Source organism: Dromaius novaehollandiae, chromosome 3, assembly GCF_036370855.1.
Source record: "Dromaius novaehollandiae isolate bDroNov1 chromosome 3, bDroNov1.hap1, whole genome shotgun sequence".
Taxonomy (NCBI): Eukaryota; Metazoa; Chordata; class Aves; order Casuariiformes; family Dromaiidae; genus Dromaius; species Dromaius novaehollandiae.
Window position 1 is genome coordinate 112,388,524 of NC_088100.1, and position 554,426 is coordinate 112,942,949.

Genomic DNA, 554,426 nt, shown 5'->3' on the forward strand with positions numbered 1-554,426 from the left:
GAGGAGCCGCTGCCGGCCCTGCCACTGGGCCAGGCAAGGCCCGCAAGGGCTTCCGACTCACACAGGACTGCACAAGACAGAAAGGAGGGCAAATGGGGTCAAAAAGGAGAGTCGCACCTCAGCTGTCTGGCCTTCCGCGAATGTCCTTGCAGCAAAACATGGAATAAGAGTGAAATTGCAAGTGCCCAGAGCAAAACCCGTTACCCTTACCAGTGCTGAGCTGGTGACATTTTACAGGCTAAATACTTGCAACCGGTTGATAAGAATGTGCTGTTAATGCTGAACTAACTTTCGAAAAGTAGCGATTTGGAGGAAGTCAGAGCCTCTAATGAGTGCCTATACCCTCTGCCAGCACCCGGGTTGTTCTGGGGAGCTGCTACTCATTGCACTGCGTAGCTGCTGGTGATTCGAGGAAGTGGATAATAAAAAGCAAAACTCCGTAGGATCCTTTACTCGTGCATCCCAGGCACCCCTGCCTGTCGCCCTGCAGCTGGGCTGGGATCTGTTGGACGGACAAGAAGGGATAAGGTTTCTGGTTACCTCCCGAGACTCCAGACAGCCTTCCCTTTTCTGGGCTGGTGACCGTGTGCTGTCGCCGAAGCCCACACGAGGGAGCACTCACAAAGCCTTCAAACTCACCTCGTAACCTCCCAGTCTGAAAATCTGGCCAGCAGCTCTGGAGGATCAGCGGAGGAAAAATGCTAGTTACAAATGAATATTACTAAGCTGCTCAGAAATGGCACAAGGCAGATGCTTCTGCAGATACAGTCCTGCAGCATTCCCTGTTCTGGAGCCTGACCTAGGCCCCTCCATGGACACCTTGCAGCACCATCTTTGCAACCCCCCAGAATGCATGCCTGGCAGCCAGCTTCCAATCCTGAAAAAGCCAAGAAAAAAGCCAAAATAATCTCATTTTATTCCTCTTTCCCTTTCCTCATCCCTTCATCCATGACTGGTTTAGGAGAGTGCTTAAGTCTAGCACTGTATGTATAGCTCTGTGAGAAGATGTAAATGTGCCAGGGAGGGTTGCAGCCTAGAAAAATTAAAGCAAGGTTGTGGAAGTACTTGCTGCACATACCAGGGCTCTGTGCAGGGGCTCCTTCCTGCAATCACAAAGGCTGAACAGCGACTTCTATGTTAGCAATTCCTCTTGACAGAGCGATGTCGAAGGGATCTCCTGCCTGGGAGAATCCAGTTATTGTGGCTGATGAACGCAGCCTCTGTGTGGCAGATCCCGCAGGGCCGTGGCCTCCCTTGCAGAGGGAAGGTCATGCCAGCCAGGCTGTGGTGCTGTCCCTGAGATGGCTGCTAAGTCTGACATGAGCAGCCTCAGTGCGTCAGCAGAGAGCAGAGAGCAAGCTGCAGCCATTGGCATGATTCAGGGCTCTTCTGTGGTGCTGTTGTGACCAGTCGCAGCCTGAGACTGCGCTGGCAGGAGCCATGGTTGTGTTTGGCCGCCTCTAATCTCAGGCTGGATAAAATCTGAAGCAAAGACAAGAATGATGTTTTGCACTATTCCTATTGCTGCCACAACCACAATGACGTATGGAGGACAGTGGGCACTTTCCTGTTAGGCCCAGCGCAGGCAGCTAAGAGGCAGCATCCCTGCCCCAAGGAGTCTCTAACTGCCCCAGCCCCTACTCCACCCTGCTTACAGATCTGGCTGTTGTGGCCATCAGGAGGAGCTTAGTCTTGGGCAGGCCCCTGCAGTCACTGTCATCTGTCAGCACCTCCCTTCTTTTGGCCTCCTCCAGGCCCTCATCCTCACCCATTAACCTGAGCAGTGAGGGCATTTCTTAGCCCCGACGTACATGGCTTGACCCTGCAGTGACTTCCCACCACATGAAACGTGCAGCAGGTCGGTAGCCCGCCCTGTGAGTCCCCTCTCACAGCAGGAGGTAAGAGCAGGAAGCTCACCAGGCTGGGCTCACTCAGTTCTCCACACCCTCCATGGGGAAGGGGGCTGTGGCATTTCCCATTGCTGCAGTAATGTTGCGCTCATGACAGTGACACACTCGCTCTAACATGCCTGCGTCCAGAGTGAAGTGAAGAGCCAGGCCATCTGCACATGGGCAGGGCAAAAAAAAAAAAAAAAGGACATCCAGTGCCAGCACGGCACAGCCCAAATAAAGGGTTTGCAAATGCTTCTCAGGCAGGATTAGGTCTCCAATGTGCTAAGTCTCGGCTCTTGCAGAGCGTAATTGCTGCTGCAATAAGCCCTGGCTCGTCCTTTCCTGAACCATGCTCCCCACACACCCCAGTCATATGGTTTTTCTGCCACAAAGCTTGTGTTTTCCATGTACACGTTTCCCTGCCCAGGGGAAGGGCAGAGAAAGGCAGGAAATCTGCAGGTGCTGCTTCTTTTGCTCTGCTGCTCCCAGCTAACCTCCCAACTGCTCTTCCCCTCCTGCAGAGCACAAAGTGCATCTGTGCATGCACAAGTAGCTGCCATCAGGCCCAGCAGCAAAGGCAGGGACAGGTAGCAGCATTGTTACATGGCCATGCATGCACTGAGCTGTTTTAGGAACCTTTCCAAATTGGAATTACTCAGATTTTAATAAAACCTTTTTAATCATTTCTTATTATGTTTTGGCCAGCAGATAAAACTGGAGGTGTTCCAGGATGGCTGTCACAGTGTGCACATGTGCCAGTTCAGCACAGTAGTGAGGACAAGGACCAGTGGCCATCAGAATTCATGCAGGCAGTTGGGTGGTCACTGTGCCCTCAGATGGGTCTGAGTCACTGGGGATGGTCATGTGGCTGGGCCCGCAGGGCTGCTGGGGGCTGTCCCCCTCTCTGTGTGCTGCCAGGGAGACAGAGGTGTCCCCAGCAATACCTCTCATGCTGCATTTGCCTAGCCCAAGGGAGCAGCCTTAAACTCACCCTTAAATTATATAAGGGAGGCTTTTCAACAGCCCTTGGGAGAGGAGAACAACTTTTTCCCAGTGACTTCCCCTAGGAATTGGCCAACTGCTCTGTTCAGGACTGTTTCCTAACCCATCAACAGTAGCTTGGACCTTTGAAGTGGCACAAATCAGTCAATCACCTTCTGGCATGTGGAGGACACTGGACTAGATCTCAACTGTGGGGAGATGCATGAGGGCTTTGTTTTGCCTGCCCCCCCCCTCCCCCCAGAACTGTTTTGCCCCAGCAGAACACTGGAGCCCAGTGCAGGTATGAGTCTGTACAGGATCTGCCCAAAGCTAGCAATACGCATGATGTGTGCCAAAGCAAAGGGGAGGGGAAGGAATCAATGCAGAACATGAAAACCAAAGATACACCACAATTTTATTTATGGATGTGTAATAAATAAGTGATGGACAAAACAGGAAGAGCTACATTCAGAAAAAAAAAAGACTAAAGTGCTTTTAGACATAAATAAGACCACCAAGAAATGGCTCTGACATTACACTTTTACAGACACTTACAAAATAGTCTGCTATGTCAATTCACAAAATTGTTTAATTGTTCCAGGGTACTATGGCTTGGTTTTCAAAAAGGTCTGTTCTATTATGCATAGTATGGCAGAAAACATTCAAGCGTGTACAAAAATCATTGCATAAATAAAAGTGTCTTTACCCCTTCCCCCAAATGAGAGTTAAGGAAGCTACACAGTGTAAATCCAGTGATAAGACTGCATTGGCAGGCCAAATCCTCGGCAGATATGAACTGACATATCTGTCAGCTTATACCAGCTGGAAGATGGACTCTACCATGTTTAAAAACCCTGCTGCTCCTTGAGGTGGAAGAGTTGCATGTTCCAAGCGGAGGAAGCTGCCACATGGGTGCTGTGTAGGGATGGAAGTACTCAAAAAAGGCGCCTGTAAACTCCTACACCCTTTGCACCCATGCGCTTGGGCAGGGATCATCTCCCATTGCATTGCTGCTCTTCATGCTTCCAGACGGCCGGGGAAGCATTCACATCCCGGGGGGAAAGGGAAGCTCTTTCCAAGAGACTGTCCGTGCTGCCCAAAACATAGTATTGTTTTCACACCGCTTTTGGCTATGTTTGGACTCCTCTCCCACCCTCCACCCTGGCTTCATCTTTGCTCTGCTGAGAAGTGAACAGCTGAGAAGTGAGGGGACGGAGGGGGGGGGTGTCAGTTTTAGAATGCCCTGAATTCAGATAAAAGTTCAATTATTTGAGGAAAAAAAATATATCAATAAATATTCTTATCTTCTCAGGGAGCTGAAAGGCTTGGGCTCCCCAGGGGCAGTCCAAGCTCAGTGGTCCCTGTCCTCCTGCTCCATGGGGGGGTCCGCATTGATGCACTGCCTCAGCACGCTCCTCTTCTCGCGTCTGGCTGTCCTGGAAAGGTCAATGGCCGTGTCCTCCGAATTGTTTGCAGGGCCAAGCTTGTCAGAGCTCCTCTGGGAACTGGCCTGCTTCCCTTTGCAGTCCTCCTCAGTCTGCTCCTCTTGCCAGCCATCTGCTGGCTTCTCCTGGCTCTCCACCTTCCTGCTCACCTCCATGGACTTTTTGTGCATGCCTTGCCGAGGGGAAAGAGTAAAGCAGAGGGCACGGGTTGCTTATGTCTGCCACATACTGTTCAGCATCATCTCCCCAGCCGAGGGAAGCGCTCTGCTCTGCCCTTCTACTGCTTCCTACAGTTATATCCAGAGGAAAACTCCTGCTAACTCCCACTCTTCCCCAGCCCACATGCTTGCTGACTGCTCTCTGCATTCCAAGAGGATGGTTTGCAGCAGAATTTGTCTGTACCTTTCACTCCCAGGCAGCAGGAAAGACTTACAGGGAGAGGGGTGCTGTGAAGGGCCCATCCCAGCCTGGATTTCCCATGCCTCAGTGCAAGGCTATGTTCAAGTGTATCAGGTAGCCCTGATATAGCATTCACATTATCTTCAGTTTTGTATGGGATGTGATCGCCTCCCAGACACCCACACTCACTGCTAGCACAAATGCAGGAGCTTGTTTGACAGTGGTGAAATGGTCTCTCTTCCTCAGCTGTTCTTTAAAGGAGGGAGTGAAAGAGCCAAGATACTTCACAGCCTATTTAAACCTTGTGTCTGAGGCCCTGCTCTGGCCTGGGAAAATGTGAGTGTGGCCATACAAAAGAGGTGGCAATTAGCTCACTTAGCTCCACGGCTGCTCCCATCCGTCCCTGTCCCCCCTGCCACACCATGCTCCAGCTTACCCAGCAGCCACGGGGCGCAGGATCCCACCAGCCCACTCTTGGCGGAGTTGATGATTGACTCAGGCAAAGGGATGGAGTGTCTCACCATGGCCCCATAGAGGCCATACTCAGCCATCACACTGCTCCGGCCCCAGCACTTCTCCCTCTTCCGCCACTTGGCTCTTCGGTTCTGAAACCAAACCTTCAGGGGTAACAGCCAGGAGAGCATGGAGGGGTGGGAGAGGGGAGGAGATGGCACCCATGGCCAGGCATGCAGGGCCCATCGCGCATGGAGGAGTGCGTGTTCAGGGCAAAGGGATTGCCACATGTGCACGTGCGGAGGTTTGGGTTTGAGAGTGTGGCATGTGAATGTGGTTTCAGCAGTGGAAAGGGGGGCCAAAGCAGTGCGTGAGGAGGGGGATCCAGGGAGGGCACACACGTGGGTGTTAGTGACAGAGGAGAGGAAGGAGGGGAAAGGGAGCATACGTTACATGAGGTTGATCACGACATGGGAAGGCGTTCCCAGCCAAAGTAACTAAGAGGGGCCCCTATGCTCTGCCTGCTTGCAGAGCCCCTGCACAAAATCACCTACATCTCCAGAACAAGGGGTCCACCATGCAGGTGCTGATGCTGACAGAGGGTGCTCATGCTCCTCTCCCCCACCTTCCTGCAATGTGGACACAATCCGACTGCTGCCCAATCTATCCCATCCTTAGCCAAGCCAGTGAGCTGCTCCACAATGTGATGGGCAGGGTCAGGGCCTAAAATGCCATGTGTCCCTCAAAAGATATGTGAGCAAGCTAAAGGGAAGACAGCTTGGCCCAGCAGCTCTCAAATCACTCGCAGTTCCTGCCGCAGCTGGGTCTCTGGAAGACAGAGCCGAGCTACCTGCAATGAACAGAGCTATCGGGGCTGAAGGAGCGCTGTACCCCTGGTTTTGGGTTTCCACGTGTAGCCTGTCAGTGTGTGGGAGGAATGAGCGGCCAGCGCAGGTGCCCTGTAGCATCCCGGTGCCACCACACTCCCACTGCCTGCGCTCACTTGCCACACAGCAGAAGGGACAGCCAGGTGCCAGCAGCCTCTGCAGGGAGGGAAGAGGTCCCACACAGCCACCTACCTGTATCCTGTCCTCCGGCAGCTCCGTTTTCACAGCCAGCATCTCCCTGGCATAGACGTCCGGGTAGTGAGCTTCATTGAAAGCCTTCTCCAGCTCCTCCAGCTGGTGAGCTGTGAACACTGTCCTGCAGAAAGCACAGAGCGTCTTGTCACACAGTCCAGACCCTTGCAGCAAGCAGCAGGGATAACATCACCCAGCTGGCAGCCCCCTTCCTGCTAGTCTTTTCTTCCCCAAAATCTCTGCTCCCCCGCTGCAGCTAATTTCTTTCCACTTTGCTGCCTTGGGGCCATCTGCCTGCCCCAGCCCAGGGACAGGAGGCCGTGTGCCAGCGCAAGGAGGTAAGGACAGTGTCATCTCCGCTCTCAGGCTCTACCTGTGCCGCCGTTTCTTCCTCTTGATCTGTGAGGTTGATGTCTTCAGCTCGCTCGTGTCCCCGGACAGGCTGTCCTCATCTGGCAGCGTGCGGAGGGGGAAGAAGCACGCTGGGGTTGCGGGCAGGGGAATCAAGCCCTGTTTCAGAGGCGCAGCTTCAGCTGCTTGAGGGGGAGCTGGGCCCGGCAATGGGTCCATCCCTGCAGCACTTGGTGGCTCCGGGGGCCCAGCCAAGGCTGGAGCAATGCTCAGCACGGACCTCTGCCAGGGCAGGAGGGATAGACCCATAGGGGCTTGGGGGGCTGGAGGTGGCCCAGCAGAGCATGAGCGCACCGCTGTTGCCTGGAGATGCTCCAGGCCGCGGGTGTGAGGCATCCTGGGGCTGGGGCTGTAGAGTCTGGTGGTCGTCGTCCCTTCTGCGCCCCCCCCGGCTCCCCCAGCGTCCCCCCGAGCGCCACTTCCCGCGATCCCGGCGCTCTCCGTCACCCGCCCGGGGTCGCCCCGGCTGGGGGCCGCCGCTGCCCGCCCGGTCCCGCGCCCCGGTTACCGGAGAGGTGCTCCCTGCGGCGGCGGGCCGCGGGCGGCGGCGGGCCGCGGGCGGGCAGCAGCGGCAGCGGCGCGGGCAGCAGGCACGGCCCGCCGGGTGCCGCCAAGCCGCACAGCAGCCCCAGCCCCAGCCCCAGCGCCGCGCCGCCCTCGTAGCCGGCGGCGACGGCGGCGGCGGGGCCGGGGCCAGCGGGGCCGTGGGGAGGCTGCAACTCGGCCTCCAGACCCAGCAGGTCGGTGATGGCGAAGCCCTTGGCCCGCAGCCCCGCGCCGCCCGGCCGCGCCGCGCGCTCGGGGAGGGCGCTGCGCACCGGCACTGGCACTGGGACCGGGACGGGCACCGCCGCCGCGCGGCCCCCCGACGGCTCCGCCCGGCCCGGCATCGCCGCCGCTGCTGCTGCTGCTGCCGCCGCCGCCTGGCCTGGCCCAGACGGGCACCGGCGCCCGCCGCTGCTTTTATCCGCCCGCCACCGGCCCCGGCTCCAATCACACCCTGGGGCCGCCGGGGGGGCGCTCCCAATCCCCGGATTAGCGGCCAGCAGCCCCCCTGCCGGTCCCCTCCCCCAGGTCCCCTCGGCCACCTCCCTTGGGCCCCCCGGTCCCCTCCCCCGGGTCCCTCCAGTCCCTCCCCCAGGTCCTCCCCGGCCCCTCCCACGGGTCCCCTGTGCTCCCTCCGGGGTCCCCTCACCGGTCCCCTTTGGTATCCTTGGTGCCCTTCTCCAGGTCCCGTTCAATCCCCCCCAGCTGGAACCCAGCTTCCCCTTCATGTCCCCCTTCACATTGCCCTGAGTCCCCTCCCAGGACCCTTCCCTGCGTCCCATTTGGTCCCCCTTGGTGCCCTCCCCAGGCACCCTGGTGACCCCCATCCCATCCATTAGCCCCACACCTAGACGGGGCATCCCGCCTGGCTGCTCCGGCAGCCTGGGGACAGGGATGGTGGGGTGCATGGGGCAGGACCCCTCCAACCCAGGCTGTCTCGCCGCCCCAGCTGCCCCACCCTGGTCCCAGGGGCCAGGGCCAACACTGGGGCCATTTGGAGGTGCCTGGCCTCCTTGCTCCTTTTTGCTCCCAGATTCTTGCACCTGGGCTGCAATTTTTTTCCCTCTTCCCTTCATCTGTTTATGGAAACGGTTTACAACAGGCTTACATGGGCTGCCTGATCCTGGCCTTCCCGCTGCACAGTCAGATTAAATGGGGGTCCTTCTGATAAAGATAATTACAAGGGGACTCCGCATTAACTTTGCATTATTAAAGAAAGACCCAAATCTCCCCTCGCAAGCTGTTCCCGGGATTAGCAGAACAATAACTTTCATTTAGGATAATTGCCATGGCCGGTGCTGGGGGCTTGGGAGGGGGAGTCACTTGGGGCACAGAGAAAAGCAAATGGGTGCCGGGGGGGGACGGAGGTGGGAAGGGGGGGTCGCACCCTGAAAGCCACTGGGAAATTCGGGGGGGCCTCACGCACCCAGGATGTGGGGCTGCCTGGGGCATGCTGCACATGGGGCTGCCCTGGCATGGGGAGGGCGGGGGGACAGGGCACCCCGGGGTCCCCTTAGGCACCTTCACTTTTTCTGAGTATTTTTGCTGCAGCGGTGCTGGAATCAGAGACTTTCACTGCTAGCCGGGGAGGATCTGTCACAGTAATTAGAAGCCCTAATCCAGCCACCACCCACAACAAATTTCCTGCCCAAGCAGATATTAGTGGATAAAACCCTAATTTTTGACGTTGTCCCAGAATCAGCTTGATTTCAGCAGTTTACGTTAAGGCTTAGCTGTTGGGAGAGATGATGAAGCCTTAAATATGCATATGGCCTAGTCATTTGGAAAGTTTGGGGATAAAGCATACATAATTGCTCCTAATCAGTTTATGAAACATAAAAGCTCAAACCCAAGAGAAAGCCGATAGATGCAGGAATGGAAATAGCTGTTAAATCTGCCCCGCGCTGGTGAGCTGGCCTGGATATGGTGGCATCGTCCAGGGCTGGGGGATGCCGTTGGGGACTGGGGATGCTCCAGTCCCTGGGACAAAGCTCCGGGAGCAGGAACAGGACCAGAACAGGATGTGTGTGCTGCCACCCGCCAGCTTCCCCAACCATGACAGAGATGGGCATCTCCACCGGTCTTTTGGACAATAAATCAGTTAAAGGATACCTTGATATATGCTCATCAGATAGGATTATCTGGGATTAGACTAATCAGTAAATGTTTCTCTGCTCATTATTTTCCAGGGAAGATTTTCCACTGATTCTCCAACGCCAAAAGATTATTAATCGCTTAAAGAGCAGAACATCAAACATCAGCCCCTGCTCTAATTTCCCCAGGGTCCCTCCCCTTGCAGGCAGGGCTCACACGTGTGCCTAGCCTAGGACCTGGAGGGCAGCCCCAGCACCCAGCCTCTCTGCAAGGGCCCCCAGCAAAGGCTGTGCTCACCCTGGCCTGGGTACACATCTATCCCAGGGGGAAGGTGCCTCTCCAGCCCCACACTCTTCTACCCACTAGGCTTTGTGGGACCAGGAGCACAGTGAGGTAGGACAGTCCCTGAGGTGTCCCCCCTCCCCCTCCCTGGAAAGGGCAGACATGCCTGATCCTCGGCAGCTCCCTTACAAAGTCAGACAGCCCGCCAGGCCCAGCAGCAGCTTGTGGGGTGGTGGTGTGAGGGCGTGCAGTTCGAGACAGGTGTGGGGAGCTGGAGGAGGGAGCCCTGCCAAGTCTCTGCAGGATTATGGATGCACGTGACGTTTTGCCTGACCCTCATCAGCTGTCGGTAACTCCCGAGCCTGCAACTGAGGGGTTTTGGAGGCCTCTGTCTTTGCAGGGATACAAACCTCAGGGGCAACCCCAGGCTCGCCTTGGAACCACCTTCTGTAGAGATAAGGAGGGAGAATGACTGAGAAGGTATTGCAGGGTCTGGTTTAGGGGATTAGTAATGGGATAAGGCAGCTTTCACCTCCCAGACCCTGCTTTAGATATGAATCAGGTCAATCATAAAGGAAAGTCAGCACCATCTGACAGTTTCTGGCTGCTTGGGGTGGAAGACACTCCCAGTGCTCCACACCAGACAGAGAGCAAACCTCCGAAAGCCCAGCTCCCGCTGCACACCCATCTGTGGGAGCTGGCAAATGCAGCGGGGCTCTTCCCCTCGGCCCTTGTGCCACACACCTGCACACACACATGGCTTTTCTTCCCCCTCCTCTGTGTTCTGCTGGGAGCATGGGTGAATGTCAGCTGCTGGGAAAATGCTGTCTTTTAGCACACAAAGAAAAAGGAACTGAGAAATAACCCATTGCTAGAAGGCAGCAAAGAGGGGAGAACTGCTACGAGCACTTATGTATTTCACGTGGCCAAATCATTCATCTCCGAGAGCTACAAGTGGGTTTCCTCCCAACGGGGAGGTGAAGCCAGAGATGGGACATTTCTCAGGCTGCAGCTGGGATTGAAGTCTCTGCTCCCAGCACTGCTTGTGCTGTGGAAAGTGGTTCATTTCCAGCTCGCGTTTACACCACCAAAGCGAAGCATTCACAGCACGTGCACAGCCACATCTGGCCATGCAGCACTGTAGCATAGTGAACCGAGCTGGCTACACATGCACCAGCAGCTCTAATTCGGCACCACAGGGGGGGTCCCCTTCCCATGTCCTGCTCCGCATGCCCCAGAGACATCCCTGCTAATTCCTCCACATAGATTTCTTCCTTAAGACATTTGCCTCTGATTAAAAACAGAAGAGCAGTCGTGGTTTAAGAGCAAATGGTGCATGGAGGCACAGGGCTCGCACATCTGGAGTGTCGCAGATTTAATCAAACTGCCGGGAAGTGCCACGTGCAGACAGCTGTCACAGCAGCCTGGGCCGATCTCCTAATTAATTCCTAGCCAAGCACAGGGCAAACAAATGACCATCAGGGTGCTGCACCTCCAGCCATGGCAGGAGGCAGTGTGCGGGCAGTGAGTGGTGCACAAGGGGACCTCACCTCTCATGGACTATCCATGAGATGCCCCCAGCGGTGCCTACCTTGGGGCTCAGCCCCATCATGCTGCCGCCAGGCGCAGGCACAGCTGCATTTTGTATCCCTTGGGAAGCAGCTGAGGCCATAGAGGTGCAGCCGCCATAGCTGTGATTTCTTACTGCTCCTTTAGGGACTTTGGTGGGTGTTTTTCACTTCCTCTCCACTTTGCTGTTGTTTTCTGGTCCCAATTCCGTGCTTATCTCACATCCCCATGGACAACCCCCTTCCAGCCTTGATTCCCTTTGGTGCTCATTTACAGCTTGTTAAAGGTAATTGAAATGACTGCCAGAGCTGGGTCTATGTGGGTGCTTAGAGGTCCCGGACACACGGCACAGCGAGGCTGGGAATATCCAACTGTGAGCAGCCCCGCACTAGCAGACCGACTGTCCACTCCAATTAACCCCACAAAGCAGCTATTATTCCCTTGCACTATGCTTGTCCGATTACTTTATCATATTATTTTTTGATCATTCCTCCAAAATGTGCTAATTAAACAGGAATTATCAAGTCAATTAGCAAAACTCTCATTAAAGCTGAAAAGAAAAGAAAAGATAAGCAGAAGAACTGCGGCAGGGAGGCTCCCAAGCACACACAATACCTGCCACATTCATTAAATCAGCATCTCCCAAAAGAGGGGTATACATCGTCCCACTCCAGTACAGGCCAGGGAAATGAAACTTCCTGAGCAAGGGAGTCAAATTTATTTTTTTCTTTTAATGGAAAAAAATTGAGCATTTCATCACCTTCTCAGGTGTCTTTTACACGTGGGAAACCAGAGATTTTTTTGGTTTTGGAAGATTTGATCCAAGGATGATGAAACCAGCAGAAAGATTTTTACTGACCTCAGTGAGTTTTGAACTGAACTGAGATTCTTCCCTCCCAATCGGGAAGATTTTAAGCCAGTTTCTTCATTTAGACTATTGGCCTTTAATTAGATAATGGCACGAACTTAAAATAAATCAAACCCCAGCAAGGTCCATCAAAATATCTCAAATGACAGCAATAGTTTTCACATTTGCCATCTAGAAAGGGAGGCTTAGGGGAGCTTGGAGCCCTTTAGCCTGAACAATGTCCATGGTGGTAACTGCTCTGGAGTCGACAGGAAACGAGCAGGGGAAGGAAAACACATGCAGGGAAGCAACTTGCACATGGCCGGACAGTAGGACAGTAGCAGGGCTGGGAGCCAAATCTCGCTGCGTTCTAGTAATGTCTCTGTGGGGGTATGGAAAGGCAGATTTAGTTTATTCTGACCCCAAAGGGGAGGAAAGTCCAGCTGAGAGCTGGGTGAAGGTGTCGCCTGGCCCTTTGCATTTCCGAGCCAGCTCAGCTGTGCCTAATTGTAGGCGCTGTGCTGTGAGACCTGACAGAATTACTTCTCCTTTAATTAATCTCCAAGTTTTCTATCTGAGTGCCATGCCATATGGTATTGATTTTCCAGCTCTGTGTAACAGCCCTGGCCATGAAAGAAGCTAACCTAATTATGGAGGGGGACATGATGCACACGGGTGGCTACTCTCACTCTTCCCTTTAATGCTGCTTGTCTACATCGGCTCCCCCGAATGCAAACAGGTGCTGAAACTCGGAGGCTGAGGACACAAATCTCTGCTTGTAGGGGTGAAATCAGAGGGCTTGCTCCCGCCCTCATTGCTAGCCTGGGTTTGCAATGCCAAATTTAAGGACTGGACTTAAAATTAAGACCCCTCCCAGGGTCTTTCCATTAAAGAGACTGGCGTACAGCTGTTACATAGATCCCACCGGACTTCAAACAAGCAGCGGCCACCTTTACTGAAATGCTTCTGTCCTGAAGAAACCAGCTGAAGAACCTATAGAAATAACAGAGAAATAACATCAAATATATCCCCCTGCATGACTACTCCTTCTCTGAATTGTCCCCAACCTCACAAGCTGCTCAGGGAGAGTCCGGCCCTACACCACTTGCCCATCATCCTTGCATTGCCCTGCAACGCTGCAGTGGCCTGTGCACAGAGCTAAGTACACATGCGAGGCTTTGCAGGATGGGGACATAACTGGGTGATAGGATTTTGAAAGCTACATGTTCCCTTGAGCTTGTTTGCATCAGAGAAAATGCAAAATTTGGACACCCAAACAGTCAGTTTGCAGGTTCCCAGCTTTCCTACCAGCTTCCAGGGTTTGCTTTTCATGTGACTTCTGCAACATAATCCAGGTAGACCTCTGCCACAGTGCCAAAAACAAACATATCCCAAATGAACAGATCAAACAATGCTGACAGTGAAGAGTTACTTAAACACTTCAATCGGGCACTTGAATTATTGGTGTCACTGTCACACTTTGGGAAAGAGGAGGAGGAAAAGGATTAAGAGGAAGAAATAAGAAACATCTCCCTTGTAGGACTATGGTCTGTGGTCTTCTTTTTTACCTTGGGGCTTTGCTGGAATTTGAAGATGGAAAAAATACATTTTATTCCTGTTTGGGAATGGCAGTGAAGGCTCTTGTTTCCTTTTGCTCAGTACCTAGAGTGGTTTCCATCTTATCATGGGAGAGAAGTCTGGTTGTGTGCTTGCTTTAGCATCACTCTGCTCACTCTCCTTTGCTATTCCTGCCATGTTTAACCAGCCAAAGCACATGCTGACAACCTGGGAGGTGAACACACCACAACAGCAGCAGAAACCCTGGGAAATACTGTTCGCTTCGCTCTTACCTTCTTATCTTCTTGTTCGTGTGTTTGGCAAAGGGGATGCTCAGGCTGGGGGAAGTGCTGGGACAGCTCTGAGCGTGCGCTCAGTGTGAACTGTGCCCAGCGTGAACTGTGCCACAGGCTGCTGGGCTGCCAGGAAGACGTCCCCAGAGGCAACCCATGCAAAGAGGCAATGAGCCAACCCCTTGCCCGTGCAGCAGGAGCAGTTTGAGGGGAAAGAAAAGCCAAGCCCTGGTGGTAATGACATTTTTCCACATGGGTAAATGCATTTATCCATGAGTGACAATACCAAGCTCTGCCTCTGCGGTGCAGAGGAGGAGGGATGAGAGAGACCTTCCCCTGTGCAAGATTTTTGAGGGCAGAAGTTTCCCAGCTTCCCTACGCTAAGCAAGAGGCTGGCACATGTGGCGGATGTGGTGCCAAGGATTTGCTCCCAGTTCCTGCCAAAACCATAGCTCAGGTCTCTCCCGGGGACAGGCTTCCCCATGGGTGTCCTAAGTCCCTCCTTAAAGGTGTGTGCAATGCAGGTGAGCATCATGCACACTCCTACACCCACATCCTCCTCTCTCCCACTTGCCGTTGGCCAAATCCCAGCACAGACCCCTTGGCTGGAGCCAAGGAAGGAGAAGAGCAGGTAGGACAGCCCTTGCTCCTCTGGCCACAGGGCTGGATGCTTGCAGGGCAAGACTCATCATCCAGCTCCCTCTGCCTTTCTGAAACAGGGCAAAAGGCACTGCTTGACTGTAAGGCAAAGGAGAATGGATAAACCCACTTATATCAACAGGAACAAGGCAGGGCTCTCCAAAAAAAGTACTGTGGAGCAGAAAAGCAGAATACTTGGGGGAAGCCTCACTGCTTATTACCTTGCACCATGATAACAAAAGCTACCCTGGAGTAAAACAGTCATTCACTGAGATTAAAACAGCAACATCCTCCTCTGTCCCTGGCTGACAGTCCCTCCATATCCTAACTCTTCACTGTAGACTTAGTTGCCTCTTACCTGTGATCCTGTGCTTGTAGAGCATCTAACATAGGAGAGCCTTTTGGTAACATGCAAACCAATGCTGGGGCTGTGGTGTCTCTCCCAAGGGAATTTGTCTTGGAAAAAGTCAAGACATGTAAAAAACAAACTCTGGCAGACCTGCTGTGTTTGGAGCCATGCCTCCTATTTCCACCCTTCTGAAAACAGCCAGGAGATTGCATACAAATACTGCAATTCAGACAGCAGTGATGGGATGCCCCCAGTAACACCACTTACCCTAGGGCCTGAGCATCAAACATGTCTGAAAAGAAGCATATAGGGGTATATTATTACTGTCTTGTCATCGAGTGGACAAAGTGGTTTAGGAGAGCACAAGGCAAGGCACACATCCTGCCCAAAGAGCTTAACTTCTAGGCTTTAATAAGAAGAATTAGGGCTTTGGCTTTAATTTAATCAGAATGAATAACAGAGGTGGTCATGCCATTTCTTGGGCAGGATGCTATCTGCCTTGGGGCACTCCCTCCTGCGTAGGGTTCCCAGGCAGCACCCTGAGGTGACAATAGTTTGGCCCCCAGTGACAGGAGCCATTCTGGTGTCTGTGGCTGAGGTCTGAGTGCACCAGGCAGGATGAGAGGCCTTTCAGCTCCAGAGGAAGTTGCTAGGGCTGGCTTTGCCCCCCCCAGAGGAGGCTTTGCTCTCCACGTGCTCCAATCAGGCTGTCCAAGATCCCAGCTACCTGGAAACATGTGCAGGTATCTGATGGTGACTCCAGCACGTCTCTTCCATCGTTGTCTCACTCATCACTCTCCTTTGGGCTGGAGCCATCAGAAATGGCCCCTGATGGCCATTTATTGCCAGCTGGACCATAGCCAGGGATGTGGTTTAGCCCAGCTTCCAGCAGGTCTCTTCCAGTATCCATGCAATCACATAGCTCTGCCATGGACACAAACAGAGCAGGAATGTGTCTCCTAGCAGAAACAGCAGGAGTAAGTTTTGTCCCCTTCATGCAAACCTCCCTTGACACAGGGAGCCTGGATACTTTGCCAGGGCTACAGTATTGCGACTTGATCCATGCACAGCAGAAGGACTGCACTGGTCCTCACCTGCCACTGCAGCACCATCATGGGATTGCTTTTCTTTCCTTTTTAACTGCAAAATGGTACTTCACAGGGCAACATTTCACCTGGAAAACTCTGATTTGTATCAAGCCAAGGAGTCCCAAACCTGGTTGAAGCGACCGGTCAAAGCGACTGGTCGAAGTGAGCAGCGCTATCCTGATTCAAGCTCCAGCCTTTGGAGAGCTTTCATCACTCACTCCTTTCCATGTTATTTTTTGACACTTTCTTGCTTGCTCAGATTTTTCAGAGGAGCAAAAGCAACCCTCACCACGAAACCGGACCCCAGCTCCCTGGGATGCATTGCCACCCTGTCCTTCTCCTCCCTGGCCATTGCATATGATACCCTCTATGGCAGTAGGGAAACACTGAACACGTGCACTGGATGTGACCCTCTTCCCAGGGATTCTTGCTCCTCCTTGCTGCTTTTCCAGCCCACAGGAGTGTGGAAGTGGCTTTGTTTTTTCTGAGCAAAATCTAATCAGGCCTATGTAAAAAAATAGAGGGGGGAAGAAAAGCCCCAACCATATTTTTAAATAACACCAAAAAGCTGTAAGTATTTGGTTGGCCTGCCTGTTCTTACTGCTTGGGATCAGCCCGATTATTCAGGGATTCATTTTTATTTCTGAGTTTTATTTTTTCTCATTTAACAGCTGCACATTAATAAAAACTCCATTTATTGGAGGATTTGGCTGGGATTGCTATAATAAAATAGAAGGATTTGTGCTGGGCACTAAAAGAACTCTCTGCAAAAAGTAGTGTTTTTCCAGTGATTAGGAGTGCCAGAACATATTGTTTTGCTGTGTAGCCCCATCACTGCTGAGGACGGTGACAGATGTCTCGTGTTAATGTTGAATGATTAAATGTCATTTCTGAAGCCACTCCCTGGCTGTGGAGCACGGTGCTGCTTCACCCACACAATCTGCCTTCAATCTGTTCCCTTTGCTGAGAACATCCCATGGTGCTTGTTGTCAAGAAACTCTCATCGTAACCTGGTCTGCAGGCCACGACCCATGGCAACCTAAGACCAGGCAATGTCTGGACATTGGTTTTGGTGGGATGGGCATTTGAAGCACATCTGCAGGGCTTGGAAAGCAGAGGCCCTCTTGGAAAGCAAATGAAATTGCAATGATTGCAGTTCATCACGTTAGCAATAATCTCGGGGTGCTGCAGCACAGTGGTCCCCAGCTGAGCTACGATGCAGGAGCTGCATAACAGAAGGGGCTGGAGCCATCTAGCAAGCACCAGACAGACCCTTTTTGCAATGCAAAGGTGGAGCAAGTGACGGATGGAAGCAGAGAGATAAATAACACCCAGCAGCTGGGCTTCTGATTCTGTCATGGTTTCCTTCATGTGCCTCACTCGTGAGACTAAGTTTGGTGGGAAACGTGAGACCAGCCCAAGACTTAACTGTTTCCTGCTCCATCCACGGCTCTATTAAAACTGATGATGCCTCACCACAGACTTGCCTCTCTCATATCCATAAGCCACTGTTTGTTGCACCAGGCACTTCCCTGATCTGATTTTTAAACCTCACCCTTGCATAGGGCAGCGACCATCCCAGTCATGAGTATCTACGTTGCCACACCAGCCGTACCTGGGGCTCCACAAGCCTTCTAGCACTGACTAATTTGCTTTCTGGTGTCCCCGACCTGTTTCCTTTCGTTCTCTCATTCTGCTCAGCCCACAAGCTACATCCTGGTCTACCCAAACCCAGGCAGATAAGTCCACTCTGGGTGTAGAACGCTGGAAAAAAAGAGCTGTTGCCCAGGAGGAGAGCATGGGCAGGCTGGCAGCGAGGTGAGAATGATGCCACCAGCTGCTTGCTTCTGTCCACCTGAAAGGTTACCAAGCAGCCATGCGCCTCTTCTGAAAGGCATCTCTAGCCTCAGCAACCACATGCAGAGCCATGGTCACAACATCTGTATCCTCCTGAAGTACACTGTCTTCGCAAAACTCTGATCTGCTTGGCATCTGTTGCAATGACCTACTCCAATGACAAGTACATGCACAGCACTTCTGACACACACGCACAAACATTCATACACACACACATCTCAGTCCAAACACAGCACAGAGGACAAATAAGGTTGTTTCTGCAAATAAAGCCGATGTTGGGGGGGGGGGGGGGGAGGGAGGAGCAGGCTGGTGCAAATCTGGCAGTTCACATGCTTTTGCACATGTCACTACACGTCCTGTCAATCAAGGAGAAAATATGGTAGGGGGCACTTAGGCGAGCTGGAAAGCGCAGAGAGATGGAAGAATGGCGATGCTCCCTTAAGAAGCCAAGCCCGCATGACTGCACCCATTTATAGTCTCTGCAGACAGCACCCTTCTGCCCACCTCTGCTCCCCTGCTGGGGAGGTGCATCCCTCTCCATGCACCCCCAGATTTGGTGCAACCTCTCTCACCCTAAGAATAAGTGTTCCTGAAGACGTCTCCCCCGACACTGCAGCCATCTGGCCGTGCAAAGCGCAGGCTGCTGCAAAGCACAGAGGAGCTGCTCCCACCCCAGCAGTTAAAACAACTGGGCTGTGGCTACCTGGGAGGGTGAGACTGTGGCAAACAGCAATAGGCTAAAATTGACTTATTTATATGGCCTCTTTAAAAAAAATACGAAACCTGTTGTCATTCATTAATCCATCAGCCTGACAGGTCAAGTAAAAGCAGGTTACCCCCTTGCTTTCACTTCTCCCCCAACTTAATCTGTGTGCTAAATTACAAGTTGATAATGGGTTCCCATTAATTATTGATTTTTCAGATAATACTTGTTAAAGTAGAATTAACGCTATTGTTTCTGAACAAATACTGCCCAAATACTGTGTTTAGCGGCCTTGTAATCAGCTTTACCCACTTCTCCTCTAATCTGATTGAAACAGATTTCCTACCAAATCTTTTTTATCATTTTGTTGATATTAAAAGGTCACATATTTGTGCCTGCCCAAAAGTTTAATTTAAGTTACTGCAATTGATTATCGTTATGTGTTCCTGCACAAACAGCAGCATGCTGATGAATGTAACTGTAATTTAGCCTGAAAATGAAGAAGAGAGGAAAACAAAGAAGTATGCTTTTCATGGCATTCAGGCAGCGATGTTAGGCATTGTACATTTTAGCTTATTTTCCCAAGCCTTATATTATGATTCTGTTCATCATAATGCCTTTTGACCCACTGCATTTACTCCATCATAATTATCCTTTAATACTCTTATAAATGAACTTTTAGCTTATCTTCCATTAATTCTCAGAACAAGCAAAGCACTAACGTAACAAACAAAGCTATCTAAATAAAGTGTTTAACCCTTGTGGTGACTTTCCCCGATTATTCAAAGGTGGGCTGCGCATTTAAGAGGTAGATGGCGGAATTGTGCTCCCTGTCAGGAGATCCAGGGCGTGTGATGGTGTTTCAGCCCCTCTCCAAGTCAAGCCCCATCATACAACTCTGTGAAAAGCAAAACCGATGAATTAAAACCAGAGCAGAACTAGCTGGTGAGAGTATCGCAGAGCAGTCTGGGATTTCACTGGCGCTGAGCAGCAGCCCAAGGGCTGAACGGCACACAGCTCGCAAGATGAGCTGGTTAGAAAATGAAAAGGGAGGCAAGTTGTCTCAAAGACTCGCAAGACTTCAATTTCCAGCTTGGCCACAAATTCTCGGTGAACGCTTGGGTAACTCAACCCTCTCTGAAATGGAGGGAATGCCCCTGCCTGGCCTGCTCTGGACCCCTGCACCTTGGCACAGAGACCTCATTTCACAATACAGCGGTCAAAAAACTTAGAAGTATCACAGTTCCAAAAATAAAATAATCTTCTGCCTTGTTTCTCCTCCACATTCATGCTCAAGCCATACTAGAAAATGGGGAAGTTCCAGCTTGTTCTGGTTACTGTGTTTCAGAGTTTGGCATGTAATCACATCTCAGCTATGATCTCAGCAACGGTTTCTATAAATACAAATATCCCAGCAATATGATAGCTCAGAAGCACACAGACAAACACTGATTTGCACGTGTAGATGGGTTCAGGCGAGACACTACAGGATGGATTGGAGACACAACCTGCCCGCAGAGTCCTCCTTGGCCTTCATAAGCCAAAGGGGCAAGAGTCTCCAATAGACCCAGTGCCTCGCACACCAGCCACTGACTCCACATGTCAGATTTGCGCAAGCTCTTCTGCAGACAGCAAACATGCAAATCATCTCTGCTATGACCTGATTTCCCTGGTCCACCTTGCAACGAAGCACGAGGTAGGTCCACCTTGCAACAAAGCATGAGGTAGCTGGCCGTGGGAAGAAGTCCTTGTCTCAGACGTACTCCACCACTCGGGAGAGCCCTGCTGCCCACAAATGTCTCAACTTTCCAAGAGAAGAAAAGAGCTCGGAGGGATCTGTGCTGCAATGAGGGGTCACTTCCTTAGTGGAAGATGCCTGCTGCTGCTAATTCTTAAGATTTCCTTTTATAGATCAGGTAAATTGCAGCTTGCCAGTGGGAGTCAAACAGATTTTCACAGAAATTTGGTGACATTCAATGAAAAGATATTAGTGTGTGTAATGAGAAAATACCTAATTCTCCCAAAGAAGGTTTTATGCCCACAAGTGCATCTAGAATAACCTGGAAGGATTAGATTATAGCTAGTAATGCCATACAGGACTTTAAAGGAGATTAACTCAGGAGTTTTGTTATTAAAGGTGTACTGTTCATGATTCTAACCCCACTATAGTAATAGATACTAAATAGTAATAAAAAAGGTTCACAGCCTTGAGCTGCACTATAAGACAAGTTGGACACATTGGTGGATGTTCCAATAAAAAAGGTCTCGATAAATGACAGACGAAATAGCCTTCTTCTTCAGTCCCCAGCCCACCTTATTTGCTCTCTAATATTATTTGCCCTCACAAAATCCTGTTATTGTCTTTCCCCTAGTTTTGATAGCAAAATGATGATTCTTTCCAAGCAACAAGGCTGAATCCTCATCTCTTGTGAACTGACCCAGCTTTGTCAGCTAATGGGACTACACTGGCTTACATCAGCTGCGAATCTCGTTGCCCCCATGCTTCACGTGGAACAGACTCCTAAAGATTATCATTTAGCTTTAAGACTGTCATGTTTTCATTGTAGAGAAATCACCCTAAAAGCATTTTTTCCTGTGCAGTTTTTAAGAATCCAATCCTCCCTTGTAGCTTAAGAACAAACAATTCCCTGATTACCACCAACTGAGTCAAGGCCAACGTGAGAAATTTGTATTTACTTCCTGATAACATAATCCATATTCCACAGTATTTGCCATGTCAAATATACTCCCATGTAATACAGCGGTGTTAATGGTGCAGAGTAAAATCACAAGCTGGTTCGAAATGCAGAGATTTTGGAGGAAATCATGCCAAATCACATAATGCAGCTCCATAATCATTTGACAAAAAGGGATCTGTTGATCCGATTATTATTTTGGTTGCATGTCCTTAACAAAATGCAGCAGTTACCAGTTCTTCCAAAGCATTTGGGCCACAGATGTGACCACAGAGAGGTGGCCTTTATTGGGAAAGCTTCTTCGTTACCCCGTGCACAGCCTGAACTCCTCAGATGTTGGGACTAGCAATGGGATGAGACATAGGATCAGTCTTCATCTGCTCTAAACTGCAGTAGCTTCACTGAAATCATTGCAACAATGATTACAAACTAGCAGGTAGGAAATGGAGAGCTCTGATACAGGAATATAAATGTATCATTGAAAAAGACTGTGACCAATAAAGTCAAAGAAAGTAAGAAGGAAGTCTGTATTATTTACCAAGATCAAACACAAATATTCCTTATCAGTTAGCTTTAGTGCAATATATTATTTGTTAAACTGCCGTTCATGGTTCAGAATATGGGGGGTTTTTTACTTGGTAAACTTTTGCAGTTTTAAACCAGGAAAGAAGCAGTGGTCACATCTTATGGTGGCAACTTCAGGAAACTACCAGCTCCTTAAATTTCCAAGGGGAAATCCTGAAATACTAATATAGAATTTAATTTGTAAAGAATTCTCGAAAGCTAACATAGCACCAGGGAAATCTTGCTTAGCATGGTCTTAAAAAAAACAATCCCTTTTCATGAGATTGCAAGTTGGCTCAAAGAATGTAACTGTATTGATAAAATAATATAACTTCTCGACGGAATTTGATTTCATCCTGTGAAGCAGTCTAGTACAGAAAGAAATGAGTGTTATACAACATTGATGGTGCCCATATGAACCAGGCTTTAATCTATTTAACTGCTAAATCCTCAAATCAACACCAAATGATTCAGCAGTTCCAGCCTGATCTCAGCCCAGTACTACTGGATTAACCAATGAGGTGAAGAAAAATATTAAATCACTGACAACAACATTTGCAGAAGACTCAAAAATGAGCTGAGTACTAAATAGCACAGGGGTCAGGTCAGATATGCAGACAAATTTATGCAGCTCCAGAACTAGATTTGTTTAAAGTATTGGTTTAAAAAGAAAGCTACAGCCAAATGCAAGTTTACACCTTTGTGAAAAAAAGACTGGGAGGCAACACTTTGAGATGTTACCTAAAATAGCTAAAGAAAAGGTTGAATAAAATGCCACAGTTGGAACACGTTCTCTCTCTGAAGTGAGATCAATTTGGATAAGGAAGAAGGGGCACATTTTTCACCATGTGTTCCCCAACATAATTTACAGCAGCCAAAATAATGTGCTCCTCTTGATTATAACAGCTATTAACAGCCAAGGCATCCAATATGACCACTGGGAAGCACTGCACAGTACAGAAGCTGTAGCCTTGTCTTCTCTGCCCACAGGCTTCTGGATCACTCACAAGCCACCCGGAGGTCCTAGTGATGATGATAACTTGATTTGTGCATTGATGACAACTTCCTCACTTCAATAGGTGACTGAGGAGCCAAGGAGGAGAGGATCTCTGCTGTATGTCATACCTACAAACAAGGAAGAACTGGTTGGACATGTGAAAGTCCAGGGCAGCCTTGGCCGCAGTGACTGCAAGATGGTGGAGTTCAGGAACCTGCAAGGAGGGAGCAGGGCAAAAAGCAGGATCACAACCCTGGACTTCAGGAGAGCAGACTTTAGACTGTTCACAGACCTGCTTGGAAGAATCCCATGGGTTACAGCCCTGGAGAGAAGAGGGGTCCAAGAGAGCTGGCTGATATTCAAGGATCATTTTCTCCAAGCTCAAGAATGGTCCATCCCAGCAAGCAGAAAACCAAGCAAAGGTGGCAAGAGATCTGCATGGATGAACAAGGAGCTCCTAACTAAACTCAAACATAAAAGGCAAGTGTACAGGAGATGGAAGCAGGGACAGGTGACCCCAGAGGAATATAGAGATACTGTCTGAGCGTGCAGGGAGTACACAGGGAAAATCTGGAGTAATGAAGACTTACCCTCAGAGGAAGAGAATCAGGCTAGGGAACACTTAAACAAACTGGATACACACAGTCCCATGGAACCTGATGGGATGCACCCACAAGTGCTGAGGAAGCTGGCTGATGTCATTGCAAAGCCACTCTTGATTATCTTTGAAAGGTCATGGTGATCAGGAGAGGTGCCTGAGGACTGGAAGAAAGCAAATGTCACACCTCTCTTCAAGAAGGAGGATCTGTGGAACTGCAGGCTGGTCAGTAAGGGAAGGTAATGGAGCAACTAATCCTGGATACTATTTCCAGACATGTAAGGGACAGGAAGGTTATGGGGAGTAGTCAGTATGGATTTACAAATGGGAAATAGTGCTAAACCAACCTGATAGCCTCGTATGATGAGATGACTACCTTGGCGGATGAGGGGAGAGCAGTGGATGCTGTCTACCTTGACTTTAGTAAGGCTTTCAACACTGTCCATGACATCCTCATAGATAAGCTGATGAAGTGAAGGCTAGATAAATGGACAGTGGGGTGGACTGAAAATTGGCTTAAGTGTCAGGCTCAGAGGGTTGTGATCAGCTGCACAAAGTCCAGCTGGAGAGCAGTCACTAGTGCTGTCCCCAAGGGGTCGATAATGGGGCCAATACTGTTAAACACTTTCATTAACAACTTGGATGATGGGACCGAATATACCCTCAGCAAATTTGCAGATCATAAAAAACTGGGAGGAGTGGCCGATACACCAGAGGGCTGTGCTGCCATTCAGAGGGACCTCCACAGGCTGGAGAGTTGGGCAGAGAGGAACCTCATCAAGTTCAACAACAGGAAGTGCGGAGTCCTGCATCTAGGGAGGAATAACCCCACACACCAATATGGGCTGGGGGCTGACCTGCTGGAAAGCAGCTCTGTGGAGAAGGACCTGGGAGTCCTGGTGGACAAGTTCACCATGAGCCAGCAACCTGCCCTTGTGTCCAAGAAGGCCAGTGGTATCTTGGGTTGCATTAGGAAGAGCGTTGCCAGCAGGTTGAGGCAGGTGATCCTTTCCCTCTACTCAGCACTGGTGAGGCCATATATGGAGCACTGTGCCCAATTCTGGGCTCCCCAGTACAAGACAGACATGGATTTACTGGAGCAAGTCCAGTGAAAGGCCACAAAGATTGATGAAGGGACTGGAGTATCTTTCATGAGAGAGCTGGGACAGTTCAGGCTGGAGAAAAGGGTCAGGGTAGGTCTTATCAATGTTTATAAATATCTGAAGGGAAGGTGTAAAGAGGATGGGGCCAGACTCTTGTCAGTAGTGCCCAGTGACAGGATGAGGGGCAACAGGCACAAATGGAAACACAGGAAGTTCTACTTGAACATGAGAAAACACCTCTTTACTGTGAGGATAACAGAGAACTGGAAGAGGTTGCCCAGAGAGCTTGTGGAGTCACCATCCTTGGAGATATTCCACACCCGACTGGACACAGTCCTGGACGACAACCTGCTGTAGGTGACCCTGCTTGAGCAGGGGGGTGTCGACCAGATGATCTCCAGAGGTCCCTTCCAACCCCAACTATTCTGTGACTCTGTGACTCAACAGGTGGCAGTGACATACTCAGTTTTTAGGCACAGATCCAGAGGGGAGCAGAAGAGGGGTAAGCCATGAAATGTGTGTCTGCAATAAAAAGGGAATTATTTTAGCGGAGGCCCATTCTTCAGTACATGACCAGGGTGAGCTGCAATGCAGTGTCTCACCAGTTTCGTGCCTCACAGGAAGACTGCCAAATGCTGGGCCTTGTGGCATGACACAATACAAAGCGGACCCTGACCTTTTCCAGGTCATACATTTAACTCAGCGCACAAAAGCCTTTGGCTACAATAAAATTATTAACCCCACAGAAAATCTATTATTGGAAACCAGGGCTCAAAGATATGAGGTACAGATGGATTTTTGTTTGGCTGCTTGTTTTGTGAACCCTGAGGGCTGAGCAACAGAGAAGCAGAGGGGGATTTACCATAGGTAACTCACCTTATCAGTGCACGAGAAAATACATGTTGAAATTCTGGTGGAGAAGATCAGGAAAGATACAATTTCTTTTGCCTTCAAAACCTCAACAGTTGAAAAGGAAAAGTCCTTGAAATTTGCCATCCACATAGTCTAGCAAAAAAAAGTAAAACTACAAAATTGATAAAGACACATAGGAATCATATTGTCCTGGTTATACCCTGCCAGCCTTGCTCAGCGAGGCGCTGGCTATTTGGGATAGCAATATACAGTAACCTGGGATGTTTTGCTGTTAACAGGAACTACAGCTGCACGAAACTGTAATTACAGAAATATTACACACGGGTCTGATTTTCAAATGTGTCCCATTCTGCTCAATTCCTACGGAAATCTATAAGCATTGCAGGCTCACAGCCCCTCAGAAAATCAGGCACTGTGTATCCATCCAGCAACACCTGCATTTTTTAATATTTTTTTCTTGTAATAAAGATGCATAGCAATGACGAACGCAGCAAAGGAAGACGCAAAGGAGCAAAATTATGTGTTGGAGAACAAGTCACCATAGCCAGACAAGGCAGGAATGAAGTAGCTGAGGCACCTGCTGAGCTTATCAGAGGCAGTAAGAACATGAACCCTTTATTAGGCATATACAGATTAAGTTAAATGTCTAACCAAAATGCCCAAGTATGACAGACTAACCTATACCTCATTTATACTCTTCTTCTGCTGATTCAGTAAGTGAGCTGCAGTTTGGGTTTTTGAATTGGGGAACTTAAATGCTATGTGAAAAATGAACAAGACTGTCCATTCAGTGAGGCTGCGTTCATTCTGACACAACTCTCCACCAACACCAGCAAATTCAGACTGGAATAAAACTGATGTCATGAAATCAGACCAAATGTATTTTGCCTAGCAACTGAATGGCACAGACTGGTGATACTTCTTAATTCTTTGGCTGCTGAAATTCCAGTGTGGAATTTCTTTAGAAATTAATGAACAGTTTGGTTGCAGGATTGGGGCCACTTCAGAAAACACAGAGCATGTGCATTGGTAGTGCAGTACAAGCTGGCAGCTGTAATATATTTTCTCTCACTGGAAAAAATATGCTATTAAATGATCAAAAAATTTTGTACAACACACGTCACCATTATATCAGTATCTATCCAGAGGCTTAAAAACACACAGACAACATCACTGGGAACCATTCTTCTCCATGCAAGGACTCTTTCCATTATGTTTTCCCTTCCTCGGGGAGGTAAGAACTACATGTTGGGAGAAGGACGTTTGACCAAATTACCCTATTTATTCATGGCCCTTCCTTAATAACAATGATAATAATAAATCCTGTGGGAGCAACACAACTAATTCATGTGCAGATCTGCAAACAGGCAATTTGCAAACTAATTGCGCTTCCCCCCCCCCCACCTCCGCAATATGCTGCGCAGACGGGTTGGCCGAACACTGGCTCCACATACTTTTTGTCCGTGAGGGCTGCGATAAGAGGCAGTTGAAATGCTTTTTGGGCAGACAATGGGCTTGCTCAAGTGTGCGACTATTTCGGAGGGAAGCTATCCCGCCCACCCCGGGTGGTGAAGGTTTGTTCTGCCTGCGTCCAGCTGCTGTACCCTGCCAGGAAAATGCAGAGGCCATGTGCGGGACAAAACAGTTTTGCCTTATTGCTTCTCCAGCTCAGTAGGACGCAAAAAATGGCAGCACCATATGGGCCTCAGGGGATTTCAGTGATTTAACAAACATTAGATTCTCCATAACAGAACGGCAATATTTTGGTACGTAGATCACCCATGTAACGAAATTAAATTCCCTAGATGGTGAGGGCCGGTATGCTAATTGGCTTGCCCTGTGGCTTTTCTATGCAGCTCCTCGAGAAACAGATTGGCCCATTTTTCAGGCAACTGACTGTTAATTGGACTAACGAATAGCAGGCTGGTGGGGCTGATCATCTCGCTTGGTAAATGCAAACCCTGGTTATTCATGAAGACAAGTGAGAGGTGAAGTGGCTTTTGCAGGAGGCGGGCAGACGGGCAGGTGCTGGGTCAAGCGAAACTCGTTTTTCATCCCCTTACGTTGGGACCACAAGTGAAGGTTTAGCATCCGATTCAGCTGCCTGGCTGGGATGCTGTGCTCTCCAAATGGCTGAATCTCCTGTGAGAAGGGCTTCCCTCAGGGATGCAGAAGGCCAGCCAGTACCTTTATTAAGCAGGCAGCTGCAGATCTGATTCTCTGGCTTTTTGGTCCCTAACCCAGGCAACCTCTGCTGTCTTTGGGAAAGTCATTTTGAGCATGGCTTGGCTGTGCTTTGCTTCCCTGATGGGCTGGAGAGAACAGCTCAAGGGGCAGGTGGTGGCTGCTAGAGGCCAGGTCAAACTATTCACCAAAGCTATGCTCAGAAAAATTTACGTACGGGTCCCTTTAGGGTACTTCAATTACACTTCTGCAACTGATGAGCTCTCTGAGTTCATTAGCTGAACCAAAAAATAACACTTATAAATTGACAGTTATCCAGAACTTTTCAAGCTTTATATTATTTTAGCAACGAACATATCTTTTTAATACACTACCTTTCTGATCAATCATAGTTATAAACTCCTCTAAAATGTAGAAATTTTTTCAGTTTCTTATTCTCCAACAAAGTGCATAGCTTTAGTTTCAAGTTGCGCACAAATGTGGCTGAAACCAGCACATGGGTGCCTCACGTCAAAAGTAATTTCTGAAAATCTCAGTTACAGCATAATCCTTCTGTGTCGTGATATTAAAATAACTGAGCCCAGATGAGAGACTAATGTAACTAGGAAGTTTAAACAACCACATTTTATTAAAGAAATCAGGCTGTATAGTTGTAAGATTATATTTTGCCAGCATACACTTATTTTCATCACAGGATAATAGATTATGTTAGAAGATAGGGAGGTAGCTCCATTTACTGAGAAAAATGTGATGCAGAAGAGAATACAGTCTGTATTCAAAAGCAATTAATGATTTTTGGTGTCCACACTTCCAGACACCCAACCTGGGTGCTCCCAAAGGCCCAGTGCTCAAAGGGCAGAGAGAATGTTTTTGGAAAAAGAGGTCTTTTAAAGTGCGTCAGATTGAATAAGAAGAGATTTCTGGTGTTTGCTTCTCTGAACCGATTATAACTATTCATCTAGGTAGCTCTGCGTTCACTCTACAATCTGAGCACTTTATAACCAGCAGCCTATTTATCACTGGGGCATCAGGAAATATATTCATTTCATAGAAACTACAACACTGTAATTTAGTTTGCTTGTCCAAGAAAGCTTAGAAATCCTGGAGAACATTCCTTCTCCAGCTCCTGAGGCATAAATGACTGAAGGTCAACAACAGGCTGTCACTAATATATATTCATCAGTAGCTGGCCCAAGATGTGAAAAAATAATTGAAAAGATTCCCTTTCTGTCAAGGTGCATGATGTTTATTTCATACCTAAATTTTTGGTATCTCCTAACAAATGAGTGATTCATCATTTTTCAGAGAGGAAAAGTGACTTTCTGGATCATTCCCCTGTATGAGACTCTAAGCATTCATCACTGCTATGCAGAGTCATGCAAAATCATATGGAGAAGCAGGAGCAGAATGTGCAGTGACCTCCTCCTCAAGAGGCACTGGGACACAGAGGTACCCCGAAGATGGCTCACAGGCCACGAGGAGTGGCATTCATCCAAGAAGGGAAAAATATTGCACTCAAATCTAATACAGATGTTTAAATTGAGCATAGCTCTCTGGATACAATGCTGTATTTTTTAAGCTACCCTAAATTAAAATCGGTGTTTCTCTGATGTTTTCCTCTGCAGCTCTGATCAGCAGCTGAGATAAATACAATGACAGCAGCTGTGGGCAGCTATTTAAGTCTCCTTCCTTAAAGCTTAATTAAGGTCAGAGCTAAGAGTGTTAAAAGTTAAAAAGCCAAGGTCTGGCTGATATGACAGCTTCATAGAGCAAACCCACAACACCATGTCTGACTCTTCAGTTGCTTCAGCTCCTCTTGTTCCTTGAGCAAGGCACTGTCGAGCAAAGGCTGTGCCCCAGCACTTGTGCGGTACTGTCAAATTGAAAAGGGCCACTAAGGGTAACGTTTGCTCTTTAATCTGACCCAGTTGCATTTCTGCCTATGAAGAATGAATGTGCATGTAGCTCTTTGGGTCAGATTTAATTTTAAGATTTGATCCTTTGGAGTTTGCATTAGAGAGGAGCCTGAAGCCAGTTTTATTTCCATGTTTCCACTTCTACAAACATCCAGCAATAGAACATTATTAATAGTACAGAAAGACAGACACCTTCAGTTTTTTATTCTTCATTGTTTTAAATCACTCACAGTATGCTTCATATAATAAAATGGAAAATATGAGACACATACGCACAAAATTGATCATGAAATAAAAGCATGAAGACAAATAATCACATGAAAAAGCCAAATAATCATGCAAAACCCACAAATAATCACACAAAAAAACCATAACCAGTATCTACAATCCTCAGGCTAACTGGAAGCTGATTACTAATGGTGTGTCTCACGGGTCAATACTGCCTAAGTCTTCACTGACGACCTGGAAGATGGGATGGAGTGTACTCTCAGCCAGTTTGCAGTCTACAGAGAACTGGCAGGAAGCAGTCAACATGCTGGAGGGAAACTGGGCTGGTTCAGCTTAGAGAAGGGAAGGCAAAAGGGAGACCTTATTGCTGTCTGCCACTACCTAATGCAGCAAATAAATACAGAGTCAGACTCTTCTCAAACACATTCAGCATAAGGAGTGATGGGCGCTAGCTGGAATACAGGAATTTCCTATTAGGTAGCAGGCAAAATATATCACCCTAAGGGTGGTTCAGTCCTGGGACAGGGCCCAGAGCATCTCCGTCCTTGGAGATCCTGAAAACTCAACTCGACCAAGCCTGGAGCAACCTGAGAGAACTCCAAATCTGGCTGCTGCTTTGAGCAGGGGATCCTCAAGAGGTCAGTTAACCTAAATTATTCTACAATTCAAATACAATGCACAAAATGTTTTCTAGAGCCACACTGCTTTTTTTCACCTTTCTGTCATATTTTCCATAATAGCTCTCAAAAGCCTTAAAGAAGAGGTTGGAGTCGTTTTACTGCAGAGGAAGCCGAACAATAAGGCGAGCAAGCACTTTCCCCTCAACTCCGGATGTTCACTGTTGACTCCTCAATTATAACAAGTGCACGTGTAAAAACCTTTATTAACAACAGCCTGGTTAAGGTACAGGCTGTCTATTCAGTTAGACAAACCATGGCCACTAGTTAAGGTAATTACATACATACCTGGACAAACACTTTGCCCACATGCTGGTAAAGCACACATTTTCAACTGCCTAGAAACCCGTCCTTAAAGTGAGACATGAGAGCAATTCCTGAAAGCATGAACAATTCAAAATGATAGCAGATTGTTTTTTCTTTACTTTTCCTCCTCACCCCAGCTCACTTTTTCATTAAAATAAGCTTCCAGGAGCAATATATTGATATCAGATATTCAGCTCAGTGCTATGTGACAGGCCACATGCAAATGCATTTCTCATGAAATTCAGAAAACAATCTATTTATAAAGTGAAAAACACACTGATAACACAGACATGGGAAAAAAAGGGGGAATTTTCCTTAATTAGGTGATATTCTGTGTCCTGTCTATATGAATGAGGACAGAGCAGTGGGAACTGTCTGACAGCAGTGTTGGTGTAACCAGTAGGGTTTGTAGTAGCAGATATTGGGTTTTGAGCCCTGCTCCAAACCTACTCCCCAAGGCCATTCTGCCGGGCTTTGCACCTCATTCTAAAGCATAAAAAGCCAAATACATACTTGCTGGGAGCAGGTGCAATTCCATTAAACTCAGAGGGTTTTTTTTGTTTTTTGTTTTTTGTTTTTAACTCAGTCATTCACCAAATTTCACCATCAGCCTAGATTTCAAGCAATATCTTCTGGACTGAATAACTGCAATGGGGCAGATGTGCAAGGAGAAATAAACCCATTCATAAGACAATGTTTAAATACCAGTGGGGCATGGTAATGCTGTTTCCCAATGCTGGGGCCTAGAAGTATGCCTCAGTTCAGAGCAACTGAAATGCAAAGCACACCAGACTCCTACTCACTGCCCAACTGGTCAAGGGCTTGAATACCTTGCTGTATTTTCTCCCTCATGCTTTTCTTTCTACTGTTACCTGTCTTGCATACCAACATGTATGTGGATGTATCTCCCCGCCTGGAAAAGCAGTAACAACAATTTTACTTTTCTTCGAAAGCAGAATCAGCTCAAGTTTTACTGAAATAGTCCAAGGCATAGGTCAAACACGGAAGGGGCAAAGGGGGAAAATCCAGAAATGGTCCTCCCTTACATCACTGCAGACAACAGGCACACACCTCAGTATAAATAAATAACTACTAAGCCATTTCCATCTATGTTTCTAGTTAGTGCAACCTGTTTAACATATAGACACTTAATATAGGTCAACTATACAGGTCATGAAAAATTTGTGGAGAACTTCAGCCTGCAGGGCATCAAAAAGACCACGTTGAGGCAGCATTTGCAAAGTTACAACTCATTTCTGTGCCTGGCTTGCAAATACCAGGGAGCACCAACAGAGTCCTGCTTGACTTTTCTTATTTTGTGGTACTACAGCTGCTAATGAAAATATTAAAGGCATCCTCCAGGAGATACCCTCCAAGATGCAGTCACAAAACACAGTAGAGCTCATCCAGTAATATCTATTATGCCCTACTATAGCCAGCCTGCAGAGTGAGAACAGAATATCCTCACTTGGTAGAATTCTAGAGCGCATCAGAGTTCAAATTTATTGCCAGGCAATATCTCTAGCTTGAAAAAAGAAGCCTAGAAGACAAAAAGACATATAACTTCAGGCCATAAAAACTGGCAAGTATCATTAGAAAAAAAGAGAGAGCTAAAAAGGCAAAGCAGTTGGTGGGGGAATAAACTGCCAATATGCCAAATGCATGGTTTGATCCTGATTTCTTAAGGAAAGAAGGCTTACGAGATTGGTTTGTCTGCCTGCTGCCCCTCAGAAACTTTTAAACCTGTTACTAGTTCTGCTTACTTACAAACCACAGTATGCACTAAGTCCTGCCTGGCTAGAAGTGTTAGGGGGAAGAAATGGGGAACCACAGTGGAGGGCATCAGAGGAACGGCTGGTGCTACGTGAGGTTTAACACAAATGACAGATCCTTGGCAAAACAAGCTTCATTTCCACTACTCCATGAACAACACAGACTTTTCTGTTGGAAGTTAGCACTAACATAGTTTGTTCTTTGAGATAAAGGGAGAAAATGGATCTTGGACTGGAACCTGAGCTACAGCTTTAATTGTTGTTACCTTTCTTTAGTATTTCCAGAATATTTTTCTTATTAGGTAATACCTACTCCACCTGCCATGGGACATGATTTCCTGGACTGCTGTACATACTTTGTATGTACAATTATGTACAATGTATGCAAATCAACTCCAAAATCTTTAAGCAAAGTATCTCAGTGAGTTACTGTTTTGTAACTTCGATGTGCAATAGTATTAATAATAATATTAGTTAAGTGGGTGGGGAGCATCTGGGATCCAGGACACAGCTGGGGGACTGAGACGAAGAGCAACAGCAGCTGGTAGTAGAGCAACAGGAGCTCTCAGCAGGCAGATGTTCAAAACTGCACAGGTGCAGCCAGGTCCACATAATGCAGCCATGTGCCAAAATAAACACCCGGAGATACATTGTCAGTGGCTTTTTTTTTTCTGCATGCAGATACTGTAACCGCAGGCTGACTATCACCAGCCACACATCAGCTGGTTCAACTTCTGCATGCCTCAGCAATGCTGTAAGGAGACAGAGCACATCACATAATTTGGCATATTTGTATGTCATTACCCAGCTTGCACAACAAATCATACCAATCATGTACAGTTCACAGGTACCCCATGCCAAAACCCTTGCTTTATGTTTACAGCTACAACAGAATCTTGTTACTGTTTGCAATAGTCATGACTGAATTGGTGAAATAACCTTTTTCGTTATACAGTTTCTCAGATTTGTACAATTTATCTTTGATCCCTATTTATTAATTCTCATCTAGCCATTCAAAACACTTTGGTCCTTATAACACTGGAGTGACAAGGATCATTTCTCAAGTAACTAGTTACGAATAAACTGCATTCTGACGCATGATAATATATAATATGCTGAGCTATGAATTTAAACAGACACTATATTGAAAATTGGTTCCAAACCTCAGACTATATGGCTGAGCTAATCCTAGCAAAGGAGTGCAGCACTGTGTGTGTGTATAAGCCACAAGAACAAATGCAAAACCTTTTAAAATATCCATACTCCTTCCCAAAGCCCCTGATGAGGCAAGTTTTTTTGTTTTTTTTTTCCCCAAGAACAGACCAAGGACTGTTCTCCATGCATGTAAATGATGCTTTTCACAGAAGCAAGAGAGTATTACACTTTTTTGGCATCTCTGATACTACCTGCAGCGCAGTTAAAGTACTGTGAGCTGGGTTTATGGACATGTCTATACATAAGGTGCTTCAAATATCAACTATATTGTACCGGTTTGCTCTGGCCCTGGAGCACTCCTTCCTGACCAAATGCTGCTCTCTGCCGGCCACGCCTGCTGCTCCCAGGGCCTCCCTTTCTGCAATCTTTTGCTTAGGATGAAGGGGGGAAAAAATTGCTGAAGAAAACAGTCCTGATATCACACAAGAAAACCTTTTGTCTTTCAGAAAAGTAGTATTTAACTCCCCAGAAGTATTTATGCTTCATTGGAAGAGAAACAGGCTCTTCACAGAAAACACTCCACGTTTTAATGAACTCACCCATGGGTGTATTTTTAAAAGCAAAGGATGAAACTCCTCCAGCACTCTGAGCATCGGGCAACTCACTCCTCGGCGGGGATTTTCAGGGCAGCCCCGAATGGCGGGATTCGGGACGGGGCGGATGCAGCAATAATCGTGAAACTGGGCGGTTTTCACCCGCCGGCGCCTCAGCCTGGGGCGGAGTAAGCCGATGTCGGGGGGCAACTTCGCCGAGACCCTTCCCAAAAGGGGCCCGGCCGGGGGGCTGCTGGGCCGGGGCGGGGGGCTCGGCGGGGGAGGGGCGGGGCTCGGCGGGGGAGGGGCGGGGCCCGGGTCCGGGCCCGGGCCCGGCCCGAGGCGCCTGCGCAGTGGGAGCGCGGCCGCCTGCCAGGTGGGAGGAGCCGCGTCGCCATGGTGGGGCCGGCGGTGGCGTGAGTGCGGGGCGGGCAGAGACGGAGGGGGGTCGGTTGGGCGGGGGGGGGTTTCGCTGGTCAACGGCCGTGTGTGCGGGTGCGCCGTGGTGCCTTGCGGCAGCCTCGCCGGCGGGAGCGGGCCTGCCCCGGCTTCCTGCCTGCACAGCCTGCTGTCGTCGTGCCGCACGCCGTCCTCTCCAGCCCCGTCCCTTCCTGCAGCGCTTCCGCAGCCTCGCGGTGAGGAAGCGACCTCCATTTCTGTCCTGTTGCGCCTTGTCCGTTTTGGGCGATGCGCCGGAATCACCTTGAATTCAAATTCTGCCCTATCTTGGCCTCTCTGCGCCTCCGGGAAATGGTATCGGCAAAAGATTTCATGTGTCAAAAAAAAGCCTTGCTTAGGTCAACGCTGTCAATTTGATTCCTTCGCCTTCCTCATTCCACTCTCAGAAAAGGAACGATATAGCACTATTCTCTTCTCCTCAGTCCCTGCTGCCTGAGTCACCCGGTTGTCTTCACGGGTTCTTGCAGATTTGTTGTGCAGTGCTTTGCTGTGGTTTCTTTCCTGGTGTTGAAGGTAGGGGACTCTATAATTCTCTGGGTCTTTCTTCTTTCTTTTTCCCTGGTGATTTAAAATTAACCTGCTGCAGTCTCCTGGGACCTCCAACACGATCCAGGAACTGGCAAAGATAACTGCAGGCGGTTCGCAGGTTGCTTCCTCCACTTCTCTAGCATGTCCTGGCGTGGGTTTCTTGGTCCCTTTTGAGATCAGTAAAGAGATTGCCCAGAGAGGTTGTGGGATCTCCGATCTCTGACCTTAGTGGTTTTCAAGACACAGTTGGATGAAGCCCTGAGCAAGCTGGTGGGTCTCCACAGCTGCCCCTGCTTTGAGCAGGAGGTTGGACTAGAGACCTCCTGAGGCCCCTTCCTACCTTAGTTATCATATTTAGCTTCTCTGAACTCTCTTTGCTCTCTTCCTTCTTAGGCATCATTAGCAGCGGGGAAAAAAATTATGCAATTTCATCTCTTAAAACTAGTTGTAGATCTCACTGATGTGCTGAGAGCTGCTTCCTGAAGGAGGATGGATATGTTCCTCCTGAACCATTAGGAAGATGGTGTGCAATGGCCAGCATCCAGCCATGGAGACATTTCATCGGTAGGCCAAGTAACATGGGAGAGAAGGATTTTGTTGATAGGTCCAGGTTTGGAAGGGATTCATAGAATAATCCCAGCGTTTTGAATGCAGGGGTCTGCCTTATCCTACTGGAATACATTTAAGCACCTGACTGCAAATTTCCCTGGATCAATCAAGATAGATTTGAACAGTGAAAGTAGTGGCTGATCTCTCAGTCTTATTCCAGATGCTGAGAGAGCTGCAGGCAGAAATCCTTTTCCTTGCAAGCTGTGGTCTGTCGCTCCCTGTGTAAGGCTTTCTACCTGGCTCTTTGTTGCAGTTGTATACCGTGACTGTCATGCCAAGCTTTCTTATCACAGATCTAGCTCAAATAGTAAATCAACTAGCAGTTAAATAATTCACTAATGCTCAAGTCAAGTTTACTGCTGTTAAGTCCCTCATCAAACAACCAACATGCTCTTGGATCCTTCTTTTCAGAATGCCTTCTGCAGGTTTAGGAAGTAAAACACATCTTTCTTTTCTGTCAGTTGCAGGAGTGATGTGGGAACCACCTGTTCTGTGTGAAAGAGAAGGGATGAACCATCTGATAAAGAGAAGAAACAAAACGCCTGGTAAATGGAAGCCATGAAGATATCAAAGCGGTTCTTTGCTTTTGGGATTTTGGCATGCATAGCTATTTATGTTGCATACATAAAATGGCACTTGGACTCCAAACCGGTCTTAGGAGCAACAGAAGGAATTGCTGAAAGCAGGAGAGACAGATTGAACCATCAGGCAGTGACAGCAGATCTCTCAGTCTTTTATGGGATTATGTTTGATGCAGGAAGCACTGGAACTCGCATACATATTTTTAAATTTACGCAGCAGCCAAAAGGTATGGCATACTGATGCATGATAGACAGATTCTTCCATAAAGAATGGAGCAGATTATTGATACCTCTTTCCTAGGGATTACTTGTGCAGATGTGCTCCAACTCTTCCTAGAGAGCCATCAGGAGATATATTATGGTTCAAGTATGTGGGTTTGGATGAAATCCATTATGAAAATATTCTACAGGGGGGAAAAGGCTGTAACGCCAGAAGGCTAACTAAATAGCAGCTGTATCCTTAGAGCAGTGTCCTGAGGAAGAGCAGTGTGCCATCACACTGCTTGGAAGAGAGGAGTAAGTTTGAAGTGCCTTATTCCCTGAAGTTTTCACCACAAGGCTGTTGGCTGTCTCTAGTTTCTGGCAGGGAGTTGCTTCTCCCTGCGTTGTCTGGTTTAGTGCAGCCTTGCCTTCAGTGGGACTTCAGCACTTGATTAAAGTTGTTCTGAGTTGCGTTGGGACAGAAAGTATCACTGAGACGCAAGACATCAGTCGACAAAAAAGCTCTGGTTTTCCACTGGAGTGTTGCAAGCTTCACTTGTTTATGTATTGTCAGCTCCTGTCTGTGAAACTCTTAAAGATGAAAGAAGAGAACTTGCAACTATCTGGTGATTTGTCTGATGAGCATAAGAAATACCTGCCTACTGGGCACCAGCACCTGGAAAATAATCATGATTTAAAAAAATGCTTTTGCAGGGGGCTAATTCCAGAGCAAGGCCTGTATTTTAAAGGTAGGGTGGCCTTTGATAGTTCTTTAGGCAGAAGCTTCAGATGACTGCCATTAGTGTATAATGATGTAACTTGTAATTTTTTTGTGTGTGTGAATGCAAAATGATTTGTACTGTTACTTATTTTGGAATACTGCTTTTGAACAGAGACTCCCAAGTTAACCCATGAGACATTTAAAGCACTGAAGCCAGGTCTGTCTGCATATGCTGATGATGTTGAGAAGGTAATTTCATGTCTCTTACTGTAAAAGTATGTGCCCAAAACCTCCTATTCTTAATATGTCCTGCAAACCACACCTCACTGTGGTACAGTTCACTGAGCTGTCTCAATGCAGGAAGCTCCAAGAAGGTATCCAAATGATACCAGCCCACAGAATAAGTTGCTCAGTACTGAGAAGATCAAGAAGCAGAGCGTATCTAGTTCTGCTAGGTGATTACTAGGTGAGGCTGTAAATTAAGCACAGCAGATGATTTTCCGATCTCTGCCTTAAGATTTGCTATGCACTTAAGAACAGGACAAAAAGAAGAGCCATGCTGGATTGGAGCAGGGCCTTCTCTGAGTGCAACCAGAACTAGATTCTTGGGGAGAGATTCAAAAAAACAGGTCAAGTGTTAAATGACTTCTCTCTTGTCTGCCTTACTTTCCAGCTGGCAGGGATCTGGGACTTCCTGAGCCAAAGCTTGCACCCGGTTCATAGTGTTTTACTGGCCTTGAGGACCTTTTCTTCCATGGATTTGTCTCATAGCTTTTTGAGCCTTTAGTAGCCAAAACATTTAGTGGCAAAGAGTTCCATGGCACCATTCGAAAAAGTGGCTCTTTCTGTTTGTTTTTTGACTTGTTTCTGAATAATCCCAGTTGTATCTGCCAGTCATTATGCTGTGGGAGATAGTGACTTGTCCTTCCCTATTGACCTTCTCTGGCTTCCTTGTGATGTTCAGTTGTCCGTGTTCCACGTTTGCAGTGAATCATACCTTTGATCACCCTTTTGCCCTCCTAAAGAACTCTTCAGAATTTCTAAGATGCATTTTTTGTTCTTTCCCTGCTCACAGAGTGGCCAGGGAATAAAAGAGCTCCTGGAAGTAGCAAAGAGTGAAGTTCCCATGGAGTTGTGGAAGTCCACTCCTCTGGTCCTGAAAGCAACAGCTGGCTTACGGTTGCTTCCAGGAGAGAAGGCTCAGAAGTTGCTGGATAAGGTACTGTTTCATTTCTTTCACTTTGCTTTCCTCAAATTTTATAGCAAAATTTGCCCCTGTGAGTGTAAGGTACATACATTCCTTTATGTTAATGTACATGAGTCATTGCTATCATTTAAACCTGCAAGCAATGCAAAGCCACTTGAGGTCAGATGGGGTGAGAAATTGTATGAGTACAAGCACAGAGGAATGATGACAGCTCCAGATAAGCCTGGAGATGGCTGTAAACATTAGTTTCCCTGTGAACACAAGTGTGATGAGACATTTCTGACAGTTGTCACAGTCTTGTTCCTACTGTTAGCAGCTTGATGCTGGAAGATTGCTCTGTTTCAGATTGATTAAAAATAATGTATATTGTATTTTAGGTATATAAAATATGTTTTATTTTTAAAAATAATATAAAAAGAAATAAAATATTATGTCCTAGACCTTAAAGCTGTGGTAGAAGTTCATTAGGTGTGCACCAGCTGTAGTGTTTTTCCTCTGTTTTTCATTGTACTCTCAATGACTGTGGAAGGAAGAAATCTGATGCGTTTACTCTGTAGCGTAATGAAAATGTTTTCAGTGTTGATCAGGGAAACCAATGTCTATCTTGTTCTTTGTTGCCTGCAAACTGTTCCATTCTTTTCCACACTGAATTTCAGTTGGAGCTGCTGCAGGTTTCTTCAGATGTTGCTTTAGAAGAACATGGAAACCTAGCGCTTTGCTGCCTCATCTAGAGTGTAGTGTAGAAGGCCTCTAACAGCCTACATGTTCACATGAAAAATGTCATCCACTGGGGCATTCCTGAAAGGTGCCCATCTCCTGCCTCTCCTTGGCTCTCTTACTGAAAAAAGACTTCTCTGAGTGTACCTTTTATTTGAATTACAGGTGAAGGAGATTTTTCAAGCTTCCCCCTTCTTTGTGAGGGACAACTGTGTGTCCATAATGAATGGAACTGATGAAGGTAGGTCAGCTTCTGGAGACCTTTCTGAAATCTTGCATTCCTGCCGTGCTGTGACAAACCCCCGCTGATTCTTGTGGGAACCCACATGTGATCGTTTCTGTGCTGCCTCGGGCAGTGCTTGCCAAAGAGATTTTGTGCTACATTTTCCAGTGTGAAGTCTAGAACTCTAGCCTGATTTTTAAAGCGATGAGTGCCTGGCAACTCCTTTGGGATCACTGGGAAGCTACTACACAATCAGCACTTCTGGAAAGGTTTCTGAATCTCTACATGTTGGGATAGTCTTCAACACCTGGTTTTGCACACCATGCCCTTGACAATGCATATCTGAGTTCTCTGGATGGAATTGGTCATAATGTTAATTATGACTGATCTAATGAGTATGAATGTGAATTGAACATGAAAAAGAGGTTCTCTAGAGAAGAAAACATATGTTGAATTAAATTGCCATTCAAAAAAATGCTGAGGACAGAACCTAGAATCAGTCTTGCCTTAAAAGAATTTGGAGAAACATGTCAAAATTCTAAGTAACTGAGTGTTGAAATGTGTTTTTAATCTGCTTAGAAACCAGACTTCAATACAGCTACTATTTTGGAGCTGTTTATGGGTTTATTTTTATTATTCAATAGAAAAAATACATTGTAGGATTTTTTTGTTTTAAGTTCATTAATAATTAAGTCTATGTGACAGCTTTGGTTCAGCCAAGGATTGAACTGGAGCTTGTTCGCTGGCAGGCCTTGAGTTTTAACAAAATGGATAAATATTTTGATTTGTTAATATAAGGCCCATTAATTCACCTTATTTATGGGGAAAAGGCTTATAAAATAAGAAAAGGACAGAAACAGTGCTGTTCACAAAAATGCTGGAAAGAAAACAGGAAAAATTAAAACACCTAACAAATGAAAATTCCTAGTATTCAAAAGGAAAAACAAGTGCCTTACAATGAACAGAACTCCACTGGCCAGACATCCTTCAGAGATTTTGCATTAGTATTAGTCCATTTATGAAAGGGGAAGAAGGGAGCTTGTGACAGGCAGTTTCTGGTGTCCTTTTCTGTGTTTGGATGATAGGCTCTGATTTGCTGTTTTTTTATTTATATGGTCCAGTTAAGCTGTTCAAGAAACCTTAAAAATGCCTCCAGCCAAACATATCGTAAAACAGGAAGACCTTTTAATATGGCTTGTCTTCTGATACTGTTGACAGATAAAATGAAATGACATGATCTAACAGTGCATCTTCTGATTCTTTTCCTAAATAGGTGTTTCAGCCTGGATCACAATAAATTTTTTAACAGGTATGGTTACATGAGCATGTGCATAGAAGTATGCCTGATTCTGTGAGATTTATGCTGTTTTCTGCCTCAATATGGAATTTGCTTATTGTTTTGGGTGGAATGGGAGAAAAAAGGGTCTGGGAAGGAAGCAATCATTTTTTGGCCTAGTCCATTTAAGCCATTAGGATTTTGGCCATTTACTTTACAGGGTGAAGAATTCAATCCGTTTTCCTAGCTGTTTATGTAATCTTTCTTTCAATTAATTCCCTGTGTGTAGTCTTTCTTTCAATTTTCCCTGGAAGGTACTAGAACACTTCACTCCTTTTTAGAGTCTGCCACTTGCTCTGGGTAAATTTTTAATGCAGATGTTCTAGATTGGCTTGATAGGTGCACAGAATGGAAGAAAGTGCTGTGATACTTCCTTATAGTGTTTGCACACAAAGTGTGCTGAATACTGTGCAAGTGCTGTAAAGCTTTTTATGATCAAAGGAAGTATGAGAAAGGTCAGAGATCTTTAAACACCAGCTCTAATGAGGTGTACGGAGGTACTTGACATAAGTCAATCTTGTCAGAAAGGTGATACTTGAAGGATCTGAGAAGAACTGGATTTAAATGAGAAGAGAGTTCTGGGCTGACAGAAGCAAGAATTCCAAGAGCTGAATATCTTAGGCCAGCTTTTTTGGGTTGCTCATTTCCTGAGCTCTAGGAATCTGCAAAGTATTGCTAAAGGATCAGAAGAGGTGGCCAAGAAAAGCACATTCCTCTGTGTTACAGAGCGGTTACCAGATGTGAAAGGACCCTTATATCCATTGAAAAACATTTAGGAGTCCGCTGATCAAAGCTACTGTGATTGGGGCATGAACAGTCACCACAGAAGTAAGAGAAACTCTGTCACTGGGAAGGTTTTCAGGTCACCCTGATTATAATCTAGTACTGGCAGGAAGCTGATGGATGGAGTCAGACTGGTCTTTGCACTGTTAAAATTTTATTCCTTTCCAGTTTTCTAATTCTCGCAGTGCCCACCATGTTTTTCTCTGTTCTGTCCCACATTTCAGGCAGCTTAAATGATCCACAGAAGAGAAGTGTAGGAATGCTAGATTTAGGTGGTGGATCAACACAGATCACCTTCCTTCCACACGCTGAGGTAATGTGAACATGCTCATTGTAGTGAAACACCGGTGCGAAGTCAGTAAGTGCTCTGATTTGTTTCTCTTGGAAGTGGACCAAAGTGTTTTTCATTGCAACGTGAAGCCACGCTTCTGACGGAAAAGCCCAGGTCACTTTGTCACATTTGCCTTGGTGCAGTCCCAGAGGCATTCACAACTCTGTCAGTACTCCTGCTCCAACTCTATGGTTTGGTCCATGTGGTGCATCTGCCAGGGCTGCTTTACTTTGGGGGAAAGTACAGTGTCTTTCTGAGCATCTTAACCATTGGCTCTCAGTTTGTGCTGTTAATTATTAAGACTTCAGAGGGAATGCTGTTAATGAGTCCAAGTCCAACATTTGGTCTCTGCCATATTTTAAGAACAGAGAATAAGATTCCTTTTCAGCTCTTGTTTATGGCTTTCCTGGGTTCACTCAGTTGCAAACAAACCTTTCTAAGGAGTGACTCTTTTTATGCAATAAAAACACATGCCAATGTTTGTCATTTCAGCTTCCAAGGTGCAGCATTTTATAGGTGTTCTGTGAGCAGGAAATCCTGTAGATACGGATCTTCCACAGTAAGGCCCTGGCCTGAGTAGAGATCCTGTCTGCAGTAAAGCTGCACAAAGGCAGAGGATAGGGGCACGATCTTAATGTTCTGACCTGGTCAGACCATTGTGCTCTTACAGCAGAATGGCAGGGGATGTGAAAAGTCCTGCATGTGGAAATTTTGGAGTGACGGATAACAGATGTTAACATGTGAGTAGTTAGGCAAGAACAGCAGCGTGGCCTGCGCTTTGTTCCCGTGAGCACATCAGTGGTGGTGGTACACTTGGGAAGAGGCCGCACAGTGCCTTAGATTATTACCTTCTTGTTTCCTCAGACTGCAGGCTGGTTCTCACCCTGTGCCTTGGCAAGCACAGTGAGGTGCTTTTCCTCTGGCTTGTAAAAGATCACAGCTGAGTTCACCTGAGTAGCACGTTAATGCACGCCTGCGTCTCTTAGTATTTTGCACACAGTTTTCTGTTGCAGAGATCATGTGACAAGGCAGTTTCTGTAGCCTTTGACAAAAGCAGTTAAGAGCTGAAATAAGGATTCCTTTTTAATTAGTTTGGTGTGGACACAAGTAGAAATGTAACCAGTTTAGACTCCATCATGTGAAGTTACTATTTCAGCTCCTGTTTTTTTGGTCATGTCATATGTATCTGTGGTCAAATCCAAACATTTGTAAATGCATCATTCCTCTCTGGACCATGCTAGGATTGTTTCAGGGATTTCCTAATGTTTTGGAGGATTGTGCTGTTGCTGTTTGCTTTTGTTGGCAGAAACCTTGCACTAGTGTCTTTTTCTCCGTCCAGGCAACTCTCCAGGCATCACCAGCTGGCCATACAACTTCATTTCAGATGTTCAACAACACCTATAAGCTGTATTCATACAGGTTAGTTTTGGGAAAGAGAGCATGCTGGAAACATAAAAGCGAAGCCAGTGAGATCCAGCTGTTTCGCTGAAGTGGGGTTCTTGTGAGCGAGTCCTTAGAAGAAACGGAGAGATTCGAGCCTAATAACCATCTGCACAAGCTGAGTATGGGGAGATTGTGCAGAACAACAGGCAGGCAGGCAGTCTGATAGCTAAGAAAGTAGAAGGCTGTAATGCTGCCTGTGTGCCAGTGTTTTGGGCAGAGGGAAGCAGTTTCTTCCCACCCAAGTTTACCATGGGGCACGTCGGGACTCAAGAGGGGTCAACACTGTGTGCTAGAAGCTGCACTGCCTTTGAGAGGGCTAGGAAAAGGGTGGAACACGCTCAGCATTCCTAGTCTTAAAGAGCTAGTTTATAGTTGATGGCTTATTCCCTGTGCTTTGCTCGAAGAGAGATTATTCTGTTGGCCTATAAGCCTTTGCCAGAGATGGGCTAATATGACAGTGGGTTTTCACAATGTTCCCCTTATGTGTGCTAGCTGCCAACTCAAGCCATCTTGCTGGGATCACATAGAGGAGACAGGCATGTCGCAGCCAAGTTGGCAATGGAGTATCACAGGGAGGATGTTGTTCATGGAGGCTTTTCTCCTTCGCAGTTACCTGGGACTTGGGCTGATGTCAGCAAGGCTCGCAATTTTGGGAGGAGTTGAGGGAAAACCTTGTAAGTGATGGGCACTCCTGCAGACTTGTCTCTGAGCTCATGTGTTTTGGGGGCTGGCTGGGGATAGGGTGTGTTGCACTGTTGTGGAGCTCAAGCTGCCAGCATGGTATGGGGACTCCTGTCACCACACCTGGACACGTTTGAGATGGATGCAGAAGGTGACTGCTAGATCCTGGGAGGGAAGGATTCCTGCCAGCTTTTTGAGCCAGGATTGGGGCTTGGAGGCACATTGCTGAGGATGTGGGAAAGTGTGGAGGAGGGCTGGGGAGTGGAGGGATCTAAAACTAACTTCCTAGTTTGTTTTTCTAATGCTGCTTCCTCTTACTTGTGCAGTAGGGGAAGGTCAGGAGCTGATCAGCCCTTGTTTATCACCTGGTTTCAAATCTGAATGGGAACATGCTGAGATAGTGTACAAAATTAAAGGACAGAAGGCAGGTATAGTGCCTTATCACCTCTCTCTCCCTTGCGAGGCCAGTGTGCTTATTGCAGAGTAAAGTAAATGCACTCTCAGGCTTTTGGAAAGACACTAGATTCTCTGTGTGTCATTCCGTATGACTCTTTCTCCTGAGGCTTGTCCTGTTAAAGAAAATGTGCAGCTCTTTTCTGCTCTGTGTCCTGGCATGTCTGTCCAGTCCGTAAAGCTGTTAGCAGTAGTACAGCAGGAGTTGAGCATTCCCTGAACAGATGTTTTAAAATCCTCCCGTCTCAAATGGTGTTGTCAATCCCTGATGTGTCCATACTTACTCCCAGTCTGAAGATGGTGAATGTTGCCACTGGAAAGAGACGCAGACCTGTTGTTTCAGATCTCTGTGAAGAGCCTGTAAGAATTCAGGGAGTGCTGTAGTGCAAAAGGGAGTGCGTCTCCTTGCAGAGTCTGAAGAAATTGTGCATATGTTTAATTGCCTGTCTATAACCTGCTGGGTTTCATTGCCTTCTTTTAGGTGAACCTCTGTATGAGTCTTGTTCTAGCAAAGTGGCAAAGATGCTCTACAAAAAAGTGCATAAAACCGAGGAAGTGAAGAATTTGGATTTTTATGCTTTCTCCTATTACTATGACTGTGCAGCAGAGGTTGGTCTCATAGGTATGTTTGCTCCTGTTTTCATTTCATTTTAAATGGCAAGTAATGGAAGAAATGATAGCACTGACATATATCACAGTACTTTGCTAAGCTGTTGAGGAACTGAGTCCTGTGTTATACCAGTGTGTAGCATTGGTCTCATCTGGATATTGAATGCTATTATATTCCTTTAGGGAAAAAACTGGGAGTTGTGAAATAGGATTTGCAACTTCTTTTAATTTTTTTTTTTTTAATAAACGAGAAATCACTGGTGTCTGATTAATACTATGATCTAAAATAGAAAAAAGACCCCATAGAGATGAACAGATCTCCCCCTGGGTGATAAAGCACATCAAACCTGCGCTCCTGGGTTGTGTATTTTGCTTCACTGGCTTTTTAAGTTGCATAAAGATTTTCAGGTATTTCCACATGTATTTAGAATGCATACCATCTCTTTTCCTGTGGTATACTGGTCTGTCATGTTCAGTGGTAGAAAGCAGGTCATAGGATCTCAAGTTACTATGGGTGAACTTACCCTTCCTCAGTCACTTTGTTTTGCAAATAATTTCAGATTTAATATCTTCCAGAGTGCCATTGTCCTGTCAGATCTGGTCAAAAATGATTACTGTGTTCAGGCATCACAGGACAGGACAGCACAGACATGGCGACAAGGCAAGAGAGTTTGTAAACTTTGGGTTTTTCTAGGAAACTAGGGAAATTCTGCTTAAGATGAGGCTTTTCAATGCACGTTAGGGCTCTGAAATCAAGGATCTTGTACCTTAAAGAAAGTGTGAGTTCTGTCATTGATTTCAGTGGCTCGAGGCTTGATTTCCAGTGTTTTTACAACCCACATCTACAATTGCTTTTATGCACAAGCCACAAAACAGATCCTGATTTTCTTTTTTTTTTTTTTTTTTTATTTAGATAAAAAAAAGGGAGGAAGCCTAACTGTCAGTGACTTTGAAATTGCAGCTAAATATGGTGAGTAAAGAATAAAATCAAACAGGACTGGTAATTATATGTGAATTCATATCCAGGTGGCAAATGTGTGACATGGTAAGAAGCCGGATTTTTTCTGTTTTGTTTTACTGAGCACCCATCTTCTGGAGGTCACCTGTCTGCACAGCATCTCAACCAACATTTCTGGGTATTTCTGAAAATCTTAACTATTATTTCTATTAATTCTTCTTTTTGCAGCCTGTATAAGACATCTTATAATACTGACATTTTAAAAAAATCTCTCAGGGATTACTAATAATAAACTTGCCAATTAATAGTTGTTGCGAAATCATGCTTTCAAGAGGGATGTGGCATTCTCATCATAATAAACTGTTCTAATATGGTTTAGTTTTTCTTTTTGTCTCAAGTTTTGTTCATATGCTTGATCATTAATCAGAAAGAGGGAAAAACTGATTCATGGTCTTTTTTGCTTCATCAGCTGTAGAGAGAACTGCCTTCTCAGATTTACAAATATAAACGCATTTCTTTTTAATACTGCAAACTCAGGCTTTGATCAGAGCTATACGGGCTTTTTTTTTAGTAAACTTTGAGTGACTAAGCAACTTTGGGGGTTCTAATTACTGGACTACCATTTCTGTGATCCATGCTGAGAGAGGAAGGGAGTTTTATTCTCTTTAAGTCTTTGTTTTTGGCAACCTCTATTGAATGCATATGCTTGAGAAACATTCTGGTGAGAAGAGCTGCTCTTGCATAACTAACTGCTCAGCATTCAAGCTGTATCAGGACAGGGCTGAGATTTTTTTGCAATTCTTGTTTTTCCAAGCTTCTTAACATCATTTTTTTTCCCCCACCAAAAGAAGATGTGGGCACACCTGAAATTCCTTAGATTTTAAAGGTTTAAAGTAGGTAGAAAAAAAGTTGCAGGCCACTTCTGTCTTTCCCTGAGCAGTAAAAGGAACTCAGTGTCTTATGGGAGAGACAGAGTATCTTTGTCTTTCACTGTGCCGGAGCTTTACTGCTTTTGCTAACACATCTATGTCATTTTAACGCCTCAAAGAAGAAAAAACAGGATAAATAGGTTCCATCACTGTGGAACCCAGCTGATGAGAGATGTTTTAACAGTTTGAGGTTTTGCAAAGCTGGGTCGATGCTAGGCTTGAGCCCATAGTATGCACTCAGATACTCTGTTTTCATTCTCCTCAGTATGTAAGACCATGGAAATCAGCCCAGGAAGCAGCCCTTTTCTCTGCATGGACCTCACATACATCACCTGGCTTCTGCAAGAACTAGGCTTTGTGAAGAGCCAAGTCTTCAAGGTGATGCACAAAATGGATTGCTTGGGAGAGTGGGCAGGATGCCAAGATGGCTTTAGCCACCCAGTCCCTAATTTCCCTTCCTGCTACAGCACATGCCCTGTGATTAGGGGTAGGGGGGACAGCCCACCATGGTGATAACCAGTGCAATAATGCTTAGGGCAATGTTCACCTTGCATGTGTCTGCTTCTCCCAGAAAATTGTGTTTTAACTTCTCTTTTTTTTTTTTTTTTTTGGGGGGGGGGGGTGTTTTTGTTTTTGTTCTTTTTTCCAGCTTGCCCGGAAAATTGACAACGTTGAAACGAGCTGGGCTCTGGGAGCCACTTTTCATTACATCAACTCACTCAACAGACTGCAGTATTAAAGCTCCTTGAAGGTGACTTATGAGAATCTCAGCTTTTGGAAGCCCAACACAGGAGGATCTGGTAAAGGGCCTGCTTTTGGCTTCCTGAGTTCTTTGGGAGGTTATCATAAGCTAGGACCCTTTCTTTCCCTCCCCCCCACCAAGTCCCCTTCTTCACTAGCTCTCTTTTACAGTGCAGAGTGCAGTATCTAAAGAATAAGCATTGATTGTATGGCATCTGCAGTCAACTTGATGTAAACCCAGATCATCTTTGAAGGAAAGCTAGGACTCTCTGCAAGACATCTATGATCTCTATGAGAAAAAATGCATCTATGTGGAATATACCTGTAATATTTGCCTGTGATGTGCTGAAGCTGGTGTAGGAAATGGTCACTCCAGAGAGAACACTTCACTGTCCTGATTTCCTTTTGGGGTGTTTCTTTTCTTTTTGTCAGCAGTTTTCAGTGATGATTATTTTTATTTTACTACTTACATTGTTTGAAAATGAACTTAGGTGTGCATGTGAAGACAGTGCATTGATGCAGATGTGTGGCTGAAACTGTGTGGAAGTCTCAGCTCTGCTTTTCACTTGCCGAACTAGCAGCACTCAGGAGCACCCTGGAAACTGTGGGTATGCATTTACAGGCGTGAATCAGAACCGATCGGCCATGGAGCATAAAAGCATGCGAGGCTCTGGCTATTGGGATAAGGATGGTGGATATGGATGGTGGAAGACAACATCAGATTTGCTGAATCTCAAAGAGACAAAAGACCTGGGAGTTTGGTATGGGGCTAAGCATGGGTTTGGCAATGCTGGCTCGGTGTAAGATCCACGAACACGATGCAGCCACCAAAATAAACCCTAAGGGCAGCTTATTGGACCTCACAGACATTTGTGCCTTGGCAAGGTGTATGCAGGGCCTGGGACGAATGCGTTGACAGGGCATTGTGAGTGCTACCTCCTGCAGAAGCACCTCATATGGATACATGAATGTATTTGTTGCTGCGTGGAGCTGTGGCAGGGCACCTGCAAGGCACCACGCGGACCTCCAGTGTGCCGGCTGGGAGCAATCTTGGACATGCTAGGCTAGTCATAATCAACCTGTGCAATTGTGTGGTATTTATGTGGGTATTTAGAGTAGATCTGAGCAGTGTTTTGGGGGTGTAAGGGAGCCATGCATTTGGGGGGAGTAAGCACCTTGATGTGCGAGCACCGCACTGGGGCCACACAGACCCAGCTGTGCCCTTCGCTGGGGGCAGCAGGAGGCAGCTTGTGGCCGCGAGCGTGCAAGGGCTGCCCAAACCCCTGACGGTAAAACCCAAATTGTTTCACTGACAATAAAACTCTGATGAAAAATGAGGACGAGGCCATGGTGTCGTGGCTTTAAGCTCCGCAGAGCTTGCCAGGGTCCCCGGCGCCATCTTGTCCCCCTCAGGCCATCCCAGCCCCGCCACGCCGCCCCCCTCCTGGTCCCCCTAGCAGCGTCCCGGTCTCCCCGCACCGACCCAGCCCACTCCCCCCTCCTCCAGGCTTCCGCTACGGGCGCGGCACGGCGCGGGGGCGCCGCTCCCTCACAGCGGCCGCCCGGCGCGGCGGCGCCTCAGCGCGCAGGCGCCGCGGGGCCGGTGCCGGCGCCGGCTGCGGCGGAGCCGGGTGGACGGCGGGGCCGGGACCGATTCGGCCATGGCGGCGCCGCGGAGCGACGGCGAGCGGCGGAAGCAGATCAGCGTGCGGGGCCTGGCGGGGCTGGGCGACGTGGCCGAGGTGCGCAAGAGCTTCAACCGCCACCTCCACTTCACCCTGGTCAAGGATCGCAACGTGGCCACCCCCCGCGATTACTACTTCGCCCTGGCTCACGCGGTGCGCGACCACCTGGTGGGGCGCTGGATCCGCACCCAGCAGCACTACTACGAGAAGGACCCCAAGGTGAGCGGTCCCCCGCCCGGGCGTTGCCCCGGCCGTGTCCTCCCTCGGGCATCGCACCGGCCGTGTCTCCCTGGGCATCGCCGTGCCCCATCGCCGCACGGCCGAGCTTTTGCCAATCCTTCTGAATTAAGACCCCAGCGGACCCTCACCGGCGCGATCCGGGCGGCAGGTGCGTGCTAGAGAAGGGGGGCAGCTTTGCAGCACGCAGGCAGCTCTTCTCCTGGCGATACGAATATACTGCCTTGACGCAGAAACCAAACCGCGTTTAACTGAAGCACGCTCGTGCCATTATAACAGGCATGCACCGGGGGCTATGCCTGTGCGTGTGGGGCTCTCCCTTTTATCCTCCTGTACGTTAAAAACGCCCTCATCGGTGTTGCTGCGCTAACCGAAGGTATTGTGCAGCTCTGGGGAAGGCTTGGGCTGGATTTGCTTTGATTTCCCCCGCACTGAGATTTTCACCAGGAACGTGCCCCCACGGGAGACTGCTGTGAGCAGGGGGCATTTACACAGCCGCATGATGCTTTCAGTCTTTCCACTGAGTCCCGAGGAATGAGTGAGAGCAGACAGACCCTTTAATTTGTGCAGTGGGGTAATCTTTCTGCCTAGCATGTCCCAAAACTAGGATGGGCATCCCTACTACAGAGGAAAGAGATTCAAATGGAAGAAGGATTTAAAGCCAGACTGTGGCTCTGTTGAAAATCACACTGATGAAAGTATATATAGCAATGGAAAAATCTGAGCAAGGGCAAAAGTTTTGTATTTCTTGCTTCCCTGATATATGTCCTACAAACAAGCTTTCATTAGCATTCGTGACACAGGCTTAGCTCCTCTGAAACTTGGAAGGCCACCACAGACCGGTCTCTCTGCTTGGTTGTGCTGGGAACTCCGCCACCTCTGGGACAGTTTATTTGTCCAACAAAGTGAGGTGTGTGTGTGAGGCTCGCTGAGAGGAGAATACAAGGAAATCTGATCCCATATTGCCTTAGGGCTCCAGCCACTAATGGGCTTAGGTGGGTTTGAAGCATCCGTGTCTAAAGTTGCCAGCCTCCAAGACATCCTATTTGTTGCTGACTAACTCTGAGATTGCCTAAAATCATTAAGTGCCACCCTTGTGCCTCTCCAACCCCCCTTGGTTGCTAAAAGCATTGTCAGTTGTATCAGACCCTAGTTGCTATCCCCAGACTTGAGTATCTCCTTCTGCAGAGTGCCTCCCTCGGAGCTCCTCAGCAGAGAGACAGAGGCCTTTGCCCACATCCAGCCAGAAGAGAAAACTCTCAGCCCTCGGTGCTGAAAATGGCCTGGGAAATGTTAAGCTGGAATGCCGAAATGCCCAGCCCTGCATTCTCCCTTCCCTTGCCTCCTCCTGCAGTTCTGCCATGGGTGACCTGACTCATTTATCTTCAAACAGCTCAAGAAGTGTGATAGGAGTGTTGGAAAATCATTAGCAGGAAGAGGCCTGGCCTGAAGCCTGGCCAAGTATGCAAGGGGCGGGAGGCTCTGTCTCGCTTTCAGCTGGCTCGGGATCAGCTTGAGCTGCATGGGAGAAAATATTAAAAGCCCAGTGTAAGCATCACTTCAACCAAGCACCCCAGCAGCTTGACCATGTTTAAATGTGCCGTTTGGCATCCTAGATAATTCTTGCCCTAAGTTAATTAGGGAAACACTTAACAGGCAACAAGATTTTCCTATAGAAGGCTGTTGGCAGGGAGATGTGCAGCAAAGAGCTGGCCAGCATCCCATGCAACCATCCTACCGACAAACAAGCTGTGGTGCGTGTTGTTCAGGAACAGGCGCTAAGGGCCCGTTTAGGAAGACATCCCTATTCAGGAAAGCTCTTAAGTCTGCTTTTATTTATTTTTTAATTTGAAGTGACTTTAGTGACACTATTTGGTGCAGCAAGCGATGAGCAGACCTCCTACGAGTGAATGAAATGAATGGTGTGTAATTTGCTGCTGTTTTGCTTTGCCTCCCCAGCGTATTTATTACCTGTCCCTGGAGTTCTACATGGGACGCACCCTGCAGAACACAATGGTGAACCTGGGCTTGCAAAACGCTTGTGACGAAGCCATTTACCAGGTGAAGTCTTATCCTGGGCCCCTCCTGAAGATTTAGGCAGACTTTTCCATGTGAAGGGCTGGGTGTCTTTATTTCTCAGGGCTTCCTCCTAACAATGTTTTATTCTGACTAAACAAAACAAAACTTGGCTCTCTGTCAGTGTTTTTCATCTCCCAAAAGAGAGCATGGGGGAACCTCAGGGTGCCTCGAAAGTTGGAGTATAGTTTTCTCAAGCCACAGTTTTCCTATAGTGGCTGGGTTCCACATCCGGAAAGCAATTCCTAATGTCCAACAAGACTAGGGGAATCCCAAGGTGCAGACAGCTTTCCATCACTATGAGGAGAGATGACGGCTCATCTCTGAAGATGTAGTCTGATGAGGGAGGCTGAGCAAGAAAGGAAAACTGGAGCACAAAGACACCAAACTACAATTCATGCACGTAGGTACACAGGGCACTGCAGCAGCACTGGCAGATAAAAATATATCACTAGGAAGGAAGAAAGGGGAAAATTGTTTCCTTAAATTAAAATGTCATTGGGTGAGTTCAAACTGGAAAAGCTGCAGCCACTGTTGAGTAGCACCAAGTCAATCGGAAATGCAAGGCCATGTTTACTTAGGCTTGCAGCCATCTCTGCAGCAGGACAGCAATCTTTGTGACAGACTACGTTGGGGCTTTCTTACCCAAAATCTTTGCCCCCCACCTCCCGTCTTGATCCACATTACGCTTTCTAGCGAAGTTGGGCTGTGTCACCATTTCTCAAAATGACATGCTGCGATTGCCGATGAAGTGTCTTGGCTGGTACTTCCCTTGCCAAGGTATACAAAGGGTTTTCCAAGGGAGGACCCAACACTTCTCTCTCTGAGGTATCACGCCTCAGAGCAGACACTGGTTTCATTCAGGGAGGATCTTCAAGTCCCCTCATGAGGCATTTTCAATGTGCTGATTTGGCCAGAGCTGTCAATGAAGGCTTCCCTCACTATAGTCTCTGACACGTGGAGCTCATGATGGCCAGTGGCCAGCTCAGATGGGAGGTCTTACATCCAGTATGACCTAGTGACTGAGAGAATTCGCCTCGACTTTAGCAATCCCTGTCACTCTGTATGAGGCTTTCCTGGCCCATGGTTGAACACAGCTGCAGCACTGGGAGAGAGGTTTGGGGAGCAACTGTGGCATCTGCCCAACTCCCCATTGTTCACCCTCATGCCAAGGTGAGAAACTGCTATCCTCTAAGAGGTAGCATCCCTTGACTCCTGAGAACTTGCTGCTGGCACGCAGCCTCGAAGTGGATGCAGCCTCCAAAGAGGCTGCCAGCAGTTGGGTTGGGGTACAGGTTGCCCTAGAGATACAGGAGATGAGATAACCACATTGATCCATGAATTCCAGTCAAGGAACTCTGCTGCAGAGTGGTTGCAGTGTGGGAAGACATAGAGTGTAACAGCGATAGCTGCAAGAAGAAGCTGCAAACATGGCTGTAACGTTCCTCAAGGCTAGGTGGATGTAAAGAGAAGAGTGGTGCACAGAAGCAGGCAGGATTCTGCAATCCCTTTTGTGCTGACTGGCCATTTGCCATCCTTTTTCCAATCCAAGTTCAGTGGATGGGCCTCACAGCTTGAAGGACTGCCAGAAGACAAGTGTTTTGTTTGATGTCTCTAAGGAAACCTCCCAGTTCGAGAGAAGGTGACGTTTGATGATGAGCTAACTCATTTTCCAAGTAATTAGGCTGCCCAGTGATGGGAAACTGGTAAGATGTGGAGGAGTGGGGGCAGAGAGAGGCCCACGTGTGTTTTTATTTTATGTGGGATGGGTTGTTTTGGGATTTGGGTTTGCCCTCCTCAGAGAGCAGCCTCATAGCATGGGAGGGGTGAGATACTGACAGTGTGTTCTGCTGTGGTTATTTCCCAAATAGCTGGGTTTGGACTTGGAGGAACTGGAGGAAATAGAAGAAGATGCTGGGCTGGGAAACGGAGGCCTGGGCCGCTTGGCAGGTAATACGGGGAGAGGGGAGCCCTGTCCTCAGGCCAACTGCACAAGGACCAAGGGCGGCCTGGCAGGAAGGCTCTGTAGTTATGCCCTCCCTGTGAGCGTGTCGCTTGTTCATTCCAACCCCCTGACCACCCTCTGCTCCATGACTCACTCCCTGCACCAGGGACTGCCTGCCGTAGCAGGACAACGTGTAGGCAGTAACCCACACCCATCTCAGCCAATGTCCGCCTCACAGCCCTACAGCGTGGTGTCTTCTGCATGCTCCCAGCTAGCCAGAAATTATCCCCCCTCTCTAAAGGCTAAATGAGAGCATCCAGGAGGTGCATCCATGCCTAACTGAAGCATGGCAAGCTGGGATGTGGCTGAAAAAGGCTCTCTGAAGCCTCTGTCCCCACCTCTCTGTAAAATCTCTCACTTCCCTGAGGTACCCAAACAGCTCTCATGTAGACAAGATGTTGGCTGCTATTTTCATTTGCCACATAGGTGGAACAAGGAAAACAAGGGAGCAAGGCCTCTCTGACACAGTGGAAATGCCATTTACTAGAACTGCCCTAGAATGATGGTTGGAAAGACTTGCTTTGAAAGAGATAATACTAAAGTGGTGGTACAGTCAGTCAGGTTCAGAAGCCCTGCTTTATCTGACGTGCAGACTTAGATCAAGGTGTGGGTTTCTCAGATAAATTTTGAAGAACTCTCACTGCAGCAAGGCTGCTTTTGCATCCATTTCAGTCATGCTTGGCTTGAGTTGTTGATAACCCTGCAGCTGTTCTGGTCTCCACTACGTGCAGGCCCTGCTGTCCACAACTGCTTGCACAGGGAAGGCTGTCACACCTGCACCTTCATCACCCAGGGCTGTGGGTGCTCTTTGTGTCACCCCCCTCCCCCCAAAAACTCCCCTGGTGTCGGCCTGGTGCTAATCCCCCCCCTGCAACTGCCTGCAGGAGTCCCATCCTTGTCACTGAAAACTTCGAGGTGTTCATGGCAGCTCAGAATGACATGCACTGGGGCCATACTGCAGGCCGACCCTTCCTGCACACAGATTTCCTCTGAGTAATAAAAGTTTTCAGCAGCATCGGTTATGGTGGCTCCTCACCCCTATGCACAGCATGCTGTAGAGGTGCAGTGAGCTGGGCATGAGGTTTCTCACATTGTGATCATGCTCTGCTCTTCCAGCTTGCTTCCTGGACTCCATGGCAACATTGGGGCTGGCAGCGTACGGTTACGGCATCCGCTATGAATTTGGTATCTTCAATCAGAAGATTGTCAATGGCTGGCAGGTATGCTGGCAAACCAGAGTCACCCCTTCTCTTTCCATTCCGTGCTGTGATGGTCACCTCTGCCTGTGGACAAGGCCTGGCCACAAAAACTGGCTTGGCAGCACTGTGGTGACTTGGGCTGTTTATAAACTGGTCGTTTTAGCCCATCACCTGCAGTGCCAAACAGGCTGTTTGTTACTTCTTACCTCCTGTGCTGACCCCAGGGCTCTAACTGCCTCAGCGAACGGAAATGCTGAGGGCTTCTGGGGCACTTGTGCAGCAGGCCCACACCCAGGGGCACACGCAGCCCCTGGCCCACACACAGCTGACCACCCCAGCAAAGTGGTGTGTGAGCTATGCCTGCGTGGCACAGCCGGAACCCAAATCCCCCTGCCCAAGACTCCACAGCATGGATGCAACAACTTGAGAGTCTCATCTGACCTGGGTGTGAGTGTGCAAGGAGTCAGGGTAACGATGGCAACATGGCTGAACAGCTATTGAAGGTGTCTGGACTGAGGATGAATGGAAACGTGATGGGATAAATGAAAGTGCCTGGGGTGCTGCTGCTCCTGTATATTCCCCAGGAGACTAGCAGCAGGGGCTTAAACAGGGACTGTGCTGTAGCACAGTCATAGTGTTTGGTAAGTGAAATTAGGATAAATAGCTGCCCCAAATGACAGCTATCCATAGTGTATGTCTGGAAATAGTTTCCCTTAGGAGACCTGTGTTGCTTATGTACATAAAAGACTCTTTTTCCCCTTAAAATAGCACTGCATAAATCAGTGCAGGTGGGGGGTTTCTGGTTTGTTTTTTCTTCCTTCCCCACAAAGAAGCTGCAATGCTGGGCTCTATAAACAGTGAAAACAGAGGGGGAAAGCAGCCACTGCAGTTGGCTTGATGTTACTTTAAAAAGAACATGGGTGGTAATGCTGGGTTATATCTCAGGTCTGCCTCATTTCTGTCAGAAAAACGCCTGTGGATGCAGAGCATTCTTTTCGAGTGCCTCAGCCCCTCTAGTTTCTGATGCATATCAGCCTTGATTGCACTGCTGAATTCCATTTTTGCTCCTCTTAGTGCTGTTATAGACAGAGAGGATAAATCCTCCCTGGCAGAGGACAGAGCAGTTAGCAAGACCTCGATTGCAGGGGATGGTTTGTGGCCAGGAACAGCACTGCTGGGCTTCCAGGGAACCACATCCCACATATCTCGCTGTCACCATCAAACTGGATGCAAAGCCCTTGAGACACACTGAGTGTAGGCGTCCATGCAGTTCGTGGGGATAGTTTAAACCAGTGCAGCTCTGCAAAGCCAATGTAAGAGGCTGATTTGTATAGTCATCCATGTTTCAGAAAGCCCAGCTGTCTTCTAGAGGCCTGTGCATCTTCATTTCCAAAGTCAACTTACTAAGGCTTTGCTTTTAAGCTGGGACTCTCTTTAGAAAGGCCTTCACTTGGAGATATAAGCCTTCACTTGAACCATGCTTGCCTCTTTCAGGTGGAGGAGGCTGATGACTGGTTGCGCTATGGCAATCCCTGGGAGAAAGCTCGCCCAGAATACATGCTCCCTGTGCACTTCTACGGCCGAGTGGATCACACCCCTGACGGTGTGAAGTGGATCAATACTCAGGTACAAAGACCACACTTAGTGTTGGGCTTGGGGAGGACAGGACAGGACAGGATAGTGTGGAGAGGGAGAGTCTCCCCCCATGCTAATTGGCGTCAAACTCTGCTTTTCTCCCAGTTTGGCGAGACTAACTCTGCTCCATTTGTGATTTCATGTTTGTCGACTATAGCTGCAGCAGAATCTGAGGAAAAAGAAGGAAATATTTAGTCACAGCTGTGACTTCAGATCAGTCAGAGCCTGATTCTCTACCAATTTCCAGGGTGCAATCCCACATCCTTGGGTGGAATTAAAACCTGATTTACACTGGCAGAGAACTGTATCCCTGGCAGCTGCGTTAGGCACCTTCCACACTGCTCCTGGCTACCCCTTGCTCAAACCCGGTAATTTTGCAGGTCGCTCTGCTGCTGCTGCTGTGGGTAGAGATTCATATCTTGGGCTAGCCGTGGAGCAAACTGTTGGGTGCTTAACTCCTGTCACTGGAGCAAGTTCCTCTCTTTCCTAGAGCAGCCTGATTGGTGGAGTGCTGACAGGGGACGATCGCAACATAGGTTCTAGTTTCCAGTCTGTCTGGAGGCCTTGTTTTGTGCCAGTGTGGAGAGCAAACACTTCACTGCATAATAAATGTATTCCAGTCTTACAGCTGAGGAAGGCAAGCTTTAAATAGGCACAGATTTGCTAAGAGGACTGAAGATGTGTTGTCCTCTCCTCTCTAACCACTGCATAGGGGAAGGAAGGACTTTATGGATTTCCCTGAGATTTAGGGACATGGCCCAGCCTTGTTCCCACGTTGACCAAGGGTCTCTCAGCCTGCTGAGCCAGTTTTGTCCATCTGAGGAATGCACAGTCATAAAGCCAAGCCAGTCTTTTCAGTGCCAACAGCTCTCCCAAGAGCTGAGCCCAGTTACAGAGCCACCTGGGCCTGTTCAGAAGAGAAAGAAACCAGATCTATTTCCAGGGACCCTGCTTGTCAAGGGCAGCTTGGTGACCTAGACCAGTCTCAGGACATGCATAGTACCGGCACGTTAGTGGGGTTCAACACCACAGCCCTGTAAATGGCACGGGGCACTGTGCCAGAGGCCTCTGGAGAAACAGCCATCCACATGGGGAATGAGTGCCTTTGCCTCCCAGGCTTCAGGGATTCCAAGCTGTGCACTGAAAAACACTGCTTCCTACAAGAAAGGGAGTTTTCAGCCAGTGCCGTTGTCGGAAACAAGCTGGAAGGGCTCAAAAAAAGCCAAAGAAACAATGTCCAAATATAGCATCGTTCTGTTTATGTGATATGTGCCCCAGGCCTGTGGCTCAGATGGGGCGGGCTTGCATTCCTTCCACGTTCAGAGCTGGTAATATTAGCTTTCAGAGCCTGAGCTCTTGCTGATTTTCCCCTGTGGGGAGGTGTTGATGCCAGCACAAAAAGGCTGTTTGGGGCTGATGTGCTGGTCTGCCCAGATTTTCTCTGCCCCATAAGCACAAGTCCCTCTGTTCTCTGATGCCTCTCATGTCATTACCTGGGGAAAGCCTGTGGCTGCATGGCAGTCATGGCAATACATACTGACTTGTTCAGGAGGAGCTAGCTCCTGTTGCCTGTGTCAGCTCAGACTTTGTGTGCATAAGCCCTCAGCCCCTTTCTTCTGGGCTGAGGTCAGGGCAGCTTGCCTTGCTGCCCAGCAGGTTTGGAGGCAAGTGAATATTGACACAGGAGCAAACTGGAGCATGCAAGCTTGGAAGCACACCCTTGCCTTGCCTGGCTAATACAATCAGAGCTGGGCATCCAGCTGTTATTCTCAGTAGCAGTAAGCCATCCATGTCAGTCAGGGATTAAGCATCAGCTACAGACTGCACCAGTGGTTTTGCACTCGTGTTCAGTTCAGACCATGCTGGAGGTCTTGGTGGATTTACTCAGTCAGGTTCATCACATGTTTAATGGAGTTCTTGGGTGAATCGCTCTGGGAGTGGTGCTGGGGCAGTAGGGTTTAGTTCTGAGAGGCTGCAGAGGGCTAATGGGTAGGATTCAACCTGCAGGGTCTATCCTGGATGGAAACACAAAGGTTACAGCTGTCCTGTGACTTTGGCCCTACCCCAGTATAGACAGAATCGCAATGGCCAATTAAGGATGTTTGCAATTCTCTGATGAATAATTAAGAGGTAGTCCAATTGGTATAGGGAGGTCAGCTTGCCTCCAACTCTGCTATGCTTTGTTGATGGGCTCTTAACTCCTGTTTGTCAGTAAAGCTCCAAACAGCTCTGGTCCTTCTATTAACCCTTTGCCAGCAGATGCTAGAAGTGCCCATGATAGCAAGCAGTCCGTGAACCTCAGCCGGTGTGTTTTAGTGCAGATGGGATCTTTACTGCAGCCAGGAATTGCCTGTTCTCTGGCTTCCTCCATGCTTTGAGTTGCTTTCCTACCTTCTCTGACTATGAGGCCACCACATTGCTTATCAGAGGACAATATTGTCTTTTTGCAGGTTGTCCTTGCTATGCCTTATGACACACCGGTGCCAGGATACAAGAACAACACTGTGAACACCATGAGGCTGTGGTCTGCGAAAGCACCTAATGACTTCAACCTCCAGGAGTGTAAGTGCTATCTCTCTGCTGCCTCTCTTCTGGCCAGTGGACTTCTGGGCTGTGGCATGGTTGCTTCTGTGTGCACAGCACCTAGCACAGCACTTCCCATCTGGCCTGCTTCTTCCATAACACCTGGATACCGCCAAAACACAGCACTGTGCGTGCATCCATGGATCACACCACCTCCAAAGCCCCCATGCACCAGGACACCCCTCTGCCCTCTTTCCATCCCTATCATGCCTTCCTCACCCTTGAAACCTGCCCTGTGCCTTCCCTAAGTGCCAGACCACCTGCCAGTGTGTTCTCCATATAACCAAGTGAGCTGCAAACCCACAATTGCCATAGAGGGTTTTTTCCATATAGCATCGTCCCTTGGTGCTGAAGGAAGATGGCAGCACAGCTCACCTTGCTCTCTCTCACTGCTGGTTTCCTTTGAGTCCATGTGTGAGCCACTCTGTGGACTGCAGAGCATTTCTCAGGCTCTAACTGTAGTAATGAAGAGCAGGTGCAGGGCAACTAACATAAAGCTCAATGCTAGCCATTACTGAAGGGGAAGGTTTTAGAAAAAACTGATTTGAGTCATTGTTTTATACTTGCAAGCACCAAGATATGTGTGTTGAAGCAGCCCTACCAAGAGAACTTGTTTGGGACACTTAGGACAAGGGATGCTGGCTTTCAAATCCTCATAATGCCTCCTCAGTTCCTCACTGATGACTGTGAGCTGAGTTTTGGGTGGGCCTTATGTACTCTTCAGGAACTGACAGTGATTCTAGTCTTTTTGCTTCTTTGCCCTATCACATGTACATTCCCATTCATACTTCATTAATACTAGCTTTAATGTTCCTGCTAAAAATCTCTGCAGTCATGGCTAGGAGGATGTGAGGGCCCTTGGCTCAGGAACTGTACAAGAGGGAAAAGCATACAGTGTCTGGTACCTGCCTGAATGTCTATAGCTGTTGCAGTCCTGTGTGTACTTCTCCCATGCTGCAGTCAATGTGGGTGACTACATCCAGGCGGTGTTGGACAGAAACCTGGCAGAAAACATCTCCAGAGTCCTGTACCCAAATGACAACGTGAGTGACTGCTTTCTTGCCTCTCTTCCCTGCTGCTTGGGATCTTCTTCACTGTCATTTTATTGCTAGTGTGCCTGGACACCACACTGACTACTGAGGGGAGTCCAAAAGCCTTGGTCCAAAAATCCTGCAAGGGGTCTTGCAGAAAGGGAGGTAGCTGTGCTTGGTCTGTGTGAGTTGCAGCAATGTGGTGGGTTCTCTTGCCGTCTGGAGGCACCTGAGACCAGACAGCTACATCTTGGATGAGCAGTGTCATCTCCTGGAGCTGTGCTGCTCCTGGCCCATGTTTGGGATTTCAAGCCCCTGCCCCTCATCCAGTCCCTACAGCTGCTGCCCCCATGAGATGCAGCACGAGGAACATACACAGTAGCCCTGATGAGGCACTGAACATGTAAGGCTTAGTGGGAAGCCTATCAGAGTGGGCAGGAGGTTGGCTGCCAACTGGGGATGGCAGCTGCAGCACTGATGGCTGTACATCCTCCACATGCAGTTCTTCGAAGGCAAGGAGCTGCGGCTGAAACAGGAGTACTTCGTGGTGGCTGCTACCCTCCAGGACATCATCCGCCGCTTCAAGTCTTCCAAATTTGGTTGCCGAGATCCTGTAAGAACATGCTTTGAAACCTTCCCGGATAAGGTGAGTTTGTGGGCCAAGACAGGCTGGGGACTTGGGCCAGACCTGCCTATCATTAGGAAGAACAGGATGCTCAGGGCCAGGCAGCATCAGGTATACAAAGATCCTGGTAATTTGGGTTGGAAAACAGGTGATCTCTGGGTCCCTCTTCCCAGGGGAAAATTTGCAATTTGTAGCAAAACTGGTAAAGGTTGAATAGCTCCATTCCTGAGAGCTCTTTCTGTTGCTAGGATAGATGGTGAGTTTGTGAGCCATGAGAACAGACGTGGGGCTGACTCCCACCCTGTGGGAGTAGGGATGCTGCGCTAGGACACTGTCAGAGTCTCGTTACTGCCAGATCTAAACTTGGCATGTCTGTGTTGCAGGTAGCTATTCAGTTAAACGACACCCACCCAGCCCTGGCCATCCCAGAGCTCATGCGGATCCTGGTGGACGTGGAGAAAGTGGATTGGGACAAGGTAAGCAGAATTGTGAGATGCACCCCAGACCTTCCGGAGTAAGAGCTGCCACCCTGTACTCACACAGGGTTTCCTTTCCCCTCCTGAGCTGGGCGCACATGTTAATCTGCTCTCTGTACGCAGGCCTGGGAAATCACAAAACGGACCTGTGCGTACACCAACCACACCGTGCTGCCTGAAGCCCTGGAGCGCTGGCCAGTCTCCATGTTCGAAAAGCTGCTGCCACGTCACCTACAGATCATTTATGCTCTCAACCAAAGGCATCTGGACGTAAGGGCCTGGACTGGTCACAGTGTGTGGGGAGTCAGGGGGCTGCTGTAGCTGTCCTTGGGACAGGAATGTTCCCAGGCCCTGCATCTGGGTCACTAATGTCCCTTTCTCTCTTTCTGCATCCCGGCAGCATGTGGCAGCTCTCTATCCGGGTGACATTGACCGTCTCAGAAGGATGTCAGTGATCGAGGAAGGGGACTGCAAGCGCATCAACATGGCGCACCTCTGTGTGATCGGCTCCCATGCTGTCAACGGCGTGGCTTGTATCCACTCTGACATTGTAAAGAATTCAGTGTGAGTCGGGGGATGCTCAAGGCGTGCACAAACCTCTCCTCTGCACTCAGTGAGCTTTGCCTGCTAGTCTAGGGGTCTGGCCAGGGTGATTAGGTATCAAGGTCTGCTTTGGTTGTCTTGCTGTGCATGACAGGCTGGGGACACTGACTCATTTGAGTGCATGCAAGGTCTAACTCCTCTCCTTTTAGAGTTTGTGAAACCCCAGTCCTTATGGCTGGGGTGGGAGTTGAGAGGCAACATTGGGAGTTCAGGGTGGTATAGAGAGATCAGCAGAGATTGCCCTGAGCCAGGAGCACATGTAGGGGAAGCTGGGCACAGCTGAAGTCCTGGGTTGTAGAGAGGCATGGTTCAGAGTGGCTCCTGCTCCCTGGTGTTCCAGATTCAAGGATTTCCACGAGCTGGAGCCAGAGAAGTTCCAGAACAAGACAAATGGGATCACACCGAGGCGCTGGCTCCTGCTCTGCAACCCAGGACTAGCCGAAGTTATTGCTGAGGTGAGTTGCAAGCATTGGCACTTCCTGCTGTTTGCTTCTGCTTGCCTCTTCACATCGGTCTGAGCAGAGCCCAAGACTAAGTCCTGGCAGCTGTGAGTCAGCACAGACTGGTAGGAGCAGGCCTATTGCACATGTTGGTGTAAGACTGTCTGAGCTTTAATGTCAATGATGAAGAATTGGCCAAAGAATTGCAGAAATTTGGGCCTGTTTCCAACCCCTCACGGTGTCTACAAACAACCTGTCAGGCAGTATCACATTCTCTGGAAGCGGGTGTCCACAAAAGCATCTGACTTCACAGACAAAAGGGGGCTCCCTCAGAACTCCAACTCCAGCCTTGTCTCCTTTGTGAACCAGGCCCTGGAGGACCAGCTTTTGCTTCATACTGAGACATGCAATGGCTGAATAACATCCTGCAATTAAAAGTATTTTTAAGCTCTGCCCTTCAGGTCCTCCAGCTGCCAGGAAGCCCTGGTACATGTGCAAACATCTTCCCTCTAAAGCTCTTTGAGAAAGAGAAACTTCTTTTGGTTTTTGCATGTGTCCTTTTTTGCCTGTACCTTTGAGCTCCCAGATGACACAGAGCAGTAGCCTCACCGAAAGAAGCTGTGCTCCTTTTCCTATCCAGAGTGTCTCTTCATCCACTTCCCAGTGGGATCATGGCCTCTCTGTCAGGGAAGCACAGTTGTGGACTGGGTGAGAAGACTTACAGGTGGGACATTCCTGTCTTGGTTTGTTCCTTTAGAAAATCGGAGACGGCTTTATCACGGATCTGAGCCAACTGAAGAAGCTACTGAATTTCGTCAATAATGAGGCTTTTATCAGGGATGTGGCAAAAGTCAAACAGGTAACATGGTTTGGGGGGTGGGGAGAAAGGTAAAGATACCATGTTCCCAGGAGCATCCCAGCAGTGAACACTTGTGTCTGGTACAATGCCTAGGAGCCCATGCCTGCTTCTCATCAGGTTTCCTTGGCAGGAGAACAAGCTGAAGTTCTCAGCCTACTTGGAGGAGCAGTACAAGGTCAAGATCAACCCTTCCTCCATGTTCGATGTTCAGGTGAAGCGAATCCATGAGTACAAGCGGCAACTGCTGAACTGCCTGCATGCTATCACCCTCTACAACCGTAAGTCCTGCCTGAGGCTGCTTGGCCAAGGGACGCTCCCTGCCAATCCCTCACTGCCAGGGTGATGCCACGCTGTATGCCAGCTGGTGGTGCAGAGGGGTACATCTCCAGCTAAGGGCTCTTGAGCCTGGCTCTGTTCTGTCGTGAGGGGCTTCTCTCCAAGAGGAAGAGAGTGTACCTGAAAGGTCGCACAGAGCTCTAAAGAAAAGCTCTCAGCTCCGATGAGAGCAGTAAGCTTTGCCCAGTTTATCATCACTTCAGTAGCATGAATCTCTGCTCTTTCAGGCATCAGAAGTGACCCATCGAAATCCTTTGTACCCAGGACTATCATGATTGGAGGAAAGGTAAAAATGTGTCCCAGACTCGGTGCATACGTGGCTCAGTGGGGATGTGGGGAAGGTGCTGTCCCACTCCTGGAGCTTTGCTGGGCTCACTGTGGGTTAGCCAGCATGTTCTGTGCTGGGTGGCTCTTCAGGAAACACCTTCATGGACTAATTGGACCAAACAAGGCCCCATTGTTCCCTCCCTGTGGCTCAGGACTTCTCCTCCCATTAGGGTTTTTTTTGCTGACTCACATGAACAGCAGAGGTGAGGCCCAGATTCTCCCTGCAGTGAGGACCTGCACTGGCACCTCTCATGTTCTCCCTTCCCTAAAAGCCTTCACATTTTCCGGGCTGCTCTTCTTCAGGCGGCCCCTGGCTACCACATGGCCAAGATGATCATCAAACTCATCACATCCATTGGTGAGGTCGTCAACAGTGATCCCTACGTGGGGGACAGGCTCAAGGTCATCTTCCTGGAGAACTATCGGGTATCCTTGGCTGAGAAAGGTACATCTGGTCTCGTGTAAGCACACATCAGGAGCTGAGCATGTCCTGGCTGGGCCCAAAAGCTGGCTGGCCTGAGAGGCTGTCATTGCGGGTCACCTGGCCCTCCCCAGGAAGGGCCTGAGGGCTGTAGTATGCTGCACAGGGCAGGAACCTAGCTTCACACGGAGGGGATGGCAGCTGCATGGAGTTGTGGCAGAGCCGGGCCTGGGTTTGTGTCTAGCTCTGTGAGCTGTGTGGGCTGAAGCTGAGGAGTTAGCGGGGCCCCGCCAGAGCTGTTTTGCTGACCCCCTGGGGCCCAGGTTGTGGAAAACTGCGGTGTGCTGAGGGCTAACTCCCACCTCTCCTGCACCTTGCAGCGATCCCGGCAGCTGATCTCTCCCAGCAGATCTCCACAGCTGGCACAGAGGCCTCAGGCACTGGCAACATGAAGTTCATGCTGAACGGGGCCCTCACCATCGGCACCATGGATGGGGCCAACGTGGAGATGGCCGAGGAGGCAGGCGAAGAAAACCTCTTCATCTTTGGCATGCGGGTGGAGGATGTGGAGGCCCTGGATCACTGCGGGTTGGTGCTGGGGAGAGTGCAACATGTGCCAGGGCCTGTCAGATGGGGATGCAGGGCTGAGCTCTGCCAGGGTGAGCCGCAGGCTCTGGAAGGAACTCCCCTGGAGTGTGGAGAAGCAGGAGACTGATCTGCGCTGGGTTGTTTTGTGGACATCCCATCAAGGATCCAGTCCAGGTGGCTCAGCCAGAGCACAGTGGGTATGAGTGGGACATGAACCTGGGCGCAGAGTGTTTCTGGCACTGTGACAGGTCTTGGAGCAGTTAGCGGAGTGCTCTGATGGACACAGGCCCTCAGGAATGCGATCCCTCGTGCATGGACTGTGTGGCAACCTTTCATGCCCTCCCGGCCCTAGCAGAGACACGTGTGCCCACAGGCGCTGCTCTCTGTGGGTGCTGGGCCCCAGGGCAGAGGATACATCCCTGCATCCTGTCTCTGCCTCCTCTGGGCACAGGTACAATGCGCAGGAGTACTACAACCGCCTGCCAGAGCTGCGGCAGGCCATTGACCAGATCAGCAGCGGCTTCTTCTCCCCTCGAGACCCTGGTTGCTTCAGGGACGTTGTCAACATGCTCATGTACCACGACAGGTAAGTCCTGGCAAGCAGCCACCCTGGGGGGGGGCTGCTCTCAGCCTGCCCCAGCCACCTTCCCTATTGGCCTGGGGCCCACCTGCGCACAGCCTAGGCCCTGCCGGTCCGTGGGAAGATGTCTGTGCTGCCCTGTCCTGGCAGCCTGGCATCCTACAGCAGGCAAACACACAGCCTTACTCTGTCTGTTGGGTTTCAGGTTTAAGGTGTTTGCTGACTACGAAGCCTACATTAAATGCCAAGGCCAAGTGGACCAGCTGTTCATGGTAAGAGCTCCAGGTGTGGAGTCCTGGGCTGGGGAGGAGCTGGGCTGAGCTTGCTCTGGTGGAGCCCGCCTTGCAGACACTGCAGCAGCAGCTGGGCATGGGGCACAGCAAGGCAGGGTTTTTTTTGACTCTTTGGTACCCCTGTGCCCCCGCATTTAAAACAGCCAAATGTGCAGGGCTAGTGCCCTGCAAGGCTGAGAGCCCGGGCAGAGCTGGGGGCAGGACTGATTGCTGACATTCCCTCTCCTCTTCCTAGGATCCCCGGGAGTGGACTAAGAAAGTCATCAGAAATATCGCGTGCTCGGGCAAGTTCTCCAGTGACAGGACCATCACAGAGTACGCCCGCGAGATCTGGGGCGTGGAGCCATCTGCCACCCAAATGCCCCCACCCAACCTGCCCCGGGAGTGATGGCTTTGCAGAGGGAAGGATGGAGGGAAGGGCTCCCAGCCTGGGAGGCCTCACTGGTGTTTCACTGCCATAGACTTGGCTCTGCAGACATAAGGCCTTTGGGGGGGGTGGGGGGGTGGAAATAGGACAGCTTTCTCAGGAGGGGCCCTGGCTGTGAGGAATGGGAGCAGGGCAGTAGGAGAAAGGACCTTGTATTTAAACCCATATAGCCAGCCTGCATGTGCTGCATATCGCTTTTAGTGAGCTGACCACTCCAAGTCTTCCTGCAGCTGTGCTCCATGCTTGACAAGGGATCTCCAGCTAAGTCCTCCCCTTGCCCCCTACATGCAGCCTGGGCTCTTTGACCCTGCCCCGCAAGCAGATTTAGGCAAGGGGGACTGTGTCTTGTATCTGCCTCTGAGCACAGGGTGCTAGCCCCAAGGCTTGGGGGGGGATGGGGGGGAGACAGAGACAGACACAATGGTGGCTCCCCTTCTCCATTAACACCTAGTGCAAGTGGGGTTCTCTGAGCAGCCAGCTGCAGTGTGGGAGCCCATTGCAAAAGCTGCTGTCCAAAGCAGAGGGAGCACAGGCCTGGGATCAGTGACTTCCTCACTGCAGCGCTCATTGTAGTAGGAGATGGTGGGGCTAAACTCATCCAGGCAGCTGAGAGGAACCCTGACTGCGCTCTGTTCCCTCCCCCTCCAACACACACGCACACACACACACACACACACACCCTCACCCTACTGCTTGCAGTTGTCCAATACCACCTCAATGGTGTCAGAAGGGATGGGAAGGGGGGGATACGGAGCACTTCCTTTTTAAGCCAAGCAAGGCACAAGCAGCTCTTATGCTTGCTCTCTGTGGCCACCTAGGCCCACACACCAGTGTGGTGAATGCAGCAGTCATGCAAAGCAGTCAATACTTGAATGAAACAAGCCAGGCTGCTCCAGAGGGTGTTTTAGCATTTAGGTGCATCAGCATAATGGAAACTAGCTCATGCACTGGCACAGCTGCATGCCAGGAGCCCAATAAAGTCACGGCCTAGTTGTCACAGGCATTGTTCCTCTAGCCAGCACAGTCCCTTCAGAAGGAACCTGGCCCATTTCTTCCTCCCACACCTACTTAATTTTTTTAAAAAAATTAATTAAAAGCCCAGGGGACAAACCACCCTGGGTTTTTTTGTTTATTTTAGCATCCATAGATGCATGCAGTGGGTTGGTTGCTTCTGCTAGTCACACACTATCCCCTTGTGTAGTTGACCCTGTGAGACCGTCATCCAGGCAGAGCTGGGTGCCTCAGTGCAGTGACTGCATGTCGTGTCCCTCCATGGCTGGGTCATGCCATTACTTGTGTTGGCCTCGTGCTAGGGCCAGCATTTAACACCCATAGTGCTGTGTAGTGCACCAGTACGCCCCTGTGTGACAGCAACTCATTAAAACAACTACAACATGCATTGCTTTGGTTTCAACTGGGCTGACTTCTGCCTACCTTGCGCCTGTGGGTTCAGGTGTAGCTGCAACACCCAACACTGTGCTGGGCTTTTCCTGCTCTAGCTTCATGGGGGGGCACAGTCCCATGCAGCTGGCACTGTGCTGACACCAGCATGGGGGCAGCCCCTCCATGGCAGAGAGACCAGTCCTGCCCATGTGCATTGGGTCCTGGCAGCTGTGCTGTGGCAGCTGTGCTGTGCTTATGGGGTCAGCTTTGCCCTGCCAAGGACATAGGGCCTCCCATGCTCAAAACCCTACATGCAGCTCCTCTTCCTAAGGGGGGGGGGGGGGGGGGGAAGGCCCCCAAAAAACCTCAGGCAAAACAGGTGAAGCCATAATAAGCAGCAGTCAATGCTTTTAATAAAACTACACCACTTTTAAGATAAACATTTCAGTTTAATTTTCCAAGCATATCACTGGCCGAGTAACTGGAATGGACGTGTTGGGATCACGAACACCAGCAGTTCACACACTAGCCCCTCAGCTCTGTCCTGCGGGAGGAAGGCAGCCAGCCTCTGCCTCAGGCTGTGCTTCTCTCCAGGCCAGGAGCTGGAAGCAGCATCAGCTGGAACATGCAGGTTACGCCCCAGAGCCAAATAAGTGTTTCTGTTCCGTGAGTGCAATAAATATCAGTGCATCAAACATAATTTAAGTGGCACAGTTAGCTTATAAGTATCATAGGTCAGAAACTTCAGGGATAACCACACTATGGCAGAAGAATCTCAGTACAAGAACAAGCTACTGTCTGCTTTGCAACTAGTATGAGCCTACAGCTATAACTTGGATGCAAGCTGAGCAGCTTCTACTACATTGTACACCCCTGCATTAGTGAACAGCCCCTTCAGGCAGTACAATCCACTTCTGTGCACTAGCAGCTAAGCCTACAGCACCTGGTATTGCCTGTATAGACTGACGGGGGTCAGGGCCAAGTCCCCAGCCAGACACTGTGGAGTCAGTACATGACCCTCTCCCATCTCAGCACAGAGTTCACCAGTGGCATAAAACAGCCCCTGCTCTACTCAAAAGCCTGGCAAGGACATCACCAGAGCCTCTCACTGCAAAAGAGGGCTCTTTTCCACTCCTGCCTCCTGGACATGTTCTGAACACAGGAGCAAGATGGTCTGAGAAAGTGGCTATTAGAAGTGCCCCAGATGGCCAAGCCCTTGCTCAGAGCACAGAAACAAATGGAGGGAGAGCAGAGGGGAAAGAAAGAAAAAACATTCCTCCCCCAAAAGAGCAGGCCTCCCCCCCCCCCGCTCCAATCAAGAACTGCATTCCACTGCCTGCTTTTAGCTACACAGAAACAGCATAGCCACCAGGAACAGGAAAACCTGACATAAGGAATTAAAAGGCAGATGAGGGAGGGGGAAACAAATAGGCCCTTTCCCACCCAAAGGAAGCCTGTGCCTGTGTGCACACATGCAGGGAGAATGGAAGACGACCGTTCCCATACGCTGCGCCCACTGTTCATGGAGAGGGGAGATCAGGCAAAAAGCAATCTCATACTCTCCGGCTTAAACTCCCAAGCTTGCAATTTATCTACAGAAGTCACTTCAGTCCTAATCAAGACGTGTATGTGAAGAGGAGGAAGAGCTTCCCAGAGGACAAACGGGTGGGAACAGGAATGACTTCAGAAAGAAAAGTATACAGAAAAGATAACAGCATTAATCTTTTCCATTAAATACATGTTTGAAAAGGAAGAACAAATAAGAAAAACACCTTTCATTTTATTTCCAAATGTGTGCAATTAGCCCAACACTTGCAACACACTGACCGAAGAGCTAAATAAAAATATCACTCACCACCTGGATCTTCAGTGCGTTGTGATTACAGCCACTTAGCAAAAAGGAAAGGCTAAACATGTATTCCCTAGAAAGAATAAGCAAGACAGCTGTGGTACAGACATGGAAAGAGCCATCGGCCTACAACAAATGAGTTCACGTGATCCAAAAACAGCAGCAGTGTTTAAAGGTGAAACACCCTTGGTCCTGACACATGCGTCCTAGGAATGTCTGTCCTCAGCAGCACCATGCCAGATTGACAAGGCTCTGTTGTGCTCACATTTTCTGCTTGGTTGGTACCAGCTCCTGGATTGCTTTTACTCCTCCATCTATATCAAAACAGAAGCCCGTAACTTCTCTTCTTTCTTCTACCACCACTGATGCTGGGAGTCGGGGTTGCCAAAAGGTGCACACCAGGACCAGTGTGGAAATCCCTGGCTTCCTTAGTGCCAGAGGATGGAAGAATGGCAGACCAACCCACGGGGAGGAGGGGAAAGAAAAGGAGGGAGAGGGAAGAGAAAGAAAGGAAAACCTCTATGCTGCCAAGCAGCCAGTCTTCAGTGATGATGCTCATGTTCAGATTTTCCCAGGAATTCCCTAGAAAAGGACACAGGACACAGCAGTGACTCGCAGGGTCTGAGCACTCACAGCTACAGGGAACAAAAGGGTTTGAGCTTTGCTCTCACCCAGTGGCTCCCACCAGGAGAGGGAAATGCAAGCAGCAGAAGTAGCTGCCCCGCAAACCCCCCTTCCAGAGCACCCAGCTCACTGCAGAAATGAGCCGGAGAGGGGAAGCGCTCCCAGCTTCCCATGGTTTCCCTTCCCCCTGCTTTGCAAGGAGCAGGAGCACTCCACTAAAACCAGCGTGAGTAGCCCACCCACCCTGGAGGTCAAAGGGGTTTGCAGAAGACCTGCTCAGTATAGGTGCCTGCTGCACATCTCTCTCAGTCCCAGCTGCATGCCACAGTGCTGCCCTAAAGCCACAAGCACCGGTCCCACCCTGCGCTGGAAGAGACCCCACCACCTGGGCAGTTACCGCAGTATTCGAGGTAGCTCTGGACTCCTGTAGATGTACTTGTGCCGGTAGCCAAGGTCTGTGTGGAATGGGACGAACTGCACCTTGTAGTCTCGGAAACTCCGCGACGTCGCGGCAATGTTGTAAAGCTGAGTCCAGGTGGAGGAGGCAGGGGAGGGGCACACGTCACTCCAAACCAGTAAACTCCCCTCAACCAGCACCTTGCTTACAACTGGGTTATGGGCCCTGGCTTGACCAGGCTTGTTGGCTCTAGCTTCGTTGCACTACGATTTGCCACCCCAGCACCACAGAATTTGTGGTCCCTTTGAGCTATACATCTCTGTGCATGTCTTCTGTTGGCTGCCTTTTTGTCTGGCTATATACAACATGCCTGGGATGTTGTTCTATCCACAATCGATCCCTCCCACCAGATCAGTTTGCAGAGCCACACATGTACCTTCTTTCCCAGATGAAATGGTACCACGGGGTCATCCTCAGCATGAAGGATAAGCAGGGAGCAGGAAATATATTTCACACTGTAAAACAGACAACACCACCACCAAAGCTTAGAAGAACCATTTTGCCAGGCCTCACAAACCAGAGCATTCAGGTTAGCTTTCTGGAGTGAGAAATGCAGAGCTGGTCTCTCTCAGATGGCTGCATGCGAGTGATTTTAACTGTGGGACTTAATTAGAAATAGAAGGAACTGTTATTTAGGTAAGCCTTAAATTCCTCCCCTTCTCTGGCTATCTGGAAGCAGCTACAACCTACAAACCCCTGGCTGCTTTCCCAACCCCATATCAGCTCCACTGAGTGGCACTGGAGCTCAGGCAGTCAGCAGCATTTGGATGCATTTTCCTCCCTTCCCAAAATGACCTCTGCCACAAAGAGTTCCGTACTGATGTCAAAGCTAGTTAAAAGAAATGGCATGCAAACAACTGCAAGGTTTCAAAACAGCACACCATGCTATGAAGGGTGGGCTGACCCTCAGTGAGCTCCCAGGACTCTAACACCAACACACTTGGATTTTCAAAGAAACTGCAATGACAAACATCTTGCAGGTCATTAACTGCAGTTTAGATCTCAAATGCTATTACCCAGGCACCGTTAGCTTGATCTATAGAAAATTAACTGGTGAGGAACATCCTTGGAAGAATTCTTTGCTGTTCAGACCAGGGAGAAGTGGCTCACCCCACTGCAGAGCAAGGTCCCCAGACATTGTTTGGTTTTGGTACGGGAAACCAAACCCAAAAATGCTCAGGCTCTTGAATGAAAGCCTCAGTGAAAGCACACAATGTTACTATGCACAGGGTGTGCATAGTATGTACATTAATAGTTATGTAAATGCACAACAGACAGATCTTCCCAAACCTTCAACGTCCCGATGCTGCTGCTTCATGTGTAACGTACATTTGAAAGGCGAAGGTATGAGACCACAGATTGCATTAGCATATCCCAGAGCAGTTTCTATGCTCTCCTTTGCATCTCTCCTCATTAAAAAACAATTAAAACAGTCAAAAAAATCACAGTAAGAGAAAGAGCTCCACTGTGCAAAGCCATGCTGCACCCATGACTACTAGAGCTGCTGAAATCCCTTCAGGAAGTTTATTGCTTCAACAGCAAAGGAGTGGAACGTGCAGTCCCATGTATATCCTCCTTGGTGTATGCCCTGGCTCACTGCAGCCGTGACTGAAATCCCACAAACAGGGAACTCACTTCTCATCATTTGCAAATTTAATTCCACTTGTTGTGATGGGGTCAAGGAAGAACCAGTCAAACCCAGGGAAGTATCTGTATATCTGAGAAAAAGAGTTTGTGTTAGTGGCAGGCATCAGCAGGACGGTTACACAAACAGCAGTATTTGGGCAGGGCAGCACCGTCCCAGAAACATCCCTTGACTGCTGGCTGGGCTCTCTGCAGTGAGACGACATGCGCTTCCACCAACACCTTTTTTCCTTTCTTTTTTCAGACCCATTTTATCAGCCTGCTTGTGACCAGGTTCTCCAGGTGCTTGTATGGCCAAGGCCTCTAGGTATCATGCAGCTGCTGGGAGCAAGCCAGCTTTATCCCAAGGCCTCTCCAGCCTGGCCACATCCAATGGGAGTTTGCTCAGTTCAGAGCTGACTTGCAGCCAGGTTGAATGGAGGAGATGGCCATGGCCATGTCAAAATCAATTCATTAGTGCCTCTGGGCAGATGCAAAAAGGCCATGCTATGATGGGGCTGTCAAGGGAAGACCAACTTTGCAATCGCTTTTCTCACAGCCCATGAGACAACTTCCTGCAGCAGGAAGGCTACAGCATGGACCAGGCTGTATGCTGCTGAGAGCCAATCTCTCTTCTGCTCCCTCCTCTTACTGCCCTTTCTAGTCCCACCTTCTGTCTTATTTTGCCAGCCTCCACACATGGCTCTGGTACTGGTTATTGCACTGAAAGACCCTCATAGCCCCAGGTCTTCCCAGCAGCCGCCTTGAAGTGTGGCTCTTTACTCCTGACTCTTACCAATACCACGGCTGCCCCACAGGGCAAGCAGCCAGTTCAGCTGTGTCTCTGACGAAGGTTAATTTCTAGGGGTACAATTACAAGCCATTAGCACAAGAGCCGCTGTGTACTTGCCACAGAAAAGGGGTGACTTCGTGCCTCCTCGCGTATGTTGGTGAACGGAGATTCCAGTATCAGGGCATCTGGGGGGGTTTCTGAAAAGCCAAAGGCAACGTGAAGTGCAATGGTGCAGACGGCCAGCACGGTCAGGGTCTAGCGCACAAAAGTGGCTGCCGCCATGGCACACCAAGGGCAGCCTCGTCATGACCGCAAAGCTGAACGGAAACCTGGGACTGAAGAGCATCTGGCCTCCACACTTACCTCTCTCGCAGAGGCGCCTCACAAGATTTGTTGCAACCCTGGGAAGAAGAACAACAGGCATTTATCTGGTGCAGATCCTTTGCAAAAAAACAAAGCCTGGCACCTGCTGCTCCCCAAAGATGTACAGCTTGACTGCCGAAACATCGGCATCTCATACTGTTTGAGGTCTGGCAGCCAGCTGCACAATGACTTGGGTCCCCATAGGTCCTGTACTGTCTACAATACCCGATTGCCTCAAATGGCATTGGGTACCTGCATTTAGGCAAGCGAACAAGCCCGAGGAAGCGGCACAGCACATAGTCGCTTGAAAAAATATGCCATGAGGAAGCTCTGGCCCAGGAAGGGATGATCCTGAACATGGGGAAAATACAGATGAAGAGCAGAAGCGCGAGGCTTTGCCATCATGCTAAACATCCTGCTTTGTTTGAGAGGAGGCAATGAAGAGACACTGTCCTGCAATACCTCCCTGCCCCAGCAACATGTTCATCTGACAGGAAGGTGAGCCACAGCAATCTCAAATGGTCACCTGCGGAGCGCTACACTCACAGTAATTCTTGCGTTTGCTCTCTGCTCCTCCCCAAATCAAGGGGATAAAAGTGCATGCTGCCTGCTGAGCATTGTCTACCTCCAGACAGCAATGGAAGGGGAGGAAGGGGGAAAGGAAAGTTAAAAACATACAGGTAAAAGCATTTTGGACTGCAGATTGTCTTTGAAAGACACATACAGGCATAGGTTCACCACAGGAAAAGACCAGTGCAGTCCCACTTTTTTTCTCCACTTGCTTAAACAGAATCATATTATTCCAAGTGTAGCCCACTAGGCAATGAAGGCTCAAGATCAGTTCCTGCATAATCTTTCACTATCACCCTTTCCACTCTGAGGAGTGCAAAGGAGAAGCTACTCGGCAGCAGTTAGGCCACAGACTCCCAGTCAGTCTGGGGATTATGGCGACCAGCACCTTTGTCCGAGGTCAGCACTCAGTGTTTTTCAGGAGTTGTTAAGTCCCCCTGGGCCTAGATGCTTACCCTGTGCCCAAGGAGTGTCCCCATATATAGACAGGGTTGTCTCCACTTCTTGCTTTTATCCAGTCAAAGACATGAAGGGCATCGTAGGTCATTCCCCTCTCGGACGGGCTACCTATTGAGTCGCCCCAGCCTGAAACACAAATAGTCCCTCTAAGAATTGCACACACTGCCCAGCAAAACCAGCCAGCTCTTCCCATCGTGGGTTTAGTCAATGAAATCAACAGCTGGATCTCCAACACTGCCATGCTGCATTCCTGCACCTCCCCACCTGTGACAGCCCAGCTCCCAAACCTTAGCTGCTTTTGCAGGCGTATAACCAATTTGTAAGTGGATTCTCTAACAGCTGAAGAATAGGATGCTAGGTTCAAAAACCCAAACATTTCACAAGGCATCTACGTCAGCTTGTCCACACTGTTCAGTCAATGCCCCCCAGGCAATTTTCCACCCTCCTGATTGCTTTGGCTCTACCTCTCCCCCTACTGCAGTGTGTCCTACACATCTTTTGCTGAGCAGCAAGCATGCCAAATCCTTTCTGCTATCTAATAAGCAGCCACAGAAGCTGTGCAGCTTTCAGGACTGAAAAAAACCTTGCATGGCAAGCTCCCACAAAGAAACTTCTCTTGAATTCTTGATAAAGACACGATGGGTGAATTTCTTTCCTGTATGATCAGTGGAATTAAACTGCAGCCATGGTTTAAATATTAAGAAGGAAAAAGCAGCAGATGCTCAACGCCTAAGGGCACAGAGCTGCAAAATGGTCGTAGCTTCTGCTGAGGATGATAGCAATACTTCAGCTTTGCAAGAACTTAAGACTAGCCCACCACCTCTGGGAGACCAAATGGAACAATAATAAATAGGATTTCTATTAAAAGTACACATATTTGTGGAGCAGAAATAGCACTATACAAACAATCTTGACAATTTCATTTCAACTCTTGTGGGTTTTTTTAAGCTTTGGAATCATTTTAGTAAGGAGATTCACGATTTCTGCAAATGGCTTACAAATCAGAAATGTCTTCTGAAACAGCTAGTACAACTTCTCTGAATTGTCAATACCCCACAGCACATGGTTGCGCCTCAAGGCAGAACAGCCTTGACTCATTTGTGTGATTTAAAGGGAAAAAAGACTGACTTAAAATTAATTGTGCCCTGATCCTTTTTGCACTATTTTGTCCTCTTTTACAAGCAGCCGATACAATTCATATTCCTCCTGTGCATAGTTACAGACATTCCATCATATGCAGGAATAAACTTTGAGGGACCATTTACTCTATGTCTTGTTATCTCATCCATCAGTTCTAAAAAAGAAATGCAAGTTCAATTCCCTGTGTGACCTCAGAAAAGTCAATTAAATCATGCCTGTAAGGCTACATCTACGTGGGCTTACTAGTCTCCAGGTGTGCACCTCAAGGATGCCTTGACTGCATGCTGTAACGGCATGCAGACCAGGATCACCCTCTGCTCCTTAGCTCCCAAAACAAGGAGCCCTGGGTACAAGGACAGGCAAGAGCCATAGTCTCGGAAGATGGACATTCAGGTCGCAGGGCCTAATGCTATGCCACAGCCAGAACCCTGGCAGCCTAGTTGCACACATTTTCCAAGCTGCACACTTAGCCTCCATCTGCCAAGAAGGAATGAGCATGCTACCTCTTTTCACAGCAGCAGTTAAAGACTGAGGGCCCTCAGACACAACAGTAACGGCAGCAAAGATGGACAGTGTCTTGGATATCTTTTCAGCAACAGAAAAAATAAGAAAGACCTCAATGCTATGCAAGTGCTATGCAGAAGAAAGCATGGGCACTGGAAAGACATTTCTCCAAGCTCTTCAAAGCTCCATAGGGAAAAGAAAATAAAAAAAACCCACCCACATCCAATTAGCTGGCAGCAAGTGTTTATAAAACAACATTTTGCCAAGAACAAAGTAGTTGCTTCCACATAAAGAGAGCACTAAAAGTTTTTCATAATTAAAAAACAAACAAAAAAACCCCAAACCACACCACACCCTACATACCTCGATAATCAAATGTGACTACGTGGTAACCAAGAGAGCTGAGAACCTGGAGGGGAGAGAAAGATGCAGAAACCCATCACAAACCCATCCGTAGCAGGCACGCGCTTGCCTCAGGCCAAGATGCAGGGATCTAATTTTTAATATTATCAGCCCAAAATAGTGAAGTGGCAACTTTCAGCTTTTCAGTGTAGCAGGCACAGGGCTTTCAGTACTAATCACCTCAGGCTGCTGGTTTTACTCCATTTGTTTCCTGGTCCTCAAGACAGACTACACTGGATGTCAGCATTATATTAGATGTATCTTCGCCCTTTAACAGTTTTGCCTTTAAGATTTGCACATATCTTGTGTCCATTTCCCATACACACACTTTCAGGTTTTCCAGTGAAACAGTACAACAGGGGCTTCATTTAGATTATTCAAATTTGCAGTTGGACACTACCCAGGTGAATATATGAATGCATAAATATTAGCATTCCATATAGGAGGCTGTTTCAGGTTTCAAAAGGCTTAAATGCATGCATGCAAAACATGCAATTGCTTTACATGAAGATTTGTTTCACAACCAATGGTAACCCCAACAAAATCTGTTAAAAGCATGTAAAAATACCCATGTTAGATCAACTTGCTTGAAAAAAGCCTCAGTAAAAATGATGCTAGCATTCCAAAGTACCATTGCATGGTACAAATCTAATAGATCTACAGTGGATCCAAAAAAAAAAAAAAAGTCAAAAAGATTAAAGTGTTTTTGCTCTCATGGCCTCAGTATGGTAAAAAAAAAATCTTAGTATTACATTATACTCAATCTTCTAATAAACAAAGGGAAACACATCTGATGTAATACCAAGAATTCATTTTTAGCATAACTGAAATCTTTACAGTCTAGGTTATTGTTATTAGCTCAGATCTAATTAGTGCAGACGAATGAAAGAGGACAATACAGAAAAGAGAGGGGTTTAGGTAAGTTGTCAGCATTCCCAAGTCCTTTGCTGGGAGGACTACAATGCTGATGGTTTCTTGCTCCTCACTCTAGGGCCAATTTGGAGCTAATTTCCATACATTTCTGACATACTCTGCACCTTATGCTCTCATCACTGATCTGCGACTCCCATGTTACATACCAGATTAGCTTACACAGTGTTTTTCACATATGTTGAGCACTTGTTCTCTTTGTTACCCCTAAAACCAGTTTTGCCCAGGTCCCAGGTCTGCACGTCTCTAGCTGACTGCTGGAGTCAGAGCCCTGGGGTCTCCAGGGCCAGCCTGTGCCCCCCACAGCTGCACTCCTACGTTGTCATTTGCAAGGTCTCTGCTGTCGTACCAGGCCTGTACTCCCCTATGCTGCATCACTATGCTGGGTCATTAGTACTTCATTTGATACAGTAACTATATCTGTAACTTCTATTACATAAAAACCCATTACTATTAATCATTACAGTGATTTTCTCTATATACGCTCTCTGTGTGAAAACTGTCACTGTTTATATTAAAAATTACAGCTATAGAACATGATTATACAAAGCTCAGTAGAAGGAAAACCAAATAGCCAGCAGCCACCTGGTCATTAGACAGTTGCTGTTATGGCTAAACCAGCTCAAACAGTGCTCCAGGAAGCTTCAAGACAATTTCAGAAAAGGCCTGACAAGCCTCAGCCCTGTTACTAGCAGTGACAATACTATATTCACTGGGCTACAAGGCTGCAATCTCTTTTTGACAGCCTACCAACTGCACTGTCACTGAAGTCCAGCCAGGATATTGCAAACCCTCCTGTTGCTCAAAGCACCAGGACTGAACAATGGATTTTCTTGGAGGCGTTCAACCTTTCCTACCTCATCGTGCCTCATGATGACCTGCAGAGGACTGAGGGCAGTGCACAGCTCTTCACTGTGATGTATAGCCATTATGAGGTTGCCAAGAGTTTGATTTTATAGCCCAGTGAATAAAATCACCAAAATGATTAAGATGACACCTACATGATGCAAAGCCAACTTCACAACTCCTGTAGCTGCAGGAGACCATTCTCAGAGGGACTGCAGCCAGGTGCAGTGCTCTGTAGTGTGGACTACAACCTTAAGGGCTCATAACTTAAAACTAACAGTTGGATGATCTAGTATTAGTTATTTTTGTCTAAGAACCATCCCTAATGGTACTGGGACTATCACAGTTTACAACTAGAATTAGATCTGTCAGCTGAGTGTTCCTTCTATGGGTACAGTGTGACTTTAACCTTAAGAGGGGTTACATTACATATAAACATATTATCAGGTAGAATTATACATAATCAGATTAATTTACAATGATGTGTGGACATACAGTATGCACACAAATACAACTGGATGTTATGCAGACAATTAGAGACTGATTGGAAATGGAGAGGACAATTCCATAGTCCCAGCAGAATCTGAATGGTCACCCAAAGACGGAGAACCGGTATCTTCACACATACCTCACATACTTTGCCCTGCTGCTTGCATCAAGCTCACCCTTCCTCCAACTGTCTGTGTTACTTCTCGGCGCTACCCACTGGGTTACGTTATTCTGCTACCCCTCTTCTGATATCATTTCCCCCACTAAGGGATATTTGGAATTTATAGTAGTAGTATAGTAGTAACTGCAACAGCTCCCAAGTCACTCCTTTGCTCAAAATTCCTTTGCTTTTTGCTATTGAACAATACTACCAATGAAGATTGAACTGTTTCTTTCCTGTTGATACATTTTATATTGCCTCTGCAATCTGCCGGACCATACCTCTGTCCCCTTAAGTTTTTATAACAGTTTTGGTAATTAAATTAAAATTGTAAATACACAGTCTATCAGTCTCTCTGGCTATCCTGGAGAGTTCTCCTTGCAAGGGGAAATTTGGGGGGTAGAGAACTGCATTCTTCTAGACCTTCCTGGCACAATTACCATCCTCCAGCCTGGCTGGGTCCAGATCATCCCTTGTGTTTCTATATGAACTCTCTTTATCAGGGCTCTCCTTACAAGCTGCTACAATCCCCTTTTCAGCTTTGCATCCATGCTGTCAGGGCTGGTCCCTACCTCACTGTGTGAGATCAGCCCCTGCAGGAGGATAGCATTATTGTTCATCCCAGGTTACTGTTCCCACGGCAGCTCTGCCTTCCTCCATCTGAATATGCAATTTCACCCTCTGTCTGTTCTTCCTGCAAACACCCCTTTGGCTTTCTCCCTGCATTTACCTTCTCAGAGCATTGGCCTGACCTGCACCAACCACCACTTGTACCTCATAGCTGGCTCTGGCTGCCACAGAGTGTTCAGAGCCATTCATCAACACCAGACAAGTACTCTGGCTGTCAGACCAGAGCAGAGCTACAGGCTCCCTCAATGGAAGCAGCTTTGGGAGAAAGGAAAGTTTCAAACCCAGCACTGAGCCCTTGGAAGGGTGCCCCAACATCAAGAGGATCAGACTAGTCCTTCTCTCCATGCTGGTGACCAGAATGGGCAGCAGACATCTAGCCAGAGCACCATCCATCCCACCAGCCTTTCCCCCAAACTTCCTACCTGCTGGCTTACAGCCAACACAGCATCCATCCCCCATTTTCCTCTACCTCTGTAAGGCTTATGAGCAGGTTAGTTTGGCCAACACCACTAGCTGCCTCCTTCATCGTCCTCCTTCCCATTGCCCTCCCCATGGCATTTTAGCCAGGCGAGATGGGATGCCAATGGGAGCTGCAGCATAGTTGCAAGGTGATGGCCATGCTGTAGGCCCCAAAACACAGGCAGTGGACCCCGCTTTCAGACTCACACGATAAGAAGTTTGGAGCAGCCTAAACCATTTCCAGGTGGGCAGAAATAGCACTCACATCTGTTTGCACTGCAAGACACGTGGCCACCAAGCTCTCTCTCCAGAGCTTAGGGACAGCACAGCCAGGCTGACAGGCTGATGTCAGCCCAATTGCCCCTGGAAGACTCCTGCTGCTGACTGCTCCAGTGGCCTGAGAAGCACAGGGAGAGAGCGAGACAGTGGATGCCCAGGGTAGAGCCCATACTTCCCTGCAAAGGGCAGAAGAGAAGCCACCCCAAAAGGGACTGATAAGGGAGCTTGTGGGGATTGCTTCCCAGGGAACTATGACAGGTAGAGCAAAGGAACCAGGTGGGAAGACAAACTTCCACAAGATCATGTTTCTCCAGTCCTTTTGACACTTGCTATAACTGGTGGAGTGAAAGAAGCTAGATGTGCAATGCCACAGCCAGAGGCACGAGGAAGGGACAGCACTACTCACAGTGAAGAGGTGGGCAGCCAGCCTGGCTGTGCAGCCACTGTGTCAGACCTGCCAATCCTAACAGCATCCTCCTGGGCAAGGAGAGATTTCCCAGGGCCCAGGGAGCACAAAGACCAGGAGGATAAGTCTGCACACCTCTTACCAGAGGTCTTGCAGGGGTACCAGTATCACCCAAGCAGAAAACAGGATCAGGCAAATGAACTGAACAAACATCCAGGCAGCAGGAGAGGGCCAGGAACAGATGCCAGTTGCATGGAACCACACAGGAGACATTCCAAAGCCTTTGTGGGGCTCCCTGCACTCAGCAAGCTCAGCTTTGGCTTCAGCACATCACACTCAAGTTGGTCCTCCAGCTTTCCCCAACCCCAACATGAGTCTGAAGTACCAGCACTGTCCTGCCTCTGACTCCTGCTGCTCAGCACAGCCAAGAGCAGCAAGGAAGCATCCAAGACAGCAGCCACACCTGGAAAGAGCAAAGAGTTCCCTAAAAACAGACGGGCATGGTGCGATGCACCTCCAGCCAAGCTCTTCTCTTGGTGGTGAGCTGGAGGGCTGGATGCCACAAGGCTACGCTAAGCAAACATGCTCAGTGGAAAATAGGAGATGCAGCAACTTGAATCTGTCTGGCACCTCTCCCAGCCAGCTGCTCCTACCAAAAGCAGTAGCCCTCTTATAGCAGCCAGCAAACAACAGGGCTGCCCTCAGGACAACCCTAGGCGCAGGCAAGAGCAATCTGCACACTCGCCCAAACCGAGGCTGGCCATGCTCAGGCTCCCTGACCACCAAGACTAGCCTCAGAATCACAGAAGGGTTGAGATTGGAAGGGACCTTGAGATTATCTAGTCCAACTCCCCTGCTCAAGCAGGGTCACCTACAGCAGGTTGTCGTCCAGGACTGTGTCCAGTCGGGTGTGGAATATCTCCAAGGATGGTGACTCCACAAGCTCTCTGGGCAACCTCTTCCAGTTCTCTGTTATCCTCACAGTAAAGAGGTGTTTTCTCATGTTCAAGTAGAACTTCCTGTGTTTCCATTTGTGCCTGTTGCCCCTCATCCTGTCACTGGGCACTACTGACAAGAGTCTGGCCCCATCCTCTTTACACCTTCCCTTCAGATATTTATAAACATTGATAAGACCTACCCTGACCCTTTTCTCCAGCCTGAACTGTCCCAGCTCTCTCATGAAAGATACTCCAGTCCCTTCATCAATCTTTGTGGCCTTTCACTGGACTTGCTCCAGTAAATCCATGTCTGTCTTGTACTGGGGAGCCCAGAATTGGGCACAGTGCTCCATATATGGCCTCACCAGTGCTGAGTAGAGGGAAAGGATCACCTGCCTCAACCTGCTGGCAACGCTCTTCCTAATGCAACCCAAGATACCACTGGCCTTCTTGGACACAAGGGCAGGTTGCTGGCTCATGGTGAACTTGTCCACCAGGACTCCCAGGTCCTTCTCCACAGAGCTGCTTTCCAGCAGGTCAGCCCCCAGCCCATATTGGTGTGTGGGGTTATTCCTCCCTAGATGCAGGACTCCACACTTCCTGTTGTTGAACTTGATGAGGTTCCTCTCTGCCCAACTCTCCAGCCTGCGGAGGTCCCTCTGAATGGCAGCACAGCCCTCTGGTGTATCAGCCACTTGTCCCAGGTTTTTAGCATCAGCAAGCTTGCTGAGGGTGCACTCTGTCCCTTCATCCAGGTCACGGACGAGTAAGTTGAGCAGGATTGGAGCCAGTACGGACCCCTGGGCTACACTGCTAGCTACAGGCCTCCAACTAGACACTGCGCCACTGACCACAGAGCCCTCTGAACTCTGCCATTCAGCCAGTTTCCAATTCACCTCACTCTGCTCATCTGGCCTGTCAGCTTGCCTATGAGGATGTTACAAGAGACAGTGTCAAAAGCCTTCAGGGTTAAGGCAAACAACATCCACTGCTCTCCCCTCATCTACCCAGCCAGTCATTCCAGGCTATCAGGTTGCCTCCTCACAGCACATCACTGTTCAGTGGCACAGCTCGTATACTCAGGTCTCCTTTCCCTAGCAGAGGGCAGCCACAGAGGCTAAGAGCAGGGGCAAAGATGAAGGTCACCTCATAACTTTACCAAAGGGAAGAGCTGATGGAGCATTCCCACTCCTGCACCCATTTGACTCAAAGCCGAAATGCAGTCAAGCCACTTACAGAGGCCAATACATCCAAGGACCTGCTGAGCCCCAACCACAGGCACTGTCCTGCTGTTTAGCTCCAGAGGCACCTTTCTCCCTCAGCGAGGAGGAGGGATAAGCAGAAAAAGCAGCAGCAACTGCCACTACCCACCCTCACAGCCTCCAGAGCTGGAAGGTGTCCACCTCAATCCTGCAATTAGGGCACAGCTCTGCTGCCCATAGGGCAAACGGGCCAATCACCCCTTCACATGAGACCATATCATGTCTCCCTTCCTACCTTGACACTAGGCAGCTGCATTTTCTGAGAACCCACTTCCCAAGTGGGAAAACAGACATGCAAAGCAAGACCAAGGTATCACAACAGACACACAAGAGGAAGAACAACCTCCACCACCAATTCCTCCTGGTGAAGGACCTACACAGCTGATGACCAGCTGTAACATCCCTGCCTGAAGCCAATGACCCTGGGAGCATCCCAATCCTGTGCCCTGCATTAACAGCCTCTTCTGTTTAATTTTTTTTTATATCAGTATTTTACTATTTCTTGTCTTGTTTTGCACCCTCAGAATTAGTTCAGAAAGAGTCTCAGATGAAGCTGGTAAGATTTCAATTAGCTTTGCAGATAAGGTGTATTTCCTTTGGCCCATAAGAGGATTCTTACTGTAACAATGCCAGATGTTCACATTTTGTACGTAGCAATTATTGAAGTCCTTATAACAATGTCCTACTGCCTCATGTGCTACCATAGAGCTCACTAACCTCATGCAATGGGCAACAGAGGTCCGCATCAGCTCTCCACTATCACAGCACATCAGGGTAACAAAAAACAACAGCCTCGATGCCAAAGTCTCGATATTTGTAAGAATGGTTTGCAGAAGAGCTTGCTGTAGTCTGTTACTGACAGTCAAGGTAGCTAGGAGAATGAGATTCTCGTTGGTTTTAAAAGGTTTTGACTTACAGTATTCAAAGCATAAGTAATGTGTATCAGCACAATGATCCTGGATATATTAGGAACTATGATATCTGGACAACAGGGCTTGGGCAAAGAATAACTGGACATGCGTTCAGACTAGAGGAAAGCATGCCACTCAAAAGCTTGCAGCTGGTCACTGCAGCATTACTGCTTCTCCCGTTGGCTTCCTCCCTGCTGCCACTTCTAGTTACTGTCTTCAGACAAAAACCCACTCAGGCAAGAACCATTTCAGACACCTGCTGCTCACAGACTCTGTGCAGCAGTGACCCAGTCTCAATTCAGTGCTGCTGCCTAGAAAAACTGCTCACACAAATCGGTCCCTGGGGGAAGAGTGCTGGGAAGAAAGGACAGACCTCTTGTGTTATTCCTTTCCTTCTGAGCCTCTTCTACAGGAGTTCCCTCTGCTGTTTTCAGCATACAAGCAGCACTGGCAAAAAGGACAGCCTTCCAGCCTATTTCACTCTGCTGCAATAAGCACTTATCCGGCATGATCCTGGCAAGCACAAGAAGTGTGTGCGTATGCAACTGACTGAAAAAGACAAACTATGCAACTTGTCTATGTTCAAAGAAGCAAGAGTACCAGGCCCAGGATCAGAAACCTTGGGTTCTGGTAAATGTGTTTTCTCTGTGTGTGTGCACATACACACATGTGTGCTCACAGTCTTTGAGTACTTTGAGGTACTACTTTTCTTCAGACAAAATCTGAAGTAATTCTCTGCCTGTCTCAGGCAGCACAAAATGCATTGCAGCACATGCTCATCCCCAGAAAAATGACTATCTAGGTCACCATATATATGACATTCTCCTCAACCGTCAGGTGCCAACTTCCTGCAGTTTAGCAGGTCCTGTGTTCTTAGGGGAAAAGAAACAGCCACCTGCCTCCCTGGGGCTGCCAAACAGCATTGCCTAAGTGACCTGAATTAAAAAAAAACTTTGCTGCAGGAGATCTTGCATAAGAAGTTGTATTGCAATAAAGCTTTTCAAGTGCCAACATTGACACAAGTCATAAGGAGAAAGGAATGACATCTAAATCCATAGGAAAAACAGACTCAACCAGTCCGAAATGAGCTGACAAAAATCATTATAGCTCTTTTATAAACATGTGATATGCGACCAAGAAATTATGTGCAAGAACTTCAGCTGACATAAGAGGGTTTAATAAAATAAATGACCACAAAAGTCATTAGGCAAAACACTAAGAGCAGCCAAAGTAGTCTGTTCTCATGTAACAGGTCACAGTGCTATACCTGGAAAACTGTTTGTTTTTTTTTGTCAATCTGGAAGATGTAGGACTTTTTTCAATGTGGCAGCTGCATGGGAATACTTGTGTTGGCACAAGGGTAGGAAGACTCAGCCTGGGTTTCCCCCTTTTCCCATGGCACGGTGTGTCTGTACAAGGGCTGCCATCTCAAGAGCCAAATATTTCACATGAAAAACAGACTGGGCATGAGAGGAAACTGCTGAAGATCCTGCTGCTGAATTAGATCCTTTCCAGAAACCATCTCTGTTACCTCTGGCAAAAGGCACCAATATACATCAAATGTAAGACGACTTCCCAGCGCTTGACAGCAAGTAACAGCAAGTAAAAGACCTTTCAATTACCCTTTAATGGAGGGAAGTGTGTGATGAGAGATACTCACTGCTTACAGATCCCTTTTCCCATGCACTCTTCAGATCTAGAGAGCAGGCAGAAAGCCTCAGGCTATCTGCCTGTTGGCAGTGAGCTGCAATGGGCAGTCTACTTAAGTCTGCACATTTCTGACGCATTCACACAGCCACTTGGACAGCACATGCAGCTACTTACCTTGTAAAGCTCCACACGGTGATCCCCTCCTCTGGCAAAAGCGATTCATGAAGACAAGAGAAAGAAAGAAAGAAAAAAAAAAAAAAAGAAAAAAGTGAACATTTAAGCTTCCAGAGATAGACTTTCCCATTGCCCCAGGCCTCTAGTTAAACACAAATAGGCAAGACAAACAATGTAATTACTAATCAGTCTTAACTCCCATCATCTTCCTTGTTACTCCCCACCTGCCCTCCCAAACAGGAAAACAAAGCCAGAAGACAAAAAAAAGGCCCATCTAATTCCATCCAGACCAATTTTAATGTCAACTTACCCCTATAAATCTTTTTTCACTGCAGGTAAAGATGCCTTTTCCAACCAATCTGCCTTTACGAAAGCCTGCAACACATCCACAACAGTCTGCCCCTGTTGGCTTTGCAGACCCTGTGCTCCTGCCACCAGCACTGCCACAGCAGGTAACCTCTCTGAGGCAAAATGCTCCCAAGAGACCTCACCATGTTAACCCAAGCAGCTGGCCCTTGGATTGGAGCTTGCCTTCTCACCTGCCTCTGAGCATTGGGACAGAAAGGACACACACGTGCAAAAAACTGAGCAGAGACAACTGTTCAGAGTTGAACACTGGAAATAAGTCCAGAGGAAGATTCAGTCTTCATTTTTTTTTCCTCCATAAATTGAAATCTAGATGCAATGCGACATGGCTAATCCACACTCAAACTTCAGTCTAGTATTGCAAAACATGAAGTGTGTAAGCAGTCCATAGGTCAACAATTTGTAACACATAGGGGAGCCAAGAAATAAATCTAATCAATACACATGTAACAAAGGTGCTGGTCCCAATCTACCACCATTACAGCTGCAGAATAGCTTCCATGAGTATCATTTGCTACACCCAATAAAGGCAAGAAAAATAAACCAAGCAGTATTTGAAAAATAATGCAACCATTCAATTCAACCTTGTAATACATCAGCACAAGACAACAAGGCCAGTCTCCAAAGCCCAGTCCGCTCATGCATTTCGTGACTCACAGTGTGCATCTTCCAGGTTGTGTCTGTTGTACCAAAGAACACTACTGCTAAAGCAAGAATTTAGGCGAAAAAGGGCGAAGTTCCTGTGATGTAAAGGCTAGCAAATGTTCACTACCAGCAGAGCTAAAACGGAGTCTCTTTGCTTTACATCAGAGACTGTAGCGTAAAAAGGATGTGAGAGTATTTCAGCAATACTTCAGCAGCTATACTCTTGCATAGTATCTACAAAAGGATATCAGCTTCAAAAGAACACTGCAACAGCACTCAAAACTCAGGAAGGGGCCAATACTCTTGAAAGATGCATATTAGTAAAGAAAAAGACCACACACTAATAGCTAAACTAAAGCACTGCATCACGCAGAGATGTGACAATAAGAACATGATTTTGAGAAACATCCAGGAGTTTTTACACTGTGCTAATAGTTTTTAGCACCTGGAAACAAAACATACAGAACCTGCTTCTCTAGTTGATACCCATGGTTATTTATAAAATGTTCCTCTTCCAGATAAATGTCTTGCACATACACAACGATAAAACAAATCCAGCACATCACCCTCCTCTTTTCTTCTCATTTTCCTTCCTCAAAATGCCTTAACTACTAAAATAAGCTCATGAAAGCAAGCGGAAAGTTTATTCAGTGCATGTAAACCACACATAGGGAAGCACTACCACCTTTCCACATATTGATTCAGAAATGATTATACTGAAAAGAAGTACTTCTCCCTACTTGATCCAGTGAGTGTCACAGCCTCCTGCCAATCTGGCAGACAGAGGATGCAGGAAGGAAGAAAAAAAAAAGAGAGAGAGGAAAAAAAGAAAATATAGCAGTAATACATTAGCAAATCCCACAGCTCTGATAACTGCAATAAATCTATTCTCACATTCACTAAATGCAGGAAGTTTCCATTTCTTAAAACATACTTTTCTCTTAAAAGACAGGAGGAACACCAAGCTGCTTTAAGATTATTTTATCAATGTGCTGAAGCTGTGGCAAGCCAGGAAGTGACAGCCCATAACAAAGCCATCACTGTTTGTGCCTCACCTTGTTCCTGCGTTGCCATGCAAGTAAAGGATTACAGGATGGCTGGAACCCAAAGCATCTTCAAACCACAACTGGTCCTTCCCTCGTGCGTTCTTCCATAAGGCTGCAGGGACTGTGTGCCTACATACAGAAGGAAAAAACTGTATTGCCTTGTTGTTACTCAGTGTTTCCCACTCAAATTTTTAGTTTTTCTGGTCAGCTCATTAACTCAGAATTACAAAGCTCTCACAAACTCTCCTCAAAAAAGCCCATGCTTAGCCAACAAATGGACAATTTTTAAAAGCCAGTGGCTCAGGATATTTCTACATTTCCACCTCCATCACTGTTACCTTCTAACCTCTGAGCTTTTTAAGTGAGCAGATACCAAACTTCACAGGCAAACCCAAAGCAAAATTACTAAACTTCCTGCTGTTTTGGAGAAAAAAATCTCAATTCTTTCACCTTTAATCCTCAAGGTCATCCTCAGTTTTTAACAGCACTTAATTACTTCAGCTGATAGACCTGCACACCATAAACAATTTTCACAGCTACGTCAGCAGATGTTCAGAATGATCACCTAAGTCAGTTGGTTTTGAAAGGACTTTTGGTGAGCAAGAGACATGGCTGACTACAGCAATTTGAGGAAAAAGTGATGATAGCCTCATGCATTTTATTTTCAGACAGCAAGTTCTTGAAGGTATAACATTTCCACTAGAAAAAATTAGAATCTAGAAGAGCCAGAAATGTTTAATTCACAATTGTTCCTCTGTAGAGTATATACCTGGGCAACCTGTTAAAAATAGTTCAACATTTGTGGAATGGAAAGAGAGAAACAACAGACTAACGAGAATACAGGAATTCAAATCAGGTAGTTACTCTAGAAGACAGACACTGAGAGCAAGTACATCCCCACAACCTCAAATTGTTGAGAAGGGGGCAGCTTACAGCTGTCAGAAATACCTGAAGTACCTATATGACTTTCTTCTAGGAAGGAAGACAAACCCCATCTACCATAGCACCTTCCTCCCAGACTTAAAGTTCAGAGGACAAATCACTACAGGGAAGAACATGCATGGAAAGGCTACTTGGGTGCATGCAGCCAGTAGACATGGAGTTTGAAGAGGAAAAAATCCCCAGTAGCTGTGGGACTCACAACTTCACTAAATGATCTGCCTCAAAAATTTTGCAAGCTTAAATAGGACAAAACAAGCTGATGACTTTGTTACAGAAGTATGGTGAATATAAAACCCAACAATGGCCTATTAAGGCGAACTCCAAGCTTTTATAAAAACCTCTCTAATAAGTATCAAGAAAAAGGAACTCTGAATTGCCACCAAAGGCAGGAAGGCCTGTTTTGGTAAAGGTACACAGTATACACACGTAGAGGAAGCAAAATAAAAATCAAGGTTTGCAATCTAAAATTATTCAACAGCTTAGCAGATAAAACTGTCATTGCCCAAGTGAAAATATAGGCCATGATTTACCAGTCTATCCTGGAAAGACCGAAGTTCCAGCTTCTAAAAATGTCCTTCCCCGAAATTCACTTATAGGGAGGAACTGTTTTTATGTTGCAGGCTACCACTGTCCCATTCAAAAGGTCATGTAGCCCTCAAGTCAGGACTGAAAACCTCCACTGCATTACTGAACACAGACAGCTACATGCATGTAATCACAAACTCCAAATTCCCATTGCTCACACATCTAACTTCACTGGCTGTATTAAGGAGCAGCTTCTTTCCGTCCACACCTGACAGGCTGTCTAGCCTTTTTTTCAGTTGTTCGCTGCTCTTACATATATCTTGACACTGCAGGCACCTTCTCTTCAAAGGCAGCAGGAACTTTTCATGGTTTAAAAACTCCTGGTGTTGAGATAAAGTAGAAAGCGATTGCCAGAAAAAGATGCAGAAGCCAGTTTGAACTGGCCTAGTAATACTGAAAGTGCTGAAAGCAGAGAAAGAACCTGTCATCTGAGCTGTAGATCCTGGTAACAAGGAGCTAAAATGAACTACTCTTGCCTGGGACCAGAAATTCTTCTTTGTGAGGCATGAATAACAAGCACGGCTCTAACACTGTCACTTGTTTGTTAAAGAGAGCAAATGGAGCATTCCTTTCTCACCCACTCTCCAGAACCTTGCATATGTTTTATACACAGAATATTCTTCCTCCTACACTGAACACTTTGATCCTGTTTTCCCATCTTCCCACACATTTGTTTTGCAAAACGGAGTACGAAGAGCAGTTGAATGACAAAACTCTTAATTCATTTGGTCTACTCTGATCTGGAAGCATGATCTTTTTAGCAATTAAGAGCGGTAACGGTAACCGTTGCCATTCCAAACTATGACATTTCTCTGAATGTACAGGTTTTCGAATTGCATTTTATGTGCCAGTGGTTTGAGTTCAAGCAAGCTCCAGAGATCTGCATACCTTTCAACATCAACTGTGTCACTTGGCAGAGAAAAATATAGACATCCACAAATAAGAGCAAGCAATGGCTGTCACCATGCTTGATCATGCAAGAGCAGATATGCAGGCGACCGTGAGAGCAAAGAGGATAATAAGGTGCATGGCACATGCTGCGTAGAACAGGTTTTCTTACCAGACTCCAACAGTCACATCCTCCTCTGGCTGCAGATAATAATTACAGGTGTGGTTTAAACCTTGATCCTGTGGTCTTTTCAAGTCAATGAAATATGGGACCCTTACTGGAAAAAAAGAAAAAAAAAAAAAAACACACACACAAAGAAACAAACAGAAGATAAAACATTGTAATTTTTACCTTTATTTTCTTACAAAACAGCTTTACCAAGGCACTGGAAAGCTCTACAAACTGGTCCACTCTACTGGAAAGATCTTTCTCTTTCTGTGTGAAAGGATAAACAAGCAACAGCTATGACTAAAACATAAACCTCCAAGAAAGCAAGGTAAGAAGACAGAAGCAACCAGCACAAAAACAAGGAGTAGGCTAAAATTAAGGTGAGAGGAAGACAAAGTTTCCTGTGACACATGTTTAACCATCTCTGCCCTGTTTGCTTTGTGCAACTTCCAGACATGAGTCAGTCACTCCTGCTGCATTAGGGGGATAGGTTAATTGATTCAACAAACCTTTTACTGTTTGCATCAGAGCTGTAATGCAAATTAGTGATGTGACAAACTCACTTGGGACAAAGAATACAGCCCAGAGTTGTAATGTGTTTGAAGATGACAAGTGGTTTTACAGCCTCTGTAATACTACAAACTAAAGGAAATAATACATTGCAGTAGCAGGCACCACATTGTTATTGGCATGTAAGAGTAAGATAAACAGTGTCAAATACTGCCCTCCTGAGCCTTCGAGGAAGAGATGCAGCTTGTTATCCCACTCTCCAGAGACTCTCAAATAATTGCCCATCTTGCAGACATCACAGCATTTAAAAGAGGTCATGTTATGCCAGAAACTTCATCTCTTTGGGAAGAGATCCCAGAAAACAAGATGAGTCCAGCTCAGTTCACTCTTCCAAATGTTTTATTTTCCCAACACACAGCTGCTCATTGCGTGTTACGTTCAATGACCGATACATGAGCAGCATCAGGAAAGTCAAACATCTGTTTTAAGTTTTCAGCATTTTGTTTCCCATTGCTCAGTTCACAAGCCACATCTTACAGATATTGCGTGATATGCTAAATGAAGGCTTAATCTAAATGCCTGCTTTTTCATCATCATTGCTGTACTGCCTTTCTAGGCAGCCTTTGACACATGCAGGTAACGAAAGAGATGCCAGAGACACCTACTGACAGGACTAAGCAGTTTTAAGGACTCTGGTTTCCCACTTATCTAGACTTTTCCCACAAAATAGAGGCCCACTTCAGCAGAACCAAAAAGTTTGACTCCTTGAAATGTAGTGGAATAATAATTAACATGCCAAGTCTTGATGCTACTGACAGCAGCAGTCAAATCTCACTTCACTTCCTCAGAAACATTGCTAAACATTCCATAAACGTGAAAACCAGGCAGTCCACTCAACAAATCTGGCCCCTTAGGCAGATCTAGATTTCTTGTCTAAGTTTGCTTTGTTGGTATGCAAAAGCATTAATTTTTTTAAAGGTATGTGTAGATCATCTTGACTGCAAAAGACATGAACATGAAAGAGTCCAAAACAAAGCGTGCACGTTGCCACAGACCCGCCAGCTCGCTGTGCTGTCACAGCAGATCTTGGTGGCGCTCTCACAGGGGTGGCAGATCCTCCAAGAGGAAGATAAAGTCTGCAGCTGAGGTCTGGACAGACACACAAGTCACTTCTAGCAGTGCTCTGGGAAAAGTATTCAACTTCTCTGTTTCTTGATTTTCCCATCTGCAACATCTGTTAAGACTTTCTTGCCAGATAGACATATTACAAAGATTCAAATGTGAGCATACCAATGTTACAGTGATGGAGGCCAGCTAAGCATCCATATTAAGGCAAGAGAAAGACATAGAAATACAGGCAATTTTTATATACGGCATTTGTCACTGGGATGGTCCACGTATTCTACACAAACACACAAACATGAAAACAGATCACTGTATGGGTAAGTATCACATGGACGGTTACTCTAGTAGCATGTTTCTGAGCTATTTCATACCACTTGTAACACACATCACACCACACAAAACACAGTTTATTAGTCATACCGATACACTGAAACTGATCTGTTCTGTATTTGTGTTTCTATTAAGTCCCAGCTTTCTGAAGACTTTCAGCAGTCACCACAAGAGACAGTTTGCGATCTCTTGCAATGTGTGCCTGTGTATCATATAAACTGGAATAAGAGCCTCTACAGTGTCCACAAGAACAAATCTAGACACTGGTTCAGTTGCTAGCAGCAGGAGCTTGAATATTGATTCATCCTTGGATGTCTCAAGAAAAAATGGAAGTGCTTTCCTGAAGCTCTATACTACTGTTTTGGAAACAAATCCCAAACCACATGAAAGGGGGAGGAAAAAGATGGCTGAAGAGTTTGGATTTGTACTCAGGAGGTCAAAAAACAATATGGCAAGACTAAAGGAGAAGTGCCACTCTCCAGTCAAGCAGAATTACTCAAACATGCCAGTGTGCTTCTAGTAAGTGTGCTTCCTAGGAAACTGTTAAGGCAAAGAGTTTGTCATGGAAGGAAAGCACAATACTGTCACAAGAAAAAAAGCTGACTGCCATTATACAAAAGAGCGGGGACAGTGCTGGAGTGGTAGTGGTGCAAGGACCACTGAGAGAGCATTACAGGACAACTGTGTGGTCACTCAGGAATAAAGAGAGGTTGGAACTTCAGAGGGACTCAACAAAGCTATGCAAGGACAAATTAAAATCCTTACTTACAAAAGCAAGATGATGAAAATGGAAGCAACCTGCACACATTATCTAGTTGTCAGCTCTGACAACCAAGGCACAAGAGCTGGAACCATCCAAAAAGTATACACGCACACTTCACAGTGGCCATGAAAAAGTGTTAGAATATACAGAGAACGCAACCAAAATGATGCAAGTGATATAAAAGCAAACATATCTACTTGGTCCTCCTAGCCCAACCTTAACAATCCAAGGATGAGATTTTCCAAGACTTCATTAAAAAACGGGAGTAAGGTTGAAAAGACAAATTTAGATTGCAAAGAAGTGTCCCTCGTACACTGATGTTCCCTCATTTTCCATCCTGGGAATGTTCAGGCCTTCTTGGGAGCTGAGGTTCACCCTCTGAACCAGCACACCAGATCGACTGCACAGATGGTTTGACCGAATATAAATGCTAAACAGGAAAACACTAAACCTGACTGTGAGTGGACTACTTAGGATTTGCTTCTGCCTCAGCCAGAATATTCTCCTAAAATGCTTTCAGGTGAAGAATCACTGTCTAGAAAAACAATGCATTGGATTTAGTTTCACTTGCTTGCTCTCTATTCACACATCTTTGTTAAACCCTTCAGAAAAATGCATTTGACACATTGCACAGCTTTCTGAAGGAGACCCTTCCAGCTGAAAGTTACCTGCAGTTTAGTGACTTATTTAGGCCAAAGACATACTATAAAAATTATCAGGGCCACAGAAAACAATATGCAGCCCATTATTTGGGGAACTTGCAACCTGTGAAAGTTCCCATTCTTCAAAAGCTGTAAACATGCAGGGGAAAAGAGCCACAGCAAATGAAAGATTAAAACACTCCTCCCCTCACCCTTCACCCATCCCAACATACTCAGTCACTTACCAAAGTTTAGGAAGACCAGCTTTGCCTGAATAGCAGGGCAAAGTTTTACTAGAAATGGGATGGCTACGTACACTCCCAACAACCAGATTAACAGCCTTCGCAAGCGGAACCATAATCCGTAACGCCTGTATAAAAGGAAAAAAAAAATCTCAATACAGCAGGAGTGTTATGAAGCAATTTGCACAATGATCGGTGTGCTTGGTGCATTTGAAAACCTGGTCATTTCATTTATTCTTTAAACAAAACTAATTTTCAAACTGTTTACGTAGCCTCAGCTATTTGAGAGAAGCAGAAGCAACCAAACTGTCAGCTGATGATATGTAGCCTAGAAAAAGGGAACAGACACTCTCCACTGATATTTTAAAACACTTTGTAACAGCTTTTTTTCTGCTGATCTCACAGACTGCAGGATCTCTGGGAAAATGTATCACACAGTGAAGACCTAAGCTTTGTCTTCAAAAAGAAGTCTGACTACATTTCCCATTTAAATCACTATAACTAAGATTTTAAGTTAGACCTACATAAATTTGGATGAACTACTTGTACTGAGACTGCCTGATCCCAGGCTGCTAAAATTACACATGACCTCACGTACAGATTGGAAAAGAGGTTATACCTTGTCCAACTAGAAGGATTCCTACCTTTTGATGCCTTGGAAAGCAAGCCTTTCTAAGTAATAAAACACCAAAAGATTTCTTATCTGTGGCGTAATTCGCTAAGAGTCTAGACTGAGTTTGGTACAATTCCTCGAAAACTTCATTTCTCTCTTCTCCTAAGTATTCTGACTGGGAAGAGTAAGCTACAAAAAATGATCGAAGCATCACACAGCAGAAGCTAAGCAACTTCTCTCAAAATACACATTATTGTTGCAGAATAATTACCATATACACACACACACATATATATATTCATGTATATATGAAGCTGTACTTCTAAGGATTTAGTTGATCAACATGCTGTGGGCAGAAACACTGAGGCCCTCAACTGTGATTTCAGTCAAGAACTAAAACCCGTATAAATACTTCAGGCAACATGATTTCCTTTGCTCTCCAGCTGACAGTCTCAAGCAGGAATGACAGCAAGCCATGCTCCATGCCAGTGGACAACCAGTTCTCTGCATCTGGAACCGCTGGCAGCCAAGAGCAGAGATCAGTTTTTCTAAGAGGCATGAAATCATTAATCTGCCATTTGGTGATTTTAGGAACCAACACATTTAACTTGCTCCAAAGCAGTGCTAAAAAGGCTTGAACACTGTCAGCTACTGCAAAGAATCAAATAGAGGGCCTGTAGATGTCTCTTGTAAGCATTTCTCCAAGGAGTAAGAGTGCACAGCCAGAGCAGGGATAGAAAGAGCTTCATCATGTACCAAAATACTCCAGATCGCAACAGCTTTTGTACTCCTGGGCTAAGGCCAAGGCTTTCAGCAGCTTTTCTACATAGTGCCAAAGGAGAAAACCTCCCTTCCCAACCCAGTATAAGGTTATAGCATGACTGCTGGGGTACTCACTGGGCTAGGTTACTTTCCTACACATCTGAAAACTGGATCCACTCCACTACTGCCTACCCACAAGTACCTGTCTGTCCCCTCTTGCCCAGGAATCATATTCTGGACTTCAGAGATCCCTGCCATCCAGATGGATGCATTTTTTTGACAAGCTAAAGGAATCATCATTTTCCAAGAGGAAAAAAATGTGTTATCAGGACACTGCTGACCAGCTCCGGCTGCAACAAGCCCATGCTGAAAGGTTCAACGGACTTCAGCGCTTCCCATGGAAAACCTGGTAATGACAATGTGAAAAAAAGCCAGTAAAAGGCTTCCAGTGACGTTCCTGCATCTCAAGTCCAGTTTCCATAAGTATTAAGGAAAGCAGAAACAAAGGATTGTCAGGGGAAACAGTGCAAAACAGGGTCTTTCGGAAGAAAGTTAGTGAGTACCAAAGCCTTAGACTGACGCACCTCTGCCTCCAAGGACAGCAGCTTGGACACTGAGCTCCCAAGTGCCCAGGCATCTTTGAGGGGCCCATTAAACATACCCACCTCATGTTCAGCACCTCTAAAGCCCTGGTCTGGAAAGCAATCTGCTGTGAAACACTGCCAGGTCAGCTAAATATGCATGCCCACCCCCACAGGTTTGGCAAAAACCACACTATGTCACACTTGGGCTAATCACAACTGCAGTGCTCTTCTCTCTCAAATTCAAACCAGCTATCCACAAGCACCCACACATTTACACATACCACATTTTCATGGAGGGTACGAGATTTACGGAACAGAAGGGGAGGAGAAATCACCTGAGGGCAACTCATATTTAGTGTCAGAGCTCTCAGAGCATATTTTAGCTCTCTTCAATGAGAGGAGCGTCTTTTTTTTTTGTTAAATTTTCTTTTCCCCTTGTTTGGCTGGTTATTCAGCCTTCTTGTGTCCTCCCACCTCCCACCCAAGATGCCACTCTGCCCTCACCACCTAAAATGGGTTTGCACTAAGCAGGGAAAACAGCTGCTTCTAGCAAGCTGTTCTAGGGCCCAGTGCACCTGTGCAGGAGGACTTATACACGGGCCAGGAATTTAGTCCTACAGTTGTGTGTCAAGGCTGACGGACAGAAAAAAACCTTGCAAACTGTTCAGAACAGCACCAGAATCAGCTCTGACCCCTCCAGGCACAATCAGAGCTCACCAAAACATAGGTTTTGAGAATGTTCGGGTGGCAAAAACACTTAGCATGACCCAGACACGGGGTTTATGAAAATCAAGAACAGAAAATGCTGATGAAGACTACATTCTCTGAGTAATACTGTCAGAACTTAGGAATGATTTTAGTTTCCTCTTTCTCTTTAGAAGACTCAATTAACTCCGTCCTTAACTCATGCCAAATGCTAACCAGTAATGTGACATTTACACCTCATCACTACAGAGATGTCTGTTTAAAATGCAACCAGAACAGACTCCCTATCCATCAATAAACAGCTTCTCTTCTGCTGATAAATCCAAGATAATGTACCAAAGTGCAGATGTAAAATTATCAGGTAAGTCTTTAGCAAGCAATTTAACTAAATGAAATTGTTCTTGCTCTGCAGAAAAATCTACTTCATAAAATAAATGCCCTGCACAGGGATTTTCTGGTGTGTTCAAACAGAAGCAATACACGCCTCATGCCCCTCCCCCCCCAAAAAAAAACCCTTAAGTTGATCTTAGAGGAAAATACACACAAGTTAGAAAATTTCACTACAACTAGGGCACTCGAACTGGCATATTCCAGGTCTGCCCTGTTTAAACTGAGCAATTTAGCAATAGCTCATAGATTAACTTAAAGCCCATTTAACAGAGTAGTCGCATTGTCCTTTTACTAAGCAGCTGCAAACTGAAGACATTTAATATATCATGAGCCATGATAAAGGCAACTTAAAAACAACAACAACACAAAACCAAAAAAACAAAAAAAACCCCATAGCAACTGGCATTGCATTTTCTTGGGCTTTTGCCCAACTTCTGGTTCTGTCCAAACGCATACAAAATCTGAAGCAGTTTTTGCCTAATGCAAGTTTCCAAAGTGGATGCAAAAAGTATGTTCCCTCTCCAGTCTTACTTAAATATGCAAGAAGAAAATCTTTCCTGAGAGTGTGACATCTGAATTTGAAAACTTTCCTGGTAGCTTATAGGACAGGCCTAGGGACAATCAGGAGACTAATACTAGCTGAGCTTTAGTCAAGCAAGAACAGGACAAAATTTATCAGGAACACACATGCGTTGGGCTTGCAGTCCCAAAAGGACAGACAGAAATACACATACGGTCCACATGGCCTTTGTAATCCAGCAGGCTCAACATTAAAACAAAGTGCTCACAGACTCCTGATTATGGGACTCTACTTTGGTTTCAGTGCATTCTGTTTCTCTGATTTGCTCCAGTGTCCCTCAAATCGACAGCTGCAAACTGGCAGTACTACCATGGCAGAAATTCAGAGCACAGGACACAGAAGCCAAGACCATTTTCATTCTTGACCATGCAAGGTACCTCCTGATCGCTTGGTGGAAAAAGTGACTTTAAAGGTGATGGAGGAAGAAGTACATAACATGAATAATAGCATAACAAGAATGTGTTCCCCTACTTGTCTAACAGAAAATGGCATCTGATCTGCCCAAGTAGATTAATCTGTTGTTTTATTCCACTTGGTTCCTGCCAAAAAAAAGAAAACCCCAACAAGGCGTCCAACTGTGTGAAAGCACATTTGGAGGTAGCCTCCCACCTCCTGAATGTGTGTTCACACACAGGGAACGGGTCTGAGCTCCACTCTGAAGTGTTACAGCAAGTTCTGGGGAGCTTGCGTGATTACACACAACAAAGCAGTTTTCCACTACAGGATTAACTTGGTTCATCTTCTCCTTCAGTTTGCTGCAAAGCTGCTCTGTTTATGGTCAAAGCCAAATTGAAAAGATGCTAACGTCAAAGGGTTAGTCCTCTCCTGATTTCTGTGGGCAACGAACAAAGTTGCACAGGCAATTGTGCGATTCTTTTCTTTCAGGCTTAATGACACAAAATGTTTCTCAACAAAAAATCTTCAGCCAAGCCTTATTTCTGCTTCAGTAGAGTCACTGTATAGAGAGCGGGGAGGCTGAATTATTGAAAATTCACCCAATCTTGAAAACAGATCTTACCCTCAAATTCAACATAGCCAGTGGGGACACAACAGTACATGCTATAACTTTTAACATCTGAGCAACTGACCTCTCCCTTTGGCATTAAGACCCATTTAAACAGCATCACTTCACTGCAAAAGAACTCAAAAATCAAAAGCAAAGGCCTCAAACTCATCTTGCTACATCTGGGATTAAGCAATCATCTAAGTAAGTCATAAACAAAGTCACAGTCCTGGAAACAAGACATAAATTCAAAGGCACTGCACTTGTTCTCATAAGCATTTTTCATAAAACTAAACAAAAAAATCCAAAATCACAGACAGAAGCTGTCTTGTATCTGCATCTTCAGAGTTCTGTTTCTTTATTTAATTCCTAAAAATCTTTGCTCTTTTTAAAATCTGAAATGCAAGAAAATTAACAGTCTACCAGATTCCTTTGCTGCTGCTTAATAAAAATAATCTTGAACTTTTTGCACTTTCTGAGGAAATATTCCACTGCTGCTCTCTCTGCCCCTTTCAAAAACTGAACCACGGTATCGTCACTCTTGCACACATTTCTATGGACAATGTGAATTTTGAAGGTTTTAAACTCTTGAAAAAAAGAATGAAGATACTACATTGTGAACAGGCATGCAGAGCATATATTGAAAAATGGCTTAACAATTTGTCAAGCATTCAAACACCGCTCTGTTCCTATGAATTGTTTAATCAGAGGTTCCCTTCTGGAACAAGGAAACTGATACACACACACACAAAAAAAAAAAAAAACCCAAACCTGCAATCCACTGGCTAACATTGTAGCATATTATATTACCATCTTCTTTGCACCAGAAACAACCAGCTAGCAACGAAAAAGCAAGCCATAACTGAAGTCAGACGAAGAATAAATTGTAACTGACACATGCTATGTGCGTGAAGGACATGATACGCTGAAAAGGAACATTACTGACTTTGCAGAAGACAACTAAACATTTCAGCTATTAAGAAGATCTAAAAAAGGCTGGTCTTGTTTGTTGACTGCCTCTCCAATACAAGTATAAATTTATCTCCATGTAAAACCAAGTATTATCAGTGCAAGTTGTTAGATCGGTTACCACAAAGCATCAGCTAATTAATACAAGGTAAATTTCCATTCTCTGCCATCAAGGGTACTGAAGGTGCAACAGACAAATTCATGTCTGATCCTATGGCTTTCATCACTGCAGCATCCCAAATGCTCACCAACTGATTTAAGAAAAAGCATCTGAAATCAGAGACTATTTCTATTTTAGGAACACAGTAAAGAGATTAACAGAAAAGAGGTTATAAGAAATCCTAAAGAGTCACTCAGCCTATTTCCGCACCCCCAAAAAAGATCAACCCTACTCAAAGCAGTCACTTGCTTAATTCGTCTCACCAAATCCTGACAAAGTGCAATGGCTCACGCTTCACAAGCTTCCCTTTGGTGATGCAGAGCTGAGCTAGACAGGCTGAAGTTTGCCCAAGGCCATACACCAAATCAGACTAGCTCCTTTCTCACTGAACAGTGATTTTTTCTTAGGAGACAACAAGTACATGAAACTTCTTTAAAAGTTGAATAAAGCTATACCGAGTAGGCAGAGATAGCAAAATATATCCAAATCTCACAACCAGTGATGGTCCTATTTACACCAGTCGGGAAGGGGGGGGCAGGGGCAGAGGAGGGCAATAAAATGCCAAGCACACCTTATAAATACTGGCCTCAAAATGTTAGGATGGAGCAAGGTATTCAAGCCTTCATCTTCAAAGGCCCAGCACACAAAAGGCTACCTGCCCATCACATCATGAACTGTACTCCAGTCTCCAGCAGCCTACTTCATTTGATTTTATCCAAAAGCAAACTGTTGGGATATTCTGCCATTTCTCTTTTATTTAAAAGACAAATGATCAGGAATAACGGCCTTAATAAGGCAATGGAAAGACAACTAATTTAAAACCTGCAGGCTTTCATAAAGAAAAGGACAGAAAAGATAAGAAGTTTTTTTTGAGCATGTTTTCAAACATGCAAGACCCATTTTTAATTCTTCAGAGTATATGATACCTTATTTTTTATACAGAGACATCACCAACAGCGATAGAAGGCAAAGGTGTCCCAATGGAGGCAAAAGCGCAAATGAGCATTGACCAGGAGACGTTAGCACACCCATAAAAAAAAGTTAGTGTTTGGCAAGAAATTCAGGTTGTTCCAATCACAAGAAAATATTGCCAGCTACTGTACTCTTTGTTTCGCTGCTATTATAGTGTATTTAAAAAAAAAAAACTTTTTTTTTTGCTAAAACTGTATGTTGTATTTCTAAAGCACAGCAGGAAGCCATTGTAAGCACTAACTTATTTCTCTGTTCACAGCGGTATCACAGAAAGACTGAATGAAAGCTGCATACACAGCTCCGGAGAAATGCTGCATGTCAGCAAACAGAAACCAGAATATTTTGTCTATATACTAACCAGCACTTTCCATATCCCCCTTATTTTTGTTAACCACGTCCCATGTAACATCAGTCAAATGCTTACTGACACTAGCTTCAGTTAGACCTAGTGGATTTCTTCCATCTTAAAAAGAAATCCCTCCATATCACATTTAAATCAGAGAAGTTAACTAAACTCATTTGGTAAGTTCTACTTTGGTAAACCATGCAGCATTTACCTGATTTTCCATTCACTCCCATAACTATGCACAGCCTGAAGTTTTTGTCACACATTCATGTGGCCACAGAAAGAAATTCATCATGGCAAAGACCTGAACTGTATCTCAGTGGATGCACACATACATAAATACAAAATCAGCTTTTCACATAGATGAGCTTTTCAAGTTGATTTAGCAGTAGTGGTCCAAATGTCCGTGCTGAGAAGCTGCCTCTAAGACCTTTTCTTTTGGCAGTGGCGTTGGCTTGCAGAGACCATGCACTGTGGCCTAAAACATGCTCCTCTTCAGCAACATCCTTTCCCTGAAATGCCTCCATTCACGGCAAAGGCTCCACTTAATCCCAAGCTCTTCTTAGAGGTTTTTTGACCCCTTTCAGCCCCCAAACAAGCTGTGGCCTACAAGGCATCTCCTTTTGGCTGGGGTAAGGGCTTCAGGCAGTGCTGCTCCATGAACACAGACGAAGTTTGAAACTTCTTTAAGCTCCCAAACTCTCCAGTCCAGCTGACGTCATTATCGAGCTCCCCTCTTACAGCCTAGACACTCCCTTAGACTGCTTCTGAGCCTCCTTCAGTATTAAGTGATTAAACATTAACTCAAAATGATCAGCAGCAAGGAGGAGGTCATCTAGCTAGCTATTTACAGGAAATTGGCATCCACCTACCCAAGAGGTACAACTACAAAAGCAGGAGGGTGCCTCAGTAAATTGGGGTTATTCAGAAGGGGCAAGCGAGCTCCAGCTATTGAGACCTTAATAACACTAGCTCAATTTATGGGAGAGAGAATGATCTTGGGTAGGACCTGCAAGAATCAAGATCCTGGTGCAGCAAGAAGGAGAAATGAGGCAATGGCACTCAGGATTAGGGGAACAGAAAGCCACTGCTGATCAGCTGACAGCAACACAAGGCCAGGGAGGGTCATGCAAGGAATTCAGAGTGCAGTAGAAGAGGAGCAAAAAAAGTCCATAAGGTGATAGAAGGCTATATTAGTGTACAACATGAATGAGCAGAAGCAACGGAGCAGCCTGCAGGCGTGATACAGGCCTTTGGCAAGGAAACAGGTCTGCAAAAAGCAGAGCAAATGATGCAAGGTAGGGAGAGATTCACCCAAGCATTTACACACCCTGAAGGACAGGGCTATGCAAGCTACATCTCACTTCCCTCCCTTGAGCACCCTCCCCTTGTGCCTCCAGTCCTGGTCTTCCCAACCTCTGCCTAAGCCGACTCCCTTGCAAGACAATAACAGCACAGCTCATCTAATTAAATCACTCTAAATATTGGAACCTTCTTCAAAGGAGAGGAGTTTTCAACTTTAGTCTCACATATAACATACTCTAATTCTGTGAGGCCTACGTATTTGTTAGAGTGGGAGACAGGAATGAACTGAACATTCAGCAATACAGTACTGATTTACTTAAGATGCTTATACTCTGCTGTCAGTATACAACAGCTATGTTATTACTCAGTACTCAGGTAAACTGGTATTAGCATGAACTCTATGCAACTACACTAACCCAAACGCTATGTTTGAGGAGGAAAGACACAGATGCTTCTGTTATTTTAAGTACTTAGAAAACAATGAATAATTACACCCTAGACAATTGGACAACTGACTTTGGGGACAGAAAAGCAGGCTTGGGGATTGGGATTTTAAGGTTGTTGACTGGCTCTGAATGCAGATTTTGCAACAGCAGTTTTGTTTATGCCAGAACTTTTCCAGAATAAAACATTTGTTTAAAGTCTAAGAATACGCTTTCTCCAAAACTTCCCAGCAGTATCTTCTAGCTGACACTTATCAAATCAGGTATCACCCACACTAGACTGTTGTCAAGCTTGGCACTGAGATACTGCTGTGGGGCAGCATGCTAATAAGTACACTTGCTCCAGGGTTTACTGAAATCAAGTTTTCCATTTATTTCACAGCTGACAGCTCTTTTATATTAAAGGCACAGCCCCCTCACTAGCCCACGAGCTGGGGAAACACAAGGCTGTCTGCAAATGAAAGAGGAAAAAACAGAACATAAATGAGAAAAGACCAGAAGTACAAAACAGGAGCTTGAGATCAGCCAAGTTGGGTTTTTATTGAAGCAGTACAGTTTCTCTCTGCCACACTTTTGGAGGAAGAATAGCAGGCTGCAAAAGTGTTGCTTCAAGAGCAAAGTCAGTTCAGAAACATCATACTTCAGAGTTTCTACCTGCAGTTTAATATAGAGCTGCTTGCCTGTTGAATGCATGCCATAACTGAAAAGCATGCAATACAGCCAAGGCAGCTCCCCCCTACCGTCACTTACACTCACTGTTAACATGCTGTAAGCCTGCCAGACTTGCCTGCCTATGTTAACCCTGCAGCAATAACAGGAAATCATTGAGACTTTATTACTATGGATACAGATGTATGAACAGGTCCATATTATCAAGTTGCAAACATGAAACCTTTTCACGTAATAGTCGCAAGAGTTGGGGGGATAGCCACCAAACCGCAACTTGAGAACTACCACTACTGGCAGGCACTGGCTGTCTTAAGCACTCAAGCAGAAGTCCCATTTGTTTACTGTAGACCTTTTTCCTTTCAAATGCATGAAGATGGTCTTCTTATATATCTCCAACTAAGGCACCTCTGCCTTCACTGGGAGAGATCAGAAGCCACTCCTCCTTGAAACCCAATTAAAAAAGAAAAAAGAAAAAGAAAAAGAAAAAAAAGCTTTGTATTAGCTGTGATACTGCCACCTTTTAGATGCAGAACACATCACTAGTAAACCATTTTGATTACAATGAATGAACAGTTCCCTTTTAGGGGCATACAAGCAAGCAAGAACGTTGAACTGCCAAAACATTACATATGCTGACCATCAGCTGATCACAGTTACATTTAGCTGGCAGTCACCGATGCCCTTTGCAATTGTGACCTGTTTAAAAGAAGCTTAACAAACAGCACACAGCCCATAAAGTGACAGCACCAATTAAAGAACAGATGTATCAACAGATACAGAGCAGGGGGTTATTCCAGAAAGATTAATGCATTCCTGCTTTCATCTATGCTTTATTCAAGGATTCTGGCTTTAGGTATCAGCTTGTTGAAGAGGTAACTCCTAAATCAAGCAGAAGGCTTGAAGCATTAAGCTGACAATTAGAACCAGAGCCTTTGCTCACACTGCAAAGGTCTGAAGAGCCATGCCAGAACAAGCACACTCCAGGAAAGTGAAAAGCAGGTGCTGGAGTTCCTACTTGGCTGCTGCATGGAAACTGGACATTTTCTAGCACTATACATCAATCTGCCATGAAGCTCAAAGCGTATGTGGTCCCTACACTGGTACCTAAAGGGGGGGAAAAAAGAACACTTTACTACAGAGGCAACACAAAACTATTACAGACTGAAAGAAAATGTTAGTCACTGCTTTATTCCTGGCTTTGCAAGGACTATGGAACAGATATTTCCAACAAGTGTGTCCCATTCAGATTTTTCATACCCAGCAGCATAAAATTTGTATTTTCAGCTTTGTTCCTGCTTCCTAAAGCTGCAGCATAAAATTTGTATTTTCAGCTTTGTTCCTGCTTCCTAAAGCTGCTCTGAAACCAATCACAACTTTACAACAAGTGAGGCAGGACCACCAGACTGTTTTAGGGGAGAAAGACAGACTTCCCTACCTGGGGAATGCCAAGCAAAAAACCACTCAAGCATCTTAAACACCTTGCTCATGCTTTCACCCACAAACACAAGATGCTGCAAGCTGGAAGCACTGACTTCAAAACTTCATTTATGTCACTCAGTTGTGTGGGCATCTATCTCAAATTACCTCAAGCAAAGGTCTGCTACCAGCAAATGGCAAAGCAATCTCTAGACAGCATAAATGCATTTACTGTTCTCTGCTCTGAGCTTCAATGTATTCAACCAAAAACACAAATTTTCTTCCAAGCATTTTTCTTCAGTTATAGCACAAGTCCTTTTACTGCACACCTTTAGTGACAGGAAGAGGTCAGGTTCCATATGACCCCATTTCAATAGTATTCAACACCAGCCTCTTCTGCAAGAGGTATTAAGCTGCATTTTCAGCTGGTCAGTCCTGATTTTAATGCTATTACCCAAGTTCAGAACAACAGAAGAGATATGCAGGGTATTTGAAACTTTGAATATTTGTATTTGCTCTGCTTGATGGACAAAAAGTGTATTACAACTGAAAGGGAAAGGCCCACAGTTTGGCCTGCAGATTAGTTGTTCTCTCCAGAGAGGCCTGGAAGAAACACCAATTCTTGCTATTGAAGCACCACTCCTAGTAAAACAGGAGGAAGGTAACTGAAGAACACCGTTTCTTCTTCCCAACTGTGATATAAGACAACAACTCTGGGCTTGAAAGGAGTTATTAGCAGAGGAATACTATACTGTGACGTGTGCTTAGAACAGTTTTGTGTCCATTCACATATGGAAGTTACTTACTGAAAAAGTGAGACTGGTCATTCCAAAGGAATAATTTTTTTAAATAAATTCCACAAAGATTAAAGTACTTACACAATGCAATCTTATGTGCCCTCCTTTGGAAGAGGTTTTGCTTCAGATATTTGCTATTTTCAGGGGAAGAAAATGTCAATGTCCAAGTTTTTCCATGCTCTTCTTTCAATTTCTAAAATTCTCTTTCTGAGATTTGATAGGTTGTTTCAAACAAGATTGGAGAAGAGAGGGCAGCTGTGGGACTCAGCTTTTTAGAAAATGAACATTTGAAAATATTTAGTTTTCTTGTTTAATCTTTTCTATTGGTGTAGTATTCAATACGAGTTCTAATGCTACTTTGCAGGGAAATAAGTCTGGGTTAAACAGTTTGATTTGAAAAGTAAACACAGCCATCCTTCCTGTTAGCTCAGTTCAATAATCACAGATTTAAATGATCAAGGCACTTTAAGTCTAATATTAGAAAACATTTCTTGCAAGTTTAAATTGCCTTCATTAAGGAAGGGACAAATTTCCAAAGCTCAGTGTTATGTTGTTTTGCCAACACTTGACTGCTTTGAGATAGAAAGAAACATACTGGCAAGGCAAAAGTGCAAAGGCTAGATGATAGCTTTATTTCCAGGTATGGAGCTCATACAAGGCCTGTGTGTTAGGACACACTGACAGCTTGCAGAGTGATTAGAGTGATTTCACATATTACCTCTGTTTCTACACGATCCCCACCCTACTGTTACAACCTTTACACCCTCCTTGACTGTACTGCCTTGCCTCCAGCTATGTTTAACCTCTGTTCCCCTGAACTTTTCACCAGCTGATGCAGCTCCCTGAACTGCCCTATCTATTACCTCATCAACCCTCTGCTCCCCACAGTTTTACCAGCAGCAACTGTGTATCTACCATTCTGATAAGACAAAATTACTTACCACTGAACCAAAAAACAGTCTCAAGAGAACTTCCCAGTTGTTTATCTCTCCATTAGCTCTCAAGACCTGCCACTGAGCCAGTTTTCAATACAGCTAATATGTAGTCCATTAACAATGCAAGCCCTCTTAATAAAAGGATGCAGTAGGAAGTCAAATGCTTTGGAGAAACAATTTTACCACTGGTGCTTTCATCAGCCTGGCCATAATCTTGATAAACCAGTCACATATTTACAGAGACCCCACCTTTCCACAGGGCAATCTACTTTCATTTATATATATTTAGCTGCTAAAGCTTCTCCCATTGAATCCCAAATTGACTCTTACCACTAAAATTGCATAGATGACACTTCAGGCTTGAATTCAGTTTCCTAGGTCCCCAACTACCCTTTTAAAATACCAGAAAGTACATTCTTATAATCCTCCTGTGGTACTGATTCAGCCACAGTGTTCTCACACTAGGAAAGGAAGAGTTACTGAGTAGGGCTGTATAATCACTTGCTCTTGATGTCAGAAGCTGTCCACTACTGTAACACCAGTGGTCTGATATTTACAGTACAGTGATTGAGCTCCCAGACTGCATTACCTACTGAATTTTCAAAACACAGAGTTTCCTAGGGGAACTGCAGTGGAAATGTGTTCACTAATATCACATCCTGATATGTTCACCAAAATAATCTGACTTGCCCTATAGGCCTGGAAGACTAAAGCAAATTAGTTGTAGCCTCCTAAGAAGATATCATGGTAGTATACATGGTGCCTTCCAAACAAAACTGGACGCAGAAGGCAGGCTCTTCATCCATGGCAGGAATCCTGCTTAGAAGGTGTAGCAGGCCTCTTGCAGGTATCACGGCAGCAGATTCTGGAGAGGAAATGATGCTGCCATTGTTAGTTTTCATTAAAACGACATCATGGTGCTTTCACCAAAGAGAAATACATATTACTGCATCCTGGAAGAAACTATGGACTCGCACCTATGTCCTGTGACTCATTTTGCAGAGAACTTATTTGCAGCAAACCAAGCTGCTTGGACAACAACATGCCATATATAGCATGAAAGCAAGTCACCTTCAAAATTGAACTTGTCATGAGTAGGTCACGGATACTCTGTAAAAGCAAGAACAGCTTGGAAATAGAACAGGGGTTCAGAAAATACTGCAGCACTGAGAAGATCCTGGTCCCAACAAAGACATCTTCCTTCCACAGGTGACTGGAAAGTCCATCTTGGTCCCAGGAGTTCCCCAGAACTGCCCACATTGGGAAGTTTAGGTATGCTGAAACAAGAACAGGTCTGCAATTCATGCAGTTCCTAAGCAGAAGAGGACTCTTATAGGAACTAAAAAGTAGCAACTGTTAATAATAATGCAGTAATTAATAATTCAAGCATAAGGCATCAAAGCAGAGCAACTGAATCCATGTGGGATTTCAGAAGTATGACATTGCAATGAAACAAGGAGTTCAAGGAGACCAACACAAAACTCAATTACAGAGAGCAAATTGTCTTCAGAATCCATAGCAAGCGTCTTCAAAGTTCTCCATGAGAAATACAGGGAACTTGAGACAACTGCTCAGGGACTGTAGGATGTCATAGCACAGAGCAGATGCAGCAGAAAAACACTTTGTTCTATTACAGAAATTACAGAGAAGCTCACAGGAAAATTGGACCCGAGGAAAGAAACTTTAGATCACAAAGATATCTGCAGGAAGATACCAGAAGTTTCGAGAGATGGCTGAAACAGTAAACCACACTAAAACAAAAAAAAATTCCAATGAACAACACGGTGAAAGAAGACATGTTTGAACAGTAGCATACTGATGCACAGAATTATTGTCAGGTACACACCAACAAGATGTCCTCACAAATTATTGAGGCTTTAAAAAAAAAATCTCTAGCAAAGACAAAAAGACACAAAATTCACCTAATAACTCCTCAAATTGCAGGCAGTCTTGCTATTTGAGCTAAATGAGTTCTACATCTAAGAGAAGGAGTGGGGGGGGGGAAAGAGGAGATGAGCATGAGAAAAGAATTACAGTGGCTCCAATGGCTATTTAAATTGGGAAGATAATGCAGAGACTGAACACTTAACCACCAAAACTGAGTAAGTTACAAGCAGAAGTAACAGAGACACTCACCTAGGCATAAGCTGTCAAAACAATTGACTGCACAAGACAGACCAGGATTTAGACATAGCCACTAAGTTCCCATTCATAAAACAAATCAAGACAAAGAGAGCAAACAAAAAAACTACATATACATGTTTGGAAGTAATTACACAATCGCATTTTGACAGATCCTAGAAAATATATATATATAATGTTACTGTGCATCCTCTTGGAAAGCTGTAACCAAAAAAAATACAGAACAAGCTTTTAAATTCAAGTGAGAAATAGTGATTTAATTTGTAGTTATTGTGTAAGAATACACTGGCCAGTGACTGGAAACTTTCACAACTCCTTCATGAACTTCACTTAGGTAATCATGAGCAATTGGGATAGCTGAGGCTACCCAGCAGGTAGGTGGAATCAGTAGAAGGAAGAAGGAGAAAAAAAAAAAAGTAAATAGAAACCTACATGGCTGATAAAACATCCCTATACAAGCAGTACCTCCTTGAATGGCACTAGCAAAGTAACTGGTTCAACTTGAAGGCAGCAACTGAAGAGAGATAGTGGCACAAAAATCTCACATGGAAAAAAAATCTTAAGGAAGACATAGAGGAAAGCTTGCAGGACAGCAATTAAAAAAATTGTCATCTCTGCTACAGTGACCAGACTGAATAGTCCTAAAAGGCAGTGCAAATGCTGCTATACAAGATAAGAGCATGAAGAGAGAGGTTAGGCCTAGAGATACAATAAAAAAGACAGATAGAGCTGACCAAGCTTCCTGGCAGAGGAGGGATTCCTGCTCAAATCCAAAGAGACACAGTCAGGGAACACCTGGCTACCGGGGCAGTGGAATAACAAGGGACACCCCACATTGTGTTTCACAGGCCTGGGCACATTTGCTGCCCCAGCCAAATTCAAACATATCAGTGGGGAAGATGCAATCAGGAAGTTCTGACAGACTGTCATCATCTCTGGTCTATAACATCTCACTGTATTTTCATAAGATAACCAGAAAAAGGTATCATAAGAAGCCTTCTGCCTTTGAAGGGAAACACTTGAGAAAGCTGCACATGACTAGCAAGAAGGCAAATGAGGGGAATTACAGTCAACTGCATTATAACAGAGTGTAACATTTTCAGACAAAAGAGTTCTAGCTCATGGAATACATGGGTTTGATGGCCAGAGGAAGGCTGCCAAAAAAAAAAAAAAAGAACTTTGCAGGAACCTGTGCCAGGAATAAGGGGTTGCTAACAGTGAAGACAGCGAAGATAACTGAAGAGACAGGCCACGGGACTGCAGGCTTCTGCAGAAAGACAAATATCTAGGTGTACACTTACACACCTTGTGTCCGCAGTTCTTCACGGTATGGAGAAAGAGAGAAATAAGCTTTATCTTTTGCAAACAAGTGTTTGCAGGAGAGTAAGGAATGGCAAAATTAATACTCAGTTCTTCAGGTCTAAGGTCTGACTATTGATTGGGGCTAATAAAGCCTAGATAAGGACCAGGTCACAGAATAGAAGGGTAATTATTATGTGTCCATTTGCTACAGCGACCAGGTTTCAGCAAAAGTGAGAGAAGCAAATCTGCATTGACAGCAAAGCTAATAGTAAGCTTACTGTTTTCTTTATTCTTTGTCTGCTCAAGTCAAGACCCAAGTCTGCTCAAATGCATTTCCTCAAAACATCCCAGCCACTTGTCACAAAACTGACTTACAGCAGCAACCATACAACCACTCTTCAAACATTAACTGGCTATGACTACTGTGCACAAAATGCACTGCTACCTTGATAACCATCTAGCACTTAGTTTAAACACTGTCACATGGAAAATGCATCATAACTCAACCGTTACAGGAATGGCCATCAACACAAAACATACCAGGAAATCCATTTTTGCACCACATGCTGCTTTAATACCGCAATATTGTATTTAACAGTTTCAAACAAGATATCTGTGAATGATTTGGTTTTCAGAGGAACTGAGAATTTCAAAGTAACCACTGGTAAGCATCTCAGCCACCACATCCTATTTTATTGCTACCTATGGAAGAAAGGCACAAGTAGAGGTATTTGTTTCTTTTGGTTTATAAGCCGCTTAAGAAAAGCCATACAGATATCCATGTCCATTATATGTACATATGCACATGCACAGTTTATGTAACAGAGCAGTTCAATTGCACAACCACCTCTTCAGAATGAATTTCAGTTCTTGGATGAGCGAGCCTTGGGTAATATGACTGAACCAGAACTAAGGGACAGATACGATGCTGTTAAACTTCAAAAATACTGCTGGAAGAATAAGCTCCTGCTGTAAGTCAATATGTATTCTGTAAACATTGCTTACATTTGCAATTACAGTGCTGTTTAACCTTTGCTGAGGAACTGCATGTGAACACAAAGAGCCCTGCTGGGGAAGTGCACACACAAGCCCTGCTACTACTTTAAATCCCTTGTCACCATTGCAAAAGACATTGTTGTCACCGCCTCTACAGCCCTCCCCTGCACTCCCAAACCATGAAATCAGCCATGCGATCAGCCCTGGGCCGCAGAAGTGCCCAGCCACTTTAGGCTACTGCAGAGCTGGCTTGCCCCCTCCCCCTTTTTTTAAGCTAGTGATCTATATCCTTTCCTAAAAGAGATGGAAAACCACATACTGAAGTCAAACATGTGCTCTTTTCCCAAGCCTGCAAAGAGACTCAACAACACCAGCAAGGAATGCTGACAGTCCCACTTCCCCAGAATGGGGAACTCACAGCCACCAGAAGTGCTGACTTTAACTATTTCGCCAACAAGCATGTTGCTAGAAATAGTTTGCTTTGGGTACTAATCCTCATTTCCAGATATTACACCTCCTCCACTATTCCAGCAACCTTGCAGCTGCCAGAGTTTTTGCCTCCTTCCAGTTTCTGGAAGCATACCAACCTGGAAAGTAAGAGTAATGTATGTAACACATTGAAAGTTTAACAACAGACTCAAATACTAATTTGATATCCAGTGGAATAAGAAATATTGCAATAACAGCACTACTTGACATGTTAAAATATGAGAATCCAAGCTTTGGCACAGGAAGCTGCTGGCCGCAGATTGTTGTAAGGCTGTCCCAAGGGAGCACATACCTGCCCTCCTCAAGCTCTTCCTGAAGTACGGCTATTATCCACTGCCAAAGGCAGGATACAAGGCAGACAGCAGTCCGACTTGACTCAGGGTGGCTGATCTGGGCAGCACCCATACCTCCAGGCATCACATGTTCTTCCACTTGGACCTCCCATTCATGCATGCTAAGATTCACACTTCGGCAGCATATTTGTTATCATGCAGAAAACACACCAAGAGGGTACTGGCAGGCCCAGATGTCTTGCCTGCAGGCTGCTGTTTGACGGCTCACAGGGTGAGAGGCAAGCGAAGGAGGCCCACTAAAAGGCAGTAAGCGAGACATACCGAAATTCCCACCAGCTCAGGAAAGTAGAAAAACAACTAAAGTACATAAGCGAGAAAGTGTTCCATCTTGTGCTCTTTTTTGATTGACAACACACACCATTTTGGCGCAGGATGGTCCATAGGATTTTGGATGTGCGTGTTCTTTGGGGTGAGAGGGTTTTTGGTTTTTTGTTTGTTTTTTTTAAGTGTAGAAAAGGGAAAGTGGACTCCAACTAGATAAAGCATTCCTATAATGTCAAGAGTTTGAGAAGCACAGCTATATGGTATGCAGTGCCTGACAGAAAGCACCAAACACATGCAGGACTGTAGGGACTTCTGAAACAGGCTTCAAAGGCTCAATATGGAAGACAGTGAGGAAAATCGGCCTGCTAACCATTTAAGAGTGATGAAGGAGAAATAAATACAAGAAAGCTATTTTCACAGATAAGTAGTATGCTGAAAGCCAAACTAAAAGGTACAGCGAATACATCCTATCTAATACCTGTGCTGTGTTTGGTGATAGCTTTCATAAAATACCTGCCTGACAGACCAAGACAACAGCTTGACCTGTATGCTCTCAGGACCAATTCAACGCCCATGACTGAAGTAGCATTTCTGCATCAAAAAAAAAGCACTGAACTTTATTCATAAGGCTGAAGCAGTCAATAATCCATCATTTGAATATCCCTGGTCTTAGAAGTTACCGACTTCAACAAATGGAATAAATACACTAAATTCTTAGGTTTTTTATAGAAGCAGAACACTCACAGCATCTTCTCTATTGCAGTTATCAAACTCAAGATATCGACCCAGCATCATTTTCAATTATCAAAAGCCTATCATAACGCAAACAGAGTGCTGACGACATCCCAGAGGTTTACCTCCAGAGCATAAAATTGGATAATAACTATTACCCAGTCAGATAAGTAACAGCATCTCAAGAGATCTTTCTTTGAACATGTCAAAAAAAAATCTAAGTCATCAGGGGGAAGAGAGTTATTTTTAAATGTTAATTTTGTGCAACAACAGGAAGATTCTCAGAGAATCTACAAGACAAACAGCTATGTTGGCTCATTTTCTAGAAACCCACCAATAACCTTTAAATTTTTACAGGACGCTGTATTCCTGAAGGATAGCAATTTGGCTTCAGCTACCCAAACCACAGCGCTATTTCAGTCATTAAATATCCATCACACTTATGAAAACACAATCAAAGAAAAGCACTCCGGCGGCACAGGGTAACTGATGGTTGTGTCTTCCTCTCCCCGACACTCCTCTGAAACTGTCAGTCAGTCTCATATAACACATTACCTCCCTTTGAAGTCTTGCACCAATTAGGATCCTACTTGCAAGCATCTGCTGTCGTTGAAGATTTTTTTTGGGGGGGGGGGGGGGGTAAAGGAACACAAGCATTTTTCCTAGCATAAATATGTATAAAATGGTAAAAACATTAGCACGGCTTGCAAAAAGAGACGACTAACTTCTCACTTACAGAGCTGTATATGGCATAGGCTGGGAGCAACACAAGCTTCCACTACCGACACCTAAACTTGATTCATTTATTGGGAAGAAACCACTTTGACAGGCACCTGGGCTTTCCCCAAAACAAGCCGAGCCTAGCTGGCACATCTCCCTCCACTTACACCATGTGGCAGGATAGGAAATTCCGCTAGCTGCCATTTCCAGGCCCCAAAGCCTGACTCTACCGACAAGGGCTAGGCAGAAGCGAGGAGGCTCGCGGGGAAAATTAAGGTCACCAGGCCTAGCGCGGCGGCACCGTCAGCGGGGTCCCAGCGCCCCCAGCCGGCGCTGTCACGGGAGGGGGGTGCCGCGCCTAGCCCCCCCGGTACCGGCCGGCGCTCACCTGCCGAGCGGTCGCTTCATGCCCGCGGCGGCAGCGGGGGGCAGTCGTAGGCTGTGCCTCAGGCTGCAGCCCTTGTCGGGCGGCGCCGGCGCGGCGGCGCCGGCGCGCTCATGCTCCACAGTGACGGACTCGTTGCGCTTCCTCATGCCGGGGCGAGCGGAGCCGCGGCGGCGGAGACGGCGAGAGCGGAGCCAAGCGGAGCCGAGCCGAGCCGCGCGCGCCCGCGCCCGCGCCCGCGCCCGCCGCCGCTCGCCCTGCGCGGCGCTCGCGCCCCGCCCCCGCCGGCCCGCACCCACCGGAAAGGGCTCGGGACAAAGCTGCCGCTTGCCCACACTCAAGATGGACAGCCACCCCTCCCCCGCCCTGACACGGTGCGCTGGGGCGCCATCTTTATAACGGGCAAAAGTGCCTGCCGCCATTTTGTTGGCTACCTGAGGTGAGGCCTGGAAAGGGGAGCAGTGGGGAGGGGGTGGGGGTCCGCGGCCGGCACGCTCAGCCGCCGGCACGCTCAGCCTCCGGCCCCAAGTGCCTCTTTCCTTAGGGTAGGGTGACGGGAGTGGACAACCATGCGGGCTTGGTGGGGAGCCCTCAGCTCTTCTGGGGCTGCTATGGTAATGTACAAGGTGTAGTGTAGGCCAGTGCTGGCTGGACCCTGAGGTGCAGGCTGGGGGAGCCATGCTTGGCTCAGCCTAGGGAATCTGGGATAGATACCCCTTGGTGTCATGGAAAGGAAAAAAAGAAGAAGAAGAAGGACTGGAAATGTTCTGTTGGAAGGTATGCAGAGTGGAGCAAGCACTTGGAAGTGGGTGCCTGCTTACTGCATGGAGGGAAGAGGGTTGAATCTGGGGTTATTAAACAGCCTCTGCATGAAGAAATGCAGAAACGGGGCTGTTCCTGCAAGACTGATGGGACAGTTACAATTTAAGGCGCACTAGGTGGTTTGCACAGCCATGGAGGGGCCATGGGACTTTGCCAGGACTGGAGCATACACTGGAGTGTGGGGAAGCGTGCAGGTATGATACAAGGATGCAAAAGACAAAATTAGCAGTAACCGTGACTGTCAAACCCAGCAGTGAGGAAGGGGATGAAGTGCTGAGGTGACAGAGATAATCATAGTCTGGGTCCCTGAACAGCCAGAGGTGATCACCTTCCACTATATTTTGTCCTTCAGACCTTTCCCTGAAGCAGAAAGAAACCTTTTCAAAGTTTAGGATATGGTACTGCCCCCCCCCCCCCCCATTTGCTTTGTTGCCTTTTGGGAAGGTTACAATAACACTTTGGAAAATACATCCTCATCTGTTCACCTCCACAGATGCCTACTAGCAAGGCTACATTTCTACACAGCTTCCCTAGCAGAGTGGGAATTCTGCACTGGAAACAGGTGGAGGGAAATGGGGCATAATAAATAAATAAATAAATGGGGCATAATAAATAACAATGGGGCAGAATAAATAAAACATCACTTCCAATATCAGCAAAGGCTGAGGGATCATAATATCTATACCACTGGGGAGCAGGACAGCAAAGTACTGGAGAAAGCAGCTGTGGTCATGTGCTGTGTCTCCTACTGCCACTATTGCATTTAGAACACTGGATTGATCTAGCGTATGTCCTGTGTTCTTTGAAAGTAAAAAAGTGGAGAAATTATTAAAAAACATATTTCTTTCTTCAGACAGAAGTGATCTCAGCTCTCTTGCATCTATTTCTTCTTTGTCATGCTGCAAACTGCATGCTATACTTGATGGAACATGGAGATTCAAAATAAATGTAGCATTATGAATTAATCCCAGGAGCAAAGAAAAGATAGCAGACCAAAAAGGAGGATGCCATTGTTAAAATACAGTCCTTGACTATCTCAGCAATTATGAATAGCTAGCAGAAGGCACAGCCTAATGTACTGATACATGCTTTGCCATGTCCCTGGAAGCTTCTCCTAACGTTTGAGACCTTTTAGAGGTTTTCCCTCTGCCAAATCGTAATTCCTAAAATGTACAAGCAGGCCTTCAGAAATGTTGGTAGTTCTCTTCCACTCTCTTTGAACAGTGGAGAGAAGTTATTTTGTCCCTTTGATTTTGCTTCATTTCCTACATCTTATTGGAAAGACACGATGCTGCAGTTGGGGATTGTCAGCCCTCTGTTGGAGCTTGGCCTGGTGACAACATGAGTGGCAGTCACTCCAAGAGCTGGGCTCCTTGGGATTGAGAGCACAGTCCTTTGAGGAGAGTACTGCAGGCTGCCTAGCAAGCTTTGGTATGAAGGGAATGGTCCCGGGCATCATAAATTCTCTGAGATGCCTCCAGAGGAAGTTTATTTGCAAGAAGGACAGCTAAGCAAAGTTGCTTGAAAGTCCATCTTTATGGCATGGGTCCCAATACAGACTGGCTTTTTCTCTGATAAAAGGAAGACAAGCAAGTATTTTCTTGTGGTGACTTTAAGCCAGTTTCAGCATTTTTACAGGCTTTTCTTTCTTAACTCTGTAATAGTATAAACATGTATTTGTTTAGCCTCTCCCCTCATATCAGATTTTTAAGACTTATAAATCACCACATCATCATTTTAGTGTAATGTCTGCTGTACTGCTAGTACATAATTTATAGGATATAAGAGATTCTCCCATTCGGAATCAGTATGTGCGCTTCTTACTTACTGTAAGAGGTGAGTGCTGCATCAAAAATGTGCCCACTCAGAGAAATCAATGAACATCATCCATTCCTTATCCAAAATTAGCCCCAAATGTGATGCTTGAATTCTTTTGGACTTGATGGGAAGAATATGTCAAGGTGAGGGTCATCTATAAACCATTATCTTGCTTCTCCTAGCTCATAAAACTTTGTCTGTGGAACCTGACGCCCAGCATTACTCTTACATCAGTTCACTGTCCCTGTGGCAGGATCCCAGGCAGGAATGTAACTCCTTCCTAGATCCATTTGTCTGCAGCAGTTCAATGCTTCAGTAGTAATCCAAACCTTGAGCACGCTGGTTTTAGCTCATAGGACTCAGTGAAACTTCCCAGGTCACCAAGCCTGGGGCTTTGCTGTTATAGGGGAAGGAGGATGTACTTCTACCATCTGCCCTCACTGAATACATTATCTGAACAATGCAAAATAGCCCAGGGAATGTGCTGCCACAGGTTTTCATAGCAGCTAGTAACCCAGTGCAGTTATACAAAGAGAATGAGTACAGGAAGAACAGGAAAGTCCAGTCAAAGTAAAAGCTGTAAAATAAGATTCCTTAGCTCAAGGCATAAACCAAGATTATGGTAGAGCAAAAGTAGAAACTATCCCCATGGCCAAGGATACCTTCCTTAGGGTTTCTGCACATCTGAAATGATCTAGAAGAGGCCTGGAGACAGGCTGTGGGCAAGGACACTGCCTGATGAACTGCAGCAGTGGCAGTCTTCTTCCCACCATGTATTTTTCTCCACAGGCATCTACACCTGAACAGACTTGCCTTGCCTGGAGATGAGGAAGGTGGAAAGCAGAGGACAGAAGCTGAGCACAGATCCTAAGTTACCAAAGTAAACATGAGAGATGTGTTTGGCTGCGGATGAAGCTCTAACAATTCTCCATGAAGGACAAAACCGAGAGAAGGAGACACTGAAGGAACCCCAAAGAGCCAGGAGTCAGTACTGGTAAGAAAACCACTGGGAGGTAAGACTCTGGAGAGCACAAGAGTATTCAGAGCAATCAAAAAAGGCAGAGAGAGCAATCACCCCTGAGGAGGTGCTTGAAAAGGGGGCAGAAGCCAACAAGAGAGGAATCAAGGCAAAGCAGAGAGAGACTGTGCACCCTGCTGACGAAGGCGGGGAATGCAGAGACCTGCTGGGAGGACAGATACCCACGGCTTTGTATTTCTCAAACTGCACCTCTCTGACAGGACAAAGAGGGATAACCGATGCTACAAGCAAATAATGATTTTTTTCCTAAACATCAATCAAGACAAAAATTCTTTAGCTCGAGTTGGTTAAGCACGTTCATGCTTGATGGACAGTGCCAGGCTGTCCTGCGGATTGAGCACTCCTCTAGCTCCTGCCTTTGCAGCATAGCACCCGGCTCCCACTGCAAGCCCCTGAGAAACAACCCCCCCCCACCTCTATCACTGGCGTCTGAGACACTTCAGGAATTGCTATGCCGTCAGCAGGCACCAAGAGATTCTCTCTGTGCACTCCCAAATAGATGTGCTAGGCACAACTGACTTTGGGAACTCAGTTGTAAGGTACCAAAGTCGGATCATGGTTTAGATTTATTCAGTTGCCACTTTGGAATACTTCACATAGATTTGCTCCAGTTTCTGTAGTCTCACGCACTCCTTATATTGGGGGATAAGCTCCTTGATGAGTGTTTCTGATCCTTCATTGCAAAGACACAGTGTTGTGTGTGTTGACAAATGATCCTTGTGAGGAAATGAGAGGAAAATTGCAGTGAGAGCATAGCTCTCTCCTAAGCTGGTGTTCCCAAGCTATGCTACTGCCCATACAAACCCAAACCTAGAATAAACATCCAATAACTCTGGGTCTCTGGTATGGAGTACCTAGGGATCACAGTAGTTCCCTAGGCTGACTTACTGTCAGTTAGAACAGAAGGCAGTAGCAGATACAGTTAGATACTTCACACCAGCTGGAGACAGCTAACTAACAGCAACTGAGGATGTCCTAGCACAAATAACATCTACCTCTCAGAGTTAATAAGGCTGGCAGAGGAATCAAGACTGTGGCTGTGGGCTTCTCCATTTTGCTCACCCGGCTGTCCCCAGGTTTCACTGCATAGAGGAAACTGTGGAGAGCTAAGACTGAGGTAGCTGTGGAGCCATCCTTCCACACTGACTTCCTGAAGGCAGCAAAATCCAGATTACTGAGGGTAAAACTAGCACTGAAAAAGTTAATCACACAGTGCTCCTAACAACTCAAAGAAGAGTCACTTGCTGATATTCAGAAGTCAGCGCAAAATCCTGGCCACTACCTGCAAGTTTCCCTAGTCAACAGTAAATACACAGCTGGATGAAGACACAGGAGTTACACAAAGTCTCTAAGCATGGTGGTGCTGCATGGTCTGCTACACAGGGGGGTGAGCCAAGCCTCCCCAGCAATGCTGGTTTATTTAATCACTCTCCTGATACCTCCCTGGCTGTAGTTAAGCTGGTTTCTGAGAGCCCCAGGCTGAAATGAGAAATGCTTTTCAGATTGCAGATGCCAAACTAGGTCCTTTCTAACACATGGGCCAACTCAAACATCAGTCTTTTCTGGAACTAGGTTGGAGAGCCTGAAGTCTATAATGTATTTGACCAGTTTTCCCTGATTTTGGAGGTATAGTTGAATGAATATCAATCCTAGACATGCATGATGTCTCATCTGATGTCTCTCTCTCACCTTGTGCTTGTGCAGAGCCTCTGTGAGCCCAGGATGCATCTGCCCCCAAAGACTGGCATGGCAACCTGCACAGAGGCTTTACAATGTTTCCTATCACCCTGTACAGAAAGAGGTGCCTATTATAACTCTTCTTTTTGTCAAGAGGCTGTACTCCTGAGATTTCCATCCAGGAGATGGCAGTAGCACATCTCAGTGCTTGCACAGGGATTCACACCAGGTTAGCTGGCCCCTTCTGTCTCCCAGCTGCTCTGCTCCACAGTCACCACATGATCTCATACATGCAGGCTCATTAGGAATAAGCAACGGGCATTGCACAACTATATCCGAACAAACTCCTTCTCCTGCGTGGCAGCCACGGTCTCAAAGGATAAAAGGTGATACATGTGCCACACATGCCCTCCTCTTAGCTTTAAGGCATTTCTTAGTCAGGTTTGGGGGTAGATTCTGTGCTGCAGGTTTGAGACTCTGACTCCACTGTGGCCATCCACACCAGCAAAGTATGAGATATGGGTGCTTTGAGGTAGCAAACATTAATATAGACAGGCTAGGAAAGGCTGTTATCCAGAAGGGAAGACTGAATACATAGGTTTCCCTAATACCTTCCTCCTGAATCAGAGGGGAGGAAACACTGCGCTCTCAGTCCTCCTGCAAAGGGCCATAGGACCCTGTGGCCAAACATTTAAGTATTTATAAGAGTAAGCACTAAAAAAATTTTCATAACTTTTCCATCCTGGGAAGGTAGGGACAGAAAAGCAGTCCTGAACCACAACTTTGCCTAAGAGTGGCCAAACATTTCACCCTAAGGGCACCGCAATTCCGTAGCCTCTTCAGTAGAGCCAAGAGCTCTTTACAGGCACAACACATACTCCAGTTGTGCTACAGACAAGTGACCATGATCCCGCTGTAAACAAAGCTCTTGGAACAATGTTAATCTGAAAAGTAAATATAGCATTGGAATAATGTTTGACAGGGTTCCTTTAAAAATAGTGTTATATGACTTGCCAAGAGATTTATACTTTCCGGATGAGAGTTTGGTACCTGCTAGATTTCTCTTTTCCAAGTATCCATGTTCCCCATTGCTACAATTAGGATTTTCTCTGCTGATTAGGTGCAAGGGCTGATTAGCTAGAATTAAACTGAGCACCTCCAAGTGTCCATGCTTAAGTTCAGAGAGTACCCAGAGGTACTGGTCCCCCAGGATCCTTGTGAAATCAGTGGTTCTGAATTACTATTCAGCAAAGCAAAGTGTTACCTTTGAGGTAGACACCTACATGCAACCCAGTCAATGGCCTTGCTCAGGGACATGATCTGCAGTGTTACACAGGAAATGGCTGCCTGTTTGTGGACACTTTTAGATTACTCATTTACTGTTCAGTCTAGCTTTCTACACATTCTTAATTAAAACAAAACAAAACACAAAAGCACATTAATTGAGCAGTGTGGTTTTCAGTTCTCTGGCTCTGTCTAGAATCAGGCATGTTCAGTGAAAATTGCAATTAGAGTGTTTTTTCTTCAAAGATTCTGACTGAAAGTAGTGAGATGCTTAGAGCAAAACAGCAGGCTTCTTAACCAACTGATGTTACTAACAATGATCTATTCAATTTGGTCATAAAAGTTGCTTCCAGGAATAACATCGTTGCTCCTCTTAATGACCTACAATAATGAACAAACTTAATGCTTCAGTAACATGCCATCCAGTTGGCTTCTGATAGGCAATGCAGTCTGATTATGAACCTCCCTCCATTTTTCAGAACTTCCCCTGCTGTTCATAGGACAGAAAGCAATATCCATCCAGGTAGAAAGAAGAAATGAAATGGGGTGGAGGGGGAGTTTATTACTGCAAGGCACCTAAATCCATTCTCCAAGCAGGGGAAATGTCTCCCAGGGTTTGAGTTCACTGGCTGGGTCCAAATAAGAATTAAAAATAAACTCGAAGCACGGTGATCAAAGAGAAAGTAGTTCCTCCATTTTGCAGGCTGCCTGCCCCCAACATTTTTTTTTCACTTTTGACTTTTATAAAATCACATGGTCAAGTAGCAAGAAACCACATTCCATCCATATCAAAACCCAGCTTCTCATCTGGAAATGTGACACTGCTTCAGGGATACAAATAGTGTTATTCTGAGTTTTCTGGTCTTCTTGCTTAATAAAATGGTAGCTCTGTGCTTACAAAACATTTAGGCTCCTTGAGCTACTTTGTACAACTGATTATAAAATCAGCAAAGATAAAAGTATTATAGGAATTATGTTAATTTAAGTACTTAATTTACAATTTCAATTTGTTTAGCTTCATTGTAGAATAGTTGCATAGTTTCTGAGCAGTCCGTTAAAGATGAATGCTAAAATGCCAGTGTAACATATCAATACAAAATAAACTTTCCTCTGAAACAGGTATTTTCTTCCCAAAGTTGTGCTCAGGAGAGCTATAAAGAAACAGTCACAGAGGCTCAAGCAGTCACCAGCCCTGTCCACATGCCCCAGAGTATCACGCAGAGGTGAGAAGGACAACTAAAGCTCCACTGGCCATTTTTTACTTGTTGGCACAATCCGGTGCTTTGATGCACCAGAGAAAAATGGTTTTGATCTTAGTATTGACAGCAGATAGAATCATCACGATGACCTAACATGGTAAGGCAGCCAGTGCTGCACTGCAGTTACAAGCTGAAGGAGAACTTGTAGTCATTAAAGATCTGCAAAGAAAAGGCTGCAGAAGCAGCTTCTATGCTAAAATTTGAAGCCGCAGTTTTCTGCAAATCAGAGAGAGGAGCTGGGACTGCACCTTACAGCAACCACACACAAGGCCAAGTCTCCCCGGACCAGGGCCCGCGTGGAAACCAGGCACGTGGTGCGCTGGGCTGCTTGCCCCGCCCCCAAACCCTGGGGCCCCGCCCACTCCAGGGCTCTCTGACGGGAAATCTGCCTTCACCCTCCCCCCGGAATCCCCTTGGCATCTTATAGCGGTCACGGAGTCAAAGGGGACTTTTCCCCCTTAAGACATGGGCCATATTTTTATAGGCGTAGCCCGTTTAAGAGCCGCCATGGGTGGGGGTGGGGCTCTCGGGCGAAGTCAGCGGCGGGGCTGAACCATCGCCCGCGGAGGGGGTTGGACCGAACCACTGCCTGATGCACGGGAGTTGTCCATAGGCGGGGAGAGGGCTGAACCAGTCCGGTGGGGGGCGCACGGGCTGAACCACTGGTTGAGGGGGGCTGGGCTGGGGGGGGGGACAGGCTAAACCATCCCATGAATGGGGGGGTCACTGAAAAGGGGATGCATTTTGTAGGGCTCAGGTGGGCCCACAATAAAGGGGGAGGGCCCCTCTTGCAGGGCCCCCCATAACAGGGGTGTCCCAAGGGAAGAGGGAGCTGAAGGAGGGCTCAAGGCTTTTATTAGAGGTCCTCTGAAGCCAGGGAGAGTGGGTCCCCAAAACTGCAGCTGGAGGATTATGTCTCAGGGGCCTCTGTGGCAGAGGGCAGGTCCCCCAGGGGACCTGGGGGCAGGAAGCGAGAGACCCAGGGGGTCTGCAGGAGCTCCTGGGCTGAGAGGCGCTGCGAGGCCGGGCACAGCAGGCGCAGGATCACGTCCTGGGGGATGCAGTGGTGGGGGATGGCCTCGGGGCCTCTCCCAAGGCCTGGGGGGACCCCCGTCACCTGGGGAGCCCTGTCACCTCGGAGACCCCAGCGCCCCTGGTGCCCCAGCTGCCTCCACATGTCCCTTGGTTGTTCTCCAGCCACTGGCTGCTGATGTCCCTCAATACCCTCTATCTCCACTATTGCCCCTGCAGCCCCCACAGTGCCTTCCAGCTCCCTCCAAGTGCCCCTAGATGCCCCCAGCTTCTGTCAAGTGTCCTCCAAATGGCCCTCACCCCCCCCCCAATGCACCCAGCTCCCAGCTCAACACACCAGAGCCGCCCCCCATTCCCCTGCTTCCTCCCATCTTCTGCTGCCCCCCAATGCTCTCTAATGCCCCTTGGTGCTTCTGGCTGCCCCCCAGCCCCACCTTGCACTCCTGGGGCAGGGGCTGCCATGAGGGGAAGATGGGGGGCTGCTGGATCTGCTGCAGGAGGCGCCACAGGTTGGTGTCATCAAAGGGCAGGTGGCCCAGAAGCAAGGCATAGAGGATGACACCAGCACTCCAGGTGTCTGCCAGAAAGGGGTCATAGGCCTGAGCCTGCAGGATCCCAGGGCAGGCATAGGCGTAGGACCCGCAGAAGGTCTGGCTCAGCGCCCCCCTGGCAGGCGCCCCTGCAGCCATGGAAGCTCTCAGCAACTCCCCATTGGCATCCTCCGGGGCCACCTTCTGGGGGAAGCCGAAGATGGAGATCTTCACATTGTCCTGGCAGTCCAGGAGGAGGTTCTCCAGCTTCAAGTCCCTAGGGGAAACATGGTGGGGGGGGGGGGTGTCTATGGGACAGATGACAGTGTGGAGGGCAGATAGGGTGGACAGTAGAGGGTGCAGTGAGTCAGGTAGGAGGTGCGGGGGCAAATAGAGGCTTTGGAGGTCAGATACAGGGTGCATAGGGCAAGTAGGGTATACAGAGATGAGCTGTGGGGTAGATAGGGAAGTTTTGGGGTGGGTGGGGGTCAGATAGGTGGTGTGGGGGCAGATAAGGGGGCTGTAGGGCATGTAGGGGAACTATGGGGTAAATAGAGGCTGTGGAAGTCAGATATGGGCCATGTGGGGTCAACTGGACAGATATGGGGGTTATGGAGCAAATGGAGGTGTGGGAGGCAAGTAAGGGCTATAGGGCAATGGTGGTGTGGGAGCAAACAGGCAGTAGGTAGGGGACAGATAGGGAGTGTGGGGGCACCTGGAAGACCCAAGGGCCCTCCCCCTTGCCCATGAACCCCTTGCTGCATGGGGGACCTTCCCCCTGGCACTGCAGCAGAGACCCCATCACCCTGGTGCTCACCCACCGGTGGACGATGGCCCTGCTGTGGAGGTAGGCAAGGCAGAGGACCAGCTGGGAGAACCAGTGCCCCGCCAGGCTCTCAGGGCAGGGTCCCTGGCTCTGCACCCGCTGCAGGACGTTCCCCGATGCGGCCAGGTCCATGATGATGTAGTGCCGTGCCGTGGTCTCGATGGCCTGGTAGAGGGTGATGAGATGCTTGTGGTGCAGCCCCTTCAATACCTGCAGGCAGGGAGGGGTTAGCAGGAGACAGGCCTGCCCCAGAGAGCCTCCTGGATTGCTGCCACCCCCACAAAATGCTGCATCTCCTGCACCCAGTGCCACTGGCCCTGTTTAACTCCTTGATGCCCCACCAATGCCCACCGTGCCCAACAGCATTTCATAATGCCCCTGAGCCCCCTACCCCACCGACTCCCTCCAATGCCTCTGCAATGCCTCCTGCTCCCTGATGCTCCTCCGTCCCCCTGCCTGGATGTGATGGGGCAGGAGCTCTCTGAGATATTCCTCCGGTGTCTTTCTTTTGGAGATGACTTTGATGGCGACCTGTGCCCGCTGCTGGCAGGCCACAGCCTTGTACACCTTCCCGTAGGTGCTGTGGCCCAGCATCTGCTTCAGTTCGTAGCCGAACTGCTCCAGCACTGTGGGGGTAGCAGGGGGGGCCACCTCTGCCATGCCTGCAGGCAGTGAACCCGGTGGGTGGAACAGGGCCTCGGGGGTTCCCCCAGTGGGAACCAGCGCCCTGACCTCTATGCCCTCCCCGCCCCCCTTCTCCTCCCTCCAGCTGCTCCCCTCCAGCCACAGCCCTGGGGGTTCCCCCTGTTGGTGACATCACAACCTTGGGGATTCCCCCCACTGGTGACATCACAACCCCCAAGTCTTCCTTGTCCCCCCTACTGCCATGGAGATGGTAGATGGGGGGGCAGTTAGTTTTAGGGGTGCACTGAGCCCTGCGGGGGTTAATTGGGGCAGTGGCTTAATTTGCAGCCACTGGTCATTCATGCGGTAGAAGCCAGTGTGAGACCCTATGAGAGAGGATGGTGACGTCTATTTGCCAGATACTGAGACAGGTAGATTTTACACGTTCACACTTGCACATTGCCATGCCCGCAAGCATCCTGCTGGCTGTTCAGTCTCAGAGAACGGCTGAGGTTGGCATGCACCTCTGGAGATCATCTAGTCAAGCTGGGTCACCTAAAGCACGCTGCCCAGGAGCGCGTCCAGGCGGCTTATAAATGGCTCCCAGGACGCAGGCTCCACCGCCCAGCCATGGGCACAGGCCCGGCAAAGGAAGGAACAGCCCTGCGGCGAGCCTAGCCCCCGGAGCCCCGCCCCTTCCCATTTGGGGGTGTGGCCTCCGCCGCCGCAGCCCAATGCACGCCGCCACCGCTCGGCTTTCCCCGGCGGCTGGCGGCCAATGAGAAAAAAACCTGCCGCCGCCCAATGAGCAGCGGCGACGAAGGTTGTTGCTGGGCAGGCATGCGCGGTGCGCCCAATGGGAGCGGGGCGCTGCGGCCGGGCCCGGGCGCAGGCGGCGGCGGGCGCGGAGCGGAGCGGCTGGGCCCCGGCACTCACCATGCCGTACAAGCTCAAGAAGGAGAAGGTGGGGCGGACGGCGGCGCCGGGGGAGTGCCGCCCGCCGCCCTCAGGCCGGCCGGGGGCCTGCGGCGTGGCCTCCCGCCCGCTTCCTCCTTCCCTCCCGCGGCCTTCCCTTAGCGCGGCCGTTGGGCGGGGGCGCGCGCGGGGCTGCGGCCGGCAGGGGGCGGGGGCGCGCGCCGCGGGGCGGGCGGGGCGGGTGGTGCAGGAGGGCGACGGGGGCGCGCGCGGGCGTGTTGGATGGTGGGGGGCGCGCGCGGACGTGGGGGGCGGGAAGGCGGCCGCCTCCCCCCCATCCCCCCGTGCGGGCCTGACCCGACGTGTGCCGGGACACGGTGGGAGGTCGCCGGGCCCGCAGTGGGTGGGGGGGCCTTACCGGTACCTCAGGCCCTCTGTGGGGGGGGGGCGGCTGTGGCCTCGGCCCTGCCCCGGCCCCCGGGGCTCCGCGGCCCGGTGCTGCCTGCGGCCGTGCCACCTCCCCAAACGGAGGCCTGTGCCCGGTGCCTGCTGGCGTGGGGGTACCGGGGAGCCTGCAACCGGGCACATGTTGCTGCTGCGTAACTGTGCATAGCACTGGCCTGTGCTTATTTTGCCTGGTGTCTGGTGGCCTGGGTGGGACAGGCCAGTGCTGCTCTTGCATGTCCCCACAGTGAGGCAAAGGTGTGTGCGGCTCTGGGGGCCCTTCTGAGGAGGTGCTGCACAAAACACCACTTATTGCAGAGGCGGCGGGAGGAGGTCTGTGACAGAGCAAAGCTAAACGGTGTCCAGAGATGTGGAAATTGCTGCGCAAGGTGAAGCATTCTCTAAGCCTGCTTTCATCATTTCAGGAGTCTCCAAAGTCTGCAAAAAGCACCACAAAGCCCGGCAGTGGCAGTAGCGGAAAGGATGGTGGAGGAGAGAATTCAGAAGAGGTAAGGATTTCACTTTGGATGCAGCAGCGTGCATGTGCATCTTTGAGGAAGAATGACATCTTTCACTTCACCTACTCAAAGCTGATCTGTCAGATAAGATATCTCACCAGGATCTTACGGAATCGCAGAGAAGATGGTAGCAAAGATTAAAGCTAAGGTGGAGTTAGTCGGCTCAAAGGGAATGATAGCAGTGGAAGAGACAGGATGAGTCTGGTGCCCTATAGTCCTGCAAAAAAGAGACTTGGCACAATGCTAAAGGCAAGCACTGCTCATAGAGCTGGATACAGTGTGGTAAAGCTGGCTGCAGAGAGTGAAGAGCTGCCGTTATCAGGAAGGAAGAAGCCTAATGGACTGGAGCAGCTTACTTGCTCCTGTCAGGGCAAAGCAGAGTAAACTGGTCTTCCATTGTGGCAGAGCAGGAGAGTGATGAGAAGCAAGGAAAATGGAGCTTGTTCTTTTGAGGCATTTTCTGGGGAAGTGGGGCTAGGAAATAATTGGTACAGCATCTGAGATAACAGGAGTAAACTACCAGAGATGAAATGGTTCTCCTGTGGTATAACAGCCTTCCTGTTGCTCACAAAAAGGCAGGGTCTGCATTCCCAGCTGCACAGAGACCCTTCTGATCTCAGTTTTGATGCTGCCAAGCTACCTGCATCAGGGTTGCCTCAGCAGAAAGTGAGACTGTGATAAGCAGTGTTAAAGTTGGCAAAAATTCGGGTCAACTGGAGCTTTTCTGGTAGGCTTGAGTTTGTCTGGCATTCAAATGGTGTGGTTGTGGATTCTGAGACTTGGCTGCAGCAAAGTGCTGTATATGTGTCCAAGGAAGCTGCGCTTTTTTTTTTTTTTTTTTTTTTTTTTTTTTTTTTTTTAATACTGCAGTTTTGTGCTACTTTACATCTGTAGAAGCCTGTGTGGTCAAGTCTTATCTAGAACATATTGCACTTCTGATTTGGAGAACAAGGGATAGGAGACGTGTAAGGCTAATGAAGACTAGGGAGAAATCTGTAGTTCAGTGGGACAGCTGTAGTCAAATTAAGGTTGTTTGAGAGTCTCCTTGAAAGCATATACCTGTGCTGCAGAGTCTCAGATAATATCCGTACTACTAGCCACTCCATTTCAAGCTCTAAGCTGTGCTCATGCCTAACCTGCTGTGTAGCCAGAAGAGAGTCAGAAGCTGAGTTTGCTTGCCTTGGCACAAGCGGCAGTTTTGTAGGTTCTCTTACTATACTCCATCCTAGTCTTGGCCTCTGCCCATTTTATTCTGTGTGTACAGCTGAGAACTCCTTGCTGGAGGGCTGTCTGCTGGCTCTGAGGAAGTGAGGGAATTCCTGCTTTGCATCACAGGGTCAGACTTACCTTCTGTTTATTTAGCACTCTTTGTCCACTGAGTTCACAGCTCTGGGAAGAGGAAGGTAAGCCTGGGTCTTGCAACGCATTGGTGACAGACAGCCATCAAAGCAGAGCAGGCTGATGTCGCTGTCCAAATCAGCTGGGGCTGTGGTGCTGCTTTGCTAGTTACAAAATGTGCAATAGGAAAGGAAGAATAGTGCAGGCTGAGAACTTCCTTTCATGACCTGAAATGGCCTGTAATGTCTGATTGTTCCTGGGTGCAGATGGGTCTAACCTTCCCTCCCACAAATCATACCCCGCCACTTCCTCATACCCCAGACTGAATCCAGCCCTTCTTTAAGATGGAAGGCTGGGTCTCCTTTGATCGTAAGAACAGAGATCAGAAAGCAGACACCTCTGCAATGTGCTGCTGCCACCACAGGTCTCTTCTTTCTTTCCCTGCTGAGGTTGCAGTGAAGTTTGTTCTCCCTCAGTGCTTTCCTGTCTCTGGACTGCTCTGCTGCAGAATGGAAGAGAACTCTTTGCTTGATAAGAAGAAATGTATGCCAGTTTGAATGCAATTTTCCTGCTCTTCAGGAAGCACAGAAAGGTATTCTGACTTTCACTTTGGGGGACCATGAGGAATTAGATCTGTGTGCTGGGAGTGAGACTCCTGCCTTGTGTCAGAAGTCGGAGGGAGTTTGTGGGGGTTTTGCACCCTGTGAATTCCCTTGTGGGGGTTTGGTGCCCTTCCTCCACAGAGTTATGGTTGTTTGGCTGCCTTTCCTAGGATGAAAGTTGTGTGCCAAAGAGAATTTCCTTCTTTCTTCAGCTCTCATTAGAGGCTTAATGTGTTTGCGCAGGAGAAGAGCGTCTAGGCAGTCCTCTTCCAGTATGTGGCCCCCTCCCTTGTGTTATGCTCCAAGGAACAGAGGAAGACTCACAGCCCTAATTTATCCTGGTACCAGAAAGCTGTGAGTTGTTTTGCAAGCAAGCTGTCTGGCTGGCAGAATGAGTAAAGCTCTGCAAAGAGCAACTCTGGTTTGACAGACCTGAGCAAGTGCAGTGGACTAAGACCTCCTGTGGGGATCTTTGGTGGGGTGATGAAGAGGATAGGGGTCAGCCCAGAAACTCTTTAAGCATCAGTGCTCTGTTCTTTGCAGCAAGCAGCTCTTGGTGCAGCTGATCTGGAAGGGCAGATATGTTCAAAAGGAGTCTCAGATCCCCACAAGGGAATGGATATGTTTGGATTTGCTTGTGATTACTGGTGTAGTGCAGTGATGGGGGGAAATGAAAGGTGGTTTCCTGCACTGTCTTCATTTCTACTTGTTCTTGTGGCTGCTCAGCTTAGGGTGAAGCCATCTGAGATGAAGAGACAGCAGTGCCTGGCCAGCCCTTGGTTTTGGAGGGGCATGGTTTCCCTAGGAAAAGACAAGAGCAGTGGAGGGAACATAAGAGCAGGGAGTGGGAAAGAGGGTTTGTTTTTTGTTCTCCTCCTTCTTCCTTTCTCCCCCCTGACATGATGAGAATATGAGTGGAGAGAATTTCTGTGTAGCAATTTAAGGAGGAAAAAGGAAATAATGTCAAAGACCAGGTCAGTGTTAGATGGGAGGATGAGAAAGAGTTACTTCTAGCCAGAAAGACTGGGAGAGGCAGCTAGGTGGGGAAGAGTTAATGACCTGGAAGTAGGAGCAGGAATTAGCAGCAGTAAAGAGGAGAGAGGAGTTACTCTGCAGCCTCAAGGGCAGGTTGGAGCCTCACAGATGAGATTCGCAGCTGTGGGAGAGGGTGATTCTCCTCACTGAGCTGCTGTATTACATGTTTTGCAGATATCTCCATGGGGCTTGTTACTGCAGTACCTGGAGTTCATTAGTCAGAGACGGACTTTTCAATGTGTTGATGTTACTTCTGAAGCAGAGAGCTTGATTTTAATAAGGAAGCTGTATAACAACAGGCAAAGAGAAAGAGAGCAGGTACTGACTTGAGGGATGGGAAGGGAACAGTCATCGGAGGAGGAGCTGAGAGCAGATCTGGGCTGAGGAGCTTGGCAAGCATGGGATGCTCAAGGGACCAGCGAGGCAGAAGGGCTTTCTGAGTGGTGAGGCACCCAGCTGCAGCAGGAGTGCTTGCGGAGGTGAGGTTGTGGGTGGGTAGGAGAGCAGAGGAGAAGCTGATGGTGAGAGCTCAGGGTGGCTGGGGGAGAGAGTCTGTGTCCCAGGGAGCTCAGGGTGAAAAGAAATGGCATAGAGCAGGCCCAGGGCCTGGGGTTCATTGACTTGCACAGGCAAGTCCCTAGCAAGAAGGAGGGGTGGTGGGAACCAGAGGAGAGGAAGCACTGCAAAGCCAGAGAGCCTGTGCATGGGGGACCTCCAACATGGTTGCGATTGGGGCTGGTCTGTTTTGTCAGCATGAACGTCCTGCTCTGCCGCAGTAGGAGAGGTGGGGCTGCTGCACCGTGCTTGGATGTGCTGCTTTGTGCCATTCCCTTCAGCCTGGTCGTCTCAGCGCGTGCAGCCCGCACTGACAAACAGCATCTCCCAAGAAGCTGACTTTGCTGTGGTGGCGCAAGTCCTGCCTGGCAGGAAGAGGGCTGAGCCTGCTCAGGTAGGAGATGTGTGCCTGCAGCCACACAGTGGCCAGCTGGTGTTGATGTCAGGGAAACAGTTTGCAAGGTTGGTACCTGTGCGTTAAGAGAGGAGCTTTCAGCTTTAGCAGTCTGCTGTGTTTTCAAGGCTGGAAACTTCTGAGAAGAAAATATTTTCAAACTTAAAACAAGCCTCTTCTATCACAATTCATGTGACCAAGGCAGAAGAGGTTGAAGGCAGAAGAACAGCGAGCCTGCCATAGGAGTGCCTCATGAAAGCAAGCCTGATGCTAGAAAGTCCTTATAGAAACAATCCTTCCTAAAACCCTCCAAGCAGTGCAACATCAATGTCTGACCCTCCCCAATCCTCCAACGAAGCTGTCTGTTCAGACACTCACCTTAAGCAAAGGGATGGTCTGGATTTTATCTGTATTTCCTCCTTTTCTCTAGGAAACTTGTGTGTGTTTGCGCGCGTGACTTTTTTTTGTGCGTGTCTATTTCTTAAATAACTAGCAGTTAAACCTGAAGATGTGTTTTGTGTTTCTTCATGCTGTCTATTCAAGACAGTAGAAGCTAGTGAGAATGGCTTTTCCAGGCTCCTAATGAAGTGACTGTGGCTGTAACCTGTTAGCATGCCATATGCATACTGTGCTGGAGCATTTTCCTGCGCCATTTCTGAGCAGATGGGGAACGCACAGATATGTCCCATCAGCCCCAGATGTCTTTTAGGTGAATGTGTCCCGCTTCCTCCAGCGTCACCTGTGAGGCTGCTGATATGTCATTTGTTTCTTTCTGTGCCGTCTTTCCCCACCACTATGGAACAATGTTCAGATTCTGTTCTTCTCCCACATGGAGGAGAGTGATATAGCATACTGCCCAAAAGTGTTCGGCCAGCCTCTGAGTGGCTCAAGCTGCTCTGATACCCAAATATTAAGAGTGAGGAATGAAATTCTCCTTCCTGGAAGGTTTCCAGCAAGGATTCAGCCTGACTTAACTGTTGGTCCCTCTTCAGAGGAGAGGCCAGTGTTCAGGATTAATTACCTCCTATTTGTAGCCAGTCCTCCTTTTGCTGGCAGACAGCTGTTTTCATCGCAGGGCTCATCTTGCTCCCTCCTCTGACCATTGAGCAGTGCTGCTGTGTGCAAGGAATTGCATCAAATATGAACTGGAAAGAATTTAAATTTTGCTTTTTCCCCCAATCTTGGCTTGGACCTGAGTCTGAAACAGAACTGTTGCGTTTAAGACTTCCTTCAAGCAAGCCAGACCAGAACCAAAATACTTCTAATTTCTGCTTCAAAGTAATGTTTTGACAAAATAATTGGTGTCCCATGTTGGGCCCTGTTCTTCACAGAGAGTCATTGTACTTGCTAGGATCTACAGAGCAGTATTCCCTGGAGATGATCTTCCCCATTCCTCCCTTGCTGCCACCCCACATGCTGTGGGTGCCTTAGCTCTTGCTGTGGCACTGTGGTGCTATGCTGTGCTTCTGTGGAAACTGTTGGGACTTGGTTCAGGGTAAGGACTGTGTCTGTCGCAGGTAAGCTGCAGCTAAACCACTCCTCACAGGAAGAGACTGGCCATATCTCATTTGGAGGAGAGCTCTAGTTATCTTCTACACTGATGCTTTCCCCAGAAATCCTGCTGGTCAGTAGTTTGGGGACGTCTGCATTTGTGTGGCAGCTGGGAATCTATTCGGGAGGGAGGGGTGACCTCCAAGGATTTTGCCTTCCTCTGCTCCCCATCCGTGGCACTATCTCTGTACACCCTGCAGCTCCTTGGCTTCCTGTGCCAGCCCAAAGGAGCTGGGAGAGCCTGGGAATGGGAGCACTGTTGGGCTCATGCCACAGAGCTGGAGTAGGCTGAGTGCTTTTCTGCAGCTGAGCCCTCTGCTATAGGCTTGCTGGTGGGTTGTTGCTCTCCATTTTCCATGTTACATTTTCGAATGTGAAACAAGTTGAGCCAGTGTGGTGTTAGCTGTTGAGCTGTTAGGGCCTGCATGGGAACTGACCCAGCAGAGCTTCAGCCAGATCAGAACTGAGCTGAGAAAACACTGGCTTGATTTTTCTGGTTACCTACTAAAGAAGTAGGAAAGTGCCTCTCTAAGTGCTCTTTAACAAGCATGAAGTGGAGAGAGTGTGCCAATGCTCCCAGCTGGTCTCTGAGCAGCCTGCCTGAGTCTGCGTTCCCGTCAGCCGTGCAGTCTGTGCTGTTTGTCTCACAGAGCCAGCAGTCCATCCAGTGGCAATGAATGAACTGGGTCCCTGGAACTACTGAGGATAAGCATGCCTTACTCCATCAGCATGGCTGTTGTCCTTGCTGTGCAACATGCTCAAAATAACTGAGCACTGTGCACTTCTTAGCTGTGTTTATTGCTGAGGCCTTCTGTGTGGGTGAATGTTGATGACAGCTTATGGACTGGTTAAGTATAAGAGTGCATCCCTTATGGCTATAGGGTATCTCCTCCTCAGTTTCCAGATGTGCTGATGTACACCTTGGTGATATGGAAAGCAGTTGGCAGCAAGGTGTACATCCTACAAAGGTCATGGATGCCTGCGCTGGAGGAACGTGCAGGTGATGCGTGTGGAAGAGGTCATATGGCTGAAGGGAGTGAGGTGGAAAAAGCCAATAGACAGGAAAAGTTCAGAGAGCAGTGAGACTAGGACGAAGCGGGGCCAGGGGGCAGACAGGATGGGGCAGGAGAGCCCAGGGCCTGGGACGTGAGATTTGGGTGGGCACTGATATTGTATAGCTGTGAGGAGCAGGAAGGAGCAGAGCAAGGTGTGTCAAAAATGGTCCGTGTGGGTTGTAGACTGACCGCTCCTGGTCTATGGATGCAGCAAGGATTTTAGTGGTCTTCCCTATTGCCTTTTTTGGGCCATCATGTCCGATCTGTAATACCTACTGCTCTGCTTTCTCCCAGGTGGCTCCCTACAAATGCATAAGAAAGCAACTTGCTAGTTTTCAAAAATTCCCTTTGCTGCGTGTTGTACAAAGTACCATAACCAGATGGAGCATCAGGCTGAGATCTCTGGACCACAGAAAGTGCTGAGACAAACAAGTTGAAATAAGAAAATTTCTGTAACTTGTTGCAAGATGTGGCTTTGTTTTCTCTGTCTCTAGCATCCAGTGCGCTGTGGGGCTCTGATGCCTTCGTGGTACCTAGCGGAACTATGGGATATACATAAAACTGATGTTCGCTTTGCAGGTATGCTGCAAATGCAACAAACTGAACTAGAGCCCTGCAGAAGTATGTAAGATGCACTGAAATGCCAGTGCAACAGTGAAAAACTTACCCAGTTTCTCCAGTCCAGGAAGATGCTGACAGTATCTGATTGCTTGTGAGGCTTGTAGGTAAAAGATTACAGGTTGTTTTACTCTCTTCTCCCTCAGCAGCCACCACAGCAGCAGCAGCAGCCACCACAGCAGCAGCAGCAACAGACAACTTCAAATAAGCGCCCGAGTAACAGTGCCCCCCCGCCAACCCAGCTGAATAAGATCAAGTACTCAGGGGGACCCCAGATTGTGAAGAAGGAGCGTCGACACAGCTCTTCTCGCTTCAATCTGAGCAAAAACAGGGAATTGCAAAAGCTCCCAGCCCTTAAAGGTAAAGAGGCCCTGCCGTATGGTGACATGCCTGACGAGCTCTGCCTTCTCCAGACGGACACTGTGGTGTAAGGGCTCCTTCCACAGTGACCCTGACAGTGTCATGCTAACCTACTGCTGGTGGTGCCCCAGGGACAGCTCTGGGAAAGGTATCTGTCACAGACATGGCAGCATGCTGAAAACTAAAAGGTTGAGAGAGCCTAAAAGAAAAGGAGGGCACTCAGCAGGAACTGCATTACTCATCTTCCCATTTGAGCTGATTGAAACCCTGCTGTTTACATTTATTTGGGGTTACTTCAGACTCTTCAGCAGGCTAGGCAGGAAGGTGGCGAAGTGCAGAGACCTCAGTGCAAGAGTTAAAGCAGGCTGTTTTTTGTTCCTACAGCCACCGGTTCCTGGGGGAGGACCAGGCCTCCTCCTCCTTGTGTTTCCATTGCAAATTATGGTAGTGCTATTAAACTTGTCCATAGCAGGGCAGTTGTCCAGCGTTAGCAGTTAGTCTTCATAATGATGCAATTAAACATGGCTTAAGTGCAGATGAGGAGAAAGTGTTTTCAGCAGTCACTCAGCCAGACCCATTGCTGACACTGCTCAAAGCAACAGGCAGTTCTCTTGGGAAAGACAGCTGCCTCGCAGCTCAGCAGTTGTTCTGCATATCAGAGATACATTTGCTTGGTTCGCCTTAACAGTACATAGTTTCCAGTGGCAACATAGCAAAAGTAGAATACTGTTGATATTGGGCCTCTCTTCTGGGCTGCCCTCTCACAGGAGGGTTAGCCTACAATGCACTCTGCCTGTCTCCTCTGACTAGGGGGTGCAGGGCATGAGTGTCACTGGTCTGTGATGGGAGCCAGTTAAGCGAGTACCTATTCCAGGGCAATTTATACTGAGAAGGGATTAATGCTCATCAGATCAGAAACCCCTATCATGTTTGAAATGACCTCATGGAGTTGTTGCTCCAAAAGCCCTGAAATCCCCCTGCCTCTGTTGTCATGTCTCTGTAGTGGGGAAGTGCTGCCCCCCACTTTTCCTGCAGTAGCTGAAGGGGGACTGTGACTAGGGAGGGAAGGCAGGCCAGGGAATGGGGAGGGCCATGCAAACCAGATAGATGTTCTGTCTGTCTCTAAGGACAGATGTCCCTGCTTTCTCTGCCAGATGCTCCTCCACATGAACGAGAAGAGCTTTTCATCCAGAAGCTGCGGCAATGCTGTGTGCTTTTTGACTTCATCTCCGACCCCCTCAGTGACCTAAAGTTCAAGGAGGTGAAGCGAGCAGGTCTCAATGAGATGGTGGAATACATCACGCACAACCGTGATGTCGTCACTGAAGCAATCTATCCTGAAGCTGTCGTCATGGTAGGGCATGAAGCTGATACTTGTTTGTGTGCCACAGAAATGGGAATTTTTCAGGAGAATATGCATTCGTGTGTGTGTGGGGACAGGGATTTTTCAGGAAGGCGTGTGACCCCAGCAGTACCCATCTGTTGTTATCTGTCTCCCTGAAAGAGAAGAAGGTGAGAGGGGTGTGTGCATGTGCTTTGTCTGGAAGTGTCTGGTGTACAGAGAGCTGGAGGTTTTTGTTCCTGGCATAGACTGTGCTTGTGGAGTTTATGTGGAAACTAAATCTGTGACTTTGAGAGAGGGAGCTGTTTGTGGGCTTGGCTATGCCAAGCCATGATGTGCTGCTCTGCAGTGAGGGATTTGGAAGGTCCTTGCTACTGGGGAGGGTCATCACCAGGTGTAGGAATGTCATTGATACACTTTTTCTACTCACCTCAGTTTTCAGTGAACCTCTTCCGAACACTCCCACCATCATCCAATCCCACAGGAGCAGAGTTTGACCCTGAGGAAGATGAGCCTACGTTAGAGGCTGCCTGGCCACACCTTCAGGTGAGGAGGAGGAGGAAGAGGGGATACAGATATGACATATTTACCTCCAGGAAGTGGAGAGCCTGTGTAGTGCTGGAGCCTGCCAGCCTCCCCCCTGCCACCTGGCTGCCTCCTCAGGCAACTGAGGGTTGCTGCGTCCTGCGATGGGGCCTACTACCCATGGGTCTGAGGCCGTATGTAGGCAACACGGGCAGCAGGGACCATCTTGGAAACAGGCTGTAAGCTCTGTGCAACAATTCACCTGTAGATGGCCACAGTCCCTCGTCGCAGGCTGAAAGTGAATGCCTTACCAAATGTAGAGGGAGCTGTGCCAAATGTGATGTTATTTCCCCTCCTGAAGGCCCAGGAGCCTCTGGGCTCAGCAGCATTAGAGACTAGTACCCTTGTCTGCTTCAGCACTCCTCTCCTTGCCCTGCTGCCTGAGAGGCATGTGGAGGGAAGAGGACTGCTTGGTGCTGAAGAAAGCCTGTGCTGGCAGGCTCACCTGCTATTGTGTCTTACTTGCACTGAGTGTAATTCAGTTGCATTAACTGGCAGCAAACATAAGAGCTGAAAAAGTCAGGGAATGGGAGAGGAGGGAGGGAGAGGGTAAGAGGGCCAAGGATCTTTTAGCTAGGCTATGTGTCCTGGCAAGAAGACTTTATGACCAACCAGGTGAAAAGGGATGTGAAGGCAATAATAAATGTGGTTTAGCAGAGCTCAGAAGTGGAAATTGGGAAGTAAGCTTATGAGGGTCTTGCCAAGCACCTGCACAGAGACATTGTCAAGCAGACAAAGCCACAACAGGAGCCAATTGTGAAGTGAAACAAAAATACAGAAAGGAACTAGGGTGCAGTACTGCAGCAGTGCAAAGTGACTAACCACCACTGTGGTTGATGTAGGGATGTGAGCGCTGGTGGGAATGGCACATCCTTGGTACCAGGGTGTGGTGAATGCTAGGAAGGATTTATTTCTTGCAGAGTTAACTCAACAGCAGTCATCATAGACTCGTGGTAGGAGGTCCACTGCTGAGGTTTGATCATCACCTCACTGTTTCTGTGTTGCTGTCCTTGGCAGTTAGGCGCAGGCTGTGGGTGGGTGACCCTGTAACTCCTTCAGTTCCAAAGTTAGACCCTTGGGGTGCGGTGCTCTTGTCTGGCCTGGTGGTTTTCAGCAGTACCAGGCAGAGTCATCCTACAAGGGCTAGTCTGCTCCAGAGCTAACACTATAACCAGAAGTCACTGTTTCAACAACACTGACTGCCTTTTCAAAGTAAGCCAGCCTTTCATAGCCAAATGGCACACAGCGTGCAGTGTGTGTGGCTGAGTGGGGCCAAGCCAATCTTGTGGCAGTCCCCTGGAGTCAGAGGACCCAACCTGTTTTCCTAGGGCGCATCTTTTGTCTTTGCTTTTCTGTTCTTACTTGGTGCATCTCAAAGCCTCTGCCTGACCCTTTGCCTTCTCTTCTGGAGGTTTCTGTTCTCTGTAGAGACATGGGCTGAATGTGGGGGAAGAGTTTTTCAGGGCTGGTGTCTTCATCTGAGTAGGTGTCTGTTGTCTTTGGTAGGACCTGAGGTTATAAGATACCATTCAGACTTGGGCAGTTACCTGCCAATGGTGCTTCTGCCCATTAGAGCAGGAGCAGCTGAATTGATCCCAACAGGTGGTAGCACAGATTCCCATGTTTTCTGTGCCACTATTCAGGCCTCCCAGCCTTTCCCTGAACCCTTAAGGAGTAGAAGAACATGTAAAATATGAAGTAAAGACTGTGGGGGTGTTATTTCTTTTTAAGTGATCTCTCTTTCTTCCCCCACAGCTGGTGTACGAGTTCTTCCTCCGGTTCTTGGAATCGCCTGACTTTCAACCAAACGTAGCCAAGAAATACATTGACCAGAAGTTTGTACTATCTGTAAGTAGTTCTAGTCCCTGCCACGCTGCACTATCCTTACGAAGGACGTGCAGCAGACATTGGGCAAGGCATTATGTGGACAGTCTGGCTTTGTTGGCAGGTGCTAGATGTTGGATTTTGTTTGTTTGTTTTCTTCTCTCTCTCTTTTTCTCCTCCTGTGTAAGGCAAGAGTGTGTATGAGTTGTAGTCCATGAAACTCAGCACTCGATGTACAGGTGGAGAAGGGCACTGAGGGCCTATCAGGGGAAGCGCAGGAACACACAGCTTTGGAGGGTGTCGAGGCCATCACTGTGCTTCAGGAGATTGAATGGATGCTGATAGTTCCAGTTTGTGACTACAAGCCTGCATCTTTCAGGGAAGCAATCCCTGGGTGCTGGAGGCGTCAACTGGACTGGAAGAGCCACCTTTCCTGAGCAGGAACACTCTCCAGCATTGTCCATAACTTTGTCCAGGGGGCCAGTAAAAAAGCACTGACTGAATTCCTCTCCCCACAGCTGCTGGATCTCTTTGACAGTGAAGACCCCAGAGAGCGAGACTTCCTAAAGACCATTTTGCACAGGATTTATGGAAAGTTCCTGGGTCTGCGAGCGTATGTGAGGCGGCAGATCAACAATATATTTTACAGGTGAGATGTTTCCTAATGTTGCTGGCCCAGTAGGTGGGTGGGACAATCCAGTGAGACAGACTTGGGGCACAAGGCTGTGATTCTGTCTGTAATCTTGGCTGTGATTAGCCAAGTGACTCTGTCATGTCACGCTTTTGGTAGAGAGCATTCACCTGTGCTTAAGAGCAGTGAGGATTTGACGGTGCTGACTGTCTCCAGTGCACATAGCAAATGTTAGGACCTATGTGCATTAGCTTCTTCGGGGTGATGCTGCTCTGGGAGCCATGAATGGGATACTTCCTTCCACCTTGCCCTGTCTTTCTGGAGCTCTTTTACTTACTAGGAAACTCCCCATCTCTGTTGGCTTTCCTTCCTTTTGCTTATCAAACTGGATTCAGCAATTTGGCAATGATCGCTCATGTTCCTTCCTTTATTTTAGGTTTATCTATGAAACAGAGCACCACAATGGGATTGCAGAGCTGTTGGAGATCCTGGGGAGGTAAGGGTTCTTTTAGAAGCCCTGAAGGCCCCACAGTGTGTGAGACCTCCTAGCCCAATGTGCTGTGTGAGTTGGCAGTGCCTTCCCTCAGCTGTTCCTGCAGGAGCCACCTGTTCCGGGGGATCTCAGTCAGACAAAGCACACTCCGACCTACCCGTAGCTCCAACCTACCCATAAATGCAGGGTAGCATTCTCCCCCATTCCAGATTTGTCTACTGTTCTTTCAGGTCTGAGCCAGCCCTGATTGCTCTCTTACCTCAGCAGACAGAGAGAAGAGTAGTCCCACAGCTTCTCTGATGGGTTCACAGCACTGAAGCAGTTCTCCATAGCTTCAACTGCCCTTCTGTTGGCAGACCTGCTTATGCTGCTGTCCTCCTGTTTTGTAAAGCACAAACCTATGGGACTTGGCTGCCTCTGTGCTGGCCTTCCCAGAATCTCTGTTCAGTTATGTGATCTGGTGTGAGGAGTCCTGTGCTCAGCCTGGTGCGGGATACAGCAGAGCCCAGGCCCAATCAGAGGTGTTTCCTGGCTATGCTTGCTGAGGAAACATGCTCTCACTGAGCATGGTGTGCAGGGTTGAGCCCCAGTAACTGTACTCCTACTGCTGGGTGCTTTCTGGAGGTATGAATGAGAGCCAGGGCAAGGCCACTGATTCTTTGAGAGTGAGAGCTCTTGTATTTCTGCTGGCTAAAGACATTCATAAGACTCTCTTGTTTCTTCTCAGCATAATCAATGGGTTTGCTTTGCCTCTGAAGGAAGAGCACAAGATGTTCCTCATCAGGGTCTTGTTACCACTGCACAAGGTGAAGTCTCTAAGTGTCTACCACCCACAGGTGAGAAGCGTTTCAGATTTCCAGGGCAGAATGTGATTCTTTCAAAAGCAGATGTTTATGCTTGCTTGTAGCTATTCACTAGGCTGTATTATACAGAGTTCTTTCTGTGAGGTGTTTTGGGCTCTGCCCTAGTCTCTTGTGTAGTGATTTGTCCCTGTCTCGCGGTTCCTGGGCCTCTGTGTGTGTGCGTGTGTGTTTGTGTGCGTGTGTCTTATGCCACTGGCTGATAGGAGGGTATCCTCCTGTGTCCTGCTGACCTAGCTTTCCAGCCTGCTTTGTCTTTCGATGTTGGAAACTTGTATTTGGGCCCTACTGAAACCAGAGAGAAAAAATTCTGAGCTCCAGTCATCCACCTCTGTGGGTGGTGTAGGTGTCAACGGTTAGCAGTTGTTGAGATTTGCAGAGGAAATCAGTGTGCTGGGTATCTAGCCTGATATGGAGATTAATTTCTTGCCCTTTAGTAGTCAGAGGAGAGAATCAGGACTCAGCCCAGGAAGTAAAAAAAAAAGCATGGGTGCTGATCAGTGGTGCCTGCTCTCCTGACCTTGTTTTTATGGGATTGGGCTTTGAGATGATCCAGTTTGTTCCCACCCGTGCATGCAGCTGTGCTTGCATTTGAATGTGTTAGCTGCAGACTGCTCCAGGTGGTTCAAGTTTTACCCCTTTAAGCTGTGCACATGTCCTAAGCTTGGTTCCTGTTGACTTGGTCTTAGTGAACCTTCACTTGCCCTCAGAACTGGATTTCTTTGGAGCTGCAACTGTTCGCTCATCACACACATAGCAGAGGGCCTAATGTGGCTTCCAGGCAAGGGTGGTGGTGATTCAGTACACTTGAGGAAGCCCTAATCTTGCCATACTCTTTCCTACAGTTGGCCTACTGTGTTGTGCAGTTCTTGGAGAAAGACAGCAGCTTGACAGAGCCGGTGAGTAACCATCATTAATGTCCATATGTCAGTCATGTCCCCAAGACCCTCACAGCTTCCTTAGAGTGCAGCAAGGGCAAAAAGGGCCAGAGAGGCTGCGAGCCACCTGGATTGTTCACTAGACTTGCCCAGTGCCTTGCAGATGGGTGCTGGCCTGCTTTCCCAGCCCTAGGGTAGGAGGGACTGTGCTGCTCATGTGCAAGCCTTTTGCATTCTCTCCTGAAGGCTTCAGGAAGGTGGATTACAATGTTCCTTTGTGCTTTGGATCTTGGTGTAGCAGAAGGAAAACTATACAAAGCCATCCTATCAGGACAGGGCTTTCAACTCTTGACAGATTCTGAAGAGACAAAACACATGGCCATCTGACATCTGAGGGAACCAGCGTGAGCTATCGAGGACCCTGAAACGTTAAGAGTGCACCCCAGACTGCCAGAGTTGGCTGAAAAACTGTGGGGATGACGTTAGGAACCTGGGACCAGATGGTCCATTTGGGCAAGCCACTGTTCCTTGGTGAAAGTATTCCCCTTCCTGCTCTAGCATCAATACGTTATCTCTGTGGTGTTAAGTCACGATATAGACACGTTTGCCTTCAGGATGTAGCACTGTGAATCAACAAGTTGTTCTAAAATGTGTGAGTGGTGTAAATGGAGGCCTTGGCATATTCCACTTACTGGCTGCAGAGGCCTGCAGTGCTAGCCAGGCTATATTCTGGCTTGGCAGAGGGTGCAAGCAGGAGACGAATGTTTCTCCACCCACTGCAGGACAGGAAGATAAATGTGTCGGAAATGCCTTCTACAGAGTTAAGCTTTGTAGCCTCAAAACAGCAGATGGCCAAAGAACGTGTACTTGTGTCATTGTAGCAGGGAGCACCGGAAAGTGTTTGCATTTTAATGAGTAGCACTAGCTGAGGTCGTTCTGTTCTGTGGCTGAAATGCTTGCATTCGTGGTGAGCCTGACTGTGCTCGGTGGAAGCTGGTCAGCTGTTGTCAGCTTTCTGGCTTTGCAGCTCTGACATCAGCAGTGCTGAACCAGACCTCCTTGCTTTTCTCCTAGATTTGGGTCCTCCATTTCCTGTATTCTTAAAAGCCTGCTCTGAAGGAAATTGCAGAGAGTAGCTTCCTGATCATGCTGAGTACTTCCTGTGGCTGAAATCTAGCCCAGGGGCCTCCTACCAAAGCACTTACTGTGGGGTGAGGGATGGGAGAGAAATAGTGTCTGTCAGTGCTTCTGAGGTTCATTTTGTATCTTATTCAAGCAGCAGAGCTTCATAGCTCATGACTGCTTACTGGGTAATGGTTAATGACCTCCCTGGATTAGAGACCCAGGTCTGGTTTGGTGCTTGTGAATGCCAGTGGGATGACCCAATTTCATTACCTTCAGTAGCCGTCACATTAGGTCCCAACCAGACAGATCAAGGCAGTATTGCCACAGGTTGTGTCCTGTTGAAGTGGAAGCATCCTGCTGTGAAGGCTTTGAATAGACTCCTGATGTGGCTGAGGCTGTTGAAGTCTTGGAGAATTACAGGGCTTGCACATCAGCAAGGCTCTGACTGCACTAGGAGAAGTTGCCATCAGCTCTGGAAGGAGGCCAGATCGCTCGCTGGGTCCGAACCCACTTAGGGCGTGCCTCCCAGCAGCTTGCTCAGCAAGGCTCGACATGGTAGCTGTTGCACTACAGCGATCAGAATGATTGCCAGATGAGCGAGGCATCAGATGTGTTCAGAAACGACAAAGACAGACTCTACACAGCTTGCACCACCTTAGTGGTAGGAGAAATTGCCTCTGAGTCACTGAAGCTAACTCCTGCTTGAATGGCAGATCTGAATAATGACAAACACTGCAGATGCCAAACTGCTGGCTGCTCAAGCCTTGGGTCGATGGAGACATAATGCTCAGTTGTTCCTGATCTTTCTGTTGCTTTGCCCACTACTGTCCCTCCACTCTGAACTTCCACTCCAGTGCTGGCTTCAGGATCAGCTTGCTAAAGTATGCAGAGCTTGAGAGAGCAGCTCTTATCACCAGTTTTGTCTGCAGTTCACATGGACTGAACATTTCTGTGAATGCCGTATCAATGGCTCCAGCAGAGCAAAGGTCTGTGGAGTCTTGAATCCTGCCTTTGACAGTGCCTGGAAACAGATGGGTAGGGAAGGAAGGAGTATTTAAAAAAAAAAACAAAAAAAACAAGATCAAGTGAGTTATAGCCCTTCCTCTGGTAGATTCTTCAGTGTCTTTTAAGCAATAGTTTAAAGACTTCCTCAGCCAGAAGTTGCATTTGCACTGCCATGTTTAACCATCACCATTGGGTGTAGCCTCCACAAACTTGTGTAATCCTTTCTGGAGCCTGTTTGGACTTTGATTTTCCACCAAGTCTTGTGTGAATGAGTTTCATAATCCAGTTGCCTTTGTGTGAAATGTTATTTCCTTTTGCTTGTCTTGAACTTGTCACTGCATTATTTATTGGGTGCTCCCTAGTCTGAAGTATACTGGATAATGATTCTCTAGTCACCTTCCCTGTACAATTTCTGATTTTTGTTGGTCGATCTTCCTAAGCTTGACTGATTGCTGCTCTGCACTGTCCGTCAGCTCCTGCCCGCTTTGGCTTGGGAGCCTTCCTTGTTAGGCTGTGTTCGGAAGAAATTGCTTCTAGGCTTTGTGTTTGCAGCAAGTTGTCAAAACCATTATAGGCTGGGCTGTGTTGTACATGTAACTTGGCAGTGTCTTTGCTCTTCTCTGCTTTCTTCCCTGGGAACCTATGTTGGCTTTCTGAGAATGTTCTCTTTGCATCTGTTGCTTCCTCTCCTCTGCTGTTGTGACCAAACCTTTAAAAATCTTACTTCACAGCTGGTGTTAACTTTAAGCCTCTAATGTTGTATCTGTACCCCTCACGCTCAGGTGATTGTGGGCTTGCTGAAGTTCTGGCCGAAGACGCACAGTCCCAAGGAGGTGATGTTTTTGAATGAGCTAGAAGAGATCCTCGATGTGATTGAGCCCTCCGAGTTTGTGAAAGTTATGGAGCCCTTGTTCAGGCAGTTGGCCAAGTGTGTCTCCAGTCCTCACTTCCAGGTGGGTCCCAGCTCAGGAAGGGGGTGGGGCACTGACTTGCAGCTCACTTGGCATGTGAGGGTGAGACTACAGTTTTTCATCTTGTCTTGCGAGTCAGTGGCATGGGGAGGTGTGACCAGGGGTGAGTACTAGGGGTGACGTGGTGGGAGACAGCGAGATTCCCCCACCATATAAGAAGCTCATCCAAAGTGAAAACTAGGCTGATCTTGAGCTTTGAGTGGACTCCATCCTGCTGCGCTATGCTCTTTGGCACCATGTACTACAGCAGCCTGGAGCTGGAGCAGAGATGTTCTGCCACTTCCTGTTTTGGCTGGCGGATGCTGTATAGAGGAGATCCAGCCAGCATCACCATGTTGAAGTAAAAGAAAGCTGGCTGCAATATTGGAGTGAAGCCAGCCAAAGCTGGAATTAAAAGCAGAGAAGGTGTATTGATCTGGTATAGGTGATATCGAGTGAGGTACAGTGAAAGTGCTAGAAACTGCTTCTTCCTTGCTTCCACTGAGAGGAAGATGCCTGTAGTACCGAGCTAAAAGAATGTCTGTGGCTGGTAGTCTCACAGTTTAAAGTCTCCAGGGTGGTAGGACCTGCTAGCAGCTCCTAGAAGGTGTTCTTGGCCCACTGCTTTAGGTTGACATGAAGAGTGCTCTGGAAGAAGATACACTGCTTGCTGGTGAAGCACACGGCTGACCCAGGTATGGGTAGGGTATTAAATAGTGACATATCCCTTCCCCAAAGTGAGGTTGGCTGCACAGTGAGGCAGATTAGCTTCACACATGTGTTTTGATACAGCAAGGTGCACAGTCATTTGTTTAGAAGCCAAAAATGAGGTCACTCATTTTTGAAAAAGATCACTATTTCCTGGAAAGAGTAACTCTGGAAAGGATTTAGGGAGCTTGATAGAAACTAGCTGGGCATGGGTTCCTGGTGTGGTGCTGGGAACCAAAGGGCCAACATGACCTTTGGGTCTGGAAGTACAGTAGGAAACTAGGGACCTGGAATAGAAAAGAACAAAGGCTAGAGGAGAGAAATCCTGTACCTCATAGCAGTCCTTTTCTGCTGCCAACTCTTTCAAAACAAGACTGAAAAACCTGGGCAAGATGCAAACACTTCACAGCCTAAGGGAACAAACCCCAAAGGCTTGCTGTACAACGAGGCTGGACAGTCTCAGTGTCTGTAGCTTGACAGAGAGCAAAAATAGGAACTGACTTCTTGGTAAGCCTATGAGTGCCTTGATGGAGGAGAGGTTTCTGTGAGTCAGTTGCTTGTTAATCTAGCAGACACAGGCTTAACAAGATCTAATAGCTGGAAACTAAAGCTAGATAAGCTTGAACAGGAGGTGAATTTCACTTGATTTACTCATGTGGAATGGTGTGTTGAGGGGATGCAGTGAGTTCTCCATCAACTGAAATGTAAAACTGGGACTAGATGTCTCTCCTCCTAGGTTTTTGTTATGTCATCCTCAAGCTAAGGCTAAATGCAGAAATGTATCCACCAGTTTGCTGATCTGCATTACCTAGATTTCTGGTTAAATAGGAGGAATTGTGCTCGAATCTGTCACTATGTGGAAACCTGTTAGACTTGTTTGACTTGCTAAAGCAAGATGGCTGCTCCCAAGGTTTTCCATATTTTCACCTTGGCTGAAGAAGGTGTTTGGATTGTGGGCCTTGTGACAGAAGCATGCTCCAAAGCTTGGGGAGACAGTGTGATGTGGAGGAGTCCTGATAGGAATAGAATTCTACAGAGGCCAGTCTGAGGAAACAAAGAATGCTTGGAGCTAATCTTTACTACGATCTGAAGTGGATGAGAGTGTTGTGCTCAAGTGTTGTGCAAATGGTGTTGGAGTCATCAGTATGTCTTGACTTGCCTGGTCAAGAACATGACGTTTCCCCAGGAAAGCAAGACTTGTTTGGCAAAAAGGCCAAGGGGAAAAAAGTCTAGGCAGAGGGAATGAATGGCCGTGCCAAAGGTGAGATCAGCCCTGCTGCCTGAATTGCAGGGAAGCTGTTACTACTTAGCCAGGTGGTGGCAGGCTCTGGGCTCAGTACTGTGCACATTGTCTGGGTGTACCATGAAAATTCTTGGAAGAAGCCTCTCCAATGATGGGTTTCCCTCCAATTGCAGGTGGCAGAGCGAGCACTGTACTATTGGAACAACGAATATATCATGAGCCTGATAAGTGATAATGCAGCCAAAATTCTGCCGATCATGTTTCCAGCGCTCTACAAGAACTCCAAGAGTCACTGGAACAAGTAGGTCTTTCTGCATGCCCTGGCACTTGCTGTGCATGCAGGATTGCTTGGCCCACTGATGCTCTCGGGGCATGCTGCTACAGTGCGATGCTTGGTGCGGAGCCAGGGGGAATGTGACAAGTACCAACATGGGGGAGAGCAACAGCAGACCATAGTGGACAGCTGATGTGAGGCCCTCAGGGCTATTGGATCTACCCAGAGTTTGATATCTGCATATCTCTAGTGCTGCAGGTCTCTTGAGGTATGTTGTAGGTTCTCAAGCAGATTTCTGGCTGCTCACAAATTAATGGTCGCCCACATGTTCTCCATGAGCAGGGACCTTGGCTAGCGCAGTGCTTGGCTGCACTCAGGTACAGGAATTATGGAGAAAGCAGAACCAGTCAGGCAGGTGTCCCATACCAAACTGCCTCCTGTGTCTGCTCCCTCCATACTAGTCTGTTGTATGTTTTTTCCCATCGGCACCCTGCTAGCCTTTCTTCTGACTGCTTGTTCAGTTGATTCCTTACCTATTAAAGTTTTAAAAATCCCTTCCTTTTAATGAATTAGTTGGAAATAAGCAGCCTACAGCTGAGATCCTAAAATCTTCTAGCAAAAATACAGGAAGACACCCCCTTGCGATCCTGTATTCTAGAGGATGAAAAAAAAAAGGCAAAATAATTACATCTAGGGAGACTAGATCAGGAACTGAGAGTGTATTGTGGTAGCAAAGGCAGGGTTGTGGGGTGAAACTCATTTGCAGACAGCTTCCCACTGGTCTACTGTCTCAGTGCTTCCTTCCCTTCAGTATATCAGGAAGCACAAACTGGAGGTGCCCGTCGAGGATGCTCTAAAGAGTGGGGTGAATGTATTAACCTCTCCAAAGCAGAGCCCGTGTTCTGTCGTCTGTGCTCCCTCTTGCTCCCCAATTCTTTTTTGCTTTTGCTCTCTTGCTCCCCGACTCTTTATCTCCCCCCCGCTCTCTTTTTCTCTCACTTGCTGTCTGCCCTGCTGCCCGTCTCTTGCTCTTTTGCAGATGTTCCGCATGCGCATTTTCACCTGAGCACGCTTGCTTTCCCCCCCATGTGCTTTTGTGCCCGCGCACTCTCTGCCCACTCCTTTTCTCTCGCGCATGCTCCCTGCTGCTCCCTTTCTCTTGCACGTGTGCTCCCTCCAGCTCTTCCACGTGCATGCTTGCTCTCCCCATCGAGCGCTTTTGGGCCTACGCACTCTCCACCCACTCTTTTTCTCTTGCTCGCTCTCTTTTGTGCAGGTGTTCCCCCTGCTCTCTCTTTAATGCATGCTTGCTCTGCCCCCTCTGTGCACGCCCACTTGTGCTCTGCCCCCTCTGTGCACGCCCACTTGTGCTTCTCTCCCTTCTCCTTTGCATGTGCTTGCTCCATCCCCACATTTGCTCTCCCCCATGTGCCTTTGTGCTTGTGCTTTCCCACTGTGTGCTTTTGTGCTTGCATGCTCTCCCACTGCTCTTTTGCTCGCTCGCTTGCTCTCTCCCCTGCCCCCTTTTGCACCCTCCCTGCACCCTCTTTTGTACCTGCACTTCCCTGCTCACTCTCCCGTGTGCTTTTGTGGGAGTGCTTGCTCTCCCCTGTGCTCAGCTTTTGCGCTCGTGTGCTCTCCCGTGCTCCCTTTCTTGTGTATGCTCTCCCCTGCTCTCCGCATGTGCTGTCCTGCCTGCTTTTGTTTGCCCGTTCTCCCCCCTTGCACTCTCCATGCATGTGCACTCACTTTCACGCGTGCACTTGCTTTCCCCTGTTCTTTAGCACATGCACTCACTCTCTGTCTAATTTCTTTCTCACCCACTCTTCTGCATGTGGGCACACTCTTCCCTGCTCTTTTTTTGCTTGCTATCTCCCATTCTCTTTTTTGCTCAGTCTCTCCTGTGTGTGGGCTCGCTTGCTCTCCCTGTTCTTTTTCGCTTGCTCTCTTTTGGGCATGGACAGGCGTGCTCTCTCCCGCTTACACTGTTTCATGCGTGGGCTCACTCTTTCCCCCTTCCTCTCTTTTGCTAGTTCTCTTGCTCTCCCTCAACTCTTTTTGCTCCCTTGTTTTCCTGGGCTTATTCTTTCGCATGTGAGCTCACTTTTCACCTGTGGGTTCACTTTCTGAACTCTTTTTTTTTTTTTTTTTTTTTTTTTTTGCTCACTCACTCTCCGCTGCTCGCTCACTCTGCTTCTGCTCTCTTTCTTGCTCTCTCTCTTGGGGGTGCTCTTTCATGTGTGGGCTCACTCTACCATGCTCTTTTTCACTCCCTCACTCTCCCCCACCCATGTGCTTTTCTTCGCTTGCTTGTTCTCACTCTTGCTCTCCCTCCTCCTCCCCTGCTCTGTCCCGCTCGTGCTCCCTGTCCCCCTGCTCTTTTCCTCACTTGCTCCCTTCCCCTGCATGCTCTTGCTCTCACTCCCCCACTCACTCTCTCCCTGCTCTCTTTTTCTCTCTCTTTTTTGCATTGCCACTTGTGCGCTGTCGCTCCCCCACTCTGCAGCTTGTGCGCTGCCTGGCCCCTGCACTCTTGTGCTCTCCCTTCCTCATACTCCCTGCTCACGCTTTATCTTGCCCCCACACTTTCTCGCTCGCATACTTTCTTGCTCTTCCCTGCTCTCCCCTTCTCCCTGTGTTGTCTCGTGCTCTCATGCGTTCTCTCCTTTGCTGTGGCTCTTGCTTTCTCATGTGTGCTCTCTTGTGTACGCTCTTTCTTGTGCTTGCTTGCTCTTTTTCCCTCTCCCTCTCCCTTTTTTGCATTCACTTGCACATACTTTCTGTGTCACATGCTCTGTCATGTGCTTTCCCTTGCTCTCTTCCCTGCTGTCTTTCTCTCCCTTACAAGATTCCTGCATGCGCTTTCCCTCTCGTGCATGCACTCACTTGCTCTCTTGCACACTACCTCACATGTGTGCATTCTGTCGCTGTCTCTTTCACTTGTGCTCTGTCTCACTGGGCTCTTTGTCTTGCCTGGTCTTTCACTCTCTGTGGTGCTCGCTCCCTCTCCTTCCCTTTCTCTCTCTCTCGTGCACTTACTCTCGCTCTGTTTCACTTGGTCTAGTTCTCTTTCTCTCCATCTCCCCTGATCTTTCTCTCTCTCTCCCCCTTTCCCCTGCTCTTTTTCTTTCTCCCTCATGTGCATGCTCTTCCGCACTCTTTCTCATGCTCTCTCACTCTTTGTTACTTGCTTTTTCACTCTCTCCCAATCATGCTGTCTGCTCTGCTCTCTCCCTCCCCCGCTCTCTCCCCTGCTTTTTCCCTCCTTCTCTCATACCATCATGCTCGCTCATATACTTTATTATTCTCTTGCTCTCTTTTGCTCTCTTTCTCTCACTTGTGCACTCTTGCACTCTTTCTTGCTTGCTCTTATGCTCGCACTTTCTCTCCCCCCATCTCTCTTGCTCTCTCTCCCTGCCCCACACTGTTTTCCCCTCTCTCCCTCTCCAGGGATTGCTGATGTGAAGATGGCTTTTCTTTTGAGGTGCTCCTTGTGCTTGTTCCTATTTCTGCATGGCTATTGAGTACCTGTGTTCTGGATAACTTGGGGAGAAAGCTCACAAGTGAATGGTGTTGGGCAGCCCAACAAAGCCGTCATGTATCACTAGAGGAATGGTGTGGTGCCCTAAAGCTGGATGAGATAAAACCCTCTTCAGAACAGTCCTGAGCAGGTCCATAGTGTCCTTCCTTTCCAGTCTCCGACTGCAAGAAACAGTGTGAATGCCTGTTTTCTGACTGCAGCTATAAGGAGTGCAGAGAGAGCCATGCCCGTGGCTTGCTCTCTCCCCCATCTCTTCTTCCCTGTGCCATCATCTAAGGTCCTGGGTTTGTGGAGGGATGTTTGCATACTAAAAACTGGGAAGATGTGGAAGTCTTTGGTCATGTTGCTGTAGTATTCAAGTTGCTGTTGCTGCTAGCTCTTGTACTGAAGCTATCTGAGGGCTGAGAATCTGGCGGATACCACTGAGTTGTTCTCCTCTCCTGATCTCTTTGCAGGACAATCCATGGGCTGATCTACAATGCGCTGAAGCTGTTCATGGAGATGAACCAAAAGCTTTTTGATGACTGCACGCAACAATACAAGGCAGAGAAGCAGAAGTGAGTAAGAGATTCTTGCCAAGTGACTTAAGCTCATCCTGGAGTCTCCTTGGGATACAGTAACAGCTGGTAGATGCCAGCAGGCAGAGGGGAATTGGAAAGGCAGTGCAAATCACTGTCAAAAAGGACGATTCTTCTGAAATGAGTAGGTGTAGGGACGAGAAGTAAAATGTGGTATGAAGGTTAGATCGGATAATCTTTTCCGGAGAAGCAGGTAGCAGGGAAAGGGGTAGCTGAGTTTGCTGGGTTGCAAGGAAATAAATTGCAATATGGAGGATACACAGTTTTGCAGAGAAGCTTATGCTCTGCCTCAGAAATATTTACCAACTTGTGTATATCCTAGTGACCCCAGTGGAATTCCTGCTGCTTTATAAAGAGTCTTTGCTGAAGAGCTTTGCTGCAGTAGTCATAATACATCTTTCACCCCACAGGATGCCTTCAATTTTCCAGTAATAAAGGTGGAATAAGACCTAGAGTTTCAAAGAGAAAATGATGGGGATAAAATCTTAACTCAGCAAGTGCCTGTGCCATCATGATGCAAAGAGAAATAACCCTACTCATTCTGCTTCCTTGCATTCATTTTGGTGATCATATGACTTGTCTCAGTGAGTTGAATCAAGCATGAAGGAAATTCTTCACTTTCTTTCTGGGTCAGTTTTCTGCTGGCTGAGTGAACTGAAACACTGCTTCTCACATTCCTTAGTGAGCCAGGGCTGCCAAACGAGAGGAGGTGGGGAGAGCAGGACTACCCTGTTGGCAGTGGGGAGCTGCTAGAAATGTTCAGCCATTTTGTGAAAGAGCAATATATAGCAAAGCTGAGATGTGAATCAGAGCTCGAAAATGGGTAACCTGCATAAGGAGATGTTGTTACATCTAAATTGGCAGCAAGAAAGAACTTTTTTTTTCCCCCTTCTAGGACATTTATCAAGCCCACTTCTAGGTGTGCACATGTATTTTAAGTCAAAGTGATGTCACTATTTGCTATTATGTCTGACTGGTGTTTCCCATCAGGAGCCACCCTCTCCCCAGCTGCTTATACCTGTGCTGAGCTGTCGAGGATGAGACTGTTCCCAGGACTGTGTGGCTGATGTAGAATTGCTCTGGAAAAGCTCATCAAACCAGTTAGGTCTCTGAGAAATGGATGGGCAAGCTGTACCAGTTTGTCCTCTGGTTAAAAGATTACAATGATCTTTTTCTCTAGCGTCTCTGCCTTTTAGGCCTCAGAAAAACTTGTGTTGGGTTTCAGTCAAGGATATACCTTTTGCTGTCTTAGCCAGCGAAGTTTGTTAAAACATTAGTTGAAAGCCTTTTTCAGGGGAGTGGTGGGGGGGAGATACCTTTTAGCAGCTGATGGTCAAGAGGACTTTACCTACTGTGAGCATGATGGCTCTTCTTCAGCTGAGCAGGGTTTCCCTGCCCCAGCAACCCACCTGAGGAGGCCTTTATGGGCCTCTCTGCTAAGAGGGAAAACAAGGCTGGCATTAGCACCTCCTCACCATCTCTTTCTGGCTTGAGTAGTGTGAAAAGGTCTCGCTCTGAAGGGAGGCTAGAAGTGGAAGGGAAAGTAGGTTAGTAGGTTGCAGAAGGTCTGCGGGAGAGGTGGGGAGCCTGAGATAGAGGTTTGAGGGTGACAAGGGGGAGGAGACGAGGGCAGGCTAGGAAAAGATGAAAAAATGTAGTCAGGGAGTGGGAGGGAGCAGCTGGTTGGGGCAAGGAGTCAGAAAGGAGATGGAGACAGTGGGCTGAGGTACAGTGGGGAGGTGGATGTTCTTGTCAGTGAATAGTGGGAACAGGATAGGGCAAGGGAACAAATTAGAGGAGGAGGAAGAAGTGGGAGACCAGGGCTTTGTTGGGAAAGGGGCCTGGGACTGGATGAGATGTAGGACAATGATGGAGAAAAAGAAAATGCACTTGGGAGGATGGATAAAAACATGGGTTTACTAGAGCAATGTGTCTCCAAGTTCTTTGCTCAAATCCATTGTGGAAATGTTATCTCCCTCCATGTCTTTAAAACTTTTGCAATACATAAGCAAGCCTATGTGCACTGTATGTTCTAGAGTTTAACAGAAAAAATACTTCATTGCTAAGATGAAGGGGGTTAGAAAAAACACATTCCACAGGCAGGAGAAAATGGTGTTTAGTGGTGTCTCCCCTGTGGAAGGTGACAGTCTCATAGCTGAGGATCTGTCTTGGAGCTGGGGATGCCATTTCTGCACTTGCCCTAGCTGCCTGCTGTCAGCAGAGTGTTGCGACCTGTCCTGGCAAGAGCAGGCCCCATCGCCTCCCCGTGCTGCATCCACAGCTCATTTCAGCTGGTGCTCCAGTAGAGATCACCGTGAGCCACAGCCTGCTGCTGTGCTGTAGCATGATGTGGTGCTGTGGGTTTGCAGTAGATTGCTTTTTCCGAAGTAGTATTTATTTCTAATTAAAACCATTGAAGCGGTGAAGTTGAGTGTCTGAGTAGTAAAGCAGTGTTGCTAAGGCTGTGGGAACCTTGGCTGGATTGTTGTGATGCAGGATCAATCTTCAATTGCATGACATCCTGGTTTTTTTCCAGAGTACCTCTTCCTTAATCGGTGAGACTGAGAAGAGTTTGAAAAGCAGCAGCAGCCTCTTTAGTGTGGACAAAGAAGGAACAGAAGAGATTTATAAAAACCTTTAAGAGGTCATCCCAAGGGGCCACTGGAGATCTTGTGCTATGAACTAGAAAGTAGCAGCTTGCAAAGACTGCACATGTGCACAAAGCTAGTAAATGTGCAATGATGAAAAGGAAAGATCTTGTGGATGCAATTAGGCTTTGACCAGGTGTTAAGAGGCCTGCTCCGAAAAGGATTAGCCATGATTTTAATTACTTACCATGCCTCTGAGTGACATGCCAGCTCAAGCCTGCCATCACTGCTCCCCTTGATGTGTAGCCACAGCTGTTGGTGCAAGGCTGGGCATGGAGAGTCAGCCTGTTTCTCCAAGGTGTATGTGGAGGGTCTCTGTTGTCTAGTGCAGATGGACTGACTGCCTTTCACTAGTCACCCTGGAGGTTTTGAGGCTGTTTGAATTATCAGAGCCCTTTGGAAAATAGTAAGGAGGTCAGGGCAGATGATTAGTGTCTTCTGCTGAATGCGTTGACTGCCTGAATGGGAATCACTGGGCCTTGCTCTTTGAGAGGACAAATAATCCCTGCTCTTCTGTGAAAGGTGCTAGGGCCTTGAACACTGCCTTTCAATAAGTGTGTTGTCAGCATGCCCTGGGGCTCACCCTGACCTCTGTGACACCTCTCCATGGTGGCAGCCACCTTGTTTCCTTCTGTGTAGACCACAGCAGGGGGAGGGAGAAAAAAATACCTCCCAATAAAGTTCTTTTCCAAATGTCCTGCCAATATAGGGCCATAGTGGCTTCATCTTACTGCTTGTGATGGGATCAGGAATGAAAGGAGCTGATGAGGTGAACATCACCTAGAAAGCAGAGCTGGGAGGGCCTTAACTAGCTGCTCCCATGGACTTGGCACTGCCTCTGAGGCATTGCTGTTTGTAGTCTCTCTGGAGAAGCAGGGTGCTCCAAAAACTCATGTGGATAAGTGACATTCCTTCAGATAAACTGCAATGAAAGTGTCCTAGTGTAGGAGCTAAAGCCAGTCTGAGTTACGAGGTGGGGAGAAAATTTCTCCTACAGTGGGATGTTGGACAGCTGTAATAATACAGTTGAGCCAGTCAACGTTACATTAATCGAGATAAAGATGAAACTGTGTTTCATTCTTTGGAAATACCTGTTTGGCTGAAAAGGGTGATCAGACATGTAAAGCTTTCAGCTTTTTAAAAGCATTTCTCTTAGTAACACTGGGTATTCTCTTTGTAAGTTGAACTTTTACCATGTCAGCTGAGCACATGTGACAGGTTAACAATGAATAACCTAATGGTTCTCAAAGTACAATGAGGAATGGAGGGCTTCCCCTGATGCCATGCAGCATTGCTCTGATGATCTGGAAGGAAAGAGCTAGTGTCAGAGAAACACGCAGCTGAACAGACTGAGTGAGTGCCATTTGCTCCCTGTGTACCAAACTGATAATGTGAGATAGTCCAGCCAAGCAAAACCAGCTTTGTTGCAGCATTCCATGGCGGTAGATGTGATGCCGGCAAGACAGATACTACCTTGGAGGGCAGTGACTCTCACATTATGAGGCTGTTAGTAGATAAACATCTCAATCTGCGCTTCCAGTCACAAGACTGGAGTAATGCATGCACTTCTGTTTACCACACATTAAAAAGGGTGCTGGAGGAGATAGAAGGGCGCTAGAGAAGATGGATGCTAAGCCTTGGTTGCAGTCCCTCACAGAGACCTCCAGAGCTCTATCAGAAAATTAGGTGTGGTTTATTTATTTATTGTTTTTCCCCTCACTGTTCTCTGATGGAGCAGCCTGCTGCTTGAATGCTTGGCAGCTTCATTCTCGTTTCTAGCTGCCTTTCTTGCATATTTTTTCAGAGTATGAGGTGAGGTGATTACAGAGCATAAAAGCTGTCTCAGCATGGACACAAAGAGCAGTAGAGAGACCAGTAGCTGGGATGTAAGACAGAAATACAAATTGGAAATAAAGAAGAAATTTTAAAATGTAGAAGAAAATAATGAGGAGTGGTGGATATTCTCCTCTCTGTCTGCAGGTGGAGCTTGGATGCTTTTCTGGAGGATACCTTGTTTACATCAGTGGTTGTGGTATGCCAGGACTCTGGGGAGAAGTTCACTGCTGTGGGGTTTACAGGCAGTCACACTGAATGGTCTCTTAAGGCCTTAAAATCTGTGCCAAGCCCAAGAGTTGTGCCTGGGGGTTCGGGCAACTCTGGAATGCTATGTTATGGCCAGAGAGAGAAGGGAGGAACTGGGGGCGCTTGAGCCCCATCTCTGTTAGAAATGGCAATATGTACCTCTCTGCCTGTGTGGGGTATTGGGAAGGAGTATCTAAACTGGTGTCACTGCTTTACTCTAGAACCTGGATTCTCTGCTCTGCTCCTGAAGCAGAAAGTCAGGGAATGAGTACCTGTGCAGCCCCCTGCTGCCGCCCTGTGCTCTGAGGGGAGCAGGAATCATGCCCACCTGCCTCCCCCTGGGGCTAGTTGCAATGTGTCCCTTCCTCTCGCTGTACCCCACCTTTAGTTAGAATTAGGGCTCTGTAAAGGACAGAGTAGTTATTCCCCCTTGCCTGTGCCCTCCTGCTGTCCCCATGACTGTCCCTATTCCCATCTTCCACCAGTGAAAGGCACCCCTTTCCCCAGTTCATGCTTGTTTTCTCTCTCTCTCTCCTCACTTTCTCTCCTCGCTCGCGTGCACTCTCCATGTGCGCTCTCCTCTCACTTTGCTCTCGCTCTCTCCTCTCTCTCTCCAGGGGAAGGTTCAGGATGAAGGAACGAGAAGAGATGTGGCAGAAGATAGAGGAGCTGGCCCGGCTGAACCCCCAGGTGGGTAACCTAGGACAAATGAGATGAAAATATGCCAGAGGTCTAGCTTGTGAGAGCAGGCTGTAGCAGCCTAGTTCAGCCCTGTGCACACAGCTCCAGTGACAGTCTGTCCTTCCCAAGCCCCAGTGCCTTGAGGACACTGGCAGCATTTTACCAGCCTGGCCCTCGGCAGCATTAACTTCTAAGTAATGCCATATAGAAAACGCGTGTGTTTGTCGATCATGGATTCCTCTGCCAGCCATGAGTAAACATGCAGGGTGCTGTGGCTCAGTCAGAGGGCACCGGTAGGGATGGATAGAAGACAACACTCCTTTCCTGCCTGTGCACTGCTGCTGCCTTTGCAAGCAGCAGAGAGCGCAGTTGGAAGAAGCGTGCCAGGCTCTGTTAGGATGCTGGAGAGGGGGAAGGCTTGGTGTTGGGCAGCATGCTCACCCCCGGCTGTCTGTGTTGCCTGCAGTACCCCATGTATTACGCACCTCCACCACTGCCTCCTGTCTGCTGCATGGAAACAGAGACCCCAACTGCAGAGGACATCCAGCTACTGAAGAAGACAGTAGAGACAGAGGCTGTGCAGGTACGTAGGTGTCTCAGGTCCTTTCACAGTCCCTCTCAGACCAGTCAAGGCATCAGTGCAGTCAGTCTAGTGCCCAGTGGTCAGGACTTCCTGCTTCCAAGTGCTCTGAGGGTAAATGCCCCTACTCTGATCCTCTGATTAGAGATCAGGCTGTTGCCTGAAGAAGTGGGGTTTATCTGTCCTTCCCACTTAGGAAGAAATGCAAGCAGGGCTTTTCTCTCTGTCCAAGTGGTCTGTGTGTGTGGCTCCCAACCAGTTCTGCAGCATGTTCCTGCATAACTGAGAGCAGTTGGAGTCAGGCTGGGGAGACTCAGGCTGTGCAGGGCTGCAGAGATTTGTTGCTGGTCCCTGACTCCTTTGGTTTGTCTGTAGATGCTGAAAGACATAAAGAAGGAGAAGGTCTTGCTGCGCCGGAAATCAGAGCTTCCTCAGGACGTCTATACTATAAAAGCCCTGGAGGCCCACAAGAGAGCAGAAGAGTTCCTCACCTCAAGCCAGGAGGCACTCTGACCAGCTAGGAGCTGGCGCGGGAAGCTCTGCCCTATCCCTTCCCCCCAGGGGTCACAGAAATGCACTCGGTTCTCATATATAACTAAGGAATGAACATGGCGAGCTGTGCCTGTCCTCCACTCCATCTGCATCCCCCAGAGTAGATCTGGTTTTATGTTGTCCCTTTTATCTTACCACTGCCGTGTCCTCCTGCTTCTCCTCCTCCCTCTTGCTTCTCCACCTTTTGTGTGTGTGAAGGGAGCCTGCCTGGCCTGTGATTGTGTTAGCCCAGGTAGGAGTCACTTCACTTCCAGCCCCTGCCCAGTTCTTATTCTGCCCAGGGACTTGCTGCCCTGCAGGGAGGAGCTGCTCCCCTACCTCTCCTGGCAGGAGGGTGATCTAACACAGGCTGACGGGAGCTGTACTGGGCTACCTCTGTAATTGGCAGGGAGAACTGGGCCCCTCTGCAGCTCATCTCTGAGGGGTGCCTGAGCTAGGCAGAACCATGATGTGATTAATCTCACTGGCTGTGAAGAGCCTGGCTGCCCAACTCAGCCTGCCAGAGGTGGGTGGCACATATCCTGTCCTTGCTGCCTGGCCTGGGTGTGCTGGCCAGAGACAGCCGTGTGCGGCTCAGTGCACTGCTGCAAGCCCTGTGTGCACATCTCTGCCATGTGTTCCCCAGTGCTGCCTGTACAGCCAAGTCCTGCAAAGATCAGAGGTCAGGCTGGGTTCAGGGCAGGAATGTGTGGCAGAATGAGTTTGTGAGGGCTCTGCTTTCTCACCGCCCTGCCTTGGGATGGTGTTCTGCAGCTAGAGGGTCTCACCTACGGCAGAGATGTTCACTTCCACCTTTCTTTTGCCTCCAGCCCCCTGTTCTGTTCCCCTGTCTGTGGAGTGGGGGTTCAATGCTTCGCCACCCCTGGGGAAACTGGGTGTAAGCACTACATACTATTGCTTCCCTCCCCTTAGAGCATCCTTAGAAGCTCTTTTGTGGGAAAATGATTTCCTTCAGCTGTTTGTGTTGCTCCTTGCTGAGTTGTTTCCACCCCAGTATCTTGGGTAGTCATAGGCCCAGATTAACTTGACTTTTGCTTTCTTCTTCTACCTGCTCAATTCAAATACTCCTGCAGACCTCCCTTTGTCGCTGTGTCCCATCCATGCCTTAGCTCTGCAGTGGCTGGAGTTTCTAGGAAGCTTGTGCTGCTAAAGTCATTCTTGCAAGTTAGTGGAAGTAATGGATATGCGTTATGGGGCCAGGCTGAGTTTGTGAGTGTTCAGTCATCTCTTCTTTATGGTCAGTGGCTAGCTGCTACTAGTGAATTGCTTCTGCAGGTGCCCTGAGCAAAATTTGCCTTGCCCTATTACTTTGGCACCTGCTCTGTGGCTTAAGGCCCTTGTTAGTTATCGCATGGCACGCTGGGGACTTGCTGTGGTCATTTAGCCTTTAGAATGTACTTGCTGATAGCCCAGGGGCTTGTGCAGCACTTGGGTGCTACTGTGATCCAGCTCTCAAGCTTTGTCCCCTACCTTTTGCGGTGTAGATTTCAGCCCCAGGCCGAGGTGCCACCTCAGAGAGGCTGGCTTGCAAGAGAGAGAAGGGAGTCTTCCTTGCTTCTTACCTACTGTGGTCGCTTTCTTGACATGTAAGCTTGAGGGAATTTGCAGCAGGGTAGGGAGCCTTTGGGGCTGATGCTAGTCTGACCACTGCTATGCAGTATTGTGGGATGCTGCAGAAGGTCCTGGTGTATTTTCTCCTTGTCCTCACCAGCAAACTGCTTCCCAGGTTATAGATTCTTCCTCTGTGATCTTACCACTGGCGTGCAGCATATCTTTCCTTTCTTCAGCCCTGCTGCTCTTAGTTTTCCCCCAATCCAAATTAAGCTGTTTTTTCTCCTCTGTGTGTCCTGTACCCCTCCCCCCCCCCCCCCATAGCTCTTTTCAGTGGAGTGTCTTTCAGTCTGGCCTGTTAGACATGCCACCATCTCTTAGGAGCAGCTGGCAAGCATGAGTATGTGAGAAATCATACACATCACGCAAGACCCTGCCTCCCCTCTGCTGCATGCAATGGGCCAGTTCATCAGGAGATCTGTGAAACACCTCAGGGAGGTTACTGCTTATTTTGAACATTAGTCTGAGCTCATGGTCAGCTGCCAATCAATTACCTCATGCCTGGCACAGCATGTAGACATGTACTGGGTATTTCCAGACAACACACAGGCGTGGTAGGTGTCTCTAGGGCACAGTGGAGACAAAAGATCGCTGAGTGCTACCTGCAGCAGGGCTTGGGCTGGGGAGGATGTTTCTTCCCTTTGCAGTACAGAGTCTTTCCAACTTGTCTGCTTAGCATTGTGTTACAAGCTGCCACCTCATTTTTAAGAGTGCTGCAGCATTTATGTGCCCTCACTAGAGCCTGCTTGCTGCTAAGAGTGGCCACATTTCCCTGCTGTGGGCTGTTCTGCCTGCAGAAGGAACAGAGACTTCTGGTGCACAGAGGCTGTTGCTGTCCTTCAGATGGTCTGTCTCCACCTGCAGTCCCCTGCCAAATCCAGAGGAATAATGGTGAGACTGTGCCATGCACAGGGGCAGGATTGTAATGCATCACAACTACATGCTGTACAGCTTGGATGTTCTCATAGCTTTGTGTGTATTTTTCTGGGTGAGGGAACTTATGCTTAGTACCTTAACATTACTATTAGTTTGCTGCCTATTCATTCCAGTGTCCTGGACATCTAAGAAGGGGACCATGTGAGAAGGGAGGGGGAGTGGGTTAACCCTCTCTGCCACACGTACTGCTTGCATGCAGACCTGTGTCTGCCACACACTATGGCTGTCCCTTGCTCCACACTCAGTTTCTAGCATTAGTGCTCATTTCTGCCTATGCCTTTCCCCACGTCAGTCAAATGGACAGAACTGGAGCTGCCTCTTCACTTCACACGGCTCCCTCATGAGGGAACAAGCAAAACTACTGCATTCACCCCCTGGACACAAGTATTAAGCTGCTTACAGTTCATATGTACATACGGTGTACTTTATTTTCAGTAGAGCATTACATAGTATGAAAGTGTTGGATTTTGTACAGATGTCCCTGTATGTACAGAACTAAATAAAACCAATCTCTTGGAAAGACACATTGGACTCCACCTCTGATACGGCAAAATACAGCTGCTCGTCCTGCTAGGAGGGGCTTGAGCACGGAGGACTTCTCCAGCACTAACAGCACAAGGACAAATCCAGTGTTTGTCCCACATCAACCCGGGTGAAGCCAGTTTAACCCCCTCCCTCCACACACATACATGGGTAGTGAAACCAATCTAGTTACTCCAAGGTGGAGGACCGGGCAGCCAACACAAGGACACCACAGTGACTTACGTGCCAGCCAGAACCCAGAAAGAGGAGCAGGGAGGGAAGTTGGACAACATCAGTGGGAGAAACGGGAACATCAGTGCTGGCAAGTCCTATCACGGCCCAGTTCAGAAGAGGCAGCAGTCGCCTGCCTCACATGCATGACCAAGGGAGGGACGTGAGTGAGCAGCCCCAGCCCTGTGGCTTGGGCTTCACTTCAACTCAGGCCTGGGGGTGCTGAGGCTCTGCCGGGCCTGCAGCGTGCGCTGCACCATGTCCTTCCACTGCTCCTCGGAGATCTCGCTGGCCCACGCTGGGATGCCCAGGCTGGGGAGCTTCACGTTGGCCATCGTCCTCTTCACCAGTTCCACATGCTCTGGGGACAGAAGGGTGTGAGATGGGGAGCACCCCTAGGAGGCCAAGCCCTGCTGCCAACGGGGAGGTGGGACAGGCCAGGGGAGAGGCCACTACCTGGGTCCATGGGGATGGAGCTGCGGCTGCTCTGCGCGGCAGTGCCTTCCTCCTCCTCCTCGCTGTCTGTCGGGGGGTCGGGCAGGTGCAGCCTCAGCATCTGCAGCACGGAGGGAGACAGCGGGGTGGCCGCGGCCCTGGGACCTCCCGCCCGCCTGCCCGCCCGCGCAGGCCCCACGCCCTCCGCGGCGTTACCTGCAGCCGCTCCTGGAGGCCGGGGCCCGGCTCGACGCAGCTCGCTGGGGCGGCGGGCGGGCCCTGTTCGCCGGGGCCCTGCTCCGCTTCCTGGCTCAACGGCTGGTACAAGTAGCCGCCACCGCCGCCGCCTTCCTCTTCCTCCTCATCTTCCTCGTCGCCGCTCCAGCCCGCCGTGCCGTCGGGGGCCTCCGGCGGCCCCGGCTCCTCGGGGCACACCCGCTCCGGCCCCATGCTCCGCGCCACCTCCATGCACCGGGCGCGGCGCCGGACCGCCCCGCCGCCCGGAAGTGCCGCCACCGGGCATTGTGGGGGTTGTAGTCCCGCGGCGGCGGGGGGACTCGGGGAGCGAGAGTGGCCGGGGCTGGGTCAGCGCCGGGCGCCGCCACGTTGAGGCCCGCCTAGCAGCCCCGTTCCCGGCCACGGCGCCGCGGGCGCTGCGCAGAAGAACCCCACCTGGGCGGGGACGGGGAGCCTGCTGCCCCCGAGAGGCCCATGGCGCCCTGAGGAAGAGGGGGGGGACGTGGCGCCCCCGAGGGAAGTGCGGCGCCCCTGGGGGGACCCAGCCCCCGCTGCCCTGGCGGGAACGTGGCGCCCCGGGGGGACACGGCGGGCAGTGCTCCTCGGAGGGCGACACGACGCCCTGCGGGGGGGCTGCCCGTGGTGCCCGCAGCCCGCTGCGGGGACCCGCACAGGCAGGGCGGGGCGGGCGGCAGCGGGGCAGCGAGGACCCGGCGGGCGGCGGTTGGCGGCGGGCGGGGCGCAGCGGCGGTTGGCGGCCGTTGGGGCGGCCGCGCACTACAAGTCCCAGGGTGCCGCGGGCGCGGCCGTCGGAGCCAGGCTGCCGAGTCGCCTTCCCGCCGCCAGGTACCGGGCTCTGGGGCTGCGGGCGGGAGCGACCGGCCGCCGCGGCGGGGCGGAGCGGGGCCGGGCCGGGGTCGCCGCGGGGCCAGGGTCGCGGCTCCCCACTCCGGCCCTGGGGCGGAAGAGGCCGCCGGCGCGGGGGCAGCGGCGGAGACAAGGGGCGGCCGACGGGGCCTGCCGGGGGCAGCCGGGGCGCGTCCGCCTCCTCCCCGCGGGGCTGGCCGAGGCCCGCGCGTGGGGACGCGGAGTCCCCGCGCTGGAGTTCACCTGCCCCTCAGTGCGACCCACCCTAAAGACCTTGTCGTGCGATGCCCGGACGCCTTCCCACGCTTGTGCGGGTTTCCTCAATTTACGCTTTCACCTAGGCTTGGCTAAATTAATAGGTTTTTAACTTCCAGCCTGTTCCCTTTCTGGCCCCCACGAGGCACAGCCAAGGCTGGCATCCGTGAGTGCTGTGAGCGTGCCTGGGTGTTGCGACCACCCCAGAAATGCTCTGCCTGGAGGGTCCTGTTGTCAGTGTGATGTGAGGAGAAAGTGGTGGCACCTCACATACGGCAAGGGACATCATGCTAGCTGTCCTCCTGGCTTTCCTTGGTGGGCTCCTTTCTTGGGACTGCCTTCAGTGTTGCTGGATCAGCTTGACAGTAACCAGAGGCTGGGGAAAATTCTTGACAGGAGGGAGAGGCTGGGGCATGGGATAGCTTAGGTATACTTTGTAGGGAAACAGCAGTGGAGTTTGGGAGACAAGGTGAGGCAGGGGAGAAGGCTGTTCGATAACTGCAAAATCAGAGCTTGGCTTCTGGCAAAAATGAATGGAGGTAATGCTGCTATCTGCAGGTAGGGACATTGAGATAAATTTCTGCGCAAGCATTTGAGATTCCCAGTGTCTAAAACGAGACCTGTCTGTGTCTAAAAGGAGACCCATCTGTGTTAAGAAGCTCAGCGGCTGTTCTAGCACAGTCTAGTTGTCCTGGTGCTGAAATTGCATTGTGAGTGCCCAAGCTACTGAATGTGCAAGCTTGCAATTTCATCCTGCCTTAGCATAAATAGCCAAAGCATCAGATAAATGTCAAGCATGAGTGAAGAAATCGCGTTGTTCTCATGCTATCTCTAACAGTAAGTTGGATGTGCTTGAAATAGAACTGTCTATATGGACTGCTGTGAGCTGGCTAGGCTATTTTAAGAGCTACTAAACCTTGTGGCTTGCACCTTTTGGGAGACAGAGGGCTGAGACAGCCACACGGTAGGGATTTGCTCTCCTGCACAACTTTTACAGAGGCTGAAGGCTGCTGCACTTGGGGTGGTGCAGTAATTCCGGGGGTGACAAAGGTGTAGCCTTGGAAAATCCTGGCTGCTTCCTGTGGGGTTTCTCTGTCCTGCTCTGGGAATTGACTGAATTCTCTGTAGCAAGGCTAATCCCAATAGCTTTTAGAAATGGCTGAAGTTTCTTTTTCTGGGTGTAGGAGAGCAAGCCAGCCCAGTGAACTCCTTGCACAAAAGTGAGTTGAGACTGTGGTCTGGCTACAGTAGTTGAAGCTTGTCGACAGCCTCCTATTTTGAAATGTTTTTGTAGTTAATTTTAAGCCTTGAAAATAGCAAGTCTAAAGCAAATAGGCAGAAGAGCTGAAAAAGAGATCTCTGACTGGAAAAACTCTAACTACTCTTTTTTCTTCATCTATGCCACTTTGCTCCAGTGACCACAACAGATTTGGAAGGTATTCTTGTGAAAAATTATTGAATGAGTTTTCTGGTGGGTTTTAGGTGTCTGTATGCTGTATTGGTAGACTCTTGTGAAGTGCAAGCTGGGACAGTTTGAATGAGGGTTGTTCTGGGCATTACCTGTGGCTTCAGGCAACATTACTGCCAGAGATTTGGGAGGTTCTTTGGAGGTGCTGTATTTGAAGAACATAGAGCTGACTTAAAATCTAGTTGTCCTCTTGCTTAGCAGTGAAATGTCCTGGGTGAATTTCTGCATTCCTTTTGCTGGGTGTTGGCACTGATGAAGAACAAGGAAAGTGTTGAAGGACGTCCATGGTTGTTTTTCTGCTCACAGGCTGGGGAGGTTCTGCTTGTGGTTAGGTGCTATGTCTGACTGCAGTAGTGTAGCTGATAGCATCAACAGAGCCGTTGGTGGTCACAGCATGGCTGTCATTTCACAGAATGGCTGTCATTTCACTACCTACCTGTACCTGGCCTTGTGATACTGTGCACGGTAAATGGAGGGCTTCTTGTGTTTCTGTGAGACCATAGCAGCTTGTTTTGAGCACTGCCTGTGCTTAGTGGCACAGAAACAACTCTTTGCTATGTCCACTTAATTTCTAGCCATGGTCAGCATCAGGTACTTCAAAGGAAGAACTCTGCAATGGTAGGTGAGGTGTAACCTGCTTTTAGAAATGTTCTTACTGCTGGCAACTAGTGACAGGACCTACAGGCTTTCAACCCAAACATATCTGCATTCTGTGCTGGGCAGATGCATGTTAAACCAGGGAAAGGCAGGGTGTGAATATCATGTGATTGCTGTCCGCCTGAGTGCAAAATGAAATGAGAAGATCTGTTAGTTTTTGGAGATGTGGAGAGACAATAAGCACCTTGGTGAAAGCCAGCGGTGGCTCAAGCAGAAGCCCATGCAGTCCGCATGCGAGCTAGCGCATGCCTCTGCATGGCAAGCCCACTCAATGCATTGCCATCTCTTCTCCCTGCCCAGAATGGGAAGGGAAAGCTGGCGATTCCTGATTTATGGTGAGAGAGGGCGTGTCCAATTAACAGAACATGTGCAAGCATGGTTTCTTTGGTTTTGTTTAGTCTAGAAAAATCTTGCTTCCCATCCTGCAAGAAACCTGCACTTATTTTCATGGAGCTGCTTGGCCTCCCTGCAGGTATGTTGCCATAGTTTGTGGGGTCTTTGGGGTGCAATTCCAGCTGGACAGGCTCCATGGGTCCCAGGAAATTCCTTGGACCTTTAACCAGTGCTCTGAAGGAGATGCAGCTCCGTGTGCATGTGCTTGCACATGGAGGGGTGCGCTCAGCAGGGTTCAGTAAAGGGACATACGAGTAGCTTGGGCTCTGCCGGAGTCCCTGTAAAGGATAGCTCTCTTCTTCTTATCCTGCCAGCTCTTGGCAGTAGTGAGAGCTTCTGTGACTTAAATGATTCAAGCTTAATTTCTCTACTGTGTGAAAGCACTTCCTTTGATCCACCTCGAATGTCAGCTCTACTTTGCTTTGGGTTGTGGTGCAGGGTACAAAAGCACCTGGCTCATCTCGGCTGAGAGGCTTATTGCCTCCTGCAGCAGAGCTGTCTTCAGTTCTCTGATGCAATGTCTCTCATTTATGCTTCTGTGTTTTATAGGCTCAATCCCTGTTGCCAGAGGCTGAAGTGAGAAATTGCAGAATGTGTTTTGCAAAACTTAATTACATCAAGTTAGGAAAAACTGTTTGATATTGGTTTTATTGCCCCCCCCCCCCAATCTTCAGACTGTTCCCTAGATAATCTTTAAAGCTAAAGAACTCTAAGGTCCTCTGGCTTACGGGGGTGTATTGGTGCCTCCTGTTAGGAAGTCCTCATGGAAAAGAGGTTGGAAAAGGGCATTTTTATGTCCTCATTTAGATCCTATAAATTAATGTTGGGACTCAAATTCCTGAAATGAAATTTAACTACCTGCAGGGTTGTAGTGCAGGAAGTAAACAGTTTTCCCCCAAACTTTAACTCATGCTCGCAGGTAGTATGGAGGAATTAATAAATTCCCATGGAATCACAGGAGGAAAATAGTGAGTTTGGGACAGGAGGTGGCTCTAACGAATGATTTTAGAAAAGACAGGGTAGGAGGCAGGCTGAGGCTTGGTGAGCATGAAAGATGCAGAAAGCAGGATGCAGAGGAGGAGTGGAGGGTCTTGGTGGGAATGTGACCATGGGGTGGGCAAGGAGGAAAAGAGGGGAACCTGGGCATGACCAAGACAGGAAGGACAAGTGTCCCAGGCACTTGGCAAAGGCAGGAGGGTATAGTGACAATTGTGGCCTGTGGAAGAAGCAGTAAATGGAGTCTAGCTGGATGTTTTTATAAAACTGCTCTTAGTGGAAATGCAGTTCTGAGAGAAGAGCCCTGGGGTTTGAAGAAAGGAACTTTTCATGGCAGCTGGTTTAATCTTGTGTTTTGTTCTTTAATATATGATCCTGTAAAGATCATTTCATGTGTCTGACTTCTGATTATTTTATTTTATTTTCTTATAAAGCAAATAAGTTTTTAGGCATACCCTGGGTCTGATGAATCACAGTAAAATAAGTATCCTGATTAATCTTCCTGTTTATTATGAAGGTGGTATATTTGAAGTGTAGTCGCTGACCTAAATAACATGATCATCCCCACCATTGCCTCAGGTGTCTATAAAACTGTTTTGCTTTAAAGGTTGGTCATCTCTGGAAAAAGCTTTTGGAGTAAGTTAGGCCTTGTGTAAGAATATAATTGTAGCAAACAACATTGTGACATTGTTGCTACAGCATAAACATTGTTTACTACAGTGTGACAAACAGGAGCTTGAGCTTCAGTCTCAGTTGACCAGATTGATGACTTAGGATGTATAGCCTTAATTTTCTGCATTCATGTGACTAATCTTAATTATGATACTGTTCAGACAGGGAAGCCAACTCTTGCTGGTAACAATATATTACATGAAAGGAAGAATATCCTGATCTGGTAACGACTTATTCCTTGGGCAGACATCTCCAAATGAACTCCCAGGAGCGAAGAGTTTTCCAAGTCTTTCTGTCATAAAGGCAAGCTTCATAAAATGTCTGACTGCCCAACCATGCTATTATGCTCTTTTACCCCTGGAGGAACCAAGCAGAAAACTCGTTAACAATGTTAAATTCATGCTTTTAACCTTCCAGGATCAGGCTCTGTCTTAAAGATGTTGAGAATATTGACACTGAGCTAGTAAGTCCACTTAAGCTTCTTGAAGGGTCTCTTACAAAATCACTTAACAAAAAAGTGATTTTGTGGAAAGTTTTTTATTGTTGTTGTTGTTTTTTTTAGTTGATAACTCATGATTGAGGCAAGAAACAGACTTAAATGGCAATCTGTGAAGCTTTCACAACAGCCTAAAAGGTGACTTTTGTCTTCATGGAAGCTCATCTATTTTGTAGCTTTATGGAGGACTTATACAAGAGCTTCTGTCTGACTTAAAAAATAACAACAATAATAATAATTTAAAAAGAGAACTGCTAGAGCTGAAGTTTGGGGTGGCTCTAGACATACAGAGAAGTATCCCCCTGTAGCAAAGTGTGGCCGTTCCTGTGCTGTGCTGGAGAAAAGTTTGATGTGACCATGCAATGCCTTCTGCTCATACTTCCCTCTGGCTCCGTTCCCCAGCTGTAGAGTTGGTGGAAAGGGAGCGTGCAGATGGGCCAGAAAGCATGCAATGCTCAGATTGGTGATGGGTTGTACAGTTGCCTGGGTCGCGAGCTGTGGTTTTGCTTGGCTGGAGGGCTGGGGAAAGCCTGATTGCTCTGCGGCGTTTCTCCATGACTCCATGTGGAGCAGCTCCTTCCTGGTGTGCTAGCTGCTCTCCAGCTACTTCAGAAACTTTAGAAAGGAGGAAAGTTTGCGTTGCAAAAACTTACTACTTTCCAAATGGAAAAGGTCTTGAGAAAGCATGTAGGGAAGCATCATTTCATCATCATTCTAAGGCTTCCTCAAATTTCTTTGCATTCTGCAGATGTTAAGGTTGACAGGAAAGTTTACTGATAGGTTTAGTTTTGTTCTGCACTGAGAACTGACTGTTATAGTTTGGAAGCCCTTGAACATTTTTGAAAATTGGATGATTAGCTCTGTCTTCCAAAGCACTAGAACCAAGCAATTAAAGAGGGAATTTTCTTTAGGCTGGCTGAAACATTGACTTCTCTTTTAGTGGCTGTTTTTCAGCTGGGGGAAAACTGTTAAAGACTTAGACTGACATGCTTTTTCAGAGGTGTCTGAGCAGGACTGTGCTCCAGACCCAAAGGAGCACCTCCACAAAAATCAGCAGTGGTAACTTCTCCAAGAGCTGGCCTAAGCCATCCATTTGAAGTGTGAAGTTTATCCATTTCTAAACTGAGTTAATATATTACAAAATATTCATTGTTATGCCTGAATTTGCTGTGGGAGAAAGGAATTACTCTGATCCTTGCTGAAGAGCTTTCTCCCCAGACCAGGGGGTTTCTGTTCTCTCATGTTTAATTAAGCTGGACCCTAGTGCTCAAACCAATGAATGCTAGTACTGTAGTGCACCTTCATATCAAGTAGTCCTAGCCTTGTTTGGTTACAATGCCTTCTTTGTATTCCCTTCCCCAATGGAGAGTAAAACCTTCTGCAGTGGAGAAGTAGATGAGTGAGGATATAGCAATGAGACCTTTGTAGCTGGCATTCATGGTAGGAAGACCTGCAAGGTGGATGGTGTTATTTTAGTGTGTGTCTTTGTTACAGAGCTGGGTGACATCTGTGCAGCATGGTGGTGGCCTGAGAAGCATGAGGCTGTGGTGCTGGGGGCCCTGAAGGCCAGTGGGCTTGTGGGAAGGAATGCTACGGTGGGCAGTGCACTTGGAAGGCGGGCCCCGGAGGGTGAACCACGCTGCTGTGGCTGTCGGGCACAAGGTGTATTCCTTTGGCGGCTATTGCTCTGGAGAAGACTATGAGACTCTACGGCAGATTGATGTCCACGTTTTTAATGCAGGTAAGAGTGCTATGTCCTTTTGGTGCATGAGGGAATGGCTCTCTGGGCTCAGTTAGCAGCTTTTCTTGCCCACTGCTGCTGAACAGGGAGATGTTATGGTCTGTTGCGTGTGTGACTGTAATTTCCAAAACACTCATTCACGTTGATGGGAGCCTCTTCCTTTGTGCAGCCCTGTATTTTCAGCTTCAGGAGCAGGGCACAGAGGGGCTGTAGTTCAGGAGACTGCTATGGGAAAGGCTCACCAGAAGCAACCATATAGTCAGCAGCTTGTTTCATCCCTTTTCTCAGTGAATACAGGCTCAAAACTACAAAGGGAGGCTATGTTTAGTTTGATCAGTTCCCCTGTCCAGTTTGCAGAGTGACCATGCTCAGCTTCTCAGAATCACAGAATGGTTGAGGTGGGAAGGGACCTCTGGAGATCATCTAGTCCAACCACCCTGCTCAAGCAGAGTCACCTAGAGCACACTGCACAGGATAACATCCAGGCAGGTTTTGAATATCTCCAGAGGAGACTCCACACCCTCTCTGGGCAACCTGTTCCAGTGCTCTGTCACCCTCACATTAGAGAAGTTTTTCCTCATATTCAGATGGAACTTCCTGTGTTTCAGTTTGTGCCCATTGCCTCTTGTCCTCTTGCTGGGCACCACTGAAAATAGTTGAGCCCCATCCTCCCTTAAGATAGTTGTATACATTGATAAGATCCTCTTTCAGTCTTCTCTTCTCCAGCCTGAACAGACCCAGGTCTCTCAGACTTTCCTTATAGGAGAGGTGCTCCAGTCCCTTAATCATCTTCGTAGCCCTATGCTGGACTCTCTCCATTAGTTCCATGTCTCTCTTGTACTGGGGAGCCCAGAATTGGACACAGTACTCCAGATGTGGCCTCACCAGGACTGAGGAGAGGAGGAGGAGGATCACCTCCTTCGACCTGCTGGCAGCACTCTTCCTAATCCACCCCAGGATACCATTGGTCTTCTTGGCCACAAGGGCACGTTGCTGGCTGAAAACCTGACTAGCTCTTCCCTGTAACATAGAAGCGCCAGTATGCCAAGTTAAGTCTTCAGGTTTAAATTCCTGAGCTGTTTCCCTGTGGTGGCAGCTGACAACTGCTGCCAGCATACTGGAAGTGGCAGGACCATGTGGTTAGGATGGAAGCCTTCCGTTTTTGGTAGCGGCTAGCCGCTGGATATCATGAAGATTCAGTGTGGCTCAGTGAAGCAACTGGAGTTGGAGTTATTCTTGTAGGGTAACCAGTGAGTCAGGAACCAGTTGGAGTCACCTGTCCATGGAGCACTTCCCTGTAATTAGGCAGGTGGCTGAAAAACTGCACAGGTGCTTGGATGGGTCCAACTGAACAGATGAGAAGATGAACTTGAGGAGGGACAAAAGCAGAGAACCAGTAACTAGTTTTTCAGACTGGACAGCATGCCTGAACACTCTCCTAGCACTCGGGTGGGATGTAGATAAAATTACTTTGTCTGTAGGATGTAGTGAATTCACTGCTTTAAGTCTGACTTTTGGAGAAGATGGTGACTTGTGCAATAGTGGATAAGGTGGGTGGTTCGCACACAGCCTTTGAGATGATCAGCTCACAGTGCAGAGGAGAGCAACACTCAGGATCTCATGAATGAAGATATTCAGCTATGGACAGAGAGACTGGGTTCTCACAGACCAGACAGTTGAACAACATAGCTTGTAAGACATGCCAGTAAGGCACAGCTCTTAAGGTGAAAGCATAATTAGTGTGCCCAAAGGAATGCTTTTGCATCTTCCTCCCTTCTTACCGCTCCCAAACATTAAAGGGTCATGATGCTGCAGCCACTGCTGGGGAGGGATAGGGCTCTGGTCACACTGGCTTCCCAAACCCTTACTCAGCTAGCACTGTCAGGTTTCGGTACTAAAACCAAGATGCCATGCTTGATGATCCAAAGAGCAGGACTGTTACAGGTAGGGAACACACTGTCTAGCTTGACTTTAGCATGGCCGTGCTTCCTCAGTGTCCTTCCTGCCTCTGAGGTGCACACTCACCTTTTAAAATTCTTGATCCTTTCCCTTTTGCTGTATTGGTATTTCAGAGGAACTGCAGCCTAACTGTTTTGTGTTGTATTTTGTGTTATCTCCTGGTTGAAAACAAAACTGGAGGCAGTATGCATGGCCAAAGGATTGTGTCTGGGTGCTGTTATGTAATAGCCATGTAATACTTTTTGTGACTCTTGCACTGTCATTAAACCCAGTAATATGTGTTGACTGCTCTGGCTACTACTGAAAATGACATACAGGCTCCCAAGAAGTAGAACCTGTAATTACAAGAAACTCCTATTAGTAACACAAGATTAGCAGAGAGATGTCTGTAACACTGGAGGTGTGGGTGGGGGCAAGCGTCTAAAATTTGAAAAAAGAAGAAACAAACATAAATCCTTGTTCCTACCATGCTGCCGTGTTGCTTCACTCAGAATGCTACTGCAAGTCTGAATGATACCACCAAGTGTGTTCCCTTGCCTGCTGTAGTGAACTGCTCCTGGGCTACCTGTTTGTCTAGCTTTGAGTCTGTTCTTCAGAAATGTCACTAGCTTAAATTAGTTTCTGCATTCATTATCTTCTCTGTGCTTTTCTTTCCCTTTTGGATAGTTGTTTGGGGGGGGGGGGGGAAGTTGAATGTGCTATATCCTCTTACCTACTGTCTAGGATGAGCCAGAGTGGAAGTCTCTTCAGTGTAGCTGATGGAAAAAAAAAAAAAATTATGTTTCAGTCCAGTCCTTCACTCCTCGGGTGCTTCTTCTAGTCTCCTCTGTGACAGTGGACTTGTGGAAAGTTATGCTTCCATATTTCTTAGCTACCTGCTACTCAGGGTCAGGCACAGCTTTGTTTGCTTAGCCTTCTTCTGTACCTTGTTGTGGAGGAAAGAAGCTTTCTGCTTTTGTGAACACTCACTTGTCCAGGATGGCCTGTGACCTGTGAACACATGTAGCAGGCTGACATTTGACATGGGCTTGAACTTCTGCTTTCAGTGTCTCTGCGCTGGATCAAGCTGCCTCCAGTGTGGACAAACAGCCGAGACCATGTGAGAGAGGTGCCCTATATGAGGTATGGGCATTCAGCAGTGCTCATAGATGACACCATCTACATATGGGGTGGTCGCAACGACACTGAGGGAGCCTGCAACGTGCTCTATGCCTTTGATGTCAGTAAGTTCCAGCTTCTTGCCCTTCCTTGTCCCAGCTGCTCTTTTCTCTCTGCTCCGCTGCATTGCTCTCCAGTTTGCTGTCCTGTCACTCAGTGTCTCTGCAAAGTGGTAGTCTGGAGCAAATGGGGCAGGTGAGGAATCGGTGTGTTATCAAGAACATGAGAGGCATGGTATCTCTAGCTCATTCAGCAGGTTTGAAAGAGGATCAAGGTGGTCAGTGTATCTGGACACTTGACCCTTTAAAAGCCTTTGAACAGAAATGACTGAACTTGTCTCATAGTCAAATGGCTTTTAATTTTTCTATTGGCTTTGTGTGCTCTCTCTGATAGTAACTACAGCTGAAGCTATTCCTCTCTGTGATATGCTGTTCTTTAACTGTGGCCAAAGGTTGCAGCAAGAATTGGGTAGAGCTCTTGAGGACCATGGGTCTTCTCCAGGGTGACCCTTCTATCTGTCATAATGAAGCAGAGTGAGGAATAAAATACAGAAGCAGTCAGGGACAGGATGGAAAAACAAAGGCAAGCACGAGCCAAGTTAGATAAACCTGAAAGATAACTCCTTGAGTCTTTCTGTTGGCTTCTTCATTGCGCTGTTGAAACATCTGGGGAGAACAGGAACTGGGTGGACAGGAGTGTTGGGAAAGGGGGGGAAGGGTTATGTCTGGATTCTGAAGGCAAGTCCAACCTAAATACTGGCCAGGAATAGGCTGGTGCTTGGCCACAGGTTCCTTTCCTTGTCAAGAAAGATCTCGCTGCTTGGGAGCTGCTCTCTGGGCACAATGAATTGTTTGGATTTTTCTTTTTCCCCCACTGGCACATGCAGCTGGGAAGCCACCAGTAAACCTCTGTGTACACAAAGGCCTTGCAGTGGGAGCTGCCCTGATGTCCCTGCCAACTCAAGCACTTTAGCATTAAGTGAAAATTAGCTGAAAAGCCAGACTTCAGTCCTGGTCCAAACCCTGTGCAGCTGTCCGTACACACTGTGCCTGTCCCCTGCCAATCCTGGAAAGTGAGACTGGCAGTCCTCTGACTGTGATCGAAGCTCCGTTGTATGAGTTTCATCAGGGTCAAGGCTTGGCTCTAAAGTCCTGGCTGAGGGTATCTTTGTACTCTGGGGATGGAGGTGCGGATCACAAGCTGAGGTCTTTTCTATCTCTAATTTGACACATTGCACTTGGCTGAGCTCTTGCTGCTACCATGTGACTGGGCTTGGAAGCAGCCCTGTGAAGGATGGGAACTCGATAGCTGTCACCGCTTTCTTGCTTGCAAGCTGCCCAGGAATTTTGTTGACCTTGCAAGCCTCTTTGTGCAGTTCTAGCTGGGGCTTAGATGGATAACTGTGGCCAAAGGCCAATTCAGAGAAGTTATCCCCTCCCGGAGAATGTTGCTTTGGCTCCAATTTTGCCACTTTCTGAAATAAGCACTGCCGTTGGCTGTGTTTATGGCGGGGAGGCAGGGGGGAAATGTCTCCTGCTGTCCCAAGGCTTATCTGTGCCTCTCTGTGGGCTTCTGGGACGGGTGCCTGTTTATGCTTGGCAGTGAGTCACTGGCTTAGTTCCATGTTGCCCTGCATGGAGAACAGCTCTGGCTGGATTGAAAGTCCTCCCCTAAATCAAGCCAATTGCTAGAGCATGTAGGGTAAGGAGATGAACCTGGCTAGTGTGGACTCATGGGGAGCAGTGCCTGAGGGGCAGGCAAGTGGGAGTGGTGAAGGGTGGAGAGCAGGGAAGGCTCTCCTTGAAGAGGAAATGAAAATGTAACAAGAGGAGCAGATAAGATAGGGAGAGCTGAACTGCAGAGGTGAAGATGTGCACAGTAGCTCTGTTGACGTGAGCGGCTAAATGACCTCAGACTAGGTTTTAGAGTGCTGTTTTTCTCCGTCAGTTAGCTAGCATCTCCAAGCTGTGAGCTCACTTGGGCTGTTTGGCATCGTTGCTTCATTGTAAGTGAAACTCTAAATGCAGAGTTGATAAGTGAAACTCTAAATGCAGAGTTGATAAGTGAAACTCTAAATGCAGAGTTGATAAGTTGATAAGTAAGCTTTGCAAGAGATTCAATACAAATAACATTGCTCAAGCAGTGCTGTGCTAGTCACACTTAAAACTTGAGTTTATTGTGGGGTTTGGCAGAGTCACCAATCTTGCCCTGGGACTGAGGTCCTCTGTCACTGTGCGCCCTCTGAGGAGGCTTGGACAGGTGGCCTTGCTTCAAGAAGCTTGCAGTCTCTCTGCCTGGAGAAGCATGTGCTCTGCATGAAGGAGAAAAGGACTTTCTGTCTCAGAAATAGTATTTTCTTTGTCCCTGAAGAATGGTAGTAAAGAGCTACCCCATCCCCACATCTCTTGTGTTTTCTTAGCATTGCCTCCTGTTTTGTTTTAGACACACACAAATGGTTCACACCAAAGGTGTCTGGAATGGTCCCAGGAGCAAGAGATGGGCACTCAGCTTGTGTCCTGGCAAAGAGCATGTTTATCTTCGGAGGCTACGAGCAGCTGGTGAGTAGTCTCTGCGACAGTTATTTGGAGATCCCTGGGAAAAAGGGTCTTCCTATCCAGGACATGAGTAGAGGCAGGGTAAAAGGGTATGCTTGCCTTTATAGTTGCAATGTTATATATTTTATAACTCAGCAAAGTTATGGCATAAATTATCCAGGTTTAGGCTCCTGGTTTTGTGGAGAAGATGGTTGAAAAAGTAGGTCTACAAAGACTAGTGGTTTTATTGCTTTGGTTGCGGATTTTTTTCCAAAAACAATGTATTTTACTCTTAGAGGCAAAAGATGTTTGCCCATGTCTTGGCAAGTGTGCCACCTAAGAGGTTAGACGATGCTTTCTGTATCTGCCTGAGAGATTCTGGGGTTAAAAGTAGTTGTACTTTGCTGTTCTAGATTTTTATATAAATACTATATAATATATTTTCTGGCTCAGTTGTCAGCCAAATTAAAATAAAGATAAGTATAAAAATATATTGATATATCTACATTTATATATAAATATATACTTACATATTTTATACTTATTATAATTATACATATTTATTTTAATTTGGCTGAGAAATGAGCCAGAAAAATCCCTTTCCAATGTCTACAGTATTGCTCTGAGGTTTGGTCCTAATCTGGTCCATGTTCCCTGTGTTCTGTACCTATTCTCACATCTTGCTGAGCCCCTGCAGCAAATGCTTACTTGTCCTCCCACATAAGAGTACTTCGAGCTGAAGGTCACCCTACTCTAGCCGTCAGTGTGCTTAACACTTCTTGGAGCAAATCCTTATGCTCTGATCTTAACGAGTGAGTAAATATAATTTCAACCTATCACCAGGCTCCACAAAAAGCTGTGCAAACTCATCTCTGTCTATCTTGAAGGAAGCTGGGGTTCTGTTATGGCAGACCCTGGGCTATTCCCTTTCTTCCGAGCAGTATAGCAGTGACAAATCCATAATCTTGATTACAGCACCAGTACAAATGTGGTTTGTTTCTTAACCAAGACCAAACAAGCCCGTAGCCATCTTGGTGCTATCTCTTCTGCCCGGAGGAGCAGAAGGCTGTACAGTCTGTGTGAATGCAGGTCCTTCCACACTGCTAGCGGCAGATGAGTTTCGTGGGATCCTCAGAGCCCCAAGTGTATTTACTCCTAGATAATTAGCTTCCTAGAAATAATCTCGGTTCCCTTCTACCTCTCATTGTGTGGCCTTAGCAGAGTCAATTGTGACTGTCCAGTTACAGAGCTCCCTTCTTCTGTCCCTACATGGAATGGGGGCAGGTACTGCTGGGGATGCACATGTTGCACGTAGGACTCAGCCTTGGTTGTAACAAGTGAGTGTCGAATAAATTGGAAGGCTGTAGAGAGAGAAGGGGCAACTTTGAGGAGAAATGGGCTTCACCTCCCTCTTGTGAGGAGATGAGTGTGCTGCTTACCCTGACATTTTGGAGCCAGCGCCCTGTCTCTTTGGAAGTGCTGACCGCAAAGGGATGCTCCAGGTCTCTAGGAGAGTGTCATCTCCTGGGGCCAGGGGTGACCAGGCTGCCCAGTCCCTTGGTGACCAGGCTGCACTGCTGTTTTTCCAGGCTGACTGCTTTTCTAATGACATCCATAAATTGGACACCACAAGCATGATGTGGACCTTAATCTCTGCCAAGGTCAGTATCTGATTTCTCACTGTGATTTGTGGGGAAGTCTTGTCTCTGCCACCCTCTGGGGTAGCTGCCCGCCATTGTCTCACAGGTTGTCCTGCATGGCTGCGATCTGCAGGAGGAGAAGTTCTCCAAGATCAGGCAGCCACCCTAACTTCCTCATTGAGATGCATCCTCTCCCTAGGTAATCTGTCTGCTTTCTCTTGTTCTATTTTAATCTGTTTTTGCAGGGTACACCAGCTCGTTGGAGAGACTTCCATTCAGCTACCATCATTGGAACAAAGATGTATGTGTTTGGTGGCAGAGCTGATCGGTTTGGGCCATTTCATTCCAACAATGAGATCTACTGCAACCGGATTAAAGTGTTTGACACAGAAACAAACTCCTGGCTGGACTCCCCTCCAACTCCAGTGCTCCCTGAAGGCCGGCGGAGCCATTCAGCCTGTGAGTACAGAGCTGCTGAGGAAGGTGGACAGTGGAAGGGAATTCCCTTGCCACAGCAGAAGGGGTGTCTGGCCCGCTGGGTGGAGGTGTGGGATGGCAAAGAACATGCAGAGCCTGAGTGTTGTGGAAAGCTGCTGCCTCTTGCAAAGCCTTGCACCTCGCCCTGCATGCAAAGATGATGTAAACTAAGGGAGATAACCAGCACTCCTTTGCTTTACATTTGATGTTGGAACAGGGATCAGCTGGGCTCTGCACTGGGTGCCACACTGATGTCTATGCTTACTCCCCACAGTCAGCTACAATGGGGAGCTATATGTATTTGGTGGCTACAACGCGCGCCTGAACAGACACTTCCACGATCTCTGGAAATTCAATCCAGGTACTTACACTTTTACCTTGTTGTAATGATAGTGCTTGAGGCTCTCAAATGTGTAAGTGCTCAGATGCCTGTATACTCCAAGGGCCTAGAAGCCTGTTTGGGAGAAATGGCTCTTCTGACAGCATTGACAGGAACTTGCTGCAGTGCTTGAGACCCACCCTCTTCTTGCTCATGCTGTCTCCACATCTCAGTCAGAAAGCAGTAAAGGAAGTATTGCTGAAAGATGTCCCTAATCAAAAAGTGGTCTCATTCTTAAATATGCAGAAGTGTTAACAGAAAAGAAGGTACAGGGAAGCAATGGGGCTAGGGGACTCCAGAATCCACAGTTGCAGAAACCATTCAATTTGAGCTGCAGCATCCCCGCACCACACCGTCTTGGTACCAGGAGGTCAAACTGTGCAGAGGAAATGGTGGTTCTTGAGCTGATGCCCTGAATATCAGTGAGCTGTTTGGGGTCCCCCCCCATACTCAGGTACTTTTGGCAGTCCATGAAAATGATTTGTTTGCTAAGTGCTTTGTATAATGAAATCTTGTAAAAGTGTTACATGGTTATCTGAGAGCAGCCAATTTGCTGTTCCCCCAGCTGATCTGTGGGCTGGTGACTGAGCTCTTGGAGATTTCAGTGTTGCACAGTATAGCTTAATCACCCCTCAGTGTCCTTGCCATGGAGAGTGGCAAGGACAAAGACTTGGTGTCTACTCCACCTTGTCCAACTTCCCATACTCCCACAAGGCGGGGATGCTCTGCGTTTTCTATGGCTGCCAACAGATGGAGCTGGATCCCTGGGTCTCCCTGCAGAGCTGGGCGTGCTGGGAAGGGAGCCTGCCTGCCTGCTTATGTGCTTTGTTTAAATCCATAACCTGCCTATACCTGGGTCTTGGCCAGGCTCTTACGAGAAGCTGGTGTGTTTTTTTTCCCCTTAGTCTCTTTTTCTTGGAGGAGGATTGAGCCCAAGGGGAAAGGCCCATGTCCTCGACGCCGGCAGTGCTGCTGCAGAGTGGGGGACAAAATCATTCTCTTTGGAGGCACCAGGTGAGTTGTGTGAGCCCTGTGGGGTGGCTCTGTAAGAGGGTTTTCCATGCCCTTTGGTTCAGTTTCTCTCCATGCTCTGTCTCGTACTATAGTCAGCTTGACTTTAGAGCCACGTGGCAACTGTCTCTCCACCTTACAAGTATCCAGCAGAAATGACATAGATCAGGATTCCTCTGACAAAAATGGAAGACTGAAGATGTCCCATTAGCTTGTAAAGCACCTGGTGACAAGCCTTTTTTTTTTTTTTTTTTTTTTTTTTTTTTTTACAAGTAGGGGAAAAGTGTGTAACATCCTGTTCAGGAGGGGTTGTGCAATTCAGTGGCCAAGCTTTCTGTGAAAGAGGTTTGGAGGGGCAGAGGGGAAGCAACAGCTTGCTGTCAGAAGGACAGTGTGCTCTGCCACAGCAGACCTCAGATTGATTAACCTCCACTGCATGCTGCCTGGGCTTTTCCTACCACCATTTCTCTTCTTTTCCTGGCAGATGTGTCTACCAAGCTGCAGAGGGGTGTCAGCTCAGCTGGGAGCAGTTTAAGGAGCCCTTACACATACCAGGGCAGCCTTCCCTTCTGTGCCAGTTTTCCTTGGTGAAGTTTTCATTCACAGAGGAGACCTGGTGTTAAGGATTTAGCTGTCAAACACTGGAAGTGATATTGTCAGGATGCAGGAGAGCTGGATGTCCTGTTAAGGCCAAGAGCCTTAACAGCTGCTAAAAGAAAGGAAGGGGCCCATCTCCAGCACACACTCTCTGCTCTCTGTCTGGAATGACACATTACAGTTCTGGAGCACTGGTCTTTTTGCTGGCATCTGCCTCATGTAAACATCTGAATTGCTTTCAGGCCTCCAAATGGCTCGGAAAGCTTTGGGGGGAGGAGGGGGGGCCTTCCCTGAGACCCCAGTGGTGGCTTTTTGGAGACTTCTCTGAAGGCAGGCAGGGGGCAGAGGACAAGACAGGGCATGGCAGAGTTCCAATTAATAGACTGCCCACACCAGTGGATGATGGGATGAAGGGGCTTCAAGCCAAAGGAGTACTGGGAGGGGGGTGCAATAGTAGGAGGCTTGTGTAGTTCTGAGGCATGGGTGAGGTGTATTCGGAGGTGCAGAGTTTATCCAGTCTCCTCAACAGATACTGTGTGGTGCTCTGTACAGTAGAAGGCTTGGTAGGACTTGAAGGCAGCTCTGGATGCTCTTGGATGCTGCAGTCTTTGGTAGATAGTGCTGACTTTGTTATAGCAGCAGCTAAGCCCTGCTATTAAACCTAGGCACCCCTAAGAAATGCTAACAAACAATGGCAAATTCAAGACCAGCTATCTGGAGTGCTGTCTGCCTCTGCCAGGCAACACAGCAGTGTTTGTAGCGTCTTCTCCCCCCAAATGCTTCAGGATTCAACATGCTCTTTAACATCCAGGCTCAACTCTCGTGTATGGCAGTTCATCAGCACCAGCTTGGCCTAGGAAGAGCTGCTGGCAGCCAGGAAGGTGGCCTGCTTGGACTACAGGGAGAGTCTTGCAGGCTGGAGAAGGGGGAGGTGGGAGTGGGGGCTGTGCTCGCTTCCTGTAATGGTTATCAGGTGTGTTCTGGAGTGGCCTGGTAAGATAAGTAGTTTTCCAGGAAGTTGTTGAAATGGAGAACTCCCTGTGGTCTGCCTCATGACCTGCGTTCCCCCAGCCGGGGGTGGGGAGAGATTGCAGCGCAGGGGATTCAGCAGGATTCCTTGGTGGATAAGCCAGCAGGCGCAGCTCGCTAGGCAACTGCTCTGGGGGAAGGACAGGCAAAACCCTCTTGTATCCTGCCTTCTCTTACAGGATTTGTATACAGGGTAGACTGTCTGTTCAGAAGTGCTTTTGTAGCATCCAAATGCTTAGTTTCTTTTGTATTCCTGCCTAGAGCCCACTCTTTTTGTCCCATCTGTGGCCTCTCTAAATGAGGGGGACTAGCAGCAATCTTGTCACTTATGTCCTGTCTTAAGCATCCAGGAGATCATGTAGTGCTAAGCTCAGTGCTCCCATTAGCTATGTCCTCTTTTTTTTCCAAAACCCACCAGTACTTCAGTGTGCAGAGATCTTCCCCAAGGAAGAACCATGGGGAGATGGAGTACAGTAAAACAGAATTTAGCTGAGCACATTTTGATCCTGGTTTGGCCTGAGGTTTTGTGTTGCCTGATAATGCTTAGAAATGCCTGGCTCTGGTGAGGGGGCAGGGGCTCTCACTGGGTGCTCGGTGCAGGGCCTGAGATCCTTTACCAGCACTTCTGAGCTGCTGCTGAGCTGGAATGGGCAATTTGCTGGGCTATGGCTGGCAAAGGGGTGCCCAGCACCCTGCTGTGTTGGGACCTGCAGCTCTCCGGGTCTTGAAATCTAGGCCTTCCCTAGCTGCTTGCAGTTTGGTGATAACACTGCAGATGCGGTGCCTGCTGGCTTCCCCTCGAAAGATAAAGGATGCTGTAGGGACTGTGATGTGGATGTGAGAAGATGGGGTTGGGGCATGGTGAGCACACAAGGTAGAATTAAAAGGGCTCTTGCCTGTATTCAAGCAAATTGGACCCATCTGCAACAGGTCTTTTCTGCCAGCAGTGAGCTGTGCCCCATGGTTTGAAATGGTATTATGACATTCTGGTGAGATGTGAGGCTTGGAAAGCAAGTGACACTGGAGTGAGACGTCGCAGCACAAGCTCCCAGCTAAGCAGTAAAGACATGCTAAACTTCCTTGTTGCATACTGAAGCAGGACTTTAAATGGCTTTTCTTTCTGTCACACTCTTCAAACAACTGTCAGCCACAGGAGAGCTTTCCCTTGGGCCAAGCGCTGCTGTTCCAGCACAGGCTGGTCTGCCTGTGCTGGGGGAAGCAGTGATCAGGCTCCTGTGTGGCTTTGACTGCCCCCTCCCCCCAAGACTGCAAGGGCAAGGGACCTTAGAGATGAGGCTGCCTGTTCTTTGGGAATGCCTGAAATGACTGCTCCCCTCTGGCATCCCAGGACCAACATCAGATGAGAGCATCAGCAAACTGAGACTGGCTTAGAATGTCATGCAGATCAGGGCCTGATACTTGCTTAGTTAGTCTCCTGAAACAGCTGTCCAGCCTGGCTGAAACAGCTATCCAGCCATGCAGCATGGCATGTTGGTGCAACCAGGGAGCTGCGGCTGGAGTCTGCAGTGATTCCTGCAGTCAGGCTGAGAATGTCTGTTGCTTGCACTGCCACATGGATGCTTCCTAGCTGCTTTCTCCACATTTATCTCAATGGACAAACTGAAATAACTGCAGTAGATCTTAACCATGTGAAAACTGGAGTGATGAGTGCTGTGTGGCTGGGCAGAATCACTTTGATTCGAATGCTACACTGTTGGACTTGGCAAATGCCTTCCAACTTGTGCAGCAGAACCCAAAAGCAGTCTTGCTGCTGCGATAATTGGAGGAACACAAGTTAATAAAATAGGAAATGCTCCTGGCTGCAGGCTGCTAACCTGTGGGCTTTTGCTAGAGCATTTGTGTTAACACAATGGATATGTGCAGCTAGCGCAGACAAAGAGGGAAAGAGCTGCTGCTGAACCAGGAGGAGACCTCAGTGGATGCTGTCAGCTGCAGCTTTCACTCTTCTGCAGAAAATGTTGAGCTTCTGGAAAGCACCTTCCATACAGTCCCCAGAGAAAGGTGCTTGGCTTATCACATTCCAGCCCACTGTGGTGCTGGAGCAGTGTGGCAGTGTTTGCCGGCTCTGTCCGCAGAAGCATCAGTGCTCCCAAGAGCTTGCAGATAGGAGAATCTAGCTCACAGGTTTCCATGGCATTACTCACAAGTAACATGCCGCATGTGGCAGCCTGCGAATGTTGCACAGCCTTGGGAAGCTAGAGCTGAGGTGGGCAGGGAGAGCAGAGCAGTGTCACCTGCAGCATGTGGATGCTTTCATTGCTTCTTTGGGGACCGTAAGCTTGGATGGCTGGTGGCTACTCATTGGTGCTGCCAATATCTTTGGAGACAGGCCATGGCTCCCCTGCCCTCTGGCCCTGCAGCACAGCTGCAGAGCGCCTTGCAGAGAGGCCTTCTGCGGCCCTAGCTTATCGCAGCTGCTTCACTGTGGACGCCAGCATAGCTCTGAACTGTCTTGTGATGCCAGTGTCCGATGCTGCCTGCCATGGGGCAGCCAGTGGGCCCTGTTTATCACACACAGCAGGATGTTTGGATAGATGCTTGTGCAAGCATATCTGCACTCAGGAGCAGCTGCAGCATCCCTGTTCTAGCCTGCTCAGTCTTCCTCTCAGGGTTCCTGGGACTCAGCTTTGCCTCTCTGAGGGGAGCAGAGGCAGTTCTCTGGAGGTTCAGTTCTGCTGAAATCGCTGAGCAGATAGAGTCCTGTACCTGCACTCTTGCTGTAAACAAGCCCCAGCTCTGGTAGCTGCTGATACTCCAGCCTGGGGAAAGGGAGTGTTTGCCAGCACCCTCCTTGTGCCCAGAGGGTGGGTCCCGCAGGCCTAGGGGAGGCCTCAGGGCTGCTCAGCTGGTGGAGAGCAGTTCAGGAGGTAACTGGGGAAGGAGGAATGTGAAACAAGCTAGAGGCTGGCAAAGGTGCAAGCTGGGAAGAGGGATGTTCCTTGCAGAGTGGGAAGTGTGCCTGAAGGGTGGAAAAGCAACAGAGGCAGCTCTGAGCTGAGAGAGAAGCTGGCAGCTGGAGTCATTGGGTGCTTGCATGAGATGGAGATGGCTCCTCCATTCCCTGATGTGGCTTGGGGAAGAGAAGGTGTGTGTTTCTACCCAAATGCCAGAGCTGGCTAGCCAGGCACCCCTTGCTTTGCACAGTCCTGCCTATGCTGGGGGGTGCTGGGTGACTGATGGCTTTGGGTGCTGTTGGGGGGAGGAGAGGGGCAGGAGGGATCAGAGGGGCCCAGATGTGGGGTGGGCAGGCCAGGGGCAGTCCTGGACTTTCTCAGCCCTCGGGGAGCCCCTAGGGATGCAGCTAGGGTACGAGTGTTTCGGCACTGACTGACAAGCTTTGCTTGGCTTCTGCAGCCCATCTCCGGAGGAGGGAATGGGTGATGAATTTGACCTGATGGATCACTCGGATCTCTACATCCTCGACTTCAGTACGTGAGCACTCCCCCCACAGGTTGCACCTCCTGCCGTGAGGCATACTTGTGAGCAGGCCTCGTGATGAAGCATTGGGGATCCAGGGTGCCTGCCTTTCAGTGCCTGGGTCCCCCACAGTGCCTAGACAAGGACTGCCGCTGCTAACTGTGCCTTCTTTCCATAGGTCCCAGTCTAAAGACACTGTGTAAGCTGGCAGTGATTCAGTACAGCCTGGACCAGTCTTGCCTTCCCCATGACATCAGGTACTGGGGTACAAGTCACACTTGGGTGCTTCCTGTCCTTGAGGCATTGTGGCCCTGGAACCCTCCCTGGCACTGTGCTTCAGGGCAGCCTGGGCTGGGGAGCATGGCTGGGGTTGGGGTGCAGCAGAGCTGGATTTGTCCTTCCCCTTAGTGTGTCCCGTTGGTGTGTTACAGATGGGAACTCACAGCCATGACGACAAACAGCACCATCAGCCGCCCCATTGTCTCCTCACAGGGCTGAAGCTGGTTCATCCCTCTGCCTGCCACCCTACCCTCACCCCTCCACACACTGATCTCTTATTCCACTGCCTGCATGAATTTTTAGCTCCTTCAAGCAAGGAACATGCGTGAGCTCTGTTCGTCCTGCCCTCGCTGAACCTCCCTCTGCCCTTGTCACACCTCCGGCAGCGCTGATGTGCAGGCAGAGCAGGCCAGCAGGGAAGAAATCAACTGGCCCTGGCAGCACGATTGTGCACCCCTGTCCTCAGTGCTGGCTCCAGGGCCTCTCGCATTCCCTCCCCTTGCCTGGAGAACTGCGGCTGTGCTCCCCTGTTCCCTGCCACACTCAGAGGGCCTGAACAGACTCCTCGCACTGGCTGTAGCCCTGGGTTTGGCCCTCAGGCTACGAACCGCTCCTGCGCTGCCTCATGAGAGCAGGGGCTTCCCTGCCTACCCTGGCCGGCACTGAGCTGCTTCCTGGCACCAGACGGAGCCAAGCCCCTGCACCGATGTGAGGGCCTGCCCCAGCTGGCTCCTCTGCCTGGCTCCATGTGTAAAACAGCAGCTTGGGAGGGTTTTATAAACACTAAGGCCAGGCATGGATTTACGCTGCTCTGTGTGTCCTAGGGGGGAGCAGCCAGAGGTGGCTGTACTGGTAGGCTGAAGGGGTGAGACTGAGCCAGATGCTCTTACCCCACTGCACAGCCTGCAGCCACCAGGCTGAACTGTGGGCTACTGCTGCTGCCAATTGCAGCCCTGGTTGGGGTGGGAGAGGGGGCAGACTGGGCCTCTGGGTGAGCCTGGGCTGGCTGCAGGGCTACCCCCAGCACGTCTGCCTTCTGCCCCTGGCTGCACTGGCACTCAGGATGTGAGGCTGCCCTGCAAGAGGGGGCAGTGAAGAGGGATGGGAGGGTGAAAGCGTCTCCTGGACACTGGGTGCAAGAGAATGTGGGAGGAAGATGGTGCTTATGACCTGCAGTTCCCTGCAGAGAGGGAGGTGGTGGCTAATCTGGGGCAGCCCTGCTGGGCACCATGTTCCCAAGCTGCATCTGGGCCCTGTCCCACAAAGGTGAAGTGTCTGATGTGAAGAGAAGATCTGCTGGCAATGCAAGCAGAGCCAATGCAGGGAAAGCTAATGAAGTGCCCAGGGTGTTTACTGGGATGCTGAAGACATGGGGACAGTTGAGAGATGGCAGTGAATGTGTGCTGGGAGCGCGTGGCCAAGGGCCCAGGCCATCTCTCCTGCTCTGAAGACCAGCATGCAGCTGGGGTCAAATCCTGCTGGGCTCATCTAGCAGTATGAAATTGCAAGGGCAGACCGGCCCCTCAGCTGGTGCGTGGTGGTTGACATGGGTGCAACAGAGCAGCCTGAAGCAGGATGAGGGCTGTGAAAACCCCAGGGCAAGAGCTTGACTTTGGATGCTACAGGAGATGGTTCTTCATGTGCTGGCAGCATGTCGCTGTAGGCTGTGGCCAGTGCTGTGTGTCAATACAGGCTGGAGGCCTGAAGGGAGTTGGAGGGCACTGCTGGAACAGCTTCCCATGGGGGAGCATCCCAGGCTGGGCTCCCCCTTTGCAGCCCTTGGGCACCCACAGGTTACCCATGAGAGCAGCGGGCAGATGTTTTCCATGCATCGGCAGGCAGCTTCTGCTCCTTCTGCTCAGCCAGCTGCAGATGCTGGCCCCAAGCCATGCCATGAGCTGCTGGAGCTTTTTGCCTCCCCTTCCCCAAGACCAAAGGTGCTAAGTTTACTCTCTCTGTTGGAGGCTGGGGTGATGTGTGCCAGGAAACATCCCCCTGTCACCCAGGCTCACTGTGCTGGGCATTGCAGTGCTGAGCGCAGGCACTCCCGGCTCTGTGCATGCACAGCTGTCACCAGCCCTCTGGGGAGAAGAGGAGGCATGAGGGCTTGTTGGAGAGAGGGTCACAGCCTACGGGCTTGGGGGCACCAGGGCCCTGCGTATGCCATGGGTTTCTGACCCCTTCTGGACCTCGTCCTGGGCTGGGGGCCCGGAGCTGGACAGACGCATGCTCCACAGCAGGGTCCCTGCTGCCCTCGTCATCACCCCCTCCTGAGCTGCCAGGTTTGCTTTAAAGACCCCAGCTTCCTTTTATTGCTTCCCCTCTCAGATTGCAGCTGGCTGTGAGGGTTATTTTTAGCAGCCTGTCTTCTAAAAATAGCCCTGAGCTGTTTGGAGTTGCGTCACAAGAGGTGACCGTCCTCCGTGTGGCCAGGCTTGGCCCCTGCGCCCCAGCAGGGTACAAAAGGAAGCCGGCAGCGGCGGGGTCAGCGGGTTCAGAGGCAGCCAGAGGCGAAGGAGGCGAGAGGCGCTCTGCCAGCTTCGGACAGCCCCGCATCGGCACCATGACCATCTTCTGCAGCCACTGCCACAGGCCACTGCAGGCAGAGACGAGCTGCCTGCCCAGGAGGGCCAGGCAGGCGCCAAGTGTCTCAAAGCCGTTCAGGTGAGCTTCCTCCCACCTCTCACTCGCGGAGCGGCAATCACCTCCTAGCAAAGGAGAGCCCTGGGCCACTTTCTGTGGAGCCTGGTGGCCCTTGCAAGGGGCTACTGCCAGCTCGGGACACTGGGGGCTGGTGTGCGGGGAGGAGACAAAGGAGCTTGGAGAGGGCAGAGGAGTTTCAGGTGGCTGAGTGAAGACAGAGGCAAGTCCAACCCACAGACCAAATGGACTGGGGCTCACGTTCTGGCACTGGATGCAGTGTCCACCCTTGTGGGGTTTGGTCAAGTTTCTCAGGGTATCCCCAAGGCACAGGTTTTTGTCCCATCTGGCCTCTGCAGTGAGAGAGGGCACCGGACATGACAGCAATGTGTCCCCAGGCACCAGCTGGGTCACCACGCACACCGGTGTCCAGGAACAGTTCTCCAAAACAGGCCCCAGGGGTTTGCTTTCCTGGGGGGAGCTGGCATAGGGCACCAAGCCCATTGAGGGCCTGGCATCTCAGCCCGGTGTCCCAGAGCTTGCGAGTCTTCTGGTAGCAGGGCAATAGGGGATGCTGCACCTCTCTCCCTCCCTGGGCACGTCCCCCCAGACAACTGGCTTTGCAGGTCGACCAAGAGTGCCTCCAAGGCTCGTAGGGACCAGATCAACGTGGAGCTGCAGACACTGCGCTCCCTGCTGCCCATCTCCTCCCAGGAGAAGGAGCGGCTCTCCTACCTCAACACCATGGCCCTGGTATGCCTCCAGCTCCGCGGGGCTCATCTCTTCCCTCCAGGTAACTGTGGTGCTGCCACACATTCCCCACTGCCACACCAGCTCATCTCCATGTGGGGCGCTGTTCCTGCCCCTGTCTGAATGAGTGCTTCCAACTGCGCTTCTCCTGCAGACTCAGCTACTCTTACTACTCCTATGGGACCGGCCTTTGGCATGGAGTTGCTCTCCCTGCTGCCAGGGTTCTTCCTCATGCTCTTGGCTAATGGCAAGCTGGCCTACATCTCTGAGAACGTGGCTCAGGTCCTGGGCCTCTCCATGGTAATCCACAGATCTGCAGTCACTGTGTCCTTGCGCCTGTCCTTGCGCCTTTATTACGAGCCTGTTACACACAGCAAGCAGCTCCTACAAGACCTGCTGCTTTAGTGGGCTGTGAGCTCACTGCATGCTGGCACACAGCCCACCCAGGGGTATGCAAGGTCCATGCTAATGGCACGCTCTTTGTCAGGTGGAACTCCTTTCCCAGGGGGACACAGTCTTTGACATCCTGGATGGGACAGCACGGGAGGCCGTGCAAGAGAAGCTCTTCCTTGCCCAGGAGCAGCCAGGAACTGGTAAGGCTGAGGAGACCAGGAGAGTGCTCAGGGAGCTCTCTAGGCTCTGGCTTTTTAGGGCTGCAGTCAGGGACCTGCTGGGGCCAGCTGGCCCCACTGGGAGAGGAGCCAGGCCCCTTGGAGACTCCCTGACCTGCTCCAACTGTTTTGTTTCCCTGCAGAAGTCACGTTTGTCAGCGAGATGCGCACATCCAAAGCCTTCCGGCTGCAGCATGGAGGGAATCGAGCTGTGGCTGTGAGAGGGCGCTTCGTGGCCCTGCACAGGGCCGCCTCTCCCCCTGCTTCAGCGTTCATGGCTTTCTGCACACCAGTTGTGCAGCTGCCTGCAGACGGGGATGCCAGTTCGCAGGATGACCTCTTCCAGAGCGTGCATGCCCTGGACATGATGTTTACTGACATCACAGAGAGGTGAGGGGTACCTGCTCTCACCATGTTCTCAGCTGCATGTCTAGGACAGCCAGGAGCACTTCCCTTCACCAAGGCTAGCCAACACCCATGTGTGGAACCCAGGCTGGAGCCTGCATAAGCAGTGAGACTCTCCCAGACATTTCCCAAGCCTCTTCCCTCCTTTGTCTGCAACCTGTTCCTGCACTCCTGTTGCTTTGATCTCTCCCCATTGTGCAAAAGCTGTTTCTTGCTGGCATGGTGCCCTGCAGAGCACTCAGACAACACTCTCATTTTCTTCTGCAGTGTCGTCTACCACCTTGGCTACCGTCGGGAGGAGCTGATTGGCCGGTCATGGTACAGCCTCCTGCACCCTGAGGACACCCACCTAGCAGCTGCCCAGCACAGGGCTGTGGGTAAGTACCTGGGAACATGTGTGTGGCATGTGTTCTGTGGCATGGTCTGGCCACTCCTGAGATCCGACTGTCCAGGAGGGCAAATACAAGGTCCTGCCCTCCGTGGCTCCCTGCCCTGAAGGGGATGAAGCAGAGGATGGGTCATGTGCCCTATCTGCTGTCCATATGCAGTCTGTAAGGCCATGGGCAGATGCCAGCCTTGGGAAAACACAGGTGCCCTGCTCTGCCACAGTGCAAGAAGCAGTATCAGCCTTCCTGAACCCTTGCTTCCTGAGAGGGCAGGACGTGGCCTCAGTCCCACTGGGGTCAGAGCAGCAGGCTGCTGACAGGCCCCACTGCAGCCACGTGGCAGCCTGTGGGGGCCACAGCCAGCACCAGGCTCTGGGCTGGCAGCCCGAGCGGCTCGGCTCGCCTCAGACTGATGCAGCTACTTGTCCACAGCACTGGGGGCTGGGGCAGCGGTGGGAGCCGTGGTGCTGCGGGTGCTCCGCTCCGACCAGACCTGGGCCTGGCTCCACACAGCAGTGCGGCGGGACTGTGGAAGCTGCTCCATCACCTGCACCAGCCGCAGCCTCAGGTGAGTGGCCTGAGGCGGGCCCGGAGCCTGCCGCGGGGCCCAGTGCGCCCGGGCCACCCCTCATGCCCGTGTCTGCCACAGGGAGGAGGAGGCCGACCACTTGCGCAGCTGCCAGCGCGGCCAGCCACTGCAGCCGGCCCAGCCTGCTGCCGCCTCGCCGCCGCCCCGTGCCCTCGGCCTGCTGGCCGCGCAGCTCCGCGCCCTGGCCGACAGCCTTGCGCCGCCGCCGCCGTCCGCCGCTCCGGCCTGGGCCTGGGCCTGGCCCGGGCCCGGGCCCGGGGCCGCTGCCGAGGTCTCCCCGTCGGGCGACCCGGGCCCGGACTACGACGATGCCCTGGCCCGTCTCCTAGGCGACGCGCTCGGCGACGCGGGGCTGCCGGCCGCGCATGCGCACGCCGCGCTGTACCCGCTGCAATAAACGCCGCCGCGCTCCGTGTTGTCTCTGCCCGGTCGCGCATGCGCCTGCCTCGTCTCAGCGCTTCCGCCTGCCGCGGCGCGTGTGCGTCCGGGTGCCTCTCGGTGAACGGCTGCAGACTCCGGCCGCGCGCGCTGGGCCCCCGTTGCGGGGAGACGCGGGGGCCGAAGGTGAGCGCCGGGCCCGGCCGTCCGGCCTAGGGCAGCCGCGTCGGCGTCGGGTCTGCGGTGCGGGCTCGCACTGGGAGCGGCTGTCCGGGAGGTCCGGCGGGGCCGGGAGTGAGGAGAGTTCCTGGGAGCAGTGGCCCGCCGGGAGGCAGGAGAGTTCCCGAGAGCGGGGGCTCGAGGGGCCGGCGGGGCCGGTGCCGGGCAGTGAGGGTCGTGCCTCGCAGCTGGGCGCGGGTGGCGATGTGGCCGTGTCGGGCCGGCACCGAGGGGCCCCCTCGGAGGGGCGGCAGGGCCTGGAGGACGGCAAGCAGGAAGAGCGCAGCTGAGGAGGACGACAAGGCATCAGGGCCTGTGGAGCAGCTTCGGGGCAAGGAGAAGAGGCTGAAGGTGGTGGAGGAGGACGGTGAGAGCTTGGTTGATGACAGCGACAGCAGTGAGAGTCCCTCCGAAGATGAAGGCTCCAGCAGTGGCATCTCGGGCAGTGAGGCCGAGGAGGAGGTGGGGGCCGGCGGGAAGCCCACCACAAGCCCCATGCAGAGAGGTAAAGACTGTCCCTGACACCCTTCACTGCACCCAGCCTGGCTCCTCCGGCAGACCTCACTCATCTGCCGGAGTGCAGGGTGCAGGCCACCTTCTGGGAAACGGGTATGCTCACCTCTGGAGTTTCCTCTTTAATAAACCTGTCATGGCCTACCCAAAAGGTTACAGTGGCTTGTGTGAGACTTTGCAGGCTGGATGTTCAAGATATCAATGCAGCCTGTGTGACTTGAGTTTCTAAAAGCATCCAAATCTCTGAGCATCTCCCAAGAGGGTCCAGGTGTCTTGGCCACCCACTGGTTGGGGAATGAATTAGTACATGCTTTGGTCCACTGTTCCAGCTCCTTAATTCCCTCTCCTGGTTTTCTTCATGTATCTGCTCCACTCAAAAGTTGAACTGGGCATTAACAAGGAGGTTTCAGTTTTAGCTCTTGATAAGAGAGGTTTCTAGAATGAAGACTTACAAGAGCCTCTTTTTTTTTTTCCTCCTCACTTTAAATCCATGTGCAGAAGATCTCAGACATCTTCTCAAAGACAGTCGCTGTGGTTGTGGCACTGTGGTGTGCTAGCTTAGCTAATTGACTGGGCAAATGGGAAAAGTGTCAGAGCTCTGGGGTGATATATGCAGAGGAGAAATCAGCCTTCAGAAGGGAGTGAAATTCTGCCATTACCAGCTGTGTGTCTAACCTCAGCATAGGAAAATAAAGAAACTAATAGCAAAACAAAGAACAGAACTTTATAGTTCAGTCAGATACTGGCACCACATAATGTGTTCATCACTGCATGGTAAATCAAACTATTCAAAACTTTGGGTCCCCCCCCACGCGCACACTTAAAAACACTATACAACTTACAGATTATTTTGGTGTGAGGAGAGCCTGTTTTTACCCTAAATAAGGGTAAGCACAGTGAATTTTTTCCACCTAAATCAGAAGCATTTCTGGGATACTTGTTTGCTTGTTCTCTCAGTCATCTGATTGGGGAGTTAAAATTTACAAGTTTTTAAAATTTTGTAAAATACCTCTAGATTTTTCACAGGGGTGGAAATAAAGCTCATGGATGAAATTGTTCGTTGCTCTGAGACGGACAAGGAGGAATAAAGGACTGAAGGAAGGTGGAGGTAAATGGGAAAACGGGCAGAAGAAGGAAAGGCAAGGAATACACCTATTGGAACAGTGGTAAACTTGAGCAAATTTTCTTTATGAATGGTGATATCTCCAACAGTAAACTAGTTATGAATTAGGGCTCTTTAGTCATGCCAGGTCTATTTCCTTCATATTGCACAAGCTACCCATTGATGTGAAAAAGATCTGCTATTAAGAGAGCATGATGTATGCTCCTAATTGCCCCAGTGGGCACTTACACTTAACTTGGTCTGTTTTTCAAAATTGGCATGTTCATATCACCCAGTGCATATGAGAATTGAGAGAACACAGCAGCTGTGAGAATTTGTAAGGAACAAATGACATCAAAATCCTTATAGAAGTTTAGTAAGCTATTGGAAGTAGTACACGTGTGGGAGCTGATATTTTCAAAATACTCAAGAACCACATTTTCTGAAGTAACTGCTTGAATTTGAGAGTTTTGCCATACTTTCCTATGTCTGTCTGAACTCACAAATACAGAATTTGCACAGGCAAATCAAGCCCTTATAGAAATGCATAAAAGCTTATGGACATTATCTAGCATCTGTGCTCATCACATTGATCAGAAATGAGCTGATCTACTGCAGAAAAGGGTTAATCCCCATTAGCAACTTCATGGGTTTGGGAAGTGTCTAATGTAGAGCTCTACAGGTGCTAGAGTTAGCTTGTACAATGGCTTCCATGCTGAACGGGGAAGAGGGAGTCCAGTACACTAATGAACTCTGGAAGATGTTGAGATAGTAGTTGAGATGCAGTCATAAAGACTGAGGCAAACAATTTGCATAACCTGAGGGAGGTTAGAAAAATAGCCAAAACCAAATCTAGTTCAAGAAACACAGCTAATATAGCTATGTGAAAAACAGAGTATGGATGCTCTCATGCAGAGGCGTATTGGGGGAGCAAATGGGTAACAACAACAAAATCCATAGCCACAAGTCTCCTTTCAGCTGAATTAAACAGCTTGCTTCTTCTCAATGTTTAAATTAACCCACTAAAATCAACCTGGTAAAAGCCATTCAATACTGAAAGCCCTTCTTAAGCTGCAGTGGGGAGAAACAAATTTAGGTATCCTGTAATTTGAAAGGTACTTGATAGTACAGATGAATTAGGACAGCCAGGTGATGGATAGTTGTGGGAACAGTGAGAAAACCAGTGTGGTGCTTGCCTGCATAGGAAGGAGCACCATGTCTGATGTACTGAGTTAGTCATTCTTGTCCGCAGCAGCATATGCAATGTTGGTTTCTTTGTCTTAAAAAGATCAAGGTGAAAATAAGACTCTCTTGAGAAACGTGTCAAAGGCCCATTAAAAGAAGTGTGAGTGGGGTGGAAATCACTGTGAAATACTGTCCTGGCACTGCATGACATCTTGCAGGTGTGAGAAGGCTTTAGGATCTATTGAAGGAGGAATGTCCTTGGTGTGTTTGTGAGGGGACAGGGAGAGGTACATCTCAGCTAGAGGTAGAGCTGGACTTTCAGGAAGGGGGCTCCAGGGGTGAGTGAGGTCCTTCCACCCGTCTCTAAGCATTTCATTTTCCTCTCTTGATGGTGATCATTGCTAAAGTCAGAGAGAAGACCACTGAGAGTCACCCTTTCCTTCCAGCAGCTGGATGTGAGAGGGTATGTTATCTTGGCATTTACCTTCTGTCTGGATGCTATGTAATTTTGTTTTTTAACACAAAAGTAGCTACGTGGGAGTCCAGCACTAATGTCATCTCAGTGGGGAATGACAGGGCAGATGAAATGCTGAGGTTGCAAGCCATTTAGGCCATCTGTTTTTGCATTCTGGACTTTGGTGCGTTAAAGAGGTTGAGTAGTTCTTCACTGGTTGAGTGTAGTAGAGTCCATGTGCTGCAAGAATCAGTGGAAGGAGAGGAAACATGGACAGGCTGTGCTGTGAGCAGGAGATACCCATGTTATCAGCAGAGAACAGTGGTTTTACAATGGGTGGGGAGAAGAGGGAAGGATCCATAAACTACTAGACGAAAGGGAAGAAATGGCAGATGGAAGGATTAAATGAACGATAGAGACAGCATAGAAAAGGTAGGTCTTCCAAGGGGGCAAAAAGGAGGAGTGAGAAAAATTAGAAAATTAAAGGGTCAAGCAAGAATGCAAGAAACAAAGGAAGCAGGCTACTCCTGTTTTTTTTTAAAGCTATTTTGATGAAGAACCCTTCAGCACAGACTTCATGAGGAGTAAGAGCTCACCTTGTGCAGTGGCCATGGGCAGGCCTGGCCACTTTGGAGCAAGAAGCCAGCAACCTTTTCACATGCAATTTCTAAATCTGCTTCCCAGCAGGAATGCCTGCTGGGGCTGTTCACTTCTGTTCAAGTGATGGTGTCTTCCTGGTCTTTAGGAAATATTAGAGCAACTTCCACATCCTTCTTCATCTATTTTAATGCCGCCTTTGCCCTTTTGACTGTCCTCGTTGTGAGGCTTTTGTTTGTCCAGCGATGCCTGGATATTTTCCTTTTTAGTGATTAATTGCTATACACCCCAGCAACTTGCGTGATTAGCACAAATCACTATTCTTATAGTGCTGTAGTTTAAAGCTATCTGCACTGAATTTGAATCATGCGCTGCCAAATGTTCAATCTTACCTAATTCCTTCTAGAGTTCTGTTCTCAAGTCTATGTGAACCCAAATAATGGGATTACTTAAAATTGTTGAGCTGTTTAGCACTCAGGTAGTTCTTATGTGAACAGCAGGCTCAGTCTTTTGGTCTGCAGGTGATTTCATGTTCTGATCATGCAGATAGATCATAAGGGATGGCACAAGTCTGTCAAGGGGAAAGATGGGAAACCTGGGGGAGAGTAGAAGGAGAAGCGATCTAATCTTATCCCTAGAAGTGTGGGACTAGAACGCATGCAAGAGCCCAAGCAAGAGAGGATATCAAAGTGCAGTAAGATAAGTGGGAAAGGTGTTTCTGGGAGGCTAAGGAAATAGGGCTGTATTACCATTTTGTGAGTGCTGTGTGCTGAAAACTAGATATATGGTTTTCCTTTACCCCGCCTCAGAGGACTAATGAGCATAGTTCTTGGGTATTTGGGACACGCAAAGGAAAACCTGCTATAAGGTAGCACTTAGGTATGTTCATTACATTTTCTGCTGGAGGATGTGAACTGATGGTAGGGGCAAGAAGGAATTGAAGTGAATTTGCATTTACTCCCTTCTGAAGCAGAAAGTCGTGGTTATTGCCAAAGGCAGGGTAACTGTGATGATGGGTCTGTGCTCTGAACTGATGTGACTGATCTTGTGTTGCTTCCTGAACTTGGCAGCAATACTTGGGCTTTGCATGCAGAAACCTTGTGTCATGGGGCAGGCCATGATTGTTTTTGCTAGGCCACAGCTGGGATGTTTCATGTCAGATGCTTAGTATCACAAAGGATTAGGAAGACTGTGTGCCTAGCACTGTTGAGAGGTGCTTGTTGGGCAGGCAGGCATCACCCAGGTGTTTTACAGGGGTAAACCTGGAAAGAACTGTCTTGATTGCAGTTATAAGTAGGAGAATAATGATATGCTGTTGAGATAATAATCAGTGTTCTGAATGATATCTTATATGTTGCAGTTGTAAGATGTGTGTCACTGAGGGAGATCAAAGAAAAACTGCAACAGAAAATTCCATAAGAATAGCTTGTGCATTTGTCAGCATTTTGGATAGAACTAGTTTTGCAGTTTCTCCTCTTGTTTTACATTGATCTTCTACTTAGCCGTCAGAGGAGAAAAGTGTTATTTTATAAAATACAAGATGTAAATAACACTGTGGAAGCTCCCAGCACAACTAGAATATGAGACTGCTTTCTGGTGTTGTGGGCTTTTGATCTTCCCACATGAATCGGGTTAGAAGCTATTCCTATTGATAATGACGTAGTGGAGGTCAAATATCTGGATTTCACTGTAGCTTACTGGCCTCTGACGTGCTCTGCCGAGGGAATTGTTTTAGTGTAGATAGACTGAACAGGTCATGAGATTTTTTTGCACCTACTTACTGGCCTCATGGTATGAGGGATGTGATGATGTCCTTTTAAAGGAGATGAGACGGGAACGTTGTTACAGCGAGAGAGTCAGGACTGAGAGGTGACACATCAGAATTAGCGGTGTAGCTAAAATACATCACAATGCAGAGCTCATTCCACTCTCATACAGATAAAAACTCTGAACTGGTCTTCTGTGTGCAACCACATGGAGAGAGAGAGAGAAACTAGAATATGTTGGGGAGTGAGGGGAGACTATCCTGCTACAAGAGACTGTAGTGATTAATGAGAGGAAATCAAAGGCTAAAGGATGCAGTGGTTTCTTATGCAGTGGTTTCTTTCTTTGTGTTTGTATAGGGATGGCACCACTGTGCTCATGCCAGCATCTCTGAGATGTCCATGTGGAATTAGGGGGGAGGTGGAGTGCCTTGAGAAGCTGTTTGCTTCAGGTGCGTTCTTTTTGGCCTCTTCTAGATCTATCTCACGTGTCTTTCGAGGAACTACTGCGGATGCAGAACAGTATGGGAACAAGAGCATATCAGGAGACTGGTGGGAAGAAGACTGCAAATCCTACCAAACCCAGGATAAAGCAGCAACAGAGCAAAAAGGGGTAAATGCGGTGTTCTGTGATTAGCAAAAATGTGCATGTGTGCTCTCTTCATTCCAGAAGTTGTGTTGTGAGCTCCTCACAGTATTGCCTTTGCCTTGGAGCTGGCTTAGAGTTCCTTTAATGTGCCATGCAATAATGCCTTTCACCACAGTGTTTCATTTGGGAATGGTCTGTTGCTGTTTCAGAGTTCCCAATATCCTACGATATTCAAATCTGCAGTTGCCCCCTGCTATTTTACAGTTAAAACCAGTGTTTGATTCTTTTACACCCTCTGCTTTTAACCCATGGCATATATAATTCTCTTCTAAACCATATGATAGATTGTGCTTTACTTGAAAACTCTGGGCCCTGAGCTAGTTATCCTGCTGTCTTCTGAACCCCTTCCAGCTTATCAGCATCTTCTGCCCAGCTGGAGCTACAGAGTCAGCCAATTGTTCTGGAGTTTCATTCATTCTTTTGCTGTTGTCTCACATCTGTTGCTCTGTGTTGAGTTTCCTTTCTTTTCTCCCCTTCCACACTACTGGTCATCACAGACTCTTTTCTATCCTCAGTGGTTTTTACACCTCCTAACAGAATATTCTGTAGATGCTCTTTGTGTGGTGACTATCAAAGGTATTCAACAGAATAAAACCTATCAGATCTTTTTACAGCCCTCCAAGGGCCCCCATCTGCAGCAGTTGTCATATGTCCATATGTCAGCTGTTTTTCAGTCTTCAGAGTCATATCCAAGTGATTTGAACAGGCTTTCTCTGTTTCACTGGCACTGCCTAACCTGTTTCTGAATCTCTACTAAATACATGTTCCTCTTGCTTTAAACATTTGATCAGAATAATGTTTCTGCTTTACTTTCTACCCAGGAGTCTGGGGGGGCTTTGCATAGTGCAGCATTGTCACACGGTGTCGCTATTTCTGCCACAATGGGTTTGCATAATTATTTGTATTTAATTCCCCTTATCCTTTAAGCAATGCATCACTGGAAATCCCAGATGCTGCTTTTCCCATGTTTTTATTATGGAAGTGAACTTCTTAAAGACTTCAGGGAAATCCCAGGAAGCTCAGCAGTTTTCAGCAATGCTTCATAAAACGGATTCAAGAGCACTGCAGAGAGGCATAGCCACATCAGCTGATGCCAAAATACATGGAACTCTGTGCTCAGTGGGATTTGGAAATTTTATTTATGCCTGTGAGGGTGTTTGTGCTTCTTGCCTCAGTGTTACTGTGTTGCTGAATGCGGGTATAATGCCAGTTCTCTCAGTGGGTGGTTCACAGATTTTTTCATGTTTCCGAGAACTTATTTGTTGTACTGGCAAAATCACAGCACATGGCATCCAAGCAATGTGGGGAGATTAATACCTCTTTTCCCACCTCATGCCAGCTTCCTTATATACCTAAAACATCAAGCTCTAAAGGCCTATGTTGCGCATTTTCTCTTTCAGGCCAGTGGAGATGTCTGCCAAGAAACCTGTGTCTTTTCTGCGACAAGTGGTCCCTGTTACGAAGAAGGTGGGTGATCCCCCTCCCCAGGCTGGGAGCTGCCTTCCTTTGGCAACACTGAGGGGCACCGCATACATTTGGCACAGAGATGGTAAAGGGGCTGCTGAGGATGACAGAGTCCTGGCTGCTTCCAGAGGGCAAGGCTTATACCCACAGCCAGCTGAGGGAATGCAGGTAGCAGCATATCTCTGGGGAGAACAAGAGATTGGGTGTAGAGGGGCTGCTCTTTGTCTAACCTGCTGTTGTGCTTAATGCAAAACTTGTGGCATAACTTGAACATTTGAGAGCCAAGTGTTGCTAGAAGAACGGTTATCACCAATGGCAAGTACACTGCAACCTATGGTCATTGTTCAGTGCTAACTACATTGGAGGTTCAGATGTCCATCTAGGTTCTAATCTGAATTTAACTCTGATTTGCTATTTCTGGATCATCTGTTTATTTCATCAGTTGGAGATAGGTTTTCATCTTTCTTTTCTTGTATGATCTGACCTGGGTCATACTTTATCTGTGGGAATCTAAATAGATTTGAGTTTCCAAATCCATCAACCTGGCAACACATGTTCGGCCACCTTCAAGTCTGAGCTGCAGGTGTTTGGAGCAGCCTTCATGCCACCGTTCCTTGAATTGGCCATTCCTGGAAAATAGGCTGGCATACTGAAATACCTGTTGCTTTGTATACTGGACATAAACAGACATGATGGTCTTATGTGAGGGCGATTATTGGACTCAGTCTTTGACTGCAGATGTTCTTAATGGTGGGTGTATAATACTGCTGTACAAAAAAATGGAAAAACAAACAAACGAAAAAACAACCCCAAATCCTCTGATCCATGGGAGGGGAATGTACAGGCTGGTACCAGGGTAATCCTAGCTGTGACTCTTACTTCCACCTTTCCCTGCAGGTCCAGCGAGACCCTCGATTTGATGATCTGTCTGGAGAGTATAACCCTGAAATATTTCTGAAGACATACAGCTTCCTGGACAGCATCAAGAAGCAGGAGAAGGAGGTGATGCTGTGTGCCTTTCCTTGGCCAGGAAGATCTTGCCTAGCAGCGACAGCTTCCTCAAAGGCCTTTTGCGGTGGAGGTGGCAGGCACGCATTTATGCAGCTTTCTGCTCTCTCTTACAGATGATTCAGAAACAGCTGAAAAAATGCCGGAATGTGGAGCAGAAGGAGAAACTGCAGCAGCTCCTGAAGCGCGTGGTGAGATAGTCTCTGAGGCAGGCAGTGTTGGCTCGGTGCAGTGTGAGATGATGTATGAAAAGAGGTATGACCCGAGGTCTGCATAAATACTTGCTGACATGAGCTGTCCTTTCTGTACAGACACAGCAAGAAGAGGAGCAGAAAAAAAAGCAGAAATGGAGGGAGAGGGAGCTGTCTTTGAAGAGACAGCAGCGGGAACTGGCTCAGCAGGGGAAGAAACCCTTCTACTTAAAGAAATGTAAGTACCCAGTGTGAATGTACTGTAGGAAGATCCAGAAGGGGTAACTGCTGACAGATGCAGGGGTATAAAGCCTGTCCTCAGGACTCTGAGCACTGAAAGCGAGTCAACCGTAACCTCCCCTGGAGCTGTGGAGGGACTGTTTGAGTGCTGGCACTCAAGGGACATAGAGCCAGGGAGGGAGATGCTAGGAGGGGGTGGTCTGTAGAGATGTACTGGCTTGGGTTTAAAACCTTGCTCCTCTCTCTTCTGCAGCTGAGAAGCGGAAATTGGAGCTAGCAGAGAAGTATGCGGAGCTGAAGAGGAGTGGAAAGCTGGAGAGCTTCCTGAACAAGAGGAGGAAGAGGAATGCCATCAAAGACAAGTGCCGGCTGCCCTCACAGAAGAGCCTATGACTGCTGTTGTCTAGAGAGGGAATGCTGCCACTGGGATTTGCTCTGTCCTGACTGGATCTTGAGGACTGCCATCCCTCTTCCCCATATCTGCCTTTCACTTTACAGTGATGCTATTCACCAGCAGAGCAGAGGCTGGCTGAGCTGAAGAAAATGTGCTTTTGGAAACTGAAATACCCTCCTGGGGCTTACACCACATTCAGGTGGTGAGGAAGTCCATTGTGCAGATTCATGTGGAATTGACAGCTGACTCTGTTCTTGGACCTGCTTTTCTCCTTCTCTAAGAGAGCACAAGCCCTGAGCTGCATTGCTGACTCTTCAGCCACCAGCTAAAGTGGGAAGACACTGTGGGAGGGCTCTGGTCCAATACCTGCTCAGAGCAGGGCCAGCACTGAGTTCAGATCAAGTTGCTCAAGGCTTGCTCCAGTTGAGTCTGGAAACCTCCAAGGACAGAGAGGCTGCCACCTGTCTGGGCCCCTGATCTGCTGCTTCATATCCTCAGGGTGAAACTCTTCCCCTCCCCTTACCTCCAGTAGGAATTTGCCTGGTTTTGATTTATGATCACTGTCTCTTGTTCGCATAGAGTGCCTGGCTCTGTCTTCCCAATAACCTCTTCATAGGTGCAGGAAGGTCTCCCCCAAGCTGCCTCTTCCAGGCTGAACAAGTCCTGTTCCTTCAGCCTTTCCTCACAGGTCAAGTGTTCCAGCCCCTGACAGTTTTCATGTGCAGGTCAGATGCACAGATCAGCACCTTCTAAGGGCCCAGACTGGGTATAGTATCCAGAAGTAGTCTCAAGTGCTGAGTAAAGGGGGATAATTACATCCCTTGACCAGTGGGCTGCACTCTTGGCCACGCAGCCCATGCTGTGGCTGGCCTCCCTTGCTGCCAGGGTGTGCTGTTGATTGTGTTTAGCTACAGTTGCCCAGGATCTTTCCAGCAGAGTTGCCCCCCTTGTCAGCCTGGTCCCTATAGTGCTGTTAGTGCTTTTAGGTAACACTGATTCTGTGTAAAATAAAACTTAATTTTTCCTTTAATCCTGGTGTGGCCGCTGTTACCATCTTACGGAAGTCAATACCTCTCCCCAGCCTTGCATGTGACACTCAGCTTTCATCTCTCCTCACTCGATTGCCCTGTGGTTATGCTGGCGTGGAGGTGATACGGATGTGGCTTGTGTGTGAGATCCTGTGTGTCTGGGGAGGACCCCTCAGCTCTAGGGGGGCAGAGTCCTCCCCTGCCTGTCCAGACTACAAGTGGGTAGCTGGAGGAAAGGCCTTGCAATGAGCAAGAAATGGGAAGATGAGCAACTCCATCATGCTTGGCTATATTTGTTACTGAAGCATCTGCCTCTTTTGCAGTTCCTGTGGGCGATGTGAGTTCTGCACTGGTAACAGGGCTTAGTGTAACTGGGGGAAGGCAGGAGAAATGGGATGTGCCAGCTTGGTTAGGGACCATATGGAAATCCTCAGCTGTCTTTAGCCTACCTGTGGTTTGTTGAATTGCCTGTACATGGCCGCTTCCTCCTTTCCCTGCCTCGTGACATTGGATGCAGAAGCTGCAGCATCCCTGCGCTTTTGGAAGAGTTTTCCTGGGAGCAGTGTGACAGCACCAAACCCCAAGGAGACTGTGACTCTCTGTGTCAGTGCTCTGCTGTTTTGCACTCTGAATTTTTAATCTGCACAATCTCCCCTGGCAAAGTTGCAAGGCTTGGACAGGCTGGAGGTGGCTCAGCTGTGTGTGTTGCAGGGAGGGTCTCTGTTCCTGGGGCCTTGCTGAGGAGCTGGACCAAGAGCAGCATTCCCAGGTCCATATGTCCCCCTCCCCAGCCGCTGGTAAATACTGCCTTGTGGTGAGCAAGCCTGGTGCGTACCCGAAGTGGCTCTCCCTTATCCTCCTCCCTGCTGGAGCTGAATGAGCTCTTTCTGTCTGAGGCCTGAGGGCCTGGCTGGCAGAGAAAGGTGTCTTAGGCCATAGATTTCACCTGATTCTGTCCAGCACAGCAGGTCCTCTCTGCCAGGGCTGATCTGGAGGCCCTGCAGGTGGGCTTTTGGGACTTGATGTGGATGTCTCTGGGGCAGGCAGCTATGGGGCATGGCTTGCACTAGCTGATTTAACAGCAGCTGGTTGCACAAGCAGTGGTAGGTGGGTCACAACTGAATCCCCCAACACTGTGACAATCTTGGAGCCCACCAAGCTCCAAGGACCTGGCTCTCCTCTCCCACCCCCTGGCCAGGAAGGATGGCTTCGGACCTAGGGACAGCCACGAGCAGCACCAGGCATCAGCACTGGGTGCTCTCCCCAGGTCAGGATGGCCACTGGACAGGACCTCCCCCCTGTGCCCCCAAGTGCTCTTACAGACACAGCTGGATGTCCAGGCACATGAGACAGGAAACCCACCTGCAGTCAGAGACACAGAGAAGCAAGGAGGCTACAGGGTTCAGGTCTTCTTTTATTGCAAAGGAGAAAATATGAAAAAAGACGGTGACCCTCACTGAGCCCCCCCCAGCCTGTGGTTGTCTGGAAGGGATGGCCGGGGTGGGGATCAGGCCTTGCTCCTGCTGCCCCAGGGACCCTGGCTCTTGCAGCAGGGGCAGGCTGCAGTGAAGCAGTGAGCCAACCTGGAGCTGGGGCAAACAGCACAGGCAGAGCAGGCAATCCCCAGTGTCCCTGCACACCCTCCTCAGCCTCACCCTGGCCGGCTGGAGGGCAGTGCCATGTTGGGAGCAAGGACTGGGGGTGGGGGGGCCAGCAGGGGGGAGGGGCAGTGTCCATCCCCTACAGCGGATGGCTGCATGGCCCCAGGATGCCCCAGGGAGATATGGCACACTGTAGACAAACCTGACCACCTCATGCCATCAGATACCCATCTTGCCAGGTGGGGTGTTGAAGTCCTAAACTGCTCTGCAGCCTCATGGAGGCTGCCTCCCTGCCCCCATGCTCCCCTTGGGGACAGGAGCAGGGTCATTCCCCTCATCGTGGGAAATCGCATGATTTGCAACGATGGCCAAGCATAGCAATGCCCAGGCTGTGGCTCCTGCTGGTTGTCACGTGTTGTCCTGGGTCAGCTCCTCGGGGCAGGCAGGCCAGTCCCGAGACTTATGCAGCCCAGGAGAAGGAGGCTGGGCCTGGGAGCCATGCTGTGGGGCTGGGCCTGGCCCCAGTGTCGCATGGTGCCTGTGTCGCTGGTACTGCACAAACATGCAGATCTTCAGTCCAATAGCCAGCATGTTCTTGCCCATGAAGATGCTGGAGACACGGGTGTCCCTGAAGAAGACCATGTTGCTGCCTCGGATGAAGATGGTGGTGATGTTGACAGTGAGCATGCTTAGCATGGGGTACAGCATCATCCGATGTGGCATGATGCCAATCCCTTGCATGCTGATCTCGCAGAGGGATACACAGGGGAGAACCAGGAGCAAGATATAGCAGTAGAAGAACATGATGCCCTCAGCCCAGAGTGGCAGCCCCTTCTTCTGGGGCTCCCACAGGTTGGCCTGGATGTCCAGCACGTCCAGCATGTCCACAATGACCCAGAAGAGACGATTGCGGAGATCCTCTTTCTTCTTGAATGTCCTGACGTACTCCATGTGCTCTGTGGCCACCAACAACACGTAGAGGGCTGGGATGCAGATGGAGAGCAGCAAGGTCAGTGCTTTGCGGGCCATGAGGTCCAGGCTTTTCCGGTCAGCTTTATAGTTCTGGTAGACAAAATAGACTTTGATCTCCAGAACGAAGACATACAGGAACCAGAGGATCATGGCATAGCCCCGCTTGGCTGTCTTTACCTCCGCCCCGACCCAGATGGCCACGTAGCGGAGCACCAGCAGAAAGCACGCGTCACCCACTGCCACCATGACGCAGATGCCCAGCTTCCTGGAGCCCTGGCTCTGCTCCACCAGGTAAGCGTCCATAAGGACGAGGCTGCTCATGATGAGCACAGTGGAGAGGCACACATGGGGCTTGCTGACAGGTGGCGGGGGAACCATCCTGCACAGAGGAACAGGTGGGACTGTCAGGGAGTTGTTGGGTTTCCCCATCCCCCACCCGAGGGCCCCCTTCTGCCCGCCTCTCCCCCGAAACTTGGTGGGGGAAAGAAGAGGGTTTGCAGGGACTCCTCTCCCATTCTAGCCATCCGGTTTGTCCCAAACCCACAGACATAGCTGAAGTACTCCCATGGCTCCCAGTCAGGCCATGTCCTGACAGGAAGGGACTGGCTTTTCACTCACACAGGCAGCCCTGCCACACAAGGAGTGGGTGCCTCCAGACTGCCCCTCTGCCAGGGCAAGGGCTCAAGAACCCCAGCTCAGACCCTGGGGGCAACACGAACAGGTCCCTTACCCCAGTGCTGCATGGAAACCCAGCTCCTAGGCTGCACTTGGGAGAGCTGTGGGAGCGTGATGAGCAGCCTTCAAGCACTCAGGACACCACCACCTCATTCAGTAGTTCAATGTCCTGGTTAATCCCTCCCACTGTGAAGGGCACATGCCTTTTTTCCACTGATTTTTACCCAGCTGGTGGCACTGATTAATATTCTCCCCTGCAAGGAAGAGGAGCCCCAATCTGCGCTTTCAACCTGAGCAGATCCTTGACTGCAATGATCCAGGACCTCTGTCTTTTTAGCCTTCCTTATTTTCATGTACAGCATTAGGAGAAGGATTATTTTTAGCCTGGCTGTGCTGTGGAGGATGGGAGGGAAAGAATAAGCCCATCTTTAGTTTCCTTCAGCCTCACACTGCTCTATGGCTTTGCCTGTGGCTGTTTGCCTGTGCCTACCCCTCTCCAGTGGGCTAAACCAAAAGCAAAGCAGCACCAAGCCACTGCTTAGAGCACTACACCTCCATTTCCGCTTGGTGCTCAGCTTTCTGACACGATGGCAGAACCAAGCACAGCCCCACGAGCGTCCTGCCTGCCTTGGATGGCCCCAGGGCTGCCCGACTCCCTCCTCCTGGCCAAGCACAGCTGCAGGCAGCTAATGCCAGCGATGGCGGGAGTGTGGAGACAGCGCCCAGCCTGTCATGGCTCAGCAGCTGCTCTGGAGGAGAGCCAGCCACCAGGCTGAAATGGAGGAGGAGGGTAACCCACTCGCCACAAGGCCCAGCACTGCACGATGGCTGCCCGAGCAGAGACCATTGAGCCACGCTTGGGCCACACAGGGGCTCTGGGACACTGTGTCAGTCGCCAGCTGAGCATGGAAGAGATGGCACTTGACTGTGCTTGGGAGCAGGATGGAGGCTTTATGGTTAACAGTTAGCCCTATATACAGATGCTCTTGATGCTCTCTCTGACCCACAGGGCCATGGGCAGGTGAGGCTTTGAGACATTGGGAGAAATCCTTCTTTTCAGCCAAGGGACCAGACATCCTATGCAATCGTGCTTCCCCCAGAAGGAAAGCTCCAGGCCCAGGGGCACCCTGGCAGTGCATAAAGGCATTTTCAGGGATGCAGCGAAGCCTAAACCTGCCAGCCGCAGGTGACTCTACAGGAGAGGTATCGGAGGCTGGTGGGCATGAGAGCACATGTGGCACATCTGGAGTGCTACATGGCTTTGATCTCTCTGACGTTTAACCCCACAGCTCCATCAGGCCTTTGGAAGATGGGGAAATAGCTCAGGTCTGGGTCCAGCCACCACCACACAGCGCAGAGCCAAAAAAAGGGTTGAGTATGGGGCCACGCGAAGGCTCAGCTGACGGCCTGCAGGGTCGGCAAGTGGCTCTGGGCACCCATTGGACACCTTGCGGCCATTGGCTGCCCCATCTCTGCTCCCCTAGGGCCAGCTCTGGTCGGGCCATGCACACACATCCTGACCCTGGCAGCTGCCATGGGGCAGGGCCTGGGGGGAGCACACGGAGCTGAGAGGAGAGCCCTGGCTCTGGCCCCAAGGCTGCTAGACCAAAGGGTCAGCAACTCAGCTCAGCGGCAGAGCACGCTGCTTCTCCACCACAGGGCTGAGACACCCCCTGCCCTGGCTGCAACAGGGGAAAAGCCCCTGCTCCCTGCATTTGTGAAAATTAGCTGGGGGGGGGGGGCGGCCCTGGACACCTGAAAGCCCTTGATCCTGCATGTCCCATGACTTCAGCCAGGCTGCAGCAGCCAAGTGGCAAGGCGGCAGGAGCCGCCATGAGCGGGGTTAGGAAGCAGGGTGGGTGGAGGCAGCGGGAGGGGGGATTCGGGTCGGGCCCTCGCTGCCTGCTCGCAGCATTGCTGGTGGCCTGGAGTGAAGGGCAGGCAGTATCACTGCCAGTGATGGGGCCAGCGCCGGGCCACTGCGGGGGGCGAGGGAGACGGGAAAGGACGGGAAGGTGGGGGCACACAAAGTGGGACGGCGCTGTATCGGGGTTGGGGGGGGTGGGATCACGGGGGACCCTCACCCAGCGCCTGGGGGAACCCCAGGAGGCAGCCCGGCCCCCACTGAGCCCGGCACCGAGCAGGGGCCCAGCACCGGGGGGATGGCGCAGGCTGTGCCCCCAGCCGTCGGGGGTCCCATCCCGGGAAAGGGGCCCCGCAGCCTCTCGCTGGGGCCGCGCTTACCTCGGACGGCTCCCGGGGGCGCTGGCGCTGGCCCCGGGCCCGGCGCGGCATTGCCCGGCGCGCCTCGGTGGCGGCGGCGGCAGCGGCAGCGGCGGCTCTGCGGCGGCGGCGGCGGCGCTTGGCCCCTCCCGGCGGGGCGGGCGGAGACTGCGGCGGCTCCGGCCTCCCCGGCCCGGCCTCCCCGCCCCGAGTGCCGGTTCGGCGGCTCGCTGTGCGCCCCGGCCTGCCCGCTGCCCCCGCCGCTCCGTGGCGCTGGGGTGGCCGGAGTCCTGCCCACCCGCTGCCTGTACGGCTTTTCAGGCCGGCCCTCCCTGCTGCCCCTGGCAGTGCTACCCATGTGCGGCCCTGAGCTGCCCGGACACAGAGCTGCCCTGCTCTGTGGGGTAGCCCAGGTCCATAAAGCTGTGCTGGACAAAGCGAGGGACTTGTGAGCAGGTAAACCAGTCTGGGGAAGGCAAAGGGTTTCCCTTACCCCGGTAGAAGTTCCTCCCTGTGGCTGCTCTTCTATCAGTTTGAGCATCTTACTGCATTTAAGGCCAGGCTTTTTCCTAATTGACTTAGCTATATAGGGAAGGTTTTCCAGTACATATCCACTGTGACTTTGAAGTGCTCATTGTAAATATATATTTTGGGGAAGATGGGGATGCACTCAGGTCTCTAGAGTGGGGCTAAGAGCAAAATCATTCATAGACTTGAGTGAGAGGTCAGTTGCTAAACAGGCACTGTGAGCCAACAGAAGTGCTGGGCAGCCCACCTCACCTCCTGCTGCTTCCAGGCTGTCCAGCTGTCCGTAAGTCCTATGTTATATCTGCCAGCTCTTGGATGCCCCAGGACCCCTTGGACAGTACCAGGAACATCAGAATCCTGCCTGCAGTGTCCATGGGGACTGGAGCCCTGGAGTCTTTGTCCAGGGAGGTGCCCAGTTGGGTGACCGTAGAGGTACCTGTGTGAGGGAGGTAAGGGAGAGATGCTGGAGGTAGCTATCAAGCAGTGGGGCTAAGAGAAGCTCTGGGCTGGAGTCATAAAACCCCTGTCTTCACTAGAGGTTAGGACGGGAGTTAACAAAGTTTGTGGTGGAAGCAGTAAGGAGCTGCTTTAAGAAGGCACATAAAAATAAGCAACCAGAGGAAGAGCAGATACTTATGTGTGTCCCTAAACTACGATGCTGAAACCAGGGGGCCACAGTTCACATGTGGATGTGAAAGGTATCAGAGACAAAATGGAAAGGAACCAAAGAGGCCCCATGCCAGGCTTCCTAGTTCCTGGGATGACAGCCATTCCTGGAGCCTGCTGGTTCCAGACCTGGGAGGAAATCATCTCTGGCCTAGCTCTGTGCTGCCCAGGGCACCTGCATCCCAGTGTTAACACTGACAAGTCCTTCTTGGATGGTGCCCACAGCTTACTCAAGGGAACAGGCTGTCGGGAGAGAGCCAGAGAAATCCACATCAGTCATGCTGAATGGCCTTGAGGGGGGAATGCAGGAAAAGGGGGAGCTTGTCAGCAAGAAACTGCAAGTGGTAGCTGCAATGGGGAAAGGCTGGCCGTGGTGGCCTGGGGATGTGCTGAGAGTGCCGACTGCTCTGAAAGAGACTCATGGCCCCTCAGCACCTGCCATGGCCCAAAAGCAAAGGAGGAGAGGTGGCTAGAAGTGATGGACATTGTTCATGGAGACATTAAAAAAGAAAAAAAAAAAAAAAAAGAAAAAAAAAAGAAAGGGGAACACTTTTTGAGAAATGGATAACAGAGTATCTTTAACAAAGGCCTAACATGAGCAAGGTGCTGGAAACTGACATATGCATGGAGGAGCAAGGAATTGGGTTTGTCAAGTTGGAAAACAAATGAATGAACATGTAGAGTCAGTTCAGGTAACCATTTGCAAAAAATACAGACTGCAAGGGACAGAGCTAAGCAATGGTGACAATGTCCTCTGGGGTGTGAATTAGGCCTCTTGAGAAAATGGCATCTCTTGAACAACATTCATTGTAAACATAGTCACATATGGCATCAGGCACCTGAAAGTCAGCCTGTGGGATAGAGCTGCTATTTCAGCTAGCAGCAGCTTGGAGGAGTGAAAGGGCCATCATGGCAAACCGAGTGATGATGGGCACTCAGTGCAGTGCTGTGGCAGCAGCAGTTCCTGAGCATCCTGAGGCATCCAAGGGAAGGTAGGAACCAGTAATGCATGCAGTTCAGAAAGCCTTGACTCAAAACGATTTTGAAAATTGAGGCTTCTGGCATTGCATATGGAGCACATGCACCCCAAATGTCCTGCAGCCAGGGAAGGTGCCATCCCACCTCCTGGTAGCATTAGGTACCCAGAGTGGTGGAGCAGGGACCAGCAATCCAAGGAGCAGCAGTGATGTGGCACTGTCCTTGGGGCCAGGAGGCCGAGGCAGGATGTAGGGACATCGCAGGAGAAAGGCTGTTTGTGCCATAGCCACTGGGTGTCAGTGCAACCCTATGCAGCCTGCCTGGGACAAAGTCACCCTAGGCACTTGTCATGGGGCAGGCTGGCAAGCATCTGGCTGTCCCACCCAGGCCTAAGGACTAGAATCGCCCCCAGATGACTCCCATGCACCCCCCCAGCCCCAGGCGTGGTCAGAACACCCGCAGTATCTGTAGCGTGCGCTCATCTTGGCACTGTGTCACCCAGGGCATGGCCAAATGTGCCCCTGCTGGGCCTGGGAGCCTGAGAACAGGACCATCTCACAGCTCACCTCTGTGGTCACAGGAGAGAAAACCGGGCTTTGCTGTGATGTGATGAAAGACACTGTCACAACCAAAATAAGGACAGTCTGAGAGGGATATCTGTGTTGAAAATAAATGCTCTGCTCCAGAGCAACTGCCATGACTCACTGGATCTGAACTTTGTCCAGAGGCAAAGCCTAAGGTGACACATGCCTCATGCAGGTGTCCAGGGAAAAGCACTGGCCAAAAGGGTTCAGGTGCCCCATGTGGGCTTGACTTACACAGAGGCACACTGTGGTGCCTCATCTGCCAGGGGCAAAGTTCCCAGTGGTTATGAGGTCCCTCAACAGTGCTGAAGGTGTTGGAAAGGAGCTGGTGGGCAGGGTCCATTTGGATAGCAGTGATGCATGGAAAAGGAAAAGGAGTTTCCTGGAGGCACAATTTAAGCTGGTTGCTAGGAGGCTAAAGAGCAGAGCTCCTTGGCTGCTCTCCCCAGTATGCTCCAAGATCATATCCAGGGTAAAGCGAGTCTCAGATGGTCTGGCACACAGAAAGCTCTCAACTTAGAGGCTGGTAGGGAAGCAGCTGGATTAAATGATGACTGTACCAGGCCCTGTTTAAGTCAAAACATAACCAGACTCTGGCACTTATAATGAAAAAAATGTAGGAGAATTTTGACCCCAAAGACAGGGAAAAGCCAGTACATAGAAGAGCATGGCTCTGGGCAGTTCATCCTCTGGGCGCAAGGTCAGTATAACAGGAAGGCAGGAGAAAAAGAGTAGTCTGAGTAGCCAAATCGCCAAATAAACAAGGCATATTGAAAGACTGAGAACAAATACATAAATTCATCTGCAGAAAAGCCAAAAGGCCAAAATAAACAAGTGAGCTAGAATAAGGATAGAGGTACTCAAAGGGAACAGGCTGCAGGGAGAGAGCCAAAGAATTCTACCTCAATCATGCTGAACATTCTGAACATGCTGAACTGCAGGAAAAGAGTTCTTGTCAGCAAGAACCTGCACGTGGTGGCCAGAGCAAAAAGGCTGCTTGTGACCTGGGGACCACATGGGGCACTTCAACAGGTCCAGAAAAGCATTGCAGCCCCTAGAGCCTGGCACAGCTACAGAGCAGGGGGAGAGAGGCAAGTAGAAGTGATGGGCATCCTCCAGGAAGGCAGGAGAGAAGCAGCCCTGCCAGGCCAGAGTAGGTGGCCTGGAAGAACAGCACCACTGCCAGCATTCATGGCTGCCTGAAGGGCTATGGTCAGGGGCTGTTGCTTCACCAGGCTCCAGTGCTCTGAGATGCTGCTGACCTCCTGGAAGTGCCAGGGCACTGGCAAAAGTCTGGAGCACTGGATGCCATCACAGTACATGAGTAACTTGGAATGGTAACTAAGACCAAGAGGCAAATGGTTAAAGAAAAGTGCAGGAGAGGTGCTGCCCTATCTAGCAGGGTCCTGTGAAGCAGTCAGCTGCTTTTAGGGAGAGACAATGCTGATACCCAGCTGAAATCAAACTGCCATGGGTGGAAATGCTGAGATAAGGCCAGGCCAGCATGACTGACATATGACTCTATCCTGCTGCAAAACAAGGTTTTCACATTCATCTACAGAATGCTATGAGAATGCAACTCATCCCTGATCCAATTGAATTTCCACTAAAAGCTTCTGCTAAGATCCCTTAGCAAATGCTCTTAAAGAACCCAGGCTGTCAAGGATGAAAGGAAAGGTCCTCTCATGCATCAATGACTGCTTAAAGAAGGGAAAATGCATTGAAACAGTAAACAAGCTGTTTTGAGAACAAGACAGAAACTACACGACTGTGCTGGGACCTGTGCTGTTCATCAGATGCAGAAATGGGCAAGGAAAGGGAGCAGACAGCAAGGTGGAAAAGTTTACTGATGGTTCAAATGATTCCACTAGTCAAATTGAAAGCTGATGTGAATAGCTGCATAGCACTGAGAGACTCAGAACTCAATGGCAGATAAAATGTAAAACTGACAAATGCAAGGTAAAAGAAAAGGTCCCAGTGACAGACCATAAATTAGACATTAGTATTCAGGAAAGTGACCCTGAAATCCTCGTGGATAATGTTCTGAAAACATCAGCTCTGGAAGAGCTGACAAAAAGGCCAGCAGAACATTAGGCCTGATGAGGAAAAGAAAAGAGAGCAAAAGAAAAGCTCTACAGCAGAAACTGAGTGTTTTATGTTGCTTTGCAAACCTGTGTTGCTCCCCCTTCTCAAACCGTGGTCCCTCCACTTGCACGAGAAGACCCTCACAGTCTGCTTGGAATAGCGTTGCATCAACAGAAAACCTTGTCACAGCTGAAGATATTGAACAACACAGGTCTTGGCATAGTCCCTGCAGAAGCTGTTGGCTTCTCTCCATTGTGAGGACTGACCACTTATCGACTCATCCACTCTTTTTCTGGTCTTTGACTCAGTTGCTTCTCTCAGACAGTCTCAAACAAGAGCACCGCAGCTCCTGGTTCAGCTTGTTCATCCCTGCCTCTTTCCAGGACTCCATAGCCAGCACTATCCTGCTCTAATGATTTGGTACTGTTCCAGAGCCTCTGCAAGCATCAGCTCAGTTTTGATCCTCTGCTAAGGCCCTGCTAAAGAAGAAATCCTTTTTTTTTTTTTTTTTGCTGTAACAGCACCAAAATAAGGTATCTGTTTAGCTATCTGTAATGGCCTCGGTGCTCTCCAAGTTCTCCCTCTATACTGGCCTTGCAGAGTCTCTGATGGGTCCCTGCTCCCAGTGTATTTGAGGAAAGATTCAGTATGAGCTTTAATTCCTCTTGCATGGCCTGTTTTTAGCTTTAGCTTGCCAGATCCGTGGTTCTTTCTATTTTCTCTGTATAGACACAAGTCTGGCACTTGGAAGGATGCCTCCTTGTTTACAGGGACCTTCCTTGCCATGCTGTACACCTGTCCTGGCTTCCATTGACCTTTCTCAAGCCCATCCCAACAGCCTTTAGGCCACAGCCCACATTGCAGCTTGGCATGTTGTAGGTTGGCATCCTTCATTCCCCTTTATAGCTGCCGTAAGCACTTAATTGCCTTGGCTGACCCTTTTTGGCTTCTTTTTAAACAAACCTTTTCTTTCTGGTGTCAGTCCCCTTTTAAAAGTCAGATGTGGCTGCAGGGGGGGAGTTTTTGGTCTTTGTAACCTTTGAGGGGGTGCACTGAATGCCTGCAGCTCTTCCACAGCGAGCTTTTGAACCTAATCTCAGGGGCTGAAGAGGATACGAGCGTCGTCTTTGCCTCGTGCCGAACCCCCCTGCCCCGCGGCCGCCATGACAGGGCCCCTCCGCAGGACGGAGCGGCGGGTCCGAGGCCCCAGGCCCGGCCGGCCTGTCCTCCGCTCCCCGTTGCCATGGTTACTGCGCGAGCAGGCCTTGGCTCGGGGGCTACCGGCGGGGGGAGGGGGGCGTGCACGCACCCCCAACAGCTGGCGGGCGCGCGCTCAACCGCGCCCCTCGGCGGGCTCGCGCGAGCACCGGGGGGGGGGGGGGAGAAGTGTGGTGCCACGGCACTTTAAAGGGACCGCGACCACGCCCACCAACCTCGGGCCGCGACGCGTCTTCCATTGGCTGATCGCTCACCAGGCGTCGCATCTCTTTTCCTCTTCGATTGGCTACCTGGCGCTCCAGCCCCGCCTCCATCGGATCCCACTGGCTGTCTGCCAAACCCACCGGCCTCGCCCTTCCTCCACTCCGATTGGCTAATCGGCCCCCCGCAGGCCGCGCCCTGACCGGGCTCTGATTGGCCGAGAGCCGCCCCAGCCGCGCCCAGAGCCTTGCCGCGCTTCGGTTGGCCGCCGCAGGTCGTCTGGCCCCGCCCCGCCGCGCGAGGGAGCGGGCGCGCGCCGAGGCAGGGGCCGGCGCTGAGGCGAGGGGTCCGGGCCGCCCCCCATCGCCAGTGGCGGCGGCGGCGGCGGCGGGATGGCGGCGGCGGCGGCGGCGGCGGCGGCGGGCGGCGCATTGGGCTCAGGTCCCGCGGCGGGGCCACCGGCGGCGGCGGCGGGCGGGGCAGCAGCAGCAGCGGCGGCGGCGGCGGCGATGGCGGTGGCGGGCCCCGGGCCGGTCCCGGTGCCCATGAACCTCTTCGCGACGTGGGAGATCGACCGCTCGGCGCCGAGCTGCGTGCCCAGGTACGCCGGGGCCTCGCCCGGGGCCGCCGCGGGGTCCCTGCTCAGCCCGGGGCCGGGGATGGTGTGCGCGGGGAGGAGGGGCCCTCGGCCCGCCTCCTCGCCCCTCCGGGCTCGGCGGCTCCCGCAGCATCCCTGCCCCGCCGGGCCGTGCGCGGGGCCTGGGGCCGCCCTCCCTCGCTGGGGGCATAGCAGTGCCCCGGCCGGGGCCGGTGTGCGCGGGCCGCTCCGTTCCCTGTTCCCCGCCCCCCACCCCGTGCCGGTGTGCGTGCTTCCCCGTGGAAGCAGCCACACCAGGGACCGGCTGGTGTGGGTGGCCGGGGCTGGAGCGAGGCTGCGTGGCTCCACGGTGAGGCCTCTTGCTGTTCTCTGCCGTGATGGCTGGGAAAGGCCGCAGAGCAGGGCATCATCATGGCCATGCTGCCCTTTTGTACCCAAAAGGGGTGATGGCCTGAACTGCCAGTCTCTTGGAGCTTGGTGTGGGCTGCCTTACACCCACGGCTTGTTACGGTTACCTGCGTCTCCCCCACCCCAACTTGTAGGTAATAGTGAAAGGGATTCACTGCAGGTAACGGAGCTTGCAGTTGTGTCTCTGGCAGAGCAGGAAAAGAAGTTGGATGGTGTGAATGTCATTGCCAAATGGATGGATGAGGGTATGTCCAGGCTAGATGTACCTGACGGGAAGAATGCAAAGTCCTATGTCATTCTTGGAGTCAGGAAATGCTGGATGTGTTGGTGAACTAAGTGTCTTCGGGCTAATTCATCTTATCAAGTATTGATTGTGAAGTCTTTTCACAAGTGTTGAGATTTCTAAGTTGAGGGGCTGATTCAAGAAGTCATTCTGGATCCGTGTGTCTCTGAGCCGTGGTAAGGTGTTTGCAAGTGACATATCAAGTGCTGCACAAAAACTAGACGAGTAAAACTCAAGAGGGGAAAAATAACTCTTCCTGCGGGGGGGAAGAACACCAGCCTTTGTGAAAAGGTTTCAGAAGGCTGACATACTTATAGGGAGAAACCTAGTGATTGGGTTGGAGTAGAAATGTTCTGAAATATTTCCAGCTAGTATGGTAAAGCTGTGTGGCTGTGGGGCCCAAGGAGATCCTGGGCTGAGAAGGCAGGACATTGGAAGGAGTTTGCAATGTGATGTGTTTGTGAAAGGCCTGGGCAGCTTTGGGTGATGCACGCTGAGGCAGAGTTCTATAGAGCAGGAAGCAGTGATCCTTCTATAGCTTTGAAGTGTCTTGGGGTATTGTTTATTTGTGGGTAGATTACTTACAAACTGTATTCCAAAGAGCAGCGAAGGATTGTCAGATTGACTTTCTGCAGAAAGAGTAGAAGCTGCAGATGCAGGGAGCTGAATTTAGTGATGGTGAAGTGTGTGTACCTAGTCTTCACAAGTGGAAAAGCTACAAGTGTTAGAGGAGGAATTGCTTTGGGCAAGCCAAAGACAGAATAACTGGGAGACTGAATTTAGAAGTGGACTACGTGGATGGCAGGATGCAGGTGGGAAGTTTGTTAGTAGAAATGGTATGTCATCAATTTGAAAGCTGTAGGAAGAACTGCTCTTTGGCAGAATGAATTCTGTGCCTTTTCACAAGGACAATTTCCATTAGCGTTGTGTAGACTCCTGTTCTCTTGCAAGAACTTCTGTGTGTGCTGATTGCCATGGGGGGCAACCATCTGACACACCGGTTTGGAGGAAACCTCCATAGAATTAATCTGAAATTTCATCTCTGGAATTTCTTAAAATGCAACATTTGTTAACATGGGAAGTAGGTGACGGAAGCCGATTCTTCCTTCAGAGGTGTCTACTCTGACATGGTATGCTGCTATGCCTGCAGAATCAGCAGGTGGCTGGAGAACTCTGCCAGGCCAAGGTGACCGTTATGGGGATTGAGCTTTACTGTATGTTTCCTCGTGCTTCATCTAAGCCCATGTTCTCGTGGGTGAAATGGTCACAGGTGAGCACTTGTCAGGCAAGTATTTGTGTTCACTAAAACTAAAGGGGGATCAAGCCCCAAATCCAAGTTGTGTTGATGGTGTGTGTGTGTGCATTGTGCTTGCTTGTTCATGTTCTTCCTCTGCTGATATGCTTGTTTTAGAAATGACATTAGGTTTTTCACGGCAGAGACTCCTGCTGTACTGTCTCAGTGCCCAGCACAGGTGATTCCTAGTCTGTATTGTACTTGGGGAGTCAGTATGGTGGTGGCAAAATAATATCTATTCAAGTGTAGTAATTCTTTTCACTTGGGTCTTTCTGTCTCTTAATTCATGTGTAGTCTTAATTCCTCCAGCACTATGAGTTTCTAGGGAAAGGATAACTTTGCCCAGGTCCTAATGCTATAGAATTTGCTTTGCTTTTTCTAGACACTGTATCGTATGTCTCCGCTGTCCCTGCGCTCCTTCTTAGGCTTTTCATTTCTTTGGCTTCTGCAAGAGCAGGGCTGGACTAGATGGACCTTTGTGGTGTTGCTGCTCTGTGTTTGGATATTAATGTAGGACTGTTGAGAGCTAGTTGCCCAGGCCTTCAGAATTTCTGAGAGGCAATCTGGGCCAGTAAAAATAGACACTGTGAAGTATAAGCCCCAGTGTATGAAACAATTCTGTAATGTGGTTGTAAGACTTCTGATGCATTGTAGGAGACCTTGGTTTTAGAAGGTGAACTGTAGTGTATAATGGAAGTCTTTCCTGCTGAATCAGAAATACCTTATGCATCGCTGAACTAAGCCCATACGTAGTTTTGGAAATTGCTTTGCTCCCAGAACAGAGGTTTCATCCTTCCTGCTGGTTCTTTCTGGTTCCAGGGCCGAGGTGAGAGAGATCTGCAAACTCTTAATGCCCTTCCTATGAACTGAGCAAGCACAGCCTAGACCCAGCTGCCTTGGCTCCAAGGGCTCTCAGGGGAGGCAGAGTTGGATTTTCCGGGCAGTGGGCTATTAGGCAGAGAAGCAGAAAGAAGTAAGCACCTGGAAACCAAGCAAAGTGCTCTCTGCATCTTCAGTTAAGCTACCCGGTGGGATAGGGATGACTGGCTTCCTATCGTGGTGCCTCAGAAGTAAAGCAATCCTGGTTGATTCCCACTGTGGAGTTTGAAGCGTGCTTCTGCTAAAATAGTCAATCAGCCTTAACTTACACTTGCAGTTATCTTATTAAAAGTTTTCATGGAGGTGCTCTGGGGAGGGATGAAGAATCTTATTGTGATACTGTGCAAGTAAGTTCCCTTTTTACTGTATGGAGACTGCAAGCAATGAACTAGAGCTTTTCCAAAGAAAAATGTCTGTCTGCATTCAAGTAATGTTTTATTTTGTTTTCATTGTTTCATACACTGATCAGGCTGTACATTTGGAAAAAATACATGAAAGGACTTTGTGCAAATGTGCTTGGGGACTTGCTCTTTTCAAGTAGTGGTATTTCTCTACCTCTGTTAATACGACTGCTCTTCCTTTCTCTCCCTTTAACATCTGAGACTTCTTAATGAATTAGGAAACAGGATAAGATTGTGTGATTGTGTTCACTCTGCCCTTTTTCCATTACACAGCTCTTGTGTTCAGTATTACGTGGATGTTGTTTCACTGATAAGGCATCACGCTTCTAGTCAGAGGTAAGAGTTGTATTTTAGCTAATGTATCAGTTTAGATGAGCTGAAACTGCAAAGGCAGATTCTTCTACCTGTACAAATTGTGCTGTGAATGATGATACGTGGATGCAAATACACTGCATTTGGCCTGGAGTACCTCATATCTCGGTGTGATGCTTGAGCACAAAAACATTCCAAGTCTTGCTGCCACCCACACAGTGTGCTCGAACATAGTGTCCCATGCTTCTGGTAGCTAGAAATGCATTGTCTTGGAGAAATGCATACGATTTGGGCTGACTTTGTTTGTCAGACAGCGAATGTGCACCTTCAGGATATCACCTTTTAGAAGATGTTCTGAATTTGGTATTGTTAAAACTTCTAAATGTGTGTTTTGGAAAGTTACAGCATGATGAATACCTTCTTGGAAGGAGAGCCGTTGTTGCAAGTATAACTGGAGAGATCCTATAAGTGCTAGCTATAGTGGTCCTTAAAAGTGCCAGGAGGTGAACACTCTCATCTGTGCAGACCTCTTGTCCTATTTGGGCAGAGAGTATCTACTGCCCGTCACTTCATGAAGAAGAGGGTAAGATTTCCTTTTGCACAGCTGGTCACCCACTTTCCTTTGCTTGAAGTCCGGAAAGCCTTGAAGTGAGCAGAACATGGAAGAATGTGCTGTCCTCTGGCTCAGCTGCATTCGGCCAGGTTGGCTGTGGTCTTGCAGCCCTGTGGAGCTTGTCTGCTGTGAGCTGTGGTCTTAGGGGGCCTGTTTCCTTCTCTGCAAGTAGTGCAGGCTTGCTATTCTGCAGCTCCTGAGCGTTTCCCTTTCTGAAGCTGTCTTAGTGATGAAGAGCCTCTGAACTGGGTGTTCCTTTAAGAAACAATCTTATTCCGGCTGAAATAATGTGTATTTGTCTGTCCAAGATGTTCTTGAGCAGTTTCCTGGGTAAATCGGGGTTTTTCACTGTAAACTTTCAACCTCAGCAAAAGCTGCTCTGTTTGAGTAAGAGAGAGTTGCACCTCTGGGAATGTTAAATGATTCCAGATTGTTCCTTAAAAAAGCATTCTGATGCCATGGCAAATCAGAGTAGCTCCAGTCAGTGAGTGCTCCAGAGAGGCCATGGTTTCTTGTAAGGAAACAGTCTCTTATAACTGATGATATTTCCCATGTTTGGATTATGATTTCCTTTTAGTCCTATATAGAAAACAAAATGTTCTAAACAGTCATCTGATTGCATATTGTTCTTAATATTGTGGACTTGGCTGTGAGCCTGCAAAGTAACCCAGCTGATGTGTCGTCCACTCTCTCTCTGTGGCTTGTCTGTTGCAGAGGAGCACGTTTGGGATTTCTCCTCTAGCTCTGTTACGTTTTCCTTCTGAACAGATAATAATTGAATTGGTGCCTGTTATTCCATCTTTTTGCTCATTACTGGAACTCAGGACAAGTGTCCCCTGCCAGTGATTGATGGAAGGTGTGCTCCTTTCAGAAAATTAATAGTGACTTTGCTGAAAGCTTAATTTTATTTGAAGTCTCTGCAATGCTGCCTCTTAGACTTTCTCTCCAGTGTTTTATTCATTAACTAGGCTGTGTTAGCCCAGTTATCTGATGGCTTATCAAAAATGTTATGTTGTTCTTATTGTGCTAGTAAGCTATGAGTGCTGATACTGCTTTCTCTAGAGTATTCAGTTACTTGTAATTACTAAAAGCTGTGTAGTATGCGTATCGTGCACCCTTCTTTTCAATGAAGATCCTCTTACCTTTCTCTTGTGAAGGTTCTTTCCTGTCAGAGGAATAAATTGCTGGGCACCAGTATCCTAGGGAGTTCTTGTAGCAGATCTGTTCTTTACTGAAATCTGTGCTGCTGCTTTTGTGTAATTCTTTGCAATGTAGAATGATTCTAGATGGAACATGTGTCTCCAATTAACTTCAAAAGAAATTATTTCCAAAAAAGAACCAGAGGTTGAAGACATACTGCGTTTTATAGCATGTCAGATGAGCATCTGATCAAGGCTCTTTTCTAAATACCTTGTGTTCTCTTCCAGTCCCCAGCTTTCTGAACCCCAGATGATGGGGAGGCTGTGCTTCTGCTGGTTTTTAACTACATCAAAGCTGGTGGATGCTGTGGTTATTTTTCCTTCTGCCTAGCTTGCAATGGATGAGGTTAAAGAGTTTGGGAAAACAAGGAGTGAGTGTGTCTTTTTTGTGTGGGATGAGGCAGCAAGGACCTGTCTCTGCCTCCAGGGAAGCAGATAGCTTATGTGAGCTCAGTCTTGTAGCTAAAAATCTCTTAGATCTATTTCTGAAATGAGGGGAGATCACTCTTTGGGTCCTTTGACATACTCATTGCAGTGGACCCAAAGGAGAGATGTAGCATTTCAGGTACCTTAACATGTTGCAGCTGTGGTCATAGAGGCCACTCGCTGCTCTGCGGTGTGATCCAGCCTCTGTGTGCACAGCCCAAAATTACACTGGTATTTTCTACAGACCTGTTGCAATGCAATCACCTTTATAATTTATTGCCCACTGTCATCTCCTGTTTTTTCTGTTTCTCCTTTCTCATGTAGTTTAACCCAGTGAGGGATTCTGTTTAGCAAATGAAAACTGCTGTGGTATTTTGTCTGTTACTCTAGTTTTTCGGTCCTCCTTATTTTCCTGCTGATGCTGATATTTACTCCACTGTAAATCTTATCCTGTTTTTTTGTTCTTTAGTGCAAGCACACTTTAAGTAATATGAGACCCACAGCCATTGCTTATGGGGTCACCTCCTGGACAAAAATGTCCAGGCTCAGTGCACAGCTGTTTAGGGCTGCTGTGTATTTTTAGCTCTTCTTCTGTGCACATGATAACGAAAGCTTCTGTGCAGGCATTTTGGGATGATGACAGAACTTGTGTCTTCTGTTGTCCCTACCAGTTTAGTCTGTCTGGTCCGTTTTACAAAATTGAAGCATGCTGTCAGGTAGCTGTTGTTCTGTTGCAATGTTAACAGGGTTAGACTAACAGTAACTGTGTTGTAAAAGGTTCTGCCACCCTTCTCCCATTCTTTAATACATTTATCTACTAGGAATGAGGGTCATGTTCATTTAAAGCCTCTCATTGCTGCTTCTGCTATCTGATTTTTAATAATATATCAGGTAGTGTCTCTGAATCCATATTACTTAGATTGGCTTTTTAGGTTTAAATTATTTATATATTTTTGCAAGAGCTCCTTTGCATCTGTTCTGCATTTTTTTCTTGTATTCTTTTACCTGTCTTCTAGCAATCCATCCATTCTGTGCCTTATCAGTATGTCTACTTTCTTCTATTTCTACTTTCCCTCAAAGGCCCTGCACACTCCTGCTGATAATTTCGGCATTACTCTCACATTTTTTCCTTGCTTCTGTCATGCCTTGCAAACCTATAATTGAGTAATCTTCAGTTCTGAACCTTAGTTTTTCCTCTTCTCCATGTAGTTTGCTTTTATTCTCAGAATTTAGACGCTGTTTGTTGTGGATCACCATTGGCCACATTTTGTTCCTGTATGACGGCTTGTATTTTTCAGCTGGACCATGTTCCTGGTGTGCTTGGGATGTTTTTTAATGGCCTTGAGATTTTCTTTCTCTGTTAGTGGATATCATTTTTTTCCCTTTTGTCATACTTTCTGAATTTTCTTGTATGCACTTCCCTGAAATATAGTACTCCTAGACTGCATTTTCTTTCAGTCCTCTCTTACATTTGAGGCTGCTGGGTCCAAGCGTTCCTTCCTTTCTCATGTGCTCCTTTGTTAGGAGGAATCATGCTGATTCAGGATGTTCATTTGGATTTCACAGCATATGGTATATATGCATAATTGTCTCACTTTCTCCCTGATGTTTGTCAAGTCCCTTGACTTTTCTAGCTTGTGTTCTGCCTGCTATTTCCTTTAAGCTCCAGTCAGACCAAAGGACAACCTTTCTGTTACTCTGTATTTACACTTTGTTCATCTCACCTGTGTATTGGTGAAGTGTTCGTACTTACTTGGACATAACATTGTCTGTTGCAATACTGTTTTCTGGGAGTGTGACCAGGTCACCCCTTATTTCAGGGAGCTGCTCCTCCTGTGAGGATCTGAGCAAAGAACTGGATTGCATAGGTCCTGGTTATTAGCACCTTACATTGTAAGTGGATGAAAAGCCTAGGTACAAATTTGCCAGTTGTAGTGAGAATTATTCTCTTGAGTGAAGAATCTTAACCATGCAGCTCTTCAGAATTGAACTTAAAAAAATATATGAAAGTTTTTTTTCTTACGGTTACGAAGATGCTTTGAAATGGATGCCCAAGCTGGTTTATCACTATCTGTTCCACAGGCCTGTATTACTACTTTTGTCACTTAAGTCCCTCCCCTGTGCTCTCTTCCCAAATGTATTTTCCTATGGCACCATCTTCTTGTCAGCTTGCGTGGAGACCTCTACTAGGACAGACCGGACAGTGGAGGATGTCCATGTTCTAAGTCACTGTAGCAAGGTTTGCCAGACTGATGTCTGGGACCCGAAAAAATGCCTGCAGCAGAGAAATGAAAGAAGGTTGTTGTGGGTTGATGAACTAACCTTGACCTCATCTCACTGCTTTTGCCATCTTGGCTGCACTGGCACATCCCCAGTGGATTTGGAGGTGCTGAGGTATACCCCAGCAGGCTCTGCTAAGGTGATGAGGAGAATGTAGCCTGACCTGCACCCATGTGCATTTTGAAACCTTAATAAAATGTGCTTGTTAATGTATTGTGAGCACCCTTTTCTCCTCGTGTAGACAAGGCTGTTTTTTGTAGTCACTTGCTCCTTTGTGGCGGTTAATTCATTAACACATTTTATGTTAGCTTGGAGGCACAGTAAGTGAGCTGTTTAGCAACAGGGGTCACAGCAGACTGCTGTTGCTGTGGTTCTGTGGAGGTGTTGTGGATTTGCACCTTGCTGTGCTGTTAAAGCAGACTGGTATTTGGGGACAGCTGGTGTAGCGACTGTGCTGCATAGGTAGACAGAAAGTTCAAAACCTGTTAGGTTTGCAAAGAAAGTGCTGTGATGTTAGCTATACCTGTGTCAGCCTGGCTAAAATGAGAGAAGCTGGATGTGCTGCTGCAAACTTCTACTTTTTTTCTGTCCTGAGGCTGCTTTCAGGCAGAGTTCAGGAGTCAAGAGTTCGGGCAACTGAGCACTTGGAAGCTGCAAACACAGTGATCCTAAGTAAAGCAATGACCAGTTAAAGATGTAATTTGTTTCCCAAGTAATATATCCTTTCTGTTGCCTAAAAAAAAAATAAAATAAAATAAAAGTGTTTGCTGCAGCATGCAACCTTGCTACTGGCCTTTGGATTGTTTAGTAAGCTTTTTCTAATGTTTCTAGGGAGCCTGTTATGCAGCAGCAATGAATTTTGTCACATGCTTTTTGTTTAACAAGTGACTTGTTTGAAAATAGAGCAGAAAGACGACCTTGCAGTTTGGACAGTGAAGTGAGGCTTAAATTCAGATCCTGGATCTGAAGCTGCTCACTATTTTTCTAGTTCAAATAACCCTTTCTCTGCCCAAAACCCTAGCTGTGACTCATGTTCCTCTCCTCCCTGCTTTGTTCCCAGCAGCTTGTTTCCATGTTGCTGTGCTGCTGTTCCCTCGCTTGTGTGAGGGCAACTGTGTTGTAAAGCAGAAGCGATCTTGAGGTGCGGCAGTGTTGAGAGCATTGCTCCCAAAGCTGGTAATACTGTGCTAGTGCTCACGAAAGGAGAAACTTGTCCTTCTTGGGAAAGCAGAGTCTTGAAAGACTGATTATCATAATGCATATACAAAATGCATATGTGAGGGAGGGCCTTGTGCTGTGAAGTGCTGCACTTGCAAGGGACTGTGTTGCTGTACACAGGTGTAGCCTGTGGTGCTGGGTCCGTGTCTGCACATGCAGGACTCCGACTCAACCAGAAAGGGCCTGGAGATGAACTGATTCCCGTACAGATTAACGACAACCATATGATTCTAGTTTTATTTCCTTCAGAGGGTGTTTATTTTGATCTTCAAATCATGCAAAAAGTGGTGAGTTTTTCTTAATGTGTTTGATTTTTGCTTCTCTCAGTCCTTCATCTCCCTGCTGCTGTGCCTCTTGCAGCTGGCTGGAGCTCTGAAGCCAGTGCAGCTCAGCTGTGGCCTGATGAAGTGGATGAAAGAAGCAGTGCTGAGTGCCTGGGGGGCTCTCATGGGGCATGGCCCTTGGTGCCAAGAGATGCGGAGATGCTCGCAGATGTGTCTCCGTGAGCCAGAAAGACAAATCTGAAGGTAGAGGGAATGGCTAGCGATTGCTCCCTGACCTCTGTAGACTGTAGAGTTGGACTAGGAAGCCTGCGAGTGCTCAGAGAGGGGCAGCTGGAGAGGAACCATCTGGGAGCCACATCTCCAGAAGAGTTTTCCTTTCTGTCTGATCTGGATCCTGAGTACTGGGAATCTCCTGGCCAGGCTTAGAGGACTGCAGGAACTGGTTGTGTCTGGAAGAAGGTTTGGGGAGCAGTGTGTGGAAATTGGTGTGGGGGGGTTGGACTTTCTACTGAGCTTTTAAGGGATATTTACGCTGAGGAAAGACACTGCTGCAGGTAGGGGCAATTAATGTCTGAATATCTTGCAGCGAAGTGTGAGGGCGGCTAATGGCTGTGTGGGTGAGGAGTGTGCTGTGCATGCTAGGACAAGCTGGCTGGGCAGATCCTAATGCTCCCTCAGGAGATGCTTCTTGCCAATGTGCTTATTGTCTGGAAATCAGCTTGTGTGACAGGAGGCGCTGGGAGGCCATGGCGGAGACTTGGGTCCTGTTGGGGTAGGTGCTGCATGATGTGTTATTATAATGAGGCACTGCCTGTTCTGCAGGGGTCACACTCCCTGCTTTGGGTAGACATGGGTGGGGAAGAAGAGGGGTGAAGTGATTCGTCCAAGAGATAAAGCGTGGCAAAAATAGGAGTAAAATCTCCCCTCCTTGCCTGGAAATGGATCTTAACCCTAAATTGCTTCCTTCTGGAAAAGCGAAGTCTCACTGTAGCAGAGTCTGGGAATGTGGTTATATCGCCCCAGCTCTTCTGTGCACGTGGTGGAGCAACGGTGGTTTAGTCTGGCTTGTCCTCGATTAGTTTTCTTTTTTCTTCCCCTTCCCCAAATATTTGGGTGTTGTGAATAACCTAATAAATGACTCTTAGCCTCATGCAGGAGACTGCCAAGAAAATACAAAATGTAATGGTCATGATATCTGCCTGACACTTGTAACTTTTGATTTTGTCCTGGTTTGACGAGGACAAAGACCACGAAGGACCAAATTTCATAAAAATCAGTGGTTGGGGGAGGTTGGAGATCCTTTCTGGTCCCCTGTGATGGACAGGTGAGGGAGGCTCAGCTTTCTCCCAACCCCTGCTTGCAGGCTCATGTGCCTGTGTGTGTTGCTGCCAGTCAGCCAAAATAACTCTCAACCAGCCTCAAAGTTTGCTGTCTCTTTCCAATAGGATTGGGGTGGGGAAAGGAAGGGAGAAGATGACCTGGGAAAGAACTGATTAAACTGAAGGGAATGGGGTGGAAGGGAATGGTGCATTTTCAGGCTAAGTTGTTTCATGACTGGCAGTACTAGTTTAAGCAAAATCTGGGCTGTGATTTTTCCAGTGATGCATCTCTGTGTGTATTTAATGTACAGGATGCAGAGTGAAGGGAGAGTAATTTCAAAGCAACCTGTTTCATTGACCATCTGTGCAACAGGGTGCACTTGCTTGCTACATATGTAGCTAGATGAGCCTGTATAGCTGTGAGGGGAGAAGTGTCAGCTCTAAGTATGAGGCAAAATTATCAACCCTAAACATCACTCTTAAGCAGCTGGGGGAGGAAAGGTTTAATTCTCCTCTCCCCCCCTCCCCCCATTATTTCTGCATATTCAGAGCCTAACTGAGAGAAAGGGAATCTCTTAACCTTATTGTTGTTTGTGGATACAGTAAGCAATCCACTTACTGCCATTCCTTAATCCTGACACTGTTGGGTCCTAATTAGAACGGAGAAGGCTTGGTTTCATATCCTTGCAGGCAGGGATGTGGCATCTGTGAAGCAAATTACAGAGCCTTGACCATTACCTGAAGAAGCTGACTTGTGATAAGGATTTGCACTGATGACTTGGGGTTTGTCCAATGTGAATACAGTTGCCCCCAAGATTTGAGTCCTGTCCCTCTGTCTAGATAAGGAATGATTGCTTGGCTGTCATTTGCTTCTCCAGTCTCTCTTTTCAAGTGACTTGAACACTTCTTTCTTAGATCTAAGTGGCTTTGGGGGGAAGGTTGATGTTTTTAGCAGATCCTGATAGTTCTGTTCTCTTGAGAAGAGGAAACTTGAAAAAAGTGTTGCGAAGAACACTTCTGCCACTGTGGTCATGGTTATTTCTGCTCTGGGTAGCTAGCAGAGCTGTAGACTGTGGTAGCTTCTGCCCTTAACAGGGAAATGATAGTCTTTGGGAGAGATGCAGAAAAGCAAAAGTGATTGGAGATGGGACAGCAGAAGTGGTCAGCCTCACAGCTAAACAAATCTGTGAGCAGGAAGTAGAGCAGTTTGTTATTGGCTGCCTGAAGATCTTATATTCTCTTCTGAAAAGTGGTGAGGCACTTCCGAACCATCCAGTCCTGATCATAGTAGCAAGCAGCCCTGTTGATATGAATAGGCTTGGGGTCCCAAGTGACAAAAGTTTAATAATTCTACTTAATTACAACCTAATTTTTTTCTAATACTATGAGTGTAAATGACTTTTCAAGGAGAGCTGGCTGTGAGATGTGCAGGGGGTAGGAACTGTCTTTGGAAAGAATGCAACACTAAGTAGATCAAGGTTTAAAATTCAGGGTGGCTTTGATCAAGTGTTCTGTGTCAGTGAAATGGGAGAGAAGCTCACTGGTTTCTTTCTTCTGAGTACATGTTGTGATTTCAAGGCAAACAAACTTTCTGTCCACAGGTAAACAAGTTCACCACAGGCCTCCTCCAGGGTGGTTATAGCTTCAGTGCTGCAGATGGAGCTGGTTTTATAGAGCGCACGCACACACTCACACACCCCTGCCCACCTGAAAGATAGAGAAGTACCTCACTGACAAGCAGCCACCTTTGACAAGGATGCTTTGGAAATTGTTGCACTGCAAAAGACCTTTGAATTCCAACTCTGGTAACATGACTGCTCCTTGCTGCTTCTCTGTGTAGCTCTGGGCTCTGTTGGGACCACCAGCTCAGCGTGTTAGCTTCTGCGTCTATAAGATGATCACAGTGTTGCAAGTGACAGTTACTGCTTCTGGATGATGCCTGGTGATGAGAGGTGATGGGGGGAAGTATTTGAGATGCTACTGCCAAAGCACATGTCTGTGTTTGGCTAACGTGCTTGGCCTGCACTCCAGGATGCGTGCCTTGGACATCACACTTGCTCTGTGCTCTGCCTGGTGGGGCTTTGCCCCCTTTCTCCTGGGACAGAACTGCTCAGTCTTTTAGAATAGCCATAAATCCACTTAAAGCAAACCAGCTGCTAGCTGGTACTGTCCAACTCTCTGATATGGGTCTGGGGAGAAGGGGAGGAAAAGAAAGGAAGTTTGTCTTCTGTCCTATTGAATGCAAAGCTGTTTTATCACTAAAGCGCGGTAGGAATACTAGCTTGTAGTGTTTTCTTGGGATGTCTCTGGTACTCATTGTTCCCAAGCCTTCCTCTGTTTCCTACAACATTCAGATTGTATAGAGGAGCCAGGGAGGCTGGGTGAGAGCCAGCCTCACTTTGCACTCGTTAATTTTCTGCCCTTTGTTTTTTCAGGTATTGCACTGCCTTGAGATTTCCCATGTTTTGGTTATGTCACAGCTAATGGGATTAGATAAAAGGAATAGCAAGGGAAAGATTCTGTTTTATGCTTAGAGACCTTGTTCTTGCACATGGACAGCTTGCAGTGCTTGGGAGGAGAAGCAGCTACTGAACAAACTGTTCATTGAGTAGGTCTGCTAGCGACAGACGGTGTTGGGGGGCAACTGCTCGTAACCTGATAGTAAAATGAATAGGCTAGGGAAACAGGGTAGTGGAGGCTTTTTCAGGCTTAAGAATTTGTAAGAGGTTATGTATGACTGTGGTTCAGAAAAGCTTTTCAAGGAGTCTTAATGTTGCACTTAAAGCTGTAAATGTACAGCTGTTGCCAAGTTTGGATCTCCCAACTTTGCTTTTGACAGCCTGTTTTAAGATTTGCAGCCTGACACATGAGGATTTACTTCTTGTGCTGAGTTTCACCACACTCTTTGGCTAATATTTAATTGTCCCTGTGGAGGAAAACTTACAGTAAGTTCACTTAAGCTGAATGTTTCTCTTCCTCTGACTTAATGCCTGCTATACTTCAGGGAGTGAAGCTTGTAAGCTCTCTTACAGTTTGTATGCAGGTCCACAACAAGTACTCTCCAAATGTATCTACTCAGCCATGAATCTTTTTTTCTTCTCTAATGGAAGGACTTAGGGCATTGGGGACTAGGAAGAAGTCTTGCTCTTTCATTTGGATGTATCTGAGAACAAAAGTGTTTAGAGTTGCCCATGGCTCACAGGCAGCACTTTCTTGCCTATCTTTCTTTTCCACCCCCTCAAAATTTGATGTGTGCTTTCTGTTGCATTCAGAGTGGGAGGCTTCTTTAAAGCCTTGTGATTCTTAAGCCAGACATGGGTTTCTTCTTACTTTGCCTGCTGAGGTATGTTTTGGGGGCATGAATGTCAAGGCTAGCAGCATTCATTTACTTGAGAGTAAAGACCTGATTCTGAAGTCGTATGTGGCTTTTGCTGTGAGAGAAGGTGTCTAATGGACTCAGGGCTTTTCCATCAGGACAACCTGTATGTTTCCCAGTGGCTGCAGCTTCTAGGTGAAATGGGTGAGGTGCTCCTAAAACATATGTCACATCTAGAATCAAACCTGTCTCCACACTGCAAACTACTGGGCTACATCCAGCTGAAAAAATAAGTAAAATCCTGCGCCTGATCGCAGACAGCTCCTGAGTCCACAACTCCAGAATGTAACAAACTTGTTGAGTGCTTATTCTCCAAGCACCTCCTTTAAAGCAGATCTGAGAAATGTGACCTGTGAGGTGTGCAAGCCCTTGTCCTTTGGGATGCATTTCAAACTGTTTCTCAATGGCTGTTGGCAGGCTTCCAGTCTCTTTCTGCCTTGCTGAATCACCTGTAGTGTGAGTAGTTTAGTAACAAATGAGAATTACGGGAGGCGCAAGGTGGTGTGACTGTGGCGTGTGAAATCCATTGTTATGCCCTAGGAATGCAGATGGAAAAGCCTGCCTGAAAGTGGTGTTTGAGAGGACTTATTAGTATGAATCTGAGTGAAAACCCAGCACTAACTCCCAGCAGCTGATGCCCCTAGCAGGGAGCTTCAATAAGCTGATAGGAATTGTTTTCTTGCCAACCTAGAAGAGAGTGGAGCAACATGGCAGGGATGCTGGGAAGCAGCTGTCCCTGTAGTCATAGAGAGCATTGCCTCTGCTAGAGCTAGCAGCAGCTCTGCTTACAGGCAGAAAGTGGATTTGATGAAAATCTCTTCTGAAACATGGATGCTGGCGGCTACTGTCATTCCATTTTCTTCGTCTGGGGTAGCTAACTTCCACCTTCTCTTGTATGAACCTGGGTGGGATTAGTCAGCATGTTTCTGTTGGAGGAGAGACAAGCTGCCTGCTAAGGTTCAATCCTTTCTAAGGAAGTTTGTCACACAGTGGATGAAGGGACAAATGCTGCTTTCCAAGCAGTGGTTGCTGGGAGGGATGAACACTTCTCTCTAGCCTTTACTCTTTCCTCCCTAGAAACCTCCTTTCTAAGTGCACCTGCAAGTGTGCCCTCCTTTCTCCATTCCTGAAGTGATGGGAGGGGACATGCAATCTATTTGTGAAGTATCTTCTGGAGATACTGATCTCCTATTGATTGCTCTGCTTTTAGACAAAACAGGGGACTGGGTGGTTACGAATTCTATTTCTTGCCGTTTCTTCTTGGCTGCTTCTCCCTGGGCATGTGGAGAAAAAAAGAATCTGTCTACAGCACTTCCAGAAGTTGCCTGAGCTTTGGTTGACCATGGTGGGAAGCATCCTACAGATGCTCTGATGTCCTTTGTAGAGCTGTTGGTTCACATGCTTCGGGTGTTAGGGGTATGGCCTGGGAGTGCAGTGAGATAGAAAAGGCATTTATAATTCAAATATCTTGCATTTTAACTAGAAATGGGTATTTTCAAACCATGTAGCAGCTAATCTCAAAGGTGAGGTGCCAAGATGAAGTAACCACTCTGTGGGTTCAGGTAACAGAGCAGTGGTGCCCACCCTAGGGAGGAGAAGATAGGGAATGGTAAAACGCACCACATGACCAACGAGCCAAGCACTTATCTTGGGAACTGGCTGGAGGCAGCTGGTGCAGATGCTGGTGCGCAGTTAAGCTGTGTTGTTTGCTTGAGATGTTGTAGAATGTATTGGCAATGGTGTGCTGCACTCCAGGAGCCTGGGATTGCACCCTGCTGTGAGGTTGTGAGCATGAATAATGGTAGTTGTCCCCATTTCTAAAGAACATCTTGTACCTCCCTGGCTGCATGTCAGAGACTTGCAGGCCAGGAGTGTACTGTGGGGGAAGGGAAGCTGTTCCTACTGGTTAGCACTTTGTTTTGGGGAAAGGAAATGATTTCTGGGAAACAACTTGAGGGGCCTTCTCTGGATCACTGGAAGAAGCTTGGTAGAACAATTCAGGATGGGAATCAGACTTCTGCAAAAAAAAACATAGCTTTACTCCCAAGTTTAAAGATTTGGGTGCTGTTTAATGCAGCAGTGACGTTAAAGTCCTTGAGTTCCCTTACTGAAGCTTTCAGCTTTGCAAATGCTGGATTCAGTGCCTGTCAATGAGTATTGGAAACGGCACTGTTGGAGGAGTTACCCTGGAGGCAGGCTTTGTCCATCTGCTGAAAAGGGCAGGGTCACATTCTGTGTCCAAAGTGGTGGCGTTTGTTCAGCCTTGTAGCTTTTTCTTCTCTTGACATGCCTTACAAAAAGGACAGTAAACTTCAGAGAGGGCTTGACACTAATCCAAGTTATTTTGTTACTCATTGATAAATGATTGATCATTTTTCTATGGGTTTCTGGTGTGTAGCCATTTTCTGTTTGCTGGGGCAACCTTGGCCCTTGTGTATTCTCTGCAGGAGGTCAGGCCAGAGAGACCTTTAAGATGTCCCTCCTGGTCTTAAAAAGTATGGAAAATTACCCCAATGGGAGCTCTCATGTACTGATTCCTAGGAGTTGACGTGACAGATCCTGACACTGAATGGTTTTCTAATAAGTCTCTTCTCATCTCAAATACCAACATTACCTTTTTCTTTGAAGAATATATGTTGTTTGGCATCTTTCATCTTCTGCCATGCAAGTAGCTGGGACACCTGACCCAAAACTGTTGTGTGAGTTGTCATCACAGCACAGCCAGTGTTGTCAATAGAAGTCTCTGTAACAGATTGTGGGACTCAGCAAAGGACAAAACAGATTAAATTAAAATACTCAAACCAACCATACTGTCTTGGTGAAGCTGTGTTAGCATTAGGATATGCTGAGGGAGAATAAGGCGAGAGCCTATTGCCCCAAAGTGGCTAATTGCCCTTGTCTCTGCTTAGTTGGGAGCCTTGCTGAGTTGCCTGCCTTTCTCCTGGGGTGCTGGGCAATATGTAAAATTGGCATAAGAAATGATTCCCATGGGTGACTCAGGCATTGGGTTGCCTGAAAGGAATGTGGGAGAGCTTTATTCCTTTCTGAGGCAGAATTGCAAGCTTGCTGGGCCTATGCAAGGCATGCCACCTTGGATGGCAGAAGGTGGCAGACCCAGCCAGGCAGCTCAGGGCTAGCACTGCTTGGGAGCTGGTTGCAGTGCATGCCTGACTGCCTGGCAAGCCATCTCATTGCTGGCCTGGCAGGAAACAACTTGGTTGCTTTTTAGATTCTTTCTTTGCTGGATTAGCAGGTTGAGTCAGTTCATCATGTGCTCAAGCACACGGTGGTGGTGGGGAATCACGGGGAGCTGAGAACAAGGCACGGGCTTTTGGTAGCGGGGGCTGCTGGCTTGGCTCACCATCTCCTTTGCCTGTACCCTCTAAAAGGGATGTTGGTGTCCCCAAAGAAGTGGGGCGAGGCTTGATTTCTGTGAATGCCTCTTAGGAGGGTCTGAAATGAGTCTGGAGGTGAGCCAGTAAATCCGTTTGGACCCCTAGGGGCATCGTGGAGGAAGCTGGCTGTGAGCAGTAACATGTTCCTCCAGATATTTGCTGGATGCTGCCTGGGAGTTGTGCTCGCTAATGGGCACAATCTGCAGCATGAGGTGCTCAAAATGAAGCCCTCCTGCTTCCTCTGTCAGGGGGCAGCTGTGTAAGGAGAAGGGCTTTTTGATTTAACCCTGATGTAAATGGATTAAACCCTTCTTTTTGTTTCTTCAGTGATGTCTGTTTATAAACACTGGTAGCCCTGAAATTGTTGTGGATAAATAGTCCTCTTTGCATTGTGCTTTGGGCTGGCTTTAATGAAGGTGACTCATAGGATAGCTGGGTAGTAAGGTGTTCTTCTCTGAAGAGTGCCAGTTCTGTAAAGGATGAGTTAGCAAATGTCCTCTTGCCCTGGCACCTCTTCCAGGTGGCTCCTAGAATACAGAGACAGAGATGTCTAACTGGAAGAAAAGTTCTTCTGTAAGCACCAAGGCATGGTGGAGTCGCACTGAACCTTCAGGCTTCCTGAGGAGTGCTCCCGGGCAACCTGCTGTAGGTGACCCTGTTTGAGCAGGGGGTTTGGACTAGGTGGTCTCTAAAGGGCCCTTCCCACCTCAACCATTCTGTGATTAAAATAAGGAAGGGAAGATTGCATCAGTGTGTGCGTATGTAGGAATGCATCCTTTCGCATTAGGTTTAAGGCTGCTACAGAATTTTCAGGGTACGGAGGTATTTTAAGTCCAGTCCTGGCTGTAGGATATCTGGGGCAGCAAGCAAACGTATTCAGCAAAAGAGTAACAGGCATATTCACAGGGCTTTGAAATCTCATGCTAAAGACAGTTCAATTAGGAGTGTAGCTCCCAGTCAAGAAGTACGTGCCGGACCGATTGTTAGTAGTGCTCAGACATCAGCTTTATCAGAAACAGTGCAAAGGCAAGAATAACTGCCAGAAAACAGCAAACAAACCCTCTTAAAATACACATTTCCTGGCTTTGCAACTGAAGAGTCTTTCCTTTTAAACTTTTCTTTCTGCAGGGGAGAAAACTGAACTGGAGTCTGAAACCCAGCATTTCAGTGTCTGTGTGAACAGCTCCTCTTCATGCAGGATGCTCTAATAAAACTAGCCCATGGGAGGCTGTATTTTGAGGGTAGACAGCATTACTTTGGAGAGCTAGGGTGCTGGTTCATATACAGGATATGCACGCACACTCTGCATTTTTGGTTGGGCCTTTTCATTATACAGAGCTTGTTCATGGAGGGCCAGGAGCCTGTACCGTGTGCTTTGCAGAGCACAGAGACAACGTAGCTACGAAACCCAAAGGCAGAGATTGCTTTGATAGTGCAGGGGCTTGTCATAGCCCCATGCTGCATCCCAAGTCTGAGACCTTGGTTGTCACCTGTGTCTTCTGGATTTGTTCTTGATATTTCATTGCTGTTTGGGTTAAATCTCTTTTCTTGCAAGAAGAGTTAAGGCATGTATCTTACATCGGTTCTGTCAAAGAAATGTGCGCATGTGTGTGGGATGTATTGTCTTTTGCAAATATTCAGTTGCAGTTTTTGCATCCTGCAGCATTGTAAAAGGTAAGACTGGAGCTGGAGTTGCTGTTGAGTTGGGGTATTGCAGAAGGAGACAAAAGCTGGGCTGATAGAGATGCAAACTGTGGATGAGTCTCACCTTTCAGGTTATCTCTAGAACTGCTGGAGTAATTTGTACTTTCTATGTGGCAGTTGCAAGCAATCAGAGGGGCTGACAGGAGCAATCACATTAAGCCTACTAACTCTTGTTAATACTGCATGCTGGAGGAGTTGTAATGTTATTGTCTGACTGGGGCTTAAGCCAGGTATTTAGTGTCAGGTACTTAATTTCAAGCTTTGAAAGATCTTGTTAATAAGAGGGAAGGGAAAATGCTCAGTTTTATTTCTGGGATTTTGAAAAATGCTGGAAGATCACTGTTTCCTGAGCTGTTGTCAGCCCTTATAAAGTGGTTCCAAGGATTGGTCACTCCACTTCAGTAAGGCCAGTTTTATGGTTTTACTGCCTGTTGTGCTGAAGCACCCCAAACTACTTTTTAGCACAGAATGAGCTGTTCGTGTTGCACACAGTGCACATGCTGCTCTGAAACTGATGTGTGTGCAGCCTTCAAAGAGCTCAAATATGTCATTCCCCCAACAGGAAAAGTTGGTATCGGTTGTGACCGCAGTTCAAGGATCTGCCTTATGCTGCCTCCACAGCCTGGCTTTGCTGAATGCTGAGCCCATGACGGATGTCCCATCTGTTCTGGTGTCCCTTGTTGATCTCCCGTTCATAAGATTGAGCTGGGTTGGTCTTATTTAGGCTTTCAATGCTGTTGCCAGCAAGCAGGATAACTGGCTGTCTTCCAGGTGTTGAAGGGCTTTTGCTCTCTGAATTTTCTGAAATGGTGGTCTCTGGCGACATGGATTTGCAGAGTTGCTGTGGCAACCTCAAGAGGTTCCCTCAGGCCTCAGCTTGGATCCCAGCTTCCCAGTTAGCTTCCCTATTCATCCCGCTTTTGGGAGGGGGATCGGGGGCTGGGCCTCAGGGTAGCAGCCTCCGAAGGGGGCTCCAGCTGGGCTGGTTAGTCAGAGCTCCTGCCTCCCTGCAGGGCCCTGCCTTTGCTTGCCTACTCCCATGCTGGTTAAAGGATTTTGTAGTCTCCCGGATCTGGTGGATTTAAATCAGAGTGAGCTAAGCCACAATTTAAATCTAGCTTTTTGAAAGTAATTTGAAAATTTGCACTGTTTCCATTTTAGATTAAAAAAGCATTGGTAACTTAAGCAGAAATATGGCTTTTAAAGCAGTGCTTGCCGCAAGAAAGCTCTTTCCTCTGAGGCATGTGTGAGTGGAGTGTAGCTGAAACATAGCCTTGAGCTAAGCTCTTGAAGGCAGAATTTTTAAAGCCCTCGAAGTAATTTTGGACCTGATACTTTCCAGCTAGGGTCCTCCCTGGAGCATGCAGTCTGCACATATCCCTTCCCCTCACTCCTGCAAGTCACTCCCCATACTCACTTATCAAATGTTCTTTGCTTATGTGTTGGGCTTTATATGCAATTGAATATGCAGGTGGGTCATGATCGTAATGTTTCAGAGTTGAATGTGCAGGACTGTGGAGAGCAGAAAGTATCAGCTCCTCTGGGTGGCTCTAAGGAACTGCAAGTATCCAAATGCTGGAATCGTGCCCTTTTGTTCCCGCTGCACCTCTCAGGAATGCATGCCAGTGGCTGGAAGATGTAGGAAAACTCACGGAGTGGCCTTGGTCTTGGTTAATCAGCTGCGTGTAATGCCCAATGGGGCGTGCAGGGTTATTTTGTCTTGTCTATCTAGACAGATGATGATGGCGCAGCCAAATGTGATCGCAGACATTACAGAGTCTTTCCTTCAGCTTCTGAGAATGCAATAGCTTCAGCGTAATAGTGGCAGATCAATCTTTGTCTAGGAGGAAGGCCGTCCTTAGTATCCCTGCCTTCAGATTTGTGCCAGATCTTGACTCTTGCATGTTTGAAGTGTGCTGGTAAGCGGTGCTTTCTTATAATATAGCTATTTTTGTGAAATTTGATTGTTGCCAAATGAACATTTTTGTTATGCGAGGTCACTGCAGTAGTTGTTCCCTTTATGCCTTCCAAGCTGCTCCGTTCATATAAAGTGGCTTTTGACTTAGCTGTATTCCTGGCTTGAGCCTGGAGATGTTCTGGGCATCGCATGTGTATGATAAAAATAAGAGCAGCAAATATGTAATCAGGGCTCGAATTCTTGCAGAGCTGTTAGTGATCTCAGAAACCACAGGAGTGTAATGTTACTCCCCTTCCCAGATGGAGACGCCTTGTGCTGCCTGGGTGGAACATTCCAGCATGCTATAAACATGGAGCCTGGATGCTGCAGAGGCCGTATGTGGATAGAGAAGGGCTGCTTATTAAATGGTAGCACACGTTTGGCTCTTCCGTCTGGGCACGAGCCTGTGCATGCTGGTGTATGTGCAGTTTATGCTCTGTGCAAGGGGGTGCGTGCGCAGAGAGAATTCTTGCATACTTGAGTTGGGTTTGCAGTGTTTACCGTCCATCACATCTCCTGGGGATACCATGGATGTACCTGAGTGTCTGTTCCCAAACTCCCCTGGGAGTGATGAGACGTGTAATAGGCCTTGGGGCAGGGTGTGATACTGGGAGCACAGAGAGAGATGTTGGTACATGTTTCTATTTCTACTATTTTAGAAAGCCATCTTAAGTATTTGTGTTACATCTTACTGCATTCTGTTTCTTACTTGCCAAGGCTGGTTGCCTTAGACACCGGGTCTTTGGTAACTAGGACAACAAGATTAAGCAGGCAAAGGTAGAAATAATGGTAATAACTTTCTCAACTCTTTCTGAAATAGGCTTGAATGAACCAATAGCACACGTGTGGGCAACTGGCGTCAGCAGTCCGTTCTCTCTTTCTGCCTGACACATCTTCAGATCCCACTGGCAGCACCACCCTAGTGGAGCTGTGTGCCCTGCCCTCCTGCCGCTGGGAACAAGCCCGTCCAGCACAGGCAAATGTTGCTGACCTCCTCCTCCTCCTCCTCCACAAAGCATGGCAGCCTGCACTGGGGCTGGAGCAGGGTTTGAGGGGTGCCTAAGGCGAGCGTTTGGGAGCTCCAACTCGGCAGAGCCTCAGCAGAAGGTGCTGGGACAGGGCGTCTGCTGGGGTGGGGAGGACGGCTGATTTGTAGAGCAGAGAGTTGGCATGTTTCTTCAGTGCTGGAAGTAGCCAGTGGCTAGCTGGTAAAGCCATTTTTTTTCCTTAGGTGTTTTCCTCTCCAGGAATAGTTTGCTGGTTGGTGCGCTGTAGAGGGTCTTTGGACATTGTTTACATGGTGGGGATAGTTGGAGGTCAGCTTCTCATGCAGTTCTGCTTTGCCTTGAGGGCAGGTTGTTTCTGCAGCAGGCTATTTCTTTTCTTTCATGTAATCCTGAACCCAGACTTGGGAAGATGCAAAGATATTTCCTTACCCACCTTTGAAATGTGTTGTTCCTGTAAGGTCCCATGGATCTGCAGCCTGCTGTCCCTGTTCTCTGGTACTGACTCATGCCTTTTCTGCAGTAACAAACCAATGCCACGTTCTTTCCTCTAGAAAGCCCCCAGCCCCATGAATTTATGCTGACAAGGTGCTTGCTTAACATCCCTCACTGCTCTGTGCATTGGTTTTCTTCTCTACCTGGAATCTCCATCCTTGGATATATTCAAAAGCTGTCTGGACGGGGTCCTGAGCAACATGCTGTAGGTGACCCTGCTTGAGCAGGGGGGGGTTGGACTGGATGATCTCTAGAGGTCCCTGCCAACCTCAGCTGTTCTGTGATTCTGTAACCTCTTCACTCTGTTTTGTGTTCTCAAGGTACAGCAGCTTTGTTTGCACAGTGCCTTAAGCACTTCTGGCGTGCTCTTAAAAGCTCCCTTTTGGCATCACTTGCAGGCCAAGCGTTCTGAAGCCTGCTGTTAGCATTATGGAGTGGAGCCCTGCAGCAATGGTCTCGGTGTGGCAGGCCTCAACGGGTGCTGGGTGTCACTTCTCTTCCCTTAACCAGCGCTGGTGATACTGTCCTGCGGAGGCCTTCCATCTCCTTGCCTGCTATCGGCCAAGGCTGCAAGGGTTGTTGGTTTGTCTGTGCCCCTCTGTTCTCTGCTCTGGGACAGAGGTGCCATTCTTCTTCTTCGGGAGCTCTCAAAAGTTAGCTGTTTCAGTCTGTGCAGGGCAGGGGAAAGCTTTCTTACTGCTCACAAAAAGCTGGGAAGGGGGATGCTTTCAGGAGCTCTCAAATGCTGTGAGCAAGATATGTGTCGGGAGAGGCAAGGGGCTGTCCAAGGGCCGCAAGGGAGGGAGCTGGAGCAAGCATGCTGCAGAACAGGTGTCATTTTCCTCCTCCAAGGTGGAAAGCATGGCTGTTGCCACTGTGTGATTTTCAGATCCTAGAATCTATCTCTGTTTTTGCAGGCAGGGCTCAGAAACTGAAAGGAGGACAGTTTGGTGTTTTCTCTTGCTTGCTGAGGATGGACTGAAGAGTCTTATGGGAAGTCCGGGTTTTTCTTCAGCCCTTTTGCTTGGGTCCCCAGCCTTGAAGCTGCAGGTTGTAGGGAGCTGCAGCGAGTACAGTCAAGGGATTCCCCAGCAGCACTAGCCTGTTCTTTGTGGGCACCCAGTGCAGGCCTAATAGACTAACACTTTAAGACAAAGGCAATAAACATGCAGGGAGTGCAGCATGATCTTCTTTTGCCCAGCCACAAAAAGAAAAAAAAGAAAAAGAAAGGAAATAGTTTGGGCTGCTTTGCTCACCTGGAAAGGATTAAAAGAAATTCCACTACCTGCTGTGTTTAGTCAAAATGGTCCACAAGAAACCTGTTCCTGATGTCCCAGTTGGCTGTGACCACGTTTGCTTCTGGATCTGAGAGGCCAGGTCAAACCATAACGTTTTGCATGGCCATGGCCTGTCTCAGGGAGGGCGACCCATGCAGCCGGGCCTCCCTGATGGCTCTCTTGGGTGTGAGCCCCAACTGTGCGAGGGAGCAAGCGGAGGGTCTGTACTAACATGATGGGAGCGTTGTTGGCCTCTAAGCTTGCCAGAGGAGCACACATGTTTAGGGGTAGCAGACCAAATCATAGGTCAGAAGTGTCAGTGATGGAATAACTCTGAGGTATTTCTCTACTGGTCGTTGCGTCCAGTGAATGTCTGAGCCCTCTGCCTGCGATATCCATGCAGCTTATTGAAGAGCTCAAGTTAAAGATCTGAGTCTTAAAAATACCAGTTCTGATGGGATCCCGGGCACCCCTTTGACAAGCAGCACTAGACTAGGGCTGCAGAGGATGCTCCTGCTGTGGATACGGTATTCCAGTTTGAGCAAGTATTCCTGCGTCTAATTTTATGGCATGTTGAACATTGCCTTCTGGTTTTGAGAATCAGTTTTTTTTCCTGTAGTCTTAGCTGCTGTTTTTGTTTATCACTGCTCACCTTTGGGAGGCAGACCCTTAAGGTCCCCTTCTGCAGGCAGAAGGGCAAGCTGTAATGTTGAGGCCTTGACAGTACTCTTGAGCTTCTGGTAGTACCTGGATTTGTAGTTGTCAAGTGTGATTCAAGTCCAGTGGTGGTTATGTGCTGTCAAATGACTGCAAAGGCAATTGAATGCTAAGGGGCAGGATGCCAGACTGAAGATCATCTAGTCCAACTCCCATCTCAAGGGTCACCTCTAGAGCACGTTGCCCAGGACCCCATGCAGACAGCTTTTGAATGTGGATGCCCTCTGAGAGGTGACCGCGGATCCAGGGGTGCTCTTAGAGCATCATCCTAGATGTGGCTCTCCAGGGAGGATTCTGGAGAGCAGCATCGGAGAGGATGTCCCCCCACCTCTGTTACCAAGGAAAGAGTGGCTGCATTTTACAGGAGCCAGAGGCTTTCTCTTCCAGAGTAAAATATTAGCTTTCAGGCTACTGGAGCTGTATGTAGCCTCTTGGGCGCAAGCATGCCGATCCATTTGGTTGTGCCTGAGCTCTTGGATGGGTTGTGGCCTGAGACTCAGATGGGCACATGAATGTTCTGCCTCCTTGGATCTCTGTCAAGCAGCATTTTACATATCTCTGAGATGCTTAGGTTTCAGGCTGGCTGCAGCATTTCGAGAGGAGACTGGAAACAGATCTTGGAAGTTCATCTCCTCTGCTGAGCTCAGCTGGCTGTCCCTCCTCTACCTAGCTGCTCTTCCTCTGAGAGCCTGTTCCCTGGTTGTGCATGTTGTATGTATGTACAGAGGCCCATGACAGATTGCTCTGGTGAGGAACGGCAGCATTTGTCCATGGTGAGAGCCATGTGTGTTCCTGTAGTAGAGACATGGTTGGACGATATCTCACAGCAGTCTCTTTTATTGACCACAAATACTGCAGTGATCGGTTTGAAGAGATTCTCTGTGCTTTAACTGAGCTAGAGAGAGCTGTTGATTGGATTGTGTTTGATCCAAGATGTCTGGGGATTACCTTCTTGGGGTGTGGCTGTCTCCTCTGACTTGTACTGGGGGAACTGCAGTTGGGGGTTAGCAGCGTTGATAATGTTAGGGAGACTACAGATCAAAGAGCTGAGAAGTCCTTTGGGGCAACTTCTCTTTGGGACATCTTTTCCTGGTGCTTCTGTGCCTGATCTGTGCCTTCTTTGTTAAAATTTCCTCCTAGGGTGAATTGGCAGGCTGTTCTTTTTCTGATGCCTCCTTAAGGACCAAAGGAAAATGGGCCAAGCAACCATGGCTTGGCAGAGGGGTTGTTAGAGGTGTCCAATGACATAAGGCAAAGCATCATTTGAGGAAGAGTGGTCTTGTACTCTGTAAATGGCTGCAGGAAAGATGCTCCATTCTCAGGATTATGCCCCGTGCCTCCTGGGCACTGATGCCGCTGCTAATGCAGGTATTCTGTGGAGGCAGCTACCAGGTAGAAAACTGGCAAAAACACCTTCTCTGTTTCCTTGGTTGCTAGGGTAGCAGTGCTCAAGGGCTCTGCTGCGTCAATCTGTTTGTAGAGAGTAGCACCCAGGTTGTACCCTGCTGTAAGTACTTAGGCTAGGCCTGGGGAGTGGCAGTGTGGTACAGTGACACCTGTGGGATGGCTAGGTGCCTTTGAGAGGGGTGGTTCTTGTCTTTGTCCTCCTCTCTTGCCCAAGCAGCAGCAATGATGCTTGTCTCATGCCAGGGTGAGTTGGATCTGGGAGCTAAACCGAGAGGGCCGCAGTGCTTCAGACAGCAGCTTCCCTGGGCTCCTTCTGGGCCCTGCACCCGTTCAGCTGTCCTGGGAAGGTGGTTTGGGGAGACCGGCGGAGTCTCCTTGCACATTGGCAACTGAATGCGTGTGCTGAAACTCTGCCTTCATGGGGCTTAGGCATTTGGAAGCCTTCCTGGAGGAAGGAAGGAGAGGATGTATGGTGTAGCTGTGCATGTCCTGGGGAAGCTCTCTGCTGAAGAGTCTGTGTTAGTGTTACTTCCGCCTACGTTTCTGGGAGCTGTATAGGTTCAGTAGTATGTCTAACACTTTCCAGAGGCTGCCAAGCTCTGTTTGGTTTCGCTGTTAAGGCTAGAGAAATGGGAGGCTTCAAACAGAGTAACTTTGGTTAATTTACCGTCAGTGGCTATGTGTCTTTTGCTCATTCTTTCTGATGTGATGGGCTAGTTCATAGACTGAAGGTGCTCTTGGGGAAGGATTTTCCATTTGAGAACGAATTATTTTGAGAATCACTGTGACAAATCAAGATTGGTTGGCCTTCTCATCCCCTTGTTGCAAGACACAGCAACTTTGCTCTCTTTGTTCTGGTAGACAAGATGTTAATAGCAACTCGGGCTCACATAGACGTGTTGGACAATGTCTGGGCAGTGTTTTATCTTAACTCTGCTCCAGCAATGGAGGATTCTTTTATTCAGATAGGTTTATTTTTCTTGATTTAGAAGATGAAATTCCTTTTGCAAAAGGGGTTGGGCTGTTTCAGTGCAAGAAGAATGGACATATGAAACCACCGTTAGAGAAGTCTGAAACCAGAGTGTTAAAGAAGACATGGAGGCATGCTGGGAGGCAGCAAGGGAAAAGCTAAATGAGTACCTGTGCTCATCACATGAGTGCTGTCTGTTCTGTGCGCTGGCAGAAGTAACAGCCAGGCAAAGATCTTGCATATGGTCATGTAAATAAAACTTAATTATGCAAAAAAGAGGCTTAATGAAAGGTTCCCATGTAGCCTTACTGTAACTCTGATATCTCCTTAGCTTTGACTGTTTGAATCTATGAACTTTATTTTAAGGGAGTTTGAGACTGGGAGTCTTTAACAAAAAGGAAAAAAAAATCCAGATAAGCAGCTTGCTATGCAACATTATCTTGATATCTGTATGGTCTCTGCTTGGGTTAGTGCAGACCTACAAATATGAATATGGCTTGGACTAGAATTGCCTTAGCCTGAAGTCCTGACTGTGCCTGGCAGGATGTTTACAGGAAGAGTGAAAGAAAAAGGGCTAGCGCGGCCTCCCAGCCCTGACAGTGAATAGCCTGGCTGCTTTGTGGGCTGCAGCCCTTCCCTGCCTATTGGAAGAGCTTTTTCTAGTTTAAAGTGCTGGCAGAAGAACTTAGAGAACAAAGGAGGGAAGAAAGAGAGACAAGTTGCCCAGGCTAGATTCACCAGAACAATCTGAATGGATGCCAGAGTATGATAGCTGGACTACTGAGTGCAATACATAGCCTCTTTCTTCAGCTAACATCTTTCCCAGGGGCCTGGGAGTGGCTGATGGGAGGCTGCTGATGGGAGGCTGCCCTTTTTTAAATGGTTTTAAGGGAGATTTAAGAAACTGCTGACTAGCAGGCATCAAGCTGACTTCTTTAGCAGAAGCTAAAGAACAGAGGTAGTGGAGCACATGGCTGGATAGGATGTTGGATGTTGGTGTAGGGTCCCTTTTATAGAATGAGGGCCTGCCTTTCAGGTCCTGCCTCTCAGATATTTTGCAGTTGCTGAGGCATAAGGACTGTGGAGTCTAATTGATATGCTGCTCAGATTTCCAAAAGGCTTTTGGCAAGGTTTCCCAGCAGAGCTTCTTAAAAAAAAAAAAAAAAAAAAAGCTGCCATAGGACAAAGGGGAAAGTCCTCACAAGGATAAATAATTGGTCAAATAAATAGCAGGAATACATGGTCAGTTCTCATGGTGTAAAGCTCACCAGTGGAAATCTGGAGGGGTCTGTGCTCAGGTGCCTCTTCAGTATAATCCTAAGTAGAAATACTGCTTCTTGGAGACAATCGATATAACATCGAAGAACTACATATATATGCTGTCACTCTCTGCAGAGCTTTAGCTGCCTAAATTTTTAGGAAAAGTTTTTGATGCTGTGCTGAAGACTTGGATGTAGCTTAGATTTGTATTTAAGGAATGCAAGTGGAATTGTGCAGGCTCAATCTTATTTTTTTATTTCTGATTTGAGAGTGTTAAGAGCCTGACGTGTTTTTTCTTGGTAAAATATTGGTTTGGAGCCCTTGAAACTTTGCTGAGGTCAGCACAAGTGTTTGAAGTTGGTGTATTCCTTCATCTTTACTCTTTCCCTGAAGTGCTGAATGATATTGGACTTCTTCCTTTTCCTTGAAGAGGAGGAACATCAATGCTGAATGCTGAGGAATTGAGGCAACCTGATAGCCTTATCTGATGAGATGAGGGGGAGCATCAGATGTTGTTTACCTCAACTTTAGTAAGGCTTTTGACACTGTCTCCCATAACATCTTTGTAGACAAGTTGATGAAGTGTGGGCTAGATAAGTGGTCAGTGAGGTGAACTGAAAACTAGCCTGAACTGCCAGGCTCAGAGGGTTGTGATCAGTGGCACAAAGTCCAGCTGGAGACTAATCAGTAGTGGTGTACCACAGAGGTCAATTCTGGGCCACTGCTGTTTAATGTCTTCATTAATGACCCGGATGATGGGACTGAATGCACCCTCAGCAAGCTTGCACCTGACACAAACCTGTGAGAAGTGGCTGGTACACCAGGGGGCTGTGCTGCCATTCAGAAGGCCTCGATAGGTTGGAGAGATGGGCAGAGGGGAATGTCATGAAGTTCATTTCACGAAGGGAAGTGCAGAGCCCTGCACCAGTACAGACTGTGGGCCAACCAGCTGGAGAGCAGCTTTGCAGGGAAGAACCTGGGGTGTGCTGGTGGGCAACAAGCTGAACATGAGTCAGCAATGCATCTCCGTGGCCAAGAAGGCCAACAATATCCTGGGCTGCATTAGGAAGAGCATTGCCAGCAGGCCAAGGGTGGTGATCCTTCCCTTTTACTCAGCGCTGGTGAGGCTGTATCTGGAGCACTGTGTCCAGTTCTGGGCTCCCCAATACAAGAGAGACGTGGAGCGACTGGAGCAAGTCCAGCGGAGGGCTACTAAGATGATTGATGAAGGGCCTGGAGCATCTCTCACGTGAGGGAAGGCTGAGAGAGCTGTGACTGTTCAGGCTGGAGAGGGGAAGGCTCCCGGGGGGGGTCTTATTAATGTTTATAAATATCTGAAGAGAAGGTGTGAAGAGGATGGGGCCAGACTGTTCTCAGTGGTGCCCAGTGACAGGCTGAGAGGCAACGGGCACAAACTGGAACACAGGAAGTTCTACTGGAACATGAGGAAAAACTTTTTTACTGTGAGGGTGACAGATCACTGGAACGGGTTGCCCAGGGAGGCTGTGGAGTTCCCATCCTTGGAGATGCTCAGAAGCCGTCTGGATATGGTCCTAGGCAATGTGCTGTAGGTGACACTGCTTGAGCAGGGGGGTTGGAGTAGATGATCTCCAGAGGTCCCTGCCAACCTCAACCATTCTGTGGTTCTGTGATTCTGTGAAATCATCAAATATGGCTGAAAGAATATGCTTCAATCAGACACTAATAGAAGCTGCTGTGTGATACTCCCAGGCAGTTGGAGACAAGTGGTTGAACTTACTGTGGCAATGATCTGAACCAGTGGCAGGTTTTGATGAGCTCTGTTGCTTTATATTTGTGTCATATGCAGTAGCACAGTAGCAAGCGTTTTTTTTTGTACCTGTGCTCATAAGTTCCCAGTCCCTCGGCTGTTCAGGCATGTTTGTGTATAAGGTCTACCTGCCAGACCTCCTACACTCCTGTGTTATGAAGATGGCAGTGGTGATTTGTAGCATAGTGGAAAGGTGGGCAAGGCAAGGTGGAAATGACTGGAAACAAAATATGTCTTGCTCCAGACACAGGGAGAATGGAGCTTGCTCCTCAGGGCTCTGCTGTTCAGCACTAATCTGCGAGATGTGCAGGGCTCTCTCAAGCACACAGGGCTGGGCTGGTGCTCTTTTTGTGGCACAGGAGCTCTGGAGGCATACAAAACCAAGTGCTGAAGTCAGTCACATTTTAGACTCTGTTTTCCCTGATGCTTTGGCTGCCAGGGCTGTATGATGACCCTCTTGCACCACAAATGTTCATCTCTGCTCTGAGAAATGAGGACCTGGAAACTGGCAAGGTGAAAGCAGTGAACCCACAGTTTACCTTGGTGACCGCCACACCGAGCTGTTTGCTGTTGCCTTTTGGCAGTCGCCTCCTTTTGCCTGTGCAAGGATCCAGCCAATTCACAGAGAGGCTCTGAGAATTTGAGGAGGGGCAACATCATGACGTCTGCCAGAGGACTCGCAGAGGTGCATGAGCACTACTGGGCCTCTCCTCTGACCTCTATATGTGGAGATGTGCATGAACAGAATTGATTTAAAATTCTGTGGGGAAACCTAGATATCTGTTCATGCACAGAGCCCAGCTTGTATCAAACATTGCTAGCCATCCGATCTGTGTTTTTGCACTGCAGTATACCAAGCTGGTAGCTGGGCTCAGGGGGGCTTCTGATTCTCTTGTGGTGTAGCTGCTTCTCCTGGGAAGTGCTGGCTGCTTCCTCTCCTGCTCTTGAGGAACCGCTTGCTGGCTCATTGCAATTCAGGGACAGTAGCTGAGACTTTTCTTCTCCTGGAAAAGTAGGTCAGGGAAATCTGCCTGTCAGGAAAGTCAAGAGGGAGAAACAGGGATTTGACGAAAGTGATAACAGCCCCAGCACAGTCCACCTTTGTCAGTTTCTATTGAAGAGATTTGTTGCTTGAATGTGAATGATGAGGACTGCTGTAGAAATGCCAGTTTCTGCTAGAGTGGCACCTTATGACCTGAGCTGCAGATCCAAAGTGTGACGTTTGGTTCAGACTTCGCTGTGACCGTGGGCATCTCACATTGCCTCTCTATGCCCTGCCTCCTTGTTGAGGTATGATCAGGAGCTTGCTAAGTTGTACAGTGTGATGGAAGGATGAGGTGAATGCTCTGAACCCTAGTGATTCATTGAAGTAGCAAAAAGGAAGAGATGAGCGCAGACAGATGCGTTTTGGCTAGTTGTGTTTTAGCTGCAAGAGAGGGGGTTGCTCTCACTCCCCTTCCTCTACAGCAGTGAAAGGCCAAGGAAGCGTTGTTCTCCTCCTGGGGCACTGCTGGAATGGGTACAGGCCAGGCTTGCTGGGAGCTGAGCATTCCTGTCCAGCTTCTGGCAGCCTGGCTGGCTTGAGTAGTTCTTGTTCGCACCCCACATGCTCTTAATAGGCATGTTTTTAGACTGCTCCAAATGGGTGTTGTTTCTCTTAGCTGAGAGCTCTTCAAAGATGGGAGGTTGCTGCTGCAGGACCCCACTGTGATGGATGCTCTCACGGGAGGAACATTTGCCGCTGCACCCTGGTCTGCTTTCCCCTAGCAAAGGCACAACCTAGGCAAGCTGGCAGTAGAAATGGTTCACAGCAGAAGCTGGCCATGCTTCCCATACCCATCTTGCTTTCTTGGCTGTGTGTCGTGTGCTGGAGGCAAAGCAGTGCCTAGTAAAGGGCCTTTGGACATGCAGTGCTTGCAGTCTAGTAAGGGCAGGCAAAGAGTTGTGCTCTGCTGTGGGTAGGCTCTCATTTGCATATGCTGTATTTCTGCATTGCTATGCAAAGCAGCAGCTTGCAGGATGCACTTGCTTTCACTTGCCACAGCTGGAAGTGAAGTGTGGACATGGACAAGGGTGGGGGGCTGTGCCACTGGCCAGCACAGCAGCTTGCAGAAGATGTTGAACTAGTGACTGCAGGAGGGAAGTATGGCATAGTGGCCTGGCTGAGACTTTACTACCATAGAGTCAAGCTTTTTAAGAGCTTTCTGGACTTGCAGGGTATGGATTGACAAGTCCTGGAGGGCAGCAGTGTGTCCTAAGCTTGTACTGTACCCCACGTTCCTGTTTAACCATAAAATCACTTTCCGTTTGAGAATGACTCTCTACTTACAACAAATCAGTGCGTAGATAAGGCTGGACAGAGGAGAAATCTTGTGAACTAACAGCGGCATTTTCTGTTGCAATAGGTAGATCTGTCTTTGCATTGCCCAGGGCAAACAGAGTTTACATGGCTCTAACCTGTCCCTTCCCCCTAGCAAATGTGCATAGCTGGCAGCCAAATGGGTGCCAGGCTTTCTAGCTGCTTTAAATGTGGTAGAAATGTATTCAAAGTTGTTGCTTTCAATAGGTGCTGGTCTACTTCCCGAATACAAGAAACCAGTTTGGTTTACGTTAGTGAGGCAGGTCAGGTTTTTGTGAACCTCAATGGCTTAATGCTGTTCTCTGTGTATAGAATTGACTTTAGGTGAACTGATCAGGAGTTTTTCATGCTGCCAGTTCTTAGCCAAGGGATGACCCAGTAATTAGGCTTTGAATACGGGAGTAACATGTGCCAGGAAGACAGCCTGCCTCTCATGCTCTGCCAACACTTTGGGACCAAAGACCAAATTTAGACCAAACCCACCAGCTGTGGGTGTCTTAAAATGCTGGACTCAATTGAAGGTATAATTCCAACACCAAGTGCCTCACGAGTTTCTGTCATGAGGGCATGTCTCAGGGAGAGGGGTTTCCATCAGGAAATGTACCAGGCCTTATGCCAAAGAAATGGGCCCATGAAGAGAATCTCACCTGGACACAACTAGTGTGTCCTCACGTTCTGTTTTGCTAATTACTTTTGGCAAGGTGCCTTCACCTGTGACTTCTGCTAGTGCCCTCAGGCGTCTTTGACAGAGTCCAAGATGTGGATGCTGCTGATGGGAGTCCTCAGAGGCTTAAATGATAGTTGGCTCCCTCATCCCTTTTGGTGGTGAGAAGAGATGCACAAGGCTGTCAGATGACATAAACTTCCTCTCTCCAAAATGGGTGAGAGCTGGAGTACAAAGTGCTCCTAGTAATGTTGCTACCAGCAGACTCTCTGGGGCTTTGCTGCAGCCTTGTTTCTGCTTTTTTACTTTCTGGAGCATCTCAGCTATATGAAAAAAGCTTTAAGTAGCAGGTTGAAGTCAGTAATCCATCTCTGGGAAGTCCTTTGACGCTTAGTGAAGTGGCTCAGAGTGATCTCCAAAGAAAAATGTACCCAATCACATGCAAGCTCCCTCTGGCCTTTCCTCTTGGGAGCCCATAAAGGTTGTAGTTATTCAGCATATTCATTTTCAACTTCCTGTTTTAAAACATTTCATGTTTACAAGATTGAAAACTCACAAATAATTAATCTGCTTTTGGATGGGAATCCAGTTCAGTTAAAATCTCCAAAGTCAGTCTTGTGAAACTGGCTCAGTGAAACTACTTTAGATGTACTGGATTATAGGAACGTTCATCTAAACACATTTTGCCTAGAAAGCCCAGCTAATTGGACAGAGGAATATTATTCCTGATTAGCCAGAAACAAATGGATTCTCATCAATGCCCTTCCAGAGTCTGGAGCTAGCAGATCTTATCTTACCTATCCTCCTCTTTTACTTGGAGGTTCAAAGAACAAAATCAGCTTTCTGCTTTTTCACGCTCCCCATTGGTTTCCTCAACTGTGCAAGTTACCAGTGAACCAAAGTGTTTCATTTTGGTTTGCTTGCAGTATTCTCTCTGTGTACCCTGGGCAGGAAATGGCTGTCAGGGCTGGGGTTTACACTCAGCTAACTCTGGTTCCAGATTTCAGTCTGGTGAGTTCCTGCTGCTCGCCTGCTTGAATTCTTTAAAGTTATGAAGCATTTTTACTGCAAAAAGAATTTTTACTTTTTTATTAGCTGTAGAGTAGGCCTGGTTGTTATCATTTCAATGTACTTTTTATTTAAGTATACCTCTTTTTCCTCAAGATTTGAATAGATTACGTCAGTTTTTATGTCCACTCTGAGGAGTGCTTGCTTGGCTCTTATCTCTGGAGGAAGGCTGTTACAGAGGAGGTTAAATGAAGAGCTTTTTGCGGACATTCTTGCTGCACTGAGGCTCAAGTTTCACGAAACTCGAAGGGAGGCCCAAGACTGCTGAAGGATGAGGCTCTTGGCCTGGATGAGTAGCCACCATTTTGCAGGCCCCACAGAGTACACCTGCCTAAAAAGCAAGTTGTGCATCCGTGACTGGAGAACATAGCCTGGAATCTGGGCAGGACAACATGCACTTTATTAGCATGGTCCAGTTGAAATCCTGGCCTGGAGGACAGTGACCTGCAAGCTGCGGGTCCTGGGGAGGGGATTTTGAAGGGCAGGTGCTGTGCTGCCAGGACGTGCTATCTGACTCCTGTTCCTCCTTGCCTTTCCTGGAAGTGGCAGTTCTTGCCGACAGTGGTCTGGCTCTTGCCTCCTCTTCTACTGTAACCATTTTCCTTCCTTTGAGTGTGCTGTTCCTCTGTTCCCATCCTGTCTTCGCTGTCACCTTCCATCTCCTCTGATGTTGGAGATCATGGATGGATGCTTCCTAGGAAGTGCTTTGACACTGAGCATGACTTGGGTTGCTGGGGTCTGAGAGACACTTGGATACAACTGCAGGCAAATGAAACAAAAGGAGCCCCACAAAGGCTCACGAACACCCTGCTCCAGACAAGTCTGATTTCTACATGCAGAATTATTCGGTTTTGACTAGGCTGTGATCAGATGAATGCTTGTGACAGTGCTGGAAAGCTAGCTGCTTCTAAGTAGGTAGCTACTGTCCCATGGCTAAGACATGCCTTGGCCCTGTGCTGTGCCTGCTTTGGCTGTTGCAATGTACAGGGCAGCAGGATTGTGTATATGCTTGGTGGGGGCAGGGGTAACTTGGGTCCAATTTAAACAGGCCTGCCACTGCTTCTCTACTTACATGTTAATTTTAAGCAGGGATTATTCTTGTAAAGCTTTAATTAATTTAAATTATGCCAATGCAACTTCAGTGCATATTTTAAAAAGCTTAAGTAGTGCAGGCTTTGCATCCAGCCTTCAGCAGGTGGAAGCCCATTGTAAATAGTGTGCAATGTGTATAGATGAATCTACTCCTGGGGCTTAAAATCGCACTGTTTAGTCTAACATGAGTGTTGACAGACTAATTCTGCTCAGCATTAAATTCTCCCTGAACTAGGTCAGCTCCTGGACTGACTGCCTCACCCTCACTTTGTACAAGGCAAGACTGGCTGTGCTGCAGGTCTGTAAAGACCCATCCTGCTCTCTGCAGAGCTGCTAGTCACATCTGGTCCTTCCCTTTAAAACGGGTATCTGTAGGTGCACCCAGAGGACCTGAGTGGTGTTTGTTCCTAGGAGAGGACCAAACTATTCTCCTGTTCCCTAAACAGGTCAGTGCCTAGGATCCTCTTAACAGAGCTAGCCCCAGTGACACTGCAAAGTGGTTCTTTCAGACTGCATTGACAGGTTTGGAGTGGGTAAGAGGTTCTCTTAAGACTGGGTGGGACTTCTGTATGTCGTGACATTGGTCTGGGCTGTGCTGTGGTGGCTGAGTGCTTGTTGGCAGGGGAGCTGACAGGGCCTGGCTTCTTTCCCTGCTTCAGGACACACTGGGAATCTTGGGGGCACTGACCTGCTGCTCCAGTGCAGGAGTTGGGGTCAGACATCCCGTGTCTGTACTGACAACATAAAGCTGCTTCTCCTGTATCATGCTGGTCCAGAGAGCAGCTCTGGGTGTCCCTTGGCCAGCAGCAGACAGGACTGCTGCAGCTGTAGTTGGCATCTCTTGTTCTGTTGCTGTTGGAGATACGGCTCATATTTGTAAGGCTAAGTGCCCTGAGGATGTCTGATGGTGCTTGGGTCTGTGCAGCTTCCAGGAGTCTGGATAACTGCTAGGGCTCTGCGCGGTCTCAATCTTCATCTCCCTTGCCTCAGCCTCTGTGCCCGCATCCCCTCCATTGCATCTGGGCTGATCCTACCTCCTGCCACTCAGGATGTGGAGATTGTGATGTGGTGATAGGTGCCAAATCTCTCGTCCACCTTTTATATCTAGCCTGAAGGAAGAATAAGGCAATTGCACCCAAAGAACCAGGCTAACAAAAGGCTCTGGGCTTTCTTTTTACTTGGGAGAACAGCTTCCTCTGCCTCCTTTCAATACCTGACGATCCCAAGTGAGGAAGGACTTCACCTCTCCCCTTGAACTGGCAGGCTATTTACAGCTGCAAACTGAGCAGCAGGCCCCTGGGTTGGGCAAACCAACTTGTACTTCTGAGCCCCCTGAGGATGCCTCCCTAATGGCCAGCCTTTTGCTGGGAGAGCAGAAGGATGCCTACCTGCTCCTTGAAAGCGCACTGTTCTCTGGTAGTGAGGGTGAGTATAACATGCTACTGACACACTTATAACTGCTTTGGGGCCTTGGCCTTTCCAGGCTTGGGTTCTGTTTGTTTCTGCTTATTGCTGTGTGTGCCCTTAGTAATTTGACTTAGTTTCATCTCTTAGGTGCTTTCTTCTTGGCTCTGGGAACTGAAGATAGTGTGGTCTAGCCAGGCTGCTCTGCTGCCTCTCCCTTCAGCCATTGGAGTGGTTTGTCTGATGCCTTTACAGCGTTTCTTTTAAGGAACTGCCAAATTTTTCAGAACTAGCTTTTTCCTTCGAGTGTTATGCCACTGTGCCACTAGGATGCCCAGGTCCAGGGCTTTTAGTTAAGGCTATCATCACATTGTTGTCTCTTGTCTTTTGTCCTTAAAAATTGTAAATAGTTAGAATTTCACAGTCACTTGCAGTCATGTTGTTGCCTGCCCTTCTTAACCACTTCCTCTGTGCTGGATAGAATCGGATTCAGAGGTGTCTCACCCGGTTGTTTTCAAAACCTTTCAGTATTATTTTGGGCTGGGCTTGAATTAGCTTCTATTTATTTTATAGCTTTCTTCTACAGTTTGATCAATGAACCAAAAAATCTACGTTTTTGTCTATTCTGCTTCGGTTGACTGGTGCAGAGCTGCCTTTGGCTAGTCCCAAGGCGTATGCAGTGCCATACATTTTTTTTCTAGCAGGCCATGTGGAAAAGCAGGGGACAACTCACTTCAGAAACATTTAACCACCTCCTGTATGAAATTCAGAGTACTTGGAAAGAAAACAAGGGCACTGCGTCTGAACATGCAGGTTTGACTTGGTCAACACATGCCCAGATAAAGGATGTTGAAGAACACCTCTGTCATGCTGGGTAGCTTTGCATGCACCTATTGAGCAGGAGATTTATTACTTCAGCCACAAGTTCCTGTGGGCTTGTGGGAAGAATTGTATGATAAAGCATCTGTCCCTTGGTTTCCAGAGTTCTCCAGTCTGAATCTTGTGAACACTACAAAAATGTGCTCTAAAGAGAAAAAGTGGTTGGTAGGATGTTGAATTTTTTATATCCAATATGAATTCAAATAGTCTCATCCAGGGTTTCTTTGGACATCTGTGTGCGCCTGGTGTGGCTGTGGTCTGGATTGTAATGCAGGATGTGGTGAGGAGGTCCCCTTTCCTAGAAGATGTCTGTCACGATAGCCCCTGGCTTTGCTTGCAGCTTGATGATATGCTGGATGGACACAGTGATCTTGCTGGGTATCCTTGCAAAGGATGGCCTCTTCCCTCGGGACAGTGGCTGGGAGGGAGCAGCTCCAGATGCTGCGAGTGTCATCTGCTTAGTTTGCTGCTTGCTTGAGCTCCTGGAGCCCTGCCAGCCTGCAAGTAACCATCTGACCACCACCAAGCCTGAGCCGAAGCCACCTCTGAGAGCCAGGGCTGTGTCTGCCAGGCCTGGCCGCCTGCTGGGAAATCTTGTGGAAGAACCTCGAGGGGAAACTGCCCTTGCTCTGGCCCACTGGAGTCCAGGCTGCTCCCTGGATGCAGCCTCTCTGCTTCTGCAGGGCAGCTGGTCTGTGCTCCTTGATACCTGTTCCTGGAGAACCTGAAGTTACGGGGGTGGACCTGAACACAACAAACTGTTCTGTTGCTGGGGTTTTCTGCTAAATACCATGGTTCCCCTCAGCTGGGGATCCAGCTTGTGCCGTAGCATCATGTACGTTCTTCTTGCTGCCACTCCAGCTGCATGTGGCATCTCTGCCTCAGAAAAGTACATGCAATTGAGTAGGAACAGCCTAGCAGCCTTGGATTGCAATAGTGTGGCAAGATGGGCATCTCTGTCAGGAGATGATATTTCTGTAGCTGTTTGATGAAGAGAAGCAGGGTGTGCTAGAGGGTGTGCAAGCATCTCTGTGCTAAAAGCCAAGCTACCCTTTCTATAGGGCCAGGTGGGCTGCGGCTCCTTGCCATGCACTGGGTGAGACAGCTCTTGGATGTCTGTGGTGGTGCTGGGTTAGAGCGGCTGAAAGACTCTTTCTGGACAGACCTCAAGGTTTCCATCCTCTTTGATTTCTCGCTTGCTTTTGACACTGAATACGCCAAGTGATTGGTCTCCCTTGACTTGAACAACCATTCTTTCATAGCTGCCCCACTTTTCAGACAAGGGCCCTTGCACCATCTGTGCAGTGGGAAGCACAGTGGCCTCACTGGTCTAGGCCTGGTGTATCAAAGAAGTTAAAAATCTGTTGGAAACCTCCATGGAGTAAATCCAAGCTCAGTTTTAGTGAGCCTGGTTCCCTTTTCCCACCTCCTGGGAAGTAGTCCATGGACACCCAGAGGTCTGAGGTGGTGGGTGAAAAACAGTGTGCTCAGCAGTGCTGCTGTATGAAGTTTAATGCAGGTAGGTTGAAAATTTCAGACTGGCTTAAAGGAAAAGATTTAAAACAAGCCTAGAGGCTTTGAACAGAGGCTGAATACGTCTAGGGAGACAGCACAGCAACTTTGTTAAAATAGCAGTGTTCTTGCCCTGCCCAGATCTTGGGGATGCTAATATTAGCCCATGATGCTTTGGCAGGGCATTTTTGTGTTGCTGACTTTTTCTAGCATAGAGCAGTGTGACCAGATTGTAAAATGACTTTAGGAGGTGCCAAGTTTGTAGCTGATTTGGATCAGATGAAATGTTTACAAGAGAAGAATTTTGTTGTGAAACACAGAGTTCCCAGGGGTATTATGGTCTTTCCCCTTAGCTTTTGAACATGTTGGGCTGCTTCATTTAACATTTATGGAAGCTGGATGTGCAGAAGTCTGAAACTTGTCTCAGTGAACAGTGGTACCTGCCTTCACTCTCCGTAGGACCAGTTCCTGCTAGTTCATATGCTCTGTCAGGCAGAGCTTTGTATTGATTCCTGCTCAGGAGAAAAAGGGGACTTCAGCCTCATTAGGAAGGAGCAGAAGGAATAGCCTTGCCAATACTGACATGCTGCAGTGGGCTGTTCCCCTCGCCAAGCAGGCCTGCTGGGCTCTGTGAGGACCGTGTATGCAGGCAGGGCTCATCCTGCCTGGGAGTTAGTGGTGCTGGGAAAGCCTGGTGCCATGGTAGTGGCCGCCCTGCCCTCCAACAGCAAGGCTAGCGGCATTGGCAGAAATGACCCAAGAGGACAGGGCAGAGGACATGCATGCCTTGGGTGTGATGTGTTGCCCAGACTGTGAAAACATGTCAAATCTCTCAGCCCAAAGCAGGTTTGAGTCGGGAGCAGGCAATTCTCAGGTCAGGAGGAGGCATTCAGGTTAAACATTGGCTTTAGCTGTCTCCTTGTGTGCTTCATGCAGTGTCCCACTGAACCTTCCTGGATACGATCATAGCACTTGTGTCCTGGACAAGTCTGTAACACAAAGTAGGCCAGAGCGGCCCATTTCTTTTCAAGGAGCCTGGAAAGCGGAGGTCGTGCTTGGAGAAATCTGCTTTGGAATAGCTGTCCTAACTTGGGATGCAGTGACCGCAGTGATGGCACTGAAGCGGCTGGTCATCCCCATGTCCTCATGTCCTTGCCCAGCTGTTCAGCCATTCTTTAATTAGAAACACAGCATTAAGAGTAGATCATGTCTTTCTCCACGGGCATTACCTGCGTGTTAATGTTTTGGCAGCATAAAAGCACCTGAAAGCCTGTAGAAGGTGTAGTGCTCTGGAGAGAAAAGTACTGCTTGCCCTGAGCACAGCATTGCTGCTGGTCTCTCTACCTCTCCTCTTGTCACTTTTTATGTTTAGGACTGGGGTGTACTAGAATAATGTGTCTTGGCTGGTCTGTTTTAACGAGGATGTTTCAAAAGCATAACCTGTTAAAAACCCTTTGAAGGAAACATCACGACTAGTCAAAGAGGAGTTTTGGCTACAATCAGATACCAGCTTTGAAAGCCCTGAGGCAGAGAATGATTTTGCACATCATGTTAGGTATTTAGAAGAGGAACTTTATATTCTTCTAGATAGATCTAACAGATCTCTTCCGCAACTCTGAGCAAAGTTTGTGCCATCCAGAGAAGATCACGGAAGCCTTTGCCTGGCTGTGCTGGATCTGCCCTTGCGCCCAGCTGCTTTCACACAGGTAGCACACAGCTCCGATAGCTGTTGAAAATTGCTGCTGATGGAGACATCTGCATGGTCTGTGGATGTTCCTGTCCCTTCTCTGAGCCTCCTTTTCTTGTCAGTGCATCTGACCCTGTCTGGGATGTCTGCTATGTCTTGTCCTCGGTGCTGTATCTCTTTGGGATGAGATGTGCTCTTTTCTGCACGTGTTGTGAGTGGCTGTGCTGTCTCAGTGGTATTGCGCTATGAAATACATGTCTGGATATGGAGGAGTGCTAAGAGTTTGTGATGGGAGAACGGGCCCTCCTCGAGAGGCCTCCTGGTGGCAGTCAGGGCTCCCACGGGTGGTGCCTGCAGCAGAGAAGCAGTTTCTGAGCGTGCTTAGTAGAGTGACTACATGCAGCGAGCTCGAGGGCAAGTCACTGACCAAACCAAAACTGTTCTGAGTTCATCTGCCCTGAGATTAAAGAGCTAGGTCCTCTGCCAAGCCTGATTGAAGTGGGGCAAACCTTGGAAGACACTGCGTGAAGCAGTGACATTTAACGTGATTAGAAATAGACTGCCAAGGCAGACAAGAACAACTGGGGCTGTGCTGTCCTGTCAGAGTGGATTTTCCGATTTTCCTGTCCTCACAGGACAGGAAATAGTTCAACACAGTGCTGCAGAGGTCCTGCTTAATATGCTGCACTGGCAGGGACACTCTGGAAGGAGATCTTGCCTTAAATGGCTATCATAGGGGGATAACCAGGACACAAGGCCATAAGAGGGACTCTGCAGGGCTGGGGACAGCCGGTGACGAGGGCAAGGAAAGGTGACTGTATCTACTTGCAGGGCCCTGTTTTCTTCCCCTTTGCCTTCCCATTTGTCTTGACTGAGGATGCTCTTGGTAACGTATACACGGCTGGCACTGACATTCCCAGCTGTTCCTGGCATGCCTTTGCTCTCCGGCTTCCCCCAGCATAGCGTGGTCAGGAGCAGTGGATGGTCAGCTTGCCTGCCCCCTCCGGGGAGGAAGAATTTCTTCTCAGCATGGGCTTTATGTTCCTTTGCTGATACAACCCTGAGAGACACAGGCAAGAAGAGGGTCAGCTAGTCCTCCAAAATGTTTGAGCTTTGGCCTGGGATTAGCCCTCTGTAGAAGGACTTGGAAGGAAGCAGGAGGATGGAGCTGAGCAGGAATAGTTGCACAGGAAAAAGGGCTGGATTCCTTAAGGCAGGCAGAGCGGTAAGCTGCAAAATCCTTTACAGGAAATGAAGGGACCTAGCGACCTAGGGAGCTTTGTCCTCCTGCCCCTCATGCTTTGGGATTTCCTTTGGGACAGTCATCTAGGAGTTGGGATGAGTCCAACCTGCAGCAATTGGCAAAATTAGGGTGGCAGGGGCCAGTAGCAGGAGTCTCTACTGGAGCCAGCAACAGGGAAGAAATTTAAATCTCTAAACGCTTGTGCCATTTGTAGCAAGCTACTGTCAGCCAGATTGGCGAGTCTCTCTCCTCCTCTCCACATGCATTGGTGGCATCTCTTGTGCACTTGGCTGTGGAGGCAGCTCCTTCTTAGCTTGTTCCTGAGCTGTGCTCAGCATTTCAGAAAGACCCACTGGCACTGTCTTTGCGCAGATCTCATCAGAGGCTGGGGGTTGCCCAGCCCAGTGGTCTCTGTATCGCCGACTGCTCTCCAGCTATTCTGAACATGCTGAGCTGTCACAACTGGGATAAAAAGGCCAAAGGCAGCGTTGTCTCTTCCCAGCCCAAGTAGGGATCCATACTTGGGATCTCCAGCAGCCAGGTTACAGAAACTGCTAGACAGCTCAGAGCTAGGCCCTATCTCAGTGTAATTCCACAAGAGCTGAAGTCTGGCCAATGCCAGATGATGTGCCCTGCCTGCTGTTCTGCTGGCCCTAGTGCTTCTGTGACAGTGGGATGAACTGGTTCAGGGAGCTGAGCTACCTGGAAAGTACCTCCATGTAGCTTTGAACTAAATCATCATAAACTGTGATTATGGCCCTGTAAAGACACAGGAAGAACATGCATCTGGGGTATGTGAAATTCTGGTCCTCCCTCTTCCCTCCCATTTTAAACAGGCTAGAAGAGAACTGGAAAAGGTTCAGAGGAGAGCAAGAGGGATGATGGACCTTTAAACAGAATAGGACTGTCCAGGCTGGGAAGAGACAACTGTTGTAGGGATACAACAGAGGTCTGCAGAGTTGAGTGATGTTTGGGAAAGGGGATAAGCTTAATTTTTATTAGAGGTGACAGCAGACAGTACCTGAGGTTCATCGCATGAAGCTGATAGGTGAGACAACACAGTGTGATTGAGCTGTGGAGCTCTTTGCATCGGAGTGTCGTGATGCTAAAAGGTGATACAGCCCAGGAAGAGCAAGCTGGAGCCTGCACTTTGCCCGTAAGGCTGTCATATGAAGCAAGAGCAACAAGAAGGGAGAGGAAAGCAAGGCTGTAATTTCATGCAAGAAATAAACTACTGAGGGCTATTAAAAGCATGTTCATGTGTACACACACACGTGTGTGCATCTGTATCATTTCTGGTTTGGGAAGTACCTTGACTTCAAATGGCTGGGGCTGGGAGGACCTTCTGGGCAGTATCTTGCTGCTCATGCCTTGTTGCTGTGCTGCTGGCCACTGCCAGAGATGAGGTACGGCTGCACAAGCCTCTGGGCTGAATAAGTAAGGCTGCGTTTATGAACTGCTCTATGAGACCAGCCAGTCCCAGTGGCTGCGAGGCAGGCCCCAGGGCATCCCCCATGACCTGGGGTGCCTGGGCTATGGCTGGAGGCCTTTTGTCCTCTAGTGGGAAGGTTTGCAGAAAGTCAGCACTGCACAGCACTTGAGCACAGTTTGAGAAGTGTCCCATCTTTCGTGAACCCTGCTGCATGTCTTGCATCTCTCCAGCCTGCGAGGTAGATGTCACCCAGAAAGGCAAACCTGAGCTGGCAAAGTCAGGAGAAGCACTGGAGAGCTGCTAAACTGCTGCTGTTTAGGGCTCAGTCCATGGTTGTGCATCTAATAGGCATAATAGTGTCAGGGATGTGTACCTGGGAAGGGTGGATGTGCTCTGGTTAACATTTCTAGATGGCATGGGAGCTTCAGGCAAAACCCCGGGAGCCTGGCTAATGCTGCTGAGGAAGCCAGTGCAAATGTTCAGGAAAATAATACTTACTGCACCGAGATGGAAAAAGCTGTCATGTCTTAGTGGTCAGTAAGCCAAGCACTGAACAACCCAGGATACCAGTAGAGAAAATGTACCAAATTTACCCAAAGGGAGAGTGAGACCTGTCATTAAGGCTTTACATCACATTAGTGTCCCAACTTATCATTCAAAGAGCCTTCATCGCTGCCTGGCTTTGAACCCCAGCCTTCAACTTCAGTGTACGATCCCAGTCGCAGTGCTTCTTGGCACATATGTCTTCCTAGTGTCTGGCTCCTATGCAAGAAGAGATGTCCAAGGTTCCTTGTTTACATAAAGCTCAGGCTACTTCTCTACCAGGCACCCTTTGCAGTCCTTGCATAGGTTTTGAGTAGCTGTGCAGCTGCAGTTTTCCAGGCTGCTTCTAAAGCTGCCTCTCCCCTGCTGTGCATGGCATACTCAGATCTTCTTGCTGGGGCCACAAGTTGGTCAGCATTGCTTTCTTCTCCCTACCTATTCTCTCTGTGTATCCCATGCTTATGGGTGAAGTGCTGTGTGTGCCTTCCATTTTTCATCCCATTTTACTTCCCCTTCTACCAGCCTTCGGAACTGTAGCTCTGGCTCTGGTTTGTATTCTCCTGGCCCCAGAGGTTTTAGGGAGAACTGACATTCACTGAAATGCTAGCTTTAAAATGCAACAGCAAAAGTAGACACTGTGCATGTTGTCTGTGAGCACAGGTCACCTGTTATGACAGTGACGAGGAGGGATGAATTGTCAAAAAACAGCTGGAGCCCGTGCTCTGCTGATGAACTGAATTTCACAAAAAGCATGTGTATCAAGAGCTTCACCTTTCAAGATGAACTCACAAGCTGATTTGGGAACAATGTTAAGAATGTTTCATCAGACTTCTGAGCAAAAACTCCAAATAAACCATTTAACTAGAGAGGAGGGAATCAGCTGGGAAGCTGCAATACCTGGAGGGAAAAGAGAGGGGAAAAATGTATGTGGGGTAATGCTTTGAGAGCTTTTCAAAGTGTTACTTCAGTGCCTTCACTGTTTTGATATGCTAGAAAACTTCGCCCATGAGACTTTAATGCCATCAAATGGGAAACTTGGTGACTTTCTGAGTTTGCTCTTTTCTCTCTTTTTTTTCTGATCTCATCTTGATGTAATTGCTTGCAGTTCAACCTCTCAGCTTCGAAAGTCAGTGCCTGCTTAGCTAAGGTGGGTGCAAATGTGTGTCTGTGTGCGCATCTGTACATGCACATATATACTTCTTAGCTGAGGGTGGTGTGAATGAGGTGCACTCTTGCTTGGTACCAGCTCTAATAGGGAGAAAGAGCTGAGTAAGAAAAAAGTAGAAGCTGCTTTATCTTACGTTGCATGTCTAAAAAGCCATGATTGTACTATCAGGAAAGAGGATGTTTGGCTGATCCCAGCTAGTGGTGGAAAGAAGGCAGCAGTTTTGAAGATAACACTGAGAAGTGGTGAGTACCTCTCACCAGTAAATGACCAGTAATGAAGTGCAGGAGTACTGGCTTTCCGGAATACTGTCAGGACTGTCCTGTCAGAGCTCGAGTTCCTGTTGCCTTGTTGGTATGGGCATTACACAGTTCACCATAACTTGATACAGGTGAAGTCCTTGCAGTAGTTCCACAGCTCAAGAGCAGGTGTTCCTTCTTATGTTTAATTATATGATCAAGCAGACTCAGATTTATAATTGGTCTACCAAAAAACCTCCAAGTTCAATGACTTGGGGGATCATAGAGCAGTCGGTTCTGGACAAAACAACAGGGAAGTTTCCATGGGATTTGGCTGAAGTATTCAGAGAGGAATATCCTTCTGGTCATCATGGATCAATCCAGTCCTAGAGAGATCTGCAAGGGTTTGCAGGAGGCCCAGTGCCACCCAGTACTGGTGCTAAACACATAGAGGTACATAAATCTGGGTGATGTACAAATCGGTTAAGTAATAGGACAAAAGAGGACCACTGGAGCAAGCCAAGTTGCTAGGAGCACCCTTTAAAAAATGATGCATTTGAGTGCTGCAGATAAGTACATTTAGACTCCAGACGTGCATGCTAATACCTGTGGGATGGGAGATGGTATTTTAGAAAGCACTGTTTCAGAAAATGCAATGGAGTTGCAGGGTGTAAGCTATACCTGAGCTACTGAGATCTTTGAGTGCTGCAGAGGGGGAAGAGCAGAGGGTGGAAGGGGATGACTACCTTTTGGCATGTAGTGTGTGGGAAGGACCAGGAGCAGAGTACAGGGTCCCCCAGTATGTAGAAGAGATATTGAAACCGGAGAGGGATCAAAAGGAGGAGAGGAAAGGAGCTTTAAAGTGCCTTATCAGAGGTAGAAGAGAACAGCTGCCTGATGAACTTTTTATCTTTCAATATCCTCAAATTAAGACTTGATGTCTTTATGGAAGTTTTACTCTTTGGGGATAGCTTTGCTATGCAGGTGGCTACCACCACTAGATCAGTGCTGTAGGGAAGATTTGAGTAGATAATACTGTCCTTGCTTTGCACATTCAAGCCGCATTCCTCCCTGTGGCTCATCTAGACCAGGGGAAGCCAAGGCTGGCACTGATTAGTGAATGGTGTTAGCTAACCTTAGCCTCTCTGCAAGTTTTTCCCTTGTACAAGAACAGGTGAATTCTTTTAGTCTTTATTTTGATGATCCTGGCTGATAAGAAAGGGGAGAGAATAACAGTTACCTCCTCCTCATATCAATCAGTTATTTGTCACTTTACTGGGGGAGTAGGATAACTGATGCTTGAGAAATGAAGCAAACCGTTGGCCAAGAAAAAGTGCTTGGCAGGACAGGAGGGCTGTGTACACCGGCTAGCTGGTGGGAGCACCTGGAGTTCAGGCAGTGCCAACAGACAGATATGAGCCTGTGAAAGTGGAGGACAGGCTGTTTAATTCCTGGGCCATGTCTCTCATCCATGGCCATGCCATGCCACAGGCCCTTGCTCCCTGATGGCACTGGGGGCCGTTCGCCTCCCAGATCTGGGAGGGCATCTCACGACCACTGATTAGGAGATGGCTGCCCAGCAGAGCAGGTAAATCACTTCCCTGTTGCTGCCATTTTGTTACAATCCAGGTGTTACAGGAAAATGCCCCAAAATTGAATTGTCTGGTCTCAGAGCAGAGACTACTGGGGAAATTTTGCTGATAACTGGGTATCACTTCTCCTGGTAACTGGGTATCACTTTGCCTGGTAATTGCCAAGTGATAACTTGGCAATGGCCCTGATTTGCCACTTGATCTCTTAATGGTGTGCAAGGCGGCTTTTTTCTGTGGCTTACAGGGCATCCTGCACGTGTCGCACTTGTGGCAAGCCTCACCTCTGTTACTTGCTGCCTCTGCTCCACAGCTTTTACCTTTGGGGTCTGCACCTCTCAGCAACTGCTTCTGTTCCCTCTGTCAGGACGGACTCTCTGCCAGCAAGACAAAATCATCCATCTGGAGATGCCTCTTTATCCCTACTGCTCTCCCTTCCTTGGCTCTGATCTCAAATGCTTCACGTTAGGTAGGGAACCCACTCTGGCTTCATGCTAAGCGAACTGAGTCTTGGAGCTTCAGATGGTTGGGAAATGCTGTTTGCAGGTCCCTTTGCTGTGCTGGCAGGCTCAGCTCATGGGCAGTGAGATTCGCCTCCCAACAGCGCACTGCTGCAGTGCAGATAGGCTCAGAAAAACCCTTTTTCCCCTGCTCTGCAAGGGCAAAGCTGCCTGACAAGCCTGTCAGACCAAACGGGTCAGCTTTTTGCAGTGTGTGTTCAGCTGAGCCCTGCTCCAGTTCATTTGCACCCAGTGTGACACACCAGAGTTGAGTGGATTTGTGCTCATCCTTCACTCCTGGTAAGGTTTGTTTTGCTGCTGTTTGCCTTGTTACTGCCCAGCAGCATCACTTTCAAAGGTCAAGTCTCTTCAGGATTTAGCCGAGCAGCTTGTATCTGTCTTTTTCTTAAAGATGCTCAGAAACCATTAAAGCAGTGAGCATGCAAGTCAGGATTAATATGCAAATTTAATGCCTGGGCCCAGCAGCAAAAACTGCAACTGTAAAGGAGCCAACACCACTTGGAGGATGTCATTGCCCTCTGGCAACCTAGGCCAGTTGTTGTTGCTTCACTGCAATTGCAAGTGATCAGATTGGGTATTTGAAAATAAAGTCTTTGTTGTTGGACAAAGTTGTTGCTTGTCTGTAGTCTCCGCCGCCCTCACATCAGAGGCTGCATTCAAAGAGAGCTCCGTCTGAGGGCAGTCCTCCTAGGAACTGACTTGTGACTGGTGTCACTGTTGTCCCTGGTCTTTCTGGCAGGCACTCAGCCCTGTCCTCCCTGTCCTAGAGATGGCCTAGTTTTCTTTGGCCAGGCTTCCTGCGTCTTGCTCCTAACCATGCGGAGCCTGCTTTAGAAGATGGAGCTCCTCCCATCCTTCAGGCAGGGGCCCAGAGGGGAAAGGTGGACAGAGATGGGATTACTGAGTGCAGTGGTGGGGTGCAGGGGGCTAAATCTGGGCTTTGTCTTAAGGCATCCAACCTCTGTGGCAGAGAGACTGCTTGTGCTCCTGGCTCCCTGGCTTCTGATCCCTGCCATCTGAGCACGAATGGAGCAGCAGAGCTGCAGTCGCAGTCCAGCAAACCTCTGCAAGCTAAAATCATTCTGGATGGGAGGGCAGGGATGTGGTGGGAGGTGAGTCCTTGCAGAGCCCGTAAACCTGCCCTGCTGTACGGCTGCCAGTCCTTCCTTTCCCCAGGTCAAGTATTGTTCCACTTCTGGGCTGCTCTGCATTGTTGCTATATGCTAGCATGGCAAAAGCAGATTTTCTCCTGGGACAAAAAAAAGAATGGGGCCTGGTAGATTTGGCCCTCAGAGAGCACAATGTGTCAGGCAGGGGTATTCGTTTGTGGCCCACCTGTTTTCCACAAGGCGTGGCTGAAACCTTGGGTACAGCACACTTGTCAGCAGAAGGCTCTGACCTGCAGCGGTACAGACACCGAGCTGGGAGTGCTTGTGTGGCTTGCTGTAAAAGTGTGTCCAGCCTGTGCTTTAGGATGTGTCGGTCCTCCGAAATAGTCTCGGTGAGAATCCTGCTGCGAGCTCCTAGGCAGGAGGTCAGGGTGGCTGGCTGTCCCGGTGCTCGCAAGCACTGCCTTGCCCTTCGAGCAGCAAATGCAGCTCTTCTCATTATGCCTCCGGCTGCTTGGTGGGTTTTTCCTGGCCATGCTGCCCACTGCACCCAGCCTCCCAGACCTGCAGTTGCAGGATGCTTCCTGTGGGGCTGTCGCCTTCCAGCTCCTCCTGCCAGGTGCTGTGCAAGGGACGAGCTGAGTTATCATGTCTGCATGGGAACATTTGGCTTAACTAAGTCGCAGGATAAGAGTGGATTTAAGTGCTTTGGTTTATAAATAAACAGCACTTGTGACCAAGGTGGATTTAAGCAGAGCTGGCAACAGCCCTACTTGGGAAGGGATCTCTCTACCACATGGCCTGCTGTTGGACTTCCTGTTGTATGCTAATCCCTTAAGCCTGCTTTAGCTCTGTTAATTTTCCTTCTTTCCTTTTTTTTTCCCCAATGGGCTGCCTCAGTGGCGTGTGAATGCTAGCGTTGCTTGGCTGAGCTCGTGCCTGTGGCTGGGCTGAGCAGTCAGGCTGTCTTCTGAGTGCTGGGTACCATGTGGCAGGGCCCCAGGGATGGTGGTGCCTGAATGCGTCCCCTTCTCTCTCTCTTACAGGCTCTGCAGTCTGCGCCTGAAGAAGCTCACAGTGCTGAAAGAGCTGGACAAAGAGCTGAGCTCCGTGCTCATCGCTGTGAAGATTCAGGTAGGCTCCTCTCCTTGCCGCTGTCGCATAGCAGCAAGCCTATCTTTGTGCCCTCTGTGAAGATGTGCTGGCCTGTGCACACCTTGCCTTGTGCCAGTCCCTGTGTCAGCTGGCACCCTTGGCGGGGGATTGGGCTCCAAGGCAGGTGGGAGTCGTGCCTCAGGGCCAGCAACAGCTGCCTGGTGCTGGCTGGCAGCAGAGATGTCTGGTTAGGCCTCTGCTACAGGACAGAGTGCTCCCTGCTGCCCTGTGTGCCTCAGCCAGCTTCTGCCTCTGGAGCTGCTGCTGAGAGCTCAGCAGCCCCTACTCATCCTGCTCCTGACCCCTTGGCCAGGCTCAGCACCTGATGACTTCTGGCAGTGTCCTCTGTCTACATGCCCTTCCTAGGGAGCACATGGGTGAAGGGGGAAGCGGGGAGGGCGGCAGGGCTGGGCAAGGGATCAGGTGCCTCTGTGGGTGACTTCTGCTGACATTTGCACCCTGTGTGATCTTACTGTTGCCTTTGCTGTCCCCTCCCTTTCTCTGTGTGCCCTAGCATGGCAAGGCACATCCACTCTGTGCCGGGCAGAGGGGAGAGGAAAGAGCTTTGTCTCCAAGGGGAGAGGCTCTTTGTCCCCATCCTGCCCCCTCCCTCCCTGCCGCTGGCAGTGGGGAAGAGATGACCCCCAGGGGTACGGGCACGTCGTCTCCATCTGCTAGAGTACAGCAAGGAAGTGAGATGCCTCTTGAACGTGCTCTCCCTGCCATGTTTCCCCTTGCCCAGCTGGAATGCCAGTGCCCTTTCTTCGTTCTTGTCAGCTGGTGGAAAAGCTGCTGATCCCATTGAAAGCACGGTGGGGTGGGAGCTCAGCAGCTCTGTGCTCCTGCAGAGCTCTTTGTGCCACACACATTAGAAGCTAAATCCTGGATTAGCACTGGAAGCTGCTGTATTAATGGAGCTCTGGAAGCTGGCATTTGCCTTCATGGCAGACCTGGTTCGCTTGCCTAGGAGAGTCTGGAAGCAAAATGCGAAAAATGTGGGGCTTGGAGGGAAAGGAGAAGCAGGACCCTGTGGTCCACATGCTGCTGGTCAGGCCTTTCCATCGCTATGTATGGTGTCATTCAGGAGAGCTGAAAGCACTGGGCTGTGCCCCTCGAGACCCCTGCCCCTCTGACATAGGTATTACTGAGGAAACAATCTGGGCAGGAGAGAGCTGCCAACCCCTAGAAGCAAGGGAGCAATTGAGGCTGAGCTACAGGTGCTGACAGCCGAGGGTGGGGGCCAGAAAGCAGATGGGTGCTGGGTGGCTCCCATACAGACGGGAGGGCTGGGCTGCTTCTCTGTTCCTGTTACCTCCTGCACTAGCTGCTTAGGCTGTCTGTGCTCCCCTTCCTCCCCTGGGGCTCCTGTGCAGCCCCCTGTTATGCTGGGGCTGGCATATGCTGTGCATGTGTGTCCTCAGCTGCATCCTCCTTCATACACTGCAAATGTGAGACTGTGGAAGAGGCTGCTCAGCAGGACCCCAGCTCTTTCAGACAGATCCCCCCCGTTCCTGACATGGGCCCGACCCTGTATCCTGCTGGCACAGGAGGTTAACAGGCCTCAGCAGTGACTGTTTGAGACCACGTGGGCTCCTCCGTATGGGGCTGCTTTCCCTGCCAAGTAACCGAGGCTGCATTCAGATGAGGGCCTTGTCTCGAACATGCTCACCTGCTCTCTGTGTTGCCACGTGCCTACAGCCGCCTGCACACATAGGCTCCCTGCAAAGCTGAAGGAAACTGGAGAAGGCTTCTGCCCACACCACCCTGTGGCTTGACACTCATCGTGGTAGCAGGGTGGACTTGTGTGCCTCCGTGATCTGCTTCTGCCTGCCTCACTGGCTGCTTTGGCAGAGTTGGGGACTGCTGAGTTCTCCTGGAAGGCAGATGGGAGCTGTAGGCAGCATCAGCACAGCCTGCCTACAGAATGGCCTCAGATGGATCCATCCCTCTTGTGCCTCTCCTAGGTAACGAATGAGTCATGCTAGCAAGAAGTTGTTTGAAGGCTGCCTGGTGAGTGTTGCCATCTCCATCTTTTGGATAGAAACAGAAGATGCATGTAATTTGTGGAGGACCTGCAAGTTCCCAAGGAGGCAGCTAGGGTCTAGCAGAAAGGGCAGCTAGGTTTTCTCTTGTTTCAGTAGTGGCTTTGCTGGATTGAGGTAAGGCCAGTTGGGAAATTGCTGCTCTGAAGGGCAGATTGCATGGAAACAGAGCTCTGATCCTGCCTCATGGTAGAGCTTGCACGAGGGTGACAACTCTAGGGCTGGTGACGATCCACTAGATGAATGTACGCAACGCAAAGGATAGATAGTGTAAGTCTGTCTAGAATATCTACTCTCCTTCTCACAGCGATTGTGCCCTTCTGGTCTTAAAGGACAGCTTCCAAATGTTATATGTGCTGTGATCTGCTCCTTCATCCAAGAAGACCTCTGACAAAGGGTTAAGGGAAGATTTTTATGTCTACTGAATGTAGTTATTCATCAAGGAGAAAATTTCTTATATGCCTTGGTCCCATTTCCCAGAGGTAATTTGAATACTTAATGTCCTAAATCAGTGACTTCCAGTGAGATGAAGTCTAGACTACTGTGAAAAGAGAACTTACTCTCACATCCCTTGAGTGTTTTTTAAACCTTTATCCCTTGTTATTTGTTTTAACAGCTTGGAGATGTCATAGAGCATTTCCTACTGGGTACAGTTCAGCATGGTATTAAGAGACCCAGATGTGCCTGCTTCAGCTCCTTAAAGGTGCAGAAAACAGTTTAGTTGGCTGCTTAACTGTGTTTATGGTGTAAAGGGAAAAGTGGCCCTCCACTTGGCAGAGGGACTTCCTGTAATTCAGCAACACCTGATCTCGAGTCATGAATAGAGGAGACAAAGAAGGACAACTTATCCCAGTGCTCACAGAGCTTGCAGCTCCCATGATGGGTGCCATGGAAAGGATGCAGGCCCCCTGGCAGCTGCTTGCAGGGATGTGGCTGGTGGCTCAGGTTCAACCCTTGGCACAGCAGAGGAGGGATGATGCCAACAGCTCCTGTGTGGTGGACCAAAGCCCGTGCTACAAGATGGGCCAAGCCTTGGCTCCAGGCAGCTGAGAAGCTCACTTGCCTCCGCCAGGCCTGCCTTCTGCCCAGGCCCTATGCCCCAAAGGGAGTCAGGTTTTTCATTCCTTGCCATACTTGGAAAGTATTCTCAGGGTCTTCTGTTTACACCTCGCACATGCTTTGTTTCTAATCTTTCTGCAGCCACTTGCAGTATTTTTCACTCCTGCCTGAGCAATCCCAGCTACCCCCTAATTAACTAAATTTGCTGATGGTATTTAATGAGCTGTTTTCTCCCCAAATGCTCCTTTAGCTGAATTCTGGGCTGTGCTTTGCTGTCTGCCTCTGCCTGGTGTCTGGATGTGGAATTTAGAAGGAGCCTGTTCTTGCTTCAGCCCTGCATGCTGGGTCTGGCTTTTCTAACGGTCTCTGACGATGCTGCTGGTCTTGATCTAGCTTAGCCAGTGTCCTCTCAGCACCCATATCAGCCTGTGCCCAATATCAGTTTGGCAGTAACAGTCCTTCCCATCTCCTTTTCTAGTGCTGTTAGCTGGCCTGCAAGCAGGACTCACTACAGGGACATTTGCAGGGAGATGCCTGCTCCTCCCTGGGCTCCCCATCCACCAGGGGTCCAGGGCTTTGTGTGCCAGTCTTGCCTCCAGGTGTGGGGCAGCTGGGCATTTTCATTGGCCAGAGCACGGTCCTTCTGCAGCCGTACCCTGTCATGCAAACTGGGGCTTGGGAGTCATGGACCTGAGTGAAAGCCCATATACGTTTTCAGTTTATCAGGTAGTGAAGATCTGTGACCAGAACCTCTCCCTATTGCTTTTCACTTTCTTGACAGACAGTCTTTGTCATCTGTGATCTTCACTGTAACAGTCTGATACTTAAGTTTTCCTGTTGTATTAGTGGTGCTATTCAAGTGTTGTGCTGAGAAATCTGTTCTGCCTGACATTACTCAAACTGCAGAACAGCTGAGCTACATCCGGTGTTCAGGGCTGTGTCCAGTTGATGGTTGAATATCTCTAAGGATGGAGATCCCTCAGCATCTCTGGGTTCTGTCCCAGGGTTTGACTGCCCCCATGGTGGGGAAAAAAAAGCATTCCCAATATCTAATGGATATTTCCCATGTTCCAGTTTGTCCCCGTTGCCTCTCGCCCTGTCCCTGTGCACCTCTGAGAGGAGTCAGGTTCTGTCTTTGCACTCTCCTATAAGGCAGCTCACAGTAGGCAGCAATAAAATCCCCCTTTACCTTCTCTCTTTCCAGCTGAACAAACTCAACTCTATAAGCCTCTGCTTGTACATCCTGTGCTCCAGACCCTGGTGTCTTCTGTTGGACTTGCTCCAGTCTGTCAATGTCTTTCTTGTACTGGGGAGCCCAAACTAGTCCCAGTATCCAGCTGTGGTGTTGTCAGTGCTGAACAGAGGGGAGAAATCCCTTTCCTGTCCTGCTGCCCACATGCCTGTTAACACAGCCTGGGCTGTGGTTGGTGTCATTGCTGCAGCATGAAGGGCATGCTGCTACCATAGGGGCCACTTGCTGTCCTGCAGGATCCCCTAGTCCCTTTCTGCAGAGCTGTCCCTGAGCCTGTCCTGTTGCCTGGGGTTATTCTCTCCTGAGGCAGGACTTTGCTTTTGTCTTTGTTGAACTTTATGAGGTTTGTGTGAGCCCCACTAGAAACCCCATGTGGTTCTTTATTCCCCATTGCTGATAGCCAGGTAGCAGCCCCCAGGTGCTTATTTCTAATCTGTTTAATTGCAGCAAAACTAGTTTCTGCTGGGTGGTTGTTTGCTGCTCGAGGTGATCGCTGCTCCCTATCAGACATGTAAGTGCCACTTGTTTCATGAAATGTGGGGTCCCTTGCAGGCTGAGCATGAGTTTTAGGTAGTGGCTCTGTCTTGCTGAGCCTTGTGCATTTGCAGTGCAATATTCAGCTCCTTTTCTGCGCCATGTGCTCAGCACTATGCTCCAGGGTGCCCAAGGAGCTGGCCCTCTTACTGGGCTTTGATGTTATGATCTCTCTTTCTTTGTGTGACTGCACAGGCCTGGTATCTCACAGGACTCAGCCATGGTGCAGCATGCCAGGTCATTGCACCCATAAAGAACTGGCCCAGACCTAAAAAGTGCTGCAGTTTAGGGATCTCAAGGCTCCACTATTGTTCCCTTCTTCCCCCACTGTGATAATGAACCAGTCTTCGTCCCAGCCCTTGCAATGCCACGTGGGTGCGCATTGGTGTTTCACTGAAGGCCAAAGCCTCGGGATGGAGCTGGGTGTGTTACTCCTATGATGGCGAATGATGGTCACATGCAGGGTTGCAGCATTCGTGAAATCTTCATGCACTGGAGACACAACACAGGCTGTCTTCAGCCTTCCCTTGCTGTACTCTGTTCCCAGAAATAATATCTTTGGGAATAATAACTGCACCAGTACGTGTGGTTTGATGAAAGACCGAATCTTTGAATTTTGAATCTGCAACAAGCAGCAAATATTAAATGTGCCAGAGTAAATGGTTATTAATTATAGTAATGACCACCGATTATCTCTTACTAAAGAAGAGCTCAGGAATGAAGAGCCAGTGTGTTCTTGGCTTGGAAAGCTCACAGATGGTGATGGGGATCAGATCCCCTTCCTCTCTTCAGATTTAGGAAGCCCTTACATGGGGAAAGCCTCACTCCTGGGACAGTTGCTGGGGATGGTGTTGCAGATGGCTCAGACTGGTCCTTTGGGGAACCAAAGAGAGTTTCTTTAGAGCTTGTCTTTGCTACGGTATCGGTGAGAACTGTAGTGCTGCATCACTGCAGGATGGGTAGGCCTTTCTTGTCTCACCTCTGTAAGTTTTCTTCCTTGCTAGGCTGAGTAACACCAGCAATGGAGATGCAAGAAAGGCCTTCAGTGTGAGCCACCAGGGCTTGCTGGTCCCTGCTGAAGTACCCATCAGCAGAGCTTCCTGGATGCTTGCTGGGTGGGTGAAACATGCCTTTGCCCATTGCCTTCCTCCTTGCTTGCTACAGGAATATAACTGTGGTCTCTGTTCCTCTGCCACCTGCGACATGGCGTGGCTTCTTGTGCCACTCACAGAGGAGGCAAGAGGAGCTGGGGGCTCTGACTTCATGTTCATCTAGGTATCAGCTAAAGCCACTGGAGAGTTTCCGGTCACAGCTGACTTGGGATCCTGCTGGCCATGGCATCTGTCAGGATCTAGCTGGGAAGGGTGTGGGGATGCAGTGGGATCCTGGGAGACAGTTGGATATATGGGGAGGGATCCTGTTCCTTTGGACACCTGCATCTATTCACTTAGCTTTGAGACACCTGCTCACTTGCCCACAGCTTAAATTAAAGAGTGCTCAAAAAAGCAGTGATAACTGATTTGCAAGAACAGCTAAACTGGACTACCCCATGGCCCCCCTAGCCCAGTGCGTTGGCTTCCTGGCCCAGGCCTGGGGATGCAGGAGAGCGCTCCTTGTACTTGGAGCTGTTCCCACAGCTCTCCAGGGACACAGCTAGTGGTCCTGTGCCTTTTGATGAGTCCCTGAGTTGTGCTGTCTTGTGACCAAGAGGGTCTGGTGCACACAGACAGCATTCTTCATCCCCCAAATCATTGAGTTTCTCTGGATCAACAGCGCAGCCCTAGAGAGAGATAGTAAAGATGGGACAGAAGAAAAGGAAAAAGTATAAGGACAAGCCGTGTGGATAGAGTGCCTCCTGGGGGAGTGCCTTCCCCCAAGGCAGGGAAACTTTTGTGCATGTGGACAGCTAAGAACTCTTGCCTGAGGAAGAATAAACCTCATGAAGTTCAATAAAGGGAATTGCAGAGCCCTGCACCTGGGGAGGAATAACTCCATGCACCAATACAGACTGTGGGCCGGGCAGCTTTGCAGGGAAGAACCTGGGGTGTGCTGGTGGGCAACAAGCTGAACATGAGTCAGCAATGCATCTCCGTGGCCAAGAAGGCCAACAATATCCTGGGCTGCATTAGGAAGAGCATTGCCAGCAGGCCAAGGGTGGTGATCCTTCCCTTTTACTCAGCGCTGGTGAGGCTGTATCTGGAGCACTGTGTCCAGTTCTGGGCTCCCCAATACAAGAGAGACGTGGAGCGACTGGAGCAAGTCCAGCGGAGGGCTACTAAGATGATTGATGAAGGGCCTGGAGCATCTCTCACGTGAGGGAAGGCTGAGAGAGCTGTGACTGTTCAGGCTGGAGAGGGGAAGGCTCCCGGGGGGGGTCTTATTAATGTTTATAAATATCTGAAGGGAAGGTGTGAAGAGGATGGGGCCAGACTGTTCTCAGTGGTGCCCAGTGACAGGCTGAGAGGCAACGGGCACAAACTGGAACACAGGAAGTTCTACTGGAACATGAGGAAAAACTTTTTTACTGTGAGGGTGACAGATCACTGGAACGGGTTGCCCAGGGAGGCTGTGGAGTTCCCATCCTTGGAGATGCTCAGAAGCCGTCTGGATATGGTCCTAGGCAATGTGCTGTAGGTGACACTGCTTGAGCAGGGGGGTTGGAGTAGATGATCTCCAGAGGTCCCTGCCAACCTCAACCATTCTGTGATTCTGTGAAACTAGGAACAGTTTTCTGCAAGACCAGCTGGGCAAACGGGGTTGCCCAGTTACCCTAGGGCATCACACCCAGGGCCTGCAGTGCCATCCTGCCAGCTGCACTTGGGCCGGGGTCTGCACTGGGACAATTTGCTGTGGGGTGGGAGATGTGCTGCAAGAGCCATGCCTTTCCTGGCTGGGCTGTGTGTTAGCACCCTCTCCTTCCTCCACTGGCACTGTCCACTTGGCTCTGTCGATGCATTCTGGCCCCAGTGGTGTCCCTCTCAACAGCATCTGCATGTCCTGGGTATGAGGAGCTGGATGAAGCAGAGCAGACTTGGGACTAACAAGTGCTCCCTTGCAGATGGGTGGGGAGAAGAGGTCTTCAGCAGCTCAGCAGAAACCACAGGCTTTCGTGGAGCTGACTGGTGTGTGTAAGGTGGCTTCGCGAGACAAAACAGGGCCAAACCAAGGCACCAGCTCTTTCCTGTGGACTGTGAACACCATTTGCTTTATGTGTGCTGTGCAGCCGAGTCTGTGGCTGAGATGCTCTGGCTTAGCTGCATGCATCTCCCAATCTTGTCACAGGGTTCAAAGCGAGTTCTGAGATCCAATGAATACATCCTCCCACCGGGCGGCCTGATGGAGACTGAGCTGGAGCTGACGTTCTCCCTGCAGGTATCTTGCAATGCCCCATTCCCCTGGCTTGCTGGCATTGCTCAGATCATAACAGCGAAGAAACCTGCTGCTGGTCAGCTGCTGCAGGTGCTTTGGGGGGTTGTTGTGCTGGGCAACTTGGACTTGGAGGAGAATGCGGAGCGCTGGTGCCCTTTGAGGGGCACTTCAAGGTCAGCAGGTCAGACCCTACTGTCTGTCGACCCCAAGGAAGAGTCCCATGTGCTTCCATCTCCTTGTGCTTTCCTTCCGCAGTACCCACACTTCCTCAAGAGAGATGGCAATAAACTGCAGATCATGCTGCAGCGGAGGAAGAGGTACAAGAACCGCACGATTCTGGGCTACAAGACCCTTGCAGTAGGCATCATTAACATGGCTGAGGTAAGGGGCTTGGCATGGCCTCCCTGTGCCAGTGCTGGGAAGGGAGCTGGGCTGGCCAGGGGCTGCTGGGCTGGCAGGCACCCAGTGCTGTGAGTCCTCTGGCTTGTCAGCCAGCCATGAGGCTGAGGGGATGGGCTGCTAGCCACCACCGTGTCACCCTGGCAGAAGGCTTGTCTCTCTGCCCAGGTGATGCAGCACCCAACAGATGGAGGGCAGCTGCTTGGCCTCCACAGCAACATGAAAGACGTGAATATCCGGGTGGCTGAAATCAGCATCTACTCTTTGTCTAGCCAGCCTATTGACCATGAGGACGGGAGCGTCCCCTCAGGTCCTAAAATCAAAGCTTCAGGTGCGTTAATATTCATCACAGACCTGTGGGCAAGCATTTGGGGCAGGACATGGGTGCTGGAGTGTGTCTCCAAGCATCAAGCACCTGCCAGCAATGCTGAACATTTCTCTGGAGGCCAGTATCAGTCCAGAGAAATGCTACACTGTCTGTTTTCAGATCGCTCCCCAGACATTGATAACTACTCTGAAGAAGAAGATGACAGCTTCTCCTCAGAGCAGGAAGCCAGCGATGATGCTGTACAGGGCCAGGTAAAGGGGCCTGGCAGGGTGGCTCATGCCGTGGCCCCATCTCTGGGGCAGGGAGGGATTGAAGGTCTCCATCACTCTGAGCCCTCTCATCTCCCATGCGAATGTTTGTCATGGTTTCAGGAAACAGAAAACCACAATATCTAACAGTAGGAAAGACTGAGCTACTGTCAGACCCGTGGTGGGGCAGGAGGCTCTGGAGAGCAGTTGTGTACTTGGAAGGCCTTTAAGTCTTGCCCATGTGTCCTTGGGAGCGGTCTTGTCTGTAGCACAAAACCGCTGCTGAGCCCTCTCCACTTTGCACCACTGATTCTCTCTCCTGTCTCCCCCTGAGCACAGACCAGAGGTTGTCTTGAGCTGCCCTCTCTTGGAGAGAGAGCAGAGCTTTTAGGAAGAGGTACAAGCTGGGTCTGAAAATGGTCAGAGGTAGCAAACCCACCCCAGCCCTGTGATGAGTTGTGTCTGTGCAGTTTGCTGTCCTGTTGTGGTGCCTATAATGAAGGCCAAAAAAGCCTTGTGGTAGCGTATTAATCAGGCAGAGAGATGAAACCTGGTCTGTTCAGGGTCCTCTGCATTACCTGCCCCTTCAGACTGGGCTAGCTTGTCAGGGCCCCATGTCCTTGGGAGCTATGTGTGTCAGTGAGGCTGATCCCTGGAGGGACACTCTTATGTGACCCAGGTTTCTTATTTGACTTGGGCTGAGACCTTGGCTTCCCCTCCAGCCCCAAAGGCTTGTCTCTGCTGTTGCTGTGTGCAACAGAGAGTGCTGTGTTCTCTGAAGTAACCCTGGGAAGGGGAGACCGGGAGAACAACACAAGAGCTGTGGGGAGGCTGGCGAGTGGGTTAAGAGTTTTAGGTTATAGTAAGAATTGTGTGCAGAAGGCTGCTGCCTCTCCTGTGAGCCTTGGTGGCACATGTCTACCTGGAGGGGTCTGGGGACAAGAGTGCTAGGGAAGAAGGTTTTTGGTGGGAGGATACTAAGGAAGGGGAAGGAGGTGCTTGGAGAGAGCTGGGGGAAGTGAGCAGCAAGACCCTGGCAGCAGAGTGGGCCCCCAGCCTTTTCAGAATGGGGGACAAACATGATATGGGGGCTCCCAGGAATTGCTGCGCCCTGAACTCTGAGTGGCTCTGATGTGCTGCGGCCTCTCACCTGCAGGATCTGTTTGATGAAGAGGACGACTTGAGAAAAACCAAGAAGGCTAGGAGGAAAATGATCCGAACCACATCAATGACCAGAGTAACATCAGTGTTTCCAACATGATCAGAGAGATGGAAGGGATTGACTTCCTCCCCTTCTTGCAGGGAGTGCAGGGTGGAGTGGTGGCGGGGGATGCAGACTGCCAGCCCATTCCCACTTGGGGGGGAGCTCCCAAGGGTCTGAGCCCTCGCTTGTCCCACCAGGCACCAGAGCAGATTGGGGGCAGAGCTCTTGGCCCTCAGAAAAAGGGGCAAGCTTCCTGCCATTACTGAGTTAGCTGGTTGCTCACAGTCCTGCACATGCTTCAAGCCATGTCCCAGCTCATGGCCTGTACCGTGTTTAGTTTGACTTTGTGTAGATGATGCTCTGTGTGCAACAGTTTTGACTCACTGCTGTGACATAGTCTCTCCTCTTTCCCTCCCTGAGGAAGCGGAAGGCAGGCATGAGGAAGGCTGAACTAATGGTTCTGCCGACAGAAGGGGTGAGCTGCTCCACCAGCCCCCTGGTCTCTGAATACCTCCTTGTCCTCATCCCCCTCAGCCTTGTCCGTCCCTGGGCAGATTCTTTCTGAGTCCATTCCCAGCCTTTTCTTGCTTGTAGACAGCCTTCCTCACCCAGATGGTCTGTGGAGAAAGGGGATTTAAATGGAGAGAAAGTGGTATTCTAGACTGCAGCAGAGAGAGTGTGAGCCCCTGCACCCTCCCTCTTGCCCAGATACAGTGGCTTCCAGCAGAGCCTGGATTTAGTCCAACTCCTACAGCAAATTTAAGGAGCTAGGGAGATCATAGCTGACCTGGGGGCTGTGGACTCAGATAGGAGCCAGCAGGCTGTTAAAGAGCGCAGCTGTGGGTAGCGCATTAGTCATCCTGCAGCTAGATTTGATAGTTTTGATGATCTTTTTTCTCTTCTTTTTTTGTTTCAGCAACCAAACTTCAAACAGAAATTTGTGGCTTTGCTTAAGAGGTTTAAAGTGACGGAGGAGGTAAGAAGCAGGAACCCTGCCCCACCTGCCAGTATCACCTGCAGACGTGTAGGTGTTAGACACTGGTTTCAGCTCACTGGGAGTGCAGAGCAGGAACCGCAGGTGCTCAGGGATGCTTGAAAAAGGAGATGTGCTTGTCACCAAAGGTGATGTGAGACATGGCCCAGATTTGGCCTTTTCCAAAGGCCTTGAGAAGGCAGCTCTGAGCCTCTCTTTTGAACCAAAAACACCTTCCAAGAAAGCCTGCCTGGGAAGAGGGGCCCAGGGAGAAGGGATACTGGCTCTGCACTAGGGAGCTGGCATTGCAAGGGCCTCACTCATTCTGTTCACCACTGAAGATAGGTGTTAATGCAGGGGTAACTGGCCTTGGCTGGGAGCCTGCACTGAGTGGTAGCACAGCCAGCAGAGGTCCTCCCAGATGTCCTAACTCCAGTGAGTGTGGGTGCCTGATGCGTTGTGCTTATGGCATCCTTTGTCATAATGACAATGTCATCTGCTCCTTTCATAGGCTGGATTTGGCTTTCTGTGCGCTGGTGGGGGAAGCTGAGGTGGGAGCAGTGCCATGGTGCGCCTCACTGCTGGGAGGGAGTCTGTGCCTGCCTGGCCTGGGTTGCAGGGTGACTCCATCACTCTTCTTTTCCTCTGGGTTGGTACCACAGGTCCTGGACTCTGACCCTGTGGACCAGGCCCAAGAGGTAGAGGAAGACCTGGGCTTGCTCTATGACAGCCTGGAAGAATGCAACAACAGTGACAGCGGCCCGGAGATTGAGGACAATGAGAGCGTGCACAGCACGCCCAAGCCCACCCTGAGGTAAGTGTTGCAGTGAGCCACAGGCCAACCACACAGTCCAGAGAACCTGGAGAAATGTCCTGCAACACTTGTCTTTTGCTTGAGCTAATGCAGGCACTATCCCATCTCTGCTTCCATCCTCATCAGCAGTCCCATCCTCTGTTGACACCACTGAGCTCTTCATCTCAAGGCCACAGATCACTTGCATGTTCTGTTTAAAAAATTCAAAACTCCCCACTAAAATTAGGTTTCCTCATATTTAGTCTCATTTTATTTCCTCACAGTCCATCATCTGACACTCTTCCTGGTCTGCTGGAAGAGTATCTACTTGATCTAAGCAAGCTGATGTTCCAAGCTCTCACATCCCCTATCTGCTAACAGTCCTGGCCTTCTCAGGCTCTCCACACCAGAGCATCCCCATCTTCTGAGCACCTTGTCGCCTGACTGCTAGGGCTGGTCCCTGTGTCCCTGCAGGATCTGCATGCTGTGTACCCATCCTGTGTGGAGACACGCAACTATCAACAGTTGGTGATGTCCCCCATCACATTCCCAAGGTGCCCAGTGGCTTGACTTGCTCTGCCAAGCACTGCTACCTTGGCACAGAGGTCTCCAGTGGATACTGCAGTGAAACCAGGCTTTTCTCCCACATGACCTGAGTTTGCCTGGCCTCTCTGCTCATGGCTGTTCTGTTTCCATGCTGTCCTTTTGTGAGAAACTCACCAAAACTTTGTTTGAAAAGTCAAATGCATATCCCTTTATTGTCTCCTACTTGGCTGCCTCACAGTGCCCTGAGTCTCTTCTAGCCAAGCTAAGCTTCTTTGTCATTGTTTTTTTTTCTAGTTCAGTATTTAAGTACAATTTGGATCAGTCCGAATTCCTGCTGAAAGTGTGTGTGTGTGTGTGGGGGGGGGGAATAGCAGACTTGTTCTGCCCCAGGCAAACTGTTTGAAATGAAATCTGCTGGATTCGTGGACCCACAGGCCACTGGGAAAGAAACAGGAACCTAAAGAGAAATTGTGTCTCCCACAAACCCACAAATCGTTGTGAAGGAGACAGCAGGTGTGCATGCAAGGGAGAGCTGCTTAAGTGGTCCGCTTGGATCTCCAAAAGGAGTTTCACATGGTCTGTCACCAAAGGCTTTAAAAAAGCTAAGGTGCTGTGGAAGAAAGAGGAAGGTCTTTGTGTGGACAGATAATGGTTTTAAGCTCAGGATGCAAATGTTATAAGTGAGCTGTCATTTCCAGTAGAGGAGAGAGGTCAGCAGGGGAGCCCAAAGGGTTGTGTGTGAGGCCTTTCCTGTTCAGCACAGTTGTGTAGGAGCCAGGACAGCATGGGAGCAGGAAGGTGGCTGAGGTCACTGGTGGCTCTTCCAGCAGGAAGCCATGATGCTGAAGCACTGAAGCACAGGTGAAATTCAGTCTAGAAAAATATGACACAAATGCAGAGGGAGGAAAACTAGTCCTAGTTTTACATATGTGTACGGTGTAAAACTGTAAACTATAAGAAAGGTCTATTGAGAGTGTTTAAATATAAGACCCCCCCCCTCTGTTTCTGCAAGTCCCTACCAGCAAGTCATCACTGGGAGAACCTTCTAGAGAAGTGTTGATTCATGCTCACTCTGCCCTTAGGCCCTGGGCTGCTTTTCAGCCTGTTGACAAAGTGTCCCTAGCCTAGTTTGTTCTCTGTTGTCTGTTTCTGGCAGTGTTTTGTGTGTGTATCCCCTTGAATTCTCATTCATTGAGTCTGAACTTCCAGGTAGACATGGGAGCCAGGTGCCAAGTTCCTTAGCGTAGACTGCACAGTCCTGATATCCTGTGTAGCCTTCACACCCTGATTGCCTAAGGAAGCTGGTGTTGACTTTTCAACTTAGCCTGTAAATTCAAGATGTGTTCCTCACTTTGGATTTTTTATTGAGATAGACAGCCTTGCTAGACACCATGGAGCTCTCTGTGGAGTAAGGGCATTCAGGTAGTCCTTGAGGGTGAGCAGTGGCCAGTGCCCTGGGATGGGCCAGCAGCCTTCGGAGCAGAGAGCCATCCCTTCAAGTGGCCAGGGAGACTGTGCAGCTGTAGGCTGCTCCTGCAGCAGTGGCAAAGCTGGAGCCAGAACTGAGGCTGTTAGGTAAGACCTCAAAGATCAGGGCTTTTGATCAAAGACCAGAGGTCAGGGAGCAAATGTCTCTATTGGCAGCTGGGATAATGGGGTAGGGGAGAGGGGGTTAATTCACTGAGAGCAGAGGAAGCATTTAGAATAGAGGGAGGCTGTGCAGAAGGGCTAGGATTTACCTAAACCTGAACCTGCTGAGCCTCAGACTCAAATGCAACTATAGGAGAGCCTAAACTGCAGAACAGGGGGAGCTGAGAATTGTGGAAGGGCTCCAGGCTCAGCATGACACATGAAACACTCCAAATCGCAAGTGAGAGAGGGCAGAAATCAATACAGCTTCAGCAGGGCAAGGGGGAGACAGTACACATTCTTCTAGACACATCCAATGTCTAAGAAAATGGAGAGGATCAAGACACCTCCTTTCCAAGGTGCTGTTGGCACCAGGAGTATGTCATGTTCTGGTGGAATTGGTGAGGCAGTACAGAGGAGTGCAGGAGAGACACGGGGTGAGGGGTACTATATATTAAGGAAAAGTTAATATATTTTTCTGGTTTGACTCTCAAGTTTTTAACGTAGCCTGTATGGATTGAAATTGCTGTCTGGGAAAGGACAAGTGTAGAACAATGACTGTACAAGGTGGTGACAGTGCCTGAGATGCTCTAAAGGAGTTTGGAGAGGCAGAGAGAACAGAAATATGGTAAGAACAGGAGACCTCAGTTATCCCTGTGTGACCTGGGGAAAATGTCCAATCAGGGCGCAATGCTCACTCTAAATCTGTAATTTCTGTAAATAATTACATCATGAAGTAACTGGTTTTGGAGCCAGTGAGGGAAAAATCTTGCCCCAGCCAGTGCATAAACGCTGCTGCTGAAGAGCCACTCTGCAGTGGGGACCACCATTTACTGAGATGAAACGTCCTTGTAGGAGCAGTAAAAGCAGAGAGTCCAACAAACACTGTTGTGCCTGGCAGCACAGCATGCTATACAAATGAGGAAACGTTAAAAAGAAACTAAGAGGGGCAGCTAAGGTCTTCAGAAGTCTGTAGGCATCCTGCAGAAAGCTGAAAATATGTCCGGATGAAGAAACAGAGAAGTCCTAGTAGAAGAACTGCTCCATTTTGCACATTTGTGACTGTCCTGGGAAAGCTGCAACCCAGTAACCCCATCTGCACAGCAGGCAAATCAGGAGAAAATTTTCCTGGGAGTTAGTGTGTGAATGTGTAAGTACAGCTCGGGGGGAAGACAGTTCAACTCTGTCACAGGAAGTCACGTGTTGCAGACCTGCTGCAGTCACTGCAAAGAGTCCTGGGAGAGCTGACGGGCAAGCTGACAGAGCCTGCTTGGTTTCCCAAAACTGGTCTTTGAGCCACCCACAGGGTGTGAAAGGGGTCCTTGGGAAACAAATAATGGATGGAAAGAGGGGAAACAATGGTGGAAGCAGTCAGTTCTCACTGTGGTGGCAGAGGCGGTCCTGCTGCCCCAAGGGGGTTCCTGTGTTGACCATTGCGACTTGGGAGCAGGACCTTGGGGTTACTCTGTGCAGCTCTACCAAAACATCAGCTCAGAGAGCTTTAAAAAATGAAGGCAAATTTGAATGTTTGGGAACAAAACAGGACATTTCTGTGCTGCTGTGTTGCCTGAGGTGCAGCTCTGTCTGCAATACTGTGTGGCCTTCAGAGCTGCAGGAGAGGAGAGAGCAAAAAGGGAAGGTGATGCTACTGCTGGAAGCGTGCAGTGGCAGCAGTTGGAGGCAAGGAGCCTCCCCAGAAAAGGGGGAAGAGAGAGGAAGGCAGTGACAGTCTGCAGAAGCCATGGTGGCGTGGAGGGGGCAGAGAGGCTCAGCAGCATGTTCAAATTGTGGTGTTAACAGAGACCATACACCAGTGAGATGGGCAGCTACCTGGCTGGGACAGTGGTTCCTCAACCTGTTTTGCAGTGGCAAGGGATAACCTGAGAGGGCAACTGCTGCTGGCTCTGGGGCAGAGATCCTGCCTCCAGCTCCCCTGGGTCACTGCTTTAGCTGTGTTCGGCTGGTGTGACCCCATCCTGCCCCTGCACCCAGTACTACTGTGGTGGGCCATGGCGTGTGGGGCTGGCAGTCTGGCAGGAGGCCTCTTGCTGAGCTGTGGGTCACTCAGGCACTTGGGTGTCCATCCCCGTTTCCCTCGCAGGGCTGTGGTGGAGGGCCTCTCCATGGGGCTCTTTGCTTGGGACAGGCCAGCAGGGGACCTGCTGGGATCCCAGTGACTTCATTCCTCTCTTATTCCTGCCTTTTTCTCTCCCATCTGTCTGTCCGTTCGTCCGTCCGTCTGTCTGTTTCTCTGCAGGCGTTTCTTTGAGGGAGTCTCTCATTCTGGTTCCCAGACTGAGATCGGCAGTCTGCACAGCCAGAAAGGGCAGGAGCGAGAGTCGGGCAGCCCTGTGAGTTACACCACCACCGCCGCCGCCGCCTCTTGACCCCTTCCCTCCCTGTCCAGCCCAGCATCCCATAAGTGCCTGCAGCTCCTTCTGAGACCAGGCCTCTTGGCAGTGCCAGCCTGGGGCTGCTCCTTCTATTCTTTCCTCCTCTTTTTCCCAGCGCAGATAGGCAGGTAGCGATGGCCTTCTTGACAAGGCAGGGGGGCATCCTCCGGGGCCAACCTCGGGGGGCCACCAGGCTCTCCTGTGGGAGCATGCGTGCTGCGAGGCTGCGCCGGGTTCCTTGGCGGGTGCGGGTCCCCGGCAGCCACCCCACTCAGGGTTCATTGTCCTGCTCTGACCCTGCTCCCTGTCCCCCAGGGCGAGGCAGACAAGTGGAAGCCAGGAACACTGCGAGTGCAGGAGGAGCCGGGAATGGAGGTCCCTGCAGTGGTGAGTCCTGGCTGTGGGGCTCAGAGCATGGTTGGGACTTGCCCAGGCCCCACCTTGGCTTCTGGGGCACCAGCCTGGGGAGAGCTAGTCAGACAAGCGGACGGAGCAGGAGTGGGAGGAGGCATAATAGGGTCTGTGGGAGACACGGCCAAGCCTGCTCGAGGCCCTGCGGACTCAGCTCCTGGCAAGGCCACCAGACCTATCCTGGGCAGGGGCCCCCACAAGTGTAGGTGTGTGACGTGACTGTGTGTGGCCCTCAGGAGCTGGCCACAGAGGAGCCGTGTCCCCAGCTGGCCCCCCCAGAGGCTGCCACGCGGGAGGGCAGCGTGGAGAGGCTGGGCCCTGGAGCCAAAGCTGAGCTGCCCAGTGCCGTGTCGCCCAGGTAAGGGGGCTCTGCACTCCAGGTGTGGGCTGTGGGGGCAGAACTGCTTTTGCGGTAGCTCTCTGGGGTGGATGGGGGCTCGCAGGGATGGGCTGCCCCCCGCAGAGGGTCACCTCTCCCACTTCTCGCTCACAGCAAGACGGAGAGCAAGCAGCTATGGCGGCCCCGCAGCACCTCTGTGAAAGATCGACAGAGTTCAAAGGGACAGGGCGGCCGCACCAGCAGCCTGGACAGCGAGAGCTCTCCTGACTCATGGCACAGTGCCCAGGTCAGGCCCTGGCAGCCATCTTGCCCAGAGGTGCTTCTCTTGCAACTCCCCCAGGCCTTGTGCCTGGGCAGAGTGGCTGGGCAGCCTGCCAGGGCTCACCTTGGTGGTGGTGATGTCGTAGGTGCCCCGCAAGTCTGTTTACGATCAGCTGAACCAGATCCTGGTCTCGGATGAGCAGCTCCCAGAGAGCATCGTGCTGGTGAATGTCTCCGAGTGGCAAGGACAGGTGAGCAGGCACAGAGGGGGCTGGGGTGGGGGGGAGCTGTCAACAGCGTCCCATGAGGGACCAAGCTGCAGCAGGGTGTCCGGGGGATGGACCAGGCACCTGGTGGTGCCCTCCTCTCCCCATGTCTGGCCCTTCCTTGGGGGAGACAGTGGCTTTGCACAGTGCTGAGCTGTGTGCACAAGAGTTCAGCTGGCGCGTCTTCTCCATAGTCAAGACATCAGCAATGCTGACAGCAGGGGTTCCCCATCCACAAGGACATGTGAGGAGAGGAACAGGTTGCCACACACTACCATTGCTGGATCCTCTGAAGCGCATTGCCCCCAGCAGTCCCAGAAGAGCCAGCTGGGAAACCGCACCTTGTACCCCCACTGCTTGGTCTTGGCTCCCAGTGACCACGCTGCTCAGAGCTGTTGGATGTCCTGGCAGAGGCCCAAGACTGCCTCTGCTGGCACCAGGCCTCGGGAAGCAGAAGAGGTGCCACTTTGGGAGTGCACAGCCTGCCACTCCCACTGAGCACTAGCTGCATTGTCAGAGCAGGGGCCTCTGGGCCCCCTGCTCATGCTGATCACCATCATGGTCGCTTGAGGGGAAAAAACCCCAAAACTCCCAGCAAGCGCCTGCCTCCCCCATGCACGGAGGAGCTGACTGCTGAAAGTGAGCGGGACCATGTATGTGTGTGCAAGTGTGCAAATAGCAGTTTTATAAAGCACTGGTGAGACCCTACCCCCACCCCCACTTTGGGATCCTGCAGCCATGTTTGGCATCCAGAAACAATGCTGGAAAATCAAGGCAGGGTTTGTGAAAGAAGTAAAGGCTCCTCCTTGAATGGTGATGAAGTCCCTGCCCAAGCTGCAGAAGCCAGGGCAGCCATGGGCTGGCCCTGGCTGTCACAGCCGCACCCCGTGAGGGTGCCTGCGGCCCGGCTCATCCCCAGCTCTCTGTGTTGGCAGTACGTGAGTGAGCAGCTCCAGGCCCACAAGCAGCTGGTCATCTCCACCTGCTCCGTGGCAGACATCCAGGCAGCCTTCAACACCACTGTTGCCCGCATCCAGCGATAGTGAGTACAGCTTGGGCCCGGCCTGGTGGCTTCTTGTACTTGCAGGGAAGGGCTGGGAATGGGGGCGCTCCTGGCTGCAACCCTGGGGACTGTGGGCACAGCACTGTGAGGAGGGGAAGGCAGGAGACCCCTGGACTGGTTGTGGCCACCGTGGTGCTCAGCAAGCTGGAAATTGGCAGCAAGCGTGCTGCTGGGCTTTAGAGGGCACAGCCTCTGCCCTGTTGCTGCTGCGTGCCACACTAGGGCTCCCACTGGGCCATGGCAAGTCCTTCAGGGTCTCTCTCTCTCTCTCTCTCTCTCTCTCTCTCTCTCTCTCTCTCTCTCTCTCTCTCTCCCCCCTCCCTTGCTTTTTCTCCCTCCCTCTCTCTCTCCCTTTTGCAGCTGTAACTGTAACTCCCACATGCCTCCCCCAGTGAAGGTGGTCGTGGCAGGGGACCAGAGTTACCTGAGTGTCGTCCTCCGCTTCTTTGTGGAGCAGCTGGCCAGCAAGACGCCTGACTGGCTCAACTACCTCCGCTTCCTCCTTGTGCCACTAGGTCAGTGCCACTGCAAGCCTGGCCCCAGCATTGTCCTCTCCTCACTGCCCCGGGCTCCCTAGGCGAAAGCCAATGTGCCCCTTCTCACCTACAGGCTCTCATCCTCTTGCCAAGTACCTGGCCTCAGTAGATAACAAATACAGCACCCTATTCCTGGACACAGCCTGGCGGGAGCTGTTCAGCCGAGCTGAGCCACCCACTGCAGGTGAGGAGTGGGGCAGGCCAGAGCCAACAGTGCCCTCGGAGAAGCCTGGCTGCCAGCAGGCTCCTCACTGCGTTCTGTGCCCACAGACACGGTGGACATTGCGGGCCGCGTTGCCCAGTTCATCGCTGGAGCCAGTCTCTCACACCAGCTCCCCATCTCCGAGGCCATGCTGACATACAAGCAGAAGAGGTGAGCGTGGCCCGGGGGGGGCTCTTCCCCACCTTGCAGAGTGGGCAATGCGGACGAACAGACTGAGCAAAGCCCTGTGGTGCAGTCTGCCCCCCCCCCCCCCCCCGAGGGGTATGGCGCTGGGGGATGCACCCTAGCGCTGCCCCTGCCAGCACCCCCTTGGTGTATGCAGCTCCTCCAGCAGAGACTGAGCACCTGTGCTGGGCTGGGGATGGCAGGCTGGCACCTTGCCATGGATGGCAAGGAGGCTCGGGGGGACTCAGAGGGGAGGCAGGGGACACACATGTTCCAGCTGCACTCTTATCTCTCCCTTCTCTTGGTTTCTGGCACCCAAGGAAGAGAAGTCTCTATTTTGATTTTTATATCAGGTATTGGCTTGTGCTTGCTGTGCCGCTGCCTGGCCCCCCCTCCCTGCCCTTGTCCCAGTGTGCGTCCGTCTGTCTCGCTGTGCAGAGGAGCTGTGGCCCCAAAGTGGGGCTGGGCTGCACTCCTGCATGCAAGCCCGCTCCCAGCGTGGGGGGAGGGGAGCGGTGCGGCGCGGCAGCTCCTTGCCTCCTTGTGTAGTGTGCCCTGTGCTGCCATGTCAGGGACAGGGATGCCACATGGGAAGGCGGGCAGAGGTGAGGGGGCCACCAGCCCTGAGTCAGCATTGGTGCCTGCCAGTGTGTGGGGGGGTCTCTTGCTCCCCCCCCCCAGCACTCTCCCCCAGCACCTAACCTGCCTTTCTCCCTTCCACAGCCCTGACGAGGACTCCTGCCAGAAGTTTGTGCCCTTCGTGGGGGTGAGTGCATTGGGGAGCCAGCGGGTGCTGTGGGAAGGTAGGGGGACAGGGCAGGGAGGGAGTGCAGCTGGGCTAGGTTTGGTGGTGGGGCCTGGCTGACATGTCTCTCCCTGCAGGTGGTGAAGGTGGGCTTGGTGGAGCAGTCCTTCAGCGCCTCTGGTGAGTCCTGAAGAGCCTGCAGCCCGTGGCTCCCTTTGCTACTGCAGGGAGGCTCCTGTGGGTGCCCTCCCCACCTTGCCAGGGTCCCCCTGACCCCACCCCCACCCCCACTCTAACTCCCTAGTGGATTCGGATGACGCCATGATCTGCACCCCCTCCCTGCTGAGCTCAGCACCAGCCACCAGTGGAGCAGCCCCCTACAGCAAGGAGACCGTGGGCACCCCGCCGCCTTCCCCATCTGTCAGCAGCGGCCTCTCGGGTGCTGGGTAAGGGAGCCCCAGTCAGACCTGGGCAGTGGATGCCAGGGCAGGAGGGGTTGAGGTGGTCCCTGGCTGCGCTCCTGGGGTTATTGGGCCAGTGCATTCTGCTCCCAGGGCAGAGCACAGGGAGGGAGAGCAGCAAAGACTGGACCTGGTACCTGTGTGCTGCACAGTGCTGCCTGTCTCACTCAGGTCCCTGAGCCCCAGCGTGGAGGTGATGGGCCTGCAGGTGGACTACTGGACAACACAAGGGTCAGACAGGAAAAAAGAGGGTGAAAAGCGGGAGACAGGCATCAAGAACACGCTCAAGAGCAACTTCCGCTCACTCCAGGTCAGCCGCATCCCCAGCACAGGGGAGCTGCTGCCACCCAGCACCATGGCCATGACTGTGGTCACGAAGGAGAAGAACAAGAAAGGTAAACCCCCCCCCTCCCTCCCCAAACCCACTCCTGGGCACTCTGCAGCCCATGGGCCATGGTCTGGTATGGAAAGGGCTGGGGGAGCCCACAGGACAGGGCTGAGGACCAGCCCAGCAGGGCCAGTCAGTGCAGCCAGCCCTGGGGTGGGGGCTCCCACCTAGGGGCCTGGTGGGGACATCTCAGCACTGATCCCATCTGCCTTTGGCCCCTCCAGTGATGTTCCTGAGCAAAAAACCAAAAGAGAAGGACCTGGAGCCCAAAAGCCAAGTCATTGAAGGGATCACACGCCTCATCTGCACAGCCAAGCACCAGAACACCATGTTGCGAGGTGAGTGGAGGAAGAATCAGCCCCATGGGGCCATAGGTGCCAGGCCCGGCAGCACAGGCTGCCGCGCAGGGCCATGATTCACCATGCTGTGTCCTCTTAGTCTCCATAGATGGGGTGGAGTGGAATGACGTCAAGTTTTTCCAGCTGGCGGCGCAGTGGCCAACACATGTCAAGTACCTCCCTGTGGGCATCTTTGGCTACTCAAAGAGTGTGTGAGGTGCACAGCAGAGGGTTACAGGAGGAGGCGGAGAGATAGACATGCTCACGTCCCCTCTTTTTCTGCTGGGCAGCCCCTGTAGGGGGAGGGCTGCAGCCCAGCCCCTGCCTGCTATGGAGAGGGAAATACCACCACCACCACCACCCTGCACTGCTGCCCATGGAGCAAAACCCACAAAGGTGAAGCCAGTGAGACAAGGTCCAGGCACCCTCCGATGGCAGCCAGGGTGCCATGCCATCTCACTCCCATGACCCCCAAGAGCAGCCCAGGGCAAGGGCTGGCACCCACAAGGAGGGAATCTGGAAAGGGCTCAGGGCCCCCCTCACCCCAGTGGCACCTGCTGGGCCAGCTCCATAGCTGCCCAGGGCCCCAGCTGGGCTGGGCTCAGCCAGGTTCCCCAGCCCCAGAGCCAACATGGTTGCTCCTGGTGGGGCTGGAGGACAGACATGGAGCAGGCCCTGCACCCGGCTCCATCAAGGCAAGGCCCTCCCTCTGCACTGGCCCTGCACCAGCTCCCCTCCAACAGCCTCTCACTGCTGGATCCGGTCCTGCCCTGCCCCTGTGGGGCTGAGCCCTGGCAGCTTTTCTAGTCCTTCTGCTGCCCTCCCGCTTGGGCTGGCAAAGTGATGCTGGGGCTGTCCCCAGGCTGCCAGGGCCAGTGTTGTGGCATGGGGGCACCTGTTTTTTCTTTTTTGTTGTTTTTTTTTTAAAACAAGATTCTATTTTTTTTAAATTTATTGTATGGTTACTTTTCTGGATTAATTTTAATAAATTAATGCTGGTACCATTACAGCAGATGTGTGTGCCCCTCCATGGTTGGGAGCACAGCCCAGCACAGCGAAGTGAGACCAACAGAGCAGGGATGGTGTGGCTGCTGCCCCCCCCCCTCAAGTGCAGAGCTCAGGGGCACCTGGGGAGCAGGCATCACTGGTACTAGCCTTATGCTGCTCCTGGACATGAACTAGCCCCAGCACTCTCACAAACTATGAAACAGGACCAGGGCAGCTTGGCACATTTATTTAAAAATAAAACCCCAGCGTCCTCAAGAACGGGCTGGCTGGGCCTAGGCTGTGTCCTCCCTGCCCAGCCCAGCTCTTGTCTACCTGAACGTGGAAAAAGTCTGTCTCCTCTTGGCAGAGGCTGTGCTTGCTGCCATCTTTATCTCTACAGTCTGAAAGGCAACCAAAGGCTGGATTTGGGATGTGGGGGCTGGCAAGGGCTCAGTAGGGACATACTCCAGGACCTGGGGCCTCCCCTCCTGGCGCCGGAGATAGCCCTGGTTCAGCAGGTGCAGGATGCAGGACAGCACGTCCACGCTGTGGCAGCAGAAGCTCAGGAACTGCAACCCCGGTCCGAACTCGCCCTTCTGACAGGCGTCAATCACCTACAGCAGTGGGGGACCCTGCATTACACTGCGGCATGGCACCTGGGTGGCCCCTCTCTGTCTTCCTCCATGCCCTTGCCCTCCATACCCTGAACACCAAGTTGTCAATGTGGAGCTGCTTCTCCGCCTTGAGGATGCGGGTGATGAGGCAGCAGAGAACGTTCCTCTTCCTCTCCAAGGCACTGCCTTCAGCCATCTCTGCCCTCAGGTATGTCTGCTGGGGCAGCAGCCTCAGGCGCCGGCCAGAGGCCTGAGCCAGGGCCACTCGGTTCAGCCGCAGAGTACCTGGAGCTAGCACCCGGCCCAAGGTCAGCCGAGCCCTGAGCTGGGCCCCAAAGGAACCCCAAAACACACATGTGGCCAGTGCGCCTGACCCCGGGCCTCCCTTGGACCTTCCACTACTACTTCCACATGCATCACCCCAATCCCTGTCCCCACACACAGCTCTGAGCCCCAGCCACGCACACAACCTCCAGCCCTGATCCCACATCAACCTGATCCCCAACCACGCACATGGGCCCAAGCCCCAAAACTCATCCCCAAGCAGGGCCCTGAGCTGCAGCTTCACACACAGACCCAAGCCCTGAGCCCTAGTCCCACACATGACCCCAAGCACTAGCACAGACAGGCAGGCCCCCCCCAGCCCACTCCATCCCTCCACAAATGCCATACATCCTACCCCGGCACCCGCTGGGGGCTCTGCCCTTCCAGGCACCCACACCACCACCCTGCGGGTGCCCCAGCCCCACACTCACCCCCCTGCGTGCAGCTCTGCACCAGGACGCCCTCACCGTGGGTCAGCGGTGTCAGTGCATGGTGCACCAGGTCAACGGGGAGCCCAGTGGCCTGCAGCAGGGCATCCACAGCCACCTCCTGGCAGGAGGGGACATGAGAGGGCAATGGCGAGCTGCAAACACCCCCCTGCCACACCAGCCACAAGCCCCACCAAACAAGGGGGAGGGCTGGCCCCAAACACTGCTGGAGACCCCACCAGCAGGCAGGGCACCGCCCTGCTACACCCCAGCATCAGCTCCAACCCTCACCCCACCATGGCCCCCACTCCTACCTCCACACTGTTGAAGTGCAGCAGAATGTACATCTGCAGCGTGGACACGTGCAGGATGCAGTCTCCAAACTGCAGCTCAGCATGGCCCAGCCACGTCCACTGCAACCGCCGGGGCTTTGTGCACTCCCAGCCCAGCTGGCTCTGGCCTGCCAGAGATGGCATCAGCGCAGCAGCCAGGGTGCTCCTGGCATACCCCAGGGCTCCGGCCACCTCTGCCTGAACTGCTATGGAGGGCCTGGGTCCTGGGGAGACCCCACGCTCCCAGCGCCCCAGCACTCACTCTGCCTCCAGAAGTCAGCAAACTTGGCCAGGGGGGAGCTGAGGGCTGCCGAGAAAAACCTCCCGGGCTCATCCATGTAGCAGAACGGGGAAATGGGCCAGCAGCGCGGGGACAGGACCAGCACCTTCACCTCTGGCACCTCCGCCAGGGATGCCTCCCCCAGCACCTAGGCACAGAGGCACAAGGGTGGCTCAGGACAAGGCCTAGGACCTCCACAAGGAGCACAGGAGGCCCCTGGCCTCCCTGACCCACTGGGCCGCTCACCTCGTCCTCGGGGCTCTCCAGGCCCGTGTCCAGCTCCAGCAGCTGCTTGTCCTGCTCCTGCAGCTGGAAGAGGTAAAACCGCTGCTGGAGCTCCTCTGACTCGGCCAAGTTGCTCAGCATCTGCTGGGGGAAGCGACCGGGGAAGCACAACCCAAGCTGCTCCACGACGGCCCCTTCCAGCCACGAGGGCCCCTGCGCCAGGAGCCGGTCCCCCAGGTAGTACCTGCCATGGCCGCCAACATCAGGACAGGGCCAGCCCGAGCCCTGCTCCAGCCCCATGGCCCTCAGTCACCCGCCAGGAGCCAGCCCTGGCCTGTCCCTCCACCAAGGCGTGTGGACCCAGCAGCACCATTCTCCCTGCTCCCCGTCACCGACAGCGAACGTGGGCTCCGCAGGCCAGCAGAGCCCACAGCCTTTCCCTCTCCAACCCAGAGCCATACAAAGAGGGGGGGCACTGCTGCCACACCAGGGGCAGCCTGAGCCATGGCCTCGACGCCACCTGCGCCTCCTCTGTCATGCCACGCCATGCTGAGCCCTCAAGTCACACGGAGACACGGCACCCCTCACCGGTAGAAGTGCTCAAAGGTATGGGCGAGCTCCAGGCCACAGAAGACAACAAAGGGCTCCAGGATCTGCTGCAGCGGCCCCGTGCTGCCCACGACCCCATGCAGCTCCTGCATCTGCCTGTCGAGGTAGCGGGCGAACTGCTCACTCACCTGCAGAGGGACAGGGCTGGCTGCGGAGGGGGCTGCCTGGGGCACAGCAGGGCAGGGGCAACACCCCTGTGCTCCTACAGGGAGCAGGCACGGAGCCCTGAGGCCCTCACGCAGGGGTTGAGGGTGTCTCCAACATCAGCCCCGGGCAGGGAGCACCTGGGGAACGGGGCCAGGCAGCAATAAACATGCAGGCAAGCACAGGCAGCATCAAGGGCTGCAGTGGGGCTCCACGGCCCAGGATGGCATGCTGGGGCAGGGAGCACAGCGATTGCCCAGAGCACACCCCAAGGCTGCGGGCTAGGACAGCCGCTGCAGCCTGCACCCAGCCCAGCAACGGGAGGGCCCCCATGCTGGCACCACGCACCCCGGCCCTCTTCAGACTCACGTGCAGGGCAGTCAGGAAGGAAAGCTGCAGCAAGGCCCCTGCGAAGCCCTGTGCCAGGGCCAGCGCAAAAGCAGCCTGATGCCCAAAGAGCTCCACGGTGGCGCTGCGCAGGCACTGGTACAGCCTGCAGTATCTCTCCACAACGTCTGGCGCCTGCCATGCTGCCTCGAGAAACCGCTGCACCTGCGGGCATGGCGTGAGAGGGGTGAACCTGGAGCAGGGCCATCTCCATGGCCTGTGTGACTGCCCGCAGCCCCAACCCTCACTCTGCCCATACCAACCATGCAAGGCTCCAGCTGACCTGGCTGCAGCCCTGCTACAAACCCTGGTGGTGCCCCAGGCTACTGAGAGCTTGCAGAGGGGCAGGAGCACAGCCCTGAGAGCTGGGCAAGGCTGTGGATAGCAGGACAGAGAAATGCAGATGCAGCCCAGCAAGAAATAAGCAGCTACCAACCGCCCTGGCCTTCAGAATCACCCCAACTGTGGGGCCAGGCTGAGGGCTGGGAAGTGCCAGGAGAGTCAAACCTAGCATAAATGGAGGGATCCCAAACCGGGAGGGCAGCAGGGCCACAAGCACAGGGCTGACTGCCCCCACGTTCCTCCAGCCCCCACAGTGGCCAGGGACAGCCCAGGGCCCTCCCTGTGTGCCCAGGGCCCCCGCCAAGCCCTGCCTGACCTGCACCGGTGCAGGCTCCCAGGTACCCCTCCTAGCCCTACCTGCTGCTGCACCACACCACGCCAGCACTGCGAGATGCCCCACAGGCCACTCGGCTTCTTTGCCGCCACCTTTGCGGCCCCAGCTGGCACCTCCTTGTTCTTCCCGTCCTTCCCACCTGCCAGGGGACAAGCCCAGGGGTGAGCAGGGCTCCACAGGCAGGCCCCGCACGCTAACCGCCAGCAGCCTCCCCCTCTCCCTGCAAGGGCACGGGGAATGGGAGGCACAGCCACTGGGGGACATGGCCACATGCCACCCCCAGCTCGAGACCTCCCCTGCCCCAGGACCTTCCCCAGGGCTTCCCAGTGGCTGCCCCACAAGCGCAGCCAGGTCTCAACCACGGCCCCCCTGGCCCCACAGGAGAGAAGCCCCTTGCTCACCAGCTCTGCCAGGGGCTCTTGCCTCCTCCAGCTCTGCGCTGCTGGGGTCCACATGCACCAGGAGCTGGGTCAGGCACCGCACGCGGGAGCTGAAGACAGCATTGCAGCTCGTGGCACAGCGGGGCAGCTCCACACTCTCCAGATACTTGCTTAGCAGCCAGGCCAGGGGGCTGATGCCACTGGGGTCTGCAAGGCCAGAGACTCAGAGTGGGATGCCTTGCGCTGGCGCTTGGCAGGGGGGGGCCCGGGTGAGCGCAGGGTACCTGGGCTGGTGATACTCTGCACCAAGGGGTTCACCAAGGCCTCCCAGTAGGTCCTGCCCAGGGCCTGGGCCGCCTCGTCATCAGGAAGGAAGCGGTCGGCAAAGGCCTGCTCATGCCGCAGGGCCCGGTTCAGCCTGCAACAGGGACCAGGCAGGGCACAGCGTGGCCAGACACCTGGTGACTGCCAACGGGGACCTCCGCCAAGGAAGTGGGGCACACTGCTCGCTTCCTGCCCTGCCCTGCGCCAGCCAGGTGACTCAGCACCTCCTCACACCCCAGGAACCAGGGCCCCTTGCTGCCCCAGCCCAGGCCCTCAAGACCCTCACAGCTTTGCACACAGCCCTTGGGAGAAGCTGCGGGGCTGTGCAGTGCCCCCGGCCGGGAGATCTTGCCTAGGCCTCACCAACATGCCAGCCCCTACGGGACACTCCGTTGCAGACACAGGGCAGCTGGGCCCGCAAGCCCGGCTTGAATGCAGGGGACCCCATGGTGGGCCTGGCCCTCCAGCACCTCTAATGGCCAAGGACAGCGAGGGCCCCTCCCTGTCCATGCAGGACACCCAGCTGCTCCTCCTCTGGCCCTGCAGCCCCCCCAGGGCCACCAGCACCATCCCCCAGCCCTCGGCACACCAGGCACAGGGCAGGGCTGCCAGGAGAGACCTCACCTGCCAAAGAGCTGCAGCAAGCACCCCCGGTCCTGGCAAATCTCCTGGCACCACGCATGAGCCCTGGCAGTGCAGAAGAGGAACGTCCGCCGACATAGCTGCTCCTTGAAGATGGGCCAGAAAGTGGGCTTGGGACCCAGCACCTCGATGCCACGCACACGCGTGTCAATGCCGCCCTGGGGGAGAGCACAACTCTCAGCTCCTCACATGTGGCCCCGCTGCCCCAAGGCCAGCCCCACACAGCCGGGTCCCCCCAACTTCCCTACCTGCTGGCACCGCTTCACTCGGATCTGGATGATGGGCCAGAAGCGGGTCATGTTCTCCAGCAGGATCACTCTGCTGTCCGAGGGCAGGATGCTCACCTGCAGGCAGACAGCAAGCCCTCAGCACGCCAGGCAGCTAGCGCAAGCCACGTGCACACTCCTTCACCCACCCTCCATGCAAGGCCACAGCCTCTGTCACCCCCACTGGCCCTGGCACCCTGCACAGCCACAGGGCACCCCCCAGACACAGCTCTGCACTTTTGGCTCTCAGCCCCAGCACACCAGACTGCTGCAGGCTGGGGCACAGGGCTCCTCGCAGCCAAGTCCCAAAGTACCTTCAGCCTCCAACCAGCAGAAGGCTCCCCCAGCACAGCTCCTGCCATCCCAGCCTGTGCACGAGGCACCCCAAGAACTATTCACTTCCCAGGGCCCTGGTGGGAGATCCTCGCAGGGCGCAGCAGGCACCCAGCCAGCAGCTCCCACAGAGCAGCCACGGTCCAAGGAGCACGAGCCATACTCACCGCATTGAGCACAGTGTTGATGTTAGCAGGGCTGTCTCCCCCCAGCACCACAACACGGGCTGGCATGTAACTGGAGTCCTCGCTGGCCACCAGCATGCTCATCTCTCTGCAGTGGGGCAGCCGCATCACTGCCAGGCACAGCCCACCAGCCCTGCCCCTACAGCCCCTCACCCCCACGCCCTGGCTCCTGCTGGCCCCACGGGCCACTCCCCATGTCCAGCACCCCTCATCGCCACTGGGGCAGGGCTCACAGGACCTCCATACAGCCTCTGGCCTTCCCTGCCCCAGGGAGCCCCCAGCCCTCCAACTCCAGCCCCACCTGATCACCACGCCACACTGCATGTAGACAGTGATGGAGTGGGAGCCAGTGCTGCCGTTTGACTCCCAGTAGGTCTTGGGGTTCCTGTCTGTGAGCTTGCTGGCGCGGTGGGGATTGGAGGAGACCTGAACCTTCTCCCAACACTTGTCCTCCTTCACCTCCACGCTGGAGCCTGTGGGGAGAGGCCACAGAGCCTCCAGCTGCCAGACCAGCATGGACCAGGTGCGGGGCACCCCACTCCCACTGCCCACAGTCACCTCGGCACAGGTTGCGCAGAAAGACATCGAAGAAGGGGATGCTGATGGGTTGGTGGCTCCGGCGGTGCTCCTCAATCTGCCCCAGCACCAGCTGGGGGACAGGGGACAGGCCATTACTGGGGACCCCGGGCCCTCCTCCCCTTGCCTGCTGCAGGGCAGCGGCAGGCAGCTGCCCCTCTGTGCCGAGGACGGCCAGATGGCCCCAAACCCCAGCCCCCCAGCACAGCCAGGCCTCCCCAGTCTCCCCAGGCCCACCTGGATGCAGCCAGCCAAGATGCTGGTCGTCAGCTTCCTGTAGAGGCTGGCGTACTTCTCACAGTCGCTCACCAGGTCACGCAGGGCTGGCGCCAATGGCAGAGCCGCACTGTGCTTGTCCAGGGCTTTGCCCAAAGCCTCGTGGGTGCCCACACGGCACATCACCACCGCACAGTCCTTGCTGGCGGTGGCCAGGCGGTGCAGGAAGTGAACGACCTCCTGTACCACCTGCCGAGGAAGGGGCTGTGAGCGGCTGGGCTGGTGCTGGGAACCCGCAACAACCCAGCAGTGCCGTGCTGCAGCGCTTCATCCCCTCCACCCCGACACCACAACAGCACCTGTGAGAGCCAGGTCAGGCACAAGGCTGGGCACCCAGCCAGAGGGGTGCAGCCATGGCTGCGACAGCCACCTCTCACCTCTCCCGGTGTGTCTGCCCTGGCAAGGCAGGGGCTGATGCAGGCAGAGACCCGGCCCCACCAGCCCACTGCACAGCCAGCAAAGCCCTCCCTGCCTGCTGGGAGCCCAGGGCCCCCTCACCTCCTGGTCATTGCTGTGGGCACTCATGGAGGACAAACAGGGTTCAACACACTCGTGCCACGGCAGCAGGTCCTCCTGGTAACCGTCCAGGAACTTGTTCAGGATCCTAAGTGAGGGAGGAGATCCGCTAAGGCTGGGGTGCACAGACTGCATGTCAGAGACAGACCCATTTCCCTGCTCCACCTAGAAGGCTTGCACCCCACAGGGGCTGGGAGCCAGGGCTTCCCCAGGCACCCAGCACACCCCACCAGCACTCACACACATGCTGCGGTGCTCCCAAATGTCCCTACCAGCATCCACACGTATGCCATGGTGCCCCCATCTGCCCCTGCACCCCAGTCACCACTCGCACTTGTGCCGCAGTGCCCCAGGCCCCCATCCATGCCCCACAACATCCTCACTAGCACCCACAAACATGCCCCTGGCATCGCTGCACACCCCCCAACATCCCCACCAGCACACATTGCAGAGCCCCCGGACTCCCAGGACATCCCCACTGGCCACGCGGAACCACCTCCAGACCCACCTGAGGACGCTCAGGCTTGCAGCCTTCTCTGCCCCCAGCAGCTCGAAGCTGCGCAGCAGCAGCACGAAGCACTCGCGGTCCCACAGCAGCTGGCCTGCCTCGCCAGAGGGGATGGTGCCCTTGCCACAGAGATGCCGCTCCAGGGCCGCCACCGCCTCCCTGGAGAGGCCGCCCTCACACAGGCTGCCCACTAGCGTCCGCATGTTCACATCCCCCAGGTCCAGCGGGGCCTCGGCACCTGCCACAGCAGGGACAATGCATGGGGCCAGCCCCAGCGCTCACTGGGGAGGCGCCGGCAGGGCCCTTTCCCCAGGCAGCACAACCAGCCCTGCCCAGCAGTGCAGGTCACATGGTACCTGCCGTCTCCAGGCTCAGGGGCACCTCGTGCTCTGCCAGGCGGTTGATCACGCTCAGGGCTAGCGTCTTGCTGGCGCAGCCCGTGCTCTGCCCTTCCCACCAGCAGCTCCGCAGCACTGCGGGGAGATCGCAGCTCACCAGCTGCTCTGCCAGACCCTGGTGGCTGTCAATCAGCATGTTCACCACCAGCAAGCCATTCCGCACACCCGAGGAGCCCCTGTGGGGACAGAGTGATGTCGGCACCTTCCTCCTCATGCAGAGAGCCTCCCCTGCACCCAGGAGCTGCCTGCCTTCCCCGCTCAGCCACCCCTGCGCCTCCAGCACCAGACTCCATCCTCACCCTGCCACCCTCTGCATGGTGCTCATGGCAGCAGGGATGGCGCTCAGCAGGCTTGCTGAGCCCTCGCTGGAGGCAGAGCCGATGCTGGCAAAGATCTCCCGCATCATCTGCGCGTCGGCATGGTTCAGGGGCAAGGGCTTCCCACCGGCACCTCCCGGCTCGCTGCTCCCGGCTCCCACCAACACCTTCAGGGCCTGCAAGGCGACCAGCAGGTCACAAGGGCAGTGGGCAGCACCCAGGGCAAGCCTCTGCCCTGGCCCTCCCACCCACGGCAGCCCCTCCATCGCACTCACCGCCAGGCCAGCCTGCTGCACCACGGCAGAGGAGGCGTGCTGCTGCATGCAGGCCAGCACAGCCCGCACACCACCTTCTGTGGCAAACAGCACACGCCAGTCATACTTGACCATGAGCACAGCGAGCAGCCGCAGCGTCACCGTCACCAGCGCCTTCTCCGCCACCTCAGTGCTCAGCAGCTCCACTGCCATCTTCACCACCTTCTCTCTGCATGGAGAAGGGCACCTCAGCAGGGGCCTCCAGCACTGCCACTGGCACCCCAGGCCCTGCCAGCTACCTCTTCCCTGCCCACGCGGCTCTACCACGCTTAGGTCAGCCCCAGGAAGGAACCTGGCTGAGCCACACAGACACAGCATCCACCTCCCTTTTTGGCGCCCACGCTGCAACGTACCTGCCTTCACACCTCCACTTCCACTTCCCCACACTCCCAACTCTGCCACTGGCCCCCTTCCTGGGGACACAGCCCTTCTCCAGCCAGCAGAAGGAGCCTGCCAGCCCCAGCTGGGCAGCACCCCCACAGCTCATGCCACACACCTGGTCCCCAGCCCGCCCTGGGCTTTGCCAACTTGCCGCTCAAGCCCAGCCTCCTCCTCCAGCATCTTCAGGATGTGCTTGAGCCCAGCTAAGCGCAGGCCCACCTCGGAGCTGCTCCTCTGTATCACATCCACCACGTCCACAATCTTCGCCAGCAAGCCCCTCTTGCTGGCCCCCTTGGAGCTGCCAAACACTGGGAGGCGGGTGAGAGGCAGATACGCAGGCGTCAGCGCAGCAGTGACACTGCCAGTGCTTGCCAGCACCCCCAGCCCCAGGTCCCGCAGGCCCCTCCCCAGGCCACCTCCAGGTGCCCAGCCTCCTGCACCCAGCCCACAGCCTCCCTCCAGTGGGGCAACGGAGCCACCTGGCAGACAGTCCTCCAGCACCACGTGTGCCCCAGGGCCAGCCCAGCCCACAGCAGGCGCTTACATTTGCTTTGCTCCTCTGTCACCTCTGGCAAAAGCAGCCCTTCCCTCTGAAGGAGCTCGCTGAACAGCTGGGAATCTGACTTCTCCACTGTGGCGGGGGCTCGAGGTGGCAGCGCCACTGCAGGAAGGTCTTCCTCCGACGCCTCAGCCTTCACAGCTTCAGGGCTGGTGTTCCCGCAGCTGGAACCCTCCGAGGACACCATGGTGCTCCTCCTGCCATCCTGCTCAGTTCCCCTGCCGAGGAAGTACTTGGCATAGACGTGGGAGCCACGGAGGTCGCTCAGAGCGCTGCCCTCACACCGCTTCTCCAACGCCCGCAGCACTTTCTGGGCCAGCTCCGCAGACACCGACAGCTGGATCAGGCCTTCTTCATCCAGCTCCGACAGCTGGGCACATGGGGCCAAGTTAACCCTCACGGGGCCAAGTTAACCCTCACGGACCCACTGTGGACCCCACACCCGCTGCAATGGCCAGGGCCAAACCAGATGGCAAGGCTGCACAAGCTGGACACAAAGGGACCATTCCCCAGCCCCAACCTCCCCTAGCCCCAGCCCCTACTTCACACAACTAGCACCAGCCCAGCCCTCCCACCTGCATTCACCACCCAACAACCACCAGCAGAATCGCCCCACGGCTCCCCCTCACATGCCCCAACCTCGATGGACGCTGCCATTCCTCCGGCATCAGCAGAGACAGAGACTACGTTTCCTCCCCTCTGTCCTTACCCCTTTGCTGTGCCCATCCCTCCATGCTTTGGGCATTCCCCACTTGCTCTCCTAGTTCAGGCCCATTTCTCCCCTGCTCACGGTCTGCCTGCACGGCACACGCCTGCAGTCTCCTGTTTGCATCCCAGCCACTTCCCTAACGTCCTCCCTTGCTCCCTCCCTCCTGTCTCCCTGTTCTGCAGGCTCGGTCCCGTACCTGCTCTGCCTGCTCTTGTTGGACGAGGCAGGTGATCTCATCCTGCTCCTGCACTTCCAGTTTCCTCACAAAGAAGAGCAACTCCCACCACTCGGCACGGCTCAGGGTCTCTGTGGGGTCACTTGGCTGCTCCCCGAGGTAAGGCAGGGAGTACAGCCCCCCAAAGGGCTTGGAGAAGAGCGGCTGCGCAACTGCAGGAGAGCAAAGTGAGGGAGAGCACTGTCACTGAGCACTGCAATTCCCCCTCAGCAGAGCTCTCCTCAGCTGCAGACCCCCAGTCCCAGGGAGAGGTCATGTGGACTCTCTGGGCAGAGGAGGCTCCCAGCGCTCCCTAACCCACTGTAGGAAAGGGAGGTGCCAGGAGGGCAGCAAGAGAGAGGTGGATTAAGGTCCTCACTTGAACCCCCTTTTTGGGCTGCAGTGCTGGAAATGCACACAGCCAAAATGGGTACCTCCAGCTCACTGCTCCCCCAGCCTATTCCTGAAGTCCCTTGAAAGTTTTCTAGTGCCATCAGAGAAGGTGCCAGGGCAATGTACTTGGTCACGCAGTCCTGGCAGGAGCTGTGGTGCCAGCCCACAACTGTGGAAGAGCCATGGAGAAAAGCTGCAGGCCCAGCCAGCATGATGCACAGCTGGCCGCTGTGAATATTCACCTGCTGCCAGCTTGTGGTTGTGCGTCAGGGTGGACACCCTCTCCTGAGCCTCGCGCTCCTCTGGCCCTGAGGGGCCAATGATCTCCACCATATGCCAGTGAACCCAGTACGTACAGCCCAGGGCTTGCCAGTACACCTGGAGAGGAGAGCCCGACACATGCACACCTCAGGAAACACCGGCCTGACCAAACTGCTTTCACGAGAGGCCCTGTGTGCCCACCACATGGGCCACCAGGCCATACCGCAACCACAGTGCAGACAGGCCCCTCAGCAGCCCACCGGAGGGTACCTGGACAGGCGGGGTGCCATCATTGCTCTGGCGGAAGTCGCCCTCATCGCCTGCGCTGACCTGTTCATAATCCTCCAGCATACGCACCCGCATGCCGCGCACCAGCTTTGCCTGCACATACTCCACGTAGCTGCTGCGGCTTGGGAAGGCTGAGCGGGTCTTGAAGGCACTGGGCTCTTTTGGCGGGGTAGTGGGGGTTGCTTGAGCAGCAGGGAAGGCCGGAACCTTGGGCTGGAAGATGGAGCGAGCGGTGCGAGGCTGCATCCTCTGCGGGGACAGCAGCTCCGGCTTGTGCCTGTGGTCCCAGCCCATCACGTGCACCAGCTCCAAGATGAGATTTGCCATTGCCATGCTGAACTCAAACTCCTGCTTCGCACAGCTCCTCTCCCCACCGAGCAAGCTGGGTGCGGCACAATCCTGCGGCTCCCCTCCCTGCTCCGTGCCACTGCTGAGCTTGTCCACGAGAGAAGTGACACACAGGTAGCGCTTCACCAGGGCGAACAGCAGCTTCCCAGGGATCTGCAAGAGGCACAGCTGTCAGATCCCCAGCCACCACAGCACCTCTGGCTTGCTCCGAGCCACTAGCTTGTCCTCAGACAGGTTCCCAGGATAGCCTTGGATCAGCGGGCAGCAGCGCAACCCTCTCAGCCCGCCCTCACCTCTCTGCTCAGAGATGAGGGCTCTCCACCAGCTCACCACCTCACGCCAGGCCCAGACCCTTGGCCAGCTCTCCCAACACCTAGTCCTGCTCAGCTGCCCATCACCAACCACCCTCCCTTCCTCTTCTGTCCCCAGCAAGAAGGACAAGAGCCCCGGCACCCACTCTCCCCCCTCCTGACCCCCCCCCAAAGTCCTCAGGCCCGGGGCTCCCCATACCAGGGCTGACAGGCCCTGCTGCTACCTGGGGAAGGTGAATCCCTTCAAAGGACATGCAGTACTCTTCAGACGACGTCGTCTCAGCAAACAGCTCCAGCAAGGTGTAGCGGCTGTCAAAGCCCATATGCTGCTCGATGCCGTCCTGCTGGCTCAGGGACAGCAGAACATAGGCCCGGCTCCCTGCAGATGAGAGGCAACCGGCACAAACTGAAACACAGGAAGCTCTGTCTGAACATGAAGAAAAACAACTTTACTGGGAGGTTGACTGAGCACTGGAACAGGTTGCCCAGAGAGGTTGTGGAGTCTCCATCCTTGGAGATATTTAAAAGCCATCTGGACAGGGTCCTGGGCAACCTGCTCTCGGTGACCCTGCTTAAGCAGGGGAGTTGGACTAGACGATCTCCAGAGGTCCCTTCCAACCCCAACCCTTCTGTGATTCTGTGAAATAACTTTGCTGCTCAGTGTCATCCAGAACTGCATTTTGTCCTTTGATCTGGATTGGCAACATTTTGTTCCGCTAAATAAAACTGCATTTTTTCACCCCTAAAGCTCTGAGATTCCCTGAAAAACAGCAGCTCCAAATAACTGACTCTAGAACAGGGGTCCAGGTAAGAAAAACACTCAGTCTTAACCTGCATCAGTCCCCCATCTGCCCCACGAGCTTTGGCACTGCAGCAGGGAAAGCCACACAGCTCTTGCTAGACACACCACCACCTCCACTAGCCTACAGGCTCCTTCTGAGTGCACCTGAGCCACAGTAAGGACTTCTGAGCCTTGTCAGCTCCTCTCAAACGAGGTGAGTGGGTGAGAAGCAGCTGAGCCTGCTCCTACCCATCAGGGCCTGAGGAGAGGCTCCCGGCCAAGAACAGGGCAGAGCCTCTCCAGTTGACAGCATGCAGCAGAGACGTCCTGATGCTCTGCCACCCTCCTTGGACCAGCGGGCCACCTCCAAACAGCTCATCAGCATCCCAGCTCAGGAACTTGTCAAGGAAAAGAGCTCCCAAACCTGCCTTCTCTTAGAGCACCCCAGACGACTACACCCAAGGCAGCCACTTGCAGAGCACAGGCTTGTTCTCCCCCTTTTGCCAACCAGCCCCAAGAGGCTCCATTTCCTAGAAGTCCCAGGCCTACAAAAGGACCAGCACTGCTCAACAACCTGGCAGCACCCCCACCTGCATCATGCGAAGCCAGAGCCCTCAGCATCTTGCCAGCACTGCGGCGGATTTGCTTCTCCTTGTGGCACAGCATCTTCATCAGCAGGTCGAGGGCTCCCGTCTCCTTGAAGGCACCCGTCAGCGAGCCAATGCTGGCATACGCGCTCAGCACGTGGATAGTGTTGAGGATGGAGGACTCAGGAGCCCCGGTCCCAGCCATCTGCCGGACAGCTCGCTGCACCAGGCTCCTGACATCAGCCTTCATCTCCAGCAGCGACGCTTCGTCCAGCACGACATCGGCAGGGAACGGGCTGGGCGCCTTCTCCTCTTTTACCCACCGCCCGTCCAGCTTCCTCTTGCCCAGCAGCACTGGGCAGCTGGCGCAGACCTCTTCTGCTGACATCCACATCAGGATGTTCTCCGGCTTGGTTTCCGCACAAGAGCCACTGCTGCTGCCTGCTGCTCTCTCCTCCAAGCTAACGATGCTCCACCGGATCAGATACTCGGGGTGGCCATCGTGGCCTTGCCGCTGCCGCAGCAGCTCCTCCGGGTAGGCCTGCAGCTTGGGTCCCAGGTGCACAAGCAGGTTGCCATTACGCCTCTCGCTCACCATGACAGCAAACGTGTCTGCAGAGACAGAGGGAAAGGAGGAGTGAGTGCTGGGGGAAGGTGGCTGAGGCACAGGCTTGACTGCAGCCGGGACCCTGTGGTCCTGCAGGATGTGGTGCTTGAACACGGCCGTATAACATGCATAACACAACTGCTGTTTTACGGGTAGCACCAAGAGCAGTGCCGTAACTCCCTAACGCAGCAGAGCCACTGCACCCCAGCCACTCCAGTTGCTGCTGAGCCGTAGGTCAAACGTGGGCTCGGGGCATGACCGGGGGCTAGGTGCTCCCGCAGCTACCGCCCAGGCGAGGAACACGGCGCTATAACCACCTCGGGTTTCTCGTCGACGAGGTCCCCACTGAGAGCCTCCAGGGCGCCGATCGGTGCCGGTCCACCCGGGGCCGCGCCCACCGCCCCGAGCTGCCTCCGCGGGGTGCCGGGGCGGGGAAGGCCCGGGAGCACCCCGGGGGACCCCCCTAATGCCCCCGGACGCGCACGCCGGAGCCACCCGGAGCCGCGTTACCTCCGCGATCGCTCCCGCACCGCTTCCGGGTCCGCTTGCGTGAAGGGGCGCGGCTGCCCGCGCGAACGGCGGCCGCGCAGGGCCAAGCTTCACAAGCGAGCGGACGAGCTCCGAGTCCCTCCCCCTTCCCCGGCCGCCGACTGGTGGGGCAGGGCGGCACGCGCGGCCTGATGGAGGGGCAGCGATGGGCTGGGGGCCAGCGAGGAGCTGGCTGGAGCTGGCGGGGCCAGCGAGGGCTGGTGGGGGCCTGGCGCTGTGTACCGGCCTGCTCCTGGCACCGCCTCTCAGGCTGGCCTCAGTCGAGCCTGTCCCCCATCTCTCCCCGCTCATTGCAGGCACCGCGGTGGAGCCCCTGCAGGAACTCTTCCCTCCATCACTGGACCCTCCTCCCCCTGCCTGCTCGGTGGCTCCCTCACCCTCCTGCTGATGCAGGGCACTGCACGGATCCTCGCTGGCTGGCCGATACTGCAGTTACGGGGCACAAGGGGGCCGGCATCCCAAGTGGAGATAGGATAGGCATGGAGATGGGAGCACTGGGGCCTGGGAGAAGAGGGAGGGTTGAGATCACAGGACAATTCAGGCTGGATGGGATCTTTGGGCTCTAGTCCAACCTCCTGCTCACCACATGGGCAGTGCTGGAGTCCCACCAGGCTGCTCCGGGCTTGATTCAGTTGGGTTCAAAAGCCTCCAAGGGCAGAGAGAGCACAGCCTCTTGGGGCTCCTGCTCCATGGCCTGGCTAGCCTCATGGGTGGAAAGTTTTTCCTGATGTTCAGTCTGAACCACTCATTTCAACTTAGTCCTCTGGTCTCTCATCCTCCCACCATGCACTACTCTGAGGAGCCCCGCTTTGTGTTGATGACCTCCCCATACATCCTAGGGGCCTGTTAATTCCCCCTGAAGCCACACCTTCAGGCTGAACAAGCCCTGGTCCCTCAGCCTCTCCTTACAAGTGTAAGTGGTCCTGATTATCTTGGTGACCCTGCATTGAACACAGTTCAGTTTATTAACATCTTTCTTGTATTGAGGGACCCCAAAGAGTCTCTGTATGCCATGTAAGGAGTGCTGTGATGAGGGGGATAATTCCTTCCCTCAATCACCATGTTCATACAGCCCAGGGTGCTGGTGGCCCTCACTGCTGCACCATGCTCAGCTCGTACCCACCAGGCCCCCAGGGCCGTTCCCTGGCCAGTGTGGCCCCAGCCTGTCTCTTTGGCAGGAACTCTTCCTTCCCATCCACAGGACCTTGCATTTCTTGTTGAATTTCAGGTTTCTGTTGTCCCTTTCCTCCAGCCTGGCCAGGTCCCTCTGCATGACAGCCCTGCCCTCCAGCCATGCGGACTGCTCCCCCCAAATTGGGGTCATCTGCAAAGCATCCCATCACCTCCTCTAGGCCACCGATAGAGATATCAAACAGGACAGATCTCAGGCTGGAACCCTGCAGTACTCCACTTGTTACTGGCCTCCTTGTAGTCTCCATCCAAACCATAGCATCCTAACTTGGACACAAGAATATTGTGAGACAGTATCAAAAGCTTTGCTACAGTTGAGGTAAATGACATCCAATGCTCTCCCCGCATCCACAAATCCAGTTGTTCTATAATAAGAGGCACTCTTGCTGGTAAGGCAGGATTTACCCTTGGTCGATCCATTCTGACTGCTCCCCACCACCGTCTGCTCCTCCACGCGCTGGGAAGACAAAGGTTATCAGGTTATCTGGCTGTCCGCAACGCAATCTGCTCCCAAATTAACGGGTTGAGGAGGACATGTGGTGGGCTCACTGGGTTTGCTGGTGAGCTCAGGAAACTCCATTTCCAGACAGGTGCTTGCATTTTTGTACAAATTTCCCATTAAACATGGATTAATCGCTTGTTCCAGAGGCTGATATGTCTTGATATTGCCCAGTACCCTCCAGTAGCAGTTCAAGTGCCAGCTGGAAGTTAAATAACCCTGTTTACATCCATCCCTGGGGATCTGCTTGGAGGAGGTCTCTCCAGCCTCTTCCATCAGGGCCAAGCACTCTATTTTGTCTCTTTCTTTTTTTTTTTTTTATATTCGTGGAGCATTAGTGGAGCTCCAAGATGACAAGGTCTCTGCTTCCCCACTCCTTAAAGGCTCCCTTAGGCTGGTGACCACTTTCATGTTTTGAGCCCACATGGCTTTTCACTTGGCTGAGTGCAGCAGAAGGCTTCCTCCTCAGCTGCTTCATGAGCCAAAGGCAGAGCAGAGGAAGGGCCCGGCACAGAGCCACATGTGTGCCCAGCAGTCTGTCTCAGTCAGCCTTAGCATGATTTGAGCCCACCAACACTCCTGTCCACCCCAAGCCCCAGCCAAGACAGTCTACTGGCAGCTTGAGTCCAAACTTCTAGGCAGGAGCATCCCATCAGCCCCCATTCAGAACAGACAGCAGTAATGGGACAGCAGTAGGGTGAAGGATGCTTTATTGGCCTCCACATCACTCCTGCACCACAGCCCGGGAAAGGCTGACATAGCTCTTCATGGGTGGGAGAGGCTTGATCTTGCGCCCAGCCCAACCACCCTTACGATGCCACAAGCCTGTGTGCGGGCGCCTGCCCAGCCAGCGGTTCCGGCCTGCCTTCCCAATCACCCGCTTGTTGTGGTCGACATTGGACACACGGCCCACTGTGGCCACGCAGGTCTCCAGCACCTGGAGGACAAAGAAGGTCCATGAGCCTCCCTGCCAACACACGGCCACGCGCCCAGGCCGTCAGCCAGCGGCCAGGACTGGGACAGCACAGCTCCTTTACCTGCATGTGTCTTTTGGAGGGCAGCTGCACGATGGCCGTCCCATTCACTTTCCTCAGCAGCACCCCACAAGTCCCTGCAGTGGGCCAGAGGGAAAAAAGCAGCCTCCCTGAGCCACAGGAAGGAGTATCGCACCCCGCAGCCAGAACGTCCTCACATGGGCAAGCCGCCAAAGCCCCTGCCTCCACCCTTTGTGCAGCTGCTCTTCCCAAAGGCAGGACCTCGAGGCGCCACTAGGAAGGGATGTCCCCACCTGTCCCCACCTCCCTGGGGTGCCGTTTTGCACCCCAGCACTAGGAGAAGAGAGGACAGCAACTCCAAGCAGTGCCCCTCTGCCTTCCTCCCCAGCTCTGCTGAGCCAAGTGCAGGGCCCCCCTGCCCAGAGACGCACCAGCTGCCCGGATGTACTGCGCCCCCTTCCCAGGGTGGCTCTCCAGGTTGCAGATCAGCGTGCCCACAGGCAGAGCCCCCAGCGGATAGGCATCCCCTTCGTTGGCTGACACTGGAAGACAGTTGCTTGTGAGCATGGCATGGCACAGCATGGCTGTCGAACCCCCGCGCTGGGCCAGTGCAGGCCCTGGCAGGCACCTGCCATCCGGCCTATATGAGATGAATTCTTGATGATGTCCCCTGGCTGCATGTTCTCCGTGGCAATGATCCAGCGCTTCCGGTTGCCACCGGCCACCAGGGCGATGTCAGCTGACCTGCAGGGAAAGCCGAAGCAGGGGGAGGGTGGCGGCCGGGGGGGGGGGGGGGGGGTCTCACCGCAGGCACGGCAGCCCCTGCCCTCACCTGCACGGGTCGTAGCAGACGTTGATGACCTTCTCCTCGAAGGGTGCCGGCGGGGCCCCTTCCTCGTACCGCAGCCGCTGGAAGTCGATCATGCGGTACCGCCGCTTGTGCCCGCCGCCGATGCCCCGCACGCGGATGCGGCCTGCGGGGAAAGACAGCGGGTCCAGGCGGCGCCCCGGGCCGCCCCCGGCCCAGGCTCGAGCGGCGCTGCAGCCCTCGCACCTGTGTGGTCGCGGCCGCCCGTCTTCTTCATGCCCACGGGCCGCACCGTGTACTTGACGCGGCACTTCCACAGCGGGTCGGTGGTGCGGCGCGGCGCCGAGGCGCTCAGCCCCCTCCAGGGGCCGCCGGGCGGCGGGAGCCAGGGCACTGTGGCCGGAGGCGGGCCGCGCTGCGCCGTCAGGGCCGGGGCGCTCCGCGGCGCCGCCGCCGGCAGCAGCAGCGCCCCGAAGGCCCGGCACAACCGTGCGACCGCCATGACGCGCCACCGCCGCCGCCGCCGCGCCTGCGCACGCGCCGTAGCTCCCCCGGCAAAACGTGCGCCTGCCGCTGGGGAGCGGGCCGCTCCACGTGAAGCCAGGGGCCGCGCGCGCCGGCCGGGGCGGCCATGTTGGATTTAAAGGGGCTGCGCCCTGGGGGGGGGGAGGGTGGCGCTGTTGCTCGGGCCTCGCCCTCAGCCCGCCCCTCACCGCCGCCGCCCCGAGCAGGGACGGGACGCGACGCGTCGCGACGCGTAGAGGACAAGCGTGCTGTGAGCGGCGCCGCGGCCCTGCGCCGAGCAGGTAGGGCAGGCGGCGACAGCGACACTACCCTGGGGCCCGGCCACCTGCCCAGGCCGCCCCGGGGGGACTCGTACCGGGGGCGCTCGTACCGGGGGGCGAGTGGGGCTGCGGCCCGGGGGGCTAAGGGAGGCCCCGCTGCCCCCGGGGCCTGGGGGGGGGGGGCGAGGCCCCGCTTGCGCCGTGCGGTGCTGGCCGGGCCCAGGGCAGCAGGGGCTGTCCTGGTGGTTTGGGCTGCGGCCCGGGGGAGCCCGGGCTGGGTGGGGGCGAGCGGGCCGGGCCCGCCGGCCGTGCCAGCAGGGCGAGTTAATGTTTACCTGCCGCCTCAGTGCGCTCCTGCCCCTGGGTGATACGGGGGCCGCTCTCGCGGACTTTGGAACTGGCGAGGCGCCTCTCCTGCGGCGGAGGTAGGAGCGGGCTGGGCCCGGGGCGGTCGCGCTCCTCGGGGGAGGCCCGGAGCCAGCGGCCGCGGCTGGCCGTGCCCTTGCCCGCCGCGCTGGCAGCGGCCGGGCGCCTCTGGGAGGGAGGGTGCGCGTTTCTGGGAGCAGCGGCGCGGCCCCACAAGCCCCAGCCGTGACTGTCGCCAGGGTGCCGTGGGCACAGATTGCAGGAGCTGCTGCTCTATAATTAGGCTGTGTCCTCACTGCCAGGAGTGGCTTTTACTGTAAGATAAATAATACATGCTTGTGCTCCTGCTATAAAATCTCCACAGTTGTTTTTTATTTTTTCTAACCACACTGTGGCTGTGGGTACTGCATAACCAGCTCGCTTTGACCTCCAGAACTAGGAGATGAAGAACAATAAGATGCCTTGATGAAGAAATGTGTGCTGTGAGATGAGGCAAGAGGGAACCTGCCTGTGAACTCGGCTGGGCTCTTTCCTGGGACATCTGAAGTCCTTCTCCCCTCTGGGGCAGCTGGGGGGGAGGCAGGGACAGGGATCCCAAGAAACCACAGGCTGGGGCAGAAGTAGACAGTTGGAGACAGCATGCCTCTGGAGACTCAGGAAACGTTGCAGAGAGCACTGTGAAGGTTGCATGTTGTCATGGATGAGATGGTCCTGGTGAAAAGCTCTGTCAGACAAGGTCATATGCAGCAATGCTGCGGCATGTGTCATATCTTCGCATAAAGCGTGTAGAGTACTAATACTTCTCAGGCAGTACCTGGCTCAGCTCCGCACTGCGCAGTGCCAGCACAGGAGGACTCCCAGCAATCTCATTCTGTAACTGGCCATTTCTGCAGGCAGAGAAACAGCAATTGCACAGCTGGAGGGTTTCCTGCAGCTCCATGTGCTTGGAACAGGATCAGCAGCGGGGACACAAGTGAGGGTGATAACAAACAGGGAGGCAAAACCACAGGGTGAAATGTAGGATGGAGCTGGTCTGGCTGGATGCACTGTGGGGATGGCTTTAGCTATGGAGCTTGATGGTGATGGTGGAACAGAGCCTCTTGGGCAATGTGTGGCAGCAGTCTGGCTGCTCTGCCTAGCTCCTTGCTGCTCCTGTGGGAAAGACCCTGGAGGCGGGAGCCATGGGATTGGTGTGTGCAGTCAAGTGCTTTCTGTGCTCCTGGGAGAGTGATGGTAGTGTTTCGGAAGCTGGGCTGTATCCCCTCCCCTCCCCCTACTGCAGTGTGGTTGGCTGCTGAGCGCCTGGTGGCCGCATTTCTGCCGGGACCACAGGGCAGCGCGGCGGATGTCATTGGACCCGCGCGTTGCCACTGTCTGTGCTCCTCTGCTCGCCGCAGTGCTGGGGTGCCTGGGAGTGCCGATGCCAGATGCCAGACAAGCCGCTGCAGGCATCCAGGTACTGCTCCTTCGTGGCGCAGGGCGGGCAGAAGATTCCCATCCGGTGACTGAGATGGGCAGGGCACCCAGCCATCCTGTAACAAAGAGCTGCTTTGAGCCGTGATTCTGGGGAAGAGGTGATGAAAGCTTTGCTGCTGGGATGGCTGCAGTTAGACCAGTGGGCACTGAACTGCTCTACAGTGGCTCTAGGAAGGGGTTTCTCTGGCTTACTTGTCCCAAGGATATGCAGCGGGCATGCCTCATGCTGCCAGACAAAGCCAGAGAGGCGATAACAGAGGCAGCTCCTAGCGTACAGCAATGGCTCTCAAACTTTCAGGAGCCTTATTCCCGCCCCCCCCCCCCCCCCCGCAAACCTTCCTCCTGCTAATAAACTGCTTGCCCAGCTGATCCCAAGTGGAGGTACACCCTACAAAGGGAGGGGGCAATCACCAGTAAAGCTCTGGGAATGAGAAAGTGCGGCTGGGAGGAGGTGTCTGAAGCAGCATTGGGGGGGGTGGCATTGCAGCAGAGCGCTCTGGCCAGGCAGCCCAGAGAAATCTGCACAGTGATGAGGCAGCGACGTATTTCCAGCAGCCATGGGTCTCCCCTGCATCGTGTGTAGCTGACATCCGTCTCTCTCCTGTGTCTTTGCTCCAGCCATGCCAGGTCTCCTCTAGTGCCCTTGGTCTCCCCTCTCCTGCGCCACCTTTTCATGCTTGGAGAGATGGAAAGCACCTGTCCCCCTCTGTCTGAGGGGAATGAGGGTGGTGGTTAGCATGCCAGGGATCAAAGGTGTGGCCAGCCCAGGCACAGGGGAAATAAATGCATCTAAGCTTTGCTGTAGTTGGCAGAAGGAGCAGGAAGCACATATTCTCTCATCTGTTGCGGACGAGCATCCAGGTAGGCACAGCAGCATTAACCCCAAATACCAAAATGGGCCTCAGAGGGGCACAGTGGAGATGTGGCAAGACTTTGACCTTGCCAGAGCTGCTGGACAGAAGCTTGATTTGCTAGTAAAGAGCCACATAGCTCCTCAAAGAGCTACAGCTAGTTGGGGGAGCCAGAGCCAAACCAGGTCCTTTCCTTATCATGTGGGGGGGGGAGGGGGGGACTGTATGAATATGGCTGCCTCTTTATGGTTTGAGACCTGCTTGTTTCTGAAAGTAAAAGCCCACTCTCGCAGCCTGCAGTCAGCTGGTCTTTGCAGCTGCCCCAGGTATGCAGTCAAGGGACTGTCAGCTCTGCAGAGCCTTTCAGGGTACCCAGAGTAGCTCTGGAGTGGTTGCTGGGCCCAGCTGTATGCTGGCCATCTCCTGTGCTCCTGAAGCTCATCCAGTGCATAGCCCTCATATTAGACAGATGCTTGCAGAGGCACTGGCTCCTGAGAATTATTCTGCCTGCTTTAATACCACTTTGTGCTGTCAGGGCAAGGTAATGGCTCTCACTGTGTGTTTTATAGAGCAAGACTCCCAATCAGAGTCTGAAGCTGGGAAGAGATGCTTGTCCTGGCTTTGCTCCAGCTTGCTTAGCTCTTGTCTCCGCTAGCCTGGAAACACATTTTAATGGTGTTCCACTGTAGTTCCAGGCACAGCAGATGCAGAGTGGATTTGGCTAGCTGCTGCAGACATGACCAAGAGTTTAAAAACAAGGTCTTACCAGCTGATCTGGTGGTACTAGCACAAGCTTGCTGGTGGCTGCTGAAAGATGCATGTTTCCCAGGCCAGCTGGGTTTGTAGCTAGCAGGAACTGCTATAAGGAGTAAGCTGACTTTCTGCTAATGGCACATTTTTTTTTTCTTTTCCTCTCCTCCTTGTTGCCTTCAGTGTCTCTATTCTTTGATCAATAATGAATGAAAGGAGTAAGACCTTTCTGGTCCTGAGAGGAGTAACCGATCTGACACAAAGCCAGCTAGGGCAGCTTCTCTCTCTTCTTCAATGCAGCTATGCTATTGCCACTGGATCAGGCTTTGGTAACACAGGAATTGTTTGCTCTGGTCAATCGGAACAAGCCCTAGTAGCTTTTGACTTGACCTTTCCAGCTGTGGACTGGAGGCAGGAGGGGATGGGAAGTGCTGTTGTTCTTTCTGTAGTGACCTGAACCTAGGTCACTGTGGCCAAGTCCCAGGAAAGCCAGTAACAACCTTGCTCTAGGTTTCAGTAGGATCATGTTAGGGTGCATTTTCTGTTAGATGTTGGAGAGCTGAAGCCTCTGGGACAGAGAGAAATGTTTAGTGCTGAGGGGAAAGAGCAGGTAGGAAGTTTCCTATCTTTTTGTGGGACGGCACCTTCATGTGAGTTGCAAATCTATTTCCTTAGCCCTAGTTAAAAGCCCCAGGGGCTCTTGCAGCCTGCTGGTTTGCACAAACTTTCTCAACACAAGCCTTCTGGCATCTAGAAAAACCCCTGGAGCTTCACGCTCAGCTAGAGCAGGCATGTGTCAGCTGTTGCTGAAAGATGCAATCCTAGCTGCTGATGCCTGGTCCTCATCCCTGTCCAGGGAGGACTGCGCTGTTTTCAGCAGTGCAGTCAACTTGTGCTGAGTTACAAATGGCTGTAGAGCTTGGGGAAGCTGATTGGGTGAAGCCTTTCTGGGCTTGGAGATTGGCTTTAAAACTATTGGGGACAGTGGGGACAGCCCTGTACTAGAAGCATGGGAGAGTGCAGATGAGACAGCTCCCTGCTGACCTGCCTGCTCCTCTGCTGGAGGTGGATTGCATTGTCTTTTTCGTTCTGGGACAGGGAGATCCTGTCCCAGTGTGGCCGTGGTGAAAGGACATATGTACTGCATTCCCTTCCTTTGGGCTCAGGGTCTGTGTCTAGTGCTGTGATGCCTGGCCCCTTGGTCCTGAAGCAACGTTCAGCCAAGGCAAATGAGGTATTTATCCAATTGGACTTCAGATAAGGATTTCCCCACCACCACCACCGCGAGAGGATGGTCGAACTGTGGGACAGGGGTCTGGAGGAGTTGTGAGATCTCCATCTTGGGAGATACTCAAGCCTGGACTGGACACAGCCCTCAAACACCTGATCTGGATGGCCCTGCTTTGAGTGGGGGATGGACAAGAGACCTCTAGGCATCCCTTCCAAGTGATGCAAGAGCCATTGTAGACTCTTCTGTTGGGGTGCAAATTGCAGCACGTCGGTCTCTCTATCATACATGGGATCATCTGTGTGTCAGTCTGACTCTCAAGATTATCTGTAGTGCAAGAAAACTCCAGGCTGGAGGCTAGGTTTGGGGAAGACCCTGGGGCAGATGATGTGGCTCCTAGGAGCCACCTTTTTTGACAGCAGGATGGGGAGGCTCATGAGCCAGAGTCAAATGATGGTAGGAGGCCTCACCTGTGTCAGAGTTTGAGTGGCGTCTCCTGGCTTTGGGATCGCAGCTCAGAGATGTGCCTTTCTGTGCCGGGTATGAGTTCTCAGGATGCCGAAACCCATCTGACCTCCTGCCTGTTTGTTCTCCATGGCTCTGTGCAATGGTCATCCTTTCCCCTTGGAAAGGGAGCATGAGATGTACCAGGCGTTTTTGGCAGTGGTTATGAGCATCGTGCTGCACTGTTCCTGCCCCCATGCCATGCATGGCAGCCTTAGCAGGCATGTGTCCCAGCAGGGAGCCATATACTACAATTATTGCTGCTCCTTATTCTAGGAGTTCAGCATCTGTCCTTTAATTTCTGGCTCTTATTCCTAGCTGCAGCAGTTCTTAACATTACCCTGAAGCCGACTGTATGCCCATCTGTCTTTTCACTTGCAAAACATCCTTCTCTTGCCTTTGTTTCTGAAGCCTCAACATATGTATGTGCAGCTGCTTGGAGCTGTGAAATTCTTGGGCACCACACAGAGCTGATTACATTTCCTGTGTTCCCCGTATTGGAGCTGCTCTGGATACATCACCTGTTATGCGCGACTTGGCAGCACCAGAGTGTCTCTTTTCTGTGGCACTGTTGCAGGTCACCTGGGATGATGCCCCTGGGTGCAGCGATTCTACTGGCGGTGATGTGGTGATGCCTGGTGGTGTGAATGTGTCCTGGCTATGCAGCAGGAGCCTCCTAGGCTCTGCGTCTCGGTTTCTTTTCTGATGCCACAGTACAAAAAAACGGGAGAAAGCTTGTGCTTGTGACACAACCTCTGTGATGGTTGCTGTCCCAGGACTCTGTTTGCTTTTTACTGCTGTTTATTTTATTTTTGAATGTCTAAGGCATTAGGTGTGGGTGTTGTTTCAATGTCCCTTAGGAGTGGAGGCTCAGCGATTGCTGATTTTGGTCTTGGCTTAATTGGAATTTGGCTAGTCTTCACAGAGATCTTTTATTGTGTTTAACAGTAATGAGCTTGCAGAGGTGCAAAGGAAGAAACCCTCCCTGCTTCTATCAAGCTGTGGTCTGCTTCCCAAATACATCGATAGCTTTCCTCGTTCTTCTGGTAGCGGAGGCATGTCCCGCAGGACGCGACTGGAATGATTACTGTGAAATAAGACTTCAGGTCCCATGTTTCCATCTCTAAAATGTTATTGTTGCTATCTATCTCCCAAACTTGGTTTCTGGTTCTCACTAAGAATTGGTTTTATTCTTTCTCACAGGAAGGATTTTTTATTTCCTCCACCCGCCAGAACCCAGTTGTTTTTCCACTGCTACCATGTCCTTATATCATTTTCTCCCACAGAATAGTGTACTGCTAAAATTTCTGCTTTCTTCTATACAAAAAGGACAGGCAGGCCATACACAGTTTGAAGGAAGCTGCAATTACTGTCTTGACAGTGTTGCTTGTGCAAGCCTTGACACTTCCCTGTGTCTCATGCACACTTTGTCCATGGATATGTGGGGAGATGATGAAGGGGGCTGACTTTGTAGAGGTGTGCATAGAGGTACAGGTAATGACCACTTCTAGTTTCTGTTCTTATTGTAGTTGACTCCTGATTTTCCTGGGGATAATTTTGTTGCTCCCTGTGGTCTTCCAGCATTGGGCATCGTGATCTAAACTTTCAGATTCACTTGGACCTATTTAGTCTGGCATCCTAGTTTCTGATGTGGCAGCTGTTGTGGGTTTGAGACACAAGCAGTGAAGCTTCCAGCTCTTTTCTCTTAAAGCTCTTGCATGTGGAGAGTTTTCAGAGGCAGAAGAGTGGGCTGATGAAATTGTTGATGCTCAGTGATTGCCTGATTATGCACTTGAATCAAGGAGGAAGGTTTCTGCCTAGGAGCAAGGTTTCTGCCTAACAGGACGTGCTGCCTGGTGGATTCCTAGCTTGTTGCTGCGACTGCCAGAAAGCTCGGTGCACGCATGTTCCTCCCCTGTCCTCCTGCAGTGCTTCTCTGAAGGAGAGCAGGGGAGGGGAGGGGAGACGGGTGTTGTTGGAAAGCCCAACTGTTCCGGCAACTTACTGTGAATAGGAAAGATGTGCCAAGTAGAGCAGAAACATGCTGCTGGAGACCTGGGCCGCGGCACCTGCAGAGCTGTAGGGGAGCCAGCAGGAGAAGCTGGGAGCTGGGCACTCCAGCTCCCAAGGACACGTGTTGGAAAAGCACCCTTTCTTCCTATTCCCAAACTGCATAGCCTGAACCTCCCCCTTCCAAAGGCAAGGGTGGTGTCTCCCCTTCTCAGAGTCGATATTTTGCTTGGACAAAAGGCACTCCGTTCCCTCTACTGAGCGTGTGGGAGTGGGAAGAGTGCTTACACAGCAGCCTCAGCCTGCCTGACCTTAGTGTCGGTTGCCATAGAGCATGTTTGCTCTCTTGAGGGCTGTGCGCTGGGTGTAGACCTGATGGCACTGGGGAGAGCTAGAAATAAGGTGCTGTAAGGATGAACCCTCAGTTTTGAGGGATAATAAGCCATCTCTCACCAGCATTTGTGGGTTTTCTCTCCTGTGCAGGAGGTAGCAACATTTAAGTGACTCCTCTGCAGTCCTCTCTTTATCTCCTTGTCGGTACTTGGGAGAGGAATAGGACAGACTGAGTGCTGTTCCCTGGTCTTATGCCTTTATGGGGGAGTGTCCAGCCTGGACAATCCCCCTCCCCCTCTTGCATGGGAAGTCAGAGCTGGGCGCTAAGCTTGTTGGTACGTAGCAGAGCTATGTGTCTGGGGTACCAGAGTTTGCCCATCTCTTAAGTGAAAAAGGTGAGGGCTGCGTAGGTGTTTGCACAGCCAAAGAGATAAGAGATATTAGTACCGGGATTTCTTGAGGATCGTTATATGCAGTTTTGGGGTAGGTTAAGTCTGATGTGCCCTGGGTTAGGGCATCTTACTTATTTTCCCTTCTCAGATGCTCTGAAATGTCAAAAGTTCTGAAAAAAAGTTGATCATGGGGGACTGTGAAACGCTCTCAGCTTTTTCTGCTGGAAAGGCTGAAGGAGAGGATGTTGCTGGTGTAGAGATGCTGCTATTTTAACATGCAGTGTTCAGAGACTCCTCAGTTGAGTAATTCTGCGTGTGGTGGAATTAATGAGGCTGATTTCCTATGGATCTGGGTCTTGTCTGACTCTGTTATCTAGCAAGGTGCAGGCTCTGATGGTGGCTTTTTGTCATGATTCATAATGTGTGCCTCTCCCACATGTGTTTGTAGTGTGCTTATTAAAGATGGCAGCAAGAGCTCAGCCTCTCTGTAGGAGCATCCTTGGCACCTAATGCTTCCTTGAAAACTGTCAGTGTTTCACAGCTGACCCTGTACATGGAGGGACGGATGAAGAGGCACTTGCAGCTGCACTGCCTGCAAGAGCTCTGCCCTAAAGCTTAAATTTTGTTGTGTGCTGGGTATGAGGCAGCCCCTGGGGAGCTCCTCTGAGCATTAGTTCTGCTCCAGAAGACTCCTGTTTCCTGATTTCTCTGTTTTTGAGTCTGGGGCTGAGTTTCTTCCTGAGCTGAAGCCAGCGACAGGTCATTTTGTCCTTTGGCAGTTGTCACCTCGGCTTTGGTGGAAGCAGGTAGATAGGTGTCTGCCAAGCCTTTCTAGGAGGCTGTGTGGACCCCTTTCAGAGCAGGGCAGCAGTGGGATGCTGGATGCAGCAGCACTCACTTTCTCTGGGCCATTAGCTTGTATCCTGTCCCTGACTTCCTCTGGAGCTGGGAATCATTGCACGTCTCTTCCTGAATTGCACTCACAAGCAGAAGGCTTATTTTAGGGTTTTTTTCGTCTTGTTGTTTTAGCACACAATTGTTCCCCCAGATGTTTTACAAAGGTGGAGAAAAAGAGAAACTGGGGAATTATGGACCAGACAGATTCTCCAGGATCTGGCAGTTAAGCAATTTGGAAGAGATGATGTGAGTGGCAGCCAACTCCCAACAGACCTCTTTCTCCACCCCCTGCCCCCCAAGCAGTAGTCCATGACCTGTGTCTTGATTTTAGTGGGGTTTTCCATGCTGTTCTTATCATATGATGTTCTTCTATGCAAACAGGCAAATGTCACAAGCCAGATGAAACTTTTGAGAGTGAAGTGCAAAACAGTCAGGATGACTGCATGCAGGGAATGGCAGACACCCAAAAGGGAAGGATATGATGAGGTTCTGCATAGGGCTGGTGCTGCTGATGGATCATGAGGTAAATGTGAATTCAGTATTGTGGCTTTGTGTGAGAGGACAGTCAATTCCTGCTGAAAGGTATGAACAAGAACCCAGTCTTCAGGCAACATGAGGTGTTTCTTTCTGCCCTGCTGAGAGGTTTGGTAAGGGGTCTGCTGTGCATTGAGAACTCACTGTGCTTTGCAAGGGATGGAACAGAGACCATGGAGGAGGTGAGAGGAGACCTGAGGCCTGTAAAACAACTTGAGGAAGTTCTGGAGGAATGAGGCTAACCAAGAGGAGGCAGGTGGGGTGTAATGGGCTGCGTGTCCTCTCGGCATCTGCCCCAGCTCCATCCATCTTCTCTTCCCCTACTGCAGTGAGGAGGAAACTGGTCCTCTCTCATGCCCAGGGCTGCTCCTAAACAGGGCTGGTGGTAGCTGAGCTGGGGGATCATCCTGAGCCTGCCCAGGCAACGTGCGTGACTGGGGAGGAGAGGAGGCTTGACAAGGAGAGGAGCTCTGCTCTCCCTCTTACTGGGGATGGCATTTCTGCTCAGTCTGTAAACCCAGGCTGTTGCCAAAGAGCTCAAACCATGCAGAAGTGCATCCTGCAGGAGGACAAAGACGAATCTGCTGGCGGCTCCTCTGCCTGCCCCACTGCCATGCTGTTTAACCCCTGGGCAGTCTGCCAGCAGCATCCCAGGGTCCAGGGTGTTGGGGATGCACTGCCTACTGCCAGCTCTGGGCCTGCAGAAAGGTGTTACTGGGCAGGTGCTGCTGCCTGCTGAGGGGCATTGCTGTGTGAGGCACAGCTCTCCCTAGCTCCTGGGTTTACTATGCAGGGATCTTGCAGTCATGCTAACATTGTGGATTGTAGCACTTGGTGCCCCTGTGTAAAGGCAGTAGCTTGGTACTCTCTTGTTGTATAGATGGGGAGAATGAGGCAGGGAAGGAGTGCAGAGTCTTTGTGTCATCCTGAGGAGTCCTTGGGCTGGCAGCAGGGCAAATGAAGCTAGAAAAGCTGCCACTGTTTCACACTGACACCCACACAAGGGTTACAGTAGTATAACTCGAGCAGTTGGTGCATGTAAGCTTCCCCACACAGACGTGCTTCAGTTAATGGTGGCATTTTTGTGTCACTTATCACCACAAGGGCTGTTCTGTGCTGGGGGCTGAGATTTTCAGGGTCCACTTTTGGTCAGGGAATTTCTTGGCTGGTCTGGTATGTCCACAGTTGCCTCCCAGTCTGAGAGGTGCTCTTCCAGGGAATTTACTGTTGAGGAAGCAGAAAGCTTTGAGCTGGCAACCCTCCACTTTCTATTCCCTTTCTTCCGCAGTCAGAAGAGGCGTTGAGCTCTGACAGCCTCCTCGCATCGGTGATTTGTGGGCAGGAGGTGTATGTGTTGCAACCCCAGCTGCCGACTGCAGATCTCTGATCTTAAATGGAAGCTAAATCAGCTTTCCTTGCTGCCGGGGGTGTGGGGGTGTTGGAGGTCAGTGCTTGTTCTGGCCTTTTTGTCTTCTGTCTACGTGTGCCACCTGCACTGGCCACTGGTGCTCCATGCCACAGAAGCAGAGGCACATGCTCTGGGATCTGCCTGCTGCCTAAGGGGGAGGGGAAGATGAAGGGGAAGGACTTGGCATGGGTAACCAGTTCTACCCTGTCTCTGGCTGCCTGAAGGAGGATTACGCTTGTCTGATTGCAGCTGTCTGGAATATCATTGAGGCTCCTGGGTTTTTTCTCTCTCTGTGTAGGGCTGCAGGAGCAGGACTATGTCCACCATGGTGTACCCAAGGGAGGAGAAACTGGACAAGCTGAGCCAAGAGGAGATTATTTCCAACACCAAGCTGGTGATGCAGGGACTGGAGGCACTCAAGAATGAACACAACTCCATCCTGCACAGCTTGCTGGAGACTATCAAGTGCCTGAAGAAGGATGAAGAAGCCAACCTTGTGCATGAAAAATCCAACCTGCTCCGCAAGTCAGTGGAAATGATCGAACTGGGGCTTGGGGAAGCTCAGGTGAGAATGGCGAGCACCCTTGTAGGTGGTAGCCAGGACTCATGGGGAGGGCAGGCATTTGGCTGTTTTCTGTAAGCTGCAGGGGCAGTAAAGAGCTGAAAGTAGAAGGCCAGACTGGCATTGAGGGTGGGCCCAGAGCATGCGTGTTGTGGGGGGGGTACAGGATTGTGGTAGGTGCTGACTGACCACTGCTGACCGTGCTGCTGACTCTTGGCAAGGTGATGATGGCATTGTCCAACCATCTGAACGCTGTGGAGTCAGAGAAGCAGAAGCTGCGTGCTCAGGTGCGGAGACTGTGCCAGGAGAACCAGTGGCTGCGCGATGAGCTCGCCAACACCCAGCAGAAGCTACAGCGCAGTGAGCAGACTGTGGCTCAGCTGGAGGAGGAGAAGAAACACCTTGAATTCATGAACCAGTTGAAGAAGTATGATGAGGATGTCTCACCTTCGGTATGCCCTTGTCTGGGGGAACAGCTGCTTCTGTTGTGTGTGGGGCCGGGGGAGGGGGGACACTTGGGACCAGTGGGATTGCCTAGGTTTGATAGCCTTCTCCCTTGCCAGCTTCCTTGCATAGCAATGCTTGCAACCAAAGGGAGACTGCATGCGGCAGGGTCTCAGGCAGAACATGGTGCCAGGGTGCATTGGGGGATATTGCATTGGCTTCATTGGGCGGGAGGGGGAAGGTGGCAGAGACCACAGGGAAGCTGAGGGCCTTGGTGGGCTGCAGCGGGAAGGAGAGGTTGGCAGCAGATTTGGCCCAGGCTGCTACCATCTCTGAGAACCAACAGCATCATGATCCCCATTCTTTTAGGAGGAGAAGGAGGGCGACTCCACCAAGGACTCTCTGGATGATCTGTTTCCAAACGAGGAGGAGGAGCATGGTCCTGGATGTGAGTGTTTGTGCTCATGCAAGGTTGCTGACCACCTCTGTTCGAGCCTGTTGTGCCCAGTGTGCCCCCCATTTACTCATCTGTGCCCACAGTGCCCCACCAGCACAGCAGTGCAGTGGCAGCTGCCCAGCAGGGAGGCTATGAGATCCCCGCACGCTTGCGTACCCTCCACAACCTTGTCATCCAGTATGCCTCACAGGGACGCTACGAGGTGGCTGTGCCGCTCTGCAAGCAGGCGCTGGAGGACCTGGAGAAGACATCAGGCCATGATCACCCTGATGTGGCCACCATGCTCAACATCCTGGCACTGGTGTACAGGTGAGCATGGTGAGGAGGGCAGGACTGGGCCAGCAGAGCTTTCTGCCTCTCCCCTTTGCTAAGGCAGGACTTGTGGTGACAAGGGAGCTCCTCTAGCTTCCAGTGGTTTGCCTTTTGAAAAAGTTTTGGCATAGATGAAGGATTTGGACTGCTGAACTCCCAGTATAAATAGGGACTGGCTAAGGTAGGGATGAAGGGAGAAGTGGAAGGGCTGTGGGGGCTGGATGTGTGTGAAAGCAGGACTGTTGCTCCAGATGCTGCTTGCCATAGCCTGTGGTGTCCAAACACCTAAGAACTGATAGACTTTGTACTTCAGGGATCAGAATAAATACAAAGAGGCAGCACATCTCCTGAATGATGCTCTCTCCATCCGTGAGAAGACCCTGGGCAAAGACCACCCAGCGGTGAGTGTCTCCCTTCTCCTTTGGTTGCTTCCCTTATACAGTGGGTGCCAGTGGGGCTGGAACAGTGCCCTGCTTCCCTTTAGGGATGTCTGTGGCCAGGCTCCTTCGTGCTGGACTGCCAAGGAGAGCAGTGTGCCCTGTGGTGTGAAGGGTGCTACCCAGACAGTGTGGGACACTATTTTGCCTCTTTTGCCTCCTTCAGTATGGCCCGCCAGGGGTAATTGACTTCTCCTGGATCCTCTGATCTGAGCAGGGTAGCCTTCTGTCTCTGGAGCCCTTTCTCTCCAGCTGTACTGCAGGGATAAAGGAAATGGGATGGTTACCGGTGTTGCCACCCAGTCCCCTTGTTTGATCCTGTTGGGTCTACTTCGTTTAACAGAGAAGCTTATGTCTCTGCAGGTGGCAGCAACCTTGAACAATCTGGCTGTTCTCTATGGCAAGAGAGGGAAGTACAAAGAAGCAGAGCCACTATGTAAGCGAGCCCTGGAGATCCGTGAGAAGGTACCAGTCCCCCATGCTCTCCTTCCTTCCAGCTCTTTGTGAGGGTTTTCCATCAGTACCTCATTGCACCTGGGAGATCCAGGACCCGGTATTGCTTTAGAAAGAAGGATGGCTCTCTAGTCTGTCTAGGTGTTGATTCTGCCACCAACTTTCCTGTCTCTCCAGAGTTGTTTCTAGTATTAGAGGGCCTGGCAGGGGGTGGAAGACCTGATTTCTCCTCTTAGCTTCTGTTCTCCTTGGCTCCTGTCTCGCACAGGCACATCCTAGAGGGACTGCAGTGCCCGCTTACTCCCTTGCTGTCATTTCTAGTGTGCTGGACAGGGAATCAGCATGACAGAGCAATCTGGCTAGGGCCAGAGCTGCCTGGCTGTCCCCAGGAGCCTACTGCAGTGTTTGAGTGTTGTCTTTTGTGGCTTCTCTTTTCTGGCTTCCCTAGGTCCTAGGCAAAGACCATCCTGATGTGGCCAAGCAGCTGAACAACTTAGCCCTGCTGTGCCAGAACCAGGGCAAGTATGAGGAGGTGGAGTATTATTATTGCCGAGCACTGGAGATCTATGAGAGCCGCCTGGGTCCTGATGACCCCAATGTGGCCAAGACCAAGAACAACCTGGTGAGATCATGGGAAGAGGCAGTGTAGCAATGGAGAGTGGTGTGTGAGCCAAGCATTGCCTGGTGCTTGGAGGAAGCGGGGAGAAGGCAGGGAAGGGAGAAGGTTAATCTGCATGGCTGGAGGGCTGGTTAATCTGGCAGCAGGGCTGGAGCTGTTTTCTCGGTTGCAGGCCTCCTGTTACCTGAAGCAAGGCAAATATAAGGACGCGGAGGTGCTGTATAAGGAGATCCTCACCCGTGCTCACGTGAAGGAGTTTGGCTCTGTGGATGGTTTGTACAGCAGCTGTTGGAGCTGGGGAGGGATGTACAGTCTGGTTTCCTGGCTCTCAGCCTAGTCTTGGCTGGTTCTGATAACCCACTGGCGGAAGGATGGGGTGCCTTGTGAGATTTCTGCTTAGGGCAGCCCTTAAGATACCATCATTCTTGTCTTGTGCCCCTCCCTTTTCTCTGAGAAGGGGTATTAGAGAGCTCTGGCTCTCGGCTTTTGCTAGGTTGGGCACTCTTGTGGCTAAAAGAGGTAGTAGCAAGTGGCACAGCTATTCCCAGCATGGGCTGAGGTCTCTGTTGTACTCCTTGCACAGGTAGTCCCCCATAAAAGGACATGTTCCTTACTTCCCTTGCTCTTCTAGTGTCACTTGTCCTCCTTAGTACTCTGGCCAGTGGCTGGAAGGCCTGTCACCTCCTTCTGGTGAGCCACTGGTTTTGGGGGCAAGAGCTACTGGCTCTGGGGACAGAGCCCCAGAAGAAGCAGCAGAGTGGCAGGATGAGGTGGTGCATAGAGCTATCTTGTGTTCTTCCCTGCACAGACGAGCACAAGCCAATCTGGATGCATGCAGAAGAGAGAGAGGAAATGAGCAAGGTGAGTCCGAGCTGGTGCTGCAGCCTGTTGAGAGCGGCAAGAGCCCTGGGAAGGGAAGGAGGTCCTGGGGTTTTGCTCCTCTCTCCCATCACAAACAGACCCTCCTTCCTGCATTCTGAAGAGCTGCCATGGTGAGCTGCCATGGACAATGGCAAGGAAGGGTCCCTATGGCCCCACAAATGTTGGGAAAGGGCATGAACACTCCTTGGGGCAGCGGGAATGGGAGGTCCATCAGAGGGCTTGATCCTGTTCCTGAAGGAGGGCCCCTGCCTGCTGGTGCGCGCCTGCCCCCACCCGCCCCTCTTGTAGTTGAGCGCCCCCCCTCCTCACACGCCCCCCCCCCCCCCGCCCACTCTCCCTTGCTCCCGTGTGCTCTTGTGCGCTCGCTCTCTCACCCTCCTGCGTGGCTCCCTCTCCCCTGCCCCCTCTCTCGGGCGTATGCTCCCTCTCCCCTGCCCCCTCTCTCGGGCGTGTGCGCTCTCTTGCGCTCTCTCCCTGCCTCATGTGCGCATGCCCGCGCTCTCCCTTGTGTGCATTCGCGCGCTGTCTGGCACGCATGCTCTTGCGCTCTCTCTCTCCCCCTTGCGCATGCTCTCCCTCGCTCGCTCTCTCGCGTGCGCACTTCGTCTCCCTCTCTCCCTCGCGCGTGCACTCCCTCTGTCTCCCTCGTGCACGCACTCCCTCTGTCTCCCCCTCTGTCTCCCTCACTTGCGGGTGCATGCCCTCTCTCCCTTGCTCTTGTGTGTGCGCCCTCACGCTCCCCTCTCTCTCGTGCGGGTGCATGCACTCTTTCTCCCCTCTCACGGGTGCTCTCTCGTGGGCGTTCTGTCTTTCTCCCTCACCCGTGCACACGCACTCCCTCTCCCTCTCGCTGCACGCGCTCTCGTGTGCACTCCCTCTTATGCGCTCTCACTCTCACCTGCATGCTTTCTCTTTCTCTTGCGGGCGCTCACTCTCACACGCTCTCGCGCACGCTCTCCCTCTCGCTCCCCCTCTCGCGGGTGCTCCCTCCCTCTCTCGCGTCCTCCCTCCCTCCCTCGCTCCTGCTTACTCCCTCTCCCTCCCTCCCTCCCTCTCGCGGGCACTCGCTCCCTCTCCCTCCCTCTCCCTCTCTCATACGTGCTCCCACCCTCCCTCTTCCTCACTCTCGCGCGTGCCCTCTCTCTCCCTCTCGCCCTCCCTTTTGCACGCGCTTTCCCTCCCTCTCACGCGCCCGGCTCCTCACACGCATGCTCGCTCTCTCTCACATGCGCGTGCTCTCTCTCTCATGCGCTCTCTCGCAGGTGCTCTCTCTCTCTCGTGCATGCACTCTTTCTCCCCTCTTGTGCTCTCTCTCCCTCTCGCGTGCGCACTCTCTCCCCTCTTGCATGCTGGCACACGCTCTCCTGCTCGCGCGTGCGCACTCGCTCTCTCTCTCTCTCTCTCTCTGTCTCTCGTGCGCGCGCTCTCGCCCTCTCTCATGGGCACTCTCTCTTGTGCATGCTCTCGCATGCCTCTCTTGCGCGCTCTCCCTTGCTCATGCACGCTCTCTCTCCCACTCACGCACATTCTCGCTCTCGCGCGCTCTCTTGCATGCTCTCTCACTCGCGCGCACTCTCCCTCTCCTTCTCTCACATGCACGCTCTCCCTCTCGCGTGCGCATGCTCTCTCTCCCTCTCGCATGCACACACCCTCTCCCCTGTCACGCTTGCTCTCTCCCTCACGTATGCGCTCTCTCTTTTCTCTTGCGCGCCGGTGCGTGCTCTCACTCTCTCTGGTGTACGCGTGCTCTCGCTCTCTTTCGTGCGTGCGCGCGCTCTCTCTTGCTCTCGCTCTCTCACGTGCTCTCTCCTGCATAATCTTGCTCCCTCTCCTTCACGCGTGCTCTCTCGCGCACACGCGCTCTCCCTCCCCTTTCTCTCATGCGCTCTCCCTCCCTCTCCCTTCCTCTCTTGTGCGCTCTCCCTCACTCACGTGCTCTTCCTCCATCTCCCTCACTCATGCGCTATCCCTCTTGCGCTCGCTTGTGCGTTCTCTCTCACGCGCGCTCCCTCTCCCTCTCTCGTGTGCTCTCTCTCTCGTGCACGCTCTTGCGCTCTCTCACTCTCATGAGTGCTCTGTCTCACTCTCTCATGTGTGCTCTCCCCCCTCTTGTGCGCTCTCCCTCTCTCTCCCTTTCTCTCTCGCGCGCTGTCCCGCTCTCCCGCTCTCTCTCTCTTGCACACACGCGCGCTCTCGCACGCGCTCTCTCTCTCGAGTGTATGCTGCTCTCTTTCCCTCTCGCACGCGCTCCCTCTCGTGTGCACGCTCTCTCTCCCCTCTTGTGCGCCAGCGCACGCTCTCTCTCTGGCATGCACGCTCTTGCTCTCTCTCTCGCGTGCGCGCTCTCACTCTCTCTCGTGTGTGCTCTTGCTCCCTCTTACTCACATGCGCTCTCCCTCTCTCGTGCGTGCTCTTGTTCCCACACTCTCTCCTCCTCTCTCACGCTCGCACTCTCTCTCACGCTCTCGTGCTCCCTCTCTTGCATGCACTCCCTCTCTCGTGCATGCCTGCTCTCCGTCTCCTTCTCTCTCGTACGCATGCTCTCCTCTCTCGCAGGCACTCTCTTGCTCTCTTGTGCATGCTCTCTCACACGTGCCCTCGCGCTCTCTCGCGTGTGCGCTCTCCCTTGCTCACGCATGTGCATGCTCTCTTGTGCGGGCGCACTCTGTCTCTCTCTCGTGCGTGCTCTCTCGCACACGCGTGCACTTTCCCTCTTGCGCAGATGCTTTTTCTCTCATGTGCGTTTTCATGCTCTCTCTCTCTCGCGGGTGCTCTCTCTCGTGTGCGCATGCGCACTCTCTCTCTCTCTCACATGTTCTCTTTCCCTCTCTCACACTCGTGGGGCCTCTCTCTTGCACACACACTCTCACTCTCTTGCATGCAGGTGCTCTCTCTCCCTCTCTTGTGCACATGCTCTCTCTCATATGTGCGCTCTCTTGCTCTCATGTTCTCTCACTCTTGCGCACATGCGCTCTCTCGTACTCTCTTGCGCTCTGTGGCCCACATGCTCCCTCCCTCTCTCGGGCGATCTCTCTTGCCCCCCCTCACGTGCGCGATCTCTCTCCCTCTCACGCTCCCTCTTGCGCACGCGCCCTCGCGCTCTCGCTCTCCCTCACACGCGCTCTCCCTCTTTCTCCCTCACTTGCGCGCTCTCCCTCTTGTGTGCATGCTCTCTCGCGCGTGTGCTCTCTCTCTCTCTCTCTCTCTCTGTCTCGCTCTCCCTCTCGCATGCGCTCTCTTGCTCTCCCTCTCGCGCACGTGCTCACTTTCTCTCATGGGCACTCTGTCTCGCCCTCTCATGTATGCTCTCTCTCTCTCTCACTCGCGCGCGTGATCTCCCTTGATCACGCTTTCCTCTCTCCCGTGCTCTCCCTCTCTGTCCCGCGTGCTCTCTCTATCTCTCACTCTTGCTCGTGCTCTCTCGCTCATGAGCTCTCTCTCTCTCGCACATGCACGCTCTCCCTCTCTTGTGCACGCTCGCTCTCTCTCTCTCTCACGTGTGCTCTCTCTCTCCCCTCTTGCGCGCCGGTGTGCACTCTCTGGCGCACGCACTCTCTCTCTCTCGCGTGTGTGCGCTCTCTCTTGCTCTCTCCCTCTCTCTCGCGCACACTCTCCCTCTCTTGCGCGTGCTCTGTCACTCCCTCTCATGCGCACGTGCTCTCCCTTGCATGCACTCTCGTGCGCTCTCCCTCTCTCTTGCATGTGCATGCTCTCTCTCCCTCTCCCTCTCGCATGCGCGCTCTCCCTCTCTCTCACAGCTCTCTCTCACTCTCTTGTGCATGCTCTCTCTCTCATGCCCTCCCACTCTCTTGTGTGTGCTCTCTCTCTTGTGCTCTCTCTCTCTTCCTCTCTCATGCGCAGGGCCTCTCTCTTGCTCTCTCTCGCGTGCTCTCGCTCTCTCGTGTGCATGCTCTTGCGCATGCTCTCACGCACTCTCTCTCGTGTGCAGGCGCACTCTCTTGTGCGTGCACTGTCTCGCTCTCTCGCGTGCACTCTGTCTTGCTCTCTTGTGCCCGCCTCCTCCCTCCCTCCCTCCCTCTCGCCCGCCCGCCCTCCCTCTCGCCCGCTCCTGCTGTCTCGCGCGCGCTCTCTCTCTCTCGCATGCTGTCTCTCTCCCGCATGTGCTCTCTCGTTCTCTCTCTCATGCACTCTCTCATGCCGCATTCTTGCTCTCTCTCGCACATGCTCTCTCTCGCTCTTTCACACGCTCTCTCGCGCCCACTCTCTTGTGCGTGTGCTGTCTCTCACGCGCACGCTCTTTCTTTGCTTTAGCGATCCCTATAGGGCATGCAGACAGAATATGGCAGATGACAGTGCCACAGGGCCTTGGCACTCTGTCTCAGAGAGCTGCTGATACTAAGAGCAGTGCTCATAAAGCAGCTCTAAGGCTGCCTGGGAAAAAGGGAGACTAAGGAGACACTGCTGCCATCACCTTGCTTGGGAAACAGAGCCAAACTTCCTGAAACCCAGCTCTGGTCAGGGCAGGCCTTAACTGCACCACATTCTAGCTGGTCTCTGAACAAATGCAGACGTGCATTCTAATTGCCTTGAACTTGGCTGAGAGATGGAGCAGCCATTGCTCCTGTTGCCTCAGCACTGCTCTGTGCCACAGCTGACAAATGTAGCTGTGTTCTGCCTCTGCTTTCCCCAAGCCCAAGGCCTTTATGTACTTTTTGCCGGGAGAGTGAAGAAGCAGGATGAAGGTCTCTGGGCTATCTCTAGCTGCTGTGGGAGCAGACACTGGCTCCCTCCTTTTCCTTTGCCCTCAGAGCAGGCCTCATCCCTTCATGGGCTCAGCCAGCAGGCTCACAGGCCTGGCTCAGTGTTTTATCATTCTCATCCTGTGAGCTCTACAAACAAGGTCCTGGTAGCTGCCTCCTGCCAGTGTACTGCATCCTCCCATTGAACCACTCTGTGGGGTCCCAAGCACAGGGCTGTGGCAGGCTCAGCTCTGCCCTGTGAAGACTCTGCTGGAAAGAAATTGTACTGCTTCCTGCTATGGCACCATCCCACACAGAAGAAATCAAAAGCTGAGTTGGGACTTGGCTCCCCTTGCCCTCTCTAGGGTTGAGGTGCTTCTTATGGTATCTTCGGAGAAGTGGGAGGTCAAATGTAGATGTTTGCAGTGTGGAGTTGTGCTCCAGCTAGCTGGCTTTGCTGCAGGGATAAGAGAGCAGACTGCCTTTCAGGGGATACTTGGGGTAGAAGGGGAGAGGACCCAGGAATGATCTATTTGGGCCTGGTTTGGGCACCAGTTTTAGGAGGAGACAAGTGTTTCTTGGCAAGGGGAGCAAGCTCACAAGAGTGAGACTTATTTTGCAGCCTGGGGCAAGGACCGAGCCTCTTCTCATAGCCTTGGGGCTGCTGCTTCTGGGACTGCTGCCTCCAGGGCAGCTGTGCCCGAGTGGCATGGTTGGCATAGTCCTCCCAGTAGTGACCACAGACCTGCTCGTACTGCTGGCCCAGGGCCTGGTGCTTCTGCTCTCTGCCTTGTGCTGCATTTCCACATCTCCTATTAAAAAATATCAAACACCTCCTTGTAGAGCTTCACTTCTTTTTCTCTCACCCCCCCCCCCCTTTCCTCTCTGTTCTCAGTGGCACCAGGGGCAGGACAGCTTTCCTGCCAGTAGCAGGGCCTTGGGCACAGCTGGCAGCCCCAGTCTTGGGGACAGGCATTTAACACCTTTCCTCTTGGGTTCAGCCACCAGCTCATGGGATACCTATACATAAAGCGTTGATGTGTTTTGAATCTTGGGCTCTCTTGTCCCCTAGGGCTGCCCAGGCTGTGCAGGCTTTGGGGCAAAGAAACCCAAGTGTACTGTGTGGCTCAGGGAAGCTGCAGCACTTAGCCTAAAGCTCCTAGGAGTGTTGTGGGGCTGAGTAGGAGAAAAAGCCCCTGTAAGGACTACATCTTTGGGGCTAGAGCCCTTGCTGGAAGACCTGAAACCCCTGCTGCAGAGCAGTGGCCCCCAGCACCCACTGGAGCCTTGGTCCTTGGTGAGAGCAGCTCTGCTGTGCTTGGAGCTGAGCCAAGTGCTGCCTACCCAGCCTGTGTGTCCTGTGGGTGCAGAGTCAGGGGTGTGGATACCCCAGGGTGCATGGTGCGTGGGCAGGCAGCCCCGCTCCTACAGCAGCAGTGACTTCTGCCTGCAGGCATCACGGCTCATGCTGACCCAGGCAGTGCTGGCCAGGAGCCAGCACCCTGCACGCTGGGTCATCCCAGCCCTGGCTCTTTCTCCTTGGGTGTTAATGTCTATCTGGCAGCCTCTTTCCTCCTGGCCGGGGGTGGGGGGTGCAGCTGGCCGGCTCCGGTGTGCAAAGGCTGAGGGTGGCAAGGGGACAGCTAGTGAGGCAGAGCTGCTGGGGGCAGGCTTGACCCCTCAGGCAGAAGGTGGGGCTGTGGCTGGCTGATCCCTTTGCTAGCCCCGGCTGCGGGTTTTAGTGCCTGTGCTGCCTAGCCTGCCTCTGGGGTTTTCTGTCTCCTGTTGTGTGCTGGTGAGGAGTGGGAACAATGACACAGCCATGGCAGAGCTGGATGGATGGGCTGCATTGGCCCTGCCACTGCTGGCACTGTGGAAGGGGCAAGGAGATAGGAGCATGTTTATTGCTGGGGTGCAGATGTCACCTCTGCTTGCAGCCCAAATCTGCTGCAAGGAAAGTGGTTTTAGCTTCCCCTCTGGGAATCCCCTGTGCTTCATGACAGCGTTTGCATGATGTGTTTCCAAAAGCAGCACTGATGCTGGGGAACGCCCAGCATGGCCTGGGGGCTGCTTCTGGGTCCCTGCTGGAGAGCCCAGGCTGGAGGTCTGGTGTGGGGCTAATGACTCTCTTCTATCCTCACCCTACAGAGCAAGCACAGAGATAGTGCACCCTATGCCGAGTATGGTGGCTGGTACAAGGCCTGCAAGGTTAGCAGGTAAGAGGGGTTCACAGGCAGCTGCAGGCTCTGGCAGGAGATGGCTGCCGGGCTCACCCTGCATCTCTCTGTGCAGCCCAACCGTGAACACTACCCTGAGGAATCTGGGTGCACTGTACCGGCGCCAGGGCAAGCTAGAGGCAGCTGAGACCCTGGAAGAGTGTGCGGTTCGCTCTCGGCGGCAGGTAACCCTGGAGGGACCTTCCCCAGTGGGGTGGGGGGTACTGTGGCACTCAGCGGTGGCAGGTTTCAGCATGGCGTTTGGCTCAGTGTGTGGTGGTGGGCTCTCCTGTGCCTTACAGCCTCTAATGCCCTTAGGTTACATTCATGCAATGCTGGAACACCTTGGTGGTTGGCATTGCATTTGTGCAGGGGCATGCAGGTGCTTGCATGCACATGGGGGTGTGCAAGTGCATGCATGCATGGGAGGGATGTGTGTTGGGGCGTGTGTGTGCATAAGCATGGGGGAAGCAGGCGTGGCTCTCAGAGTGCAGAAGCGTGTAGCTATACCAGGATGGGGTCCTGTGCTTTTCCAGTAGCTGAGAAGATTTGCTCTGGGATCTTTTCCTGCTAGTTTCTAGTCCAGGGGACTCCCTAGAGATTTTCAGGAGTGCCTCCCACTCTAAATTCCTCTCAGTCCTCAAATAACAAAGCAGGAGCTGTTAGCGCCCAGCATAGGGACTGAGGGACAGCAGAAACCGTCATGTACTGGCACACAAAGAAACCGAGCTTGGTTGGCTTGGAGGGGGCTTCCTGAGCTGGAACCTGAACAGGGATCACTGAGAACTGAAGCGCACTTGGCTCTGTTCTTTCTGTGTAGGAGGGTTTTGGCTGTGATGGGAGGGGGTCAAGAGATGGGACCGGACCAGGCAGAGTGATTGCATGGCGGAGCACTGAAGAGAAGGCGTGTGGAAGGGCAAAGCCTCTAGCACTTCCTTGTTCCTTTCTGCTTGCAGGGCATTGACCCAATCAACCAGACCAAGGTGGTGGAGATCCTGAAGGAGGGCAATGGCACAGAGAGGCGGCGGAGCCTGGGAGGCAGTGTCAAGTATGAGAATGCCACAGACGGTAGCGAGGAAGTGAGTATGGGCGTGGAATGGAGCGGGGTAAGTACAAGACACCATCAAGAATGGCCTCGGCCGGCTGCCAGAGGCAGGGGACAGCCTAGCTCAGGGCTCTCCCCACGTGTCCTGTCGTGGCATCTTTGTCTGCCTCCATTTGTTCCCTGCACACTTCCCTCTCCTCTCTCTTGGCATGAGCCAGCAGGCCCACGGAGATGTGTGTCTGGGCCCGGCTTCTGGTTAACAGGCCAGGTAATCCCAACTGATGGCTCCTCCTTCTAAGGGGCTGTCAGGCCCTGGCAATACACAACACGAGGTGGTCCTGGCCTGCCCTTAATCTTAGCCCTGACACCCTTATTAACACCTCTCCCTGCTGCTCCCCTCTTGAGGACCCTGGCTGAGAGCATCGACCCCATCTCAGGCCCACGCAGCCACTGTGAGCAGCTTGGCTGACTGTCCTGTGCCATGCCACAGGCAGCTCTGAGTCTGGGGAGGGTTGGGCATGTGTGTGCCTGGTGCGTCTGTGCAACTGAGTGACTGCAGGGTACAGGGAATAGTCTGTAGCTAATGTCTTTGCTGTCCCCCTCTCCCGGTCTTGTGCCATCTGTGGGCTCTGGTCAAGCAGACATGATAAAAGGAAGGTTCTTGTGGGAAGCCAGGCCAGGCTGATCAGTGGTGGAGGAAGAGGCTGGTGTTAGCTGAGACTCAGGCAGGGTGATTTGAGGCTGCCTAGGCTTGCTCTGAAACTGAAAAGCACTTTGGTTGCTAGCTCTGAGTTCGGAGCGTAGTGGTCTGGGACTGAGACAAGTGATTTCCAGCCTCTGTAAGGAGGAGGATGGAGAAGCAGCAGCATGTGAGCATTGTGCTGGTGGGTGCTTGGCTCAAGGGCCGCAAGAGCTGTGAACACTGCCTGTGCCTCTGGCAGGCTCTAGCTGAGACCATAGCATAGCTAGCACCTAGCGGGGTGGTTGTGGCCCAACACAGGCAACGCACTGAGCACACGAGTTCTCTACTCCCTCGTCATGTCTGCTGTCACTAACTCTTCCCCCACGTGGCTCATCCTCCATCTTCACCCTGCATGAGCTCCCTCCTTTCCTCCTTCCTCTTCTCTGTTGCCATGACAGCCCCTCAGATCCAAAGCCTGAAGCCGCTGGCTCTCTTGATTGTGGATTGTACCCAGGAGGTGGCTAGGGGGGACCTTGGGGAGCGCAGCTGCAAAGGGGCCTGGAGGGTCCTCCAGATACAGGGCTGTACCCTGTCCCAGCCCTTGGGATCAGGCCCAAAGAGGGTCCTAGCCCTGGCAAGGCACCAACCCTGGGCCTTGTGCTCCCTGTCAGTAGAGGGGCTGGACAAGTGTGGAGGGAGGGCTGTGGGTTCAGGTTAGGGTCACTCAGTTCCTGTCCTGGCCAGTATCTCTGCAATTCCTCCTGGCTGTGGTGGTGGTTGATTGCTCTGTGCTGGTGGTGGTCTGAGAGACCTTCCTCGTGGCCTCTGAGCTGATCATGCCGAGGCAAGCGGGCACTGCCACCCCCCCCCCACAGCCCAGCCGAGGGGAATTGTGCCTTTGGGCTGTCCCTGCTCATGTGATCCTTCCCCGGGGCCTGCCAGGCCTGCCCTGGCCAGCCAGTTGTAGGGTTTGGGAGCTAGCTCAGCACGCTGGGGATATGGGCACTGCCACGTGTTCCTAGATGCCTTTCACAACGTGCTGCAGAAGTAGCCAGCTTACTCTCCCTAGCCAGCAGCCCTACGCTGGGCTGCAGCCACCCCAGAAAGGAGGCTGCAACAGGTCCCTCTGCTCCTGTCTGTCACAGCCAGTTTTTCCCCATGCTGGTCTGGAGACCTCAGGTATACTGCCCCAGGCCAGTTGCTACTGCCAGCCTTCAGCTGTTGGCTGCTGCAGGCAGGGCCACAGCAACCCTGAGGATGCCAGCAACCTCCATGCCCTGCTGCCCTGGGCAGCTCTGGGAGCACCTTGGGGCCTGGAGCAGCCTCTTGCTGCCCAGGTAATTGGGCTGAGAGACCCAGGGTCTGGGCTGTGAGGGGAGGGGTGTCACCAGCTTGGTGGTGCTGGGGTCTCTGGAGGCACCCTGTGGGTGCATGAGGCCCAAGAGCAGGGAGCACTTATACCATGGCACGATGGCTGTTCCTCCCTGAGCTAGCTGTTCCCACCAGTCTGCTAGAGTGTGCTGGCCAAGATGTGTTTCAGCCTCATAAGTCTCCTTCCTTGTCCAAACTGGCTTGCTGTCACTGTGGGCAGCCTGGGCATTGCCCTGCCTGCTGCCTGGGTTACCTGCATCCTCATGGCCTTGTAAATTGTGTCTTTCTCCTCTCTGTGCACTAGGCTTAAATGCCTCCCGAGACTCCCTCTTTCCCCTCCACCGCAATCACCTGGATGTTTGTGTTGTACCTTCCGACTTTTCCTCCACACCATCCCTTCTTCCTCGGCAAGATCTCCACGCCAGTCCCCCAACCCTCCCAGCACGTGAGGGCACCACAGCGCCTGCAGAGGAGTGCCTGGCCACATGGGTCCAGCTCCAGTCTTGTAGCCAGCAAGAGCAGGAAGAAGCTGCGTGGAGCTGGCTGCTCTCCCTGGCCAGGGCGAGGGACCGCCGTCCCCTTGCGTGCCACCACCCCCTCCCCAGCCTTCCCCTGCACATCCCCAGGGACCTGGGGACCAAGCCTGCGGGGGATTGTCTTCACTCCAGGCGCGCCGACTCCATCGTCATTAGACATCCTCAACCATCCTAGCTTGTTCCCTCCATCTCTGCAGAGACCGGGATGGAGGCGTGAAGATGAGGGACTGTTTTGGGATGCAGAGGCCTGGACTTGGCAGGGCTGTTGTGTGCATAGTTGCTTCCTTCCCTGTAGGCTTAGCTGATGTTAGTGCCCCACAGCAAACCTGCGCTGGCCACCAGTGTGCCAGGCTCTCCCTGCAGCACAGGGTAGTAGGTGTCCCTGTCCTGCCATCCTGTTCCTGGCTGAGCTCTGCAACCCAGGGGCAGGACGTAGACCTTTCTGCAGAGGCACAGGGATGGAGGGTGGTCCACAGCTACTGTGCAGCCAGGACAGGATGGGAGGTGGTGACAGCCAAAAGGCATGTGTGGAACAGGGACCTGCTAGGAGAAGTACATTTGGTTGTGGCTTCCTGATTTGACACAGTAACTCAGTCCCTTGGCTGCTGGCATTAAAGGGTGAATTGGCTCCCCTTTGGTCTGGGGTCTCCAGGCATTGCTTCTTGGGAGAGGGAGAGGCGAGGGTAGAGCTGTTTGCTGCTTCTTAAAGGCAAAAGGAGGAAGAGTAAGAGTAAAGCAGAGCCCTTCTGCATGGGGCCAGTTAGAGGTGGCTGAGATGGGGGAAGGGGTTGGCTTAGAGTATAGTGGTCTGGAAAAAAGTAGGTGCTAAGAAGGGTGTGAGGAGAGCGAGATGGGGCTTGGGCTGCTCCAAGCACGTGGGGGCAGATGGAGTGGCTGGAGGGATGTTTCTACAGGAGGAGAAAGCGATCCTGGGGAGAAGGGGCCATATTGCTGATGGAGGAGAGCAGTTCCCAGAGTGCCTGGCTTGCCCTTGCCTGGCCAGGCTTGGGCTCTGGGGCTGTGACTTGCTGTCTGGGCTGTGACCCTGGCCAAGTGCGTGGGAAAACCCTAACCTTGCCCTAGCGAGGGATGCAGTGCTGACCTCGGGCTTGTGTGAGGATGGCTCCATGCCTCTGCCAGGACTCCAGGCCTGCACAGGGTGCAGGACTGTTGGTCACTGCTGGGAAGGGGATCTTTTGTAGGGCCAGGCCACCACTGCCCTGAGACTTGCATCCTTGAGTGCCCACCCTTATCCCAGCTCCTGTGGGAGGTGGCCTTCCCCAGCTCTTCTGCCTGGGAAGGAGGCTGGGGAAGCTGCAGCTTGCAGGATAAAGGCTGGAGTCCAGCACAGTTTCCCCCCCACCCCCCCAGTATTTATTTAGTTAGATCATTTCTTCATTTCTCCCATGCTAGTCATCTGGCAGGCTGTGATGCTAAAGGTGCTTGCCTCTGTCTGGACCTGGTTCTCCTGCGGTGGCATGGAGGCCCTAGGTCATGCGCATACTGCTCCCCTGGGAGCTTGTGCTTGCTGGAAGGAGGTCTGTCCTCAGGGTCGTGGGGGCTGGAGCTCAGGACCCAAGCGCTCTTGGGCTGCCCCTTCTCTCCCAGTGCTGCACCATGCCCGCAGAGCAGGGTGAGTCCTCAGCGCGGGGTGACTGCAGGCCTCAGCACCGTCTGCCCCTGTGCTTTGCCCTGACATGGACCCGGTGCTGTAACAACCATACCTCCGATTAAAGGCAGACAGACCCAAACCGCTGCCCTGTGCTTATTTCCATGCTCTGCAGGCCAGTGCCGGTCAGCCCAGGAGTGGAGGGGTGGGCAGACATGTTGCTGGGAGCTGGCATGGTGGTATGCAGTGCCTGTGCGTGCACAGGAGGGTGTGCTGCCCCACGGGAGGGGTGGGGGCACCCTGTGCAGGCCAAGCAGTGGAGGTGATGGACCCAAGTCCACTCTGCCTCTCCTTGGCCTCCAAATTTCTCCAGGGCTTGGGTGTGCTCCCTTGCCTGGCTCAGTGACCACGTGGCAGGGCTGCCCCAGGGTGGCTGAGCTCTTCTCCAAGAGCTGTTCATGTGAGCCAGAGAATGCCCTGTGGTATCCTTGGGTGCGAAGTGCCATGTGTTGCTCTATCTTGCCTGAGCCTACTGCCTCCGTGAGCTGGACAGGGTGGGAGTACGTGGTGGAGAGTGGCTCAGTGCTGGGGCTGCCTCATGCTCTTTGAATGCTCTCAGCCTGGTGGGTGCAATGGGGTGGGGGCTCTGCAGTAAACTGAGCCCCATAAATGTTCCGGGTTAAAAATAACAATCGAGAAAAGGGAGTGGGGGGGAGCGGAGAGACTATTTTTAACCCAGTATGCAGCAGTGCCTGGTTCTGCCGTTGGTCTGCAGTCAGCCTGTATCATTGCACCTGGGGAAATGTGGCCCCCTCCTCCAGCCCTGACCCCAGAGCATCCTCCCTGGCCAGATTCTGCTGCCCCTGTGCCATGGTCATGCTTCACTGCCCCAGCACTGTGCCTTTCTCCTCCTCCAGCTGATGTGTGTCCTGGGAAGAGGAACAGCAGCCAGTACAACAGTACATTGCAAGGAGGGCAGCCATATGTTTCTTGCCTAGTGGGTGGGGAGGGCTCTTTTGCTCCCTCACATTCTCACTTGTGCCAGGTACCAAGGGCTGGCTCTTCCAAAACCTGCCCCACTGGCTGCTGAGCCCAGGGTGCCTGCTAGAGGAGCTGAATTGTTTGCTTTGCTAATATTTATAGTGCTCTCCACGTTCCTGGTGGCTGCGTCCCTTGCAGCAACAGTATGCAGTTCCTACTTTGGAAACCTTTCATCATGATGTGAAAGTGAAAAGTTGCAGTGTGCTTGGCTTATGCAGGAAGGAATGGGATTGGTTTCTGGTGGAAGAATTGCTGATAGGAAAATAAATGTTCAGCTAGTGGAGAAAGGTGCAGGGTTGGATCACTTTTGGACAGCTGGTGCAGGGAGATGTTGGAAAAGATTCCCCAGGCGCACAATGGGTCCTGGAAACTTTGGGTTCAGCACAAGGGCAGACTGCCTAAGCAGACCCTGCTCGTCTGCAGAGCTTAGCTGACAGTCCTAGAGCACTTGCTGCTGTCGGCCAGGGCCGCGGGGCCTTGTGTTTATGCAGAGCAGTATGAAGGGGCCTGAATACACACTCAAAAGGAGCAAAGGGCTTTCGTGGTCACCTGGGCTTCATTTCTTCAGCCTCAGTGTGCCAAGGAAGCAAGGGGCTTGGACCAGGGAGGACTGCCATCATTGCCAAGCCATCAAAGCAAAAGCACCCCCCCCTCCAGCAGTGACCCTGCAGTCTTGTGTAATGAGTCTGGCTGCAGGGGAGACTTTGGTGCTAAAGGCAGGAGATGGACTAGAGCCCATCGTGGACTGAGTGTGTGTTTCTTTGTAGCTGGGATTTTGTGGGTGCATGGGAGGAAGCAGGCTGGGGAACCAGGTTTGGGCCTGGTTTTGCCCCTTGGAAAATGCAGGCAGCAGCGAAAAAAGCCCTGTAAAGGGCCACCCATGAACAGTTAGTGGGATGGGTGCAGCTGAAGCTGGGGGCGCTGATGAGAGAGGTGCTGGCTTGGGCCATGCAGAGCATTGGCCCAGCCAAATATGTCCCAGATTGAGCTATGTGAATCGCTCAGTGGGCTCAAAGCTGATCATCTTGAGGGGTTTAGGGATGGGATGAGTGTCTGTGTGCATGCAGGTTTCACCTCGCATGAGTGAGCCCAGGGTGCCCCAGGCGAGATGTACACCAAGGCGAATGCTGAGCAGGAGAGGGGGAATGGCACAGGTGCAGTGGGGAAAGGGGAGGCTGGTCTCCAGCCAGCAGTAAATGGGCAGGGTCCTTGACAGGAAAAGGCTGCACGGCCTGGCCTGACCAAAGCTGCCTCCCAGACGGCAGGGGTGGGGGGGTGGTCCCAGTAGGGCTGGGTGCTCCCCTGGCCACCAGGAGCTCCCAGTGACTGCTGCCCGAGCCAGCCTGGGAGTCGGAGTTGCACCAGCTCCGAGTAGGGGCATGGGCTTGCACCGGACAGGTGGGAGCCCATGGGTCTGTCTGAGCCAGGCCGTGGCAGGGGTCCTGGGCTCTGTGGCCCATGTGTGCCCCAGAGGACCAGGGCGAATGATAGCTGGCTAGCAAGCAGTAGGCCTGCTCCGGGCCAGGCGTATATCCCCAGTGCAAGTGGGTGAGGGGGTGTTCAGAGCCAGGCCCAGTTCTCGCCGCCCATCCACGGCATGCTGGAGCCTGCTCGCTGCCGCTCAGCTGTCGCCCCCGCCTTATGTCCCCGTGTCCAGGATGGCAGTGGCACCCTCCAGCGCAGCAGCTCCTTGGGAAAGATCCGGGATGTGATACGGAGGAGCAGCGAGATGTTGGTCAAGAAACTGCAGGGCAATGGCCCCCTGGAGCCCAGGAACACCAGGTATGGCTTTGGCCGGGTGCCCCAGGCAGGGCCAGCAGTCCTGACACCCAGGGGGCTGGGGCCTGGCTGGGTGCAAGCTCACACGTGCTCTCCTGTGCTTTCTTGTAGCATGAAACGAGCTGCATCGTTAAACTACCTGCACAAGTCTAGCGATGCTTCGTTCGAGGTGAGTGCAGGACAGGTGGCAGGGCTGGTGCAGGAACAGGGGACTGGGGAAAGGGCCACACAGGACATGGCAGGCAAAGTGGGAAAAGCCCCTTTTTCTGGATGGGAGCATTGCCTCTCACATGTTCCCCCCCCCCCCCCCGGCAAATGTGCCAGCCAGGGAATGGGAGCAGGGAGGGCAGTACTGGCACCTAAAGGGGCTGAAATCACCCTAGGGGAGTCCTGGCTTGCACAGTGAGAAATGCAGGGGATTGCTAGACTGGCACAGGAGCAAGGTGGCTCCTGGCAGCCTCGGGGTGTGTGAGCGCGGTGTGGGTGGTCTGGCTCATGGGTGGTGTGTTTTTCAGGATACCCAAGGCCTCCGTGCAGAGAGCAGAGGCCTGAGTGCCAGCAGCATGGACCTGTCCTCCCACAGTTCCCTGCTGGCATCCAACTGAGTTGTCTGCGGGCGCCCACCACAGCTGGCCGCCCACCCACAGGCACACCCTGGCTTCGCGCAGCATGGGGCAGCCCCCAGCACCCTCCCCGCCTTGAGCACTCTGTTCTGCCCATCACTGGCCCTCACGCTGCTCCCTGCCAGCCCACCCTGGGCTTCCGGGGGCCTGCCAGGGACAGGAGGCCCTAGCTAGTTTGGGAAGCCCGGGCCCTGTGCATGCTCCTCTCCTGTGCACCCAGATACTTTGGTGGCAGCGTACCCCACACCCGGTGCAAATGTGAGCCAGGCGTGAGCAAGGCAGCCCTGTACGCACCAGGGGGGCAGCAGCCTCCCCTGGCCTGGAGCACCGCTGCGGCAGGGGTGCTGCCGGCAGCACCCAGCGTTGCTGGGCTGCACACGCCCGCTCTGGCCGGGAGAGCAGCATGCTGGGGAGCACTGGGGCCATGCCTGCCTGTGATTCACCCTTGTTGGATCGTTGTACTTTATTTTATTAAATAAAACCTGTCCTAGAAGCGATGGTGGTGAGAGGCTCCATTGCAGTGGAGACTGGGGGCATGGATAAGGTGGTGCCGCCTGGCCAAGGACGCCTGGCGAGGTGTGTGCGTAGGGGAGCCGCACACACAGGGGCTGGCACAGGGGTGTATGCATGGGGAGGGGGTACGTATGGGGATGTATGTATGGGGTGTGTATATATGGGGGAGATGTGCATCTGACAGGGTGTATGTATGGGTGGATGAATGTATGGGGGATGAGTGTACAGGGAGGTGTATGTATGGCAGCAAGTATATACGGGGGTGTATGTGTGGTGGGGTGTATATATGGGGGGGTATGTTTGTCGTGGCGCGGTCTGGCCCGGCGGTGGCTGGGCGGCAGCGGGAAGTGAGGGCAGCACGGAGCGCGGGAAAGGGCCACGAGTAGGCTGGGCTGCAACGTGCGCGCGCTGCCCGCGGAGGCGGGCTCGCGGCGGTGCGGGCTCGCGGCGGCTGCCGTGACGTCAGCGGTGACGGCACGGCGGGCTTTAGGGGCCATGGCGCGCATCACGCTGGAGGACCTGGACGGCCTGGGCGAAGAGGAGGAGGCGGAGGCGGAGGAGGAAGAAGAGGAAGGCGACGAGGAGGGGGAGGGGGCGCGGAGCCAGCTGTTCGCCCACTGGGAGGCCGTGGCCAGCACGCACCGGGTGAGCCTGCCCCGAGGTGAGCGGCGGGCGGGGGAGGCCGATGGGGCGGCGGGGCCCCCTCCAGCCTCACCTCCCCCTGCGCATTGCCTTGCAGACATGGCGGGCCCCATCGCCCAGATGACCCGGCACGGCCGGCTCCGCGAGCCGGTGCCCTACGTCACCCTGGCGCGGCTGGACAAGGTGAGGACCGCTGCTGTCCGCCCGCCCGCTCGGGGCGGCCGCTGTGGGGGGGGCCGGTGGCCCTTCCTGGCGGGGGCGGGGCCGCGAGTCGCTGCGCCCGCGCGGACGCGCTGCGACCGGGGCGGCACCTCGCGCTTGGCGTGGCGGCGGCCCCCCCCCCTCCCTTGCTGCTGCCCACGCAAGCGCCCAGCTTTTATTTTAAAACCGACTTGGCCTCGCTGCCCTCTGCGCTCTTCTGGCTCCCGGCTGCCTCCTTTCCCGACCTGCCCTTTGTTGGGGCGAGCAAATCTAAGAGGGTGGCAAAACGCCATTCTCAGTTTAGAGCCTGCACCCTGCCTTGCACAGCTCCTTGCTGCATCACTCAGAGCCTCGCTGGGCTGGTGTTTGCGCTGGCTGCATGGCTCATGGTGAAGCTGGAGAACTCAGCTCAAGGGAAGGGTGCTCTGCAGGGCACCCATGTGGCCTTGGATAGCAGACCAGAGTGTTTGTTACTGTTTGTGCTGGCCACCAATCCAAACCTGGTGGCTTCTGCCCAAAGGTCTCCTGTTCTGGCCAGCCAAGTTGCGCACCTCCTCTCATCTCTCACACAAGAAGGTGTTTCTGAGCTTTCAGATAAACAGTGAGGAAGCACTTGTCAGACTGGTTCCTCTGTCTCTGCAGGCTTGGCTGGGCTTGCTACCAAGAAGACATCTGTCAGTTGTTCTGGGTGAGGAGCACTCAAGCAGGTTCTCTTGGGCTGAAGTCCAGCGCTCCTGCCTGTGAAACACATCTGAGTGTGTGGGATCTACAGAACTGAACTGGGGCTCTACTACCCTCCCTGTTCTTCTGGGTCCCGGGGACTTGCCTTGCTTGGGCTCTTCTCTACATGTGCCAATCTCAGGGAGGGATGGGGTCCTCAAAACCTGGGGGGGTCTGCAGATCTTCTGCTGCTGTTGACATGCTCTCTGTGCCAGAGGAGGATTCTTGGAGCTTGACTCCAGGGCTGGGTGAAGAGCTGGGAGCCACCCCTGGCATTAGTGCTGAGGGCGCTCACAAACTAGGACTCTTCTGGGTGCAGACCCCAGGCTCAGGCAGGTGGGTAGGCTTTGGCTGCTCCTCCTGAGCCTTGTGTCTGTGCCACAAGCCCTCATCCTCTTGGAGGCAACTGAGTTATTATGCCACCTACAGAGCCTTGCCGACCCCAGTGCTGAGGGTCCCATGTTAGAGAGGACTGCTGCTCCTGGGTCTTTGTGAAACTTGTTTTCTTTGCCAGGTCTCATCTTCTAGAGTGGTGGTGGCTAATATAAGGGTCAGGCTGTAGGAGGACCAGATACCAGGCCTCACTGGGTTGATAGGTTTATTCTCGCATGTGGCAGATGAGAATTGCAAATCATCTGGAGGGACTGGCAGTTTACTTGCCTGGCAAATGCTATTGCTCCACTCTGCTTGGCAGGGCAGTAGCAGACATGGCCCCTTTAGAGGCTAAACGCTAGCTGGCCCACAGTGTCTTGCGGCACTGTCCTTCTTGGCACCCCGCTGATAAACTGGAGCAGCCCAAATGCCTTCCATTTGTCTTTGGTTTGGCTTTCTGAGCAGACACCTGATTTGGATCAGGGTGTAGGAAGGCTGCACTCAGGGCCAAGGTGTTTGTGAATTCCTGGCTCACTTAACGCATACCAGCAGAGCTGTGGAGCCCCAAAGTTCAGACAGGAGCTGTGAGCTCTTGGAGAACAAGGCTGAGTTGCATGTTCACTAATCTGACAGAAGAACAAGCTGAGGCCAGGAGGTAGGAGCTGGCCACATCTTCGCACCCCCTCTTGTGCAGTACCCATGGCTATGACTGTGTGATGAACTGAACTGGGGGCAGATCCATCTGTAAGTCATCCCCCCACACTTTCTTTGTTGGGTTTGTCCAGAAAAATCTGCCCTGGAAACAGGGATTCTGACCCATCCCGCAAAGCTCTCTGCTTTGCTCCATGACTTCTCCTCATGAGGAGAAGGATCTGAGAGGACATGCGTTCTAGCCTTCACAGCCCTTCTGGGTGCTAGAGCTCTTGTGCCATAGCTGGACCTTCCCTTCTCTTGGGCGCGAAGCTTTTTGCTTGTTATCCTCCACATACACAGTGCTCCAGGGAAAGGGCACTGTGCCTGTGAATCCAGTCAAACTTCCTGGAGGCATTTGGGTGTCTGGAATTAGGAACATTCTTACATGTAGGCAGGACAGTGCCTGGAGAGGAGCAGAAAGTCCTGGGATCCCTACTGAGGATGTGCTGCATTCCTTGTGCATGCCAGGAGCCTCCAAGACTCCTTGTGCCCCATCTGAGCTGGTTCTTTTGCAGCCCTTCACCCAGCAATGTTGAAGTGCCCTTGTCTAGGCTGTGCCTGACATGACCTCCACTTGCCCTGCGTGGCCTCCACTGCCAGTCACTGGCTAGCAAGGAGTCCTGCTTCAGCAGGGTTCTGTCCCTCCCCACTCCCACCCCTGCCTGCAAGCATTGGCTTTGCCACCCAAGTGCTGCAGCGTTGCCAGCATGCTTAACCCTGACTTGGCTTTCCCTGTGGCCTGTTTCAGTGCGAGGAAGCAGCCTATGAAGAGCGGCAGTACCCAGCTGGGAAGTGGGCCTGTGTCACCAAGGGGGAGCCCATGTATGAGCAGAGCATCTCCATGAGCTTCATGAAGCTCATGCGCTACATCTGCAAGGAGAACTCTGTAGGTGTGTGCAGGCTGGTGGGAGAGGCGGGGGGGCAGCAGGCCGCACAGAGCTGGGCCCCGGCACGGTCCAGCCAGAGCGGGGAGGAAGGCTGCCTCCGCCTACCGAGCTGTCTCACTGTGCCCACTGCCTCCCTCTAGGTTGCTATCTGGGCATGACGATCCCAGTGCTCAACGAAATCCACCTGACCAAGGAGGGGACCGAGCTAGCACGTGAGGTCCTAACTGCCTTTTACCTCCCGGGAGCGTTCCAGCAAAACCCCCCTGTCCCCATGGACCCCGAAATCCACATCACTGAGAGGGCACCACTCCGGGTGATAACCAGGTGACCCCAGCACCAGCAGTGTTTCAGCAGCTCTGCTGAGGTGTATGAACTCGCTGCATGGCTCCTCTGGTTTATCCATCAGTGGCTGGTCTGTGCCCAGGGCAGAGGGCTGGGGGCCCTGGCTGTGGGAAAGGGGATGTGCTGGTGGCAGTGTTGCTGATGTTGCTCCCTTCGCTGCAGGGTTTTCTATGGGATGACCACTGAAGAGACAATCTTGCGAGAGATCAGTCTCTTCTGGGAGCTCCTGGGCTCCACAGACACTGTGCTCCAGGAGACCTACATCGTAGCTGCTTATGAGAATCCCAGCATCCCTCAGCGCCGCAATGAGATCTGGTTCATCCGTCGGGCAGAGTGAGGCCCCTCCTTGACCACAAACCATCCCGTGACTGGACCTGGTGTAGATGGCAGTTCTGACCTGAAAGAGACGAATGCACATCCTGACCCACCATTCACCCACAGAACAGCAGACTGAGAGACAGCAGGGTGGGGGTCACGCTCTGCCCCATGCAAGCCCAGCCAGGGGGAAACCTGGGGCGGTAACAGCATGGGTTGGGGCAATGTGCTGGCCTGGCCAGAGCTTTTTTTTAGCTCTGAGCTGGGATTGCAAAACCGTGCCAGGTGCACAAGTGGGGCTTGTGGCTGGCAATCATGGGCTGATAGCATCAAGAAGGTAAATGCCTGCACCTGAGAGATTCGCTGCCTGTCTGTGACAGAGCCACTGAAACGCTGCTCCAGGGAAAGCAGGATTTGAAGGGGGAAGGGGCTGGCCACTAGTGAGGTGGTGTGGATGCTGCAGGTTTCCTGCTGGGGCGGTTCTCTTTGGACTGTTGGCTGTCGCTGACCATCCCTCAGCCACAACAGAGGTGCCAGCAGCCTTTGTCCAGCACTTACGGATGCTGTTTGCGGAGCTGCTGTGTGCGGAGAGGGGCAGGTCCCACCAGCAGCAGTACCGCTGTGTGTTGCATTGTGCATTGATCACTGAGTTTCACATCCATGAATACTGTTGCGCTTTCCTCGGGGAAGCTGGCAGTGCCAACAGCAAATAAACCCGGCTCAAACCACCGTGGCTGCACATCCCTGGCTTTGGGGATTGGGGGTGGTCAGGCTAGACTGGGAAGAGCACTGTGTTGTCCTTTCACTCCTCAAGATGCTCCAGGCTGCAAAGCTGTCGCTGAGCGGAGGAGAGCTCTGGTGTTTGCCCAGATTATTGCCTTGGGTTCAGCTGGGCACGGTCCCTGCCTTGCTGCCCAGGCTGCTTCTGTTGCTGCTATACAGAGTTGTGGCCATGTTCCTATGCAGGTAAGGTGGTCTTCTGTCAGTTCGGGTTAATTCCAGCCTCAGTTTCCCCCTGTGCAAAAATAGGCCCCTTCACTGCATGCAGGAACCTGCTGAGGGGTCAATACTGGGTCCACTCTTGTTCAACTTATTCATCAGTGACCTGGATGAAGGGACAGAGTGTACCCTCAGCAAGGTTGCTGATGATGCAACACTGGGGGGATTGGCTGATACACTTCAGAGGGACCTGAACAGCCTGGAGAGATGGGTAGAGAGGAACCTCATGAAGTTCAACAAAGGGAAGCGCGGAGTCCTGCATCTAGGGAGGAATAACCGCATGCACCAGTCCAGGCTGGGGGCTGACCTGCTGGAACGCAGCTCTGCAGAGAAGGTGCTAGGTGTCCTGGTGGACACCAAGTTGTCCATGAGCCAGCAATGTGCCCTTGTGTCCAAGAAGGCCAGTGATATCCTGGGGTTCATTAGGAAGAGCATTGCCAGCAGGTGGAGGGAGGCGACCCTTGCCCTCTACTCAGCCCTGGTGAGGCCACCCCTGGAATGCTGTGTCCAGGTCTGGGCTCCCCAATACAAGAGAGACATGGAGCTACTGGATCGAGTCCAGCAAAGGGCTGCTAAGATGATGAAGGGACTGGAGCCTCTCATATGAGGAAAGGCTGAGTGAGCTGGGACTGTTCAGCATGGAGAAGGGAAGACTGAGGGGGGTTCTTGTCAATGTGTATAAGTATCTGAAGGGAGGTTGTAAAGAGAATGGGGCCAGCCTATTCTCAGTGGTGCACAGAGATAGGATGAGAGGCAACGAGCACAAACTGAAACACAGATAGTTCTGTCTGAATCTAGGGAAAAACTTTTTTACTGTGAGGGTGACAGAGCACTGGAACAGGTTGCCCAGAGAGCTTGTGGAGTCTCCATCCTTGGAGATATTCCAAAGCCATCTGGACATGGTCCTTGGTAACGTGCTGTAGGTGACCCCGCTTGAGCGAGCGGGGGGGGGGGTGGGGGGTTGGACTAGATTATCGCTAAAGGTCCTTTCTGACCTCAACTGTTCTGCAATTCTGTGAAGGCCTTCCTAAGATACAAGTGATCTCTAGATCAGCAGCCCTCAGCTCATGTCCCTCCTGAGGAAGGAAAAGCAATTCCCTTGTGTGGGGCTGGACTGGGTGGCTCAAGTGTTGGTGGGACAGCGAAGATGATTTGTGCCAGCATGTGTGGGACAGAGACATCCTTCCTCTTACCCTCTTGCCAGCTGCTTGGTTGCCAGCGCTAATCCTGCAAGCGGGGTAAGTGGAAGTCAAGCTTGCTTTCTTGAGCTGGTTGAGTAGGACGCCGCTTCCTCTGAGGCTGCTCAGTCCCCAGCCACAACCCAAATGGCTTTTGGTGGCAGGAAGCAGTGGTTTCCCTACGAGAGCAGGCTGGTCTGTGGTTATGCAGCAGCACACCCTGCTTTGGGAGACCTTCCCCCAACTCTTGTGTAGCTCCTGGGGCTCCCAGCCCTATTGGAGGTGCTTGCAGTGGCAGCTCCTGATGCAGGTCCAAGTGGGCATCACCATGCAGGGCAGCAGGCCTGCTCCAGGCCAAGTCAAGGCTTTGGTGTGCTCTGTGATCAGTCCAAGGGTGCTCACAGGGACGCTGAGATCCCATGGCAAGTTTTCCAGGTGGGACCAAAAGCAGGTGGTGTTTTGGAGGCTCTCAGGTGAGGATTAAGAAACAGAGATGGGAAAACTGGTGGCATGCGCCAGGGCCCAGGGCTGCAGCAGGGTCTTATGGTGTGGGCTTGCTCTGCTCCACCCTGGGTTTGGGCAGCATGGAGGAGCAGAGGGAGAGCATGTGGTGCCTGTTGCCCCAGGGCCAGGCTAGAGGCCACGGTGAGGAGCGCTGCAGGTGGAGGAGAGCTTGCCCACTGCTGGCAGAAGGGCAAAGGGCGGTGCTCGCCCCCTCGCAGACCCCGCGGAAGCGGAGGGCTCCGGGGGCCGCCTGCGGGGACGAGGGTAGCGGCGCGCTCCCGGCGCCGCGTGTCCTGCCCCGGCGAGCGGGCGCAGAGCTCCGGCCGGGCGCGCGGGGCCTCCGCCGGGACCGCCCCGAGGCCGCGGGGCACCGCCGCGGCCCGGGCCCCCCCGCCCCGCTTCCGGCGGCCGCCCCGCCCCCCGGAAGCCCCTCCCGGCGGTGGCGGCGGCGGCATGGCCACGGGAGGCGGCCGGGGCGCGCACTGACCGGTGCGGCGCAGAGGATGGCGGCGCTCTGGGCGCTCCTGGTGCTCGGTGAGTGCGGGGAGGCGGCGGCGGGGGGGTCTACAGCTCCCGCCAGGGCCGCGCCGTCGCCGCCTCCGCCTCCTTCTCCTCCGTCCCTCGCCCCCCTGCACGGCGGCGCCTTCTCCCCTATCCCCGCCCCGCGCCCTGATTTCCAAATTTCAATTTTTAAATGAGTTTCGAGGCGAGCGGGTGCCGCCGGCCGGTGTCTGGCGGGACGGAGGCAGCCGCTTCGGGAGCGGCCGCGGCGGGTCCCCCCGCAGCCCCGGCCTCGCTGGCGGGGCTCCGCCTCGGGCTGCGGCTCGGCCGCGTCCCGGCAGCCTCCCCCCGGCCCCGCCGCCGACACCGGGGAGGTCGCGGGTGCGCGGCCGTAGATTGTCTTCTGGTGAAATACGAGCAGGTAGCTCTGGAAAAAAAAAAATCTGTGGGCGCAGGGTTGGCTGCTGATGATCTGGTCCCCCAAGGGTTTCATCGCAAGCCGAGAGCATCCAAGTACCCCATCTCCCCGGGCCCCCAGCTGTCAGGGTCCGAGCCCACCGCACTTGGTGCCACTGTGCAGACCTGGGGGGCTCGGGCTCAGACAGCTGCTGTTCCCAGCTGTCTGCTTTTCGGGGTGGTGGGGTTGATGGCGCAGAACAAACTCGAGCTGCTGGGTCTAAATCTCTCCCACAGTGCTGCTCACCCCCGCTTCCCCCTTCTTTCCCTCACCTGCCATGGGTGCCACTGCGCTCACAGTCTGGCCCTGCGAAGCCCAGGGCAAAGGGGACATTTCAGCTCCCATCCTCGCCTTGGAGCCATCCCGCTTTGCCCACCCTATGGGCCAAAAGGCAGCACAGCGCAGCCTGCCTGGCCTGCGTGGCAGGGATGTGGGAGGTGAGTGGGGCCCTGCAAGCTGTTTCCAGCCTGGTCGCTGGTGGCGGGTCTGGCTTTGAAGGGTCTCGTGTTCCCCTGTGCCGCTTCCCCGCCCCCCTTCAGAAGGGGTTTTGCACATTGCCAGAGTCTACTCGCAGGCTGCACTGTTCAGCAACATTGCATGCTTTGCTGCAAAATCAAGAGTGATCTTAAAGTTCAGCATCTGGGGAAAGAGGATTGGATGCAGTCTCGCTGATAGAGAGGTATTTACAACTCTAACATTGCCCTTCGTGTATCCAGAGCTGTGGCTGGACCCTTCTGCTGGGCTGGAAGTTATGTCCAATTCGCAGCTGATGCATGCAAAACACAGCTCTTGTTTAGGGAATTAGCACCGTTATTGCTAGTTGCCTTGGCGGGATGCTGGGAAGGCCATTTCTGAAGGGGCAGCATGAGCTTGGCTTGGTTTAGAGCAGAGTGACCTGGCGTGGAGCTGCTGTGACAGTCTGTGTGCCGACGGAGGCGTTCAGCAGTGTTGGGAGGAACATGCCACCAGCCGGCATGCCAAAACATAGTTTGATACTTCGTTTTTTCTGGCTCACAGCAAGTTGTACGGATTGTGGGGGATGTCTCCCCTTGACCTGGGGAGGCTGTTTGGAGTGGGGGCTGGGGAAAGACCTCCCTCACTGTGGGAAGCACCGGGGGTGTGTGACTTAAATCCTTTTTGTGACCCTTTGTTGCCACGTATGAGTTCCCAGAGCACTTTGTGGCTAGGCTGCTGGTCCCCATACCTCCATTTCAGTTGTTCAGCAGAGCTCCGGCGATGACACTGCAGTGTGCCAGATGTGCACTGCCTTCTGCTGGAGCGTGTGGTCAAAACGCTAGCAGAGGAAGTATTTGCTGAATCAACTCTTCTTTAAAGCCAAGAAAACCCAAGGGTCTGTTTTGTTCTGAAAGTGCCTCTGCGTCCTGTGTCGAGCTGTACATTTCCGTGTGGCAGTGCTTTCCCTGTGCTCATCAGCAAGGCCATTCCTAAATGAGAAAAATGTGCATGGTCAGATAGGAACTGAGAGTTTCTCTTGGTTCTAAAGGGCCCGAAATAGACTTCCAGCACTGCAACTTGAGTGACTTTTATTCCCCGAGCTGAAGCTAACATCTGTTTTCCAACGGCTTGGAGTTCCCTGCAGCCAGGAAAAGTATTAAGATAACTGATCTGAGCAAGCGTCCCTTTGGCAGCTGAAGAGCTGCACTGCTCAGCACGTTTCTGGTCCGCTTTGGGGCAAAGCAGTAACAAGCCAGCCCTGTTCTTTTGCCACGAACTATGGAGCTTGGGGCAGGTTGCAACCCTGACGTGGCAGGCGCTGTGAGGGCATGGGGGCACTGTGGTTGGGGCCATAGGCTCCTGCACAGTGGGTCCGCCATCTCCTGGACTACTGAGAACTGTCACCGGGGAGGAGAGATGTCATGTTCACCCTTCTTTAAGGATGGCCTCCGATGTCTTCATTGATCCGGAATGAGAACATCTTCTAAAGGCAGATGGGTGGATGTTTAAACTGCAGCAAGCACCCATATTTAGTTGCGCCTTGGGTGGTGAATGCTTTCACTGATGGGAACATGCTTTCTCCCAGTCCAACCCTCTTGCTCCAGGGAGGTGAGGGCCGGGACTGCGCTGCCATGCTTTGTTCAGATGAGTGTGTCTCACTTCATTCATTTGACGAAAGGCTGGGCCACGTTGTCCCAACGGATAGGCGTGCATGTCCTCGGAGGGGAGGTGGTTTCTGGAAAGGCCGTGGAGCCCAAGAGGAAGTACGGAAAGAAGGTAGGAAAGGAGATGGGAGAGAAGAGCCTGGCTTTGGGGCTGCAGGCAAGAACACAGGGGCCAGTCTGGCTGCAAGTGATAAGGCACTTCAAAAAGGTCTCAAGACCCCAAGGCCTCAGTACAGGTATTTACTAGAGGAACTTTACACTAATACTTTTCTTCACTTCCTCGCAATTCATCTGCTATTTGAACTGCAAAGATCAAAGCTGTCTTCCAGCAAGTACACGTGGGCCTAAGCAAATAGCTGGACCTACACCTCTCTCCGGTGAATAAACACTCTTTCCTCTCTGAACATTTTCAAGCGTAGCTCTCAGGCCTGGAATGCAAAATATTTCACGTTAGCAGTGGGTGTTTCCACTGCTTTCAATATTTGGGAACTGGGAACAAATGCTCATTTAGCAGCAGACGGTCTTGGGTACAAACGTGCTCTTTGTGAGTGCAGTTGCTTCTGCAGTGTTCACAGAGAAATTCCCCTAGGATCAGAGGACATGTGATTGTCCAGCCTCAGAGGGAACAGGCCTTGTCCCACTGACATGAGTGGTGGTGGTGGTGAGCTCATAGGCAGCTCTCTGGAGGGCGGTGAGGTCAACGAGATGCTTGAGATATACACAGGAGCATCACTTTTTTGCAAGGGTTTCAGTTGTGCAGGCTGCTGCCAATGGGTTTGGGACATTGCAAAAGCTGCAAACTGGATTTTTCCAGGTGTAGCCCAAATAACACTCCTAGCTTTTGTCACATAAGCGGAAGGGGTACTGATCCACCTCCCCAGGCCTGGATGTGAATGCTTTCGGCATGGCAGCATCTAGCAGTGAAGGCTGGTAATACCAAAGCTGGGAGAAGGATGAGGGTAGTGTTGTGTACCTTTATAAGAAATCAACTTGTCTTAGGCAAAAAAAGAAGAAAAAGAGGGCAATGAAGAAAAGCAATGGCAGAAGAAATGACTATTGGTAACGTGTTAGTTCTTGGACGTCAGCATGCTTTTCAGCATGGCAAAGGTGCCACTGTGGGTGGCCTGGTCCCATGTCCTGCTCCTTGCCTGAGGGATGCTGGAGAGGTGGTATGCATGAGCTGCTTGTAAATGCCATAAGTCTTTTGGAAAAGCAGACGTTATCTTCTACAGTGGGGATAAAGCACTCTGCTACAAGTGTGGCATGCCTTGTGTGCTGGCTTGCCTGGAAAAAGCAGTCCCACTGCTGGGCATAGGAGGATTTGTGCTCTGGGGGAGACCTGGCAGTGAGAGGTTGTGGGCTGCAGGTTTTTGGCCTCTTTGCATGGCTGCCTGTGAGAGCAGGGGCTTTTGCGCGAGCTGTGTCACAATCTGGAGGCTCCACGGTGTGGTTCCTGACTCATTTCTGACGTCCCTGAAAGCTTTTGGCAGCCTGAATACGTTGCATATTTCTTGCCTTTAGGGAGGTTGGTCAGAGGGAGTGCAAGCATGGTGGGGCACCCTGGGGCAGTCCCTTTAGGAGATGTTTGCTCACTGCCTAATGTCAAAGCTGCTGAATCACTGTTTAAGAAAGCAAGCTTTCGCCTTTTAATTATGGGTGTTTGGTCCAGACCCTGCTGGGACCAGTGATGCTGGTTGAATTGGTGAGGTCTCAGCTCTCTGTTCATCTCTCCTCTTCCTTGCCTGCTGCCCGGGCTGTCAGATCCCGGGACCACTTACTGTTGGGTGCAGTATGAGAGGGCAGCGTCCCATCACATCATGTGGCTCAACTCCCGCAGTGCCAGTGCCTCGAGCTTGCATTGTGATAGGAACCATCACTATTGCTGTCTGGTTTCAACCAGACGATCGGTGTCCCCTAACAACTGGATGAAGGGCCAGACTATCCCTTGTTTCTTGGTGGCTCCACTTGCTTTGGTGCACGGCAGCGGGGTGAGGCTGAATCTGTGCCACTCTGCTGCGGTAAGGTCTCCATGTCAGGTTGTTCCTTTCTTCTGGGGAAATCCTTGGCAGCCAAGAGCTGTTCTAGTGCTGTTACCTGTGTCTCCTTTTAATCCGTGCAGCCTTCTCCGAGTAGCTGGGGAAGATTTTCAAGCCAAACACAAGTGGTCTTTGTTTCGAAGCATCAATTTGTGTTGGCAGCCCAGTCTGCAGTGCATGTGCTTTTCATTGACTGCTGCTCCAGCTCCGGCCCTTGCTCTGTGTGCCAGCCTTTTTTTTTTATTATTTATTTAATACAAAAATGTTTTTCCTGAGCTTAAAAGGCCAGAGCCGTACAGTACTCCTAGTCTTAAACTAAGCCTAGCCTTTTTCCAGGGAAGCAATTTCTGTCTGTGCACAGAGCAGACTGCTTTCCTCTCCTTTGAAAGGTAACTGATACGTGCTGTCTGAGCAGGTAAAAGGGTTGAGGGGGACTTTGGAGCAGCTCGCAAGTGTCTGAAAGCCTGGTCTGTGTGCCTGGGATGCAGCGAGCTGGCCAGGCCTTCCCGAGCCTGCTCATCTTGGAACCAATCGGGAATGTTGGAGGGTAGGTGCTTTCACTGCTCTCTGTATGCTGTTACTGCCCGGGGCTGCTGCTTTGATTTGGTCTGCTTTCCAGAATCCATCCCTCCCTTCTCTGCTTTTGGGTCTGTGAAGTTGTTCTGTGAGGACTTGGCTTGAAAACTCATTTAAAACCTTTAAAAGTATTAGGTGATGTTCAAGCGGGGCGCAGGCTGCTGCTTAAAACATTCCTGTTGATAGTGAACAGATGGATGCTGAGGTGTCCAGGTACCCCAGAGAGCAGAAATGAAAACTAGCCAGGATCAATCCCTAGGAAAAGTCCATCAGGGGCTCACCAGGGCAAAACGTCCCCATGTACGAGGATCCATGAACTCCCTGTCCCCTTGCACCACAGGTGTGCATAACTCGCATGCCTGGGGAGGCACCATGGCTGGTTTTAACTGATAACTCCTTGTGTGAGATAGAGCTCAACTGTGGGATACCGGTGGCCTGCCAGATTAAGCTCTGGTTTGAACGGAGCAGAAGTTTGGCATTTGTGGACTGGGGTGTGCACAGGGTCCCTGAGGTTGTCCTGGACACCTGAATCAAAGCCTTGGTGCAAATGACAGATGCTGTTTGCAGAGTATCTCCCAGGTAGCAGCTTCACAGCTGCATCTCTCCCATGCCGCTGCTGTGAGATGAGGTTTGTCCTGCTATTGGGGTTCTCGGGTCTGGCTATTATCTAAGACTGGCCGTAAACGCATTCCACGTTAAGGTTGCTCATTGGCCTCTTTAGGAGCACAAAGAAGCCCTTTGATTGCAAAACATACGGCGACTTTCCAAATGGTTAAAGGCAGGCAAGCTCTGGCTTGCAAGTGCCTGCGTTGCTGTCAGTGCAGCATGTGGCTCTCCTGGCAAGGCCTGTCACTGGCACAGCACAGGGCTGCTCCCAGCCCTGGCAGTGCCAGGTGCCCAGGGAAGGAGGAAAGGTTACGTTCCTTGTTTTTCCCCAACAAGGATGAGATCGGAAATGAAAAAAACAGATGGCCCCATCGGTTGCTGCATGGGGAGTGGCAGCAGCATGTCTGGCGTGGGGAGAGATTCATGATGCTGAGGATGGATCGTCTGAGCCCCTCTCTGACTCCCTTGGAGAGGGGCCCATTTCAAAAGCCTCCTCCAACAGCTGAAGGATTGTCCAAATCGGCTTGGAGCAAAGAAAATGGAGCTTTCTGTGGGTCACTTGGTGTTTTTCTTGGTTCCCGTCCCTCCAGGCTGTGTGTCCCCTTCCAAGATGTTCCTGTTCCCTGGCTCTGAGCACTGCTTTCTGCCATGGATCACTTTGGCTTCCTCATCCCATCTCCCGAGGTCACTCTTGGCTTCCCGAGCCAGGCCCCTTAGTTCATAAAGAGTGGTGAGAAACGGGAGCGGGGCTGGAGCTGGGCTGCTGAGGTGGCTCTGGGAAATCACAGAGACTTTTCGGATGTGACTGCTTTCACTCATCCATGGAAAAAAAAAGTCACGTGGCCTGGAGAAGAAACCATCAGCCTGAACGGTTAATGCTTTGGCAAGGAAATAAATGCCCAGAAACAGGGACATCGGGGTGGGCACCATTTGGCATCGCACTGTGTCACTGTGGCCCTGCCTCTTGCTAGCTGGAGATGCTCTCCTGCGTGGGTCCTGTGCAGACAGAGATGTGCTGTGGATCTGATGGAGCAATCCAGTTTATTTTAGTCTGAGCTTTGCTGTGCAGCCATGGTGAAAAGCCAGGCACTGGCAGATACCTTGGTGCAGCATCTTATGCTGTGGGAGCAGGCTGGCGGTTGTCTGTTCCCAGGGTTTTTGTGCTTTGCTGGCGTTTGGCTGCATAGGATGTCCCAGTGCTCTTCCCACTGTTGGATTCGTGACTGTCCGGTGAGAATCATTTTCTCTGTGGATGCATTGGGAATCGGCTGTGCTGCTGCTATGGAGAGAAGCACTTATTTTTCAAGGAGATTTGGTTAGTATGAGTTTCTATTTCTGTGAGTCCATTATACCTGGGCTTCTCTTTAATTAGTCACTTTGCATTAGACTTGGCTGTAGTAAGCGTTCTATCTGGTTATTGATTAGTAAAATTACTTAAGAGAGTGCCCCACTTGCATATTCCTCCCACTCAATGCCTTTTCTCCATTTTTAGGTGAGAGGTAATGTAGCAATGCTTCATAGCAAAGCTGCCTTTTAATTAATATTGCATGAGCACAGGAAATATTAGCTTCTCTGTCCACTTTCCTATTTTTGCAGCTTTTAATATAGATTCATAAGAGCTGTAATGAAAATAAACAAGGATCTTTCTTTTTCTGCCCTATCTGAGCCCTCTGTGTATCGAGAAGTGGTGGTGGTGAAACACGGCTGGTCTGCAGCTTCCCAGCGATGGAAAGGGAAGGAGCAGGATGAAAGCTGCATTCCTTGGAGAGCAGTCCGAGATAGCCGTGGGGATCTGCGTGTCATCCTTTTTAGCCAGGAGGAAGGTACAGCGACACTTGGTGGAAACAGGTCTGCAAGGCACAGCAGTCTGTGTTGATGAGCATCCTCAAAATGCTTGTGAGGGATGATACTGATCAAGTGGAGAGTCTCTGGGAAGCAATTTATGTATTCAGCCAGAGGTCCAAACCCAGCAGCATGGAGCTCAGACAAATAGGAGAGGGACCAACACAGCCAGTGGAGCTGGGCCCATTTGGGGGTCCCTTTCAGCTGCTCCGCTTGTCCCCAGTGCTGCTGGATGCATGGGGTGATTTTTCACTTGCAGGGCCATGGTGGTTGCTAGGAAAATCGGGGGTGTAATGTGTTGGGAGCACCTTTCCTGGCAGCTTCTTCCCTTCCTGTGGGAGGGGAGCAAACAGGTTGAACCTGCAGGAACCCAAGTGATGAAGTAGGATGCTCCAGAGACTGGCTTACCTCAAGCTAGACCCATGCCACAGCCAGGGTGCCGGGCTGTGGCTCTGGCCTTGCTCTGCAGGGAGCAAGGCTGCAGGATTGCCCCATGTGGGTTGCATCCACCGACCTCCATGCTGTGACCTCGCTTGCAGGAAAGGAGAGGGGGTGGATGCAGCCGAGCCACACACAGGCGGCTGTGTGCAGGGATGTGTGGCTCAGTCTGCTGGTGTCACCTGGACGCTGGCACTGGGTGGGCCATTTCTCCCACATGCTGTCTGGAGAGTTCAGCCAGCTGGATCTTCCTGGCAAATCCATCTGAGCTTTTAGAGGCAGATGACTCGGGGAAACTTAGTTGAAATATACCTCCATGACTTGGAGCAAGGTTTAAAATATTTATTCCAGCTCAGGGCCTGGGAGATAAATAACCTCTCCATCTGCTTCCTCACACACATGAGGCTTGGGAGAGCAGCTGTGCCCTGGTTTGCAGCTCCCTGCAACCCATCCTTGTGGGTGGGCTGTGAAGTTCCTGTAGATCATGTAAACCAACATCTGATGGCAAAGCTGGGAGGAAGCACATGTGCCAGATGGGGGTGCTTGAATTGGTGCAGATGTGAGCTTGTATTTGCACCTTTTCTCCCCACAGTGAGCCGCTGCTGTTTCTGCTCTGCCATACCCCAGGGGGTTTTACTCCTTCCAGGCAGGTTTGGTGGCACCAGGCAGGGGAACAGCTCACCCGAGCAGCTTTAGTGCTGAATCTGCCCGATTCTTCAGCAAACAGGCTCAGGAGATCCAGGAGGGCTGGTGGGCAGGAGCACACAGTGCCCAGCTCCGTCCCGCTTCTGGGAGCAGAGGAGCCAGCAGAGGAGTCTCCGAGTGGGAGCATTGTCTTCTCTGCCAGCATGATGCTGGCGCAGCTGCCTTGCCTTAGAGACCTCGTGCAGGCGCTTCCTCTGCCCGTGCTGCTTCCTTCGCCCTGGCCCCCTCCCCACATCCTGCTTTTGTCCCTGCAGCCAAGGTTTCCATCCTCCGGGCTGGCCAGGGCTCCTGCTTGCCGAAGGGAAGCACCAGGCAGCTTTGTCGGGCTGGCTTCAATTTTTCCCATTGTCTCCCAGAGTGGCATTTCAGCTGGAAAAGGAAAAATGTGAATCCTGGTCAGGGCTCTGCATGCTGTTCTGGAAAGATCCCCCTCAGCTGGGCTCGGCATGGCAGAAGCTGTTTCAGCCTTCACCCCTCAGACATGAGGAGGTGGTGCTGAGCATTAGTGTGATGCCCGGAGGCACTGACTCTGATTCCTGTGGGAGAAAAACCAAATGCCCTTGCCATGGCAGCTGGAGAGTCCTACCTCTACGTGAGCTGCCCCTCTGACCCGCCGGGTGCTGGCAGTGGCGAGCATCAGCTCTAAATCTGGGGAAGCCACAGAGCTGCTCAAGGGCTCTGTGCAGCCTGGGAGAGCTGGCTGTCAGGACCAGTAGGTGCAGGTTGCTGAGTCGTCATCGTCATCCCCCCCAAAGCGTTTGTGTTTCCTCACTGCTAACACTGCCTCCTCGCGGTCTCGGAGCGGCTCCTGGGACAGACGGTGGCTGCTGGTGGGGCTGAGGGCAGTCGTTCTGGTTCAGCAGCCCTAGCTAGCTGGCTGGCAGAACCACTAAGGAGTTGCTGGGATTTCCCCATCTTTGTCCAGATTCCTGCTGTGCTGGAGCAAGGTGCTGAGTGTCAGGGGACAGTGGGGCTTGTGGCTCCACACAGGCATATCCCCCAAACTCCTGAGACCACCAGCAAACCCCCAGCTATGGAGACAGGCTGCCCAGCACAGTGGCCAGTGTCTCTGCCGCTTGTTGGAGTCTGACCTGTGAAATAACCCATCGCAATTAAGCCTCCCTGCTCCACAGCAGCAATTACCATTCCCAGGTGCTGCTGCATCCTGACTAGATGAGACCACTGTGGATAAATTAGTTTAATTAGGAGTTTGCCCACTAATGCTTTGCTGTCCCACCAGCCTGAGCAAGCCTGCAGTGGCGATACTGGCTGCTTGCAGCTCTGCTCGGGAACAAGGAAGGTGGGAGAAACCTCCTGCAATGGTCCCCTCCCTCGGTGGGTGCAGGATAGTGCCCTCGTGGCTGCTCTTGCCCTTTGCTGGAGCAGCTGCAAGCCAGCTGCAGTGGGTAATGCCCTGGACCTTGTCCCCCTGCTCAGCTATGGAGGATTTCACAGCACTTTGAGGTAGCTCTTCCTGTCTCCCACCCCCTGGCTGCATGCACAGTGGAAGGGTCTCTGCCTGCAAGTTTGGTGCCGGGGTGGCCTGGCCATCCCAGTGCGTGTGCTGGCAGCTGGCAGGGCTCCTCAAACCCGTTGTCCTCATGCTGAGACTTTTCCTGGGATATTCTGGGATTTTTCTGCTGCAGCGCATGTCTCCTGCCTGCTTTGGGGCCTGGGATGTGCCCAAGGGAGCTGCAGCACCTCCCTGCCACATGTGGCAGTGAGCTCTTCCCATGGCTGGCTGCTCCCTCCTGTGCTGCTCTGAGCTCAGCCTCCCTGTTGGCTCCGGTGATTGATTTACAGTCCTCAAACCCTGGTGGCTTTGTTCTGGTTTCTTGCAATAACTGCTCAGAAATTTAGTATGGCTGTTCCCAAGCATGGGCCCTGGGCCTCAAAGGGCAGGGGGAGACAGGGAGAATTGCTAATGACGGAGGAGAAAATCCCCCACAGCTTGCAGCCTCTCTGAACGCTTTGGGGGAGGCTAATGGCAGTTGTGCGAAGCAGTTGTGGCCTTTTTTCTTTCCTTCTTTCTTTTTTCCCCCCCTCTCCCCTAAATCACGGTTTCAAGGGCCGAGTTGGCTTGTCAGCAGTCATTCAGAGATGTGTTTAAAAGCCCCCCTCTGTACAGAGGCTGGTGCAGAGAGGTGCCGCATGGCTTTGGTCCCTTTGCAGAGTCTGTTGCTGTCATGCTGGCAGCTGAGATGTTTCCAAGCTTACATCTGCTCTGCCAGGGTCCTCAACGTCTCATGGTAGCAGGGTCTGGTGCAGGTGTGATCTTGCCCCCACATCCAGGGATGGAGGTGGCCAAAGGCTGGACCGTCCCTGCAATTTCCATCTGGGACCTAGCCTAAGCAGCTAAGTGCCGTGGGCTGAGCAGATGCCCTTGATTGTTACAGGATGGGATACCTCTGGGCCTGCTTTTATCCAGGCTTCCTTCTCCCCTGGATCAGTAAATCCCACCCGGAAGGGCTGTCTGTCTGGGTGCTTCTCTTGGAAATGTTTTGCATCCAGCCAGTTGTGCTGGCAACTCAAATGGGAATTACTTTTTTTTTTTTTCTTTTTCTGAGTATGGAGCGAGTTTTTGTTTCTGCTTTGACTAGCGTTGGTCACAACGCAGTTTTAAAAGGCCAATGTGATGAGCACCCAAAGAATTTCCAGATGTCGGGCTCAAGCAGACCAAACCTGCTGTGCTCAGAGCTCCTTGCCTGCCTCAAACTGTTTCCATCTGGCCCAGCGGGAGAGAGCAGTTTATTGCAATTCTGCAAGGCTTTCTCAGCTGGGTTCCCTCACATGGAGGAATGCGCTGGCTGGAAATCATTTGGAGATGCAGATCTCCGTGGGCGTTTGGCTAGGCTGCCATTTCCGCAGCGTCTGCAAAGCGGTGGGAGAGGCTGTGCACGGAGCAGGCGTGCTCCGAGTGGTGGCGCCCGACCCACCGGGCAGGGGGGATTGCTTGCGTTACTAAGCATTTGTGGCTTTTCTTGCTTTCTTCTATAGCTTCAGCCAGTGCAAACAAGTGTGCTGGCTCTGTGTTTGCATCCAGGAGAAGAGGAAAAGCTGACCCGGGTGGTGTTCCCCATTCTGACATGCCAAAAATCCACATTTATGGGAGCGTGTTTGTAATGAGCTGTGCCGGGAAACACATGGCCTGCTTGAGCCATGAATGGAAGGTCTGTATGGGGCCCTGTGCTCACTGATAGCCTTGCGGGGATGCTTGCCTGTGCCCCATGCTCTGTGGCTGCCTGTGTGCTCTGGTGATGGTCATGGATGGGGGTGGGGACCAGGTGGCACACAACCCAGCAAAAACGAGCTGTGACTCGAGCCTGGGATCAGCTGCTGTCTGCTTCTGCTGGCAGAGAAAAGCAAAGCCCCAGTGTCAAAGCCGTTCCCCAGGTCTAAAGGACATGGTAACAGAGGTGACTGCTGCCTGTGGGCAATGATGTTTAATAAATCGCTCCTTAAGACAAGGTGTGTTTGACAGTGTTTTGTCCTTATATGCAGGAATGTGTTATTGAAACCTGTCCAGGACTGTCTTTCTCCTGGCTCATGCTCCTTTCTGAAAAGCTGCCTATGGGTGCCTTGGGTGCCAGGTTCCTGCCGTGGCCCAATGCCTTCCTCATCTCCTGCAGGGAGAGGAAGGTGGGGATGTGTGTCCTGTGCTTGAGGCTGCCCAAGTCCATCCTATGTTGTGCTTCTTTGGGACATGGGACCTGAGTGTGAGCTCCTTGGTCCCCTCTGCTGACCTTTGTTGCCCTTCTCCTTCAAAGGCTACTTGCAAGGAGCCAGGTGGTCTTCCTGGATGTGGTCTGGGTTGCTGGTTTCACTTGGGGTTAGCAGGAGCTAAGTGTGCTCCTGAGGGATGCGCAGGCAGCTTCAAAGCAATGCTTTTCATGTGTTCTCCTTGCCTTGTACTGGCCTAAGGAGCTGGGAGCCAGTGCTGCAGAGCAATACAAACCCAGGGTGTGTTAGCTCAGCCAAACCTTCCTTTGGAAGAGGAATAGCCTGTGTTGCTTATGGGTTGGTTCTAGAGGCTTTCTTTCCCCAATGGTCTGAGCAAAGGTGGAGTGGCAGCACCATGAAGATAATGGTGGGGATGTGGTGGGAGGGTGTCATCAGCCATGGATACCTAGCTGGTAGAAAGCTTTTATGGCCACCTCATTTTGCTGAGGTTCGTTAATGAACTGAGGCAGCCAAAGGTGTTTGCTTGGTGGAAAGTGGTGAAAATGTCTCTTAATCCTGCTCTGTCCATATGAGGCTGAAGGGTTTCAGCCTGGGGCCAGACTCTGTCTCTACCCACTGGGCGCCTCAGGGAGCTGGTCCGAGGTGGGTGCTGGTGCTGGGGCACCCATGCTGGTGAGCCCATGCTGGTGCCTTCCTAGCCTACCTTTTGCTGTTGGAGGGCCCAGGCCTCCCACCTCTCTCCCAGCCTTGTCGCTGGCCTCCTCTCCTTAGGAAAGCACCCGGCGTAGGTGCTGCAAGATTCCCAGGGCCCCTTGGGTGCTACAAAGGGCCCTGGAAGTTTAGGGAGCCAGGGCTAAGCTGGGTCCCCATGTAGGTGCTGTGCTGGGAAAAGGCAGCACCTTCCTCAGGAGTGTGGGGTGTTTGCTGGCTGTTAAAGCAAAGGGACAGGGCAAAATGTTTCACAGTTCGTTACCAAGCTCTCTGTCTAGTTAGGTATGGAGCTGAGGGTGTAAATGCATGCAGCTCCCGCCCTGACACTGAGTGAGTTGAGCATGTCTCCAGGAAATGCTGGGTCTGTGGAAGGACCTGGGGCAGCTGTGAGTGCTCCTGCTCAGCTGTGGGTCAGCTCTTTGAGGTCATTTGAGGTCATCTCTACATTAAGAACGAAACCAGTGAGGTCGAGGCATTGATTTTATTTTACTTTATTTATTTCTTCTTGATGGAGCATTTGTTGGGTTTGGGGCATGGGATGGAGCTCCTGGTTGGAGCCTGGCTCCTGCAGGGTACCAAGTCACTTTGTGTCCCACCAGTCTTCCATGTCAAATTGAGGAACAGACCTGACTACCACCTCCCGTCACTTGCCCTGCCACCAGCTGTCTGTCTGTGCTGGGCGAGGTGCCTCCAGCAGCACACAGCAGATGCTGGCCGGCCATGTCCTCTGCTGCAAGAGCTCCCCAAAGGAGCTGGCTGTGCCAGGGTTTGCAACTAGCTCCTTTTGGTCCTTCTGTGGGTCTGGGTCATTTGGAACTAGCAAGTCAGCTGTCCCCCTCCACAGTTGGGGCAAGTGTGAGGCCTCTTGCTGGCAGAGAAGGGGAAGAGGACAATAGCCCTTTGGGGAGGAAGCACGTACTTTAGATGCTCTGGGTTTTGCTGCCCCTGAGCACTGCAGATGAGTTGTAGCTCCTCTGGCTCTTTTGCCATTTTGGATGCAGAGCGTGTGGCCAAGCCAAGGCTGGCTTTGCTGCAGTGTCCCTGGAAGCGAGTCTGCAGAATAACACTCCCATGGGCTGGCTGGAGAGCAGGGCTTAGCTGTGAGCTGCAGCAGCCCCTTGCAGCACTGCACTTGCTTTCCAAGCCAGCAAGCCTTAACCTTACATGAAGTCCTCTCCCAGTTCCTGTTCACATGCCTTTAATTCCTCGTTTGCTTGCAGGCAGCTTTAGGATTACTCGTGGCTTTGCATCAGCTGCTATGTCTCAAGAGGTCAGTAATCTAGGCTCTTCTGGGTAAAAAGGAAAACAGATCCTTTCCTGTTCCCTTGCTCTCTCCTGCCCTGAGCTGTTTTAGCTCAGCGAGGAGATGCCTAGGTGCTGGGCATGCCTGGAGGAGTGGCAGCCTGCCCAAGCAGCACTGGTCTCCCTTGGGGCCCTGGAGCACTGCAGCTGGGGCCGCACAGCAGCTGAAGGCCTTGCTGTCTAGGCTGCATTCCCCAGCAATGCTGCTGGACAAGCAGAAAATGATTTCTGGATTAGTTCAAGATTTGGGTGACGAGGCCTGTCAGGCAGGGTGGAAGACGTGCTGCCTGGCCTTGCCAGCTCATGCAGTTGCTCTGTGGCAGCCCTGTGGGGTGGACTGCTGGAGCCAGCCCTGAGTGAGCCACTGCATAGCTACCCCATGGCTGTGCCTTTGTGGTTGTACAGCCCAGCAGCCTTATAGCTCTGCAGTCTGCGAAGTGTGTTGCCTATTGCTTGGCCATCTCCGTCACACCGAGGATGACTCCATCCCTGCATCCCTGTCCAGGTCTGGCATCCCTGGTACCCTTTGGTGCTGCTGCCTTCTCCCTTACTTCCTGCAGGGCTGCCCTGAAACGGAGCCCAGGCCATGGCTTGTCCTGCCCCATGGTGCTGCTGCCCCTGCCGGTGGGCACCGTGTCCTTCACGTTCTGGAGAGCCAGGCATGGCGCTGGTTGGAGCATCCACCCAGACACAGCATTCCCCTTGAGCCAGCATGCGCCCAGCCTCGGCAGGCAGTGCTGAGACACAGCACCTGGGGTTCTGAAACAGGGCTGCCACTGCAAGCTGGTGTGATTGCAGACTTGCTCCAAAGAACTTCAGGTGGCAGTAACTAACTTTACATGCTTGCTGACAAAATCTCTCCTGGATGTGGCTGTGCTGATTTAGTTCATTGCACTAAAGTGCTCTGCACGTGCTTGGCCTGCCGCGGCTTTTGGAGGAGGCTGCGGTGGCAGAGTCCTGGGGATGTCCCAAGGCCAAAGGGTAAATGGACATATGTGTGGCAAAAATTCAGGCTGGTGATGCAGCTGTTAGTGTGAGCTGCTGTACAGAAGTTTTCATGGGAAGGTGCTAGTTTCCTCCTTAAATAAATGAGATGAAGGTTGTGGGGGGCAGCTGCGTGAAGGATGCTGTGTCACTGCTGCCAGACCCCTGCCGTCAGCATGCTCTTGCAGCCCGGACGTGAGCTGAGCCTCCCCCTCTCCATCCTGGGGGCTCTTGCTGGTCTCTGTCCCCTCTCTGCAGATGTTTTGCTCCATGGCCTGGGGGAATTGCACCCTGGGAACCTGCAGGGACGAGTGCCACTTCCCTTTGCTGGCCGGCTATGCGATTACCTTAACTTTCACCAGCTACCTTGACTGGAAGGTTTTGCATTTCAATTAAATATCCCTTGAGTGAACTTCACTGGATGTTTTCAAGTATGCAGGGTTTCACACTGGCTTCATCTGATTAGGCTGCAACTTTTCAGAAGCGCTTTTTGGAGCCACACTTGCAATGATTTTAGGCCAGAAACGTGCTGAGGTTTTTTTTTTTTTTTTCCTCCCAGCTAGGGGTGGTTTGTGTCACACACACATGCAGGAAGCAGGTGCTTGCCAGCATGCATGTTCGGGAAAGCTGCTTGGTGCTGGCTGTGCAGGGTGGTAGCTGGCCCAGCGGCGTTACTAGGAGTGGAGCTGGGTGGCGGGGGTTGCATGAGTATTTTTTCTGGTGGCTCTTGCTCAGGGAAGAGAAACAGTCATTTTACTTCTGTTAGCAGCAATGCTGCTCAGCCTGGCATCACCCATGAAATCGCAGTGAGAATACACCGTTGCGAAGGTTTCCAGCTGGACTGAGCAGGAGCCACCTTTGTTCTTGGGGCGCTCTTTCTCTGGTGCTCTTTGGGTGCCATGAGAGCTTCCCTCATCTCATGGCTTGGACAGTTTTGGCAGTCTCCAATGGCTCAGCCGTGTGTGCATTTGGCTCTGCTGCTCAGTAACACCCAGGGGCTCCTCCAGCCTGCATGGCTGGGATGAGCAGAGATGGTTCTTCCCATCTCTGAGCAGAGGCTTTTTGTTCTTCACCCTGAACAGAAGTCAGTGGTGTCTACTGGCTCTGTCCAGGTTTCACCTGAACTCTGCTATAACAACATCCCCCTTTAGTAACCCTGTACTCAGACAGCTTCCTCAAGCCGTTGTCCCAAACCTCTGGATGAGCTGGAGGGGACGCATAGACCCTCCTGTCTCCAGCCAGTTCTTGAAGCCAGGCTGTGTAACTTTTACAGGGAAGTGTAGTTTCCCCCCCGGCTCCAAATGCTGGGTCTTAGTGTTGTAGTTTTAAAACACTGCGTAAAGCGGGGTCCAGCACTCAACTGCTGCTGTCTTCCTTCCTCAGATGTCTGGACCACATCCAACTGCTACAGGTCTTCCCCCCAGCCCAAATCTGATGTGTGATGGGAACAGTAATTTCCAGCACAGGCAGCCAGTGTGTCCATGGCACTTTGGATGCCATCGGCAGCCCAAAGCACAAGTTTCTGGCTCTTATTCCAGCTTGACACTTCCTTGTCCCAGTTTGCCTTGGCTCTTCTGATCATGAGGACTTTTATTGTGACGATCTCCCTTGAGCTCAACTGTGTCCATTTCCTTGGGAGGGAGGATAGCTTCTGCTGCTTCACCTGAGTGAGCTGGAGCCCTGTGTTTCCTGCCACCTTGTAAAATCCCTGCTTCCCATGGGGAGCTTGTGCCAAGTCTTTGCTGCATCCCCGTTCTGCAGAGCCACAGCCTCCTCCTGCCTGGATGTGATGGTCTGCAGGCGATGAGACCACCAACACTTTTAGCTGACCAGCACCAAATGTGCCTAACAGGATTGTGCCAGCAGCGATGGGGTGAAAGCAGTTCTGCTGCTAACGTTTATAATTTAATGCTAGAAGCACTCCTAATGTAAAAGCTTGTGGCTTAATACGCTAATCCTTCACATCTTGAAAGAGTGGTGTCGCATCACTCGCTGCAGCCTGGGCATGACCAGCGGTCTGTGAAAGCTTTGGGGTGCCAAGACGCCGAGAGGACAATTGATCTATTTCCTAATGTGCGCTGCTTCCTTGTGCAGGTTTTGCGCCATGCATGTATAGTTTAACAGACCTTGGTGCCCTGAAGCATCTCTCTGGAGATGGACAGAGCCAGCTCCCGGAGGCTCAGTGTGGAGTGGCTTCATGGGTCCCATTCCCCTTTGCTTCCAGCTGGCCATCTCAGCCACCCATTTTGTCATGGGCTCAGCTTGTGACACACCAGGGCTGTTGTGCTGTTGAATGTGTGACTGCATTTATGTGTGATCAGACAGTCACTGCCCTTCCAAGTGCTCTGGGTGGAATGGATGTGATGTGCTGGGAACTATACATGTGTGTGTATGTATGTAAGAGCATACATTCCCACTGGCTGTGTTGCCTTGGGATGCACGTGCCACTCATGGGGTTTATGAGATGGCTGTTGCGGATTGATGGACAGCTTGTACCTCTTTGGGAGGTGCACAATAGCTGACGGTGGAAAGTTTATTGGACTTGACGACCCTGGGAGCACAGGGAGCTGGGTCCCTGAGGAGCCAGAGGCTGCGGTGCCCAGCCTGGCTGGGGACAGTCCCTGGGGACCTTGCATGCATACCAAGATCAGTGGCACAACTGGAAGTTGATGGTGAAAAGCCAGGCTGCAAGGAATACCGTGTCCTAGACCCTTTGGTATGTTGTCTTACGCTGCCAGTCTGTGTGGTCTCCTGGTTTCTGGCTGTTCCTTTCCCAGGGGCTTCTTTGGGGTGACTGAAAATAGGAACTGGACCCACAGTCCACACTGGTGCTGAGATGCCTGCAGGTGGCTGCAGTTCAGAGAGGCTTTGCTTGGCTCTTGTGCTGTTTTCCAGAGGCTTTCCAGCATGGAAAGGGCTCTTGAGGCTTTCTGAAATGCAGTGATACAGAAGTCTGCTTGTATCATCTCCTTTACCACAGGGCTGCTGCTTTGCAGCCTGAGATGCACTGTTGAATTGTGTCCCTTTACCAGGCTTTTACATGAAGACTGAACAAGGGATTGCGACTGAGCCCCTAAAAAGGAGCTGCACTGGAAGCTGGGCTTGGATCTTGCTCATGTAACTCATCCAGGCAATCCCTTCCCAAAGCCACTTTACTAACGGCAGTGGGAGTGCACTGTTTCACCTGCTTTCTCGTTTGCCGCTGTGATATATTGTTTCAAAGAGGCTTGACATCTGCCTGGCTTGGCCTCTTTCCCCATGAGAGCATGGTGCCGGGAATAGGATCCAGGATGGATCAGCATCTGCTGAATTGCCCTTTGTCTGCTTTCCTCTCCACCGCCAGCTGGTAACTGGAGTCAAGCGCCTGCACGGCTGGCTGCGGCCAGGCAGCAGCCAGATTTGGGAATACGCTAGCATGGTGCCTTGGTGGCCGTGCTGAGAAACGCCTAGTGCTGGCTGCTCTGCTGGGGGGTCAGGTAGCCCTGCTCCAGTGACAGCAGCTGTCTGCAAAGCGTTGTGAATGCCGCATGCTCACCTACCCCCTTCTTGCTCACACCAGGCTCTAACCTGCCCTCCTTTTCCTTGCAGCGGTGGGGACTCAGGCAACGATCCTTTTCACCAAGGAGCCATACTCCCAGGATGCCCTGCATGGCCGCAGTGCCATCCTCCGCTGCGAAGTGGCTGAGCCAGCAAACATGGCCTTTGAATGGCTGCAGAATGGGCTCCCCATCCAGGACACGGAGCGGCGCTTCAAAGAAGGCAGCAACCTCCAGTTCATTGCCATCAACCGGCACTGGGATGCAGGGCACTTCCAGTGTGTGGCGAGGAATGTGCTCACTGGGGAGGAAGCCCACACGGCCAACGCATCCTTCAATATCAAGTGTGAGTTTGGGGCAAAGGGGGACCGAGAACAGGCTGTTGCCATGGCTTTGCCGGGGGGTGGTGGTCAGTTAAGGATCGGGTAGCACAGGCTGTGCAGAGAGGCATCCTCTGCAGCTTACATGTCCATCATGCCCTCTAGGCCCCTTGTGTCCTCTGGTGTCCTGAAGGCTGTCAGATTGAAAAATTGTTGAATGACAGAGCTCAGAGGACTCTGTGATCAGTGGCAAAAAGTTGGGTGGGAGGCCGGTAACTAGCAGTGTCCCCCAGGGGTCAATACTGGCTCCAATCCTGCTCAATTTATTCATCCATGACCTGGATGAAGGGACAGAGTGTACCCTCAGCAAGGTTGCTGATGATGCAACACTGGGGGGATTGGCTGATATGCCAGAGGGCTGTGCTGCCATTCAGAGGGACCTGAACAGCCTGGAGAGATGGGTAGAGAGGAACCTCATGAAGTTCAACAAAGGGAAGCGCGGAGTCCTGCATCTAGGGAGGAATAACCGCATGCACCAGTCCAGGCTGGGGGCTGACCTGCTGGAACGCAGCTCTGCAGAGAAGGTGCTAGGTGTCCTGGTGGACACCAAGTTGTCCATGAGCCAGCAATGTGCCCTTGTGTCCAAGAAGGCCAGTGATATCCTGGGGTTCATTAGGAAGAGCATTGCCAGCAGGTGGAGGGAGGCGACCCTTGCCCTCTACTCAGCCCTGGTGAGGCCACCCCTGGAATGCTGTGTCCAGGTCTGGGCTCCCCAATACAAGAGAGACATGGAGCTACTGGATCGAGTCCAGCAAAGGGCTGCTAAGATGATGAAGGGACTGGAGCCTCTCATATGAGGAAAGGCTGAGTGAGCTGGGACTGTTCAGCATGGAGAAGGGAAGACTGAGGGGGGTTCTTGTCAATGTGTATAAGTATCTGAAGGGAGGTTGTAAAGAGAATGGGGCCAGCCTATTCTCAGTGGTGCACAGAGATAGGATGAGAGGCAACGAGCACAAACTGAAACACAGATAGTTCTGTCTGAATCTAGGGAAAAACTTTTTTACTGTGAGGGTGACAGAGCACTGGAACAGGTTGCCCAGAGAGCTTGTGGAGTCTCCATCCTTGGAGATATTCCAAAGCCATCTGGACATGGTCCTTGGTAACGTGCTGTAGGTGACCCCGCTTGAGCGAGCGGGGGGGGGGGTGGGGGGTTGGACTAGATTATCGCTAAAGGTCCTTTCTGCCCTCAACCGTTCTGCAATTCTGTGATTCTCCCTCCCACTGTGTTCAGGGGTTTTCCCTGTTCATTTATATGAAACCAGCCTGTATTGGTACGTGGGGTTCTTTCTCCCCAGATGCAAGATTCTGTGCTTCCCATTATTGAACTTCATGAGGCTCCTCTCTGCACATCTCTCCAGCCCATCAAGGGCCCTCTGAATGGCAGCCCAGCCCTCTGGAGTATCAGCCGCTGTTCCCAGTTTTGCATCATCAGCAACCTTGCTGAGGGTGCACTCTGTCCCTTCATCCAGGTCACTGATGAAGCTGTTAAACAGTATTGGACCCATATATATGAGGATGTTACTGCACCAAGCATGTCCTCAGCATTGCAGATATCTCTGGAGCCCATCTCATCCCTCAGGGAACAGCCATGCAGGCCAGGGTGGGGTATTTGCAGAGTAGGCGTCCCTTTGCACTATGCCATGGACTGGTGCTGGCTTGAGGGGGTTATGCGTCTCTGAGCCTTCCTGTTCCCATGCTGCCTGCTCCAGATGTTACCAGGCTCTACGGAGAACCAGCCATGGTGATCTTCCCTTTGACCCTGCAGGGCTGGAGACAGGCAGCGTGCTGCTGAGACAGCCGGCCAGCGCAGCTGAGATCCAGCCCTCCTCCATGGTGGTGCTGCGATGTCACATCGACGGCCACCCGCGGTAAGGGTTGCCTCCCAAGAAGTGGGTCCTGCTGGGGGTCTCCTGCGCCTTTGCCACGTGCTCTTCCCCCTCCTCTTTCTCTCTCTCCTCTCTCCTGTGAGGATGCAGTAAAGTCTAGGGAAGGCGAAAGGCAGGATTGAGACTGTGGCTGAGCACCTGGGGAGAAGGCAAACGGCTTCCTTGGAGCCGCGTAGCAAGGAGCACAGTAAGGATGGGCTCTCGCAGGCTGGTCGCTGAGCTGCTTCATGTGCTGCGGTTGCTTTCCGATCATGTGCCATGTCCTTGGCTGCATGTGTCATGGCTTTCTGTGCGTGCCGGGGCTGGCAGTGGGGATGGAGAGCCGGGGAAAGGGGCCATCTCCGAGCTGTGTCCTCTGCACATTCGCTCCCTGGTGAGCTGTGTGCCCCAGTCACCCTCTCACGCCTGTCTTGTAGCCCCATATGGCAGTGGTTTCGGGACGGCATCCCCATCCCCGATGACCGTGACACCTATGCCATCAGCAACAAGGAGCGGACGCTGACCCTCCGCAGCGCCAGCCCCAATGACAACGGGCTCTACTACTGCTGCGCCCGCAGTGCTGTTGGGTTCGTGTGCAGCCGCGACAACTTCACGCTGAATATCATTGGTGAGTGGCTCCTGGCTGCCCTGATCTGGGCTTTGGCTGTTTTATTGCCCGGCTGACAGCCTCCCCTTTGCTGCCGTGGGCTGCAAAGGAAGTGTCAGGCTGGTGTGACTTCCTCCGTGAGAAATCTCTTGCTGGAGACAAGTCTGACACACTGTCTGGGTTTGAATTTTCTCCTGCCTACCGGCGTTAATTTGTCCCCACGTCTTTCTGGATCAGGTCTGTGTTGTCTCTGGGTCCTCCCTCCTTTAACTGGGTTTGGACCCTGGAGGCTGAAGGTGCTGCCTGTTTTGGTAATACCAGAGCTGCTGTGATGCCTTGTGGGGTGAGACACCTCACTGGCCTTTGGAGGCAAGGCCTCGGCTGCAGCTGGAAGGGGTTTGTTGGCCTTAGGGGGGTATCTGGACCTGGACAAGGGGATTTGTGGTCAGGTGGCAGGGTTGGACCTGTTTGCCATGAGCCCAGGGTGCTCAAGTGCTCACTGGAAGTGGATGGGGCTTTCCCGGAAGCAGCCTCTGCATGCAGTTCCAGCTGGATGACAACAGCTGTGGCGGTGTGTTTGCCTGCTTTGAGGATGGGTGTCCTTGCAGGGTGTTCCCAGCTCCTCTTTGGGTTTCCCCTGGTGTGCCGATGAAGGGACCCCACAGGCTGCTCCCCTCTCCTCACGCTCCTGTGGTCTCTGCCATTGCAGATGAGAGCTTCCCCCAGCCAGTGATCGTCCCACAGGACCTCATCGTGACCAGGAACGAAGAGGCCATGTTCAACTGCCAGTTTACAGCTGTGCCCCCTCCCACACAGGAATGGCTCTTTGAAGACATCCCCATCACCAACAGGTCCAGGTAATGGGGGTGCCCCAGTGGTGTGGGAGGAGAGGGGGGCCCAACAGCCCAGAAGCAACAGAGAAAGGCCAAAGGTTCACCCAAGAGCAGGCATTCGACACCAGGCTGGCCTCCACTGGTGGGGCCAGTTTCTCAGCTCAGCTGGGGTGCGGTTAGCAGGGCCTTGGTGCTCGTACGCAGCTTTCATCTGCACAGGACTTAGGAAACAGACTATCCTCTAATGAGTGAGTGCAAGGGGCTGTCAGTCCTGCATGCCTGCAAGTGGTGATCCCCAGAACTGGGCATGTCGCCCAGCCTCAGATGTGTGTGTGTGATGATTTGTGGAGCCAGGGACACCTCCCAGCCCCAGATGCCCACACAGTCACCCCGAGCCTTTGGCTGTTTTGCAGCTACAGATGCCTCCCCATGGCAATCCCTGGAGCCAGAGACATTTCTCAGCCCCAGGCACCCATGCACAATGTGATCCCCACAGCTGGGGACATCTCCCACCCCAGGTTGCCCATGCATGGTGATCCCCGCAGCCAGGGACATCTCATAGCTGGACTGTGCAGGGTGATTCCCAGCGACAGGATGTCACCAAGCCAGACTGCACAAGGTGAGCGGTGCCATCTGGGCACGAGACACCCGATGGCCTGGCAACTCCTGGGCGCCACCTTGTGCTCTCTTCCCCTTGTGCTGGCTCTCGGAGCTGGCCTACTTTGGGGTGTGTCTTTCCAGGGAAGCCCGCTCTGCTCCAGGGAAGGTACTTCTCTTAGCTTGTCTTCTCGATGAAGCATGCATCCCACCATCTCCTTGTCCCCACATGCTGCTCCCCACCCCAGGGAGCTTTGGCTTGGCACAAAGGTCTCCCCATTCACTCTGTGGACTCATGCAGGACATCGCAGGGCCCTGGCTCTGCCACATGTCCCGTCAAGGTGCCCAACCAAGCCCTATCTCTTCCCGCATGTGCAGGACCATCGTGTTTGCCAACGGCTCCCTGCTGATCACCCAGGTGAGGGCTCGCAGCACTGGGGTCTACAAGTGTGTTGGCCGTGGGCAGAGAGGGAAACCTGCTGTCCTGGAGGCGACTCTGCGGCTGGCAGGTGAGGTACTGGGGCTAGTGGCAGGGCGGGCAGCGGGTCCCAGGCTTACAGCATTGCTCTGAGCTATGCAAGGAGGTAGCAGTGGGTTGGTACATAGAAAAGCACTTGGTTTATCTGTGAAGTGGCTCATCCTTGCTGCCCAGATGAAGTGTGCAAAGGTAGCTTGTGCGTGCCCTCCCTTGGCTGGTGTCTCCTGTGGAAATGGTGATGCTAGGGGCAGCCACACGCTCTTGCCCTCTTTGAGCCCTGCTGTTTGTTGCTCCTCTCAGAGATCGAAGACATGGCGCCCTTCTCCCCGAAGGTGTTCACGGCCAACCAGGGGCATCGTGTGGCCTGTGTTGCCCCCCGGGGCGTTCCCCCACCCCAGGTCTGGTGGGAGCGGGACCAGGAGCAGGTTCCCACCACTGGCAGGGTGTACCAAGAGGCAGAACAGCTCGTCTTCACTAGTATCACCGAGACGGATGCAGGGACCTACACGTGCCATGCTGCCAACAAGGCTGGAGAGAAGAAACAGGAGCTGAGCATCACCGTGGCCAGTAGGCAGCTTTTGGAGAAGGGCTGGGAGCAGGGGAAGGGGCTGGAGAGGCAGTTGGGGTGGGCTGGCGAGGGCCACTGCATCGCCTCCTGCGTGCAGAGAAGCATAGCCCCCATGGCTGGCCAGGGACACCAGTCTGGGCCACGCTGGTGCTGACTGGTGGGGCAGTTAGTGGCCCCACGTAACCCCTTGCCTCTATGCCCAGCGATGCCCAAGTGGGTGGAGATGCCCAAGGACAGCCAGCTGGAGGAGAGCAAGCCGGGATACCTGCACTGCCTCAGCAAGGCCTCCCTGAAACCCACCGTCACCTGGTACCGCAATGGCGTCTCCATTTCCGAGGTGAGGTGGCAGGATGAGTCTCTGCTGCTCGCGGGCACTTCTTCAAGGCAGCTGTTTGGCTCCCTCCTCCGCCGCCACTGCTGTTTCTCACCTTGCTCCTGGGCCTGGCATCGCCCTGTTACCTGTACCCTAGCTGTGCTCCTGGCACTGTCCCCATCCTCCTCGTGTGTGGGTATATGACTGGCCATCTCTGGCTGCTTGGCTTGCCGCTGGCCTAGTGCTTTTTGGGGAGGAGAGAAGAGATGGAGCAGCCTGCCTCAACTCTCCGAGTGGGTCTTGGCAGGACTGTGTCCATCTGGAGCATGGCAAAGCAAAGTCTCAGAGAGGCAGCAATGAGCCCAGGGCTGGTGACAGTGGCGCTTCTGCCTCCCTCCCTCCTTTTGGGGTAGGACTCACGCTTTGAGATCTCTGAGAACGGGACACTGCGCATCAACAATGTGGAGGTGTATGACGGGACGATGTACAAGTGCGTGAGCAGCACGCCAGCGGGCAGCATCGAGGGATACGCACGGGTGCACGTGCTAGGTACGCTGGCAGGGGCTCTCTCTCCTGGCAGGAGACAGGTGTGATATCCCCAGGTTTGGTGCCAGGAGGCCTGATGGCAACCTGTGTCTCTTGCAGAGAAGCTGAAGTTCACCCCCCCGCCCCAGCCACTGCAGTGCATGGAGTTTGATAAGGAGGTTACAGTGTCCTGCTCGGCAACTGGCCGGGAAAAGCCCACCATCCAGTGGACTAAAACAGGTGAGGGGGACTTGGATGGGACATGTTCATCTCCAGCGTGGGCCACTGGAGCTTTGCATTGGCCTGCCTCCGGCCAATCTTCACAAAGAGGGCAAATCACTGTGGGTGAAGCAGCAGTGCTATGGCGGGCTGGGGAGCTGGCGTGCAGCTCAGTGCTGCATGTGTGACCGCTGCATCCCTTTTCTTGCCATCCTGTAGATGGGAGCAGCCTGCCGTCCCATGTCAGCCACAACGCTGGCATCTTGTCCTTCCACAAGGTGAGCCGGAGTGACTCGGGGAACTACACATGCATCGCCTCCAACAGCCCTCAGGGCGAGATCCGAGCCACCGTGCAGCTTGTGGTAGCAGGTGAGGGCTCAGGGCAGGCAGCCAGGTTGGCTACTCCACTGGCCTGGTGGCAGGGTTGTCTGGGTGCTACCCCAGTGGGCACATCCACGTTGGAGCAAGAGGTGTCTGTGCTGACACCCAGCCCTGCCCTATGGCACTTGGATATCCAGTTTGTCAGTGCCTCACAAATAGCTCGATAGGACACGTGCCATTGTGCTGGGGCTGGCCCTGCTCCCTTGTGCGGGCTCAGTGCTGTCCCATGGGCTCATGCTGGCCTCTCTGCCTTCAGTTTACGTCACCTTCAAGCTAGAGCCAGAGCCCACGACGGTGTACCAGGGGCACACAGCCATGTTCCAGTGCCAGGCAGAGGGCGACCCCATGCCTCACATCCAATGGAAAGGGAAGGACAAGATTTTGGATCCTGGCAAGCTCCTGCCCAGGTATGCAGCCCATGTCCCACACCAAAGGTGGGCTTGTGCTGCACTGCAGTGCTCCTCGGGCCCGCCCAGCATGCCTGTGCTAGCAAAAGGGTCTGGCCTTCCCAGCTGGGCAGGGTCACCCAGTCAGTTGTTTCTGGGCTCCCTGGCCCTGAGGGTTTGCTCCCCGCCATGGCCTATCAAGCTGCAATGGCTTGGTCACAAGAGCTCCAGCGCTAAGGCAGAGCCTGAGATTCGAGATGGGTGTAGGCCAAGGGGCTAAAGCTGTCGCACCACAGGGTGATGGGTCTGCAGGGGTCCCAAGCCTGTCTCTGCCCTCTCACGCTTGCAAAGGGCTTTGTGTGGTTGGCAGGATTCAGATCATGCCCAATGGCTCCCTGGTGATCTACGATGTCACCACCGAGGACTCAGGAAAATACACGTGCATCGCTGGCAACAGCTGCAACATCAAGCACCGTGAGGCCTTCCTCTATGTCGTAGGTAAGGAAGGTGCCTGATGTCAGGACACAGCCTTCTGGCATCCCGGGCATCTTTGGCCCCACTGCTGGTCCAGTCATCGTGCCATCCATCCCTATTGGGATGCAGCACTGGATGCTGCAGGCCAAGCCCAGCACCCTGCAGCTGGATGAGGCCAGCACAGCAGCAGAGAGGGCTTTTCCTTCCCCACCAGCAAATTCCTGTACAGGGTTTGGGCCATCGCTCCATAGCCTCATGGGTTTGGCACTCTCTGCCCCTCAGATAAGCCAGCAGTGGAAGAGGATGAGGGGCCCAGCAGCCACACGCCCTACAAGATGATCCAGACCATTGGGCTTTCCGTGGGGGCGGCTGTCGCCTACATTATCATTGTACTGGGGCTGATGTTCTACTGCAAGAAGCGGAGGAAAGCTAAGCGGCTGAAGAAGAACCCGGAGGGCGAGGAGCCCGAAATGGAGTGTCTGAACGGTGAGGTCTGAGGACCTGGGGGTGGGTACTTCCCTGCTGGCCCCCACCTCTGGGTCGGGGGTGTGCAGGGAGCTTCTGGGGGCAGGAGGCTCCTCCTTACCCCACCCCAGGTTTCTTGCTCTTGGCTTTGGCCTTTACTTGTGACAGAGACCTGCTCTTGGTCGAGAAATGGCCAGGGAAAGCATGCCCAGCAAGTTGGTGTAAAACCTGCATCCCAGCGCTGTGTCATGGCCATCCCTCTGTGCTCCTGCATATGAGTAGTGCTCCTGCCTTCCAGCGCTGATGTGTGGTGTCATGTATGACCTTTGCCAAGGGAAGGGGAATGTCCCTATTGCAGAGTGATGAAATAGTAGCACTCTGCCAGCCTCTCCAGACCAGTTAGACTTCACTGAGTGGCCCTGGCCTCTGCTGTGAACTTGCCCTCTTATCTCAGAAACCCATATAAGCATTGAGCATCTATAGCATCCTCCAACAAGCAGTTTCGCAGCAACAGGTTGCCTAAAGAACCATCTCTTTCTCTTTGCATTTCAAGCTTGCTATTTAGCAGCACTTCTCACACTGTAAGAGACAGCTCTTCCATTTGTCCGATCATTCCTGCATGTGCCTTTTCCAGTTGCATCATCACCTTTCTGAGGTGGGGAGCCCCAGCCAGGACTTGGACGCAGCTTTGCAGAGTGACATGGCTGCACTCCGTCCTGTGCCACTGTTTCAGCCCCCTGTGCCCAGAGCTTGCTTCTGGGAGCCAGCAGGCAGCTGCGGGCTGAGCCCATCACTATGGATGGGACATGGAGGTTGCTTTCCCTGGGTGTCATGTTACATCTCTGGCTGCATCTCCTGGTGCTCAGTAGCCCTCTGCAGCTGGCCACGGCTGCCCTATGCTATTGCTCCCAGCTGAGTTGGTTGCTTTCACAAACATATGCCAGCAGTACCCTTTCCATGTGAGCAGCGTGTTGTATTCTTACCCTTTGAGTGCCACCTTTGTTGGTGGTAGATGTTGGATGTTGATGTTGGAACATCAGATGATGTTCCCTCCTGTCCCATGGCAGTTGAGCTGCTGGTTTCCATGAGACCCTGCAAAGTCCTTTCTGGAAATTCAGATATCCTCAGCTCTGTCCCCTTTGCCCTCAAGCTCATGACTCTTTCAGTGCACCCAAGAGACCTTTATGGTGTCGTTTTCTTTTCTAAAAGCTGTTGCAGCTCCTCCTCCTGATGTCTTGTTTGTCCTTGCCTTGCTGATCCCAGTTGGGGCTTCTTTTGTGTGATGGGTTGCAGATGTTGCGTTTGCTGCCCTCGCAGTTCCCTGGATCTCCCTCTGCACAGCTGTACATGCAGCACGGTGCCTCCCTGCTCCCAGTTCTCCAGCATGCAGCCATGTGCTGATCTCACAGGGGATGCTGCAAGCTCCTGGCAAAACACTGCTGCTGGGTGTTACCTGTCTTTCCTCTTGTATTGATACTTTGAGCAGTGCTAAACTGCCTCAAGGGAAGTCTGGCTGTGGGCACCTCCTGGGAGTGGGGATGCAGGAGCATCTCTGCAGCATGGCTGTGGCTTTTTTTCCTGGAGATGCTCAGGTGTTGCAGGCAGGTGGGACAAAACAGGCAGCTCCTCTCTGCTTGGTTCCTGTCTGCGTGAATGAAACTCTTCCTGCTCATCTCTGCATTTCCCTTCATCGAGGTCCCTTTGTTACTGACTGTCTCATCAAAGCTCTGTGAAACATGGTGATGTCTGTGCTCAGAAGTGAGTTTGTCTGTCACTGCTGCCTGCTGGTGCCACCCCTCAGCAGCAGAGTGCTCACTCTGCAGCCTCTGCTGTTTTCTTGGCACAGTTGCAGCAGTCTTCTCATATTTTTTCTTGGTTTCAAGTTTGTAGTCTTGAGACACCATCAGTCATGATGCAGACAGCACAGAGTCAAACAGGCTTAAGTGCCAGGCTGCTCATAATAGAAACAGGGATAGTGGAAGTAGCATCAAACCTTGACTTAAAGGGTAGACGATGTTTTTCACCATGGTCTTCTGCAAATACTACTCCAGTGCGTGAGAAAGGACAGTTGTCAATAGCCACAGCTCTTAAATCATTGTATCTCAATCTTCATGGCTCCAAGCCTACCCATCACAAAGCCACGGTCTCCATCACCATGGCCAGATCGGCTAAGGATGTGCTGGAGGGCTGGTACATTGCTGTACAGTGTCCCTTGACAGAAATCATGGGCATTGCAGTTCCTGTTGGAGTAATAGCATATTGGATGGAGTCTTAATTTGGTGATCAAACCCTTTTGCACAGCCAGATATTTCCTCAGTGCTCGCTCCTGGACTAGCTGAAATGGAGTGTGTACAGTAACGCAGAGTGATGCCGCACATGTGTCGGCCACCTTTGCTCAGTGCTTTGTCCTGCCTTATGTTCAAACTCCTGCCTTCAGCTCATGGAAAGCAGCATTTCCTAGCACTTGGTCTCATCTAAGCAGTAAGTACACTCGAAATCAAGGTTTGCTTTCTATACAGAAATCTTTCCAGTACAATCCAGCTGTAAAACACAGGGCACTCTGCTTTCTTAAGGCAACAATGTTTAGTCCTGTTCACTGGCTTCTGTGTGTGCTGGGGAAGTTTCTAGTGGAGTTCCTAAGCAGAAAGCTTGCTGGGGGTTAATTGCAAGGACACTGCTTCCAAGCACTGCTCTAATCTGGGCAGTAAGAGAAACTCCAGGCTGATCTGATCTGACAGGTTCAAGATTACTAAAGACATCTGTGTTGCAGGCTTGCAGAGGAAGGAGCAGGAGCAGAGGGCAGGCTGCAGCAGCCGGTGCCAGGTGGATCTGGGAGCCTCTTGGGCATCTGAAGACCCATTTTTAGCACTCAGGGTCCTCTCTGCCCTCTTTCTGCCTCAACCATCTGATCTCCTGCTGCTGTTCTGCAGACTCATGTCAACGGGCAGTTTGGATGTGGCCACCCATTTTCTTTGGGACGTCCAAGTGGGGATGGATGGGGCCAGTTGGCTCTGGGACCAAAGTCATCACTCAGCATCTGATTGCAGGGGTGGCTGTAGGGCTGGCAGCGATGGGGCCAGGGCCTCACTTGAGGCTGGAAGGAGCGACTGTGTGGAGGGCACCGTGTTTCCCAGAACTGCAAGCCAGGCTTGGGTGCTTGGAGCCAGTCATGCATGCTTGGAGCATCAGCCCTGGGTTGCTGTTCTCCAAAATGGGCTGATCCCCACCATGGCATGCACTGTGCAGCCTGCTGGCATGCTGTAGCCACGTGTGCTTGCCTTGCAGGCGGTGCTTTCCTGCAAAATGGGCAGATGACAGATGAGATCCAAGAAGAAGTGGCCTTGACCAACTTGGGCAGCAGCTCTGGAGCCAGCAAGCGGCACAGCACTGCTGACAAGCTGCACTTTCCGCGCTCCAACCTGCAGACAATCACTACCCTTGGTACGCAGGGCTACCCTGGCCCCTACCTCAAGTCCTGGCCCAGCAGAAAAACCTGCAGCTGAAACCCCAGCATGTCGTAGCTGGAATATGGGACCTGCTGGGGTACAGAGGGCCCCACAGCTGCTGTCTTTGTGGGGGTCCTGGGCTGTCCTAACATGTGCTGTCCTCCCATGTGCTGCCCTTTGCTTGCAGGCAGGGGGGAGTTCGGCGAGGTCTTCCTGGCCAAGGCGAAGGGTGTGGAGGATGGCGAAGATGAGGCACTGGTACTGGTGAAGAGCCTGCAGACCAGGGATGAGCAGCTGCAGCTGGACTTCCGGCGCGAGGCAGAGATGTTCAGTAAGCTGAACCATGCCAACGTGGTGCGGCTGCTGGGGCTGTGCCGCGAGTCAGAGCCGCACTACATGGTGCTGGAGTATGTGGACCTGGTAAGGGCCCTGCCAATCAATGATGCCCATGGTAGGGAGGGTGGGTTGGATGGCAGATGCGGAACCCCGGAAACATGATGTGGTTCAGGCTGGTGGCATGGGACAAGCAAGGTACAGGGAGGCCAGGCTGAGCTTACCACTGTTCCCAACATATAGAGGAGTCTTGAAGGGGGAGGAGGATCTCCTGCAGGACCCAGAGGGCATTTCTTCCCTTTCCCTGTCTTCAATGCTGGGTGCTTTCTGGGACTCAGCTGAACAATTTAAGCTGTGGAATTTCCTCCACAGTATTGCTGCAAATGCTTAAAGCTCCTATGGAAAGCCTGGAGTTTATTGGAAAGAAATCCATTTGGGGTATGAAAAAACCTCCTGGAAGCATCAGGCCTGCTTGCCCTGATCTTAGCCCTTCGAGACGCAGAGACAAGATACTGCTTGACCTACCAGGAGGGCAGGCAAGGGCTGTGGCCCAGGATGAGGGGATCTGCAGTGCTCCTTGTGGGCCTGCTGCAGCTGAGCATGGTGGGGACTGATGCAGCTGGCAGCAGGTGGATGCTGCCTCTGAATCACCATCTGTCTCCTCAGGGGGACCTGAAGCAGTTCCTGAGGATCTCCAAGAGCAAAGACGAGTCTCTGAAGCCACAGTCCCTCAGCACCAAGCACAAGGTGAGGGTGCAGCTGTGGCAATGCTGTGAGGCTGGGGGGACCAGGGGGAGGGCAGCCAGTGCTGACATCTCTCTGGGAGACAGGTGTCTCTCTGCACACAGGTGGCCCTGGGCATGGAGCATCTCTCCAATGGCAGGTTCGTGCACCGGGACTTGGCAGCAAGGAACTGCCTGGTCAGCGCTCAGCGGCAGGTCAAGGTCTCGGCCCTGAGCCTCAGCAAGGATGTGTATAACAGGTCAGTTGGGAGCCTGGAGGGGGAGATGGGATGGAATGGGAGGGTGCCTATCTCACTGCTCACCTGTCCTGCCCGCAGCGAGTATTACCACTTCCGCCAGGCCTGGATCCCATTGCGCTGGATGCCGCCTGAGGCCGTGCTGGAGGATGAGTTCTCCACCAAGTCGGACGTGTGGTCCTTTGGGGTGCTAATGTGGGAAGTCTTCACTCACGGAGAGATGCCCTACAGCCCGCTGGCAGATGATGAGGTCCTGGCAGGTACGTGAGGCACCTTGTGCCATCCCCAGTGCCGTTTTCTCAGGGGAGAAGGGCTGGGCCGGGCCTCCTACAGGATGCTGGTCCAGCTGGGGAGGCTGCTGCAGCCCACACGGGGCGGTCCATGTGCAGCGATGCTGTGGAGGGTGTCATGCCTAATCTCAACAGCCCTTTGGGCTTTGTTTCCCCACAGGTCTGCAGTTGGGAAAGACGAAGCTCCCGCAGCCTGAGGGCTGCCCTTTGCGGCTGGCCAAGCTAATGCAGCGCTGCTGGGCCCCCAGCCCCAAGGACCGGCCCTCCTTCAGCGAGCTCGCCACCACCCTCGGGGACAGCCCGGCCGACAGCAAGGCCTGAGTGGCCTGGCCCTCGGTGGGGAAGGAGGCAAGGGGGCGGGCAGTGGTGCGGGGCGCTCCCAGGGCATTCCTGGGTCCCCTGGCAGACTGCTGGCCCGATGTGCTGGGAGCAACTTGGCGCCAGCAACGGCTGAACTCAAAGCACAAGCCTGCACACCCCCTGTCCCTCTCCTCCTTGGGCCCCCAACACCAGCCCTTGCTGCCTCTCGCTCTCTGCCTGCCCAGTCTGGAGCCCCTGGGCTGCTGGCACAGATGCAGCGTGGCTCCCCCAAGCCCAGCAAGAGCCAGGCTCCGGCAGCCGGCCCTCCGTCCCCACTCACCATGCGCATTAGCTGTCGGCTCTGTCCATCCAGCCGTCTGTCTGTCTGTGCTAGGCATCTCGGTGTCTCCCTGCGGGCACGGGCCTGCCCGTGGGAACATGAAGTGCCTGGCATATGAAGGAGACGCCTGCCACCTTTCCCGTTGCCCCTGTGCCTTTTTTGTATGACTCCCCCCTCCCTGGGGCAGCGCCCCCCTCTCACCTCCTTTTCTAATGTGCTGGCTCCTCCCCACCATAGTATTTCTGTTACTGGAACGCAGCCTAGATTTGGGTTAGTTTGTTTGCTTGAGCAGAGGGTACCGCAGCCAAGAAGGGTTGGGTTTTTGTTGTGTTTTTATGTGCTGCTCTCAATAAAGAAAGCCTTTTGCGGGGGGGTGGGCCTTTGTAAGATGCTGCTCTCAGCTGCCTCCTTTCCTCCGCGTGGTTCCTGGGAAGGACCGAGGACTGGTTATGGGTGCATCTGTGTCTCCCTGGTGTTTTCCCTTGGCTACCAGTGTTTGCTGAGGCTCAGGAAGCCCCAGCACAACCCAGGGGCTGGCCGAGCTGGCACTGGGCTGTGGAGCAGTCTGGCTGGACGTACATCTCCGTGGGGTTATAGAGATGACAGAGCTGAGCTCTTCCAGGAGGAGGACTCGGGCCAAATGCAAGACAATGGGCACAAGTTGCAGAAGGGAAATTTGCATTGGGTACTAGGGAAAATGCTTGTCCCCTGAGAGAGGTGAAACCCTGGGATAGTCCCGGAGAGGTTGTGGGCTCTCCACTCTTGGAAATATTCCACCCTTGACCAGACCAGCAACCTCATCCAGCTTTGAGCAGGGATAGACCAAAGATGTCTAGGAGCCCCTTCCCACCTCTGCTACCCCAAGGGATTATGGAAATGCTGGAGAGTCAAGTGAAGATTTGTACATGGAGGGTGAAGAGGCTCATTTCTTGGCATGTGCTAACCAGCTCTGAGTTTGGACTAGGCCCTGGGATTGAGGGGTTAGCTGGTCCTGTCAGGGTGCAAGGAGGCTTGCTGGCTGCAGGCCAGAGTTACTGAAAGTGCTCATCCCTCTCCAGGAGCTGCCGAGGCTCCCTCTCCCAAGGGCTCTGTAAGCTGCAGCTGTGGCCAACTGACGGGCCCCACTCCCCACTAGCCGTGGTCCTCCTTTGAACAGAGCTCAGCAGTGGGTTATTGCCACCTCCCCAGATCCCTTGCTGCCTCCACAGCCTTTGTGCAGATGGCCTGACTGCAGCCTGGGGCTGGTGGCACCGTGCACGTGGCAGGGGGACCCCTCAGAGGGGGTCTGAGGACATGCATTGTCTCCCCAGTGCAGCTCTGCATCCCTTATCTTTGCTGCTCACCTCCTGGGCCTTCCCAGCATGCCCACAAGGCTATTGAGATGTGTGCAGGTGTTGCTGCATGCACCCTCCCCAGCTTCAGGTGTCTTCCCACGTGCATTTAGTTGCATTTGATGTGGTGTTCCATCTTTCCAGTCTGTCACACTGCTGTGGACTTTCCTTCTTGCCTCTACTGTGGGATGGCTGTGCACATTGCGTGATCCTGCAGCCGAGTCACTAATAGGTGGTTTTCTGCTTGTGCATCCCCATGGTATTTATTACTCCTTGAGCACCTCTTGCCCCAGAAATACTCCCAGCTGATTCAGCAATTGCTTGGTTGGGCATTTTTAGATAGATCATACAAGAGAGCCTGGCACTAGATTCCTGCAGCTGGACTAGTGCAACATCTCACCTCATGCCTCGCCAGGGATTAGCTGTCTCTTCCTGGCAGTTGGTACTCTGGTTTGGAGGCTGCCTGGGACATTGCGGGGGGTACAGGGAGTTGTATAGCATCAGCCAACAGGCCAGCGAGTGCCATCAAGGCTTTGCCCTGGAAGAAGGCCATTGGCATGTCAGAGGCAATCAGTGATCCCTGGTCCTCTGCCACTGCAACTGGAGAACAGAGGTGTCCAGGACTGCTGGGCTGACAGTCCCGCTCTGCTGGCCTTGTGCTTGCAGCTCTGTTTCCCGGGAGTGAGGACAATGTGGCTGCAGAGGGCAAGTCTGGTGAGAGGCATCAGGATGTGGGGCTCAGCTCTACCCCAGCACATCCTGCAGACACGAGTGTCTATTTACCACATGGCTCAGATCCAGTGGCTACAGGGAGGCACCCAAGCAGGAAAGAAACCAGTGCTAAGACAAACCCCAGGCCCCCAGGGTGCAGAAAGATGGGGCCGGTGGGAGCATGTATTTTTGCGAGTGGTGTCATGAAAAAGCTCTGTATCCTTGGGGACAGCACAGATGCTGGCCAAACTAATTGGAAACAGTGGGCTGAGCAAAGACAGGCCTAGCTAAATGGGTTGTGGGAAATCAGTGCACCCAACCCAAGCTCCTGCAGGAGACAGGGAGGACTCAGACAGCAGGGAGATCCAATTGCTTCAGCCCAAATTGAAGTAATAACATCTTCAAAAACATGGAGGGAATGATGATATAACCTGGGTGGCTTCTTGCAGCACCCAGGGCCACAAAGAACAGCATGGCTGGATCAGAATACAGGTCCACCTAATGGACTGCCAAAACGTGTGGCCAAAACTTAACACTGAGGGAAAGTATGAGACTTGGCAAGCAGGTATGTAGCATCCCAGCTGCCAGCTACCTAAAGCATGATAACCTCTGAACCAGGCATTTCTGGTAGCCCTTATTGGTTTCTCTTGCCACAAGGTTATCAAAGCTCCCTTTAAGCCTGTGCACACTTTGGTCACCCATAGCACACTGGGCCATGAGTGCACACATCTACTATGCAGCAGGAAGAAACACCTCTTCTTGTTTGCTTTGATTTCACCTGGTACCCTGTGGCTCTTATGCAGCTGTCTCAAGATCCTGCAGGTGCACTAATGGACCTTAATTGCCCTGAACAGCCTCAGCTGGGACACCCACACCCTCTGCCCATGGCCCAGGAGCTGCATTTAAGCTCAGGCCTGGGCCCTTGCTCTTGTTTTGAGCAACCTTGTAGGTGGACTTATTCTCAGTCTTGTCTCTAGCTGTCTCCTGGATTGACCTTATACCCATGTTATAGCCTTATTTCTGGTCTTGTCTTCTGACTGGACTTCCTGAATGGACACTAGACCTGGTTCATCACTTGCCATGTCTGGGCTTGTTGATGGACCATGTTGCCAGCACCTGGCTCTGCCTGCCCTACTCAGGTACCGTGGGATTTTGCTTATTGATGAGGGCATAGTCTGTGCTGGGGTCAACTTGTCCCTGTTTGAGGAGCAGCCCTGTTCATGCTGCTCTCTGACAGCATATGTGATGGCTGGAGGAGTGCCTCTGCTGATTTAAAAAAAAAAAAAAAAAAAAAACACAACACCAAAAAAAACCCTAAATGTGGGCTGGGTCTTTCTTCATGTATGTGCAGCAATGACTCCAATCTAGATGTTACTGCTTACTCAAGAGATGTGGATGTTAGAAGGTGAGAATAGCTACCTGTGTTCAGCAGCAGTCAGAAAAGCAGCTGAAGTATCAGGATGGAAACCCATGCTGGGGTTGAGTACAGAGTGTGCATAGCTATGTTCCCCTGGTCCAAAATGTATGAAAAAAATTGCTGAAAAAGTGCTTTGACATTGCAATGGCCTAGAAGAGAGGTGCCAAGGGAACATGGAGGGCTATAAAATATCAAGTGGCATAGAGATGCTGAGAGAGAAATGCTGTCTGGTCTTGCACTGGCCTGGAAGAGCTGGGGATTGCTTCCTCCTGCATGCAATCAGCTGTAGGAATGATATCCATGTCAAGGGTCTGTTGAGGGCTGGGAGAAACCAGTAAGAAGGATTAAGGAAGAGTTACTTATACCAAAGGCAAAACAATTTGTGGCTCTCAGCTTTGCCATGGGCAGCCAGGGAAGCTAGAAGAGCCTTTGGGAAAGGACTAGGTGCATGGGGGTGTTGCACTCCACTAGGGCATTAAGGTGCATATCTGCCCCCCCCCCCCGTCCCCATCCCCCCAATTTAGGCTCAGTGCAAAGGAGAAATACGGACATCCCCACAGCACCCTGTGCTCTTGCTGGGATAGGAGTCTGATGGTGTGGGGGGGGCTGTGTCCCCTGTCCAAGGGGAGGCTGTGTGGCCAGGTCATGGCTGTCTGTGGTAATGCTGGGGGCAGCAGGGCCCCTGCTGCAGCAGAGCCAGTCCAGACAGCTTGTCTGGGGGGATCCTTGGAGGTAACTGGAGGAGAGGCTGCCACTGAGTGCTGGTGTGGCTAGGGAGGTCCAGGTCACTGAAGACTTGTGTCCTGTGGGTGGTGGCCTGGGACAGGGCTTAGCTCTGACCTCTTCAAAGAGATTTGCTTCCCAAAAAAGCTCAGAGGCAAATGGATGCTCTGGTCCTATTCAGTGCACAAGTGGGACAAGCCTCTCAGAAAGCATCCCCAAAACTAGGCTAGGGAAGAAGGCAACAGCAGCAAGAGAAGAACCAGCCTGAAGCAAGGCAGCTCTTACCTCTGCAGCCTCTTACACAGCCTGGCAAAGGCAGAGGCCTCCCCTTAGCCTGCAAGAAAGGACCTGGGGGGAAGTGTGCAATGGCCCCATCAGCAAGCGGGAACCCCAGTCCTGGTGCACAGTGTGGATGCATGCCCCTGCTGAGCAGGGTGACTGGCCCAGCCCTGGCTGTTGGACCCTTGTGCCAACTATGCTCAGCCTAGCCAGCACCTCCAGCTGTGCCAAGGGGCTCACTGACCCTTCACAGCCCAGCAGGATGCAGCAAGGCCTCTGGCTCACCTGGGCTAGGTGTAGTGGCTTGCAGTCCACTTGAAAGGAGAGCAGCCAGAGCATGTGATGGGAGGCATGTGAGTTCCTGAAGCCATGCTGGGAGCTATAAATGGCATGTGTACTCACTGGAGGAGCATGTCTGGTGGGGAGGGGGCGGAGGTTTGGTTTTGCAGTGACTCCTGGCTCTGTAGGGGGTTGGCCCTGGGGAGTGAGAGACAGCTGTGAAGGCTGGCAGCAAGTGTATGTGTCTGCTGAGTGATGAGGCAGACACTGAAAGGGCCTGTGCAAGCTGGGAAGCCCTCAGCAGGGTGCCCAGGAGGCAGAAATGTGCCAGTGGCAGGTCTAGTGCTGGCAGAGGTGAGCCCTTGCTCTGCCTCCTGGTTACTGTCTGCAGGACAGGGTGTGGGAGAGCCTTTTTTTCACCAATGGATGCGTGTGTGTGCGCACGCGTGTGCTCACAGCATTGTTCTCGCCTCCAAACTCAGCATTTGCCCTTGATGTGGGGGTGGATAAGTTCCCCCCTGCACCCTTGCTGACCCATGTATGGCCTGCCCTACACCCCAAAACTAGCCTGCTGGCATGGCATGGACTATCCCTCTCATGGAGGTCCTCGTTCACCCCTGCACTGAGGATCTGGCCTGCAGCACCTCCTAGAAATGTTCCAAGCTGCTGGGGGGGGGGGGGGGGGGGGTTTGGCAGCAGATGGAAGTGGTCCTACAGAGAGAGGGCAGTACCAGTGCCACCCTGCCTTTCCAGGGGAGGGGGACAGGGGCATAGACTGTACGTCCCACCTGAGGGTGGCTGCATGACAGGCCCCCTGTGCTCCCCTTCTGGGACCTTGAAGGTAGCTGCAGCCCATCCTGTTAAAGGTAGGAACCCTTTTCCTTTTGATCAGGGGTTAACCATGCTTAGGCAAGGTGTGTTTTGGTAATGTCTGGCTTGTCCTGTGCCCTGCAGACCCACATGCACCAACATGACTACACTCTCTTCCTGGGCCTTCCCAGGCCCTCCTAACCCCAGGTGGAAGAAGGCAAGGAATGTGGGGAGAGGCAGCACAGCCCACTTCCAGACTGGGCAGCCACCAGAGACAGGTGAGCAATGTGCTGTCTCCTGCATGATGCTGGGCTGGTGGGGGGTGGAGGGTGGCCTGGAGTTACGCCTGGTGGCATTGCACATGGGCACAGCAGTGGGGGCTTGAAGGGGCTAGGGTGCAGGGCAAGCAGAGCAGAGCTCCTCGCTCTAATGTGCCCTGAGGACAGCAGGGCTTGGGGGTGTGGGAGAGGCCAGGGCTGGCTGCATTTGCCTTGTTGTGCGTCCCCTGTAAGGACGAACGTGCCTGGAGGGGTGAGTGTGGGGAGCAGGGGGAAGCTTAGCTCGTTTTCCCCCTCTGCACCCGCCCGGCTAAGGCAGCGCCCGCGCCCTCCGGGCTCGCTCTCGCCCGGCCCGGCCCGCCCCGTCAATGCCGCGCGGCGCGCTGTGCCTTTAAGAGCCTCCCTGCGTGTTTCAATCTGGGGGTGACGCGAGCGCACTCGGCACGTATGCAAATCGACCGCCAGGCGAAGGCCAATGGACGCCGGCGGTCGGCGGCCGGCGGCCAATGGGATGGCGCCTCCCGACGGGGCGCCGGCTCGCCCCATATAAGGAGCGCCTTCGCCATAAAAGGCAACATTGTATCGCTTTATATGGGGGCGGTGCGGCGCGGCGGGGGTGGCGGTGGAGCGGGGCCGTGAGCGCGGTGCGGGGCCGGCGGGGCCATGGCGGGGCCGGCCTGACCCGGCCCGACCCGACCCGACCCGCGCTCGCCGCCGCGATGTTGCCGAGCCAGGCCGGGGCCGGGAACGGCGCCGCCGCCGCGCTGGCCCGCGGCTCTGCCTTGGGCCGGGCGCCGGTGCCGGTGCCTCGTGGGGCGAACGGCGGCGGGGCGGCGGCGGGGCCGCCCGGCGGCCGCCTGGAGCGGGAGGCGCTCTACAGCGGCAGCGAGGGCGACTCGGAGTCGGCCGAGGAGGAGGAGCTGGGCGGTGAGCGGCGCGGCGTGAAGCGCGGCCTGGCCGAGGCAGCGGCGGCGGGGCCGGCGGCGGGAGCGGCGGCGGCGGCCGGCTACAGCGGCGGCGGCGGCGGGGCCGTGAGTGGCGCCAAGCCCGGCAAGAAGACGCGCGGCCGGGTGAAGATCAAGATGGAGTTCATCGATAACAAGCTGCGGCGCTACACCACCTTCAGCAAGAGGAAGACCGGCATCATGAAGAAGGTGCGGCCCCTGGGGCACCGGCGAGGCCGGGGCGGGACGGGGGGGGCCGGGCGGCGGGGCCGTGCCCGGAAACGGCAGCAGCTTCCCGCTCCCGGCAGCCGGAGCCGAGCGCTGGGGGCGCCGCGGGCCCGGCGCGCCCGGCCTGCCCGCAGGAGCCCCAGGGCTGCGGCCTGGGGCTGGTCCGGAGGGACTCCGGGGAGGGGCCTCGGGGCCGTGGCGGCCTGGGGATGCTCCGTGTGCCGGCCGCGGGGAAGGCCCGTCTCTACGCAGCTTCGGCGCCCTTGGGCAGGGCCGGCTGGGCGCCTGTGGGTGCCCCTCTCTGCGGGTGGTTTTTCTCTAGGAGGGTGCAGAGCTGGGGTGCTGCCTCTAGCAGTGCTGCCCTTTCTTGTCCAGGGTTCAACAGGGCTGGTTCTACCGGGCTTTTCTGTGGCCCTAAGGCTGGATCCATGGCTGTTTGGTTCAGATGCTCTCACTGGTGCCGGGAGGCTGTGCAAGGCTAGAGTAGGAACTTAGTAGGGTTTTATATGCCATCAGATGCTGCTGGCTCATCTGCAACCCCCTTGGCACTCAGAGCATCCTTTTGCACAGCTGTTCAGTGCTGCATCCCAGCAGCAGCCCATCCTGGGTTTCACCCAGCCTGGGAAAATGGGCATGGCTGTGGGGTGCCACTTGGGTGCGGCCTGGCTCAGCAAGATGCTGGATGAAGTCACCCTTTCTGTGGTAGTGTGGTGTGCTAGCTCATGGGAGACCTGTGGTGTGGCCCCCTGGCTGGGGCATGGCTGAGGGGAAGAAGGTTACTGAGATTTGTGCAGGTGGAATAGCATTCTTTCAGCCAGCCCAGGAGAGATGAGAGCAGGGAGGTATCCAGGTATGTCTGGAGAAGTTGGTGGGATGTCCAGAACTGGGGCAGCCCAATGCCCCTATGTCCTCCTGGGAGTATCCAGAGGAAACTCTTTTCCTGTGATCTCTTGGCATACACATCCCCTAAGGCTGTGCTAAGGGAGATGGGAACTCAGCATGGGATGCTTCAACTTACATGGCAGTCCTGGGCCAAAGCTCCTCTGGGGTAATGATCAGGGAGCTGGAGATGGTGTGAGTGAAAGAGGGCCATGGCAGGAGCATGGTGGCATGTTGGGGACCCTTGTCCTGTTGGCGTACCTGTTCCTGCTGTCCATGACTCCTGGTTCTTCTCTTGTGCCACTGGCAGGCCTACGAGCTTTCCACACTGACAGGCACCCAAGTCCTGCTGCTGGTGGCCAGCGAGACGGGCCACGTTTACACCTTTGCCACACGGAAGCTGCAGCCTATGATCACCAGTGAGACAGGAAAAGCGCTGATCCAGACGTGTCTCAACTCCCCGGATTCACCCCCGCGCTCAGACCCCACCACTGACCAGCGCATGAGCGCCACAGGCTTCGAGGAGACTGACCTCACCTACCAGGTGTCAGAGTCAGACAGCAGCGGGGAGACCAAGGTAATGGCCATGCGCCCGGGAGTGTGTCTGGGCACCCTGGGGCACTGTGGGCCGTGCTGTGGGCCTGTGTCAGGATCCCTGAACATCTTCCTTCACCCCTTGTTGAAGTGGAGTAGTGGATTGGGAGACCAAGGACGGATCTCCCCTTCTGCCGTGACTCCAGCAAGCTATTGCCATGGCCTCCCAGGGCTGGCTTCTTGACTTCGCCAGCAGTGGCAGTGATTCGGGGAGGCAGGGGAGCAGGTGGCAGGTGTCCCAGCCCTGGCTTTTGCAGCAGGGCTCCCCCCAGCGCAGCGCACCCCCTGGGCAGCTCCCAGCGCTGTTATCTCTCCTTGGGTGTCTCCATGCTCTCGCACTCATTGATAAAAATTTGATTCTGCCTCCATGGCCTTATAAGGCCTGGTTTCCCTCGCCAGAGTCCCTGGCAGGGCCCCTCACATTCCTTATAAGCTGCAGCTGTCTCTTGCTTTGGTACTGTTTTGGAAGGGGGCAGGGAGGACATGGGGAATGGAAACATTTGGCTGGACAGACCATTCCTGCTCCCTGTCTGTTGTCCCTGCAGGCACTGGCTTTGTCTGCCCATGTTACTCATGGCCCTTCGTGTTGGGTGCTGCGGAGGGCCTGCTGGTGGGTGCAGAGCCAGGCAATGGCCCCTTTCTGCTGGGGAAGGTACCTGTCATGTCTTGGGACATGGGTTTCAGGTGGCCTTGCATCCCTGTGTGCTGATCCTATGGGAAAGCTGCCTCCCTTGTCCCCACTGCTTCCTTTGCAGCCTAGTGCTTGGATCTGTGGGTGCTGGAAGTTGGGGTGTTGATGACACGAGGCTGGGATGGTGCTGTGAGCTGATGTCTGTGCTGTGGCTTCTGGGTGCTGCATGGAGTGCAGCTGGGGTGCTGTGAGTTGCTGCAGCTCTGCAGAACCTGTGCGTGTGGGCTGGATATCGGACTTGTTGCAAAAGCACCCTGGCAGCTGGAGTTCTGGACTGTCTGTAGGAGCCCTCTGGCTGGCTGTGCCCAAGCCCCCATGTAGCCACAGCAGCAGCCTTGCCATGCGGTGGCCACTAAACATGAAGCAAAGCGTTTGATGTCTCTGCTGTTGGTGGTGCTAAAGGCAGTGAGTGCAGTCCCAAGGCATGCCCCCGTGCATTGTGTCTGGTGCTGCAGAGATTCTCAGATGTGTGTCTGCATCCCGTGGCAGCCCAGCAGCTCTGGTCATGCTGCCGCTAGGTGACTGGCAGCTGCGGTGTCTACACATGCCTGCTTCCCAGTGTGTATGCAGTGCTGTGCTGAGCAAAGCCTTGTTGTTGCTGAGTCCTGGGAAGCATAAGCTGTCCCAGAGGTCCCTGCAGGTGGAGGAACTGCTGCAGGCAAGGTTGTTGTGGGTTGGAGACCCTCCACACTGGGTGCTTGGCTTCTGCTGGAGTCCAGTTGGGTCCCTGGAAAGGTTTCCCACTGACGAGAGCTGGCGTAACTCCCTTGGGTGCCTCTGGTTTCCAGTCTGAGCTGTGCCAGCCCTTTCTAGTAGGCAAAGGAGCCTGTTCACACCAGTGATCTCTCCCTTGTGCAGCCTGTGTTTGTAAGCACTTGGATCTCTGGGCTTCTCCTGGATGGAAAGGTGAATGAGCCCTCTGCGCATCTTGTGATGAGACAGGTCATCTGTGCCTGGGGTGATCTGGAGGTGCAGGAAGGGCTGGGCATGGAAGCTGACCTGTCCCTGGCATGGTTTGTCCACAAGTTGTCTCTTAAAACTTCCTCTGGAAATGTTGCCAACTGACCCCAAAGACAATGTGCTCTTGGGGCAGTTACTCTGCAGAGGAGGTCTTCTAGTCACAGCTTCTCTCCACCTATTTTCTGATGCAGGCCCTTGTTTGGTGCCCTGCAAGTTCCATCTCTGGACTTGTAGGCTGTGATGCCTGCTGTGGCATATGTGGTTGCACCTCATGGCCATGGCCAGCATTCGGTGTGGGACTGGAAGAGCCCTGTGGCCACTATGGGGCCAGGAGCCTGGCTTGCTGCTCTGGTGGAGATCAGCCCTGTTGAGACAGACCAAGGGGCTCTGTAAGGGGAAAGGGAGCCTCTGGGTGGGCCATGCTAGGTGGCTGGTGTTGCTGCTGAGGGATAGGTGGTATGCAGGACTGGGCTCTGGGTGCCATGTTTGATGAGGTGGCAGGGAATCAAGTGTCTGGACTGCTCACGTTGCAGCTGGGGCTGGGGGACGCTGTGCTGTGAAGACAGCAGCTATGCCCCAACGACAGTGCTGTTTTTTGCTCTGACCTACATGGTCTTTTGAAGGCCCCAAAAGAAACGGCACCCACCAGTAATCCCTTCAATGCTGCTATGCATGGGAGGAGATTTTGGAGAGAGCTCAAGAGCTTGGGACCAGAGTAAAAGCACTGATCTGGTGACCTGTTTTGGGATGGTGGGAAGGTGGGGCTTTCTGCCCTAGCTGCAGCATGAGGCAGGTGCTAGAGCCCTGGAGGGGTTTTCCCATGTACCACCAAGGCTGATTCTCCTGTAATGCCCCTGTAATGATGCTGGCCGGTGGGTTTGGGCCGTGCTGAGCAGCATCATCCCAGGCAGCCCATGGGAGCCATGGTGCTGGAGCAGGATTGCCTTGCTCATGGAGAGAGGAGCTGCCCGGAGCCCTGCTGCAGTACCTGGACTGGCCTGGGCCGTGCCCTCTGGTCCGCTCCTGCTGAGCATTCATGGTGCTGTGGGTATGTGGGCTTGATATAGACATCTCCCCTCGCTGTGTTGCATCCCTCTGCAATGTATCCTTTAGGCCTTGTTCTGCAAACCAGAGCTTACAGTGAGCTCTGGAGTGGGGTTGGCTGGTGTGCAGATGGATCAGCAAGGGGAGGGCCTTCAGGGCTGCTCTGCTGCCTCAGAGTTGTCCCTGGCCCCCTGGGTGATTGCAGCTGGGGGTGGCCCATGGCTTTGCTGCAGTCTTGGATCCTGCTGCTGCCTGGCCCTGTGCACATGGCTTTGGCAGAGCTCTGGGGGGGAGCCAAGGTACCCAGGGCTCCTAGGTGTCCCACACTGGCTGTGGGGGAAGGCAATGGGAGTCTGGCCCTGTGGGCTGTCCCACCTCCCTTTCTCTACTGAGAGCTATCATTGCAGTCGAAGAGAAACAGCAGAGGTGGGAGGAACTTGGCTCTCACCTGGGGCACAGTGTGGGGTGGGCAGGATTAGAGCCTGCTCCCATGGCCTCCTGCCCAAGCAGCTCTGCTTTCATGATTGTACTGGAATTTGCCCTTGCGTCTGCAGAGAGTCCTGGTGATCCCCTGAGTAGGGTGCCATGGATCTTTTGGGATGCCTCCTCCATCCCTGAGAGGATGTAGTGTGGGGGGATGCTGAGGGCCATGGTTGGTTGGGGACTCTCTCTCAGGGGTGCTCAGCTGCAGGGCTAGGTACGGAGATGAGGGAAGTCTGGCTTTTCCAGCTGGAAACAGTGTGTCCCCTGCCTTGGGTGGGGGGATTCTGCCCTGTCATCTGGGTGGAGAGGATGTCCACAGCCTCCATGCCCTGTGTAGGATGGCGGGAACGTGCAGTTGAGCTCATGGAAAGTGCATCTGCCTAGCTCTGCTCTGTTATCACGTGCTTTTTCTAATTCAGACCACAGGGACTGTAGTGCCAAGGTGGAGGGGCTCTACTCTCCTCCTTCCCTGGGCCCTGGGCAGGGCTGGGTGCCCAGGATTGGCTCTCCCTGTCCAAAATGGGCTGCCTTCCCTTTTTTAGCTGTTCGTTGAGCTGTGAATTCCTTGTTCCTGGCAGCTTGACAAGCTGGGAACAAGGCATAGCACGTGGGAGAGATGGGCCCACCAGCCTGCAGCGGGAGGGGTGGGAGCACAGCAGCCTTAACCCTTCCCAGGCATGCTGGCGGCCATGGCAGGGCACCGGGACAGCAGGTCCTTGCGGCACGTGCTCACATGATAGCTTGTGGAACAGTGTCTTCACAATCCATGCTAGCTGAGCAGGAGGATGGGAGAGGGGCCATGAAGACCCTGAGTATCCAAAAGAGGATCTGGGGGGAAGGAGGCATGTTAGGTGCAGCCTGACTGCATGGGGCACTCATAGCCATGCTGGGCTCACTTGGTTCTTGCGGATCCACGCCATGTCCTGCTGCATGCTCTGTAGCTGCAGAAACTGGGGCACTGGGTGCCCTGCATCCTCCTGCCTTGGTCCCAGACCCAGGAGAGCCTTGTTGCTCCTGGTGCCTGGCTTTCCTGGCGATGCTGTCCTCAGCCTGGCATAGAGCATTGGTGCTCCTTGTAGGAGCATGGTGTATGCTGGCTGTAGCTGATGTGTGGGATCCCTCGGAAGCACTTGCATTGTGCCTGTCTCCTGCTAGTGGTCCGAGTGCTTACTCTTGGCCATGCTCTCCCTTCTTCTTTGCTCTCAGAGCTTTGCAGAGGCATTGCCCAGAGCCTGCTAAAGCAGTTGTCAGGGCTGGGTTTGGGCCTTGCTGGCATCCCTGGTGCTTGGGATTGGGCTGAACCCCTCTCCATCGTCCCTTTCCGTGGGTGGCTGACTGCTGCCTTTGAGAGCCAGTTCTTGGCTTGCTCTTAGCCATGTGTTTCCTGCTGTAAGGGAAGTGGTGTGTATTCCTGACAGGAGACGATGCGTTTGCTTTTGAGTCTGTCCGTGCAAGGACTGCTCTTGCCTCTTGGGTGCCAAAAAGCAGCTGTTCCCTTCTTACAGCCTAAAGGTCTCCTGGGTTCCTGGAGAGGGAAAGGATTGCTCTGTCCCGTGATGTCTTGCAAGGAGGTTTCTCAGGGGATCTGTGCAGTCCTGGGCTTGCATCCAAGGTTGACACTGAGCTCTCTCCAACTGTCCCGATGCTGTGTTATTGGGCACAGTCTCCTCATCTTTGCTCAAGAGACTCTTCTCTGCTCCATGTGCTTGCAGTGGGCTATGGGTATGGTTTGGCACAGAATTGCAACCTACAGAGTCTAGCTAGGCCATGTGGGCAGATGTTGACTAGACCAAGGGCCTGGGCTGAGCTCTCACCATCTTGTCTTATCCCACAGGACACACTGAAGCCAGCATTCACCGTCACCAACCTGCCAGGGACGACATCCACCATCCAGACAGCCCCCACCACCTCGACCTCCATGCAGGTCAGCAGCGGCCCCTCATTTCCCATCACTAATTACCTGGCGCCTGTGTCGGCCAGCATCAGCCCCAATGCTGTCACCAGTGCCAATGGAACAGTGCTGAAGACTACCGGAGCCAGTGCAGTGACATCTGGGGGCCTCATGCAGATACCTACTGGCTTCACCCTCATGTCAGGTCAGTGTTTGACAGGGCTGAGAACTGTGTCGATCCATCTCATTACCTGGAGTGCATTGCTGCCCTCCCTGAGAGAGACCACCAAGTGGCTGGTGGAGGCAGAGTGGCTGCTGCTGTAGGGTGAAGCTGGCTGGGCTCTGTTGCTCGAGCCCAGCTGAGCCAGAGGCTGGAGAAGGGACATGTAGTGACTGTTTCCCCCAGGGCGCTGTTAGCTGGCCCTGTTGCTGGGAATGGTGCGATGGCAGGGAGCTGAGCTGGGACCCCAGGGCAGCACCAAGGAGCTGGGAGGAAGTGAAAAGAGCTGGTTGTGATGAAGCCTTTCTTTCTCCCTCCTTTTGGCAGGTGCTTCCCTTTCTCCGGGGACCCCTACCATTCCTCTCACTCAGTTACAGCCGCACTCCCTGGCTCTTTCCAGCCAGCAGGGCCAAGCGGTCACGGGTACGGCTGGACAGCTGCAGCAGGCACAGCAGACAGTCTTCCGCTTCCCCGCCAGAGCTGGAGGGCAGATCGTGTCGCTGACAGGTCAGCACTCGCTTCTCCTCCTCTTGTTTGAGGTGGGGGGATGAAGGTGCCTGTGTGTGTGGAGGGGGGCCAGGCCCTGGCCAGACAGCTGATCCCAGCAGGGGTAGGAGTATGGAGGAGGAAGAGCACAAGAGGCCCTGGCTGTGGCCTTGGGGGAGAGGTGGGAAGGCAGGAGCAGCATCCTAGAGGATGCAGACTAAGGGGAGCAACAGGTTGTCCATCTTCTGCTCCCAGGGTTTACTCTGGGTCTGATGAAAGTGGAGGAGACATGTTTGCTGGTGGAGTCACACCAAGGCTGAGCTGTGCTGCTAGCAGGAGTGATGGAAGGAGACTGTGGGGGCTCAGATGCCCAGTGAGTGTTGTTTGCATGCTGGCATTTGGCTCTGAGCAGCTGCCCTTGCTTTTGGACACAGACACCGTATTGCAAGGGATGCGTTATCAGAGACCCAGAGTGGTGGAAAGAAAGGTGTCATCGTGCTGTCTTGTGTGCATTTTCCCTTATAGGAATTCCTTGTTGTGCCAAGTCAAGGCCGTCCAGGTGTTGTGCTAGGGCTTGGAGTGTTCCCAGCTGTGGTTTCAGACCGCAGGGCTAGGCTCTCTGTTGTGTGTGGGGGGAAGTTGTGAAATGGGTACCAGGAGACACCATTTCTCGTGTCCTGCCTGTTTGTGCCTAAGATGATGAGTCTGCTGTCCTGTGTGCTTTCCTGGGGCCCTTAAAATGTGGTCCTGCACAAGGGGGGCTGGCTTTCCCTTGTGATCCTCAGGTGCTGTGAGGATAATGAACGCGTGTCTCTGGTTTAGTGTATGGGCAGATGCCCAGCCTGGGTGAGGTGGCCTCATCCCTCGCTCTTCTCTCTGGAGAGAGAACCTGAGCCTTACTGTGGAGGTAGTGGGGCCCTGCTGGCCTGGGCATTTGGGCTCTCGCAGTTTTTGTGATGCTGGCTAAAAACAAAGTTCTGTTCTGCTTGGCAGAACATGGGGAGCACTGGGGGCCCAGGTCAGTCCTCTTCTCCTGGCATGCCAGTGTCTTCTGTGCTGTGCCCTGGTGGATCCAGGAATGGTGAGGAGGGTCCCACATATCCTTGAACTGTGCCTGGGATTTGGAGAAAAGCTGCTGCAGCCTTTCCAGGGAGGAGCGCTGCAGGCCAGCCAGCCCCTCCTTGGCTGCTGTGTACCAGCAAAGGGCAGGTTTTGGGGCAGGGTCTTGTTTCTGCCACACGCTGCCCTTGGCAGAGCCAGGCTGCAGAGCTCTGCATGGCCTGAATGGGACTGGGGTGGCGAGTAGGGGTGGGGTCTCTGCATCCCCTGCACAAGCCCAGAGTGCCCACGTTGATCTGCAAGCTCAAGGGCTCCTTTCTTTTCCCAGGTGGTACTATGGCTCAGCAGGTTCCAGTCCAGGCGATCCAGGTGCACCAGGCACCGCAGCAGACGTCCCCCTCTAGTGACAGCAGCACTGACCTTACGCAGACCTCTTCCAGTGGAACAGGTAATCAGTACATTACGATAACCATATTCTGTCTTCCTTCCTAACTGCTGCTGATAACAACCTCCACTGATAGACCTTGTGTCTGCTCGCTGCCCAGAACTCTTCTCTCAGTCCAGTTCTATCCCAGCCTTTCTGACAGCTTCCTGGGGGTATTTATCCCCAAATTAATGTGTCTGGAAACAGTCTTCCTTTTCCTGTTGCCAGCCTCTGGGGCTGGCTATGCTACATCTAGATAGATGTTGCTGTGCATAGGGCATCTCGCATGGGGTTGCTGAGCCTTTCCAGATTCGTCACCTGCTCTTATTTGCAGCATGTAGCTGGGGAACAGGCTGCTGTAGTCTTCCCAGTTCCCAGATGGTTTCTGAGGGCTAAGTGAGCCAGCACTGCCCCTAGCACAAGGCATTGGCTTGTGTTCACTTGAGATTTTTACTGTACGTGCAGAGGACAGCTCTGTCATCAGCAAAATCCAAGTTCAGGTGCCCAGATGTGGGCTCAACCTAGTTCAGCAGCTTTATTAAAGCTTTGTTAGGAAACATGTATCTTAGGTTAAATTTGATCCTGGGATATTTGGCCACCATGCCTTTCCTTCCTCTCATCCTGATACAGGGAGAGATTTGAGCTCTCCTGCCCTTTGCCTGGGGTTTTTGCCTGGGAGCTTGGGAGAACAAGACTGGCATCTCGGTGTCCCTGCTGCTCCAGGCTAGTATGCCAAAGGTGTCCTGGAGCTGGCCGTGCCATGCCTTTGGGGTGCATAGTAGCTGAGGGAGAGATGCTGAGCAGGCGTGCAAGTGGAGCAGACTCCTTTCCTGTGGCTTATGTGTGTCTTGGTGCTAGTGACCCTCCCGGCAACCATCATGACGTCGTCTGTGCCAACCACTGTGGGTGGCCACATGATGTACCCCAGCCCACATGCGGTGATGTATGCGCCCACATCTGGCCTCACGGATGGTGGACTCGCAGTCCTCAACGCTTTCTCACAGGCACCTTCAGCAATGCAAGTGTCCCACAGCCAGGTCCAGGATCAGGGTAAGCTGTGTGGGGTGATGCTTGCCTATGTACTCTGATACCCTGATTTCCTCTTTTTCACATATATGAATGTTACATGTTTATTCCAAAGGGTTTTCTCCTGAGTGGTCCTAGCTGTGTCATGCAAGGCCTGGCAAGGGTGATGCTTGAGATGTGCTTTTAGCTCCCCCATCATTCTCCTGTGCAAGGGATTGCTTGAGCCTTTTGCTGGTGAAGATGTGAGGGTTGCCAGGATGGGTGGGATACAGGGCAGGTAGCAGAGGGAGCTGGGAGCAGCCCTTCTGGCTCCTCTGGAAAGGATGTGTGGCTGCGTGAGGGGATGAAGCAGAATGAAGCCCATGCAGGTGACACTTGGATTGGGGGCTTATGCCTTTTTCTCACAGCATTTGGAAAAAATGGCACATGTGGCTTTCACCTGGGATGCCTTAAGGTATGCAAGCAGGCACCTTCATCCTTATGAAGCTTCACAGAGCTCAGGGGAAAGGCTCAGAAAAGGACCCATGAGGGAGCACTACTTAGAGGATGGTGTCATTCTTGCTTTCCCTCTGTCCATGGCAGGTAGTGTCCCCCAAGTGTTCCTGACAGCTCCATCAGGCACTGTTCAGATCCCAGTCTCAGCTGTCCAGCTTCACCAGGTAGGTGTAGAGCGTTGCTTGTGGGTGTTGAGGGTGTGTCCTTGCCCCCCTCACAGGGCAGTGTTGACCCCGCTCTGTCCCTGCTTGCACATCCTTTGCAGATCCAAGCAGACCTGGGCACCTGGGTAGGGCCAGTCCTCAGGTCTCTGAGAGCTGGGAATGCTGCCTGTTCCACCTGCCTCTCGGCATGGAGGTTTCATCCTCCTTGATCAGGTGCCCAGGAGGGACGATGCCACCCTGGCTGCTGGTGTGCCTGATCTGAGGGCATGCCACCCCCCAGTGCTTGCTCCTCCCTTCTCTCTCTAGATGGCTGTCATCGGGCAGCAGAGCAGCAGTGGCAGCAGCCTGACGGAGCTGCAGGTGGTCAACTTGGACACCTCACATGGCACCAAGAGTGACTGAGGCCTCTGCTGCTGGCCTTGTGCCGTCCCTGGCCCATTATGCCGGTGCCGGCAGCAATTCCTTCTCGTACAGACTGCACCAGTTATTTATTGTTGCCTTTTCACGTTTCCTTCACCCACACACATACGCGCACACACACACATACACGCGCACGCACACACACACACACCCTGCCCTCCCCAAACACACAGGCACGTGTGTGGGGCTGCTGGACCCACACCAGGGGTGGAGCTGCACTGGGGCCGTGCAGGGCTTCGGGGCGTTTGGATGCTGCGATAGCTGTGCTTTTCTCACGCCAGCCAAAGAAACTTGTCCCTCGTGGGGAGGGCGTGCTCTGTGCTGTAAATAAATACTGCGGGCCATTCCCAGTTAGAGGCTCTGGCTCCTTCAGGATGCTCTGAGTCGCCTCAGGCCCGGATCTGTCCCACAGGCCACAGCCCCAAGCGGCATGGGCTAAGGCTGTGCTGCTGGCCTCAGCAATGTGCCTTTGGGAGGGGTGACACATCCTGGCCTCAGCAGCTGGCTCTGGGTTTTGTTGGGGAAGAGCAGTCAGCTCAGATGTGCATCTCTGGCTCAGCCTGTGCGCGCTCCCTCTGGACAGTGGTGGGAGCTTCCTCAGGCAGGATGCTGCCGGCAGCCTGTGGCCTCGTCCCCCTATATGCACTACAGTGAGCCCTTGGCCCACAGTGCCTCCTTGTTGGGCCGTCCAGTAGGTTTGCAGCCCACTCTGTTCTGCCACTGGCAGACACCCTCACACCGCCAAAGCGGTCGGTGGGTGCCTAGGACCACAGTGACGCCCCAGAGACCTTTGGGGTGCTCTGTGGCCATCCCAGCCCCACGCTCTCATCTCGGCCCTTGCCACAAGCAGTGCAGTCTCTGTATGTCCAGGGGGATGTGTCTGGGTGTCTCCCACATCCCCTTGCAGCTCTGGCCAGCGCTTCCTAAATTCCTGTGTGATACAAGGTGGAGAAACAACACAAGTGTCAAAGAGAAGAGCCCAATGGGGCACCAAGCTGCTGGGCAGGTGGCAGGTGCTTCCTCTGGGCACCAGAGTGGCCCACAGGCTTTCCCAGGCTGTGGAGGAGCTGCTGTGACACCTGTGCAGGCATGGCAGGGCTAGGGGAAGAGGGCTGGAGCATGCCTGCTCCTGCAGGGGAGTTGCTGCAAGTGGCTCTGCTACCCAGCCCTGTCCCTGGAGGGAGAGCGAGCAAGTGAGAGGAGCTGCTGAATCCTTAGGGGAAGGAGCAGCTACTGTAACTTTTTTTAAGTTAAAGACAAAAGAAGCCTTGAAAAAAAATGACTTTATTTTTCTAAGTGTTAAACTCAGTATTTATGTAATTCTTTAAGGAATAAAAGTTTGGCTCCTGTACAGTTTTCATGGGGTTTGTACCTGGGGGATGGGAGAGGGGTGGGTGGGTGGGCATGGAGACAGGAAGGGGCCTTGCTTTTGAGTTTGTATTGTAACCTTGAATAATGTTCCTTCAGCATTAGCGTTTAAGCTGCACTCTCTGCCCACCAGCATGTGCTAGGGACTGAGCTGGACGCTTGTTTTCCTCTTCCCTGCACTAAGGACTCCATACTTGTAATTTCAGGCTTAATTGGTGGGAGGCAAGTGAAGCAGCAGCTGCTCTGTAGGAGTGGGGAACCTGCCCCTTTGGAGTAAGGGGCTTGCAGGGTGCCTGGCAGCCCCATCCATCTCAGCTCTGGGGGCGTGTGGCTGTTTTGGCCTGGAGCAGTGCTGCCCACAACTGCCTGAGGGGCTGTGGGCATCCCCAGTTCCTCCCTGGGCTCCGAGGGGCTGATCCCTGCTCTCTGTCTGCTCATGATGCAGGTAGCCTCTCCCAAACTCCCAGCCTCAGCTGGTGCCATTCCTTAATGCACAGATATGGACAGAGCCTTTCCAAGTTCCCCTGTGCCAAGGCTGCTCCCAGAATGGTCTGCCAGCCCTAGTCTGCCATGCAGCCTCTGAAGGGCCCTTGTGGAGCAGGGTGGCCCATCTGGTGATGGTGGTATAGCATGCTGCCTCTTCTTTGTAGCCTTGCTCATAACGGTGCTGCATATCCTGCAGCTGGGAGCAATGGGGTTGCTGTGCAATGCCCCAGGCCATTGTTAGGTGTATGGCGGCTGCTCAGTGATGCCTCCAAAAAACAGGGGTGATTAGCTAGGAGTTTGCCCAGGAAGAATAACAGGGGTTGGGGTTTGTGTTATACTTTGCCTCAGCAGATCATCATGGCCTGGCTTTGCTCTGCTTTGCTTTTGCTAGCACTGTGGAGCAGAGCTGTCAGGCTGGGGTGGCAGGAGCACCCCTGCTGCTACAGGGTGTTGCTCTGCATCCCCTCTCTGGCTCCCTAAAGGCAACCGCTGGTTAAACGCTAATGGTGTATTTTATTTAAGTGCAGACTTGTAAGAACACTTGTTTATCAGGGACGAAACGGCATTTATCGTGTGGTGACATTTTTAGTTCATTTTACTGGTTTGGGGTTTGTGTGTGTGTGTGTGTGTGCATGAGAGAGTGAGTGTGTGTGTGTATGTATCAGTGTGTGTGTGGGGGGGGGTATTTTTTCCAGTTTCCAGGGTTGTGTTTCTGGAAGGATGTGGAAGTAATCACAGTACTATGTACAGAGCTTTCTTTTGTATTAAAAAAAATTACTCTTTCAATAAATGTTACCATTTTGTGCACAGATTTGGGGTCGTGGCTGTTCTTTCTGAAAGCTGAGGAACAGTGCTGGTTGCCAGAGCATGGTATGAGTTCAGAGAAGTAACAACCAGGAGTTGAGCAGGAATGGGGACTTCTGAAGTATAAAACAACTGCCCTGTGTCACAGGTGGTTACACAGAGGAGCAGGAAGACCTTGAGCAAGAGTTAAAACATGGAGGGGAAACAGCAGGTTGCTTAAGGGGCCCAAAGTTGCTTAGAACATGCAGTAACTAAGGCCAAGCAAAAGGAATTTTTTGCCATTGTAACATCAAAGAACAGACAGTCCCTTGACCTGGCCTCAAGTGGATTATATATTGATGAACTACCATGAATAAAAGGAGGACAGCAGTAGTTTTTAGTAGTGGCAAAGGAGGCTGCAGGACAGGTAGAAGAGTTTTGTATGAAGATACTGCTGCTTAGGTATTGTTTAAAGAACTGTTTACCTGATACGGGACTTACTCTGATGCTGGCCAAGGCCCTCTTGCTGTGGGAGATGTTATGCAGCTGGTACCATAGGCTCGGTGTGTTCAGATGCAGTGGCATGTGCTGTACCATCCCCAGGCCTCTGAGCAAGAGAAAGAATGAACTGTACTGTAAAATAAAGTAGTTGAAAGCATGCGGGCAGAGCAACACCCCACCCCCGCCCTGCCCTGATACTGTCAAGCACCTGGTCCAGTTCTTAACTGAAAAACAGGTAATTTCTCTTCTTCCCTCCCCATTCCATTACCTTTGTCACTGTGAGGCCCAGCACCAAGGCTATTATATTCTCTGCAGAAAACAGCCATGAGAAGATAAGGCAATACTCGAAGCCCAGACTGGAGAGGCATTACTTAAAGCCAGGTTGAGGGCAGATGTCAGTTGGCCCCTAAAAGCTAGGTTATGGCACGTGGGGGATCAGTAACGTGCTTAAAGATGGGAAGGAAACCTCACTTGTTGGCGACCAAAGGGAGTCAGTGCTGCTGGGCCACCAGTATCCCAGCTAATAATGTAACTATAGCCCTGTGTAGTGCCAGGTCCTGGACCAGGTACCGTGTTTTTTTTGTATGATGTAAGGAAGGCTTAGCACCAATGGAACGATGCATGGCAGAGGAACTGCACAATTGCTCACAGTGCAGTTTGGAGTAAACATATCCCAGTGTAGCAGAACAAGAAGGATTGTATGGAAGGTGGTCAGGAGTAAAACGCAGCTCCCCTGTCAGAAGGGGAGGTGCTTCACTTCCACATTTCACTGCAGCAAGCCTGCCCCATGCTTGGCACTCCTACGTGGCTGTTTGCTGTGATTCAGCACCACAAAACCAACATCAGCACAAGTAACCCCACTCTACTTGTACGCAGAGGTCTGTGCATGCCATATAATACTCCCAACACAGGGCAAGACATAGCCTTTATTTTTAGGATGAGACTAAGCCTGGTATGAAAACCATCAGGCCAAGACCATTCACACTGAAGCAGGGCACACAAATACCCACATAAAAGGTTTCAGCAGCACAGACAAGACCCCTGTGCCCTGTCTGGTCACTGCCAGTGATCCTTGGTGATGGGTTTTGGCTATGGGATGTTGCCTTTTGATGTTAACAGCTGGGTGTCAGGTTGCATTTCCCACTGTAGGGCATTATCACCACATTTGTGACATTAAACGCAGCACTGTTGCAGGTGCAGTACATGCACCAAATTGCTGACCAGAATAGATTAGAACAGCTAGTTGTGCATGCTGTATCAGCTTTTACATAGCTGTGTGGCGTTTAGGAAGTCAGTCCCCTGTCCCCCCACCCCATTAGTGCAAAAATAACCATGTTTAGCTCAACAGGAGATGAAGTGACTTACAAAGGCAAAGTCTGATCTAACTAAATACCAGTTTGATCCCTTAAATTTTAATGTCACTTTGGCGATTAATGGGAAAGGAACATGAGATATGCTAATGGAAAACACAGAAAGATTTCAAGAGCATCCAAGGGATTGTGGAAAGGGAGGATCAATAGTATCAACTGAGGCTATGTCTAATAATGGAGATGTCATGAGGTTGGCAGGGAAAGGCAAACATTTAACAGTACAGCATGAAAGTTTTAGAGGATGTCCCCCCCCAGCTGATGCAGCACTGCACCTGTTTATCCAGTCCACCATTTTCCTGCTAGTTGCAATTGTATTTTTAAAAATAATCGCTCATCTTTATTGTAAAATATGGGAAATGCCTAATCAGTTGTGTTAGTACTGGTGTAGAAATGAGCTTGGACATGTACATGGACTTGCTCTGGGATCAAATGAGAAAGCAGACTCTCTCATCTGTTCAGTCTTTAATGTTTGTTTATAATCAAAACAAATGTTAATAGACCAGATGGACAGAAACCTATGCCTACTGGATTTGTAGGTGACTGCACCTACAAATCCCACCAATGAAGGGAAATATGGGCAAAGGATAAAAATTTAGATTTATGATATGGGTGTTATAGCTCAGAAAAAAAAAAAAACAAGAAAAAAACTGGAAACTGGCAGAAGTGTATGCAACTGGGGTCAATTGCTTCCAAATGCCTATCTAGCAACAGTGAGAAAATGCCACTTCCAACCCAAAATCTGCTGAGAGCTCAGTTTCTGCTGAAGTAAGCCAAGTAAGGTGCACTGAGGGAATGAATATTTGATTATTCCAGGAACCCCAGCCTGGATGTTGGACTGGCCATCTGCAACTTTGGTCAACACTGAGCCTGTGGTAATGCTCATGCTGACCTAGCATGGTGACTTTCAGCCTTGCTCTTATCCACCCTGCAACAGCCTTTAACAGAATTTAGAAGCCACTGGACCAACCACATCAATGTGGTGTAACGCAACATCTTGAGGTCTTGCAGATGCACTCTTCCACAGTTGTTCATCTTTGCTAGTTACTAGTTGGGATAAACAGGGCATACTATGTTTTTTCTCTGTCCCTCACGCCTGTTCCAGGTGTGCAGGTACCACAGCAGGGAAGGAGCCCTGTGACAAGTGAGACATGAGACAAATAAACTCTCCAGGCCTCGAAGCAGCACAGCAGCACAGGCACAGCAGAGTCCGGGCCACAGGGCACCCCCACGACAGGGGCGTCCACTGAACCTCAGCACCCACCTAGGGCTGTGACCAGGCCCGCCCGGACGAGGGCTCACACCCCAGGGCCTGTGGAGGCGCTGGGGCCGGCCGGCCGGCCGGGGCCCCCTGGGCTGCGCGGAGCCCTGCGGAGTAGCGGGGAGCAGAAAAGGGGCACCGACCGCGAGAAGGTTCTCGAACGCGGGAGGCGCTGCGCACCCCATCCCCCTTTGCCCGGCGCCGCGCCCCAGGAGCGCGACAACAGAGCGCAGGCGCGAGCACACGCGGAGCGTTCACCCTGCCCCGCCCCGTCCCGCGCGGATGCGGAATGCGCAGGCGCACTGCTGCGAGGTGGCTTGGTCCTTGCCGCTCCCCGTAGCGGCTGCGGTTTGTGCGGCCATGCGCGGCGGTGACCCGGAAGCGGCAGGGCGACGGTAGGAAGGAAGGAATTAACCAACCGTGTAGGTCGCGATTCAGCTTCTCGTCCCTTCTCCTCGTGGTGGGGGAAGGAGCGGGCTGGGGTCTGGCTCAGCGCCGCTTCGCGCCGCCCTTGACAGAGGTGGCCGCGGGCCTTGGCTGCGTCGTCGCCTCGGGCCGTTAACGGTGGGGGAGGAGAGGCGCGGCGGTACCTCGGGGCGTCCCGCGAGAACCGCGGTCTGATGAGGAGTCCACTTTCCCCTGTGCCGGGGATATATTTTAACGTATATGTATAAGCAGTGCAGTTACTTAGCTCTGTGTTGTCCTGGCAAAGTTCTAGTATGTCACGCTTGTCATACATGTTACAGCCACTTATTCGGATGCCCTAAATCCAAATTCTCCCCTCCCCTGCTACAAATTCTTCTGAGCCTTTTTGGATAGCTGTGTTGTAAAGAGGGTGTTCATTGTTGTGCTAAATGCTAAGATGTGGAGATGGGGTGAAGTGAGTCTTCTCAAGCAGAATAATGCTTCATATCAATTTTGACTTTCCTTTTACTGGGTTTTTTATTTTAAGTGAACCTCTTAGAGTAGAGAATGCCTTTGTGTGCTGTCAAGCACAGTCAGGGAAAACAGCTGTTTGGTTTGTGGCAGAGCATCTAAACATTGTTGCAAAGCACAGGAGAATAACTTGGGCCTTCTCTTACAGGGAGGCTGCAAGAAGATCCCAGTTGTGCTCTCTGCTGACCCCAAGGAAGACACAATTGAAGGTAAGTATGAATCTCCAGGGCGTTCAGGCTTTCTTCTTGCCCTGGAAAACCTTTTTGAGTGTGCCTAGCATCATCTTTGGATGGAACCTCCTTTTCAGTTGTGTGTGGATAGACAATTTCCTACATGGAATAACTTTTTTTAAAAAAAGAAGACTTTTATTACCATCAGCTGAACAGCATGTCCCTTCATTGCTTCTCTTGCCTATGTGTGTAAGTGACCACAAGAGGGCCTGTTTGTGTATCTCCATTACCATCTGCATGGGCTCTTCTGGGAAACTACTTTTCTTATCAGACTCTGATCTGGCATGCTGTGTAGTAATGAAGTCACTCTGTTATGTGCAGCATTGTCTGCAGTTGGCCAGCTAACTGCTGGCACCCAGTCTTGGACAACAAGTTATTTCAAGCTTATTTTTGCATAAATGAAGCAGAGAAGTGTCGCGGCTTCTTATCTGTAGCCCTAAGATACATGGCACAATCAGGCAACAAAGAGTAGCAGCTCCTCATTTTGGTGAATTTGCCTGTTGACTAAACCTTTTAAAGACAAAGAATATTTGAGAGGAGGCCAGGAAGGAAATACTGAGTGACTCTTAGATATAATGATGTGATTTGATGGATATAAGCTGGACCTGAGAAATTGCTAGTTATTTTCTTCACAAGCTGGTGACTCATGCTGGGTTCTACAGCTCTGCAGTGAGAGAGTCTCTGTCTGAACCTTTGAGCCCTAGGAGACTTTGCAGTCTGAGTAGACACGTGAATGTTAAATGTTGGGAGAGAAAAGAGAACTTAGAAAGCAGCGACTTGTGCAGGGTTGTGTCACAATGGCAGAGTTGTGAGCAGGAGCCAATTCTTCGATCTTTATTTGCTGTCTTATGGAGGGGATTTGGATGGGCTTTTTTTGCCTCTGAGGCTTTGCAGGGAGAGCTTATCTCTGTGTGTGCCAGTAATGCTGGGCACAGGGTTTGTATGTGATACATTTGCTCATTATTTCAGGGGGGACACAAGCTTCTGTCAAGTGAGGTTTCCTTTGGGGCTTTATTCTGGGTGCAGGATCACAGGATCAAAGCCTGTGCCTCAGCCACCTTCCCCCAGCACTCACTCCTCCTTTCCCTCTGTCTCTGCAGACACGTTTGCTGTCATGGTGAGCGAGAGGCGTAATGGCAACCTGCTTGTGCACCTGGGACCCAAGCTGCAGGCCTACCCGGAGGAGCTGCTGCGGCAGCGGCAAGGCCACGATGGCCACCCCGAGTATCTGATCCGGTGGAGCATCGTTAGCTTGGAGGAGAGAGCAGCAGGCAGCAGCAGTGGCTCTTGTGCGGAAACCAAGCCGGAGAACATCCTGATGTGGATGTCAGCAGAAGAGGTCTGCGCCAGCTGCCCAGTGCTGCTGGGCAAGAGGAAGCTGGACGGGCGGTGGGTAAAAGAGGAGAAGGCGCCCAGCCCGTTCCCTGCCGATGTCGTGCTGGACGAAGCGTCGCTGCTGGAGATGAAGGCTGATGTCAGGAGCCTGGTGCAGCGAGCTGTCCGGCAGATGGCTGGGACCGGGGCTCCTGAGTCCTCCATCCTCAACACTATCCACGTGCTGAGCGCGTATGCCAGCATTGGCTCGCTGACGGGTGCCTTCAAGGAGACGGGAGCCCTCGACCTGCTGATGAAGATGCTGTGCCACAAGGAGAAGCAAATCCGCCGCAGTGCTGGCAAGATGCTGAGGGCTCTGGCTTCGCATGATGCAGGTGGGGGTGCTGCCAGGTTGTTGAGCAGTGCTGGTCCTTTTGTAGGCCTGGGACTTCTAGGAAATGGAGCCTCTTGGGGCTGGTTGGCAAAAGGGGGAGAACAAGCCTGTGCTCTGCAAGTGGCTGCCTTGGGTGTAGTCGTCTGGGGTGCTCTAAGAGAAGGCAGGTTTGAGAGCTCTTTTCCTTGACAAGTTCCTGAGCTGGGATGCTGATGAGCTGTTTGGAGGTGGCCCGCTGGTCCAAGGAGGGTGGCAGAGCATCAGGACGTCTCTGCTGCATGCTGTCAACTGGAGAGGCTCTGCCCTGTTCTTGGCCGGGAGCCTCTCCTCAGGCCCTGATGGGTAGGAGCAGGCTCAGCTGCTTCTCACCCACTCACCTCGTTTGAGAGGAGCTGACAAGGCTCAGAAGTCCTTACTGTGGCTCAGGTGCACTCAGAAGGAGCCTGTAGGCTAGTGGAGGTGGTGGTGTGTCTAGCAAGAGCTGTGTGGCTTTCCCTGCTGCAGTGCCAAAGCTCGTGGGGCAGATGGGGGACTGATGCAGGTTAAGACTGAGTGTTTTTCTTACCTGGACCCCTGTTCTAGAGTCAGTTATTTGGAGCTGCTGTTTTTCAGGGAATCTCAGAGCTTTAGGGGTGAAAAAATGCAGTTTTATTTAGCGGAACAAAATGTTGCCAATCCAGATCAAAGGACAAAATGCAGTTCTGGATGACACTGAGCAGCAAAGCAAGTTGTTTCTTGGTTGCCAAAATCTGTCTACCATAGCAGGGTGGTGTGAGGGATATCTCTGGGGACCTGAGAGATTACTGTTGTTGCTGCAGGGAGCCGGGCCTATGTTCTGCTGTCCCTGAGCCAGCAGGACGGCATCGAGCAGCATATGGACTTTGACAGCCGCTACACCTTGCTGGAGCTGTTTGCTGAGACGATGTCCTCTGAAGAGTACTGCATGTCCTTTGAAGGGATTCACCTTCCCCAGGTAGCAGCAGGGCCTGTCAGCCCTGGTATGGGGAGCCCCAGGCCTGAGGACTTTGGGGGGGGGTCAGGAGGGGGGAGAGTGGGTGCCGGGGCTCTTGTCCTTCTCGCTGGGGACAAGGGAGGGTGGTTGGTGATGGGCAGCTGAGCAGGACTAGGTGTTGGGAGAGCTGGCCAAGGGTCTGGGCCTGGCGTGAGGTGGTGAGCTGGTGGAGAGCCCTCATCTCTGAGCAGAGAGGTGAGGGCGGGCTGAGAGGGTTGCGCTGCTGCCCGCTGATCCAAGGCTATCCTGGGAACCTGTCTGAGGACAAGCTAGTGGCTCGGAGCAAGCCAGAGGTGCTGTGGTGGCTGGGGATCTGACAGCTGTGCCTCTTGCAGATCCCTGGGAAGCTGCTGTTCGCCCTGGTGAAGCGCTACCTGTGTGTCACTTCTCTCGTGGACAAGCTCAGCAGTGGCGCGGAGCAGGGAGGGGAGCCGCAGGATTGTGCCGCGCCCAGCTTGCTCGGTGGGGAGAGGAGCTGTGTGAAGCAGGAGTTTGAGTTCAGCATGGCGATGACAAACCTCATTTTGGGTATGGTGCACGTGATGGGCTGGGACCACAGGCACAAGCCGGAGCTGCTGTCCCCGCAGAGGATGCAGCCTCGCACCGCCTGCTCCATCTTCCAGCCCAAGGCTCCAGCCTGCCCTGCTGCTCCAGTGTCTATGCTTGCTGCAAATCATGGTCCCCAGAAAAAGCAGGGTTGTGCCTTCCTGACCCCATCAGACTTCTCCAGCCGCAGCAGCTACGTGGAGTATGTGCAGGCAAACCTGGTGCGCGGCATGCGGGTGCGTATGCTGGAGGACTGTGGTGATGTGAGAGCTGGGGATGAAGGCGAGTTTTGCCAGAGCACTAATGGCACTCATGCAGTGCAGGTAGGTCACTGGTGGAGGTAGCCTCGTGAGGGTAGCAGAGAGGGCAGTAACAGGGGTGACTCTTCAGTGTTTTGCTAATCACATATTTGTGCTCTGGAAATCGGACAATAGATATAATATAATTTCAACTCCAATTACTTCAGCCCTAGCAAAGAAGACACCTCTCAGCCAGAGAATAGGATCCTGACATGAGCTGGTTTGGTTTAGTCCAGTCTGTCCTGCTAAGATTGTTTAAGCCTCCAAAACAGGGGACTATATGGTACCTCCTAGCAGTCGTCCCTGGCCTGTATTCAATCTTGGGGGTGGTTTGGGAGCAGGCTAGCTCACAAGTAAGTAAAGCAGCAAGAGGTGCTCTAGGGTCTTAAGCCTTGGCACCTGAGTGGCAGTACTTATGCTGCTGTTCTCACTAGTTTGGACACACCCTACCCAGCTGTGTCTTTTGATCTGTGAATAGGTGCCAGGGTCTATTTCCTCCCTTGAAAATGTCCTTTGGAACATCAAATTTTGCTTTGATTTTTTTTTTTCTTTTGAATATTCAAGTAGAATACTCTTCTAGTTTTGGACCATACATAGATTATTTTTCATTGCAGTCCCTCTATTGAACAACTGCTATGTATCTGTTCTTTTTTTACTTAAGTGTCTGAAAAACTTTTTACAGTGTAATATCTTTTATAACCCAGTCTATAAAGATTGCAAATTCCTGCTGCATCTCTATTTGTCCTTGTAATACTTGATCTCTAAGATATGAATTTTTCTAAAATTGTTTTCCATTTCTTACAAGCTCTTAGTTGCTCTTACTGTTAATGTAACTAAGCCCTTTGAAAAGAGCATCTAGATCCTTTCTTGCAAGCTTTTTTTCCTGTTACATGTGATACAAATTTCAGAGGCTTTTTTTATACACTGTTGCGCTCTAGTGCCTTTAGTCGAACAGGTCATTGGGTTTCTCCCTTTGCTTTTATTTTTCTATTTAAGCTGAATCAACTTGCAGTTGCTCCACCCAGGCTTATTTTCAGTAGTGGTGCTTTCTGTAAAGCTCCTACTACTGACAAAACCAGATTGAAATGGTAATAAATAGCCAGTGAAGAAGTTTGTTGGCAGTTTCTATACCAATTAGTAGTGCTTGCCCTCTAGTCTGTCTCAGAAGTTAACTGCTTGTGATGATGCAGTCTTTGACCACCTTCATCTTTACCTGTCTCCCTGTGTGTTCCCTATGTTCGTATCCATGTATGTGTCTGTAGTAGCCTCCCAGAGTTAAGTCAGAACTTTTAAGTCGCATCATTCGAGGAGTTTTCTTTCCATGGAGAGATGCCAGGAATCAGACATCTCAAAATCATCTTTGTAATGTCATCTCTTGATCATCTTTGGTTTTTCTAGACCTTTGCTATCACTCTCTCTTTGAAAGGAAACTTGATTTTTGTCTCCACTCCTCTTAGGATCTTTCCAGTCTCACGTATTATATTTGCTTTGTATTGACAGCTTACCTGCTAGCAACCAGCTTGTCCTAGTGAGTCCTAGTTACAAGAACTGCTTCTCCCTGGTCTCAGCTAAAGTTTTCATCCTTTCCTTTTGGATTTGTTCTGCTTTTGAGGCTCATCCTTCTTGAGTCTTGCTGTCAGTCTCCCGTGTGCAAAGACATGTGTTTACATGCATTTTTCATTTCTCCTTGTGGCTAGCCAATGAGAGTCTGTCTTATGTTTCCTCTCTTCTTGCCTGTGTTCTCCATTTTCTCTTGCTTTCTTTGCCTCTCGACACAGATGCAAAGTTGTGTTGTCTCTGGTCCTTCAGTTCTATCTTTCTATGACTTCTTTCAGTTGACAGTTGGTGCCTAACTAGTTTTGGTCAGGGATTCATTGAAGACTAACAGGCGTTGTGTGTACAGTTTAGCTCAATTTCTAGTTGGTGCTTTTTTAAAGTCTCTTGGTATCTTACCTCTTCAGCTCTCCAGCATTTTGGAGTCCTGGTAGCATTGGTGTAACTCCAAAGAGAGCTCAATGAAGCAGCAACATACATTTTTTTCCTGCCATGTTTTTAAACATGTACTCACTGTTACTGGGTTCTCTTTCTGCTTAGATGCTGTTTTCTTCTTCAGAGAGCCTAGGTACCAGCCTTTCTGTGCTTGTTCCCCATCCCTCTAGGACAGAACTTGGCCTCTGTCCTTCATGAGGACTATAGTAGGCACATGAGATGCCTTCACTGCTTGCACACATCGCCACTAGGGAAAAGGAGCATCTCTTGGAGCCACAGAGAATTTTGTCAATGATACCTTGATGGTGGCATAGTGTGGTCCCACCTCCAGGCTAACAGACCTAATGCTGTTGAAGAGGAAGAAAGTCTCATGGTATGGAGGATATTAGACTGGTGAAGTAGAAAGAAATGATCCCATGGACAGGTCTTACTTGCCAGGTGATGGTGATCTAGTACCAAAAAGATTCCTTCAGGAGAAGAGATTCCAGTAGGCAGAAAGAGGCAGAACATGTTAGATATAAGAATAGCTGGATTTGCAGCATCAGAGACCATTGGGGTGACTTGTCTACTAGACAAGGCGGAATGTCTCAAGGTGTCTGGCTAGGCATCTAAGAGGTGCTGGAGAGGAAGCAGTGGTTGTGGCACATGTGAAGACTGCAAGGGGCTCTAAATCTTGAAGTTGTTAGGTAAGAGGGTAGATATCAGTGCTCTGAAAGCTTGAGAAGGAGGTAGAGGTGCAAAATTTCAACAGGTTGCTGAGAAAATCGTGTAAGGTGGAAGAGTTTACATTCTTTAGGAAACAGGGTACTTTTAGATAGAAGGGGTTGGTTCAGAGGGGATTGGCTTTACTCAAACCAGACTGGAACCAGACTGCTGGGCCTAAATGTCAAGGAAGATCTCAGAGAGCTTTTAAACCCAAAGGGAGGGAGAAGTGAAAGAGGTGGAAGGACTACTGGTCCAGAACGATTTATCCTCTAGGGATAAAGGCATAAAATTGCATCAGAGGTGAAAAAGACAGCAGATGCTGGCAATTTAGAAAATAAGTTGGGGGACTAAAATGTCTGACTTCAATGAAGTATGCCCAAAACATGGTTGACATGTTTACATCAGCTGGGCTTTGTGTAACACTTGGATACTTGTGCTAGGTCTGAGACAGCACAGGTTGATGTGGGAGAGGAGCTAGGTAAGACAAGTAGATGAACCCTTTCAGCCAGTAGGATAGAAATCCTAAGGATTGAAAGGCTCTAGGAGAAGCATAATATTTGAGGCTTTCATCAACTCTCTGAGCAAGGTGCGACGGTGAGGGACATGCTGAGGGAAACTGGAAAAGCTGCCAGGGCAGGAAACCCAAAGACTCTTCAGTTACCTCCCTGTGGGTTGCAAAAGTATCACATGGAGTTGAGATGTCATGAGTAAATATAGACACATTGTAAATATCTGCCTTGTGGACAGGCAATGCTGTGCTGGTTCTGAGCAAAGTGCAGGACTGGGATCCATCCCTTATTCTTGGAAAGCTGCTCTTGGCAGGGACTGCGGTGTATTTTGTTTCCATGTTCTTAAATAAATAACGAAAGCCAAGAAATCACTACAGTTGTTCATCTTTTGGGATTAAATGGAAGTGCCTCAAGTCTCCTTTATAAAACAGAGACTGCTGAGAGAGTTAAATAAAAGAGCCTACTTTAAAAGTATTCTGTGGAGACCCAAAGCAATCATTTCACGTTTATCAAAAAAAGATTTACACCGAGAAAAACCTGGATGGAAAAAACAGGATAGGAAGGTTATTAGGAATAAGAGAGAGCATGCTCCAAAAAATTGAAGTTGTTTCTAAATGGGAAAGAGAAAAGAAACTTCACTCCAGAAGGTTAAATGTAAAACCACAATATGGGAAGCCAAAAAGGATTTGGAGAAGCAGCTTGGAAAACACAGGAAACAATTATGTTCTTTGAGATATACAAGTCAAGAGCAAGAAACCTGTCCAAGAGCCCATAGGGTGGTGAATGATGAGAGTATAAAGCATGACCAAGAGAAGATAAAGTCAGAGAAGGAAAAAAAAATTTTTCTTTACATTCACCAGCAGGTTTGTGTCTAGGTTTTTTGCCTAACCTACTGCTGCTGTCACAGAAGAGGTCTGCAATGGTTGCATGCAAAATTTGTGATGCTTTTTATATAAAGAGATCCAGGTGTGATCAGGGGAGCAGGTTAAAGACAGTATGCTTGAAAAACAGATAACACATGTTGAAATCTGTGTGTGGATTAGGCTGTCTTGTACTTGAATAGTGCTTTCTGTTTCCATGCGTTTGGGAAAGAGGAGGACATATATAATGAGGATTGAGTGAGTGGCAAATCTAATCACCTAGATCTGTTTCACCCACAGGTTTTATGGCAGTCAACAGGTCGGACCTACTGGGTGCGTTGGCACATGTTGGAGATTATTGGATTTGGAGATCAGCGGGAAGAGCCTGCTGGTCAGGAAAAAGTATATAGTCTGATAGAGAGCTTTAAGCTAGACACAGGTGAGGTTATGTGCTGCATGCATGTGGCTGTATCATCTTTTTCTGACTCTGCTATGGCATATTTTTGAGTGGCAAACCTTGAAAAGCTGGGCAAATTTTCATTTAGTGGGTTGGATTCAGAAAGCATTATCAGCTTCTAGTTGGTATGACAGGGTAGAGCTGGTTAAGCAATCATATGGCTTGTGGCTGCATGGGGCTATTTTTGAATCCTGGACTTTTGTTGTGATATAATAAAAGGATAAAATTTGATTTATACTGAGACTGTCAAAAATGTAAGTTAGAATTAACTGAACAAACTGCCAAAATCAGAAATGTAGCGTCTCTCTGAGACGAAGTTGCCTTGTAGGCCCTCAGATCTTCTTATATGAGTCGTAATTTTTTTAAAAGCATTTTGTTTAACTTCACGCCTCTCAGTCTGGGAAGAGTTGAGTGTGAAATGTTCTGTTTTTGTAAGATAGCTACGGACTCTTCAGGAAGTGAGATCCTTTCACGTTGCCCTCGTACTGGGCAGCCAAAAATTGGAAAATCCAGACTTCAGATACCCTGTTTTGTTCATTATCTGGTGTGACTCTAGCTGGGGAACCCGATCAACTAACAATTTCATCAAGCCCCTGATTTCGTAGGACTAGTGCATCTTCTGGAGAGATGATGGTTTGGATTAAACTGCTGCAAGGGACAGAATATACATGGGATTAGCAGCTAATTATCCACTTTAAAGATTTTCTTATTGCCAGGTGAAAAGATCAATTACTGATTTCTACCCTTTTAAATAAAATCTTAACTGCACATCAGTGTGTGCTGGCTAGATTAAAATGACTTTGGTTATACCTTGGCTTTTGTTTTTGCTCTGATTTTGGCAGAAACATGGAGTTTATTTCACTTCTGTGTAAAAATGTTTCCAATCATCATATCTCATAGAAATCAAATTGAAAAATTAGGTCCTTCCTGCTTTGGATCTTGACGCTTGGTTAAATTATCTCATGTTGGCTGACTGTCAGTAATCAGCCATGTATGTAGTTGCTCTTGGCAGACATGGGCCTCTTGGAGCAAGTTTGACGCTATTCTCTTGAGTCCTGAAGCAGTGTGTCTCCCAGCTTGCATTTGCAGAGAGCCTCGAGCTGTTGCTTGGCATATATCAGCAAGTGTTGATTGAGCTCCTGCTCCTAAGTTATCCAATGAAAACTTAAATATTGGATTTTATCTTCTCTTCACTGTTTTGGGGTGCATTAGCTAAAAGGAGCTTGGTAGCTCTGCAGTCTCCTTTGCTTTTGCCTATGAGTACTCGCCCTGTTTGCCAGCAGGTGGCATTAGGAAAAGAGCAAAGTTGCTGGCAGAATTAATTTCCTATCAACCTGCTCCCTCAGAAGTTGTAATGAGGTTTGTTTACCCAGGAAAGAGGGATCTGCAGCTGAGGAGAGCTCTGCTGAGGGGGAATTGCAGTGCTCAGTGACAGTGCTCTCCCTCACTTTGCTCTCCTGCAGTTGCGCAGCCGCTCTTCTCCAAGCCCTTTGGGGGGCTGTACTCCCTGCCTTACCTCGGGGAGCAGCCAAGTGACCCCGCAGAGACCCTGAGCCGTGCCGAGTGGTGGGAGTTGCTCTTCTTTGTGAGGAAACTGGAAGTGCAGGAGCAGGATGAGATCACCTGCCTCGTCCAACAAGAGCAGGCAGAGCAGGTACGGGACCGAGCCTGCAGAGCAGGGAGACAGGAGGGAGGGAGCAAGGGAGGACGTTAGGGAAGTGGCTGGGATGCAAACAGGAGACTGCAGGCGTGTGCCGTGCAGGCAGACCGTGAGCAGGGGAGAAATGGGCCTGAACTAGGAGAGCAAGTGGGGAATGCCCAAAGCATGGAGGGATGGGCACAGCAAAGGGGTAAGGACACAGGAGAGGAAACGTAGTCTCTGTCTCTGCTGATGCCGGAGGAATGGCAGCGTCCATTGAGGTTGGGGCATGTGAGGGGGAGCCGTGGGGCGATTCTGCTGGTGGTTGTTGGGTGGTGAATGCAGGTGGGAGGGCTGGGCTGGTGCTAGTTGTGTGAAGTAGGGGCTGGGGCTAGGGGAGGTTGGGGCTGGGGAATGGTCCCTTTGTGTCCAGCTTGTGCAGCCTTGCCATCTGGTTTGGCCCTGGCCATTGCAGCGGGTGTGGGGTCCACAGTGGGTCCGTGAGGGTTAACTTGGCCCCGTGAGGGTTAACTTGGCCCCATGTGCCCAGCTGTCGGAGCTGGATGAAGAAGGCCTGATCCAGCTGTCGGTGTCTGCGGAGCTGGCCCAGAAAGTGCTGCGGGCGTTGGAGAAGCGGTGTGAGGGCAGCGCTCTGAGCGACCTCCGTGGCTCCCACGTCTATGCCAAGTACTTCCTCGGCAGGGGAACTGAGCAGGATGGCAGGAGGAGCACCATGGTGTCCTCGGAGGGTTCCAGCTGCGGGAACACCAGCCCTGAAGCTGTGAAGGCTGAGGCGTCGGAGGAAGACCTTCCTGCAGTGGCGCTGCCACCTCGAGCCCCCGCCACAGTGGAGAAGTCAGATTCTCAGCTGTTCAGCGAGCTCCTTCAGAGGGAAGGGCTGCTTTTGCCAGAGGTGACAGAGGAGCAAAGCAAATGTAAGCGCCTGCTGTGGGCTGGGCTGGCCCTGGGGCACACGTGGTGCTGGAGGACTGTCTGCCAGGTGGCTCCGTTGCCCCACTGGAGGGAGGCTGTGGGCTGGGTGCAGGAGGCTGGGCACCTGGAGGTGGCCTGGGGAGGGGCCTGCGGGACCTGGGGCTGGGGGTGCTGGCAAGCACTGGCAGTGTCACTGCTGCGCTGACGCCTGCGTATCTGCCTCTCACCCGCCTCCCAGTGTTTGGCAGCTCCAAGGGGGCCAGCAAGAGGGGCTTGCTGGTGAAGATTGTGGACGTGGTGGATGTGATACAGAGGAGCAGCTCCGAGGTGGGCCTGCGCTTAGCTGGGCTCAAGCACATCCTGAAGATGCTGGAGGAGGAGGCTGGGCTTGAGCGGCAAGTTGGCAAAGCCCAGGGCGGGCTGGGGACCAGGTGTGTGGCATGAGCTGTGGGGGTGCTGCCCAGCTGGGGCTGGCAGGCTCCTTCTGCTGGCTGGAGAAGGGCTGTGTCCCCAGGAAGGGGGCCAGTGGCAGAGTTGGGAGTGTGGGGAAGTGGAAGTGGAGGTGTGAAGGCAGGTACGTTGCAGCGTGGGCGCCAAAAAGGGAGGTGGATGCTGTGTCTGTGTGGCTCAGCCAGGTTCCTTCCTGGGGCTGACCTAAGCGTGGTAGAGCCGCGTGGGCAGGGAAGAGGTAGCTGGCAGGGCCTGGGGTGCCAGTGGCAGTGCTGGAGGCCCCTGCTGAGGTGCCCTTCTCCATGCAGAGAGAAGGTGGTGAAGATGGCAGTGGAGCTGCTGAGCACTGAGGTGGCGGAGAAGGCGCTGGTGACGGTGACGCTGCGGCTGCTCGCTGTGCTCATGGTCAAGTATGACTGGCGTGTGCTGTTTGCCACAGAAGGTGGTGTGCGGGCTGTGCTGGCCTGCATGCAGCAGCACGCCTCCTCTGCCGTGGTGCAGCAGGCTGGCCTGGCGGTGAGTGCGATGGAGGGGCTGCCGTGGGTGGGAGGGCCAGGGCAGAGGCTTGCCCTGGGTGCTGCCCACTGCCCTTGTGACCTGCTGGTCGCCTTGCAGGCCCTGAAGGTGTTGGTGGGAGCCGGGAGCAGCGAGCCGGGAGGTGCCGGTGGGAAGCCCTTGCCCCTGAACCATGCCGACGCGCAGATGATGCGGGAGATCTTTGCCAGCATCGGCTCTGCCTCCAGCGAGGGCTCAGCAAGCCTGCTGAGCGCCATCCCTGCTGCCATGAGCACCATGCAGAGGGTGGCAGGGTGAGGATGGAGTCTGGTGCTGGAGGCGCAGGGGTGGCTGAGCGGGGAAGGCAGGCAGCTCCTGGGTGCAGGGGAGGCTCTCTGCATGAGGAGGAAGGTGCCGACATCACTCTGTCCCCACAGGGGCTCCTCGGGTGTGCGGAATGGCTTGCTGGTGGTGAACATGCTGATTGACAGCCACCAGGGTCTGGCAGAGCAGCTGGTGAGCTGCGATCTCCCCGCAGTGCTGCGGAGCTGCTGGTGGGAAGGGCAGAGCACGGGCTGCGCCAGCAAGACGCTAGCCCTGAGCGTGATCAACCGCCTGGCAGAGCACGAGGTGCCCCTGAGCCTGGAGACGGCAGGTACCATGTGACCTGCACTGCTGGGCAGGGCTGGTTGTGCTGCCTGGGGAAAGGGCCCTGCCGGCGCCTCCCCAGTGAGCGCTGGGGCTGGCCCCATGCATTGTCCCTGCTGTGGCAGGTGCCGAGGCCCCGCTGGACCTGGGGGATGTGAACATGCGGACGCTAGTGGGCAGCCTGTGTGAGGGCGGCCTCTCCAGGGAGGCGGTGGCGGCCCTGGAGCGGCATCTCTGTGGCAAGGGCACCATCCCCTCTGGCGAGGCAGGCCAGCTGCTGTGGGACCGCGAGTGCTTCGTGCTGCTGCTGCGCAGCTTCGAGCTGCTGGGGGCAGAGAAGGCTGCAAGCCTGAGCGTCCTCAGGTGGGTCTGGAGGTGGTTCCGCGTGGCCAGTGGGGATGTCCTGGGAGTCCGGGGGCTCTGCAATGTGTGCTGGTGGGGATGTTGGGGGGTGTGCAGCGATGCCAGGGGCATGTTTGTGGGTGCTAGTGAGGATGTTGTGGGGCATGGATGGGGGCCTGGGGCACTGCGGCACAAGTGCGAGTGGTGACTGGGGTGCAGGGGCAGATGGGGGCACCATGGCATACGTGTGGATGCTGGTAGGGACATTTGGGAGCACCGCAGCATGTGTGTGAGTGCTGGTGGGGTGTGCTGGGTGCCTGGGGAAGCCCTGGCTCCCAGCCCCTGTGGGGTGCAAGCCTTCTAGGTGGAGCAGGGAAATGGGTCTGTCTCTGACATGCAGTCTGTGCACCCCAGCCTTAGCGGATCTCCTCCCTCACTTAGGATCCTGAACAAGTTCCTGGACGGTTACCAGGAGGACCTGCTGCCGTGGCACGAGTGTGTTGAACCCTGTTTGTCCTCCATGAGTGCCCACAGCAATGACCAGGAGGTGAGGGGGCCCTGGGCTCCCAGCAGGCAGGGAGGGCTTTGCTGGCTGTGCAGTGGGCTGGTGGGGCCGGGACTCTGCCTGCATCAGCCCCTGCCTTGCCAGGGCAGACACACCAGGAGAGGTGAGAGGTGGCTGTCGCAGCCATGGCTGCACCCCTCTGGCTGGGTGCCCAGCCTTGTGCCTGACCTGGCTCTCACAGGTGCTGTTGTGGTGTCGGGGTGGAGGGGATGAAGCGCTGCAGCACGGCACTGCTGGGTTGTTGCGGGTTCCCAGCACCAGCCCAGCCGCTCACAGCCCCTTCCTCGGCAGGTGGTACAGGAGGTCGTTCACTTCCTGCACCGCCTGGCCACCGCCAGCAAGGACTGTGCGGTGGTGATGTGCCGTGTGGGCACCCACGAGGCTTTGGGCAAAGCCCTGGACAAGCACAGTGCGGCTCTGCCATTGGCGCCAGCCCTGCGTGACCTGGTGAGCGACTGTGAGAAGTACGCCAGCCTCTACAGGAAGCTGACGACCAGCATCTTGGCTGGCTGCATCCAGGTGGGCCTGGGGAGACTGGGGAGGCCTGGCTGTGCTGGGGGGCTGGGGTTTGGGGCCATCTGGCCGTCCTCGGCACAGAGGGGCAGCTGCCTGCCGCTGCCCTGCAGCAGGCAAGGGGAGGAGGGCCCGGGGTCCCCAGTAATGGCCTGTCCCCTGTCCCCCAGCTGGTGCTGGGGCAGATTGAGGAGCACCGCCGGAGCCACCAACCCATCAGCATCCCCTTCTTCGATGTCTTTCTGCGCAACCTGTGCCGAGGTGACTGTGGGCAGTGGGAGTGGGGTGCCCCGCACCTGGTCCATGCTGGTCTGGCAGCTGGAGGCTCTGTGGCCTCTCCCCACAGGCTCCAGCGTGGAGGTGAAGGAGGACAAGTGTTGGGAGAAGGTTCAGGTCTCCTCCAATCCCCACCGCGCCAGCAAGCTCACAGACAGGAACCCCAAGACCTACTGGGAGTCAAACGGCAGCACTGGCTCCCACTCCATCACTGTCTACATGCAGTGTGGCGTGGTGATCAGGTGGGGCTGGAGTTGGAGGGCTGGGGGCTCCCTGGGGCAGGGAAGGCCAGAGGCTGTATGGAGGTCCTGTGAGCCCTGCCCCAGTGGCGATGAGGGGTGCTGGACATGGGGAGTGGCCCGTGGGGCCAGCAGGAGCCAGGGCGTGGGGGTGAGGGGCTGTAGGGGCAGGGCTGGTGGGCTGTGCCTGGCAGTGATGCGGCTGCCCCACTGCAGAGAGATGAGCATGCTGGTGGCCAGCGAGGACTCCAGTTACATGCCAGCCCGTGTTGTGGTGCTGGGGGGAGACAGCCCTGCTAACATCAACACTGTGCTCAATGCGGTGAGTATGGCTCGTGCTCCTTGGACCGTGGCTGCTCTGTGGGAGCTGCTGGCTGGGTGCCTGCTGCGCCCTGCGAGGATCTCCCACCAGGGCCCTGGGAAGTGAATAGTTCTTGGGGTGCCTCGTGCACAGGCTGGGATGGCAGGAGCTGTGCTGGGGGAGCCTTCTGCTGGTTGGAGGCTGAAGGTACTTTGGGACTTGGCTGCGAGGAGCCCTGTGCCCCAGCCTGCAGCAGTCTGGTGTGCTGGGGCTGAGAGCCAAAAGTGCAGAGCTGTGTCTGGGGGGTGCCCTGTGGCTGTGCAGGGTGCCAGGGCCAGTGGGGGTGACAGAGGCTGTGGCCTTGCATGGAGGGTGGGTGAAGGAGTGTGCACGTGGCTTGCGCTAGCTGCCTGGCGTGCTGAGGGCTTGCTGTCTGCCTGCAGGTGAGCATCCTGCCCTCGGACAGCAGAGTGATCCTGCTGGAGAACATGACCCGCTTCTGGCCCATCATCCAGATCCGAGTGAAGCGGTGCCAGCAGGTAGGGAAGTTGGGGGGACCCGGCTGTGTGGGGCTGGCCTTGGGGCAGCGGGGCCACATGTGAGGAGCTGAGAGTTGTGCTCTCCCCCAGGGCGGCATTGACACGCGTGTGCGTGGCATCGAGGTGCTGGGTCCCAAGCCCACTTTCTGGCCCATCTTCAAGGAGCAGCTATGTCGGCGGACGTTCCTCTTCTGCACTGCCAGGGCTCATGCGTGGTGCCAGGAGATTTGCCAGGACCGGGGGTGCTTGCTGCAGCTCTTTGGCAGGTGAGGTCTCTCCTGGCAGCCCTGCCCTGTGCCTGGTGTGCCGAGGGCTGGGGGATGGTGCTGGTGGCCCTGGGGGGGCTGCAGGGCCAGAGGAGGAGCAGCTGGGTGTCCTGCATGGACAGGGAGGGGCCCTCGCTGTCCTTGGCCATTAGAGGTGCTGGAGGGCCAGGCCCACCATGGGGTCCCCTGCATTCAAGCCGGGCTTGCGGGCCCAGCTGCCCTGTGTCTGCAACGGAGTGTCCCGTAGGGGCTGGCATGTTGGTGAGGCCTAGGCAAGATCTCCCGGCCGGGGGCACTGCACAGCCCCGCAGCTTCTCCCAAGGGCTGTGTGCAAAGCTGTGAGGGTCTTGAGGGCCTGGGCTGGGGCAGCAAGGGGCCCTGGTTCCTGGGGTGTGAGGAGGTGCTGAGTCACCTGGCTGGCGCAGGGCAGGGCAGGAAGCGAGCAGTGTGCCCCACTTCCTTGGCGGAGGTCCCCGTTGGCAGTCACCAGGTGTCTGGCCACGCTGTGCCCTGCCTGGTCCCTGTTGCAGGCTGAACCGGGCCCTGCGGCATGAGCAGGCCTTTGCCGACCGCTTCCTTCCTGATGACGAGGCGGCCCAGGCCCTGGGCAGGACCTACTGGGAGGCCTTGGTGAACCCCTTGGTGCAGAGTATCACCAGCCCAGGTACCCTGCGCTCACCCGGGCCCCCCCCTGCCAAGCGCCAGCGCAAGGCATCCCACTCTGAGTCTCTGGCCTTGCAGACCCCAGTGGCATCAGCCCCCTGGCCTGGCTGCTAAGCAAGTATCTGGAGAGTGTGGAGCTGCCCCGCTGTGCCACGAGCTGCAATGCTGTCTTCAGCTCCCGCGTGCGGTGCCTGACCCAGCTCCTGGTGCATGTGGACCCCAGCAGCGCAGAGCTGGAGGAGGCAAGAGCCCCTGGCAGAGCTGGTGAGCAAGGGGCTTCTCTCCTGTGGGGCCAGGGGGGCCGTGGTTGAGACCTGGCTGCGCTTGTGGGGCAGCCACTGGGAAGCCCTGGGGAAGGTCCTGGGGCAGGGGAGGTCTCGAGCTGGGGGTGGCATGTGGCCATGTCCCCCAGTGGCTGTGCCTCCCATTCCCCGTGCCCTTGCAGGGAGAGGGGGAGGCTGCTGGCGGTTAGCGTGCGGGGCCTGCCTGTGGAGCCCTGCTCACCCCTGGGCTTGTCCCCTGGCAGGTGGGAAGGACGGGAAGAACAAGGAGGTGCCAGCTGGGGCCGCAAAGGTGGCGGCAAAGAAGCCGAGTGGCCTGTGGGGCATCTCGCAGTGCTGGCGTGGTGTGGTGCAGCAGCAGGTAGGGCTAGGAGGGGTACCTGGGAGCCTGCACCGGTGCAGGTCAGGCAGGGCTTGGCGGGGGCCCTGGGCACACAGGGAGGGCCCTGGGCTGTCCCTGGCCACTGTGGGGGCTGGAGGAACGTGGGGGCAGTCAGCCCTGTGCTTGCGGCCCTGCTGCCCTCCCGGTTTGGGATCCCTCCATTTATGCTAGGTTTGACTCTCCTGGCACTTCCCAGCCCTCAGCCTGGCCCCACAGTTGGGGTGATTCTGAAGGCCAGGGCGGTTGGTAGCTGCTTATTTCTTGCTGGGCTGCATCTGCATTTCTCTGTCCTGCTATCCACAGCCTTGCCCAGCTCTCAGGGCTGTGCTCCTGCCCCTCTGCAAGCTCTCAGTAGCCTGGGGCACCACCAGGGTTTGTAGCAGGGCTGCAGCCAGGTCAGCTGGAGCCTTGCATGGTTGGTATGGGCAGAGTGAGGGTTGGGGCTGCGGGCAGTCACACAGGCCATGGAGATGGCCCTGCTCCAGGTTCACCCCTCTCACGCCATGCCCCGCAGGTGCAGCGGTTTCTCGAGGCAGCATGGCAGGCGCCAGACGTTGTGGAGAGATACTGCAGGCTGTACCAGTGCCTGCGCAGCGCCACCGTGGAGCTCTTTGGGCGTCAGGCTGCTTTTGCGCTGGCCCTGGCACAGGGCTTCGCAGGGGCCTTGCTGCAGCTTTCCTTCCTGACTGCCCTGCACGTGAGTCTGAAGAGGGCCGGGGTGCGTGGTGCCAGCATGGGGGCCCTCCCGTTGCTGGGCTGGGTGCAGGCTGCAGCGGCTGTCCTAGCCCGCAGCCTTGGGGTGTGCTCTGGGCAATCGCTGTGCTCCCTGCCCCAGCATGCCATCCTGGGCCGTGGAGCCCCACTGCAGCCCTTGATGCTGCCTGTGCTTGCCTGCATGTTTATTGCTGCCTGGCCCCGTTCCCCAGATGCTCCCTGCCCGGGGCTGATGTTGGAGACACCCTCAACCCCTGCGTGAGGGCCTCAGGGCTCCGTGCCTGCTCCCTGTAGGAGCACAGGGGTGTTGCCCCTGCCCTGCTGTGCCCCAGGCAGCCCCCTCCGCAGCCAGCCCTGTCCCTCTGCAGGTGAGTGAGCAGTTCGCCCGCTACCTCGACAGGCAGATGCAGGAGCTGCATGGGGTCGTGGGCAGCACGGGGCCGCTGCAGCAGATCCTGGAGCCCTTTGTTGTCTTCTGTGGCCTGGAGCTCGCCCATACCTTTGAGCACTTCTACCGGTGAGGGGTGCCGTGTCTCCGTGTGACTTGAGGGCTCAGCATGGCGTGGCATGACAGAGGAGGCGCAGGTGGCGTCGAGGCCATGGCTCAGGCTGCCCCTGGTGTGGCAGCAGTGCCCCCCCTCTTTGTATGGCTCTGGGTTGGAGAGGGAAAGGCTGTGGGCTCTGCTGGCCTGCGGAGCCCACGTTCGCTGTCGGTGACGGGGAGCAGGGAGAATGGTGCTGCTGGGTCCACACGCCTTGGTGGAGGGACAGGCCAGGGCTGGCTCCTGGCGGGTGACTGAGGGCCATGGGGCTGGAGCAGGGCTCGGGCTGGCCCTGTCCTGATGTTGGCGGCCATGGCAGGTACTACCTGGGGGACCGGCTCCTGGCGCAGGGGCCCTCGTGGCTGGAAGGGGCCGTCGTGGAGCAGCTTGGGTTGTGCTTCCCCGGTCGCTTCCCCCAGCAGATGCTGAGCAACTTGGCCGAGTCAGAGGAGCTCCAGCAGCGGTTTTACCTCTTCCAGCTGCAGGAGCAGGACAAGCAGCTGCTGGAGCTGGACACGGGCCTGGAGAGCCCCGAGGACGAGGTGAGCGGCCCAGTGGGTCAGGGAGGCCAGGGGCCTCCTGTGCTCCTTGTGGAGGTCCTAGGCCTTGTCCTGAGCCACCCTTGTGCCTCTGTGCCTAGGTGCTGGGGGAGGCATCCCTGGCGGAGGTGCCAGAGGTGAAGGTGCTGGTCCTGTCCCCGCGCTGCTGGCCCATTTCCCCGTTCTGCTACATGGATGAGCCCGGGAGGTTTTTCTCGGCAGCCCTCAGCTCCCCCCTGGCCAAGTTTGCTGACTTCTGGAGGCAGAGTGAGTGCTGGGGCGCTGGGAGCGTGGGGTCTCCCCAGGACCCAGGCCCTCCATAGCAGTTCAGGCAGAGGTGGCCGGAGCCCTGGGGTATGCCAGGAGCACCCTGGCTGCTGCGCTGATGCCATCTCTGGCAGGCCAGAGCCAGCTGGGCTGGGAGTGCACAAAGCCCCGGCGGTTGCAGTGGACGTGGCTGGGCCATGCTGAGCTGCAGTTTGGAGACTGCATCCTGCACGTGTCCACGCTGCAGATGTACATTCTGCTGCACTTCAACAGTGTGGAGGTAGGAGTGGGGGCCATGGTGGGGTGAGGGTTGGAGCTGATGCTGGGGTGTAGCAGGGCGGTGCCCTGCCTGCTGGTGGGGTCTCCAGCAGTGTTTGGGGCCAGCCCTCCCCCTTGTTTGGTGGGGCTTGTGGCTGGTGTGGCAGGGGGGTGTTTGCAGCTCGCCATTGCCCTCTCATGTCCCCTCCTGCCAGGAGGTGGCTGTGGATGCCCTGCTGCAGGCCACTGGGCTCCCCGTTGACCTGGTGCACCATGCACTGACACCGCTGACCCACGGTGAGGGCGTCCTGGTGCAGAGCTGCACGCAGGGGGGTGAGTGTGGGGCTGGGGCACCCGCAGGGTGGTGGTGTGGGTGCCTGGAAGGGCAGAGCCCCCAGCGGGTGCCGGGGTAGGATGTATGGCATTTGTGGAGGGATGGAGTGGGCTGGGGGGGGCCTGCCTGTCTGTGCTAGTGCTTGGGGTCATGTGTGGGACTAGGGCTCAGGGCTTGGGTCTGTGTGTGAAGCTGCAGCTCAGGGCCCTGCTTGGGGATGAGTTTTGGGGCTTGGGCCCATGTGCGTGGTTGGGGATCAGGTTGATGTGGGATCAGGGCTGGAGGTTGTGTGCGTGGCTGGGGCTCAGAGCTGTGTGTGGGGACAGGGATTGGGGTGATGCATGTGGAAGTAGTAGTGGAAGGTCCAAGGGAGGCCCGGGGTCAGGCGCACTGGCCACATGTGTGTTTTGGGGTTCCTTTGGGGCCCAGCTCAGGGCTCGGCTGACCTTGGGCCGGGTGCTAGCTCCAGGTACTCTGCGGCTGAACCGAGTGGCCCTGGCTCAGGCCTCTGGCCGGCGCCTGAGGCTGCTGCCCCAGCAGACATACCTGAGGGCAGAGATGGCTGAAGGCAGTGCCTTGGAGAGGAAGAGGAACGTTCTCTGCTGCCTCATCACCCGCATCCTCAAGGCGGAGAAGCAGCTCCACATTGACAACTTGGTGTTCAGGGTATGGAGGGCAAGGGCATGGAGGAAGACAGAGAGGGGCCACCCAGGTGCCATGCCGCAGTGTAATGCAGGGTCCCCCACTGCTGTAGGTGATTGACGCCTGTCAGAAGGGCGAGTTCGGACCGGGGTTGCAGTTCCTGAGCTTCTGCTGCCACAGCGTGGACGTGCTGTCCTGCATCCTGCACCTGCTGAACCAGGGCTATCTCCGGCGCCAGGAGGGGAGGCCCCAGGTCCTGGAGTATGTCTTGGCTGAACCGACAACACCTCTCGGGGGCCAGGCACAGATGGTTTTCCAGAGCATGGCCTCAGAAGCACCTCTGGATGAGGACAGCATAGGCTGCTTGTGTCGGTAGGGATGCATGTCAGTGGGTCTGGAGGGATGTGCAAGGCTGGGATCGTGGCATCTCCGCTTCAAAGAAGTGGCATATTTCTCCATGTCAGGTCGGATCCTGGTGTAGACAGCTCAGAGGAGTTTCTAATGGCGACACTGCATGTGCCAATGGGGCACACGCTTAGCCCAGAGGAGGCAAAGCTGCTCATGAACCAGACGGTACAGCAAGTCCAGGATACCCTGAACATCCCAAGTGACGTTGCTCAGCATCTCCTCATGCACTGTAGGTGGAATGTGGATTTCCTGATCCAGCGCTACACAGAGGACTGTGAGACATTGCTAATCTCCTCAGGGCTGCAAGTGCAGGATGTTCAGCACCCCCCAAGCCCAGGAGCACACTGCCCAGTGTGCATGAACCAGCTGTGTCCCACTGAGAGACCACCAACCCTCTGCTGCATGCACTACTGCTGCAAGGTGAAGATCTTTGGCTCCTGTAACTTGGAAGGAAGGGCTAGGCTTGGGCTTTTTTTCTGAAACTATTATCAGATGATTTTTATAGTTTTTTTTCACTCGCTTTTCAGCTTCTTCAGTTCTGAAGGCCCTTCAGCCCTTGTTCAGTCTGTTTTCACTGTTGTGTTTTTGAGTCCTTAATGATGGTTTGTGGTGGTTTTGTATTTGGTGGGATGGGCTCCTAGATTTCTTCTTCAGGTGGCCCGGTGGTGTAGCTCTGATCTATCCTCTTCTGCCTTCACAGCCCTGTTGGAGTGAGTATCTCACAACTCGTATTGAGCAAAACATGGTCCTCAAATGCACCTGTCCCATTTCTGAGTGTTGCGCACAGCCGACTGCAGCCTTCATCCATTCCATCATTTCTTCTGAGGAGGTCATAGCCAAGGTGAAGTGTGAGAGGTGGTTGCTTGGTGGGTTTTGTTTTGGTCAGCACTAGCAAGTATTCTTGCTGCTCCTTTTCCCCTTCCCATTGCTAAAACTGTCAGTGTCAGAATTGGGGCAGATCAGGCATCTGCCCAGCAGTATCTTCTGTCTCTGTCCGTTGTCAATACCAGATATTCAAGAAAGCATAACATCGGCAAAAGAGCACAGTGGTATTATATCTGTATATATCGGTATCTGGTATATATCGGTATATTATATTATAAATGTCTCTCCAGCAAGCAGTGCCTCAGACACACTCTTATTTGGGGATCAAATGAGAGCTGTGGTAGCAGAGCAGCTCATGATAAGTATTGTGTGTTGGTGCGATGAAGCAATTGTAAAATCTAGCTCAAATGAAGAGAAAGCATTTGAGTGATTTCTTTTTGTTCCTATGTCAGTGACCCCAATGTGCTTTCTCTTCCATCAATTTCTGGCACTGAGCAGCTCAGGTTTTTGTGAAGATAACAGAAGTGACTACATCAAACTTAACTTTTACTAGAATTAAGGCTGTGCAGGTTTCTTTAATGTCTTTAAACCCAGTTTTCTGAGCTCTGCTTGCCCTGGTCCTCAGTCAGCAGAAGCAGCAGGAGCTGCTCGTGCTGGGGTAGATCCTACTTTTCTCCCTGTTCTTTCTGTTTTCAGTTATTATTTTGAGCTGAATCCCCTCCTTACCTAATGGCAGAGCTGTGACTGTTGCATGACAGACTATTTTTGTTAGTTGCTGGACAAAATGGTTCTCATCTGTTTTTCACTGCTCTGTTGTTTGGTGGGTCTCCACCAGTAGTTGCTTCTCCATAAATATTCTCCTCCTCTTCCAGCCTGTTACTGTTGTTAGGATCCTATCTGACCAGTCATGTAGGAGAAATGAACCTCTGTGAAATTCTTTTCATACCATTTTCCTTTAATTCTGCAAACTGGCAGCCAAATTGGGCAAAAAAGCTCCAAGAAACCATTTCCTTCTATGTATCTCTTATATGTTGTTTTCTGTAAGAAATGCTTGGGGAATTAGTGCGTGTATCTGGGCATTTAATTCTTACTGACTGTGCAAATCGTGTAATAACACCCAATGCAGAGCAAGATTTAATATCCTGTTTATCACAGAAATCTTGCAGTTCATCTGTAATCGCAACCAATTTTAACAAGCTGCTCTGTTCTCACAGAATCATGTCATCTCTTTCCTTTTCTGCTCAACAAGTGGGATTGCTGAAGCTTTCCTGCCTCACACAGAGTCACACATACAAAGTCACAGAATAATTTAGCCTGCAATAATCCCTGGAGGATTCTGGTCCAACCCTGCATTCAAAGCAGGGCCAGCAGCATGGTTGGATTTAACAAAGTTGGAACACGTCTATCAAGGCTGTGTCCAGTCCAGGATTGAGTATCTCCAAGGATGGTGGTCCCGAAACCTCTGGGACCTGTCCCAGGATTTGACCACTGTCATGAGGAAAACTTTTTTTCATAAGATTGGCAAGTCCCTTGCTGCAGCCTGTGGGTGTTGCTTGTTCTGTCCTTATGCACCTCAGAGAAGAGTTAATCTCACTCTTCTTTGGACCTGCCGTTTAGGTAGCTGTAGGTGTTGAGAGGATCCCCCTCTGCATTCTTTTCTCTAGGCTGAACAAACAGCTCTCAGCCTTTCATCCTACATCCTGTACTCCAGCCCTGACTGTCTTGGTGGCCTGTGGACTGGATTTGCTTCAGTCTGTTAATGTCTTTCTCGTATTGCCCAAACTGCACCCAGAATTCAGCTGTGGTGTCACAGTGCTGAATAGCTGAGAGAAAACCCTTCCTTTGCCTGCTGGCTGCTCTCTTGCTAATACAGCCCAGGCTGTGATTGGGGCTGCTGCTGCAAAGGCATGCTGCTGATGTAGGGGCACCTTGCTGCACCCCAGAACCCCTGGTTCCTTTCTGCAGAGCTGTCCCATTACATGGAGTTATTCCTTCCTCAGGCAGGACTTTGCATTTACTTTTGCTGACCTTAATGAGGTTCCTGTCAGCCCAGATATAACCCTGATTCCGTTTATTTATATCAAACTTCTTGAATTTAAACTGTTCCTGCTTATATTTCTACAAAATACAAGCCCAGAGAGTGATGTTTCTGCAAGGTTTCTGAGGTTTGCTCTCAACTTTGTTTTCCTTCCCTCAAGTTCCTTGTGAACCTGTTCTTCGGATGTTTTCTCCTGTTCTCTACTCAGGCATTCCTTGCTGGGAATCATGCCATGGGCTCCCACCTGGATTAACCCCAGTCCATGCAAAGTTTCCTCTAAGATCTCTTGGTTGGTGTTGCCATGGAACTAGGCAACTTCTTGATTGTACTTTTTGGTTTTCTTCCCAGACCTTCACTGGACACTTGTTCCCTTTTCTTTTAGGCTCTTTCTCTTATGGTTTCAATAGGAGCCCTGTGTCCCTATCAGCAGTTGGGTCTCTGCCTAAACTCCTTCATCTCACCGTGAAAACAGGATTTAAAAAAAAGAAATCTAGACATTAGAGGTTGTGAAATTCAGTCACCCCCCATGAAAGCTCAAGTGACTTGGCACTGGGTGCTGACTCAGATTGATTTGTTTCTCTGGGTATTGGTGTCTGAGCAGAAAAGATCATATCTCCTGTCAACAGGATAATAACAGAACCACTCTCTGACAAGAATAAGGTGGCTTTGGTGAGACTTTGCAGCCACCATGCATCTTACCAAGACACAGGCTGACATCTTTGCAGCCTGTCAGCAATTTCTCCCTATTTTAGGTTGCCTGAGAGAGAGAATGAACCAATCCCTGATGCTTACATCTGAGCCTTTCAGTTCTCATGGCTTGTGACTTTTTGCTCTAGTGCTTGTTGTGACCTGTGTTGTACCTTCCATGCCTAGTGGCTTTAGGGCAGGTCTCCAGGTATGCAGAAATCACCACAGGAGGGTTGTGAAGATCACATTATATCTTTTAAACTCCCTCCCACTTTGTATATGTTTGCACAGTCCTTATGCTAGAGTAACCAAGTATAGAGAACTAAGCTATTGTGTGCAGTGAAGCTGCATCCTTGGGTCCCCAATCATAAAATAATCCCTTATTGCTGAACGATTTGCCTTGCCTTGGGCAATAGCTTCTAGAGGCCTTGGACAAAATAAGTTCCCTTCCCCTTTGCACTTCATGTAGCTGAGCAAAAATCTGCTGAGAAGTTTAAAATGAAAAAGAAAAAGAAGGCTTGATAGCCTTCTATGGCTTGGTGGATGAGGGGAGAGCAATAGATGTTTATTTTGACTTTAGTAACACTTTTGACACTGTCGTGTACAACATTCTCCAACTGAGGAAGTACGAACTAGATAAGTGCACAGTGAGGTAGACCAAAAGCTGGCCAAACTGCCATGCTTAAAGGGTAATGATCAGCAGCATGAAGTCCAGCTGGAGGCCAGTCACTAGCGACTGCATACTGGGGCTAATACTATTTAACATCTTTATTAATAAATCTGGATGATGGGACAGAATGCACCCTCAGCAAGTTTGCAAATAATATAAAATTGGGAGGAGTGGCTGATACTCCAGAGGGCTGTGCTGCCATTCAGAGAGACCTGAATAGCCTAGAGAAGTGGGCAGAGAGGAACCTCATGAAGATCAACAAAGGGAAGTGAAGAGTCCTGCACCTAGGGAGGAATAACCCCATGGACCAGTACAGGCAAGAGCCAACCTGCTGGAAAGCAGCTTTGCACAAAAAGATCTGAGGGTGCTGGAGGACAGATAGTTGAATGTGAGCCAGCAATGTACCCTTGTAGCTAAGAAGGCCACTAGCATCTTGGATTGCATTAGGAAGAGCATTAACAGCAGGTCAAGGGAGATGATTCTTCCCCTCTACTCAGCACTGTTAAGATCATCTGGACCACCATTTCTAGTTTTGGGCTCCCCAGTACAAGAAATACGTGGATGTACGGGAGCAAGTCCAGTGAAGGGCCACACAGCGGATTAAGGGTTTGGAGCATCTGTCATACATGGAGAGGCTGGGAGAGCTGGGACTGTTTAGCCAGAAGAAGAGAAGGCTCAGGGGAGATCTTATCAGTATGTGCAAGTATGTGATGGGAGGGAGTAAAGAAGATGGAGTGAGACTTTTCTCAGTGATATCCAGTGAAAGGGCAAGAAGCAATGGGCACAAATTGAAATACAAGAAATTCAGTATAAAAATAAGGAAAACTTTTTTACTTTTAGGGTCATCAAAATCTGGAGCAGGTTACCCAAGCGAAGCTGTGGAGTCTCCATCCTTGGAGATACTCAAAACCCAACTGGATGTAGCCATGAATAACTAGCCTTAGTTGACCCTGCTTTGAGCAGGGGGGTTGGACTAGATGATCTCCAGAGGTCACTTCATACCTCAACTATTCTGTAATTCTAGGATTCTATGAAACAACCTCCAGATATGAAGTGAGAGGTAGGAAAAGACCTTTTACACAAAGGGGTTGAAAGAACAAGCTTAACTCAGTGCAGTCGTATTGCAAGCAGTTGTTGAATTAGGTATAGGACCCAGAGGTACTAGACCCCAGTTGAAGGGTCTAACCATACAGCTTCTCCCCCTTAAATCTTCTCCCTGGCTTCTCATTACAGTATGAAAAAGCCCTCCTCAGAGGCTATGTTGAGTGTTGCTCCAACCTGACATGGTGCACCAACCCACAGGGCTGCGATCAGATTCTTCGTAAGGATGGACTTGGCTATGGGGAAGCCTGTTCCAAATGCTCCTGGATGTCCTGTTTCAACTGCAGCTTCCCAGAGGTGAGGCTGAGCTGAATCACAGGGCAGTGCTGTCTTGGGTTCGGCACACATCTGCTTCTGTGTTGCTGAATGGCTCTTTCTTTCAGGCTCATTACCCTGCTAGCTGCAACCACATGTCTCAGTGGGTGGATGATGATGGGTACTATGAGGGAATGACAAGTGAAGCCCAAAGCAAACATCTGGCTAAACTCATTTCCAAGCACTGCCCAAGCTGCCAGGCTCAGATAGAGAAAAGTGAGGGCTGTCTGCAGTGAGTATCCATTCTTGTTTGGTACTGGGGGTAGGAAGGTGCGAAGACATAGTTCATCATGTGCTTTTTTTTTTTTTCGTTGTTGAGTGAGACATGTGGCAGATTCGGTTTATAATTCTAGAGGAATGAGTGATCATGCTGAATTCCTAGGAGTAGCAAGGTGTTCCCCAGCGTTTGGAGTTGAATCCCCTGATAGCTGTGTGGTAGAACCAAAACTCTTTGGAGTACTATTTTTTAGCACACGCTTGTCTGCTCTCAGCATTCACTGTGGACGTACAGAGAAACATGTTAGAGTGGTGGGGATCTCAGAACTTTTTTTTTCTTTTCTTTTGATGCTAACCTATTTCTGTAACTTTAATCAATTTCTTTTAATTATCTGCATGTATTTTGAATTGGAGTGGATCTGTGGCAGCTTTTTACTTGGCCAGGGAGGCACCTCCAGCACCCTCCAGCTTTGAGGTCAGGGCTCAGGAGCTGCCATTTGTTCCTGTCTTGAGGTGGCTCAGCCCTTAGTGCCTAGCTGTGCTTTGTGTGGCCCCAAGGCTACGTTTGACCCTAGGGCTATGCGGTGGAGTGCTGCATCGCTGAGGGAAGAGGTGAGATGTTCATGTGGATCTTGATGCAAACTGCAGGATGCTTAGTTAAGCCTCCAGTGCTTGGTAGGTCCATATCGTGAGATGTGCTGCCAGTTTTCCCAGCTTGTTTTCTGACACACAGTGTTTGTTGGGGGAGGGGGGAGGGGTTGTTTGGGGTGTTTTTTTGCTTCCAGCAGAAGGTTTAAAAACGCATGCAGGGTAGTGTGTAGTACTGAGCGAATGGGAGTGGCTGAATCTGCACATTCCAGCCCCGTGTCATAGGGAAGCATTGAGAGGAACTGTTTCTAAGTGGCTGTTGGGACTGAGTGGTTTCTGTTCTTTCCCCCCCACACCACTGTGCAGTATGACGTGTGCCAAGTGTAATCATGGCTTCTGCTGGCATTGCCTCAAGCCCTGGAGGCCAACCCATAAGGATTATTACAACTGCTCTGCTATGGTGAGTGGTTTGCTGCACCCCAGCAGTTCATGTTTGTGTTCGGATGTACCTGGCCTCTCAGACAGAGAGTAAGGATGTCCACTTGAGCCCCCTTCTGTGGATTTTACTTGGTTCACTTGTCTATGGTATTGACAGTAGTGTCAAGATCTGTATGTGTGGTAGCCATCTCCCAGATGATCCCTGCAGCTGAGGGAAGATGTTACAGGTTACTTCCACCTTTCCTTTCAGGTGAGCAAAGCAGCTCGGCAGGAGAAACGTTTCCAAGATTACAATGAGAGATGCACCTTTCATCATCAGGCAAGGGTAAGGACTCCCTCTTTCTTGGCAGATGCAGATCTATTGCCTTAGTTCTGGTGAGGAGGACAGTGTTTCTGCTGTATCTCAATGCACTTCACCTGAAGCTGATAAGCAGACTTCAGATGCACATGGGGGTACCAGGTCATGTCACCCTTGCTCTGGCCTAAGATAAAGCCTGCTTTTTTCTTCGAGCTCTGTTATGGAAACTGAGCAGAGCCCTGGCTTCTGGTGTTTACCTGCTCAGACTGGAGCAGTAGTTGGAAACAATTGCAAAGAAGAGTGAAGAGCGTGAGGACCGTACTCTGTTTAGAGCTCAGATGCTGCAAAAGATTGAAGTAGAGAACACAAACAGAAGCACATCAGAGATGATGTAGCTGGGTGGAGTAACTACTCTCCTGCTGCCTGCATCTTCTGGGGTGCTACTTTAAGGTGTTTAGCAATTATCTGTGGCAGGTGCTGTATTTTAGACCTTGTCGTGTTGCAAATGAACTTTTTTCACCTTTGGTTATTGCAGGAGTTTGCCATGAGTCTGAGGAACAGGGTTTCTTCCATCAGTGAGATGCCAGAAATTAGAACTTTGACCTTTGTTCTTGATGCCTGCAAAGTGTTGGAACAAGCACGGAAGGTAAGAGTGGATAACAGGTCAGCTGATGTTTAGGCTTTATTCTATTGGTGTACTTTATGCCTTCCTAATGAAAGTGGGTACCACTAGGAAGACCTTGCCGTGCTCTAACAAGGTGAGACAGAAAAAGGTTCAGGGGAGAAATAGCAACAGGGAGGACAAGGACCTATGTGTGCCTTTCACTACTGTCACCATGAGCTGGGTGCTCTCTGCCATGTTCCTCACAGTTGGGTGAGTTGGTAAGCTCCAATAAGAATTGGATGTCCTGGATGTTGTGTGAGCAGCAAGTTACCTGTGCATGCCCTGACAGCTGCATTATGAAAGATCAGCAGTGCAGCCACTTGATGCATGCAGTAAGCCTGTGCCAGGATAGGCCTGCAATGTCTTCTTGTGCCCTGAAACATAGAAGGAGGTGGGAGGATGCACCTTTGCAATACATATCTTGATTGTGCAGGCAGGCTTGATGTTGGGAGAGATGTACGCAATGTGGATTGAAGGTGTCTGACCCTGATTTGTCTTCTCACTATGGTAGCCCCTGCATTTGCCAGAGTGTGCATCACCTTTGCTCGCTGCTGCTGGTGGCATTCCTGGACTCATTTCTTTAAATGGAAGCAGTGGTTGTGTTCCTGCTGGGTACCTGGAGGGCTTTAGGAGTCATTTGTAATAGTAGGATGTTGTCACTTATTGAAAGGTATTTGTCCTGTGTTTTTGGGCAGCCTGTATAGCACCACATGTGCTTTCTGATTGCCTCCGGGCTCAGTGCTCTCAGTTCACTGCCACTTCCATTCAGCCTGGGCTGCCCAGCTCTGTGTGGGTTCTTTGTGCTGGTTGTTTGGGCTTCCCACCTGCTGGTCAGAGTTGCCCTTGTTTGCTGTTTGCAAACAAAAAAAATTTCAGTTTGTGTTCCTGTGATGGCTTGTGATCTGGGAGCAATCAGTTATTTCAGACTTCAGCACAAAATAAGTACATGTTCGTTTCCAATCCTACAAGTAGGTCTAGGTGGCCTGGCATTGCCATCAGCAGGCATAGTGGTTCACTGGGCTGTCACCATAGACCAGACTTCTCTCAGCCACCGATTATCAGTAAAGTCTGGAAGAGTTTGATGCTACTTTCTGCTACTTCACTTGCCCACTCCAAAACTGAAGGAGGGTGCTTACAATGTGCTCTGTGCTGCTTCAGGTGTTGGCCTACTCCTGTGTGTACAGCTACTATAGCCAGGACAATGAGAGGATGGATATCATGGAACAGCAGACTGAGAGCTTAGAGCTGCACGCCAACACTCTGCAGATCCTACTGGGTAAGTCCTACAGTCTATATAGAGACTGACAGTTCCTGCTGTCTGGTTCAAAAGGTGGCAGCTCTGTAGTGAGGCAATAGGACACACATCAGCACCCAGCAGGTGCTAGCTCATGTCTTCTGGCCCATCTCTGCCTTCTTGATGTCATTTCTGGGGAGTCCACTGAAGCAATTTGGCTTTAGGCAGAGGATTTAATGCAGTAAGGAGGCTCTTTGACATGTTCCCTTCTGGAGGGGAATATGCACACAAGGGACCTAAGTAGTTGTGACTGTGGATTTGTAGTCAGAGCCAAGGGACTTGGTTTCTACTTATGAGTGTGAGGTGCAGTATGACTTTGCTGGCCTTGAATTGCAGAGGAAACCCTGTCGCAGTGTCAGGATCTGGCCTCCTCTCTTCAGCTCCTGAAAGCAGAGCATTTCAGCACTGGTTTGGAATTGGTGCACCGGATCCAAGAGCGTCTCTTTGCGATTCTCTGGCACTCCACACAGGTGAAGTCCACATGCATGTTGGTGGCTTGTCTTTACCCAGTGTAGTTTGATCTTGGGGTTTGATGTTGGCAAACCTAGAAAGGGGCTTCATCAGCTAAGAGGACAGACTCTGAGGTGCTGCACAGTGCCATGAGCATATGTGCATGTAGGGAAGGGGCTTGCAGCAGAAAGTGTGCTCCAGATCACATGTTGTGTCTCTCTTCTGGCTGTTTCACTCTGGCAGGACTTCCACGTTGGGCTCCAAGCTTTGGCAGATCCTGGTCAGAGTAAGGTGAAAATCTCAAATGTGCGTGCTGAAGCCCCTGCCAGTATAGGGTGAGTTTCCTTAAAGGAAAGGTGTAAGAGCGGAAGGAAAACAGGTGACCAGAGTTTTCTCTTGTGTTCATTGATATGCCGAAGAGTTAATATCAGATAGCAGTTACTTAGATCCTGTGTTGAGATTTGATATAACAACATAAGTGACACAGTGGTATAGGGAGCTCAGTGAAATCTCTGCTTAGTATGTGGTTATGGTTGAAAAAAGCTGGGTCCGCCAGTGATGGAGGGATGGATGTCACTCTACTCCAACTCTGTTGGGTTGCTGCAGAGAGTGGCCCACCCTTTCTTCAGAGGAGTATTGGAGGTCTGGGAGGTGTCTAAATGAGAGCAACAAGGACAAAAACATGCATGGAGCTAGATAGAAGGGCCTGATATTTTAGGGAATGAATGGGGAAGAGGTGATACAGCTGTAAGATAACTCAGTGTTGAGAGGTGAGGTTGGTTTGTTGTGTCCCTGCCTTAGAGCACTGAGCCAGCAGGGTTCAGTATGACTGAAAGGTGAAGAGTTCAAAACAGATGAAACAAACATTTCTATACGACATGTGGTTTAAACCAAGGAATGCAACCGATGTGTCTGCTATCCCACTGTCACTGATCCCCTTGGACAGCTGCTGTGTTCCAAAGAGCTGAACAAGGTGCTGAGGGTTGCAAGAAGAAATGACTTCTCTCAGCTGAGAGACTCAGTTTCAGGGCAGGGTTTCCAGTCCTTTCCAAGGAAGCTGAGATGCCAGAGCCAGTGGCAGACAGTAGTTTCCTGGCCTAGCCATAAGTGGCTTGCTGTACAGCCTCATGTAGCATGCATGGATAAAGCCACTTTCTCTGAGATGCACTGGCACAGCTGCTGTGTGTCCCTCAGGCACAGCTTTGGCTGGGGATGCTGAAATGATGGTGGTAGGAGGGTGAGGTTGGCATGGGGCTGGGCCATGGTTGTTGCTTGCAGCCTGGAAATGGGCAAGGCCTCTGTTCTGATGCTGTCCTCCTGAATAGGCCAAAACATGCCATCTTACCTGACTCCCCTGACACAGATGAGGAAGAGGATGAAGATGAGGAATGTGAACCGCAGTGGCAGGAAGACTATGATGATGATGACCTTGATGAAGACAATTTTCTGTATGACGATGAGTCAGATAACCTCGATCGTGACTCTTACTTCGATGATGACTATGACTAGAGGTGGGCTGTCACCTGGCCTGCCAGCCTGGACTCCAGATTCCAGGTTGTCTCACCCTGCTTGTCTCTGTATCTCTTCTCAAAGACTGGGGAGAGCTCTCAGAATGAAGAGACATTTCCTTTGGGGACTGCTTGCTCACTGACTCTGATTTAACATGCAGAGCCGTTGCTCTGGACACATAGGCTGTGTTACTGTGGTTACTCCTCTCAGAAAAGCATCTCCTCCCCTTTCTCCCTTGTCTCTGAAGGGCCTTTCTACCCCTAGGTCTAATCATTGAATTGAATGAGAAAATCGCAGCCCAGCTCCAAAGTGAGGACTGCTTGGCACCTGTTAAAGGATTGTTTCATGTCTTCTGGGGTCCTGTCCACAAGGGCTGGGCACAGGGACAATACAGTGGCACACCATGCAGTGGCATGTGTTGTGTCAGGGCACTGTCTAATCCAGCCAGTGGCAAGAAACACTGTGAAGCAATGTGTTTACACTCAAGTGAAAATCTCTCCTCTGGAGCTGGTGGGGTCTCCTCTGGAGCAACACATCTTATGGATGGATATGGATCAATGCATGTGTCTAGCTGAGGTGACAGTTTTCTGCCCTAGCATTTTTGCTATTTGTTGTTGTTGTTGCTGCTGCTGCTGCTTTCTATCCTGTGAAGCAGGAAGGGCTGCTACGAGTGGCACAAGTTTGCAGGGTTGTTTTTCAGTGTATAAATACATGGAACACGCATGCACAGAAGCTGTTCAGATTATACTTTACCTTCACCCCCCCCCAAAAAAAAACCCAAAAAACCCAATAAAGGAACAGGGTTGAAAAAAGTTATGTTTATAAAATAAATAGTTTTCTTCTAGCACCAGCCTCTATGTCCTGTATGGGGGCTGCAGGTGCAAAGTCAGAGCAGGACATCCTGGAGTGAGGGGCTGTGACCCAGACAAGCTCATCCCAGGAATGAGTTGTGAAACTCATGTGGTTTAGGGATCTAGGCCCAGGCCAGGCTGTCTGCTCTGCAAAGAGTCCTTTCCATCCTGGGTGGTTGAGTGAGTAGCAGGGAGGTGTGAGTGGGGTGGGGAAGAGGGTGTGGGACCAAACTGCAGAATGATGGGAACCAGTGGTGCTGGTGTTCATGGGAGCAGATGTGAGGCAGGTGCCCATGTTTGTATGCTGATGAGGATGATATCTCGTACCTTGTAGGAGGCAGGCATGGGGCTACTCTCAAGACTTGGAGACAATTTGGGGATATATGGGACTGTTCTGTAGGTGCAGGGCTGTTCTCAGGGTCTGAAGGGTCATTCTCCAGGTCTGCATTTGTTGCCTGGAGTTGGGGGGCATTTGGGGGAGGGTGCAGCTGTTTTGATGCATCTGGAGGCCCTTTGAGGCAGGGGACAACTGGCAGGGGCAGGCTGGGGCTAATGGGGATGCCTGAATTCCTTGTGGCAGGGCAGGGCCTCTACGGATGCTTGGATTTTCTGAGGCATATGGGACAGAGCAGAGTCCCCTGGACTGAATTCGCTGTGTGGTGCAGAACAGGACTTTCTGGATGATTGGGTTTCCTGGGCTGTGTGTGGCTGAGCCAGGCCTCCTATACACCTTGGTTCCCTGGATTGTTTGTGTCAGGGCAGAGCCTCCTGCATGCCTGGATTCTCTGAGCTGTTGGGATCCAGAAACATGGCATGGAAATATCTGGGAATCTTAGAGTCACAGTGTAATTTTAGACTGGAAGGGACCTCAGGATGTCATCTAGTCCAACCCCCTGCTCAAAGCAGGTCTAATTAGATCAGGTTGCTCAGGGCCATTTCCAGTCAAGTCTTGAACACCTCTAAGGATGGAGATTGCAGAACCTCTCTGGGCAACCTGTTCCACTGACCGTTGTCATGGTAAACATTTTTCTGTAATATCTAATAAGACTTTTCTGTGTTCCAATTTGCGTCTGTTGCCTCTTGTCCTATTGCTGTGCAACTCTGAGAAGAATCTGGTTTCATCTTCCCTGAACAGGTAGTTGTAGACAGTAATAAGGTCTCCCCTTCACCATCTCTTCTCCAAGCAAAACAAACCCAGCTCCCTCAGCCTCTCCTTATGTTATGGAAATTAGGCTCGCCGGCCACCATAAGAGGATCCGACCCTAGGTTCCTGCTGTAAAGTTCAGAGACAAATCAAAGCAAATTAAATAATTAATTTTTAATGACACATATACTGTAATTGCAGCTCGAGCTGGGTGCCTCTGAAGAGGGACCCCGAACAAAGAAATCCTTCGGCAATTATAACTTGCCAGTCTAAGCTCTCCACCCCTCACATGGTAGTTTGGACCAATAGTAATATTTAGGTCTGGGGTCTCCTGTTCCTTATTGGGTCTCATCACTGTCCCTAGGTAGGCTGTTTATCTTTACTGTTGCGGTTTCTGCTGACAGATGTCTTCATTCCTTGGGTCCCGCCATTGTCTCTCAAGGTCCTGATGAGGACATGGTAATTCCAACAATTAACACTGCCCCAACAGTGAAAGTAGATGTTATCACCCAAGGTCCTGACGAAGGGGATATACTCCAGACCCCCCCCCCCCCCCAGTTAACACTGTTTCAGCAGTGAGAGGAGGCTTTGTTTCCCAGGGTCCTGGCACCCAAGTAGGCCTTATTTCAAAGCCTTGACATCCTCCCTTTTGGACTGTGAAGCACAGGAATGCAAACTGCTTGTAAATCCCTTATCATTCCAGTTTGAACCAGCTCTCAGGCTCTCTTCTTACTGAACTAGGTAAAAGTTCATTATTTTATTTAAGTGCGGCCTAAGGCTTCAACAAATTTAGTTAGTCATACTAAGCAAGTTTTATAGAAGTTGTGCTAAGCAGCTACCTCTAGACAGTTTCAGCTCAATATTCTTTAACGCCTCATTTGTCCTGTCTGCCCCCCCCTCCTCAAAATAATGTGGTGGTCACCACTGGAATTACTCTAGTTTGTCAATGTCTGTCTTGTACTGGGGAGCTGAAAACTGGACATGGTACTCCAGATAAAGTCTCACGTGCCAAATAGAGGGGAAATTTATTTCCTTGGCCATGCAGGCTATATTCTTGGTCATGCCAGGATGCATCTGGCTTTCTCTGCCACATGGGCCCCCTGCTACCTCCTGGTCAATTTGTTGTCCAGCAGGACTCCAGATCCTTTTCTGTAAAGCTGCTTTCTGACCAGTCAGCCCCCCAGTGGGGTTAGTCCATCCCAGACACAAGATTTTACAGTTGCTTTTTCTTGAACTTCATGAGGCTCATAGCCCATTTCTCTAGCCTCTCAAGCCTCATGTAATGCATGCCTGCATTACAACAAAATGACTGCTCCCCACAACTTGGTGATATCCACAAACTTGCTGAGAGTGTGCTTTGTCCCACTAAGTAATAAACAGGTTAAACAGTATCGGTCTCACTACTGGGTCCTGGAGAATGCCACTACTTACAGGATGCCAGCTGGACATCACAGCACCTTGCTTAGCTGATTTTCTAACCACCCTTATTGGCCACTTATCCAGGCCATATCTTGCTACTGTGGTGATTAAGGAGACTATGGGATACTGCATCAAGAGACCTGGCTTAAACCAAGGTTATAACATCCACTACTCTCCCTCTTGTCGGTAGTGCCAGTCAGTTTCTTTTTGGAAGGCTGCTGTCCAGGGAGAGGACTGCATTGCTCTCAGAAGAGTGCATTAAGATGCAGGAAACAGCCTCTTTCTAAAGGCCTGAAGAGCAAAGTGGTGAGTTTCAAGCCCTGCCTAAAGCTGAAGGACATATGGGGTCCCCACAGAGATGTCTCTGTCCTTGGTGGCCACAAGGTCTCTAGTTCCTGGCCCTAAATTTCCACCCATCCTGGATCCTTCCACCTTCCTTTTTCCTGCCTTAACTAACGTATCTTGCATGCACAGATCCTCCAGCTGAACAAGCCACCAGGGTCACTCTGCCTCCAAGAGATGAGGTTGAAAGCCTCAGAGCCTGTGACTAAGGGCCTCTTTATCAAGGACAAGTGAGCCAATGGCTTTTTTCTAGTTCCACCCCCCCCCCCCCAACAACCTTCTGGGCTAAGCTCCCTTTTAAGGCTTGTATGAGGCAAAAATTCAGCAATTGTTTCCTCCAGCTAATGAAGCCTGACCCCAAACACACCAGTGGATTCCCTCCAGTTGCTCTTTGCTTTAACCCTCTGCAGGGAATCTTTGCAGGGCTGGGCCTTTTCATTTCTGGAGGCAGGCGGGGGTTTACATAGCTTGAGCACCTTCAAAAAACAGTCCTGCACCATCTCTGGTGACTGTGTGTGACTGTCCTCCAGCATGCTCTGATGGCATATAGCTCAGTTCCGAGTCCTCTTTCTTCCTTCATTGTCTGCTCCTGCCTGGTTTGGGCAGGAGAAGGAGTTAAAAAAAAAATTATCTGAAGGCTTTCTGTTGCTTCTTTAACAGATTCATAAATCCTGGCCTCTGTTTTAAAAATATCAGGGCCATTAAACAGTTGAATTATTTTAAATAATACTGGGTGAAGTTCCAAAGGGAAAAAGGACTAGGACTACTTGATAAAGGATGTAAGTAGCACACCTTTGGACTATATTGGACTGGGCCTCTTCCTTTTTTGGGGGGGGGGGGTATTAATGTCATTCAAATTTCACAACTGAAAACAAAATTTCCTTTCCAGAAAAGATGCTAGTTTTGTTTGGAATTGCTGGTTTTTTTCTTTTGTTATAACAGCTGCATGTTTGTTTCATGAAACTGCCTGAGCCATCCTGCCAGAAATTCATCTTTAAGTGCATTACAGGAAGCTATTCCAGCTGAATAGAGCAGGGATTAATTGGAAAGTCAAATGAGAAGAGTTGCATGGAGAGTGCTTGGTAGACTTCGCCTTTCTTACTTGAAGCACTGTCAGACAAGATGTGCCATTTTTTTTTCATACACTCATTTCCATATGAGACAATTCCCTACCTCACCTGACCAGATGGTTCTGTCCCAGGAAAATTTCCCCTACAACTATGTCCACACAAACATCAGAGCAAAGAAGTTCCTCCAGTGATTTCAGAGAGCAGGAATTTTCAATGGATGTCCTGGGGACTGGAAGGGGAATATAAGCAGCATTTGCACTGAGGTAGACGCAACTGTACTGCTGCCACTCCAGGCAAGAGCTACTGGGGGCGATTGTGGGAGTTGGCTAGAGGCCTCAATGCCTCACAGAGGACCCAGCGCAGAATTCCATCCCCCTCTGTGTGCCATATCAGCCTGTTTTCAGCCAGCTCTGAGAGCTGGGCTGCTTCACCCATAGGAACACATACACTGGAGCACACTGCACCTGCTAGAGCAACAAGCTACACCATGATTCCTTCCCCCCCCCCCCCCCCCCCGCCACCAACATTAAAAAAAAGCGCTGTACAAAGTTTATTGGTGCCAGCAGCAGGCAGCATTTCCCAGGCCTCTGCAGGAACACGAAGCTCTGCTGGTGTCAGAAAGGGAAACAAAACTGCAACCCCCCCAGGAAAGGAGTTTCAGGAATGTTTATCGATGGCCAATATATCTTCTGCTTCATTGTCTATGTGCCTACAGAGCACCCTCTCCTCAAACGGAGACTCTTCTGCAAACATCATCAAGAATGAAAATACGGCATCCTTACCAAAAACCTCCAGGGGAGTCACACCCACAAAACCCTCCAATTCCCCATTTGCCACTGCATTAAAAAAAAAAATACTGTACACTTTTTATGCCAGGAAAGCTGCATGTTTTAAAAAAAATTCATTTGACAAACAAGCACTTTGCAGTGCATGTTAACATGGTCACTTGTCCTTAACAGGCTTAAGAACAACTATGAGAGACACCAATCTAGGGCTGCCTCCTGCCCCAGGAATAAATGTTCCTCCAGCTTGCACAGTAGCAGAGAGCATAAAACTTGCAAAAGGAGCATGTCACAGAAATGAGATCAAGCCTTGATATCACACAGAGATTGAAAAAAAACAGCTGGCCATTCAGCCAGTGATCAAAAAAAAAAAAAAAAAAAAAAGCAATTTTAGCAGAGCAAAGGTGATAGTCAGGTAGCTTTCAAACTGCAGTGCGAGGGAGCCTGGCTGTGGTGGACACAAGGACTAAACAGTGCTATAAGGAAGGCAGAGACAAAGGGGAGGCATGCTGGGTGAGCATGTGCTTCTGTAGTGCCTTACCAGACCACTGATGAAGTGCCCCACTTTTCATTGCAAAAAGCTGCCCCATCTCTCTTGCGCACAGAGCTCAGGGACTCGGGGCGAAATCAGGAAAAGCAGGAGAAGACAAGCCAGTTGATTGGGGCAGATGCTCACTGCACAAGGACCAGCCAGACTGCAACAGGCCAATAATTGCACACCTTCTGAACGGGCCAAATACTAAAATCCAATCTCAGTGCATGCCCTCTTTAAACTGCATCTCAGGTGGGTGAAGAATGCCAAAATTAGCACACCTGTCCTAATGCACCATATCCTCCTATCCACTGCTAAAAAAAGCCTGCTGAGGCTGCCTTTATGTTTAGTGATAGGTAAAACATTAAGTACCAGAGAGGCATGCACAGTGGGAATGACCAAGAAAATGAGGGGCTGCAGCAACACTGCACGCTGGGATGCCTTTTTTTTTCTTCTTCTTTCCTTCCTTCCTGTCCCTGCAGTAAACAATGGGTCATTTGGGCCCAGCATTGGGCTCCTGAGATTAGCTTCAGGTTTAGGTTTATCTTTCAGGCTAGCACAGCAAGAAGAGCATGGAGTCTGGTTGGGGGGGAAGGGGCTGCAAAGGGCATGACTAAGGAAAGGCAGGGCTGCCCCGAGACTGCTCCCTGCACAATTTTTTCTTCTCTGAGAGTAAATGGGCCTCTAGCTTAAGGATCAGGCTCTGCCTGATCTGGCTTTAAGCATAGACGTAAATTTCGCAATAGCTGATTGAGAAAAAAGCATGGAGCCCTCTGTGGAACAAGGCTGCAAGATGAATACATCTACGGCAAGTAGTTTGCGATTGCCAGCAATAGGTCTAGTGGCTATCAGCTGCTGCCCTGCTGGAGGTTTTAGGCTTCAAGGTTATTTGCATATTTGGTATGGGTGAGTGAGAAAGCCCGGAGCACCATTTTTATTGGAAATTTGGAGGGGGGGGAATCTCGGAAAGGCTTGCTGCACAAGGATTCCTCTGAGGGCATACTTTTCATTGGGCAAGCAGTGGGCCTGGGATGCTCATTTTCAGTTTATCCTGAATTTAGTTGTAGCAGACAGAAAGCCTAGTGCACATCATTTTGGGTTCATCCTTCAGGCTCTTCCATAGACAAGCAGCAGCACTCCCTAGTCTCCTTCCCCCCCAGCCCACACAATGATGTGCCTCAACTCTGCCAAAATTTACTCCTTCTCCAGCCCAGGGTAATTAAAAGTGGCACATCCTCCTCTGTTTTCAGTTCAGCTCACTGAAAGAAGAGGGTTCCTCCAGGGCTTTAAAAGTCAGCTTCCTCATGTTCCAATGTGCATGGTAAAGGCAGCTCCTTCTCCTTTTCTCACACTATATCAAGCCAAAAGGAATCTCCTCTTCCAGGCCTTCTCTCCAGCCGGTGCCTCCTCTTTCTCCAGCTCCTCCCCTATGCCTGCAAGGCCAAAAAAAAAGGCAGCTTCTTCTCGTACTCAGCTTAGCCGTTGCCATGAAATCTAGGTCTTCCTCCAGATACTGCTCGCCCAAAATGTGCATCCCATTGAAATATAGCTCTTCCAGGGCTGCGTCACGATATGCAGCTCCTCCTTGAAACTACACTCTTTCTTAAAGGTAATTCCGTTGTTTCTCTGTTCCCAAAAATCAAGGAGAAACAACATGCAAATAGGTGAAGGCGATTACGGAAAGAATTCCTAGGACAGAAATACTTGTGACCCCTTGCAATTTTTCTTTTTTCTTTTTTTTTTTTTTGAAAAGCATCTATTCTCATTCTGTCAGGAAAGGACGATCAATTGTTATAGACCTGGAACTTATATGTCAATCTTACTAAATGGAGATCCTCCACATTTATTTATTTATTTTTTTAGAGATCAACCATGCACTGTTCTGGCACTTTCGTTATTTTGGGGAAGCTGAGGCCTACTCCACATATTGTTAGCATTACCAGAGCAACTCTTAGTACCCATGCCCACGCTAGCATCAGCATTCAGCATCATCGGAGTCCTAAATCACCTCTGCGACGTGGCTGGTGTCAGCAACAGCCCTTCTTGCGCTTCAACAGCAGGCCTGGAAAACAAAAGAGACCTGGTCTTGGGGAGAGCGCACCCCCCAAGCCTGTGGAACATTACTTCCCTTCCCTCCTTCACCAAATCGATACTCCTCCAGGCCCGTTGGCGTGAAAAACGGTCAGTTTCGATGGTTGGCGTTGCCGCCCGAGTGCAACATCAGCCCCAGAGGCAAAGCTAGGCATGCCTGCGGAGAAGGAGTGGTGTGGAGGATTTTCCAGAGGAAAACATGTGAGCAATCCAGCCCTAATGCTAATAGGAAGAGTGTGAAAGTAGGTTTTGCGGCCTACCGGTAAGGTTACTAGAGGGCATGCAATGTGGTGAGAAACTGTCCTTGGAACGAGAAAAACAACTCCCAGATGTTCAGTGAGAAACTTATGGGCTTAGGGGAGTTTCTTTGCCTCCTCGTGGACAGTAAATGCTATCCAATCATATACTGTTTAGATGGATATGCAAAATGATCATGTACCAATCACTGTATAGTTTGATTCATGTGATCACGGTTAAGGCATATAAAAGACGCTATTTGGGCTTAATAAAGTGTCAGCATTTAATCATATTGATTGGTGTGCGTCATTCTGCGCAGTTGGTTTCGGAGACTGCAACTGAGTCTCCAAAATGCGGATGCATGCCTCCCAAGGCTTAATACACTTTGCCTTTGCTTCGAACCGAGCCAACAAACACCTCTTCTGAGCACCTCTCACTAGCAAGTAAGAGGTGAGCAGCTTTCTTGCACACAGTAGAAGGCTGTTCAGGCCTAATATGTGTACACGCCCGTTCTCATGCCATTGGACATGAACCCATTCAAGACCTAACCTGTTGGTTTGCCAGTCTGCCTATACCAGAGCCATACAAAGTGATGATGGCACTCACGTCCATACCGCGTTAGTCAAAGAATGGGCCAAACTAAACGGAGTGCGCTGGCCGTGCGCCTGGGTGCCTCAGGCCAATGAAATGGAAGAGCGAGCAAACCGATTGCTGAAGCAGCAGCGGCATGTGAAGAATGCCCGCTGGGCTCGGGACAGCTTTTAGAAACCTGAACCAGCAACTTTGACCTGCTGGTAGCCCCTTGTCACAGGCCTTTCCACCCGTGGGAGAACAGCAAGTCCCCCCCTCCCCCAGCCAAGAAAGTCATTAGAACGTGCCACCTGCTTTGCAGCCGGTACCAAAGTACAAGTCCGACTCCCGCCCGTGGGGAATGTTGAAAGCATTTTAAAGAGCCGTAAGGGGCCTCGGTCCTGGATGATGGCCTTCAAAGGAGGGAAGGGAAGTAATGTTCCACAGGCTTGGGGGTGCGCTCTCCCCAAGACCAGGTCACTTTTGTTTTCCAGGTCTCTTGTTGAAGCGCAAGAAGGGCTGTTGCTAACACTGTTACAAGACAACTCTGGGAAGCTCAGAAAGAATGTTTGAACTAGGTAGATTAGGATAACTTCTAAATTTGCTGAAGCCTTAGGCTGCACTCCTAGTTCAGTAAGAAAGGGCCCCAGAGCTGGTGCAGGCTGGAAAGATAAGGGAGTTACAAGCAGTCTGCATTCCTGTGCCCCACACTCCGAAAGGGAGGATGTCAAGGCTTTGAAATAAGGCCTGCTTGGGCGCCAGGACCCTGGGAAGCAAAACCTCCTCTCACTGCTGAAACAAAGTTAATTAAGGGGTCTGGACTATCTCCCCCTTGTCAGGACCTTGAGAGACAGGGGTGGGGCCTGGGGAATGAAGAAATCACTAACCAATCAGTGTAAAAGGGAAAATTGCAAATCTGGCAATTTGTTTGTATAAATGCTACTTGAAAAGTTGGGGGGGGTGGGGTGTGCTTGATGTGTGGGAAACCACCGAGCACCCAGGCTTGCGCAACTCTGAAATAAATGTCTCTCCTGAGTGTGTAATTATTGGCTTATTGCACACCGGGCAACGAATTGGCTTTTTGGACAACAACACCAGCCACATCGCAGAGGTGGTTTAGGACTCTGATGATTCTGAATGCTGATGCTAGCATGGGCATGGGTACTAAGAGTTGCTCTGGTAATGCTAACAGTATGTGCACTAGGCCTCAGCTATTGCTTCTCAAAATTAACACAGCAATGTGTCTGGCGGCTGTGTTGTCAAATGGAATCGGCCAAGCCAGTGAATCTACCAGGCAGCATCTTGAAAATAGTTGAATCCTACCACCAAGGCATAAATTCAACGAGCTTATTAATGGAAGCCCTATAACAGCCTGCCTGCGTATACCAGGGTCAGTGGATGAGGCAGCCCTGAAGGAGAAAAAAAACAAAAAAAATCCACACCCACCTTCTGACTGGGGAGACTGCCTCCTCCACCTCTGGAAGAAGGATGGCTCATTTACCTTTTCTGTGTAGGCTGCCAGCTGCGAAGATTCCTGGCCTGCACAGCGCTGGACTGACACCCCACCATTTGTACTGCTAATTGCTGTCTTAGCAAGGCTTCTAGACCTTGTTCTTCTCTTCCTTGGGGGCTAGCAGCTGACACTAGTGATTGGGACAGCGGACACCATTCTGGCCTGTGGTCAAAAATGCTAGCTAGCAGACCTTGGTGTTTAACGAGACCTGCCAAGTTTGGCTCAAATTGTGAGAGTGCATGCCATCACCAGGATGATGATGATGAGACCTACCCTGGAGAACCCCGAAAAGTAAACTTCAGCAAAGACTGTGGAGCATATCGCGCCTGGAATCCTGGGCTGGACTTGGCTGTGCATTTCGAGCACCTGCATGGTTCGTCTCTAAAACGAAAAAAGCCCGGAGGATCTCTGTGGCAACCCGCTGACCTCGTGGCTATTCTGAAAAGAACACATACCTGGAACCGTTTAATTTGGACACTACTTCAGCCTGAGACCGTTACCTGCGACATTATCCTCCAATTGCACAATCGCCTGACAGTTTAACTAGTTTCCTGCATTTTCTATGTTCTGTGGTGCTCCTATCTGTTGCCACTTGCATTGCTTTTGGATGTATTCATCAAATTAGTGAACATTCAGTATAGCACAAATTAAAGATACATGCTTAAAAATCAACCGGCCACATCCCTGAAAGGCTAGCACGTGACACTGTTACAACTGCCTCCTGCGTAAGTAAAAGGCGGTCTCACCACAACTACACGGTATGGATGGAAGGTGTCGATGGAGCTGGGGAGGGGTCCGTGTGAGAGGGAGCAGCTCCCAGCAGCACCCCCCCCAATCTCGTGCCAGTTACAAGCCATCTACATCCCTGTGCTTCACACACTGAAAGGGAGGATGGCAAGACTTTGAGCTAAGGCCTGCTTGGGCTCCAGGACCCTGAGAGACAAAGCCTCTGCTCACTGCTGGGGCAGTGTTACTTATGGTAGTCTGGAATTCTTGCCTCCTAGTGAAGACCTTGAGAGACAACACCTGCTTTCACAGCTGGGGCAGTGGTAATCATTGTGGACTGGAATGAGCTCCTTCTTACCTGAGCTATGGGCTCTCTCCTTGGGATGACCACTGCAAGAGTAAAGAAAGTCTTCCGCAGCCACTCAAACACCTTTCTTCAGTGCATAAGGCGGCCCGCCTGCCACTGGGGGGGGGGTGGGTGGGTCCCCCCATGCCTGTGGGCGCCATCATCATAACAACGATGGGGGAGAGGTGGAACCCCGCAGCAGCCAACAGCTAGGGACTGCGATTGCATGCAGAAACTGCACCTGGCCTAGCAACTCCACCTCCACCTGAAGGGTATAAATAGGGTGGCCCCCAGAGGCTGTCTTGGGCTTCATGTGGGTGCCAGTGGGTCAGCCAACTTGTGGAGACCCTTGGGATGAGGATGCCCTCCTGCAGTTTCTTCCCTGGGATTGAGTGTATGCGGTGCCCTCAGGCAACCTGTGGGTAAGATCAATTATCCTTGGAGACTAAGCCTTCTAGTTGAACCAATTTTCTCTTGAGAAGAATTGTTGCTTTCTACTGTTGTAACTCATGCAGTAAGTATAGTTCTTTAAAAGGAAGTTGTGGAGTCATGCAGTAAATCTCCTTCTCCCCCTCCCTCGTGCCACATGAAACCCATGTGAGCCAGGACTATAAGGCTAGTTGGTCATCCTGCAGCATTACTGGTGCCAGGAGTGAGATGTTGCTTGCGGAGATGGGGGCCTTTGGAAAGCTCTTTACAGAGGCATGGCATCCCTAAGAACCCAAAGTTCAACCAGCAGTGGGTTGAGAGTAAGCGGGCTTGCAAAGAAGCGCTCACGCATCAGTTAGAGGCCACATGGGGAAAGATGGCAAGGGTAAAGGCATTGTGTGCAAGAAAGCTGCTCACCTCTCATTTGCTAGTGAGAGGTGCTGAGAAGAGGTGTGTGGTTGGCTTGGCTCGATGCGAAGGCAAAGCGTATTAAGGCTTGGGAGGAATGCATCTGCATTTTGGAGACTCGGTTGCAGTCTCCAAAACCAACTGCGCAGAATGATGCCGTTCAAGCTCAGCAGATGGAGGCTCAGCCTCATCCACTGACCCTGGTACACGCAGGCAGGCTGTTATAGGGCTTCCATTAATAAGCTCGTTGAATTTATGCCTTGGTGGTAGGATTCAACTATTTTCAAGATGCTGCCTGGTAGATTCACTGGCTTGGCCGGTTCCATTTGACAACACAGCTGCCAGACACATTGCTGTGTTAATTTTGAGAAGCAATAGCTGAGGCCTAGTGCACACACTGTTAGCATTACCAGAGCAACTCTTAGTACCCATGCCCATGCTAGCATCAGCATTCAGAATCATCAGAGTCCTAAACCACCTCTGTGACGTGGCTGGTGTCAGCAACAGCCCTTCTTGCGCTTCAACAGCAGGCCTGGAAAACAAAAGAGACCTGGTCTTGGGGAGAGCGCACCCCCCAAGCCTGTGGAATATTACTTCCCTTCCCTCCTTCACCAAATCGATACTCCTCCAGGCCCGTTGGCGTGAAAAACGGTCAGTTTCGATGGTTGGCGTTGCCGCCCGAGTGCAACATCAGCCCCAGAGGCAAAGCTAGGCATGCCTGCGGAGAAGGAGTGGTGTGGAGGATTTTCCAGAGGAAAACGGACATGTGAGCAATCCAGCCCTAATGCTAATAGGAAGAGTGTGAAAGTAGGTTTTGCGGCCTACCGGTAAGGTTACTAGAGGGCATGCAATGTGGTGAGAAACTGTCCTTGGAACGAGAAAAACAACTCCCAGATGTTCAGTGAGAAACTTATGGGCTTAGGGGAGTTTCTTTGCCTCCTCGTGGACAGTAAATGCTATCCAATCATATACTGTTTAGATGGATATGCAAAATGATCATGTACCAATCACTGTATAGTTTGATTCATGTGATCACGGTTAAGGCATATAAAAGACGCTATTTGGGCTTAATAAAGTGTCAGCATTTAATCATATTGATTGGTGTGCGTCATTCTGCGCAGTTGGTTTCGGAGACTGCAACTGAGTCTCCAAAATGCGGATGCATGCCTCCCAAGGCTTAATACACTTTGCCTTTGCTTCGAACCGAGCCAACAAACACCTCTTCTGAGCACCTCTCACTAGCAAGTAAGAGGTGAGCAGCTTTCTTGCACACAGTAGAAGGCTGTTCAGGCCTAATATGTGTACACGCCCGTTCTCATGCCATTGGACATGAACCCATTCAAGACCTAACCTGTTGGTTTGCCAGTCTGCCTATACCAGAGCCATACAAAGTGATGATGGCACTCACGTCCATACCGCGTTAGTCAAAGAATGGGCCAAACTAAACGGAGTGCGCTGGCCGTGCGCCTGGGTGCCTCAGGCCAATGAAATGGAAGAGCGAGCAAACCGATTGCTGAAGCAGCAGCGGCATGTGAAGAATGCCCGCTGGGCTCGGGACAGCTTTTAGAAACCTGAACCAGCAACTTTGACCTGCTGGTAGCCCCTTGTCACAGGCCTTTCCACCCGTGGGAGAACAGCAAGTCCCCCCCTCCCCCAGCCAAGAAAGTCATTAGAACGTGCCACCTGCTTTGCAGCCGGTACCAAAGTACAAGTCCGACTCCCGCCCGTGGGGAATGTTGAAAGCATTTTAAAGAGCCGTAAGGGGCCTCGGTCCTGGATGATGGCCTTCAAAGGAGGGAAGGGAAGTAATGTTCCACAGGCTTGGGGGTGCGCTCTCCCCAAGACCAGGTCACTTTTGTTTTCCAGGTCTCTTGTTGAAGCGCAAGAAGGGCTGTTGCTAACACTGTTACAAGACAACTCTGGGAAGCTCAGAAAGAATGTTTGAACTAGGTAGATTAGGATAACTTCTAAATTTGCTGAAGCCTTAGGCTGCACTCCTAGTTCAGTAAGAAAGGGCCCCAGAGCTGGTGCAGGCTGGAAAGATAAGGGAGTTACAAGCAGTCTGCATTCCTGTGCCCCACACTCCGAAAGGGAGGATGTCAAGGCTTTGAAATAAGGCCTGCTTGGGCGCCAGGACCCTGGGAAGCAAAACCTCCTCTCACTGCTGAAACAAAGTTAATTAAGGGGTCTGGACTATCTCCCCCTTGTCAGGACCTTGAGAGACAGGGGTGGGGCCTGGGGAATGAAGAAATCACTAACCAATCAGTGTAAAAGGGAAAATTGCAAATCTGGCAATTTGTTTGTATAAATGCTACTTGAAAAGTTGGGGGGGGTGGGGTGTGCTTGATGTGTGGGAAACCACCGAGCACCCAGGCTTGCGCAACTCTGAAATAAATAAGCAAATGTCTCTCCTGAGTGTGTAATTATTGGCTTATTGCACACCGGGCAACGAATTGGCTTTTTGGACAACAACACCAGCCACATCGCAGAGGTGGTTTAGGACTCTGATGATTCTGAATGCTGATGCTAGCATGGGCATGGGTACTAAGAGTTGCTCTGGTAATGCTAACAGTATGTGCACTAGGCCTCAGCTATTGCTTCTCAAAATTAACACAGCAATGTGTCTGGCGGCTGTGTTGTCAAATGGAATCGGCCAAGCCAGTGAATCTACCAGGCAGCATCTTGAAAATAGTTGAATCCTACCACCAAGGCATAAATTCAACGAGCTTATTAATGGAAGCCCTATAACAGCCTGCCTGCGTATACCAGGGTCAGTGGATGAGGCAGCCCTGAAGGAGAAAAAAAACAAAAAAAATCCACACCCACCTTCTGACTGGGGAGACTGCCTCCTCCACCTCTGGAAGAAGGATGGCTCATTTACCTTTTCTGTGTAGGCTGCCAACTGCGAAGATTCCTGGCCTGCACAGCGCTGGACTGACACCCCACCATTTGTACTGCTAATTGCTGTCTTAGCAAGGCTTCTAGACCTTGTTCTTCTCTTCCTTGGGGGCTAGCAGCTGACACTAGTGATTGGGACAGCGGACACCATTCTGGCCTGTGGTCAAAAATGCTAGCTAGCAGACCTTGGTGTTTAACGAGACCTGCCAAGTTTGGCTCAAATTGTGAGAGTGCATGCCATCACCAGGATGATGATGATGAGACCTACCCTGGAGAACCCCGAAAAGTAAACTTCAGCAAAGACTGTGGAGCATATCGCGCCTGGAATCCTGGGCTGGACTTGGCTGTGCATTTCGAGCACCTGCATGGTTCGTCTCTAAAACGAAAAAAGCCCGGAGGATCTCTGTGGCAACCCGCTGACCTCGTGGCTATTCTGAAAAGAACACATACCTGGAACCGTTTAATTTGGACACTACTTCAGCCTGAGACCGTTACCTGCGACATTATCCTCCAATTGCACAATCGCCTGACAGTTTAACTAGTTTCCTGCATTTTCTATGTTCTGTGGTGCTCCTATCTGTTGCCACTTGCATTGCTTTTGGATGTATTCGTCAAATTAGTGAACATTCAGTATAGCACAAATTAAAGATACATGCTTAAAAATCAACCGGCCACATCCCTGAAAGGCTAGCACGTGACACTGTTACAACTGCCTCCTGCGTAAGTAAAAGGCGGTCTCACCACAACTACACGGTATGGATGGAAGGTGTTGATGGAGCTGGGGAGGGGTCCGTGTGAGAGGGAGCAGCTCCCAGCAGCACCCCCCCCAATCTCGTGCCAGTTACAAGCCATCTACATCCCTGTGCTTCACACTCTGAAAGGGAGGATGGCAAGACTTTGAGCTAAGGCCTGCTTGGGCTCCAGGACCCTGAGAGACAAAGCCTCTGCTCACTGCTGGGGCAGTGTTACTTATGGTAGTCTGGAATTCTTGCCTCCTAGTGAAGACCTTGAGAGACAACACCTGCTTTCACAGCTGGGGCAGTGGTAATCATTGTGGACTGGAATGAGCTCCTTCTTACCTGAGCTATGGGCTCTCTCCTTGGGATGACCACTGCAAGAGTAAAGAAAGTCTTCCGCAGCCACTCAAACACCTTTCTTCAGTGCATAAGGCGGCCCGCCTGCCACTGGGGGGGGGGTGGGTGGGTCCCCCCATGCCTGTGGGCGCCATCATCATAACAACGATGGGGGAGAGGTGGAACCCCGCAGCAGCCAACAGCTAGGGACTGCGATTGCATGCAGAAACTGCACCTGGCCTAGCAACTCCACCTCCACCTGAAGGGTATAAATAGGGTGGCCCCCAGAGGCTGTCTTGGGCTTCATGTGGGTGCCAGTGGGTCAGCCAACTTGTGGAGACCCTTGGGATGAGGATGCCCTCCTGCAGTTTCTTCCCTGGGATTGAGTGTATGCGGTGCCCTCAGGCAACCTGTGGGTAAGATCAATTATCCTTGGAGACTAAGCCTTCTAGTTGAACCAATTTTCTCTTGAGAAGAATTGTTGCTTTCTACTGTTGTAACTCATGCAGTAAGTATAGTTCTTTAAAAGGAAGTTGTGGAGTCATGCAGTAAATCTCCTTCTCCCCCTCCCTCGTGCCACATGAAACCCATGTGAGCCAGGACTATAAGGCTAGTTGGTCATCCTGCAGCATTACTGGTGCCAGGAGTGAGATGTTGCTTGCGGAGATGGGGGCCTTTGGAAAGCTCTTTACAGAGGCATGGCATCCCTAAGAACCCAAAGTTCAACCAGCAGTGGGTTGAGAGTAAGCGGGCTTGCAAAGAAGCGCTCACGCATCAGTTAGAGGCCACATGGGGAAAGATGGCAAGGGTAAAGGCATTGTGTGCAAGAAAGCTGCTCACCTCTCATTTGCTAGTGAGAGGTGCTGAGAAGAGGTGTGTGGTTGGCTTGGCTCGATGCGAAGGCAAAGCGTATTAAGGCTTGGGAGGAATGCATCTGCATTTTGGAGACTCGGTTGCAGTCTCCAAAACCAACTGCGCAGAATGATGCCGTTCAAGCTCAGCAGATGGAGGCTCAGCCTCATCCACTGACCCTGGTACACGCAGGCAGGCTGTTATAGGGCTTCCATTAATAAGCTCATTGAATTTATGCCTTGGTGGTAGGATTCAACTATTTTCAAGATGCTGCCTGGTAGATTCACTGGCTTGGCCGGTTCCATTTGACAACACAGCTGCCAGACACATTGCTGTGTTAATTTTGAGAAGCAATAGCTGAGGCCTAGTGCACACACTGTTAGCATTACCAGAGCAACTCTTAGTACCCATGCCCATGCTAGCATCAGCATTCAGAATCATCAGAGTCCTAAACCACCTCTGTGACGTGGCTGGTGTCAGCAACAGCCCTTCTTGCGCTTCAACAGCAGGCCTGGAAAACAAAAGAGACCTGGTCTTGGGGAGAGCGCACCCCCCAAGCCTGTGGAATATTACTTCCCTTCCCTCCTTCACCAAATCGATACTCCTCCAGGCCCGTTGGCGTGAAAAACGGTCAGTTTCAATGGTTGGCGTTGCTGCCCGAGTGCAACATCAGCCCCAGAGGCAAAGCTAGGCATGCCTGCGGAGAAGGAGTGGTGTGGAGGATTTTCCAGAGGAAAACGGACATGTGAGCAATCCAGCCCTAATGCTAATAGGAAGAGTGTGAAAGTAGGTTTTGTGGCCTACCGGTAAGGTTACTAGAGGGCATGCAATGTGGTGAGAAACTGTCCTTGGAACGAGAAAAACAACTCCCAGATGTTCAGTGAGAAACTTATGGGCTTAGGGGAGTTTCTTTGCCTCCTCGTGGACAGTAAATGCTATCCAATCATATACTGTTTAGATGGATATGCAAAATGATCATGTACCAATCACTGTATAGTTTGATTCATGTGATCACGGTTAAGGCATATAAAAGACGCTATTTGGGCTTAATAAAGTGTCAGCATTTAATCATATTGATTGGTGTGCTGTCCGTTAATCTCCCGCAACTGGCGCCCGAACAGGGACGACCAAAGACAGAAGACTGAACCAGAACTGAAGATGAACTGGAACCGGGACCCTCTTGCTGTTGCTTGATTGAGGCTTTGATATCGATATTGAAGCCTATTGACAAGCCTGGAATTGGACAGGCATCGATGCCGCTCCATCTTCAGAGTGATCGACAGCGATGCCCTTTCATGGCTCCCAAGTGCAAGACTGGCCCCAGAGTGAAAGGTGCAGCTGGCTGTCGTGAGCGAGAGGTAACCATGGCTCTCAGCAGGGATGGCTGTCGACAGCTACCCATAACTATTGGCACCTAGTGCCATGGATCCCGGTAAGAAGGTATGGAAATGCATGGCCTCGTGGCCTCTTGAGATCGAGAGGGATCACTGCGTAGTGCGAGGGATCGATATCTATGCATGTGGTGCCCTCGCAACAGGTCGGTACTTGAATGCTCCTCAAGGCCTGTCGGCGTAAAAAACGGTCAGTGTCGATGGTCAGTGTTGCCTCTCGAGAGCAACATCGGCCCCACAGCCAAAGCTAGGCATGCCTGCAAGAAGGAGCCTTTTGGGGACGTATCGATAGGCTTCGATAGCGATACTGAATCCTATCGATAGGCCTGGAATTGGACAGGCATCGATGCCGCTCGATCTTGAGTGTGATCAATAGCGACGCCCTTTGATGGCTCCCAGGTGCAAGACTGGCCATAGAGCAAAAGTTGCAGCTGGCTCTCGTGAGCGGGAGGTATCGATGGCTCTTGGCAGCGATGGTTGTTGACAGTTATCAATAACTACTGGCACCTAGTGCGATGGATGCTGGTAAGTAGGTATGGAAATCGACTGCCTCGCGGCCTCTCGAGATCGAGAGGGATCACTGCATAGTGCGAGGGATCGATAGCTATGGACATGGTGCCCTCACGAGAGGTCGGCACTTCGATACTCCCTCGGCATGAAAAACGGTCAGTGTCGATGGTCGGCGTCGCCTCTCGACATCAACATGGGCCCCACAGCCAAGGCTAGGCACGCCTGCGGCCAGGGAGCGGTTTGCTGACCTAGCGATAGGCTTAGATATCGATATGGAAGTCTATCCATAGGCCTGGAATTGGACAGGCATCGATGCCACTCCATCTTCAGAGTGATCAATAGCGATGCCCTTTCATGGCTCCCAAGAGCAAGACTGGCCCCAGAGTGAAAGGCGCAGCTGGCTGTCGCAAGCGAGAGGTATCCATGGCTCTCAGCAGGGATGGATGTCGACAGTTACCGATAACTGTTGGCACCTAGTGCCATGCATCCCGGTAAGTAGGTTTGGAAATTGACCGCCTCATGGCTTATCAAGATGGAGAGGGATCACTGCGTAGTGCGAGGGATCAATAGCTATGCACGTGGTGCCCTTGCAATAGCTTGGGACATCGATACTCCTCCAGGCCGGTTGGCGTGAAAAACGGTCAGTGTCGGTGGTCGGTGTCGCCTCCCAAGAGCAACATCGGCCCCAGAGCCAAAGCTATGCATGCCTGTGGCCAAGGAGCCGTTTGGGGACATATCGATAGGCTTTGATATCGATATCAAAGCCTATCGATAGGCCTGGAATTGGACAGGCATCGATGCCGCTCGATCTTGAGAGTGATCGATAGCAATGCCCTTTCATGGCTCCCAAGTGCAAGACTGGCCCAAGGATGAAGGGCGCAGATGGCTGTCGCGAGCGAGAGGTATCCATGGCTCTTGGCAGGGATGGATGTCGACAGTTACCGATAACTATTGGCACCTAGTGCCATGGATCCTGCTAAGCAGGTATGGAAATCGACTGCCTCGTGGCCTCTTGAGATGGAGAGGGATCACTGCGTAGTGCGAGGGATCGATAGCTATGGATGTGGTGCTCTCCTGAGAGGTTGGCACATGGGTACTCCTTAAGGCCCTTCGACACGAATAACGGTCAGTGTCGATGGTCGGCGTCGCCTCCCGAGAGCAACATGGGCCCCACAGCCAAGGCTAGGCATGCCTGCTGCCAAGGAGCCCTTTGCGGACCTATCAGTAGGCTTTGATATCGATATCAAGCCCTATCAATAGGCCTGGAATTGGACAGGCATCGATGCCGCTCCATCTTCAGAGTGATCGACAGCGATGCCCTTTCATGGCTCCCAAGTGCAAGACTGGCCCCAGAGTGAAAGGCGCAGCTGGCTGTCGCGAGCGAGAGGTATCCATGGCTCTCGGCAGGGATGGATGTCGACAGTTACCGATAACTATTGTCACCTAGTGCCATGGATCCCAGTAAGCAGGTATGGAAATCCACGGCCTCATGGCCTCTCGAGATCAAGAGGGATCACTGCGTAGTGCGAGGGATCGATAGCTATGGATGTGGTGCCCTCCCAATAGCGAGGGATACTCATACTTCTCAAGGCCCGTCGGTGAGAAAAACGGTCGGTGTCGATGGTCGGCGTCGCCTTCCGAGAGCAACATCGGCCCCACAGCCAAAGCTAGGCATGCCTGCGGCCAAGGAGTGGTTTGGGGACATATCGATAGGCTTCGATATCCATATGCAGGCTTGCATGCCTCTCACTATGGAGAGCAAGCAACGATGCCATCGGTGACTGCCCACTGCTTGCAAACTCGGCCGGAGCTCGAAAGCCGTGGATGCGTTTCGGGATGGAGAGGTCTCGTTACCTCTCAATAGGACCACTCCATAGATGTCTAGACATGGAGACAGAGGATTGATGGCTCTCGATAGGGATTGCCATCCCTAGATGTTGTTACAAAGCCATCCGTATGGACAAGGGTGTTCCTCGAGGCGCCTGCATGTGGAGAATGGTCAATGTTGATAGCGTTTGGCACTTGCGGAAAGCAAAATCATTGTGGCATGGAAAGCTAGAGTTGCATGGCGAGAGGCGGAGGTATGGAGGCCTACCCATAGGGATTGATATCGAGAGGTATTGATAACTATCGATACCTCTCAATATCGATTCCTATGGCGAGGTTGGGAAATGGGCAGGCATGCATGCCTCTCGCTATCTAGAGCAATGATGATGCCATCCGCGGCTGCAGATCAGTTGCAAATTCGACATAGTCAAATTTCTGCCCTTATACCCTATCTAACCTCGTCTGCTTCAAAAGAAAATTTAATCTCATTAGAGCAGATTGGCATGAAAACAAAGACAGGACTTTTTCCAAGGAATCCAGGATGTCTTTACTTATTTTTATAAGCACCTGGCATCAGAAGGGTCACTGAGAATTTTTCCCGCACCAGACTTTCTTCCTAGCTACCTCGGTTACTGATTATATCTCCTCGCCTCCTTCCAATGCTCTTTGCTATTTTACTAAGTGGCTACTTTTAACATCCTTCAGGATATTTTATGCTCCTCTTGCTTTATCTCATCCAGATACAAGAGACAATTGTGTGGTCAGTGGTCATTACCTAGGAACTTGGTCAGCCCTCCTCATATTCTTAAAACTGATGACAGATTAATACTCATCTCATATTGCTGTGGGCTAATTATTGTAACTCATAGAGTCAATAGATTAATGTATATGACTAGTGTTTAGTTTTATGTGTTTCTTTTCTTTTTTGCAATGTTTTTCTTTATTTCTCTCTCATACTGTTTTCATGAGAATACCTACTTCTGTGATCGATTCAGTCTGCAAATCTTGAATTACTGATTTAGGCTATCCTATCATTTTTTTCACTTGCATTTTAGAAATCACTTTCTGCTTTGAAATTTCTGCATTCCATAAAGAGGAAGAAGACACCCTCCTCCAATATGAACTGCTTAGATTTCTCTAGTATTTTGGGAGTATAACAGTCAGTGCTTTGTTTTCTGGTAGGTACAGCTTCTCTATAGATGTCTCTTTAAAGTCCTTCACGGCCTTTCCATGAGGAATATGAAATCAGTATGGCTTGCAAATTGTTGAAAATAGTTTGTTTTTTGGAGAGCAGGTGCATAATTAATTCTACTTTATGAAATGTAATCAGTTGTTTTGAACTGATGCTCATAAACTACAGTCAGGATCTCCTTTTCTTTTTCCAGAGAAGGATCTGAACTGTTTCCACTATCATTTTGAAGTCTTTCCTGATAGTCATACAATACATGGACAATAAGGATGAAGCCTGATGGAGTCACATCCCTCCCAGGATGTTTTGATACAGAGTGAATGAGGACCTGATGGGGTGGGCTCATTGCACAGGGCTAATAATGGGAAGGAGTATGGCTGTGCGTGGAGGTGTGTCTGCTCTAGATCCCCTTTATTTGCAAAACGTAGCTGAAAACTAGAGAGAAGCTAAGCTGCTATGCTGGGCAGTGTATGATTTCCTAGTGCCATTGCAGGGAGTTAGGAAACATGCTTTGGTAGGGAAAGGGTTTTTTATCTTTGGAAATTAATGCCCACATGGATCTAAGGTAAAGAGAAGTCTTTCACTATGAGTCTGTAGTTTCCAGTAGGGTATCGTGACTCCAAGGCAGACAGTGTCCCTGATCAGCAGTAAAGAAACAAGACTTACTGTGATTCTCAGAGAAGCTTTTTCAGCAAAAGAAATAGCCAAATAAATAGATATGGAAAGGCAAATTAGAGGGTGTGGTATAAGAGAGGATTGATTCACATCACACAGCAGATAAGGGCGTTCCTAAAGCAAAAGATATTCCTCTAGGAGCATCCTCAATAAAAAGGAAGTATCAGATTCCTTGACCAAACTAAATCAAATTTCATGGCATGACATGTCAGTAGACACATAACCTCCTTGCTGTAGCACCTCTGTATCTGCAGTCGTTACTGCAGATGTAACTGCAGGTGTGTTGAAGACATAGGCGTTTCCTATTTATTCAAGTATAAAAGTTGTGGAAAAAAAAATCTTGTGATTTTTCAGAGGGCCAGAATGCATAAGACAGTGTCAGATGTAAAGAAAAATTCTGGAATCTGTATGAGAATATTTCAGGTGAAATGTTTCCTTTTGAGCCCTAGAGAAATACACAGGAATGATAGCAGCTGATTTCTTGTCATAGATCAGCTGTCAGAATGAACAGATAATACTTACCCAATGTTAACCCCCCCAAAAAAAGAGATCCTGCAGATCAATGTGCACAGCTCCTGCAGTTAATTACCAAAGAAAAAATAATTTTGGAGTAGTTAAGCATTTGAGAGGCATACAGAGACGAAATGCAAGATAAGAAAAAGCTCTCCGAGCTTAACCAGTGTAGAGCGGTTAATTGTTTTGCCTTTTCTCTGATTATTTACCAACTATTTTGCTGCCTGCTTCCTTTCACTTTTTCTAATACTTAAGCCACGAAGTTCATGTGTTCATTTCCAGGGAGCCAGTTCAGACAGAGATTGAGCAGATGTATAAGGGAGTGACCCTTGGGAAATCCAATAGAAACATATAGGTAGAATTAGAAATTAGTGACAGGTTGAATATCACTGTTTAGCTAAAAGGCGTTACTTCTTCAGTCCAGCAAGTGCAGTGTGGCAACATGGATATGACATGTTACTTATTTAGGGTGATAGGGCAGAAATTATGAAGTAGAGAGAAAGTCTTGTGTAAGAAAATAGGACCAGCTGGAATCTTGTCTAATGATTTTTTGACTGAGCTTCATTTCCAGCTAAATTTCAAAGCAAGATGCCAGGCAATACAAACCTCTATCAAATGAAACTAAAGAGGAAACTTCTGTTGGTTTCTGATAGCTATGTATGGTACTAGTCAGCCTAGTTACTACAATATCAGTGCATCTCAGTCTTTATTGTATTTATCTTCAAATATTAGTACAACTAAAATTGTTTCTATTGGTCAAAGTCAACACCTTAATACACATCTGGAAAATGAGAGCCTGTTTCTGAGAAGAATTTACCTTCATCTAACAGATGAAGATACTGCAATGTGCTGTTTTTCCTCATTATTTGTATTTATAAAATATATCTTTCTTGGGCATACAACCAGCACAAAAACAAATATAAAATTCACATAATAAGCTGGTAAAAAGTAGAACCTCTTTCCTGAGCCTTCAATCTGCCAGTTTTTGTTTTTCACCCACTTATGCTACTCTCAATACTTTTTTTTTTCCCTAGAAAAATACACAGGATTTGCAATGTGCCTTCTTAATAGGCTGCACATGTCTCTGAAAGCAGCAGCCCTCTTCAGTCATTTACTGAATATTGCATGTGAAATAAAATTGCACCTGAAATACAGCTGAAGTTTGACTTTATAATGCTAACTTCTGATTGGTAGACCTGGACTCAAAAGTGCTACAGTATTCTCTCATTCCTGTTTTACTCCTCTTCTTTCAGGTGTACAATACAGTGCTTCCCCAATTAACTTTCTCATTTATTTCTGTGCAGTACATCAGAGGCCACCGTACATCTTTGTCATAATATTTCCAGTTTATAAGAGAGCAGAGGGAGGAGAAAGTAACTATAAGATAGTTCTGAATCTTTCATCTTCATTTCTAAATCCTGTAATTTCTTTAAAGTACATATTTTCTTTCCTTCTTGCCACTAGATAGAAGAATTTATTTGAATGTCAAACAGGGCCTTAATGAGTCCCACAAGATAATCAGAGCAGCAGCTGTCCAAGTTAGTTTCTATAAATAATTCTATATGATCTTTACTTAAGTTTTTAAGCACCAACTCCAGAGTCTTTCTCTTCCTCTCACAGATCCATTTGAAAACAGGAATATTAATTTGCTAGATCAGGTCTTACAGGTGCTTCACCTAAGGGTGAAAGGTGATTGTGATACTGAACACTGGGCTCCTCAAATGCTCCAACTGAAAAGAAGTGCATAATTTTGAGGGGCAAGGCACTCCTCAGTAGAGAATATTGCGATCATGAAATTATTGATACAAATATCCAGAAATGTCTTAAAATAACATTAGTTACCATTCAGCAAAAGTTGACACCTGTAGAATGGTGATTACTAAATAATCTTATACTTCACTGCGTAGAAGAGAGCACGTCTTAACGTTTTCCTACCTTGCTCTACAGAAGCGCTGAATACACACAGCATTTTTCTTGTACTCTACCCTTTCAAAGTCTCTCATACAAAGAAGGGCAAATGACTGTAAATTAAAGTTTTGTTGCCATGTCTTCTAAGGTCTGTGTGCTCTACCCATCACTAGCAGATGCTTATGCTTTCCTTTCGGACATAAAAAGAAGTCTGGGGGTATTCTACATTTGAATCACTTTATTTGCACATATATGCCAGTCCCAAAATGAGGATGTGCAGCCAACATGCAAGGCGGTTCCTTCATTTAGGAATCCTAGCCCAACGTCTGTCTGGTTCCCAAGAGACAACTCTTACACCAGAACTGATTTTAACAAGACTCAAGGCAGAGAGTGTAGCGAACCGGTACTAAATGCGGTTTTGTCTCGACATTGCTGCTGCACTGCCATTTCCTGGCATTGACCATCCTGACTCGAACTAAAGAAACCATCTTCTTCACACTTTAGAGGTAAACAACCTCATGTGCCTATGCAGAAAAAAAAGGTGCAAAAAGGGCAGAAGGCGGCTTCTAGGGGAACAGCATGTCTGGCATGACTCGCACGTACACATATGCGATCTGAGCATGAACAAGAGACCCCCAGAAGCCCCCAGCCTGTTTCTGGAAGGTTCCGAGAGGGCGGACTGCGCATGACAGCTAATCTGCATGGGAAGTGAGGAAGCACCTCCCAGAGGCGAGGCAAGAACCTATAAAACCCGCAGACTGTGTGAATAAGGGGGGCTTGCAACGACTGAAGATCTCGAACGGAGTCAGCGGAACATCATCGGACTCGGAGTGGTGGTAGTTAGTTTCTTTTCTCCTTTCCCAATTTTCTCTATCTCTTCCCCTTGCCCTTGTTCCCCTCTCCCCTTCACCCTTCCCCCACCTTTTCTCCCCACTTTGTGAAAAATAAAGTTAAGAGGTTGTACGATATTTGACCAGTTATAGCGTCTTAATCTCGTCCTTGGGATCGTAACGAAACCCTCCCGATATTGGATCAGGACAGGCAGGGAAAAGGAAAGCCTGCCAAGAGCTATGCCTTCGACTGCCTGAGGGCATGGTGGGGAGGTTTGGGAGAGGTGCCAGGGCCCTCTGGCTGGTGCCTTCTGCTGCTTCAGGGATCTTGATGGAGTTCCCCAGGGCAGTGGCAAAGGCATCCTCTGGGGCAGGGAATTTTGGTCACAGGGGTATTTTTTCTCAGGGGGCTGTAGCCCTTCAGTGGCCACTGATGGTCTCCTTGCTGCTTTGCTTTGCATGGTGCATGAGCATTGCAGCGGCCATCAGCTCCCGAGGGCATGCTGGGCCTGTGTGGCTGTGCACTGCAGAGGCAATGCCAGCAGCATTGGCATGTGGGGGTGCCTCTGCTGCCTCAGAGGTCAGCAGTTGCGTGCCATGCCAGTTGGCTGTGTACACGAAGGGAGGGAAGAGTCCCCAGGGCCCTTTTGGTTGGTCCCGCCTGGTGGCATCAGGGGTCTCAATGGAGTCCCCCAGGGCAGCAGACAGGGTTAGCTCTAGGGCTGGGGACTTTAGTTGATGGGGGTCTTGTTTCTTGGGGGGCTGGGACTGGCCTTATCCACTGATGGCCTCGCTCCTCTTTTTTTGCATGCTGGACATGGGTGATGGCAGCGAGTAGCAATCGAGGGCGTCCCAGGCCCATGCACCTTCACTTTGGAGGCAAGCACACTAGCAAGAAGAGGGAGTTTCCACTGCAGCAGAGGTAAACAGCCAAGTGCCAGGCCTGTGTGTGAGCACCTGGGTGAGATAAGAGAATCCCAAGGGCCCTTTCAGGTGGTTCCGCCTGGTGCAGCAGGAAGGGGGTGCCCAGGCCAGGAGCCATTGGGGCACAGGGGGCTTATTTCTTGGAAGGCTGTTGTCTAGCATCATCCACTGATGGCTTCACTCCTCCTTTTTCTTTGCCTGGCACTGAGCAGCTCTCAAGGGCATCCAAAAGCTCTGCATCTAGGTGGAGGAGGCAAGCACAGCGGCACCAGCATACTGAGGGGGGCTTCTGCTGCAGTGAAGGTAAGCGGCCTTGTTGTGGGCCAGTGGAGTGGCATCACATTCCCTGGGAGGGCCAGGAGGCCTGAGGGCCTTCTTGGGTTGGCCCACCTGGCACCTCAGGCATCTCAGTGGATGCTCTGGGACAAAACAAAGGCCACTGGAATGGTCCAGTGCAGGCTAGAGGAGTCCTGAGGGGGGCAGAAGGCCAAAAAAATGCTCTAGGGCACAAGGAAAGCCTCCAGAGAGCTTCTGAGAGGACTAGAGGAGTCCTAAGAGAGCTAGAGGGCAAAAAAAAAAAAAAAAAAAAAAAAAAAATCCCCTGCAGCACAAGGAAGGCCTCAGGAAAAAGCTTTGAGGGGACTAGAGGGGCACTAATAGGGCTAGAGGCGCAAAAAATGGCTGCGGGCCACATGGAAAGCCAGAAGAGGTATCCAGAGCAGACTAGAGGGTTTTTAAAGGGGTTTAAGGACCAACCCAGGGCTCTGGAGCACAATGACAGCCTCAGCAGTGGTCCAGTGCAGACCACAGAGGTCCTAAGGGGGCCAGAAGGCCAAATTAAAAGCTCTGGGGTACAAGGAAGGCCTCTGGAGGGCTTCTGAGGGGACTGGAGGGGTGCTAAGAGGGCCTAAAATACCCACAGACTGCTCTGGGGCACAGTAAAGGCCTCAGGACGTGTTCTGAACAAACTACAGGGGTCCTAAAAGCGATCAAGAAACATGTTACAGTTGCTGTTTATAAGCTTGTATTTAGCTAACACTCAAACATGACCATATGCAAGAATCACTCCACAGGACTGCATTAAGCTGCAATTTAACTGCACTGAACCTACCTGAAACACCACAAGCACCAGTTCATCTGCATTACACACAATTAGTATTTTTGTTTCTCTCAGCTCCATAGGCAAACATCCACAGGCAGGGACACCTATAACCACCTAGGGGACAACCACTATCCACTTCCCAGCCCTGCTCACATATGATGGAGTTCCAGAACTCAGCTGTGGCTACGCTGCAAGTCAGAGCTTGTCCTCCATGGCTGGCGGTAGATCTCCACAGAGCCTCCAGCTGTGGAGAAAGCCAGCCCACCCAAGCCACCTCTTCTGCCCTCCACCCACACCCCTCTGCACTTCTCCACTCAGCATAGCCTTTCTCCCACAGAAAACACAGGCACAAAACACTCATGCCATCCAAAGTCTTCAGTCACCTCCAGACCACTCAGAAAGCAGAATCCAGCCAAGACAGGATAAAACTACAGCCTTCAAAAAGTCCAAACTCTGAAGAGACTGAGCTAATGACTCTGGCCTGGACAATGATGGGAAGATGGTTTTGCTTCATTTGCTGAGGCTGCCTAAGAGGAAACACAAGTGGCCCAAGTCAAACAGACCTTGCTTGAAAGCCCTGTGACACAGCAGTGTGTCAGAATGCAAAGTTGAGTGCAGGCTGCTGCTGCAGACAGGAGGAAGATGAGCAGAGTGAGACTGATGCAGGGAAGATACTAGTTTACATGAAGACAGATCCAACAGAAAACTGGGCTCAATGCCAGCGTGCAGTCACTGTAGAGGTGTCTGACATGACCTGAATCTGGCAAACTGATGGCACCCTCTGCTTGCTGCTGATCATCTCTGCTGAGGGAACCATCTCCTGCCACCTGCAACACCAGACAAAACACAAAGGAATGAGGACCTTCAGCTGGACAGAGGGATAAAGAGCAAAAGAGAGAAAAGGAGGACTAAAGAGCTTGACAGAGGGATGGAGAAAGAAAGAGAAGGATAGAGACCTGAGACAGGGAGCTGGACCGAGGGATAGAAAGAGGGGGAGGGAGGGCTGGACAGATGGCCATGGAGCAGAAGAGAGGAAAAGAGGGAGGTGGAGCTGGACAGAATAAAGAAAGGAAAAGAGAGAGGCGGAGCTGGACAGAGGAATGAGGAGACAGACAGAGGGATGGGGAGATAGGCACTTGGATGGAAAGGAAAAAGAGGGATGGAGAGGCAGAGAGAGGGATGGGGACACAAAGAGAGGGGCAGGGAGCAGGACAGAATGACAAGGAGTGAAAGAAGGATGGAGAATCAGACAGAGGGGAAGGTAGTGGAAGAGAGGGATGGAGAGGTGGACAGAGAAATGGAAGAGGAGAGAAAGGGATGTAGGGGAGGACAAAGGGATGGGGAGCAGATGAGTGGGACAGGAAGCCTGCCAGAGCAATAGGAAAAGAATGAGAAGAATGAAGAGCCAGTCATAAGAGTTGAAAGAGGAAAAGAGGGAGAGGAAGTCAGACAGAGGGATGGAGGGAGAGAAAACAGGGATAGGGAGTCAGAGGGATAGGTCTTTGGCGGAGGTCTTTGGGGTGCTGGGGCAGGTTTGGAGGTGTCTGGGCATTGGTGTGAGCTATTGGGCAGGGTTTGGGGGCAGTCTTTGGTGGGGCCTGGAACAGGATTTAGGGTGTTCCATGGCCACAGGGCAGGTTTGGAGAGTTGGGAGCTATGGGGTAAGATTTGGAGGAAGGTCTCTGGGGGCCCTGAAGCAGGATTTGGGGTGTTTTGGGACCCTGGGGCAGGTCTGGGGATCTTTGGAGACTCTTGGGCACGGAACTTTGGAGCAGGGTTTTTAGGGCCCTGTGACAGGGTTTGGAGGCATTTGGGATCTGTGAGGTCACTTGCACTCTTGTTGGATGCAGCGAGGAGAACCCCAGTGCGGTGCGAGTTCTGGAAGAGCCACATCAGTATCCAGGGATGCTGAAGCTGAGGGCGTTGCAGGGTCATCCAGCAGGGACTTGCTGTTTACCCTAATTGAATCTAATGACATCTGGGCTAATTGAGAATAAAGTGCTAGTTTGTGCTTGTCTTACTGGGACAGGGCCAGAAGGTGCTGCAAGACAAGTAGGGGGTCCCTTGGGGGTGCTGGAGAGCTGTAGGGAGGTCTGTGGGGGGCATCCATGCCCCTGCCTGGTCCCCAAGGAGGCTGCACAGGGATAACAGGACATCCATGCAGTTTCTCCACAATGTGGGACTGAGAGGGCACAGGTGTCTCTGCAGTCACTGGGAAGCTAGGACTGACACATAGAAGAAGGTAGATGTTTGGGGTCACAGGGGGTCTGGGTACAGGGGTGGTTGGTGCTGTTGGGGCAGCATTTAGGGTGTCTTTTAGGTCTAGGGACTTTAAGGTTGGTGGTGGTGGTGTGGAAGGATTATGGGAACTGGGGGCTTTTGGGGGGCATCTGCAGGACACTCTGTGTGGGGGGGCTTACAGACAGGAGTCAAAGTGGGGATCCTTCATATGTGCATTCTTAAACTCAAGTTCTCTCAGCCCTTAACAACTTCAGTACTTGTGGCACTTAGTTTTTTCACTCTCTCACTCTCCCTTGCTCTTTCCTTTCTTGGTTGCTACCCCTCCCAAGCCTCTTCTGTACTTACATGCTTCCTTAAAACAGCATCACTGAAATCAACAAAACAGGTCGAGCTGCTTCTCTTCAGGTTGCTGCCCTTGGAGGATTATCCTGCAAATGAATCAAACTACCAAGATCATTGGATGATTCTCATTTTAGAGCATTTTTTCAAAGCTTTAATTGCAGTTCCCCAGTCTGGGCACACAGATCCCTGCGCTCCCTTAAGCACTGTAACGATTTTTATTCTGGGGTTATCACATTGAGCAGTCAGACTAAGCAAAGCAAGGCAAACACACGTTAGGTCACAGGTTAGCTATCAGCCATGAAAATTCTTACTGTAGGCATCACTGGTTATTTCAGGTAAACAGACCAAAATACAGCTCGAAATAGGTAGGCAAGGCTTCAGGCCTGAGGGTGGTAGCTTATATTTCTTATGGCAGTGTATAGTCTTTCCTTGATGTTCTGAATGCCTAGGATTAACAGAATTTACAAACACAAAAACATCATTACTACAGGGTATAAAGCCAAGCTAAAATTTCTACAACTGAAGAAAACTCCTCTGAGTCCGAAAAAGTGAGCCATATGCACTAGCACCTATAGCTCAAGGCTAGCAACAGCTCCCAAGCAATTTTCTTCTGGCCAGCTGCGAATCTCAGCTCCTTGGCCTTGCCTCAGGAATCTGTGTTCACATTATGATCTTCTCAGCCAGCACTTGTTGATGGAGGCATGGTAAAATCCGCTGCCCTAAAAAAGCAAAAAGGAAAGCAAGAAAAAAAATCAAAGCTTTGCAGAAAATTGTAAGAAATCAAAGTTAGTAATGAGCATAAAAGCTGATCTAATAGACACAAACAAGATAAATAAGAATATGCAAGCCAGAAACACCATTCCCCCACCCCATTTTGCAGGCTATCATGACATTTGGGCTTGCTGTGAGAGGGAAGTTAGACTAAGTCGTTGCTGGAAGTTAATCTTTCAGAAACTTTCCGTGTCCACATTTTTGGTACAACTGTGCTCTGCCCCTCGTTCAATTCAGAAGATGCACTTCTTGTAACACTTGCACAGTAACCCCCTGCTCGTTAATATCAGTGCCCACTGTGCCACTTGGCTACTCTGCTGCCTACTCACTTCTTTGGCATTAGCTACTTTAGAGGGGTTTGAGCATGTTGGATTGCAACCCTGCTATCAAAGGTAAAAGCCTCAAAGGCAGTTAGAGCCCAGATCACTGATCAACAGCTTTTATCACAGGCAGAGAATTTTTGTTCTGGCCCTAAAGGAGATGTAAGGCCGATGCTACAGGCACCCACTTTCCCCTTACTGCTGTTTTGTAGCAGTGCTGCTCCCACGGAATCACTGGATGTGGAAATCCTTAGTACAAAAGGCTTTCTTTGTCCTGGGAATTTTAGGTCAGGAGATTTTACAGTCACTTCTTTCAGTTTAATGAAATTCATTCCAGCTTCATTCCTGACTCCTTTCCAGTAATTTCCACTACAGTCTGCTGATACCAGAACTACTTTACACGGCTGTAAGAAATTAAATACTCCTACAACTGCTCTAAGCTGGAACTGATGAGAAGAAGCCTTTATTCCACAAAGCTTTAACCTTTTCTCTCTTCATCTATCTTCCTGTTTCCTCAAATATCATTCCTACATAATTAACCTGTGGTTGCACTAATTGAGCTTTATTGAAAATGATCTCTTAATTTTACAATTTAGACACTTCTCTTTCTCATTTTGGTAACTCTGGTCACTTGACTATCGACTATTGACACTTACCTAAGACACTAACTTGGTAGGTTTCAGCTCTTAAAACATAATGCTTCATAGATACACAAAGGCACATACACACAAACATAATGCATGTAGCATACTTTCTGTTACACCCACAGACCTTGCATTATGTGTTGGTGCTCTATAATCCTGATCACTATTAGTAGTGTCCCTTCCTCACCAGGAGGAACAGAGTTTCTCTTGTTTGGAGGATGGAGACCGCTTTCGATTGGATCCATTTGATGTTATTGCTTCAGCTTGTTCACATCTTTCTGGCCGCTTCAATTTCAGCCATGACAACTTATCTAAGTGTTGTATCTTAACGCCCCCACGCTCTCGGCCCGCACCTGTGCCTTCAGGCAGCGACGGCCCCAGCCAGCAGGAGACAGCCCACCACCCGTGGCCACCCGAAGGGCCGCGCTTGCCTCACCGGTGCCCCCGGCAGCCCCGGCCGCCGAGAGGAAACAGCATCCCTGCGCGCTGCCATGCTGCTCGCGCACACCGCGCATGCGCCGGCCACCAGCAGCGCGGGTGGGCAGCAGGGGAAGGGCTCCCCAGAACTGCACGTGCGCAGGCAAGGGCCGAGCGGGAGGGGCCAGGGGCCGCAGCCCAGCTGGCTCGCGCACGTCAGTGCGCGTGCGTGCAGCGCCTCCCTGCAGTACTGCGTCGTGAGCGAGAGAGGGCAGTAGCGAGCAGGGCGGCAGCGCTGCGCATGCGTGCACCTGCAGGTGGCACTATTGCGCCGTGAGCAAGCGATGGCGGCAGTCAGCAAGGTGGAGGGATCCAACCAGTCAAGCGAGGCTTCATGCAGAGCTTGGGGCCTGGCTAGCAATGGCAGGGCCCTGCTGGCTGGGCTACCGGTCTCCGTACCCACTCTCCACGGGCTTCCCGGTCGCCCTGTGAGCAGCGGAGGGGGGAGGCAGGCAGCAGCGCGCATGCGCGAGCCCACTGGCTGCAGTTCTGGCGTGTGAGCAAGAGAGGGCAGCGGTGAGCACAGCCCGTTGCAGTGCGCATGCGTTAGGTCGCCCATTGTTGTACTGGTGCCTGAGTCAGGGGAGCGAGTGGTGAGCGTTATGTCGCGTACGGGCAGTACCGCTGCCTGGCTGCCGCATGCGTGCTGCCTCAGGCGCCGTGTGCCGTTGCTCCCCGTTGCGGTGGGGTCACGTAGTGCCGTCCCGGTGTCCTCAAGGCTGCCCCGCAGTGCTCCAATTATTTTTCTCCCAAAAGGGATGACAGGAAGCTACAATGCAGCTTGCAGCTCTCCTGTATTACAGTTGGAGAGTGTGGGTTCTGTGTAGCTCTGAGGCTGGTCTGCAGGAAAGTCTTGGTGGGCTCTGTTGAAATCTACTCTGCAGCTGTAGGGGCAGCCCGGAAATGAGAAAAATGAAAATCGGTTGGGATCACCCTCCGGGAGACACAGGACTGAATACTGCCCTGCATGCCTGACAGCTGCATACAGTTTACAGAATGACCTTTCACATAGCTATTTGGAAAAGCAGAGGCACAGTGCTTTTGCTCATCATCTTTGTGTCTGTTCGAAACACACCCTCAGCTGGCTGACTCAGAGCAATGCTTGAAATCCAAGGTGGATGTCATTTTATTTTATATTAATTCTGACTGTTCCGAAGAATGGGGAGAGCCATCATTCATCAAGACTTCACGGTCATCTAAATATCCCTTACTGCTGCATTTTGTATGAAAATACAGGCTTCAGCATGTATAAAATGTTCATATTCAGAAAAAAACCCCTAACCTGTGCAAAATACCAGTTTCATGCTCTGGGCGAGAGATCAAAAGCAAGAATACATGTTCTGTTCCTGGCTTGGATAAATCACTACCTCTCTGCTAACGATGAGCTATATTCTGAGCTACTGAACATCGTGTTTTACACAATAGCGAGTTCTGACTGTGCTTGTTCACTACTGACCCAAAAAGAGACCACTTGCACAGATTAAGATTGACAGCAAAATACTAAAATAGAAATGTGATTATTATGAAGTGCAGCACCACAGGCTATCTAAGGAAGCCAAAGTCTATGGCAAAAAATAGTTTCAGTTATGCAAGATTAAAAAAAAAATGAGGAGAACATTTTGTTCAAGCCAGTGCCTTAGAAAAATCAGACTTTTTAGATAGTACACTGTTTTTTTCTTTTGGTATCTGAAAATACTGATGTTTATACAGAGTTCTAGCCTGAAATGAATTGCGTAATATTACAAATTTCAAATCTAAAAATTGATTGAGAATCATATGTAAGCAGGGAAAGCAAATGTAAGAAAAGCAAATGAGAAACATCAAAGATCCTTACCATTCCTTAGTAAAACTCTTGAGATGTGTATATATATATGATTGCTCATTCCTGTAATGACTGAAAATTTTCTAGTGCTTTGCTCCGTTTACCAGGAGTCTCCAAACTAGTATTTTATGAAGTTGAGGTATGAAACATACCACTAATTTGAGATGTCTACATCTCAGTTACTCAGCTCAGATTCCCTTCACAGTGAATGGTGATACAGTTAAAATCCAGTGGCATTTAGGGCATGTTCCATCTGGTCAAATGCTGGGGTCTAACTTTGGACAGGATAAATGTTCCTTGTGTATGAGAGCTTGTAAGAGTCAAACCACACAAATGGCTGTTGCAAGCCACTCCCTTAACCTGAATGACAATGAAGGAGACTCTGGGAGGGTGGAGTAGGCAGGCCACAGTCCTTGAGAAAGGAGGATGCATGCCATTAGGCTGCGTAGGAAGGCTGCTCTCCCACAGGCTCATGGAAGAGGGACCTGGACCACAACAGTGCAGCATCGCAGATTCTTTCTGTGTTCTTGGGTGCATCAGGCATAGCCCAAGATTTGAGCACCACAAAATTGTGTTTTAGCTGGTTTTACACCTTTTTTGCCTGATCTCTGAACATTTCACTCTGCAACCAAGGATCTGGTCCTTCCTTCATTAAAAATCATCTGCATATATGGAAGACAATGTTGATTTGTCATGAGCATGCCAATAAACATCATTAGTCTAGCAACCTCTTTGGCACAACAATCTAAACTTACTGTTGTCAAACACCTAATACACTACCTAAGTTGTATCGGTACAGAACAATTATCCAAAAACTAATTCTTCTTGAAAGGTAGCAAAACCAAATTATCACATTACTATAAGACAACTCTTTAGGTCAGCAGTCTTAAATGTGGTTTATCACTACCAACTCCTGTTGCTTCTGCTCTCAGGTGATCAGAGTTCATTTTTCAAAGTTTGGCAGGCAAATTACCTTCCAATTTCATCTCTAGAGCACACATACCTGGAGGCTTTTAGAAGTCAAGATGTGCAGTAGACAAAGACTGAGCATTGATTTTTAAGGCTTTTTTCAATTGCATCCTTTCATCACCATCTTAACTGTTGCAGATAGGACTTACTGAATTTTCAAGAGATCGCTGGTACTGCAAGCCTTCTCTACATTGCTGGAACTCATTCTCAAGGCTTTTCTTGGAAGGTCTTCCTTTCTCGAGCTAATTTTTTGAAGTTTACTGTCCTACAATATCAGTGCAGTCAAGTGGAAAAAACTGCTCTCCACACCCAGCAGCATGCCTTGTGGGCACTGCAGGACATCCATTTCACAGATGACACAAGTGCCTACTGAAAATATTGGGGGCAGGGAAAGGACGGTAAAGGACATCCAAACTGGAAGAAACAGCACAGGAAAGAAAAACAGCTTGTAGGAGGCACCATGTCAATAAATTCCTCCTCTGCATTGAGCTACACTGACAAAGAGGACACCATCATCTTCATAGCACTGCAAAGAAATGTGAACTTCGGTGAAGCCCTGTAATGATCTTCTGTGTGACTATCAGCAAAGCCCAGGGATCATATTGACTTCAACAAAAACATAGCCTGGAGGAACAGATTCATAAAAATGATAAAAATGATAAAAGCAAGAAGAGAACTGAAATCTATTATTCCCATGTTGTCTAGACACCACTTTGGTTTAGCACAGGCAGAAAAATACACGCAGAAAAATCTCAAGTGCTTTGAGATTTGCTGATCACAAATGAAATACAAGAGCTGAGTTTATCACTGTTATAGTAACAAATCTGAGTCACTTAACACTGACATAGGCAAAATATTACTCAATAATTCCACTGACACGTGCAGGTTTTGCTTCAGCTTCTTGTAATAGTCTCTGAATAACTGTGGAAAGTTTCCACATTCTTATTTTTCTCAGTTTTTAATCTTTAATTCCATAGACATATTCTTTGGATGTGCTGAGGCACCAAGTACACAATTAGTAATTAGATGTAATCTTCAAGATTAATGGTTCTTATGAACCAGGTCCGGAAAGGTTCCATCTTCCTTCTTTCAATTTTGATGCAATTGCAGGAGGAGCATGCAAACATTGTACTAATGGTGTTGTTTCTCCAGTGGCTTAAATAGACAACAGAGAAAACTAAAAGGGTTTTTTTTGGCCTCCATTATTGTCATTTATTCACTAGATCTTCCTTAAAGCATTTGAGGGAAAAAAGATGTGAGAAAAAGAAATAGAATAGCTGTATGCATGCAATAGCATTGCGTGTAGTCCCATTTATCAGGTGTGGAACAGCACTGAGAAAATATTGAAGTAAAAGCAGACTCTCTTACCAATTGTCACAAAAATAGTCTTCTCTCCTTATTGATTTTAATGAGGTGATTTCATGACAGCTTGGCAGATACAGATTGGTAGAACAGTGTGGCTAGAAAGGCTTCTTACAAATTGAGAAAGAATGTAAAACAAAGTAGAAATAAAGAATATTCTTTTATTTTAAGGATGCAAAAATAATATCTGATTAATTTTGCTAAAATCTAGGCTGCTGAACCCTGAAAGGCTCAGTGCTCCCTGTCATGTGTAAAAACTAATGCCTGAACACAGAATGAGGCAGAACAGGCTCATGAGCACCCAGTCTGCCTGGTAGACTCTGCTGCTTCACTGCAGGGGGATTGCTTTGCAAAAAGGAGGAGATCTAACCCTCCCCCCCCCCCCCCAGTCCTCCTGCCCCCTTACCTCTCTGGCTCTGCTGCTGCTTGCTGGGAGCCCTCAGCCAACTTTGCGTGTCGGGTCTTCCTGCCCCTGCTCTAACTCCAAGGCCCCACTGTCCTCTCCCTGCTCAGGAAACCAAGGTGTCCAGGAGGGCTGGGGGGGGGGAGCAGACCTGCATGATGGTGCTCCAGCTCCAGCCCCATGCCATCACTGCAGCTGTTGGGGAGTGGTGTCTCTCCCAGGCAGGGGTGCAGACAGAAGGCTCCTCGGCAGGGCAGGAGCCTTCACCATGGTGTGTGTGAGTTGAGGTGAGAGATTCTGTTCGCTTGGGCCTAGAAGGAGAAAGAATACTTAAACCATAGTGATTTTCTAATGGGTCCTAAAGTGTATAATCAGCAGAAGCCTTAGCCAGCTTCTCAGGGAATCAAGGGACCATGAAGAAACTTCTCATCTAAGGAAAATATATGAAAGTTTGCCTTTTTGATGGTTTTCTTAAAGAAAACACTCTGATTTTTTGATGCATTAAGCTAATCAGTTTGAAAAGTGATTGTTTAACTATTACGACCTCCAACAACGGCTGATCCAGCTGGTGATCAACAACGCAGATTAACCATCCCTTATCAGCTTTCTCAGAAGAGGCTGGAGAACAGTTCTTCAGGTGAGGAGCAGCACTGTAGAAATTAGTGTTCTCACAGTGAAATGCAGAGAGTGGTGTTTCCTTGATGGCCTGAGATGTAGCCTGGTGTATGTTGGAGGAGGGAAGAATGGGCCAGGAGCTGGAACTTTAAACCCCTGACAGAGGGGATGTCCAAAAAATCAGCATCCTTCTTTTCCCTAGAGCTGAGAATGGGAACCACTTTGTGACCAGTCAAGAACTGCCTGACACTATGGTAATTATCCTGTCTTGGGTTACAGAAATAAGAGAACATGGAAACAGTCTGACAGGGCTGTTTACACATGCATTAAGACAAGCTCTCTACAAGCCAACTGTGGGACAGGTTTTCCTCTGCAAGGGTAAATGCGGAACTAGAAGACCTGATTCTGGAGTCTAACTGAAAGGTAATAACATTAAAAAAAAAAAAAAAAAGGAAACGGCTGTGTTTAAGCTCCTCTCGTTCAATGTGACTGGAACAGAGTAAAGAGAATTCCCACAAACACTTCATTTGGCACAGGTAAGGACACAGTACCTGTGGCAAAGGGGCAGTAAGCAGCTGAATGTAGTAACATGTTCCAGCAACACCACTACATCTGGCAGGACAGATGCAGATGTCCATCACCCTGCACAGCTGTACCAGCACCTGATAGTACCTTTTAATCCACTGCCACAGCATACACTGCTCTCTGCAATACTTTGTGGAGGCACCCCTAGTAGTGTTAAACACAGTCCGGTCCTGGGCAGCCCACGCTCACCAAGCCATGCACAGGCTAATTTATTCTACTGTGAAGGCTGGTGGGTTACCTCAAAGAGAAATGTGTGCTGAACACAGACTGCTTCTACTTCCATATTAATTGCACTTGCTCATCTTACTGTTTAATGACATCCTCATAGCCCCTTTGGGATTTTTTGACAGCTGCTTAGAGACTTTTGTGCTCTAATATGCTTACTGGTCTTCTTCCTTGGGCATTATAAGTGAGCTAGAAACCACTTTGCTATGGCAAACTGTTTTCTTCATCAACAAAATTCACCCCATTTCTTTGCTAGGAAGAGATTTATACCAGTTAGGCTCTTTATAGAAGTTACAGATTTATTTTCATAGAGAAAATAAATAAATGATTCTGCTTTCACATTTGATAATTCTATGGAGACACAAAAATAAACTCCAGTTACAGTGGCTTCACTATGGATTTGTTACAAATCCAAGATCATAAATGCTTTCTTCCTATGGTCATTGCACATACAGTATTAGGAATCAAGTAGACTGTGGATATTCCAGAAATAGAAGAAAACTCTCCTTGAAGCAAGTACAGCATTGCTGGGCACATTCATTTGAGTGCCACAATAATTAGCACCACAGATAAGAGTACCGTTTGTCCATAATTTGGCCCTCGGGTGCTGCAATGTGGGAGGCTTCCAGTCCGATGGCAGAGGTTTGGGTAGCATCTGTTCTTAATCGTTCCCTGGGCAAAGTCACAGTGATCTTTTTGACTTGCACTTAAGGTGTATTAGTTTCAAGGACCATTGCTATCTCCAAAATTGGCAGGGGAGGGGGGATGACCCTTAACCGGTACTTTGTAGCCCAAAGAGGAAAATGTATGTGTCTGCTGCCTTTTGAAATAAGACATTAGAAAAATATTTAAAATGAAAGTTTGTCACCACAAGGTGATCACAGCATTACTCTCACAGTAGTTGCTGATACATTATTTCTCACATCATCTTCCTACAGAAGTAAAGCATATGATTCTAAAAGGAAAAAGATGCAATTAAATATGAAGTTATAATAGAGAGGCAGAAATATGCTTGAACTTCCCGTTGCTAATTCCTTCATGTGACAAAGTTCACTTTAAGAACAGCCAGTGCCTTTGGATGCTGCATGGGTTTATCCTCTCCCCTCCTAAAAGAGTGCAAGACATGACAACCCAAAAAACCACACTATCCAAGCTAAACCATACAGTACCCAGACAGTAGTGAACCTACTTACAGAACCCATTTACCACTCCTGGTCCGCACCCACGTATCCACACAGTACTTTTTTACTAGTAACTAGTTGAGACACATCAGCTCAAGCCTTCCGCTTGTCACATGCGAGGATTTGCACTGTCTACAAGAGGCCCAGATCCAGAACTGATCTTAGGAGTTTACTCTGACAACAACCAGACATTCAAACATCACTTGTAGAACTGGAGCAAAGCCAGATACATACACCTTAATGTGGCAGGGACACTTGTTGTTATTTTGTTTTTTAAATCTAGGATTTAAATATCTGTTACCTGTTTTCTGTTATCTGTTTTTTAAAACTAGAATTATTTAGAAGGAAAGTGTTCGGCCACTCAAGAAGAGGTACTGCTTAAGATTGCAGCCCAGCAGGGTTTTCCTGGCCCACCTGCACTCTGAGGAGGTACATTAAGAACATGATGAGATGCTTATGGGCTTCCTCTAAAGGCTTATGCTCATTAGTACATGTTAAGGCTGTTATGATGGGGAATTACAGTTGACTTTTCAAATCCAAGTAGTGCTCACATACATGTGAACTTCACACGCTGTGAAGAACTCGCTCTGAAACAGCCAGCTCCAGATTTCTTTTTGTCTTCTTGCACGTATGGCTGTCTAAAACAAACAAACAAACCCCAGAACACCTCTACATTTTAGGCCAAAAGAAAAGCTGCAGAAGGACTAAAGGACACTGAATGACTGGGCAGTAAGATGCTACGGGATATTCACTGCAAGTGAAGTAAGGCATTTGGGGATAAAAACCCAAGTATTGACTTCACATACCCAGTCATGGGCTCTGAGCTAATGGCTGTTGGTCAGTAATGAGACCCAACGATTCCAACAGAGATGTCCATGAAAGCTTAAGTTCCTTCCTCAGCAGAGGTGAAAACAAGCAAAGCAAATGTTATTAGAGAAGGAACAGAAAAAGCAAGCAAGCAGCCTCATTGTGCCCTTCCATAAAATCATGGTGTGTCTTCAGCCCACATACTAGGTGCACTTTTGGAAGAGCAAATACATCAAAGGCTATTGGGCTAGTGCCTCTGGCTGAGGAAGTTCCCAGGCCACAGGTTGCTAGAAGAATAGTCTGTGGAAAAAAAAAATCATTGTATACAGTCCTGTTCTGACACTCCTTCCCAAGTATCTGCTGTTAACTGCTGTCCAAGAGAGTAATGGGCTGAAACAACATCAGGTTTGACCCAGTGCATCCTCTGCTGTTCATCTATAAAGCTGTTGGACTGATCCTCTTCACTACTTCCATGTCAGTATCAAGGACATCTGTGGATGCCCCCTTAGACAACAGTTACAATGGTAAAAATATCAGTGTATGCACACGAAAGAGCTGTGCCCATTATGTTTGAAATTCATGTTATGCCAGCTGATGCCTCTGGAAGAATTTGCTCACACTAATGAGCTGAAATAATATGAAAGCTGTTGGAGAATGGGGTGTCATGAGGAGTTAAAAAGCTCTTGGAAGAATGCAACACCTCCCATGGACATCACATTTCCCCTTACAGTCAGGTTGGTATTTTGAAACACTTGATGACATTTTTCCCTCTAGTCAAAAGCCCAGCTTTATTCATTGCTACCAACAGTTGTACCTTGTGTGAGAGGGCTACAGCATATTTGACAGCTTGACAGCGAAGCTTTGGCTGGGAATATACTGGGAAGTCAGAAGCATGCAGACATCCAAGACCCCACATGGAGGGACAATGTGTGGCTACATAACTAACTGATATTGCAATTCACCTGCAACTTGCAGAAAGTGAATGAGAAATATTTCTATTTCATATCTAAGAGAAAAAAGACCCACCTCGGGGCTCTAGTGACACTGGGAGAGCTGTTGAGGGCACCCCAGCTTGCTGCGAGAAACTCCCCAAGGACCCCCGGGGCCTTCCCCAGGCACCCAGCTGGGTCAGGGAGGCAATAGCTAGTGCTGCAGGAAGGGGAGCTGGAAAGGAGCCCCAGAAAGGAGTTTACCCATGTATGCAGGAAAGAAAAAACCTGCAGGGTATGTGGGCCTGCTGCTGTGCCCATCGCCTTGCTCTGAGCCTCCCTGAAAGCATGTGGGAGCTGGGACTAGGTCCTGCAGAAGCTGGTGGTGGGACAGGGAGATCGGTGTCACTAGGGTCCCTGGGATGGCTGGGAAAAGGGGAATGCGTTCAGTACTGGTGACAATTGTGTGTGTGCTCTTGGAAGGGTGGTCGAGAGGAGAGATCTGTTTGCACAGCAAAACGCTGCTGTTTTGGTTTGGTTTAGTTTGTTCTGTCCTGAGAGCAGCCTGGAGTGAGGGCTGGGCACAGGGCTGTGTGCCTGAGGAAGGGCTGCAGGACAGGGGAAATCAAGCTGTGTTTTATTTTCTTTCTAGCACGTCCTGCACTGCAGAGTCATGAGCAGATAGTCAGTGAGATGGCCTGGACCTGCATCAGCCCTACCTCATCCCCAAGACCCCGCAGATGGGGAGGAGCAGCCTCCTCCCCAGTGCCACTGCCCAGGGAAGAAGCTTTCCTAGCTCTGCCTGGCTGATGTGTACAGCAGAAGCAAGGTGGGTGAAACACCAGACATGGAGCAGCCCTGGAGCCCGCTTCATAGCTCTCAGTGTTCCCCAAATCCCTCGGGTTGGTGTTCTGCACCCCCAGAGCCCTCCATGTGCCATTCACAGCACCCCCAGAGTCTCCGTGTGCCTTTCCAGTGCTCCCCAAGGCCCTCTGTGAGCCTTTCATTTCTCCCTAGGACCCTCCGTCGGCCTCTGGGCCCTGTCAATGCCCTTGGGTGTGCCTCAGGGCTCTCCATGGGCCGTTTGGTGGCTTCTGGGGCTCACGATGTACCTTTTGGTACACCCCACGGGGCCTCCGTATAACTTTTTTCCACTGATGAGGGATCTGTGTGCCTTTCGGTGCTATTGAGGGCCCTCCATCTGCCTTCTTTGGATGTCCTAGCGGCCTTGTATGCTTTTTGTTGCCCCCCAGGGCCTTCCATTTGCATTTCAGAGCACTCCTGAGTGCACAAGTGTGGCAAGAGTCGGGAAGTGCAGAGGGGCAGTTTGGTGGAGGCCGGAATAGGCAGGACTGCCAGTGGAGGCGCGGGAGAGCACTAGTGTGCGAGCACGTGCAGGTGGGGAGCCGTTATAGCAGCGCGGCACTGTCTGTCGGCATGTGTCGTTAGGCATGGTGTCAGTCTGGGAAGAGCGAGGAAGCGCAGCGGCGCAGTTCTTGTTTGACTGGACTAGGCCTGCAAGAACAGCGGAGGAGCCCGAGAGAAGCTGTGGGCGCTTCCTTGATGGTGCATGAGCCTTGCCAGGTGCATGGTGATTTTTGTGCCAATGTCTGAGGAGGCACGGTGTCAGTTTGTGAAAAGAGGAAGTGCCGCAGGGCAGGTATTGCTTGCTGCTCTAGGCATGCAAGAGAAGCGGCGGGGCTGCAGAGAACAACTCTGCGAGAGCAAATGCGGAGTGCTGGAGAGGCCTGGTGAGGTGGGGCTGAGGCGGGAGCAGTGTCCGGGTTTCTGAGCGAGGGCTCGTGCCTTGCCCGCGGCCCTTGGGCCATGCTTGCTGGCGTGCCGGTGCGCGGTGGGTGTGTTTGGGGCTGGGGCGCTTGTGCCTCTTGCCGGGCAGTTGGTGCCTGTTGCCAAGGCCATTGTCAGCGTTGCCCGGGGTGTCGGCGAGTTCTGTGTTCTGGCTGGCGTGGAGGCAGGCTGCCCTGGCCGCAGGCTTGGTGTGCTGGTGGCAGCCAGGGGGCTGGCGTGGGGCCCGGCACCGTCATCGGCCTGGGGTAGTGTGTGGGGGGCCATGAGCTGCCTCTGGGCGTTGGTGCAGAGGGAGCTGTGGGGACTTGTTGAGGGCACAGGTGCTGGCAGCAGCCGCTGACGCCTTCTCTCCTCCTTTGCTTTGCACGCCGGCCGAGCGTGGCGCTGAGCAGCTCCCGAGGACATGCCGGGCCCATGCAGCACAGGCGAGCACGCCGGCGTTGGTGTGTGGAGGGGCCTGTGCTGTGTGGCAGGTAAGGAGTCGCGTGTCAGGCCCCGGGGAGTTGCGGGTCCTTGGGAGGGGTGGGAGAGAGCGCAGGACCCTTCTGGGTGGTCCTGCCTGGTGCCTCGGGGGTCTCGATGGAGTCCGCCACAGCGGTGGGAGGAGGGTCCTCTTGAGCCGTGGGGCCATGGGGCTGCGCGGGGCTTGTTTCTTGGGGGCTGTGGCCCGGCGGCAGCCGCTGATGGCCTTGCTCCTCCTTCTTCTCTGCCCGGCGGCCGAGCGTGGCTGTGGGCAGCTCCCGAGGACGTCCCAGGCTGCTGCGGTGCAGCGTGCAGGCGAGCACGTCAGCAGTGGTGTGCAGAGGGCGGCCTTTGCCACAGGGCAGGTCAGCGGCCGCGTGCAGGGACCCGGGGTGCTGGGGAGGTTGGGGAGAGGGGCCAGGGCCCTTTGGGTGGTGCCGCCTGGTGCCTTGGGGATCTCAGTGCAGTGCCCCAGGGCAGCGGGAAGGTAATGCCCTAGGGCCGGGGAATCTGGCTCCCGCGGGGCTTGTCCCTTGGGGGGCTGGCACTGGCATCATCCACTGATGGCCTCACTCCTCCTTTTGCTTTGCCCGGCGGCCGAGCACGGTGCTGAGCAGCTCCCGATGGCATCCCAGGGCCCTGCGTCTCGGCGAGCGCACCGGCAGCAGCTGGCGGCATTCGCACTCATCAGGAGCAACTTGTGTCTTGTCACCTGGTTTCAAAGCAAGAAAGACTGTGCCTCTTTGTGTTTGCCTATTGCATTGTGCAAGGGAGCGCAGTGGTGTGCCTAGCAAGGGAACTGCTCCAGAGCAAAAAGAGCAAGCCAAGAAACACCTCCTCGTGCAACTCCTCCACCTCTCCTTGGGGACTTGCTGTCAGCAAGTCAGGTGGGTGTTGGGGAAGGTTTGCTCTTGCAAGCACAGGCAGGCCTTTCCATACTTGATGCTGGCCCTGCAAAGGCAGCAGCAGCTGCTTGGCATCTCGCAGCATGCATCTGCTGACGTAGCTGTCAGGTTCAGCAGCAGCAGCAGAATAGCCTTTGGAAGGTGCCAGCAAAGAGCGAGAGCCAAGGAGCAGCAGGGTGCCAAGCTGCTCTCCTGAGGCTGTTCAAGCCGAGGCCATTTCCAGCCAGCTGAGGCAGGGAAAAGGAAAGCCTGCCAAGAGCTATGCCTTCGACTGCTCTCATGGTTGCTACTGCTGCTGCTGCTGCTGCTGCTGCTGCTGCTGTGGCTGCAGCTCCTGCTGCTACTCCTGCTGCTGCTGCTGCTGGGGGTACCTTTCCGAAAGGAGATTCCTCCAGGCTGCCCTCCTCTATCCCCTTGTAAGAAGGCCTTGCAGCGGAGAAGACGCCCTGCTGCGAGGTCGCTCAAAGACCTCTGAGCGAGCGCCTGTGTTGGGTTTTGAGCTTTTTAAGGATGCTTGTGAGAGCTTGGCTTCTGAGACCTCAAAGCAGCAGCATGTCTTTCAGAAGGCACTGTAGGCCTGGAAGATGCAGAGGCGTCTGCCTGCGCCAGGCCCTTTCCCAAGGTGGGGAGTTGCTCGCCCCTTTCTCTTGATGCTCTGCCAAAGGTGGGCTAGCCCCCACACAGGCACATTCTGCATGCCATGTGGCAGCATGCTGGCAAAGCCAAAAACCTCCCTGGCGCTTCCAAAATCATTCACCCCGTTTTTTGGCCCAAGACCGCTGGTGGCTCTTTTGCCCTCGGGAAACTGCCACGGCTGCTCTTTTTCCCCGCTCAGGAAATCCCTGAGCACTTGCCCGTGGGAAGGGTGTGGGGCTGGCACAGGCCGCTCTCCAGCTAGGCCTTGCTCTTCTGCTCGGCACTGGCCCTCTGCTGCTGGCCACCGCCAGAGAGAGGCTGCTTGAGCACAGCTCTCCTTACCTCACGAGCCTGTTAACCCAAGGGCTTAGCCTACTGACATGGCTGCCGAGTGTGCCAGCACTCTGGCCTTTCTCTCTTTTTCTAACTTTTGGCCTGTAGCTTTTTGCCCAGAACTGATTCCGGCACCAAGGAGCAGGCAGGCGTGCCAAGAACATCGCAAGCGTGTGAGGGGGAAGGAGGGAGAGGTGCCCCAGGACAAATGCCTGGAGACACTGCCTGAGGCTGCAGGGCTGGCGTGAGGAAAGCCAAAGGCCACCTGGAGCTGAAGCTGGCAAGGGCCAGGAAAGGCAAGCGGCAAGGCTCCTACAAGTGCACCAGCAGCAAAAGGAAGGCGAGGGCAAAGGGCAGCCTGCTGCTAAAGGCGGGGGGCAGGGGCCCTGGGGACAAAGGACACTGAAAACACAGATGTCCTGAAGGCTTTCTTCACCAGCTGACCGTGAGCCAGCAATGTGCGCTTGTGGCCACGAAGGCCGCTGGTATCCTGGGAAGCCGCAGGAAGAGCATTGCCAGAGGGCCGCTGGGGAGGGAGGGGGTGGGAGTCAGGGGCAGGCTCCTTCCGCTCTCCTCAGCCCTGCTGAGGCCACACGTGGAGTCTGGGGTGCAGTTCTGGGCTCCCCAGGACAACATCCGCACGGACAGAGTGGAGCGAGGCCTGCAAAGGGCCACCAAGAGGAGGAAGGGACTGAGCAGCTCTCCTACCAGGAGAGGCTGAGCGAGCTGGGCCTCTTCAGCCTGGGCAGGAGAAGGCGGAGGCAGGCGGGCGGATCTCAGCAAGCTCTTCTCTGCCTCTGCAATAGGCCTCTGCCTAGCACTGCCTGAGGGGATGCCTCGGAGGGGCCCAAGACAGCTGTTCTGCCACTACGTGAACCTCTGCGTGCCTGAGCCATGTGAGGGGCATGGTGATTTTGTGCCAGTGTCTGCGTTGGCATGGGAGGCGCAAGTGGAAGCGTGGAGGGGCAGTTCTCCTGAGGCTGGACACATCCGACACTTTTGGGGTGTCTCAGCATCCCTTGGTCCCATGATATGAGGAGGGGACAGCAAGCCTTCAGAAGAGGTGGTAGGGTGAATTCTCTGTTTTTTTAAGTGAATGTCTGAGTCTGCTTTACTCTCTCTTCCTCACTGTCTTCCTTTCCTCCTTGAAACTCCTCCTTCATTAGCAAAGATGAGTCTTCCTGTGCAGGATGTGCTTAGGGCATTGTCCTTCATCCTAAGATCGGGTTGCACCAAACATCTTCTTACTGAGTATGGGCCAGTGACCTAATGGACTAGATGGAGGACAGCCAGTGTCCTAGAGTAGGCTACTTGAGCAGGTTCCAGACAGTCCATATATGAGAATAAGAATAATAAGAGTTAGCTTGCTGCCTTTCTGAGATACACTGTCCACATATGTTTCGTGAGCCGCCCTCAGTCCTGACGTGTGCCGTTCTTGCTCATCACAGAAACCGATGAGCTCTTGCAGTGACAAAGGCATGTATAAACCAATCCAGCGACGTGTGCTTTGGATGCACAAAGAATTTCATCTATGCCATCTTTCAGAGAACCCCAGTTACTTGAAGATTGGTGGCTCTTTTAACTGACTATCTTTTCTAGCTCATAGTGGGACATTAAGACAGAGTGTCAGAGGCACTGCTCTTTATGACACTTAAACTGCTTCTCACAATATTGTTTGACACGTGTACCAGCATCCATCATACAGGTTGTGGGATGAGGAAGAACCAGATTTAAATTCGTCATACTCTTGCTACTGCCCTGTCCACTGCTTTACTTTTTGCTCTTATACAATCTGTTGATTTGCTTGTCTCATGGGAACTAAGGCTCAGAAATGGTGGGGTTTTTTTTGCCTTTGGCTTTACTTTAGGAAGAAAAGATTAATAAAACATCCCGCAGCCTCTCTCTGGCGGTGGCCAGCAGCAGAGGGCCAGGGCTGAGCAGAAGAGCAAGGCCTAGCTGGAGAGCGGCCTCGTAGCAGGTCGTCTTTTCTGCTGCAAGGCATTCTTACAAGGGGATAGAGGAGGGCAGCCTGGAGGAATCTCCTTTTGGAAAGGTACCCCCAGCAGCAGCAGCAGCAGCAGCAGCAGCAGCAGCAGCAGCAGCAGCCGTGACAGCAGTCGAAGGCATAGCTCTTGGCAGGCTTTCCTTTTCCCTGCTTGCTGAGATCCGCCCGCCTGCCTCCGCCTTCTCCTGCCCAGGCTGAAGAGGCCCAGCTCGCTCAGCCTCTCCTGGTAGGAGAGCTGCTCAGTCCCTTCCTCCTCTTGGTGGCCCTTTGCAGGCCTCGCTCCACTCTGTCCGTGCGGATGTTGTCCTGGGGAGCCCAGAACTGCACCCCAGACTCCACGTGTGGCCTCAGCAGGGCTGAGGAGAGCGGAAGGAGCCTGCCCCTGACTCCCACCCCCTCCCTCCCCAGCGGCCCTCTGGCAATGCTCTTCCTGCGGCTTCCCAGGATACCAGCGGCCTTCGTGGCCACAAGCGCACATTGCTGGCTCACGGTCAGCTGGTGAAGAAAGCCTTCAGGACATCTGTGTTTTCAGTGTCCTTTGTCCCCAGGGCCCCTGCCCCCCGCCTTTAGCAGCAGGCTGCCCTTTGCCCTCGCCTTCCTTTTGCTGCTGGTGCACTTGTAGGAGCCTTGCTGCTTGCCTTTCCTGGCCCTTGCCAGCTTCAGCTCCAGGTGGCCTTTGGCTTTCCTCACGCCAGCCCTGCAGCCTCAGGCAGTGTCTCCAGGCATTTGTCCTGGGGCACCTCTCCCTCCTTCCCCCTCACACGCTTGCGATGTTCTTGGCACGCCTGCCTGCTCCTTGGTGCCGGAATCAGTTCTGGGCAAAAAGCTACAGGCCAAAAGTTAGAAAAAGAGAGAAAGGCCAGAGTGCTGGCACACTCGGCAGCCATGTCAGTAGGCTAAGCCCTTGGGTTAACAGGCTCGTGAGGTAAGGAGAGCTGTGCTCAAGCAGCCTCTCTCTGGCGGTGGCCAGCAGCAGAGGGCCAGTGCCGAGCAGAAGAGCAAGGCCTAGCTGGAGAGCGGCCTGTGCCAGCCCCACACCCTTCCCACGGGCAAGTGCTCAGGGATTTCCTGAGCGGGGAAAAAGAGCAGCCGTGGCAGTTTCCCGAGGGCAAAAGAGCCACCAGCGGTCTTGGGCCAAAAACGGGGTGAATGATTTTGGAAGCGCCAGGGAGGTTTTTGGCTTTGCCAGCATGCTGCCACATGGCATGCAGAATGTGCCTGTGTGGGGGCTAGCCCATCTTTGGCAGAGCATCAAGAGAAAGGGGCGAGCAACTCCCCGCCTTGGGAAAGGGCCTGGTGCAGGCAGACGCCTCTGCATCTTCCAGGCCTACAGTGCCTTCTGAAAGACATGCTGCTGCTTTGAGGTCTCAGAAGCCAAGCTCTCACAAGCATCCTTAAAAAGCTCAAACCCCAACACAGGCGCTCGCTCAGAGGTCTTGAGCGACCTCGCAGCAGGGCGTCTTCTCCGCTGCAAGGCCTTCTTACAAGGGGATAGAGGAGGGCAGCCTGGAGGAATCCCCTTTTGGAAAGGTAGCCCCAGCCGCAGCAGCAACAGCAATAGGCAAACACAAAGAGGCACTCAGCTGACGAGACACAAGTTGCTCCTGATGAGAGCGAATGCCGCCAGCTGCTGCCGGTGCGCTGGCCTCCAGCGCCGAGATGCAGGGCCCTGGGATGCCATCGGGAGCTGCTCAGCACCGTGCTCGGCCGCCGGGCAAAGCAAAAGGAGGAGTGAGGCCATCAGTGGATGATGCCAGTGCCAGCCCCCCAAGAGACAAGCCCCGCGGGAGCCAGATTCCCCGGCCCCAGGGCATTACCTTCCCGCTGCCCTGGGGCACTGCACTGAGATCCCCAAGGCACCAGGCGGCACCACCCAAAGGGCCCTGGCCCCTCTCCCCAACCTCCCCAGCACCCCGGGTCCCTGCACGCGGCCGCTGACCTGCCCTGTGGCAAAGGCCGCCCTCCGCACACCACTGCTGACGTGCTCGCCTGCACACTGCACCGCAGCAGCCCGGGACGTCCTCGGGAGCTGCCCACAGCCACACTCGGCCGCCGGGCAGAGAAGAAGGAGGAGCAAGGCCATCAGCGGCTGCCGCCGGGCCACAGCCCCCAAGAAACAAGCCCCGCGCAGCCCCATGGCCCCACGGCTCAAGAGGACCCTCCTCCCACCGCTGTGGCGGACTCCATCGAGACCCCCGAGGCACCAGGCAGGACCACCCAGAAGGGTCCTGCGCTCTCTCCCACCCCTCCCAAGGACCCGCAACTCCCCGGGGCCTGACACGCGACTCCTTACCTGCCACACAGCACAGGCCCCCTCCACACACCAACGCCGGCGTGCTCGCCTGTGCTGCATGGGCCCGGCATGCCCTCGGGAGCTGCGCAGCGCCACGCCACGCTCGGCCGGCGTGCAAAGCAAAGGAGGAGAGAAGGCTTCAGTGGCTGCTGCCAGCACCCGTGCCCTCAACAAGTCCCCCACAGCTCCCTCTGCACCAACGCCCAGAGGCAGCTCATGGCCCCCCACACACTACCCCAGGCCGATGACGGTGCCGGGCCCCACGCCAGCCCCCTGGCTGCCACCAGCACACCAAGCCTGCGGCCAGGGCAGCCTGCCTCCACGCCGGCCAGAACACAGAACTCGCCGACACCCCGGGCAACGCTGACAATGGCCTTGGCAACAGGCACCAACTGCCCGGCAAGAGGCACAAGCGCCCCAGCCCCAAACACACCCACCGCGCACCGGCACGCCAGCAAGCATGGCCCAAGGGCCGCGGGCAAGGCACGAGCCCTCGCTCAGAAACCCGGACACTGCTCCCGCCTCACCAGGCCTCTCCAGCACTCCGCATTTGCTCTCGCAGAGCTGTTCTCTGCAGCCCCGCCGCTTCTCTTGCATGCCTAGAGCAGCAAGCAATACCTGCCCTGCGGCACTTCCTCTTTTCACAAACTGACACCGTGCCTCCTCAGACATTGGCACAAAAATCACCATGCACCTGGCAAGGCTCATGCACCATCAAGGAAGCGCCCACAGCTTCTCTCGGGCTCCTCCGCTGTTCTTGCAGGCCTAGTCCAGTCAAACAAGAACTGCGCCGCTGCGCTTCCTCGCTCTTCCCAGACTGACACCATGCCTAACGACACATGCCGACAGACAGTGCCGCGCTGCTATAACGGCTCCCCACCTGCACGTGCTCGCACACTAGTGCTCTCCCGCGCCTCCACTGGCAGTCCTGCCTATTCCGGCCTCCACCAAAGTGCCCCTCTGCACCTCCCGACTCTTGCCAAACTTTCCCCTTACCAAAGGAGAGGTGCGCGCAGCATACAAGCTCTTCTGCAATGGCTCCGCCACCAGCAAGGGCTTGCCGAGGAGCCCTCTTCAGCCCCCACTGGAGCAGTGGCATGCCAGGTGCAGCCGCAGGAGAATTGCCCCTCCACGCTTCCACTTGCGCCTCCCAAACCCACACCGTGCCCACGCAGACACTGGCACAAAATCGCCACGCCCCTCACATGGCTCAGGCACGCAGAGGTTCACGTAGTGGCAGAACAGCTGTCTTGGGCCCCTCCGAGGCATCCCCTCAGGCAGTGCTAGGCAGAGGCCTATTGCAGAGGCAGAGAAGAGCTTGCTGAGATCCGCCCGCCTGCCTCCGCCTTCTCCTGCCCAGGCTGAAGAGGCCCAGCTCGCTCAGCCTCTCCTGGTAGGAGAGCTGCTCAGTCCCTTCCTCCTCTTGGTGGCCCTTTGCAGGCCTCGCTCCACTCTGTCCGTGCGGATGTTGTCCTGGGGAGCCCAGAACTGCACCCCAGACTCCACGTGTGGCCTCAGCAGGGCTGAGGAGAGCGGAAGGAGCCTGCCCCTGACTCCCACCCCCTCCCTCCCCAGCGGCCCTCTGGCAATGCTCTTCCTGCGGCTTCCCAGGATACCAGCGGCCTTCGTGGCCACAAGCGCACATTGCTGGCTCACGGTCAGCTGGTGAAGAAAGCCTTCAGGACATCTGTGTTTTCAGTGTCCTTTGTCCCCAGGGCCCCTGCCCCCCGCCTTTAGCAGCAGGCTGCCCTTTGCCCTCGCCTTCCTTTTGCTGCTGGTGCACTTGTAGGAGCCTTGCCGCTTGCCTTTCCTGGCCCTTGCCAGCTTCAGCTCCAGGTGGCCTTTGGCTTTCCTCACGCCAGCCCTGCAGCCTCAGGCAGTGTCTCCAGGCATTTGTCCTGGGGCACCTCTCCCTCCTTCCCCCTCACACGCTTGCGATGTTCTTGGCACGCCTGCCTGCTCCTTGGTGCCGGAATCAGTTCTGGGCAAAAAGCTACAGGCCAAAAGTTAGAAAAAGAGAGAAAGGCCAGAGTGCTGGCACACTCGGCAGCCATGTCAGTAGGCTAAGCCCTTGGGTTAACAGGCTCGTGAGGTAAGGAGAGCTGTGCTCAAGCAGCCTCTCTCTGGCGGTGGCCAGCAGCAGAGGGCCAGTGCCGAGCAGAAGAGCAAGGCCTAGCTGGAGAGCGGCCTGTGCCAGCCCCACACCCTTCCCACGGGCAAGTGCTCAGGGATTTCCTGAGCAGGGAAAAAGAGCAGCCGTGGCAGTTTCCCGAGGGCAAAAGAGCCACCAGCGGTCTTGGGCCAAAAACGGGGTGAATGATTTTGGAAGCGCCAGGGAGGTTTTTGGCTTTGCCAGCATGCTGCCACATGGCATGCAGAATGTGCCTGTGTGGGGGCTAGCCCACCTTTGGCAGAGCATCAAGAGAAAGGGGCGAGCAACTCCCCGCCTTGGGAAAGGGCCTGGTGCAGGCAGACGCCTCTGCATCTTCCAGGCCTACAGTGCCTTCTGAAAGACATGCTGCTGCTTTGAGGTCTCAGAAGCCAAGCTCTCACAAGCATCCTTAAAAAGCTCAAACCCCAACACAGGCGCTCGCTCAGAGGTCTTGAGCGACCTCGCAGCAGGGCGTCTTCTCCGCTGCAAGGCCTTCTTACAAGGGGATAGAGGAGGGCAGCCTGGAGGAATCCCCTTTTGGAAAGGTAGCCCCAGCCGCAGCAGCAACAGCAATAGGCAAACACAAAGAGGCACTCAGCTGACGAGACACAAGTTGCTCCTGATGAGAGCGAATGCCGCCAGCTGCTGCCGGTGCGCTGGCCTCCAGCGCCGAGATGCAGGGCCCTGGGATGCCATCGGGAGCTGCTCAGCACCGTGCTCGGCCGCCGGGCAAAGCAAAAGGAGGAGTGAGGCCATCAGTGGATGATGCCAGTGCCAGCCCCCCAAGAGACAAGCCCCGCGGGAGCCAGATTCCCCGGCCCCAGGGCATTACCTTCCCGCTGCCCTGGGGCACTGCACTGAGATCCCCAAGGCACCAGGCGGCACCACCCAAAGGGCCCTGGCCCCTCTCCCCAACCTCCCCAGCACCCCGGGTCCCTGCACGCGGCCGCTGACCTGCCCTGTGGCAAAGGCCGCCCTCCGCACACCACTGCTGACGTGCTCGCCTGCACACTGCACCGCAGCAGCCCGGGACGTCCTCGGGAGCTGCCCACAGCCACACTCGGCCGCCGGGCAGAGAAGAAGGAGGAGCAAGGCCATCAGCGGCTGCCGCCGGGCCACAGCCCCCAAGAAACAAGCCCCGCGCAGCCCCATGGCCCCACGGCTCAAGAGGACCCTCCTCCCACCGCTGTGGCGGACTCCATCGAGACCCCCGAGGCACCAGGCAGGACCACCCAGAAGGGTCCTGCGCTCTCTCCCACCCCTCCCAAGGACCCGCAACTCCCCGGGGCCTGACACGCGACTCCTTACCTGCCACACAGCACAGGCCCCCTCCACACACCAACGCCGGCGTGCTCGCCTGTGCTGCATGGGCCCGGCATGCCCTCGGGAGCTGCGCAGCGCCACGCCACGCTCGGCCGGCGTGCAAAGCAAAGGAGGAGAGAAGGCTTCAGTGGCTGCTGCCAGCACCCGTGCCCTCAACAAGTCCCCCACAGCTCCCTCTGCACCAACGCCCAGAGGCAGCTCATGGCCCCCCACACACTACCCCAGGCCGATGACGGTGCCGGGCCCCACGCCAGCCCCCTGGCTGCCACCAGCACACCAAGCCTGCGGCCAGGGCAGCCTGCCTCCACGCCGGCCAGAACACAGAACTCGCCGACACCCCGGGCAACGCTGACAATGGCCTTGGCAACAGGCACCAACTGCCTGGCAAGAGGCACAAGCGCCCCAGCCCCAAACACACCCACCGCGCACCGGCACGCCAGCAAGCATGGCCCAAGGGCCGCGGGCAAGGCACGAGCCCTCGCTCAGAAACCCGGACACTGCTCCCGCCTCACCAGGCCTCTCCAGCACTCCGCATTTGCTCTCGCAGAGCTGTTCTCTGCAGCCCCGCCGCTTCTCTTGCATGCCTAGAGCAGCAAGCAATACCTGCCCTGCGGCACTTCCTCTTTTCACAAACTGACACCGTGCCTCCTCAGACATTGGCACAAAAATCACCATGCACCTGGCAAGGCTCATGCACCATCAAGGAAGCGCCCACAGCTTCTCTCGGGCTCCTCCGCTGTTCTTGCAGGCCTAGTCCAGTCAAACAAGAACTGCGCCGCTGCGCTTCCTCGCTCTTCCCAGACTGACACCATGCCTAACGACACATGCCGACAGACAGTGCCGCGCTGCTATAACGGCTCCCCACCTGCACGTGCTCGCACACTAGTGCTCTCCCGCGCCTCCACTGGCAGTCCTGCCTATTCCGGCCTCCACCAAAGTGCCCCTCTGCACCTCCCGACTCTTGCCAAACTTTCCCCTTACCAAAGGAGAGGTGCGCGCAGCATACAAGCTCTTCTGCAATGGCTCCGCCACCAGCAAGGGCTTGCCGAGGAGCCCTCTTCAGCCCCCACTGGAGCAGTGGCATGCCAGGTGCAGCCGCAGGAGAATTGCCCCTCCACGCTTCCACTTGCGCCTCCCAAACCCACACCGTGCCCACGCAGACACTGGCACAAAATCGCCACGCCCCTCACATGGCTCAGGCACGCAGAGGTTCACGTAGTGGCAGAACAGCTGTCTTGGGCCCCTCCGAGGCATCCCCTCAGGCAGTGCTAGGCAGAGGCCTATTGCAGAGGCAGAGAAGAGCTTGCTGAGATCCGCCCGCCTGCCTCCGCCTTCTCCTGCCCAGGCTGAAGAGGCCCAGCTCGCTCAGCCTCTCCTGGTAGGAGAGCTGCTCAGTCCCTTCCTCCTCTTGGTGGCCCTTTGCAGGCCTCGCTCCACTCTGTCCGTGCGGATGTTGTCCTGGGGAGCCCAGAACTGCACCCCAGACTCCACGTGTGGCCTCAGCAGGGCTGAGGAGAGCGGAAGGAGCCTGCCCCTGACTCCCACCCCCTCCCTCCCCAGCGGCCCTCTGGCAATGCTCTTCCTGCGGCTTCCCAGGATACCAGCGGCCTTCGTGGCCACAAGCGCACATTGCTGGCTCACGGTCAGCTGGTGAAGAAAGCCTTCAGGACATCTGTGTTTTCAGTGTCCTTTGTCCCCAGGGCCCCTGCCCCCCGCCTTTAGCAGCAGGCTGCCCTTTGCCCTCGCCTTCCTTTTGCTGCTGGTGCACTTGTAGGAGCCTTGCCGCTTGCCTTTCCTGGCCCTTGCCAGCTTCAGCTCCAGGTGGCCTTTGGCTTTCCTCACGCCAGCCCTGCAGCCTCAGGCAGTGTCTCCAGGCATTTGTCCTGGGGCACCTCTCCCTCCTTCCCCCTCACACGCTTGCGATGTTCTTGGCACGCCTGCCTGCTCCTTGGTGCCGGAATCAGTTCTGGGCAAAAAGCTACAGGCCAAAAGTTAGAAAAAGAGAGAAAGGCCAGAGTGCTGGCACACTCGGCAGCCATGTCAGTAGGCTAAGCCCTTGGGTTAACAGGCTCGTGAGGTAAGGAGAGCTGTGCTCAAGCAGCCTCTCTCTGGCGGTGGCCAGCAGCAGAGGGCCAGTGCCGAGCAGAAGAGCAAGGCCTAGCTGGAGAGCGGCCTGTGCCAGCCCCACACCCTTCCCACGGGCAAGTGCTCAGGGATTTCCTGAGCAGGGAAAAAGAGCAGCCGTGGCAGTTTCCCGAGGGCAAAAGAGCCACCAGCGGTCTTGGGCCAAAAACGGGGTGAATGATTTTGGAAGCGCCAGGGAGGTTTTTGGCTTTGCCAGCATGCTGCCACATGGCATGCAGAATGTGCCTGTGTGGGGGCTAGCCCACCTTTGGCAGAGCATCAAGAGAAAGGGGCGAGCAACTCCCCGCCTTGGGAAAGGGCCTGGTGCAGGCAGACGCCTCTGCATCTTCCAGGCCTACAGTGCCTTCTGAAAGACATGCTGCTGCTTTGAGGTCTCAGAAGCCAAGCTCTCACAAGCATCCTTAAAAAGCTCAAACCCCAACACAGGCGCTCGCTCAGAGGTCTTGAGCGACCTCGCAGCAGGGCGTCTTCTCCGCTGCAAGGCCTTCTTACAAGGGGATAGAGGAGGGCAGCCTGGAGGAATCCCCTTTTGGAAAGGTAGCCCCAGCCGCAGCAGCAACAGCAATAGGCAAACACAAAGAGGCACTCAGCTGACGAGACACAAGTTGCTCCTGATGAGAGCGAATGCCGCCAGCTGCTGCCGGTGCGCTGGCCTCCAGCGCCGAGATGCAGGGCCCTGGGATGCCATCGGGAGCTGCTCAGCACCGTGCTCGGCCGCCGGGCAAAGCAAAAGGAGGAGTGAGGCCATCAGTGGATGATGCCAGTGCCAGCCCCCCAAGAGACAAGCCCCGCGGGAGCCAGATTCCCCGGCCCCAGGGCATTACCTTCCCGCTGCCCTGGGGCACTGCACTGAGATCCCCAAGGCACCAGGCGGCACCACCCAAAGGGCCCTGGCCCCTCTCCCCAACCTCCCCAGCACCCCGGGTCCCTGCACGCGGCCGCTGACCTGCCCTGTGGCAAAGGCCGCCCTCCGCACACCACTGCTGACGTGCTCGCCTGCACACTGCACCGCAGCAGCCCGGGACGTCCTCGGGAGCTGCCCACAGCCACACTCGGCCGCCGGGCAGAGAAGAAGGAGGAGCAAGGCCATCAGCGGCTGCCGCCGGGCCACAGCCCCCAAGAAACAAGCCCCGCGCAGCCCCATGGCCCCACGGCTCAAGAGGACCCTCCTCCCACCGCTGTGGCGGACTCCATCGAGACCCCCGAGGCACCAGGCAGGACCACCCAGAAGGGTCCTGCGCTCTCTCCCACCCCTCCCAAGGACCCGCAACTCCCCGGGGCCTGACACGCGACTCCTTACCTGCCACACAGCACAGGCCCCCTCCACACACCAACGCCGGCGTGCTCGCCTGTGCTGCATGGGCCCGGCATGCCCTCGGGAGCTGCGCAGCGCCACGCCACGCTCGGCCGGCGTGCAAAGCAAAGGAGGAGAGAAGGCTTCAGTGGCTGCTGCCAGCACCCGTGCCCTCAACAAGTCCCCCACAGCTCCCTCTGCACCAACGCCCAGAGGCAGCTCATGGCCCCCCACACACTACCCCAGGCCGATGACGGTGCCGGGCCCCACGCCAGCCCCCTGGCTGCCACCAGCACACCAAGCCTGCGGCCAGGGCAGCCTGCCTCCACGCCGGCCAGAACACAGAACTCGCCGACACCCCGGGCAACGCTGACAATGGCCTTGGCAACAGGCACCAACTGCCCGGCAAGAGGCACAAGCGCCCCAGCCCCAAACACACCCACCGCGCACCGGCACGCCAGCAAGCATGGCCCAAGGGCCGCGGGCAAGGCACGAGCCCTCGCTCAGAAACCCGGACACTGCTCCCGCCTCACCAGGCCTCTCCAGCACTCCGCATTTGCTCTCGCAGAGCTGTTCTCTGCAGCCCCGCCGCTTCTCTTGCATGCCTAGAGCAGCAAGCAATACCTGCCCTGCGGCACTTCCTCTTTTCACAAACTGACACCGTGCCTCCTCAGACATTGGCACAAAAATCACCATGCACCTGGCAAGGCTCATGCACCATCAAGGAAGCGCCCACAGCTTCTCTCGGGCTCCTCCGCTGTTCTTGCAGGCCTAGTCCAGTCAAACAAGAACTGCGCCGCTGCGCTTCCTCGCTCTTCCCAGACTGACACCATGCCTAACGACACATGCCGACAGACAGTGCCGCGCTGCTATAACGGCTCCCCACCTGCACGTGCTCGCACACTAGTGCTCTCCCGCGCCTCCACTGGCAGTCCTGCCTATTCCGGCCTCCACCAAAGTGCCCCTCTGCACCTCCCGACTCTTGCCAAACTTTCCCCTTACCAAAGGAGAGGTGCGCGCAGCATACAAGCTCTTCTGCAATGGCTCCGCCACCAGCAAGGGCTTGCCGAGGAGCCCTCTTCAGCCCCCACTGGAGCAGTGGCATGCCAGGTGCAGCCGCAGGAGAATTGCCCCTCCACGCTTCCACTTGCGCCTCCCAAACCCACACCGTGCCCACGCAGACACTGGCACAAAATCGCCACGCCCCTCACATGGCTCAGGCACGCAGAGGTTCACGTAGTGGCAGAACAGCTGTCTTGGGCCCCTCCGAGGCATCCCCTCAGGCAGTGCTAGGCAGAGGCCTATTGCAGAGGCAGAGAAGAGCTTGCTGAGATCCGCCCGCCTGCCTCCGCCTTCTCCTGCCCAGGCTGAAGAGGCCCAGCTCGCTCAGCCTCTCCTGGTAGGAGAGCTGCTCAGTCCCTTCCTCCTCTTGGTGGCCCTTTGCAGGCCTCGCTCCACTCTGTCCGTGCGGATGTTGTCCTGGGGAGCCCAGAACTGCACCCCAGACTCCACGTGTGGCCTCAGCAGGGCTGAGGAGAGCGGAAGGAGCCTGCCCCTGACTCCCACCCCCTCCCTCCCCAGCGGCCCTCTGGCAATGCTCTTCCTGCGGCTTCCCAGGATACCAGCGGCCTTCGTGGCCACAAGCGCACATTGCTGGCTCACGGTCAGCTGGTGAAGAAAGCCTTCAGGACATCTGTGTTTTCAGTGTCCTTTGTCCCCAGGGCCCCTGCCCCCCGCCTTTAGCAGCAGGCTGCCCTTTGCCCTCGCCTTCCTTTTGCTGCTGGTGCACTTGTAGGAGCCTTGCCGCTTGCCTTTCCTGGCCCTTGCCAGCTTCAGCTCCAGGTGGCCTTTGGCTTTCCTCACGCCAGCCCTGCAGCCTCAGGCAGTGTCTCCAGGCATTTGTCCTGGGGCACCTCTCCCTCCTTCCCCCTCACACGCTTGCGATGTTCTTGGCACGCCTGCCTGCTCCTTGGTGCCGGAATCAGTTCTGGGCAAAAAGCTACAGGCCAAAAGTTAGAAAAAGAGAGAAAGGCCAGAGTGCTGGCACACTCGGCAGCCATGTCAGTAGGCTAAGCCCTTGGGTTAACAGGCTCGTGAGGTAAGGAGAGCTGTGCTCAAGCAGCCTCTCTCTGGCGGTGGCCAGCAGCAGAGGGCCAGTGCCGAGCAGAAGAGCAAGGCCTAGCTGGAGAGCGGCCTGTGCCAGCCCCACACCCTTCCCACGGGCAAGTGCTCAGGGATTTCCTGAGCAGGGAAAAAGAGCAGCCGTGGCAGTTTCCCGAGGGCAAAAGAGCCACCAGCGGTCTTGGGCCAAAAACGGGGTGAATGATTTTGGAAGCGCCAGGGAGGTTTTTGGCTTTGCCAGCATGCTGCCACATGGCATGCAGAATGTGCCTGTGTGGGGGCTAGCCCACCTTTGGCAGAGCATCAAGAGAAAGGGGCGAGCAACTCCCCGCCTTGGGAAAGGGCCTGGTGCAGGCAGACGCCTCTGCATCTTCCAGGCCTACAGTGCCTTCTGAAAGACATGCTGCTGCTTTGAGGTCTCAGAAGCCAAGCTCTCACAAGCATCCTTAAAAAGCTCAAACCCCAACACAGGCGCTCGCTCAGAGGTCTTGAGCGACCTCGCAGCAGGGCGTCTTCTCCGCTGCAAGGCCTTCTTACAAGGGGATAGAGGAGGGCAGCCTGGAGGAATCCCCTTTTGGAAAGGTAGCCCCAGCCGCAGCAGCAACAGCAATAGGCAAACACAAAGAGGCACTCAGCTGACGAGACACAAGTTGCTCCTGATGAGAGCGAATGCCGCCAGCTGCTGCCGGTGCGCTGGCCTCCAGCGCCGAGATGCAGGGCCCTGGGATGCCATCGGGAGCTGCTCAGCACCGTGCTCGGCCGCCGGGCAAAGCAAAAGGAGGAGTGAGGCCATCAGTGGATGATGCCAGTGCCAGCCCCCCAAGAGACAAGCCCCGCGGGAGCCAGATTCCCCGGCCCCAGGGCATTACCTTCCCGCTGCCCTGGGGCACTGCACTGAGATCCCCAAGGCACCAGGCGGCACCACCCAAAGGGCCCTGGCCCCTCTCCCCAACCTCCCCAGCACCCCGGGTCCCTGCACGCGGCCGCTGACCTGCCCTGTGGCAAAGGCCGCCCTCCGCACACCACTGCTGACGTGCTCGCCTGCACACTGCACCGCAGCAGCCCGGGACGTCCTCGGGAGCTGCCCACAGCCACACTCGGCCGCCGGGCAGAGAAGAAGGAGGAGCAAGGCCATCAGCGGCTGCCGCCGGGCCACAGCCCCCAAGAAACAAGCCCCGCGCAGCCCCATGGCCCCACGGCTCAAGAGGACCCTCCTCCCACCGCTGTGGCGGACTCCATCGAGACCCCCGAGGCACCAGGCAGGACCACCCAGAAGGGTCCTGCGCTCTCTCCCACCCCTCCCAAGGACCCGCAACTCCCCGGGGCCTGACACGCGACTCCTTACCTGCCACACAGCACAGGCCCCCTCCACACACCAACGCCGGCGTGCTCGCCTGTGCTGCATGGGCCCGGCATGCCCTCGGGAGCTGCGCAGCGCCACGCCACGCTCGGCCGGCGTGCAAAGCAAAGGAGGAGAGAAGGCTTCAGTGGCTGCTGCCAGCACCCGTGCCCTCAACAAGTCCCCCACAGCTCCCTCTGCACCAACGCCCAGAGGCAGCTCATGGCCCCCCACACACTACCCCAGGCCGATGACGGTGCCGGGCCCCACGCCAGCCCCCTGGCTGCCACCAGCACACCAAGCCTGCGGCCAGGGCAGCCTGCCTCCACGCCGGCCAGAACACAGAACTCGCCGACACCCCGGGCAACGCTGACAATGGCCTTGGCAACAGGCACCAACTGCCCGGCAAGAGGCACAAGCGCCCCAGCCCCAAACACACCCACCGCGCACCGGCACGCCAGCAAGCATGGCCCAAGGGCCGCGGGCAAGGCACGAGCCCTCGCTCAGAAACCCGGACACTGCTCCCGCCTCACCAGGCCTCTCCAGCACTCCGCATTTGCTCTCGCAGAGCTGTTCTCTGCAGCCCCGCCGCTTCTCTTGCATGCCTAGAGCAGCAAGCAATACCTGCCCTGCGGCACTTCCTCTTTTCACAAACTGACACCGTGCCTCCTCAGACATTGGCACAAAAATCACCATGCACCTGGCAAGGCTCATGCACCATCAAGGAAGCGCCCACAGCTTCTCTCGGGCTCCTCCGCTGTTCTTGCAGGCCTAGTCCAGTCAAACAAGAACTGCGCCGCTGCGCTTCCTCGCTCTTCCCAGACTGACACCATGCCTAACGACACATGCCGACAGACAGTGCCGCGCTGCTATAACGGCTCCCCACCTGCACGTGCTCGCACACTAGTGCTCTCCCGCGCCTCCACTGGCAGTCCTGCCTATTCCGGCCTCCACCAAAGTGCCCCTCTGCACCTCCCGACTCTTGCCAAACTTTCCCCTTACCAAAGGAGAGGTGCGCGCAGCATACAAGCTCTTCTGCAATGGCTCCGCCACCAGCAAGGGCTTGCCGAGGAGCCCTCTTCAGCCCCCACTGGAGCAGTGGCATGCCAGGTGCAGCCGCAGGAGAATTGCCCCTCCACGCTTCCACTTGCGCCTCCCAAACCCACACCGTGCCCACGCAGACACTGGCACAAAATCGCCACGCCCCTCACATGGCTCAGGCACGCAGAGGTTCACGTAGTGGCAGAACAGCTGTCTTGGGCCCCTCCGAGGCATCCCCTCAGGCAGTGCTAGGCAGAGGCCTATTGCAGAGGCAGAGAAGAGCTTGCTGAGATCCGCCCGCCTGCCTCCGCCTTCTCCTGCCCAGGCTGAAGAGGCCCAGCTCACTCAGCCTCTCCTGGTAGGAGAGCTGCTCAGTCCCTTCCTCCTCTTGGTGGCCCTTTGCAGGCCTCGCTCCACTCTGTCCGTGCGGATGTTGTCCTGGGGAGCCCAGAACTGCACCCCAGACTCCACGTGTGGCCTCAGCAGGGCTGAGGAGAGCGGAAGGAGCCTGCCCCTGACTCCCACCCCCTCCCTCCCCAGCGGCCCTCTGGCAATGCTCTTCCTGCGGCTTCCCAGGATACCAGCGGCCTTCGTGGCCACAAGCGCACATTGCTGGCTCACGGTCAGCTGGTGAAGAAAGCCTTCAGGACATCTGTGTTTTCAGTGTCCTTTGTCCCCAGGGCCCCTGCCCCCCGCCTTTAGCAGCAGGCTGCCCTTTGCCCTCGCCTTCCTTTTGCTGCTGGTGCACTTGTAGGAGCCTTGCCACTTGCCTTTCCTGGCCCTTGCCAGCTTCAGCTCCAGGTGGCCTTTGGCTTTCCTCACGCCAGCCCTGCAGCCTCAGGCAGTGTCTCCAGGCATTTGTCCTGGGGCACCTCTCCCTCCTTCCCCCTCACACGCTTGCGATGTTCTTGGCACGCCTGCCTGCTCCTTGGTGCCGGAATCAGTTCTGGGCAAAAAGCTACAGGCCAAAAGTTAGAAAAAGAGAGAAAGGCCAGAGTGCTGGCACACTCGGCAGCCATGTCAGTAGGCTAAGCCCTTGGGTTAACAGGCTCGTGAGGTAAGGAGAGCTGTGCTCAAGCAGCCTCTCTCTGGCGGTGGCCAGCAGCAGAGGGCCAGTGCCGAGCAGAAGAGCAAGGCCTAGCTGGAGAGCGGCCTGTGCCAGCCCCACACCCTTCCCACGGGCAAGTGCTCAGGGATTTCCTGAGCAGGGAAAAAGAGCAGCCGTGGCAGTTTCCCGAGGGCAAAAGAGCCACCAGCGGTCTTGGGCCAAAAACGGGGTGAATGATTTTGGAAGCGCCAGGGAGGTTTTTGGCTTTGCCAGCATGCTGCCACATGGCATGCAGAATGTGCCTGTGTGGGGGCTAGCCCACCTTTGGCAGAGCATCAAGAGAAAGGGGCGAGCAACTCCCCGCCTTGGGAAAGGGCCTGGTGCAGGCAGACGCCTCTGCATCTTCCAGGCCTACAGTGCCTTCTGAAAGACATGCTGCTGCTTTGAGGTCTCAGAAGCCAAGCTCTCACAAGCATCCTTAAAAAGCTCAAACCCCAACACAGGCGCTCGCTCAGAGGTCTTGAGCGACCTCGCAGCAGGGCGTCTTCTCCGCTGCAAGGCCTTCTTACAAGGGGATAGAGGAGGGCAGCCTGGAGGAATCTCCTTTTGGAAAGGTAGCCCCAGCCGCAGCAGCAACAGCAATAGGCAAACACAAAGAGGCACTCAGCTGACGAGACACAAGTTGCTCCTGATGAGAGCGAATGCCGCCAGCTGCTGCCGGTGCGCTGGCCTCCAGGGATGCCATCGGGAGCTGCTCAGCACCGTGCTCGGCCGCCGGGCAAAGCAAAAGGAGGAGTGAGGCCATCAGTGGATGATGCCAGTGCCAGCCCCCCAAGAGACAAGCCCCGCGGGAGCCAGATTCCCCGGCCCTAGGGCATTACCTTCCCGCTGCCCTGGGGCACTGCACTGAGATCCCCAAGGCACCAGGTGGCACCACCCAAAGGGCCCTGGCCCTTCTCCCCAACCTCCCCAGCACCCCGGGTCCCTGCACGCGGCCGCTGACCTGCCCTGTGGCAAAGGCCGCCCTCCGCACACCACTGCTGACGTGCTCGCCTGCACACTGCACCGCAGCAGCCCGGGACGTCCTCGGGAGCTGCCCACAGCCACGCTCGGCCACCGGGCAGAGAAGAAGGAGGAGCAAGGCCATCAGCGGCTGCCGCCGGGCCACAGCCCCCAAGAAACAAGCCCCGCGCAGCCCCATGGCCCCACGGCTCAAGAGGACCCTCCTCCCACCGCTGTGGCGGACTCCATCGAGACCCCTGAGGCACCAGGCAGGACCACCCAGAAGGGTCCTGCACTCTCTCCCACCCCTCCCAAGGACCCGCAACTCCCCGGGGCCTGACACGCGACTCCTTACCTGCCACACAGCACAGGCCCCTCCACACACCAACGCCAGCGTGCTCGCCTGTGCTGCATGGGCCCGGCATGTCCTCGGGAGCTGCTCAGCGCCACGCCACGCTCGGCCGGCGTGCAAAGCAAAGGAGGAGAGAAGGCTTCAGTGGCTGCTGCCAGCACCCGTGCCCTCAACAAGTCCCCACAGCTCCCTCTGCACCAACGCCCAGAGGCAGCTCATGGCCCCCCACACACTACCCCAGGCCGATGACGGTGCCGGGCCCCACGCCAGCCCCCTGGCTGCCACCAGCACACCAAGCCTGCGGCCAGGGCAGCCTGCCTCCACGCCGGCCAGAACACAGAACTCGCCGACACCCCGGGCAACGCTGACAATGGCCTTGGCAACAGGCACCAACTGCCCGGCAAGAGGCACAAGCGCCCCAGCCCCAAACACACCCACCGCGCACCGGCACGCCAGCAAGCATGGCCCAAGGGCCGCGGGCAAGGCACGAGCCCTCGCTCAGAAACCCGGACACTGCTCCCGCCTCACCAGGCCTCTCCAGCACTCCGCATTTGCTCTCGCAGAGTTGTTCTCTGCAGCCCCGCCGCTTCTCTTGCATGCCTAGAGCAGCAAGCAATACCTGCCCTGCGGCACTTCCTCTTTTCACAAAACGACACCGTGCCTCCTCAGACATTGGCACAAAAATCACCATGCACCTGGCAAGGCTCATGCACCATCAAGGAAGCGCCCACAGCTTCTCTCGGGCTCCTCCGCTGTTCTTGCAGGCCTAGTCCAGTCAAACAAGAACTGCGCCGCTGCGCTTCCTCGCTCTTCCCAGACTGACACCATGCCTAACGACACATGCCGACAGACAGTGCCGCGCTGCTATAACGGCTCCCCACCTGCACGTGCTCGCACACTAGTGCTCTCCCGCGCCTCCACTGGCAGTCCTGCCTATTCCGGCCTCCACCAAAGTGCCCCTCTGCACCTCCCGACTCTTGCCAAACTTTCCCCTTACCAAAGGAGAGGTGCGCGCAGCATACAAGCTCTTCTGCAATGGCTCCGCCACCAGCAAGGGCTTGCCGAGGAGCCCTCTTCAGCCCCCACTGGAGCAGTGGCATGCCAGGTGCAGCCGCAGGAGAATTGCCCCTCCACGCTTCCACTTGCGCCTCCCAAACCCACACCGTGCCCACGCAGACACTGGCACAAAATCGCCACGCCCCTCACATGGCTCAGGCACGCAGAGGTTCACGTAGTGGCAGAACAGCTGTCTTGGGCCCCTCCGAGGCATCCCCTCAGGCAGTGCTAGGCAGAGGCCTATTGCAGAGGCAGAGAAGAGCTTGCTGAGATCCGCCCGCCTGCCTCCGCCTTCTCCTGCCCAGGCTGAAGAGGCCCAGCTCACTCAGCCTCTCCTCGTAGGAGAGCTGCTCAGTCCCTTCCTCCTCTTGGTGGCCCTTTGCAGGCCTCGCTCCACTCTGTCCGTGCGGATGTTGTCCTGGGGAGCCCAGAACTGCACCCCAGACTCCACGTGTGGCCTCAGCAGGGCTGAGGAGAGCGGAAGGAGCCTGCCCCTGACTCCCACCCCCTCCCTCCCCAGCGGCCCTCTGGCAATGCTCTTCCTGCGGCTTCCCAGGATACCAGCGGCCTTCGTGGCCACAAGCGCACATTGCTGGCTCACGGTCAGCTGGTGAAGAAAGCCTTCAGGACATCTGTGTTTTCAGTGTCCTTTGTCCCCAGGGCCCCTGCCCCCCGCCTTTAGCAGCAGGCTGCCCTTTGCCCTCGCCTTCCTTTTGCTGCTGGTGCACTTGTAGGAGCCTTGCCGCTTGCCTTTCCTGGCCCTTGCCAGCTTCAGCTCCAGGTGGCCTTTGGCTTTCCTCACGCCAGCCCTGCAGCCTCAGGCAGTGTCTCCAGGCATTTGTCCTGGGGCACCTCTCCCTCCTTCCCCCTCACACGCTTGCGATGTTCTTGGCACGCCTGCCTGCTCCTTGGTGCCGGAATCAGTTCTGGGCAAAAAGCTACAGGCCAAAAGTTAGAAAAAGAGAGAAAGGCCAGAGTGCTGGCACACTCGGCAGCCATGTCAGTAGGCTAAGCCCTTGGGTTAACAGGCTCGTGAGGTAAGGAGAGCTGTGCTCAAGCAGCCTCTCTCTGGCGGTGGCCAGCAGCAGAGGGCCAGTGCCGAGCAGAAGAGCAAGGCCTAGCTGGAGAGCGGCCTGTGCCAGCCCCACACCCTTCCCACGGGCAAGTGCTCAGGGATTTCCTGAGCAGGGAAAAAGAGCAGCCGTGGCAGTTTCCCGAGGGCAAAAGAGCCACCAGCGGTCTTGGGCCAAAAACGGGGTGAATGATTTTGGAAGCGCCAGGGAGGTTTTTGGCTTTGCCAGCATGCTGCCACATGGCATGCAGAATGTGCCTGTGTGGGGGCTAGCCCACCTTTGGCAGAGCATCAAGAGAAAGGGGCGAGCAACTCCCCGCCTTGGGAAAGGGCCTGGTGCAGGCAGACGCCTCTGCATCTTCCAGGCCTACAGTGCCTTCTGAAAGACATGCTGCTGCTTTGAGGTCTCAGAAGCCAAGCTCTCACAAGCATCCTTAAAAAGCTCAAACCCCAACACAGGCGCTCGCTCAGAGGTCTTGAGCGACCTCGCAGCAGGGCGTCTTCTCCGCTGCAAGGCCTTCTTACAAGGGGATAGAGGAGGGCAGCCTGGAGGAATCCCCTTTTGGAAAGGTAGCCCCAGCCGCAGCAGCAACAGCAATAGGCAAACACAAAGAGGCACTCAGCTGACGAGACACAAGTTGCTCCTGATGAGAGCGAATGCCGCCAGCTGCTGCCGGTGCGCTGGCCTCCAGGGATGCCATCGGGAGCTGCTCAGCACCGTGCTCGGCCGCCGGGCAAAGCAAAAGGAGGAGTGAGGCCATCAGTGGATGATGCCAGTGCCAGCCCCCCAAGAGACAAGCCCCGCGGGAGCCAGATTCCCCGGCCCTAGGGCATTACCTTCCCGCTGCCCTGGGGCACTGCACTGAGATCCCCAAGGCACCAGGTGGCACCACCCAAAGGGCCCTGGCCCTTCTCCCCAACCTCCCCAGCACCCCGGGTCCCTGCACGCGGCCGCTGACCTGCCCTGTGGCAAAGGCCGCCCTCCGCACACCACTGCTGACGTGCTCGCCTGCACACTGCACCGCAGCAGCCCGGGACGTCCTCGGGAGCTGCCCACAGCCACGCTCGGCCACCGGGCAGAGAAGAAGGAGGAGCAAGGCCATCAGCGGCTGCCGCCGGGCCACAGCCCCCAAGAAACAAGCCCCGCGCAGCCCCATGGCCCCACGGCTCAAGAGGACCCTCCTCCCACCGCTGTGGCGGACTCCATCGAGACCCCTGAGGCACCAGGCAGGACCACCCAGAAGGGTCCTGCACTCTCTCCCACCCCTCCCAAGGACCCGCAACTCCCCGGGGCCTGACACGCGACTCCTTACCTGCCACACAGCACAGGCCCCTCCACACACCAACGCCAGCGTGCTCGCCTGTGCTGCATGGGCCCGGCATGTCCTCGGGAGCTGCTCAGCGCCACGCCACGCTCGGCCGGCGTGCAAAGCAAAGGAGGAGAGAAGGCTTCAGTGGCTGCTGCCAGCACCCGTGCCCTCAACAAGTCCCCACAGCTCCCTCTGCACCAACGCCCAGAGGCAGCTCATGGCCCCCCACACACTACCCCAGGCCGATGACGGTGCCGGGCCCCACGCCAGCCCCCTGGCTGCCACCAGCACACCAAGCCTGCGGCCAGGGCAGCCTGCCTCCACGCCGGCCAGAACACAGAACTCGCCGACACCCCGGGCAACGCTGACAATGGCCTTGGCAACAGGCACCAACTGCCCGGCAAGAGGCACAAGCGCCCCAGCCCCAAACACACCCACCGCGCACCGGCACGCCAGCAAGCATGGCCCAAGGGCCGCGGGCAAGGCACGAGCCCTCGCTCAGAAACCCGGACACTGCTCCCGCCTCACCAGGCCTCTCCAGCACTCCGCATTTGCTCTCGCAGAGTTGTGCTCTGCAGCCCCGCCGCTTCTCTTGCATGCCTAGAGCAGCAAGCAATACCTGCCCTGCGGCACTTCCTCTTTTCACAAACTGACACCGTGCCTCCTCAGACATTGGCACAAAAATCACCATGCACCTGGCAAGGCTCATGCACCATCAAGGAAGCGCCCACAGCTTCTCTCGGGCTCCTCCGCTGTTCTTGCAGGCCTAGTCCAGTCAAACAAGAACTGCGCCGCTGCGCTTCCTCGCTCTTCCCAGACTGACACCATGCCTAACAACACATGCCGACAGACAGTGCCGCGCTGCTATAACGGCTCCCCACCTGCACGTGCTCGCACACTAGTGCTCTCCCGCGCCTCCACTGGCAGTCCTGCCTATTCCGGCCTCCACCAAAGTGCCCCTCTGCACCTCCCGACTCTTGCCAAACTTTCCCCTTACCAAAGGAGAGGTGCGCGCAGCATACAAGCTCTTCTGCAATGGCTCCGCCACCAGCAAGGGCTTGCCGAGGAGCCCTCTTCAGCCCCCACTGGAGCAGTGGCATGCCAGGTGCAGCCGCAGGAGAATTGCCCCTCCACGCTTCCACTTGCGCCTCCCAAACCCACACCGTGCCCACGCAGACACTGGCACAAAATCGCCACGCCCTTCACATGGCTCAGGCACGCAGAGGTTCACGTAGTGGCAGAACAGCTGTCTTGGGCCCCTCCGAGGCATCCCCTCAGGCAGTGCTAGGCAGAGGCCTATTGCAGAGGCAGAGAAGAGCTTGCTGAGATCCGCCCGCCTGCCTCCGCCTTCTCCTGCCCAGGCTGAAGAGGCCCAGCTCACTCAGCCTCTCCTCGTAGGAGAGCTGCTCCAGTCCCTTCCTCCTCTTGGTGGCCCTTTGCAGGCCTCGCTCCACTCTGTCCGTGCGGATGTTGTCCTGGGGAGCCCAGAACTGCACCCCAGACTCCACGTGTGGCCTCAGCAGGGCTGAGGAGAGCGGAAGGAGCCTGCCCCTGACTCCCACCCCCTCCCTCCCCAGCGGCCCTCTGGCAATGCTCTTCCTGCGGCTTCCCAGGATACCAGCGGCCTTCGTGGCCACAAGCGCACATTGCTGGCTCACGGTCAGCTGGTGAAGAAAGCCTTCAGGACATCTGTGTTTTCAGTGTCCTTTGTCCCCAGGGCCCCTGCCCCCCGCCTTTAGCAGCAGGCTGCCCTTTGCCCTCGCCTTCCTTTTGCTGCTGGTGCACTTGTAGGAGCCTTGCCGCTTGCCTTTCCTGGCCCTTGCCAGCTTCAGCTCCAGGTGGCCTTTGGCTTTCCTCACGCCAGCCCTGCAGCCTCAGGCAGTGTCTCCAGGCATTTGTCCTGGGGCACCTCTCCCTCCTTCCCCCTCACACGCTTGCAATGTTCTTGGCACGCCTGCCTGCTCCTTGGTGCCGGAATCAGTTCTGGGCAAAAAGCTACAGGCCAAAAGTTAGAAAAAGAGAGAAAGGCCAGAGTGCTGGCACACTCGGCAGCCATGTCAGTAGGCTAAGCCCTTGGGTTAACAGGCTCGTGAGGTAAGGAGAGCTGTGCTCAAGCAGCCTCTCTCTGGCGGTGGCCAGCAGCAGAGGGCCAGTGCCGAGCAGAAGAGCAAGGCCTAGCTGGAGAGCGGCCTGTGCCAGCCCCACACCCTTCCCACGGGCAAGTGCTCAGGGATTTCCTGAGCGGGGAAAAAGAGCAGCCGTGGCAGTTTCCCGAGGGCAAAAGAGCCACCAGCGGTCTTGGGCCAAAAACGGGGTGAATGATTTTGGAAGCGCCAGGGAGGTTTTTGGCTTTGCCAGCATGCTGCCACATGGCATGCAGAATGTGCCTGTGTGGGGGCTAGCCCACCTTTGGCAGAGCATCAAGAGAAAGGGGCGAGCAACTCCCCGCCTTGGGAAAGGGCCTGGTGCAGGCAGACGCCTCTGCATCTTCCAGGCCTACAGTGCCTTCTGAAAGACATGCTGCTGCTTTGAGGTCTCAGAAGCCAAGCTCTCACAAGCATCCTTAAAAAGCTCAAACCCCAACACAGGCGCTCGCTCAGAGGTCTTGAGCGACCTCGCAGCAGGGCGTCTTCTCCGCTGCAAGGCCTTCTTACAAGGGGATAGAGGAGGGCAGCCTGGAGGAATCCCCTTTTGGAAAGGTAGCCCCAGCCGCAGCAGCAACAGCAATAGGCAAACACAAAGAGGCACTCAGCTGACGAGACACAAGTTGCTCCTGATGAGAGCGAATGCCGCCAGCTGCTGCCGGTGCGCTGGCCTCCAGCGCCGAGATGCAGGGCCCTGGGATGCCATCGGGAGCTGCTCAGCACCGTGCTCGGCCGCCGGGCAAAGCAAAAGGAGGAGTGAGGCCATCAGTGGATGATGCCAGTGCCAGCCCCCCAAGAGACAAGCCCCGCGGGAGCCAGATTCCCCGGCCCCAGGGCATTACCTTCCCGCTGCCCTGGGGCACTGCACTGAGATCCCCAAGGCACCAGGCGGCACCACCCAAAGGGCCCTGGCCCCTCTCCCCAACCTCCCCAGCACCCCGGGTCCCTGCACGCGGCCGCTGACCTGCCCTGTGGCAAAGGCCGCCCTCCGCACACCACTGCTGACGTGCTCGCCTGCACACTGCACCGCAGCAGCCCGGGACGTCCTCGGGAGCTGCCCACAGCCACACTCGGCCGCCGGGCAGAGAAGAAGGAGGAGCAAGGCCATCAGCGGCTGCCGCCGGGCCACAGCCCCCAAGAAACAAGCCCCGCGCAGCCCCATGGCCCCACGGCTCAAGAGGACCCTCCTCCCACCGCTGTGGCGGACTCCATCGAGACCCCCGAGGCACCAGGCAGGACCACCCAGAAGGGTCCTGCGCTCTCTCCCACCCCTCCCAAGGACCCGCAACTCCCCGGGGCCTGACACGCGACTCCTTACCTGCCACACAGCACAGGCCCCCTCCACACACCAACGCCGGCGTGCTCGCCTGTGCTGCATGGGCCCGGCATGCCCTCGGGAGCTGCGCAGCGCCACGCCACGCTCGGCCGGCGTGCAAAGCAAAGGAGGAGAGAAGGCTTCAGTGGCTGCTGCCAGCACCCGTGCCCTCAACAAGTCCCCCACAGCTCCCTCTGCACCAACGCCCAGAGGCAGCTCATGGCCCCCCACACACTACCCCAGGCCGATGACGGTGCCGGGCCCCACGCCAGCCCCCTGGCTGCCACCAGCACACCAAGCCTGCGGCCAGGGCAGCCTGCCTCCACGCCGGCCAGAACACAGAACTCGCCGACACCCCGGGCAACGCTGACAATGGCCTTGGCAACAGGCACCAACTGCCCGGCAAGAGGCACAAGCGCCCCAGCCCCAAACACACCCACCGCGCACCGGCACGCCAGCAAGCATGGCCCAAGGGCCGCGGGCAAGGCACGAGCCCTCGCTCAGAAACCCGGACACTGCTCCCGCCTCACCAGGCCTCTCCAGCACTCCGCATTTGCTCTCGCAGAGTTGTTCTCTGCAGCCCCGCCGCTTCTCTTGCATGCCTAGAGCAGCAAGCAATACCTGCCCTGCGGCACTTCCTCTTTTCACAAACTGACACCGTGCCTCCTCAGACATTGGCACAAAAATCACCATGCACCTGGCAAGGCTCATGCACCATCAAGGAAGCGCCCACAGCTTCTCTCGGGCTCCTCCGCTGTTCTTGCAGGCCTAGTCCAGTCAAACAAGAACTGCGCCGCTGCGCTTCCTCGCTCTTCCCAGACTGACACCATGCCTAACGACACATGCCGACAGACAGTGCCGCGCTGCTATAACGGCTCCCCACCTGCACGTGCTCGCACACTAGTGCTCTCCCGCGCCTCCACTGGCAGTCCTGCCTATTCCGGCCTCCACCAAAGTGCCCCTCTGCACCTCCCGACTCTTGCCAAACTTTCCCCTTACCAAAGGAGAGGTGCGCGCAGCATACAAGCTCTTCTGCAATGGCTCCGCCACCAGCAAGGGCTTGCCGAGGAGCCCTCTTCAGCCCCCACTGGAGCAGTGGCATGCCAGGTGCAGCCGCAGGAGAATTGCCCCTCCACGCTTCCACTTGCGCCTCCCAAACCCACACCGTGCCCACGCAGACACTGGCACAAAATCGCCACGCCCCTCACATGGCTCAGGCACGCAGAGGTTCACGTAGTGGCAGAACAGCTGTCTTGGGCCCCTCCGAGGCATCCCCTCAGGCAGTGCTAGGCAGAGGCCTATTGCAGAGGCAGAGAAGAGCTTGCTGAGATCCGCCCGCCTGCCTCCGCCTTCTCCTGCCCAGGCTGAAGAGGCCCAGCTCGCTCAGCCTCTCCTGGTAGGAGAGCTGCTCAGTCCCTTCCTCCTCTTGGTGGCCCTTTGCAGGCCTCGCTCCACTCTGTCCGTGCGGATGTTGTCCTGGGGAGCCCAGAACTGCACCCCAGACTCCACGTGTGGCCTCAGCAGGGCTGAGGAGAGCGGAAGGAGCCTGCCCCTGACTCCCACCCCCTCCCTCCCCAGCGGCCCTCTGGCAATGCTCTTCCTGCGGCTTCCCAGGATACCAGCGGCCTTCGTGGCCACAAGCGCACATTGCTGGCTCACGGTCAGCTGGTGAAGAAAGCCTTCAGGACATCTGTGTTTTCAGTGTCCTTTGTCCCCAGGGCCCCTGCCCCCCGCCTTTAGCAGCAGGCTGCCCTTTGCCCTCGCCTTCCTTTTGCTGCTGGTGCACTTGTAGGAGCCTTGCCGCTTGCCTTTCCTGGCCCTTGCCAGCTTCAGCTCCAGGTGGCCTTTGGCTTTCCTCACGCCAGCCCTGCAGCCTCAGGCAGTGTCTCCAGGCATTTGTCCTGGGGCACCTCTCCCTCCTTCCCCCTCACACGCTTGCGATGTTCTTGGCACGCCTGCCTGCTCCTTGGTGCCGGAATCAGTTCTGGGCAAAAAGCTACAGGCCAAAAGTTAGAAAAAGAGAGAAAGGCCAGAGTGCTGGCACACTCGGCAGCCATGTCAGTAGGCTAAGCCCTTGGGTTAACAGGCTCGTGAGGTAAGGAGAGCTGTGCTCAAGCAGCCTCTCTCTGGCGGTGGCCAGCAGCAGAGGGCCAGTGCCGAGCAGAAGAGCAAGGCCTAGCTGGAGAGCGGCCTGTGCCAGCCCCACACCCTTCCCACGGGCAAGTGCTCAGGGATTTCCTGAGCAGGGAAAAAGAGCAGCCGTGGCAGTTTCCCGAGGGCAAAAGAGCCACCAGCGGTCTTGGGCCAAAAACGGGGTGAATGATTTTGGAAGCGCCAGGGAGGTTTTTGGCTTTGCCAGCATGCTGCCACATGGCATGCAGAATGTGCCTGTGTGGGGGCTAGCCCACCTTTGGCAGAGCATCAAGAGAAAGGGGCGAGCAACTCCCCGCCTTGGGAAAGGGCCTGGTGCAGGCAGACGCCTCTGCATCTTCCAGGCCTACAGTGCCTTCTGAAAGACATGCTGCTGCTTTGAGGTCTCAGAAGCCAAGCTCTCACAAGCATCCTTAAAAAGCTCAAACCCCAACACAGGCGCTCGCTCAGAGGTCTTGAGCGACCTCGCAGCAGGGCGTCTTCTCCGCTGCAAGGCCTTCTTACAAGGGGATAGAGGAGGGCAGCCTGGAGGAATCCCCTTTTGGAAAGGTAGCCCCAGCCACAGCAGCAACAGCAATAGGCAAACACAAAGAGGCACTCAGCTGACGAGACACAAGTTGCTCCTGATGAGAGCGAATGCCGCCAGCTGCTGCCGGTGCGCTGGCCTCCAGCGCCGAGATGCAGGGCCCTGGGATGCCATCGGGAGCTGCTCAGCACCGTGCTCGGCCGCCGGGCAAAGCAAAAGGAGGAGTGAGGCCATCAGTGGATGATGCCAGTGCCAGCCCCCCAAGAGACAAGCCCCGCGGGAGCCAGATTCCCCGGCCCCAGGGCATTACCTTCCCGCTGCCCTGGGGCACTGCACTGAGATCCCCAAGGCACCAGGCGGCACCACCCAAAGGGCCCTGGCCCCTCTCCCCAACCTCCCCAGCACCCCGGGTCCCTGCACGCGGCCGCTGACCTGCCCTGTGGCAAAGGCCGCCCTCCGCACACCACTGCTGACGTGCTCGCCTGCACACTGCACCGCAGCAGCCCGGGACGTCCTCGGGAGCTGCCCACAGCCACACTCGGCCGCCGGGCAGAGAAGAAGGAGGAGCAAGGCCATCAGCGGCTGCCGCCGGGCCACAGCCCCCAAGAAACAAGCCCCGCGCAGCCCCATGGCCCCACGGCTCAAGAGGACCCTCCTCCCACCGCTGTGGCGGACTCCATCGAGACCCCCGAGGCACCAGGCAGGACCACCCAGAAGGGTCCTGCGCTCTCTCCCACCCCTCCCAAGGACCCGCAACTCCCCGGGGCCTGACACGCGACTCCTTACCTGCCACACAGCACAGGCCCCCTCCACACACCAACGCCGGCGTGCTCGCCTGTGCTGCATGGGCCCGGCATGCCCTCGGGAGCTGCGCAGCGCCACGCCACGCTCGGCCGGCGTGCAAAGCAAAGGAGGAGAGAAGGCTTCAGTGGCTGCTGCCAGCACCCGTGCCCTCAACAAGTCCCCCACAGCTCCCTCTGCACCAACGCCCAGAGGCAGCTCATGGCCCCCCACACACTACCCCAGGCCGATGACGGTGCCGGGCCCCACGCCAGCCCCCTGGCTGCCACCAGCACACCAAGCCTGCGGCCAGGGCAGCCTGCCTCCACGCCGGCCAGAACACAGAACTCGCCGACACCCCGGGCAACGCTGACAATGGCCTTGGCAACAGGCACCAACTGCCCGGCAAGAGGCACAAGCGCCCCAGCCCCAAACACACCCACCGCGCACCGGCACGCCAGCAAGCATGGCCCAAGGGCCGCGGGCAAGGCACGAGCCCTCGCTCAGAAACCCGGACACTGCTCCCGCCTCACCAGGCCTCTCCAGCACTCCGCATTTGCTCTCGCAGAGCTGTTCTCTGCAGCCCCGCCGCTTCTCTTGCATGCCTAGAGCAGCAAGCAATACCTGCCCTGCGGCACTTCCTCTTTTCACAAACTGACACCGTGCCTCCTCAGACATTGGCACAAAAATCACCATGCACCTGGCAAGGCTCATGCACCATCAAGGAAGCGCCCACAGCTTCTCTCGGGCTCCTCCGCTGTTCTTGCAGGCCTAGTCCAGTCAAACAAGAACTGCGCCGCTGCGCTTCCTCGCTCTTCCCAGACTGACACCATGCCTAACGACACATGCCGACAGACAGTGCCGCGCTGCTATAACGGCTCCCCACCTGCACGTGCTCGCACACTAGTGCTCTCCCGCGCCTCCACTGGCAGTCCTGCCTATTCCGGCCTCCACCAAAGTGCCCCTCTGCACCTCCCGACTCTTGCCAAACTTTCCCCTTACCAAAGGAGAGGTGCGCGCAGCATACAAGCTCTTCTGCAATGGCTCCGCCACCAGCAAGGGCTTGCCGAGGAGCCCTCTTCAGCCCCCACTGGAGCAGTGGCATGCCAGGTGCAGCCGCAGGAGAATTGCCCCTCCACGCTTCCACTTGCGCCTCCCAAACCCACACCGTGCCCACGCAGACACTGGCACAAAATCGCCACGCCCCTCACATGGCTCAGGCACGCAGAGGTTCACGTAGTGGCAGAACAGCTGTCTTGGGCCCCTCCGAGGCATCCCCTCAGGCAGTGCTAGGCAGAGGCCTATTGCAGAGGCAGAGAAGAGCTTGCTGAGATCCGCCCGCCTGCCTCCGCCTTCTCCTGCCCAGGCTGAAGAGGCCCAGCTCGCTCAGCCTCTCCTGGTAGGAGAGCTGCTCAGTCCCTTCCTCCTCTTGGTGGCCCTTTGCAGGCCTCGCTCCACTCTGTCCGTGCGGATGTTGTCCTGGGGAGCCCAGAACTGCACCCCAGACTCCACGTGTGGCCTCAGCAGGGCTGAGGAGAGCGGAAGGAGCCTGCCCCTGACTCCCACCCCCTCCCTCCCCAGCGGCCCTCTGGCAATGCTCTTCCTGCGGCTTCCCAGGATACCAGCGGCCTTCGTGGCCACAAGCGCACATTGCTGGCTCACGGTCAGCTGGTGAAGAAAGCCTTCAGGACATCTGTGTTTTCAGTGTCCTTTGTCCCCAGGGCCCCTGCCCCCCGCCTTTAGCAGCAGGCTGCCCTTTGCCCTCGCCTTCCTTTTGCTGCTGGTGCACTTGTAGGAGCCTTGCCGCTTGCCTTTCCTGGCCCTTGCCAGCTTCAGCTCCAGGTGGCCTTTGGCTTTCCTCACGCCAGCCCTGCAGCCTCAGGCAGTGTCTCCAGGCATTTGTCCTGGGGCACCTCTCCCTCCTTCCCCCTCACACGCTTGCGATGTTCTTGGCACGCCTGCCTGCTCCTTGGTGCCGGAATCAGTTCTGGGCAAAAAGCTACAGGCCAAAAGTTAGAAAAAGAGAGAAAGGCCAGAGTGCTGGCACACTCGGCAGCCATGTCAGTAGGCTAAGCCCTTGGGTTAACAGGCTCGTGAGGTAAGGAGAGCTGTGCTCAAGCAGCCTCTCTCTGGCGGTGGCCAGCAGCAGAGGGCCAGTGCCGAGCAGAAGAGCAAGGCCTAGCTGGAGAGCGGCCTGTGCCAGCCCCACACCCTTCCCACGGGCAAGTGCTCAGGGATTTCCTGAGCAGGGAAAAAGAGCAGCCGTGGCAGTTTCCCGAGGGCAAAAGAGCCACCAGCGGTCTTGGGCCAAAAACGGGGTGAATGATTTTGGAAGCGCCAGGGAGGTTTTTGGCTTTGCCAGCATGCTGCCACATGGCATGCAGAATGTGCCTGTGTGGGGGCTAGCCCACCTTTGGCAGAGCATCAAGAGAAAGGGGCGAGCAACTCCCCGCCTTGGGAAAGGGCCTGGTGCAGGCAGACGCCTCTGCATCTTCCAGGCCTACAGTGCCTTCTGAAAGACATGCTGCTGCTTTGAGGTCTCAGAAGCCAAGCTCTCACAAGCATCCTTAAAAAGCTCAAACCCCAACACAGGCGCTCGCTCAGAGGTCTTGAGCGACCTCGCAGCAGGGCGTCTTCTCCGCTGCAAGGCCTTCTTACAAGGGGATAGAGGAGGGCAGCCTGGAGGAATCTCCTTTTGGAAAGGTAGCCCCAGCCGCAGCAGCAACAGCAATAGGCAAACACAAAGAGGCACTCAGCTGACGAGACACAAGTTGCTCCTGATGAGAGCGAATGCCGCCAGCTGCTGCCGGTGCGCTGGCCTCCAGGGATGCCATCGGGAGCTGCTCAGCACCGTGCTCGGCCGCCGGGCAAAGCAAAAGGAGGAGTGAGGCCATCAGTGGATGATGCCAGTGCCAGCCCCCCAAGAGACAAGCCCCGCGGGAGCCAGATTCCCCGGCCCTAGGGCATTACCTTCCCGCTGCCCTGGGGCACTGCACTGAGATCCCCAAGGCACCAGGTGGCACCACCCAAAGGGCCCTGGCCCTTCTCCCCAACCTCCCCAGCACCCCGGGTCCCTGCACGCGGCCGCTGACCTGCCCTGTGGCAAAGGCCGCCCTCCGCACACCACTGCTGACGTGCTCGCCTGCACACTGCACCGCAGCAGCCCGGGACGTCCTCGGGAGCTGCCCACAGCCACGCTCGGCCACCGGGCAGAGAAGAAGGAGGAGCAAGGCCATCAGCGGCTGCCGCCGGGCCACAGCCCCCAAGAAACAAGCCCCGCGCAGCCCCATGGCCCCACGGCTCAAGAGGACCCTCCTCCCACCGCTGTGGCGGACTCCATCGAGACCCCTGAGGCACCAGGCAGGACCACCCAGAAGGGTCCTGCACTCTCTCCCACCCCTCCCAAGGACCCGCAACTCCCCGGGGCCTGACACGCGACTCCTTACCTGCCACACAGCACAGGCCCCTCCACACACCAACGCCAGCGTGCTCGCCTGTGCTGCATGGGCCCGGCATGTCCTCGGGAGCTGCTCAGCGCCACGCCACGCTCGGCCGGCGTGCAAAGCAAAGGAGGAGAGAAGGCTTCAGTGGCTGCTGCCAGCACCCGTGCCCTCAACAAGTCCCCACAGCTCCCTCTGCACCAACGCCCAGAGGCAGCTCATGGCCCCCCACACACTACCCCAGGCCGATGACGGTGCCGGGCCCCACGCCAGCCCCCTGGCTGCCACCAGCACACCAAGCCTGCGGCCAGGGCAGCCTGCCTCCACGCCGGCCAGAACACAGAACTCGCCGACACCCCGGGCAACGCTGACAATGGCCTTGGCAACAGGCACCAACTGCCCGGCAAGAGGCACAAGCGCCCCAGCCCCAAACACACCCACCGCGCACCGGCACGCCAGCAAGCATGGCCCAAGGGCCGCGGGCAAGGCACGAGCCCTCGCTCAGAAACCCGGACACTGCTCCCGCCTCACCAGGCCTCTCCAGCACTCCGCATTTGCTCTCGCAGAGTTGTTCTCTGCAGCCCCGCCGCTTCTCTTGCATGCCTAGAGCAGCAAGCAATACCTGCCCTGCGGCACTTCCTCTTTTCACAAAACGACACCGTGCCTCCTCAGACATTGGCACAAAAATCACCATGCACCTGGCAAGGCTCATGCACCATCAAGGAAGCGCCCACAGCTTCTCTCGGGCTCCTCCGCTGTTCTTGCAGGCCTAGTCCAGTCAAACAAGAACTGCGCCGCTGCGCTTCCTCGCTCTTCCCAGACTGACACCATGCCTAACGACACATGCCGACAGACAGTGCCGCGCTGCTATAACGGCTCCCCACCTGCACGTGCTCGCACACTAGTGCTCTCCCGCGCCTCCACTGGCAGTCCTGCCTATTCCGGCCTCCACCAAAGTGCCCCTCTGCACCTCCCGACTCTTGCCAAACTTTCCCCTTACCAAAGGAGAGGTGCGCGCAGCATACAAGCTCTTCTGCAATGGCTCCGCCACCAGCAAGGGCTTGCCGAGGAGCCCTCTTCAGCCCCCACTGGAGCAGTGGCATGCCAGGTGCAGCCGCAGGAGAATTGCCCCTCCACGCTTCCACTTGCGCCTCCCAAACCCACACCGTGCCCACGCAGACACTGGCACAAAATCGCCACGCCCCTCACATGGCTCAGGCACGCAGAGGTTCACGTAGTGGCAGAACAGCTGTCTTGGGCCCCTCCGAGGCATCCCCTCAGGCAGTGCTAGGCAGAGGCCTATTGCAGAGGCAGAGAAGAGCTTGCTGAGATCCGCCCGCCTGCCTCCGCCTTCTCCTGCCCAGGCTGAAGAGGCCCAGCTCACTCAGCCTCTCCTGGTAGGAGAGCTGCTCAGTCCCTTCCTCCTCTTGGTGGCCCTTTGCAGGCCTCGCTCCACTCTGTCCGTGCGGATGTTGTCCTGGGGAGCCCAGAACTGCACCCCAGACTCCACGTGTGGCCTCAGCAGGGCTGAGGAGAGCGGAAGGAGCCTGCCCCTGACTCCCACCCCCTCCCTCCCCAGCGGCCCTCTGGCAATGCTCTTCCTGCGGCTTCCCAGGATACCAGCGGCCTTCGTGGCCACAAGCGCACATTGCTGGCTCACGGTCAGCTGGTGAAGAAAGCCTTCAGGACATCTGTGTTTTCAGTGTCCTTTGTCCCCAGGGCCCCTGCCCCCCGCCTTTAGCAGCAGGCTGCCCTTTGCCCTCGCCTTCCTTTTGCTGCTGGTGCACTTGTAGGAGCCTTGCCGCTTGCCTTTCCTGGCCCTTGCCAGCTTCAGCTCCAGGTGGCCTTTGGCTTTCCTCACGCCAGCCCTGCAGCCTCAGGCAGTGTCTCCAGGCATTTGTCCTGGGGCACCTCTCCCTCCTTCCCCCTCACACGCTTGCGATGTTCTTGGCACGCCTGCCTGCTCCTTGGTGCCGGAATCAGTTCTGGGCAAAAAGCTACAGGCCAAAAGTTAGAAAAAGAGAGAAAGGCCAGAGTGCTGGCACACTCGGCAGCCATGTCAGTAGGCTAAGCCCTTGGGTTAACAGGCTCGTGAGGTAAGGAGAGCTGTGCTCAAGCAGCCTCTCTCTGGCGGTGGCCAGCAGCAGAGGGCCAGTGCCGAGCAGAAGAGCAAGGCCTAGCTGGAGAGCGGCCTGTGCCAGCCCCACACCCTTCCCACGGGCAAGTGCTCAGGGATTTCCTGAGCAGGGAAAAAGAGCAGCCGTGGCAGTTTCCCGAGGGCAAAAGAGCCACCAGCGGTCTTGGGCCAAAAACGGGGTGAATGATTTTGGAAGCGCCAGGGAGGTTTTTGGCTTTGCCAGCATGCTGCCACATGGCATGCAGAATGTGCCTGTGTGGGGGCTAGCCCACCTTTGGCAGAGCATCAAGAGAAAGGGGCGAGCAACTCCCCGCCTTGGGAAAGGGCCTGGTGCAGGCAGACGCCTCTGCATCTTCCAGGCCTACAGTGCCTTCTGAAAGACATGCTGCTGCTTTGAGGTCTCAGAAGCCAAGCTCTCACAAGCATCCTTAAAAAGCTCAAACCCCAACACAGGCGCTCGCTCAGAGGTCTTGAGCGACCTCGCAGCAGGGCGTCTTCTCCGCTGCAAGGCCTTCTTACAAGGGGATAGAGGAGGGCAGCCTGGAGGAATCTCCTTTTGGAAAGGTAGCCCCAGCCGCAGCAGCAACAGCAATAGGCAAACACAAAGAGGCACTCAGCTGACGAGACACAAGTTGCTCCTGATGAGAGCGAATGCCGCCAGCTGCTGCCGGTGCGCTGGCCTCCAGGGATGCCATCGGGAGCTGCTCAGCACCGTGCTCGGCCGCCGGGCAAAGCAAAAGGAGGAGTGAGGCCATCAGTGGATGATGCCAGTGCCAGCCCCCCAAGAGACAAGCCCCGCGGGAGCCAGATTCCCCGGCCCTAGGGCATTACCTTCCCGCTGCCCTGGGGCACTGCACTGAGATCCCCAAGGCACCAGGTGGCACCACCCAAAGGGCCCTGGCCCTTCTCCCCAACCTCCCCAGCACCCCGGGTCCCTGCACGCGGCCGCTGACCTGCCCTGTGGCAAAGGCCGCCCTCCGCACACCACTGCTGACGTGCTCGCCTGCACACTGCACCGCAGCAGCCCGGGACGTCCTCGGGAGCTGCCCACAGCCACGCTCGGCCACCGGGCAGAGAAGAAGGAGGAGCAAGGCCATCAGCGGCTGCCGCCGGGCCACAGCCCCCAAGAAACAAGCCCCGCGCAGCCCCATGGCCCCACGGCTCAAGAGGACCCTCCTCCCACCGCTGTGGCGGACTCCATCGAGACCCCTGAGGCACCAGGCAGGACCACCCAGAAGGGTCCTGCACTCTCTCCCACCCCTCCCAAGGACCCGCAACTCCCCGGGGCCTGACACGCGACTCCTTACCTGCCACACAGCACAGGCCCCTCCACACACCAACGCCAGCGTGCTCGCCTGTGCTGCATGGGCCCGGCATGTCCTCGGGAGCTGCTCAGCGCCACGCCACGCTCGGCCGGCGTGCAAAGCAAAGGAGGAGAGAAGGCTTCAGTGGCTGCTGCCAGCACCCGTGCCCTCAACAAGTCCCCACAGCTCCCTCTGCACCAACGCCCAGAGGCAGCTCATGGCCCCCCACACACTACCCCAGGCCGATGACGGTGCCGGGCCCCACGCCAGCCCCCTGGCTGCCACCAGCACACCAAGCCTGCGGCCAGGGCAGCCTGCCTCCACGCCGGCCAGAACACAGAACTCGCCGACACCCCGGGCAACGCTGACAATGGCCTTGGCAACAGGCACCAACTGCCCGGCAAGAGGCACAAGCGCCCCAGCCCCAAACACACCCACCGCGCACCGGCACGCCAGCAAGCATGGCCCAAGGGCCGCGGGCAAGGCACGAGCCCTCGCTCAGAAACCCGGACACTGCTCCCGCCTCACCAGGCCTCTCCAGCACTCCGCATTTGCTCTCGCAGAGTTGTGCTCTGCAGCCCCGCCGCTTCTCTTGCATGCCTAGAGCAGCAAGCAATACCTGCCCTGCGGCACTTCCTCTTTTCACAAACTGACACCGTGCCTCCTCAGACATTGGCACAAAAATCACCATGCACCTGGCAAGGCTCATGCACCATCAAGGAAGCGCCCACAGCTTCTCTCGGGCTCCTCCGCTGTTCTTGCAGGCCTAGTCCAGTCAAACAAGAACTGCGCCGCTGCGCTTCCTCGCTCTTCCCAGACTGACACCATGCCTAACAACACATGCCGACAGACAGTGCCGCGCTGCTATAACGGCTCCCCACCTGCACGTGCTCGCACACTAGTGCTCTCCCGCGCCTCCACTGGCAGTCCTGCCTATTCCGGCCTCCACCAAAGTGCCCCTCTGCACCTCCCGACTCTTGCCAAACTTTCCCCTTACCAAAGGAGAGGTGCGCGCAGCATACAAGCTCTTCTGCAATGGCTCCGCCACCAGCAAGGGCTTGCCGAGGAGCCCTCTTCAGCCCCCACTGGAGCAGTGGCATGCCAGGTGCAGCCGCAGGAGAATTGCCCCTCCACGCTTCCACTTGCGCCTCCCAAACCCACACCGTGCCCACGCAGACACTGGCACAAAATCGCCACGCCCTTCACATGGCTCAGGCACGCAGAGGTTCACGTAGTGGCAGAACAGCTGTCTTGGGCCCCTCCGAGGCATCCCCTCAGGCAGTGCTAGGCAGAGGCCTATTGCAGAGGCAGAGAAGAGCTTGCTGAGATCCGCCCGCCTGCCTCCGCCTTCTCCTGCCCAGGCTGAAGAGGCCCAGCTCACTCAGCCTCTCCTCGTAGGAGAGCTGCTCCAGTCCCTTCCTCCTCTTGGTGGCCCTTTGCAGGCCTCGCTCCACTCTGTCCGTGCGGATGTTGTCCTGGGGAGCCCAGAACTGCACCCCAGACTCCACGTGTGGCCTCAGCAGGGCTGAGGAGAGCGGAAGGAGCCTGCCCCTGACTCCCACCCCCTCCCTCCCCAGCGGCCCTCTGGCAATGCTCTTCCTGCGGCTTCCCAGGATACCAGCGGCCTTCGTGGCCACAAGCGCACATTGCTGGCTCACGGTCAGCTGGTGAAGAAAGCCTTCAGGACATCTGTGTTTTCAGTGTCCTTTGTCCCCAGGGCCCCTGCCCCCCGCCTTTAGCAGCAGGCTGCCCTTTGCCCTCGCCTTCCTTTTGCTGCTGGTGCACTTGTAGGAGCCTTGCCGCTTGCCTTTCCTGGCCCTTGCCAGCTTCAGCTCCAGGTGGCCTTTGGCTTTCCTCACGCCAGCCCTGCAGCCTCAGGCAGTGTCTCCAGGCATTTGTCCTGGGGCACCTCTCCCTCCTTCCCCCTCACACGCTTGCGATGTTCTTGGCACGCCTGCCTGCTCCTTGGTGCCGGAATCAGTTCTGGGCAAAAAGCTACAGGCCAAAAGTTAGAAAAAGAGAGAAAGGCCAGAGTGCTGGCACACTCGGCAGCCATGTCAGTAGGCTAAGCCCTTGGGTTAACAGGCTCGTGAGGTAAGGAGAGCTGTGCTCAAGCAGCCTCTCTCTGGCGGTGGCCAGCAGCAGAGGGCCAGTGCCGAGCAGAAGAGCAAGGCCTAGCTGGAGAGCGGCCTGTGCCAGCCCCACACCCTTCCCACGGGCAAGTGCTCAGGGATTTCCTGAGCGGGGAAAAAGAGCAGCCGTGGCAGTTTCCCGAGGGCAAAAGAGCCACCAGCGGTCTTGGGCCAAAAACGGGGTGAATGATTTTGGAAGCGCCAGGGAGGTTTTTGGCTTTGCCAGCATGCTGCCACATGGCATGCAGAATGTGCCTGTGTGGGGGCTAGCCCACCTTTGGCAGAGCATCAAGAGAAAGGGGCGAGCAACTCCCCGCCTTGGGAAAGGGCCTGGTGCAGGCAGACGCCTCTGCATCTTCCAGGCCTACAGTGCCTTCTGAAAGACATGCTGCTGCTTTGAGGTCTCAGAAGCCAAGCTCTCACAAGCATCCTTAAAAAGCTCAAACCCCAACACAGGCGCTCGCTCAGAGGTCTTGAGCGACCTCGCAGCAGGGCGTCTTCTCCGCTGCAAGGCCTTCTTACAAGGGGATAGAGGAGGGCAGCCTGGAGGAATCTCCTTTTTGAAAGGTAGCCGCAGCAGCAACAGCAATAGGCAAACACAAAGAGGCACTCAGCTGACGAGACACAAGTTGCTCCTGATGAGAGCGAATGCCGCCAGCTGCTGCCGGTGCGCTGGCCTCCAGCGCCGAGATGCAGGGCCCTGGGATGCCATCGGGAGCTGCTCAGCACCGTGCTCGGCCGCCGGGCAAAGCAAAAGGAGGAGTGAGGCCATCAGTGGATGATGCCAGTGCCAGCCCCCCAAGAGACAAGCCCCGCGGGAGCCAGATTCCCCGGCCCTAGGGCATTACCTTCCTGCTGCCCTGGGGCACTGCACTGAGATCCCCAAGGCACCAGGTGGCACCACCCAAAGGGCCCTGGCCCTTCTCCCCAACCTCCCCAGCACCCCGGGTCCCTGCACGCGGCCGCTGACCTGCCCTGTGGCAAAGGCCGCCCTCTGCACACCACTGCTGACGTGCTCGCCTGCACACTGCACCGCAGCAGCCCGGGACGTCCTCGGGAGCTGCCCACAGCCACGCTCGGCCACCGGGCAGAGAAGAAGGAGGAGCAAGGCCATCAGCGGCTGCCGCCGGGCCACAGCCCCCAAGAAACAAGCCCCGCGCAGCCCCATGGCCCCACGGCTCAAGAGGACCCTCCTCCCACCGCTGTGGCGGACTCCATCGAGACCCCTGAGGCACCAGGCAGGACCACCCAGAAGGGTCCTGCGCTCTCTCCCACCCCTCCCAAGGACCCGCAACTCCCCGGGGCCTGACACGCGACTCCTTACCTGCCACACAGCACAGGCCCCTCCACACACCAACGCCGGCGTGCTCGCCTGTGCTGCATGGGCCCGGCATGTCCTCGGGAGCTGCTCAGCGCCACGCCACGCTCGGCCGGCGTGCAAAGCAAAGGAGGAGAGAAGGCTTCAGTGGCTGCTGCCAGCACCCGTGCCCTCAACAAGTCCCCACAGCTCCCTCTGCACCAACGCCCAGAGGCAGCTCATGGCCCCCCACACACTACCCCAGGCCGATGACGGTGCCGGGCCCCACGCCAGCCCCCTGGCTGCCACCAGCACACCAAGCCTGCGGCCAGGGCAGCCTGCCTCCACGCCGGCCAGAACACAGAACTCGCCGACACCCCGGGCAACGCTGACAATGGCCTTGGCAACAGGCACCAACTGCCCGGCAAGAGGCACAAGCGCCCCAGCCCCAAACACACCCACCGTGCACCGGCACGCCAGCAAGCATGGCCCAAGGGCCGCGGGCAAGGCACGAGTCCTCGCTCAGAAACCCGGACACTGCTCCCGCCTCACCAGGCCTCTCCAGCACTCCGCATTTGCTCTCGCAGAGTTGTTCTCTGCAGCCCCGCCGCTTCTCTTGCATGCCTAGAGCAGCAAGCAATACCTGCCCTGCGGCACTTCCTCTTTTCACAAACTGACACCGTGCCTCCTCAGACATTGGCACAAAAATCACCATGCACCTGGCAAGGCTCATGCACCATCAAGGAAGCGCCCACAGCTTCTCTCGGGCTCCTCCGCTGTTCTTGCAGGCCTAGTCCAGTCAAACAAGAACTGCGCCGCTGCGCTTCCTCGCTCTTCCCAGACTGACACCATGCCTAACGACACATGCCGACAGACAGTGCCGCGCTGCTATAACGGCTCCCCACCTGCACGTGCTCGCACACTAGTGCTCTCCCGCGCCTCCACTGGCAGTCCTGCCTATTCCGGCCTCCACCAAAGTGCCCCTCTGCACCTCCCGACTCTTGCCAAACTTTCCCCTTACCAAAGGAGAGGTGCGCGCAGCATACAAGCTCTTCTGCAATGGCTCCGCCACCAGCAAGGGCTTGCCGAGGAGCCCTCTTCAGCCCCCACTGGAGCAGTGGCATGCCAGGTGCAGCCGCAGGAGAATTGCCCCTCCACGCTTCCACTTGCGCCTCCCAAACCCACACCGTGCCCACGCAGACACTGGCACAAAATCGCCACGCCCCTCACATGGCTCAGGCACGCAGAGGTTCACGTAGTGGCAGAACAGCTGTCTTGGGCCCCTCCGAGGCATCCCCTCAGGCAGTGCTAGGCAGAGGCCTATTGCAGAGGCAGAGAAGAGCTTGCTGAGATCCGCCCGCCTGCCTCCGCCTTCTCCTGCCCAGGCTGAAGAGGCCCAGCTCACTCAGCCTCTCCTGGTAGGAGAGCTGCTCAGTCCCTTCCTCCTCTTGGTGGCCCTTTGCAGGCCTCGCTCCACTCTGTCCGTGCGGATGTTGTCCTGGGGAGCCCAGAACTGCACCCCAGACTCCACGTGTGGCCTCAGCAGGGCTGAGGAGAGCGGAAGGAGCCTGCCCCTGACTCCCACCCCCTCCCTCCCCAGCGGCCCTCTGGCAATGCTCTTCCTGCGGCTTCCCAGGATACCAGCGGCCTTCGTGGCCACAAGCGCACATTGCTGGCTCACGGTCAGCTGGTGAAGAAAGCCTTCAGGACATCTGTGTTTTCAGTGTCCTTTGTCCCCAGGGCCCCTGCCCCCCGCCTTTAGCAGCAGGCTGCCCTTTGCCCTCGCCTTCCTTTTGCTGCTGGTGCACTTGTAGGAGCCTTGCCGCTTGCCTTTCCTGGCCCTTGCCAGCTTCAGCTCCAGGTGGCCTTTGGCTTTCCTCACGCCAGCCCTGCAGCCTCAGGCAGTGTCTCCAGGCATTTGTCCTGGGGCACCTCTCCCTCCTTCCCCCTCACACGCTTGCGATGTTCTTGGCACGCCTGCCTGCTCCTTGGTGCCGGAATCAGTTCTGGGCAAAAAGCTACAGGCCAAAAGTTAGAAAAAGAGAGAAAGGCCAGAGTGCTGGCACACTCGGCAGCCATGTCAGTAGGCTAAGCCCTTGGGTTAACAGGCTCGTGAGGTAAGGAGAGCTGTGCTCAAGCAGCCTCTCTCTGGCGGTGGCCAGCAGCAGAGGGCCAGTGCCGAGCAGAAGAGCAAGGCCTAGCTGGAGAGCGGCCTGTGCCAGCCCCACACCCTTCCCACGGGCAAGTGCTCAGGGATTTCCTGAGCAGGGAAAAAGAGCAGCCGTGGCAGTTTCCCGAGGGCAAAAGAGCCACCAGCGGTCTTGGGCCAAAAACGGGGTGAATGATTTTGGAAGCGCCAGGGAGGTTTTTGGCTTTGCCAGCATGCTGCCACATGGCATGCAGAATGTGCCTGTGTGGGGGCTAGCCCACCTTTGGCAGAGCATCAAGAGAAAGGGGCGAGCAACTCCCCGCCTTGGGAAAGGGCCTGGTGCAGGCAGACGCCTCTGCATCTTCCAGGCCTACAGTGCCTTCTGAAAGACATGCTGCTGCTTTGAGGTCTCAGAAGCCAAGCTCTCACAAGCATCCTTAAAAAGCTCAAACCCCAACACAGGCGCTCGCTCAGAGGTCTTGAGCGACCTCGCAGCAGGGCGTCTTCTCCGCTGCAAGGCCTTCTTACAAGGGGATAGAGGAGGGCAGCCTGGAGGAATCTCCTTTTGGAAAGGTAGCCCCAGCCGCAGCAGCAACAGCAATAGGCAAACACAAAGAGGCACTCAGCTGACGAGACACAAGTTGCTCCTGATGAGAGCGAATGCCGCCAGCTGCTGCCGGTGCGCTGGCCTCCAGGGATGCCATCGGGAGCTGCTCAGCACCGTGCTCGGCCGCCGGGCAAAGCAAAAGGAGGAGTGAGGCCATCAGTGGATGATGCCAGTGCCAGCCCCCCAAGAGACAAGCCCCGCGGGAGCCAGATTCCCCGGCCCTAGGGCATTACCTTCCCGCTGCCCTGGGGCACTGCACTGAGATCCCCAAGGCACCAGGTGGCACCACCCAAAGGGCCCTGGCCCTTCTCCCCAACCTCCCCAGCACCCCGGGTCCCTGCACGCGGCCGCTGACCTGCCCTGTGGCAAAGGCCGCCCTCCGCACACCACTGCTGACGTGCTCGCCTGCACACTGCACCGCAGCAGCCCGGGACGTCCTCGGGAGCTGCCCACAGCCACGCTCGGCCACCGGGCAGAGAAGAAGGAGGAGCAAGGCCATCAGCGGCTGCCGCCGGGCCACAGCCCCCAAGAAACAAGCCCCGCGCAGCCCCATGGCCCCACGGCTCAAGAGGACCCTCCTCCCACCGCTGTGGCGGACTCCATCGAGACCCCTGAGGCACCAGGCAGGACCACCCAGAAGGGTCCTGCACTCTCTCCCACCCCTCCCAAGGACCCGCAACTCCCCGGGGCCTGACACGCGACTCCTTACCTGCCACACAGCACAGGCCCCTCCACACACCAACGCCAGCGTGCTCGCCTGTGCTGCATGGGCCCGGCATGTCCTCGGGAGCTGCTCAGCGCCACGCCACGCTCGGCCGGCGTGCAAAGCAAAGGAGGAGAGAAGGCTTCAGTGGCTGCTGCCAGCACCCGTGCCCTCAACAAGTCCCCACAGCTCCCTCTGCACCAACGCCCAGAGGCAGCTCATGGCCCCCCACACACTACCCCAGGCCGATGACGGTGCCGGGCCCCACGCCAGCCCCCTGGCTGCCACCAGCACACCAAGCCTGCGGCCAGGGCAGCCTGCCTCCACGCCGGCCAGAACACAGAACTCGCCGACACCCCGGGCAACGCTGACAATGGCCTTGGCAACAGGCACCAACTGCCCGGCAAGAGGCACAAGCGCCCCAGCCCCAAACACACCCACCGCGCACCGGCACGCCAGCAAGCATGGCCCAAGGGCCGCGGGCAAGGCACGAGCCCTCGCTCAGAAACCCGGACACTGCTCCCGCCTCACCAGGCCTCTCCAGCACTCCGCATTTGCTCTCGCAGAGTTGTTCTCTGCAGCCCCGCCGCTTCTCTTGCATGCCTAGAGCAGCAAGCAATACCTGCCCTGCGGCACTTCCTCTTTTCACAAAACGACACCGTGCCTCCTCAGACATTGGCACAAAAATCACCATGCACCTGGCAAGGCTCATGCACCATCAAGGAAGCGCCCACAGCTTCTCTCGGGCTCCTCCGCTGTTCTTGCAGGCCTAGTCCAGTCAAACAAGAACTGCGCCGCTGCGCTTCCTCGCTCTTCCCAGACTGACACCATGCCTAACGACACATGCCGACAGACAGTGCCGCGCTGCTATAACGGCTCCCCACCTGCACGTGCTCGCACACTAGTGCTCTCCCGCGCCTCCACTGGCAGTCCTGCCTATTCCGGCCTCCACCAAAGTGCCCCTCTGCACCTCCCGACTCTTGCCAAACTTTCCCCTTACCAAAGGAGAGGTGCGCGCAGCATACAAGCTCTTCTGCAATGGCTCCGCCACCAGCAAGGGCTTGCCGAGGAGCCCTCTTCAGCCCCCACTGGAGCAGTGGCATGCCAGGTGCAGCCGCAGGAGAATTGCCCCTCCACGCTTCCACTTGCGCCTCCCAAACCCACACCGTGCCCACGCAGACACTGGCACAAAATCGCCACGCCCCTCACATGGCTCAGGCACGCAGAGGTTCACGTAGTGGCAGAACAGCTGTCTTGGGCCCCTCCGAGGCATCCCCTCAGGCAGTGCTAGGCAGAGGCCTATTGCAGAGGCAGAGAAGAGCTTGCTGAGATCCGCCCGCCTGCCTCCGCCTTCTCCTGCCCAGGCTGAAGAGGCCCAGCTCACTCAGCCTCTCCTGGTAGGAGAGCTGCTCAGTCCCTTCCTCCTCTTGGTGGCCCTTTGCAGGCCTCGCTCCACTCTGTCCGTGCGGATGTTGTCCTGGGGAGCCCAGAACTGCACCCCAGACTCCACGTGTGGCCTCAGCAGGGCTGAGGAGAGCGGAAGGAGCCTGCCCCTGACTCCCACCCCCTCCCTCCCCAGCGGCCCTCTGGCAATGCTCTTCCTGCGGCTTCCCAGGATACCAGCGGCCTTCGTGGCCACAAGCGCACATTGCTGGCTCACGGTCAGCTGGTGAAGAAAGCCTTCAGGACATCTGTGTTTTCAGTGTCCTTTGTCCCCAGGGCCCCTGCCCCCCGCCTTTAGCAGCAGGCTGCCCTTTGCCCTCGCCTTCCTTTTGCTGCTGGTGCACTTGTAGGAGCCTTGCCGCTTGCCTTTCCTGGCCCTTGCCAGCTTCAGCTCCAGGTGGCCTTTGGCTTTCCTCACGCCAGCCCTGCAGCCTCAGGCAGTGTCTCCAGGCATTTGTCCTGGGGCACCTCTCCCTCCTTCCCCCTCACACGCTTGCGATGTTCTTGGCACGCCTGCCTGCTCCTTGGTGCCGGAATCAGTTCTGGGCAAAAAGCTACAGGCCAAAAGTTAGAAAAAGAGAGAAAGGCCAGAGTGCTGGCACACTCGGCAGCCATGTCAGTAGGCTAAGCCCTTGGGTTAACAGGCTCGTGAGGTAAGGAGAGCTGTGCTCAAGCAGCCTCTCTCTGGCGGTGGCCAGCAGCAGAGGGCCAGTGCCGAGCAGAAGAGCAAGGCCTAGCTGGAGAGCGGCCTGTGCCAGCCCCACACCCTTCCCACGGGCAAGTGCTCAGGGATTTCCTGAGCAGGGAAAAAGAGCAGCCGTGGCAGTTTCCCGAGGGCAAAAGAGCCACCAGCGGTCTTGGGCCAAAAACGGGGTGAATGATTTTGGAAGCGCCAGGGAGGTTTTTGGCTTTGCCAGCATGCTGCCACATGGCATGCAGAATGTGCCTGTGTGGGGGCTAGCCCACCTTTGGCAGAGCATCAAGAGAAAGGGGCGAGCAACTCCCCGCCTTGGGAAAGGGCCTGGTGCAGGCAGACGCCTCTGCATCTTCCAGGCCTACAGTGCCTTCTGAAAGACATGCTGCTGCTTTGAGGTCTCAGAAGCCAAGCTCTCACAAGCATCCTTAAAAAGCTCAAACCCCAACACAGGCGCTCGCTCAGAGGTCTTGAGCGACCTCGCAGCAGGGCGTCTTCTCCGCTGCAAGGCCTTCTTACAAGGGGATAGAGGAGGGCAGCCTGGAGGAATCTCCTTTTGGAAAGGTAGCCCCAGCCGCAGCAGCAACAGCAATAGGCAAACACAAAGAGGCACTCAGCTGACGAGACACAAGTTGCTCCTGATGAGAGCGAATGCCGCCAGCTGCTGCCGGTGCGCTGGCCTCCAGGGATGCCATCGGGAGCTGCTCAGCACCGTGCTCGGCCGCCGGGCAAAGCAAAAGGAGGAGTGAGGCCATCAGTGGATGATGCCAGTGCCAGCCCCCCAAGAGACAAGCCCCGCGGGAGCCAGATTCCCCGGCCCTAGGGCATTACCTTCCCGCTGCCCTGGGGCACTGCACTGAGATCCCCAAGGCACCAGGTGGCACCACCCAAAGGGCCCTGGCCCTTCTCCCCAACCTCCCCAGCACCCCGGGTCCCTGCACGCGGCCGCTGACCTGCCCTGTGGCAAAGGCCGCCCTCCGCACACCACTGCTGACGTGCTCGCCTGCACACTGCACCGCAGCAGCCCGGGACGTCCTCGGGAGCTGCCCACAGCCACGCTCGGCCACCGGGCAGAGAAGAAGGAGGAGCAAGGCCATCAGCGGCTGCCGCCGGGCCACAGCCCCCAAGAAACAAGCCCCGCGCAGCCCCATGGCCCCACGGCTCAAGAGGACCCTCCTCCCACCGCTGTGGCGGACTCCATCGAGACCCCTGAGGCACCAGGCAGGACCACCCAGAAGGGTCCTGCACTCTCTCCCACCCCTCCCAAGGACCCGCAACTCCCCGGGGCCTGACACGCGACTCCTTACCTGCCACACAGCACAGGCCCCTCCACACACCAACGCCAGCGTGCTCGCCTGTGCTGCATGGGCCCGGCATGTCCTCGGGAGCTGCTCAGCGCCACGCCACGCTCGGCCGGCGTGCAAAGCAAAGGAGGAGAGAAGGCTTCAGTGGCTGCTGCCAGCACCCGTGCCCTCAACAAGTCCCCACAGCTCCCTCTGCACCAACGCCCAGAGGCAGCTCATGGCCCCCCACACACTACCCCAGGCCGATGACGGTGCCGGGCCCCACGCCAGCCCCCTGGCTGCCACCAGCACACCAAGCCTGCGGCCAGGGCAGCCTGCCTCCACGCCGGCCAGAACACAGAACTCGCCGACACCCCGGGCAACGCTGACAATGGCCTTGGCAACAGGCACCAACTGCCCGGCAAGAGGCACAAGCGCCCCAGCCCCAAACACACCCACCGCGCACCGGCACGCCAGCAAGCATGGCCCAAGGGCCGCGGGCAAGGCACGAGCCCTCGCTCAGAAACCCGGACACTGCTCCCGCCTCACCAGGCCTCTCCAGCACTCCGCATTTGCTCTCGCAGAGTTGTGCTCTGCAGCCCCGCCGCTTCTCTTGCATGCCTAGAGCAGCAAGCAATACCTGCCCTGCGGCACTTCCTCTTTTCACAAACTGACACCGTGCCTCCTCAGACATTGGCACAAAAATCACCATGCACCTGGCAAGGCTCATGCACCATCAAGGAAGCGCCCACAGCTTCTCTCGGGCTCCTCCGCTGTTCTTGCAGGCCTAGTCCAGTCAAACAAGAACTGCGCCGCTGCGCTTCCTCGCTCTTCCCAGACTGACACCATGCCTAACAACACATGCCGACAGACAGTGCCGCGCTGCTATAACGGCTCCCCACCTGCACGTGCTCGCACACTAGTGCTCTCCCGCGCCTCCACTGGCAGTCCTGCCTATTCCGGCCTCCACCAAAGTGCCCCTCTGCACCTCCCGACTCTTGCCAAACTTTCCCCTTACCAAAGGAGAGGTGCGCGCAGCATACAAGCTCTTCTGCAATGGCTCCGCCACCAGCAAGGGCTTGCCGAGGAGCCCTCTTCAGCCCCCACTGGAGCAGTGGCATGCCAGGTGCAGCCGCAGGAGAATTGCCCCTCCACGCTTCCACTTGCGCCTCCCAAACCCACACCGTGCCCACGCAGACACTGGCACAAAATCGCCACGCCCTTCACATGGCTCAGGCACGCAGAGGTTCACGTAGTGGCAGAACAGCTGTCTTGGGCCCCTCCGAGGCATCCCCTCAGGCAGTGCTAGGCAGAGGCCTATTGCAGAGGCAGAGAAGAGCTTGCTGAGATCCGCCCGCCTGCCTCCGCCTTCTCCTGCCCAGGCTGAAGAGGCCCAGCTCACTCAGCCTCTCCTCGTAGGAGAGCTGCTCCAGTCCCTTCCTCCTCTTGGTGGCCCTTTGCAGGCCTCGCTCCACTCTGTCCGTGCGGATGTTGTCCTGGGGAGCCCAGAACTGCACCCCAGACTCCACGTGTGGCCTCAGCAGGGCTGAGGAGAGCGGAAGGAGCCTGCCCCTGACTCCCACCCCCTCCCTCCCCAGCGGCCCTCTGGCAATGCTCTTCCTGCGGCTTCCCAGGATACCAGCGGCCTTCGTGGCCACAAGCGCACATTGCTGGCTCACGGTCAGCTGGTGAAGAAAGCCTTCAGGACATCTGTGTTTTCAGTGTCCTTTGTCCCCAGGGCCCCTGCCCCCCGCCTTTAGCAGCAGGCTGCCCTTTGCCCTCGCCTTCCTTTTGCTGCTGGTGCACTTGTAGGAGCCTTGCCGCTTGCCTTTCCTGGCCCTTGCCAGCTTCAGCTCCAGGTGGCCTTTGGCTTTCCTCACGCCAGCCCTGCAGCCTCAGGCAGTGTCTCCAGGCATTTGTCCTGGGGCACCTCTCCCTCCTTCCCCCTCACACGCTTGCGATGTTCTTGGCACGCCTGCCTGCTCCTTGGTGCCGGAATCAGTTCTGGGCAAAAAGCTACAGGCCAAAAGTTAGAAAAAGAGAGAAAGGCCAGAGTGCTGGCACACTCGGCAGCCATGTCAGTAGGCTAAGCCCTTGGGTTAACAGGCTCGTGAGGTAAGGAGAGCTGTGCTCAAGCAGCCTCTCTCTGGCGGTGGCCAGCAGCAGAGGGCCAGTGCCGAGCAGAAGAGCAAGGCCTAGCTGGAGAGCGGCCTGTGCCAGCCCCACACCCTTCCCACGGGCAAGTGCTCAGGGATTTCCTGAGCGGGGAAAAAGAGCAGCCGTGGCAGTTTCCCGAGGGCAAAAGAGCCACCAGCGGTCTTGGGCCAAAAACGGGGTGAATGATTTTGGAAGCGCCAGGGAGGTTTTTGGCTTTGCCAGCATGCTGCCACATGGCATGCAGAATGTGCCTGTGTGGGGGCTAGCCCACCTTTGGCAGAGCATCAAGAGAAAGGGGCGAGCAACTCCCCGCCTTGGGAAAGGGCCTGGTGCAGGCAGACGCCTCTGCATCTTCCAGGCCTACAGTGCCTTCTGAAAGACATGCTGCTGCTTTGAGGTCTCAGAAGCCAAGCTCTCACAAGCATCCTTAAAAAGCTCAAACCCCAACACAGGCGCTCGCTCAGAGGTCTTGAGCGACCTCGCAGCAGGGCGTCTTCTCCGCTGCAAGGCCTTCTTACAAGGGGATAGAGGAGGGCAGCCTGGAGGAATCTCCTTTTTGAAAGGTAGCCGCAGCAGCAACAGCAATAGGCAAACACAAAGAGGCACTCAGCTGACGAGACACAAGTTGCTCCTGATGAGAGCGAATGCCGCCAGCTGCTGCCGGTGCGCTGGCCTCCAGCGCCGAGATGCAGGGCCCTGGGATGCCATCGGGAGCTGCTCAGCACCGTGCTCGGCCGCCGGGCAAAGCAAAAGGAGGAGTGAGGCCATCAGTGGATGATGCCAGTGCCAGCCCCCCAAGAGACAAGCCCCGCGGGAGCCAGATTCCCCGGCCCTAGGGCATTACCTTCCTGCTGCCCTGGGGCACTGCACTGAGATCCCCAAGGCACCAGGTGGCACCACCCAAAGGGCCCTGGCCCTTCTCCCCAACCTCCCCAGCACCCCGGGTCCCTGCACGCGGCCGCTGACCTGCCCTGTGGCAAAGGCCGCCCTCTGCACACCACTGCTGACGTGCTCGCCTGCACACTGCACCGCAGCAGCCCGGGACGTCCTCGGGAGCTGCCCACAGCCACGCTCGGCCACCGGGCAGAGAAGAAGGAGGAGCAAGGCCATCAGCGGCTGCCGCCGGGCCACAGCCCCCAAGAAACAAGCCCCGCGCAGCCCCATGGCCCCACGGCTCAAGAGGACCCTCCTCCCACCGCTGTGGCGGACTCCATCGAGACCCCTGAGGCACCAGGCAGGACCACCCAGAAGGGTCCTGCGCTCTCTCCCACCCCTCCCAAGGACCCGCAACTCCCCGGGGCCTGACACGCGACTCCTTACCTGCCACACAGCACAGGCCCCTCCACACACCAACGCCGGCGTGCTCGCCTGTGCTGCATGGGCCCGGCATGTCCTCGGGAGCTGCTCAGCGCCACGCCACGCTCGGCCGGCGTGCAAAGCAAAGGAGGAGAGAAGGCTTCAGTGGCTGCTGCCAGCACCCGTGCCCTCAACAAGTCCCCACAGCTCCCTCTGCACCAACGCCCAGAGGCAGCTCATGGCCCCCCACACACTACCCCAGGCCGATGACGGTGCCGGGCCCCACGCCAGCCCCCTGGCTGCCACCAGCACACCAAGCCTGCGGCCAGGGCAGCCTGCCTCCACGCCGGCCAGAACACAGAACTCGCCGACACCCCGGGCAACGCTGACAATGGCCTTGGCAACAGGCACCAACTGCCCGGCAAGAGGCACAAGCGCCCCAGCCCCAAACACACCCACCGTGCACCGGCACGCCAGCAAGCATGGCCCAAGGGCCGCGGGCAAGGCACGAGTCCTCGCTCAGAAACCCGGACACTGCTCCCGCCTCACCAGGCCTCTCCAGCACTCCGCATTTGCTCTCGCAGAGTTGTTCTCTGCAGCCCCGCCGCTTCTCTTGCATGCCTAGAGCAGCAAGCAATACCTGCCCTGCGGCACTTCCTCTTTTCACAAACTGACACCGTGCCTCCTCAGACATTGGCACAAAAATCACCATGCACCTGGCAAGGCTCATGCACCATCAAGGAAGCGCCCACAGCTTCTCTCGGGCTCCTCCGCTGTTCTTGCAGGCCTAGTCCAGTCAAACAAGAACTGCGCCGCTGCGCTTCCTCGCTCTTCCCAGACTGACACCATGCCTAACGACACATGCCGACAGACAGTGCCGCGCTGCTATAACGGCTCCCCACCTGCACGTGCTCGCACACTAGTGCTCTCCCGCGCCTCCACTGGCAGTCCTGCCTATTCCGGCCTCCACCAAAGTGCCCCTCTGCACCTCCCGACTCTTGCCAAACTTTCCCCTTACCAAAGGAGAGGTGCGCGCAGCATACAAGCTCTTCTGCAATGGCTCCGCCACCAGCAAGGGCTTGCCGAGGAGCCCTCTTCAGCCCCCACTGGAGCAGTGGCATGCCAGGTGCAGCCGCAGGAGAATTGCCCCTCCACGCTTCCACTTGCGCCTCCCAAACCCACACCGTGCCCACGCAGACACTGGCACAAAATCGCCACGCCCCTCACATGGCTCAGGCACGCAGAGGTTCACGTAGTGGCAGAACAGCTGTCTTGGGCCCCTCCGAGGCATCCCCTCAGGCAGTGCTAGGCAGAGGCCTATTGCAGAGGCAGAGAAGAGCTTGCTGAGATCCGCCCGCCTGCCTCCGCCTTCTCCTGCCCAGGCTGAAGAGGCCCAGCTCACTCAGCCTCTCCTGGTAGGAGAGCTGCTCAGTCCCTTCCTCCTCTTGGTGGCCCTTTGCAGGCCTCGCTCCACTCTGTCCGTGCGGATGTTGTCCTGGGGAGCCCAGAACTGCACCCCAGACTCCACGTGTGGCCTCAGCAGGGCTGAGGAGAGCGGAAGGAGCCTGCCCCTGACTCCCACCCCCTCCCTCCCCAGCGGCCCTCTGGCAATGCTCTTCCTGCGGCTTCCCAGGATACCAGCGGCCTTCGTGGCCACAAGCGCACATTGCTGGCTCACGGTCAGCTGGTGAAGAAAGCCTTCAGGACATCTGTGTTTTCAGTGTCCTTTGTCCCCAGGGCCCCTGCCCCCCGCCTTTAGCAGCAGGCTGCCCTTTGCCCTCGCCTTCCTTTTGCTGCTGGTGCAGTTGTAGGAGCCTTGCCGCTTGCCTTTCCTGGCCCTTGCCAGCTTCAGCTCCAGGTGGCCTTTGGCTTTCCTCACGCCAGCCCTGCAGCCTCAGGCAGTGTCTCCAGGCATTTGTCCTGGGGCACCTCTCCCTCCTTCCCCCTCACACGCTTGCGATGTTCTTGGCACGCCTGCCTGCTCCTTGGTGCCGGAATCAGTTCTGGGCAAAAAGCTACAGGCCAAAAGTTAGAAAAAGAGAGAAAGGCCAGAGTGCTGGCACACTCGGCAGCCATGTCAGTAGGCTAAGCCCTTGGGTTAACAGGCTCGTGAGGTAAGGAGAGCTGTGCTCAAGCAGCCTCTCTCTGGCGGTGGCCAGCAGCAGAGGGCCAGTGCCGAGCAGAAGAGCAAGGCCTAGCTGGAGAGCGGCCTGTGCCAGCCCCACACCCTTCCCACGGGCAAGTGCTCAGGGATTTCCTGAGCGGGGAAAAAGAGCAGCCGTGGCAGTTTCCCGAGGGCAAAAGAGCCACCAGCGGTCTTGGGCCAAAAACGGGGTGAATGATTTTGGAAGTGCCAGGGAGGTTTTTGGCTTTGCCAGCATGCTGCCACATGGCATGCAGAATGTGCCTGTGTGGGGGCTAGCCCACCTTTGGCAGAGCATCAAGAGAAAGGGGCGAGCAACTCCCCGCCTTGGGAAAGGGCCTGGTGCAGGCAGACGCCTCTGCATCTTCCAGGCCTACAGTGCCTTCTGAAAGACATGCTGCTGCTTTGAGGTGTCAGAAGCCAAGCTCTCACAAGCATCCTTAAAAAGCTCAAACCCCAACACAGGCGCTCGCTCAGAGGTCTTGAGCGACCTCGCAGCAGGGCGTCTTCTCCGCTGCAAGGCCTTCTTACAAGGGGATAGAGGAGGGCAGCCTGGAGGAATCTCCTTTTGGAAAGGTAGCCCCAGCCGCAGCAGCAACAGCAATAGGCAAACACAAAGAGGCACTCAGCTGACGAGACACAAGTTGCTCCTGATGAGAGCGAATGCCGCCAGCTGCTGCCGGTGCGCTGGCCTCCAGGGATGCCATCGGGAGCTGCTCAGCACCGTGCTCAGCCGCCGGGCAAAGCAAAAGGAGGAGTGAGGCCATCAGTGGATGATGCCAGTGCCAGCCCCCCAAGAGACAAGCCCCGCGGGAGCCAGATTCCCCGGCCCTAGGGCATTACCTTCCCGCTGCCCTGGGGCACTGCACTGAGATCCCCAAGGCACCAGGTGGCACCACCCAAAGGGCCCTGGCCCCTCTCCCCAACCTCCCCAGCACCCCGGGTCCCTGCACGCGGCCGCTGACCTGCCCTGTGGCAAAGGCCGCCCTCTGCACACCACTGCTGACGTGCTCGCCTGCACACTGCACCGCAGCAGCCCGGGACGTCCTCGGGAGCTGCCCGCAGCCACGCTCGGCCACCGGGCAGAGAAGAAGGAGGAGCAAGGCCAGCAGCGGCTGCCGCCGGGCCACAGCCCCCAAGAAACAAGCCCCGCGCAGCCCCATGGCCCCACGGCTCAAGAGGACCCTCCTCCCACCGCTGTGGCGGACTCCATCGAGACCCCCGAGGCACCAGGCAGGACCACCCAGAAGGGTCCTGCACTCTCTCCCACCCCTCCCAAGGACCCGCAACTCCCCGGGGCCTGACACGCGACTCCTTACCTGCCACACAGCACAGGCCCCTCCACACACCAACGCCAGCGTGCTCGCCTGTGCTGCATGGGCCCGGCATGTCCTCGGGAGCTGCTCAGCGCCATGCCACGCTCGGCCGGCGTGCAAAGCAAAGGAGGAGAGAAGGCTTCAGTGGCTGCTGCCAGCACCCGTGCCCTCAACAAGTCCCCACAGCTCCCTCTGCACCAACGCCCAGAGGCAGCTCATGGCCCCCCACACACTACCCCAGGCCGATGACGGTGCCGGGCCCCACGCCAGCCCCCTGGCTGCCACCAGCACACCAAGCCTGCGGCCAGGGCAGCCTGCCTCCACGCCGGCCAGAACACAGAACTCGCCGACACCCCGGGCAACGCTGACAATGGCCTTGGCAACAGGCACCAACTGCCCGGCAAGAGGCACAAGCGCCCCAGCCCCAAACACACCCACCGCGCACCGGCACGCCAGCAAGCATGGCCCAAGGGCCGCGGGCAAGGCACGAGCCCTCGCTCAGAAACCCGGACACTGCTCCCGCCTCACCAGGCCTCTCCAGCACTCCGCATTTGCTCTCGCAGAGTTGTGCTCTGCAGCCCCGCCGCTTCTCTTGCATGCCTAGAGCAGCAAGCAATACCTGCCCTGCGGCACTTCCTCTTTTCACAAACTGACACCGTGCCTCCTCAGACATTGGCACAAAAATCACCATGCCCCTGGCAAGGCTCATGCACCATCAAGGAAGCGCCCACAGCTTCTCTCGGGCTCCTCCGCTGTTCTTGCAGGCCTAGTCCAGTCAAACAAGAACTGCGCCGCTGCGCTTCCTCGCTCTTCCCAGACTGACACCATGCCTAACAACACATGCCGACAGACAGTGCCGCGCTGCTATAACGGCTCCCCACCTGCACGTGCTCGCACACTAGTGCTCTCCCGCGCCTCCACTGGCAGTCCTGCCTATTCCGGCCTCCACCAAAGTGCCCCTCTGCACCTCCCGACTCTTGCCAAACTTTCCCCTTACCAAAGGAGAGGTGCGCGCAGCATACAAGCTCTTCTGCAATGGCTCCGCCACCAGCAAGGGCTTGCCGAGGAGCCCTCTTCAGCCCCCACTGGAGCAGTGGCATGCCAGGTGCAGCCGCAGGAGAATTGCCCCTCCACGCTTCCACTTGCGCCTCCCAAACCCACACCGTGCCCACGCAGACACTGGCACAAAATCGCCACGCCCCTCACATGGCTCAGGCACGCAGAGGTTCACGTAGTGGCAGAACAGCTGTCTTGGGCCCCTCCGAGGCATCCCCTCAGGCAGTGCTAGGCAGAGGCCTATTGCAGAGGCAGAGAAGAGCTTGCTGAGATCCGCCCGCCTGCCTCCGCCTTCTCCTGCCCAGGCTGAAGAGGCCCAGCTCGCTCAGCCTCTCCTGGTAGGAGAGCTGCTCAGTCCCTTCCTCCTCTTGGTGGCCCTTTGCAGGCCTCGCTCCACTCTGTCCGTGCGGATGTTGCCCTGGGGAGCCCAGAACTGCACCCCAGACTCCACGTGTGGCCTCAGCAGGGCTGAGGAGAGCGGAAGGAGCCTGCCCCTGACTCCCACCCCCTCCCTCCCCAGCGGCCCTCTGGCAATGCTCTTCCTGCGGCTTCCCAGGATACCAGCGGCCTTCGTGGCCACAAGCGCACATTGCTGGCTCACGGTCAGCTGGTGAAGAAAGCCTTCAGGACATCTGTGTTTTCAGTGTCCTTTGTCCCCAGGGCCCCTGCCCCCCGCCTTTAGCAGCAGGCTGCCCTTTGCCCTCGCCTTCCTTTTGCTGCTGGTGCACTTGTAGGAGCCTTGCCGCTTGCCTTTCCTGGCCCTTGCCAGCTTCAGCTCCAGGTGGCCTTTGGCTTTCCTCACGCCAGCCCTGCAGCCTCAGGCAGTGTCTCCAGGCATTTGTCCTGGGGCACCTCTCCCTCCTTCCCCCTCACACGCTTGCGATGTTCTTGGCACGCCTGCCTGCTCCTTGGTGCCGGAATCAGTTCTGGGCAAAAAGCTACAGGCCAAAAGTTAGAAAAAGAGAGAAAGGCCAGAGTGCTGGCACACTCGGCAGCCATGTCAGTAGGCTAAGCCCTTGGGTTAACAGGCTCGTGAGGTAAGGAGAGCTGTGCTCAAGCAGCCTCTCTCTGGCGGTGGCCAGCAGCAGAGGGCCAGTGCCGAGCAGAAGAGCAAGGCCTAGCTGGAGAGCGGCCTGTGCCAGCCCCACACCCTTCCCACGGGCAAGTGCTCAGGGATTTCCTGAGCGGGGAAAAAGAGCAGCCGTGGCAGTTTCCCGAGGGCAAAAGAGCCACCAGCGGTCTTGGGCCAAAAACGGGGTGAATGATTTTGGAAGCGCCAGGGAGGTTTTTGGCTTCGCCAGCATGCTGCCACATGGCATGCAGAATGTGCCTGTGTGGGGGCTAGCCCACCTTTGGCAGAGCATCAAGAGAAAGGGGCGAGCAACTCCCCGCCTTGGGAAAGGGCCTGGCGCAGGCAGACGCCTCTGCATCTTCCAGGCCTACAGTGCCTTCTGAAAGACATGCTGCTGCTTTGAGGTCTCAGAAGCCAAGCTCTCACAAGCATCCTTAAAAAGCTCAAACCCCAACACAGGCGCTCGCTCAGAGGTCTTGAGCGACCTCGCAGCAGGGCGTCTTCTCCGCTGCAAGGCCTTCTTACAAGGGGATAGAGGAGGGCAGCCTGGAGGAATCTCCTTTTGGAAAGGTAGCCCCAGCCGCAGCAGCAACAGCAATAGGCAAACACAAAGAGGCACTCAGCTGACGAGACACAAGTTGCTCCTGATGAGAGCGAATGCCGCCAGCTGCTGCCGGTGCGCTGGCCTCCAGCGCCGAGATGCAGGGCCCTGGGATGCCATCGGGAGCTGCTCAGCACCGTGCTCGGCCGCCGGGCAAAGCAAAAGGAGGAGTGAGGCCATCAGTGGATGATGCCAGTGCCAGCCCCCCAAGAGACAAGCCCCGCGGGAGCCAGATTCCCCGGCCCTAGGGCATTACCTTCCCGCTGCCCTGGGGCACTGCACTGAGATCCCCAAGGCACCAGGTGGCACCACCCAAAGGGCCCTGGCCCTTCTCCCCAACCTCCCCAGCACCCCGGGTCCCTGCACGCGGCCGCTGACCTGCCCTGTGGCAAAGGCCGCCCTCTGCACACCACTGCTGACGTGCTCGCCTGCACACTGCACCGCAGCAGCCCGGGACGTCCTCGGGAGCTGCCCACAGCCACGCTCGGCCACCGGGCAGAGAAGAAGGAGGAGCAAGGCCATCAGCGGCTGCCGCCGGGCCACAGCCCCCAAGAAACAAGCCCCGCGCAGCCCCATGGCCCCACGGCTCAAGAGGACCCTCCTCTCACCGCTGTGGCGGACTCCATCGAGACCCCCGAGGCACCAGGCAGGACCACCCAGAAGGGTCCTGCACTCTCTCCCACCCCTCCCAAGGACCCGCAACTCCCCGGGGCCTGACACGCGACTCCTTACCTGCCACACAGCACAGGCCCCTCCACACACCAACGCCAGCGTGCTCGCCTGTGCTGCATGGGCCCGGCATGTCCTCGGGAGCTGCTCAGCGCCACGCCACGCTCGGCCGGCGTGCAAAGCAAAGGAGGAGAGAAGGCTTCAGTGGCTGCTGCCAGCACCCGTGCCCTCAACAAGTCCCCACAGCTCCCTCTGCACCAACGCCCAGAGGCAGCTCATGGCCCCCACACACTACCCCAGGCCGATGACGGTGCCGGGCCCCACGCCAGCCCCCTGGCTGCCACCAGCACACCAAGCCTGCGGCCAGGGCAGCCTGCCTCCACGCCGGCCAGAACACAGAACTCGCCGACACCCCGGGCAACGCTGACAATGGCCTTGGCAACAGGCACCAACTGCCCGGCAAGAGGCACAAGCGCCCCAGCCCCAAACACACCCACCGCGCACCGGCACGCCAGCAAGCATGGCCCAAGGGCCGCGGGCAAGGCACGAGCCCTCGCTCAGAAACCCGGACACTGCTCCCGCCTCACCAGGCCTCTCCAGCACTCCGCATTTGCTCTCGCAGAGTTGTTCTCTGCAGCCCCGCCGCTTCTCTTGCATGCCTAGAGCAGCAAGCAATACCTGCCCTGCGGCACTTCCTCTTTTCACAAACTGACACCGTGCCTCCTCAGACATTGGCACAAAAATCACCATGCACCTGGCAAGGCTCATGCACCATCAAGGAAGCGCCCACAGCTTCTCTCGGGCTCCTCCGCTGTTCTTGCAGGCCTAGTCCAGTCAAACAAGAACTGCGCCGCTGCGCTTCCTCGCTCTTCCCAGACTGACACCATGCCTAACGACACATGCCGACAGACAGTGCCGCGCTGCTATAACGGCTCCCCACCTGCACGTGCTCGCACACTAGTGCTCTCCCGCGCCTCCACTGGCAGTCCTGCCTATTCCGGCCTCCACCAAAGTGCCCCTCTGCACCTCCCGACTCTTGCCAAACTTTCCCCTTACCAAAGGAGAGGTGCGCGCAGCATACAAGCTCTTCTGCAATGGCTCCGCCACCAGCAAGGGCTTGCCGAGGAGCCCTCTTCAGCCCCCACTGCAGCAGTGGCATGCCAGGTGCAGCCGCAGGAGAACTGCCCCTCCACGCTTCCACTTGCGCCTCCCAAACCCACACCGTGCCCACGCAGACACTGGCACAAAATCGCCACGCCCCTCACATGGCTCAGGCACGCAGAGGTTCACGTAGTGGCAGAACAGCTGTCTTGGGCCCCTCCGAGGCATCCCCTCAGGCAGTGCTAGGCAGAGGCCTATTGCAGAGGCAGAGAAGAGCTTGCTGAGATCCGCCCGCCTGCCTCCGCCTTCTCCTGCCCAGGCTGAAGAGGCCCAGCTCACTCAGCCTCTCCTGGTAGGAGAGCTGCTCAGTCCCTTCCTCCTCTTGGTGGCCCTTTGCAGGCCTCGCTCCACTCTGTCCGTGCGGATGTTGCCCTGGGGAGCCCAGAACTGCACCCCAGACTCCACGTGTGGCCTCAGCAGGGCTGAGGAGAGCGGAAGGAGCCTGCCCCTGACTCCCACCCCCTCCCTCCCCAGCGGCCCTCTGGCAATGCTCTTCCTGCGGCTTCCCAGGATACCAGCGGCCTTCGTGGCCACAAGCGCACATTGCTGGCTCACGGTCAGCTGGTGAAGAAAGCCTTCAGGACATCTGTGTTTTCAGTGTCCTTTGTCCCCAGGGCCCCTGCCCCCCGCCTTTAGCAGCAGGCTGCCCTTTGCCCTCGCCTTCCTTTTGCTGCTGGTGCACTTGTAGGAGCCTTGCCGCTTGCCTTTCCTGGCCCTTGCCAGCTTCAGCTCCAGGTGGCCTTTGGCTTTCCTCACGCCAGCCCTGCAGCCTCAGGCAGTGTCTCCAGGCATTTGTCCTGGGGCACCTCTCCCTCCTTCCCCCTCACACGCTTGCGATGTTCTTGGCACGCCTGCCTGCTCCTTGGTGCCGGAATCAGTTCTGGGCAAAAAGCTACAGGCCAAAAGTTAGAAAAAGAGAGAAAGGCCAGAGTGCTGGCACACTCGGCAGCCATGTCAGTAGGCTAAGCCCTTGGGTTAACAGGCTCGTGAGGTAAGGAGAGCTGTGCTCAAGCAGCCTCTCTCTGGCGGTGGCCAGCAGCAGAGGGCCAGTGCCGAGCAGAAGAGCAAGGCCTAGCTGGAGAGCGGCCTGTGCCAGCCCCACACCCTTCCCACGGGCAAGTGCTCAGGGATTTCCTGAGCGGGGAAAAAGAGCAGCCGTGGCAGTTTCCCGAGGGCAAAAGAGCCACCAGCGGTCTTGGGCCAAAAACGGGGTGAATGATTTTGGAAGCGCCAGGGAGGTTTTTGGCTTTGCCAGCATGCTGCCACATGGCATGCAGAATGTGCCTGTGTGGGGGCTAGCCCACCTTTGGCAGAGCATCAAGAGAAAGGGGCGAGCAACTCCCCGCCTTGGGAAAGGGCCTGGTGCAGGCAGACGCCTCTGCATCTTCCAGGCCTACAGTGCCTTCTGAAAGACATGCTGCTGCTTTGAGGTCTCAGAAGCCAAGCTCTCACAAGCATCCTTAAAAAGCTCAAACCCCAACACAGGCGCTCGCTCAGAGGTCTTGAGCGACCTCGCAGCAGGGCGTCTTCTCCGCTGCAAGGCCTTCTTACAAGGGGATAGAGGAGGGCAGCCTGGAGGAATCTCCTTTTGGAAAGGTAGCCCCAGCCGCAGCAGCAACAGCAATAGGCAAACACAAAGAGGCACTCAGCTGACGAGACACAAGTTGCTCCTGATGAGAGCGAATGCCGCCAGCTGCTGCCGGTGCGCTGGCCTCCAGCGCCGAGATGCAGGGCCCTGGGATGCCATCGGGAGCTGCTCAGCACCGTGCTCGGCCGCCGGGCAAAGCAAAAGGAGGAGTGAGGCCATCAGTGGATGATGCCAGTGCCAGCCCCCCAAGAGACAAGCCCCGCGGGAGCCAGATTCCCCGGCCCTAGGGCATTACCTTCCCGCTGCCCTGGGGCACTGCACTGAGATCCCCAAGGCACCAGGTGGCACCACCCAAAGGGCCCTGGCCCTTCTCCCCAACCTCCCCAGCACCCCGGGTCCCTGCACGCGGCCGCTGACCTGCCCTGTGGCAAAGGCCGCCCTCTGCACACCACTGCTGACGTGCTCGCCTGCACACTGCACCGCAGCAGCCCGGGACGTCCTCGGGAGCTGCCCACAGCCACGCTCGGCCACCGGGCAGAGAAGAAGGAGGAGCAAGGCCATCAGCGGCTGCCGCCGGGCCACAGCCCCCAAGAAACAAGCCCCGCGCAGCCCCATGGCCCCACGGCTCAAGAGGACCCTCCTCTCACCGCTGTGGCGGACTCCATCGAGACCCCCGAGGCACCAGGCAGGACCACCCAGAAGGGTCCTGCGCTCTCTCCCACCCCTCCCAAGGACCCGCAACTCCCCGGGGCCTGACACGCGACTCCTTACCTGCCACACAGCACAGGCCCCTCCACACACCAACGCCAGCGTGCTCGCCTGTGCTGCATGGGCCCGGCATGTCCTCGGGAGCTGCTCAGCGCCATGCCACGCTCGGCCGGCGTGCAAAGCAAAGGAGGAGAGAAGGCTTCAGTGGCTGCTGCCAGCACCCGTGCCCTCAACAAGTCCCCACAGCTCCCTCTGCACCAACGCCCAGAGGCAGCTCATGGCCCCCCACACACTACCCCAGGCCGATGACGGTGCCGGGCCCCACGCCAGCCCCCTGGCTGCCACCAGCACACCAAGCCTGCGGCCAGGGCAGCCTGCCTCCACGCCGGCCAGAACACAGAACTCGCCGACACCCCGGGCAACGCTGACAATGGCCTTGGCAACAGGCACCAACTGCCCGGCAAGAGGCACAAGCGCCCCAGCCCCAAACACACCCACCGCGCACCGGCACGCCAGCAAGCATGGCCCAAGGGCCGCGGGCAAGGCACGAGCCCTCGCTCAGAAACCCGGACACTGCTCCCGCCTCACCAGGCCTCTCCAGCACTCCGCATTTGCTCTCGCAGAGTTGTTCTCTGCAGCCCCGCCGCTTCTCTTGCATGCCTAGAGCAGCAAGCAATACCTGCCCTGCGGCACTTCCTCTTTTCACAAACTGACACCGTGCCTCCTCAGACATTGGCACAAAAATCACCATGCACCTGGCAAGGCTCATGCACCATCAAGGAAGCGCCCACAGCTTCTCTCGGGCTCCTCCGCTGTTCTTGCAGGCCTAGTCCAGTCAAACAAGAACTGCGCCGCTGCGCTTCCTCGCTCTTCCCAGACTGACACCATGCCTAACGACACATGCCGACAGACAGTGCCGCGCTGCTATAACGGCTCCCCACCTGCACGTGCTCGCACACTAGTGCTCTCCCGCGCCTCCACTGGCAGTCCTGCCTATTCCGGCCTCCACCAAAGTGCCCCTCTGCACCTCCCGACTCTTGCCAAACTTTCCCCTTACCAAAGGAGAGGTGCGCGCAGCATACAAGCTCTTCTGCAATGGCTCCGCCACCAGCAAGGGCTTGCCGAGGAGCCCTCTTCAGCCCCCACTGCAGCAGTGGCATGCCAGGTGCAGCCTCAGGAGAACTGCCCCTCCACGCTTCCACTTGCGCCTCCCAAACCCACACCGTGCCCACGCAGACACTGGCACAAAATCGCCACGCCCCTCACATGGCTCAGGCACGCAGAGGTTCACGTAGTGGCAGAACAGCTGTCTTGGGCCCCTCCGAGGCATCCCCTCAGGCAGTGCTAGGCAGAGGCCTATTGCAGAGGCAGAGAAGAGCTTGCTGAGATCCGCCCGCCTGCCTCCGCCTTCTCCTGCCCAGGCTGAAGAGGCCCAGCTCACTCAGCCTCTCCTGGTAGGAGAGCTGCTCAGTCCCTTCCTCCTCTTGGTGGCCCTTTGCAGGCCTCGCTCCACTCTGTCCGTGCGGATGTTGCCCTGGGGAGCCCAGAACTGCACCCCAGACTCCACGTGTGGCCTCAGCAGGGCTGAGGAGAGCGGAAGGAGCCTGCCCCTGACTCCCACCCCCTCCCTCCCCAGCGGCCCTCTGGCAATGCTCTTCCTGCGGCTTCCCAGGATACCAGCGGCCTTCGTGGCCACAAGCGCACATTGCTGGCTCACGGTCAGCTGGTGAAGAAAGCCTTCAGGACATCTGTGTTTTCAGTGTCCTTTGTCCCCAGGGCCCCTGCCCCCCGCCTTTAGCAGCAGGCTGCCCTTTGCCCTCGCCTTCCTTTTGCTGCTGGTGCACTTGTAGGAGCCTTGCCGCTTGCCTTTCCTGGCCCTTGCCAGCTTCAGCTCCAGGTGGCCTTTGGCTTTCCTCACGCCAGCCCTGCAGCCTCAGGCAGTGTCTCCAGGCATTTGTCCTGGGGCACCTCTCCCTCCTTCCCCCTCACACGCTTGCGATGTTCTTGGCACGCCTGCCTGCTCCTTGGTGCCGGAATCAGTTCTGGGCAAAAAGCTACAGGCCAAAAGTTAGAAAAAGAGAGAAAGGCCAGAGTGCTGGCACACTCGGCAGCCATGTCAGTAGGCTAAGCCCTTGGGTTAACAGGCTCGTGAGGTAAGGAGAGCTGTGCTCAAGCAGCCTCTCTCTGGCGGTGGCCAGCAGCAGAGGGCCAGTGCCGAGCAGAAGAGCAAGGCCTAGCTGGAGAGCGGCCTGTGCCAGCCCCACACCCTTCCCACGGGCAAGTGCTCAGGGATTTCCTGAGCGGGGAAAAAGAGCAGCCGTGGCAGTTTCCCGAGGGCAAAAGAGCCACCAGCGGTCTTGGGCCAAAAACGGGGTGAATGATTTTGGAAGCGCCAGGGAGGTTTTTGGCTTTGCCAGCATGCTGCCACATGGCATGCAGAATGTGCCTGTGTGGGGGCTAGCCCACCTTTGGCAGAGCATCAAGAGAAAGGGGCGAGCAACTCCCCGCCTTGGGAAAGGGCCTGGTGCAGGCAGACGCCTCTGCATCTTCCAGGCCTACAGTGCCTTCTGAAAGACATGCTGCTGCTTTGAGGTCTCAGAAGCCAAGCTCTCACAAGCATCCTTAAAAAGCTCAAACCCCAACACAGGCGCTCGCTCAGAGGTCTTGAGCGACCTCGCAGCAGGGCGTCTTCTCCGCTGCAAGGCCTTCTTACAAGGGGATAGAGGAGGGCAGCCTGGAGGAATCTCCTTTTGGAAAGGTAGCCCCAGCCGCAGCAGCAACAGCAATAGGCAAACACAAAGAGGCACTCAGCTGACGAGACACAAGTTGCTCCTGATGAGAGCGAATGCCGCCAGCTGCTGCCGGTGCGCTGGCCTCCAGCGCCGAGATGCAGGGCCCTGGGATGCCATCGGGAGCTGCTCAGCACCGTGCTCGGCCGCCGGGCAAAGCAAAAGGAGGAGTGAGGCCATCAGTGGATGATGCCAGTGCCAGCCCCCCAAGAGACAAGCCCCGCGGGAGCCAGATTCCCCGGCCCTAGGGCATTACCTTCCCGCTGCCCTGGGGCACTGCACTGAGATCCCCAAGGCACCAGGTGGCACCACCCAAAGGGCCCTGGCCCTTCTCCCCAACCTCCCCAGCACCCCGGGTCCCTGCACGCGGCCGCTGACCTGCCCTGTGGCAAAGGCCGCCCTCTGCACACCACTGCTGACGTGCTCGCCTGCACACTGCACCGCAGCAGCCCGGGACGTCCTCGGGAGCTGCCCACAGCCACGCTCGGCCACCGGGCAGAGAAGAAGGAGGAGCAAGGCCATCAGCGGCTGCCGCCGGGCCACAGCCCCCAAGAAACAAGCCCCGCGCAGCCCCATGGCCCCACGGCTCAAGAGGACCCTCCTCTCACCGCTGTGGCGGACTCCATCGAGACCCCCGAGGCACCAGGCAGGACCACCCAGAAGGGTCCTGCGCTCTCTCCCACCCCTCCCAAGGACCCGCAACTCCCCGGGGCCTGACACGCGACTCCTTACCTGCCACACAGCACAGGCCCCCTCCACACACCAACGCCGGCGTGCTCGCCTGTGCTGCATGGGCCCGGCATGTCCTCGGGAGCTGCTCAGCGCCACGCCACGCTTGGCCGGCGTGCAAAGCAAAGGAGGAGAGAAGGCTTCAGTGACTGCTACCAGCACCCGTGCCCTCAACAAGTCCCCACAGCTCCCTCTGCACCAACGCCCAGAGGCAGCTCATGGCCCCCACACACTACCCCAGGCCGATGACGGTGCCGGGCCCCACGCCAGCCCCCTGGCTGCCACCAGCACACCAAGCCTGCGGCCAGGGCAGCCTGCCTCCACGCCGGCCAGAACACAGAACTCGCCGACACCCCGGGCAACGCTGACAATGGCCTTGGCAACAGGCACCAACTGCCCGGCAAGAGGCACAAGCGCCCCAGCCCCAAACACACCCACCGCGCACCGGCACGCCAGCAAGCATGGCCCAAGGGCCGCGGGCAAGGCACGAGCCCTCGCTCAGAAACCCGGACACTGCTCCCGCCTCACCAGGCCTCTCCAGCACTCCGCATTTGCTCTCGCAGAGTTGTTCTCTGCAGCCCCGCCGCTTCTCTTGCATGCCTAGAGCAGCAAGCAATACCTGCCCTGCGGCACTTCCTCTTTTCACAAACTGACACCGTGCCTCCTCAGACATTGGCACAAAAATCACCATGCACCTGGCAAGGCTCATGCACCATCAAGGAAGCGCCCACAGCTTCTCTCGGGCTCCTCCGCTGTTCTTGCAGGCCTAGTCCAGTCAAACAAGAACTGCGCCGCTGCGCTTCCTCGCTCTTCCCAGACTGACACCATGCCTAACGACACATGCCGACAGACAGTGCCGCGCTGCTATAACGGCTCCCCACCTGCACGTGCTCGCACACTAGTGCTCTCCCGCGCCTCCACTGGCAGTCCTGCCTATTCCGGCCTCCACCAAAGTGCCCCTCTGCACCTCCCGACTCTTGCCAAACTTTCCCCTTACCAAAGGAGAGGTGCGCGCAGCATACAAGCTCTTCTGCAATGGCTCCGCCACCAGCAAGGGCTTGCCGAGGAGCCCTCTTCAGCCCCCACTGCAGCAGTGGCATGCCAGGTGCAGCCTCAGGAGAACTGCCCCTCCACGCTTCCACTTGCGCCTCCCAAACCCACACCGTGCCCACGCAGACACTGGCACAAAATCGCCACGCCCCTCACATGGCTCAGGCACGCAGAGGTTCACGTAGTGGCAGAACAGCTGTCTTGGGCCCCTCCGAGGCATCCCCTCAGGCAGTGCTAGGCAGAGGCCTATTGCAGAGGCAGAGAAGAGCTTGCTGAGATCCGCCCGCCTGCCTCCGCCTTCTCCTGCCCAGGCTGAAGAGGCCCAGCTCACTCAGCCTCTCCTGGTAGGAGAGCTGCTCAGTCCCTTCCTCCTCTTGGTGGCCCTTTGCAGGCCTCGCTCCACTCTGTCCGTGCGGATGTTGCCCTGGGGAGCCCAGAACTGCACCCCAGACTCCACGTGTGGCCTCAGCAGGGCTGAGGAGAGCGGAAGGAGCCTGCCCCTGACTCCCACCCCCTCCCTCCCCAGCGGCCCTCTGGCAATGCTCTTCCTGCGGCTTCCCAGGATACCAGCGGCCTTCGTGGCCACAAGCGCACATTGCTGGCTCACGGTCAGCTGGTGAAGAAAGCCTTCAGGACATCTGTGTTTTCAGTGTCCTTTGTCCCCAGGGCCCCTGCCCCCCGCCTTTAGCAGCAGGCTGCCCTTTGCCCTCGCCTTCCTTTTGCTGCTGGTGCACTTGTAGGAGCCTTGCCGCTTGCCTTTCCTGGCCCTTGCCAGCTTCAGCTCCAGGTGGCCTTTGGCTTTCCTCACGCCAGCCCTGCAGCCTCAGGCAGTGTCTCCAGGCATTTGTCCTGGGGCACCTCTCCCTCCTTCCCCCTCACACGCTTGCAATGTTCTTGGCACGCCTGCCTGCTCCTTGGTGCCGGAATCAGTTCTGGGCAAAAAGCTACAGGCCAAAAGTTAGAAAAAGAGAGAAAGGCCAGAGTGCTGGCACACTCGGCAGCCATGTCAGTAGGCTAAGCCCTTGGGTTAACAGGCTCGTGAGGTAAGGAGAGCTGTGCTCAAGCAGCCTCTCTCTGGCGGTGGCCAGCAGCAGAGGGCCAGTGCCGAGCAGAAGAGCAAGGCCTAGCTGGAGAGCGGCCTGTGCCAGCCCCACACCCTTCCCACGGGCAAGTGCTCAGGGATTTCCTGAGCGGGGAAAAAGAGCAGCCGTGGCAGTTTCCCGAGGGCAAAAGAGCCACCAGCGGTCTTGGGCCAAAAACGGGGTGAATGATTTTGGAAGCGCCAGGGAGGTTTTTGGCTTTGCCAGCATGCTGCCACATGGCATGCAGAATGTGCCTGTGTGGGGGCTAGCCCACCTTTGGCAGAGCATCAAGAGAAAGGGGCGAGCAACTCCCCGCCTTGGGAAAGGGCCTGGTGCAGGCAGACGCCTCTGCATCTTCCAGGCCTACAGTGCCTTCTGAAAGACATGCTGCTGCTTTGAGGTCTCAGAAGCCAAGCTCTCACAAGCATCCTTAAAAAGCTCAAACCCCAACACAGGCGCTCGCTCAGAGGTCTTGAGCGACCTCGCAGCAGGGCGTCTTCTCCGCTGCAAGGCCTTCTTACAAGGGGATAGAGGAGGGCAGCCTGGAGGAATCTCCTTTTGGAAAGGTAGCCCCAGCCGCAGCAGCAACAGCAATAGGCAAACACAAAGAGGCACTCAGCTGACGAGACACAAGTTGCTCCTGATGAGAGCGAATGCCGCCAGCTGCTGCCGGTGCGCTGGCCTCCAGCGCCGAGATGCAGGGCCCTGGGATGCCATCGGGAGCTGCTCAGCACCGTGCTCGGCCGCCGGGCAAAGCAAAAGGAGGAGTGAGGCCATCAGTGGATGATGCCAGTGCCAGCCCCCCAAGAGACAAGCCCCGCGGGAGCCAGATTCCCCGGCCCTAGGGCATTACCTTCCCGCTGCCCTGGGGCACTGCACTGAGATCCCCAAGGCACCAGGTGGCACCACCCAAAGGGCCCTGGCCCTTCTCCCCAACCTCCCCAGCACCCCGGGTCCCTGCACGCGGCCGCTGACCTGCCCTGTGGCAAAGGCCGCCCTCTGCACACCACTGCTGACGTGCTCGCCTGCACACTGCACCGCAGCAGCCCGGGACGTCCTCGGGAGCTGCCCACAGCCACGCTCGGCCACCGGGCAGAGAAGAAGGAGGAGCAAGGCCATCAGCGGCTGCCGCCGGGCCACAGCCCCCAAGAAACAAGCCCCGCGCAGCCCCATGGCCCCACGGCTCAAGAGGACCCTCCTCTCACCGCTGTGGCGGACTCCATCGAGACCCCCGAGGCACCAGGCAGGACCACCCAGAAGGGTCCTGCGCTCTCTCCCACCCCTCCCAAGGACCCGCAACTCCCCGGGGCCTGACACGCGACTCCTTACCTGCCACACAGCACAGGCCCCCTCCACACACCAACGCCGGCGTGCTCGCCTGTGCTGCATGGGCCCGGCATGTCCTCGGGAGCTGCTCAGCGCCACGCCACGCTTGGCCGGCGTGCAAAGCAAAGGAGGAGAGAAGGCTTCAGTGGCTGCTGCCAGCACCCGTGCCCTCAACAAGTCCCCCACAGCTCCCTCTGCACCAACGCCCAGAGGCAGCTCATGGCCCCCCACACACTACCCCAGGCCGATGACGGTGCCGGGCCCCACGCCAGCCCCCTGGCTGCCACCAGCACACCAAGCCTGCGGCCAGGGCAGCCTGCCTCCACGCCGGCCAGAACACAGAACTCGCCGACACCCCGGGCAACGCTGACAATGGCCTTGGCAACAGGCACCAACTGCCCGGCAAGAGGCACAAGCGCCCCAGCCCCAAACACACCCACCGCGCACCGGCACGCCAGCAAGCATGGCCCAAGGGCCGCGGGCAAGGCACGAGCCCTCGCTCAGAAACCCGGACACTGCTCCCGCCTCACCAGGCCTCTCCAGCACTCCGCATTTGCTCTCGCAGAGTTGTTCTCTGCAGCCCCGCCGCTTCTCTTGCATGCCTAGAGCAGCAAGCAATACCTGCCCTGCGGCACTTCCTCTTTTCACAAACTGACACCGTGCCTCCTCAGACATTGGCACAAAAATCACCATGCACCTGGCAAGGCTCATGCACCATCAAGGAAGCGCCCACAGCTTCTCTCGGGCTCCTCCGCTGTTCTTGCAGGCCTAGTCCAGTCAAACAAGAACTGCGCCGCTGCGCTTCCTCGCTCTTCCCAGACTGACACCATGCCTAATGACACATGCCGACAGACAGTGCCGCGCTGCTATAACGGCTCCCCACCTGCACGTGCTCGCACACTAGTGCTCTCCCGCGCCTCCACTGGCAGTCCTGCCTATTCCGGCCTCCACCAAAGTGCCCCTCTGCACCTCCCGACTCTTGCCAAACTTTCCCCTTACCAAAGGAGAGGTGCGCGCAGCATACAAGCTCTTCTGCAATGGCTCCGCCACCAGCAAGGGCTTGCCGAGGAGCCCTCTTCAACCCCCACTGGAGCAGTGGCATGCCAGGTGCAGCCGCAGGAGAACTGCCCCTCCACGCTTCCACTTGCGCCTCCCAAACCCACACCGTGCCCACGCAGACACTGGCACAAAATCGCCACGCTCCTCACATGGCTCAGGCACGCAGAGGTTCACGTAGTGGCAGAACAGCTGTCTTGGGCCCCTCCGAGGCATCCCCTCAGGCAGTGCTAGGCAGAGGCCTATTGCAGAGGCAGAGAAGAGCTTGCTGAGATCCGCCCGCCTGCCTCCGCCTTCTCCTGCCCAGGCTGAAGAGGCCCAGCTCGCTCAGCCTCTCCTGGTAGGAGAGCTGCTCAGTCCCTTCCTCCTCTTGGTGGCCCTTTGCAGGCCTCGCTCCACTCTGTCCGTGCGGATGTTGTCCTGGGGAGCCCAGAACTGCACCCCAGACTCCACGTGTGGCCTCAGCAGGGCTGAGGAGAGCGGAAGGAGCCTGCCCCTGACTCCCACCCCCTCCCTCCCCAGCGGCCCTCTGGCAATGCTCTTCCTGCGGCTTCCCAGGATACCAGCGGCCTTCGTGGCCACAAGCGCACATTGCTGGCTCACGGTCAGCTGGTGAAGAAAGCCTTCAGGACATCTGTGTTTTCAGTGTCCTTTGTCCCCAGGGCCCCTGCCCCCCGCCTTTAGCAGCAGGCTGCCCTTTGCCCTCGCCTTCCTTTTGCTGCTGGTGCACTTGTAGGAGCCTTGCCGCTTGCCTTTCCTGGCCCTTGCCAGCTTCAGCTCCAGGTGGCCTTTGGCTTTCCTCACGCCAGCCCTGCAGCCTCAGGCAGTGTCTCCAGGCATTTGTCCTGGGGCACCTCTCCCTCCTTCCCCCTCACACGCTTGCGATGTTCTTGGCACGCCTGCCTGCTCCTTGGTGCCGGAATCAGTTCTGGGCAAAAAGCTACAGGCCAAAAGTTAGAAAAAGAGAGAAAGGCCAGAGTGCTGGCACACTCGGCAGCCATGTCAGTAGGCTAAGCCCTTGGGTTAACAGGCTCGTGAGGTAAGGAGAGCTGTGCTCAAGCAGCCTCTCTCTGGCGGTGGCCAGCAGCAGAGGGCCAGTGCCGAGCAGAAGAGCAAGGCCTAGCTGGAGAGCGGCCTGTGCCAGCCCCACACCCTTCCCACGGGCAAGTGCTCAGGGATTTCCTGAGCGGGGAAAAAGAGCAGCCGTGGCAGTTTCCCGAGGGCAAAAGAGCCACCAGCGGTCTTGGGCCAAAAACGGGGTGAATGATTTTGGAAGCGCCAGGGAGGTTTTTGGCTTTGCCAGCATGCTGCCACATGGCATGCAGAATGTGCCTGTGTGGGGGCTAGCCCACCTTTGGCAGAGCATCAAGAGAAAGGGGCGAGCAACTCCCCGCCTTGGGAAAGGGCCTGGTGCAGGCAGACGCCTCTGCATCTTCCAGGCCTACAGTGCCTTCTGAAAGACATGCTGCTGCTTTGAGGTCTCAGAAGCCAAGCTCTCACAAGCATCCTTAAAAAGCTCAAACCCCAACACAGGCGCTCGCTCAGAGGTCTTGAGCGACCTCGCAGCAGGGCGTCTTCTCCGCTGCAAGGCCTTCTTACAAGGGGATAGAGGAGGGCAGCCTGGAGGAATCTCCTTTTGGAAAGGTAGCCCCAGCCGCAGCAGCAACAGCAATAGGCAAACACAAAGAGGCACTCAGCTGACGAGACACAAGTTGCTCCTGATGAGAGCGAATGCCGCCAGCTGCTGCCGGTGCGCTGGCCTCCAGCGCCGAGATGCAGGGCCCTGGGATGCCATCGGGAGCTGCTCAGCACCGTGCTCGGCCGCCGGGCAAAGCAAAAGGAGGAGTGAGGCCATCAGTGGATGATGCCAGTGCCAGCCCCCCAAGAGACAAGCCCCGCGGGAGCCAGATTCCCCGGCCCTAGGGCATTACCTTCCCGCTGCCCTGGGGCACTGCACTGAGATCCCCAAGGCACCAGGTGGCACCACCCAAAGGGCCCTGGCCCTTCTCCCCAACCTCCCCAGCACCCCGGGTCCCTGCACGCGGCCGCTGACCTGCCCTGTGGCAAAGGCCGCCCTCTGCACACCACTGCTGACGTGCTCGCCTGCACACTGCACCGCAGCAGCCCGGGACGTCCTCGGGAGCTGCCCACAGCCACGCTCGGCCACCGGGCAGAGAAGAAGGAGGAGCAAGGCCATCAGCGGCTGCCGCCGGGCCACAGCCCCCAAGAAACAAGCCCCGCGCAGCCCCATGGCCCCACGGCTCAAGAGGACCCTCCTCTCACCGCTGTGGCGGACTCCATCGAGACCCCCGAGGCACCAGGCAGGACCACCCAGAAGGGTCCTGCGCTCTCTCCCACCCCTCCCAAGGACCCGCAACTCCCCGGGGCCTGACACGCGACTCCTTACCTGCCACACAGCACAGGCCCCTCCACACACCAACGCCAGCGTGCTCGCCTGTGCTGCATGGGCCCGGCATGTCCTCGGGAGCTGCTCAGCGCCATGCCACGCTCGGCCGGCGTGCAAAGCAAAGGAGGAGAGAAGGCTTCAGTGGCTGCTGCCAGCACCCGTGCCCTCAACAAGTCCCCACAGCTCCCTCTGCACCAACGCCCAGAGGCAGCTCATGGCCCCCCACACACTACCCCAGGCCGATGACGGTGCCGGGCCCCACGCCAGCCCCCTGGCTGCCACCAGCACACCAAGCCTGCGGCCAGGGCAGCCTGCCTCCACGCCGGCCAGAACACAGAACTCGCCGACACCCCGGGCAACGCTGACAATGGCCTTGGCAACAGGCACCAACTGCCCGGCAAGAGGCACAAGCGCCCCAGCCCCAAACACACCCACCGCGCACCGGCACGCCAGCAAGCATGGCCCAAGGGCCGCGGGCAAGGCACGAGCCCTCGCTCAGAAACCCGGACACTGCTCCCGCCTCACCAGGCCTCTCCAGCACTCCGCATTTGCTCTCGCAGAGTTGTTCTCTGCAGCCCCGCCGCTTCTCTTGCATGCCTAGAGCAGCAAGCAATACCTGCCCTGCGGCACTTCCTCTTTTCACAAACTGACACCGTGCCTCCTCAGACATTGGCACAAAAATCACCATGCACCTGGCAAGGCTCATGCACCATCAAGGAAGCGCCCACAGCTTCTCTCGGGCTCCTCCGCTGTTCTTGCAGGCCTAGTCCAGTCAAACAAGAACTGCGCCGCTGCGCTTCCTCGCTCTTCCCAGACTGACACCATGCCTAACGACACATGCCGACAGACAGTGCCGCGCTGCTATAACGGCTCCCCACCTGCACGTGCTCGCACACTAGTGCTCTCCCGCGCCTCCACTGGCAGTCCTGCCTATTCCGGCCTCCACCAAAGTGCCCCTCTGCACCTCCCGACTCTTGCCAAACTTTCCCCTTACCAAAGGAGAGGTGCGCGCAGCATACAAGCTCTTCTGCAATGGCTCCGCCACCAGCAAGGGCTTGCCGAGGAGCCCTCTTCAGCCCCCACTGCAGCAGTGGCATGCCAGGTGCAGCCTCAGGAGAACTGCCCCTCCACGCTTCCACTTGCGCCTCCCAAACCCACACCGTGCCCACGCAGACACTGGCACAAAATCGCCACGCCCCTCACATGGCTCAGGCACGCAGAGGTTCACGTAGTGGCAGAACAGCTGTCTTGGGCCCCTCCGAGGCATCCCCTCAGGCAGTGCTAGGCAGAGGCCTATTGCAGAGGCAGAGAAGAGCTTGCTGAGATCCGCCCGCCTGCCTCCGCCTTCTCCTGCCCAGGCTGAAGAGGCCCAGCTCACTCAGCCTCTCCTGGTAGGAGAGCTGCTCAGTCCCTTCCTCCTCTTGGTGGCCCTTTGCAGGCCTCGCTCCACTCTGTCCGTGCGGATGTTGCCCTGGGGAGCCCAGAACTGCACCCCAGACTCCACGTGTGGCCTCAGCAGGGCTGAGGAGAGCGGAAGGAGCCTGCCCCTGACTCCCACCCCCTCCCTCCCCAGCGGCCCTCTGGCAATGCTCTTCCTGCGGCTTCCCAGGATACCAGCGGCCTTCGTGGCCACAAGCGCACATTGCTGGCTCACGGTCAGCTGGTGAAGAAAGCCTTCAGGACATCTGTGTTTTCAGTGTCCTTTGTCCCCAGGGCCCCTGCCCCCCGCCTTTAGCAGCAGGCTGCCCTTTGCCCTCGCCTTCCTTTTGCTGCTGGTGCACTTGTAGGAGCCTTGCCGCTTGCCTTTCCTGGCCCTTGCCAGCTTCAGCTCCAGGTGGCCTTTGGCTTTCCTCACGCCAGCCCTGCAGCCTCAGGCAGTGTCTCCAGGCATTTGTCCTGGGGCACCTCTCCCTCCTTCCCCCTCACACGCTTGCGATGTTCTTGGCACGCCTGCCTGCTCCTTGGTGCCGGAATCAGTTCTGGGCAAAAAGCTACAGGCCAAAAGTTAGAAAAAGAGAGAAAGGCCAGAGTGCTGGCACACTCGGCAGCCATGTCAGTAGGCTAAGCCCTTGGGTTAACAGGCTCGTGAGGTAAGGAGAGCTGTGCTCAAGCAGCCTCTCTCTGGCGGTGGCCAGCAGCAGAGGGCCAGTGCCGAGCAGAAGAGCAAGGCCTAGCTGGAGAGCGGCCTGTGCCAGCCCCACACCCTTCCCACGGGCAAGTGCTCAGGGATTTCCTGAGCGGGGAAAAAGAGCAGCCGTGGCAGTTTCCCGAGGGCAAAAGAGCCACCAGCGGTCTTGGGCCAAAAACGGGGTGAATGATTTTGGAAGCGCCAGGGAGGTTTTTGGCTTTGCCAGCATGCTGCCACATGGCATGCAGAATGTGCCTGTGTGGGGGCTAGCCCACCTTTGGCAGAGCATCAAGAGAAAGGGGCGAGCAACTCCCCGCCTTGGGAAAGGGCCTGGTGCAGGCAGACGCCTCTGCATCTTCCAGGCCTACAGTGCCTTCTGAAAGACATGCTGCTGCTTTGAGGTCTCAGAAGCCAAGCTCTCACAAGCATCCTTAAAAAGCTCAAACCCCAACACAGGCGCTCGCTCAGAGGTCTTGAGCGACCTCGCAGCAGGGCGTCTTCTCCGCTGCAAGGCCTTCTTACAAGGGGATAGAGGAGGGCAGCCTGGAGGAATCTCCTTTTGGAAAGGTAGCCCCAGCCGCAGCAGCAACAGCAATAGGCAAACACAAAGAGGCACTCAGCTGACGAGACACAAGTTGCTCCTGATGAGAGCGAATGCCGCCAGCTGCTGCCGGTGCGCTGGCCTCCAGCGCCGAGATGCAGGGCCCTGGGATGCCATCGGGAGCTGCTCAGCACCGTGCTCGGCCGCCGGGCAAAGCAAAAGGAGGAGTGAGGCCATCAGTGGATGATGCCAGTGCCAGCCCCCCAAGAGACAAGCCCCGCGGGAGCCAGATTCCCCGGCCCTAGGGCATTACCTTCCCGCTGCCCTGGGGCACTGCACTGAGATCCCCAAGGCACCAGGTGGCACCACCCAAAGGGCCCTGGCCCTTCTCCCCAACCTCCCCAGCACCCCGGGTCCCTGCACGCGGCCGCTGACCTGCCCTGTGGCAAAGGCCGCCCTCTGCACACCACTGCTGACGTGCTCGCCTGCACACTGCACCGCAGCAGCCCGGGACGTCCTCGGGAGCTGCCCACAGCCACGCTCGGCCACCGGGCAGAGAAGAAGGAGGAGCAAGGCCATCAGCGGCTGCCGCCGGGCCACAGCCCCCAAGAAACAAGCCCCGCGCAGCCCCATGGCCCCACGGCTCAAGAGGACCCTCCTCTCACCGCTGTGGCGGACTCCATCGAGACCCCCGAGGCACCAGGCAGGACCACCCAGAAGGGTCCTGCGCTCTCTCCCACCCCTCCCAAGGACCCGCAACTCCCCGGGGCCTGACACGCGACTCCTTACCTGCCACACAGCACAGGCCCCCTCCACACACCAACGCCGGCGTGCTCGCCTGTGCTGCATGGGCCCGGCATGTCCTCGGGAGCTGCTCAGCGCCACGCCACGCTTGGCCGGCGTGCAAAGCAAAGGAGGAGAGAAGGCTTCAGTGACTGCTACCAGCACCCGTGCCCTCAACAAGTCCCCACAGCTCCCTCTGCACCAACGCCCAGAGGCAGCTCATGGCCCCCACACACTACCCCAGGCCGATGACGGTGCCGGGCCCCACGCCAGCCCCCTGGCTGCCACCAGCACACCAAGCCTGCGGCCAGGGCAGCCTGCCTCCACGCCGGCCAGAACACAGAACTCGCCGACACCCCGGGCAACGCTGACAATGGCCTTGGCAACAGGCACCAACTGCCCGGCAAGAGGCACAAGCGCCCCAGCCCCAAACACACCCACCGCGCACCGGCACGCCAGCAAGCATGGCCCAAGGGCCGCGGGCAAGGCACGAGCCCTCGCTCAGAAACCCGGACACTGCTCCCGCCTCACCAGGCCTCTCCAGCACTCCGCATTTGCTCTCGCAGAGTTGTTCTCTGCAGCCCCGCCGCTTCTCTTGCATGCCTAGAGCAGCAAGCAATACCTGCCCTGCGGCACTTCCTCTTTTCACAAACTGACACCGTGCCTCCTCAGACATTGGCACAAAAATCACCATGCACCTGGCAAGGCTCATGCACCATCAAGGAAGCGCCCACAGCTTCTCTCGGGCTCCTCCGCTGTTCTTGCAGGCCTAGTCCAGTCAAACAAGAACTGCGCCGCTGCGCTTCCTCGCTCTTCCCAGACTGACACCATGCCTAACGACACATGCCGACAGACAGTGCCGCGCTGCTATAACGGCTCCCCACCTGCACGTGCTCGCACACTAGTGCTCTCCCGCGCCTCCACTGGCAGTCCTGCCTATTCCGGCCTCCACCAAAGTGCCCCTCTGCACCTCCCGACTCTTGCCAAACTTTCCCCTTACCAAAGGAGAGGTGCGCGCAGCATACAAGCTCTTCTGCAATGGCTCCGCCACCAGCAAGGGCTTGCCGAGGAGCCCTCTTCAGCCCCCACTGCAGCAGTGGCATGCCAGGTGCAGCCTCAGGAGAACTGCCCCTCCACGCTTCCACTTGCGCCTCCCAAACCCACACCGTGCCCACGCAGACACTGGCACAAAATCGCCACGCCCCTCACATGGCTCAGGCACGCAGAGGTTCACGTAGTGGCAGAACAGCTGTCTTGGGCCCCTCCGAGGCATCCCCTCAGGCAGTGCTAGGCAGAGGCCTATTGCAGAGGCAGAGAAGAGCTTGCTGAGATCCGCCCGCCTGCCTCCGCCTTCTCCTGCCCAGGCTGAAGAGGCCCAGCTCACTCAGCCTCTCCTGGTAGGAGAGCTGCTCAGTCCCTTCCTCCTCTTGGTGGCCCTTTGCAGGCCTCGCTCCACTCTGTCCGTGCGGATGTTGCCCTGGGGAGCCCAGAACTGCACCCCAGACTCCACGTGTGGCCTCAGCAGGGCTGAGGAGAGCGGAAGGAGCCTGCCCCTGACTCCCACCCCCTCCCTCCCCAGCGGCCCTCTGGCAATGCTCTTCCTGCGGCTTCCCAGGATACCAGCGGCCTTCGTGGCCACAAGCGCACATTGCTGGCTCACGGTCAGCTGGTGAAGAAAGCCTTCAGGACATCTGTGTTTTCAGTGTCCTTTGTCCCCAGGGCCCCTGCCCCCCGCCTTTAGCAGCAGGCTGCCCTTTGCCCTCGCCTTCCTTTTGCTGCTGGTGCACTTGTAGGAGCCTTGCCGCTTGCCTTTCCTGGCCCTTGCCAGCTTCAGCTCCAGGTGGCCTTTGGCTTTCCTCACGCCAGCCCTGCAGCCTCAGGCAGTGTCTCCAGGCATTTGTCCTGGGGCACCTCTCCCTCCTTCCCCCTCACACGCTTGCAATGTTCTTGGCACGCCTGCCTGCTCCTTGGTGCCGGAATCAGTTCTGGGCAAAAAGCTACAGGCCAAAAGTTAGAAAAAGAGAGAAAGGCCAGAGTGCTGGCACACTCGGCAGCCATGTCAGTAGGCTAAGCCCTTGGGTTAACAGGCTCGTGAGGTAAGGAGAGCTGTGCTCAAGCAGCCTCTCTCTGGCGGTGGCCAGCAGCAGAGGGCCAGTGCCGAGCAGAAGAGCAAGGCCTAGCTGGAGAGCGGCCTGTGCCAGCCCCACACCCTTCCCACGGGCAAGTGCTCAGGGATTTCCTGAGCGGGGAAAAAGAGCAGCCGTGGCAGTTTCCCGAGGGCAAAAGAGCCACCAGCGGTCTTGGGCCAAAAACGGGGTGAATGATTTTGGAAGCGCCAGGGAGGTTTTTGGCTTTGCCAGCATGCTGCCACATGGCATGCAGAATGTGCCTGTGTGGGGGCTAGCCCACCTTTGGCAGAGCATCAAGAGAAAGGGGCGAGCAACTCCCCGCCTTGGGAAAGGGCCTGGTGCAGGCAGACGCCTCTGCATCTTCCAGGCCTACAGTGCCTTCTGAAAGACATGCTGCTGCTTTGAGGTCTCAGAAGCCAAGCTCTCACAAGCATCCTTAAAAAGCTCAAACCCCAACACAGGCGCTCGCTCAGAGGTCTTGAGCGACCTCGCAGCAGGGCGTCTTCTCCGCTGCAAGGCCTTCTTACAAGGGGATAGAGGAGGGCAGCCTGGAGGAATCTCCTTTTGGAAAGGTAGCCCCAGCCGCAGCAGCAACAGCAATAGGCAAACACAAAGAGGCACTCAGCTGACGAGACACAAGTTGCTCCTGATGAGAGCGAATGCCGCCAGCTGCTGCCGGTGCGCTGGCCTCCAGCGCCGAGATGCAGGGCCCTGGGATGCCATCGGGAGCTGCTCAGCACCGTGCTCGGCCGCCGGGCAAAGCAAAAGGAGGAGTGAGGCCATCAGTGGATGATGCCAGTGCCAGCCCCCCAAGAGACAAGCCCCGCGGGAGCCAGATTCCCCGGCCCTAGGGCATTACCTTCCCGCTGCCCTGGGGCACTGCACTGAGATCCCCAAGGCACCAGGTGGCACCACCCAAAGGGCCCTGGCCCTTCTCCCCAACCTCCCCAGCACCCCGGGTCCCTGCACGCGGCCGCTGACCTGCCCTGTGGCAAAGGCCGCCCTCTGCACACCACTGCTGACGTGCTCGCCTGCACACTGCACCGCAGCAGCCCGGGACGTCCTCGGGAGCTGCCCACAGCCACGCTCGGCCACCGGGCAGAGAAGAAGGAGGAGCAAGGCCATCAGCGGCTGCCGCCGGGCCACAGCCCCCAAGAAACAAGCCCCGCGCAGCCCCATGGCCCCACGGCTCAAGAGGACCCTCCTCTCACCGCTGTGGCGGACTCCATCGAGACCCCCGAGGCACCAGGCAGGACCACCCAGAAGGGTCCTGCGCTCTCTCCCACCCCTCCCAAGGACCCGCAACTCCCCGGGGCCTGACACGCGACTCCTTACCTGCCACACAGCACAGGCCCCCTCCACACACCAACGCCGGCGTGCTCGCCTGTGCTGCATGGGCCCGGCATGTCCTCGGGAGCTGCTCAGCGCCACGCCACGCTTGGCCGGCGTGCAAAGCAAAGGAGGAGAGAAGGCTTCAGTGGCTGCTGCCAGCACCCGTGCCCTCAACAAGTCCCCCACAGCTCCCTCTGCACCAACGCCCAGAGGCAGCTCATGGCCCCCCACACACTACCCCAGGCCGATGACGGTGCCGGGCCCCACGCCAGCCCCCTGGCTGCCACCAGCACACCAAGCCTGCGGCCAGGGCAGCCTGCCTCCACGCCGGCCAGAACACAGAACTCGCCGACACCCCGGGCAACGCTGACAATGGCCTTGGCAACAGGCACCAACTGCCCGGCAAGAGGCACAAGCGCCCCAGCCCCAAACACACCCACCGCGCACCGGCACGCCAGCAAGCATGGCCCAAGGGCCGCGGGCAAGGCACGAGCCCTCGCTCAGAAACCCGGACACTGCTCCCGCCTCACCAGGCCTCTCCAGCACTCCGCATTTGCTCTCGCAGAGTTGTTCTCTGCAGCCCCGCCGCTTCTCTTGCATGCCTAGAGCAGCAAGCAATACCTGCCCTGCGGCACTTCCTCTTTTCACAAACTGACACCGTGC

The 554,426-nt window shown here is 52.9% G+C and overlaps 17 protein-coding genes and 3 long non-coding RNA genes across 73 annotated transcripts; 10 read left to right on the forward strand and 10 right to left on the reverse strand.

Moving 5' to 3' along the window:
* Window positions 1-3,270: 3,270 nt before the first annotated feature.
* LOC112985506 (visual system homeobox 1) lies at window positions 3,271-7,550 on the reverse strand. 2 transcript variants are annotated; one of them, XM_064509836.1, is made up of 5 exons: window positions 7,169-7,550; window positions 6,623-6,701; window positions 6,250-6,373; window positions 5,154-5,334; window positions 3,271-4,490 (listed from the first exon to the last, which is right to left on the reverse strand). In XM_064509836.1, the coding sequence occupies exons 1-5, from the start codon at window positions 7,548-7,550 to the stop codon at window positions 4,225-4,227; spliced, it is 1,032 nt and encodes a 343-aa protein (XP_064365906.1). In that variant the 3' UTR covers window positions 3,271-4,224. The 2 variants fall into 2 exon arrangements, with proteins under 2 accessions (XP_064365906.1, XP_025959951.1); XM_026104166.2 differs by lacking the exon at window positions 7,169-7,550 and having other exon boundaries at window positions 5,154-5,322; window positions 6,623-7,032.
* Window positions 7,551-20,986: 13,436 nt separating this feature from the next.
* Window positions 20,987-26,278, reverse strand: LOC135327945 (uncharacterized). Its single transcript, XR_010388607.1, has 3 exons — window positions 25,319-26,278; window positions 23,332-23,503; window positions 20,987-22,869 (listed from the first exon to the last, which is right to left on the reverse strand). It is a non-coding gene; the product is annotated as an uncharacterized LOC135327945 (long non-coding RNA).
* A 3,302-nt stretch (window positions 26,279-29,580) lies between these two features.
* On the reverse strand, window positions 29,581-34,427 carry LOC112985547 (uncharacterized). Its single transcript, XR_003259773.2, has 2 exons — window positions 34,153-34,427; window positions 29,581-33,150 (listed from the first exon to the last, which is right to left on the reverse strand). It is a non-coding gene; the product is annotated as an uncharacterized LOC112985547 (long non-coding RNA).
* A 41-nt stretch (window positions 34,428-34,468) lies between these two features.
* Window positions 34,469-48,993, forward strand: ENTPD6 (ectonucleoside triphosphate diphosphohydrolase 6). Of its 16 annotated transcripts, XR_003259772.2 has the most exons (16): window positions 34,506-34,562; window positions 36,204-36,550; window positions 37,418-37,494; window positions 38,321-38,464; window positions 39,335-39,410; window positions 40,666-40,701; window positions 41,736-41,824; window positions 43,182-43,261; window positions 43,895-43,959; window positions 44,293-44,394; window positions 44,901-45,041; window positions 45,942-45,998; window positions 46,111-46,164; window positions 47,181-47,293; window positions 47,565-47,715; window positions 47,828-48,993. XR_003259772.2 is itself a non-coding variant. In XM_064509844.1 (15 exons), the coding sequence occupies exons 2-15, from the start codon at window positions 36,215-36,217 to the stop codon at window positions 47,652-47,654; spliced, it is 1,197 nt and encodes a 398-aa protein (XP_064365914.1). In that variant the 5' UTR covers window positions 34,469-34,562; window positions 36,204-36,214; the 3' UTR covers window positions 47,655-48,993. The 16 variants fall into 16 exon arrangements, 15 of the variants coding, with proteins under 15 accessions (XP_064365914.1, XP_064365919.1, XP_064365911.1 ...); XM_064509844.1 differs by having other exon boundaries at window positions 34,469-34,562; window positions 36,204-36,287; window positions 47,565-48,993; XM_064509849.1 differs by having other exon boundaries at window positions 34,490-34,522; window positions 36,204-36,287; window positions 47,565-48,993.
* Window positions 48,994-49,146: 153 nt separating this feature from the next.
* Window positions 49,147-67,481, forward strand: PYGB (glycogen phosphorylase B). The gene is made up of 20 exons (XM_026104200.2): window positions 49,147-49,560; window positions 51,538-51,639; window positions 53,526-53,604; window positions 54,776-54,879; window positions 56,353-56,484; window positions 58,944-59,055; window positions 60,037-60,119; window positions 60,610-60,753; window positions 61,116-61,208; window positions 61,332-61,478; window positions 61,609-61,772; window positions 62,152-62,266; window positions 63,009-63,110; window positions 63,241-63,388; window positions 63,674-63,732; window positions 64,077-64,218; window positions 64,575-64,782; window positions 65,234-65,368; window positions 65,568-65,634; window positions 65,891-67,481. Exons 1-20 carry the CDS (start codon window positions 49,318-49,320, stop codon window positions 66,041-66,043), a joined length of 2,532 nt encoding a protein of 843 aa, XP_025959985.2. The 5' UTR covers window positions 49,147-49,317; the 3' UTR covers window positions 66,044-67,481.
* Window positions 67,482-69,225: 1,744 nt separating this feature from the next.
* Window positions 69,226-113,981, reverse strand: ABHD12 (abhydrolase domain containing 12, lysophospholipase). Its single transcript, XM_064509839.1, has 13 exons — window positions 113,671-113,981; window positions 93,639-93,763; window positions 90,028-90,133; window positions 87,450-87,569; window positions 85,384-85,414; window positions 76,211-76,256; window positions 74,200-74,329; window positions 73,175-73,212; window positions 72,929-73,008; window positions 72,031-72,113; window positions 70,772-70,850; window positions 70,336-70,463; window positions 69,226-69,896 (listed from the first exon to the last, which is right to left on the reverse strand). The coding sequence occupies exons 1-13, from the start codon at window positions 113,814-113,816 to the stop codon at window positions 69,857-69,859; spliced, it is 1,152 nt and encodes a 383-aa protein (XP_064365909.1). The 5' UTR covers window positions 113,817-113,981; the 3' UTR covers window positions 69,226-69,856.
* A 6,868-nt stretch (window positions 113,982-120,849) lies between these two features.
* On the reverse strand, window positions 120,850-124,614 carry TSSK4 (testis specific serine kinase 4). The gene is made up of 4 exons (XM_064510186.1): window positions 124,411-124,614; window positions 123,950-124,164; window positions 123,033-123,405; window positions 120,850-122,617 (listed from the first exon to the last, which is right to left on the reverse strand). Exons 1-4 carry the CDS (start codon window positions 124,612-124,614, stop codon window positions 122,477-122,479), a joined length of 933 nt encoding a protein of 310 aa, XP_064366256.1. The 3' UTR covers window positions 120,850-122,476.
* A 775-nt stretch (window positions 124,615-125,389) lies between these two features.
* PPP2R5D (protein phosphatase 2 regulatory subunit B'delta) lies at window positions 125,390-159,614 on the forward strand. 4 transcript variants are annotated; one of them, XM_026104239.2, is made up of 16 exons: window positions 125,390-125,542; window positions 126,363-126,446; window positions 133,750-133,963; window positions 135,118-135,317; window positions 135,741-135,851; window positions 137,646-137,738; window positions 138,233-138,363; window positions 138,782-138,841; window positions 139,566-139,674; window positions 140,544-140,597; window positions 143,489-143,659; window positions 145,781-145,908; window positions 149,878-149,979; window positions 155,348-155,420; window positions 155,878-155,994; window positions 156,367-159,614. In XM_026104239.2, exons 1-16 carry the CDS (start codon window positions 125,435-125,437, stop codon window positions 156,502-156,504), a joined length of 1,893 nt encoding a protein of 630 aa, XP_025960024.2. In that variant the 5' UTR covers window positions 125,390-125,434; the 3' UTR covers window positions 156,505-159,614. The 4 variants fall into 4 exon arrangements, with proteins under 4 accessions (XP_025960024.2, XP_025960025.2, XP_025960026.1 ...); XM_026104240.2 differs by having other exon boundaries at window positions 133,753-133,963; XM_026104241.2 differs by lacking the exon at window positions 125,390-125,542 and adding an exon at window positions 128,270-128,385.
* Window positions 159,493-160,806, reverse strand: MEA1 (male-enhanced antigen 1). The gene is made up of 3 exons (XM_026104224.2): window positions 160,495-160,806; window positions 160,300-160,399; window positions 159,493-160,204 (listed from the first exon to the last, which is right to left on the reverse strand). The coding sequence occupies exons 1-3, from the start codon at window positions 160,744-160,746 to the stop codon at window positions 160,041-160,043; spliced, it is 516 nt and encodes a 171-aa protein (XP_025960009.2). The 5' UTR covers window positions 160,747-160,806; the 3' UTR covers window positions 159,493-160,040.
* Window positions 160,807-161,232: 426 nt separating this feature from the next.
* Window positions 161,233-199,129, forward strand: KLHDC3 (kelch domain containing 3). The gene is made up of 15 exons (XM_064509850.1): window positions 161,233-161,361; window positions 167,814-168,060; window positions 171,066-171,242; window positions 173,620-173,735; window positions 175,301-175,372; window positions 175,597-175,810; window positions 176,103-176,189; window positions 177,113-177,221; window positions 182,220-182,293; window positions 194,631-194,766; window positions 196,203-196,269; window positions 197,164-197,268; window positions 197,391-197,465; window positions 197,586-197,703; window positions 197,959-199,129. The coding sequence occupies exons 2-15, from the start codon at window positions 167,907-167,909 to the stop codon at window positions 198,096-198,098; spliced, it is 1,644 nt and encodes a 547-aa protein (XP_064365920.1). The 5' UTR covers window positions 161,233-161,361; window positions 167,814-167,906; the 3' UTR covers window positions 198,099-199,129.
* On the forward strand, window positions 182,780-188,368 carry NPAS4 (neuronal PAS domain protein 4). Its single transcript, XM_026104182.2, has 8 exons — window positions 182,780-185,225; window positions 185,828-185,994; window positions 186,106-186,251; window positions 186,439-186,544; window positions 186,706-186,952; window positions 187,235-187,344; window positions 187,786-187,921; window positions 188,003-188,368. Exons 1-8 carry the CDS (start codon window positions 185,125-185,127, stop codon window positions 188,337-188,339), a joined length of 1,350 nt encoding a protein of 449 aa, XP_025959967.2. The 5' UTR covers window positions 182,780-185,124; the 3' UTR covers window positions 188,340-188,368.
* A 1,398-nt stretch (window positions 199,130-200,527) lies between the features above and the next one.
* Window positions 200,528-204,743, reverse strand: LOC112985505 (transmembrane protein 121-like). Its single transcript, XM_026104163.2, has 2 exons — window positions 204,620-204,743; window positions 200,528-202,079 (listed from the first exon to the last, which is right to left on the reverse strand). Exon 2 carries the CDS (start codon window positions 202,076-202,078, stop codon window positions 201,137-201,139), a length of 942 nt encoding a protein of 313 aa, XP_025959948.1. The 5' UTR covers window position 202,079; window positions 204,620-204,743; the 3' UTR covers window positions 200,528-201,136.
* A 6,370-nt stretch (window positions 204,744-211,113) lies between these two features.
* Window positions 211,114-284,359, forward strand: LOC112996583 (phosphofurin acidic cluster sorting protein 1-like). 3 transcript variants are annotated; one of them, XM_064509857.1, is made up of 24 exons: window positions 211,114-211,459; window positions 261,276-261,363; window positions 269,554-269,643; window positions 269,896-270,021; window positions 270,190-270,370; window positions 270,527-270,618; window positions 271,772-271,852; window positions 272,736-272,795; window positions 273,455-273,606; window positions 278,018-278,111; window positions 278,469-278,540; window positions 278,801-278,922; window positions 279,058-279,190; window positions 279,312-279,416; window positions 280,367-280,473; window positions 280,855-281,009; window positions 281,104-281,214; window positions 281,301-281,403; window positions 282,142-282,184; window positions 282,301-282,343; window positions 282,468-282,609; window positions 282,796-283,019; window positions 283,237-283,350; window positions 283,451-284,359. In XM_064509857.1, the coding sequence occupies exons 1-24, from the start codon at window positions 211,251-211,253 to the stop codon at window positions 283,564-283,566; spliced, it is 2,763 nt and encodes a 920-aa protein (XP_064365927.1). In that variant the 5' UTR covers window positions 211,114-211,250; the 3' UTR covers window positions 283,567-284,359. The 3 variants fall into 3 exon arrangements, with proteins under 3 accessions (XP_064365927.1, XP_064365929.1, XP_064365928.1); XM_064509858.1 differs by having other exon boundaries at window positions 211,115-211,459; window positions 270,208-270,370; XM_064509859.1 differs by lacking the exon at window positions 278,469-278,540.
* A 209-nt stretch (window positions 284,360-284,568) lies between these two features.
* Window positions 284,569-299,471, reverse strand: LOC112978703 (cullin-9-like). Of its 8 annotated transcripts, none has more exons than XM_064509853.1 (30): window positions 299,341-299,470; window positions 298,227-298,835; window positions 297,080-297,234; window positions 296,179-296,697; window positions 295,890-296,025; window positions 295,237-295,427; window positions 294,317-294,701; window positions 293,888-294,080; window positions 293,353-293,560; window positions 293,060-293,253; window positions 292,719-292,936; window positions 292,363-292,600; window positions 291,837-291,942; window positions 291,300-291,527; window positions 291,045-291,135; window positions 290,788-290,959; window positions 290,469-290,574; window positions 289,951-290,046; window positions 289,685-289,860; window positions 289,021-289,154; window positions 288,758-288,943; window positions 288,380-288,495; window positions 287,663-287,845; window positions 287,129-287,277; window positions 286,562-286,784; window positions 286,298-286,463; window positions 286,018-286,163; window positions 285,743-285,824; window positions 285,040-285,242; window positions 284,569-284,951 (listed from the first exon to the last, which is right to left on the reverse strand). In XM_064509853.1, exons 2-30 carry the CDS (start codon window positions 298,819-298,821, stop codon window positions 284,667-284,669), a joined length of 5,880 nt encoding a protein of 1,959 aa, XP_064365923.1. In that variant the 5' UTR covers window positions 298,822-298,835; window positions 299,341-299,470; the 3' UTR covers window positions 284,569-284,666. The 8 variants fall into 8 exon arrangements, 5 of the variants coding, with proteins under 5 accessions (XP_064365923.1, XP_064365921.1, XP_064365922.1 ...); XM_064509851.1 differs by having other exon boundaries at window positions 285,707-285,824; XM_064509852.1 differs by lacking the exon at window positions 299,341-299,470 and adding an exon at window positions 299,148-299,316 and having other exon boundaries at window positions 285,707-285,824.
* Window positions 299,472-301,762: 2,291 nt separating this feature from the next.
* Window positions 301,763-303,451, reverse strand: MRPL2 (mitochondrial ribosomal protein L2). The gene is made up of 6 exons (XM_026118504.2): window positions 303,119-303,451; window positions 302,897-303,038; window positions 302,693-302,808; window positions 302,496-302,606; window positions 302,107-302,180; window positions 301,763-302,006 (listed from the first exon to the last, which is right to left on the reverse strand). Exons 1-6 carry the CDS (start codon window positions 303,372-303,374, stop codon window positions 301,794-301,796), a joined length of 912 nt encoding a protein of 303 aa, XP_025974289.1. The 5' UTR covers window positions 303,375-303,451; the 3' UTR covers window positions 301,763-301,793.
* A 72-nt stretch (window positions 303,452-303,523) lies between these two features.
* On the forward strand, window positions 303,524-334,671 carry KLC4 (kinesin light chain 4). Of its 4 annotated transcripts, none has more exons than XM_026118505.2 (16): window positions 303,524-303,678; window positions 314,705-314,971; window positions 315,190-315,420; window positions 315,782-315,860; window positions 315,953-316,178; window positions 316,495-316,582; window positions 316,982-317,083; window positions 317,520-317,693; window positions 317,863-317,962; window positions 318,499-318,551; window positions 325,421-325,488; window positions 325,565-325,673; window positions 326,445-326,594; window positions 333,430-333,554; window positions 333,663-333,720; window positions 334,067-334,671. In XM_026118505.2, the coding sequence occupies exons 2-16, from the start codon at window positions 314,723-314,725 to the stop codon at window positions 334,154-334,156; spliced, it is 1,902 nt and encodes a 633-aa protein (XP_025974290.1). In that variant the 5' UTR covers window positions 303,524-303,678; window positions 314,705-314,722; the 3' UTR covers window positions 334,157-334,671. The 4 variants fall into 4 exon arrangements, with proteins under 4 accessions (XP_025974290.1, XP_025974291.1, XP_025974292.1 ...); XM_026118506.2 differs by having other exon boundaries at window positions 326,445-326,567; XM_026118507.2 differs by lacking the exons at window positions 333,430-333,554; window positions 333,663-333,720; window positions 334,067-334,671 and adding an exon at window positions 328,891-330,873 and having other exon boundaries at window positions 303,525-303,678.
* Window positions 334,672-335,120: 449 nt separating this feature from the next.
* LOC112994272 (heme-binding protein 1-like) lies at window positions 335,121-339,588 on the forward strand. Its single transcript, XM_026118513.2, has 5 exons — window positions 335,121-335,348; window positions 335,427-335,512; window positions 338,064-338,205; window positions 338,343-338,526; window positions 338,707-339,588. Exons 1-5 carry the CDS (start codon window positions 335,183-335,185, stop codon window positions 338,879-338,881), a joined length of 753 nt encoding a protein of 250 aa, XP_025974298.2. The 5' UTR covers window positions 335,121-335,182; the 3' UTR covers window positions 338,882-339,588.
* Window positions 339,589-341,919: 2,331 nt separating this feature from the next.
* PTK7 (protein tyrosine kinase 7 (inactive)) lies at window positions 341,920-375,201 on the forward strand. Of its 2 annotated transcripts, XM_026118509.2 has the most exons (20): window positions 341,920-342,074; window positions 361,088-361,381; window positions 363,181-363,283; window positions 363,718-363,908; window positions 364,597-364,744; window positions 365,696-365,826; window positions 366,096-366,362; window positions 366,567-366,700; window positions 367,090-367,225; window positions 367,322-367,441; window positions 367,640-367,789; window positions 368,058-368,208; window positions 368,558-368,685; window positions 368,944-369,147; window positions 372,412-372,567; window positions 372,760-372,992; window positions 373,572-373,652; window positions 373,736-373,887; window positions 373,966-374,144; window positions 374,335-375,201. In XM_026118509.2, the coding sequence occupies exons 1-20, from the start codon at window positions 342,044-342,046 to the stop codon at window positions 374,493-374,495; spliced, it is 3,150 nt and encodes a 1,049-aa protein (XP_025974294.1). In that variant the 5' UTR covers window positions 341,920-342,043; the 3' UTR covers window positions 374,496-375,201. The 2 variants fall into 2 exon arrangements, with proteins under 2 accessions (XP_025974294.1, XP_064365930.1); XM_064509860.1 differs by lacking the exon at window positions 366,096-366,362.
* A 5,948-nt stretch (window positions 375,202-381,149) lies between these two features.
* On the forward strand, window positions 381,150-432,914 carry CUL9 (cullin 9). 20 transcript variants are annotated; one of them, XM_064509863.1, is made up of 48 exons: window positions 381,150-381,796; window positions 383,004-383,270; window positions 388,300-388,561; window positions 388,904-389,083; window positions 390,450-390,569; window positions 391,404-391,595; window positions 392,154-392,230; window positions 399,501-399,561; window positions 400,683-401,291; window positions 402,109-402,263; window positions 402,638-403,171; window positions 407,511-407,649; window positions 409,131-409,321; window positions 409,857-410,241; window positions 410,478-410,670; window positions 410,998-411,205; window positions 411,305-411,498; window positions 411,622-411,839; window positions 411,958-412,195; window positions 412,616-412,721; window positions 413,031-413,258; window positions 413,423-413,513; window positions 413,599-413,770; window positions 413,984-414,089; window positions 414,512-414,607; window positions 414,698-414,873; window positions 415,404-415,537; window positions 415,615-415,800; window positions 416,063-416,178; window positions 416,714-416,896; window positions 417,282-417,430; window positions 417,775-417,997; window positions 418,096-418,261; window positions 418,396-418,541; window positions 418,735-418,816; window positions 419,317-419,519; window positions 419,608-419,867; window positions 419,936-420,323; window positions 420,604-420,744; window positions 425,357-425,521; window positions 425,608-425,771; window positions 426,710-426,803; window positions 427,032-427,106; window positions 427,615-427,725; window positions 428,902-429,019; window positions 429,374-429,507; window positions 429,731-429,822; window positions 430,813-431,136. In XM_064509863.1, exons 1-48 carry the CDS (start codon window positions 381,362-381,364, stop codon window positions 430,994-430,996), a joined length of 9,147 nt encoding a protein of 3,048 aa, XP_064365933.1. In that variant the 5' UTR covers window positions 381,150-381,361; the 3' UTR covers window positions 430,997-431,136. The 20 variants fall into 20 exon arrangements, 17 of the variants coding, with proteins under 17 accessions (XP_064365933.1, XP_064365937.1, XP_064365938.1 ...); XM_064509867.1 differs by having other exon boundaries at window positions 418,735-418,852; window positions 430,851-430,960; XM_064509861.1 differs by having other exon boundaries at window positions 381,151-381,796; window positions 418,735-418,852.
* A 26,139-nt stretch (window positions 432,915-459,053) lies between these two features.
* On the reverse strand, window positions 459,054-463,812 carry LOC112996057 (uncharacterized). 3 transcript variants are annotated; one of them, XR_003262337.2, is made up of 4 exons: window positions 463,594-463,812; window positions 462,043-462,450; window positions 461,735-461,817; window positions 459,054-459,975 (listed from the first exon to the last, which is right to left on the reverse strand). It is a non-coding gene; the product is annotated as an uncharacterized LOC112996057 (long non-coding RNA). The 3 variants fall into 3 exon arrangements; XR_003262338.2 differs by having other exon boundaries at window positions 461,735-461,833; XR_010388614.1 differs by having other exon boundaries at window positions 461,735-462,450.
* Window positions 463,813-554,426: the final 90,614 nt, after the last annotated feature.

Bases quoted from the DNA above. Each gene is read 5' to 3' on its own strand.
- LOC112985506 (XM_064509836.1), bottom strand. From the start codon at position 7,550: ATGCCGGGCCGGGCGGAGCCGTCGGGGGGCCGCGCGGCGGCGGTGCCC. The intron at 6,374-6,622 runs GTAGAGCCTGAG...TGCTTTCTGCAG, and splicing joins AGGAAGAAACGGCGGCACAG to GACAGTGTTCACAGCTCACC. The intron at 4,491-5,153 runs GTAAGCTGGAGC...CCCCTCGGCAAG, and splicing joins CTGCGCCCCGTGGCTGCTGG to GCATGCACAAAAAGTCCATG.
- ENTPD6 (XM_064509841.1), top strand. From the start codon at position 36,292: ATGGAAGCCATGAAGATATCAAAGCGGTTCTTTGCTTTTGGGATTTTG. The intron at 41,825-43,181 runs GTAATGTGAACA...TTCTCCGTCCAG, and splicing joins CCTTCCTTCCACACGCTGAG to GCAACTCTCCAGGCATCACC. The intron at 43,960-44,292 runs GTAAGTGATGGG...TTACTTGTGCAG, and splicing joins AGGAGTTGAGGGAAAACCTT to TAGGGGAAGGTCAGGAGCTG.
- PYGB (XM_026104200.2), top strand. From the start codon at position 49,318: ATGGCGGCGCCGCGGAGCGACGGCGAGCGGCGGAAGCAGATCAGCGTG. The intron at 53,605-54,775 runs GTAATACGGGGA...CTGCTCTTCCAG, and splicing joins AGGCCTGGGCCGCTTGGCAG to CTTGCTTCCTGGACTCCATG. The intron at 61,479-61,608 runs GTAAGGGCCTGG...GCATCCCGGCAG, and splicing joins TCAACCAAAGGCATCTGGAC to CATGTGGCAGCTCTCTATCC.
- ABHD12 (XM_064509839.1), bottom strand. From the start codon at position 113,816: ATGAGGAAGCGCAACGAGTCCGTCACTGTGGAGCATGAGCGCGCCGGC. The intron at 85,415-87,449 runs GTGAGGCACAAA...CGCTTTTGCCAG, and splicing joins CATGGCAACGCAGGAACAAG to AGGAGGGGATCACCGTGTGG. The intron at 69,897-70,335 runs GTAACTGCCCAG...GTCCTTTTCTAG, and splicing joins GAGCTACCTCGAATACTGCG to GGAATTCCTGGGAAAATCTG.
- TSSK4 (XM_064510186.1), bottom strand. From the start codon at position 124,614: ATGGCAGAGGTGGCCCCCCCTGCTACCCCCACAGTGCTGGAGCAGTTC. The intron at 124,165-124,410 runs GCAGGGGGACGG...CCCTGCCTGCAG, and splicing joins TCCTGCCCCATCACATCCAG to GTATTGAAGGGGCTGCACCA. The intron at 122,618-123,032 runs GTGGGGCTGGGG...TGCATCCCCCAG, and splicing joins CCCTGCCCCAGGAGTGCAAG to GACGTGATCCTGCGCCTGCT.
- PPP2R5D (XM_026104239.2), top strand. From the start codon at position 125,435: ATGGGAGCGGGGCGCTGCGGCCGGGCCCGGGCGCAGGCGGCGGCGGGC. The intron at 125,543-126,362 runs GTGGGGCGGACG...TCATCATTTCAG, and splicing joins ACAAGCTCAAGAAGGAGAAG to GAGTCTCCAAAGTCTGCAAA. The intron at 140,598-143,488 runs GTGAGTAACCAT...CCTCACGCTCAG, and splicing joins ACAGCAGCTTGACAGAGCCG to GTGATTGTGGGCTTGCTGAA.
- MEA1 (XM_026104224.2), bottom strand. From the start codon at position 160,746: ATGGAGGTGGCGCGGAGCATGGGGCCGGAGCGGGTGTGCCCCGAGGAG. The intron at 160,400-160,494 runs GTAACGCCGCGG...TCCGTGCTGCAG, and splicing joins GCCTCCAGGAGCGGCTGCAG to ATGCTGAGGCTGCACCTGCC. The intron at 160,205-160,299 runs GTAGTGGCCTCT...TTCTGTCCCCAG, and splicing joins CTCCATCCCCATGGACCCAG to AGCATGTGGAACTGGTGAAG.
- KLHDC3 (XM_064509850.1), top strand. From the start codon at position 167,907: ATGCTACGGTGGGCAGTGCACTTGGAAGGCGGGCCCCGGAGGGTGAAC. The intron at 168,061-171,065 runs GTAAGAGTGCTA...TTCTGCTTTCAG, and splicing joins TGTCCACGTTTTTAATGCAG to TGTCTCTGCGCTGGATCAAG. The intron at 197,269-197,390 runs GTGATGCTGTGT...TCTCTCTTACAG, and splicing joins TCAAGAAGCAGGAGAAGGAG to ATGATTCAGAAACAGCTGAA.
- NPAS4 (XM_026104182.2), top strand. From the start codon at position 185,125: ATGACCATCTTCTGCAGCCACTGCCACAGGCCACTGCAGGCAGAGACG. The intron at 186,252-186,438 runs GTAATCCACAGA...GCTCTTTGTCAG, and splicing joins AGGTCCTGGGCCTCTCCATG to GTGGAACTCCTTTCCCAGGG. The intron at 187,345-187,785 runs GTAAGTACCTGG...ACTTGTCCACAG, and splicing joins TGCCCAGCACAGGGCTGTGG to CACTGGGGGCTGGGGCAGCG.
- LOC112985505 (XM_026104163.2), bottom strand. From the start codon at position 202,078: ATGGTTCCCCCGCCACCTGTCAGCAAGCCCCATGTGTGCCTCTCCACT.
- LOC112996583 (XM_064509857.1), top strand. From the start codon at position 211,251: ATGGCGGCGGCGGCGGCGGCGGCGGCGGCGGGCGGCGCATTGGGCTCA. The intron at 261,364-269,553 runs GTAGGCTCCTCT...ATCTTGTCACAG, and splicing joins TCATCGCTGTGAAGATTCAG to GGTTCAAAGCGAGTTCTGAG. The intron at 281,215-281,300 runs GTGAGGAGTGGG...CTGTGCCCACAG, and splicing joins AGCTGAGCCACCCACTGCAG to ACACGGTGGACATTGCGGGC.
- LOC112978703 (XM_064509851.1), bottom strand. From the start codon at position 298,821: ATGGTGAGCGAGAGGCGTAATGGCAACCTGCTTGTGCACCTGGGACCC. The intron at 286,164-286,297 runs GTGAGTGCTGGG...CATCTCTGGCAG, and splicing joins TGCTGACTTCTGGAGGCAGA to GCCAGAGCCAGCTGGGCTGG. The intron at 285,243-285,706 runs GTGAGTGTGGGG...GCCGGGTGCTAG, and splicing joins GCAGAGCTGCACGCAGGGGG to CTCCAGGTACTCTGCGGCTG.
- MRPL2 (XM_026118504.2), bottom strand. From the start codon at position 303,374: ATGGCGGTCGCACGGTTGTGCCGGGCCTTCGGGGCGCTGCTGCTGCCG. The intron at 302,181-302,495 runs GTGCGTCTCTGG...GGCCCACTGCAG, and splicing joins GCAGTACATCCGGGCAGCTG to GGACTTGTGGGGTGCTGCTG. The intron at 302,007-302,106 runs GTAAAGGAGCTG...TTTGTCCTCCAG, and splicing joins CCTCCAAAAGACACATGCAG to GTGCTGGAGACCTGCGTGGC.
- KLC4 (XM_026118505.2), top strand. From the start codon at position 314,723: ATGTCCACCATGGTGTACCCAAGGGAGGAGAAACTGGACAAGCTGAGC. The intron at 316,179-316,494 runs GTGAGCATGGTG...TTTGTACTTCAG, and splicing joins ATCCTGGCACTGGTGTACAG to GGATCAGAATAAATACAAAG. The intron at 325,674-326,444 runs GTAACCCTGGAG...TTCTGCTTGCAG, and splicing joins CGGTTCGCTCTCGGCGGCAG to GGCATTGACCCAATCAACCA.
- LOC112994272 (XM_026118513.2), top strand. From the start codon at position 335,183: ATGGCGCGCATCACGCTGGAGGACCTGGACGGCCTGGGCGAAGAGGAG. The intron at 335,349-335,426 runs GTGAGCGGCGGG...ATTGCCTTGCAG, and splicing joins CCGGGTGAGCCTGCCCCGAG to ACATGGCGGGCCCCATCGCC. The intron at 338,527-338,706 runs GTGACCCCAGCA...CCTTCGCTGCAG, and splicing joins CCACTCCGGGTGATAACCAG to GGTTTTCTATGGGATGACCA.
- PTK7 (XM_026118509.2), top strand. From the start codon at position 342,044: ATGGCGGCGCTCTGGGCGCTCCTGGTGCTCG. The intron at 366,363-366,566 runs GTAGGCAGCTTT...CTCTATGCCCAG, and splicing joins GCTGAGCATCACCGTGGCCA to CGATGCCCAAGTGGGTGGAG. The intron at 372,568-372,759 runs GTACGCAGGGCT...CTTTGCTTGCAG, and splicing joins GCAGACAATCACTACCCTTG to GCAGGGGGGAGTTCGGCGAG.
- CUL9 (XM_064509861.1), top strand. From the start codon at position 381,362: ATGTTGCCGAGCCAGGCCGGGGCCGGGAACGGCGCCGCCGCCGCGCTG. The intron at 416,179-416,713 runs GTAGGGCTAGGA...CATGCCCCGCAG, and splicing joins GTGGTGTGGTGCAGCAGCAG to GTGCAGCGGTTTCTCGAGGC. The intron at 416,897-417,281 runs GTGAGTCTGAAG...GTCCCTCTGCAG, and splicing joins CCTTCCTGACTGCCCTGCAC to GTGAGTGAGCAGTTCGCCCG.